The 576,716-nt window shown below is 37.3% G+C and overlaps 5 protein-coding genes and 3 pseudogenes across 11 annotated transcripts; 3 read left to right on the top strand and 5 right to left on the bottom strand.

The window, feature by feature from the left end:
• The first annotated feature begins 21,684 nt into the window (after positions 1-21,684).
• LOC102964317 (serine/threonine-protein kinase TNNI3K) lies at positions 21,685-310,682 on the top strand. Of its 2 annotated transcripts, XM_042997580.1 has the most exons (26): positions 21,685-21,712; positions 24,361-24,517; positions 25,108-25,216; positions 35,429-35,514; positions 36,639-36,736; positions 56,903-57,013; positions 111,685-111,783; positions 118,081-118,219; positions 124,631-124,775; positions 124,862-124,966; positions 128,297-128,391; positions 128,982-129,131; positions 142,289-142,375; positions 143,465-143,521; positions 144,489-144,581; positions 144,666-144,723; positions 144,850-145,044; positions 145,791-145,895; positions 210,843-210,895; positions 211,216-211,268; positions 215,090-215,222; positions 227,693-227,802; positions 254,483-254,542; positions 257,607-257,776; positions 306,862-306,941; positions 310,169-310,682. In XM_042997580.1, the coding sequence occupies exons 2-26, from the start codon at positions 24,478-24,480 to the stop codon at positions 310,243-310,245; spliced, it is 2,508 nt and encodes an 835-aa protein (XP_042853514.1). In that variant the 5' UTR covers positions 21,685-21,712; positions 24,361-24,477; the 3' UTR covers positions 310,246-310,682. The 2 variants fall into 2 exon arrangements, with proteins under 2 accessions (XP_042853514.1, XP_042853515.1); XM_042997581.1 differs by lacking the exons at positions 306,862-306,941; positions 310,169-310,682 and adding an exon at positions 259,426-259,572.
• Positions 76,918-77,017, bottom strand: LOC122241690 (annotated as a pseudogene).
• LRRC53 (leucine rich repeat containing 53) lies at positions 233,073-247,333 on the bottom strand. The gene is made up of 4 exons (XM_042996661.1): positions 247,246-247,333; positions 244,080-244,895; positions 238,312-238,827; positions 233,073-235,372 (listed from the first exon to the last, which is right to left on the bottom strand). Exons 1-4 carry the CDS (start codon positions 247,331-247,333, stop codon positions 233,073-233,075), a joined length of 3,720 nt encoding a protein of 1,239 aa, XP_042852595.1.
• A 20,786-nt stretch (positions 310,683-331,468) lies between the features above and the next one.
• On the bottom strand, positions 331,469-436,248 carry ERICH3 (glutamate rich 3). Its single transcript, XM_042993855.1, is given in 15 exon segments — positions 331,469-331,539; positions 331,542-333,857; positions 337,537-337,662; positions 348,033-348,482; positions 359,584-359,820; positions 364,967-365,265; positions 371,519-371,705; positions 379,358-379,538; positions 392,638-392,856; positions 397,142-397,300; positions 402,109-402,237; positions 404,142-404,213; positions 407,728-407,853; positions 410,297-410,390; positions 435,351-436,248. Coding segments are annotated over 15 exon segments (4,770 nt in total). The 5' UTR covers positions 435,455-436,248.
• On the top strand, positions 390,601-391,176 carry LOC102964895 (annotated as a pseudogene).
• Positions 436,249-456,881: 20,633 nt separating the features above from the next.
• Positions 456,882-492,884, bottom strand: CRYZ (crystallin zeta). 4 transcript variants are annotated; one of them, XM_007079244.3, is made up of 10 exons: positions 492,774-492,884; positions 487,057-487,173; positions 485,453-485,605; positions 481,492-481,655; positions 476,682-476,733; positions 472,310-472,459; positions 469,033-469,134; positions 468,837-468,932; positions 457,436-457,529; positions 456,882-457,104 (listed from the first exon to the last, which is right to left on the bottom strand). In XM_007079244.3, exons 2-10 carry the CDS (start codon positions 487,165-487,167, stop codon positions 456,911-456,913), a joined length of 1,116 nt encoding a protein of 371 aa, XP_007079306.2. In that variant the 5' UTR covers positions 487,168-487,173; positions 492,774-492,884; the 3' UTR covers positions 456,882-456,910. The 4 variants fall into 4 exon arrangements, with proteins under 4 accessions (XP_007079306.2, XP_042853522.1, XP_007079307.1 ...); XM_042997588.1 differs by lacking the exon at positions 456,882-457,104 and having other exon boundaries at positions 457,334-457,529; XM_007079245.3 differs by lacking the exons at positions 456,882-457,104; positions 457,436-457,529 and adding an exon at positions 467,295-468,398.
• Positions 492,885-492,954: 70 nt separating this feature from the next.
• Positions 492,955-510,315, top strand: TYW3 (tRNA-yW synthesizing protein 3 homolog). Of its 3 annotated transcripts, XM_007079243.3 has the most exons (7): positions 492,957-493,210; positions 495,728-495,808; positions 498,168-498,266; positions 498,496-498,567; positions 500,821-500,954; positions 506,713-506,803; positions 509,761-509,850. In XM_007079243.3, the coding sequence occupies exons 1-6, from the start codon at positions 493,037-493,039 to the stop codon at positions 506,789-506,791; spliced, it is 639 nt and encodes a 212-aa protein (XP_007079305.1). In that variant the 5' UTR covers positions 492,957-493,036; the 3' UTR covers positions 506,792-506,803; positions 509,761-509,850. The 3 variants fall into 3 exon arrangements, with proteins under 3 accessions (XP_007079304.1, XP_007079305.1, XP_007079303.1); XM_007079241.3 differs by lacking the exon at positions 506,713-506,803 and having other exon boundaries at positions 492,958-493,210; positions 509,761-510,315; XM_007079242.3 differs by lacking the exons at positions 498,496-498,567; positions 506,713-506,803 and having other exon boundaries at positions 492,955-493,210; positions 509,761-510,315.
• A 52,052-nt stretch (positions 510,316-562,367) lies between these two features.
• LOC122241798 lies at positions 562,368-562,479 on the bottom strand (annotated as a pseudogene).
• Between the last annotated feature and the right edge of the window lie 14,237 nt (positions 562,480-576,716).

Below are 576,716 nucleotides of genomic sequence, written 5' to 3' on the forward strand. Positions count from 1 at the left end.
CTTGGCACATCATTCAACTTACCAGTTCGGCTGTAGTCTAGTAGATCACAATTTGGGGTCAAGTTAAAGATGTAAATAGAAGATCTGAAAAACAGTATGGAGATTCCTCAAAAATGTAAAATTAGAACTACCCTACAATTCAGCAATCGCATACTAGTTATTTACCAAAGAAAATAAAAATGCTAACACAAAGGGATACATGCACCCCAATGTTTATAGCAGCATTATCTACAATAGCCAAACTATGGAAACAGCCCAAGTGTCCATCACCTGATGTGTGTGTGTGTGTGTGTGTGTGTGTGTGTGTGTAGTGGAATATTACTCAACCATAGAAAAGAATGAAATCTTGCCATTTGCAACAACATGGATAGAGCCAGAGAGTGTTATGCCAAGCGAAATAAGTCAGAGAAAGACAAAACACCATATGCTTTCATTCATGTGTGGAATTTAAGAAACAAAACAAACAGGCATAGGGGAAAAAGGAGGGAGAGGCAAACCAAGAAAAAGACTCTTAACTATAGAAAACAAGCTGATGGTTATCAGAGGGGAGGTAGGCAGAGGGAGGGACTAAGTACATGATGGGCCTTAAGGAGCGCACTTCTTGGGATGAGCACTGGTTGTTGTATGGAAGTTTCGAAACCCTAAATTGTACACCTGAAACTAATATTACACTGTATATTAACTAACTGGAATTTAAATAAAATAGGCAGAGGGTTTGAACAGACACTTCTTTTCTTGCCCTGAAGCTTCAGCCTCTGGGGCAGGCTTCAGGTTTGGCACACATCTAGTGGCCTACCAAACTATGCTCTCAAGGAACATAGACAATGGATCCCATCTTAGCACTCCCTGCCTGCCGTGCTTCAAGTCACCAGTATCTCCCACAAAAGAGCTTATACACTTGTGTGGACCCCTAGTTTTGCAACTCCTGCCCAAAGGACACCTCCAGATTGCCTGGGTCTGGTGACTCGTGGGGCTAATGCTTTCCAGTCCCACAAGAGTATACTATTAAAAGCTTCAGCCTGAGGGTCTGGCCCCTAGTCAGCCTGAATCTAAGCACTGAGATTCTCTCCTATGGGACACTGAGAGGTGTGGCACATCCTCAACTGCTAGGACTTATTAAAAATATAATAGTTTACATAGACAAGCACAAAGGGGTGAGAGAAAACCAAGAGCTGGGGCAGAGTTGAACAATATGCTTCACCTCCTACATTAGGACACTTTTTTAAGACTGAGGTGTTTGTTTTATCTCCTGCATATAAACCAACACAGAGTCAAGCAAAATGAAGAAACAGAAATGTGTTCCAAATAAAAGAATGATACTAAACCCCAGAGGGGAAAATGATGAAACAGAGATGAGTAATTTACCTGATGAAGAATTCAAAATAATGGTTAGAAAGATAGATAGATTGCTCACTGAACTGGAGGGTAAAATGGGTGAACACATTCAACAAAGAGATGAAAAGTATAAGAAAGTACCAAACAGAAGTCACAGAGCTGAGGAATAAAATATCTGAACTGAAAAATGCAATAAAGAGGTTCAACAGCAGACTAGATGAAGCAGAAAAAAAGGATCAGTTAACTGATAAACAGTGCAATGGAGCAACAATCAGAGCAATAACAGCAAAAAGAAGGGAAAAAATGAAGAAAAATTAAGGGACTAAAAGGACAACACCAAATGAACTAATATTCAATTTATAGGTCTCCCAGAAGGAGAGGAGAAGGGGAAAGGAGGCAGAAATCTTATCTGAAGAAATAATGGCTGAATATTTTCCTAACCTAGAGAAGGAAACAGACATCCAGATCCAGGAAGCCTAGAGTGTTCCAAATAAGATGAACCAAAAGAGACCCACACCAAGACATATTATAATTAAAATGTCAAAAGTTAAAGACAAGGAGAGAATTGAAAAGCAGCAAGAGAAAAATAATTTGCTACATACAAGGGAAACTCCATAAGACCTTAAGCAGATTTTTCAGCAGAAACTTTATAGGTCAGAAGGCAGTGGCACAATATAGTTGAAGTGCGAAAAGAAAAAATAAATCCAACCAAGAATACTCTGCCCAGAAGTTATCATTCAGAATTGAAGGAGAGCTAAAGAGGTTTCTAGGCAAGCAAAAACTAAAGGTGTTCATCACCAGTAAACTGGCCTTACAAGATATGGTAAAGGGACTTCATTAAGCTGGAAAATGTACTAATTAGTAACAACACATGTGAAAGAATAAATTTCGCTGGGAAGGTAAATATATAGTAAAAATAGTGAATTAATCACTTTTAAAGCTAGTTTGAAGCTTAAATGACAAAAAGTAGTAAAATAACTATGTGATACATCACATTAACAAAATGAAGGATAAAAATTACATAATCATCTTAGGAGATGCTGAAAAAGCTTTTGACAAAATTCAGCATCCCTCTATCATATTTTACGATAGTGATTTAGGTACTAAGGGAATATACCTCAGCATAATAAAGACCATTTGTTTTTGTTTGGTTGGTTTTTTTTTTTAATGTTTATTTATTTTTGAGAGACAGAGCATGAGCAGGGAAGGGGCAGCGAGAGTGGGAGACACAGAATCTGAAGCAGGCTCCAGGTTCTGAGCTGTCAGCACAGAGCCCAACGCGGGGCTCAAACTCACAAACTGCAAAATCATGACCTGAACCGAAGTTGGATGCTTAACCCACTGAGCCACCCAAACGCCCCTAAGACCATTTGTGAACAGAGCTAACATCCTACTCAGTAGTGAGCAACTGAAAGCTTTTCCTCTAAGATCAGGAATAGGACAAGGATGTCCACTCTTGTCATTTTTACTTAACATATATTGGAAGTCCTAGCCAGAGCAATTCAGGAAGAAAAAGAAATAAAATGTATATAAGTTAGAATGCAAGTAAAACTGTCACTATTTGTAGAGGACACAATACTATGTATAGAAAAATCCCAAAAACTATAGCAAAAAAAAAAAAAAAAAAGATTAGAACTAATAAATGAAATCAGTAAAATTACAGTATACAAAATTAATATATAAAAAATATGTTGTGTTTCTATACATTGATATCAAACTATCAGGGAAATTAAGAAAATAATCCCATTTACAACTGCATCAAAAAGAATAAAATACCTAGGAATGAGTTAATGAATTTAACCAAGGAGGTGAAAGACTTTTATATTGAATACTATAAGATATTGGTGAACAAAATTGAAGAAGTCATAATGGAAAGTTTTCCCATGATTATGGATTCTAAGAATTGACGTTGTTAAATGCCCATACTACCCAAAGCAATCTACATATTCAGTGCAATCCCTATCAAAACTCCAATGGCAGTTTTTACAGAAATATGACAATCTTAAAATGTGTATGGAACTGCAGAGAACCTCTAATTACTAAAGCATTCTGGAGAAAGAAGAAGAAAGTTGGAGGCATCATGCCTTCTGATTTCAAACTATATTACAAAGCTGTAGTAATCAAGGCATTATGGTATTGGCATAAGAGCAAACACATAGATCAATGGAACAGAATGTAGTCCAGAAATATACCCATGCATATATGGTAAATTAAGTTATGATAAAGGAGCCAAGAACATACAATGGGGAAAGAACAGTCTCTTCAATAAATAGCGTAGGGAAAACTGGACTACTGTCTCAAACCACACACTAAAATTAACTCAAAATGAATTTAAAAATTGAATGTAAGACCTAAAATCATAAAAATCCTAGAAGAAAGCATAGGCAAGTAAACTTCTCGAAATAGGTCTTGGTGATAATTTTTCAAATCTGACCCCTAAAGCAAAAGCAACAGAATAAAAAAAAAAAAAAAAAGTGAGACTGTATCAATATATAAAACCTCTGCATAACAAAGGAAACTGGCAACAAAATGAAAAGGTAACCTACTAAATAGGAGAGAATACTTGCAGATTATATATCTGATAAGGTGCTTACATCCAAAATATATAGTTTCCCTTCAGGTGTTTGAGGATTTTTTTAAGTAATCTCTGCACCCAGTGTGGGCCGTGAATTCACAATCCTGAGATCAAGAGTTGCAAGATGTACCAACTGAGCCAGCCAGGCACCCTATCCAAAATATATAAAGAACTCAGAAAATCTCAGAAAAACAATTCAATTTAAAGATGAGCAGAGGATCCAAATAGATATTTTCCCAAAGACATGCTTATGACCAACAGATTTTTGAAAAGATGCTCAACATCATTAATTATAAATAAAATGCAAATCAAAACCATAATACAGTATCCCTTCACTCCTGTTAGAATGTCTGTTATCAAAAAGACAAAAACAAGTGTTGACAAGGATGTAGAGAAAAAGGAATGAGGGACGCCTGGGTGGCTCAGTTGATTGAGCGTCTGACTTCAGCTCAGGGCATGATTTCATGCCTGCCGGGTTCAAGCCCCACGTCGGGCTCTGTACTGACAGCTCAGAGCCTGGAACCTGATTTGGATTCTGTGTCTCCCTGCTCCTCCCCTGGTCTCGCTCTCTTTCTCTCCCTCTCAAAAATAAATAAACATTAACTTAAAAAAAAAAAAAAGAAAAAGGAACGATTGTGCACTGTTGGTGGTAATGTGAATTGTTGCAACCACTATGGAAAACAGTATGAAGTTTCCTCAAAAAGTTAATAGACCTATAATATGATCCAGCAATTCTACCCCTGGGTATTTATCTAAAGAAAATGAAAACACTAACTCAAAAAGATATATGGACCCTCATGTTTATTGCAGCATTATTTATTATAACCAAGATATGGAAACAATCTATCCATCGAGGGGTGAATGGATAAAGAAGTTGTGATACACACACACACACACACACACACACACTCACACAAACATACACACCATGGGATATTACTCAACTGGAAAAAGAAAAAAAAAAAGAAATCTTGCCTTTTGTGCCAACATGGATAGAACTTGAGAGCATAATGCTAAGTGACATAGTGAGAGAAAGACAAAAACTGTGATCTCACCTATAGGTGGACAAAAACACCTCATAAATACAGAGAACAGGAACAAATTGGTGGTTGCCAGAGGTGGGGGTAGGTGTGGGCCAAATGGATGAAGGGAGTCAAAAAGTACAAACTTCCATTTATAAAATAATGTCATGGGAATGGAATGAAAAGCAGGGCAACTCTAATTAGCAGTACTGTATTGCATATTAGAAAGCTGATAGGAGAGTAGATCTTAAAAGTTCTGTCACACAAACAAAAATTTTGTAACTATGTATGGTAACAGATGTTAACTAGACTTATCATGGTGATATTTTGCAATATATACAAATATAAAATTATCATGTAGTGTACCTGAAACTAATGTAATGTATGTCAGTTATATACCTCAAAACAAACAAAAAAAATGCACTAAAAATTGTAGTAAAAGGTTAATAAAAGCTTCGAGTTCCCTACCACAGTGATATTTTCAAGAACAGGAGGTGAAGGGGAAAAATGCGTGTAAATTAGTCTTTATTATCATCCACCTGTAAAGCAGCTTGATTATTTATTTGTTTCTGAAGATGTTCATCCCAAAGGCATTATTGTCCATACAAGTAAATGATTGAAGCTAACAGACTTAATGTTTCCTTCTGGGCTGGTTGGACAAATAGTCTATCTTTTGAAGCCTCTGGCTGCAGGAATCTAGTAGACTTCCAAAGTATAAAATTCAACCATTCAAACAGAGCAATTCATCTCTGATTGCTGCAGACTGGTGTAATCCATCTGCTACTGTCATTTCTCAGCTCTCCGTGCCTAAATTATATTCCTTCAATTGTGCTTAAATGCATTGCTAAAACAATCTAAATTCTAATGTCTGTATTTTGGGCACTGTTATATGGTGTGTTACTGATCTGCTTGTTGAATCTCCAGCCTCCTTAAAGGCTCTTAAAAGCTTTGCTGCAACCAACATTTTGTGGTAATATGAATGATTTTTTAAATCTTTTTTTTTCACTAGTATCCACTCTTTTCTCTCTGCAGAACATTCAGATGGTTCAAGTTAGTTTTCATTTACCACTTCATTGTAGGAGAGTATCACATTGCCCAGAAAAGAATTAAAGCATTTACATCTTGCGGCAAAAATCTTTTAAAACACAACTCTGTAAATCAAGTAAGTATTCATTTCATTTGCAGGTTGAGAAATGCTGTACTACTCAATGAAGTTTTACATGATTGGTTTCTTTTCTATTATTTTTAGCCTTGGGGTTTGAGAAAGTAAATTATATCCCCCAATATCCTGTTCTTCAGAGAAGTTTCAAACACTTTTATTAAAATCTAGAACTGGACAACTTTTACTACACAAAGAAATACTTATGATATAACAAGTGGTCCAAGTGCAGATTTTTAAATATACAGGCAGGCACATTGACAAGGTCATAAATTATGTTATAAAATTCACTGCTTATATATCACTGGGATCAATTTTTAATGAAATTTAATAAGAAAGATCATCACTCATTATAACTGGTTAAAGTTAATAGAGTTTCTAATTAAATATTATTATCCAGTCAAATCAAAAGCTGTCTATGGAAGCTAGCCTATGAGAAGGAGGAGGAAAATATAGTTTTAGAGAAATTCCTTTTTACTTGTTACAACAGCTGATATTTAAATACAAAAGAAACATTTACCATGAGTTCAGTTTAAAGGGAACAATTTGCAAAATTATCCATGTTTCCTGTATCTGCAATCTAGTTCTCCCATACTTCTAGACTACAAACATGCTATAATTCCCCAAAACATAAAAATAAAAAAATAAGCAACAACAAAAACAAACTTCTTTTAGCCATATCATTTTATCAGGATACAGTCTATTTTATATGTTTCATTTACAAGAGTTTTCTTAAGTTTATTTATTTACTAAATGACGCATCCCTCATTTACAAGAGTTGTAAAGTTGTCTCTACTAGCCATGGTAATATATCAATACTGGGTTCCAGATTTGTATACATACCTGCCTGCTTCATCTCTCTTCCTCACTGAAAACAATCCAATAGACATCCCTGTTTAGAGGGTTCTTGTCTTCCTCTATCGGTCCTGATGGACTTTTCCATCAGGTAAAGATGGAATGCTGTTTCCATCAGGTAAAGATGACTAAATGTTCTGGTCATCTGTCAAATTACTTATGGCAAAAACCTAAAAGTCATCTATGACTCCTCACATACTTTTCTTCATCCTTTCCATCCAATTCTCCATAGGGTGCAATCTACACATTAAAAACAACATAACCAAAATCCAGTCACTCAACCCTTATGCAAACTGGCATCTATTGTTACCTAGGCTAGTACACTTTAACACCTTCTTATGTGCAATAATCAGAAACTATCATCTGATTTTTATAATTATACATTAAGGTGAAGCTGCAGAGAGACTGCAAAAGATTGGCATTAATGGGCACCTGGTCAGTTAAGCGTCTGGTTTTTTTTTAAGTTTATTTAAAATTTTTTTTTAATGTTTTATTTACTTTTAATAGAGAGACAGACAGACAGACATAGACAAAGAATCCCAAGCAGGCTCTGCGTTGTCAGCACAGAGCCCAACACAGGGCTCAAACTCACAAACCATGAGATCATGACCTAAGACAAAATCAAGAGTTGGTTGCTTAACTGAATGAGCCACCTAGGGGCCCTTAAGTGTCCAACTCTTGATTTCGGCTCATGTCATGATCTCACAGTTGTGAGACCCAGCCTTGTATAGGGCTCCATGCTGGGCATGGAGCCTGATTAAGGTTATCTCTCCCTCTCCCTGTGCTCCTCCCTGTGCTCAGACATGTATATGTTCCTCGCCATGCCCCCTCTCTCTCTCTCTCTTAAAAAAAAAAAAAAAAAGATATCAGCTAGAATGTTATTTCCCCTTTAGATATAGAGAACATTAACTCAACCTCTCTTCTAAGCCCTGTGGATGTCTAAATTTTTCCCAAATATATGTTAATTCCTGGGGAGTATATAGTTTCACAATTACTTTTGGCTTTAAGCTTCCACTTATGGTGATTTAGTTCTGTTTGGGCTTTCATGTGATATTCTCACAATTTGATGAGTTACCTGCCTGTTTTTCACTATGTGAGTCTTTGTGAGTCTCAGACTTTTCATCTTTCCCATACCTATCACTTCACCCTACTCCAGAAAAAAAAAAAAAAAGGCCTTCTCACACAAATTTCTCTGAATAATTGAAGCTATGGTAGTGAGAGGAAGATGGAAATATATTGGACCAATGAAAGCAGCAAATTGAATAATAACTATTTTTGTTCTTAGAAGTCTTTTGGCATCCTCATTACTGAAAATTTCTTTACTGCTCATTTTATTGAATCTAAAATTATTTCTGGCAACTATGCCTCCCTCATGTCCATCACTATGTGTATACACAAGTCGCTGTATTATTTCTGGGAACTTAAATCCTTCTCATTCTAATAGGTTGCTCAGTTATGCTGTCTCCAGACCATATTTCAAACCCTAGGCTGATGTTTACATATTCAGACACAACAAGAAACTTAACAGAACCTGAGGACCTTTCATAACCAAGATCCACTTTCATTAGAACTTTATAGATATAAATATACATTTCCCCTGTTGTACAGATGCTTTCTTTAACTTAGAAATTTGGGCATAAAGTAAACTAATACAACCCAAAAGTTTCCCTGTTATTAGTAACTGGCCATATATTATTACTACAATGCTTTTCTAAGTAATAGCCTCTGCTCTGTATTATTAGATGATGATTCCTGTTGTTTGGCGAGGAGGCTAATTGTAAAAAACACTATGAATAGATTCTATGAAGAGAGTTTTTGTCTATAGAACTAAGATAGCTTACTCTTATCAACTGGGCTTGAAGCATGCTCCATAAGGCTCTGTAATCTTGTCTCTGTCCTTGCTGCCATATGCTCCTGACTCCAGTGAAACTACAACTTTTGAAATTGGTTTTGGGAATATACCATATTATTCCTAAGGTTGCCTTCCCTCATCTGAACATCTATTTCGAGTTTTTTTAAAACGCTATCATTTAGCAAACCACATTGAAATGTGATGATTTCTCTGTAACTTGACTTTCTTATGAACAAGGATACTATTCCAGAAATTATCTCTTCTCTCTCTAGTTTCAACAGTTTTCCTTCTTTAATGGATCATTTTCATCAGTACACAAATATACTGCTATTTTTCTAATTAAAAATTTCTTTCTTGACTCTGCTTCCTTCAGCTATTCATTTCTTTGATCCCCATGCAATAAAAATTTTAGAATAAATTGTCTGCACTTCCATTCTCCAATGTCTTTTCTCCCAGTCTTCAACCCAGTTCAAACAGTCTTTACCCTCATACCCCCAATTCACTGAACTTATTCTTCTGAGGATTCCCAGTGCTCTCCATTTTGATAAATCCAGTATTCTTGTACTTCTCATATTCATTCTCCTTTAGCAACATGTGTCTCAATTGATTATTTCTTCTTTGAAATGCATTCTTCTTTAGCTTCAAGGAACCCCACACTACTTTTTTTTTCCTAGTCTATTTGTCACTTTCTTCAAATATCCTTAACTCACTCATTACCATCATTCTTACCGCCTATCACTGGAAAGTCACAAGTCTTTGTGTTTAGGTTTCTCTGTCCACATTATATCTCCTTTGGTATATCATCTATTCTCACATCATCTATGTGCCTACCAACTCTCAAATCTGTAATTCTAATTATCAAAGTATAATTCTCAAAAATGTTAAAAACACAGTTATATGTATTGTGAGCATACACCAGAATGTCATGTAATCTATTAATGATTAAATCAGCAGAATGATGAAGCTGATGTTATATTGTTCCAGATGTTACAAAGAAGAAAACATTGATACAGTGTTAGAAATAACTTTTTCCAATAATAGAGTGGGTTGCCTCCTAAGAAAATAAGATGCCTAATACCAGAAGTGTTTAAGCAAAGTGACTGGAAGTCCATCTATCAAGAGTTTTTCCAAGAAGCTTTTGTTTTAGGTAAGAGGTAGGATTAGATAATGATAGATGGTTAAGTTTCCTGGAAAGCAGGATCTGAGATGGAATTTACAGCATATTAGTTAAGGACTGCCCTTGGGACTAATAATTGTACAAGGAAGGGACAAAGCAGGATTGAGCAGAAGGGAGTAGTCAAGCTGTGATATAGGCCCAGTGACAATCTTGACAGACTTATATCAGGAGGATTGTTGGTGCTGGAATGACACTTTAGTGCTATCCTAAGTTGGCCCTGAGTAGCCACAGTTTATACTGCACATCAGTCATTATTGGATATTCCTTGGAAAGGAATATCTTGGGTAAGATAGCTCTCTGTGGCTGAGGCCATCTGTGAATGTTGCTGACTGCTGAAAGCTCTCTACTGACTCCATTCCGAGTAGCTGAGGTAATAAGCCCTTTATTGGAAAGAAATTTAGGTGCCACATCATAGTGTTCACTACAATAAACTATGAAGTCCAACCCAGCACCAAGAGTCTCTTTTTACATGCAACTATTTTAATAAAACATTTCATGTTCTGATTCAAGTTGAATTATGATGACTTCCAAATTTCCAAGCATGCAATATTGTACCTAGTTTAAGTGGACTCAATCCATGATGAAAGAAAGAAACTCTGCTTTAGTAAATGTGTCAATCATTTATTTATAGAAGCAAATTTTTTTATAATATATGTCACAAATCTACATGATAATCCCAAGTGCCAGATTTTACTTTTGACTAGCTGAGCAAGCTGAAATATTCATAAATTCACATGGAGCCAGATGGCTTCCCACTGAATATGCATTTGAATGATTCCTGTACATTATTTATTCCAAGAAGTACACAAAATACACCATCATCATAGTAGGAACTCCTAATGTTTGTTTCAGAAAGGAATCAAGAAATAACAGGTGTCCAGTGCTAACCATATTTTAGGTTGAGCTTTGAGTCCATGTGTATTTGAAAATTGCTAAGACAAAATAAGTATAATTACTTCCCAATAGTTTCTGAAATATCAGGAATCTGAAATAAGAGGTTTAAGCAATAAGTTAGCATTGGTAAAGAAGAGAGCTAAACTTTGTGAAGATCTTTTTCTAAACTAATTTGCTAGGTCTCTAAAACTTCAAATGTATAACACTTAATGAAATTGTTAATTATTTATTATTAAGTTGATCAGTATTTTTTTGAGGGTGCATATATTTTGTTTTTCTTTTCAGGTTGGAGTCCCAGATGTGAATTAGAAACAAAAACATAATTTAATCATTGTTTCTTAAAAATATTTTGGAAAAGATGAAATGGCAAGTTTCTGATTTTTTTCTTATTTTTGAATTCTTAGAGTTTCCTTTCACTGAAATCTTCTTTTCCCTTTTTAGAGCTCCCTGTACTCTAGAGATATACTTATCATTGCTATCTATCTCTCTCATTCTTGTTCTTTTTTCCTTGAAATATGGTAAGCAAGCACAGTTGTTTTATAAACTGTATTTGTAATTTTACTACCTGAAGTCAGTGTAGAATCTTCTTCTGATGGTAGTTTTTCAGCTCTTGTTGCCATACTTTCTTGTGTGTCTGATTAACTTTGATTGTTTTCTGGTCATTGTCCTTGGTAAAGTACCTGTAGAAGTACTCCATGGCCTAAAATGAATGGATATTCCTCCAGGGGTTTTACATTTGCTTCTGCCAGGAGATTGGAGAGGCATTACCAATTGAGAACAATTTTAGACTAGTTTAGCTTAAGTTCTGTAGTCTACTAGTCTTTGCATATCCAGAAGGAAAATCCATAGTGGTTATATTTATGGCCATAAATTCTCAGGGACCTTATTTTACTTTCTTTTTAATTGTTCCTGCTTATTACCAAAGGTAACTGTCATACAATTTCTTTGGTCTGGAGTAAAGTATGGCAGATTTACTTCTAGTTGATCCTTAATCTGAAGTTTTTTGGGAAGTTCCAGCTTAATATGTCCAAGATCCCCTCTAAGAATCCCCAGTCTGTGGGAGCCTTGGGCTACCCTCTGATTCTTTGCAAATTTTTGCAAATGCCTGAAGGCAAAAATTGATTCCACATTCCAGTTATATTTCTGAGTTCAAGCTTTTCCCTAACATGGCTGTGTTTTCTGTTTTATTATTTTTATTTCATAAATATTTTTAATATTTTATTTAACATTTAAATATCAATCCTCTACTATTATTTGTATGATGCATAAATTATAATTATTTCTTCTATTTCTTCTGACATATTATTAAATATTTTTGCCAGCAATGGTGTATATTTATCAGTTAGAGGTCAGGTTATAGTAGCAAAGGGGATGGTACCAGTTAATGGTATGTTTCAATAATGGATATTACCATCACAGAATGTAATGGACATGGAAATGCTAAATTTGGGAAGAGAAAAAAGGAAAACAAAAGTGGAATAATGTAAACATCTAGACCTTCATCCCTTTAGTCCACATTAAAGAACCCATATAATGATAGCCAACACCTAGCATAATGCCTCCTATAAAATAAACCACTTTAAATCTGTTACATCAGAAGTCAGAGTGTGCATAAGCAGACAAAAGGTTTGTTCAATTGTATGTGATTTGAAACAGAAAATAAGTGTACATAATTAACTCAAGGATAAGGTTATTGTGTAAAACAAATAATACAGGCCATTGTTGTGCTCTCTCTGACTTTAAATTATCACATATATATTGAATGTTAATTATATGTCAGGGCCTTTTCTAGACAGTAGGGATATTTTTCATTGCTTTCAGGGTTTTCCAGTCTAGCAAATGATAAAACAGGGGAAAAAAAGTAATTGTAATAACTTGTGAGTAGAGCTACAATGAACAAACTGCAGGGCATCATGAGGAGCAGTCAGCGTAAGGGACTAACAAACGGTACATGATCAGGAAAGATCTCTCAGGGGAAGTGAAATTTATACTAACACCTAAAGGAATAATAAGAACTGGAATGTTTATAAGGGTTTTTTTTGTTTGTTGTTAAGGAGCGTGAACAGTGGGAACAGCATTTGTAAAGATTGATAGGAAAGGGTACCTGGTACATTGGAGGCTTTAAAAGAAGCCCTGTCTGAAGTGTAGTGTGTGAAAGAAAGAGTTGCTTGAGGAAATGTCTAAAGTTTAGTTTAACTTATAGTCCTTTATAAAAATGTTCAGGTACTTTCTTAGAAATTAAATAAGGTCAATTATCTCTTTCAGAGAATACAGAAAGTGATATAGTAATGTGTGTGTGTGTGTGTGTGTGTGTGTGTGTGTGTGTGTGTGTGTGTAATTGTACCAGTATTTGGCCACCAAATGACAAAGTTGACTCTTTGACAGTAAGGAATAGGAAAATCAATCAATCAATCAATCAATCCATTGTCTTCCATGATCACTTCCTAGTAAAACACTGTAAATTAAGGGAAGGGGTGATCTATGTGATAATTTTGCCTAACCATAAGTAGTGCACACAGAACACTATAGAATTGAAATGAGAGAACTGGAAAAGAAGTTCAAAAGCATATTAACATAGTACAAATATTTCACAGAAGCTTATTTACTCTGAACTTGAAAAAATAGATTGATTTCAAAACTTTAGTGTTTAATCCTATATTTTATATCCTCTTTAAACACATATTTCTGGGAAATGTTTTTGTTTAGACATGAATAGCTACCTTTTGTCTTTACAAGACTTTATCATCATCTGTGCTGAACTAAAAATTCAGTATGCAGGTGGCTTTTTTATTGATATAGAAATGACACCACATACAGTATTATTATATCAATCTGATTTAAAGAGCAAAAAGAATGTGTTTATGTAGTTAGCTACACTGCATAAACCTTTTCTTTCACGGCTCTTGGTAGAAAAATAACATCGGTAACAACTAAAGTACTTACATAAATGCATGTTTTATAGCTCATAATCAGACATTAGCTAAAGCAATGAAATAATCTTCAAAGTTTTCCAGTGAATAAAAACAGAATATAATTTTCTAGTTAAGCATAAAGCTCAACATAGGGCAAAGTATAAAAATTGGACAATGTTTTAGTTTGGTTCCTAGCTCCACTGTTAACTCACTGTGGTCTGCATTAAGCCAAAAGTCAAGATATGTGAACACTAAGGGCCGCTGGTCCACATGAGTCTGGAATGGTTTCATAAAACTTTACTAGAAGGCCTTTTTCAAATTAAAATAAAGACAAACAAACAAAATCTTCAAAGTGGGTGAAAATATGCTGTCCATTTAATTACGATATCTAGGAAAATTTAATGGATTAAAAGAGCATTTGGAAAATATGTTCAAATACTCTCATTAGCTAGGACTAATATATTTCATAGTCCCTTCCTGCATATCCAAAAAGAGTTTTCTTTCTATGCTCTTTTTTTAATGAGAAGGAGGTAGGTTTCCTGCATTGAACATTACATTTCAAATCTAATTTCAGTAGACTCACATGCAAAACTTTTATGATCCTCTTTGTAAAATGATGCTTCTGATTAAACCACTCACTTTCCTCAATGTGTTTCTTGCCATAATATACCATGCATTTATATATAATTTACATATTCCTCTCACTGATAGAACACTGGCTTATGCTACTCCCTAAGTGCTTCCTTCCTCTGATAATTATGGTTTTCTTCGTTTTTCCAAGCAATATTTATTTGTCTTTTTTTTTCCTTTTGAAAGTCTTGTTTTCTTTCCTGCTCTTATTACCCACTGTTGCTCCCACTTTATGTAATTTTTTTGTCATTTGGTATTTATGACTTTGCCTAATTTAATCTCATCAGTTATTAGTCTCAAAAAAAAATCCAAGTTGAAGTTTAAATTACTTTGATCTCATCAGTTTTGTTTAATTTGTTTTACTGTGCAGAGCAATAATAGGGATTTTAATGAACACTGCCTTAATAATTTCTCTGAATCCTCTGAAGTTATATAATGATTTAAATTGTGTCCAAGCTCTCAATTTATCATATGCTCAAGATTAAATAGTCATTTCTGTTAAGGTTTTAAAAACTCCTCAAGCAGCAAAACTTACTTCAAGTCATGCTGTGCCCCCAAAAACTTCTGTAGCCAGCCCAATAACCCTTTCCTCTTCTTAACATATATAGTGTGTGGTTTTTGTGCCATCCATTTGACACCATCAAAAGTTACTTTGTAGAGTAAGTTATACTTTCAAATATAAAATTAGGTTTTAAACTCTTCACAGGCAGGAGCCCTGCTGTACACTTATGAAAAAGCTGTGTCCAAAATGTTTGGAGATTTGTTTTTTCCTAACTCAAGGGACTAACTCTGGCAGATTCTGATTTAGCTGATCATGAATGCATCCTGGTAATTGTAGTGTTTAAAGTCTCCCTGAAAGTCTGATTTGTAAACTATTGTGGGAACATCAAATACCTTGTATAAATGACGAATGCTAGTAATTCCAAGTAATTCAAAAACTTCTTAAGGTAGAGGTAAATACTTAAAAGGAAGATGAGAATAAAGAGATTAAAAATTGTTTGGATAATGTTTGCATGGAATTTCAAAATGCTGCATGTTTCTCTGCAGAATTGGCAATGGTTTCATCTAAATTCACTTTACCTCTTTTTCAGAACTTAGAAGTATTTCCCTTAATGAAAGGATTGATTCTATTCAATTCAATTGGCTCAATCCAATTCAGTTTGGTTCAGTCGAGTTCAATTCAATTCCATCCAAAACAATTACATTTATATCTCTCAGGCACTGTGCTAGGCTGTTGTGAATGCAAAAACGAATAAGCTACAATTCTTGTTTTTAAGTTGTTTTAGCCTAACAGGAGAGGCAAAGGCATTATTAAATATATCTTCTGTAATAGTGCTGTAATACAAATAGGTATTGCATTCATACGGGCTTAACTTAGATTACGACTTAAGAGTGTTATCAGTTTGTTTTATTTTCCTGCTGCTTTTGAATATATATATATACGTGTATATATATATATATATATATATATATATATATATATATACATACATATATATATATACATATATATGTGTGTGTATGTGTGTGTATGCTAGATATAATGTGTATACATATATAGTGTACCTATGTATCTAATATATGCACTTTTGTATATAAATACTGTTTACATGCACATACCCACGTATGTAATTGTAGATGCTTGTGAAATATAAATATGCTTGGCCATCAGATAGAAACAGATATAACAGCCACCTTTAATAACATTAAAGGATGCAGCCCTGATATGTCATCTTAAGACAATTTTCTAGATTAATGCATGTCCAGACTCAATAGAAGAAATGAGAATTATGGAGTAGTTCAAAGAGAGAAAGTGTGGTCTTTAGAGGATCTGTAAATAACTATTGTGATTAGTTTACAAATTAACTATTATGTGTAATCAGAACTAGATCTCAACTTGGGAGACTCTGGGCACCAGTTACGAAATGGTGTCACATTGAAAGCCAACTTAAACAATTAGACTCAGGACTTGGAATTTAAGTCCAGCATATTCTGTCATGACTTAATAATCCAAATTAGACACCCACATTAGAAGTGTCTGCATCATTTGTTTTAGCTCTCAGAAGGCGGTGATTCTAAATGGTTATGTTTGTACTATGGGAAAAGTGGGGAATCCTTGAGCAGGATGGAGATGCTTCTCACAATTTCTACCACTTTGTAATTCCAAACATGTGTCTTTAGTATTGATGACAAGGTTTTAAAACTGAGCTAAATTCTAATCTAATTCACGGTTTTTTTTCTATTAGTATGAATCTCAAGTGACCATAATTATGGGTTCAAGAGGCAAAGCAGGGTACTAGATACAATGAAAACAACAAGGAAAAGGTGGTCTAAATAGTTTATGGAATTATAAAGTCTCCTCAGAGGTACTGACACCTCAGCTGAGTTCTTAAGTAACAGTATGAGGTATAGACAAAAATAGTATAGGTAATCACTCTCCATATTACCAAACTAGGAAAGTATAATACACATTTATTTTAAATGCAGTGGTAACTTCTAAAAATGGCTTTACCTGAAACAAGTTATCTCGAAAATCCCAGTTATAGTCTACTCTTGATAATTCATTTTAAGAAGGGGAGTAAAATTTTGGAGAAAATATTATGTAACCTGTCCACAAATTCATATATATATATGTATACATATATATATATATATATACGTATACATATATATACATATATATACGTATATATATATATATATACGTATACATATATATATACACTTAGATTATTAAATTTGAATATTGAGTGGAAAGCATATGCTATTTGGATAGCAATAAAATAAGATACAAATCTATTAGGAAATATGTTTAATATATACAATTGGAAACTTGTATTTATTATCATAGTATGCCTGACATTAGAATGTACTCAAACATTATTTGCTATAACAAGTCCACTTGACTTGTTGGCTTCAGAGACAATAGCCCGTACAACAAGAAATCAGAAGGCTGTGTAGCCATATATACTGAGACTTTCTATTGATTCACCTAACCAAATATATTAATACATTCATGGAGTTGTAAGAATTGACTTTTTTGTACCCCCAACAGTTTCACGCTAACTTAACCATAACACTCCTTTTAATTTATATTCAGAGTATTCAAAATTATATGTATATGAAATTTCAGCTGAGAAGGGACACCACCTAGTTCCACAACAATAGTCTAAAATGGGTAGAATATGTTATACAGTTGAGTCAGTGTCAGTTCTATTGTTAGGATGCTGAGGTGGACTGCATGAACAGAAGGGAGATCTTAAACTTCTGAGTATGTGCCAAAGGCTGATGCGATTTCTGGCACTGAGATGATATAGAACTGCAGGAGGATGGCATGAAAGTGTATGGCATGATAATTATTATCTCCATTCTTCCACTAAGAAGATACAGGAAGAGATGTAACAAGAAATAATGATAACTATGCTTGAACAGACTACTTACTGAGATTGTTCTGTTAAAGGGATTAAGCAAATAACTGGTCATATGGATCACTCAGCAGGCTTTCTAACAACTATGTTATATAGATCCACTTTTTTGAACCTTTAAATAATTTGTTAAACCTACATCAAATTGTGTTTGCACTTTGAGGAATAGCCACAAGTGTTCCAAATAGAACTATTTTTGTTTCCCTCCCTCACTTTTTCTTTATTTGTTTGATTTTTTAGAAGAGATTGGGTGCATTCAGAGTGGTATGGCTGTAGACTATTTGATTTTTTGAAATGTTTGTCTCTTTACTTTTGAGGGGAGGGGCATAGAGAGAGAGAGGGAGACAGAGAATGCCAAACTCACAAACCAGAGATCATGACCTGAGCCAAAATCTAGAGTCGGATGCTTAACTGACTGAGTCACCCAGGTCCCTGACTACTTGTTTGATTTTTAAATGACATATCTCAGGCATGGAAATGTTATGCCCAAAGACAATAATTACTTATTAACATAACTATAATTATGACATAGTGTTATTTCCTTATCAGGCCAGCTAACTCAGGAAAGGAAAAGGAAAGATGAAAGGGAAACACAAGTGGCCTGTGTCATGATATTTAGATTATTCTGAAGGTTTTAATGCCTCAAAGATGCTTTATTCTGAGTGGAATCTAGGCTTTATTAGATGTAACTTCTCATTACCAATCATGTATATTTATCATAGGGCAAATGTTTTACTGCAATTGCCTGTTTACTTGTATATCCCTGGCCCCTATGAGCTCTTTGGAGTGCTTGGTATAGTACATGCTTATTGAATAAATAAATGAATCAATCCATCAATGAAGAACTGAACTGACAATTAAAAGAAACCCTATCAATTTGGAAAAGAAAGTTTTAGCCAATGACAGAGGTGTGACTCATCACAGTTTAATTTCGATTCTTTAATAAACTTTACTTCATGTTTACCCATCAATAAAGGAAAGTATAGAAAAGATCAAGATCTTTGCGTTTGCAGTTACAGTATATAGGAAACAAAAATAGCAATATATTTTTTTTCTTTCTTTAATATACTCTCACAGTTTGAGATACTGAGAACACCTGTTTAAATTACTGTGAAATTGATTTTTTTTACCTTTACTTTCATTATTATATATTTTCAAGTCCTATTTATTTTTGAGAATTAATCTGAATATTACCTCAGCAATGTTCAGATTCATGACAGTAATTTATAGCTCCATCCAAAATACATTTAGATATTCTAGTGGAAAAGAAAGGAAATTTGTTTGATAAGTAAGAGTCTTACAAATTATGCTTCTTTAAGAAGAAATATATTGTTTAAAAGGAAATTAACCAAATAATTTTTAATTGGATAGTTTATTCATCTTAGATAATACACAATTTTTCTTTTAGAAAATTTCATTTTAGTAGGAGGAATTTAATGTTTATTAAACATAAGGAAAAAGCCTAAATGCATACCAATTAGTAATTCTGGGTTATTATGTTTAAAGCAATGATTCTCTGAATTGCTTGTCAAATGGATGCAACACATCAAACCTCTAAACTTCCCTAAAACTTGGGAACATATTAATAAGAATTCATATACAGTGAAAGAACAATTTACATTTTAAGTGTAAATGAACTCAGACTCCTAAATTTGATAAGAATTGTTCCAAGTGCATCAGTTTGATTTCATAGGATACATGTTCTTTATGATTTCTCTGTAGGAATCATAAGGCCAGAAGTGTCAAGGTCAATTTTTGTATTTTTCAACTTGAAAGCATCCTTTTAAATATTTATGAAGAGACTTGTATGAAATATAAATAGCAGAGGCACAAATGTAGATTGGGATAAATAAATAATATGAACCCAAAATAAAGGAATTCAGAAAGAATGTAAGTAGGTTTATTGAAAGAGTATTGGAACATATCTGTGTATATGCTGAAGTGGTCTGATAAATCAGTTGAAAAGATGGAGACATTAGCATTAGATTCAGGCAATTCAACATAACATGAAGGTTGGTCAAAATAGGAATAGTTGAAGAACTATAGTATTTACTAAATCTACCCTGACATTTTGAATGGAAAAAAAAAATGTGAAAGAAAAATAAAATACTATTAGCTATGTACAGTAAAACCTTGGATCATGAGTAACTTGTTCTACAAGTGTTCCACAAGACAAACAAACATTTCTAAGAAATTTTAATTTGGTAAACAAGCAACATCTTGCAATACGAGTAGCACATGATGCCAAATGTCAAATGATCACAATGCAACCAATGGACTCTCTCTCTCGCTCTCTCTCTCTCTCTCTCTGAGGGATTGTGGGTGGTCATCTCCCATGCTTTAATGCTCGGTCTCAGGCTGAGGTGTTTGGCATAAAAAATCAGTGATTTTTCAGAACATTGGAAGGTGCCTACAATTGGCACTAGTGTATTTTTTTGTCACTTCAAAGCACCTATGGACAATCTTTTGCTTCTCCATACAAGAGTAAGTTTAGGAATGCTTTGCTTCTTTCTAGGTTGGGCTGCCTGCAGTACAGACCCTTCTGCTGCTGCCTTAATTGCCAGTTACATTAAATACTGCATATGACAAGAGTTTATTAATACGGGGCTGTAGTCAACATCCCTACAAGCATATACAATGGCCCCCATGCAGAAAAAGATTCCATTGAGCCAATGGACAGCAGTGATTCCATTAGTGATAGTGAAAGTCATCCTACACAATAACCCTCCTCCCTCTTGTCTCCCTCACACCAGCCAGGAAGGTTTTTGAAAACAAGTGTTTATTTTTCTTTATATTTTGTATTTTTTATTTTGTATTATTTTATAGTATTGTAATAATTTTTATATGAATATTTTTGGGTTATGGAACAAATAATCTGAGTTTACATTATTTCTTGTGGGGAAATATGCTTTGATATACAAGTGCTTTGGATTATAAGCATGTTTCCGAAAGGAATTATGCTCACAAACTAAGGTTTTACTGTATTCCTTAGAGAAGGCTTTTCTTTATAAGTTATAAATATTCCTTGAAAAACTCAAATAGCCTTGTGAGAGAATTATTATTTTTGGTCTTATTTTATATTTTTCTTTAATTTTTAAAAATTAATAGACTTTTCTGTTAAAACACATTTACATTTACAGAAAAATTGAGCAGAAAATACAGAGAGTTCTCATATACTCTTTCTTTCTTTCTTCACCCCCACCCCCCCCATAGTAGTTTGCCTTTTTATTGGCATCTTAAATTATCGTGGTACTTTTTTTTTTTACCATTGATGAACCAATATTAATATGTTATTATTAACTAAAGCCCATAGTTTACATTTGTATTTTACAGTTCTATTGGTTTTTTCAAATGCCAGGTATTCACTATTGCAGTATCATACAGAGTAATCTCACAACCCTAAAGAATCCTTGAGCTCCACCTATTCATTCCTCCCACTCTCCCTGCTCCCCCCACAATACTGAACTTTTTGCTGTCTCTTTAGTTTTGCCTTTTCCAAACTGTCATATAGTTGGAATTAAATAGTTTGTAGCCTTATCTAACTGGCTTCTTTCACTTAGCAATATTCATTTAAAATTCTTCCATGACTTTTCTTACCTTTGTAGCTTATTTTATTTATTACTGAATAAGTTTCCATTGCATGGATGTATATATAATTTGTTTGTTTATTCATTTACCTTTGAAAAGGCATCTTGGTTGCTTCCATTTTTGTGATTCATTTTACAATAGAGACTGTACATGCACATCCAAATCATCTATTGTCCTGGTGATTAGCATAGTATGGACCTCTTATAGAATCTGAACAATCTTCTTTTTCTCTTTACTCCAGTGTTTTCTCTTCTCTTACAGTGAATTCAGAAATGCAAAACCTTTCAGGTAAGTTCACTTTAAGCAACCTTAAAATGGTGCTACTCAAAGTAGCATCTACCTGAGTGATTAGAATCACTAGGTATTTATGTTGAAATTCAGATTCCTTGGGGCTAGTACTGATCTAGTGAATCAGAATTTCTGGGAATGGAACCCAGAAAGTTCCTCAGTGGCATCTATGCTCACTGAAGCTTGAGAAGTTTACCACTTTTGTACTTAGGTTGTGTTTTTGATAATATATGAGATAATATGCTTTCTGAACTTTTGGGAGTCTCAGAGCTGAGAAGAGCAGGATTCAGTCTAGAGCATGTGGCCAACTCAAGGTAGAAAGAAGTAATTTTTACAGAAATGTACTCAGTAGTGGGAAAAGTATTTCCTGCTTCCATGTGTGTCCCCTCCAACATTCTTTAGGAAAGAAAAATAGGATATATTATTCTGGGTCATTTACTTATTCCAGCCTTTTCTTCACCTTCATGAAGGCATTCAGGAGGGTTATTCCAGTGCCCTCAACCTGTGACCTAAATCACATTCATAAAAGTGGTTTGTAGATATTGTTCCTTTGAAAGTAGGAAATTGTTATAGTTCAATAACATTAATATTTTAGGTATCGAGATGATCATTTTTCCTGAATTTTTATGTTGCTATCTTACCCTTTTTTTTGGGGGGGGGGGTAGGATAAATAAAATTTATTGCCTCAGAGTATAGAAAAATTCAGTTGAGTTGCTGATTGGATTTTCAAACTGATAGCACGAATTGTAGATTTTGAAAGCCAAATCTTTTATTTTTAAGAGCCAGCCTTTCTGAAAGAATAAAAATATTGTTGAAAATCAAAAGGAAAAATCCTAAAAATTAATGCATCAAATTTATATCCTAAACAAGAAATTGGAAAAATAATGCAAAATGATATAAGAACTAGTTTTTCCTTCACCGGTACAGGCAGTAAACAGACACACACACACACACACACACACACACACACACACACACACACACACTGGTGTAAGGTTTGAGGGAGAAATAAGAAAGAAGATAAAGAAAAACAGATTTAGATGTCTTTTAGAAGGTCTGCAGCCCTGCTTCCCATCCCTGTCCCTCTGGATTCAAGGTATGGAAACCATGGATTGTTTAGCAAAATTTGAGAGAAGGGAGAGCTTGTACATTATTTCCCAAGGTGTAGCCTTGGAAGATTGCAAGTCTCTTAAAGAAGACTAACCAGTATGGTCTCTGGGACTATACTGAATGCTTGGTCTTCAATACCAAGCATTGAGGACATCAGTGCCTGGGTCAATGAGCCTTAATGTAGTATGTCTGGGGAAAGCAAAGATTTTCTGACCTGAGGGGATGAGTGTCTCACAAGGAAAATGCAGAATGTATGGACCAAGTAACCAGAGGCTCCTACACAATAGCAGACAACAAAAGCCATGGCAGATGAGAGATAAGGAGAGTTTTATCTAAGGGAGGACAGAGATGTCCATGAAGTCAGATATCTACTTCTTTAGCTATATATTATGATCAGTATGGAAGCCCTCCCCCTGGAGCTTAGATTACCTTTGCTGAGAAAAGGTGTGAGGAATCCTAAATTTGTCTAAGCATTGACTTCAAAAAGGGAAAATTCTTTGAATATTCAACTATGGTAAATGTGAAATTCATACCTGTCACATTAAAACTATATCCTCTGGAGATGAATTTCAAGATTGAAATCTATATCTTCTAGGTATAATTACATTACCCAAAAGAAATACATAGTTAAAAATCAGATAACTTTTCTTTCTGTGTTTTCCATTTATTCTACATCATACCCTGAGTTCATTTATATCAATAGATATATGCATACACAAAGCGAATATCCCCCATGAAATAAATGGAAGGTGAATAAAAGAGGAATTATGGGAGATTTAACATTAATATATAGCTTGAATTTCAGAAATATATAGACCCAGAATTGATTCCAGACTCTTCCACCTACTAGCAAATATGGATTTTCTCATCCATAATATGGGAATAATATATATTTTGCAGGATTCTATGAGGTATAAATGACAAATGTGTATAAAGTACTCAGACTAGTATCCATCCCACAGAAAACATTTAATCTAATTATTCATAATCTTGTTATTTTATGAATTGCTGCTGGTGGAACTCAGTGTCTTAGATTCTTCTCCATGATTCTTATGATTAACATAATCAGCACATGCTAAAAATTAATCATGGTCTATGTTGAGGATTTCTTCTTACAATTTTGTACTTTTAATATGGGCTAAATTTACATTTATTTCTATTAGTAGCGTGACATAAGATGTGGGTTTCCATATTTATATGGGGAGACAAATTCTATCACCAGTTACTCTTTTCCAATTGGCATTACTTTGACTCAGGGGTAAATGACTAGAAAGAAGCTCTAGATAGTTTTAATAGCTCTTTGTGAACCTCAGATGTAACTGAACCACTTTCTAAATTTACCTACTAAAGAAATGACCCATGAACATATTCATGGGTAGATAATCAATTGATAAGGTAAATAATCCCATTGAAACATTTACTATTTATTTTTGATACAGCTGTTTTAAACAGACTGATTAGTTCCCTTTATGAGTTCACCCTTGAAAGCACAAACTATTTTGTTCTTTGTCATTGTTGCATGACATTCCATTTGGCAGTCAGCTTATTTTTAGCCAGACTATCAAAGTATTTTTCAACTGGACTGTCACTGCACTTGAACTTGGAATCTTGTAACCTGAGGAACTGCACTGGAGACAAGAAGACACCTCTAACAAATGGGAAATTATAAATCTAGACCAACCCAAACTTGCACTGGTAATTATTCTTATACCCTAAATGTAACATGGTTCTGTAGTTATAGATAATTAACATTTCATTGGAGTATCTGTTATTTTTTACATGGAGGATATGATAATGTATTATATGAAACCGTTAAGAAGATACCTGAACTCAAATTATTTTTCTCTGAAAGATTTTTAGAGAAAACAGAAAATTTCTTACAAAAGTATATTAGTTGCTAGGTATAATGTTCTTAGGAATACTGCTGAATATAGGGATTTTAGAATTATATCTTAAATATCTATAATTTGAAACCTAAAAACTTTTGTCTGGAAACTAGAGATTGCTGTAATTAAAATGCAATAAAATAAAATGAAATAAGTCAAATATATTCTTCTATGTAAATATATTATCCAATATCAAATGGGTTCTTAATTACTACAATTCAATATGATTGCATTTTAAATATAAACATCTGCATTTTAAGCTCACAGTCAGCAATTTAAATTAAGTATTGTAGAATTTAGAATTAAAAACTGGAGTTTTAATTACTTGTATGTTATGATCTGTGTCTACATTTTGCAAAGCGCAGCTATGAATCAGTCTCATTTGTCTTTCTTTACTAGATGAATGGAAGAAGAAAGTCAGTGAATCTTATGTTATTATAATAGAAAGATTAGAAGATGACCTTCAAGTCGAAGAAAAAGAACTTGCAGAACTAAGGCACATATTTAGGTAAAGTTCTCAGAGTTATTATTTCTTCCTATAAGTACGTTTGTTACTTATCTTGTTTTTAGATACATCTATATTTAAAAACACAACCCGTATAATCTCAGTTGTCACTAATCATGGTAAGCCTAAAAATGTAAGGTTACCCCTTTCTTGGCCATTCATATAGCCCCTAACATGCAAATATCTTATCTCCTTAAAATATGACTTGCACGCTCCCATCACTAAAGTTTAAAAAGAGAGGAAAATAAGGGCTGACTTTTGAATACAAGCTATTGCTGATCTGAATATCTTCCTTGGAGTTAGATTCCTTGTAAACCATGCCAGCAATGAACAGCAGAACTTCTCTTCTATTCTCAAATGGTGGTAGAATATTGGCCATATTGTTCTTTGTGAGCTACTAGGGTAAGTCCAATTTTTAACAAACCTTCTGGTCTCTTGACATATAAGGGCTGTCCCCTAATGGAACTGAGTATCATTCTGCCCCCTGAACAATCATATAACAACATGTAATACTGGCTTCAAACTTTTAGTGAGTTTTGCTCATGATAACAAGAGAAAAATAATCTGGCATAGTGCCAAACCTTGGAAGACACAAAATGTTCAGAAAAGAGGGGCAGGACCCTTATATACACAAGCAACCTACTGGAGAAATTGAATCTGACATTGAGAAACTAGATGCATTTTTGAGGGTCAGTTTAAGTTAGCTGCTTGACTGAGGAAAAGTTCCACGTAAGCCAGTTAAACATGTTGACTTATACCTGTGTTATTAATCTAATGTACTCATGACAAAGGACCTCCTCTATTTTACTTGGAAAACAAGTGTAAACCAGTGACCAAATGACATATTCCAAAAGAATTTTCAGATATAGTAAATATATAAAGTTAACACAACTGGCAATTAAAGTTATCCACATATGATATAGTTGTCAGTGGGTTAATAAGGCTTTTTCAAGTGATCAGTTTACTGGAAAAGAGATACAAATGTAGAACTTAATCATAAGTCCTCTAGCTCTTAGTGACTCAGATAAATATGCTGAATGAAATGTGGTTAAACTGAAGAGACTTCCCTCAACTTTATGAACTCAAAATCTCATTTATTAATTTATTTTTTAATTTAAGAATTACTGTGCAAATATGTCAAGACTAATTTAACTAGACATATCCTTTTAAGGATTAAGCTTAACAATGGACTCGAGATGTAGGTTTTATTCTGTGTTTTCCATTTATTCTACATCATACCCTGAGTTCATCAGTACATCATACTCCATCAGCAACAGGCAGTTGTTTTTCCAGCTCCTGCTATAGCTGACTTTTCCTACATTTCCACTATATGCAATAAATGTGACCTCCTTTTTACTAATCAGTATTGGGGATGAGAGGCAGGAAACAGTGTCAGGGAGAATATAGTTCATTATTTATTGTGCCAAATACATTCAAGTTGTTATTCCAGACACATGAAATATAAGACATTATGTAATTCTCATCATGACTCTGTGTGATAAAAATTAATTCTGATGGATAATAAACTAAGGACTAGAGACATTGTATCTTATTAAGATCATATGGTCAGTAAGTGCTGTAACTCTGATTTGTAGCAAGGTCAGCTTGAGTCCATAGAGAGAGTTCTTCCTACTTACTATACCCTTCTTCTTGCTCCAGGAGTTCATAATCTGGTTTAGGGGAAAGACATATATAAAGAACTCACAGAAGACATTCTATGACAAGTGCTAAATGGGAAGAAAAATAAAATGGTTTCAAATACAAAAGTAAAAAAAAAAAAAGAAGATTTGGGAGCTCTTGATTTATCCATTTTAAAAAACATTCCAGGTAAATGGCATAGTTAAGTAAAGATATATAGGCAAGAATGGATGAGTACCATGGAAGGTCGAGAGGAGTCAAGAAAAGCTAATGTCTTGACCATTTTATCTAAGTTGAGTAAGAAGGTTAGGTCAGTCAGTATAAGGGTTTTACAGTGATATAGTTTTAAATGCAGTTTCTTCTTTTTACAAACTATGTATCCTTGGATATATTATTTGGTGTCTTTGTGCCTCATCTGCATCTGTAAAATGAGGTTAATAATAACAGCCTCATGGATATTTGCAAAATGATGTTAATTAAAAGCTGAGAGCCTAACACACAGTAGGCATGAAATAATTGGAGGTTTCTATTTTCATCATTGATTGGGTAAATAAGGACAGTTTGAAAGACTGAAGACTTTATTATCCAGTAGAAGTAACAGTTTATTAAAAGTTAGGAAGTAAGAAAGTTAGGATTAAATGTTTTTATGTAAACAGGATGTTTTTAAAAGTTAAAATGTAAAATGTTAGGACAATTCAAGATGATGCCAAAATCTGAACTATAACTTTTAAAGATTGTGATCAAGAGAGATTTGGCTAGGGTACTAGAAGGCTCATCAAAATGGATGTCAAATTCCCTAAGAATAATGGTAGGGTATTTTGTGGAGAGGCAGACTGGTGGTAGCCTGGTGCTAAAGCTGTTAAGGAGGTGACAGAAATGTTGCATTAGCCAGAAATGATAATAATGAAGCTGAGGAGAAGATTACTCACAGCCTAGAATCATGTTTCTCCAAGGGCTAAGAACCTCATACAGTAGAGTAACCAGCAGTGCTTGCTAAAATTTTAGATTCCATGATTCCACCCCATATCAAATGAATCAGAATCTCTGGGGCTGACTTCCAGAAACCTGAATTTTTAACAAGCTCCCCAGGTAATACTTTTGCATGCTAAAAATTATACTTCTGCTGAAGTTTAAAAACTACTTTAGAAAGATACTCAAGTTGCACTGAGAACTCTGCCTGAGGTGTTATTGGTGAAGGGATGAAGAACTGAGAAAAAAGAAAGCAGGCAACTAGTATGGTCTACAGAGATTCAAGGGAGCAAACAAACAAACATAAACAGAGTACTCTGTCTGATTCCATCAAGACTGATAGCATCATCGGGAAAGAAAGGCAGTCATGCCTAGGGCAAAGTTCTGAGGATTTTCTTTTCTCTAGAATAAAATGATGGATGACAAGGAAGGAAGAGAATGGAGTGCTGAGAATATAAATTGTCTTACTCATTGACTCACATGCCAAAATTTTATGGCATTTGGGAAGATTAAGCATAATATTGTATGAGATCACATTTGAGTATCTAGGACATTTTGGGTGTTTCTTTCTCATCTTTGTCCATGCCTTGTATGATGTAATTAGTATTTCTGTGGTGAACAACTGTGTTATGCCTTATGACACCAGGCTTTCTCTAAACATGTCGATAAGAGGAAATGGTATAAGATGCCCAAAAATAAGCACTTAACACCAGAATCACAAGTTGAGGATCACTGATATAAACACAGATTTGGGAGTTTTTTGGAGGTTTTTTGTTGTTTTTGTTTGCTAACAAGTTTCTTTATGGAATTCATGGTAGATACTAATTGCATTCATTCAAAGAGATTTTCCACACCACAGTACACCAAGGCTTCTGTTAGCTCACATACACAATCTCCTGGTATATCTTTCACCCACAATGTAATATAGAGCAATATGGTACTAAACTTTAAAAATATAAAGATAACCATTATATTCTTATGCCAATTCATAGCAGCTTTGGAATGAAAGCTTGATAGGGTAATGAAAGAGAATGGAAATGGAATAATCTCTCTTCTTCCACAATAAAATTGCATTCACTCATAGCTTTGGACATTTGTTGGGATAATAGATGGAAGATAGGAAGAAAAAGGGAAGGCAGAAGAAGGAAAGACAGAAGTGGCCCATTGATTACCATTATCTGATTATTTCCTCTTCTATGCCATCTCTAATCTTTATGTTTATCAATATAATGGCACTTATTACAAGGTGTTGTCTATCCATTTACAGGACTGTCTAACCACTAGTATATATGTTTACTAAAGGCAACTTCTTTGTCTTATTTGTCTTTATTTATATTTGTATTTATTTGTAATACCTATTTGCATGGCACTTGAAAGAAAAACAAACTAACAACTTAGTGTCTAGCACATGCTAGGCATGCTACCAGGTATTTTAATATACATTGGCTCATATAATCCTAAATATATATATGTAAAGTGCTTTGGCACAGTGGTCAGCACATGGCAAACACTCAAAAATGGTAGTTAAAAACTAATCATTATGTTTATGTTAACAACATCTGAGGTAGTCATTCATTGCACTTGCCATTTTATACCTAAGGAAAATAAGCTCATCAAATTAAACCGGTTTGAACTAGGATAAACAACGTGTATAATTGTACTGGGATTGTACCCACTTGTATTTAATTTCAAAATGTGTAATCTTCATGACCTTGGTTCTCAGCTTGGGAGGTGGAGTAAGTATGGATCAGAATTATCTTTTAAATATTTTTATTTTCCCTACACCACTCCACAATTTTGCTGTATCCTGTGTATTAGAACTATCCCTGGGTGTGGGAGTAGAAAACTATATTTTAGCCCCCGACTCCTACCCCCGGTGATACACGTATCCCACCCACAACCTTTGAAAATGTTTTACATAAGTAATGGCCCTCCCCATGTAACTTTTAAAAGCCTCCCAATTACATTACTTTGTTTCAATAAGTTTTAAAGTCATTAAAAATTTTAGAGCTGTGCTCTACTAATTTAATTGTCAAGGCTACTTTTTTATCTGCTTAATCTGCAGTATGAAATTTGACCTCAGTGAGGAGTTCCAGAGAAGTTATATTGTTCCAATGCCACGATATTTCAAAATAATCAAAATAACCCTATTTTTTTCTCATTTTAAATCTTATTTTGACATTGAGTAGACATACCTTGGTTAATAATGATAATATCTCATTTTGAAATTGATTGGGTTTCATAAATAAACAAAAATATCAAAAGAATGCTTTGTTCCATGAGCAAGCAGTTATAATACTTGCATGATAAAAATGTATTAGGGTAGGGGGAAGGGAGGAAAAAAATATGTATGCCATTCCTGCTCATTTTCTCCCTGAAAAGTTTCTCTGGACCCAGCTGCAGTCCACCATACCTATCCTCCAAATGAAACATCTTCCAAAAATCAACTTTTTGAAAACTATAACCAATTATGAAATTTAGCTATTGTAGAGTGAATAGCTCCAGGCACATGGCAGGCTGACTTAATCTAAAATGAGTGAAATTCTCCAATAAAGTAGAAAATAGACTACTGAGGGAGGACATGTCATCTTATAAAATTAAAATAGAGTGAAAGTATTATTTGACATGTTGGTGCACTGTGCTAGTTAGCAACAAAACAAAAACAAACCACAACAACATAAAGACAATTCACATTTCCCCAAGACTGCCTACCTCTGTACCTCTTTTCTTGCTTGTCTAGGTAAAACTAGTTATGAATAATAATTGTAAAGTAATATCTTGCTAAAACATTATGAAGCAGCTGATCTCAATCTCTCTCTTTCAGTCTCTTTCTCTCCCTCCAGCTTGTTACCTCACTAGCTTTATCTTTCCTCCTTTTATCCACCCTCTAGTCTTCCCTTCCATCCTATACTGCCCCCCCATCTTCCTTTTTTCTTTTCTAGTCTCCCTTCTCAAATGCAAAGCAAAGCAATAAAGTTGTTAAAATACCAATATAATAATCAATATCAGTGCATTATTAAAAATAATTATTATACCAGCTAATGTTTGTAAGTCTTACAAAAATCTAAGCCTCATAATAAATCATTATTGTCTCAATTTTATCATCCTTCGCTATTCTTGCTCTGCCACCATATTTCAATAATTATTTATTGTATGATGAATTAATAAATATACTTCATGTTATTAGTTTACTGATTGGACCTGGGTGATATTGGACAAATACATCCTGGATATTTTGGGGGGATGTATCTTGGGAACAGATCTTATTGATGATTTTTCTGTTTCTGTTGTTTGATGGAGACCGGATCAGAAGCAGCCACAAAGAACTACACTAGGAAGTTATAGCCAGTCCTTTGAAACCTAAATTACCAAATTGGGAAACTAGATGATCTATAACAAATCCATTTCTCCTTTCTACCTTCTTGGTCTTTTCCTAAATTTCAGCAAATGAATTAATTTAAAAAAATGTAATCTACCTATGAGAATATTTTGGACAGTAGTATGTTATTTAGGGCCAGCTATTCAAATGTTACATTTTAATTGGTTTCCAGTTGTGGTCATGTCAAATATTTTCTTGAAAGGATGAGGTCATGAGAAAGGAGTTTAATTGGATCACAAAACTGCATACTTTTCTGGATACAAGGTAAAGGCTAAGAAAAGAGTTCATTATGCTACAAGAAAGAAAGTAACCTTTGGGTACAGAACTACCATTTTTAATGATTAAGGACAGAATTTACTGTTAGAAATATATTCATAATAGTGAGTTCATTTTAATTAGGAACTTCATCCATACCCCAGCAAGCAGTATGAACTCATTAGGATATGTTAAGTTACAGTCTGGCATGGCAGGTGATGAAAAATATAAAGGAAAATTAAAAAATAAATTGAGCTTAGGGTATTAGAATACATAAGTGATGTTCAATTGACAGTGAATTTGACATACACAGTTCCTTTAGAAGAGGCAAAAGAAGAGAATATGAGGTATCTCTCCTAGGAATGATTGCATTAAAACCTTGAATATTTTAATTACATGTTTCAAAACAGAAACATTTGACTAAAAGTTAATGGGAAGTGAGAATTAGGATTCAAATATAGCCCCAAAGTAACTCTCATTAAAAAAATTACATTCCAGTTATTAAAGTTAAGATAAAAATTGTACTATTAAAATTGCACTTGACTGCCAAATATTGTGGGAGCCTATTCTCAGTTAATTCATTTTTGTTGGTATTAATAGAAGTTGCATGAGTTCAAGGAGGATATAATTGAAGAAAGAACAAAAACAACAGGAAACAGTTCAGTTTTGAGCAAGGAGATATTTAGGACTGTACATTGAGTCACTTATGAATGGTCAAGTCTACTTTAAAATTCAGTGAGCTGAGAATTGATTGTTGAACAGAAAGTAACTAATATAATTCATGCTTTCAATGTGACTTATGTAAACAATAGATATTCATTCAGGGTTATTCATATTTTAAATAAAGCAATAAACTGTGGCATCTTATATTTTGTTTATTCAGTGTTTACTTTCTTTGCAAAGCTGGTCTGGGCATTAGAGATCAGAATTAATGCAAAGATCAGTTGCAGGATTCTATGTAGCATGCATTTCCCCAGGACTGAGGCACCTAAAGGATCCAGAGATTAGTGAGTAGTTTATATCCAGTAGACTGTTGAGAACATAGTAAAGTGAGCATTAAGAACAGAGGTGGAGCGTACAGTTGGTGTTGTGCCAGACTGACTGAATGCATCATCAAAGTTAGATCATGCAATAAGAAAACAATTGAATCTATCTTCTTAATAAAACATTTCAGTGCAATCTTTTTTCCCCTTTGGATTTTTAATATCTCCCTTTTCCCTTCATTCTTCTTTTAATATCTCCAGTGTTGATAATAGCCTTCCCATTGACATGATGCCCTAGGACTTATGTTATAAAATTGTGATTCTAGTAGTTGCTCTGAATCACTGACAGGTGCTAGGTGTCACAACAGTGAGCTTGGTAGCCATTTTTAAAAGCATGTGAAGACAGGGTCTGACATTGTCTAGGATCCTAAATGAGAGTCACCATGAGCATAAAATTGTCAAAATCAGGAAATTTTACAGGTTGTCAAATGTGAGAGATTGAAGAAGGTCAAACTTGGTTTGAAAATTATGCTAAAATCTCCCAAGGCATAGACTATGCAGGGGAAGTTGTACATTCAGTGATCTTGATAATACTAGTAATAATAATAAAATAATGATTTATTGATAACATATGTGCTAGATACTATAGTAAGCCCTATCCTCATGTATTCTTCATAACAATACAATGTCTATGTATTATTTTAATCATTTTATAACTGAAGAAATTAAATTTGAAGAGGTTTAATAACTTGCCCAAATTGGAGGAAAAAAAAAAAGACTACTTAAAAAGCAGAAGCAGGATAGGATTTCAATCCTGGTGTAAATACAAGGACAAGTTTTTAAGGATTACCTACATTTCAGCTACACTGCTGAAATGATTTTCCACTTTTAAAGCATCAAAACATGGGAAATATTGCTGTATAATATTAGAGATACACATTGAAAAACTAATTTTCTCAGGAGTTTATTGCTACAGAGGACTCCCAAGCCTTTCTTCTTTCACCGTTTGCCATTAAGTTCATTATAGTTAGCTCAAAAGGTACTTCCTTCCCTGTTCTTCTTTTAGGATGAAGGTTATATATTTCTTTACATTTAACAGAAGGCCTCCCTGTCCTTCTCCACCCAATACTTTGTTTTCTGTCTTTTGATCTTATTGTGTGTTTTCATTGCTGGATAATGGAAGGACCAAGAAAGAAAAGCCAACACAGATCAGAACTTCTAAATCATTGTCAATCAACATCTTCAATTGCTAGTCACAGTTTTCTTTCCCTTTTTATTTACGGACACTGATTTCCTACAAACTTCAAGAGAAAAATCCCATCTACCTAGCTTTAAAAAGCAGAGTTCAGCTTTTCAGAAAACCTGTATTATTTGAAATCATAACCACAGAGAAGACCTCTGTGAATGCACTTGTAAGTCTGGGCTGCTGAGTGCACTTTGTTTAGTACTACCTATTAAGTTTTTTTTCTCCAAGACATCTATAATACAATCAGCTTTAAGAGTTTAGAAGCCTGACTCAGGCAAAGGCCACACATTTCCAAGAATTGTGTTATTTTGTGAAGTTATTGCACATACCATAAAATAGGTATACCATTTGCAATTAGTTTCATTTCAGATAGATATTTTAAAAAGTAGTATTTTCATCAGAAATATTTTGGGGGGGGCATAATTCATTGAACTGTGGGAAAGTACAGATAGAAATGGGTTAAACTCTTAGCCATTTCTCCTGAAATACTTGGCTCCTTCCTCTATTATATTATTAACATTTGTAAAATTGACCCTGAGTTTACTGCACTCCTACATATAATATTCCAAAGCAAGTTGAGGTAGATTTCTCAATATGAATAAGCATGTCTGTGGACTTGGCAGCTGGGAAGTTGAACATTCAAGGCAAGATGGTTATGAGGATGGGGAAGTTTTAGGATATTCTATGAAAACAAACCACTGGGATTGCCATTGCTAATTACGACATTTCACTGAGATCCTTTGGATGTCTCTAGATTTAAAGGCTTTCTCTTTTTAGCAGCACCCTGGAGAATAGCACCTTTTCTTTTCTATTTTAAAATTCCAGTAGCTTTTGAAGTGCTTAACTGGGTGCCTTGATGATAATGTCCTGAATTTATAGTACCTTTCAAGTGTAAGTACTTTACAAATGATATGGAAGGCTCACTCACCAAAGACTATGCTATCTCACTAAAGCTGCTGGAGATTTAAATAGGCAGGAAGTGGCTTGAAATTGACCTGGGAGGCCAAGGATATGTTCTCATTTCTACTGAAAAATGTCCTGGGAGTACCAACGATTTCAAAAGGTCAAGAATTTTAGCTTTACATTCCTTTTCCAAGGCTACCTTTGGCTCTCTAGGGCCCTCCTGGGGCAATGGTCTTTGTTCACACAAAGGCAAGGATTTTACTAATTGAATCACTAACACTACTCCTCTCAGGGGACTGTGTATCATAGTACCCGATCAGAGTTTAGACCTTCTTTATCTGTGAAACCTGACCCAGTCAGAGTACAAGGAAAACTTTGCTTCAGGCAGAATTTGTGAAACTTTGGGATTATATTCCTCTCTCCAATCTCTTACCAAAATGCTTCATTTTTTTTTTCTTTTTGGAGGGAATTTCTTGACTTTCTCCATAAATATGATGTGAAATTTTGCATGTGAATGATTTACTTTCAAATGTCTGTTTTCTATTTCTACATTAATTTTAATTCATAAAGTTGCCTTGAAACGTTCAAATTATACATAGAAAACAAAATGCAAAAGAGCCCTTAATTTAAACCTGGGCTCTCAAACTTCCATATTATTTTCTCTTGACTTAAGTTTTCTTCATATAGATGTATATTCAAAATTATTTTTCTAGGTACAATGAAATCCCACAAAAGATGTATTTTTTAATTTATAGTAATAGTAGTCCCTTTTATATTTTTTCCAGTAAAAAATAATAAACTAAAAGGTGAAATTTTTGATCATATGAAAAATTCTTTTTCAGCTCCGATGATGCCTTCAGTAAAGTCAACTTAAATTACCGCACAGAAAATGGGCTGTCTCTACTTCATTTATGCTGCATTTGTGGAGGTGAGCGCTTGAAACTCAATACTTTATAAACTCATTATATGTAAAGATGGTCAATGATTTGAGCTGCTTTATAGTCTACAGGAGGATTCTATTCATACTCAATTTTCTTTTTTGCTTTATCCCTACAACCCTGATAACCTTCAGGTGAAACAGTAACTACCAGGCAGATGTTCCAGTTGATTTAGCTCTGAATTTAAGTTTTATGGTGTTCGTACCCTGAACCAAGTCACTTAGTTTGCTTGGAAATCAAAAAAAGCATTTTTCAGCATTGGGTTTGCCAGTCAGAGATTAGGTTAATTTCAGAAGCACTTAAAGCATTCCCTAAAATATCATCATGCAATTACTTTACAATCTACAGTAAGATATGTGGAAGGTAAGATAAATGCCAAACATAAAATCTCAAAGTGAAGACTGATCAAAGTGAAGATCTAGAGTTAAATTTGGCTCATATTTTGTTCTGCTTTGTTCATTAATGTATTCCAAGCACCTAGCATGGAGACTGGCATTTGGTAGGTACCTAATAAATTTATTGAATTAATGAATGGTTAGTATTTATTTTGTTAATCCAAACTAGTATTCCTTGAACTTGGGTTTTTAAATAAAACACTAATGTAGAAATATCAACTCTAATCCTATTCCTTAACCATTCCTCCCAAAGAAATTAAGCATACTCAACAGATTTTCCTCCCAAATTTAAACATACTTTCCCCAACCTTCATCATTTCTTCCAGATATCTCTAATCTAAATAAGTTCTACTGCTAATGATGTTCTGAGGTATCCTGGGCAACTCGATTTTTATCTAAGCCTTTTCACTAATAATTTATTAAGATTTTTTTTCCTTTTTTTAATGCTTTAAAACCAACTAATGATGAAAGCACTATAGAAAAATATAACACAAATGCATTAAAATAAACAGCATTGATATAAAGTTTTATAAGTGTAATAAAATGTTCACTACTAAGGAAGGCTGTCAATTAATAGAAAACTTTACAAATTACCTGCAGAACAACAGTCTGACATTTTCATACATCTGTGTGAATTTATCATTAAGTCAAAAAGATATTTTAAAGTCACTTGGTCTATCCCCACAACAACATAAGTTTCTTTCACTCTTCTCATTCAGGCAACAAGTCACATATTAGAACCCTTATGTTAAAAGGGCTTCGTCCATCTCGACTGACAAGAAATGGATTTACAGCCTTGCACTTGGCAGTTTACAAGGTATAATATCTTTGTTCCCACAATACTGTATTAGAACCAAGGATGATAATGTATCTTCAGGCTGCTGCTGCTGTCTTTCTTCTTCTTCTTCTTCCTCCTCCTCCTCCCCTTCCTCCTTTTTCCCCTTCTTCCTATTCCTCTTCTCTTTCTCCTTCAACTCCTTCTTCTTTTTCTCCTTCTCCTTTCCTTCTTCTTCCATACTTTTTTTTTTTTTTTTTTTTGCAAATTGACAATCGTGGGAAACGTTCAGAGGAACCAGAGCGTTATTATATTACTGGATGAAGTTCTTTCTCTATATTTAACAGGTATCATCTATATATCAGACACATACTCTTTTCAATGCTTTCCATGTTAAATTAATTTAATTCTCATAGGAAACCTGTGTGTGAGTACTGTTATTGTCCCCAAGATTACATGGTCAGTGGGTTAGCCAGGATTTAAGACCTGGCAGTCTGGTCCCCTTGCCAGAGCTTCTGACCAGGAGACCAAGCTGCTTCCATGCAGAAGAGGATGTATTTGAGGATAAAAGCAGCACATTGAAGCTACATTTCTTTTCCTTCACATTATTAAAAATATCTCCAGATATTAAAAATGTCTCTAGATTTCCCTTTAGTTTCCTTCTTTTATATCTCCTACTTTTGTTTTAGTTTGTTTCCAGTCCCTGTTTCCAAGCTAATCTCAGTACCTCATCAGAAAGTAAATGTAAAAGTGGATTGGAAAAACTAGGATACTCCATATTGGGATAGATCCTTGAGATTGTCATAAATATAAATTTATAGAATATATAAAATATTAAAAAATAAATTAAAAATTTAAAAAGTTGGAGGCGCCTGGGTGGCTCAGTCAGTTGGGCGTCCGACTTCAGCTCAGGTCATGATCTTACAGTTCGTGCGTTCGAGCCCCATGTCGGGCTCTGTGCTGATAGCTCAGAGCCTGGAACCTGCTTCAGATTCTGTGTCCCTCTCTCTCTGCCCCCACCCCTGCTTGTGCTCTGTCTCTCTCTGTCTTTCAAAAATGAGTAAACATTAAAAAAAATAAATTAGAATATATAAAACATATTATTCTCTAATCGTAATGAGTTTCTACTTACTCTGCACTTATTATGAGTTAACTATCACACTAGGTTTTATATGCATTATTTCTTTATTAATATAACTTAGTGAGATGCATAATAGGGTTTATTTTATAGAAAAAGGAAATTGAAGGTTAAAATTAGATATCTAGTAAATGTCGGAGTAATGATTAGAATCAAGTGCAGTTGGCTCATACTTTCAGACTCTCATTGTTATATTGCATATTTTGTTCTTTCTCAATTTCATGTGAATCTGTGACAGGATTTTATTTCAATTTTGTATGTGCAGGTATGGGGGGTAGGCAGCTGTTTGCTCGTACCAGGATCACTTTGCACTACATTCTTTCCTTCAACCTTTGGAGTTCATCACTGAGGGAAGAGAGCCATATTTTGCCGTGATTCAGATTCACATATTCCTGTGATTCATAGTGCAAATGCTCTAATGCATACCCTTTTCTACCCCCAGTCAATGCCCAGTCAATTTTTTTTTTTTTCTGGGAGAAAGCATCAGTTATGTGTTGATAACTGCACATAACTGTGCAGGTATTAGGAGGTATTTAATACCAAGTTTCCTGTGAAACTTGTATTGAGGCTGAGTTCAGGAGGTAGGAAAACAGTGTCTGATGCTGGCTTTTCTGCTGACTAGCAGGAGGTGAAAGTAGAAGACCTCCAAGGAATAGGAAGGAATTGATGGAGAGTTAAGGCAGTATGCAAAACCATGAATCCTGAATCTGACTGGGAGATTCCTTTTTGCATTAGTTTGTTTTCCTAACACTTAGCATGACACAACCACAGAAATGCATTCTCAATGATTTAGTGCTACAATCTTTACAGAATCTATTTCTTCCACTTCTGTTTATCAAACTAAGTTTCCATTTTTAGGATTCCCTCTATTTCTTCTGTTTTCATATATTTTACAGAAGGATATATGGACTAGCTTTCTTGTAGCAAGTTTAAAGAAATTTATAATCTTAGGACACAGAGTAGGCAACGTTTTTAAAAAGGCCATAGTAGAGTACATGATTACTCATTCTTTAACAAGGGCAAAAACAAATTAAATTTACAATTTCCCTTAAAACACAGAAACCATTGCATTAAATCTAGTTCTAACTATCCACTCTGCCCTACCTAAGAAAAAGAAAATAGACTTACATAATCATAATACAATGATCAAAATCAGAAAATTTAACATTGATGCAATACTATTATTTAATTTATTGTCCAAAGTCAAATTTGGTTAATTATCCTATTAGGATCATTTATAAAAAGCTTTTTATTTTTTTTTCTTGTTTAGGATTGATTCCAGAATCATTCATTTTTACTTTTCTTGTCTCTGTAATCTCCTTTTATCTAAAAGAGATTTCCTTTCCTTTGTTTCCTTTTCTTTCCTTTCCTTTCTTGATCTAATATTTTGGCGCATACAGAATAGTTATGTATTTATATGTACTTATTTGGATGTTTATAAATATTGCAAATGAACTGAATTTTTTCTTAACACTCACAAAACGAATAATTTGATTTTCACATTTTTTATTGGTCACATCAGCAGCTTTTTCAAGTATACACCCTGGCATGCTGGGCCTGCCTCAGACTTGGGTAGTTTTTACCAGCAGGGCAACTCTGCTTTTATTGATTAAAATGGAGCAGATGTTTTATTTTTTAATTCCATGTGGATAGTTAGCACTCCTCTGACTTTTTTGGTTTATTTTTCCTTTGTTTCTGCTTAGTTTATTTTTTAATACGGATTAAATTTATTGATATATAATTTATGCACAATAATTTCACAATTTTAAGTGGACAATTTGATGAGTTTTAAAAATGTATAGAGTCATGTACTATCATCACAGTTGTGGACATAGGACTTTTCTATCATGTAAAAGAGTTCCTTCATACCTTTTTGTGGTTAATTCCCTGCCCTATCCCCTGGCCTCTGTAAATACTATGTTTTCTTTCACTATAGGTTTTCCCTTTCTAGAATTTTACATAAATGCAATCCATTTAGTATATTTTCTTTTATATATGGTTTCTATCACTTAGCAGAGTGCTATTGTTGTGTGTTTAGTAATTCACTTCTTCTAATTTGTAGTTGTATTCCATTCTATGGATATACCACCATTTGTTTAACAATTCATCTGCTACGGATATAAGGGTTATTTCCAGATTTTGACTGTTATAAAGCTGCTATTAACATTCATGTACAGATCTTCGTTTGAACATACATTTTTATTTCTCTTGGGCAATATGTAGGAATGGAATTGATGGGTCATATCATAATGATGCCAAGATCTTTACCAAATTAGCTATATCATCTTCTATTCCCATCAGCAATGTGTGAGATTCTAGTTGTTATGTTACACACTCTTGCCAACACTTATCAATATTTTTTATTTTAGTGATTCTATTGGATGTATATTAATATTTCAGGATTAATTTACATTTCCCTAATGACTAAGGAAGTTGAATAGATTTTTATGTGCTAGTTTGTCACCATTTTTTTTTGATGTAGTGTCTGTTCAAATCTTAATTCCATTTTTAAATTTGGTTTATTGTTTTCTTAAATTGTAAGAAGATATCTTTATATATTTTAGATATGGGTTTTTTGTTGGATATACATTTTGCAAAACTTTTCTCCAGTCCGTGGCTTGCATTTCATTTTCTTAGCAGTGGCATTTAAAGAGAAAAACTTTTATGCATTATTTTTTAACTGATTACTCTAGTGATTACACTATGGATCTTGAACAAACATGTGCATTGTCTGTTAATATTGGCCTATATCACTTTAAATGTAAGCACCTTCCATATTATAGTTCCACTTTATCTTCATTCTTTATAGTATTGTTTCCATGTACATTATTTCTATATATGAATTTATATATGAATATACTGTCAGAATTTTCATGATAAACACTTCATATATTTTAAAGAAAATGAGAGAAAATATCTAGTTTTCAGCAGATTGGTCATAATAATATTATGTATGATTATCTCTGTATAATGCTTTTTAGAGTTCACTGAGCTTCTTAAATCCATAAGTTTATGTTTTTATCAAATTCATGAATTTTGATTATTGTTTTTTCATATATGTATGTTAGAATGTTTGATAATCTCCCATAGGTTACTGAGTCTCTATTCATTTTCTTCTCTTTTTTTTCTCTGTTTTTAAAATTTGATTATTTCTATTTACCTGAATTCAAGTTCAAAGACTATCACTCTGCCATCTCCCATCTGATGTTAATCTAAGAATTATTCATTTCAGATACCATACTTTTCAGTTCTAGGATTTCCCTTGATTTTTAAATATAATCTCACTTTCTCTTTTATGATTACTCATCTGTTTCTTTTATTTTTCTTTATTTTCCTTTAAATTCTGGAAGCTATGATTAATGACTTAAGTTTTTTTAATGTTTATTTGTTTATTTATTTATTTATAAATTTTTTTTAATGTTTACTCATTTTTGAGAGAAAGAGAGAGACAGAGTATGAGAGGTGGAAGGGCAGAGAGAGAAGGAGTCACAGAATCTGAAGCAGGCTCCAGGCTCTGAGCTGTCAGCCCAGAGCCTGACGAGGGGCTCGAACTCACCGGCTGCAAGATCATGACCTGAGCTGAAGTTGGACGCTTAACCAACTAAGCCACCCAGGTGCCCCATGTTTATTTATTTTTGAGAGAGAGAGACAGAGCGTGGGCACTGGAAGGGCAGAGAGAGAGAGAGAGGGAGACACAGAATCAGAAGCAGGCTCCAGGCTCCAAACTGTCACCACAGAGCCCAATGTGGGGCTCAAACACACAAACTGTGAGATAATGACCTGAGCTGAAGCCGAACACTTAACCAACTGAGGCACCCAGGCACCACAACGACTGCTTTTTAAATGCCTTATCTGTTGTTTCTAACACCTGGATTACCTCAGTGTTTATATCTAGTGGACACTTTTCTCTTGGCTGAATATTACATTTTCCAGTTTCTTCACTATTTATTAGTTTTTTATTGTATGTTAGACATTATATATTATTTGTTTTAGTAAATCATCATGTTATCTTTAAAGGGTGTTGAGTTTTGGGGCGCCTGGGTGGCTCAGTTGGTTAAGCATCAACTTTGGCTCAGGTTATGATCTTGCAATTCCTGAGTTCAAGCCATGCATCAAGCTCTGGGCTGTCAGCAGAGAGGCTGCTTCAGATCCTCTGTCCCCAGGTCTCTCTGCCCTTCCCCTGCTCGTGCTCTCTCTCTCAAAAACAAAAAAAAAACATTAAAGGTTGTTGAATTTTTCTTTTGTTTTGTTTCTGGAAGGCAGTTACATTTTTGGTGGATTCATTTCACCTACTCAATCTTGATTTGATTTGTTGTTAGGATGGGTCTATTTGAGTTTCAAACTAAGCTTAATGGCATACTTCTTGCTCCAGGATGTGGTCCTCATTCCTGAATATGGTTCTTACCTTTTGATATCTTACCTGAATGCCCAAGTCACTCAGTAAAGTCTCCATTCTGCCTTCTGATACTCCAAAATCTTCTATTATTGAATGACCTCTTCCATCATTACCATTCACCTTTAAGCCATAAATCAGCTGATTTTATCTACTATAGAGTTTTTCTCCGTTCCTGTGTGGCCCAACTCAAAAACTTGCAGTGAATCTCAATGCAGGTATCTGCAGTTCTCTGTCTGTGAAGCTTCTTCTGCTGCTCGGTTACCCTGCTTGACAAATTACAGTCATTTTATAATCCCAGAAATTTCATCTCCATTGTCAATTCATTATGATTGCCCTTCCACTTTATCTTCTGTGACAGGGAAATAATCTCAGGCAGAAAGCCACAGCAATCATGGAATATTGTGGAGGTTTCCTTTGTATCTTTCCGTTTGTCCGAAGATCACAGTTCTTTGTTCATGTTCTTCATATTGTCATATGTTTTGTTACATTTTGTGGGTTTTTTTGACTTGCCAGTAGGGAAAATCTATGCAAGTTATCCAGTTATACCCCCATCTATTTTTAGATTACTTCCAAAATGATCTGCATAAGACACACATCTATAATGTCAATATTCTGTTTAAAACTTACCTTTGTCATCCATTACCTGGATAATAAAATTCAAGCTTTTAAATAAGAGATTCAAAATCCTTTAATTCATAATGTTTGCTGGAATCACTTTTCAGACTTTTTCCTGCAGGCTCTATTCACCCAACTCTAATGATTTTCAAATTTAATATGCATAAGAATTATATGGTAACTACATGTTTAAAATGGATATATCTTTTTCCATCTCACCTCAATCAAATTTGATATATGTAGAATATACTGTGAATCTAAAATTTTAACAAATGGCCTAGGCAATTTTGATGTAAGCAATGTGAAGCTACCTGATGAAGATCATTGTTCAAGTCTTGCAAATCAAATTGTGGTAAGACCAGCAGCACCTGCTTCAATGAGAGATTTTTAGAAATGCAGAATGTCACTTCCTATCCCACCCCTAACCATCCAGAATGTTTGTTTGTCTGTTTGTTTGTTCATTTTTAATTCTAGCTGACAGGTTTGCAGGCTAAAGTTTGAAAAGCAGTGTTCTAGATTACTTTATTCTTTAGGACAAGGGTTTTTCATACTCCAATGTTTTTATCCTTATTATTTCTTCTGCTTAAGTGTATGTTTATTTCTTTTCCTAATAGGAAATTATTACTTATTTAAAATCAAGATAAATTGAGCCTCTTTGAGCTTTCTTGAACTCCCAAGCAGATTTTATTGTACTGTCTTTTGGGTTTCAATTACAAATTTACATTGTTTTATATTACAGCACTTATAATTATTTGTTTGGATATTACACATATTGGTCTGTGAACTTTGAGCATTGAGATAGTCTTTTTCTTTAATTCCTCAGTGTGTAAGGACCTATAAAAGATCCTTTATAAATACCCATGAGATATTAATGATGAGTATCCAAACACGAGCACAAAAAATACTTGATTGATGTAATGTACTTTAATAAAGATGGTCAGCTTAGAAGCTAGACTATTTGTTTCCACATCTCAGTTCTGAGACTTGTTAGCTGTGTATCTTTAGACAAATTATTCTCTCCTTAGTCTTGAAATGGAGGAAATAGAATTACCTATTTCATTGGGTGGTTTATAGTTTCAGAAAGACAAACCATATGTAATATTCAGCAAAACACATAGCACACAGTAAGTACTCAATAAAAATTAACTTCGTTGAACTTCTGCTTCAAACAAACATTTTTTGAAAACCTAATGTTCTGCCGTTTTCTACAGAAAAACAAACAAAAAGGATCGTGTCTTTTAGATTATTAGATTCTAAAGAGATGAGAATATGTAATCCTAAAAACATCAAAGTAGTGAAATCTGCACTTATATCAATGAACTCCAAACTTTTTTATCATAATCCATATAAAATTAGCATTCTCAAATGCATATATTTGTTTTTAAATTAAAATTATGAACAAAAATCATAAATTTGTGGGTGTAAATCCATATTTCGAATATCCTTTTTGATAATATCAAAATATTTTGACAAATTTGTTTTCAAATATGATTAGATTGTCATTAATTTTGCCTGGAAATTTGGCCTACAAAAAGCTCAGATTTTTAGAAAGAAAAGTGCCAGCTCTGCCATTTTCCTTCCCTTCTTCTTATATTAATAACATACATATCATCTGTGATGGCTTCACAGGAGTCTTTTAAAGATAGCCTCCTAATTTTTTTAAGGATAGATTCAGATAAAATTAGATATTAAAATCTATAAATCTACTTAATTTAGCTCACATAGCTATAATGCATCATTATGTACTAATTGCTAAAAAAAAAGTGAGGAGCAACTCTCAGCTTATCTACATTTGGAATTATAAGTATTTATTTATTAACTTTGGGTATTGTATGTGACACATGGCTCACTGATGTATGAGCTGAGAGCTGAGACCACCAATATAAATTTTCATGTTCAATATTAGTAAAATTTAATTATCTTTATTTACAAATAAAGATACATAGAATTTCTATATTTTTTTACATATTAATTTCTTACTAGATACCTGTCATATATGCATCCCACTTTAAATGGAGCATACTTTGGGTAAATTCCTAGCGATGCTATTGCTGGGTCATAAGGTAGTTCTATTTTTAATTTTTTGAGGAAGCTTTACACTGTTTTCCAGAGTGGCTGCACCAATTTGCATTCCCACCAACAGTGCAAGAGGGTTCCCATTTCTCCACATCATTGCCAGCATCTATAGGCTTCTGATTTGTTCATTTTAGCCACTCTGACAGGCCTGAGGTGGTATCTCAGTATGGCTTTGATTTCTATTTCCCTGATGATGAGTGACCTAGACCATGGGGGAGGGAAAGGGGAAAAAAGTTACAAACAGAGAGGGAGGAAGGCAAACCATAAGAAACTCTTAAATACAGAGAACAAACTGAGGGTTGATGGGGGCTTGGGGAGAGGGGAAAGTGGGTGATGGCATTGAGGAGGGCACTTGTTGGGATGAGCACTGGGTATTGTATGGAAACCAATTTGACGATAAATTATATTAAAAAAAAGAATGTGAAAAAAAAACCTGTATAAAATTCTCCAGTGCACAATAAATGAATATAAATATTTAAAAAAGAAATAAATAAAAATAAATGGGGCATACTTCTTTAAATGGTATCTAGGTTGTAGTCCTAAAATGAAACATAAGACTCTGGGGGAAATTTTGAGATTTCTACAGTTTCAAAGATCTTAAATAAGAATTTTAATGAACAAAACCATATTATACCATCTAATTAACCTCACATATATCTTTCCTTCACATAGGCAAACCACTTAAAATTTCTCAAGTGAAAGAAAAATAGCATTTTGATTACTCAACTTTTTAAAAAGCATTTTATGTGATGAAAGCAGGTGTTGAATGGTCATTTATTCCATCCTACAGATTTCTAGCAAGATCTCTTTCCAATCATTGAGAAGAAGTCATTTAAATATTTATTACAAAGAGGAAGGGCATGGGAGGGGGGTATTTAATTCAACCTATGACAGTTTGGCTTACTAGACCTAGGTTCTTATTACCACAAAACAATGCCTGACAGAAAGCTCTGTGTTTTCTATTCATGGTGATCTATAGCCTGGAAACTGTTGAATCTTTTTTTTCCAATGTTTTTTTCTTCCATAACGTGTATTTGACTGTAAAATTGATATTTTTTTCAACTATCCTAAAATCCAGGTCACAAAGCATGTGTTTCATAGTTTCTGAATCCTTTACATAGATAAGATTTTATCCGCGTTAGTTCTATTCTTATTTTAGATTGGATTATTCCATGTTGTGGGGGCTGTCCTGTGCATTTGTAAGACGTTTAGCAGTTTTCCTGGCCTCTAGCCTCTAGCTGCTGGTAGCCACTGCACTCATCCCCAGTGTGACACCAAAAATGTCTGCAGACATTGCCCCTGGGGGACAAAATCACCCTCTGTTGAAAACCATTAATTTAGAGGACAAAATTAATTGATATTTAAAAAAAAAATTTTTTTATCGTCTATTCGTTTTTGGGAGACAGAGAGAGACAGAGCTCGAGCAGGGGAAGGACAGAGAGAGAGGGAGACACAGAATCCGAATCAAGCTTCAGGCTCTGAGCTGTCAGCACAGAGTCCATAGCGGGGCTTGAACTCACTGACCGAGATCATGACCTGAGCTGAAGTTGGATGCTTAACTGACTGAGACACGCAGGTGCCCTGATATTTCTTTAAATCCAAGTTACATTTTAATTGAATAGTTTCTTGATTAAAGAGAGCATTTTCTCCTGATGGGAATTGGCCAAGATAATAATAATAAATTTCTTTGGAAAAAAAAGAAACAAAATTCATACCCACAAAAAAAAGAATCTTATTTTTTGCATACTTAACTAAACTTTATAGTTAGTTGCAAGTTTTAAACACTGTTTAATAGTTGACTCTTACTTTAAGGAACCAGAAAACATTTATACCCACAAATGAGAGTAAACATTAATTTTTATATTTATATTTCTTCTTAATAATCCAATATATCTCATAATCTCTAAATGAACAAATTCTCAATAAAACATTGATAGGATATTAACTGAAGACACTAACACATGCTTCAATTCTTATATTAGCACTATTTCCTGGAGAACCTTCCCTGACCCCTTCCAAGTCTGGATTAGGTGCCCTTCCAATGTACTCTTGTAAGCACCCTGTACCTTATCATATTGTGAACAATTCTGTATTTCATTTCTTGGTTATTTCTCTACATCTTCCTCTAGTTTAGGAGTCACAATCTTACATGCTTGCAGGAATGATGCAGGTAACGTAAATGAATTAAGATGATAGTGATATGACAAAGTTAAATGGAACTAACACTCAATGTTTCTGAGACACAAGAAGTGGTGGAGACTTTGGAAAATTAGAGAATTTATGCTCCATGTAAAGGGAGTAGTAATTTATCTCCAGCTAATCATTGCCAACTAGGAATGTAAGCCCAGTATTGCCCCAAATTTCAGAGAATCAGAAATTATATGAAGCTTCCTGATATGCAATTTCCATTCTTTCAAATTTTTAGTTGTGTTATGCAGGCCAAACCATATATATCCCTCCCCTCTGCACCCCCCCACCACCTGACTTGTGGCCTGTTTGTAATCTCTGGTAAAATTATGAGCACCACCAAGGCAGAGACCGGATCTAAATTGCTTATCATTGTAATCTAAATACTTAGAAAAATTCCTGGTGTATATTCATCAATAAATACATGTTGCATAAATAAATTAGTAAGTTATAATTCTATGGTGACTAGGAAAAAGAAAAGCACTCCAAAGGAGGAAGAATTATGTTGACATTGGACAAAATATGGTTCTATTTTGGCCATTATAAGTGGAAATTAGGAAATTGTCATATATCTGTTTAAGGGATATATTAGTGAATTTGTGGGAATAGAAAGTGCAAAAATGGATTGGAAATAAATGGAGTTGGGAAAATGTAGGCAATGAATATTGATTGTTCTTTCAAAAGGCAAAAGACTGGGCAGTATCTTGAGGAATGCCAGAATCACAGAAAGATTTCTACAATAGAATGTTTTTGATCTTTTTAAAGTTTTGTTCCTTTGGATAAACATCAACACTCTCCTTTTCAAAAATAAATAAGCATTAAACAAATTTAAAAGAAAAAACAAAGGGAGGGTGCCTGGATGGCTCAGTCGGGTAAACATCCAACTTCAGCTCAGGTCATGATCTTACATTACAGTTGGTGAGTTTGAGCCCTGGTATGGGCTCTGTGCTGACAGTTCAGAGCCTGGAGCCTGCTTCAGATTCTGTGTCTCCCTCTCTCTCTGCCCCTCCCCTGCTCGTGCTCTGTCTCTTTCCCTTTCAAAAATAAATATACACTTAAATTTTTTTTAAAAATCGACATTCACTGCCTGTTTAGATTTTTTTTAATTTAAAATAATTAAAATATAAGTGAAAACAAATTAAAGAAATTATAATATTCAATTTGCTTTTTCAAACAGCATGTATTTGCATTCTCCCAAATTCCCAGAGACTTTGATTAGCTCCTCCCTATTAAATCATCACTATATTATTTAAAAAGAGAACAAGTGTATTCAAAAGCCAACTGGAGGAAGCCCATAGGAAGTCATTATAGAAAACAGATGTGGAAGGGTCAGCAGAAGTGATGAGAAAAAAATAGGTCAAAAGCAAATTTGGAGACATTACCTTTAGTACAGGTACTCAATCTAAGAGTGGGTTCCTTCTCTTTTTTTCTTTTTTTTTTCAAAATTTCAAGCAAAGTCAAGTGCTTCTGCCACACTGATACCTTTAATAAGTGATATCTTTTGTGAAGATAAATTCAGAATTATTTCAACAAGAGGCATGTAGGTGTGAACTTTCATGAACAGTTATTTTTATACTGATTAATGGATCCTTTCACTGAAGCTGTCTATGACGCATGAGGCAGCTCTAGTCCATTAAACTTTAATGCTTGGAACTAAATATATTTCATACTGAAGCTCTGCATAGTCCCTTGCCCTAAAGTAAACCTTAATATTCTTTGAAGTCTACAAAACTTCTTTATTAATTTTTTCCCTACTAACACAAACAGGCTATAATAATTACTGGGCTGGCTAAATTGTGTTGATACAAAAAAAATACTTAAATAAGCACATTATTAAAATATTTATTTCTATACCCCTGTTTTCACACCCAGAAACCCAGTCTTCTTTCCAAACCCAGTTCAGGTCTTCCTTGTAACTTGATGTGACATTTCAGGGACTATCTGAATATTTGCATTGGGTAGGGTGTTACAGAAAACAATTTAGCCTAACTTACATCTTACAGGTGAAGAAATTGAGATATTTCATGATTAAATATATTTAGAAATAGAGTGGACTATGATGTAAGGTGAATGTTCTCAAAGGTCAGTCTTTGAGGTGATATGTTTAATATTAATATATAAACTTGTAAACATCTTAACTTTATAGACATTCATGTATACATTATACAATTTGATCCTGTTACAATGCTATAAGATAGATACAGCAGATATTAGATTCCCTTTTTACAGGTGAAGAGCACTTGGTCAGGGCTTATACATGAAAGGCAAAAAATTGAGAGTAGATTAGTTGGGGGTGGAGGGTAACATGTCATATTGAGAAAAGCATACTATTTAAAATCAGAAGATTAAGTTCAAATCCCAGTTCAGCTTTGATTTAAATGTACATTAAATAAACATATTTTATGGTATGGTGTGCCAGTTGAGTTCTTGAAAACCAGGCTCTGAAAGGGATTTTGGAGTGGAAGAGATTTATTTGGAAGTGACACCTGTGAAAAGGAAAGGAAGGTAGTAAAATTAGTCTGGGTAAGATAGTAGAGTTAGACTTGTTGAAATCTTTGCCACCCCAATGGGAACCTCAGAGCAAAAATTGCCTATTAGAGGAGTATCACTAGAGTGGCTAGGTCCTTCTACCATCAGCTTTCTCAGTCCATGACTAGGGCCACCTTGGAAAGATAGTGATCTTCTTGGCTCTACTGCTACAGTGGATCCTGAAAGAGCTAGCTAAGGGAGGCTTTCAGCTAACCACACTACCAGTACACTCTTCTTGAAGGGAGATCTGAGTGGCATATTTCTGCATCTGCCATGCAAGGGGAAATATCCATGATTCTATAATAAATGAAAAAGGGAGATTACTTACCTCTATATGTAGTATGAGCTCAATTGTATACATATTAATAATAAAGATTATGTGTCAAGCATTATGCAAAAATGCATTACATTTTTTTATTGAGTCCTCACAACTCTATGAGATTGATATTATGATCTCCACTGAATAGAAAAACACTCCATAACCTACGAATTTAGGGGACAATGTCCCAAATGTAGGAAGTAGCTGTCAGTATGCAAACACAAGTTTACTTTGTTGTGATATTCTTTGCTCTATTTAGTTTCGTGAAGGTTTGTACCTAGGGAAAGAATGGAAGGAAATAAACACATAAATGATAATAGTGATTATATGGTAGTACTACAGGTTATAAATTGTTATTTATTCCTTTACTTTCTACATTTTCTATTATGACATGTTCTAGTTATCTGTTGAGGCATAACAAATTACCCCAACCTTAGTCCTCTAATACAACAATCATTTAATTATTCTCATGGGTTCTCAGTTCATAAATTCAGACAAAACACAGGAGGGATGGCTTGATTCTTCTCCACTGTATTTAGGGCCTCAGCTGAGAAGACATAAATGACTGGTGTGCTCCATCAACCAGGGAATTGGAAACCTTTGAAGGCCTCACATATCTGGTTGTGCCTGGACTAGAATGACTAAGTCTGGCTTTAGCTAGGTCATTTGATTGGAAAGACTTTATGTGATATGTAGCTTCTCTATCTATGTGGCCTGGGACCTAGTATAGCCTGACTGCTTCAAATTAGTAAGACTTCTTGCATGGTAACTAACAGCTTCAAGAGCAAGTTTTCCAGAAAATAAGGAGGAAGGAATGTGGCTTTTCATGACCTAGACTTGGAGGTCATAGTTTACTTCTACCACACTCTTTTGGTCACAACCCACCCAGATTCAAGGGGAAGGGCCACAAATTTCACATCTATACGGGAAGATCATAAATTAATGTGTGCCGTGTTTTAAAACTTGCAGAACACATATTTCCAAATCAGAAGAAAGTAAATTTTAGACATTAAAATTCCCAGTTTAGTTTTTATTCTGAAATAGGATTGGCAAAACAAAACAAAACAAATGTGTGTGTGTGTGTGTGTGTGTGTGTGTGTGTGTGTGTGTGTATTTAACTTATGTAATTTGGTGGTAGAGAATCTGAGCTCTCTAACACTAATGGTTACTTATTTTTGGCTTTATCCATAGTAACAATCACAAAGCTAACAACAGGCAAGATATTAGATGCTGTGTTAGAGTTTTATGCATAATACGAAGTTGGAGTTGCTACCATTACAAAAAGCTTTCACCCATTTACTTAAATCTTTGTAGATCTATTGTATCCTGAATCCTATTTTTTCAAGGATTTCCTGGACAGATTTTTTTGTCCAAGCCTTACTCTACCACATGTGGATTTTATTTTTCTTAAAAATAAATATTGTATACATTAATGCATTACAGAGGCTTATTTGCCCCACACTTCAGAAAGCTTCTGTGTTCCACTGAGTAATAATGATGTAAATTTGGCTAGACAGTGCATAGAGGAAAACCTGTCCATTCTCCAGAAGACTATTCCCTATCCAAGGCTTAAGGGTCATTCTTTTAAAAAATTTGCCATTAGATACTTGTTATGTATCATAGAGCAAGCAATTAATAAGATAAGCTTTATCATATTTAAAATTTACCTAATATTATTTTTATGAATTGTTTTTCTGGGAGCTGTGTACCATATTGCTGAATTTTAAAATTCTTCCATTACAACTTAAGACTTCTGTAGAGGAGGATAGAAATATTTGGGACTTGTCACTTAAATGCAACAAAATACAGCAAAAATCACCCTCTCTTCGATATTGGAACAAAGGAAAGATCGGCACCATGGATCATCAAACATGCAGCATGGAATTTGAAGTCAAACAGGCTCAAATTTGTACCTAGCTCCAACACTTACAAACTAAGTTTCTACAATTACTTCAAATTCTTTGAGTCTGATTTTTATCAGGTATAGTAGGGATAGTTCTATTTTTCTCATAGGTAACTTGTGAAACTTGAAAGAGATTATGTCAAAACATTTTACATGGTACTTAATCATAGTAAGCAAATTTTAAGTAGGAATGAATGTTTTGTTACATTCTCTTTAGCACAGCTTGGAAAGAGAAAACTTCTATTTTTATCGCATTTGGTAAAAAAAAAAATTTAGATCAATCAGAGATCAACTTAAGAAATCCAACCAAGATATGAAAGGATAATTTAGTACTTTGAACTGACTCAACATTTGACTGTTCTGGAGAAATCATGACAGGGCACCTGGGCTCAGTCATTAAGCATCTGACTTTGGCTCAAGTCATGATCTCACAGTTCGTGAGTTTGAGTCCCACATCGAGTGATCTCAAGCCCTGCTCCGGGTGAGCCCTATTTCTCTCTCTCTCTCTCTCTCGCTCCCCTCCCTCCCTCCCTCTCTTTCTCTCTCTGTCTGCCACTCACTCACTTTAACCCTCTCTCTCAGAAAAAAAAAAAAAAAATCATGACATACTTTCTCTTACATTCCACAAATTTCGGCTAAATAAGAAAAAATATATAAGAATAGTTGAGATTGGGGTGCCCGGGTGGCTCAGTCGGTTGAGCGTCTGACTTCAGCTCAGGTCATGATCTTACAGTTTGTGGGTTCGAGACCCGCGTGGGACTTGGTGCTGACAGCTCGGAGCCTGGAGCCTGCTTTGGATTCTGTCTCCCTCTCTCTCTGCCCCTCCCCCACTCATGCTCTGTCTCTGTCTCTCAAAAATAAATAAAAATGTTAAAAATTTTTTTAAAAAACTTTAAAATATTAGTTGAGATTACTAGAATCTGCCTGATAAATATTTTATATATTCCATTTTTTACATATAATTATTTTAATATAGTCTAGTACAGTGCTTGTCAAAAGGTAGATATTCATTAACACATATTTGTCAAGTTAAAGAGTATCCATCTTTCTACTGATTTGTACGAGTTCTTCATATATTAGATACACAAACCACTTGTAAATTTTACATATTACAGATGTTTCTCTAATTTTTAATTTATCTTATTGTATTTTTAATCGCTTTATTTGCCTAAATTTATCATATTTTTCCTCTACTTTAAAAAATGATTTTGTGCTTAAAAAGACCTCCACTTCCTGCATTGCCTACCCATCTGCAGAGAAAAACATTCTAATTTTCCATTTACCTCAGAGACTACTCCTGTCTTTAGCCTCACCATTTAAAATTAAAAGTTATTGATGAAGTTGGAATTAATTCCCATGATTTTTTTTGTTGTTATTCCTGGAGAAAGCAGAACTCATAGACATTTCCTGTTTCCAGTACTGCTTTAGAGTTTTCCTATGTTTTATTACTTTGATTATTTCAGTGGGTAACTAATGAATCAGAGGAAATGAAGTTGTGGGGAGGAGGCAAGGGGAAAGGAGAAACAGAAGTTAGATGATGGAGTCAAATCACTTGCTTATTTGGAAGCTTTCACTGAGGACCAAACTGAGCTCCAGTCTTCTATGTCCAATGGTGATAAGTTTATTGAGTTATTATTTTTCCAGGTACCTTTTAAGTACTTTAAATGTATTATCACATCAGTTGTGAATGCACAGTTTGTATGTGTATCACATCAGGAGATGCAGTTAATGTCCCCTTTATTGAAAACCAACGAACTTCATGTGAAGAGGTTATGTAACTTGCCCCAATTGACACAGTCATTGGCAGAGCTGGGATTCTAACTAGGGAGGTAATTCTAGTACCCACAGTCTTAACCTTATGTTTTAAGTGTCTCAAACTTAACATGTGACAAATTAAACATTTTATTTCTCCCCCAAACTACTTCTTCCTAATTCTTCCCTAGCTCATGTCATTCTATTAGCTATTGCACTTGGGAAAAATTCGAACACCAAATACCCTGGTCTGCAAGACTCTATGAGATCATGTGGCTTTGACCTCATCTTGAACATTATTTTCCTTTCTTGTTTTTTTTTTAAGCCTTCTCTTAAACACTGGCCTTCAAACACACTAAGTTTATTTCCATCTTAAGAAATTATATGTTTCACACTAGCTGCTCCCTGGCCTTTAGTGGCCATCCTTGAAATTGTGGCTTGGATTTCTCCTTTTTGGTATTTACTACATATCTCAAGTGCACATTTACCTCAATGAAGCTTTCCCTGATTACTCAGTTTAGAGTAGCCCCTTTATCATTTGCCTGTTTTCCCTCCTAGTCATTGGTACTGTATCATTCCATACATTACTTTTTACGTGTTATCTCTCTACTCTTACATACACACAGTAAAAATATAAGCTTCATGAAGGCAGAAATTTAACTGTCTTACTGCAGTGTCTCCACTGCTCATAACAGTGTTTCACATACTATATATGCTCAATAAATATTTGTTAAGTATATGAAAAGTGTATTGAAAAGGAGAATAATGTCATAAAAACTGTGTGTAAGAATATTTGGTAGCAATATGGAAAATGGGCTGCAGTGGGAAAAGGCTTCATCAAGGAGACTAGTTAGAAGGTTGTAAAATGGAGGGTGATGTTAGAAATGAGAAGAAATATAGGAAGTACTAGTAAGTTAAAACCAGAGGAATTCTGAAACTGATTGAGTGGAAGAGATTTAAAGTCATTTGGAGTAAGAAAATGTCATTAACATGAATAAGAAATACTAGAAGATGACAGATAACACTGGGAAAATTATGAATGGTATTTATAAGAGCAATTTTGAATTTTTAATTTGAGATGCTATTGATAGGCAGGGTGCATAGAATTTGGACTTAGAAGATCTGGACTAAAGATAAAGTTATCTGGTTGTGTAAGAATTACCAAAGGTGGCATTTGGAATGAGAAAGTAGCTTGGGCCTAAACTCACTTTTTGGAGGCAGACAGAAATAAAGAAGAGGCAAAGAGAAAGAAATCAGGAATATATGGTTTTAAGACAGCAAAAGAGGTAAGGATTTTAAGAAAAAAGAGATAATCTGACTATAGAGAGGAGATGGAGGATTGACATTGGGTTTGGTGAACAAAGTTACCTTCTGAAACTTGAGGAGGTGATTCAGGACCATGGTGAGTCCTTATGTCTGAGGTGGAAGAAACTAGCATAGTGATTTCTCTTGATAATATAAGGCAAGGACAAAGGGAGAACCGATGGTGTGAGAAAGAGCAGAATTCAATGTGTAAGGAGTATAGTGAACTCAGTTGGGATTATGTAAGATTTGTGTATACATGGCTAGGGATTACTAAAGAAATGAGATCGGAGCTGTCAACAGTGAGCAGCAATAACTTTATTCAGAAGCTTGGAAAATGAAGCAAGGATAGAGATAACTGTAAGAATAAGCTTCAGTGGAATAAATTTGTTTTGTTCTGTTTGTTTTGTTTAAAAGAATGGAGAAGAGGAACCTGGGTGGCTCAGTCAATTGAACGTCTGACTCTTGATTTCAGCTCAGGTCATGATCTCACAGTTCCTGAGATGGAGCCCTGTGTCGGGCTCTGTGCTGACAGCACCGAGCCTGCTTGGGATTCTGTCTCTCCCTCTCTCTCTGCTCCTCCCCTGCTCACTCATGTGGGATTCTACCCCTCTTTCTCTCTCAAAATAAATAAACATTAAAAATAATAAAGAATGAAAAAAAATAATAAAGAATGGAGAAAACTTAAGTCTCTATTCTGAACAAAGGGAGTCAATGGAACAGTAAAGAAACACAAAATCTTTAACTTACTTAGTAGAACAGATGTACAGAGTAGAGAATTTTGAAACTATAACATTAATTTTGCTATTTGGAATTCTTTACCAAAGTTTTTTCACTTTTTTATAATTTCTCCTAGACCTTCAGTTATGTATAACAGGATTAAGAAATCAAACTTTTTTTTTTTAATGGGAGGATTTTCTTAACCAACAGTATTTGAAATAATACTTTCATGCATAAATGCAGTGGCCTATCCCATGAAGACTTGACTTTCTTGCCACAGAGTATGTTTGAGATGTTGGTGGGTCAAATATTATACAGAAGTTGTGGTTTGAATTCTTGCTTTGAGTGAGAAATAATCTTCTCACTCAAAAGAAAGAAACATGAAGACCTTTCTTTGCATTCCCTTCCAGCTGTGGGGTTTTATGAATATATGACCCTCCATATCACTCTTTTGAATGTTCTGACTTATAAAATAAGGTATAAAATAATAACTTTTCATAGGGTAATTTTAGAAATTTTTTTTTTATTTTTATTGTTTTATTAACCATCTTTGAAGTCTTATCATATACCAGGTTTAAATAAGTTAATGCATCTGAAAGGTTAATTACATAATAAAAATTCAATGAATGCAAATTGCTATTAATATTGTGAAAAAGTTCCTTGTCTCTCCAAAGACAGAAATACAGTGCAAATAATAGTATGAGGAAAGTAAGGACCCCTTTGGCCATTGCATAAATTATTCTAACTTAAAGGCCTAAATACTACTTCAAACATTTTCACTGTTAAAATAAGTGAAGTTAAGAAAGACACTACTGATTGATTATATGTAGGCCCATGACACTATGTGTCATTAATTATGTATAGGTGCTATGACACATATGCAGAGAAGAAACAATTACTGATTACCATGAAATAATCCCCTGCAGTCAGTCCAATATCACAGTTGCTGGAGAAGCACATTTGTTGGAGTGACCTACAAGTAAGATTGAGTTGAGTTTTCAAGAACCTCACCATAGGTAGTGTCCTTTCTATCTTTCATGGTCCAATGATAGAGGATTGATTGTAACTGAATAGCCCTGTCATTTGGTCCTACATTTCAACCATCTCAGAGTTGCTCTCTGCTGTCTCGTGTGCTCTTATGCCAGAAATCACACTTAGGTTTTCTTTGAGCACCTGAACTGGCTGACAGTTAGGGATCAATATATCCTGTTGCACAGTGTCCAAACCTGCTATTAGTAGAAAAGTAACACTAAAGATGTGTTTCCTTACAGGACAGTGCAGAATTGATCACTTCCCTGCTTCACAGTGGAGCTGACATACAGCAGGTTGGGTATGGTGGCCTCACTGCCCTACATATTGCTACAATTGCTGGTCACCTGGAGGTAAGTCTCACCTTGATCACCTGTAACAAACCTGACTCTTTTAATTCTTGTTCTTAACTGTTTTTAAAGGCTGGCTTTTAGGAGCTGGTTTATTTTTTAGCTACTGAACACATCATTTATTTGGAGGGTCAAGTTAAGCTATATAAATGTTCTTTTGATAGTCAATTCAGTCTGTTTTGTAACAATGTAATCAAACACCAATTAATATAAAGATGGCTGGGTACACACAGGCTATATAGCAGTGATTAAGAGCATAGGTTTCAGGGACAAAAAAAAAAGAGCAGATATGTTGGAGTCAGGCAGTTCATTTTCCATCACTTGCTGTGTTTTCCTCAAGCAAGTTACTGTACGTGATGATATCTCTGTTTTCTTCATTTATAAAATAGAAATAGTAATAGGCCTATTGTAATTATTAGATTAGACAATCCATATAAAGCACTTTTCAGATTGCTTCAGTAAATACTCAGTAAAAGATCATTCATTCATTCACTTATGTATTAGTTGATTTATTAAGCATCAGTTGTGCTGTAGATACTGTTCTAGCTCCGAGGTGAGAGTAGCAGGAAAGACAGGCAAGATTCCATTTTCTTGGAATTTAGTTGTAGAAAATGAGACAGGCAATAAAAGAAAGAAAACATATAACATCACTAGTGAGTACTAGAAAAATAATAAAACAAAGTAAAATGAAAACAGAGTGGAGAAATGGGCACCATTTAAAATAAAGTATATGGTAAAACTGTATATAAAATATATATGATAGCATATGCAAAGACCCTGTGGCAGAAAAGACTCAGGTGTGTCTGAGTGATATGAGTGAGCCAAAGTTGTTTATGTGGTATGAGCTAGAGATAGAGTGATGGAGATTGAGATCAGGTGGATGCTTACAAACCAGATCACAAAGTATTTTAAAGCTCATGGGAAGGATTCTGAGTCATGTCTTAGATTTAATTGTTGAAATATTGATTTCATACATACAAAGCACTTTCATTTGTATTACTTATTTAATTCACTGACAAATTCTCATGAAACAATTTTTAGCAACAGTGCCATTTGATAGATATAAAGATATAAAACCACTACTCTTGTATAGTAATTGTCTTTACATATTGCAAATCCACTGAAAAAAAAGAGCCATGTCTGGAATCCTGGTCATTTTTCTCAAAATTTCACACTCTATTAGTTATGGTAACCATGGTACCTTTATTATTAAACAGTTATCTATTTCTCCCTTTTAGTCACATTGCAAGTTAAATTGTATTTTCCTTGCTAACACACTCACGCGCGCGCACACACACACACACACACACACACACATCAACTGTGAACAAATAGAGCTGCATATCATATAAAATACATAAAACTTATGAAGTTGGTGTAATCTACTTCCCTTAAGAGTGTCACTTTAAGGGGCTCTTATACTCGATAAATATTGACATATTTCATCGAGAGAAAAATCGTTTCCTTCGTGCTTACATTTCCACCCTTACTATATCTTATTTCCCCCCAAAATAAATCTTTTGGTGAGATTCACTGTAATTATAAGTGAATCTGTGTTATTTATGAGTAAGGAAATTTTATTAGAATCACCTAAATAACTTTTCCAAAAAAGAAACCGACTGAGGCCAGTAATAAAGTAAATGGAAGGTAAACTTTAAGGAGTCTGGGTTTCCACCAGACTCCTTAAACATCCCTGTTTTATGGGATAGACATTAAGTTCCAGTGAGATACATCCAGCCTCTTAATGCCGGGAAAATGGCAGAATATGTTTTGCAAAACAAAATCCTTTTTGTCTAGTGCTGAGCTGATTACATTTGTCAGGGATAGAATTACAACAGGGTCAAAAGCAAGGTGGTTAAGAGCCTGGTCTCTTCTTCTCCTACTGAAATATCTATTTTCTTACTTATGTAAATCATAGTGTAGAATGAAATATAATTCTACTAGCCTTAGGGAAAACTTTACCAGAATAATTCCAAATATGTCTCTAGTCTTGTCTTGCATTTCTTTATGGGTTCTCCAACTTCATTAGCTGTTGTATAACATTTTGTGATTTTTGTAGACAATTACTGATGGTACATAAAGCAGGTGTATATTCATTAACCTTTATTCTCTTTTTATCTAATAGATGAATTAAGTTACAGGTTGGATAATAAAACAAAATGGTATTTAAAAACCTATAAGTTTCATATTCAAAATACAAAATTTTTCTCTGAATTATGTTTTCAAAGCTATTAATTGCAATAAATACTTACTATTAATGTATTTTCTTCCCTACTCATATTCATTCATTTAATAAATATTTTTAGCCTCTACTTTTTCTATAGCATAGTGTTAGAATATGGGAATGATAGAAGAAAACATGTATGACATACTTTTTCCTTCTAAAGGTATTATAGTGTAGCTGGACACACGAAATGAATACACAGGAAGGGGCACCTGGGTGGCTCAGTAGGTTAAGCATCTGACTCTTGCTCTCTGCTCAGGTCATGATTTCACAGGTCATGGGTTCGTGAGCTTCGCATCAGGTTCTGCATTGGCAGCATGGAGCCTACTTGGGATTCTCTCTCTCTCCCTCTCTCTCTGCCCCTCCCCACTTGTGCTCATGCATGTGCTCCCTCTCTCTCTCTCTCTCTCAAGATAAACAAATAAACATTAAAAAATGAATCTACAGGAAGAATTATATAAACAATTCAAAAGTAAAATTGTAAGGAAGGAAGGAAGGGGAAAGAGTCAAAGATCAGAGTGAGTTTGATAATTAGAAACAATTAGAAATGTGATAATTGCATAGCAAAGAATGACAACACAAAATGAGAAGTGTTACGTGTTCACTGGGAATAGAAATCAATGTAGACTGAAAGATTTGGGGAAGGATTTATGAGAGGGGTTTTGAAGTTGGGCTGAACTTTAAGGAGTGGTAAGAACTTGACAGAAAAAAAAGAGGAATCATGTCCAGAAACTGTAAGAAGAATGAGCTGAACACACTTAGGAGAGAGTGAATGTAATGACAAACAGGTTGTGAAAAGTCCCTTTGGATGTTAGGAATGGACCAGACTAAGGAAACTGAGCATAAAAGTCCAAGGAGTTTCATTCAACTTAGTAAGCATATATTGTAGTTTATGAAGTACAACACACATGACTAGATGAATAAGGAGATAAATAAAACAAATAAATCCCTGCTCTTTAAAGACATTTACAGCCAGTAGGATTTTTTTCTAATAGGAAATAAGGAGCCATTGGAACTTTTTGAGCAAGAGAATGATTGGAGTTTTGATAAGTAATGTATTGAAGAGGATTTCTCTGAACAAAGAATTTACTATGGATTCCAGAGTGATGATATGATGATTAAACAGAGAGAGATAAAAGATTGGGTAAAGGAATCAATTTGGAGGAGAACTCAATTAGTCCCAACATGTTGATCTGATGACATCCAAAGTTTCAAGTGGAAATGTTCCTTAATCATTTAGAAATATACAACTAGCATTCAATGGAGAAGTTGGGGTTTAATGTAAGGTTTTGAAAATTATATGTGAAGAGATGATATTTTAAACCATAATAGCTGAAAGTTGTAAATTGGGTCTAATAGATAGCCAGGACTGAGCCTATCTATAGAGACTTGAGGACTTGCTGCCCCATTGAGGGACAAAATGCATTGGTCACAGTGGAATGAAGAAAACAAGGATATTGTACTATCACAGTAATTAGGACTATGGAGTCTTTCAGTAAAGGATCCTGGGTATCAAATGGTGTAGAAAGTGCAATGAGAACAATGGGATAAAATACATATAGCTCTACTTATTATACCAAAAATTTAGATGCTTATTTCACTCCTGTTTTTCACTCTTGGTTAGCAGAGATGGTAGCAGTGGATCAGTGGGAGTTCCCTTTCATTAGTAGCCACTTTCTTTCATTGCCCACCTGTCTCTGTGCAACAATAAGTGATGCTAAGTCTGACAGCCCTCTTTGTCTACACATATCAAATTCAGAACCTCCATTAGTGTCTCAAGTGTGTTTGTCCTCCCATAATTGTGAATTCTATTAAACAATTTTACAATAAAATTTACATTGACTAGGCAGCTGTCTCCTTCAATAATAGAAGAGAACATGTGCTGTGGATTCCTGGACATGCTGATTGCAATTTGAGAACTCAGATTTAGATTTACTGTGCTTTGAAAAACAGGCAAATACTAGTTATCCTGGGTCTCACTACTTCTCCCTGACCTATCCATCTATCAATACATGTACATATGCTGCTTTACGCAAGGCCTAAGATCCTTTCAGCAATTTACAAAAATGAACTAAACCCTCTTCTCCCCTTTAAATCCAAGGGGCACATGAGTCATATGTTCTCTCAACCATGAGAAATGAAAAATATTAGCTAACATTTGTTAGTGCTTTGGTATTCACATGCATTTGTCATTTGGCTCTCCTGTTAGATAGTTACCATTAGATTTAGTTTATTAATAAGAAAACTGAGGATTAGAGTAGTTCAGTGGCTTCCACAGAGCCATTCAGGCAATGAATAAATGAGATGAGTAGGACCCACACCTGATTATCTATTTCAAATCTGTAGTCTTGTGTATAGAAGGACAATTATTCCCTTTTGACTCTTGCCTGTGTTGCTAAAACAGACTTACACCCATAAGACACAAAAAATATATTCATAAAATAAAGCATAAACTGAATATCTTACTATTTAAGGCCCAGATGTTGCTACATATACAAATAAATCAATATTAAATTAATTCAAGAATAGCTTTATATGGCACTTAGAATATGGGCACCAGAACCCATGGAGGTATAATGCATATGTGTGAGAATACAACACACACATACACCACACATACACACACATATCCCCCAAGTGTAAAACACTTTATACTTAGTCAAATAATTCTTTTAAAAGCTGTTACACTGTGATACTTCATACAGTAGTTTCTAAAGTTATCAAGAGACAAATCAATTATCTGTAGCTGTAGACAGCTGTTTGAATAGCAAATAGAAAAGCATGTCTGGGATGACACAATATGTAATGTATAGGGGTTGGGGAGTGTTTTATTTGTCACAGAAAGTCACAGTTTCATATACACTTTGTGCAGGTGAGAGTATTATTTTTGTAGTTGAATTTATTGTATCCTACCTTATCCTTTCTTCAGATTGTAAACACTTCTCCAAACACTGCTTCAGAAAGCCTTCCTAGTTATTTTGGAATTTATTTCTGATTTCAAGGAAATGCAATTGATGTTGTTCCAGTTCATTCTTAACTAAATCATCTGAATGTTTCAGGAGAGAGTTTTGTTTACCAAGAAGCTTCTAACTCTCTCTAAGTTATTTCTTTTAAAATGGCTTTAGTTTTCTTCCCAAAGGCACAAACAAGTGAATGCTTGGAATTATAAAATGTGCTCTCTCTCTTTCTCTGCCTCTCTCTCTCTCTTAAAGAGATAATGTACTCAGGAGTAGTATAACTAAAAAGTATTAGACCTGTCTACAGTCTTATGAATAGGCAATCGTCCCTTATGAACTTCATTCGGAATTAGAAAAAACAGAACCCTATGTCATTTCACAGTGTGCAACACCATTACCTTGTCTCTGATGTCTCCCCAAATTTTGCAAGCAGAGAAACAAATATTACATGAAGATCATGAGCTACTACAATTCAGGTACAAAAAGCATAGATAGCAAGGGCCAAATATACCAGTTAATGCACATTATTATAAATGATTGTTTAAACATCACCTAGTGAATGCCATTAATGATTGATAGGTATTCTAATTACCATTCGTTGGCATTAACTTTAAAGTTGGTCTGAATAGTCATTTGCAGTTCTGTGATGCCAAAGTTTAATATACCTTCCTATCAAATGGCTAAGTCTGAAACTAAATATTTATTATACAAATAATCTTTAAAAACTGAGACCTGATTTAGGAACAGTACATCTCCTGTGGCCTTCAAAAGTGGTTTTCTCAGAAGTCAAAACCAGAAGTTCTATGTCCTAATTGCTGAATGTGCTACAGAGCATACTGTTTATTAAAGGCAAGGAGACAGTCTCCTACTGTCTAGGTTTTTGGTCTAGAGACTGAGACAAGATCATAGACCATGCATCATAGCCAGTAATCTTATGGTTTCAGAAGAGGTACCTTGTGTATGTATCAATTGTAATATTGATACAAGAGGGCATTAGCTTGAGTGTCATTTTTTTTGAGGGGGGGGCATTTGAGTCTTTGCCAAAGGTTCTATTAGCTATCATTAAACATTAAGTATTGCTTTTGGGGTAAGGTAAAAGAGCATAAGCAGGAAAAGCTTTATAGGCTAATAAAAATGTAAATGAACATTCATCAGCCTGCTACCATGGAAAATGATGAAAGAAACATTACCTGAGAAATTAGATTCATAGATAATTGCTAATCAAATCAACCTGAGTAAGAAATCCCTTTGTAACCATTCAGCATTTTGTGTGAATTTACCTCTCTATGCCAACCCTTCTGTGCACTGAATTTGATTCCAATACCCTAGGTCCTCCATACATTTTTAAAAAGATAGATATAGAGATAACATATATATATGTTATGCAGTATGTCATATGTTATGCAATGTGTCAGCTAGGCAGAAGTAATTTCTGTGCTAGGTATCTGTGACAGTTGATAAGAAACAGCTGTATATTTTGATGCATGTGCATTTAACCTTCTTTTTCAATGCCATAGTCCCTACCAGGAATTTGAATGCTGAGTTATGAATCAAAGCTTCTATAGCTTGCTTAAGTCACAGCCCCAGAGTTTCAGAGCTTCTAAGCTCCCTGTGTCCTAAGCAGGCAGGAAATTACTACTCTTCTCCCCCTCAATTAGGAATACATTGGAAGACCAATATTTTCTATCTGATCTTTAAATACAGTAGTAAAGTAGATGATGAGTACTACCTACTTTCTCTCAGGGATGATTCATTCTGGGATAGTATTTAGGGAGTAGATGACTTTAAGTATTTTATCTTTTCTGAACATTGTGTGAGTTATTCTCCCTATGGCTGCCTTTTGTGGATCTCAAAAGAACCTTTAGAAAGTTGCTGAGGTTGGACAAGTGAGAGTGAGAGGCTAGAGTCCCCATGAGTGACTCTCAACAGTTGCGCTCTGTCACAGCATCTCTCTTCTGAGGTGTCCCTCAAAGACACTCAGCACCTCTGCCTCTTATCCCTTATTCTTGCACAACTGAATATCAGACTAATATAGCTATTATAAAGCAGGGAACTGTTAAGGAAATCACACAAAGCTTTCTAGAGTTACTCTGAGATGTAATTCAAGTACAACCACTTGGAGCATCTTTAACCTTGATGCCCTTTTACTTTGTTCTGTGCCCTGAAGTAGGCTACTAGCTCCCTTAGTTCTGGGATGAGCTGTCTCATAATTACTGCAGATTTCCACACCTGAGAAAGATCCTACCAGGAGTTGAAGAATCATTTTCATAATACTTCCCTGAAAGGTATTCATCAAGCTATCCAGGAAACTTGGGGGGAAATTCCAAATTAAATAAGACAAAAGCAATGGATGCAAATCTTTTGTCTAGAACTATCAAAGACATTACTGGTAGTGATCAATATGTTGCCTCATTCTGTCATTCATACTGTCATTATCTTACTCTTTATTCACAGTGTCATTATCTTCCTGGACTTCCTGCAATAGTATTCTGACTTATAAGGCCTGTCTTCCAATCTTTTACAGTCCTATTTTATCCTAAATACTCCTGAAATTTTGCCAGGTTCTCTAACATGTGGCTTTGATTGAGTCATTCCTCTGACCAAGAGACATGCTTATCCCAAAACACACCCAGCAGGGATTAAGTGATAGTGATCTAATTCTCCTACCTTTTCAGCCATGGGTTTTCATACTTTTCATTTTGCAGCCCATGCTCTAAATTCAGTGAACTGCTATGCATTTATATTCCCTATGCTTTTTATTACACTATAGTCTCTTTATAGTTTGCCTCTCCCACCCATCCTCAAAGTTCAGCTAAAATGCCACTTTCATTAAACTGCTGGATTCCTTTAGCTTGAGGTGTTTCCATGTTTCTAACCATGGTACTTTTTCTATACCTTTCTCATAGTATTTAACACTGCCTGTTTTATAAACATGGTTATATTTACTATTTTATTATATAGTTTTCTTGAGCATAGGAACTGCATGTTAAAATCTCTATATAGCTCTCACAGATTCTAGTATGGTGCTTTTGCATATACTAGTTTTTTTTTTTTTAACTTAGAGCATTTCTTTTTTTTTTTATTTCTTTTTAAACTTTTTATTTATTTATTCATTTAAGCAATCTCTACAGCCAACGTGGGGCTAGAACTCATGACCCCAAGATCAAGAGTAGCACGCTCTTACAACTGAGCCAGCCAGGTGCCCTGAATATAGTAGGTTTTTAATAAATGTTTGTTGAATGACTAAATTAATGATTATGCAAGTGTTTTACAAATCACACAGAATGAGGAAAATGATTTCTCTTCTCCATAAATGCACAAGAGATTATAATGATATCTTTAATAAGGAAAGTAGCTTACAAAATCACAAGCAATTTTCATAAATAGCTTCATACAAATTACTCTTAAAAAATCTATAAAATGAAGTAAGGGGGAACCTGGATGGTTCAGTCAGTTGAGCATCCGGCTTCGGCTCAGGTCATGATCCCACAGTTTGTGGGTTCGAGCCCCGTGTCAGGCTCTGTGCTGACAGCTCAGAGCCCGGAGCCTGCTTCCGATTCTGTGTCTCCCTGTCTCTCTGCCCCTCCCCTGCTCTCACTCTGTCTCTGTCTCTCAAAAATAAATAAATGTTAAAAAAAAAATTTAAATGAAGTATATAGCCTATACAAACAAAAATAATGATCAAGTTTTGTTTTTAAAATTTTCTCTTTGCCCATTCAATATCTTTTTTTAAAGTTTTTATTTATTTATTTTACATATTAATGTTATATGTGTTAATATTATTTTCTTTATTATTTTAAGTTAAAATTTAAAAATAGTAAAATACACTTTCATTTAAGCTAGAACTCTCTTTTTCTTCTCTTAATATCTATTGGTGGAATTTTGTATGTTCTTATTTTTTTTCAAGTTTTTATTTCAATTCCAGTAAATTTTTATTTAAATTCCAGTTAGTTAACATACAGTGTTAGTTTCAGGTATACAACTTAGTGATTCAACGCTTCCATACAGCACCCAGGTCTCATGACAAGTGCACTCCTATTTAAAACATAATGGAGGAATTTGGACTTAATGTATTAAGTTTGATCTAACAAAAAAAGTAACAGAGTTTAAGTTTATTCTACTCCACAAAAAACAAGCCCAACATACCCATTAGGGAGCATGGTTAGTCTTTGAGATCTGCATGTCTCTCTCTGTGACTTGGCCGAAATTTCCTAATCTCCATTCTAATCAGTACTGTTGTCTCCAATCTCACATGTGAATTGTGCTTTCTGACATAAAATCAGTTACTGACTCACAGCAGCCTCAGCACTGATAGCTTGTGATCCATTTATGAACTGTCAAGATAAATAAAGATCTTCAGATTATTTATATCTGCTTTTTTTCCCCAGTAAACTTATACTTAGAGAATTACTATATATCTAATCCCTCTCCAACTTGATTTTATGTCTTTTAGCTTAATTGGTTGCCAAACTGAATATACAACTTTCACATTGATGATGCAAGAAGAGTGGAAATGTGTTGTTCCAATAAGGAACGTGAATTGGTTTAGATGTTGGCACTCCCATCAGCAAGTGTGATAACATAAATCCTTGAAATCCAGTCAATAAATTCTGGAACTGTAATATTTTATAGCAAAAGCCTTGGAAATTTTTTTAGCACTTCCTTCTTTTTGGCGAGTAACCAAGTCTAAACCCTCATTGGAACTTCTGGAATTGTTGAGATTGTGTCTAATATAGATAGCCAAATCTTTTAAATCAGAGTTTAAATAAAATTTGTAATTGAACAAAACCCAGTACCAGTATATGAATAATAAATTTATTTTTGTTGTACTGCTGTCAAAATTATGATGAAAACTCTCTGTGTTTTGGGCCTTAATATTTTGTGTGTGTTATGATCCAGCAAACTGACTTCTAGAAATTTATTTTATGGAAATCATAAGAGATTAGATCGTAAGGGTGCTCATGTAAAATAAATAAGAAAAACAATCTAAATGCCAAGAAACAAATATTGATTGAATCAAGATGATACATGGGTACAGGGGGATACTATGCAGTCATTAAACATGGCCTTGCACAAGTGTATACAGTTACAAGATGTAAGGTAGTGGTCCTGTTTTATTCTTTTGCACGTAGCTGTCCAGTTTTTCCAAAATCATTTATTGAAGAGATTGTCTTTTCCCCATTGTATATTCTTCCCTCCCTTGTCATAGATTAATTGACCATATATTTACAGTTTTTTCTGGGTTCTCTATCTTATTCCAGAGATCTATATGTCTGTTTTTGTGCCAGTAGCATACTGTTTTGATTACTCTAGCTTTGTGGTATGTTTTGAAATCAGAAAGCATGATATGTCCAGCCTTATTCTCTCTCAAGATTGTTTTGGTTGTTTGGGGTCTTTTGTGGTTCCATACAGATTTCAGAATATTTTGTTTTAGTTCTGAGAAAAATGTTGTTGGTATTTTCATAAAGATTTTATTAAATCCATAGATCACTTTGGGCAGTATGGATAATATCCTTATCCATGAACACAGAATATCTTTTTGTTTATTTGTGTCATCTTCAATTTCTTTCATTAGTGTCTTATAGTTTTCAAAATACAAGTCCTTTTACCTCCTTGGTTAAATTTATTCCTAGGTATTTTATTCTTTTTGATGTGATTGTAAATGGGATTATTTTCTTAATTTCTTTTTCTGATAGCTTGTTAGGATATAGGAAAGCAACTGATTTCTCTATGTTAATTTTGGGTCCTGTGACTTTACTAAATTTGTTTATTTGTTCTAACAGTTTTTGATGGAGTCTATACTGTTTCCTACATATAGTATCATGTCATCTGCAAATAGTGACTTTTATTTCTTCCTTTCCAGTTTGGATGCCTTTTATATCTTTATCTTGCCTAATTGCTCTGGGTAGGACTTGTAATACTATTTTGAAAGAAAGTGGCATTCTTACCTTGTTTCTGATTTTAGAAGAAAAGTTTTCAGCTTTTCATTATTGACTATGATGTTAGGTGTGGATTTGTCATATATGGCCTATTTTATGTTGAGGTATGTTCCCTCCATAGTGAGTTTCTTGAGAGTTTTTATCATACATAGATGTTGGGTTTTGTCAGATGATTTTTCAACATCTGTTGAAATGATCATATGATTTCGATCTTTCTTTTTGTTAGTGTGGTATATCACATTGATTGATTTGCAGATGTTAAGCAATTTTTGCATCCCAGAATAAATCCCACTTGATTATGGTATATGACCCTTTTAATGTATTGTTGAATTTGGTTTGCTATTTCATTGAGCATTTTTCTATGTTCATCAGGGATATGGGCCCATAATTTTGTGGTGTCTTTGTCTGGTTTGTTATCAGGGCAATGCTGGCCTCATAAAGCATTCCATCCTCTTTAATTGGAATACTTTAAGATGGATAGGTTCTAACTGCTCTTACCTATCTTATCTTCAAATGTATTTGAGTTACTTTTCCTACTTTTTAAAGAATTTCTTTTAAATTTCTTAAGATGGATACATGGCTTAGCTCATTAATTTTTAGCCTTTTTTCTTAATCACTTACAAGTCTATATATTTTAAACTTCTACTTTAGCTATATTGTCCAAGTTTTGATGTATCATATTTTGTTGATATTAATTTCAAACTACTTTCTTATTCCAGTGTGAATTCTTTTTTGACCCACAAGTTATTTAGAAGTAGGCTTCCAACTTTATAAATTTGGTATTTTTTATTTACCTTTTTCTTAATGATTTTTAAGTTAATTTACACTGTGGTCAGAGAACTATGTCATTGTTTCCCAGTATTTGAAATGTGTTGAGGGTGCCTGGGTGGCTCAGTCAGTTGTGTCCAACTCTTAATTTCTGCTCAGACTGTGATCTCTCAGTTGGTGGCATCAAGCCCTGAGTTAGGCTCCGTTCTGACAGTGCAGAGTCTGCTTGGGATTCTCTCTCTTTCTCTCTCTCTCTCCCACCCCTCTTGAGTGCATGCACTCACTGTCTCTCTCAAAATAAATAAATAAATAAACCTCAAAAAAGAAAAGAAATATGTTGAGTGTTGGTATATGGGCCAGTATATGATCAATTTTGTGAAAGTTCTATGTGTTCCTGAAATGCATATGCACTCTGCCATCGTTTGTTAATGTGTGTTGTAAGAGCCAATTAGGTCAAATGTTTATGTCCTTCATATCTTTTATGTATTTTGTGGGTTTCTTGTTTGTTTGTTTTGGCTTATGCTTTCAACTCTGTGTTAAAAATTCTCTACTGTAGGTCTGTTTCTTTGTTTTAATTCTGTACATTTTTCCTAATTTATTTTGATACTGTGTTACTAGATATGCACAAATTTAACATGATTATAGTTTCCTGGGAGAATCAATCCTTTCATTACAACAAATTAACCTTCTTTATCTCCAGCAATGCTTTAATTTACCCAAGAAGTCTAATTTTTCTCATATAAATACAGCAATATATACCTCTCTTGCTTAGAATTTATTGGGCATATCTTTTTCTATCCTTTTACTATAAACCTATATAAACTTCTTACTTTACAGGTGTCTCTTATACATAGCATATAATTGGATTTTATTTTATCCTACCCATAAATTCATTATTTTAATTAATCCATTTGCATTGTATAGAGTTAAATCTACCAACATATTTTGAACTTCCACTTGTTTCATCTTGCTTTTTTTAAAAAATTAAATGTCTGTATATGGATGGCCTATTTCTAGACACTTTATTCTATCCTATTGTTCTGTTTGTTTGCTGCATGTGAAAATCACTCAACTTTCATTGCTGAAGCTTTATAACAAATTTTGATATCCAGGGGTATAAATGTGATAATCTTTTTATAATTATTTTTAAAATTTTCTTTGCCATTTTTGGCCTTTTACATCCATTATAAATTTTATTTTTTTTTCTTAAAGCTTTTATTTATTTATTTTGAGAGAGAGAGAGAGAGAGAGAGAGAGAAAGAGAAGGAAAGAGAGAGAGAATCCCCAGCAGGCTCCACACTGTCCACACAGAACCCAATGCAGGGCTCAAACTCATGAACTGATAGATCATGACCTGTACTGAAGCCAAGTGTCAGACACTTAACCAACTGAGCCACCCAGGTGCCCTACATCCATTATAAATTTTAAAATCAGATTGTCCATTTGTGTGATATTACAGCTATGGGTCCTTTTTTTTGTAATTTATTTACTTTAATATTTATACTTCAATATTTACCTATATTCAAAATATACTTAACCCCTCTAATACCCCTCCAAAAGCCACATTCTATTACCACATCATGCTCAAATTCCAGGCTCTCCTCAAGTAAATCAGGTTCAAATGTGGATGAGAATTCTTAAGTTTGGTGTTTCTACTATGGTTTATCTCAACTGGAATTCCTGTGGAATAGCAACAGGTTGTTTGCCTCCCACACACCCAGCATACAGTGGTAAGTAGGCATAGATAATCACAATAGACATATCTATTCAGAGTAGAAGATGGACACACACAGCAGATAACCTCATATTGTTGTCATAGAGACTCAAACATCATAGTATGGTCAGATAGTACAAATAATAATGAATGATTGTAATGAGATGTGAGGGCTCTTGGTCATTTATACAGTTTTGAAGAACATTTTTAGGTAATAAATGGTAATGTATGTGTATGTTGCATTTAAATATAAATGCACAACTGCTGTTTGATTATTATAATTTTCATCATGCTATATATTCTAATTTCTTGATCATTCAGCTTTGGGAGTTAAATCATGTAAAGTTTTAGAGATAGCATGTATCTGGAATAGATTAGGTCCTAGGTATTCAGCGAAATCTTCCCCTACTGTACTTTTCTCTCCTTTTAAATCTTCAAATCATATTATAGTTTTGCACTTACAAGTTTGGGCAATGAAAACTGAGGCTCTTCTCCCTTCTACTACATAGAACATGCTTCCCTGTATCTTACAGGGGGACACATGAAGGAATAATATTAAGATCAGCAAAATAGTAGATATCTCTTGGTTAATAAAATTCTATAAAATATTTTAGATGTTTTAATTTTAATTCTGAAGGAATGAGAAAGTGTCCATCTTCGCTTATAAAAGAACATCAGTATCTCTTCTAAAAGTGCCATAAATAAGACAGAAACTGGCAGATTTATTGTTGATCTATGTTTAATTTAAATTTGTTTTTAGAATATAAGAAAAGTGGTGAAAGGAAACTGACAGCTTTGAATAGATATATGGTCTAAAACTCTGTACTACATCACTCATTTTAAATTAAGACTTGATATTATTCTTTCTGAAATATATCAGATGTGGAAAGACACAGAGTGTGGTCCTCTGAAAAACGGGAGAGAGGGGGAGAAAAGCAGAAATAAAGTACCTCTTAAATTATTGATTTTGTGAAATATATCAAATTACTTGTCATCATAAATGTGGCAGCCTATAACTTGAAGTGTGTTGACCAGTGATGACCTTAATGTGTTTGGATGCTTACTGGCTTTTGCACCTTTATGGCAGAGCATTAAAGTATATTTTATGTTTAGATAATTTATCAATGTATAGGTGTGTAATCCTATTTATCTTGCTATTTTATCAGCTTGCTAGTGTGAGGCCAATATTTTAATAAGCTATGTATCAAATAAGTAGACTTTAGCAATTTGAAAGACATTTTTGATACAGTAGATTTCTATACTAATAGTATGTCATTGGCCAAACTATTGGGAAGTAAATTATAGCACAGATTAAGCTCCCTCTCTATGAAAATAACTTTTATTGAGTATTTTCAATATGCCAGTTGTTTTCTAAGCACTTTACATTATCTCTTTATATTCTCATTATAACTCCACAAGATGGGTGATATTATCACCCTCATTTTATAAATGAGGAAACTAAGTCACCCTACTGGGTGTGGGAACATTCAGGGTGGGAAAAATAGTATAAGAAACATCATGGTATATGTGGGGAAATATAAGCAATTCTGTGTAAACCTAACACATTAACAAAGTCATATATTTCACAGTGTATTAAATAGCCAAATCATATCTCAGCTTTATATGTGTTTTCTTTTAACAAAACTCATATCTGACCTGCAGCCAATGTTTGTTACTGTTCCTGATTGAAACTCCTTGAGTGGAATTACAGAATTGTCATCTCAATATTAAAGGTATTAAAGGTGAAGATTAAAGTGCATAAATGATTTGTCAGGGGGCAGAGTGAAAGTCAGGAGAGTGCCTGGAGAAGAACATAGAGCACTGAAATCTTACCCCAAAGCTTTGGTTTTCTAGGTTTAGTTAAGACCAGCTCCAACTAAGATGTTGGAATAGAATTGAGAATGATTATTTATAAGTCCCATCCCAGTTTCTGGCAGACACCAGTCATGAGGCAACACATCTATTGATTAAAAGTGTAGGTATGCTCTGGAGACCAGAACATTTAGGTTTAACTGAGTAGGGGTGGGGCGAATACTTTATCTCTAACCCTAAATTTATTTCTCTCTAACATAATCATAACAGGATTTACTTTTTATGTTGTTGTGAGGAATAAATGTAACTAAAGAGCTTAGAACCATGATTGGTATTGACATATGCAGGTTCTGTTTCTTTTATTCTTTATAAATATGCTGACAATGTGTGATTGTGCATTTCTATGGAAATGTATACAGGAATTCTGTTAAAGATATGACTATAAAATGCACACATATTCCCTTTGTTTTGTTTGACATTTGGTAAGAACATTTAATGTGACATCTACCCTCTTAACAAATTTTGAAGCATACAGTACCGTATTGTTAACTCTAGGCAGTATGTTATACAGAATTTATGTTTCTAGAATTTATTCAACTAGCATAACTGAAACTTTATACCCATTAAACAGCAACTCCCGATTTCTCCAACCCAACAGCCTCCAGCAACCACTGTTGTACTCTCTACTTAAAAAATTTGACTATTCTATATACCTCATATAAAAGGACTCATGCAGTATTTGTCCTGTGATGCTTATCTCCTGTAGCGTGATGTCCTCTACATTTATGAATGTTGTTGCAAATGGCAGAATTTTTTAATGGCTAAATAATGTTCTGCTGTATATCCATTACCACATTGTCTTTATTTATTTTTCAATGGATTCTTAGTTCGTTTCCATATATTGGCTATTGTAAGTAATGCTGCAATAAACATGGGAGTGCTAATATCTGTTTGAGGTTCTGATTTCAATTATTTTGAAATATCCAGAAGTGGTACTGCTGGATCATTTGGTATTTCCATTTTTAATGTTTTGTTTTGAGGAATATCTATCGTGTTTTGCATGACTGCTGTGCCATTTGTATTCTGCCAACACTGTATAGGGTTCCTATTTTTTCACAACTTCACCAACACTTTTTTTTTTTTTTTTTTTTTAATAATAGCTATTCTAGGGATACCTGGGTAGCTCAGTTGGTTGATTTCTGCTCAGGTCATGAACTCACCATCATGAGGCTGAGCCCTGCATGGGGCTCTGTGCTGAGCATGGAGCCTGCTTAAGATTCTATCATGCCCTCTCCATCTGCCCCTCTCCACTCATGCTTGTGCGTGCTCTGTCTCTCTCTTTAAAAAACAATAAATAAATAAATAAATAAATAAATAAATAAATAAATAAATAAACAAACAAAGGCTATCCTAACAAATGTGAGGTGACATTTCATTGTGGTTTTTATTTGCATTTCCCTGATAGTTACTGATATTGAGCATATTTTCATATTCATGCTGGGTGTGTGTATGTTTCCTTTGGAAAAATGTCTGTCCAAGTCCTTTGCCCATTTTTTAATGGATTGTTTGGGTTTTCTTGTTACTGAGTTGTAGGAGATCCTTATATATTTTGGAACTTAGTCCCTTATCAGCTATATGGTTTACAAATATTTTCTCCTATTCTGTAGGTCGCCTTTTCATTTTTTGAATTGTTTCCTTTGCCATGCAAAAACTTTTTAGTTTGATGTCTCTTTGTCTCTTGTCTCTTTTTGTGAGATCATGACCTGAGCTGAAGCTGGACGCCCAGGTGCCCCAGTTTGTCACACTTTAAATATGAAGCCAAAGCTTTTCTTTTTTTTTTTTTTTTTTTTTTAATTTTTTTTTCAACGTTTTTTATTTATTTTTGGGACAGAGAGAGACAGAGCATGAACGGGGGAGGGGCAGAGAGAGAGGGAGACACAGAATCGGAAACAGGCTCCAGGCTCCGAGCCATCAGCCCAGAGCCTGACGCGGGGCTCGAACTCACGGACCGCGAGATCGTGACCTGGCTGAAGTCGGACGCTTAACCGACTGCGCCACGCAGGCGCCCCCCAAAGCTTTTCTTTACATGCAAGTCCCTAAGTTGGTATTCAGGAAACTCTTTTTTGCTTACATAATACTTGTTAATGAATTAGATACAATTTATTGCTTTAGTTTCTTTTGAATAAACAATTTAAAATATAGTAATTGGAATATGAAATACCACTAAGTTCTTTACTACTTTTTTCTACTTATATTTCATTAGTTTTTATTAATACCCCTATAAATTATATACATAAAATAAACAGGAAACTAATATTATCAGTTTGGGAATGAAATATGACTGGTTTTTGGAAAGCACGGGGTTTAAATCAGAGGAGAAGTTTTGAAAAGATACCGACAAGCTGCAAATGTTTGAGCAATATGTCACCAAGTCTCTGTTTTGCTGCATTAGAAACAGTTATTTTGGGACTGGCTAAGTGAGATCCCCAGGTAGGTCTTGCTATGCAGATTTTTTTCAGCTTTATTAAGGTATTATTGACAAATAAAAATTGTATATATTTAGGTTGTACAACATGATGTTTTGAATGTATGTATGCATTGTGTTATGATTACTACAGTCAAGCTAACGAACATATTCATCACCTCTCATAGTTACAATTTTCTTCATGGTAAAAACACTTGAGATCTACTCTCTTAGCAAATTTCAAGTGTATAATACATTATTATTAACTATAGTCATACTGTATATTGGGTGCCCAGAATTTATTCATCATCTAACCACAGGTTTTTAGCCCTGAACAACATCTTCCTATTTCCTCCAACCCTTCCTCCAATCCTGTAACCAGTACTCCACCCTCTGTTACATTGAGTTCGATTTTTTTTTTTTTTTTGAAGTCCACTTATAAGTGAGATCATGCAGTATTTGTCTTTCTGTGCCTGGTTTAAGTCACTTAGCATAGTGTCTTCTAGGTGCATTCATTTGTCACAAATGGCAGGATTTACTTTTTTAATTTATTTTAATGTTTATTTATTTTTGAGAAAGAGAGAGAGCACAAGCAGGGGAGGGACAGAGAGAGAGGGAGACACAGAATCAGAAGCAGGCTCCAGGCTCTGAGCTGTCAGCAACAGAGCTCAATGCGGGGCTCAAACTCACAGACAGTGAGATCATGATCTGAGCCAAAGTTGGATGCTTAACCTAGTGAGCCACCCAAGGAAAGCCCTTGGATTTCCACTTTTTAAAAAAAAGCCAGATAATATTTCATTACATATGTATGTCATATTTCATATATCTGTTGGTGAGCACTTAAGTTGTTCCATATCTTGACCACTGTGAATAATGCTGTAATGAACTCATAGTACAGCTACCAATCTGACATAGTGACTTTATTTTCTTTGGCTATATACTCATATGTGACATTTTTGGATCATATGATACTTTTTTAACTTTATGAGGGAACTCCATACTGTTTTCTGTAATTGCTGTTCCAGTTTACATTCCCACCAACAGCGTACAAGTGCTCCCTTTTCTCTACTTCCTCACCAACACTTATTTTTGACTTTTGGTAATAGTCATACTATTACTATGAGGTAATATCTCATTGTAGTATCTCACTGTAGTTTTGATGTGTGTTTCTCTTATGATTAGTGATGTTGAGCATCTTTTATGCACGTGTTGTCTATTTGTGTGTCTTCTTTATAAAAAATATCTTTCAGGTCCTTTGCCTATATTTAAATGGACTTATTTGAATTTTTTTGCTGTTTAGTTTTATGAGTTCTTTATGTAATTTGGATATTAATCTCTTGTGAGACATATGTTTTGAAGATACTATCTTCTATTCCATAAGCTGCCTTTTCATTTTGTTCATTGTTTCTTTGGTTATGCAAAAACCTTTAAGTTTCATACTGTCTGCTTCATTTATTTTTGCTTTTGTTATCTGTGCTTTTGGTGTCAAATCCCCCCTGCAAAAAAAAAAAAAAAAAAAAAAAAAAACTTATTGCCAAGAGCAATGTCAAGGAAGTTTTCCCCTGTTTTCCTCTAGGAATTTCATGTCTTCATTTAAGGCTTTCATCCATTTTCAGTTAAATTTTACGGGTAGTATGAAATATGCATCCTTTTTCTTTTTCTTTTCTTTTCTTTTTTTCTTTTTTGTATGTGGATATCTAGTTTTCCCAAAATAATTTGTTGAAGAAACTTTCCACATTGTGTATTCTTGGCAACTTTGTCAAAGATTAGTTGAATACATATGCATGGTTTTATTTCTGGGCTTTTTATTCTGTTCCAATGGTCTAAATATCTGTTTTTAAACTAGTACCATAGTGTTTTGATTTTTATCACTTTATAATATAATTTGAAAGCAACAAGTGTGATGCCTCCAACTTTGTTCTTCTTGCTCAAGATTGCTTTAGCTATCTAGGCTCTTTTTTCTTTTAATTCCACGAGAGTTAACATATAGTGTTATATTACTTTCAGGTGTACAATATAGTGATTCAATAAAAATCTGAAACACTTCACAAATATGCATGTCATTCTTGCACAAGAGCCACACTAGTCTCTGTATCATTCCAATTTTATTCTATGTGCTGCTGAAGTACTATCTGAGCGCTTTTGTGGTTTCCATATAAATTGTTTTTTTTTCTATTTCTGTGTAAAATGCTATTGGGATTTTGATAGGGATTACACTGAATTTGTGTGCTATTTTGGGTAGTATGGATATTTTAACAATTTTAATTCTTCCAATCCATGAACAGTGGATATCTTTGCATTTATTTGTATCTTAAGATTTTTGTACAAATAATTTTTGTATGTTGATTTTGTATTGAGCATCTCTATTGATTTATTTATTATTTTTAACAGATTTTGGTGGATCTAGATAAGATCATGTCATCTACAAACAGAGACAATTTTACTTCTTCCTTTCTGATTTGGATGCCTTTTATTTCTTTTTCTTGCTGAATTTCTTTGATGGGACTTCCACTATTATATTGAACAAAATTGGGCATCCTTGTCTTGTTCCTGATCATAAAAGAAAAACTTTCAGCCCTTCACCATTAAGTATGACGTTAGGTGTAAACTTGTCATATATGGCCTTTATTATGTTGAGGTACATTCCCTCTCTACCTAAATATTAAGAGATTTTACAAGGAAGGGATACCAAATTTTGTCAAATGCTTTTTCTACATATACTGATATGATCATATGATTTTTATCTTTTATTTTGTTAATGCAGTGTATCACATTCATGGATTTGTGTATGTTGGACCATTCTTGCATATGAGTGACAAATCCCACTTGATCATAGTATATGAGTATTTTAACATGCTATTGAATTAGGTCTGATCATATTTTTTTGAGGATTTTTTGTGTGAATATTCATCTGGGATATTAAGCATTAATTTTCTTTTCTTTTAATGTCCTTAACTAGTTTTTGGTATCAGGGTAATGCTAGCCTCATAAAATAGTTTTGGAGTCATCCCTCTTCTTTTTGAGAAGGACTGGTATTAATTCTTTGAATATTCAGAATTCACCTGTGAAACTATCTGGTCCTGGACTTCTGTTTATTGTGAGGCTTTAATTACTGATTCCATTTCCTTTCTCATTATTGTTCTGTTCTGATTTTCTATTTCTTCAATATTCAGTCTTGGTAGGTTGTATCTTCTTAGGAATTTATTTAATTTGTTGGTATATAATTGTTCATAATAACGTCTCATGATGCTTTGTTTTTCTATGGTATCAGTTGTAATGTTTCTTATTTTATTGTTGACTTTATTTGCATCTTCAAGCTTTTTTTCATAATTAACCTACCTAAGGATCTACCCATTTTGTTTATCTTTTTTTTTAAAACCACCCTTAGTTTCATTGATATTTTCTATTGTTTTTCTAGTCTCTATTTCATTTATTTCTCCTCTGATCTGTTGTATTTTCTTCCTTTTGCCAACTATGAGTTTTTTTTATTGTTCTTTTTCTAGTTTCTTGAAATATAAACTTAGGATTTTATTTGAGATCTTTCTTTTTTATTAATGTAGACATTTATCATATTAGCCTTCTTAGAACTGCTTTTGCTGCATCCTGTAAGTTTTGCTATGGTATATTTCCACTTTGTTGCTTTCAAGATACTTCCCTTTTGATTTCTTCTTTCACCCTTTTGTTTTGCAGGAATACGTTGTTTTATTTCCAAATTTTGTGATTCTCTTTTTAGTTTTACTCCAGTTATTACTTTCTATTTTCATACTATTTTGATCAGAATAGATGTGTGATATGATTTCTATACTGTGTCCTAACATCTGATTTACATTGTGACCTAACATATGATTTTTCTTACAGAATGTTCCATTGTGCTTGAGGAGAATATATTGTGTTGCTATTGGATGGCATGTTCTGTGCATGTCAGTTAGCTCCATTTGGTCTAAAACATATTTCAAGTACAATATTTCCTTATTGATTTTTGGTCTGGATGATCCATTCATTGTTGAAAGTGGAGTATTAAAGTCCTTTATTATTATTGAATTTCTGTCAATTTTTCCCTTAAGAGCTGTTAACATTTGCTTTATATATTTAGATGCTCTAATATTGGGTGCATATGTATTCATAATTATTTTATTCTCTTGATGAATTAATACTTTTATCATTATATAATGATCTCCTTTGTTTCTTGTTACAGGTTTGACATGAAGTCTATTTTGTCTGGTATAAGTATAGCTACCCCTGCTTGTCTTTGCTTTCCATTTGCACGGAATATCTTTTTCCATCTCTTCACTTTCAGCCTATGTGTGAGTCTATTAATAGGCAGCATATACTTGTGTCTTGCTTATTTTTTTTGATTAAGACTTAATTTTTTAAAGCAGTTTTAGATTTACAACAGAGTTAAGAGAAAAGTACAGAAATTTCCTATACACCCTCTGCCCCCACAGAGGGTGGCATATCCTCCCACATTATCAACATAATTCATCAGACTAGTACACTTTTTACAAAGAATGAACCTACATTGGCACATCATAAATCACCTAAAGTCTATAATTTACCTTAGGATTCACTTGTGGTGGTGTACATTCTTTGGGGGTGTACAAATGTTTAATGATGTATGTCCATCTTTACATCATATAGAGTATCTTCCCTGACCTAAAAATCCTGTGTTCTGCCTATTTGTCTCTTTCCCACTTCCCACCCTTGACAATCACCAGTCTTTTAATTTTCTTTGCAAAGGCAAAGGTATCATTTTGCCTTTTCCAGAATGTCATACATTTGGAACTGTACAGTTTGTATCTTTTCAAGACCTTCCTTCACTTTGTAATATGCATTTCAGGTTCCTCTTTGTCTTTTCATGGCGTGATAGATCAATTTCTAGCAGTGAATGATATTCCATTGTCTGGATGTAGTAGAGTATATTTATTATTTACCTGCTGGAGGACATCTTAGTCACTTCTAAGTTTGGCAATTATGAATAAATCTACTATAAACATCTGTGTGCCAGTTTTTGTGTGGGCATAAGTTTTTACTTCCTTAACGTAAATAGTAAGGAGTATGATTGCTGAATCATATAGTAAGAATGTGTTTAGTTTTGTAAGAAACTGCCCAACTATCCTCTAAAATGACTATGCCATTTTGTTTTTTTGTTTGTTTGTTTGTTTTTCAGGTGCCCCTATTTATTTATTTAGTTTTTTTTTTAATATATGAAATTTATTGTCAAATTGGTTTCCATACAACACCCAGTGCTCATCCCAAAAGGTGCCCTCCTCAATACCCATCACCCACCCTCCTCTCCCTCCCACCCCCCATCAACCCTCAGTTTGTTCTCAGTTTTTAACAGTCTCTTATGCTTTGGCTCTCTCCCACTCTAACCTCTTTTTTTTTTTTCCTTCCCCTCCCCCATGGGTTTCTATTAAGTTTCTCAGGATCCACATAAGAGTGAAACCATATGGTATCTGTCTTTCTCTGTATGGCTTATTTCACTTAGCATCACACTCTCCAGTTCCATCCACGTTGCTACAAAAGGCCATATTTCATTTTTTCTCATTGCCACGTAGTATTCCATTGTGTATATAAACCACAATTTCTTTATCCATTCATCAGTTCATGGACATTTAGGCTCTCTCCATAATTTGGCTATTGTTGAGAGTGCTGCTATAAACATTGGGGTACAAGTGCCCCTATGCATCAGTACTCCTGTATCCCTTGGATAAATTCCTAACAGTGCTATTGCTGGGTCATAGGGTAGGTCTATTTTTAATTTTCTGAGGAACCTCCACACTGCTTTCCAGAGCGGCTGCACCAATTTGCATTCCCACCAACAGTGCAAGAGGGTTCCCGTTTCTCCACATCCTCTCCAGCATCTATAGTCTCCTGATACGTTCATTTTGGCCACTCTGACTGGCATGAGGTGATATCTGAGTGTGGTTTTGATTTGTATTTCCCTGATAAGGAGCAATGTTGAACATCTTTTCATGTGCCTGTTGGCCATCCGGATGTCTTCTTTAGAGAAGTGTCTATTCGTGTTTTCTGCCCATTTCTTCACTGGGTTATTTGTTTTTCGGGTGTGGAGTTTGATGAGCTTTTTATAGATTTTGGATACTAGCCCTTTGTCCGATATGTCATTTGCAAATATCTTTTCCCATTCCGTTGGTTGCCTTTTAGTTTTGTTGGTTGTTTCCTATGCTGTGCAGAAGCTTTTTATCTTCATAAGGTCCCAGTAATTCACTTTTGCTTTTAATTCCCTTGCCTTTGGGGATGTGCCGAGTAAGAGATTGCTACGGCTGAGGTCAGAGAGGTCTTTTCCTACTTTCTCCTCTAAGGTTTTGATGGTTTCCTGTCTCACATTCAGGTCCTTTATCCATTTTGAGTTTATTTTTGTGAATGGTGTGAGAAAGTGGTCTAGTTTCAACCTTCTGCATGTTGCTGTCCAGTTCTCCCAGCACCATTTGTTAAAGAGACTGTCTTTTTTCCATTGGATGTTCTTTCCTGCTTTGTCAAAGATGAGTTGGCCATACGTTTGTGGGTCTAGTTCTGGGGTTTCTATTCTATTCCATTGGTCTATGTGTCTGTTTTTGTGCCAATACCATGCTGTCTTGGTGATGACAGCTTTGTAGTAGAGGCTAAAGTCTGGGATTGTGATGCCTCCTGCTTTGGTCTTCTTCAAAATGACTTTGGCTATTCGGGGCCTTTTGTGGTTCCATATGAATTTTAGGATTGCTTGTTCTAGTTTCGAGAAGAATGCTTGTGCAATTTTGATTGGGATTGCATTGAATGTGTAGATAGCTTTGGGTAGTATTGACATTTTGACAATATTTATTCTTCCAATCCATGAGCAGGGAATTTCTTTCCATTTCTTTATATCTTCTTCAATTAGCTGCATAAGCTTTCTATAGTTTTCAGCATACAGATCTTTTACATCTTTGGTTAGATTTATTCCTAGGTATTTTATGCTTCTTGGTGCAATTGTGAATGGGATAAGTTTCTTTATTTGTCTTTCTGTTGCTTCATTGTTAGTGTATAAGAATGCAACTGATTTCTGTACATTGATTTTGTATCCTGCAACTTTGCTGAATTCATGTATCAGTTCTAGCAGACTTTTGGTGGAATCTATCGGATTTTCCATGTGTAATATCATGTCATCTGCAAAAAGCCAAAGCTTGACTTCGTCTTTGCCAATTTTGATGCCTTTGATTTCCTTTTGTTGTCTGATTGCATATGCTAGAACTTCCAGCACTATGTTAAACAACAGCGGTGAGAGTGGGCATCCCTGTCGTGTTCCTGATCTCAGGGAAAAAGCTCTCAGTTTTTCCCCGTTGAGGATGATGTTAGCTGTGGGCTTTTCATAAATGGCTTTTATGATGTTTAAGTATGTTCCTTCTATCCCTACTTTCTCAAGGGTTTTTATTAAGAAAGGGTGCTGGATTTTGTCAAAGGCCTTTTCTGCATCGATTGACAGGATCATATCCTTCTTCTCTTTTTTTTTGTTAATGTGATGTATCACGTTGATTGATTAGCGAATGTTGAACCAGCCCTGCATCCCAGGAATGAATCCCACTTGATCATGGTGAAGAATTCTTTTTATATGCCGTTGAATTCGATTTGCTAGTATCTTATTGAGAATTTTTGCATCCATATTCATCAGGGATATTGGCCTGTAGTTCTCTTTTTTTACTGGGTCTCTGTCTGGTTTAGGAATCAAAGTAATACTGGCTTCATAGAATGAGTCTGGAAGTTTTCCTTCCCTTTCTATGTCTTGGAATCACTTGAGAAGGATAGGTATTATCTCTGCTTTAAACGTCTAGTAGAACTCCCCTGGGAAGCCATCTGGTCCTGGACTCTTATTTGTTGGGAGATTTTTGATAACCGATTCAATTTCTTCGCTGGTTATGGGTCTGTTCAAGCTTTCTATTTCCTCCTGATTGAGTTTTGGAAGAGTGTGGGTGTTTAGGAATTTGTCCATTTCTTCCAGGTTGTCCAATTTGTTGGCATATAATTTTTCATAGTATTCCCTGATAATTGTTTGTATCTCTGAGGGATTGGTTGTAATAATTCCATTTTCATTCATGATTTTATCTATTTGGGTCACCTCCCTTTTCTTTTTGAGAAGCCTGGCTAGAGGTTTGTCAATTTTGTTTATTTTTTCAAAAAACCAACTCTTGGTTTCATTGATCTGCTCTACAGTTTTTTAAGATTCTATATTGTTTATTTCTGCTCTGATCTTTATTATTTCTCTTCCTCTGCTGGGTTTAGGCTGCCTTTGCTGTTCTGCTTCTATTTCGTTTAGGTGTGCTGTTAGATTTTGTATTTGGGATTTTTCTTATTTCTTGAGATAGGCCTGAATTGCAATGTGTTTTCCTCTCAGGACTGCCTTCGCTGCATCCCAAAGCATTTGGATTGTTGTATTTTCATTTTCGTTTGTTTCCATATATTTTTTAATTTCTTCTCTAATTGCCTGGTTGACCCACTCATTCGTTAGTAGGGTGTTCTTTAACCTCATGCTTTTGGAGGTTTTCCAGACGTTTTCCCTGTGGTTGATTTCAAGCTTCATAGCATTGTGGTCTGAAAGTATGCATGGTATAATTTCAATTCTTGTAAACTTATGAAGGGCTGTTTTGTGACCCAGTATATGATCTATCTTGGAGAATGTTCCATGTGCACTCGAGAAGAAAGTATATTCTGTTGCTTTGGGATGCAGAGTTCTAAATATATCTGTCAAGTCCATCTGATCCAATGTATCATTCAGGGCCCTTGTTTCTTTATTGACCGTGTGTCTAGATGATCTATCCATTTCTGTAAGTGGGGTGTTAAAGTCCCCTGCAATTACCACATTCTTATCAATAAGGTTGCTTATGTTTGTGAGTAATTGTTTTATATATCTGGGGGCTCCAGTATTCGGCGCATAGACATTTATAATTGTTAGCTCTTCCTGATGGATAGACCCTGTAATTATTATATAATGCCCTTCTTCATCTCTTGTTACAGCCTTTAATTTAAAGTCTAGTTTGTCTGATATAAGTATGGCTACTCCAGCTTTCTTTTGGCTTCCATTAGCATGATAAATAGTTCTCCATCCCCTCACTCTCAATCTAAAGGTGTCCTCAGATCTAAAATGAGTCTCTTGTAGACAGCAAATAGATGGGTCTTGTTTTTTTATCCATTCTGATAGCCTATGTCTTTTGGTTGGCGCATTTAATCCATTTACATTCAGTGTTATTATTGAAAGATACGGGTTTAGAGTCATTGTGATGTCTGTATGTTTTATGCTTGTAGCGATGTCTCTGGTACTTTGTCTCACAGGATCCCCCTTAGGATCTCTTGTAGGGCTGGTTTAGTGGTGACGAATTCCTTCAGTTTTTGTTTGTTTGCGAAGACCTTTATCTCTCCTTCTATTCTAAATGACAGACTTGCTGGATAAAGGATTCTCGGCTGCATATTTTTTCTGTTTAGCACACTGTAGATATCGTGCCAAGCCTTTCTGGCCTGCCAAGTTTCAAAGGAGAGATCAGTCACGAGTCTTATAGGTCTCCCTTTATATGTGAGGGCATGTTTATCCCTTGCTGCTTTCAGAATTTTCTCTTTATCCTTGTATTTTGCCAGTTTCACTATGATATGTTGTGCAGAAGATCGATTCAAGTTACGTCTGAAGGGAGTTCTCTGTGCCTCTTGGATTTCAATGCCTTTTTCCTTCCCCAGTTCAGGGAAGTTCTCAGCTATAATTTCTTTAAGTACCCCTTCAGCACCTTTCCCTCTCTCTTCCTCCTCTGGGATACCAATTATGCGTATATTATTTCTTTTTAGTGTATCATTTAGTTCTCTAATTTTCCCCTCATACTCCTGGATTTTTTTATCTGTCTTTCTCTCAGCTTCCTCTTTTTCCATAACTTTATCTTCTAGTTCACCTATTCTCTCCTCTGCCTCTTCAATCCAAGCCGTCGTCGTTTCCATTTTGTTTTGCATTTCGTTTAAAGCGCTTTTCAGCTCCTCGTGACTGTTCCTTAGTCCCTTGATCTCTGTGGCAAGAGATTCTCTGCTGTCCTGTATACTGTTTCAAGCCCAGTGATTAATTTTATGACTATTATTCTAAATTCACTTTCTGTTATATTATTTAAATCCTTTTTGATCAGTTCATTAGCTGTTGTTATTTCCTGGAGATTCTTCTGAGGGGAATTCTTCTGTTTGGTCATTTTGGGTAGTCCCTGGAGTGGTGAGGACCTGCAGGGCACTTCCCCTGTGCTGTGGTGTATAACTGGATTTGGTAGGCGGGGCCGCAGTCCGACCTGATGTCTGCCCCCAGCCCACCGCTGGGGCCACAGTCAGACTGCTGTGTGCCTTCTCTTCCCCTCTCCTAGGGGCGGGATTCACTGTGGGGTGGCGTGGCCCATCTGGGCTACTTGCACACTGCCAGGCTTGTGGTGCTGGGGATCTGGCGTATTAGCTGGGGTGGGTAGGCAAGGTGCACGGGGGCAGGAGGGGCAGGCTTAGCTCGCTTCTCCTTAGGTGATCCACTTCAGGAGGGGCCCTGTGGCAGTGGGAGGAAGTCAGATCTGCTGCCGCCGGAGGTTTGGCTCCGCAGAAGAACAGAGTTGGGTGTTTGCGCGGAGCGAGCAAGTTCCCTGGCAGGAACTGGTTCTCTTTGGGATTTTGGCTGGGGGATGGGCGGGGGAGATGGCGCTGGCGAGCGCCTTTGTTCCCCTCCCAACTGAGCTCTGTCGTCCGGGGCTCAGCAGCTCTGCCTCCCTTTGTCCTCCAGCCTTCCCGCTTTCTGAGCAGAGCTGTTAACTTATGACCTCCCAGACGCTAAGTCGCGCTTGCTGTTGGAACACAGTCCGTCAGGCCCCTCCGCTTTTGCCAGCCAGACTCGGGGGCTCTGCTTGGCCGGCGAGCCGCCCCTCCGCCCCGGCTCCCTCCCGCCAGTCCGTGGAGCGTGCACCGCCTCGAAGCCCTTCCTACCCTCTTCCGTGGGCCTCTCGTCTGCGCTTGGCTCCAGAGACTCCGTTCTGCTAATCCTCTGGCGGTTTTCTGGGTTATTTAGGCAGGTGTAGGTGGAATCTAAGTGATCAGCAGGACGCGCAGTGAGCCCAGCGTCCTCCTACGCCGCCATCTTCCCTCTCTCTGACTATGCCATTTTGTATCCCCATCAACAATGTCTGAGAGATCCTGTTGTTCCACATTCTCACCAGAGTATGGTGGCGGATTTTGGCCATTCTAATAGATGTATATTGGTATCTCATTGTTGTTTTAATTTGCATTTCCTTGGTAACATATGATGTGAAGCATCTTATATATATATATCATATATATATAAATATATATATATAAGATATATATATAAGATATATATATATATAAGATATATATATATATAGATATATATCTTCTTTGGTGATGTGCTTACTAAGGTCTTTGGCCCATTTTTTAATCAATTTTTCATTTTCTTATTGTTGGGTTCTAAGAGTTCTCCTGTATTTTGAATAAAAGTCCTTTATCAGATTTGTCTTTTGCGGACATTCTCTCCCAGTCTGTAGATTGTCTTCTAATTTTCTTGATATTGCCTTTCATAGAACAGAAGTTTTTCATTTTAATGAAGTTCAGCCCACCAATTATCTCTTTCATAAATCATGTCTTCAGTGTTGTATATAAAAAGGAACCACTATATTCAAGTTCATCTAGGTTTGTTCCTAGGTTATCTTAGGTCATAGATCCATTTTGAATTAATTTTGTGAGGGCTGTAAGGTTTGTATCTAGATTCATTTTCATTTGCATGTGGATGTCCATTTGTTCCAGAACCATTTGTTGAAAAGACATCTTTGCTCCATAGTATTGCCTTTGCCCCTTCGTCAAATATCCGTTGACTTTATTCATGTCTGTATATTTTTGGTCTCCCTTTTCTGTTCTGTTGATCTACTTATGTACTCTTTTGTTAATACCACTATCTTGATTACTGTGGTTTTATAGAAATGATTGAAGTCTTTAGTAGCATCAATTTTCTAACTTTGTTCTTCTTCAATATTGTGTTGGCTATCACAGTAGCCTATCTATAAACTTCAAAATCAGTCTGTAAATATCCATAAAATAACTTTCTGGGATTTTGATGGGGATTGCATTGAATCTATAGAACAAGTAGGGAAAACCTGATATCTTAACATATTTAGTCTTCTTACTTGAACCTGAAATATCTATTTATTTAGTTTTTTTTTTATTTTGTCTATCAGTATTTTGTAGTTTTCCCCATATAGATCTTGTATATGTTTTGCTAGATTTACACTTAAGTATTTTATGTTAATGTAAATGATACTGTGTTTTTTCATTTCAAATTTTACTTGTTCATCTTTGGTATATAAGAAAGCAACTGACTTTTGTACCTTGTAACCTTGTACCTTGCAACCTGACATAATTGCTGATTAATTTTAGGAATTTTTTGTTGATTCTTTCAGAATTTCCACTTGGATAATCATGTCATCTGTAAACATAGCTTTATAGATATATAGCTTCCTTACCAATCTGTACACTTTTATTCCTTTTCTTACCTTATTGCATGAGCAAGGAGTTCCCATACAGTATTGACAGGCATAATGAGAGAGGACGTTGTTGCCTTGTAACTAATCTTAGTGGGAAAGCTTTGATTTTTCTCATCATTCATATGATGTTAGCTGTGGATATTTTGTGGATAGTCTTTATCAAGTTGAGAAAGTTTTCCTCTATTGCAATTTTCTAAGACTTTTTGTTTTGAATGAGTACTGGATTTTGTTAAATGCTTTTTTACATCTATTGATATGAAGTGGTTTTTCTTTTTTATTCTGTTGATGTGATGGATTACAGCAATTGGTTTTCAAATTTTGAGCCAGGTTTGCATATCTAAAATAAATACCACTTGGTTGTAGTGTATAGTTATTTTTATGTGTTTTTTATTTATTTTCCTATTTTTTGTTGAGGATTTTCATATCTGTCAGAGATATTAGTCTATAGTTTCCTTTTTTTGTAATGTGTTTGGTTTTAGTATTAGGGTAACACTGGATTCATAGAATGAGTTAGGATCTATTCCCTTTCCCTCTTTTGTTTGAAAGAATTTGTAGAGAATTGATATAATTCCTTCCTTAAATTTTGATAGAATTCACCAGTGAACCCATCTGAATCTGATGCTTTCTGAGCTCCCTGTACCTAGATATCAGTATCAGTATCAATACAATTGTTTTTGTGTTTCTTGTAGCCTTGCATTGATGAGTGCACATTTGACAGAGCAGTCACTTCTAGAATTTATGAACTGCTTTAAGTAGAGAAAGACCTTCATCCACAGGTGAGCACAAGGGTGCCAGTTGGGTGTAGTGTGGCAGTTCCATCTCTGAGGAGGGCTTAGGAAAGTATTCTTCTTGTACCTCTGTCAGCTAAGGTCAGCATTGATGAAGATTGTAGGGGTACTTAGCAGCCAAGTTTGTAGGTATCCACAGTGGCAGCAATGGCTATTGGGTTCTTTGGTGCAAAGGCTTTTGGGATTCTTTTGATCTTTGTTTTCTCCCATGGGAGAATTTGTGGCCAAGGGGCTCCCTCTTGGCATCACGTCTGGCCCATCAGTGCACTCATGGTTACAGTGGCACTAGTATCAGATGCTAGAGCTTAGAGTCCATGGAGTCGTGGTAGAGGTAGAGGTCCAGAGCTCAGGCACAAATGGAACTATATTGGCTCCAGGATCTAGGTTATGGGCATTCTCACTGTGGCAGTGGCTTTGCCATTCTAGGTGAGAGTTCTTGCAGAGTGACCATGGAGCTTGCGTCTAGAGAATAGGCATATTCCAAGCAGCCATGGCTCTGGGGTTTGAGGAGCAGACATGCTCACTGTGGCTCTGGCTCTGGAGTCTGAGGTACACATGCATATGACGCTGCCATAGGTCTGGAGTGCAGGCATGTGTAAAGCAGCTGTGGCTCTGGATTCCAGTGCATGTCCAGGGTTGATAGAAGGGGAAGCCTCAGTTCCAGGGTGGTAGAACATGTAGCAGTTCCTTCTGGGGCAGGAGTCACTAGATGTGCATAGCAATATCTCCTTCTCCAGGGGTCTTCAGTGACAGTGGCTGTTGTTTACCTTGGTGGCAAAAGCTGCTAGTGTCCTTTCTGGAACAGGCCACTGGAGTCCACATGAGTAAACATTATGAGCTTCTCCACTGTGAAAGCTGTGAGGGTCTGTGGCTGCCATATGCTTCAGAGGCTGTTGAGATACTCAGGGCAAAAGCTACTGGGGTCCTCTTCAGTGCAGAACACTGTAGACCGTAGTGGCATTCGCTGTATGGCTGATACTGATGGACTTTGACCTTCTTTGCTCCTAGCCATCTCCAGACATCTCAAGTATGCCAATGTCCCCAGCAATCCTACATGTGTGATTATTCCCCATTTTTAGTTCCATTGTGTTGCCACGGTTCTTAATTAGCCCCTGGGCCCTTCCAGGTCTATTTTCCTTCATGGATAGTTCATTGGGATTTTTTAGGGAGACGAATGGGGCAAGAGAACAAAGATTGGTACCTCCTATTCTACTTTCTTGCTGATACCACTCCCAGATGCTCCTTCACTAAGTTAATTCTGAGTAGCTTCTAAAGAGAGAGCTGACTACATGTAACATCATGGAAAATCAACTCTTTTCCTTTCTAGCCCACACATATATGCCATCCCTCCTACTTGAATTATGTGACATGACACCTCTTATTCATTTAGCTTCAGTGATGAGGCACCTCCTTCTAGCTGGGAAGATACAAGGTAGCCAAGTGCAAAAGCTCTACCACCTTACTGTGCTTTTTGTCCTTATCTACAAACAAAATAGGGCTAACTTTTAGACAACTCCTATCACTTAGTTGCTAAACATTGTATCTTTTCAGGATAGAGGTTTCAAGTTGTGGATTAGTTTATTGTTGGATAAATTTCCTCACTCACCCGGTCCCTGCCCACAATTAATTTCAAGGTGCAAGCTTCATTGTCTTTGAACTATGCTCTGTAGTAAATTTAGAGTTGTTTGATATTTGAAAACATAACTTTGAATCATTGTTCTTCTTTCACAAATGTGGAGCAATCTAGGAGTTAAACTGAATTATTCAAATAAGTTTTCAGTTCTCATAACCAGATAAATTAATTCAGAAGTTGTAGGCTTCTAGCTGTCAGGGGAAAAAAAAATCTATCACATACAGTGAAGGTTTTTTTTTCTCTTTTTAAATTATTACTTAATTAGTTTCCCTCATAGTAAAAAAAAAAAAAAGAAAAAAGAAAAAAGAAAGAAAGAAGGAAAGAAAGAAAGAAAGAAAGAAAGAAAATCAAAAAGTCATTAGTCCAATTATAAGTCCCCTTGGTTCCAGAGAACTAGGATTTGATATGTTACACCCCCTAGTTTTTCTATGAAAATAGCTAAAAATATATTAACACAGAATATAATACTTAAAACATGACAAAAGTGGATGCAAGCCTTTCTTTCCATAATAAACTCCCAGGGCACATTTTATGAAGGTATCAAGGGCAGTAAATTATTTTTAATATAATTAGGAAATTTCTGTTATCTGGACCAAATTTGAGGTTTCTTTATTCTTAAGATATTTTATCATGTAAATGGTAGTGAGTCTTGCCATGGGTCTAAACATGAAATTTTGGTCTCTTTGTTCAATGGTCTTCTCTGAATACTGAAATTTTGTGTATAGAAAATCCCCTGTTCCTTACCTAAAGGTCTTTGCTCAATGACAAATACAATATATTTTGTGTAGGTATGTGTTGTGAAAGAATTTACAAATTTCATGGCATTCTGGCCTAATCATGAGTAATTGAAAGAAAAATATGAATTTTTGCCTCTCTAACTTTATAAAATAAACAGCCTTTGATAACCTCTGTGATTTCCATTTCATATTATATGTATTAAGATTGTAGGAGTTTCCTGTTACCTTATTTTTTAAAAAGATGAACAGCTTTTCTGAGGACATATGATTATTATACTTCTTGTGTTAAGATTTACATACATTTATTCATTCATTTATTTTTTTTTTTAATTTATGAAACATATGGCCATGAAAAGAATGTCAGGAGGGAGATGTAAATACAGAGAACTTGTGGAACCTCTCTTCTATAGATTATTAAAAACAGGATAAATCACCATCAGTCTTGCTTGTTGTAAGTAGTTACCTGCCTAAGAGACCAGAAGCAGGAGGTCCTTCTAGCTTCTCAGTGATCCTCTATCCTAAGATATACATGTCCTACAATGTATGGCATTTACTGGTTTGGGGTTTGGGTTTAGGGAGACAACATTTATGTAAGATACAAGGCTATCACAGAATTTGTTCATGGAATCGCAGTAAAGATGAGTTAAGGACAAATAAAATGTAAAGAAAAAGAAATGGGGTGTCTTGTACTGAGGTTATTTATGACTGGTCTTCTTGCCTTTGCAGCTTTACTGAAAGATGGTGATGAGGTCTTATACATTTTCTGTCCAAATAAACATATGGATTTTAAATGATGTAATAAGGACAGGTTAGAATAAGAGATCAATCTCTAATTATTCTGGACTACTTTCTAATTGGCAAAGTGTCCTAGCTACCCCTCACCAAATGGTCTTTTTTGGCCATTTCTGTCTTCATCATTACCTTGATGGGAGAATTAGGAAAAGAAGAGACCATGATATCTGGCTATTTTACTAGTCACTGATTAAAGTTCCAAATAGGAGAAATGAGTAATCTTAACTAAGATGAGAGCCAGGGATTATGTGTGTATTTCCCAGCTTTACTACTGACTCCTCTATTATTGTCCCTGTTCTCCTTGCCTCAGTTACTTAGCCTCTGCCTTCCTAGTTCATCCCATTGGGCTACTTGAGCTTTCCTGAGAAGACTCAGTTCTGCTTGAAGAGTAACCAGTCTGAACCTAAACAGTATTCAAAACAGCCTTGGCCACATTTTACCTGATTTCTTCCTATGAAGTTGAGAATGTTTCACTCTTGTGGACACTAAAGACTGAGAGTTCTGTAGTCTTTATATAGTTGGAACTTTTTTACCTTTTTCCTGGATAGCTCCTATGAAGCCTTCTAAGCAAATCAATATAGGCACTATCTCTGGAGAAGTCACTCCCCCAATCCAGTGCCTCATCTTTGCCCCATAACACCAGGTTTATCTCTAGCATACTTCTCTCACTATATTGTCTGTCACACTAGACAATGAGTTCATTAAATCCAGGACCAGGCATCTCTGTTTGTCTCACAGGCTTGGCACCAAGTAGGCATTAGGCACTTCTAAATGAATAACTGGCTGACACAGTCTGAAATTGCCCTGGAGTCACAATTTCCTCACACCAATTTTCTGGTCTGGCCTTATGTTTAGGCTCCTCCTTTCCTAGCTCCATCTTGTCAGATTTCTTTCTAAGCCTGCAGTCCTAGTTTTTGTTTTGTTTTGTTTTATTTTGTTTTGTTTTGTTTTGTTTGAGAGAGAGATAATCAGGGAAGGGCAAAAGGGAGAGAGAAAATCTAAAGCAGACTTCATGCCCAGTGGAGCCTGACGTGGGGCTCCATCTCACAACCTTGAGATCATGACCTGAGCCAAAATCAAGAGTTGGATGCTTAACCAATTGAGGCACCCTGGCACCCTCAGTCCTGTCTTCTAAAGTCTCTCTGAGGTTAACTGCTTACCCAAAGGATAATAATCCACCTGCTAGACTATCTTAGTGCACTAAGAACTCCCAAGTCCTGAGCTTTCTCCCCAAATTCAGCCCCAATGAATTATTTGCCCATTGCAGCTAGACTTGCCTTGCCTTTAAACATGGCATCAGGCATGATTTAGATTCCTGGACATCTCACTGCCTTTTCTATCTGGTAGGAAGCTGCTCTCTCTATCCTGTTGATAGACTTGATGCTCTAACCTGAGAGCTGAGGAAATTAATATTTATGAATAATTTACTTTAGTCATATCTTTTGCTTATTACACCATTTAATTTAATCCTTGCATAACTTTATTGAAGAATCTGAGGCTCAAAGAGATGAGATGATCTGTACCAAATCGCACCACTATTAAGTATCTTACCCAAACTGGCTGACACCAAAACTGAGCTCCCGATCAATTTTCTGTAGAGCCAAAGACAGAGGACCTATGGAAAGCTTCCTCAGAGAATCTAACAGGAGAAAGTCCATTGCTTCTGTATATTCTATAGTATTTCTACTTCTACATTTGGCTTTATTCTTATTTTTAAGATTATTCCCAAGATTTCTCATCAATAAGACAATTTTTTTTTTTTTGGAAATTATACTTTCTATTATGTTCTTCATCTGTCTTTGGTGAAAGGCTAAAATGCTAAGGATATATTTCAAAAGAACTAGAAAAGAAAAAAATCTTGCTTGTCAAAACTTTTCATGATAAATGTTTTCTTTATCAATTCTGATTAGAACTTATTTTCTGTAGCACTGAAAATGTTTTTTAACTCAGTAACAAGAATATTTTTTAAAAAATATTTACAACAATGAAAGTGTCACTTTGTTTGTCATTTGTTTCTATCTTATCATTGCTGTATCATTTGCTTCAGCTGCTGTCTTAAAACCCAAGATTTTTGGTTCTACGTATTGCTTTCTTCTTTGGTCAGAATTTTTATGTTTTTGCTTTGCTTGAAGATTGTACTAGTCAATTTACTTGGATTAGCTATCTTTACTGATTACATAATTTGCAGCTCTCAACAACAACAAAAAAATATGGAGCCCCTTGTTTAAAAAAATAGGGATAACTTCAAGATAGCAAAGCAGAGCATTTAACTAAGAATGAGGCCATTTTAAGTATGGGATCTTGTGTGACTGCATAGGTTGTACATCATGGTGTTTGCCCTAGTTCTTATACAGTTTAATAAATATTACTGAAAATATTATTAGCAGGAAAATTATCAAAATCACAATTAAATGAAAGAGTGAGAGGGAAAAATTTATATATGCATATTCTGTGTTCTCTAATTCAGTTAGAATTAAGGGTGGGGAGGACAGTGTGTTTAATTAAATAATAATAATGAAACTCCACAGCCTCTTAAGCTATAGGTTATATTTTGCTAGAGCTTTGGAAAATTATTTGGGTTGTTCCTAGTTTATACTTGAGAAATAGGTTAAAGGAAATGAAAGCAATTTGAAATATATGTTTTAGGTCTCATCGCTTGTCCAACCATGAAAGAATTGCAAGGTGCCTTCTACTAAACCTGCACTAATAGTGACCAAAACATGAGCATATTGAAGGATATTTCTGGAAAGGAGGCAAACTCATTGGAACTTCTCTGTTATATGAATGCTGCATATACTCTATGATTTGCATACAAATTGTTCACGGAAAGAAATTAGGTTCTGTTTTGATTTAGTAATGGGAATTTGACACATAGTGAAAGAGAGCTCATAATAGCAATTTTGCAAATAAAGGTGTCTTTTGAGAAGAAAAAGTAATCAGAGATAGTGAAGACTCTATTATTAGCCTAGTTTAAATACTATTTCTAAACATGGTATTTAAAACATTATATACGTTTTAGTCCAGCAAAGAACCACTAGAGAATGAATAATGTATTTATTGTGTATTTAAAATTTATCAAGTATTCCCAAGCACAAAAAAATGTATTATTGTTGCACATTTCAGTCATCCAATTAATGCCTACATTTTTATATAACAGTGTTAGTAAACTGGACTGAAACTTGATTGGTAAATACTGTAGCTTTGGTTCTCTCAGTATATTTTTGACAAGTATGACCGAGTTTTAGTTTAGTTTTTCTTATTTTAAATTGGAGTTATAAGGAAACAAGATAACTTGCCCCATTATTATTGCTTTCCTAGAGGCAATTTTGCAACTATGATTATAAATAAACTTCTATTATCAAGTCTTATTTCCCAAAAGACAAGAAAAAAAATCCATCATTGGTTTTCCCTTGTGTGAGTTTCATAGTTTCTGGCAATATGTAAACCTTAAGAGTTCGTGTTCCTTGTTTAGGCTTTTTAAAGTTTATCTCGACTTTTAGAAGTTTTATTTTGTGATTCTACAAGTTTTTCTTCAAGAATATTTATAGTGTAGAAGATGTGAAAGTTGACCAGGGAAGAACAAATCAAGTTACTAAGTATTTACTGAGCATTTATAGTCTAGTTGTGATAGAAATTGAAAAAAGCATAAATCATAAATTTGAATATCACCTAGGAGCTTGCAATCTGTTAAAGAAATAAGAAATTGGAACATAATAATATACATTCTTCTTTCACTCAATTATTCAACAAATATTTATTGAGGAATTAATAGGTTATAAAATCTATGTTTGATACTGGTAATTTAATAATGAGTAGAATTATGTACAGTTCGTAGCCTCATGGAGTTTAAGATCTAGCAGGAAAAAAAAGGAAATCAAATAATCATATAATCACCCATAAAATTGCCACTTAATAAGAGCTATGAAGATCACCAAAGGTGCCATGCCTAAAAGAGGGTAATTTGGTCTCCCTTCTACTGTTTTCCCTTCAACCTATTCTCTGGCAAAGCAGACTGAGTGAGTCTTTTAAAATGTATATCAGATCCTGTCACTCTTCTGCTCTCCCCAAAAAGCCTCCCATATCAGTCAGAGCAAAAGTTCTCATTTCCTACCTAACTGTAATACTCTTTTCATATTCATTCTTCATCCACCTTAAGTTCCTTGAACATACCAGGAATGCTCTTGCCTTAGCACCTTTGCACTGTTCTTCTTTCTGTCTACATGGCTCTTAGTAACGGACTATTTTACCTTCTTATCTTCTTAAGATCCTGGTTCAAATGTAACTTTATCAATAAGATCTTCCCAGACCATCCTATTTTATAATTTCTTTCTTTAGTTTATTTTTGAGAGAGGGGCGCCTGGGTGGCTCTGTTGGTTAAGCGCCTGACTTTGGCTCGGGTCATGATCTCACAGTTGGTGAGTTTGAGCCCCGTATCAGGCTCTGTGCTGACAGCTCAGAGCCTGGAGCCTGTTTCAGATTCTGTGTCTCCCTCTCTCTCTCTCTGCTCCTCCCTGCTCACACTCTGTGTGCGTCTCCCTCTCTGTCTCAAAGATAAATAAACATTAAAATTTTTTAAAAAGGTTTATTTTTGAGACAGATAGACAGTGAGTGAGGGAGGGGCAGAGAGAGAGGGAGACACAGAATCCAAAGCAGGCTCCAGTCTCTGAGCTGTCAGCACAGAGCCCCACACGGGACTTGAACCCATGGACTATGAGATCATCCTATTTTAAACTGAAACCTCAAATCTCTGGTATCCTAATCTATTCCCTCCTTTATTTTTCTCTGGCACTGATCACTATATAGTAGCCTATTGTTTATTTACTTTGCTTTACTGTCTGTTTCCTATACTAAAATATCAGCTCAAAAAAGACAGATTTTGTTGTTCTTTTCTCTCTATTATCAGTTCCTAGCACAGGGCCTGCCTGGCACATAGTAGACATACAATATTTGTTGAATGAATATGTCAATTGTCATGGAAGTTAGGAGAGAATCTCTGAGGAACTGATAATTAGGTTTATAACTCAAGGACCTAAAGTAGATGTTAACCAAGTAAAGAGAGGAAGAAATAGTACCAGTGATAGTAATGAGAATTACCTTTAGTGCTATGTACTAAGTGGTTTATGTATATTAACTCTGAATCCTTAAAGTAACTGTCCAAAATACATAAAATCACTATCTCTAGTTCACAACTGAGAAATTGAGACAGGGAGAGCTTTCCAGCAGTGGAAATTCTATGTGTAAAAGCTTTCTGACTGTAGGAAATACAGCAAGGAGACAGTAAAAGAGTGTGTGTTTGGAACTAAGAGAGAGCCAGGGGATGTGATGGAAAAGGAATAACCTGGAGAAAAAAGTTAGGGGTCAGGTAACTAAGAGACTTATTTGTAGTGTGACAACATATGCCTGATGCCTCAGGAAAGTCCTGGGTCTATTCCTGTCTGGGTCTATTCCTGTCTGGGTCTATTCCCGTTGGCCTGGTGTAATTAAGCGAACTTCCCTTTACTCTCAAAATTTCCGTAGGTTGGATGATAAACTGAGTTAAGGAGTTCTGTCTCCTAAGAGTAAGGAGAAGTCATTAAGAAGTGGTAATGTTATCAGATTTCCATTCTGAGAAAATAACTTTGGTTGAGATGTTAAAAATAAACTAAATTAGAAGAATCTATGCAGGGGGTTGTATTAGGAGGCAATAATCTATAATGAGTGACTGAATGCAGGTGGTATTCGTAAAGGTTGGGACAAGAACAGATTTGCAAAATATTTAGAGAATAAAATCAAATTATTTTAGTGATGGATTACATATGAGGGGGTTTTAGGAGAAGATGGTACCAACAAAGACTTCTAGGTTTCTGGTGTCAACAACTAAATGACAGATTTCCAGTTCATTATGATGGGGAACAATGAATAATGGAAGACCATTGTACGTAGCTTTATGTAGAATGGGAGGTAAAAATGTTGAAGATAAATAAGTGTGAAATTTTAAAAAGTTCATTTCATGATAAATTATCAAATAATGTCTCCAGTCAGTGCGTAGTATTCTACCATTTGAATTTGCCACAATATTTATCTATCCACTGACTGATGGGCACTTAAGTTTTTTTCTAGTTTTTAGTGATTATAAGGAAAGCTGCAATGACATGTATGGACATATACTTTTATTCATCTTGCACACATATCTAAGAGTAGAATGGCTGGATCATTTGGTTAATTAATATAACTCTTCAAGAAATTAAAAAAAAACTGTTTCCAAAGTGTTTGACAAACTGTTACACTATTTTACATTCCTATCAGCAGTGTATGAGAGTTCTAATTTCTCCATATCCTCACCAACACTTAGAATATTCACTCTTTTAAAATTTTAACCATTCTAATACATATGCAGTGATGCCTTATTATGATTTTAATTTACATTTCCCTAATGCCCAATGAGTTAAGAATGTTTTCATGTGCTTATTTTACATTTATTTTGATATAGTTTTCTCATCTTTCTTATATTCAGGATTCATCGAGTTTCTTGCATCTATGAATTTGTGGTTTTCAACTTTGGAAGATTTTCTGCCGTTATTTCTTTAATACTTTTTTCTGTCTCCCCTCTAATTACATACACATTAGGCTGTTTGGTGTTGTCCATAACCTCGGTGATACTCTTTTCATTTTTCTTAAATTCTCTTTTCTCTCCATATTTCATTTTGTAGAGTTTCTACTGCTATATCTTCAAGTTTAGTAATCTTTTCCTCTGTAATATCTAATATGCTACTAATCCCCTCTAGTGCATTTTTATCTCCCATAATATAACTTGCATCTCTAGAAATATAATTTTGGTAGTTTTTGTATCTTTCATGATTGTACTTCCTTATCCTATGGAATAGTTTTAATAACTATTTTATTGTTCTTGTTTGAACATTCTTAACATGTGTATCAATTTGGGGGCAGTTTTGATCGATTATTGTTTCTTTTTATTATAAGTCACATTTTCCTGCCTCTTTGAATTCCTGTTAATTTCTGATTGGATTCTGGATATTACAAATTTTATGTTGTTAGGTGGTGGTGGTAGACATTCTTTAATTCCTATATATAGTCTTAAGACAACCTCTCCAGTTCTAGTGGGATACAGTTATCTTACTTGGAAATAATTTGGTCCATTTAGGTCTAGCTTTTACAATTGCTTGGTGGGACTAGAGTAGTGCTCAGTGTAAGGCTAATAGCCAACTTTTGAGGGAAGCCTCTTAGAGTATTTTACCTAGTGTCCTATGAATCATGAGGTTTTTCCAGTCTGGGTGGTAGGGGTAGGCATTATCCCTGGACTTGCGTGATCACTGAAAATTATTGCCACTAATCTCCTTTATTGGTTCTTTTCCCAGTCAGTAGTATTTCTTGACATGCACACACTGATCAATGCTCAGCTTAATCTTCTGGGTGGAAGGGTGCTCCCTCCAGATCTTTGTAGTTCTCTTGTTACTCTCTTGTCTCAGGTACTCTGTCTTATGAACTCTGTAGCCACCTTGGCTTCTCCACACTAGTCTCTGTTACTCCATATTGGATGAAAAGGAAGTCTCAAAGTCTCTTTTTTAAAATGCAGATTTGTAGTATCAGTAATTTTGGGGAGATTATCTGTAATGAATTCTTTTTATGATCCTCCATGTGATTCTAAAACTATCAGGCTATTTAATCACATGTCTTGATAATTAGTTCAATGAGCCCAGAGGTGTAAAAGGATTTCATGAGGCCAGTAAGCTTTGATCTAGATTTTAAGAAATAATAGACTTTGGTCAATATGTGTTCTGTGCTAGGTACTACTGGATGATCAAGAAAAGTTTGAGAGATGAACGAATTAAGTGATTGATCTTTTCTGTTTTGTGAACTCCTACTTCAAGTCCCATATTTACATTTCTCCTCTATAGCTTTCTCTATCTTCCTCAGACTGAGTTTATAACTTGTGCCCTTTGTCTCATGTTATGATACCCCATACATTATCTCCATGAAATCCATAGTTACCTTATACCATCATTACTTTTGTTTCTTCCACTGACTTATATACTGCTTTTGAGCAATTAATTTACCTTTGACCCCTAGAATGCAGCAGAATACTTAGAATACCTAGGTGCTTAAAACTATTTGTTGCTTTGAACTGTTTCTTTTCTTATAATACTCACAAATGGACAGTAATGAAGTCAGTTCTGACCTGGGTGTTTTTAGTAATGAACTGAGAGGCACAATAGTATATTAGTTAATTATTGCTATGTAAACTCTTACCCCAAAACTTTGTGGTCTAAAACAACAAATATTTATTATTGTGCAGTTACTGGAGTTCAGGAATTTCAGTTTTAGCTGGGTCCCCTGGCTTAGGGTCTTTCACAGGGTGTCAGGTGGGGCTGTGATTAGTTCAAAAACCAAAAAAGGAGAGAATCCACTTTCATGGTCACTCACATAGATGTTGACAGGCTTAGATCCCCTCTGGCTGTTATCCTGAGACATCAGTGCCTTGCCATGTGATCCTATGCATAGTAAAGCTCACAGTAAGACGTCTGGCTCCCATGAGAGAGAGTGATGGAGAGATCTAGAGTAAGCAAGTAAAATGAAATCACAGTCTTTTTGTAATGTAATCTTGGAATTGGTATTCCTTTGCCCTGTTCTTTTCATGATAAATGAGAAATTATGTCAAGCCCACACACAAAAGAACTACTTATCCTCATATATAGTCAATACCACTTATATTTTCTCAAAGACAATAGCAAATATATACAGACATGGATTCAAAGAGAGATTATGTGTCTGTTTGGAAGATACACTCTGTTAACCCAGGAAATTTGGCATAATGCTATACTCATGTTCTGTGGCCCAGTTTTCTCCTAGGAGCAGAAGGTCTAGCAAGTCAATGTGGTGGCAGTTTTATTCTCTAAAAACTAGCAGCTTTCTTTTATGGAATGATAATTTCCAGTATGCATTCTCTGGATACCTAGGGTTTTAGTAGTGCCTCAGATGTCATACAAGGAAAGAAGGAGAGTGCTAGGCCCATGCCCCTAACCCCCAGGTGCCACTCCACCCAATTCTGTCATAGTACCTATGCTCAGTTCTGAATTCATAAATAAAAGTTTGGAAACATATTGTTTGAAATGTCTGAAAAACTGGGATCCTAGAGCAATGGTTTCTGGCTGTAGCAATATAGTATAGTGTGGTGGTTAGGCCTGTGGGCTCTGGAACCAGCCTGCCTGAGCTGCTTTGTATTCAGATTCTGCCATTAGCTAGCCATGTTATGGGATTTAGAAAAGTCTGGGCTTGAGTCTCATCCACAGTTATTTCTTGGCCCTTTCTGTTTCTGAAGCCAAAACTACTTGGGCAGATTTGACACTGCGTTTCTTTTTATTTTCATTGTAGGCTTCTATTATTAGCCACTCTGTATTTATCTTAGTTTAACATGACCAATGGAATGGTTAATGTATTTACCATCGCTATGCCTACTGTTTTCTGTCCTGATAATAGGTCTTTGACTAGATGATGTGTGTTCTTCATTTTAATAAAGTCCTTCTCTAGAAAGAAAATTATCTATAATTGATTTCTATACCTGTCAATGTTTAGTGCTTCATAATCCATTAAAACATTTTTACAACTGTGGATTTATCAATTTCATTGTGTTGCTTTTTCTAAGTTATTACAGACCAACATTTTCAATTATATTGTAAAATGAAGAGCCATTAGGTTGCAATTAATTACCCACATCTGCTGTTCTAATATGAATTAAGGTAGTATCTTGCAGTTCATCTGATAGTGAGTTTCTGAATTAATGAAAAAGCTCACAAAGGGGAACACTAAATATTTCATATATTGTGCTCATAACAGGACTAATCCTTGAGCCTGAGACTTTACTGTTGATGATGCTGGAAATTAATCATTGATATCATTTTTAGGAGGATTGTTATTACTTAGTCTTGTATAAGAGCCAAAATCTTTATGTGTCCCTTCTTATGTTCTATTAGTTGACTACAACTCACCTTCAAAGTATAATTTAGAAGTTGATTTTTCAAGTGGAGGTAAATCATTTATATTCAAAATACTTTGGCAGAAGAGTGAAAAATGGAGGAACAGGTGACTTGGGCTGGAGAATAAAAGTCATGAGAAACCTGGTTGTCATATGGTACCTGCACTCCATAGTTAGGATGTCCAGGGTATGAACATGCAGGGAGGAACATTAGTGAGAGGAAACCTAAATGTTACTACAATTTTCAAGTCTCCACAATTGGACTATAATGAAAAATGTTGGGCCTTTGGCAAGCTACATAAGTAAATCTCACAAGAAAAAAAATTGCGGCTTTTGAAATGCATAAAACATGATATATTCATAACAGAGTAAATGTTGAAAGCCTGTTTTCTCAGCCAAGGATTTTAAAATAAGACCCTTACATAAGGAAATGCTGCAAAAAAAAAAAAAAAAGAAGATGAAGAAGAAGAAGAAGTGTATTTATAAAGAAGAAAATAGCATAGCAAGAGGATGATTAGCTGGAAGGCTTAGAAAATTTTGTCCCTCTTTTCTTAAAACTATCTCTTCCATGGACTTCCTTAATAAGCATTCCTTTGTTCTCTTTTTCTTTCTTAGATGACTTCTCCCTTTTCTGGCTCCCTTTATTATCACTTTTTAGCAGTAAATATCCCATAAATATCTCCTTTTACCTTACGGAAGTGATGTTATCTCCTGGTTTCAATTATTACTTTCATAAAATGATACCACTTGTATCTCCAGCCTTGACCTCACTGCTTCTCATTACTGTTTTTCATATATCAGCTTTTCTACTTATGCTCTCATCATTTCCTGAGAAGTGATACATTTATAGGATTGATGAATTCTTTTTTTTTATATGTATATAAGTTAATATATGCTTCAGCTCTATTTCTACAACTTAAGAATATGGAGCTTCCCTTTAATTTCTTTGATAATATTATCTTGTGGAATCATTTTCTAAGTAATTTTCAGACCAAATTTAATTTTAACCTTAGATAATAAGAGAAAGATCACATAAGAGAACCTCATTTCTGTGACAGCCTGAAGAAACTATTTTCCAATAAGTTTTTGTACTCAAATATTTAATTAGAGGTATGTCAGGTAAAAAAAAAGTCATTACAAAAATATTCAGCAAATATTATAAGAGAAAAACTCAGTGACTACATGATAGAGAGTTCTCACCTAACATTTGTAGTAGATGTCAAGAAATGAGTGTACATATTTAAAAATAGAAAACTTTACAGAAAATAGAGCATAAAGCCAAAAGAAATGCTTATTAAATCTAAAGAAAATGCTACTATCTGAAATGTTTTCTAAGTAATATAAGCCTTCAATACAAATGGATAAGCAATTATTGGTATCTTTAATTAACATAATTTTTGGTAGTTGTTTGAAAATTTGAGAATTATGTTCACATCTTGATTGAAAGATTGGCCCCAATCGAGACACCTTATGGTATTGGATAAGAACACAGTGAACTGTCAAGGGGATTTGGGAGAAATTGGCTATTACAAGTGATTAATCTGAGAGACAGAAACTGTAGGTAATGTTCTCACTTCATAAATTCATGAAGAAGATAAAGTTTTATCTTCACACTCATCTCCCCTAAGAGGCTTCTTCTTTTAAAGACATCATTTGTTAACAATTTCTCATCATCTCTCACCGTCCCCAGTCTCATCTGCTGAGTCATATGATGCCACCATCCTAATTATCTCTAAAGCCCACTCCCCATTTCCAAGCCACTACTGCTACCTCGGCTCATTTTATCCTTACCTCTCTCTTTTTACTATAGGACCTTGCTAACTGATTACCCTGCTTCCAATCTTGCTCCTTCTTCAGTCATTGCTATACTATTACTAGACAGGTCATTTTAAGATGCAAATCAGAATATATTTTACTCTTACTTAAAGTCTCTTGGTGAGTTCCTGTAAGGAAAAATTTTAGAAAAAATTCTAACTCCCTGCTGAAGTATATAATACTCTTTAAGATTCCTAACAAACAACTCCTACTTAGAATAAATTTTATTTCATTTGTTTTTTAGTTGACTGCAAATGATTACATAGCGAGAATCAATCTTACTCACATCCTGGCTGTTTGACCATGTTTGAAAATCCTTGAGGGTAATAACTACCAAGAGCTACACCTTTCTGCAGGACTGTATAAGGTAGCGAGGAATTGCTAACTGACCACAAATAATAACACACATAAGAAGAAAAACAGCAGGGGATAGTATGGTGCTTTGAACTTCCATAGACCTAAATTTAAACTTTGGTGTTTTTCCTTACAAGCTGTATAATTCTGAACTTCATTATTCTTATTTTTAAAGTGAGACTATTAATAAAATTCCATGAGATTGCTATAAGCATTAACTGAAACAGGTATTCTCATTTAGCTCATAGATATTCTCAAAGTACCCATTCAATAAATACTAGTTCCCTTTGTCTTCTAGTGCTTCATTCACTTTTACAAGAATCAAAGTGTAAGTGACAAAGAGATCAGTGCAGGGGGGCTCTATCCTCCCAGACAAAAAGTGGTTGGGAAATAGAGTGGAAATACATAACAGGAATAGTGGTTGCCAAAGGAGGTAGGTCTTATGTTAAAGGAAGTCTGGGAAAAACACATATAACTGGAGAGAGGTGTAGTAGTAGTAGTAGTAGATGGGATCAACCAGAGAATGTATACTGCAAGATGGCTGATAGCTACCACTTATTGAATACTTACTATTATGTACCAAGTATTGTGCTAAGTGCTTTGTGTATATTAACTTCAACAAGAGATCAAAAAGAAACACAATGAAACAGTTGTCAGTAAGGAAAAAGCAACACTTCAGAAACACTTAAGAGATGAACAGTCACCTCTATAGAGGAATAATAATAAGTTCGCAGAGGGGTAGGGAGCAGACTCAATGACTACAATGTCAATCAACCCAAGGGAGAATAGAATCTCAAGGAGCAGACAAATAGTAAAATAAATAATAAAATAAGGAAAAGACTAAAAGGTATCTGTTGGAATGGGCAATTAGGAGGCCTTTGATGTCATTTTACACAGAAATTTTACTAAAGTGGCGAGGTCTAAAGCCAAATTGTAGTGGGATGAGGAATGAATAGGAGGTGAGGAAATGTGGACAAAAAGTATGGACTAGTTTTAAAAGAAGATTGTCTGTAAAGTTTAGGAGAGAGGGCAATGGTTCAAGGGGACATAATTGAAAACTGGTTGTTGAATGTTAGAAATTTTTTTAAAAAAGGAAATAACTGGGAAATACCAATCTAAATCAACTTGCATGTTAATGTCTCTGGGATCATTTTGAATTCATGAAGCATAGACTTTAGAAAACATTTTCCTCTATTGTAAATAACACTGCTATAAACATAGGGGTGCATGTACCCCTTTGGATTAGTGTTTTTGTATTTGGGGGGTAAATATCCAGTAGTGCAATTACTGGATCATAAGATATTTCTATTTTTATGTTTTTGCGGAAGCTCCATACTGTTTCCCACAGTGGCTGCACCAGTTTGCATCCCTACCAACAGTGCAAGACGTGGATGGAGCTAGAGAGTATAATGCTAAGTGAAATAAATCAGTCAAAGAAAGACAAGTATCATATGATTTCTCTAATAAGAAACCAAACAAATGAGCAAAGGGGAAAAGAGATGGGGTTAGGTAACCCAAGAACCAGACTCTTAACTATAGAGAACAAATGGATGGTTACCAGATGGGAATGGGTGGGGGGATACTTTAAATAGGTGATGAGGATTAAAGAGCACACTTGTGTGATGAGCTCTGAGTAATGTATAGAATTGTTGAATCACTATATGGTGCATCCAAAACTAATATAATACTCTATGTTAACTAACTGGAATTAAAGTAAAAACTAAAAAGAAAAAAAACATTTTCCTCTAAAGTTTTGCCGATACAGATTTTCCAATAAATGGAAATGGGTATTATCCTAATATAGTCTCATGATTCTGCTTTCTGTAAGTCTCAATTATAAAGTGTAGATAAAGCCATACTGAAGTAAAAATTATGGCTTTAAATAAACTATAAATCCTATAAATAAACTATACATCAGTATAGACATAAATTTGAGGAACACTACAGGGGCCCCTGGGCAGCTCAGTTGGTTAAGTGTCTGACTTTGGCTCAGGTCACAATCTCACAGTTCATGAGTTCAAGTCCCGCGTTGGGCTCTGCCACAGCTCAGAGCCTGGAACCTGCGTCTCCCTCTCTCTGCCCCTCCCCTGCTCACACTCCGTCACTCTCAAAAATAAATAAATGTTAATTTTCTTTTTTTAATTTGAGGAAGACTACAAAAAGTCATGGAAAATGATACCACTTAAAGCAAAGAAAATTTTAATTTAAAAGTATAGATATTTACTGAACATCTACTTGGTATAAGACACTATATTGAACTTTGACAATTTCAACTGACATTGATTGCCATTTTATTCCATTCAGAATTTACCTTATTTTACTTCTTTCCCCTGGGACATTTATTTCCTCTTGATATGATCTTTTTTTCTCTTCATTGCTATCAATGGCTTTCATAAAATGAAGTATAGAGGGGGTGCTAAATGAGACCAAGTCAAATAAGTTAAAGTCACACTGTAGGAGAAGTATTCAGCAAGCAAGAACAATAAGGGCCTTACTCTTATGGACATTCTTTTAGCATCTCTGGAATTTTAATTTATTTTATTTTTTAATTTGAATTCAAGTTAGTTAACATACAGTGTAGTACTGGTTTCAATAGTAGAACCCAGTGATTCATCACTGCCATATAACACCCAGTGCTCATCCCAACAAGTACCCTCCTTAATGCCCATCACCCATTTAGCCCACCCCCCACCTACCTCCCCTCCAGCAACTCTCACTTTGTTCTCTGTATTTAAGTCTTTTATGGTTTGCCTCCCTCTATCTTTTTATCTTATTTTTCCTTCCCATCCCCTATGTTCATCTGTTGTGTTTCTTAAATTCCACACATGAATGAAATAATATGATATTTGTCTTTCTCTGACTGACTTATTTTGCTGAGCATGGTACACTCTAGTTCCATCCATGGAGTTGCAAATGGAAAGATTTCATTCTTTTTGATTGCCAGATAATATTCCATTATATATATATATATATATATATATATATATATATATATATATATACATACACACACACACACACACACACACACACACATATATATAATAAAACACAGATTTTTTATCCATTTGTCAGTTGATAGACTTCTGGCCTCTTTCCATAATTTGGCTATTGTTGATACCACTGCTATAAACATTGGGGTTCTGTGCTCCTTCAAAACAGCACACCTGTGTCCTTTGGTTAAATACCTACTATAGTGCAATTGCTAGGTCATAGGGTAGTTCTGTTTTTAATTTTTTGAGGAACCTCCATACTGTTCTCCAGAGTGGCTGCACCAACAATGCAAAAGTGTTCCCCTTTCTCTGCACCCTTATCAACATCTGTTGTTTCTTGGGTGGTTAATTTTAGCAACTCTGACAGGCATGAGGTACCTCATTGTGGTTTTGATTTGTATTTTCCTGATGATGAGTGATATTAAGCATCTTCATGTATCTACTAGCCATCTGGGTGTCTTCTTTGGAAAAGTGCCTATTCATGTCTTCTGCCCATTTGCTCACTGGATAATTTGTTTTTTGGTGTTGAGTTTGATAATTTCTTTATAGATTTTGGATACTAATCCTGTATTGTATGTGTCATTTCCAAATATCTTCTCCTATTCTATTGATTGCCTTTCAATTTTGTTGATTGTTTCCTTCACTTTTCAGAAACTGTTTATCTTGATGAGGTCCCAATAGTTCATTTTTGCTTTTGTTTCCCTTGCCTCTAGAGACATATCTAGTAAGAAGTTGATGTGGCCAAGGTCAAAGAGGTGCTGCCTGTTTTCTCCTGTAGGATTTTGATGGTTTCCTGTCTTACATTTAGACCTTGCATCCATTTTGAACTTATTTTGGCGTATGGTATAAGAAAGTGGTCCAGTTTCATTCTTCTGCATGTCTCTAGAATTTTAAATTGTAAGCACTGGCTATTTTAGTTACGATTAAATTGCAGTGACAAATTATTTTTCCTGAAGTCCAAACTTTTTACACTTCACTGAGGCACGTTTAGAACAGGAAAATAAAACTTTAAGATTTTGTATAATAGTGGTTTACCCCAGTGATAATTAATGGGAAGGTTAAGTTGTGAGGATAAGTATTAGAATCATTCAGAGAAAGAAATGATCAATATGGTAAAGTATTTGTAGGAACTTCTCTTGAAGAACATGAGCTTGATCAGGGGCGCCGGAGTGACTCAGTTGGTTAAGTGTCCAACTTTGGCTCGGGTCTCACGGTTTGTGGGTTCAAGCCCCGCATCAGTCTCTGTGCTGTCAGCTCAGCACCTGGAGTCTGCTAAGGATTCTGTCTCCCTCTCTTTCTGCCCCTCCCCTGCTCATGTTCTTTCTCTCTCTGTCTCAAAAATAAATAAAACATTTTTAAAATTAAAAAAAAAGAATATAAGCTTGATCTTGAGAGTGGTTATATGACAGGCAGAGAAAGAGAAGGGAGGCTTTCTAGGAAAAAGAGCAGAATGTACAAATACATGTTTAAATTACAGCCTGAAAATCGAAGAGGCTCCACTTTGATCTTTTGGTGAGTTAACTGGTAAATAAAAATATCTGTAAAGTATAATATATATAGTAATTCCTAGTATCAAAATAATCAGGAGCTCTTAAAATAATAAGGATCAACTTTCTATGCTCATAAAACAAGTACTTAATGGGAAGCACTTTTTGGTATTTATCCTTCAATCAGGAAAATGTACCTAGTTACCAGACCATATTTGAGTATCATTCCTTTAATCATAATAATAATACTGACATATATGTCAGGTATACAAATCTAAATATAATACAGTTCACTTCCTTAAAGTGTTTAAAGATTATTAAGATATTCTTTCTGTGATAACACTTTTTTCTACTTTACGATTTCACTAGTAGTTTTGATACTGCTTTCAAGGAAAAAAATCAAAACTGTATTTTATCAAAAAATCTTAAGCCAATAATTTTGTGCCCTGCAAAAAATGTTTTTAATTCTTTTTAACATTTATTTGAGAGAGAGAGAGACAGAGCATGAGTGCGGGAGGAGCAGAGAAAGAGAGAAACACAGAATCCAAAACAGGCTCCAGGCTTTGAGCTGACAGCACAGAGCCCAACATGGGGCTCAAACTCACTAACTGTGAGATCATGACCTGAGCCAAAGTCAGACGCCTAACCAACTGAGCCACCCAGGTGCCCCTGCCTTGCAAAAATCTTAATGAGATAATGTATACATATAAAACTCTAATCACAGTTCCTGGCATGGAGAAGGCATGGGGGTTTGCTAAATATTAATTTAAAATAAGTGATCAATTATTGAATTGAATTATTTAAAATTTCTATCATATAATTGAGTCCTAATTGTTAATATATAAATTCCCTTATAAATGATGATATACAATTTCTTGTATATCATTATATATCAAAATTAATGTATTTCATAATATATACTTTTTTTACCAGAAATACAGACCAATTGAACAATTATTTGGGTGTCTATCATATACTTAGCATAGTGGCAAATAAATAGATTTAGACTGTGACTTTATGGGGCTTCAGAAAGCAAGTGAAATTGCTTTACCAACTTTTTCAAGTTCGAGAGAAGGGAAGCATGGATAAAATGATCTGATACATATATGTTCCAGGCTAAATGCTAATACAAGTGTATTTGTCTTAGCCACATGACAGACATATTTGTACATCACAATACATTACATTCCCATAATATATGCCATATCCCATATGCCAAGAGATACTCTCCCCATATGACTCCAAAAGTCATAAAAATCAATAAGAGCATTCTACTCATATAAGTAACATATAACATTTTTCAGATAATTCCAGTGTACATTGCTCTCAATAGTTAAATATTTCCTTAAATTTTAAAACAAACTAAATAAAGCCTACAGTTCAATAATGACTCTGTGTGGTTGCATTAAGACTTACATTTTGACAGTTTCTCAGGAGGCCAGCACTCCATAATTAATGAAGTTTCAGCCAAAAGATTGACCTTCTGAATGACTGGATAAGTGCAAACTTAGGAGGAAAAAAGTTTGCTTTGGACCACTTATTGAAGCCTAAGAGCTGTTATCTTTTAAAATGAAAGTAAGTTCTGGAACCATGCCTAAGAAATTGGCTCTATATGTTAACATTGGAGAGTCCCTATTACAATAAAAATGCATGCTGTCTACTTTATTTTATGCTATATTTAAAATAAGAGAAATTGTAAAAAGCTTCATTTACTTGATCTTTTGTGACCTTCTGTAAAGGTTCCTAAGATTGAACTCTCAGGCATGTGAAGTCTAAGATATGACACGCTTTATGTAAATGGCTCTGGTATTCATTTCCAAGCTGAATCTACAGAGCTTCTACTGAGAGAAAGTTTCCTCTCATCTGGGTTTGAGTCAGTTCATTTACTTAAAGGTTAGCCTTAATGAGGTCAAGGTCACAGGAGGAGCCTGATGGAAAATGTTTAAAATCAATGAGAACCTAGATTTGAATTCCGGTTCTGCCCTTTACTAGCTGTAGGAACTTAACTGAGTTCATGAGGCTTAGTTTCTTCACCTTTAAAATGGAAGAGTAGCACCTATATTTCTGTGTTTTGTGTGAAACAGGACACTCCAATTACCATTTATGCACTTAGTGCAGGGTCTGACACATAATATATCCTCAATAAATATTAAATATTAACTGTGCTTTTGATTTGTTATTAGAAAAACAATTCATTGTATATATTATGTATTCTATGGATCATTAGTTAGCAATACCCAAATATCAGCAAAAGCATAATTCCGGGAATGTATAGAAGCCTATACACCTGTTTATATTTTTGAACCCAGCAGAAATTTCAAATGGCCCAACAAGAATTCCTTTTTTGTATGTCAATCACTTCTAATGTTATTCTAGTGATTGAATAAATTTTGAGAATAAACATGTAAAACAACAGTTTTAGCTCATACATGCTCAATAAATTGTGTATTGATGCATGAATAAATGGATGATTGAGTGAATGAACTATTTAAAACTATGGAGCACTCAGACACAGAGGTCAAGCAAGAGCCTAAAGATTCATTTCTGTGCTGACAATTGCTCCATGACTTTGAGAAATTTTCTACTTCCTCTCATTTTCAATTTCTTTCTCTTTCAAACATAGGGGTTTGATACGTAATGTCTGTCCATGGTGCCTCTCCAGTTCTGAAAGGCTATGATTCAAACAGGAAAGGAAACTTGACTAAGGACGCAATTTGTTTATTGGAACGGAAGAGTTGTTAGAACATAAGTCATTTGAGCTTTTAGATCTTATCTTCCTGTTTTCTCTCCTAAGTCTAACAGACTTTTGAAAATGTTCCCAAATGTATATTATTTTACCACATGACAAGTAGATAGTGCATTAGGAAAATCTACAATAAAAATGAACACATCTGAAGGAAATGATTCTAAACAATTTTCCAGAGAAGTGAGACATAGAGATAGGTCTTTGAGAGGAGAAGAAATCTGAAGGGATAGCAGATTTGTTGGCAATCTGTAATTTTCCATGAAGACAGTTGCCCAACAGCTCCTGGTAGTGTTTTTTACTTGCTCATTCATTCATTCACTCATTCACTCATTCATTCAATAAACTTTGGAATGATTACTATTTGCATGGAAACATGCCAGGGTAGGATTATAAAGATGAATGTGACGTATTTTGTCCTTAAAGGATTTATTCTTTAGTAGAGATGAAAAGACATGTATATAATTTTTTTATATTCTATGTGGCATGAAAGAAAGTTACATGAGATTTAAGAAGAAGGAAGACAAATTCAGAAAGTCAGTTGGCAATGAAGGGAGGAAAATCAAAGAAAACTGGGAGTAGAAGGTAATTAGCTTGGGTTTAAATATCTGTAGATTGGGCAGCAGATAATTCCTGGCTGAGGAAATGATGTGATCCAAGACTCAAAGGAGCAGGAAATGGAATGCAATCTTACTACATTATTGAGTTTAAGAAAGAGAATAATGGGGAATACATTTAAAGGATAATGCCAGATTGAGGAGACCTTTGGAAGCCACAGTAAGGGATTTGGTCTTCATTTTCTGTACAAAAGCAGCCATTGGAGATTTCAGAGAAGGGAGATGGAAGAAAACTCATCCTGGATGGTGATTCCTGAAGAAGAGTTGTACCTGGTGGTTGTAAAATGAATTTTGATAGGCAGATGCCCCAAATAAAGGTCTTACCTGAGCTCTCTTTCTTGTCCAGGTTGCTGATGTCCTGCTGCAACATGGAGCAAATGTCAATGTTCAAGATGCAGTTTTTTTCACTCCATTGCACATTGCAGCATACTATGGACATGAACAGGTATGTCTGATGGTAGGATTTCCAAAGGCTGGGGAACCATTCCAGGCTTTTGTGGAACTGCCCTAGCCTCAAAGAAGGAATATTTAAGCTATCCTTTGGATTATTTTTGCCATATTATCATCAGTTCCACCTTGAGGATCTGATAGATGCATAGAAACATTGCACCTGCCAAGCGATTCATTTTCATTAACTGTTTCAGTACCCAAGGGAGGCACTACAGTAAGTGTACACTCCCAGGAATCACCCAGCCTGTACTTGAAAAATTCCTAGCTTTGTGACCATGTGTAGATTATATCATCTCCCTGATCTTCAGTTTCTTCATCTGTAAAATGGAGAACATATTAATAGTGCCTACCCATAGGGTTGTGGATATGATGAGATATTAATTTCAAGTGTTTGGCAAATTCTCAATAACTGTCACTATGATGATACTAGTGCAATAACAATAAAACAAATCATAAAGACCTTCCTTTATGAAAAAATGTGTCTTTCAAAAACTGGGCTTCTTTTTTTTCTACTGTCCTGGAATGTGGTAGACTGAAAATATCCCCCAAAATATGTTCATGCTTTAATTTTCAGAACCTGTGAATGTTACCCTAAAAAGGATTTAGCAGATGTGATCAAGTTAAAGATCTCGAGTTGGGGAAATTAGGCTGGCATTATCTGGGTGGACCTGATATAATCACAAGGGTTCTTATAATAAGGAGCAGGAAACCTAAGTGTCAGTGAATGTAAGAGGTTAGAGTGATGCTAGAAGGGGTAACAAGCTAAGGAATGCAGGCAGCCTGTAGAAGCTGAAAATGCAAGGAAATGAAAGCCTCCAGAAGGAATACAACCTGCCAACACCTTGGTTTTAGACTTCTGAACACCAGAACTTTTAAGAGAATAATCTGTGCTGTTTTAATCCAATAAATTTGTGGTGATTTGCAGCAGTGGGAAATTAATACATGGAATAACCTAGAAAAATTTAAAAAACAGTCACTAGGGGCGCCTGGGTGGCTCAGTCAGTTAAGCATCCAACTTCAGCTCAGGTCATGATCTCGCGGTCTGTGAGTTCCAGCCCTGCATCAGGCATAGTGCTGACAGCTCAGACAGAGCCTGGTGACTGCTTTGGATTCTGTGTCTCCCTCTCTTTCTGCCCCTCCCCCACTCATACTGTCTCTCTCTCTCTCTTTCTCTCTCTCTCTCTCTCTCTCTCTCAAAAATAATAAACATTAAAAAAAATACTTATATATACAATGGAATACTACTTGGCAATGAGGAAGAATGAAATCCTGCCATTTGCAACAACGTGGATGGAACTGGAGGGTATTATGCTAAGTGAAATAAGTCAGTCAGAGAAAGACATATCATATGTTTTCACTCATATGTGGAACTTGAGAAACTTAACAAAAGATCATGGGGGAAGGGAAGGGGGAAAATAGTTACAAACAGAGAGGGAAGGAAGCAAACCATAAGAGACTCTTAAATACAGAGAACAAAGCGAGGATTGATGGGGGCCAGGGGTGAGGCGAAAACGGGTGATGGGCATTGAGGAGGGCACTTGTTAGGATGAGCACTGAGTGTTGTATGTAAGTGATGAATCACAGGAATCTACCCCTAAAACCAAGAGCATGCTGTATACACTGTATGTTAGCCAACTTGACAATAAATTATATTAAAAAATTAAAATTGAAAATAAAAATAAAAAATAAAAAGCAATCACTGAATGTGCTTTAAATATAATTTGCTTTAGATATATAATTATATAACAGGTAATTATTTTAAAATTTGATATTCTGTAATAAAATAATAATATATATAGAATGCTATAAAGTTTATAGTGTGCCTTCATTCAATGAATAGTTTCATTTGACCTTCACGGAAACCTAATGAACTTAATGAGTTACCATGTGAGTGAGCTCATACTATGGGACAGGAAGTTTATGTGGATTATTTTGTGTGTGTATGATTTTTCCACAATCCTAAAGTTAACTATTATTTTCCCCCTCTTGCCAATGATATGCAAGGGCTCACTCAGGTCAAGTAGCATGCCAGAGTCACACAGTTAATTAGAAGAGCTGGAATACATATTGAGGTCTGTCTGATCCCAAAGCCTATAGTTATTCTGTTGTACCTAAGAGCCTCTTCTTATTTGTTTTCTATCAGTGAGACAAATCAGAAAGTCGAGGAAATTTGCTTGAGGGGTAGGGCTAGTTATTCAAGGCCTAGTGCTCTAACTCCCAAGTGCATTGATTTTTTTTAAAATTGTTAACTTTATTGAGATATAAAGAAATTGTGGTTTATATACACAATGGAATACTACTTGGCAATGAGAAAGAATGAAATACGGCCTTTTGTAGCAACGTGGATGGAACTGGAGAGTGTTATGCTAAGTGAAATAAGTCATACAGAGAAAGACAGATATCATATGTTTTCATTCTTATGTGGATCCTGAGAAACTTAACAGAAGACCACGGGAAAGGGGAAGGAAAAAAAAAAACTTAGGGAGAGAGCCAAACCATAAGAAACTCTTAAAAACTGAGAATAAACTGAGGGTTGATGGGGGGTGGGAGAGTGGGGGTGGGTGGGTGATGGGCATTGAGGAGGGCACCTGTTGGGATGAGCACTGGGTGTTGTATGGAAACCAATTTGGCAATAAATTTTATATTAAAAAAAGAAAGATATAAATCATCAATTTAAATTGTGTAATTCAATGGCTTTAGTATATTCAAAGTTGCGCAACCATCATCACAATTAATTGAATGAAGCCATTACCCCCAGAAACAACACTTACTTCCACCTTCTTCCCAACTTCTTTCTTCCAGCCTGAGGAAAATACTAATATTCTTTCTGTTTCTATAGATTTACCTTCTGGAGACTCCCTATAAATGCAGTCATACAACACATGGTCTTTTGTGACTGACTTCTTTCACTTAGCACGTTTTTAAGATTCATCAACTTTAGGGGCACCTGTGTTGCTAGTCAGTTAAGCAGCCCACTTCAGCTCAGGTCATGATATCACGGTTTTTAAGTTTGAGCCTGGTGTTGGGCTCTGTGCTGACGGCTTGGAGCCTGGAGCCTGCTTCTGATTCTGTGTTTCCCTCCCTGCACTTCCCCCACTCACGCTATGTCTCTCAGAAAATGGATAAACATTAAAAAAAAAAAAAAGATTCATCAACTTTATAGCGTTATACCAGTACCTCCTTGCTTTTTAGTGTGGCATACTATTTTGTTGTATGGATATGCCAGGTTTTATTTATCCATTCATCAGTTGATGGATATTTGTATTTTTTCCATTTTTTGGCTATTTTGAATATGGTGCTTTGAACATTCTAATTTTTTTTTATTCACATATGATTAACATACAGTGTTATGTTAGTTTTGGGTGTATGATACGATGATTCAACAATTCTATACATTTCTGAGTTCTCAACAAGATAAGCATGTTCTTAATCTCCTTTATCTATTTCACCCATTTCCCCCCCGCCCCATGCCCACATCATGTACAAGTTTTGATATGGACATCTGTTTGCATTTCTCTTGGGTATATCTAGAGTGGAATTGATGCTCATGTGTTAACACTATGTTTAACATCTTACGGAATGGTCAAACTGTTTTCTAAAGAGGTAAATGCCTAATGAGTTAAAAATCAAATTGTCTCCAGAAAAGAAAGCCTATGTGACACACCTCCCAGGACAAAATAAGCCCATTGATTTTAACCTTAACATATTGAAAGACAAAATTTGTATGTGCTACTTTCAAACATCGCCAATTAGCTATCCTTAGGAAACTAAACTGACCCAAATAAAACAGAAATAACAAATGTAATTGGATAACCAAAACTTAACTCTTCTTTTCACATCCCATTTTCACTCTTCCTCACTTTATATCTCTACATCTCTAGTCTTACTCAATTATGGAGTAAAATTATACCTTTTTACCTTTGTAGAGGTCATGCCATTGCACTGCCTCAGGATCCCAAGTTAAAAATCAAACTTACTTGTGTCTCTGTGCTCTTCTAGTCATTGTGCCTTTATTTCTTTGCTAGCTGGCATATGCTTGGACACTCTCAGACCTGTGAAGCGTGACCTATAGCTAGGAAAGATTTCTCATTTCATTTGATGTGCTGCTCAAAGTGCACTGGAGTGTACTGGAGAGCTGGGCACTGAAAATGCTTTTGAAAGCACAGGGTCTAAAAGCCCAGATGATGAAAAAAATCCGTACTTTTCTGACTTTAGGCAGAAACAGGATATACACAATGCATATTATTTGTAGAGTCATCCTCTTTGGTGATTAACCTCCTCACCCACAGAAATATAAAGAGCTTCTATGCATGTTGGATGGAGAGCTAAATTTGTTTACTTTCCCTGAATATATAGTCACAGTCTTATAAAATTATGCTAAAATGTGGATGGCCTTTTTATGATAAGGGACTCACTTTCTGTGTGCAAAGACAGCACATAAGTAATTTATGGATGCTATTGTCATTTGCTAAAATATGCTGACAGGAGAATGGTACTTTCGATATATAAATGTGCCTAATGTTCCATGTTCCTTGCCATTTGTTTATTTACTTATTTTTAAGTGGAAGAGTAGATGTTTTGGACCAAGAGCAATATTTCCTAGGTATATAATAATAGTGCTTAATAGGCAATCGATTCCAAAGATAGTTTAAAGCTGTCCATTATAAAGTCACATAATCAGAATTTATGGAGTCTTTGTAAATGGAAGTATCTGCTTAGGAATGCACAGTTCTTGAGACTAACTTTTACTGCTCCAATTTTTCCTGAATCAAGTATTGGTCTGCCCATTAGCCAACAAATGGATAAAATACACATGTTACACATTTGTGCTACCACTTCTGCTAATATTTAATGAGTACCAGACACTTTCGTAAGTGCTTTACATGTAATAACTTATTTAATCCTCATAACAACTCTATGAAGTAGAACTATTGTGATTCCCATTTCAGCAATGAATAAACTGAAGTTTTGAAAGGTCATATAATTTATTAAAAGTGACATAGCTAATAAAAAGAAGCCTGACTTTAGAACCCTTATTCTTTACCTACTACACTCAATAGGATGTTTTTCTATATCCGATACTGCTAATTTTTTTTTTTTTTGCCTAGAATTTCTATCAAATATGTACCATATTCTTGACAGTTTTCTGTTCAAAACATGTCTGTTTGCTGCCACATAGAAAGTCAAAATAGTTTTAGAGTTTGAATTCACTTTTATGGTAACACTTAAGTTGTCAGGTCAGTTGAGGGCTTCTCCCATAACTGTTATTTTGATGGCACAAACTTACCTCTAATTTACCTCTTGAGATCATTATAATGACTTCTGCAATTCCCAGAAGAGACAATGTCAGACTTGGAGAAATTATTTGGAAATAATAAGTAGTAAGAAGATATATAAGTAATAAGTAATATTATTATTTAATATATTATTTATAACTTATTATAAATAAGTAGTATAATAAGTAGTATAATAATTACTTAAGATTAATAATAAGTAATAAGTAGATATTATAAATAATTTAAAGAAATCCTATGAGGGGCGCCTGGGTGGCTCAGTCGGTTAAGCGGCCGACTTCGGCTCAGGTCATGATCTCACGGTCCGTGAGTTCGAGCCCCACGTCGGGTTCTGTGCTGACAGCTCAGAGCCTGGAGCCTGTTTCAGATTCTGTGTCTCCCTCTCTCTGACCCTCCCCTGTTCATGCTCTGTCTCTCCCTGTCTCAAAAATAAATAAAATGTTAAAAAAAAAAAAAAAAAGAAATCCTATGAATTACCTGTAACAATCCCTGGAAGACTCCTAAGTTGAATAACATTCCATATCTCTCTCTTCCTTTGGGTGTGGATCTCAGCTAATTGAGGAAGATGCTGATAGTTCAGCTATGTCCCATTTATTCATAAATTCAGAAAAGAACCCAGAACTCCGGTAACAAGATGGCCATCAGTGACCTATGCATGGATTTGCTGTGAAAATGAAGAATCAAGTAAATACTGCTGGCTTTAGCCAGAAGACAGCTTTGGAAAAGGTGGTTCAGGGCAGATTATGAGTGACTTTAGAGAGGATTATTTATGTACACTGAAGATCCAACCTTGAAATTGCTCCAATTTTTGACTTCTTGTGAGGTGATACAATAATAAATTCCTTATTGTCTAGGCCAATTTAGTTAAGATTTGCTGTTATTTTCAGGTAAAAATAATCTAAGAGAAGTATTTAATGATATGTCTTCTTCCATGTTTTTGAAAGCTTTGCTTCATTGTTTGACTTTTGATACTAATTTCAATGAATGGATCCTTTTAGGTAACCCGCCTTCTTTTGAAATTTGGCGCTGATGTAAATGTAAGTGGTGAAGTTGGAGATAGGCCCCTCCACCTTGCATCTGCAAAAGGATTCTTTAATATTGCAAAACTCTTGATGGAAGAAGGCAGCAAAGCAGATGGTAAGATTATATGTTTAGAACACTTTTGCTATCTTCTACTTTATGTATAGTTTTTACTTGCATTTTCCTTATTTAGTAGTGAATAACCCTGAAGCTGATTAATTGCATATGCTAATTTGTTTCAAAAATCATAATTTATTATTTTAATATAATAATGAATCTATATGTTAATCCTTTTTATACATTTTAGTTCAATTCTTAATATATTAGATACTTCAAGAAAACTAAGGTTTTTTTCTAGACAAATCCTTATTTTGTTATTTTTCACTAATATGTTTCTTAATTGAGGTAAAACTTGCATATAGCAATTAAGTGAATATTGACTTAAGAGAATATTTGTCATCGATAAATTCATGCAAAACCACCCAGATCGAGATATAGAACATTTTAATATAGAAAATTAAACTCTGGGCGGGGGGGACACCTGGGTGGCTCAGTCAGTTAAGCCTCCAACTTCGGCTCAGGTCATGATTTCACTGTCCATGAGCTTGAGCTCTGCGTTGGGCTCTGTGCTGTCAGCCTGCATCAGATTCTGTGTCTCCCTCTTTCTCTGGCCCCTTCCCCCCACAACTCACACTGTCTCTCTCTCTCTCAAAAATAAATAAAGATTAAAAAAAAGAAAAGAAAAGACAATTGAACTCTGGAAAGTTCCCTTGTGCTTTCTTCTTAGTAAATAGCTTTAACAACAAAAGGTAATCAATATTGTGGCTTCTATTGCCATAGGTTAGTTTTTTCTGTTCTTGAAGCTCATGTAATTTGGGACTGCCTTCTTTTGACTGACAACATGATTTTAATTTTTATCCATGTTGTTGCATGAATCATAGTTTGTTCTTTTCTATTGCTAAAGATTATAGGAATATTCTACAATTTGTTTATCCACCATCCTTCTAATGGATGTTTGAATGTTTCTAGTGTTTGGCTTTTATGAATGTAGATGCCAGAAACATTCTCATTCAATTTTGTGTGTATGTGTGTGAACATATATATTTATGTCTTTTGGGTATGTATATGGGAGTGTGTGCATGTATGTAGCATTTCTGTATGCACATGTTTAACTTTTTAGGAAATTTCAAAGAGTTTTCCAAAGTGTTTGTACTATTTTTTACTCCCACAGCAATATATGAGAGTTCCAGTTGCTCCCCATTTCCTCCCCAATATTTGATATTACTATTATTTATGGTGGAAACAACATTACAGCATGATCAGGATGGGAGGAAAAAAAGTTTCAGCATACACAGAAAGATTTTAGGATGTGGTTAACAGAATAGAATTTCCCACAACTTTTAATTTTCTTAATAATAAAATGAATTTTAGAAAATTGATTAAAAGTAGAGTGTTGAAGAAAGTTCTTCCTTTCTCTTACTTTTTCTCTTCCTTACAAACTTTATTTTTTGACACAAATTCACTTAGAGTTACATCTTGTCATTAAATTCTCTCAGGCACATCCAACATTCTTCCATTGACCCCCAAGAGACCTAATTAAAAGCCCAGCTGTAAGAGCTGCTGGCCTTTGCAGCAGAAACGACGCACATTTACAAAAGGACGAGGTTGTCAGAGCTCTAGAACTGCCAGTTCCTTGGTCCAAAATTGAGATCAATATTCAGTTCATAAAGCTAATCAATGTTTTCACCTACATGTAAGGAAAACACAAAGGCTTCCAGAGACAAGTGTAGCAAGAGGCAAGGGTAGTTTCCAGTTTCCATGTTGGAAAGAGGGCTATTTTATTGTATAAAGTTTGAGAAATATAGTTGGTGTCATTTTCTATGAGCCAGTATGTAATAACGGAGGTATTTCTTCTATAGCATTATCATAAATAACCTGTGTTGTCAGGATACAAGGAATGCTGTTCCTTAGACCTTGTTTAAGCAGTCTCTTTGATTCTGTTGGTTTAGAATAGGCAGAGGTACACCTGTATGAACCACTGAACACATAATTGTGTTTTTGAAACTGCCTCGCTCTTCCAAAGGGTCAGGAACAGCTCACTTTTTTCCTTTTATTATCAATGCCAACGTCAGCTTTTTATTCCTCTGTGCAACTCCAAAGCTCGGTGGTGTCAAAATGAGTATCATTGATCAGCATGTCTCCAGGATCAAAGTTCCTTTCTTACAAAAGACATTGAAATGAATATTGCACCCGTATTCCCCCTACATACCAGCATCATATGATAGAATTTTCAACACTTTCTTTCTGATTCACACAAGCACTACATGCTTTCTACTCAATCATTTAAAATATCAAGAGACAGCATGACTCAGATTTTTATGTATTTTTATTTCTTTCTAATACACACTTGATATTTAAGTCCCTTTTGTACTTCAACCAATTGCAAAGAATAAGCCAGAAGATGTGTTGTGCTACTGCACACTGCACAGGATTTATTATCAGCTAGTTCATTTATTCCAAAGTGTAGCTAAGCCTCCAGATGATTTATTTTAAATCTGGCCCTTGCCTGTGGTAAATGGACATAAGAGGAAGAGTAAATTAATGACCCCAATAGGGGCACAATTTGAAATCTGGTATGTACAGTATGTTTCTATGGTAACAGAATGTCACAAATGAAAATAAATTCAGATTACAAAATTAGCCAACATGTAATTCTGAAAGCAACCTCTTCAGTTTAGCATGTTTGGGAGGCTGACCTATTCAGTCATATATATGTTTCAAGTCTCTAGTTTTCTTTGTACTCCTTAGGAAAATGAAAAAAAAAAAAAAGGAGAAATGTAATGCTTATTGAATGAGATTGAAAAGGTCAAAATGTTTCTGGACTCCATAAGAAGAAAGTAGTGATCGAGTCCTCACAACTTATCATTTGAATAAAGTTAAATATGGGGCGTGCCTGGGTGGCTCAGTCAGTTAAGCCTCTGACTTCTGCTCAGGTCAGGAGCTCGCTGTTCATGAGTTAGAGCCCCGTGTCAGGCTATGTGCTGACAGCTCAGAGCCTGGAGCCTGCTGCAGATTCTGTGTCTCCTTCTCTCTCTGCCCATCCCCTGCTTGCTCTCTCTCTCTCTCTCTCAAAAATAAATAAACATTAAAAAAAAAATTTAATGATGGGCGCCTGGTGGCTCAGTCAGTTTAGCCTCCAACTTCGGCTCAGGTCATGATCTCCTGGTTTGTGAGTTCAAGCCCCGCTCCAGGCTCTGGGCTGACAGCTCAGAGCCTGGAGCCTGCTTCGGATTCTGTGTCTCCCTCTCTCTCTGCCCCTCCCCTGGTCATGCTCTGTCACTTTCTGTCTCAACAATAAATAAAACATTAAATTTTTTTTTTAATTTAAGGAAAATTTTAAATTCAGTTTATTAATTTTTTGTCATCTATTAAATGCTATAGTTCCTTTCACATGGAACTGGATATTATATAAAATCACAAAAATTTCTAGGGCATGGCCGGTAAGAGGAAGTATTTTATTTCTAAAAGTATATCTTGTCAGAGCTATTACACAGATTTGTTATTTAAAATGTGTTTAAGATACATTTGGGAGTTGTTTTACAGAGCTAATGGGAAGTACTTACATTGCTGGGTTACTATGGAAATTTTTATTTTATCTTTAAGATCAATAAGGAGAGAGAAGCAAGAAGTAGCACTCATCCACCCACCCATTTACCTAATCTTTCTTTCAAAAGACTTTACTGAACACATGCTCTCTTCAGAAGTAGAGCACTAGGCGATAAATATTTTCCTAATAATTATTTACATCTACTTCTTTGGTTGAAATTCTTCTTTATTTAAATCTCCCAATAAAATGCTAAATTAGAGCAAATAGAATATCATTCATACATTCACTTACCCTTGGACAAGACATAATGATATATAGGGTTTTTTTGGTCACTGAAAATTGGCTCAAGACAAAACTAAGTAGATCACAATGACTGACGCAGAAATATAGATGTGTATATAAACTCTGTGTCTGATCTGGATATCTCCTGGCTTGTTCCTTCCTTTGGTTGGTATTTATCTCTTCTTTGATGAGAAGACCATCTAGGCCACTGCTGGTAATTCACCAAGTAGATAATGTACTTTGAAGTTTATTGATTCAACTAGAGAAGAATAATGTTGGGTGGGGCTAGGGATGGCCACAGGCAAACTATGAATTAGTGGAAAATTGTGCTGCACTCTGCTTTACAATGTCCCCTCTGGACCTCAGGAACTCTTATGTGACCTCCACTTGCCCTGGACTCCCTACTGTTGTAAAGCATTGACTCATGGTATTGACTTTCCCTGGCTTCCAACAGAATGTGAACAAAGGAGAAGTAGCATAAAAAGAAAGATAATCAAAATAACCGGGAACATTCTTCTGAAGCAAGGGTGTCCTTCTGAGCCACTCATTAATAAAAAAGATTCAAAGATTTATTTTTCAATAACGGCCATGGGAGGAGAAGTTCAGCGACTTTGTTAAAGATTTCCCTTTGGCTTAAGATCCTGCAGGACAATAAAATAAGAATCATTGTCTACAAATAAAGCAGCTACAAGGACTGTGTTCATTAAATGTTAAATGTTAGTTATAACAACAAGTAGTAATAAACTATTTGCACATTTTTTAAATTAACAATTACCTTCCCTTTCTTTTCTTTCCTATCCTTTCATTTTTTTTCTTTAATTCTTTTGATTCTATGGATACTTTTTATTATAGATACGTAAGAATGATAACATATGGGTTTTTTAAGGATTGTTATTTTCTATTTTGAATAAAATACCTTCTACAGATGAACAAAGTAATAAAATTCAATAAATGGCTATAGAGCAGATGATTCAGTTATTTTAGTTTTAAAAATTGTGCTACAGCAGATCCAGAATTTAGCAGGTTGGTTCAGTTATTATTACTTCAGGCCTGTAATTATTGAATGTTCAACTAGATTGCAGGTTATTTGAGGGTATAGATGCTATACATTTATAGCATATTGACCTTAACACTTAGCAAACATCTAGGAGGCAAATTAGTGAAAAATAAGAATACACATTTTTATTAAGTGACTAATATGTTACAGGAATCATGTTAGATATTTTCTCATCATGATCTCTTTTAATCTTTTTCGCATCCCTGTAACAATAGTGTTATCATATCCATTGTTTTTGATAACAAAAAATCAGTATCTTCAACACTTAGCACCCTGCTTGGCACACAGTGATAATTTTATACTTGTTGAGGAATGAGTATGTATCAATCAGGTGTTCTTATTTGCAAGCATTGGAAACTAACTCTTGCTAATTTAGGCGTAAAATGAATATATTAAAGGATACAAATTAGTGCAAAGTGTCTCCCCTGAGCAGGATGGAAACCCAGGTTTGGGATTCTTACAGTGAGGAACAGTATCCAAAATCACACCCCAAAAGTAGTGATTTAAAGACACATTGCCACCCCTGCTAGGCACACATGCCAACACTCTGTGCTCCTGGCACCAACCTTGCAAGGCACCGAATCTGTGACTGGAATCATTGCCTCTGGAAATCGGATGGAGCTACTCTACCATTACTACATTGCCAAGATAGATGAGGTCTGCTTTTGTGTGTGGTCAGCTGTGATGTCAGAGTCTTATATAATGTGTCAACTGGAGGAGCCTATGGAAAGTGTCAAAAGCAGGACACTGTTGAAAGTAAAAGGATCACCATTAAAAATCATGCCAGGATAAGAAGTCTAATCCAGGACATACGGTCACTATCTGCTGATCCTGTGCCCTAGCTGCAAAGGAGGCTTGGAAAGCATATGATAGAACATGGGCTTGGCTTCTAGTCAGTTCTCTCAGTGTAGGAAATTCCCTAAATGTCCAAAGTGGTTATGAGGTTGGCTGGGCCAAAGAGAAGGACAGATGCCCATTACTGAGTGAACACCTAAATATCAAATAACTGTGGTAATATAATTAACACGGGCTGCCTCACTCTAAAGCTTATTTTCTTTTCTTTATGCCATGCTTTGTATTCTGTCATATGATAATTCTCAGTTACTGGCACATCAGAATTTCCTGAACAGCGTTGTAAACATACACAGTGCTAGACCCCAACCTAACCTACTGAACCAAAATCTCTGGGAATGGTGCTTTAGCCAGGATCTGTAAGTTTTAACATCTTACAGAGGAGAAAAAAATCACTTTGGAAGGAGATACTTGTGGAAATAAGACCACAAAGATCTTTTGGATACTTATTAGTTTCCTGAACTATTCCATTTATGCAAGGTAGATTTGATTAGATGCATTCCATAGAATTTATGGAAGCTAGAAGAAAGCCTGTTTAATGTGGCAATGGGCAATGGAATAGAGTTATAACTTTTTAAATTGGTTGCACTTAATTTCCTTTATTATTATCATTAATTGGTAATTTCCAGGAGTCTCTCAGGCACTTAGAAAAGTCCCTGACACTACACCTAAGAAGGCTGAGAAACAGAGGATTCCAGATAACCTACTTTTCCTTTCTTGTTGATGACAGTGAATGCTCAGGACAATGAAGACCATGTCCCACTGCATTTCTGTTCTCGTTTTGGACACCACGACATAGTGAAGTACCTGCTCCAGAGCGATACTGAAGTTCAGCCGCACGTTGTTAATATCTATGGTGATACCCCTTTGCACCTGTGAGTAATATGTATAGTTCCATACACCCTCCAGCTCTACTACCTGTACTTTCTTACTACTATAAAAACATTTTCTTTAATTTTAGGGCATGCTACAATGGCAAATTTGAAGTCGCCAAGGAAATCATCCAAATATCGGGGATAGAAAGTCTGACTAAAGAAAACATCTTCAGTGAAACACCTTTTCACAGGTAAAATAATGTTTAAGTGCAATAGCCACTAAGGGTGGCTGATACACTTTGGCACCTGAAGTTGTGCACATAAAGCAAGAATGGAGAGTGGCAGATGTTGCAATCAGAGAGCAAGAGCAGAGGGTGGGCAGAGGACAAGGAGCCCAAGCTAGATGCACAGAAGAAAAGGTAGAGGCAGATGCTGCAGTCAGTACAACAGATGGGGCCAGAGCCAGATGCTGCATTCCTGGCAGCAGCCACAAAGACAGGGACTGATGTTGCCAAGGCAACAGGCATATCAACATCTGTAAGCATATTGCTTCTATTCCACTTCACTCAGCGGAAAGCTGCCAAAAGGGGCAATGCCCATAATCCTCCTCCGACAAGAATCTCATTACCAGAATTCATCAGCATCAAATGTGACACTTTTTTCCTTACCACTTAAACCTTATGTGCAAATGTATCTACCTATCTAAGACATCCATCTGTCAGCCTGTAAAAGCCTAGTCGCGGCGGCCACTGAGATACCTAAGAAGGCATTAACTCCTTTCTAGGAATGCATGAGAGTCCTCTACAATGTGCTCTAGAAAAGGAGGGAAAAGATTGCTAAAAATAAGATCCATAGCTCCCTAAAATATCCAAAAGTGAGGCAGATGTTTTATAAAAATTGATATGCTTGTTTTTAACAATGAGCTACTTTTGCTATAAAAATAATACAATACTTTGAATTTAATACACCTTGAATATAAAATCATTTACATACACATTACAGATTTCTTGGCTAGTTTGCAACATCTAAAAAATATATTTAAGACTACTATGTTATTTACATAGTGTTTGTATTGCACTGGTGACTAATAGAAATGAGGAGACTTTTTTTTTCATATGGAATTAATATTAAGCTTGTGCTTCCTGATAAGGCATCACCCTGTCCAATTTTGCTTGGATGTTCAGATTTATCTTATTATACAAAAAGTCCAGCCAAAAGGGAGGTGAGAAAAACTATTTATGGAGTGGTGAGTATATGTCAGATGATTTGCACCCATTATCTCATTTAATCCTCATAACCTTTTATGAAGTAGGTTTTATTATCCCTTTATGACAGACGAGAAAATTGAGGCTCAGAGAAGGTAAGTATCTGCCAGAGAATATTATGACTAGAAAATCATGTATTAAATACCTACCCGATTCCAAATTCTGTGCTTTTTATATGTCTTCATGTTCTAATACCAAAATATTATGTCTGTGTTCTGCATGTTCTGTAACAGAACAGATGCAAGAACTCTTTGGACCATGCTTTCAGTCAAAATTGGTCAAAGGGATAATTGGCAGAACTGATATGTACAGTTACTGGTGTCCTCTTTCCCCATTAGGTCATGCTTGTTAAGGCTGACACCTTAGGCTAGTTTTCAAATCATTTTGCTACTCTGTGCACATAAATTGGAACCAACTATAATCAAAGGATGATTGTCACCTCTAGAGTCTCTATGACAAGTTCAGTGAAGTGAGTTAAAAGTATGTATCGAATCGTTTTATTTTGTATAACCCTGTGGCTACTACGAATAACATATTAATATTTTTATTCTATTCACTTTAAGCACATATTTATAAAAGAAACTTTCCCTTTACATGAGGAGTTCACTCTGGTTCTGAAATTTTTCTATGAAAAAATCACAGTGCTTTGCACTCAGTAGAAAGCATTCAATACATTTCTGTTATTGTTTTCGTGTGTGTGTGTGTATATACATATATATATATATACACACACACACACAAACATACACATGTAATACATATGTATACACATGTATGTATATATTCGGAACTCATCAATTCCTGTAAATGGTCACTTTGAAAAGAAACAATGAGACAGTTCAGACAATGGAACATTAAAAGTATAGTGTTATGGGTCCTACTTATAATGTGAATAATTAATGGTGCTTAGATCTTTTGCACTGAGTGGCAGCTTTTTATCCATTCAATTATTCAAGAAAGACTTATTAAGGACCTGCGTTGTATTGGCACTGGTAAAAACATAAAGATGACACCGACCCTTCCCTCCTTAAAGGAACTCTTTTGTAAGATATCTAGGTAATCAGAGGTGTGTCCATTACCATAATGCAATGTGATAAGTGCCATAAGACTGAAATGACAAGGAAACAGTGGAGATAGCAATGAACTTTGCCTTTGGTTCATAAGAAGTCTTCATAGATGGACTAACAGTTCGGCTAGATGAATAATGTATTTCTTTGAAGAAAATAATGATATTTAATTAAAGAATAAGGATTTGGGCAAGGTCATCTCAGAAAGAGGAAATAGTAAGATCCAGAGAACTACCTCTTCTAGAACTGAGTCTGGAAGGAAAAAACACTCAATACTTCACTTCAAAATACAGGATCCTAGCCATGTGTGAGTTGTTCCCACACCAAGCAGTTCTCCAAATCTTCTGCCAACACCAAGTGTGTGTCCTATAATTCAATTTAATTCTGATACTATCTACCTGGAATTAGTGTCAGATCCCACAGGTTAAGGGCTCAGGCCCACAAAACTGCCCACCCCCCACTTCAGATGCCAATCACAAGTCCAAGTTTTCACCTAAATCTCTCTGGACCCTTCTAAGTTCCCCCATTCAGTTGTCCTGCAGAATGCCTAGGGCCTATAGGTAAAACTGAAAGAAACTTGCAATATTTTTCCTCCTTTTATGAAAAAGAGCATCATAAGAAATATTTAATAATAGTACACTAGAAGTTTTATTCAACTTCTTATCTCGAAGGCCCAGATTTGGGAATCTCAGGATTTTATTGCCACATGTGCTTGTTTTTTATCACTTCCTTCTCTCTCCTTTCCTCGTTCTCCCTTCTTTGTCTCTTTAACACTCTTGTATACACACTAGCATCTGGAATAGCCTGGTGAATCAGGACTGTATTCATGTTCTAGGGTTGCCATAATAAAATACAACACACTGGGTGGCTTGAACACCAGAAATTTATTTTCTCACAATTCTTGAGGTTGGAAGTACAAGATCAAGATGTCAGTGGATTTGGTTTCTTCTCAGACACCTCTCCTTGGCTTGTAGATGGTCATATTCTTCTTATGCCTTTTCATGATTGTCCCTCGGTCTGTGTCATCTGTGTACTAATCTTCCTTTCTTATCAGAACAGCAGTAATATTGGATTAGGGCCCACCCTAATGATTCCATTTTAACTTAAATACCTCTTTAAATTGTACCCTTTTAAATACAGTTACACTGTGAAGTTATAAGGGTTGTAAGTTATAACATATTAATTTGTGGGGCACACAATTCAACCCATAAAAGAAGTCTTTTGTTTTCTTTATGTTGTATTTTTGCAGTGCTTGTACCTATGGTAAGAGCATTGACCTGGTTAAATTTCTTCTTGACCAGAATGTTATAAGCATCAACCACCAAGGAAGAGATGGGCACACAGGTAAGACATTAGTGAAACATAACCAGTTTTTGATGTATATCAATACTTAAGAATAGTGGGATGCTCAAGAGGGAAGGGAAAAGAGGGAGTGGTCAACCCTAATGAGGAGGGATATTTTATCAATGACATCATTTGGAATTGATGGTGCATGGTGATAATAAAAAGCAGACTGACTTTTGGTAAGTTTCATTATTGTGCTAAATTATCTACAGTTGATGTATCTATTATGATCTGTACCAGGAGAGACTGACCCCTTAGCCTGGCTTGCTGCTCAAGAAAAACACTTGTTTGGGGTCTTTGTTCTTGTAAAAGGATGCTAACACTTGTTCTTGGTAATTTCAGTGGATGTAGAAATACTAGAAATTGTGCTAAACATAAGGAAATCTGTCTAGAAGATCAACTAGAATAGGATACTTCTTTTGCTTGAAGTATGTCATGTTTGTTCAATAAGTAGAATTAAATTTTCATCAAAGAAATCTATCTTTGATTTATATCTCTGGCAAAAATGGTATGATGTGGTAATAACTATCTTTTGAAAATTGGGGTTCGGTTTGCCTCTTTTCTCCTTTCATACTTTCATTCTATTATAGGATTGCACTCTGCTTGCTACCATGGTCACATTCGCCTGGTTCAGTTCTTACTGGATAATGGAGCTGATATGAATCTGGTAGCTTGTGATCCCAGCAGATCTAGTGGTGAAAAAGATGAACAGACCTGTTTGATGTGGGCTTATGAAAAAGGTATATATTTTCACCATTGCATCTCTGTAGTGATACATTGAACTGTGTGCATAGATTATGTCAATGCATCAACAAGTCTTTTGCTTGTATGACTTGTGCACTCTGATTTCCTCTGTAGATTATATTTGAGACTTTGGGAACTTGATCAAAGAGTCCAATAGACCATCAGTAAGGCAGCCAACTCCTGGGCTGCAGGTGAGCTGAAGGCACTCTTGGTACTGGCACTTTAAAAAGAGAATGAGCTATAAAATTCTTAGGTATTATAGAAATAAAATTGTGATATGTAACAATAGTTACTTTTTTAGAGTAGACCTAGAACTACACTGTATCTTTTATATATGGGAATTTTTATGTGAATTCAAATTTCTTTTGATGAAATAAATACAAAGGAAAGGAATATTTATTACATCTAACCTTGCTGACAATGACTGATCTAGAAAAAGTAAGGGAGCCAACGATTAGTGAATACATATAAACTTACTTCAGCTCAAAATGATGAAACTTTGGGCTCTGATGTGAGAACACCTGGGTTTACATCAAACCATGTTCTTTGATCTTGGACAAGTCACCTATTCTTGCTGACGTTCACTTTCTTCATCTGAAACAAAAAGGGGAATTATCACAACTTCTTCACAAGACTGTACAGATTAAATGAGACGATGTAGGCAAATTGATTACAACACTGGCTAGCACATAGTAAGTACTAAGAATTGGTATTTCAGTAATGGTAACAGTAGTAATAGCAGTAGTTCATAAATAAAGGTGACAAAAATTAATTCTTCATTTAAGGGGAGAGGAAATTAGAAATAATCAACAATGGAGCAACCTCTTTGTCATTGCTTAATGATGTATATGTACCTCATAAGCAAGGTTTGCTTATACACATACTCTCCTATGGAGTTTAAATTTCCAGGTGAATAAATAAATAAATAAATAAATAAATAAATAAATAAATTCAGGTGAAATGAAATGGTATACATCATCATTGAAATCAGAGGGTTACAACTAAATACCTAACATATATCAAACTTTGCTGCCCACCTTTGCTGTCTTATTAGGATGTTTAAAGCACATAAAGAAGTGTTCTTATCTTTTTAAATGCTAGTAGAAGTCCATACTAAAAAAGAGAAATTGCTAAACTTGAAGATTTCTCAGGCTACCAATTTGACCTAAAAGGTTTTCTGCCTGAAATAGGACATTAAATTCTATTAATTAAAAGAGAGATGGGGTTTCATTGATAGAAATGGGGAGTTGTTGTAAGCACATAGAAAGAAAAGTATGAATCTGAAGACTGCTAGTGAAAAAATGATTATCGGAGTTACTTTAATAGAGAAAAGTGAACAGACATAGTATAATAAGAAATGAGTTATATGTAGGCCTGTTATGTTTTATACTTTTTATTTGGGTATAGTGCAAATATACATGTGTGCATGTGTGCACACACACAAATTTTCACATTATAGCTCGATGAATTTTCACAAACTGAACTCACATCCAGTACCCGGTATCCAGATGAAGAAACTGTACATGGCCAGCACTCGAAATATCCACTTACATTCTTTTCCAGTCATTCCCCAGAGAGGGTACCACTGCCTTCTTGGGGCATAAATTAGCTTTGCCTTTTTCTGTACTTTATAAATGGAACATTATGGTATGTACATTTTTTGATCTGACTTCTTTTGACCAACAATTTGTGAGATTCACTCATATTATTGCAGGCAGTTGTATATTGTTAATTCTTGTTATAATGTTTTGTTATATCACTATTCATTCTATTGCTTAGGGTCACCTGGATAATTTTCAGTTGGAGACTATTAGGAATACTTTTGCTATTAGCATTCACATACATGACTTTTGATGAATTTCTGAATGCATTTCTGTTAGTTATAATGACCTTGTAATTTGTATAAAATAAATTCCTGGTAGTCTGTATTTGAGTATCTCTTTGAAAATCCTACATATTCTGAAGCCTTAGGAGGCCTTACTAAGTTCTAGTTACTCAACACATTGCATTTATTCAAGTGATTCTCAGACAGTGTCTCTCAAGAAACTTGAATTTCAGAAAAAAGGCTGTTTACAAAGCATTAGTCTTCCGGAAGACAGCTCAGATATAGCTGCTGTAGGTAACTCTTCACAGGGTTTGGCTTTGTTTGTTTTTAGTTGATTGAGAGTGATAGTTGAAAACTGGTTTTAGTTTTAGTTTTTGTGGAATTCCACATTTTAAGAAACAATGAATCATTGTGTAAGTTCCCAACATTTTGTATTGAATGACAACAACAAAAATCTTTTAGCATAGAGGATTTACCCACTGGTCTCTGCAACATATGCCATACTTGTCACCCTTATTTGTTCAACTAATGTGATAGGCATCGGTGTTCCATTTCATTATTACTATGAATTTTAACAAACTGAATGTTAGTGCTCAGGAGACAGATGGGTGTTTTGCATATGTTCTAGAGCAGAACAAGTCAAAACCAACAAAATGAAAATTGTTGCTATTTTCTCTTGGTAGAAAAATGTTGGGTTGTTTTTGTGTGTTCAGGAAAGATTGAAATGACCTTGTTAAAATATTGTCAACAGTGCACTGTCCCTGTTTCCTTTGGATAAAGAAATGCATTCCTTTCTCCCTTAGGTAGGGAGTCACCAAATTGACTGATGTAGCAGACTAAGGATTTTCCTGAGAAACTTGGAGATGGAGTTGAGAAAACACTAAGGCTTCACTTGAAGTTCCTTCTCCATAGGATAGAGATGTTATATAAATGGTCCCATCGTGGTTTACCCAATACCTTATTCTCTCCTGGGAGAGATAAACCCGAAGGGAGCTTTATAACCAGGGTCTCTCTTGAAAAGGAGTACTCTTTGGATGCATCCAATTTGAATAGCTCATCCTAGTCTACCCTCTTAGTAGAAAACTGGGAGTTTTTTGCAACAACACCGATCTTTTCTAAGAAAAATTTTTTACCTGACACCAACAAAATTTTTAGCTTACCCTCTGCTATTCTGACATAGCAAATTCATTTCAGGGATGCTTTGGAGTTTTGTAAGAGTTATCAACTCTCTTTTGGAAATTCAGAAAAGAGTTCACTTACTATGGGTCCCTGTGGAATCAGATATGAAGAACTGTTTCCATTTACATAGCCCTTTTACCCTAAAGATATCAAAATCAATCTTGGAAATAATTTTCCCTGTGAACTTGATTCTACACAGAAGCCTACTGGTTAAGTTGCAATATTTCTCTGCTAGACTGCTCAGAGCTCTAATTTTACAATATTTAGAGTGTTTCCCCTCCTCTAGCCTGCCACCCTCCCTTCTTTTCTACTATTCCATCTAACAGTAGCGATAGCTGTCTCACTCACTTGGATTTGTTCTGCCCTTTCCCTGGGGTACAAAGGACTTGTATGAATCAATTTAAATTGGCCAGAAGAAATAGCCAGCAGCCTGCTTATGTTCAAATCCTCTGCCCTAATCACCAGTATGGAAAACCCATTGAAAAGACCTACACATAATCTTACATCCATTGCATTAAAGATGAAACTGCCGAATTGAAAAGATCTCAGCCAATTAGAATTGAACACATAGCTCAATAGTGTGTCTGGCAGTTAGATTTGAAAAGGCTGCCTTTGACAAAGAAAAGCACTTCTTTATGTCAGGCTGTTTAGGGTCAGAAAATAACCCAAACTAGAAACAGAACTAAAAACTTCTTATTTGCTTCAGTACTGACACCAGTTAAAGTAATTTACAGAGGCTCCTATCCCAATATCTAATTACACAGAATACAATATTTGTATACATCAGAACCACTCTAATTCACAGTGACAGGGAGCTGCAGTTGGAGAATTAGTGAGTAAGTGAGCAAAAACAATAAAAATCAAGGCTCCTGTACCATGATATATACTTTGTTCATTCCTTTTGACAAGTGTAGTATGGTGTGAATTATTTATAGTAAACGTACTATCGTGTACCCTCTAAAAGTAATAAAGTCTTACAGTTGTGAGTTTCTACAGTTTTCAGCCAGTAAAAAAAAATAACTAAAAGAAAAGAGTGGGGAGGAGTTGAAGGAAGAGTAGATTCATTAAGTTTTTTTGATAAATCTTCATCAGTGGGTTATAAGTTCCCAAGTTTCTTCTATATTGAATTCTTATTTGGAGTTTAGTTACTTAGTTTAGTGTGCTAGAGTAAATTATGGGTGGGGTAGAAGAAGGAAGAAACAAAAGATTTAGATGGTATTTCAAACTCTGTGTTCATTTTATGCATACTGGTTACCTTTCTACATGTTTAGTTACTCTCTCTTTTAAAAATAAATAAATAGAATAATATCAACTCTCGCTAGAATGGTCAGAACTTTCATTTTTGTAGGGGGATAGCACACTGAAATATTTTTTGAAACATAATAACTATGTAAAAAGCTGCATATACTAAAATGGATAGTAGAAGAGAACTTACATTCATTACATGCCTATTACACAAGCATATACATGCATGCATAATTAAATTATCAAGATAACCCTTTAAATTGGGATTACCTTTCTATTATAGATTAAAAGTTTGAGACTTAGAGCTGTTAAGTCACAATTGCCCAAACCACACAGCTCTTAAGTGGATAGCTGGTACCAAACAGAGTTCTGTCTTATGGCAGATTTCAAGCTCTTACCACCTTGCTCTAGAATCAGATAGATCTAAGTCCAAATTCCATCCTTAGTATTTAATGACTTTGGGCAAGTCATTTAACCATCTCTAAGTCTTAATCTTCAAATTTAAAATGAGTAAATTAATAACCACTTTACAGAATTCTGAAGTTTTGGGATAACATCTAAGTGTCAGGAACATAGCAGATTCTCAATAAAAATAATGATATTTGTTATTATTATATGTATAACAAAGATTCAGTCAAACTTCATATAACCCCCAAATCTCATAGTCTTTCCTAATTTACAACATGTTTTAGTGTCCAGTAAGAAATATGACATATTGACATATTAGAATCATTGAAGGGTTTATATCCCTGCCAAACACCACTAGACAAACCTGGAATATATAAACACATGTGTTGTTTTGTTGTGTTTATATTTATTTATGAATCAAGCAATACCATTTATCTTAAAACCTCAGGACTAAAGCAAGATCAAGGAGGTTTTGAAAATCACTAATCAAAATATTTAAAAAGTAACTTAAAAGCATTATTCTAATTTGTATGGTTGCATGAAGATATATTTTAAAACAATACTCTAAAACTTTAGCACAAATTTGCAAGTCCCCTTACTATAGCTGGGTTTCCCCCTCAGTCATGGACAAGTGTCAGAGGATTTGTAGCCATGTTTTCAAACCAGCATACCAACTAACATGCTGGGTCTTTTTACCTGGATATCTGACAAGTGTGAAAAACTCAGCAAGTCCAAAATTGAACTTAATATCTTTTTTGTCCTCATCAGTCAGTTTTCCTACCATATCTCTTATTCATTCTGTCATTAATGGCACCACCATCCACTCAGTCACTAAAGTCAGAAATCTGGATTGATGCTTGATGACTTTTTCTCCCTCAATCTGCCTTTCTTCATATCCATTCAATCAAAAATTCTCATCATTTTATTTCATAGGTACATTTTAATCCATCCTTTCTTCTTTATTTTTACTGTCATTGTTTTAGTTCATAACCTTTTCATCTTTCTTCTGATCCATTTTAATAGCCTCATAACTCCTTTTTTCTTTCTTTCTTTCTTTCTTTCTTTCTTTCTTTCTTTCTTTCTTTCCTTTTTTCTTTCTTTCTTTCTTTCTTTCTGTCTTCAGCATCTTTGATTCCATTTTTTAGCTATAGTCTTAAAGAAGTATTCAAGGTGTAAACAGGGCCATAGCATTCCCCAGCTTAAAATCTTTCAGTAACCCATTATTACCTATAGTAAAAGTTCCAGTGTATTTTCATGGCAAATCCTGTGCCCATGCCCTGTGCCCTCCTATCTCTCAAACCTCATGTCCAGTCACTCCTCTCACATGTGTGACCCCACATGCCGCAATCATCGTTACATTCACTGCATCACTAACATTGACTCGGGGTTCACTCTGTGCCAGGCATATTCAAAATATTTCATATGCATTAACTCACCATGTGTACACAATTACTCTGTAAGACAGTATGTATTCACGTGATAGTAATACAAAATACTTGTTCTTCCCATATATACCATGTTGTTCCATGTTTCCAAGCCTTTTCTCATACAGTCCTATCTCTACACCCTCCCCATCCTCTCTACCCTACTCCACGCTATCAATTTTTCATTTCTACCTAACTTTCAAAAGTCAGTTTACAGATCCTCTCTTCCTGAAAGTCTTCCCTGCCATTCCAGGCTAGCATACATGTCCTTTCATTATGTTTTATTAAACCTTATGTGCATCTCTATTTCTATATTTCCACTTCATATTGAAACACTGTGTCCCTTACCAAACTATAAACCTTTATTTTATTGTCAGCTGGAAAACTTTTTTGTTGTTTTTCTGAGATTTTATTTAAATTCAAGCTAGTTAACATATAGCATATAGTTTAGTATTGGTTTCAGGAGTAGAATGTAGAGATTCATCACTTACATATAACACCCAGGGCTCATCACAACTCCTTAACACCCATTACCCATTTAGCCCATCTCCCAGCCCTCTCCCCTCCATCAACTCTCAATTTGTTCTCTATCATTAAAAGTCTCTTGTGGTTTTCTCTCTCTCTGTTTTTACCTTATTTTACTTTTCCTTCCCTTCACCTATCTTCATCTGTTTTGTTTCTTAAATTCTACATATGACAAATTATAAACTTTTTGAGAGCAAACATTTGAGATATTATTTTTTGTCTTCCAAAAAGCTAATTCAATGACTGATTCCTAGTAGGTGCTCAATACATGTTTTTTGAAGTGGATTAGAGAATAAGCAGATATTTCAGTCATAACGTTCTGTTCTATGTCTCACTAAATAGCATCTGGTTTGTCATAATATAGTTGATGTTTTCAAGAATACCACTTATCACTATCTGTTGTCTATGTAGATATTTCTTTAAATGTTGTGGGTTTCTTATTATCTGTGCTTAAATTTTAATAGGCAGATGATTTTAAAGTGTGCTCTAAGTAAATCTCCTATTCCTATGCATTGGAATTGTGAAAATTTTCCCTCTGTCTCTAACACTGTTCTCCTCCCCTTTTGCGTAATCAACTCATATCCATCTTTCAAGTTCAGCTTAAAAGACAGTTGCTCAAGGAACTCTTTCCTGAATCCTCTAGCCTACTGTGAAATAACACTGCTATGCACATTCACAGCATTTGCTACCTTTTCCTTCCTAGAACTTGGCCAAATAAAATTTGAGTCAGCATTTATATAATTAATTTTTCTCTTTTCTACTAGAAATTGTTTATTACAAGATTGAGGACATTTATATTTCAACATTACATCTCTCATACCCAGTTCCATTCATTTATTCAAAAAAATATATTACATACTTAATATGTGATAGACACTGTGCTAGGAACTGAGGTGAAACAGTGAGTTAGACAGTATTCCCTTGCTCTTAGGAAGTTTGTATTTCTAGCAGAAGAGACAGGTCATAAGCAAGAAAACAAATAGAAACTATCAGATAATAAGTCCTATGAATAAAATTAAAAGGAAACACAACAGTGAGTAAAAAGTTTAGGACACTATTTAAAACTGAGAAGTCATGGAGGGCTTCCCTGGGAAGATGTTACTTGAGCTGGTATTTAATGGATGCCCAATAAATATCTATAGAAGGAAAAGTAAGGGGGGAAAAAGCCAAATAAGAAGAAGAGAAAAGGAGGAAAGAAGAATGCTAAGTGACTTGGTTTATATAGTGTTCTTTTGGCAAAAGCATTCGTGATTGTGGATTGTTATCTCAAAGTGAAGAAGGACTGACAGCATTCTTGTTTGAGCCTGGTGATTAAGGGACAAGAATATGGGGAGAAAGGGATGTGTGTACCCTTTCTTATGAAAGCATCTTTCAGATTTAAGTGATGAGATGGTGTAGCAAATCTTGAATTTTTCTTGCCTCTAATTTAAATGACAGTGTTTAGACCAGAACTGGCAGGAGGAAAAACAAACATCAGGAGCCATTCTCTGGTCCCACTTTTCAATGCTTTTGGAAGATGAGTTTTTAACATGCAGGCAAGGGGAGATAACAAAATTGAGCAAAGTCTCATCTATACCATTACTGTGAAAGTTTTCTTCTTTGAGGCAGTCCAAAGAAAGGCTGAGACTGCTCCTTTGATCACCTGGGCATTTTGGACATGTGAAGTCAATAAGAATTCCTTAGCTTACGTAATCAAGACCCAATCCCTATGTTCTCCACCTCAGACCCAGGGGGCTTCAGAGTCACAACATCTGGGAGAAGATCTTAGTACCAGTGTCGTTTACTGTTAATCTTCAGACCTAGTACTTAAAATAATTTTTCATAGCAATAAACAGCATCTGTTATTCGTAAGACGAAGTGGTGGGGGTGGAGACACAACTTTATAGGGATATAATAAGATGGGTCCTTTTCCTTCTTGAATAATTAGGAACCCTCTGTTACATATATGACCATGACATACATAGTAAACTGTCTATGTAACAGCCCTTTGAATGGACGTGTAGCCTTACACAACAACCTAGATTTTAAGATACAGATATTCAGAAAGCTGAAAGCAAAGCAATTTGGGGTTGGGAGAAATAGCTCCCAAGTTTAAGGGAAGCAACAGGAGATGAATTAAAGGGAAAACATGGAATTTGAATGGTACAGACAGACTGGAAGAGTGGGGCGCAAGATATGAAAGACACTCCAAGCTGGCAAAAACCTTCATGGGCTCCAGTGAGTAATTCTCCGAATGTGCAAAGCATTATTATAACTGCATTAGGCTAATAGCATAGCAACCTCCTGTTTTGGGTAAAATACTTGGATGTAGATAGTAAATTCTTAGATATGGGAAAACATTTTATTTAATTGGTGGAAGTTTGATTATCTCTGGATGTGTTCCATTAGTGTGCCTTGGTTATCTGGGTATATCCATTATCAGGAGTTTGCCTTAACAAGTCCATTTAGTGAGTTCCATCAAGGCACTTTTCTACTTAACTCCTTGTGCCCAAGTATCAGGGAGCTGGGCCCTAGTGGTTTTCAGGTTTCTTTGCATACACTTTGGTAGTTTGTCAGAGCTGTGATAGCAGTGGAGAATTTCCCATACATGTGCGCCTCAGCCCATAGTTAGCAGGAGGTGGGAAATCAGGCGGAGATGCCTTCCAGAGCCAAGGGGCCTCTTGGCATTTCCCTGGCAGCCTCGTGCTTATCATCAGCCAGAACCCAGGCACTCATTAGGCTCTTGATGAAAAGCATCCCAAAGAAAATGCCAGCAAATTGTGCCACTGTGCTGGCAGGAAATTAAAACTGCTCAGAGCAAGTGGAGCCAAGAGAGCTGTTGAAATGAAAGGTAACATCAAGGGTGTGATCACGGACTTACACAGACGGTCAGGATTCAAGATGCGGCTTTCTGCTTCACTAGGGAAAGCAGGAGGCCCTCTCCCTCTCTGCTGTCAGCCACAGTCAGTCCAACAGAGAGGCTGAGACAGGCAGGGATGTGGGCTTTGTGAATTAAGCTTTGTTATGCTTGGGTAAATGCTTGGGGTTTAGGTTGTTTTATTTTTCCCAAAGGAAAAACGGAAATAAGGTAATTTGTTTTGTTTTGTTTTGTTTTGTTGTTTTTCTTGGTCCCAAACACGTAAAGACCAAATTAAGTAAAAGAACAACTTAAAGCAACACAGGTCCTATTAAAGTGGGGGCAGAAAGCATAGACAGGAGCAGACAAACCTCAGAACCTATGAATCTAGCAGCAGGACAGATGAAGGGGAATTTTAATTCCAGATAACTTTTTGTTGGTTGTGCTACTTCTATCTTGAGATTAAAATGACCATCAGCCCTGGGAAAGAAAGGGAGGTGCACAACAGGAAGCAGTACCAACACGCAAACAGAGCACACTGAAATTTTCATCATATTGGGAGTGGTGGCAGAGTAATGCCCCCCAAAACTGTCCAGGGCCTATTTCCTGAAGTTTATGAGTATGCCGCCTTACATGGGAAAGGGGAATTAAGGCTGCTAATTAGCTGACTTTTAGAGAAAGACTATCCTGGATTATCCCAGTGAGCTCTGTGTAATAGCAGGGGTCCTTAAATGCAGAAGAGGGAGGCAGAAGCAGAGGTCAGAGTGATGTGGAGTGAGAATGATTCAGCCAGCCATTGCTAGCTTTGAAAATCTAAAAGGGGGGCCACAGCAAGGAATGTCAGTGGTCTTTCAAGGCTGGAAAAAGCAACAAAATTGACCTTCCTCAAGAACCTCTAGAAAGGAATGAAGCTTGCCAACACCTTGCTTTAGCCCATTGAGAGCTATGTCGGACTTCTGACTACCAGAGCTAGAAAATAATACAGTTGTGTTGTTTAAGCCACGAAGTTTGCAGTAATTAACAATAGCAGCAATAGAAATGGAATATATTGATGTTTAGAAAATTTATCTGAAGTTCCATAAAGGAGTTTCCAAGTTCATTTACAATTCTTGGGGCTAAACAGTAAGGCAAAAAGCAGTGAAAAGATCTGAGAGGCGTATTTATATCTTAAAATTGTTAGGCCTATCACATGCATTATCTCAATCTTTACAACAGCCTTACGAGGGTGTATCATAGTTCTAACCTGTAAATAAGGATCTTTTTTAAAAGGTAAAACAAGTCATGTCCTTCTACTAATTAAAATCCTTCAGGGGCACATAGGTGGCTCAGTCAGTTAAGCATCAGACCCTTGATTTCGGCTCGGGTCATTATCTCACAGTCGTGAGATGGAGCCCCACATCAGACTCCTGGTGAGTGGAGCCTGCTTGGGATTCTCTCTCTCTCCCTCTCTCTCTCTGCTCCACCCCTGCTCACTCGCTTACATTCTCTCTCACTCAAAATAAATAAATAAACGTTAAAAAAAATCCTCAAGTGTTCCCCATTTCACCTACATTAAAATCCAAACTCTGTCGTAAAATCCAAAACTCCACATCAGTAGCATCAAAGTGTGGACTCCTAATCAGCATCACTTGGGACTTTGTCAGAAAAGCAACTCTCAGGTCCCACTGTAGACCTTTCAGTCAGAATCTCTGGGGGCAGGGCTCAGGAATCTGTGGTTTAACATGCTCTCCAAGTGATGCTTAAACACACTAAAAAGTTTGTGAAGCACTACCTGACGTGATGTGCACTCATCTGTTTCTCCAGCCAAGTCTGGAACCACTCTCATCCTTGCCTGTGATGCTCTGGCCACACTGGCCTTCTTTCATTTCTGAAGGTGTCACATTTGCTCCCATCTTGGAGCTTTACATTATCTGTTCCTTCTGCCTACTAGTCTCTTTAGAAATTTGCCTATTGGCTAATGCCATTCGGGTTCTGAGGTTTCCCTGATTGTGATCACGGGAGAATCCAAAGAAAAAGTGGGAATAGGACTGGCTCCTCATTATTTCGTTATAACCTATGTCTGTGATTTGAGAAAATTATAGATCTACCAGTCACAAATTGAAATCTACGGATAAGAAAATGAACACCAGTTGTTAACTCGGTAGATTTAAGTTTTGCTACAAATTTTATTAATCGTCATCACAATGTTGTTTTTCTTGAAGAAGCTGGTGTTGAGATATTACATTTGGAAAAGTTTTTTTTTTTAATGTTTATTTTGTTTATTTTTGAGAGAGAGAGAGAGAGAGAGAGAGAGAGAGCAGGGGAGGGACAGAAAGAGAGGGAAACAGAGAATTCAAAGCAGGCTGTGGGCTGCCAGCACAGAGTTACAACACCTGGTTTGAACTCACAAACAATGAGATCCTGACTTGAGCTGAAGTCGTTCGCTTAACCAACTGAGCCACCCAGGTGCCCCAGAAAAAGCTTTTAATGCTACTTAGTATCTTAATTACTCCATCTCATGATCTTGCATGCTCTATTAAAATCTTTTTCTCTTTTTGAAGGGGGATTTGGTAAGCAGACATAACTCTCAGCATATACTGTATACATTAGCTAGGTGTTTTCTGAATCAATGTTAACTATGAACCCTCTGTGATGCATAAGCACTTCTGCTTTCTCAATTCCTAAAGTGTACCATTTTTACAATGAGTTCTGTTGCATTTCACAAGTCTTTTGGCAGGGTCTTTAAGGCTGACTTTATTTTTCTCTTGTATAAATTAGCTTCAGTAGATTATTTTTATAGTTAAAACATAATACAATATCAAAAAGTTTAGTTCTATTTAAAATCATTGGTCTACTCAGAGGAGCATTTAGCATTTTTTATCTTACACAATAAGTACCTATTACAATTAATAACACCCCCCCCTGCCTAATTTTGGTGGTGTTATGTAGTAGAAATTTATTTCTCGGTTTTGTAAAAGTCTAGTGTGGGCATTTCTGGTCAGTAGATGGCTTTCTTCCATCTCCCATCTCCCAACCATCTGCATCCAGCCAGCAGATAGGAAGAGTAGAGAAGGTCTTTTTCTAAAAGCCCAGAGTTGGAAGCAGCATCACTTTTGCTCATGTTCCCTTGGTGAGAATTTCTCTCAAGGCCATAACTAGATGCAGGGATGACAGGGCACTGACCTCCCGGGGTGGACAGCCATTCCCAGTGACAAAATCACTACATGAATGGGGAGTACAAATATTGATAGCAAGCCAGCCAGCTGTCTCCTGTCACAAAAACCTATGTAAATTATCTTAGGGCCATGTTATATACTGCAGTTGCCAATGAAATGTAATGTTCAATCAAAGCAAACTCATCCCTCTTTCCTGGTTACCATATGTGCTTTTCACCCTTTTAATGGTGCCCTTAGCACCTCATATTTCCTCATTTAAAAATTCTCATCATTATTCAACTACACTAAGCTTCTTGGGGATAGGACCAGAGTCACTTTTCTTTGTATATCCCCCACCCAATATAGTGCTTAACATAGAGTCTCACATGTAGTAGAGTCTCAGTGAATTATTTTGACTGACTGAATGAATGAAAGTACTACATTCCTATTGCAGTATATTATCTCTTAAGATAGAGCCTGTGCTTCAAGCTGTCTCTAGTCACTTTTGAGTTATATGGTGAGCTGAATAAATCAAACAGAAGTTAAGACTCTTTGTCCTTTTTGTCTTTTCATGAAGGACATGATCCGATTGTCACACTCCTGAAGCATTATAAGAGACCACAGGATGAATTGCCCTGTAATGAATATTCTCAGCCTGGAGGAGGTATCACTTTCTTACTCAGTTTTTGTTGTTAGTACAATATTGTGCCCAAAGGTAAACCTTTTTTTTTTTTTTAATGAAATTTATTGTCAAATTGGTTTCCATACAACACCCGGTGCTCATCCCAACAGGTGCCCTCCTCAATACCCATCACGCACCCCCCTCCTCCAACCCCCCATCAACCCTCAGTTCATTCTCAGTTTTTAAGACTCTTATGGTTTCGCTCCCTCCCTCTCTAACCTCTTTTTTCTTTCCTTCCCCTTCCCCATGGTCTTCTGTTAAGTTTCTCAGGATCCACATAAGAGTGAAAACATATGGTATCTGTCTTTCTCTGTATGACTTATCTCATTTGTTTCTATTACTATTATATTCTGGGGTTAGAGAGGAGGGCATGTCAGATTAGCTTTATTTTAAGAAAACTTATGTCTGGGTGAGGCTGAAAATAAAGAAGCCTTCACTTGGGGCACCTGGGTGGTTCAGTTGGTTGAGCATCCAAGTCTTGATTTTTGGCTCAGGTTATGATTTCATGGTTTGTGAGATCAAGCCCAGCATCTGGCTCTATGCTGATGGTGTAGGGCCTGCTTGAGATTCTCCCTCTCTCTCTGCCCCTGCCGCACTCACGCTCTCTCCTTCTCTCAAAATAAATATACTTAAAACCAGAAGGAAGCCTTCATTTAAGCTGTTTTTCTAATTTACCAATCTGCAGTTCCTTCAGGTTTAACTAACATTCCCTGGACTGGGTTTCTATGAGGCTTATGCATGACTAGGAAGGCCTGGGTGAGCTGAGAGCAGTCATGTTCCATTTTAGTAATCTATTAAGGCAGGCCAGAGAATATCATACCCAGACACAAATTAAATCTGTTGGAGTCTGCTAGACCTTGTTTTTTTTGTTTTTAATCTTTTTGTGTTCTCTCTAAATAAACACTCACTGTGCAGTTTCAGTATACAGAGAAAGACCTGGGTTAAAGCTATATTCTCACTTGGTTTTCTTAGCAAATTTCTTTTGTCACCTGCTTCTTTTTATAATGTTTAATGTTTGTGTAGAAAAAAATGATGGCTACCTTCAACTCTATAATCTAATTTGATTTCTAGATGGCTCCTATGTGTCTCTTCCATCTCCCTTGGGGAAGATTAAAAGCATGACAAAAGGTATTTCAATATGGGACAATTGTTACACTTTATCACTCAGGATAACAATTGGCTTACATATAATAACTTTCTATTTTGTTTCACATATACATGATGACTATTTTGCATGCATAAATAGTATTACCAACAAGCCATTCTTCCCACAGTTAATCTTACCTCTGTACTATTTTTCATGTGGCATCTTGCTTCATGAAGGTATAACAGTGAGAATTTCTTAAGTATTAAAGAAAGATCAAGTTCTTAAAGACATTTGTACTTTCAATGAAATCTAAATTACCAATGTTAATATCTTTGAGGAGAATTGGGAATAGGTTTGCCATAGGAAAATAAATTTGAACAAAGAAGTTATTTTTCAAAAGACCCCAAATAAGTAATACCTTGGAAAATTCTTGTGTGGATGCTGCACATAGAAATAAATAGCATTGAATCAGGAAAATTTTTCAAATATATAATTCAACTATAAATTTATATGTAACTAGAATTTGAAGTTTTTTTAAAAAATTATCTTTGGTTTGGGATGTTTCCTCTGAATGATTCACATACTTATTTTTTGACATCTAACTGGCATCCCTTTGAGATTTAGCTGATGGATATTTGGCTAAGCCTACTGTGGTAGGCTTCTGGGGTTGACCAGATAAAACTCCTTATCATGATGTGATACGAACTGTACTCCGGGGTTGCCATGTCAGGCAGACAAGCCAGTTATTGATCAGATTAGGAATAAACCCTTAGCCCTGATAACAAAGGTCAGAGAACAGAGACAGAAAACTAACATGACTTTAATTCAGGGAATAGGGATCATTTGTGATAAGGTTTTAGTATCTCCAAAGAGTCAACTGTATTTGGAAAATTAGATGTTACTGGGGAATGACATTTTTCGTTAAGTAAAGCATGTATGTAAATCATGTGGACACATCCATGTGTGCTTTTTAATCTTAAAAAAAATAATAACAATTCCTATTTGCAGAGAAGGCAGATGTCCTCCTCCTAAGGGCTGGATTACCCTCACATTTCCATCTTCAACTCTCAGAAATTGAGTTCCATGAGATTATCGGCTCAGGTAACCTAAGAAAACACTAGTCTGCTGTTAGTTTCAAGAGCTCAAGATAATATGTGTTTATTCATTTCTCTTAAACAATTTTAGGTTCTTTTGGGAAAGTATATAAAGGACGGTGCAGAAATAAAATAGTGGCTATAAAACGGTAAGCGAGCAAATGAGAAAATTTAGTATCAGACTGGAGTTGTGAACTTTAAGAAGCATATGCATGGCAAGCCCCTTGTTTTGATCCATCTGTTGACTGAGGATTCCCCACTCCTGCCATTTGCAGTTACCGAGCCAACACCTACTGCTCCAAATCAGACGTGGATATGTTTTGCCGAGAGGTGTCCATTCTCTGCCGGCTCAATCATCCATGTGTAATTCAGTTTGTGGGTGCTTGCTTGAATGATCCCAGCCAGTTCGCCATTGTCACCCAGTACATATCAGGGGGTTCTCTATTCTCCCTCCTTCATGAACAGAAGAGGTATGGTTCTCTTGTTCTGACTTATCCTTTTAAGTGTCATTGGAATTATCCTTGCAACACCTCAGAGACTTTCTGCTTGGGTGAACCTTTACCTTCTGACATCTCTGAATGCTAGGAAAGGTAGCATTTTAAAGATGGCTAATAATTTATGCCCAAGAATTATGTTTTAATGAATAGAAATATTTCTGGACTTTCTTAACAGGAATTCAGTTGAAGATAACAAATCCAAGGAATTTAAATTAGCAACTGAAGCTTACACTAATTAAGTTAATATGACATACCAATAAAGCAGATATATGTAAGCTCAGAATAAAATAATTATCAGGGGTCCAAGCATTTATGCTTTGAAGTTAAAAAAGAATAGCCCTGCACAATCAATTCTAATTTACTTCCTAGATATATGCATACAATAATCAGAGTGTGGTTTCTCTCAGTTATTAAAATAGAATCAATTTTATATTATTATAAAAAATTAAGTATAATATTATAAATATTATAAACTCAAGTAAAATATTTTAAATATGTGGAGTTGATATCTAAACTGATTTATAATTAAGCATTTTCTGATGTGGAAACCTATTTTTCCAGATTTTTTTGAATTTTTAGCTTAACCTTCAATAAAGCAAAAAAGGCTGAAAGATACACAGAATAACAAATCACACACACACCATTGATTTCTTTTAGAAAGATGTGTTATTGGCTTTGACCATTTCATTCTCACTAAATCTTTTTTTTTTTAATTCTAGGATTCTTGATTTGCAGTCTAAATTAATTATTGCAGTAGATGTTGCCAAAGGTATGGAGTACCTTCACAACCTGACACAGCCAATTATACACCGTGACTTAAACAGGTATTCCCCCCACCTCAAATAATGAACATAGGATTGTGTAACTAACTGGGAGTTTAAGACAGATTTAAGTGTCTCTTCACTGCAGATACAGTGCAAATCAGCACTGTGAAGATACAGTGCAAATCAGTTTTCTTCTTTGTGGGTAAGGGGAAAGGCTACTTTAAGGCTAGGTGATAGAAAGTTTTGTCATTGTCTTTTACAGAAATAGAAAGCTATATAACTGCCTCTCAGGGATCTTTCAAATCTATGAGAAATGGCCACAAAGAGAATGATGTCTGTAAGATTCACCAGCTAGCTTGTTCTCAAGTCAATAAAGTCAGATCAAAAATTTAGGTCAAAGACTATTATAGCAGGTCTCATACAAAGTCAGGTATTATAAGAGGTCCTGATTTAAATTACCTACTTTTGTGCTACCATTCTGGTATTTTTCTAATAGTAAATTCAGCCAAAAACACAGCAGCTCATTTACCTAGTTTTCATGTGAAGTTATTTTCGTGTGGGTCAGAGACTTGAAACAAATACGGAATTATAGTATTCTAGGGGTAAAACCCCAAGGGATTTCAAAAAAACTCTAAAAAAATTTTTTTTTAATATTTACTTATTTCTGAGACAGAGAGAGACAGAGCATGAGTGGGGCGGGGCAGAGAGAGAGGGAGACACAGAATCAGAAGCAGGCTCCAGGCTCTGAGCTGTCAGCACAGAGCCCAACACGAGGCTCGAACTCACAAACCGTGAGATCAGGACCTGAGCCAAAGTCGGTCGCTCAACCGACTGAGCCACCCAGGCACCCCTCAAAAAAACTTTTTAAACAGTGAAAGCTTTCTAAGCAAAGTCTTACAAGAAGGCCAATATACAAAATGTAGCAGCTTTAGTTGAAGGCAGAATGCAGAGTACAGAAATCTGTTCACTTACCATTTTCTACTGCCCAGGAGGGAGATCCCCAGGCCACGTCTGTGGAGTCCCAAAAGAGCTGTGGAGAAGAGCTGGACAACCACTGATCTAGTTTATGAAATGAGTCAGATTATTCAAAGGCAATAATTTTCATTGAATGATTATCAATAACATTCATATAGATCCCATACATAATCTTTTGTATAAAGTCCACAATTCTGAGACTACTAAAAAGTAATCACTCCATTCAGCCTTTTGTTCAACAACTATTTGGGGATCTACTATGTTTGAAGCCTTTATACTTGGCCCATTAGAGCTTATGATGTGAAGCTGCCATATACTCCATTCTCAAGGGCTTTTCACAGTTTTAGTAAAGCAGAGAAACACTTACCTAAGTATGTTTTAGGTATAAAGTAACAAGTTCCATAAGAGAGACATTTTAAAATTCAATAAAATTGCAGAAAGAAGAATATTAACTACTTCTGAGGAATTTAGAAACATCTTCATGAAAGAAGGGACATTTGAACTTGGCTCCAAAGGATGGGTAGAATTTGGGAGAGTAGACTAGGCTTAGAGAAAACATTAAGAAAATAGAGATTAGAATGTTAAAGGCATATACAGGAACAATGAGTAGTTTATCTTTAGTGGATGAAGTGTCTATGAATGTATGTAATATGTGTAATGTAGGAAGCATATGATTGGGAAAGAAATTCAGGAAGATAAATTGGAACAATAGCACAGAAATCAGTGAATCCTAGACTTTAGGTAGTTTAGACTTTGTTCTGTAAGAAAGTAGGCAGTGCAAATGGTTGAGCTAGGAATCAGAAGTTTGGAACTGTGTTATGCAATAATTAATCTAGCATCATTGGAAAAGATCAACTTGATGGGAAAGTCAAGAAACTGATGAAGCAGTAGTTGCAGTAATCTAACTGAGAAGTAATGAAAAGCAGAATTTTACTAGTGGCAGTGGAAATGAAAGGGAGGACATATTAAGGATAGGGGAGATGAAATAAATTAGATATGAGAGTGAATCTTAGATATTAGAAGTAAATGTGTGTGAGATTTAATCCATTTAAAATGACTAGTTTTCATACAAAGGTCATTTCTTTGTTGTTATTAGGTTTTTGGGGTTTTTTTTTTACCTCTCTTTTAAAAACATTTATGTTAATAAATATTTTTTTCTTTGAGTTTCAGTAAAAATATTTAGGAAATAGATTTAAGTGATAAGTTAGCATAATATAAACTGATGATTTGTGAGTTTTAGGAGTGTTATCTTATCATCACAACCATTTTGGATGTGGTATTAAAACAAATGAGTGATCATCGAAAGTTTTGTCTAGCTGTAACTCTTCAATTATGGGACAATTGAATGTGTATTCTGTTGCCCTGTGAGTAAATGCAAGTTGTTACCACCAGGTTGTAAAGCAGGACCAAAAATATAAATGATGATTAAAAGTAGAAATAGAACATTTACTGTGTAACAGATATGTTTATATTTACAATTTTTCTGTTTCTAATAATTCAAATGCTTTAAATCATACCAAAAAGTCTTCAAATTTTATAAAACACTGTTTCATAGGTGCACCCAATATAATAGAGTCCCAAACTATTGCATTTATTATTTGTGAACTAGTTTTTACTAATCTTAATCTGCCAACAATAAAACATTCAGTTTTTCAGATTAATGCAGATATAACACTGTATATTGCTCAAAAGAGTATAAGTCTTTCTGCTTAGAGGGCTTACTACACTATGGTTGGGTACATAGAACACGTGCCCAGGAAACAATTTATTTCCCATGTAAGGTATAAAATTACTAGGAACCAAAATGATTAAGTGGCAATTTTACTGGAAATCAAAGGATTTCGAGTAAGTCAAAGATCAAAGTAGAGTGGAAAGCTTCCTGGAGGATGTAGGGCTAAAGCTGGACTTTGAAGAATAGGCGTGTATCTTCCCTCAGTGTTCTCACAGCATACTAACCCTTGCATGTCTACAATGCTTCTGAAGTCCCACTGAAAGAGGTAAAAGGAAAGATGCCCATCAGAGTGAGGAACTCGGACATGTTTGAGTTTTTGTATTGAAATGACCTGTTTACATTTTTCTTTTTCCCACTAATCTGGGTGTGTCAGGGCTTCAAGAGCAAGGATCCTTTTCTCTTTATCACAGAGATGTTCAATCAATGCGTTTTTAACTGAACCAAGTTCTAGGGGCGTTTTGGTGAATAGCGTTTCAGGAAGCAATGGCATAGTTGGTACAAGTATGGCTACTTTTAGGTAGTCTAATTTTCCCAATACTTTTTTATGGTGCAGAGTAAAGAGGCTGTTTGAGCTTATTGATCAGCTTACAGAGAGGGGACACTTCTGTCTTTGGTTTTGTGGTTGTTGATTTATATGAGTGAGAGGAAGGAACTCTGCCTTTCCTTTGGCAAGCTTCTCACCATACAGGTCTGGAAGTTAATTTTGATCTTTAAGTATGTACTAAGGAGAAGTTGTAGGAATGAGTAAGGAAGTGGTTCTTTCCAATGATGATGATTAGAATGATGATAATACCCACCATTTATTTACCACTCACAATGTGAAAGGAGGTCATGTATGCTCAGTTAATCTCACGACAATTCTATAACATACCTATTATTATCTCCACTTTACTGATAAGGAAACTAATTCCAAGGTGACATCCATAACATACAGTATTTTTAACATTATATTATGCTGTCCCAAGAACAACAACAAAACCAAGTCAGAACAGAGAGATAGACAGAGGTTGATGGTACTAAATAAGCATCATCAGCATTTACCAACTTTGCTTTTTGTGTTTCCTGTGACCCAAATAATTTCTCATATCATCTCCTTGTGTTTCTGTGTCCCTGCTTTATTTCTTCTTTTACAACCCATGTTCTTTTCGTGTGGAACAGAAAATCTATATAATATGTTTCCTTTGGTCTATAGTGTTTAAATATTTTTTAAAAATTTTTAATATTTATTCATTTTTGAGAGAAAAAGAGAGAAAGAGCCCGAGCAAGCGAGGGGCAGAGAGAGAGAGAGAGACAGACACAGAATCTGAAACAGGCTCCACACTATGAGCTGTCAGTACAGAGCCTGAAGTGGGGCTCGAACTCACAAACCGAGATCATGACCTGAGCCGAAGTCAGACGCTTAACCAACTGAGCCACCCAGGCACCCTTAAATATTTTTTAAATGTATATAGCTTTAGACAGGAATGCACTTAACAATTTGTTGTAGACCCCACTACCTACCAACTTACCAACTTATACTTGGCCCAATTTATACATTCATTTTGTAGCATTGTACACGGTTTACAGCTAACGGCTTTGAGGCTTTTTACTGAATACAAACAGCTCTCTGTGTTTCCTTGGAAAAGTACATTTTCCAAATTGTTTGACATTGAAACCAAAATATCATTGCAAACATATATGGATCAAATGAATGGTCTTTTCCCCTGTATAAGTATATATAACAACACTGTATGCAATGAAATAGTGATACTTCCATCATAGAGCAGCCATTGTACTCCCATGAGATATGTATATCAAAGCATTTTGTAAACTGTGAAGCACTATACAAATGACATTTGCTATTGCTATTAACCCTTCACTTGTTCCCTTATATGTAGAAGATGGAAAATACTCTACAATATTCTCATACATATCAATATTTCTTTTTATGTAACACAAGTAATTAGTTGGGGGTGTAGGTCTACATCTGAGAAAGACTACTATTGATTTTTGAGTGTCAGCTTATTTGGGTATCAATAAAGGAAAATAATGACAATTTAAAAACAGCCAACTTACTCATGACAAATGACAGATACTATAAACTGACAAAGCTGGTAAAGGCTAAAAGAAGGTTAATTTTGAAGATCACATTTAACTAAATTTGTGAAGGTTTCAAAAAGCATGAGAGAAAAAATTATTGGTAAAAAATGTTTAATAACTGTTTTTAAGCTGATGTGTGGATATGCCTTTCAATTGAATACACATATAAAAGCCTTGCACTGAAAAAAACTCAGTCAAGTACAAATAAACGAATTGTTAACAGTTTCTTCTAACTACTGAACTGTTGGGTACAGTGGTATTCCTTAGTTCTTATAGTCTACTCTCAGCTATGCCTTTCCCTGGTGACTTTCCCAATAAGTGGTTATGTAGAGTTTAATATTCACTGGCAAATAATTACCTTGCAAAGAATTCTGAAGTTCTAAATGCAAACCAATTGATTACAGTGCAATAATTATAGTAGATCATGAAAGAGAATCCACTGAAACTCATGAAATCCTTCATAACTCTACTTTGTAATTCTCTAGTATTAAACCGGTCACAGTGACATTTTAAATTTTGTCAAAATTTTCTCATCCATTTCCACTTTCAAAGTGGAATGAATTAATTAATATGAATACTTGAGTGCTTAATATGAACCAGAATCTGTGCTATGCCTAGGGATACAGCTGAGAATGATAGCCCTTAGCATTTTTTTTCCAGAAGAGCTTAGAAGCTAATGAAGTATTTTCCCAAATTTCCCTATCATAAGCATCATCTGGGACCCTCATAAAAAAAACAAGGGGTGCCTGGGTGGCCCAGTCGGTTAAGTGTCCGACTTCGGCTGGGGTCATGATCTTGCGATTCATGAGTTTGAGCCTTACATCCGACTCTGTGCTGACAGCTCAGAGCCTGGAGCCTGCTTTGGATTCTGGGTCTCCCTCTCTCTGCCCCTCCCCCACTTGTGCTCTGCCTCTCAAAATAAATTAAAACATTTAAAAAAAATTAAAAAACAAAAATTCAAAGACTCCTCCTTTAAAGGCACAGATTGAGAATGTCCTAAAATGGGCCTAAGAATCCATACTTTTAAACAAGATTACCAGCTAATTCTTATGATCAAACAAGAAGGGGAAATATTGTCCTAACAGTTTTCTCAACCCCAGCTGCACATTAGAAACTTTGGGAGAACTTTAAAAAAAAAAAAACAAAAACCTGATGCTTCTTTCATCAGAATTTCCAGAGGTGGGGCCCAGTTACCATATTTTGTAGAGCACCCCTGGTGATTCAACCTTTGAGAACAACCTTCAAGTCTCATGGCAATTACACTAACCATTTGCCATACAGTCTCACCCTTCTCTGCTGCCAGAGTGGAGTGGGAATATTGAGGAATTAATTCATAGTAGAAATCTAAATGTTTTGAGAATAATTGCCCAAAGTACAGTATAATCATTCATTCATTCATTCATTCATTCATTCATTCATTCATCTATTTAATAATGAATGCAAAAGACTGAGTCCAAAGGCCCATGATACCTACAACATAGAGTAGATCCCAAGACCCAGCAGTTTCCATAGGAGTTGTGCTATGTATACTTAAGGTACTCTGGAACATCTAATTTCTAATTTGTGGTTAATACTAAAAAGTTCCCAGGATTGTAGAATCTTCAAAGCCAGCCAAAACAGAAGTATAAGTTTCAATATTGGACAATTGCAGTACACACAGGTGATATGGGTATTCAAGACTATAAACTCTGGAAGAATACAGAACTATATATAATAAATCAATACACATATAGAAGGATAAAGACTCATATAAATTGTGTCTGTGTATTATGTATCAATACACATATAAGCATACACATTTGCATGTTTTTGTAAGGCTTCCAGCCTTTCTCAACTGGAATCCTGAAGGAATTAAGCCCTATGGAAATGATTTGAGGGACAATTTTCTTAATTCTCCCAAGGATGAGACATAGCTATACCATTCGAGATACATAGAAGAGAAATGTATTCATTACCTACAATGGATGCCTTAGAACTTAGGGCCTCAGGGTTAAAGAGGTGCCAGTAGTTCTGAAATGTTTTTGTCCAAAAATATAATGTGAGTTCAGATTTCCAGATTAATTTTTAAAGCAATCTCTGTGCATTTCATTACTGCTTTGAGTAATAAGGGAAAAAAGACACTAAACTATTCAGTTTTCTAAGATGAAATCTGAATTTGTTATTGTATTATCTGCTACAATAATAGACTAAAAAAAATGGATAATGGTCCCAAAACAATAGAAATGTGTATCTTGATTATGTGAATAAATAGGTTGTTGGTGTGGCACCTTTCCATGAAGTCACTCAAGACCCATTTTTTTTATTTGTTTTTTATTTTTCATTTTTTTTTATTTTTTTAATATGAAATTTATTGTCAAATTGGTTTCCATACAACACCCAGTGCTCATCCCAACAGGTGCCCTTCCCAATACCCATCACCCACCCACCCCTCTCTCCCACCCCCCATAAACCCTCAGTTTGTTCTCAGTTTTTAGGAGTCTCTTATGTTTTGGCTCCCTCCCTCTCTAACCATTTTTTTTCCCTTCCCCTCCCCCATGGTCTTCTGTTAAGTTTCTCAGGATCCACATAGGAGTGAAAATATATGGAATCTGTCCTTCTCTGTATGACTTACTTCACTTAGCATAACACTCTCCAGTTCCATCCACATTGCTACAAAAGGCCATATTTCATTCTTTCTCATTGCCACATAGTATTCCATTGTGTATATAAACCACAATTTCTTTATCCATTCGTCAGTTGATGGACATTTAGGTTCTTTCCATAATTTAGCTATTGTTGAGAGTGCTGCTATAAACATTGGGGTACAACTGCCCCTATGCATCAGTCCTCCTGTATCTCTTGGGTAAATTCCTAGCAGTGCTACTGCTGGGTCACAGGGTAGGTCTATTTTTAATTTTTTGAGGAACCTCCACACTGTTTTCCAGAGTAGCTGCACCAGTTTGCATTCCCACCAACAGTGCAAGAGGGTTCCCGTTTCTCCACATCCTCTCCAGCATCTATAGTCTCCTGTTTTGTTCATTTTAGCCACTCTGACTCGCGTGAGGTGATATCTGAGTGTGGTTTTGGTTTGTATTTCCCTGATGAGGAACGACGTTGATTATCTTTTGATGTGCCTGTTGGCCATCTGGATGTCTTCTTTAGAGAAGTGTTTATTCATGTTTTCTGCCCATTTATGCACTGGATTATTTGTTTTTCAGGTGTGGAGTTTGGTGAGCTCTTTATAGATTTTGGATACTAGCCCTTTGTCCGATATGTCATTTGCAAATATCTTTTCCCATTCTGTTGGTTGCCTTTTAGTTTTGTTGATTGTTTCCTTTGCTGTGCAGAAGCTTTTTATCTTCATGAGGTCCCAATAGTTCATTTTTGCTTTTAATTCCCTTGCCTTTGGGGATGTGTCAAGTAAGAAATTGCTGCGGCTGAGGTCAGAGAGGTTTTTCCCTGCTTTCTCCTCTAGGGTTTTGATGGTTTCCTGTCTCACATTCAGGTCCTTTATCCATTTTGAGTTTGTTTTTGTGAATGGTGTAAGAAAGTAAGACCCATTTTAAACATGTGGCTTCCAGAGTCTCCTTTGAGGTCATCTCCATTCATGTGAGCAAAAATGAAACAAGGGTATGTGAGACACGCATGAAATGTTTTACAGGCCAGGCATTGCAGTGTCATGCATCACTTTGAGTTACATCTCATTGGCTAGAGCTCAGTCACATGGCCATGTCTTACTTATGTGTCCAGAAGAAGAGGGAATGAATTTTCATGGGCAGCCCATAGTCCGTGCTACCTTCACCCTATTTGCACTAGTGATAATAATTTTTACTAGGGTTACTAGGTTTTAGGTAAAGATAATAATTGAGAAGCCTGGTCTAGATTTGCATGAATCAATTGCACTAATATAATGTTAATTGCATGCTAAATATTTTTTATGAATACAATTACACAATTTATAAACTAATACCACTAATCAGGAAATATACCAAAAGCTATTTAATAAAGCATATTACGTATGAGTTAATTTTGAAACAGTTCTTTTCACTTACTTTTGTTGGTTACATTGAAGATATGAGAATAGCTTTGGGAGTGTGGAGACATATGTCTCTGAATCAAAACATGGTTCGAGAGCAAAACATGTACTGTAATGAGATACAATAGTATAGAATAGACTATACAAATTGAAAACAGAAGTAAACTCCATGTGCTCTGTGTCAATTAAAACATGCACACACATTTTCCTTTAAGAGTGAAAATTAAAACACAGAAGGACTATCATCACTCTATCCAGAGAACCTTATTGTACCATATCCAGCAGAAAGCATTCCTTAACTATTTAATTCTACAAATTACTCTAATGGTGTTTATGAACTCCATTCAGGTGTTGATGTTCAGTCATAATTTCCATTTCTGACATGCTCAGTCTCCATTTAAAGTCAATCTGCCTGTCCTCAGCTACACAAACTTCCAGAGAGTTCCCTCGGACTCTCAAGTTCCTACCTATTATTTAAATAGAAATTTCACAATCCAACTTGTCCTCATCTCCTCTGAATGTAGATCCATCCCTGCCTCCTCACCTGATTGCCACGGTTCCCAGAGGCAGTGTCCCAAACATTCCTATCACATTTCATTTTGGTTCAGGTTCCTCATTCTGAATTAAAATAGCAGGCCCCTCCGTCTCTCCTGCTCCACTTCTAGAATGTCCTTTAGTCCTGAGTTGTCCTCCCTTTGTACTCCAATGGAAATAGCTAAAGTTCCCTCCCAGGGCCAGTTAAAATGTTCTTCCTTTCTCAGCTGCCTCCATTAGAACGTCTCATTTAATTTTGGCTACATCCACTAATTCTAAAAATAGTGCTCTTACTTAACACCCCATTAAGTAAATTCCCTTAGACACACACTCCCTTTAAATTAAAACGGTATATTTAAGTCAAAGGAAAACTCATCCATTCTGTTCACACTATCATATTGTTCACACAAACCTAGTCAAACCTGTCATCTCTCGCTGGCTTTCATCAGAATCTTGGCCTCAATGGTCCCAGTCAGATAAATCGCTGAATCTCACATTTACATTATAGAGATGGGTTCTAAGCCACCATATGCCATTTGAAACACTACACAAGATTGTGTGTGTACAAAACAAATGTATCTGTGTGTATAACAACACAGAAAGGGTTTGACTGAAAACAGGAATTCTGTGATGCCAGAATTCACTTTTGAATCACTCTGGAACCTGGCCTCAGGATTTCTTATTCCTGAGCATTTTGTGATGAAGTCATCCATTCTGTTGCCTCTTTCCATAATACAACACAGCTATTCCCTGAGAATTCCCAAAGTCAGGGAGACAGGAGTGCTTTTCCTGTAACAGTGTTACCTTCTCTCAGCCCAGGGCTGACCTTGGAAGAGTAGAGGTGATGCCCCCTCTTGATCCTCTAAAACCTTTCAAATGCTTCCCTATGACTGGTGGTGAACTTACTGGCCTGCAATTTTCTAGTGTTACTGGTTCCTTATATTGCCATTTTCCATTCTTCAGGGATACGGCCTGTATAAAGTCAGCTTTTGAAAATGTCAACAAAGGCTTTGCTCTGTTCAGCCTCGTTTCTTCTCTGCTCTCATTTCTTGGGAGGCACTGTGAGTGCCCTCTTGGCACCTTGTCGATTTCCTGAGCAGCTAACCTTTCAATAATGATATTAATGCTGCCTTGTGGTTATCTGTGCATTTCTCAGTTCATCATTTTCAACCCTTGCTTGCTGAGATTCATTTATGTTGTTGTGTTTTTAAGATCCTGGAATTTAATTGAGTGCAACCTGACTAGGGACCCAGAGCCAGAATTTCTAGCTAATAAAGCAGAAACAATCTTAATAGGTGGGTATTTCTTTTCCCATTGATTGAATTTCCAATAGCTATACATTGTATTTTGCCTTGAAAAAGAGATTCAGGTAATTGTAAATTTCCTTGTCTTGTTTAACAATTTTTATTTCAAAATTTTCCCTGTCACTCTTGGGAGGAAGCAACTTTTCAGATAATGTCAGTATTCCCATTTCTGGGAATCTATGTTGGTATGGTTTCCCACCCTACTGGAAGGCTATAGGATGAACCAATTGAGAGTACAGGCTATGGAGCCAGACGGTGCAGGTTCAAATACCACCTCTGTAACACCTCATCTGTGTCCTTGGACAATTTGTGTAAAAACCAGTTTTCTAATTTATGAGGTGGTAATAATAATGTATATTGTATTGAGTTTAAATGAGAAAATACATGAGCTATTATTATCATTATTTTTCTTCTTTATTTTTCTGAAAACATATTTTCACTACTTAATATTCTTGATGGTGAAGTTTATTTACTGAATTAAATGTTCTTAAAGGCCTGTCTCTCCCTTTGATTGTATCACTATAAACTTTGATTATAATATCTCAGATGGCTAATTTCTTCTTGCCATTAAGATCTAGGAGATAACTGGATGGGTTTGACTGTAGATCTCTTACTATATATGAAGAAGGACCAGGGAATTCTAATCCTGTATCACTGCATGGTTCAGATTTGCAACAGGGATTCTGACACTCCCCTTAGGCGGATGCAGGTCTGGAACAGAACAGCTAAAGGTTGGAGGGGGTTATTTAATTATCCAAGACCCTTCTTGGTAAATCTTCTTCCTATACCTCATTCACAAAATTTAAGCATACAATTTAAACACCAGCCATTCGATGACTCAACAATCATTTGTTGGTGAATATAATGGCAGAGAAGGGGAAGCTTCATCCAAGGCACATCCCAGAGATCATGCCAAGCAAAAAAGTCAAGTAGGAGAAGTTCTGGTTTGGTAGAGGATTTGTGGAGCATCTATGTAGTGTTAGGTAGCTTTTCTTCTCTATGCCCAGTGAGTTCACCTAATGACTCTATTCAGCAATTTTCCTGTTCATTACAAAGAGCTCTGTAAGAAAAGGACAGAATGTTTTCAAAATTAGCAGTGAAAATGTTGTTCTGCCCTTCCTTCAATAGAGAAAAGGAAGGATTCATCCCATCCTATCTTTCTTGATTCACAGGAGACAATCATTTTTCTCATTTCTATTCCTATTCTTATTGTGACACTGTTGTCATGTCACTTGACTTCTTTCTGCCTCAAGTTTCTCATTTGCAGATGATAATGATGTCTAATGTGTACCTGTCCACAGAGATATCCTTGCAATTAATAGGGGTGTCAGGACAATGTTACATGAAGAACTCTAGAGAAAGGTTCTACAAGAGAAACCCATATATCATTTTTATTAATCACATGAAACTGGGTTGCCAGAAAGTCTTAGAGTAAAACTCATTTTGTATCCAGCTACTGGATCTGTACTATTTGTAAGGTAATTGGATTATCTTCTTCCAACTGAAGTTGAAAACTGTTGTGGTTACTAACTGGTGTGGAGAACAACATACTCCTCTTCAGAAAGGCTTAGTATTACCTTGACCAGCATGGGAACAGAGCATACAACCTCACAGAATGATTAGAACTCTTTAATCCTGGAGGGATGGTCTTTGTATCAATTATATTTTAAGCCTTGTATGTGATGAACTGTATTCTCAGTCACTAAACCCTTATTTAATGGCTTTAACAACCTACAGAAAGTTAGTGAAAAGCAATGCCTGGTGCCATAGATGAAACAGTGTTGGAGCATTGATGATGTCTGGCTTCTTTTCTTTGGGGAGGGAAATCCCCTTCTAAATTCTTAAAATAGCAGTTGGCTTTCATTAAGTCTATTCAGAGTTAAGGGTCTGAGGATCTTGAGTGACCCTTTCTTTGGGAATGGGGCACATTTTAATAGGCTTTTTCCTGTCTGTGGTCCCTGAAAGACTTAGCTGCTGGCAGTCTCCTGAATTGCTGGGATTTGTAAAGGAAAGGATTGATTACATGCTTCTTCTAATTCTTTCTCTTTCTTTAATTTTTTTTTTTCCATTTAGTACAAAGAATGAGAAAGATACTCTGAGTATCCTTCTATTGAGATATGGTTGGCCTTAAGGACAGATATTTTAGCATTGAACTGTTATTAACCTCTTCTGGGTTTGACAAAGTTTCTTCTTTTTGGTTCTTAAATATGAGGCTAAAGAGCTGTTATTTGCCAAGCTTGTTCTCTAGCACTGTAAGCAGTAGACAGAAAACAAAGCTTGAGGGGTTTTTTTAATCTTTTTTTTTTTTTTTTTGTCTTTGTCAGTTGAATTGCATCTGTAGTCTCCATCTGAAAAGTTAATTTTTAAAATTTTTTTTAATGTTTATTTATTTTTGAGAGAGACAGAGATAGAATGTGAGTGGGTTAGGGATAGAGAGAGAGGGAGACGCAGAATCTGAAGCAGGCTCCAGGCTCCAAGCTATCAGCACAGACCCTGACGCGGGGCTCAAACTCATGAGCTGTGAGATCATGACCTGAGCTGAAGTCAGATGCTCAACTGACTAAGCCATCCAGGCGCCCCCTAAAAAACTAAATTTAAAAAAATAATAGGCTTTAACACATACTGTTTGCTCTGATGGAAGCATCCACCCCTGCCCTACCTCCTTCCCTACTTCCCCTCGTTGCTCCTTCTCTCTCTTCCTCCAGTATCACTTTTCTTCTAAGTAATTTCTATTCCCTCCTCCAGGAAGCCTACTCATATATTCCCACAGCTTACCCTACTCTTGCTTATCTCAGGATAGCACTCTATGGAAATTGGTCATGTATTTGCATGTATTCCCTACTACACATGAGGCTTAATTAGGACTGGGGCTGTGGATTTTGTACCATTTGATCCTAATAAAAGTTCACTTTCCCTCCCCAGAGAAAAGAAGCCAGACATCATCAATGCTCTAACACTGTTTCATCTATGGCACCAGGCATTGCTTTTCACTAACTTTCTGTAGGTTGTTAGAGCCATTAAATAAGGGTTTAGTGACTGAGAATACAGTTCATCACATACAAGGCTTAAAATATAATTGATACAAAGACCATCCCTCCAGGATTAAAGAGTTCTAATCATTCTGTGAGGTTGTATGCTCTGTTCCCATGCTGGTCAAGGATTAATTAATAGCATTTCAAGGAATATGAAAATATCATTAATGGCACAATTTCTTTGTGCCAGGCATTGCTCTCAGTGTTTCATAGGTATTAGTTTATTAAATACTCATAACTCTGTATCTTTTTTAAAGTTGATTTATTTATTTTTGAGAGAGAGAGAAAGAGAGAGTGCGCATGCAAGTGGGGGAAAGGCAGAGAGAGAAGGAGACAAAGGATCCAAACCCAGCTCTGTGCTGAGAGCAGACCAGAGCTGAAGTCTGATGCTTAACCGACTGAGTCACCCAGGCACTGCAGTGTAAAATGTCTTTTTTAAACAGATAAAGACTGGGGAGCCTGAATGGCCCAGTCAGTTAAGTGTCTGACTTCAGCTCAGGTGATGATCTTGTGGTTTGTGAGTTCGAGCCCCCCATTGGGCTCTGTGTTGACAGCTCAGAGCCTGGAGCCAGCTTCAGATTCTGTGTCTCCCTTTCTGTCTGTCCTTCTCCAGCTTGCACTCTGTCTCTCTCTTTCAAAAATAAACAAACACTTAAAAAATTAAATAAAAAAATGAACAGATAAAGAAAAAAAGGGCTTAAAGAGACAAAGAAATTGTGATACAGATGGTAAGTGACAGACTAAGGTCATTACTTATACTATATAGTCACCTGTATCTATAGTTATCCAAAACATAGGGATATATAGCCATTTAATCACAAACCAGGAGTAACTCTGATTGAATAGCAAAGCAATATTTGTTAGATTGCCTCACAAAGGAAGGCATAGATTATGAATTCATAGCTGAAATTAAAAGGTTGTTTTCACTTAATATTAAACAATTTAGTGGCATTTAATAATATGAAAGTTATTCTTTTACTCAGTTAAGACTGCTATTCCACAAGTCACTTACCTAGCTGTTTTGTGCTATAATTATTTGTATGCTGGTCACTAAAGCCTGTCCAAAAACACAGTGAAGACAGTGAGAAAAAAAGATATGATCAGTTGTTTGACTGCTGTGATTTTCTAATTTACTCAGGTGAAAAGTTAGCCAAACAAACTGATTTTGCAATGTAGACATAGCCCAAGACTATCTGATGATTCTTTAGAAAAAATATAATCCTCTGAAATTCTAGTGATTTCTAGTCACTACTGACTATGTAGATTCGAACCAATACCTGCTTTTTCTGAATTGATTGATTTTCCTTCTCACAGGCAACATTTTTATTTTCTAACCTGCAGCATTTCTGTGCCTGACTAGAATATTTTTGCATTTGATTAATGTTTTCATTTGACTTTCAATGAGGTCTCAAAACTGTTTGGCTTGTCACAGTCAAATTATTTAAATATCCTCTGAAAAGAGTATGTGGGAGCTAAAATCAGATTCAGGTGAACCTGAAAAACCAGTGGCGACATTTCTTGAACTTGTTATATTTTTATGTCTAAATTAATCATTTCACAATTTTGCTTTATGTTGATGCTCAGCTTCTTAAATACAGTGATTATTGTATGCCTTAATGGAAAAGTTTTAATTTTTAGCTGACCCAGAAGTTACTCTCTGGCAAGAATTTATATTCCTTTTTTAAAATATTTTTTGTGGTTTCAACAGCACAAATATATTATGTCTCCTATTTATATATTTTTTAAAATTTTTCTTTGGTTTCTTTAACACAAATACCTAAGTCATCCTTTTCACTTCTCAGTTACTGTTCACTCCCTAATTGATTGGAATTATCCCAACCATTTATTCAAATATGGTCAGCATTCTCTGTCTATATTCAACTTACGCCATGTCAAATAAAGCACACATAAAAGAATATATACCATAAGATCTAATTTTGTACAATTTTAAAAAATGGAGACTAATCTCTGGCATCAACAAGCAGATCATAGGGCACCTGGGTGGTTCAGTTGGTTAAGCGCCCAGTTCTTGATTCTAGTTCATTGTTTAGAGCCCCATGGCAGGCTCTGCATTGACAGCACAGAGCCTACTTGGGATTCTCTCTCTCCCTCACTCTCTCTCTCAAAATAAATAAATAAACATTTTAAGCAGATCAGTGGTTTCCTAGGGCTGGACTAGGAGGAATGAACTGAAAGGGTGGTTAAGAATCCTACTGGGGTGACACAAATGGTTTGTATCTTGATTGAGACGGTAGTTTCACAGGAGTATACATCTGTTAAAACTCATTGAATTGCTGTTTTTAAATGGACGAGTTCTTTCTTCCAATGTGGATACAAGGAATTTGTCTAATACAAATGGTAAATATAAAAAATGAAATCTTTAAAAAGAAATATATAAAGTAATACGAATTGGCGCCTTTCTAATCATGAATGAAAGGTATTGTTCTTTTGAAAACCTTAAAAAGGAGAAATAATCATCTGCCAAATAATCTCGCTTGAGGATATTGAAACCAATTCCAGCTAAAGGAGAAGAATCAACATAGCTGAACTGGAAGAAAAAAGGTTTACTCAGATGACATCACTGAATACAAATCTGTATTGTACTGAGGTTAAGTTGGCTGTCTGCAAACGTTAGTTTTTAGTCAGAGGACCGTAGACATTGACAGGGAAGAAGATGAGAAAGCGTCCTTGAGACTCTGCACCTACCCTCTATTCACTTTTGCTGGTTCAGTCTGGTGCAATGGTATTCAGTATGGGGATCTACTCCTCAGCCAAATGTGAAAGTGCATTCTTTGCATTGAATGGCAAAGAAAAGGCCCAGATTGTTTACATATCATCAAAAAACTGGTGGGTTGGAAACATTAGCTCTCAAAAATTGCAAACTGGCAAATACAACATGTGAAAAAGGAAAAGCTACCCTAATATCACTAAGTTGATTAAAAGTGATGTGCTGCTAGATAACACAGCATGGATTGTGGATCAGGAGGCTTCGGCTAGAATGGCTTTTTCCATCTTCCAAATGTCATTTACAAGAGGAGGTCTATGAATCTAATGAATGTTGATGCTGTAACTCAGAAAAGATACAATGAATTAATTAATTTACATTCAAGTTCAGAGAAGTGAGATAGCATAAACAACATAAGTCATGTGCAAGAAATATATAATTAGACTCCCTCTTCAAAATGAGACTTGTTGAGCATCTCTATATAAGTCTCAACAAATTAAATTAAAAAGTATATATCAAGTAACTGGTCTGTGGAAAATGTTCCCATTGCAGTCCGATTTGGGGTCAGTTTAGCCCAAATTCAAAAAATTGGATTGGACAATCCAAATTTAGTTGACAGAAGGAAATGAGCAAAGAGAATGTTCAACTTTCAACAGTAAACACAGTGAAGGTATTTGTGATAAATTGCATTTTTTTCTTGATGACTATAAGTGATTCAGAAAGATATAGTTCAGATGGTTTTCATTTGAGCAGTAGCTTATTTTCTAAATTTAACTGGATGCTAAGCATTTCTACTCATTGTCAGGATAAGGCAGCTTTAGACATTTCAGAGAGCTATTTGTTTATTGTGAATGTTAAAATTCATATAGAAAAGCTACACAGTATGTGTCATCTATATGTATTCTTTTAATTTAGCAAACACATTTAATAGTTTTTGCTACAAAAATAAACAAGCAATGAAGGAAGCTGGACTTTCTGGCTTTATAATCTTACCTCCTTTTTTCAAATGTCTCAGTAATTGGAGATTACAACTAGTTTATATATTTTTTTCTATTTTGCTACATATTTTTTCAGAAATTTTTTAAGGAAAACTATGTTTGTTTGTATGGTTGGTAAATAGAACCCACAGTAGTGAGAACTAAGGAGAGTATACTCTAGGTGAAAGAAACAAACAAACAAAAAGCTTAATTAAATTTAACATTTTGACATTTTAACATTTTTGACATTGTTAACTAAATTTAACAATTTAACATTTTATTTTGAGCATTTCATCAGTGGAGTACTATTAAAGTCCTAGATTGGTCAAGTGCTTGTATAACCAGCAAGTTTACAAAACTTTGTATTAAAAAAGTTTCCACTTTGGAGGTGAACCCCTACAACTAGGATTTGTTACAAAAAAAAAAAAGAAAAGAAAACCTTTGAGACTTCGGGAACTGAAGCTTTTCTCCCAAAAGTTAGGTTTGGCTTTCCTGCTCTAGTTTTCAGTATCATTTCTTATAAAAGAAGTTTCTATAGGTTTTGGCCAACATTGCAGACACTAAGAATTGCCATAGCAGTTTTCAGAGCCCTGGTTGTATCAGAGAGAATGCATCCTAGTTATGGCAGAAAAGACTGTGCACTTTCAAGTCAAATATTAAGACTTAATCCAAGCTATGCCACTCCCTAATGGTCTAATGGTTGACAACTTATTTCTAAACATTATTTTCTTCATTTATAAAATAGGGATAGTATCTACCTCATAGCAGTGTCTGGCACATAGTAGACATTCAATAAATATTAATTCTTTGTGCCTTCACTGAAAATGGTTCCAGAACCATTTGAATGTATGTTATCAAAGTCCCAACTCTCACATCTTTGCTACAAATAAGGGCCACAAAGAATATGTCTAAGGAAAAAATGCTTAGTAATTATTTCTCTATCTTCCCACTCTCCCACTCAACAAAAATTCTTCCTCCTGATGGTCATAATGTGCTGTTTAGCTCCACCAATCATCCTGATAAAGAGAGAGAAAGAAAAAAAAAGAGAGAGAAGAAGAGGAAGAGAAGGAAGAAGAGGAGGAAGAAGAAAACATGCAGAGGGAATGGCACTGCAGAGAAAGTGGTAGCCAAAAGCTCAATATTCAAAATATACCTTCTTATGGTTGAAATCATATGATATCTGTCTTTCTCTGACTTCCTTCACTTAGCATCATACATTCTAATTCCATCCACATTGTTGCAAATGGCAAGATTTCATTCTTTTTCATCACCGAGTAGTATTTCTTTGTGTATATATACCACACCTTCTTTATCCATTCATCAGTCATTGGACATTTGGGCTCTTTCTGTATTTTGGCTATTGTTGATAGTGCTGCTAAAACATTAGGGCACATGTGCCCCTTCAAATCACTGGAGACTCTTAAATATGGAGAACAAACTGAGGGTTGATGCAGGTGCATTAAATGGGTAACGGGCATTAAGGAGGGCACTTGTTGGGATGAGCACTGGATGTCATATGTAAGTTATGAATCACGGGGGTCTACTCCTGAAGCCAAGACTATACTGTATGGTAACTAACTTGAGAATAAAAAATATATACATGTATATATGTATACATGTATATATTTTTATTATATATACACATTATTTTTTATTATATATACATGTATATACATGTTATATATGCATGTATATACATAAGAAGTTAATTGAACTTAAAATTATGTGTGTGTGTGTGTGTGTGTGTGTGTGTGTGTGTGTGTACTAACAGTCAAACCCACTCAAATAATCTCCCTCTCCTCTCCTCTTCTGCAATGTAAGGCCTTGTCTTAACTCAGCCACCTGAGATCTTCTTAAGTAAAAAGGAAATATTGGATCACCAAAAAGAATTTATATATAGATAATTTGAAAAATGACACTATTCTACTTTTGTCATTTTTTTCAATCATAGCTTAGTTCTTCTGACTTATCTGGGAAAAAAAAGAACAAAGGAAATTGTTCTCATATTTGTACAGTTCCAGGGTATTTTATTATTTTATTTTGATTCTTTGGAAAATATACCATCAAATAATAGGTATAGAATCCCATTCTAAACCTCCACATTGCCCTGAGAAGCAACTCTCGGGGATGTCTCCCCACCTCCAGTCTTTCAAATGGGGCAACAGCTGGGAATCTAGGACAGTGAAAGAGCTACTGTTCTTGCTAGAAATTCTTGTTTACCATCCATGATATTTGCATGCTATCTGCAGCAGGCAACTAATGCAAACTTTAACCATCCTGAAAGCACCCATTCCTCTGTGAGAACATTGTTGGATGGAGACAGTGTGCTCTACTTTATTGTTAGCTAACAGGCAAGAGAATGGACTACAGACTCAGGACATCGTAAGATAAATTTTCAAAAAAAGAAGAAAAAAAAAACCTCTGGCAATGTTATAGTGACTTATTACAAGAGTATTTGCCATGGGTTAGGAAAAAGTTAAAATAGCTCAGGCTAGAAGTGATAAGGGTCTGCACTGAGACAGTAGCAATGGGAAAGTGAAGGAATGTAAGCATTATAGACCTGTGGTAGAGGTGAAATTGACTGAATCTGGTAACTGGTCCAAATCGAGAAGAAGGTGAAGGAAAAAAGATAAAAAGATACCAAAATTTCAGCCTGGGTGGCTGAGTAAATGGTGATACACACAGTAAGATGCAAAGATTGAAACTGATTTCAACCATATGTATTTTAAATGTAGTGAAATAATCATCTTTACTTTATGGGACATTGTGGGGAATACGGTATAGGACATTTGGAAATTGCCTGAATGTTACTTTCCTTTGGACACCTTTTCTAATCCACTTCTCTTAGATCAGGATAGGTACTTCCTTGATGTGTAATGACACTTGTTTCCTTCCTTACACTTACGTCCCTTTAATCAGAATTGGTTCTGCTCACCTTAGTCACCTTAGTACCACTACACTAAGCATAGATCCTAATAAATATTAAATGCTCAAAATCTATTTCTTGAATGACTAGTAGTGCCTTGGAATCTTTAGAAGTTGTAAAGTGCTAGTTGTATATTTCAAAGAGGTGATAACTATGCCTATGGGATTAATTGACTTTATGTAAAGAGTACGAATAGAAACAGCAGTGGAAGTAAGAGCTGATACAGGTTGAAAAACTTTTATTTTTTTAATGTTTATATATTTAAGATTTATACTGAGAGAAAGAGAGAGAGCATGTGCGCATGCACGTAGGGGAAGGGTAGAGAGAGAAGGAGAGAGAGAATCCCCAGCAGGCTCCACACTGTCAGCACAGCCCAATGTAAGGCTTGATTTTACAACCATGAAAGCATGACCTGAGCTCAAGTCAAGAGTCAGATGCTTAACTGACTGAGCCACCCAAGGACCCCTGGATGAGAAGCTTTTAGAGAAGGGAAAAAAGAATAGTCACAGAGATAAAGCAAAAAGGCAGAAATTTTAGAAATAAGATGTCAGAAATGCCAGGTATCTCAAAAAGTCCAGGATGTCTAGAGAGAGGATAATGATACTAGTGATCTTTGAAAGGTAGTGGATGGTGGAGAGCATTAGCAGAGCAGAATAATAGGATGCCCATTATTCAGAATTAAAAAGAACAGGCTTAAGAAGAATAGGAGGGCATTATAATGATCTCTATATATACTAGATTCATTAATTCAGTGTTTTCCTTAAGGGATATTTTTCAAAATTCTAGTCAACTGAGATGCCATGGAAAAAAGCTTTCTGAAAGAAGATTGGGTAAGGTTGAATATTACCTCCCACATTTAGAGATGAAGAAAATCCATTAGAGCTTCTGTAATGTTCAGTTTCAGCAAAGTATTTTACCAACTTCTTTGACAATTTACAACTTGCCTATTAACATTCCAGAGGAAATAATATTCCCTGGAATGCGTTTTAAGATATGCTGCTTTGATTGTGTCACTACAAACACGTTTATATTCTTAATTTTACAGGTAAAATGGTGGGTACTATTAGTGTTTGTCAGAATTCTTTCTGATTCAGCTGACTTTGTGAAAGTGATGTATTCTTTGAGTTCCACTGAAGTTCATCTTGTAGCAGTGATAACATTGTACATTGACGTTCCTTTATTCAACCAACACTTACTGTATGTCTACTATGTACCACATACTGTTCAGTGCTGAAGATGCAGGATTAAACAAGATGGCAAAAGTTCCTGTTCTCATGAAGTATACATATTAGAGGTGGATAAGGGGTGATGGGAGGCAGACAATAAGATAAATAAACAAGATAATTTCAGATAATTAAAAATGTGCTTTAAAATGTATAGATGTGATAGAAGGTGATTGGTGATGGAGGGACTAATTTTGACTGTTGGTCTTGGAAGGCCTCTGTGAGAAGCTTATATGTAGAGCTGAGATCTGAATACTACAAAGGAGCTAGCCTGATGAAGATATGGATGGGATATGATTCTGGAGAAAAAACAAGGCAGCAAATGAAAACTTTCTTAGTTAGAATGAAAAACAAAGATATGCACAGAAAGAGAGAGGGAGGGAGAGAGAGAGAGAGAGAGAGAGAGAGAGAGAGAGAGAGAGAGAGAAAGAGAGAGAAGGAGAGAGGGAGAAGACCAGGATGACTGAAGCATACTGGATAATGAAGGAATGATAGAAGATAAAATCTCAGTTTAACAAGAACCAGTTCACATATGGCACATGGGCCATTTGGAAGTTCAAATCTTATTTTGAATGTGATAGTAAGCCACTGAGATAGACGTTCAAGCAGGAGAAAAACTTTATCTGATTTACTTATTTATTCAACAAATATTTATAGAGCATATAATATATGCCAACACTTTGGCATTGGGGATACTATAGTTACCAAAACAGATCCTGCCTTTTTGAAGATTACATTTAGTAGATTAATGGTTTTAACATAGAATATTCTAAATGTATTGTAGAGAATGGATTAATATGGGGCAAGAGTGGAGGCAAAGAAAGCAGTTAAGAGTCTATGCTGGTGGGGCACCTGGGTGACTCAGTCAGTTGAGCGTCCAACTTCGGCTCGGGTCATGATCTCACAGTTCATAAGTTTCAGCCCCGCATCTGGCTTGCTGCTGTCAGCACAGAGCCTGCTTCAGGTCCTGTCTCCCTCTCTCTCTCTCTCTCTCTCTCTCTCTCTCTCTCTCTCTCTCTCTGCTTATTTCCCACTCACACTGTCTCTCTCAAAAATGAATAAATATATTTAAAAACAAAAAACAAAAAAACAAGAGTCTATAGCAGTGTTCCAGGTGAGAAACAAAAGTGAATTGGGCTAGAATGTTAACAGTGGAGATGGAGAGATGTCAGTAGATTTTATTTTGGTTTTGTTTTGTTTTGTTGCAGGTAGAGTCTTCTAGGTTGTGGATAGATACATATGGGAGATGAGGGAAAAAGAAAATAGACACAAGATGCCATTTTTTGAGATATTATTTGGGAAACAGAAATCAAGAGATCTTTTGTGGCCATTTTAAATTTGAGGAGCCTATTTAAGAAAAGACCTTAAGAAGTCAGTTGCAAATGAAAATCTAAAGCTCAGAAAGAGATCAGTACAACTATGAATTAGATGCAGTTTTTATTCCATTTTAGTGTTAAGGAAGTTGAGGCACAGAGACACCCAATTACTGGCCCTCACAGTGCTGGGATTTGAGCCTAGACTGGATCTAGGCCGGCTCCAGTGTTGAGACTTTACTACTTTACTGCTTCTCTAAAACCTTAGGGGTGATATGGAAGGCAGGGAAGTGGAGACCAAATTTTCAAGAAGTTTTGAAGTAGGAAACTGAGAAATTGGATTATAACTAGAGGGGTCTGTGGGTCAGGCAGTGTTTTTAAAGATGGGAACTACTAGAGCATGTGTGCATGCTGATGGAATAATCCGGTAAGAGGAAAAGTTGATGTTGCAAGATAGAAGCATCTAATTGTGTGAACAAAGTCCTTGCACTTGGCTCGGGGGCCTGGCAGCAGTAGGGACTCTGTATGAGTCTGCTGCATTACAATAAGTTACTTAAACCTGGCAAGTAACAGAACTGGGATTTAACCCCAATCTCTGAATCCTCTGCACTTCTCAGGCCACTAGACCGTGCTGTCTCATAGCCCTTAGTCTAGTCTACTTCTCATCTAAAAAGTCATTTCCCTCTGGTTCTGTCACTAGCCCCACTGTTTTAGATGCAGAAGTCCCTGATTCAATTTCTTGCTGGAATGGATTCTCCACAAATAAGGATAATCCTCCATTTCATGTTTACTCACTTGGTTGACTTCCTCTATTCCACACTCTCTCCACAACAGGCTTTGCAGTTTCTATTTTCTGAGACATTCAAAGAACTGTGAGTTGGTATTATAACCAAGTACTTCCTAAAATGCATAATTTTCCCCCTTTATCGTTTTTTAAACAAATGGATAAATTGCAAAGGAGCTACATTAATGAGATGTTTAATTTGAGGTTTTAATTTTGCAAATGTTGGGAAGTATAATTAAGATTCAGGCAGTACATAAGGGTCTTCAGGAATACAAAATAAACCATATTTTGCATCTAGAATTTTGGGAACATTTTCTGCTTAAATACAAACCTCAGATGGCTGTGTTCCTTTGTTCCACAAGCACCCTGGGCACTGTGAAGAAACCGAACATGGAGTCCTCGCAGAGGTGGCAAATAAATAATCAGCATGCCTGTTATTGTGACAATTAGCAGAAAACAATGTGCTGGGGAGGGTGTGAGGTGAAGGTGGAAGGGAGTGGGCACTGGTTTTTTATTTCTTTTATTCTCAGAATTGCAGGGCAAGTTTCATTTTCATTCTAGATGATATCACAGATAATTAAAACAGTGAGGGGAGAAAGAAATAATGAATTAGAGGGGGATACGGGTAGGATGCTAAAGGCTTCTGGGTAAAAAAGGTAAGCACCGAAAGGATTTGAAAGGTTAAGAAAAAAATGTATTTACAAGCATTTCTCTAGATTGGCATATCACATAATTATTTTAAGAAAACAACAACAACAACAACAACAAAAACACCTTACACAGACATGATACATCCATCAGGATGGAAGAAGAAGAGAAAGTGAGTTTAGATGGTAGAGAGCTACCGGTGTCCAAGTATCTGAAATAGCTCTTTCAAACCTAGAAATGTAAATTAATGTCCCAGGCAATTTCTATCTCAGGCTGGCCTAGACACACAAGTCAGTTTGAATGAAAAAACAAGATGAGTCAGGTAACAAATCCTCATAAAATGGCTATTTCTACTCCTGTTGCATAGTATCATATGAGGTAAAAACAGCAAAAATATATTGATTTATTGATTGATTTGTGAATTCATCTGTTAGGTTGAACCATATGAAATTGTCCTTTTTTGCTCAAAATTGTTGCATATCAACAGTATCATACGATTCAAGGTAATACTATCATTAAGCTAATGGAGAAAACTTCTCTTGTGATTAAAGTCAATCAATATATGTTTACTAAACATGGATTATAGATTCAGGACTGCACCAGATGTTGCAAATCAGTGATAACAAAGATTCTGAATATGACAATCATTTTAGCATTAAAAGTTTGGCAGACCTCAAGTCATGCTATTGCTATTGTTCCTTTAGATGCTTTTGTACCATCAAGTGAGAGAATGCATAACCCAAGTTGGTGTAAGGTCAATAACACTTATTTATGCACAATTTTTTCTGTATTTTATTTATTACAGTAGTGTTGCATATATCTGAAAAATATACGTGTGTGTATGTGTGTGTGTGTAGTATTTTTTTAATACTATTTAATTTCTAGACAAAGCTTAGTGTAAACTTGGATTGTTAGACTGTATTAGACAGGACTGTTCAAGTTGCAAATGGCAGAAAACCCACGTAAACTTGATTAAGCAAAACAGAAAATGATTTTCACTTCTGTAACTGAAAAGTCCAGCAGATGTGTTTTAAAACACAGCTAGACCTACAATTCCATATATCATCAAAACTTGTTCTTTCTCCACCACTAGGCTTTTTCTCTTATTAATTTCATTATTGTTAGCTTGATTTTTATTCTCCACCTGGTGACCATCGTTGCAGTGTAAGGAGGTCTTCTAGTTCTATGTTACCAACACATGTCCTAGAATTACATATCATAATTCCTGAGCTAATCACTAGAGATCAGAGAATGTGATGTTCTGATTGGCTAGATCATTCACAGACCACTCCTGGAACCTTAAATCTACATGAAACTCATGAACTAAAAGTGAGGAAGGGGGGACTCCCCATGGAAAATAAAGAAATATGAATATATGCTTAACAAGCAAAAATAACAGTTTTCCAACTGTGTAATCCCCATGAAATAACTATTGCCACACTAAGGACCATGGAACATGGGTTGGATATCACTGTTGTAAAAATTATACAATGAAAGTTGTGTAGCCTTGCCTTGTTCTTATGGCTTATTATTGACACATGCATTTATTCAGTAAGAATTAAAAGTCTACTGTGTATGATTTTTTTGTACTAGGGGATTCAAATTTAACTAAGACATAGTTTCCATCCTCTAGGAGCTCTGAACCTAGTAGGAAAACAAAATTGCTGAATAATAAAATAAGTAGGTACCATGAAAGTACAGAGTAAAATGTAACCAACCATGTACAAAGAATGTTAAAGAGATCACAGACACAGTGAATTTTGTCCGGAACAAAAAAAATAAAAATAAAAAATAAAAACAGCAATGACTAAGCCAGGTTGGTTCTTAATCAAGACACCTAAACAATTAATGCTGTGTGAGCTGATAGAAGAAGTCCATGAGGGTCAGGAGGGAAAACTTGGAGAACTCATATGTACCACAGACATAAACACCAACAGAATGAGGAAGGTCAGGACCAGTTTAAAGTATTATGGGAATTTAGAGAAAATTTTAGAGAAAAATCCTATACAACATTTTAGATCACTGTTTGATAATGCAACTTTTCTCAAGAGCAGTTTAGCAAGAGAGAGAGCCAATTACAAAAGGGAGGGGGAAAATGGTCCATCAATGCCTTGTGGTGAGAAAGAGAGGAGTGGGAAGAAATTCAGATTATTGCAGTGATGTCTTTGGAAGCAGAGAACTGAAACACTTGCATCTCTTGCCTTATAAGGAAAAACATATCAGAAAAGTTTTGTGTGATTTTTGTAATCTCAAGGAGACCTAACCTTAGTAGCTCCCAGAAAGAGGATGTCCAGAATATTAAAATGTTTTAAAGTCTTGAGTTCAAGATTCACTTTATTACTTTTCAAAATTAACAGTACGCCTTATACTAAAAGACAGTTTCTAAGTAGCTACTATGTACTGGCAAAGGGAATGAGTGAGCATAACCTCTATGTTTTTTTCCTTCTATATAGATAAGAGCTTTGATAAAGACATAGATGTATTTCTTTCTATAACTCATTCAAATCTATATGTATACATATATATGTCATATTTGGGTGATTTTCCAGGTCACAGCAATTTTGATACTTTGTACATTTCTTTGTGATGAGCTAAAGAAAAGCTCTTTTTAATGCATTCACAGTGGGAAGAAAGATTTTTTTAACTTTTTTTATTTATCAATTTTAGTACTTAACTACATAATTCAGTCCTTTGTTACTCACAAGTGGTATTGAATCTTTAATAACACTATCAATGAAAAGGCATGTACCTGTCTGCACTTCGAACAAAAAGGAAAATATATAAATAGCTTGCCATTGTTTGGTAAATTCTACCATTCGGGTATGGGGAAGCTAAATAATCCATAGTCCATGTGAACAGGTTAGAAAAGAGCATTTAATGAGCTACAGAGGGAAGTATGTTCAGAGTACTATACTCATTTTCATAAATGTTGCTGGAGAGGCAATTGCTCAAATATAATTCTCCCATTAGGAGGTTAAGAGAGATAATAGCAGCTTAACACAGAAGGAAATAACAAAAGAAATAAGATGTCAAATATGATCAGCTCTGTCTTTGCCATATAAATTCAAACAATAAAATTGCTATGTAATTATTTAAAAACTCTGCCTATTTTATTTTTCAATATTAAATTCTTCAAGCACGGGTCTGCCAGGACATCTGGGCTTTGGATCACCCATAGTATTTGCATCAGGAGGGGAGCTCATTATTTTGAGAAGAAAATGCAATTTCAGATCTATGCTTATTATTGCCATCCTAAATGATATTCATAGAAATGATACAGTGTTTAGATCTGTATGTATGGATCATTGAATGAAAAACTCAGGTTGGAATAATCTGAGTATTTTCATTCTTCATATTTTTTTTTAAATTTCTTTCTTTCTAATAGCTAACTTTTGTTCCATCATAGAGTTATCCAAGTGTAGATAAATGAAAATGGCACTTGGTCAAATGACGTGACTGCTTATCAACTCTTGACAGTAATTATGTGACTCTTGGAAGTGATGGAATGATGCAGTAATAAGGTGATATTTCAGTAGGCAACCCAAGATGTCTAAAGCCTGCCTTGATGGTGATTATACTGCTTTTCCTTTAGAAGTCCCTGAGGGAAATTAATGTGCAGAGAACTATGACAAAATTAGGAATAGTAAGGAATCATTCACTTAGAACTTGGCCCCCAAACCCACTGAAAAATTTTTCTGTTCTGGACCATATGTAAAGCTCGTTTTCCCCCCTTATTCTAGGGGTACAATAGAGTCTTGAACTATGGCAAGTCAGATGCAAAGTCAGACCTCTAATCAGTATCCCTTCCCCAATCCTAATGTAGAACACCATGGATTAGTCTTGCCTGTTTTTTTTTTTTTTTTAATTTTATATATGTAGATTCATAGGCAATGCCTTATATCTGGCTTCTTATGCTCAACATCCTTTTTGTGAATTCACCCATTTAAAACATTCTATAGTATTCCATTCAGCAAATATATTTATTTTTCCATTTTACTACTGATGTATATTTGGGCCATTTCTATAGTAAGAATATCCTCCTCTGAACATTCTTTTCATGTCTTTTGGGGGTCAAATACACGTATTTCTATTGCTTCTTTATTTAGAAATGGAATAGGAAGATTCCCAAAGGGGGAAATTGACTCCTCAATTTTGGGCTCATATCTCTGGGTTTTCTTCTCCTCCTGATCTTAGATCCTTAATTCTGCACTGCTTTTCAGCTGTTTTGTGCCTTCAAATAGATTTTATTTTTTTTAACATTTTGTATAGCTTCTCTCAATCTGCTATTACCAAAAGTGGAACTCTCAAAGCACATCCTCTTTTAAGTGATTTTAACTTGTCAATGTCAGGTTTCAGGTTCATTTCCACATAGCAAATAGGATTATATTTTGTTCTGAATTTTCTTAGTTCAGAAGTAACATTTATATTTCTCCTCTTCTGTATTACTGAAGATACCAGTATCCAAACTTTGGATACCACATTGGTAATTTAATTAAGCATTGCTGAACATCTAGTAGGATTAAATAAACATTTGATCAATAGATTCAAAACAACAGCAAGTTACTAGAAGGAAAAAAGCACATTGTACCGGCTATAGCTACCAAAACATCTACATGAAAAATGAAACTGAATCAGTGACTTTGTTTTTACAATGCCAAATATTTAGATTTGGGGAGATTCCCATAAAACCTATTGGGTTTTAATTCTTATATGAATCTTTGGCATCATGTACACAACCACATGGAAACTATGTTCCTTGTTAAGAATTTTGCTACATAGTTAATGAGGAATATAGTTGAAAGATTTGGCTGAAGTCCATGCTAATCACATTACCATGGATAATGAAGAGTAAGCTGAGTGTTCGTTTTTAAAGTTCTACTTCTTGTGCTTCATGTTGCCTACATCGTGTTCTTATTACCATCACGTGAGTAAGGGACTGAAACTTCACAGTCTTCGTATGTGTTATCTGCTTAAAAATTTGTGTCTGTTAAGAATCTGCTCTCCACACCAATATCTTACTATTTGAGCTGGATTGGATACTTCCTACCTAGGCTTAAACCTCCGTTCTGGCTCCAATTCAGAATATTTGGATAAGGATTATAATAAAATAATGCATCTCAGGGGAGCTGGTTAAGCGTCCGACTTCGGCTCAGGTCATGATCTCATGGTCTGTGGGTTTTAGCCCTGCATCAGGCTGTGCACTGACAGCTCAGAGCCTGGAGCTTCCTTTGGATTCTGTGTCTCCCTCTGTCTCTGCCCCTCACCCACTCACTCTCTGTATCTCTTTCAAAAATAAGTAAACATTTAAAACATAATAATAAAAAATTAAATTAAAAAATAATGTATCTCACTTAGGACCAAGTGGTAATACACATCAGAATCACCTGGAAAGACTTTATTAAATATGAATTCTTACTCTCATCTCTTTTATCACCTCTAAGGATGTATCAGAATCTATACCTCCCATTATCCACTAGTCTATTGAGACTTACCACCTTAGGAAATATTGTTTCAATACTACAGTCTTATTTGCTTTTGTTTCCTTATAACTATTGCTCTATCTCTCTATACCTGTTCAATTCCATCAGGATTGGTAGCTTAACTTTTCATATCCAGTGTCTCTTAACTTTGTGCCTTCTTCCCAGCAACTTGATCTCTTAGATATTTGGCACTGCTTGCTAAAATCCAAGTTCCCCATCTAATTCACTTGGCCTATGCCAGTGGTTCTCAGACTACAATCTGGAGGGCTTATTAAAGCATTGATTTCTGGACTCCATTCCCAGAGTTCCGATATAGTAAGTCTGGTTTAGGCTCAAAACTTTGAATTTCTAAGAAGTTTCTAGGTGAGGCTGATGCTGCTGGTTTGGGAATCATACACTGAGAACCACTGGCCTCTGCTGATCCCCCAGATTTTAGACTCATTCCACCTAAGTTCAATTCCCTTATGGTTCCTTTCCTATATGAACTTCCAATATTTTTAGTTCTAATTCTTATCTGTATTTATAGCCCACTCTTCTTCTACTAAATTCTTGGTTCTGACTCTGTTTTTTTAAAACGCTGAAGAACAACCAGAGTTCTGTTAACTTATTTGATTGAATGATTAATTGGTTCATTTATTCATTCCATCATTCATTACATATTTAATTCCTTGTATGTGATAGTCATTGTCTCTACAAAATGAGAAAAATTCATTCCATATTATTAAGGAGCTTATAGTTTAAGGAGAGACCACTGAGTAAGCTGATAATGCCAATATAATACACTAAGTTTTATGATAGTGTTAAGCACTGGGTTCTATAAAAACACACAAAGGTGAGAGATTTAATCCTGACTACACAAGGAGCACAGAAGGCTTCTGGAAAGAGAAGATGCCTAAGTTGAGCCTTGAATTACCAGCTGGGTCATCCAGTTAATGAATAAAGACAAGGCACTCAGAGAGATGGAGTATACACAAATAGCTTAAGAATCTCAGTGTGGTTGACCAAAAGTGAATAGACAGAAGTCTAAAAAGAATATGAGGCTGAAGAATTGAGCAAGGACCAAAATATGCACGATTATTTAGGCCAAGCAAATGAGTATGGAGCTATGGGGAGTCATTGAAGGATTTTAAGCTTGTAAATGATCTTATCCTCTCTATATTTTTATAATTGGAAAATGATGAATAACACTACTCATAGGGAAATAAGCCATGATCTAAGTTAACGATAATGAGAAAATAAACTGACATAGTGAGAACCAATATGCAGAGAACTAAAGACATTTTTACAAACTGTTTATGAAATAGCATTTCTACAACTTCATGGTATAGAAAAGTGCCTAAGATTATTTAGCTCTCTTATGGCAGAACCAACTGGCACACCAGGAGGAAAAATTGAAGAGGCTAGTTAGACAAAAGAGAGTTAAAGAAGAAATTTTCTAGGAATAGAAAGAGAGAAACATGATTTCTTATGATCAAATACTAGGTTCCCAAAAAGCATCTTTGAGTAATATTAGAAGAAGCCAACTGAGGTAGTGTTCCCTTATGATTTTCATAAAGTCAGCTGAGTACTAATCTGACATTTTTACATCTGAATATTGATCTTTTACTCATATGAACACCTTCATATTTCATTATATTCGTGTGTTAGTTTTTGCTAATTAGTTTCTGCTGTATAAATTACTACAAATTTAACAACTTAAAACAATATAAATTTATTACCTGATAGTTCTATAGATGAAAATTGGGTCAGCTTGGCTGATTTTTCTGGCAAAGAAACCCCCCCAAAATGAGGTATTGGTTAGCCAGGATCTTACTGAAAGGCTCTGAGAACCCACCTCCAAAGTCATTCAGGTTGTTAGCAGATCCAGTTTTGTAGGTGGAAGACTGAAGTTCCAAATTACTTGCTGGCTATCAGTTGGGAGCTTCTCTTAGCCCCTAGAGATGCCTCTCCAGCATTGCATGTCTGTCACTACGTCTCATAGCCAGCCAACAAGGCACACTCAATCTTTCTCATGCTTGGGATCTCTCTGGTTTCTTCTGCCACATCTCTTCTGCTTCCATACCAAGAAAGTTCTGTGCTTTTAAGGTCTCAGGTGATTCTGTAGCCTTAACTACATCTACAAAGCCCTTTTTGTCACATTTAATTAACATATTCACAGTAACAGGTGCATCTTGGGCTGCCATTCTGCCTACCACAATTCATATTAAGGTTTTCCATTTACTAAGATAAACAAAAATTATAGTCCAGTGTGAATGGACTATGCCATTTACCATTGCCATTACAGAATGTCTTAGTTTCTCCCCTAATTAGCACAGAAAACCTCCATAAACAGCCCACATCAGGCTACCTGCTGAAAGCTTTGCTCCTTGCTTCTTTCTTTCTCCTAGTCTTCCATCACTCCACTTGTCAAAATTAGGGTCTTTAGTATCAGTTAAAATACATTTCTGTCAAAGCTATCCACAATAAACCAGTTGTTTATTTGAGTTCTTAAGCTAATGAACACACAGGATTAGCATGTATGGTTGCAGGCATAATGGTTCAGTGAAAGCCAAAGTTAATGGGAGAATCAGCAATATTGCATGAAAAATAATTCAACTATTGATGATATGGTTAACATTCACTAGAAATCTACCAGCAGTTTCCAAATTTGCATTAACTTGAGGATGTCATTTCATAATATCCTTTATTGCAGTTGTGCTGCTTTGCCTTCTAGCAGAGACTTCTAATATATACGATACATGAAAATATAATTCTGATACCTAATGTGAAAAGGAAATATGGTGGCAGTAACAATAGGAAATTAAATTAGCATTTTTACTAAAATTTTATTCAGGGAATTTTTAGGTCTTATGATTAATAGTTGCATTTTTGCATTTGACACAAGTCATTAACTTTTTGTTTTTCTAAGAACAATGTATTTTTCTTTTTCTAAAAGTACATATTGGAGTAGAATTTAGGCTTGGGTCCTTATTTTTTCTCCTCACGACTTACACACATTCTACTTTTTGAAATACTTGAATTGTCATGCATTATTTTCTTTTAGTGTTATAGAAAAGATGGAAGCACAGCCGTATTGGTGGTTTGGAAGAATTCAGACAGGCAAATGATTATTAGAATATTTCTCCTATTTTTTTTGGCCTTTTCCTAGTTCTTTTTGTTTTAATTTCTGGAAAAGAAGGCTGAATTCATTCTCAGTAAGCCCAAAATATGTAGTATCAGAGACAGAAATATGTAAGATGTCAGGAGAATGAAAAGTTCTACATGCAAAATAAATAAATAAATAAATAAATAAATAAATAAATAAATCGAAATGAAATGAAATGAAATGAAATGAAATGAAATGAAATGAAATGAAATAACAACAATGTGTGCTAAGTATAGATAATATTACAATCCAAGTGGAGATGATGCCATCTGATACCAGACAGCTATCTAGTCTCTGACCTCCCTCCCCTTTCTATATTATGAATTGTGCAAGAGGTACAAAATAAAACCTACCTTTAGCTCCCAGCCAGTGAAGATGTTAGGGTTTTTGCTTCTCTAGATCTGCTATAAACTAATGTAAGGAGACAACACTTACGATGCCTAAATAAGACTAAACGTAGGCTTTAGTATTATAGTAGCCACCTTCTCCTTTTTCAGTCCCTGCAGGTATACATTCATGATTATTACCAAGTTTTTCTCTCTATCTCATCATGTCATCTGTCCTCATAGATCACACTCATGAATGTGAACTACTTTACTCTCTGTTTCAGTCACTGCTTGTACCACCGTTACCAAGCCCATGGCAAATGAAATAACCATTCTTCTCCAAGAAATCTCCCAAGTTCCTAGAAAACCCTCCTCTACCACTTGAAGAACAAGATGTTTTTCTCTCAAACTCACCACATATATAACAGCTAGATATGAGAACCTTATACCTCATCACAACCAGTCAACCTTGCTTCCTACCACAAAGTTTTACAGATATATGAGTGGGGTTTTCAATGCTAAGCTGATGACAGTTTTCATGTATAGCTAGCCTTTCTCATGAAGTACTGACTTTAGAAAGGATGTTAGTGATCACTGAGACTCATTACCTCTGCCACTTAGTACCTCATAGACTAGACCAAGTATCCGATCTTATTCACTCACACTTTCTTATTCCATAAAAACTGAAATTAATATTGCCATCTGCATAACGATCCAGAGAAGCAAAAAAAAAAATAAATGACAACATGTTTCTAAAATACCTTCCAGATGCATAGCAGATACATACCAAAAATTCGTTTCCATTCCTCAATTCTCCTTTTGTTGCTTTTGTCAGATTTGCATTCTTATTTTTTCAGTCATTCATTCTCTCCAGGCAATCTACATCTCTGTGACACATTTTCTCCCCCCACAAATCAAGTTCAGAAAGATCAACACCCTAATTTTGAATTCCCTATTAATCAAGTTAACTCAAGTTAGTCACAAGTCATAGGCTGAGCATGTTAAATCTTTCTTTATTTAGTGTGTCTTGATAAACAAATCAAAAGCCAGTGATTCAAATCCAAATGCAACATGGTGTTGTATTTTTGAAGTCCTTCAGACTAAGGCACACTTTGACACTAAACTTGACAGTTTCATATCCCAAGTCTGTATAAGATATTTTGTAGGGTTGTACTTTTTGTAGAAAGCTTATTTCAACCCATCACACATACCCCTTAATTAAAAAGTCTCTCTCTTCATTGTATATATGTAGAAGACTTCAAGAAAGATGACACTTACCTAATGCCTCCGTATAGCCAAAGGAACAAAGGATCTTCTTAGTACCAGAATTAGCTGCTACTTCATCAAATAAAATTACATTGGTATACACTTTGCAGTTTATAAATACTTTTCATCCATTACTCATCTGATCTTCTCAACAGCCTGTAAGACAGTCAGGAAAGACACACTTATCACCAATTTGCACAAAAGGAAGCTGAGGCTAAGAGAGGTTATGTTGCTTGCTCAAGATCATGTAATTAGTCCAGCACTCAGTGTTCAAAACCAAGTCTGACTAATGACAGAACCCAGGCTCCTCACCATTATGACCAAGAGACACCCAAAATCCCTTTACTCAAAAGTCAGTGCTCTTTGCTCTAATCCATGTTGCTACATTTTTTGGTCATTATTTTTAAATATGTGAAAGAGTTCTTTATTCCTTTGGTTTTACTTGAGGTTCCATCCATAACACTTTGAACTATGTATTCTCCAGGATGTAAACTATTTTGTTTCAGACTTCTAATTGCATTTGTGTATATCTTAAATTTGAATGCACATTTTTTGTAGAGATTTTGCAAATAATTTTTTATTATTATTATTTTTATTAGCACTTAGATAGGTTAGTGACTTTATTGTGAAAGCCAGTATATGAAACCGTACCAACATTCCAACTGATTCAGTGATTCCTAGATACTCTAAGAAACACAGGTTCTGTGGAAATACCTCAACCACTGAGGTTGCTAAAGATGCCTAGGCAAAAAGGTAGTTGAGTTGGAATAACTTATTTTTATTTATTTTTACTTGTTTGTTTGTTTGTTTGTTTTAAGTCTTTATTTAAATTCCAGTTAGTGAAAGAGGTGGTTGCCTGTGTTCTCCGGTAGGATTTTAATTGTTTCCTGTCTCACATTTAGGTCTCTCATCCATTTTGAGCTTATTTTTGTATACAGTGTAAGAAAGTGGTCCAGTTTCATCCTTCTGCATGTCGTTGTCCAGTTTTCCCAACACCATTTGTTGAAGAGACTGTATTTTTTCCATTGGATATTCTTTCTAGCTCTGTCAAGGATTAGCTGGCCATATAGCTGTGAGTCCATTTCTGGATTTTCTATTCTGTTCCATTGATCTATATATCTGTTTTTGTGCCAGTACCATACTGTCTTGATCACTACAGCTTTGTAATATAGCTTACAGTCTAGAATTGTGATACCTCCAGCTTTGCTTTGCTCTTTCAAGATTGTTTTGGCTACTTGGGGTCTTTTGTGGTTCTATACAAATTTTAGGATCGTTTGTTTTAGCGCTGTGAAAAGTGTTGGTGGTATTTTCATAGAGATTGCATTAAATATGTAGATTGCTTTGGGTAGTATAAACCTTTTAGCAATATTGGTTTTTCTAATCCAGGACCATGGGATATTTTTCCATTTCTTTCTGTCCTCCTCAATTTCTTTCATAAGTGTTCTATAGTTTTTAGCATACAGATCTTTTACCTATTTGGTTAGGTTTCTTCTTAGGTATCTAATTGTTTTGGGTGCAATTGTAAATGGGATCGATTCCTTGATTTCTCTTTCTGCTGCTTCATTATTGGTGTAGGAGTTATTCAAAGCTTTAATGAAAGAACAATTTTGTTTTAAAATAATTCTTGATTGATGAATATACTAATGGGATTCTACATGATTAATTAATTCTGATAACATGTATTAGAGGACCCAGGCTACTAATCACATCAATAAAGGCTTTTTCTATTTTTTTAGTTGTATATTTTCATTTATAGATACTTACTAAAAATATAAAATTAAAGTAACTACTAACTCCCAACTTCCTATTTTAAAAATGTAGAATTTAAGACTTCCCAGAGATTATATTAATCCCCCCCCAAATATACTGCTAGTTAATGGTAAAAGGGTATTATAATACTATTTAACTCTGACTCTTAATTTACTGTTCTTTTCACTACCCCAGATTCCCTCAATGTTTGAATCTCCAAAATTTCATGAGAAAATAAAAGTTGTATCTCTTAAGAAAAAGAAAAGTATATTTAGTTTCTAACAGAATGAAAAATTTGTATTTTTATCTGCATTTTACCATTTACCTCAAGTTATGCTACAGTTCTTTCATCAACCTGGTTTCAGACCTTGTCCTGTATTTCTCTTAAGAGCATACCAGTTATAAAATTAAGCCAGGAAAAACCAGAAATAAACTTGACATCTAAGGCAAAAATGGGGGAAAAAAAAGAAAGAAAGAAAGCCTGGCATTCCTTTTAAGATACAGTAGTATAATAGCCAAGATGATGAGATAACTGTCAGAAGCCAATAGAGATCTTAAATTGAGATTTATTCTTTGAAGGCCTGACTATACTCTTATGGTGCTCTCAAAATCAGTAGTGTCTTACGAGTTATCACAGCCTGAGACTTGCTTTGAATGATCTCACCAAGACTTTCAAACAGACTGATTTCTTTCAGTGCTCACTCATGTCCTGTGGCGATTAAGAGATTGTTGAAAAGAAAAGGTTTCTCTCCTTGACAAATGGTGGGTTATTGTGGAAGGAATTTTTTTGTCTTTATGTAGTTATACCTTAGAGCATACATTGCATGCTAAGTTTCAGGGCTAGAAAAGTACTAATGGTCTTCCACATTTCAATTTTATACCATAAAATTGAAGTTGCTAGCAAAATGCATAGCATCACTAACTCTATCAGCTTCTAGGCTTTTATGATATCTATATTCTGTAGGTTTTTATATTTGAAGATTTCTCAATGAAGGATAATAGTGTGACCGTTCTATTAAATAATAAGCGTGGCTGTAAGGCCCCTGAATAGGTAAGCTTCTATTTAAATGCTAATTATCATCATTACAAACCATTTGGGATGCGACTAAGTGTGGATACCCTGAGATAAAATCTTTTTATCTAAAAGAGAGAATAATAACCGTGGTTAAAACTTATTGGCTCTTGTAGGTATCAACCCGAGACAACCCTCAATTAGAAATTCTCTTCGTACCAATGCAGCAAAAAGGGGTATAATGTGTGGGTCAAATAGGTAACAAACTATGTAGTATGCATTGAGTAAGGATCTCCCTCACCCCATGTACACACATGCACACCTCTTGTCCAGAAATAATGGCTTTAAAGGACTGTGACTGCTGTCTGAAACTCTTTCAATGCATGTGTTCACTAAAACTTTCTAAATTGCCTATTTTGTATCTTGTAGTGAAGGGACAGAGAGATAAATAAAAAACAAGGTAGGTAAAAAAAAAAAAAAGATATTCAAAAGAAAGAAGAGAAGAGATACAGATAAAGTAGGGAGATACTAATATCCAACTGTTGGAGGAGTGAGCATGGAGGAAGAAGAATTAGAGAAGGTGTAATTTGAATTTGCCCTTGAAGAATGGACAGGATTTGGGCACACAGAAACGTGGAGAACAGGCATTCCAGGCTGAAGAAATCAAGTAAATTAGAAAATTATTCCCTATTAATGTCCAAATACCTTTTGAATGTATACCTATCAATTGATGGCAGGTGATTAAGATTAATTTACTAGATTCAACAATAAGATAAGTAGGTGAGTCAAGGAGGACTGATGCCTTTAACATCTTTCTTGAAGTTTCTGCCTGTGAGAATTTTGTAAATGTTCAAATTTTTCCTATCTCTAACAAATTAAAAAATAAAAGAAATAAGTTCATTGATTCCAATTTTCCTTCCAGGTATCTGGAAGGTTTCTCCCCCTCACAGGTAAACTTCTGGTAAAAGTTGGAGACACTAAGCTATCTCTATTTCTTCTTCAATTCCCTATGCTATACTCATCAGTTCAATTTCTACCTTGATTATCCCATTGCAATGGCTTTTTCAAGGTGATCTCATGACTTTAATTATTATCTGAAATTTTATCTTTGGCACAGACCTCTCTCTCCTGTATTCTAGACCTAAATAGCCAACTATTTGGCATGTCACCTGGATAACTAAAGGACTCTCCAACTCAAAATATCTAGCACCAAATTTGTGATCATAGTATTGTTCTCATCTGACATCTCTCTTCTCAGAAGTGGTGCCACCATATGTGCAGGTTCACATACCAGAAATTTTAGAGTCATCCTATGTAACACCTAATCTCTCACTCCTATAGCCAATCATACCAAAATTTTCTATTGTAACACATAGATAGCTTTCAAATTTACCCACTATCCTCATCCCATTGCTATTCTTTTAGTTCAAGCTACCAATACATCTCCTTTAATGTTGAATAGGCTGTGAACAGGCCTCCCCAAATTTTGTTTTCTCCACATCTAATCAGTTCTCTATTTTGCTTGTAGGGTGACTGTCCCAGAATATACAACCAATTATGTTACTCTTTGGTGTTATTGTATTAATCTCACCCCACCCAATGAATCATACCTCTTGGGTATCCATGAAGCTATGTAGTCTGCTCCTACCCCAATTTGGGATTCAGACAGGTGACTAAATTTGGCCAAAGGGAAATCAGCTAACATGATACAAGCAGAGGTTTGGAAACTACTTGTTCATTGAGACTTGTCCTCTGGAGCACTCCCATTACCATGTGAGGAAGCCCACAATAGGAGTATGGAGGAAAACATAGATGCATTTAGTGTATATTGAATTTAGTGTGTTATGTTGAACGCTTGGGTTATTTAAGATCCCTACTAAATAACATCTCACCTTGACTCAATTAACAGCAGGCCACAAATTTTGTACTGTTTCTTAATTACACTCAATCTCAATTCTCTGTTCCTCAAATATAGGCCATGAGTTTTGAGTGGGCCAAGTAAGAAAATGTCAGTAATTCAAAAAAAGACAACCATTATGGCTAGAAAAACAATTCAATGCAAGTATTATAACAGTGATGTCAGATTAACAATTAACAATTGATTGATTGATTGACTGATTGATTGGCTAATTCATTCATTCATTTATCTGTTTATTCTTTCATTCATATAGTAACCATATATTTAACCATTTATTAAGTAACACAGAGGAAAATCCTAGATCTTAATATAAAACAATCACTAGAAGATGTGATTTATTTAACTTTCTAGCCTTTTCCCAATATAGTAACACAATACATTTCACTATATAAAGTATATGTTGTACCTCTTCCTAAGCAATTCCAAGCTGTATTAAGAAAGTCGTAGTTTCTTAAATAGTGGTAATCAATTATAAAAGAGTGGTCACAGGAAAGCCACATATTCTTCCTAAATTTCATAAGTATTGTAAAGTCTGATGTATTAATTTTCAAGAAATTAACTGATCTCCTCTGATGAAATGTCTTTAATGCAAACTATATGTGTCATTACTTTTAATATAACTAAAAAGAAATTCAACTTTTGTGGAAGTTAATTGCAGGCTCTTTAAGTTCTATATGAAGAACATCGAGAGTTCTGTTTAATTTGAATGCAAGGAAGTGCCAAAGTTTTATGTGTATTGTAGGGTACCACATTACACGTGGTGTTTTAGTGTGTATCCAAATTATTTTACTTTTGAATGTTATTTCCTAAAAATTCCCAAGATGCCTTTCTTTCAAAGAGAATAAAAAAAGAAATATGAAGTTAGAACAATATATAGATCTTACTGAATTCAGTTGCAATCAGTTCTTTCAGCCACATGAATGGTAGGGGACTTACAGTTGGTATATTTATTTTGCATTTAGAATGCTGTAAGATACATATTGTGTATTGGATTTCATAACAATGAGCACATCCTTTTCAATGGCTATTTGCTGTGTGGTAGTAGAGTAGGAGCATTCTGCAAGTTTTAGCTTCATCAAAACCTACTGTAAAAATTTTGAATCAATGGATCATTGAGTGCATTGAGAGTAACCATTTTGTAATTGAGCTGTCATATTTATTATTATCATAGTTATAGCATCTGAATTGACCACATATTAAAAGTCCCTTGAAGTCTTTGCTTGAAAATGTTGTAACCATACTTTACAGTATATGCTGGTTATTTTACAACTTTGATTACATAGTACCACATGTCTTATGACTTTTTTCTAAAATTTATATTTTTGACATTATGATGTAAGAGTCTAATAGCAGCTCATTTTAAAAAATTAAATATGCATGAAAAAATTATAACAGTGATGGAAACATATGCCCACTTGGTCTAGCATATTAATCTTAACCTTTCTTCCAGTTGTACTTTAGATTGTTATTCTGCTTGTGACCTTATGTCAAGTAATGAGCAGATAATTTCTGAGTGATACTGAGTACATTTTGCATTGTTCAATGTCTATTACCATTCCACAATGCCCATTTTTAAATATCTGGATACAGAAATTAAATTCAGTTTTAAAATATCAATTGCTCATTATAGGGCAAATGCTATATTAGTGCAGAGGATCTAAGCTGAATAATACAGGTGTTTTGTTATTATGGAACTCTTAGCCTTATCAGGAAAATAAACAAGCAAATCAACAGCTACAAAAGGCATCTAACCAGTTAGGAAATTCTGTCAACTCTCTCCTGAATATATGTTTAGAATTGGACTATTCCTCACTATATGTACCACTACCATCCTGATCCTAATTACTATTGTCTCTCACCTGGACCATCACACTATATCTCTAATTCATCTTTTCCTTTCCATTCGTGCTCCCCTAACCCTTCATTCTATTTTCAACAGCAACAAATGTTATTTTTTTTTAAAGCCTATGACATTACTACTATTCTCAAAATGTTCCAGTGGTTCCTCAGATCATTTGCAATAAAAGTCAAAATACAATCACTTAAAAGGCTGATCCTGCTAACACTCTGACATGAACCCCTGTTACTCTCCTGGTTTATTCCCTTTCAGTCCCAATGGCCTCTTTATTGTTCTTTAATGCTCCAAGTATGCCCAATTTCAGCCCTTTGCACTTGCTGTTCCATCTGCCTGGAACATTCTTCTCCCACCTATCCACATGGCTGTCATCTTTGCCTTCCATTCTCAGATAGCACCTCCTCAGTGAGGCCTCTCCTGACCATCCTAGATCAGATAGCAACTCTTGCCCCTTCAGCTCTTCCTGCTTTCCTTACTATGCTGTATTTTCTGTACATCCCTTCTCACTCACTCACAAACTGTGTATTCAAATGGTTTGTCTTGTCCTACTGTATGCATATTTGTGAGTGTAGATTGCTTAATACAGTGTATTTTTTTTTATTTTTACTGTCCCTTCTTTCATTGTTTTTGCTTATTATATTTGTTTCGTAAATATTTCCTTAAGAAATATTTCTGTGAAAATCTTTGTCTTTTAATACTTAACTACAATGACATTTATTATCATACTTAGATTTTACTGCTTTCTGGTTTCTATGCTCTTTCTACTTTACTATTTTTTTTTTATTTCCTTGCTGTTTCCTTGTGTTTTTTGTATATAGATTAAACATTCTTTATTTTATTTTCTTCCCCAGTAATTTAAGCAGTACAGATTCTGTTCTTGGTTCTGGATTATGGTCATCTTTATATTTTATAAACCATATTGAACCTTTTTTTATCTGTTTATCATGAAGGAGACAAGATTCCTAGCTGTAACCAAGTTTTGACTACTGATGTGCAGCCATTTCCAGTTTTTCCTTCAAGAGAAACTGTGCTGGGGCACCTAGGTGGCTCAGTCCATTGAGCATCTGACTTCCGTTCGGGTCATGATCTCACCGTTCTGAGTTCGAGCCCCACATGGAGCTTGCTGCTGTCAGCTGCAGAGCCTGTGCTTCAGATCCTCTGTCCCTCTGCCCCTCCCCTACTTGTGCTTTCTCTCTCTCTCTCAAAAATAAACAAACATTAAAAAAAGAGAGAAACTGTGCTTTAGTTGGTTGCCATAAGGAGTTCCACGGACAGCAGGAGCACCAAAAATTCACCCCTGTAGAAAGGGGAGAACTTTTAGCATAGCCCAGGCTCAGCCTGGTCCCAGACCCTTCCTAGGACTCTCAGTTCCAGAATTTTTGGCAGAAGCAGCTGTACCTTAGAGTCACAGCTCCTCTTTTCACAGAAGCATTGTTTGGTTCTCAAATGTTCAAATATGGCACATAATTGAGGAGAGGGGATTTCTGCTTTGACAGGAAGCAAAGCATAGCACTGGAATTTAAAGACCAGAGGAATTCAGAGCAGTCAGTATTTCAGTATTTCGTGGACATACAGCGACCTCTGGTGATAATCACCTTGGAAGTCATGATGCGTACTATCAAGAGACCTTGGGATGGTGTCCTCTAAGGTCTGTGCTAATAATAGAGACTAATGAACAGAACTGAAATAGACTGGTGAACTGGCATAGAGCAATTGAAAAGTATTTTTTAGCATGTGTAATATAGTAGTTCTGAGCATCCTAGAAATTATTAAATTAGTTTTTTTTTTTCCAGGAGATAGAGGCCTTAAATTAGTAGATGCAGTTGTAGTAAGATAACTTACAGAGTTAAGTCCAAGAACCATATCAAAACTTTGGATTCCCCTGATTGAAAGCAAGAACTTTAATATGCTTTTATTTCCCATCTTTAATATTTTCTAATATGATCTGAAATTAGATACATAGATTTTTATTAATACATTTTTCTTATTCTTATTAAAGATCTTGTCTTTCAAGAATAATTTTTACTCTTGCAATTTAATTTTGCTATATCACCACTCTCATTTGATAGAAACCTATACATTTTGCTGGTACTAATGTTCTCTGGAGTTCTATGATGCTACAATTTCTTCATTTCTGTCTTTTTATTTTCCATTCATTTCTTCTAGAGAATATCTTTGTGTAAGACCTCATGATGTGTGTATAATTTGAGCCTTTGATTATCTTGATAATTTTCTCTCATTACTTTTAGATATTAATAAAACCTTGGCTTGGTTGTCTATAACTTTTTTTACTCTCCACTGAACTTCAGAAGCTTATCATCAACTGCCTACTGGTTATCTCCACTTGAATGTTTAAAAGATATCTCAGGTTATACCAGATAATGTAACTGTGTCAGTGTGAAATTTCAGAGGCATAATAATGGCATTGTAGTTATGCAGGAGAATAATTTAGTTCCTAGAAGATACATAATTCTAGTTCTTAGGAGATACATAAAAGATGGAGGGCCATCTTTCCTTTTATATCAGATACAATATTAGATGTTGTGGCAGTTATGAAAATGTGCCACCCCGATGTGTTGTGAGGAGCATAACTGACTGCTTCTTGATCCAACCCCACATACGTTTCCTGTAGGCTTCTCCAAGCCATGACTCTGCACAGTCAGGGTATTAATGCAAGCCCGTTCCTACAGGGAGTGGACTTCTTTAACAGGTAGTTTTTGCTCAAGGACTTCCCACTGTGCTGCCTTCTGAGATTCTTTATCCCCAATCCTCCCTCCTCTTCTCCTTCACAGGAATTTCAGTCTGACCCCACCCCCTTCTCTTGCTTCTTGCTCCCTCTACTTTTATTGCTCAAAGTTTTCCCCTCCGGCTGGCCCACAGGCAGTTGCTTTTGAAGCCCCCAAACGCATTCCTGCCTCAGAGCCCTGAAACTTTCAACTCCTCTCTGGGACACTGCATCAGATATCATTCTGGCTCACTCTGACTTTCTTCAAGCCACTGCTCAAAGATTGTCTTTTCAGAGAGGGCTTTTTGAGCCACTTTTGAAAACTAGAACCCCCATCTCCATATTCCCTTTCCACCTTACTCTGTTTTGTGTCTTTCCCTAACATTCATCATTATATGTTATTAGGTACTTGTTTGTTTGTTGAATATCTTCTCCTTGGATGTAAGTCTCATGAGAGAAATAAGTTTTTCTGCTTTGCTTACTGCTATATCCTCAGTGACTCTAACAGAGCTTAGCATATAGTACCCTTTCAATAAATAATTGTTCAGTAAATGAGTAGGAGTACAAAGGCTTAGTTAAAATCCTATTCCCCCAAAATGCTGTTTTTGTTACTCTATTGCCTTCTGTCATGCAAAGTTGCCAAGGAAAAACCTACAGTAAACATGATTTTTATCCCTTTTGTTTAACTTAGTTTCTTTCTTGGATGCTTGTAAGATATCTTTAATCATTAAAAATTTTTAGACTTTAACAAGATATGTTTAGATGCGGCTAAATTGTCCACATAATAGGTAGGCGATAATCATGAAGGGGAATTTGAGTGCCTTCTCCTCATTCCTCCTTGGTGTCTGGTGTTGCTCTGTTTCAAAACTCTGTGTATGAGTTAGCAGGGAATTATTTTTTTTTTATCTAGTCCATCTATATTAGTTCCCTATGGCTGCCATGACAAATTATCACAAACGTGGTGGCTTCACACAACAGAAATTGATTCCCTCACAGTTCTGGAGGCTAGAAGTCCAAAATTAAGGTGTCAGCAGTTTCATTCTCTCTAGAGGCTCTAGGGGAAATTCTATGCCTGGCTTCTTCTACTTCTGGTGGTTCTCAGCTACATCATTCCAATTTCTGCCTCTGTCTTCAGATCACCTTCTCCTCTGTATGTCTGTCTTCTCTGCTGTCTTTATTTATAAAGACACTTGTCATTGGATTTAGAGCCCACCCAGAACATCCAGGATGATCTCATCTTGATAATCTTAATCACATCTGGAAAGACCCTTATTTTCCAAATAAGGTAATATTCACAGGGTCTGGAGACTAGAAGGTAGACATATCTTTTTGAGCCACCATTCAAACCACTGTGTTAGCCATGCTGCAATTAAGGTTGTTTCCTTCAAATGATTAGCAAATCACTGATTTATGCTACTGTATACTGTGTGTGTATTATAGTGCTTGTGTAAATTTATGAATATATGTATTTGTGATGTGTGTCTGAACATATGTATGTGTGTTTTGGGTTTTTTTGTGTGTGATATTTTAAAAGGAAGCTCAAGAGTACCAAATAACCGGTGTCTACAATTTAGATATTCAGGATGTGTATTAAATGTTACAGTCAATTGTTTTTCAGGCAGAATTTCTCCCTAGTTTTCTACCATCAGCTAGAATATTTTGATGTAATAATTTTATATATTTTAATATGCTGTATAGGATATTATTGAAGTAGCATAACAAATATAAATAGATGACAAAAGCTAAGTATTATTTCATTTCTTCATTAATTACACATTTCTGGAATGACTGCTATATGCCAGGCACCATGCTAAGTATAAAGGTAATTAAGACATATATTGTACTGAAAGATTTTACAATATTTTAAAAGGGTATAACATAACATAAATGGCTATACATCAAAAGAGAAAATAATAATGTCCAAAGAGAGAATGAAATCAAGTGACATATGAATCAGGAAGAAAGACAAAAGACCAAAATTATAGATGTGTGCATTTAAAAAAATTAAGACTATTTTTAAGAACAATTTGAGGGTCACATCAAAACTGAGAGGAAGGTAGAGATTTCCCATATACCCTCTCTTTCCCAACACATGAATAGCCACCCCCCCAACACACACACACAATGTCAACATTCTCTATGAGAGGGGTACATTTGTAAAGTTGATGAACTTACACATCATATGATATGTTACACATCATATCACCCAGAGTCCATATTTTACATTATGGTTTATTCTTGGTGTTAAACATTCTATAGGTTTGAACAAATTCATAATGACACGTATCTATCATTAAAGTATCATACAGAGTAGTTTTACTGCCCTAAAAATCCTCTATGCTCTGTCTATTCCTCCTTCACTTCTCCCCACTAATCCTGGCAACCAGTGATCTTTTTACTGTCTCCATAGTTTCGCCTTTTCCAGAATGTCATATAGTTGGAATTATACAGTGTGCAGCCTTTTCAGAATGGCTTCTTTCACTTAGTAATATGCAGTTAGGTTTCTTTCATGTCTTTTTATGGCTTGATAGCTCATTTCCTTTTGGCACTGAAATTATTATGTTGTCTGGATGCACCAAATTTTATTTATCCATGCAACTACTGAAGAGTAGCTTGGTTGCTTCCAAGTTTAAGAAATTGTGACTGAAGCTTCTATAAACATCCACGTGTATACTTTTGTGTGCACATAATTTTCAACTCCTTTGTCTAAATACTTAGCACAATTGCTGGATCTTTTGGTAAGAGTTATGTTTCCCTTTGTAAGAAACTGCCAAACTGTTTTCCAAAGTGTCTCTGTCCCGTTTTGCATTCCCACCAGCAATGAAGGGGAGTTCCCGTTGCTCCACACTCTCACCATCATTTGGTGTTGAGATGCACATTTTGATCATTTACCACACATGTATGAAAAGATTGAATACATAGATTTGCGTGTGTAACTACCAGAGAGGTAGAAATCTGTGTAAGCCAGAAATTGCATGGAAGAAACCCCAATATATTTGGAGGAGTAAAACTGCAAATAAACATTTGCTAGATGTTTTCTATGTTTAAATTTACACATTTAAAAACTGCTGTTTGGAAAAAAAGCATTTTGGAATGCACACGATCCATTCTATGCATCCAATTGCTCAAACAAAAGGAGAAAAGAACAAGAAAGAATTCTAGCAAGACCGCCAGCGGCAGGTGCTGGGATTTGCTTCCATGAAGTGTCTTTCTTGACTTTCATTTTGCCTTTGAGGACAGTCACAGGGCTTGAGAAATACTTCAAAGAAGTTTTCTGGCCAGCTATGTTTTGCCAAGCTGTCGTAGCTTTCTCAAAGCTTTCAAAATTATCAAATACCAACATACATCTCCCACACTATTACTTTATCAGGAAAGGACACTGCAAATAGCATCGCAACTTTCAGAATTTTTTATCATGTCATAAAGCAGCTGCAGTCAAACTGCAATGCCTCCACTCAAGCTGTAACAAGGCAACGTCGGCATTAAGATGTAACGTTCCACAGATGCCAGTTTTAGCAATAGCTGTAATAAGTGTCAGAGGAAACATTATCACATAGTACCTCTTTCAAGTTGGGAATGTGACTTGCATCAATCCTGGAAAGTAATTTTTTGACTTCACATTTCATGCCACCCTAAAAGGGAAAAAATGGTTTGTTCTTACTCGTAATATCCAGACTTTTCATTTGTTTTACTCTTTTTCTTATCTTTTGCATATTATACCTCCATCCTGGTTGGACCATCAGTTACACATTAGCTTCTAGATGGGAGGCAAAGATTTTTTTAAAGAGTTCCTATGATGTTTAAATGTTTGTTCTGATATTTGACAACCCCCACAACACTGCCAGCATGAATAATATCTATTGAATATCCACTGTGTAAAAAAATTAAAACTTCACCAACTTCTAATCCCTGAAGATTCAAAGACATGAAAACAATGATTCATGCTTCTAAGGTGTTTATAGCTGAGTGGCAGATACAAAAGCACACATAAATAATGAAGAGTTACGTTTTTTAAATTTTTTTATGTTTATTTTTGAGAGAGAGAGAACATGCATGTAAGCAGGGGAGGGGCAAAGAAAGAAGGAGAAAGAGAGAATCCCAAACAGGCTGTGCACTGCCAGTGCAGAGCTCTACAGCGGGGTTCAATCTCACTAATCATGAGATCATGACCTGAGCTGAAATCAAGAGTTGGATGCTTAACCAACTGAATCACCCAGGCCCCTGAAGAATTACATTTAATAGTGTTTTGCAAATTGCTAAGGTCTTACAGACTTACTGTTTAATCCTTACAATAACCTGACAACACATTTATAAAGATAAGAGAATTTAAGGTAACATATTAAGAAATAAATAATTTGAGTATTTTTTTAAAAGACTATTGGCAGAACTGGACTAGAGTCAAAGTTTTGTTTCTCTAAACCCACTGTTCTTTCTACTACACTATATAACTGTAAGAGTTTAAACTGAGAAGACAGATGGTTATAAAATGAGGAAATTGGTAGAGACTTCAAAAGGAGAGGTGACTTAATCTAATTGCTAAGGATAAGAGGACTGACATAACCTGAAAAGCTGGCAGGAATAAAGACATAAGTCATGTCATAGCAGTAGGCATTTTCTGGATCTTGTCATGCCCACTGTGTAGATTACCACTATAAGTACTCTTACATGGAATGTCCTGATCCAAAAACTACCTGGCAACCTTCTGAAAGCTTTCCCAGAAATCTAAAAAACCAAGAGTAACATACAAGTCAGTGAAGAAACAAGAGCCGTGGATTGTTTTGCTTTTAATTTTTTCAGTGTAATGACTTCTTCTTAGAACGTACTCTTCCTAAGAAAGAGCTTTTAAATTGGGGGCTAACCTAACCACTTTGAGATATGTAATCATTTATAATCCTTGGAAACATAAAGGGTTAGCATGTCTTCTAGAAGACTTAATGCCTTAAGGTGATTTCTACCTAAGGATATTTGTTTTTGTGTCCAATATTTAAAATTGTTCACACATCCCCATTTATGTGTCATAAAGTGAAGATACATATATGTATTTATTATTATTTATTATTGTGAGGAATATCATTTGTTTGCATTGTCATCCTCCATCTTTCTTCTGAGAAACCAATTAATTCTCTGATTCTGGCATTTCATTTCTTTTACTTATTTCTTTTATTGAGAAAACACTATGTGTCAGGCTTATACCACATGAATTTTTTTCCACAAGTATTATTTCATTTAATCTTTATTTAGGGAACTCACAATCCTGAATAAGAGAAATTTGAAGTTCAACAAATTAATTACTTTCCCCAGAGTCACTCAGTAGCCTAAATGGCAGAAGTGATTCTTGAATGCAAGTATTCTGATTCCCAGTCCGTTTTCATTTCCACATTCTACTCACATTCTTTAACCAACTTTCATCATCTTCTAGAGACCAGACACCCAAATTGCTGTTTGCAATTGTTTCTTTGACTATACAGGGTGTGTGGGTAACATTTGTGACTGCTGTTTCCATCATTATGGAGTTAAATAGAAGACTACAGACAAATCAAAACCAAAATGAAAAAAAAAATCAAAAACATAAAAACAAACCCCACTAAATTCTTTAGGAACAAAATGTTCTGCCGTACTGGGTAAGCCCAGAATACAAAGTATCCACAACTTGCTGGATAGCTTATAGACTTCTTTCGAATACTAATCATTTGTCATTTCCATGCTGCGTACAAAGTCTGGGTAGCTGTTGGTAAGCTCGAATAAAATCACTGGGTGTCTTTTGGCTTTGCTTCAGCTGGTGGATTCCTGAGTAACCCAGTCACATAAAGCCAACATCATGAAATATGCATGTTGTTGAACTATTTAGTCACATGCCACAGTTTCTAACACATTCTCATTAGATTTAAATACCATCAAGGCAATTCATGCTTCAGCTTAGCCCCTCCTTCAGGTCCCATTGGATCCACCACATCCCCTACTCCCCCACCTTTCTGTTTCCTTCCTTTGGTCCTGTTTCTCTTCCCTCTCTGTGTTCAGCCTTTTCTCCGTAGTCATTATTGTTTCTTTGTTGCACGTACTTTCTTTGAACTTATAGATTTCATTATTTTCACACTCATCCTCTTTGCTTCCATTAAAAACAATATCAAACACAAATTAATATGACAGATGAGAAAATCAGTGCATACTTTCCAATTTAGCTTTCCTTAAACCACTCTGTGTGGTGCTTTCAAAGCATGTGTGGAGGACAGTAAATGAATTTTGAAGCCAACTAGTGGATTCTAATCATGATTCTGACACTTTTACCAAATGGGTGGCCTTAGGAAAATTATTTTAAGCTTCTCAGCCTCAATTCCTCAGGTGTAAGGTGAAATATTAATATCACCAAATAAAGCTATAGTAGGGTCTAAATGAGATGAGGAATTCAAAGTACCTAGCTGTGTTACCTTAGGGAAGTTACTTAACCTTGCTGCGATTCCATTTATATTTAAAGTGAGGTAATAATTATATCCACCTCGTGGGGTTATGTGACATTGTTAACCATAAATTGGTTAATATATATTGCTTAGAACCATGCCTAGCACATAGTAATACATAAGCATTACTTATTATTACCTAATACCTAGCACCATGCTTAGCTTGAAAGATCTCCTATCGGTAGTACTTTTCTACAAATGGGGTACTAACAAACCTGTTTTTAGATTACTGACTTGTCAAAATGGGATAAGGGCCCAATGCAAAGAAAGCATAAATGGACAGACGTAGAACATATTAGAAAAGCAAAATCAGTAGGACATAGTGACTGGTTTTATGAGGGGTTTAAAGGACAGGGAAGAATCAAGGATGGTTCCCTAGTTTTTATTTGGGTAATTTGATTCATGGTGATATCCTGCACTAGGAGAAGAGAAGCAAGCTTTACTCAGGAAGCAGAGCTCAGGATTAGATGGCTCAAGGTTAAAGAGTCCATGGCATTTAGCAACACAGATGTTCATGTTGGAGAAAAGATTTATTGGAAAGGAAGGAAAAAAGGTGAAACTAGTGGATTGAAGAGGAGGAGCTGGCCAGTAAAGAAGCAGAAATAAGTGTAAGAAAACCCTTCAAGAATATTGACTATAAAGGGGAAGAGAACTGTAGAATGTTGTCCAGAGGATTACTTTGAAAAAAGCAGGATGTTGTATCAGTAGCTATATTGATTATTCACAATGGTAATGTTTCTTGAGCAGCTATAATTTGCCAAGCCCTAGAGATCAAAGGATAGAAACTGGTTTAGGAATAGTTTTACTCTCTCTTTGGGAAATAGGAGATATGTAGGAAAAAAAAAAAAAAAACCTAGAGCATATCCTAAGTACCAAATGTATTGAACTGAAAACTGTGTTATTGGCATTCAGTCTCAGATTTATTGGAGTGGTCTAGAATACTTGGGTAATGTTTCAAAAAGAAGGCAAGATTTAAATTTGTTCTTGAAGCAGGGCTAGGATTTAGGTGGTCAGGAAAAGCATGGCAGGGAGGGGTAAATGAGATGAATAGAACTTCAGGCTCATGCATGGCAGTCAGTGATTAGAGGGATAGAGTGAGAAGTGTTTATTCAGCTCATTTCCTTATCTTTACTGGAAAGGTGGGTTTGTTCTAAAGCTTTTTCTGTGTCCTGCATAATATCCAGCAGTGTGGTAGATGCCAAATAAATATTAACCAAATATTTGTTGGGTAAATGCTGATTATATAGGAAACTGACAGATAAGAATTTGCCTGGAGTAAGACTAAAATGGGAAAATTAAGGTATTGAGTCTCAGAGAATTTATTCTGAGTCACAAATTTTGATCTTTATAGAAAATATGAAACATCAATTTGGCCTGAGTAACTACAGAATTCATTCTATGGAACTTAGAAAAAGTTACAGCTGAATATAATCTCCCCATAAAATTCCCCCATCATTCTCAGTTGTTCTTTTCCTTTATTCTGCCAGTATTAAAAAGATATTTTAATTAAATAAGATTTTATTGATCGCCAATAATTTCCCAGGTTCGTGGGTCTTCCTCCTGTAGAGCTTATAATCTTATTGGAGACAAGCACTGTGAAAGCCCAGATAAGAAGAAATCACTGGACAGGGTGTTGAAAAATTAGGATATTTGTTTATAGGATAATTGGAAGTGAATTCAAACTTGGAGAAGACAGCATGAACAAAAGGAAGGAGAGAAGGAGAAAGGAGCTGGGGGTACTCTGGGGACAGTCACACAGCATTGACAAAGGGTTAGAACTAAAATAGCCCTAAACCGTCATGGTTGATAACTTGTGTTTCTGTGACTAATACTTCTATCCCACGGGGATAGACTATCTAGTGTCTTGAAAAAAACCTACAGCCCTCTTCTCGGCAACTGAAGAGATGCTGAATGGTTCAGTGAGTTTTTAAAAAATAGACCCGTTAGTTTCTTTTGAATTTTCAAAGTGTCCTTGATGGAAGGCATGTGGGACTAAGCACATTTTTAACCTGGCCTTTTGCACAGATACGGGCATTTAGTCTCCCTGTGCTAAGACGAGATAGAGATACCACGGTAAAAGCCATAGCTTCAGATGAGTCCAGTAGGTAAACGGTTCCTTTCCTGAGTTACCTACAAATCCCTGCCTCCAAAGGGGCTGGAAACAAATTCCCCTGAAGCCATACTTTTTTAAACACTTATTCATAGCTCAGGTTAGAAGGAGACACCCCTTTAGAGGTCAGGCTCTGCAGGAGTACAGCCTCTGTTTGTCAGAGATAGAGCCACCTTGCCTGCTCTCGTAGAGTTGCTCAAGTCCAAGACTGCTTTACTTAATTCAGGAAACCTTATTTGTTGATAAAGCCCAGCTCTCCTCTCAGCTGTTATTTTTAAGCTCAGTCCTCCTCTGCCTAACACATGTACACCTACTTCAGGGTCTTTCTTTACACAGGAAACTTGGCACACAAAATATCAATGGTGTCTGCCATGCCAAACTCGAGATTTTCTTCTCTTACTTACATATTTGTGTTCTTATTCTCTTCTCTCTCTGTCCTTGTTTCTTTGTCCCCATTAGTGTCCATGATTTTATTTTATCGTGAAGAGATAGAGTTAGAACACACCTTTTGTGTTTTAGTGTTTATGCTCAGAAGGCACATTCCCAAAGAATCAGTATTGGACCTGGTTTCTTAAACGCGGGTGGGGAGAGTCCTAGCACACTTTTCAGTGCAAGTTGTGGGCACCCTTAGCATCTATATGTCTGCACTTAACAGAGGCTGGAGACATGCTTAGATTCTCAAGATCAGGGGAAAGGAAGTAGATGAGGCAGGAAAAAGAACAGTTACTAGGGGCTGAATAAGGTAACCTAGGCAAAACATAAAACAAACAAACAAAAAAAAAGCTCTTCAAATTATTCCTTTATAGAGTTCGAATTCTGCAGTTTGCATACCTGACAGTCCTCATCCTCCTAAGATTCTATCCTGTTAAAAGTAATAAGCAAAAGCTGTAGCCATCCCTAGAAGCAGAAATTATACTTGCTTGTTGATTCTAGGATACTAACTCGTAGAAACCTTACAATCAATAGCATTTGTGCATGTGGTTCGATTTATCCAGTCATTATCACTCTTCCACTTGCATTTCATGGTGTTGAGCAAATAGTAAGTGAAGAGTATGGAGTTTTTTTTCACATTATTCTCAATAAATGGGTTTAACCACAATACAAATCTTATAATCCACCTCTTCAATCCCACTGGCAATGGGACAAATCCAGTAGCTTTAGAGGTAAGCCTTCAAATATACTTCTACTGACAGACTGAAGTTTGTTTTAGGAAAAGTCAAGGTTCTGCAATCCTTTGAATTTATTGGAGTGTTCTGTTTCCATGGTTTCCAAGGGTTCACTGAAATTAGGCTTTCAGTGTTTAGAAGTTAATGATATGGGGCTTTGGTAAATTCCTCCTCTCTTACCTAAGTTATGTTCAAGATCTGTATTTTACTATTCCTGAATGAGTTTGGAGGTCTATTTTACTGTTAACATGGGTTTTCCCCAGCATGCCATCTCTAAAGAACCAATGGTGGATACAAGCTATCTTGTCAGTGTGTATGAAGCCTAACTAGGGTTATTTTCTGGCAGCATAAAAAATAAAATTAAAGTTCTTAGTTTTAGTGAAGAACTAGGTTCAAAGGGATTAATAGGAAAACTTAGGCTTGGGATTCCCTTGGCCTTTGTCAAGGAGGGGCACCTGATAAAATAAAACCCAAACAAAACAGAGTTCCAGAGGCCTCACTTTTCGGAGAGAAACAACAACAAGAAAATCTTCTGGTTACGGTAGGAGTTCTGGAGCACTTTATGTTGGGCCCAAAGGTACACAGATGACAAGAATAGAGGTGGAGGCCTTATTAAACTATGAATCAAAGTACATGATATCCAGTGGTACTGTACCATTGTTATCAGGTTTGTGTGTGCAGTCCAAATTGTGAGGGACCCTCAGGTGGTCGCCGAGGGCCCCACATAGCATGCATAATAAAGAGATAGCAACCAGGTCTCTGAAACCAAATGTGCTATCTCATTATCTGGGGCTCACACCCAGGATCCCCAGCAGTTATCCCTCATGATGACACTGAATTTTTGAACTTTTTTTGTTCCCTAAGGATGTAAGAAGCAGAGATAGAAAAATAAATCAGAGGAAGACAGATATCAAAAGAGAGAGCATGTGAGACTACATCTGTGACTGAAAGGAGCTGATCTAGATGACTTGGAAGTGTTTCTTTTTTAGAAAAGAGTGCAAAGCTCCAAAGCGAGTAGATGTGAGCTTTACTGCATTTCAAGGATCTAGAAAGCACCTTACATTATACTTGAAACAAATTGGAAGTAACTCAGGGTATGGGGATTACATACTCAGAGGTAAAGAGCCACATTTGGTTTGGTAGTGGCAATGGCTTAGGAAGGGTTTTCAAGGGGAACTTGATAAGTGAGAACAGTGTATAGTTGCCCATGCTGAAAGTCAAGAAGGTGGTACTCCCTCCCGGGATGTCTGTAGCAAGACGAGTCCTGGGCCATCAAGTAGTACCACCAGCAAAATGTGGCAGCAGGCAGATCCGGGACTCCTCAGCATCAGGTCTGAATGATTGCTTGTCAGGCAGATGTGTTTGTAAACTAATGACTTTCACAGTGTGATGAGATTGAAAATGAAGCCTAATTGCTTCCACTGATTTAACCCTTGGAATGCTTCCAGGCATGCCGATAGCCATGTGTCTTTAATCATGTAAGTTAATCACCTTCAGGCATTTATCAGAAAACAGTGGCTTATAGGAAATCTGGGGAGCATTGCTGTTGCATTATTAGGTTTACACTTCTGAGGCTGTCATCTCTTCAAATAAGGACACTGAGAGGTTGGCCATGGTGCCCTTAAACTAGTGTTTGTTAGTAGCAACTGACACAGGCAATTACATGGCTCTATAATTCAGAAAAAAACTGAATTAATATTTATGTGGGGTTTTTTTAAGTGACTTAAAAAGAGTGCTTAATGGTAGGAGAGTAGCAACTCACCTTGATCCTTCTAAGGCCATCATGAACTTCAGTCTGGCTCTGGAAGAAAGTCAGAATTGGAAAATGGTCTAATAATCAGGCCAGTCTGATTAATAGTGACAATTAGTATTGGACTATAGTGCATAACCAACTGATTATGAATCATTTGAGCACTTTAGGTAAATTTTCAATATAGGCAATTAAAATGAAAAGACTCATGATGCTTACATAATGACTTCATTAAATTAACTCAGTTCTGAGGTTGGAGTAAAAAAAAAAAGTCACAAAGAACCAGCAGAATTTAACTTCCATTCACTTTTGTTTTAAAAAAATGGAGAAAATACTTAAAAGATATAAATACACCCACCACATTGAAAACAGCTTATTCTTTTCTGAAAGTGAACTGTGTTCCTATGGAAGAAAGAACTGAAGGTCAGAGCTTGGATTGTATTCACATTGGATGAAGTAAATCTTGCCCTCTGTTATATTTTGTATTCTACTAAGTGCATGCATTGCTAAGGTTAAAAGAACTTTATTGTGGAGTCATCTGTAAGGGACAGACATTTCAAAGAGATAAATACTCAGTTCTGTTACATAAACAATTGACCCAAATCATTTGCTTCATGATAAAAGACAAAGCTGGAGCCAACTCCCAATTCTGCAGCATCAGTGCAGTCAGGGGAACAAAGATTCCTTTAGGTGAAATGCAGTCATTCAATCAAAGCAACAATAGTTTTATAGAATTAGACAATGGGAATGGAAGGAGAAGAGACTCTCTAGGGCTAAGAATGAGTTGAAGTATTCCACAGTGAAGTCAGTTTCTACTGTGGGTTTTGATTCAGAAAGTCATATTGCTTCCAAGACTCATCGCTTAATACCTAACAAGTACATGGCTGTATAGTTTACAAAGGGCATTGTTTGTAAGTTGTACAAACACTCTGTAAGCTAGGTCTTTCGTGTATTAAATAATAACCAGTACCTATTTAGCAGTTTAGAATTTACAAAACTCTATGTATTTCCTCTTAATGTTCTTCATTCTTCTCAAAATTTTTAAAGATAAGAAAATACTATATGTCCAAATTCGTAGGACTTGTAACAAAAAAACAAAAAAAAACAAAAAAACAGGCATTCTGACTTCAGGTCCCTTTCCCACATACTACCTTCTGTTCATCCTATTGCTTAAGACCTTCCCTTCTACTTCAGTGATCTTCTCCAGAATTAATTCTCATATCCACCATATTCTTTGCTAGGTCTCTGACAGTAAAAGCTGCTTTACATTCTAGCTTATGTGTGATAATATTTCTCCCTTTCAGTTGGCATGTCATCCCCAATCAGATTGTCATCTTTTTAAAAGCAGGTGCTGCGGTTTCTACCACAGAACAAAGCCTTCACAGCAGGATGGGTAAACCTATGCACGTATCCACATTGGTGAACACCATTCCAGCATACCATTTCTCCTGTATTACATGATCACCAAAGACAGCAATAAAGCCCTATGAGCTACTGACGCTGCAAGGTTGACTTGGCATGCTCAATAGCTAAGCTACTTGCTTCTGAGCCTGAGCTTCATTTGCCACAACAAAATTATTGTTTTGCAAACAACGTGGACTTTTGGAATCACATCATATTAATAAAAGAAAGGATAAGAACCACATGATCCCCACAATAGTGCACAAAAAGCATTTGACAAATTACATCCTTTCTTGATTTAAAAAAAAAAAAAAACCTCAAGGAAGTGGAAATAGAATGAACATACCTCAATCATAAAGGCCATAAACGGAAGACCCACCACTAATATCATCCTCAATGAGGAAAAATGGAGAGCTTTCTCCTTAAAGTCAGGAACATGACAGGGATGTCCACTCTCACCACTGCTGCTTGACATAGTGTTAGAAGTCTTAACCTCAGAAATCAGGTTTCAAAAAGAAATAAAAGGCATTCAAATTGGCAGATGACATGATACTCTAGGTGGAAAACACAAAATACTCCACCAAAAAATGCCTAGAACTGATAGATGAATTCAGCAAAGTCACAGGCTATAAAATCAATGTATCTGTGGCATTTCTATACACCAATAATGAACAGCAGAAAGAGAAATCAAGGAATTAATCGCACTTACAACTGCACCAAAAACCATAAAATACCTAGGAACAAACCTAACCAAAGAGATAAAAGATCTATACACTGAAAACTATAGTAAACTTATGAAAGAAATTGAAGAAGACACAAAGAAATGGGAAAAGATTCCATGCTCATGAATTGAAAAAACAAATATTGTTAAAATGTCAATGCTAGCCAAAGCAATCTACATATTCAATGTAATCCCTATCAAAATAACACCAGCATTCTTCACAGAGCTAGAACAAACAATTCTAAAATTTGTATGAACCCAGAAAAGACCCCGAATAGCCAAAGCAATCTTGAAAAAGAAAACCAAAGCTGGAGGTATCATAGTTCCAGACTTCAAGCCATAATAAAAGCTATAATCATCAAGACAGTATTGGCACAAAAACAGACACATAGATCAATGGAACAGAATAGAGAACCCAAAAATGAGCCCACAAATGTTTGGCCAGCTAATCTTTTTTTTTAAATTTTTTTAATGTTTATTTATTTTTGAGAGAGACAGAGACAGGATGCAAGTGGGTTGGGGCAGAGAGAGAGGGAGGCACAGAATCTGAAGCAGGCTCCAGGCTCTGAGCTGTCAGTAGAGAGCCTGATGTGAGGCTCAAACTCACAAGCTGTGAGATCATGACCAGAACTGAAGTCGGATGTTCAATCAACTGAGCCACCTAGGTGCCCCAACTAATCTTTGACAAAGCTGGAAAGAGTATCCAATGGAAAAAAGATGATCTCTTTAGCAAATGGTGTTGGGAAAACTGGACAGAGACATGCAGAAGAATGAACCTGGACCACTTTCTTACACCATATACAAAAATAAACTCAAAATGGAAGAAAGACCTAAATGTGAGACAGGAAACCATCAAAATCCTAGAGGGGAAAACAGACTACAATCTCTTTGACCTCAGCTGCAGCAACTTCTTAAAAGACTTGTCTCTGAGGCAAAGGAAACAAAAACAAACATGAACTATTGGGACCTCATCAAAATAAAAAGCTTCTGCACAGCAAAGGAAACAATCAGCAAAACTAAAAGGCAACCGACAGAATGGGAGAAGACATTTGCAAATGACATATCAGATAAAGGGTTAGTACCCAAAATCTATAAAGAACTTTCAAACTCAACACCCAAAAAACAAATAATCCAGTGAAGAAATAGGCAGATGACACAAATAGACACTTTTCCAAAGAAGACATCCAGATGACTAACAGACACATGAAAAGACGCTCAACTTCACTATCAGGGAAATACAAATCAAAACCACAATGAGATACCATCTCACACCTGTCAGAATAACAGAAACAGAATAACAACTCAGGAAACAATGGATGTGGTGAGGATGCAGAGAAAGGGAAACCCTTTTGCACTACTGGTAGAAATGCAAACTGGTACAGCCACTCTGGAAAACAGTATGGAGGTTCCTCAGAAAATTAAAAATAGAGCTATCCTATGACCCAGCAACTGTACTACTAGGTATTCGTCCAAAGGATACAAAAATGCTGATTTGAAGGGGGCACTTGCATTGCAATTTTATAGCAGCACTATGGACAATGGCCAATGTATGCGAAGGGCCCAAATGTTCATTGACTGATGAATGGATAAAGAAGATGTGGTATATATACATATATACGCAATGGAATATTACTCAGCAATCAAGAAGAATGGAATCTTGGCATTTGCAACAACTTGGATGGAACTAGAATGTATTATGCTAAGCAAAATAATTCAATCAGATGAAGATAAATATATGAGTTCACTCATATGTGGAATTTAAGAAACAGAACAGATGAATATAGGGGAAGGGAAGGAAAAATAAACAGAGACAGAGAGGCAAACCATAAGAGACTCTTAAATACAGAGAACAAACTAAGGGTTGTTGGAGGGGTGTTGGGTAGGGGAATGGGCTAAATGGATGATGGGCATTAAGGAGGGCACTTGTTGGGATGAGCACTCGGTGTTATATAAAAGTGATGAATGACTAAATTCTACTCCTGAAATCATTATTGCACTGTACGTTAACTAACTTGGATTTAAGTAAAATTTAAAAATTAAAAAAAAATCTCATTACTCCAATGAGATTTTCATTGATTACGTGTCACTCAGAGTGTTTTGGACTGAGTCTGTGGCTGGTTTTCAGAAGAGAGGGGCTGGCATTAATTGCTTGCAGAATTGAACAGTTCTGGTTCTGGTGACTACTTGTTTCTTTGGCCACACAGACCAATGAATCTTTTCAGTGTGTTTGAACTCTAATTGAATCCCAATGTTCACTGATGTAGTTAATTTTCATTGAAAATAGTTTCATTTGTGGGGAAAAATGTTAAAATCAGAAATGCCAAAAATTACTGTAAGAATTAAGGATTGTTGATCTTTACCTCTTGAACTTCCTTGTGTGGTTTTACCAAACCTACTGCCTTCTGGAGAGCATTCCTCAGCATCATGTGACCCTTAAAGATGTTTCCAGAGAGCTTACATGGCAAGTGTGCATGTATATGTATGTGTGTGCACTGCTTATGTGTACATATGTGTGTATTACAGCATCTGTTCATCATTGTCCTCCTTCCTTTCAGTGTAACCCATCTCTTCTCATCTCCTGCCCCTTCTTTTCTCATCTCCTTATGCCTCTCTCCCAGATGGTAGGACTTGGGCTAAAGTGCTAGTTCAATCAATTACTGACAGGTTTGCATATCTACCAAATTCACATCAGAAGGGTCTGACTCAAAGGGATGTTTCCACCCAATGTTATGTACATGAAGATGCTCCATAAAGCCTTATCTGTAACAGAAGACTGTCTCTCCCCAGAATTTTATACAAAAGCAAGTAGATAAAAATGAACCTCCCAGGTGGTGTCCGGGTGGAGAAAAAGCCTTAGAATTCCCATCACCTTGTTTTCTTTCACTTTTCTGATCCTCATGACATTCTCTGTGTACCTAGCTTAATTCCCAGGTCAGATTGCAAGTTTCCTGTTCACAGGGATTGTGTTTCATTCACCTACATATGACACATTAACCACACACTGGAAGGGAGGAAGGTTAGTATTTGTCTACTGGTTCTTTGTGGATCAAAGGTGTATTAGATTTATTTCCATGTAGCTTGTTGACTTCATTCTTTTTACCTTACAGTCATACATTGAACACAGGAATTTTTAGCACTAGCTGGAATTTTGATCACTTTCTTCACTCAAACTTTCTGGACTTTTGCCCTAGACATCAAGCTGGAAGAGTTCTGGCTCCTCAGGGCCTATCTGGATGATGTGGGAGTCAACTTCTCATAAAAAAAGTCACACTTTGGAGACTGAGGTTTGAGTGCTTCCTCCACCTCTTACTAGCTATGATACTGGCCATCTTAGGTGACCACTCTGATCCTCAGTTATCCATCTGTAGGGTAGATATGCTAATATCAACCACACAGTGGCTTCATGAGGGATGGAAAAATCTCAAAAACACCAGTGCTTGCCCACAGGAGGCTCTCATGCAATATTTACTCACTTTTTTCTTTACTGCCACCCTCTCTGTTACCTCTCCTCAATTTTTATTGTTCTTCTTCCTCTCAAAACTTGCCATTCATGACAAATCTCAGGTAAACTCTTCAAATTATCACTAATAATAATTGCATCACTTCTATTGTCCTAACTGGCTTCTTCTACAAACTCATCCTCTTCCCTAGATATCCTCAATCCCAATGCCAGTGACTCTCTGACACAGCACAAAGCCTACTTCAAAGCCTTGCTGCTGTCACTGATAAAATAGATTCTCTCAGCTTCACCGCCTGCCTGTCTCTCTCCATTTATTTCACTCCAGATAGGAAGTATGACTCAGCACCAACTAATAAAATGAATGGATGAATTTTAGGGGTAGTTTAAAAAGCTAGTTTCCATTATTACTGAGTGGTTAGAGAAGGAGTGGACAAATCCAGAAGACTATCTTGAAGTAAGCAGAAAATTCCCTTTTATTCCAGCACTTCCCAAAGTTCTGCAATATTATTTGCATAGATTCCCTTTTGGAATTTGGCCACATTTGCTGCTATGAACTCAAATTGTCCAGTGTCCTAAATTGTCTCTGCATCCTTTGTTTTGTTTAATTTGCTATTGCTTGTTAAGAACACAAGAGTTCAGGGGTGCCTGGGTGGCTCAGTCAGTTGGGCGTCCAACTTCTACTCAGGTCACAATCTCACAGTTTGTAAGTTCGAGCCCCGCATCAGGCTCTGTGCTGACAGCTCAGAACTTGGAGCCTGCTTCAGATTCTGTGTCTCCCTCTCTCTCTCTGCCCCTCCCTTGCTCGAACTCTGTCTCTCCCTCTCTCTCTGTCTCTCAAAAATAAATTAACACTAAAAAAATTTTTTTAAAAACAAAAAGAACACAAGAGTTCATGTTGCATGTTATTTTAATTTGATAAAAATAGTAGTTATTTGTCTGGTGAGTCCAGTCTTGCCAAGCACAACATTGACTTTAGTCAAGTTTCTCAGCCTCCCAAGTCAGCCACTATCCTTTTCATAAAAATTCATAGAATTTTTAGTAAGACAACCCTTTCTAATTGGATATTTTATTGCTTTGTACTTAAGAACTCTAAACTAGAAAACTCATAGTGTGATGAAGGATGATCCTTGGTTTTCTGTTCTTTTTTGTCCTCTCTATCTAAGCTATCCCAAGATCTAGGCACTTTATTTTAGATGTTTTGATGGATTTACCCTATCTTATTTGTTTTCCACTCTTTTTACTTTTGTCCTTAATACCCAAGGCCTAAAATTATTCTTGAAGGCTAATCTCTCTGCTTTCAGAGCATTGCACCCTATGCATAAAAATGTGCTATTTCCTTGTATCAAGCCTAGAATTCCCTTCCCAGCTTTCATATTTCCTTGTAATAATCCAATACTACTTCCACCTGATTTTCCTCCATTATTCTCCAGTATGCACTGTCTAATTTAGTAAGTATATTCTTATAATTCCTGATACCAACTACAGGCATCCCCAACTTTTGGCCTTTACTAAGATTATCCCCCAACTTGGATTTTTTTTCTCCCTTCATCTGCCTCATTTCCTCCTCACTACAACATAAGCTCACAAACGCTTTGCCTATATCCACTATATCCCAGTATATAGGAAAGTTCCTGGTATATAATCCACGTTTAGCCAATTTATATTTATAGACTTACTGACTGTCTCTCAAGGCCCACTTCAAAGATAATTTCCTTTTTTAACCTACACTATTTTTTCTGAATTTTTACATAACCCACATTCATCTTTACTTTTTATCAGCTGATTATAAGTTCTTTGAAGATGAAATCTATAACTTGCCTCACTTTGCACCTCTCAGAGTGTCTTGATAATGTGAGGAAAGTAAATATCATCCTTGAGGGGAAAGGTCCATAACACAACACAAAGATGATTCATAAAATCATTTTTCACCTACTGTTTGCCAGTCCCTGTTCTAAGATCTGGGATGGTGGCCTAAATGAACTGGATTCTGCGTCTTCACTGTTACTACTTACCTGTGTAATCTCTGTTGATACACTTAAGTTCTCTGAATTTGAGACTTCTGCAGGAACTAAGAGGGTTATACTAAGTTAGTTCTAATGTCTCTTCCAATTGTAGGATTCTGTGAATTCTAAATATTTATCAGTAGACAGATGAGCGGTATTCAAACAGTACTCATGACTGTCTATTTTCAGTTACTTTTAGTTAATTTATTTGCTAACAAATGTTTATTGAATACTCCTGTGCAATGTATGTGCTAAAAATGCTGGAGGTACAGCAAGGAGCATAATCCCTGCATGATTCCTGACATACCCTGCTTCTCATACTGTGATGCACTGGGTGGCCCAGTGACTAAATTCATTTAAATTTCTTTGATAAAAGAGTAAAATTTTGCTAAACTCTCCACCCCAACTCCAGCTAGGTGGTATAATCAGTCTTAATAGCATAAAATACTTACTTTGGAAGAAATTTAAGCAAACGAATAAATATTCCAAATAAATGTAACTTATCTGGTGGCTTCTCAAGATCCATGGTTTTAAGCTATTGCCTTGATGACTACTATTGTGGAAAAAGTGAATGTTTAATTGGTGGTTCAGGGAGCCTTTCCCTCTGTTTAACTTGAACAGCTCCATTTAAAAATCTATATTATATGTTGAGATTATGCTCCTAAAAATGTTTTTTAATAACTGTTCTAGATAACTGTTCTAGATAACTAATCAAAATTAAAATAAAATAACAGACAAGATGCTATACATATAGGTGTATTGTGTTTAGGGAATCCATGCTCAATATGTGTTTTAATGATATCTCTAAAATGTAACACCCCATATCCTTTGATAGACCAAGATATTGTGGTATTGAAACTCCCATAAATCCCTCAGAGAATCTGGTGGTACAACATTAGATGCATTTTCTTGTCATACTTGAACTTCCAGAGAGTTCCTGATGCTATCAAGTTCTTATGACTGTTGTCTCATCATATGTTGCAACTGATAAATTTGAAGTTAAAGAGAGCATCCTGGGGGTTTTGTTTTGACATCCTTGATTACTTCTACACTGGGTTTTTCCAAGCAAATTGGCTTTAAACATATTCTAGATTTTAAGTAGTTGAAAGAGAATTAAGTCTATATTACTGAAATAAAATTTATTAATGATACTAGGGAAATTCAAAAGTAACTTTCTTATAACGCCGCAGTCAGCCCCAGAAAGTATTTATGTAAAGAATTCAATATCTTATTTGGGTCTTATTCAGGACTAGAAAATAATAGTGTTTTCTATATTGATCACAAAGCAAAACAATTAAGGATAGAGCAAATACAATAAATATAGTATAACCTATAGACACTAAAAGAAATCCAGTGGATGATCTCCTAATACTGAAATGCCCCATTTACAAGGCAAAAGTGAAATAAGCATTCAGTAAGAAGCACTTCGTGACAATCTTGGATCATGATGTGTTTGTCCATCCATAAGATATCCCACAACTCATTTTACCAATATGTGGGAGGAAGAATGACCTTTTTGGGGGCTGTCTCAGCCTTGATTTACTTTTTGAAAAGGCAGGACATTCTTAATCTCGCTTGAATTCTGGGTTGGAAAGACTTTGGTGATCTTTATAACTTTTTCTCCCTACAACCTTAAAAAGGGGTTTAGCTAGTATCAGGCTTAAAAACACTCCTTCTTCCTGGGACTGTAGCTAGAACATGTTGGCCAAGACTTATTTCACAAAGGGGTATGTTCATGTCAGGCTCTGACCTGAACTGCCCTTACTTACGCTTAGGGTTCCAGCAAGCTGGTTCCCTTGCTCTGGCTCTCATATGCTCATAGATGCCTTTGACCCTGCCTGTTAACAAGTGTATTAGCAAATGAACCACAGAGAGCTGGGATACTGATCTTCAGCGAATGGGTCTTTTTGACAAGTTTAGAGGGCTTATCCAAAGTGAGACACCGCGTATACTTTCCAAGTTAGATATAAAATGATTTTGTAAATATTCCTTTTGAATTAGCAAAAATAAAAAAAAAAAAAAAGAGTCACTAACCTAAGATCTCTGCCAGTCTTTTGCAGCTTGTTCAGCCTCTGGGTAAACAAATGATGACTATCAACCTCTTCCTTAAGGCACCAGATTCAGAAATAATGAAGTTTACTCAAAGTCAGTGTTTTGTTTTTTGTTTCACTGTTTTTGTTTTGTTTTGTTTTTTACAGTCACAATATTCTTCTCTGTGAGGACGGGCATGCAGTGGTGGCAGATTTTGGAGGTGAGATTTCCATGAAAAATCCCCAAATGACATCAGTTTCTTTCTTCATTCTTAGTTGGTGTCTCATATTGTATGATGAAGCTGAAAAAGCAGTTCACACTGACAGCTATACTTTTCTAAATCATTCAAATTTCATTGACCCTGGATTTTAAAAGTATATCATTTATTTTCAGTTTTTTCTCTTTGATATACCCAGCTACAAGAAAGGAAGTAAGCCTTTAAATAAGAGGTTTCTAGGGGTTTCAAAATTTTAGTTGTGATTTTGACCTTGTTTTTAAAGATGTTTTCTTTAACATGAATTCATTTTTTCTTTCCATCAGAATCAAGATTTCTACAGTCTCTGGATGAAGACAACATGACAAAACAACCTGGGGTTTGCTGCTGCTTATGTTCCTTATAATTATGAAACAATTAAAATGTGTAAACTCAGCATGACAGGAAGTGAGATGAGAGCAGCTTTAACTGGAAGCATTGTCATTGTCCCAGGGGCAGGATAAAGTTTTATGTTTTTATTTTCAGGAAGCCCTCAAAAGAACTCTTTCAAGGCTGTACCAGAAAAATAGATTAGATATATGTCTGGAAAATGACATGGATAAAATAATACAGAATTTATTTCAGATGTAACTGAAAAAAGTACCAAGCAGGCATGGTTAATTGGCTTTCATTTTTAGATCTTCTTATTAAGTAGAGGAGAGAGTTAACATTTAATCCGTAACTAACTATAGAATTTGTAGTTAACCAGCATCTAGTAACAACTTTTTTCTGCTTCAGCATTATAAGGTAATATGGCATATAACCAAGTATTAATGTTTAACTAAAATATAAGTTTTAACATCTGGAGCAAACATAATTGTATTCAAAAATGTCTGCTATTAAAATCATTACCTGCTCTCTTCTTTACTCTCCTCCCCTCTCCCAAAAAGGTAACTTCTCTTCCTAGACCACGTGTGTTATTTAACTACCTAAGCTTAGGGTAATTTCCCATTCCTTCCTTTTTCTGCTTCCACAGACGCATTACTCAGTCATGTTTTCTGTTTGTTTGCATGCTTGTTTTAAGTTCATCCCAAACTCTCATTTTCCACTTCAGTTCATGTCTTCATCATCCCTTTTCTGGACTAGAAGTAGGATTCTAACTCCAGTACTGTCTTCCAGTTCCTTCTTTGCAACATCAGCCAAGTGTTAGGTTCTGACAATTCATGTCCTCCTGTAACCATCACAGATACCCAGTACCCACAGGCCAAAATCCAAATTCATTGTCTGGAAGCCTCCTGCCCTCCCAAATCTGGCCCAGGGCCCCTCTGTGACCTCTTCTCCCACAGTAAGTTCTCTCAAGTCCCCCACACCCTAATACACAAGCCTCCTGCTCATTCCCCAAAAAGACCATTCACATTCATATCCCTGTGTCTCTGCTAGTGTGGCTTTCTCTGCCTGGACAGTCCTGCACTCCACCTCACCTAGAAAGGGCTTGCAAGGCCTAGGAAATTTTATCCATTGTAAGTGCCTTCCCTTCCATAACATCCCACACACACACATACACACACACACCTGCTGCCTCCTCCCCGTGCATTTTTCTGTCTGTGCTTTTGTAGCATTTTGTACTGCTAATTCGTACCCTTACTCATTCAGTCAACAAACATTTATTGAGGGCCTACCATGTGTCAGACATTGTGCAAGGGACCAGGAATGCAAAATGTGAAGAAAATCTTGATGTCAAGAGCTCATTTTCTATGGGGAAAACACAGTAATAAGCAGATAGATTTAAAGCAGTATGGAAGTCCTGTGATAAATAAGGTGTGACAGAGCATCTTGGGATGAATGGGAGTAAATTAGGTGCAGGGAGAACAGAAAAGAGTGCCAGGTAGAATGAACAACAGCATGAGCAAAGACGTAGGGAAGGATGAGAAATATCAGACTTCCTGGGGGAACTTCAAAGAGCTTGTCATTGTTGGCATGGTCTGGGTGAGGAAGAGAAAGTGAAAGATGAGTTAGAGAGGAAGGCAGGAAATACATCATGGACCATGTTGTAAGTGAGATTAGGCATGTCTGGTTTCCCCAGTTAGATTTCATTCATTCATCCAACAAATATTTATGGACTACTTACTAAATGCCAGACATCCTTCTAGGAACTGGGAATATTGCAGTGAACAAATTAATTTTCTCATTCCCATGGATCTAATATTCTACTAGAAGGAGATAGACACTGAACAAATCAACAAAATATGTATCAGGTTGTAATAAGTGTTACAGAGTAAAAACAAAGCAAGTATGTGAATGGAGAATGGGGGTATCACTTAGATAGGGTAAGAGGGAAAGATAACATTTGATGAGAGGCCTGACCAGGAGTCATCCATGTAAGGGGAAGAGCAATGTAGGCAGAGGGAACAGTCAGTGCAAAGGCCCTGACACAGGAAAATTCTTTGTGTGTTCAAAGGCAGAATGACTAGAGTGGAGTGAGCAAGAGGAGAATGGCAAGATATGAGGTAAGAGAGGAAGAATGAGTCCTCTTTTGATAGGACACACAGTACCTGAGACATAGAGATAGCTAAATCAGTGATTCTCAACCCTGGCACCACATTGGAATCACTTCAGAAACTTTTTAAAAAGTATTTTGCCTGAACCCATCCCCCAGAAATTCTGATTTCATTGGCCTGGGGTTGATCTTGGGTACCTGTATCTTTTCAAATTTCCCCCAGGTGATTCTCAAATACATCCAGACTCTGGCTAAATAAACTTTTGTTGAATGAAATTGAATTGAATTTCACCAACAGCAAGTAATTTTTTTTTAATCCTAGCAGCACAGTCTTTAAGCACAGCACTACTCTAGATTTATTTTGAAGGCTATTTTGTTTCTTACTAGTTATGTGGCCTCATGTAAGTTGGCTAATTACTCTATTACTCCCCTGTGGGAAAATGGGCATACTGTATGCCTACTTCCACTTATGCAATGTTGTGACACAAGGCATAATCTGCTACATAAGTGGAGGCTATTTGGAAGGTGAAAGCCCATGTGGAAGAATTGCATATAAGCATCATAATCGGAATACATATATTCTTAGAATGCTATAATTATGCATGATTTCAAAATAAGGTAGACACTTGAAAAGAATTATCAGCAGCCAGCTCTACATAGAATTTCAGTAAGAGCAATAAAAGAATGCTGGTTTCTTCCAGTGGAAATACAAAGAAACAAGGTGTTTGGCAAAGTTCACTGATAAGGTTATGGAGCCATGGGATTTTAGAGATGGAAGGGCTTGCCTCTTCTGTTCTGCCCTTAAGGAATCTGAGGTCCAGGAGCATACAAGACTTGCCCAGGGCTGCTCAAATAGTGAATGGTAGAGCTGGAGCTGGAATTTTCTTCTCCTAACTCAAAACCTAGTGCTCTTTCCCCTAAACTACAAATCAACCAAATGTATGCCATTTGCATCTCAGAATGCAAACTTATATTTCAAACCAAAAAATACATAACTGCAAGTGAAAAGAATGTAAACAATGCCATCAAAACATGAATATAAAACTTCATACAGAGAAAACTATAACATTTTATAGGTTTTCTTCCTGGAATACTGCACAAACCATATTCAGAAATAACACAACTGGGCAAACACAGGAGATATGACAGACCTGATCCTGCCAGTGAGCTATCTGCTTCATAAGAATGTTCTGGGCACTCCTCTAAGGCTCTATCTCTCCTCAGTCATGAAAGCATTATTTATGGGTCTAATTTAGTGGCTTCCTAAACTACAACCTGAAGATCTAAAGGAGGAAAGGTGTGATTCACCCCCAGGGAGGCATAGAGCTCTTGGATGAATCGTGGTTGGCTATTCATAAGTTTATAAGGCTTCTAGGGGAAACATGCTCAGAAGTAAACAAAAAATGCTGCTGCTGTGATCATTTTACAAGATGCAGGGTTACTTGATGATTAATATTGTTGCAATATTTTTGGAATGATTATGAATTTCATGATCTTCCAATAATTAAAAAAAATGCCTTTGTAAAACTGAACAATAATAGTAAACATGTTATTAATGTATAAACACATCAGCTTATTGCATGGTACGGGGTAATCAGTGTTATTTTATCTTTATATCTTCTGAGAACAATGGGAGAACACTTACCAAATCCTCACAGAGAAGAGCACTGTTTCTACAATGGGATGACTTGGCAAATGACTTGTGGATGTTTCTGGACACACAGAACCTCCGCTGGATGGCCCCTGAGGTGTTCACGCAGTGCACACGCTATACCATCAAAGCTGACGTCTTCAGCTATGCTCTGTGTCTCTGGGAACTTCTCACTGGTGAAATCCCATTTGCTCATCTCAAGCCAGGTAAGACATCCTGAAAGGTTTCCAGAGTTCTATGCCTTGTCACGACTTCAAGAAATATTTTTTTCCCCAAAAATGATTACTCTTGGTGGGTCCACAAGATAAGAATTAAGTAAACAACTTAAAATTGTTTCAAGGTATGTGCCCAATCCAGAAAACTTACTGACCTAACTGTGTGACTTTAGGCACAGGCACACACAAGTGTAGGTATATTTTATTAAAGTGTAGGGCTTTGATTTATCTGTTGTTAACAAAACAAGCAAATGACTATGGTCACATGGCAGGTGGTTGCAAATAATGTGGACAATGTAATACTTATTTTTTGAGATAAGATTCTAGAAACTCCTTTTTAGTGTGTATACAGGGGTGAGCTGAAAGTAGCAACACATAAAAATAACCTACCAGGACCGTTTTCTGCTTGTCTCATGTTATATAAAAAAGAATTGCTTTTCATAATAATTTTGTATTACATAAATAGATGCGCTCCAAAAATGGGGCTTTGTGAGAGAGCCTATTTTTGGTGATAATATGCATTACACTCTATGTACATGTAGACAGTAGAGGCAGGAAATCTAATCACATGAAAAATATACACATATTTGAGCCTTAAGGTAAATTTTATTTGCATCTGTCTCTTCATTTTATTTGAGTTTCAGCTTTTATGTTTTGTCAATCTATTTACTTACTTGTATTCACTGTTAGACTGGGAACTCCTTAAGGGCTTTGCATCCCCAGAACCTAGTATGCTTAAAAAGTAGTTTTCAAATTAAATCACAATAAATTTTAAGTGAATTACTTTGCAAGCTCCTGGTGGCCACCCTATCACAATATATCAGACAAAGTCAAAAGGGATGTTAGGGAAAGACAAATCCCATAAATGTGGATACTCACAAATTAAAAGTCTTAACCAAGATCCCAATAATTGTTAGTACTCATTTGCAGAGCAAAGCTACATCTCACACTCTCTTTTCAAGATATTTCCCCATAATATCATATGGTCTTCAATTATCCTCTGCATAGTTTCTAACTAATTGTCCTAATATTTTTCTATATACTTTTCATAGAAAATTATGAGAGTTAGTCCTTATTATAGTGTGAATGTAAAGACTCTATTTTGAACTGAAACAACATTGCCATTTTAGGTTAATAATTCCACTAGTTTCAACAAACACATAACCATGATCATCACCATATAGAGTATTTCCATCACTGTAAAAAGTTCCTTAGTGCCTCTTTTGAGTTAACTCACTGTTCCCACATCCAGCTCCTAGCAATCACTTATCTGATTTAGGTCTTTATAGTTTTGCCTTTTCCAGAATGTCCTATAAATGGAATCATGTTGTTGACTTTCAGTCATTTATTCCTTTTTGTTCCTGAGTAATACTCCACTGTGTGGATGTATCTCAATTTAATAATGCATTCATACATGGATGATTATTTGAATTATTCTCACTTTGGGGCTGCTGTGCATAAGATACTAAAACCATCCAGGTATTTGTGTGGATGGTTTTACTACTCTTGAATAAATATATAAGAAATGATTACAGTACTAGATCTTATGATAAGAGGTTTTCTAAGGTATCTGTGCCATGATGGATTTCTACCAGCAATGTATTATAATTTCAGTTGCTACACATCCTTGCCAGGATATTTTTGTTGTCTGTTTAAAATAAGACATTGGCCATTTGAGTAGGTATATAATGGTGTATCACTGTAGTAGTATTTTCTATTTTTCTAATAGCTAATGATATGGAAAATCTCACATGTTTGTGTTCCTCTTTCTTTGGTGAAGTGTTTGTTCAGGTTGCCTTATTATTTACTTGTAAGAGTTCATAGATGCTAGGTAGAAGTCTTTCATCTGCTATGCGTTTTGAAAGTATTTTTCTTTAGTCTGTGGCTTGCCTTTTCATATTCTTAGCAATGTGTTGAAATAAGTTTTTAATTTCAATGAAGTCTACCTTATCAAACTTTTAAATCACATGTTTTTATATTCTTTCTAAAATATGGTTGCATCACTAAAGCCACAAAGATTTCCTCCCATGTTTTCTTATAGAACTCTTATAGGTTTAGGTTTTATGTTTATAAAATCTACTTATGTTCTTTTTTTTAATGGTTACAGGTATGAGCTTTTGTTATTCTTTTGTTAGTTTATTGTGTTTTTTTAGTTTATAGTTTTAGTTTATAGTTTAGTTTATGGTTTTTAATATGCATGTTTAAGTTTTTCAGCATGATTTTTTGAAAAAACTTTCCTTTCTCGATTAAACTAGTTTGGTACTATTGTCAAAAATCAATTGACCATATATGTGTATTTATTTCTGGGCTCTGTTTAACTGATATATGTCTACCCTTACACCAATACCATACTATATTCAGAGTTTATAGTTAAGTCTTGAACTCAGGTTATATAAATCTTCCAACTGTGCCCTTCTTTAATAAAATTGCTTTGGCTCTTTTAGGCTTTTGGTTTTCCATATAAATTTTAGAATCGGTTGTTTATTTCTACCAAAAAAAAAGCCCACTGGAATTTTGGGTAGATTACATTGAGTTTCTAGATCAATTTGGAAAGAATTTTCAACTTAAGAATATCAAATCTTCCAGTCAATCCACATGGTATAGCTCTCCCTTCAGTTAGGTCTTCTTTTATTTCTGTTATCAGCCTATTTGTAGTTTTTAGCCTACAAACCTGGAACATTTTTTTAGACTTATCTCTGATACTATTATAAATGTTATTTTTTTTTTAATTTCAATATCCAACGGTTCTTTGCTAGAAGAGAGACTTAATTAATTTTTTAAATAACAACTCCATACTCTGCAAATTTGCTAAATTTACTTATCAATTCAAGTAGCTTTTTTTCTACATTCTTTGGGATTTTCCACATAAATTTTTTGGTCATCTGTAAATAAAGAAAACTTTCTTTTTATTCAGTATGTCTGTTTACACCTTTTTCTTGCCTTCTTGCACAAGTGAATGTTGTGATGAACAACAATGAACAAAAAGTGGAAGTGATGAAATATATACCTCAAATCTATCTACTTAATTCCACCCACCACCATGCTAGTCAGAGCTGCCATCTTTTTCCACTATAACTACTTCAATAGCCATTTGACTTCTTTCCTTTATTCTACCCACTTCCTCTCCACTCCTTAGATATCCACTGAAATGGTATTTTAAAAACATAAAATTGATTATGTCACTATTCCTTAAAATCATTCTATGTCTTCCTGTGTTCTTAGGATTAAAGCTCAAAACTATTAATATGCCCTGTACAATTCTACATGATTCTATAGCTCTGACTGGCTCATATTATTTCACATCCTATGTTCCAGCCACTGTGCTGCTTCCTTCACTGTGTCCCATTTCTCCTGGCCTGTAAGCCCTTTCACAAACTCTGTTTCCTCAGTAAATGCAGTTAATGATGACTCCACGAAGATTACTGTGAGGATCACATGAAATGGTATTTGTGACTGAACTCTGTAAACTGAAAACTCTCTGCAACTGTAAGATTAAAGATGAGGGCAAAGTGTAACACAAGGTTGAGACTTCCTATGATTCTCTACCTGCATGGCACTCAGTCTCCAGAATGCTCATAGGAAACCTGCAGTCGCCTTTCACTCTTCTCTTTCCTTCTTTTCCTCATTATTCCTTTCCTTCCTTCCTTGCTTTTCTCACTCATTTCCTTATTTTTGACCCCACTTTCTGAACATCTTTTGAATCTTTCCACTTATCTCCTCTCCCCTGCTACTTCCTTATTTTGCATGTAGAATTCTGCACAGTATCTTAAATGGTGTTCTCGTCTCCAGTTTTTCTGACTCTCTTCACCAGTTGCCATACTATCTAGGTTTAGCTTTCTAAAAAACTCAAGTTAGGTCATCTGGCCTCCTTTAGTTAAAATCTCCAATGTTTTTTCTTTGCTTTTAAGATAAGAACAAAATTTCTTAAAATAATCTACAAAGCCTCACACTACATTCCTACTTTCCTCCCCAGATCTACCTTTGCCATCTGCAGTCTCTCATCTATGTTCCAGCCACAGAGCACCATTTCTCTTCCCAAATGTGACTTGTTTCCTATGACTTCCTGTCTTTGCACACATTAGTCTCTGTCGAGATCCTCTTGCCCACTTTTCATCATACTAACCCTAATTAACTTTTAGATCTTAGCTTAAATATCACTTCTTCCCAAACCGTCTTCCTTAATCCTCTAATGTTGACTTAAAGCAGTCTCCTCCATGCCCCAAGTCATCATTTTTTTACAGTATTTATCATATTTTACTCATATAGTTTAGGAATTTTCCCTACTCCATTATCCTTTGCTAATTATAAAGTGAATATTTCAAAGAGATAAAGACCCCTTCTGTCATAGACCCCCAGAAATATTTACCCTTTTTGGAGGGAGAATATTGTATAATAAAACCGTTAAAAGGCTTGCCTAAGAATAACTTGATTCCAATATCCTAGATATTAGAATTTATAGTACTTTATTGGAAAGAGAGTTTGTTTATGATAGATGTTGATTTTTTTAAAGTTGGACAGTGACCATGCATCAAGAAATGAGGCTGTTTATATCATTGCAGTGGTTAGGCAATCTAGCGTATGTTCAGCAATAAATTATGTGAAACATCAGATTCAATATAAGCTACATATTAGCCATTTACAAAGAGGAACAAATCCATGACTACAATGTATGACAGCATTATCAATTATGGTAGTAGCAATATTACACATGGTTCATCCTCCTGGATTTAGCCCTGGAAGCACTGGAAGAAATACAAAAGTAGAACACAAATATTAGCATTGACTCCTATGTAATGGATAGGTGATGGGTATTCATTGAGAAGAACTTGAAGTTAGAGTCTCTTTTGCATAGTACATGTTCAAATTAACCTTATAATCTCAGGTCTAGAAAGAACCAAAAATCCATCACATTCAGCATCCTAAGGGTCATCCAAGATCAAATGGCCAAAGGGCTGGGGGAAACAGGCAAACACTCAACACAGGACAGTGTGATGGACAGGAAATCACATGCTCTGACTCAAGGGAACAGCCGCTACCCAGCTCCAGCCAAACAATCCATGTAGTAATGCAAGGATTCCTTTACCATATCAGCCAATTTCTGTGTGTTTGTTTAGATACCTAAAGGTTTTTAAATGTTGGCAATTAATTCAATTTTTAAGAAAGCATTTTTCAGGCCAACACAATAGGGGCTAAAGAGAATTGGCATAAAGTGTAAGAGCATGAGCCTTGTAACTATGCAAGCTACTTAACTGAGCCATACTTCACCTTATTTTTAAAAGTGGGGATAATACTAGGACCTACCTCAAGAGGTTGGAAGGATGACTGGGAATAGGAAGCACTCAATAAATATTAGCTATTTTTATTATGTTTAGGCTATCATTGAGTGCTCCTCTGGCTGGGAACTATGGTAGAGTTAAGAGGAAAACAGAGAAGACTAGAGTGTTGCTCAGGGCTTCATAGCACAGAGCAGAGGTAAGTCCCAACTAGAGAGAAGCAGAGAGAGAGTGCTAAGGATGCTCCCTGGAGGAGTCTCCTTCTGAAATTGTGAAAAATGGGAAAATGGTATCAGAGAAGGACTCTGAGAACAGACGATACCTGACCTGCAAAAAGATGAAAGCTAATTAAATAGGTAAATTAGTGGGGAAGAAGAGAAGGAGTCCCAACAAAAAGCAGTATGGGCAAGGTGCAGAGGCATGAGAGATCCACAAATAATTCAATAGGGATGAATCAGAGAACACAAGGGAATCCATCACATCTAGAGCTAGATGGTGAAGGGCCTTGTGTGTCAACAATGAAAGTCACTGCAGGAGTTCAAGCAGGGCAATCATATAATGCTATTATTATTTTAGAATGCTCCCTCTTGCTACAAAGCAAAGGCTGGACTGAAGAGGTTTGAAACCAGAGGTAAAGAAACCAGGTAGTCTAGATAAGAATGTATAAAACCTTAACTAGGGTAGTGACTTTAGAAGAAAAAGGAGAGGCTGGTTGTGGGAAATTTGAATGGACTTGTGGATGGGTTCAGGTGGGAGAACAAGGGAGAGGGAGGAATCAGGGATAACTTCTAGGTTTCTGGCTCAGCCAGCAGGAGGATGATGGATCCAGGGAGAAAGCAGATTTGTGAAAGAAGTGACAAGATTAGGAAGAGAAGGAGCCAAGGTGTGAAGCCAAGCAGAGAGAAAAGAACCAGGCAAGATGAAAAAGGAGCTGGTATGACCTGGCAAACAAGAGCTGTCTTGGATACATTTCAGAGAAAGAAACCAACACCTGCTTCCCAGATTTTATATCTCTCCTGGGTCTGTCTCCTCTGATGTATCATGAAAAACTAAAGAAGAAATCTAGGATAAATCAATCCATCGATATGTATTCTATCCAATCCCATTCCCTTACAACTAGGTACCAAGTTTTATGGATCACTTTCAGATTATAGTTTGAGACCAAAGAAGAACGCCTCTTGTTTTCCTTTTGTTTTCCTGTGTGATGCCAGCTGGTTCACAAGGAGACTCAACTCTGTGTCCTGGGATTCCTTAATGCCAAGCTGTAACTAAGTCTCGGATGTGGCAGCAAATTAAGAACATCTGCCAATTTATTCTAGCCAGATTTGGGTGAGACTTCATATTGAGGTTTTAACTCAGAGTTGCAAACTGTAGCACAGGGGCCAAATATGGCTTTTTTTTTTTTTGTCTCACATATGGTTGTAAAAAATATGAATTTAAGTACGTTTAGAAACATAGTTATATCACAGGATCTCATATTTGTAGTCATTTGTGTTTGCTACCGCTGCTTAGATATTCCATATATGATTAGGATCCTAAAGCGTCCTAAATATTGTAACCTCAAAAAGCATAAGCACATCGATGATGTGGACTGTGCCTTGACAAGTGATAGGAAAATAGGAGTGAGCTAACGTTCTGAAATCCTGTGTTTGCTGTGTTAATCTTTATCAGTTTATCACTGATAGAGCCAGCCAATCACTACACAGATCACTAGAAAGATCAAATCGTTCCAATGGATGGTGATATTTCTATGAACATAGCTGATATTAACATTCCAATACTTCATTACACTGACAAAGATTGCAATGAGAATAGACACTGGTGCAAATTAATCTATTCTTCTGACAGTCTGTAATGAGAATGGGATGTGGTTTAAAAAATTAAGCCATTCTTACCGCAATCTCAAGATTGCAATCTCATGGTCTCTCTCAGATGCTATATGCTCTGGTGATACATCATTGAAAAGTGTCAGTTTAACAAAGAGTGTGTCTTAGCTCTTGCTGGGATAGCCGTACGCATTTGCTTTGTTTCACTACAGCCCTACCCATAAAAACAATGAAGTAGAATCAATTGTGTTTTTAGAACACACATACACACAATCAAAATTGAAAAAAAAAAAAACAAATAAAAAACATTCTAGCAGTTTTATCTTAGTCAAGGCTTACAAGTAAAATATTGTACTTTATTGCTCTCTGTTTTTATATGAGTGCCTAGATTTATTTTTATAAAACATAAGAGTGATAGTTTAATTTAGGAATTCAGAATCTAGTACCAACTTATCCATAAGCAATATAGCTAATTAAATTCATCATGAAGAGCTGCATAGTCATCCTCTCCACAGTAGCCATATTACATTATGAGCTGGAGCCAATGACAGATGAGAGGGTTTGTAGCCTTGTAATTTGCAGTAATTCAATGCAATATTTTACTTGGTATTCATACTCCCAAAAAACCTCAAAAGAATAGATGATTTCTGGTCTAAACAGAACAGAAAATATTCAACAATGTTTCTGATACCTAGTTCTCTAGATTCAGACTAAAAGGAAAAGGCAAAACCCTTAGATCTGTAGATGATAATTATGGCAACAGCAACAGCTAACACTTCTTGAAAACTAACAATGTGCCAGATGCTCTCTGTACGATGTCTCCTTTAATTCTAACAGTAACCTATGGTTTAGGTTCTATTAGGATAAGATATATGCTCAACATAACATGCTAGTAAGAGGGATAGTCAAGACTTAACTAGCATGGCTCCTTGTCCCCAAAGCCCATGCTTATTACCATTACACTGTGTCCTCACTGTTTCATCTTACATGAACAGAAATTAATACTCACACAGGCAAATTAGCTTAATTAGGATCTCTCAGGGAGTTAAAAGCAAAGCCAGACTGGAAATTAGGCCCCCAGATTTCCTTGTTAAGGGCATTTCTTAATAGTCATACTGTTTGGGTTTATTAAAGCCACCTCCCCAAATGTTCTGAACAAAATATAAGATTATTATCTAAATATGCCACCAAATATGAATAATTTACCCAATTGTGTCATAATTTAATATTAAATAAACATTACATTCATTCTACAGTGTTTCTTGGTGACCAGGCATTGTGCTCTGTCCTAAAGACATATAATAAAGAGCAAGATACTAATAGGCATTAATCCATCATCTTTATTCATTTATACAATACATGTTTACTGGGTCCTCTATGCCATGATCTGTATTATTTCCAATGAAATCATATTTTGAACTGTCTCATTTATTGATTCACTTAGTGTACATCAATTGGATGCCTACTAAATTCCTGTCACCGTGCTAAGCACATGAGATATGATGGTGAAAAGATACAGATCCTGACTTCAAGGAGCTTGTGATCTATCTGCAGAGGCAAACAAATAAATAGGCAATTAAGTATAATATGACATATATGCTATTGTAGTACCAGGTGCTATGGGAGTACATAGGAAGCGCACCCAGAGACACTTCATTAAGCCAAGACCTAAGTGACATTAGATGTAATGTAGGAAAAGAGGGTATGAAAGAACATTTCACAAAAAAAAAGGATCACAATTCTGAATTTATGTTTGAACCATAAAAAGCAAGAAAAATCCAGTAATTCATTTCTTTAATAATTATCCATTTATTTGCCAAATTTTATTGACACCCTAACACTTTATTTTTTCTTAGCTTATTATCACTCATATGGAATGTTCAATAGATTTTGTCACATGAATAAATGAAGGTTATCATGTGTTGTATTGAATGCCTTTTGACAATCTCTAGTCATATCCATTTTTTCTTGATAAATTATTAACGAACAATAAAGAACTTGAATCCACAAATAAACACCATGGTTATATAAACCCTTGAGGCTGACTCACAAAATCATGTTTAATTTGAATCTTATTCAGGAAAATAGGAGTGGGAAAAGGCTATGCTCTAGAATTGTGCAGTACAATATGGAAGCTTCTAGACACACATGGCTGTTTAAATTTAAATTTATTTTAATCGAAATGAAAATAAAAATTCGATTATTCAGTCACACATTTTAATGCTTAATAGCCACATTTTAAGTGCTTCATAGTCGTATGCTACCATATTGAACACTGCATAACATTTCCATCATTGTAAAAAGTTCTATTAGACAGTCCTACTCTAGAATCTCGATTATAAGCTTCACTAAATCATTGGTAATTATCACAGTGCTGAAGAAATGGTATGTACTCAATAGTTATTGATATTTTTATATTTAGCCTTATTCTCTCTTAATAGCAAAGTTTCCATTGTGAATGTAGAAACCAACATGTACATAAATCACTTAACATATTTTATGTAGCAATCGAGGTAAAAATTTGATAAATGGGCTGACAATCCCTGTCCTGAATCTGGAATACCAGAAAATTTCCCAGATGTTAGTGTAGCATGGCCACTCAGGCAAGACTGACAAAGCAATTTTAAAGGTGACAAATTTCAACTCCATGACGCCTCATGTTGCATTGTCCACTTTCTGCTGCTAATGAGTAGCATCACTGCCAAGGGTGTATAAAGCAAAAGAGAGAAGGAGATGCCAAGGCCTTGCAGAATCTACTTTGAATAATGAAGAATTAAATAGCGTTCATCTTAAACTGATTTTCCAGACACAGTGCCAAGAAGCAAAACAAGTAACTTTATAGACTTGGTATCAGAGTCTGAAAGGGTTTCAAAGGAGACATTTGGCACCTGCATCTGAGTTTAACTCACTTTATGAATAGTCCCTCCCCACACATTAGGATAGGTATAATTAGTTTAAATGCATTCACTACACTGGTTTATATGCTTATAGCTGCACCAGCTCAACAATATCCAAATGGTCATAAGGTGAAAAAGTAGAGTTAGAAGATCAATGATTATTAAGCATTAGTTAATGTGTTTGCTTACTTATTTACCTCATTCCAAAAAGGAATTTAAAATACTCAAGAGTAGCCAATGGAAGGAATCTAACATGCCTAGTTTTGTTTTTTTTTGTGTGACACAAAAGACATATTTTGTAAGTCATGTTAAGTTTGCTAAATATGTTTTGGCCAGTCTTTTGTTTCTGTGTTTTCTTAGTGTCACCAACTACGAAACTAGCTGATAATGGCCAGAAATGGTGGGCAAATGTGACAATGCAAATATTCTATAAATGGCCTTGAAAATAAAAGCAGAAATGGAATTCTTGACTCTGCCCTCAAACTGGAGCCATTGTACAATTAGAACGGCTGTTGCAAAGAAACATTAAAATGCCAGGCAGCAAAGGAAATGAACTTAAAATTTCAAATACAAATAACTAATAAATATTTGGGAAAATATTAAGCCTCACTAGTCATCAAAGAACACAATTTAAACAAGAAATGAGCTGATATAATTTACCTCTCATGTTAGCAACATCTCTCACAAAATGAGAAAACCTGATTCCGATGTAATGAAAGATTGCCGATGTAATGAAAACTCTCTCACACATTGGTGACTAAGGGAATAAATTAGTACAACTGTTTAGGAAAAAAGCTTATCAGTATGTGTCAAAAGTCTTATGCCATTTGACATTAATCGCACCCCTCAAAATATAAACAATGTGTGAAATTGGGAAATTCATATTGAAAAGATATACTTTTTGAAGTGTTTATGTCCCAATTTGAACAACCTAAACTTGAAGAATGATTAAGTAAATCATACTGAATATAGAACCATTAAAAATATGTTAACCTGGAGTTTTAATAACTTGGAGAAATGCTGATATTTAGGGGAAAAAAGCATTACATAATTGTATATTGAATTGGACATGAGCTCAATGATACAAACAATATATGAGAAATACTCAAAATATTTTAACAATTGTCCTCTATTATAATTGTGTTTCTAAAATTCTACAGAAAACAAATATAAAGGTCACATTTGTCAAAATTAGATAGTAATTCTGACTGATCCATAAAGCAAAATGTTGATTAAGTTACACTACATATAATTTTACTAGATGACTAGATCTTAAAACAGAATTGAATGGGAGCAAAGTTTAGTGGAGAGTAGTGGTTGTAGGTCATATCTCAAAAAAAGTTATTAAGATATAGACAAATGTTTATGACATCACAATCTAGAAGATAGGAAGCAGCATTGTCCTGGAACTTTAACCTCCTAATCGTACAGAGCAGTTTTTCTGAAGAATAAAAAGAGCTTCATGTGTTGTGTACAAAGTATTTTCAATGTGAAGTGGCTGAAGAGAGCATAGAATCTGGAACAAGAGGCTACACCAACTACTAATTATATTTAATTTTTTCACAAATTAAAAACGAATTACATACACACACAGAGTAATACCTACTTTGCATGAGTGTTAGGAGGTTTAAAAGAGCTTTGTATGTATCTTCCATGATGCCTAATACAAAACATGTTCAATAAAAGTAGCTGTGAACTTGCTTTCCAAGGGAGTATAGAAATCACTGGTTGCAGAATCGAAAAATAGGCAACAGCCAGGCATCAAGAGTGAAGTCCCAAGAATTACGACACCATAACGGGGAGTTTAAGATGAGCAATATTTAGAAATCCAAGCAGGCAGGTAACACTAGGGAATTCAGTCAATGAGTGGTATTAGCTAAAATGATGGATTAGCTAAAAGTTTAAAAACTAGTAACTACTTTATAAATATTAAATATTAAATTCCCAACATTCTTATAAGAACTAATTGTATTTAAACAAAAACTCATCTGTTTTGCCCAAGTGATACAAGTGCTTTCAGAACTGCAAAGTTCAGTGGCACCCCATGACTTGCTGTGTATAGTATAAGCCCTTTATTCTAGGACTTATGACATTGTACTGTCTAATCTGCCTTTCAGTCTTTACTTCCCATAATATCACATACATACACACCCTATACTTCAGACACACACACAAAACTACTTGATCTTTGTGTGTTCTTTTGTATGTGTCTTTGATCTTTTGTAAATTCCCTCTGCTCACAATTTGTTGAATGAACAACTGAATGAATGGAAAATTATAAAGATAATCTTATAGTATCAAATTATCCAACATTTTCTTTAAGCATTAAAAAAAACAGCATGGAGCTCTCTCTGATTCTCTGCTAATGTTGCACAGATTGATTTCTGATGACTTTTTGTTGTCTGTTCATGTTTCTTAAAATAAATACGTGAATTTCAAAATTGACATGATCATTTGGTTTGCAGCGGCTGCCGCAGCAGACATGGCTTACCACCATATCAGACCTCCCATTGGCTATTCCATTCCCAAGCCCATATCATCTCTGCTGATGCGAGGGTGGAATGCATGTCCTGAAGTGAGTAATTTTTATTTCCTCTTAGAAAATGTGTTATGGTCAAAATCTGTCACAAATAGTGTAACTCCAAAGTCTACTTTCAGTGTGTATTTTAAGACTGTCAAGGCAGGAAGACTGATTTGCCTTCTGCTCTTTAGTCTCTAATTGCCTCAAGAAGTCTGAGTATCTCATATTTCTTTGCTGCTGCTCTCTGATTTTGAAATGTTTCTCACAACTGATTAGCAAAAGAGAGACCGGGGTATGACAGATGACTCACAGTCTCATCTCAGCTGCAATTTTATTAACTATGCTTGAGCCACAGTTAGTCATTTTCTGAAGAAATAAGTTTGGCACAAGATGGATTTGTGTTGGCTTTTCACCATGAGGCAGGCCTTCAGGCAAAGGCCCCATGACAAGTGGTCTTTAGTAGCACTGGCTCAAGCAGGAGACAGGAGACCTAGCCCTAGTCCTTCTCTAACTCTCTGAGTGGTTGTGATAAAGTGGTTAAGAGCACAGATGGAGGGATCAATGTTATGGAAGGAATAAGTAAAGTAGAATATGTAAACAGTGAAAAAAAAATTAAATGTGATCATAGATCTAAGATCGTTGAGGGAAACACACATACAATCCCAGAATGAAATCGCAGACCACTTGTCTACAGGAAAGGATTCTTCTTATCTATGCCAGACATTTCAATGCCTACTTTGTTCTCAGAGAATGACAAAGGAGGAGATTCCACAACTTTCTCCTGATAACACAGTGTCTAAAATTTCCCGGCCCGCATATATTGTTGTCTATTGGTATCCTTGTGTTTGACGTCTGCCACATTGATTCTCCTGCTCTGAGTAGAGAGAACCAGTTCACATCCTTCATGCTGGAGGTTCTTATACATACAAGCCCAATGGCCCTTATTTGTCCAGTCCAAACCACTCTAGTTATTGTGCTTTTCTTATATGACCTTGTTTCTCATCCTTTGTCTCTCTTCAACAAGGGAGCAGATAAAGTGTAACTATTGTTTTCTCAGAAAGCACCTCACCAAAGGAGAAATAGAGTAAGCCCCTGTCCAGATATTGGAAGGAGAAAGCATAGTTCCCCACTTCTATTTTCTATAGGCAAAACCCACATGAAATCATTACCCTATCCCACAAGTGTACACAGAGACTCTTAAGGAGAAAAATAAAGATTATTATGGCATGTGATTTGAATTATCTCAAAAGAAAAAAAAAAAAAAAAAAAAGAACTCTTCTCCTAAGCATTCAATCTGGCAGATTATGTATTTATTTGTGTAGAACCTTCTTTCACTACTAGAAAGCAGGGACTAGCAGGGACTAGTTTGTTTGCTTGTTCTGTTTGCTGCTGTAACCCCAGCACCTAGAACCATACCTAGTAGATGGTCAAAAATATTTGTTGCGTAAATGAATATCACTATTGCTTGTCAATGACTCCAATCCACTCATCTGAATTTCAGTGTCCAAAAATTGTCTTGAAAATTACATCACTTAAAATGTTTGAGAAAAGGCTTTGTTTTTTTGTTTTGTTTTGTTTTGTTTTGTTTTGTTTTGTTTTCAATATGAACCTTAGGCATATTTTCTAGGAATAAGTATGTCAAAGAGATAATGCAGAATTTCTTTCTCTCTTTGGTGTGTGAGTTGTTCCAAAGTATAACATAAAAAAAAATCACAAGAGTCCCTTTGGCTTCTATTAACTGACTCTTCATGATTATGATTATAAATAAGAAACCTATAGAAGTTTTCATTTGGAGATAAAAGCAAGTTATTAGCAACTTCTAAAAGCATTTGGGCGGGGGGGGGGGCGTAGATGGATATCACAAGTAACAGGTTAGGAAATGAGAAAGAAAACCTGAATAAAGCCAAAGGAGGGTACATTTAAGGTTTAAAAAAAATACTAAGAGGCCAAAATCAAGTGCTTACTGGAAAAGTTTTATTGCTAAGCGGCAAAGCCTACCAGCCCAGGGCCTGGACTCCAGGAATGAAGTTCAGGGTGAAGGATGGGGAGAAAGCATAGTAGGAAGCAAAGTATCTGACTAGCTGGCTATCTCTGGGCTGGACAGTCAGGTTGGGCCCTGGCTTAACCATGGTACCCATCTCATTAAGAAGTTAACTGCCTCTGGATGTGACACACCTGAATCATCTTGGCATTATGCAATAAGGTCTTCATGTGAGTAGCCTGAGTAGTGAGGAAAAGGGAAACAATGAGCTGGTTTTCTTTCTTTCCCTCAACAATTATTTATTGAGTCTCTACTATATACTGCCCCAGGAACAAGTTCTGGGGATTCAGTGAAGATGCACTCTCCATGGAGCCTAAGGGCCAGTACCCAAATGGAGATTAATTGAATAAACACATTAATGATTTTATAGTTACAAGGCAGAGCAAGGAAAACAAGATTAGATGAGAATGCATACTACAGAAATTGGCAAGTGAGGGACAAGGAGTTAGTGTAGGTCAGGAAAGGCTTCCTGGAAGAAGTGTCGCTAGAGCTGAGATCACAAGCATAAATAGGAGTTTACTGAATGAAGGGGGTTGGTGAGAGAGAAAAACAGTCCAAGCAAAGAGACCACGTACAAACTAATTGAGAGAAAGGACACAAGGGAGAGACTTATTAGTTATGGAAACATGTAGCAACTGAGGGATTAAATCTCTATACCATCATTTGAAACAAGTTCACCTTTAGATCTGAGAACTAACACCATGCTGTCCTGGCCATTGCTTTCTAGATTATCTAGTTTACCACTGATTCTTTCCTTCTTGTTTGTCTTTGCCTCACTCCTTAAATTGAAAGCACATTATTATTTCCTATGTGTGGGAAATGGAAAATGCTGTTTGGAAAATAGTGAAAGGTGGAGGAAAAGTCCTGTTAGGTCAGATTTTGGAAAGCTTTGGAAACCAGAATAGGGAATTTGGATATGAAATTCCAGGCAATTATGTTTTTTGTCTCTAAAGCAGTGCAGAGATATGATAAAAGCAATTTTTTTTAGAAAATCCATCTGAATTTGGTATGAAAGTTTAACTTAAAAGAATTATATGTAGTCTAGTGAGACAGGCACTGAATTATCTTCTAGTGTGCATTGGGATAGCTGAGCATTGTTTCTTAACATGTAAGCTACCTATTACCTGCTCCAGTTTACCTGGGAATATTTGTTAAAATGAAGGTTCTGGGGCCCTATTCTAAATCTACTGAATCAAAATGTCTGGGATGGAGTCTAGGACTTGTCATTTTAGCAGGCACCTCAGGCGGTTTGTGCCCAGTAAAGGCAGAGAATTAGAGGGCTGAAACGGGAGCAAAAGACAGGGATGTCAGAGCTTCCAGCTGGGCTGCTAGCTGCATTAATCCAGTTGATTACAACACAAAGACTATAATGGTTACCATGGGGATTCAGGAACAAGGGTAAATTTGAGAACTACTTCAAAGGAAACAAAATATCCTAAGGAAGTGAAAGACTGGATTTAGGAAATGAAGAAGAGGAAAGAGCCCTGGAGAACTGTCAATGGCTGCCTTCTGAGAATCAGCTAGTGACCAGAGTACTGGTTCTTTAGGCCCTTAGGTGTCAGGGATATTGTTGACAATGAGAGAAGAACAAAGCCAACAGTTCTGCAGCAAGGTGAAGTTGCTTTAAAAAAAAAAGCATAGAAGAAGGAAAAAAAGAAAGATAGCTACCAAGAGATAAAAAAACAAAAACAAAAACAAAAACAAAAACAACTAACCTGGTCTACAAAACTTAGGGAACTGTCAATTAGGAAAAAGTTATTGCTCAAGAAGTTGGCATAGCTGCTCTTCTCACCTTAAAGGCGCTTAACCAAATGAAGTAGGATCAGGGTAGGCAGACAGATGGCATAGGAGCTAAGCTCAAGCAGAGAGGCTGAACAAAAATAGAGGGGAGAGGAGTTGGAGTTAAAAGCAAGGAAATTTTAAACCCAGAGAGAAAACAGAAGAGAAGGAATAAGGTTAGGGACTTTCAAAATAAGAAAGTTACATCATTTGCTGGCAATTCTGAATAGGAGAAAAAATAGGAGATAGGTGGGTCATCTAAGAGTATTTACATTATTCTAGTAGTCCTTTAAGCTTAACCATTTGCCAAATATAGACATAAAGATAGTGATATATAAATATATTAAGAAATATATAAATATATAAAATATATAAAGATATAAAAATATAAAAATATATTATATATAGATAGGAGCAGAGAAAGTACAACCTTTTTCCCCCCACTAGGAAATATAAAATAGGGTAATATTTTATACCATGAAGGTATGCTTTGAATGTTTTACTGGGATATCAAAAATAAAATGGTTTCAGTATACCTCTATTTTTCCAATAACTCTGGCTTTGAATGAGAGAGGCTTATTCTACTATTACTTTTAAATCTAATATTTATAAGGACATTTAATTTCTGTGCACAAGGAGTACTCACACCAAAAAATTGTGACATGCTAAACTCAAGAGATCAAACCTTGAAAGCTTATACACTAATGGGTTATTTAGTTTTCAAAATCTTAATAATAATTGGCAATAAGGCTTGTTAAAATTCCTTTTGTTCAGGATCCATTGTGTTGATCTTGAAGCCCCATTTGTTCTTCTAAAATGATTGAAGCTGAGATCCCCACCTAGTGGATTTAGAGGATTTTACAGGTTTTACAGAACAAGCCTACTACCCCTGGAAATCCTTAATTTTTTTTCTCTTACTGAAATAACAGGTTTTAAAAACTCTACTTAAGATCTAGGATAATTGTCAACAGAACAGTTGCAAATGGTTGAAATATACCAATATGCATATCAGCTAGACTACAGTTAACAAACAAAACTCAATTTTTATTTTCATACCATAATTAGGAAAACAGATCAGGCACAAATATGAATACATAATCATCTGTGTAGAAAGCAATATTGTAATACCACTAATTGAGATGTGTACAGTAATTTCCATAAAATAAACATCAAGTGTAAACTGTTCAAGTACTTTTTTCTTATTTAATCTTTCATTTGCTTAAGGCTTTTTTTTTTTTTTATGTTTGCTTTCTTTTCCAGGACTAGACAAAACTTTTCTTTCCCATTTTTCTGTTCCTTAGAGAAGCAAACTCAATGAATTGTGTCAAACATATCTTGTGGCTCCATCTTTGATTTTTGCATTATATTCAGTCGTACTTTTATTTCATTGATAACAATGAGGTACTGAGGATTTTTTCCTCCAAAATAATGCATTGGAAATGTATGCAAAGGCTAGGGGGTGTTTGTGTGTCCTTTTGAAGAAAGCTAAAGTAGAAAATGATTATTAGTTGAGTTCTGCCTCTAAAGGTGATGTATTAACATAATCAGCAGATGGTGGATACAGTGTAGGTTTTGAAGCAGAGTTTTCAGCTTCAGTTATTCTTCTAGGAATTAGAGGCACCTTAGTTTTTGTCTCAAAACTAACGTCTTTTAACTCTGATAAGGAGGAAAGCACCTCATGTGTCTCCACTCTTACTGTACCTTCTTCATGTGTATTGTTATCTTTATCTGGTTGAATAGTTTGAATGGCTCCCAAATCTTGCATATTAGTGTTAATTTCACTACAAGAAGGTCTATTTTCAGTTTCAGGGGAACACGTGATACTCAAATCCTTAGCCGTAATTGTAGCCTCAACAGAACTCGAATCATACAACATGTGTTTTTCACTTTTTCCATTTCCCCAAGTTTGCTGCATTTCTTTTCTGCTGCCTTTTAAGGTCATCTGTGAAGTCCTAACTAATGTACTAGAATTTGCCTCACTTTCATCGAGCATTTTCTTTTCTTCTTTTTCTAATATTTTTATCTGTAGTGCTTCAGTGCCATCATCTCTAGGTAATGCATTTGTGCTGTCAATTTCTTTTTTGCCACTATTGGTTAGATTCCAAACGGCTTGAGTACTGAGAGAAGTACTGATATCTTTGGGAGTCTCGGTTCTATTTTGGTAGGGAATAGAATTTGTCTTCATCATTGTTAGGTCACCCTTGGCTTGTGTCTCAGAGGGAATGAGAGAGGAATCATAAGTTTCTGTTTGAAAAAGTTTTTTTCCTACATCATTTCCCTCATCCGTAATACAACTTTCCACAATTTGATGTGATAGTTTCGGTTTTGTCATTAATGTTTTTTCTTCATTTCTAAGTTGTTTATGACTTGAGTGTTGCTCTACGTGTTTTAAAGTTTGATTTTGATCTAAAGTATGTTCCTTATAGGTGTCAGTCTTGTGGACACCTACAAGTTGTGTTTGATTCCCCAGGGACAAAGAAAGCTGATTTGGCTCAGTGGTCTTTGGTTTGTCCTGCTCCATGTGCTGGGTGGGCTCTGTTGCCTCTTGGTCAGTCGTCTCCCTGGTACTGCTGGGTGGTAAAACCTCACTTCCTGTACTTTTCCAGGTAGCTAGTAAGTACCCAGGAACATCCAATGCAAGCGGAGTTGCACCTTCCATTTGCTCAGTTGAGAACTGAGAGCTTGAATGCCTGTGTTCAGCTTTGATGGATGTGGGCTGAGGCAATGTTGACAGGCCGCTAGCAAGAATGAGGCCAGTAGGGTGACAGTTGACTTCTGTAGAGCTCTGGTTGACTAGAGGTAAGTCATTAGCACTGAGCAGAAGAGTCTTTTTAGTGTTTTTTTTGTAATGTGGGGTCTGCTTTGGAGCATGTTTGAGAGGCACACTCTTTGAAATGAGTCTAACATAGTTGTTACTCTCTTGCTGTTGGGAAAATTCTGCAGAGGACACAAGGTTTATACTGGCTTCTTTCTGAGAAGCTTTAGATAATTTATTCGGTGGTAACAATATGTGTTTCCATTTCCTTGGAAGTTCTGGCAAGGATTTTTCTGGATGGACTTTGACTTTTCTAAAAGGGTGTAAATTTAATTTTATCCTTGAAGTTTGTTTTTTAATTTTCCCTTTGAGGTCAGTTTGATTGGTTCTCTTCTTTTTCAGAATCTGTGGATCAGTAAGCCATTTTCCTCCCTTGTTTTCCTCGTGATGATTGACACATTTTTTAAGATCCAAGTTGGTCAGGTGGCTACTTTGACTTTTCTGCTGTTTCCAATGGGTTGATGTTTTAGATACTAAATCAGGATCACAGAAGCTAACCCTCTTTGGGGAATATGTTTTCTTGATTTTTGTTGACAACCTTGATAACTCTATGTTGTCCTCACTCATAAGGAATTTTTCTATTGCACTGTTAATTTGGAATTGCTCTTTCTTAGTCTTTGAATGTTCTTTACGATTTGGCTTCTTTTCTTTCACATAATCTTGAAATTGATCACAGGGTACATATTTACAGATAAGAGAATTTTTTGGCTGAAAATACCTAGGCCTGCTCTGTTTTAACAGTCCACAAGGATCATCATATTTTGATCTATGTTTTTGTAAGACCCTTTGTACACAATGTTCCTCAGGCTCACAAGGCTTGGATGATGAGCCTGTAATAAAATGTCTCTGCCTGTGAGGTTGTAAGCCATTGTCTTTTTTTTCTATTGGAGGCTGCCATGATTCATTTGTTAAATGCTTTTCAAGACTTTCTCTTGCCAAGGCTGAACCGGATGTTGCATATCTTCTACTAAATGTGTCACTGTTGATATCTGCTGAACAATAAATGCAGAAATTTAGCACTGAGCAGAGTTTTATTACCCCAACCAAACAGATGCTTAGAAACCTTATGAAAGGTGCAAAAATGATTCCTCTGATTATGGCAATTCTTGAATATTTCCTGATTTTTAACCAAACTCACAAAAGACTTTGGGTAGTTTAGTGTGTTTACAAGGCTACTCTTTATGGCCACATTTTAATCAGTTGCAATGCTGACCTAAAAGTTGCAGAATTAGAAATGAAAACATTCATAGTTGTATGTTTTTACATTAGTTGTTGGTTATGTCAGCTTTAAAAATGAATAATAGCTAAACTCTTTTCACATGGCCAGCATAATTTTTTTCTGCATTAATTTCCCAGTTGGAACTAAATATTAGGGAGAACATGATACTGTATTGAGTAATGTTCAGATTTCAAAGATAGAATAACCTCAACAACAACAACAAAATAGTTATGATACTATTGGCTACAAAGCAGAGACCATATCTGCCTTATTTCCCATCACATAATATGGTATTAATTAAGGGGTGTCTGGGAGGCTCAGTTGGGTAAGCATCTGACTCTTCATTTTGGCTCAGCTCATGATCTCATGATCCATGAGATTGAGCCTTGAGTCAGGCTCTGTGCTAACAGCAAGGAGCTTGGTTGGGATTCTGTCTCTCCCTCTCTCTCTGCCCCTCCCCCATGCACATGTGCACAGGTGTGCTCTTCCTCTCTCAAAAATAAACTTTTAAAAAATATATAGTATTAATTAAGTATTTGTTAAATGAATGAGTATTTTGGAATATGGCCTTATCTTTATTGCAGAAATCTCTGTGAGTTTTAAATTGTACATGTTAGCATAATATTAATGATACATGTTAAATAATATTAATGACAAAAGTAATAGAAATATTTACCATTAATTAAGCATCTGCTAAGAGCCAGGCATTGTGCTAAGTATTATACCTTCATTATCCCATTTAATATTCACAGAAGATGTGATCCACTGGACAAGTTCTATCATCCTATCACTTTTAAGGTGAAGAAATAAGCCTAAAGAGGTGAAACATTTCCCCTCATCACATGTCCATTAATGATATGGGCAGAACTTGACCCAAGTCTGTCTGACACCAAACCCTATCCTCTTAACCCAATGCATATTAGACTTAAAATTACATCTTATAAGCGTACTGTCTCTTGTCTTCTGAAATTGTTTTACCAAGAGGAAGAAAGAAGTATTTCTGTTCAGCAATAGAAAGGAAGAGGTGAACTAAGCTTCACATTAGCATCTAACTTGAAGATCTGCCTTCAATTTTCTGCATGACCTTGGAGAAGCTATTTACTCAATGGGTATCAAGAGACAAGACTTAGATGAGAATTATATGTGGGTGTAAAATTATTCTAGGGAAAGAATTTTAGCCTTTATCAGATTCTAAGAGAGTTCTATGACTCAAAGATAAATATTAGGAACTTTTGTACTACATAGTCTCTAAAGTCTCCCTTACTCCTGAAATACTATGGTTCTGTGTCCCCAAGTTTGAAGACATAATCAGAGTGACATCACCTCTTACTGACTTCTTTTGTGGTCTTGGTTGTTTTTTCCTCAAATACCTGTCTTCTCTATCTCCATCTGCCTGGTAGGTAGCAGAATTTCAAGTCTTTCTTAAAAGTAAATATATTGATTTGACAAACAAATGTGTTCTCTGTGTGAAACAAGGGACTGGGTTTTAAATGGTTAAGAGACAGCATTCCCTTCAGTATAAGAGTTTCCCATAGAAAAGTTAAGGCATTGGACAAAGCTAACCATCTGTCTAAGGTGTGACTCTGTTGAAAGGGTAAGTACTTACTTCTTTATAAAATAAAGCCAATCTGATCTGGTTTCTATGGCAGATGTTTTGTTGTTGGGGTTTTGTTTTTGTTTTTGTTTTTTTGCTTTTTTTCCCCCCTTAGCTATTCCTCTCTTGAATCAAATAATCAGTCCCCAGAAACTAGTAAGAACTGGAGTCTGGGGAATACAATGGAATAAATTCACATCCTGCCTTATGCCACATCTGAGACAGCATACGGGTTCATTCTTTTCCAATTGTCCCCAAATCTATCCTTAGGGCCATATCCTCATGGTGCGAATTTCTTGGTGCAGCACCTCTGCCATTCATATTTGAGAGAAAGCCCTGCTTGTTGTAAACCAATTCACATAAATGACAGGAACCTCTTTACAGAGAAACTGTCAAAGTTTTCACTGCTGATCCTGAAAGCATTACCTTACTATTCAGGAAGGAAAAGGAAGACATTTAATTCATTGCCTCCACCTAAATATTGACATTGCCCATGTACGGTGGGTAGATGTCATGGCCAGATTCACTTGGCTCCCAACATGGGACGATGAATTAAGTCCTGACTTTCCCTGGACTGGGAAGTTATCATCCCTGACAGCTCAGCAAGCAAAGTGTGTGTCTTGACATCATTCCTGAAATGAATCACTAGCATTAGAAGGCTCATTCTTCTAACATGTCATGCTCTGAGAAGGTTGCTTACTGCAGAATTGGCATTAGAGCTCGAAGGATGTTGGAATAGAAGCCAATACTCAGCCTCTCATAAATCTTAACAGTATATTGCTATTTAAAAGGCTTCTTTTCTTAAAAAAAAATAAACAAAACAAAAATAAAAACCAAAACACTGTTAGGCATTGGATCAGAAAATTCACTTTCAAAAGGCACAATATATACTTACTCTCTGCTCCTGGCCGGGGGCGGGGGGGGAGTCCTCATCTACACGTCACCCCCAATCCACACCCACACCACACCCAGGGGGGTCCAGCATGTTTAGAAGAAGGATAGACTGGTGCTACACAATGATTTTTATGGCATTCTGCTATTGAGAAAATTAAAGGAGATTACCTCTTTCAGAGAAATTTAAACAGAGTGGGATTTTCTAAAACAAGACAACTCACCTATTGTTCTTGTTACATGCTGTGGCAGACTTTGAGGTTGGACTTCCCCCAACTCATGATTCCTTAGCTTTTTAACTCTCTTTGGACAGTATCTTGTAAGTAAGCTGGCTTCATTAAAAGCTGCCACATTCCCAGGAGGCTGTGAACATCCTGACTGCAGCAATCTGCCACCAAAGCAGAAGAAAGTGCTGTCTGCCCCATGGTCTTTCCCTTTCAGGTTTCTAAATGATCCGTCAAGGGCTGTGGACTCAGAGGCCAGTGCTGCTTGATGGCTGTTTTCCTGTAAAAGCGGCATTTCCTTTCTGGACCCCACAATGGACATGACCTTTATCTCGTTTTCCTGAGTTAAGTGGCAGTTACAGTATCCCTTAGTGTGGTAATTTCTTGCCTCATGAGCACACAGGGATTCATCGAAGGTTCTGCAACAAAGGTTTTCTGATGTGTGTTCATTTGCTTTGCCTTGTTGGAGTTTCCAGTTAAATACAACTAAACCTAGGCAAGTGAGACCAACAGCTCCTGTGACAAATAGAGAGACCATTAAAAGATAACATCATAGGAAGAAACGTATAAATCACCAAATGTGAAATCCACAAATATCAAGGTTAATGGTTTAAAGGGCATCAGAATAGGTGGGCAGTCTATCACCATGTAGAGAAATATCAGTCCAGACAGAGGCTGTTTATTCAACATTGTTCTGTTTGTTAATTTGGATCTTTCTTTGTCTCTATTAAAAATTTTAAGAAAAAAGTGTCATCTGGGATATCTTTGGTAGAAAAAAAAGGGTTTTTTTCATGGACTGAGATTCATCCAAGATAAAATAATTCTTGCATTAAGGTTCTTTTTCTGCCTATAGGAAACCAAATTTTCTATTTCTTAATCCCATAGTGAATAAAAATAGACTATATTTAGTGCGTACCTGGAAATTCCCATAGAACATAACCTCCTCCTATTGCCATATTTTCATCAGCCCTAAAGATTCACCCACACCTCTGTAAAAGTCATTGGCTTCCTATTAGCATAAAGACCAAACTCTTGGCATCCAAGATTCCCTGCAGTCTGGCCATAACCTCCCTCCCTTGCCTACTTTTTCATTTTTCATTATTAAAACACTGTGTTTCAAACTCTTCATTAGTCTTAAAGTACTTCTGAGCCTTTGTGCACACCCTTAGTGATGCCTGCAATACTTTCTCCTATCTCTGCTTATTTGAAATTTATTTATCTTTTAAAAACTAAATCAATACCTCAAAATTTCTTGATACGTTTGCTGTTTTTTCCATCTTGTAAAGATCATTCCCTTCTATGAACTCCCACAATAAAATGACTGACATCTAATCTCAGACTGTCTGGTACTGTTCTTTCATGTTCTTTGTATGTGTAGCTTATTCTCTGAATAAGTTTATTCTCTAAATAATATAGTTTATTCTCTGAATAAAATTATAAAGGGCAGTGTTTCTCAAACTCCCATGCAGAGTCTAACCTGTTTAGACATCCCTGTTTCCCATCTTGACAAACATCATACTCAACCACCTAGATGTTCAAACCAAAGTCTCTGAGTTATACCCAACTCCCTCTCTGTCACAGTGATTTCCTTTTTTCCTCAGCGCTTATAACAGTATAAAATTATTGGGTTCACTTGCTTGCTTGTTCACTGTCTGTCTCTCCCCCACCCCCCCACCCCCCCACCCCCCGCCCTGCACCGCTAGAATTAAGCACTATGAGGAAATGGACCTTTTCAGTCTTGTTCACTCTGTATCTCCAGTACCCTTAACTCTAGCACAGGCACTCCAGAAATGTTTATTGAATATTCTTAAATAAACAGAAGGGATTCTGTTTATGAGTTCTAATAATGAAATGCACTGAGTGGTCTAATGTTACAAATGGTGATTGGGAAGACATGGCATCGCTATCAACTGAGCTAGGAGCTCTGTCTTCTAAGTCTAGCTCTGACCATAAATTGCCGTGTGACCTCAGGCAAGTCATTTCCCCTAGAGAACACAGTTTCCTGACACTGGAAATGAGAACAGTGAAAGAGATGATGTCAGCATTTTAGACTTTTCAATTGACTGCACCATGCCTGGTTCCCTCCACTGCAGGCAACTTTAATGAAAACATGATGTTATTTTTTGAACTTGAAAGAAAAGGGAAAGTGTCAGGCATGGTCGCTTCCTTGTTCTGTTAAGGATGAAGATTCCAAAGAGAACAGCAGCCGCTGATACAAACCTTCAACCTTTGGGTAGTTTACTAGATCTTGAAGTCTTATAAGCCCCATTTTAATTTAGTTGACAACAGTATATTCTTAGTGCTGTCACAGTTTGAAATAATTGAATATCTATTGAAGACTCAACATTTTTTTAAAAGTAGTAGCAAAATGTAGACCAGAATGTTTTTATTGCCAGATCCTAGAGCTAGGGTTATTCCAAACAACGGTTTCAGCTTTAAAATATTAAAAACATATGAAAATACGAAAATTTTGGAAACACTCCGTATCTCTTACATGGGGTAAGAAAACTCAGGATTCAAAGCTTTGTTCTGACACTTCCCTTGGGCAAGTTTTCTTTAAAAAGAAAGAGAAAGTAAGAAAGAAAGAAAGAAAGAAAGAAAGAAAGAAAGAAAGAAAGAAAGAAAGAAAGAAAGAAAGAAGAAAGAGGGCATTTATTTATTTATTTTGAGAAAGACAGAAAGAGCAAAAGGGGCAGAGAGAGAGGGATACAGACAGAATCCCAAGCAGGCTTCATGCTGTCAGCACAGAGCCCGATGCAGGGCTGGAACTCATGAGCCATGAGATCATGACCTGAGGGGAAACTAAGAGTCAGATGCTAAACCAATTGAGCCATCCAGGCACCCTCCCTTGGGCAAGTTTTCTAACCTCTCTGAGCCTTATTTTTCCACCTCTGTCAAACAGGGATGATTACTACCACTCAGAAATTAAGTGAGGTAATATATGTGACATATTTAATGCAGTGCTTTGATTAAAGTAAGGTTCAGTGAATTATCATCATGATTCATGGTTATGATTGTTGCTTCTATTGTTTAGGTTTGATATTGCCCTATTAGGTCCTAGAACACTTAATGTTTGGGGGAGGGGAGAAGGATTAAAAAGTCCAAAAAGTAAAATCATTAAGAGAATACTTTGTATGGCTGGTGCAGTTACTAAACCAAATAATAAAGGAAATAAAGACCTAAAATTTTTTAAACACATGCATCAGCCATTGAAATGAGAGTAGGCATAATCTGATTATAGGGTAAATTTCTCCTCTAATTGTGTCTAAATGGCAAGGAACCACTCACTCTCCTGCTGTTGATGCTAGAAGTATGTCTGTATCACATTACCACTCAGGTATGGTCACTTTCTATTAGTGCAGGGAGCAGAAAGCAGCAAATGAAGCTTGTAGGCAGGCTGAACATGCTATTAAGGAGATGGTTGAATTTTCATTGCTATGGGCATTGTTGCTATTTTTAAGAGGTTGTTCTAACAATCTTTCTGAGTTGGAAAAACAACAATAACAACAAAAAACAAATTTAGTAAGTTCTCATTGGAAATGTTAGAGCTTCATGAAATCTTTCTCTTTTCACCCACCAATTCAGAGTAGGAAGTGTTAAGATGTTAGCGTTTGATGCCAAATAATCACTTAATAGTTTTAAATTCACTGAATATGATTATATTCCCTGGAATTGTAATGATTTACTGTAGCCAAAGAAGGAAAGGGAAATCAGAGGTCAAATTATAGTTCTAAGTCTTTTACCCCACAATCTACAGGTATAGATTATTGACTACACTTTTACTTCAAAAGGAGTAGAGTCTTAATAGAATAAATTGTACAAAATCAGAGTTTTTTAAAAGACAAACACCTTCTCAAAACAGCATCTGTAACAATTACTCAGTGAAAGATGCATTATGATACTTTCACACTTCAAAACTTAACATGTGTGTATTCATAACTATAAGAATTTACCCATGCTTCCTATTATAAGCTTCCTATTATTTTAACAAACCTTTGAATCTTCCAGAATTTATATCCATCTCTACACTAACATAAGTTGTTAGTAAAATCTTTTCCGAAAATAGATATAAAAATACCTAGAAGATACTGAAAATCTCTATTGTAATATTTCCAAAATGATGCCCTTCAAAACACTAATGTAATGAAATCCTCTGTGAAAAAAGAGTTAATGGTTAAATGAATTTGAGAAGTGCTCCACATTGTATGAACTTTGGGGTTCATAATGCTTATTAGAAAATGAAAGGCAATGAGGAAAATACTGCAGTAAAGAAGCCCGTTTCACTTTGTTTAGTCCAGCATTACCCAAATCTATTTGAGCCCCACAACATTTTGCATCTGTGTATGTTCTTATCGAAATATGTATTAATTATTCCCTAGAACTAGTCTTTGAACTCTAGCATTCTCGGACATTTAGGGTAAAACTCCCTGCCCTATTACTTTTGTCTTTTATGGTAAATTATTTCTTAACACTTATAATTACTGACATGGTTACACAGTTTTTAAAACAATTTATCTTTCTGAGAGGATTAAATTCACTTCCAAGTGAGTTTGATTATTGCCGATGGTAGTTCATTGTTTAGACCTGACTCTGGTTTCCATCTATTCTGATTAAAAGTGTAACTCTCAGGAGGAGTTGAAAATATGATGTTCAGATTTCACTGGAGACCTACTATAGAATAATTATATATAGCACATATTCAAAACCTTCATTTCAGCCCTGGATGTCATTTGCCCAGCCTCTGGTCTTCTAGCTTTGAGGCACCACCTCCCACCCCACCCCACCCTACCCACCACTCCTCCCCATGGTTACCTACAAGTGCTAAGGATTTCACCACGAACTACAAGCATTGGGGGAAAATACACATTCCAGGTAGATGACTCAAGAAATCTCATGTGTATTTGGTCTTTGACTAATGACACTAAGTGCCACTTTATATCATTCATCCAGTGAGAGGTAACAATAGCTGATGCATAGTTAAAGAAATGCTTAAACTACCACGGCAAAATAATAGAGTTGAAAATTATCTTCTGCTTAGTCAATCTGGGGAGGTATGCGCCAAGTTTAGGAATGAGTTAGACAAACAGAAATCTTGTAAGAATTCAGAACCCCCAAATAGGAGGAAATCAAGGCAGAGAGAGGCTAAATAACATGCCCAAGGTCACATAGCAAGTAAGAGGGGAGCCAGGATTCAATCTTGGGCAATCTAATTGCAGAGCTCGTGTACTTAATCATTGTGCTGTACAACCATTATAGAGCAGGATTGCATGTGATTGTCCTAATAGCACGTCCTCGTGCACGTGGTTAAGCCCACCAATTCTTACTATCCCATGGGGAGGCATACACATGTATGTGAGTGCCTTGAGGAAAGAGACCACATCTCATCACTTTTTAATCCCCATTTCTAGCATTTTAATGAATGTACCAGTAGTTCATGGCAGATGGATGATGGATGAAATATAGATACTATTCCCACACTAGACAAGATAACTGAAGTCTAAATAGCAAGGTAATAGACTCAGGATTACAGGGGTAGTTATACCAAGACTAGAGCCCTTGAATTCTGGTCCAAGCCCCTTTCTTCTGTTAGCTTCTCTGCAACAGGAAATTCTAACAACCTGTGCCAAGTAAATCACTATCCTCCCACATTCAGTGACAACCTCTCCCTTCCAAAGCCCTGGAAAATTTCCCCAATTGCCTGGGATTGGCATCATTTAGTGTATTTTAAGAATATGGAGAAGAGTTGGACACATTTCTCCGTGGCATACCTGCAAAGCCAAGGACAGTCAGCAGGGCCACATCCTGCCCTGGGAGGAGGGAACTTCTGTCCTTTAGAACCAGAGTCAAGTTGGGAACCTTGGAATCACAGTTGGTCTCAGACAGCTTTAGCACACTCTTTGCAATGGCCACCGCTGTGTCAGACGGCTGACAATTTAGGTCCTTGGCATTCCTGAGCATGCGAGCAGAAGACTTAACGTAGTTTCTTAAAAACCGGGCAAGAGGGTAGAGATCACAAGAGCAGCTCCACTGGTTCTTATCTAAACTCAGAAGGATCAACTGCTTCAGTGGAGTGAAAACATCTGGCATGTGGGCCAACCTATTTCGAGAAAGGTCCACTTCCTGTAGTTGAGGCAAGGGCTGGAAGGCATCTTTCCCAATGTAGGAAATAAAATTGTTAGATAAATCCAGATGCCTGAGACTGTGGAGCTTTGTGCCTCCAAAAGAACTGTCTGTCAGATTAGTGATCTGATTCCCATCCAGTTGGAGCCGGGTCAGGCCCTTGGTGTTTCTGAACCAGGACCCTTGCAGGGTGCGGAGAGCGTTATTGCTAAGCACCAGAACCTGCAGACTGAGAAGCCTGCTGAAGGTGTGATCAGTAAGTGAAGAGCTGGATATGCGGTTGTGCTCCAGCAACAATGTCCGCAACTTTGAGAGGCCATGCAGGGCATCTTCCCGAACATCCTCGATGCCATTTCTGCTCAAGGAGAGCAAGGCAAGATTAAACAAGAGGGACAAGTTTGTGCTGTCTATAGTGGAGAGGTATCCATCAGTGATGATTAAAACCCTCGTGGTCACAGGGGCTGCTGTGGGGAAGAAAAGCACACACCAGAAACAAGGCACACACAAGTGAGAGGAGAGTACGGTGGAGAGCCGAGACAATCGATGCCCTCTGAGCAATCTTATCACCTGGGTAAGAACAATAAACAAAATGAAAATAATTCTCTGATTTCTCAGTTTAAAAGGAAGCTGTCTCTTTATCAGAATGATGGATTTTTATATTCTTTGTTTCTATGACATGTTTATTTGAGAAACATAAACCCATCTGTTCCTTTCCATGTTGAAGTTAATTCACTGTTTAGAATTATCACCACTGATTTTTTTTGAAGGTGGCTTTATAGGCTTCTCCTCTGTGAGGCTGTGCAGTGACCTGCTCCAGCCCTGTTGGCCCCAAGCAGATTCCCCCAAGAGCCAAGCCTGGGTCTGAGCTTCCTAACCCATTTCCCACCATCAGTGTATATTGATGCTGTGAAAGCAGTCACCTTTTCTTTCAAACTTAAAGGTATAGGTTGGATGGGAGGAGTGAAAAGGAGGGTTGGTTTCTGCTTTTTAGCTCCAGGTTAAAAGTTGGCAACTTGGTAAGGATCCATATTCTCTCCGGATGACCTGAGGATCTGTCAGTGGGGTTCTCATTATAGTCTGGGCCATCTTGGCCTCCTCCCTAATATCTGTTCCCTCCAATGAAGTATATCATGTGATGGCAGGTGGTACTCAGGGCTTCCGACTGTTAAATCCCTTCACCATAATCACCTCAGAGCCATCACTGCTCTGTCATTAGAAATCAAAGCATTTTAACTCAATAAAGATGTATTATAATCAGGAGTTATTGTAACACATCTTTATCATGCTAAAATTGTTTTGACTGCAAATGACAGTGTCATAAAGATGGAAGAGACCACTGTCCCTGGGAGGTCTACAGGTGATATTTGAACAATCAACCATGGGGGTAGCAAATCACAATTCCCTTATGGAATTCAGACTTGCATTGCTGAAACAAAGAGATAAAAAAATGTAAAAAAAAAAAAAAAACAAAGAATTTTCACAGTGCCTTCTCTTGGAAGAATTGTTCCCATCTCTACAGCACCAGCAAGCTTAAGTCATGGTGTTTTTTTTTTTTTCCCCTTTATAGTATTATCACTGATTATTTGAATTCTATTAATTCTGGCCAGTTTAGCATTTTGTTTCTCTCAATATTGTTTTTGATATGGGTTGAGGGAGTTTCATTTTTATGGATCCCCAGTTCTCTAGGGATTTATCGAGTCTGAGGGAGCAGGCTATTGATTCTGTCAATTACTTCTTGTCTAGGACTAGACAGACGCTCCACCCACAGGTCATCCATTTACTGCTCTGTGTTTATGAAATTTAACTTCACAAATGTGACGTACTGTAAATGAGAAGGAAGATAGAGAGGTGCAACAAGGTAGATGAGGAATATTTGTTTCTTACCGACATCAGCTATCTCCGATGGGGGGCTGGGGCGGGGGGAAGGAGTGAAGTCAGGAAATCTATTTGAGAGGGTAGGATTTTAGTGTTTAAGTGTTTTTGATACTAATTGGAAGCCGTGTACAACAAACTACCCTTGAAACTGTCTCTCTCCTGTCAAGGATGACGATAACTTCTATCTCTTAATTCTCATAGAGTCATAGGATTTTCAAAATGAAAAAAAAAAAATCAGCTTCATTCGCTCCATCTTAACTCGGACTTGTTTCTGAAATTTTTCCATTGGAAGAACTTATAGCTTGTTTATCTCATCTTGGGTATCGGAATGTAAATCACATTCTCCTCAAATTTGTTAATAAGGTGTCTTATTAAATTGTTGACTTAAGCAAGCAATATGTAATGAATACAGGCAGTGTATCTTGTTAGCATTTCTACAGCTCATTTACCACCAATAAAAAAAGACTAGACTTTCAAAATTAGATGCACTTTGATAATAATCTGTTTTGCTGGTACATCACTTAATCTTACTAATGTTGAGCAATTGTAGTTCAGGTTTCTGATTCATTGATATTTTTTTCCAGCCAGTGGTAGGGTTCACATATGCACAAAGTGTGGACAAAAATATAATTAAAGTGGCTTGCTTTTTTTTTCTTTTCTTAGAAAAAAGTATGTAGCTGTATGAAATGGTAGTATTCTTTTGTAATAGCAGAATATTTCAGTTGCCTCTGCAGGTCTTAACATAGCTTTGGTTGAGACCACCAGGAATAGGAAAAATAAAATAATAGTATCAGTCTTCAGTCACTGTGAAAAGCTTGCTCTTTAAAAATTTACCTCTTTCAGGCTGAGCCCAGAGAGCACTCAGTGTAATGAAAGCTATGGCAACGGATTTGCCAGATACATTTAACACTTTCTTTTAAGAGTTATTGGTTTTATTACCTACTATATAGGTGAGCTGGTGACAGAGGGTCACATCTTTGGCGCACACCACACATGACGCAGGGCAGGCCGCCACCACCTGCAGCATCATGGCGAAGAGTATGAGCCATCCACCTGAAAGGAGAGAGCAGGCACATCATGATGTTGGTATTTATTATCCGTGCTTTCAGTATAGTCAGCTCAGGAGCCATTTGGGTGATTTTTGCTATTTAATGAGCACCTTGGGTTCTCACAAGATGCCAGATAAATAGCTAGAATTCTTAATTTGTGTATAATTTAAACCAAACTTTTAAAGCATTTGGCCATAAATTTAGAGACCTCATATCCACGGCACACACATTAGTACAGATTACTTAAGAATTAAATTACTTTGTAATTCTTTTTTTTTGCTCATACATTATCTTATTTAATTCTTTTAGCTCTGCAACTCAATTTGAGGCCGAAAAACTGAAGTTCGGAATGGTTAATCAACTATCTAAAGTCGCATAGCCCTTCAGTATTTAACCTCACCATCTTTTAACTCTCTGTTAAGCGTTCTTTCTAGTGTGCAGAAGTTAATCTCAGGCATTGAATCTTACATAAGTACAAGCAAATTATTCTGTACAGATTTAGATGCCATACTTAGAAAGGGAGTCTGGAGGAGCATTAAGATCACAAGCTCTACCTAGCTTTGAATTCAGTTCTGCTCTTTACTGACGATAGTATCTTAGGTAAATTACTTCTTTTTTCTTTTATGCCTTTTCATGTTTGAAATAGAAATAATAACAAATGTTTACATTATAGAGTATATTGTAAAAATTCAATAGAATGCCCTATTTAATAAATGTCAAATTCTACCATTATTTTTATGCTCTTTCAGCCCTCCAATGAAATGTTAACATAATTTGGATATAATATTCCCCAAAGCCTATTTATTTATAATGTATTCTCTGACTGATTTGGGGAGGGGGAGAATATGAAACACATTTTATAATAAAAACTCTCTATATGATAACATAGTTTGTGAATTAAATAAAATGTAAATAAAACATAAAATCATTAATTCTGTCATTCGTTCAACAATGTATATTGAATGCCTTCTGTAGTCTGGACACTGCTAACATCAGTGGGAATAATGTAGTGACAACAGTAAATCCCTGCCCTCATGGGGCAGACATCCCATAAGAGATATAAACGACAAATAAAGAAATATGAAAATGGGTATTAAGTCATCTGGTAATAAGAGCTATGAAATAAATCAAGCGAAAAAGGGAGCAGATAGCACTGGCTTGGGGGTTCTAAATATGGTGAACAAGGGAAAACTCTGATAAAGTAGCGTTTGAACAAAGACCTGGAGGAGGTGAAGGCACTGGTCAGTTCTGGTAGAGAGAATAGAGAGAATACTGAAAGCAAAAATCCATGGGAGCCTGGTGTGCTTGGCCTGAGGAGGTCAGCGTGACCAAGTACACAGTAGGAAGGGAAGGTCAGGCAGTCTAAGGGCAGGCTATGTGTGCCTTACAGATGAATGTAAGGGTTTAGGTTTTTATCCAGATCAGATGAGTGTAATTGGAGTCTTTTATGAGTGATATTACTTGATCCGTAGTACATTTTTAAATGATTATTTTGGCTACTGTGTTGGTTACTCTAGCTTTGTAATATAGTTTGAAATCAGGCAGCATGAGGCCTCCAGCTTTGTCCTTTTTCAAGATTGTGTTGGCTATTTGGAGTGTTTTGTGGTTTCATACAAATTTTAGGATCGTTTGTTCCATTTTCATGGAAATACGCCTTTAGAATTTTGGTAAGGATTGCACTGAAATCATAGATTGCTTTAGGTAGTAAGGACATGTTAACAATATGAATTTGTCCAATCCATGAGCACAGAATATCTTTCCATTTATTTGTGTATTTTTCAATCTCTTTCATCAACATCTTATAGTTTTCAGTGTACAGATCTTTCACCTGCTTAGTCAAATTTATTCCTAAGGGTCTTATTCTTTTCAACGTAAGTAAAAATGGTTTTGTTTTCTTAATTTCGCTTTCTGACAGTCCATCACTAGTGTATAGAAATGTAACAGATTTTTGTACATTTGGTTTTGTATCTTGCAACTTCACTGGGTTTTCTTATTAGTTCTAACAGTTTTTTGGTGGAGTTTCAAGGGTTTTCTGTCACGCCATCTACATGTAATATCATGCCATCTACAAATAGTGACAGTTTTACTTCTTCCTTTCCAATTTGGATGCCTTTTATTTCTTTTTCTTGCCTAATTACTCTAGCTAGGACTCCCAATAAATACTAGGTTGAATAAAAGTGGCAAGAGTGGCATTCTTGTCTTATCCCTGATCTGAGAGGAAAAGCATTGAGTTTTTCACCATTGAGTATTATGTTAGCTGTAGGTTGGCTATCATGTTGGGAATACTTTTGATAGTCAAAGAACAAAAGCAGCAAAAGTAGTTACAAGGCAACTATACGACTACAAGAAAGAGATGATGATGGTTTAGATGAAAAATAGAGGTAGATTATGGATAATTTTTTATTATGATGCAATTTAATGTAACAAATTTGAGCTCAGACAAGCTATCCTGTGCAATGGAACATGTGAGGTAATCAGGAATAAATAAGGCATTGCTTATTCTCAAAGCACTTTCTAGTTAGTGACATAAACACATAAATATCTAGTTATAACACAAGGAAGAATGAAGTAAATCTAAACAAAGTTGCAAAATTAATGTTTGGAATCACTTGAACACTTAACAAAGGATGTATCTTGTGAGTTGGGCCTTGAAGAGGGCAGAGGATTTCTACAGGCAGAGAATAAGAGTTAGATAATTCTAGTCTGAGAAAATAGTAACAATGTCCTACATTAGGCAAAAGACCTAATGTCAGTTCATTTTTTTAAGCCTACCTGAGCTGCTTAGTCAACCCCATGCATATGTGGTCCAGAGGTCAGCCAGAGATTTAAACAGAGTTTATATGCAGATCCTGGGGCTCCCTTTCTCAGACTCTTTTCTTCCAGAATCTCCCCTCATTTTCTAGCAGGATTCTAGGATGGCCACCAAGATCCCTGCCCCCTGGTATACGTGCCAAGGATAATTCCCTCCCCTTAAATATGGGCAGAACTCATGAATATGATGAAATATTACTCCTATAATTATGTTTCTTCATATGGCAAAAGGAAAAGCATCCTAGGTAGGCCTGATCTAATCAGATGAGCCCTTTAAGAGCAGAGACTGTTTCTCCAGTTGTCACAGAGGAAGAAGAGAAACATGTCCTTGCTGGCCAGGAAGAAAACAAATGGCCATGTTGTGAACGACTTAATAGGGACCATGTGGCAAGAAACTGTGCATTCTCCAGAATCTGAGTCATCCCTGAATTACTATTGGCAAGAAAACAGCGACCTGAGTCATACAACCACAAGGAAATGAATTCTTAAAAAAAAAAAATAATAACATGTATTTATTGAGACAGAGAGAGAAAAGCATGAGCAGGGGAGGGGCATAGAGAGAGGGAGACACAGAATCCAAAGCAGGCTCCAGGCTCTGAGCTGTCAGCGCAGAGTCTGACACGGGGCTCGTACTTGTGAACCATGAGATCATGACCTGAACTGAAGTCAGACGCCCAACCAACTGAGCCACCCAGGAGCCCCTGAAATTATTTCTTCAATAACCAGTGATCTTAGAAGAGGCCTTGAGCCTCAGATGAGAATCACAGTGCTAGCTGACACCTTGATTTTAGTCTGGTGAGACCCTGAGCAAAGGACCCAGTTATTTTGCACTCAACTCCTAACCCATGGAAACTGTACGATAATAAATGGGTATCGTTTTAAACCACTAAATTTGTGATAACTTGTTATAAAACCATAGCTAAAAAACTTTGATTGCCCTGAATTTTATCTTCTGGTTTTTTAAGCAACCAAGCCTGCAGGCTTTCATAAGAATTTTAATTGTTCCCTAAGACGTAGATGAGGTCTGCCCTTAGGGTAGGTGTTGTAAAAAAATTTTTAAAGCGGAAGACTTACTACATGCCTTTCCTTTTTTCTAATTGACTCCCCTCCAGAATCTACCAGCTTTTGTTCCCTCTCTTCTGCCTTCAGGTAGCTGTCTTTTATATTTAGTCCAGAGTTTACAGCTGTCTGGGGGAAGGTCCATCTGCTATAAATGCTATCTGACCATTCAGTTTCTGGATACCCTTTGAAAGCAGAATGAATGTGATTTCCTGGTAGATTAGGAGCAAGAGTATGACAAAGAAAGAAATTAGAGATTAGTCTATGGTTTTTGGCCTCTGTAAGTGAAAGGATGGTGTTGCCATTTACTGAAGCAGGGAAGACTATAAATATAAGAAATTGCATATGTGAATTTAGCCTAGGGAGTGTACTGGGCTAGATATAGATATTTGGGAGTTGTTTTTTAAAACCATGAGACAGAATTAAACCCTCAACAAATTAACTCTAAAGATAGATGAGAAGAGACCCAAAGCCTGAGTCCTGGTGCAATCCAGAATTTAAAGATAAAGAAGAAAAGCAAAATTAACAGAGGAGACTAAGAAAGAGCAAGAGAGAGAAGAGAAAAATAGTGAGAAGTAGTGACCTTAAATCCTATTAAAGAATGTTTCAGGCATAAATGAATGATTATCTGTATTTAATGCAGTGCCAAATAGGCTGAGCTTTGAAACTTAACCTTTGAATTTAGCAATGTGGAGACAGGTCTTTGTATCCTAAACAAGAGCAGGGTTAGCAAAGTGTTACAGGAGAAAACATGATTTGGGTGGAGGTCACATGGAAGGAATAAAGTAAAAGACTGTGAATTTAGGCAATTCTTTTGAGCAATTTTGGCGAATAGAGAAAATGGAGTACTAGCTTGAGGAAGAAGTGGAGTCAAGAGTTTTATTTTGTTGCTTATTTGTTTTTAAGATGGAAGAATTAATAGTATGTTGGGATTAAATAAAAGAAACATTGGTGATGCAAGAAAAGTAGAAGAGAAAATTATTGTTAGAGCAATACCCTTGAAGATAGGCAGGGATAAGAATTGGCCTCAGAGAGAATCAGGCAAAATTCATCCATAAAAGTGAGACTGAAGACAAATTATGTGAATTTAGGCATTGGTGAGTGGTCAATGTAGTAGTAGGAATTAGACATTTGAGGAAAGAGGAGAAGGTACAAGACCAGTCTGGAGTGTGAAAGAGTGAGTGAACTAAAAATGTGTAATCTCCCAAGGGAGTACTGAGGGTGCACTTGAGGTTAGAGGGAAATGATTTTTTGTTGTTGTTGAGAAAGAAAAAGAGAGAGAGAGAGAGAGAGTGCACACATGTGTGGGCGAGGGGCAGAGAGAGAAGCGGGGGGGGGGGGGGGTGACGGGATTCCAAGCAGGCTCTGCAGTGACAGCAGAGAACCTGACGTGGGGCTTGAACTCACAAACCATGAGATTATGACCTGAGCTGAAGTTGGACACTTAACCAACTGAGCCACCCAGGCTCCCCTAGAGAGACATGATTTTGAAGTAAGTCCAGTCAGGATGGATTCAGTCAAGATTGGGATTTTTTCCAATACTGTATAAAAGGCATGATAAGGCAAGGGAGTTGAGGTAGTATGGAAGAGAGTGATTATGATTGCCAGTGAAATCTAAGCTAAGCACAGGAAGAAACAAGGTGAGTAAATGACAGTGAAAAGGTGGTAAGATGAACAAAAAATAGGGGAGATTAGATGAAAAGTAGGTAGGTAGATAGATATGGACATATGTATGTACATAGAAAATATTAGCAAAAACATGTTTTTTTAAGGCTGAGTGATAGATACATGAAGGTTTATTGAATTGTTCTCTCATACTTTAGGGTATATTTGAAAATGTTCACAATAAAAAGTTGGTTTCTTAAAGTGGTAAGATGGTTTGTGTAGTTAAAGATTGTTGGAGTCAGGGTTTCAGAAGAAGTAAGCTAGAAAGAAAGGAGATATAGAGCCAAGATAGTGATCTGACAGAAATTGACAGATTGGAGACACTGAAGGGTTGCAGACCTTGTTAGTAACAGGGTCAATCTAGGGAGCTATGTGACTACCTACCAGGAAGGTGGGGTGTAAGATCAAGGCAGAAGAGGAGACAAAGGAACCCAGAGGTCAGACTATTGTGATGATGAGCTACATGGATATTAAAAGCACTAAGTAGTGTTAGCATGACAGGAAGCCAAACACTAAAGCCTTCAAAGAATGGGGGAGAATGACTGGTGGGAGAGCTTGATGAACCGGTGGTTTTTAGAGGAGAAACCATTCGGAAGTTGCAGGAACAGTAAGGAATACCCAGAACTCTACTCACCCCATCACCTCCCCCACCAACCAGAAGGTACCAGGAATATGCAAGATAAAACAGCTTCCACTTGAGTGGGCTCTAGGGGAAATAGTGTCCTCAGGGGAGGGCTAGATATTAAGGGAGAAATTGTTCTACTAGGAATCTAAATTAGTCGGTTACTGCACCTGAATGTTAAATTGGGCTATCCACCTCCTGGCAGTAAAAGTTACATAAAGGAGAAATGATAGGTTATATAGTCCTTAGGATCTGACAAAAGGAGGCATATAATTTCTTCCAAAGAGAACAACACTTTCTAAAATTCCCAGAATTTTTTTCATAGATCCATAATCATTTTTGCATCCCTAGCAACTAGAACAAAGTTTGGAATATGATCAGAATACAGTAAATGCTTGTTTAAGCAGACTCATCTGACACAGAAGTTCATAACGAACAATGTCTTTAAGGGCAGGTTTTTTAATATAAAAAGCTTATCTTAACCCTAAAATAGGATATAGTCATGAGGTTTCTATTGATCTCAGCTTTGAATCTGAGGTGGCATTTTTCAAAAATGAAGCTAATTATAAAATTTGCTTTAGTCGTTCTTTTCCTACAGACACATTGTACAGTATATTATAAGGCACTGAGATAGTTAACAGTTTTTAGTATTCACTTTTATTCTTTCATTTTGAAGAGGAAAACCTGCCATTTAAAAGCATGCAAAGCTAATTAAAGCTTTTCCACTATTTCATTATCTGAATGTAGTTGCAAATTCTGACTTAAAACTCTTATCAGAAGGAGACTCAACATCCCTCCCTGAACAGCAAATGAACATTCAATTAACACTTCAATACAAGTGTATTTTAAATAAAAATATACTTTATTGTTAATCTCATTCTTTACAAATGCAAATACCCAATTTTAAAATCCAAAGAGAGTTGCCTCCCTTTTATTCTTTGGGGGAAAAAAGTCTTTTCTTTATTTACAGGGAAGACCCGAATTTTCTGAAGTTGTTACCAAGTTAGAAGAGTGTCTCTGCAACATTGAGGTAAGAACTTTAGCTTCTGAAATATGTCCATAAAAAAAGTCTTGAGTATCCAAGGGTGTTGGGGAATAAGTAAGATGGTGCTTCTAGAAAGATAGTAGGTATGGAGGTCTATAACTTCATTCATATTTTTAACCTGTTCATTAAGTTTCTAGGGTGGACTAACTGAATCTATAGGGATAAAAACAAATCCAGCATGAATCTAGGCCTTCCCAACAAATAATCAGTCAGGCAAATGGACACAGGTATGCCAAGCTTTAAAATTAATATGTAAAAACTTGAAAATACAGTAGTGACCCCTGGGGGGCTCAGTCCCTTAAGCATCTGACTCTTGATGCAGCTTACGTCCTGATCTCATGGTTTGTGAGATCAATAGAGCCTGCTTGGGATTCTCTCTCCCTCTCCCTGTCCTCCTCCCCTGCTTGCTTGCAAGTGCATGCAAATACGTTAGAAGTTAATTGTTTAAATCAACTTTTTTCTATACAAAAGCTCCTATATACAGTGAAACATAAATTAAATTTTAAGCCACTGTGTATTTATGCTCAATAAGAAAGGGAAAATTATCACTAAAATTAGTGCATAAATTAATTGGGATGCATTGCTTTTATACCACACATATGTTGCATAAAGTGATATATATTGGTAATCAGGCTAATGGAATTTTCTTCCCTTAATATCAAGGAGCTGTTTGCTTTAATTTTCTCTCTAATTGCCTTAATTTTCTATACACCTGGTCAGAAGATAGCATTTGAAAATAAGTAAGGACGCTAAAACATGAGCACTAATTCAAAAATAATAACATATTCCCAAGGCAAATGAATGCTGCAAGAGAGGGGGTGGATATCACACATATAGGCTCATATATACATATGCATATGAAGGGAAGGGCCAAAACAGGGGGAACAGCATCAACCCGAGATTGCACAGTGAAATTCCAAAGTGGAACCATCCCACTTTTTTTCCCTAAAAAAAAAAAATCTCAACTTAGTGTCATTAGAACCCAGTTTATCGGGAAAGGGTTCCAGGTCTTCACTTACAGCCTGGAGTGAATGGCTCTGTCTCATAACTCTTTACCAGAACTTCTAAAAAGGAAGTTTTGTATGTAGGAAGTAGCTTTAGTCTTTGGACATTAAACTTTCATTCCTTTCTCTTCAGTCCTGAAACATATATATTTGGTGGGGCTTGAGCAGCCCCTACCAGCAAGAGAATCTGCCAGAGGCCTTGAATGTTGAAAGACACTTTTAAGGCTTGAGTTCCAAGTGTCCTCTCACTTGGAACCTTTGAGTTTCCCAGGGCAAAACTGCTGGGGATATAGCCAATTAGATGAAAGAGATATCCAAGTCTGGGGAATATATCCAATTAGATGAAAGAGTGGATTCCAGAAACAAGAGACAATGGTAGGACTTCCTAAACTAGTTTGTCTTCTTATACTGACCAAGCCTCTTAGCACAATCTCCCCTCATAGAGAAGATGAATAACTATATGCAAGAGAACTTGCTGGACTGGGTTGTACTAAATAATGGACCCAAATCAGCTTTCAGGGGCTTGGTTTGTGGAATTCCATATCTCAGAAGATAAAATGATGGGACATGTCTAACAAGAATCAGTATAACATCACACACCAGGGTCAAAGAAACAACAGTAAGAATATCAAATGGTGGAGATATGGTTTAGGAGCATCATGAATGTCAAACTCTGTCAATGTCAAACTCTGTGGAAGTTAGAATGTGAAGTAGCTGTCTTGCTACAGAATAAGGATGGGATTATTCCTCTCTCTTCTGAGATAGCCAAACAAAATAGTACCCAGTTTTGTCCTTTTAAAAGGATAATTATAACTGGAACACAAATTTTAGGGGAGAGATATCAGAATGATGAATGGATTGAAATCATGTATGTAAGAACCAATTAGAGGAACCAGGGGTGTTTGTCCCAGAGAAGAGAAAATCAGGATGAGTCCAAGAGCTGTTTTTTAAAACATCTGAAAAATGATCACATGCAAAGGGATTGGCCTTGTTTTCTATGGGCCAACAGATAGAAATGAAGGGTAATTAAGGTTTTTGTTTTGTTTTGTTTTGTTTTGTTTTGTTTTAATGAGAAAGAACTTTCTTTCTAATTGTCAGATCTGTCCTAAGATAAATGAACAGATCTGGAGGCAGTGAGTTCCCCATCACTGGAAGCTCCCCATCAGCTTGTATAGCTAACTTGGAAAAGAGGCACGGAAAAGATTCAATCATTGAAGAGTTTGAAGGTTCATTTCAACACTGATATCACATGATTCTCAGAGCTTTACTTAGAAATGTCTTGGCTACTGTGAAGAGCCTAGAATTTACATATATTATATTTTTGAACCCAAACCTACTGTCTACATATCTTAGGAAATTATAATGTCAAAGCACTAATGTTCTCAGTTGGGTTAGGTAAAGTGCATAAACAGCAAGGTCATCAGAAATTCAAGAAAACTACTCTCCTATTTTTTCTCTACTCCTTCTCATTTTCTTCCCTCAATACTCTTCTATTTTCTAGCTACATTTAACTATTTGTAACTATTTTTAAAAATGCTCTCCCAAAGACTCTCTTTAGTCCTCATGCTTGCCAGACATTAAAGCATCCTTCATTTTATAAAATGGATGTATTCTTGGAAAAGTGTATAAATTCATTTTATGTAAAGGAAATAATTTCATATAAGGGGGATAATTTTAAGCTACAACTTAAAGGAACTCTGCCATGAATCTTATCACCATTGTGAAAAATGTAATCTTTTAGCCATTAAATAATCACCTTCTAAATATCTATTTTATGAATCTGATTTAAGCCTACCATGTTTTCTGAAAGATGAGTGTAAGTTTAAAGGGCCAGCTCTCAGCATAGAACTGGGTCAAAAAAGTAAATTAAGTGAGCCATGTGTTGCCATCAGAGGCCGATAGGAAAAGCCAGAAGCAAGCTGAGATGAATAGAAATTAAAAATGAGAGATCCTAGAATAGAAAGCTAAAATAAATCTATATTCTATTCTTTGCCCTAAGCCTGTTGGTTTTATTAAAGGATTGAAACTACCCCTTCTTCACTCAGCTGATGTCTCCTGCATCAAGTAACAGCAGTGGGTCTCTGTCACCTTCCTCTTCTTCTGACTGCCTGGTGAGCCGTGGAGGGCCTGGCCGGAGCCATGTGGCAGCTTTACGAAGTCGTTTTGAGTTGGAATATGCTCTAAATGCAAGGTCCTATGCTGCCTGGTCCCAAAGGTGAGTAGCAATCTAAGCAACAATCTCACAGTCCAGATGAATTCCAGAATCTCATCAAGATAGTTATCTGATGTGGTTAGTATCAATGGGGGATTTACCACCCCATGCCAAACTTTGAAGTAAGAGGATTTAGCCCATTTTTCTTATAATATTATATTAATATTATGGGACCAAAAAATAGGAATTTTATTATTTGTTAGTTTAGTAATTCTAAGTTTCAAGTAACAGCAGTTAACTCTAGCTTAAGTAAGAATTGTGTAGCTACAGCAACAAAGGGAATTTATTGAAAGTATTTTGTGGTTATCTTATGGAATCCAAGGAAGAATTCCTTGTGTGGCAACCAAAAAACAGCTTTAGGATCTGAGCACCAAAGGTTCAGCACACTGAGGATTACTCTATGACCCAGCAATTCCACTCCTAGGTATATACCCTAAAGAATTGAAAACAAGTACTCCAACAAATACTTGTACTCAAATGTTTAGAGCAGTCCTATTCACAATAGCCAAAAGGTGGAAACAACCCAAATATCCATTAACAGATGAGCAGATAAACAAAATGTGGTACGCACACAATAAGATGTTCTTCAGTCATGCTACAACATGGATGAACCTTGAAAACTTGCCTTCATTGGAAAGAGACTGAGCACAAAGACCACATGTTATATGATCCTATTTATATGAATATTCAGAATAAGTGTGTGAGTCAATTCAGGCTGCCATAACAAGATACCACAGACTGGATGGTTTAAATAAGAGAAATTTACTTTTTCACCAGGGGAGACTGAAAGTCTGAGATTAGGGTGCCAACATGGTCAGACTCCAGTGGGAATTACAGATGCTCATCTTCCTTGCTCACAGATGGCCTTCTTCTCACTGTGCTCTCACATGGCAAAGAGAGTTCTGCAATCTTCACCTTTTTATAAGGGCACCAGTCCTGTAGGATCAGGACATCACTCTTCTGACCTCATTTAAACTTAATCACCTCCTTAAAGGCCCCATCTCCAGTATCCTCACATAAGGGGTTAGTGCTTCAACATACAAATTAGGTGGGAGGGTGACACAACTCAATCCATAATAGGTAATATGTAAACCCATTATAAAAAAAAAGAAAATATCAGATTGGTGGTTGCCAGAGGCTGGGGTGGGGATGGGAAATTAGGAATAAAGGCTTAATGAGTATAGGGTTTTGTTTCGGGGTGATGAAAATATTTTGGAACTAGATAGAGGTCATTGTAAAACACTGTGAATGCACTAAATGTCACCAAATTGTTTACCTTAACATGGTTAATTGCATTTATATGAACTTTACCTTAGAGAGAGAGAGAGAGAGAAACTTAACTAAAGGAGCAAGTCAGAAAAAGAGGGGAAAAAAGTTCAACATTCTTCCATAGCAAGCTCTACCATTTACATGCCCCTGTTCCTCTCAATAGGAGATCTTTTTGTCTCAGCTTAATTGTAAAGCTTCAAGAAGAGATATATTAGTTATGTAGTGCCATAATAATTCTTTATAAAATGCATACCAAAATTCAACAATGTTTGATCATAAGCTTTTATTTCTTGCTCATGTGCCTGTGAACTGCTTATTGGTGGGCTTGACTCTGAGCACAGATTTTATCCAGGGCTATTCCACATGTCTTTCTCTGTCCTCAGACCAGCAGCTACCTGAGACATGTTCTTCTCATGGACAAAGGCTAGGAACTCAAGAAGACAGACCCAGCTTCCCATGCTCATTTAAAGCCTATGTTCAAGTTGCATCCTATGGCTTTCTATGGGCCAGCTCTAGGGGCAAGTCACATAGCTGAGTCCAACATCCAATAGGAAGAGAAAATATATATACACAGCCTCTAATAGAAAGAACTGAAAAGTCACATGACAAAAGGCATAGATACAGAAACCATAATGAATTAAGAATAAATGGAGTCTGCCATGAGAGAGAGAATGTGATTGGCCTTTTTTGGATCAAATGGCCACTGCTGGTATAAGCAAATGATTGGAGTGGCAGTGGGGTCATATTTCATTAATATAAGCATGGCTGCCAGGAACCCCTGTTCTGGATGGGAAACAGAAAAGGCATTTACTTGTAAGCTGAATGGATACCCTACTGCATATATACTGCAACCTATGGAAATCTGAAAAAAAAATGGCTTAAAATATCTGTTCTTCTGCATGAGCTCCTGAGCATTTACACATGAGCTGCTCTACATGTATACTCAGGCACACATATAAATGCCTACACACTCACTCACAGTCTCCATCATCAGAGTAAGAAATTTTACCCTGAAGATGGAGAAGGATTATCTGGAGTTATCAAGGATCTTATACAATACACAAATTGCTCATGTTGCTTTATTAGCTGTAGTTATTATATTCTAGGTCTAACAAAAGAGTGGCAGCTACAGCTATGAAGAGATGGGAATCTGAATCATGAAGCCTTTAATCTACAGAATGTCATAAAATTAAGTATCAGCAGGTTGATTGATAACCAGGCAAACTGGACACAATTCTTTATTAGATTCCAGTCTCTTATATAATTTCATAAAGGGCCCATAGGCCAAGATTAGATTAGGCTCAGTCACAGCATTGTCTTCTAGTTCCATTTGGTCTTCCTACTCTTTACTTGTGGTTTTAAAATGAATTCTCTGAATGGTCAGATTTTGATATTTCCAAAGCACAGTCACCTGAAGTATGTCTACTCTGAGGCAGAGGTTAAGTTGTGGAGTCATACAGACTGAGGTTCACTCTCAGCTTTGCTATTTACCAGCCCAATGACCTTAGGCACGTTTCTTAAGTCTTATACATAAAATAGAGATAATAACACCAGCTGTTAGGATTGTTATTGAGAGAGGCAGTATTGTCACAGGAGTGAGTGATTGATTAAAAGATGCCAGTAGACCCAAGCAAAAAATACAAGTTCCAGGAATGTAGGTAAGTCACACAATTTACAATACAGAGACAGCTACACAGCACGGGAGGCACAGGTGTGCTCCCAATCGGGTGAGTTGGGGGTGGAGGGAATACAACTTCTCTGGCCTTCAAGAACCCCGAGAAATATACCACTGCTAATAAAACTGCTCAAATGGGGTGGGAAAAACCCATCAGGTTTTTTGAGATGTTCCTTTGGATATTCTCATAAGATTTCTTCTACCTTTCTGGCCCTTCACAACTGTTGCAGAATTCTGCTAAGTCTTTGTCTCTCTACTTGGTTCAGGTTTCTCTTAACAATGTAGTACATCCTGAGTATTTGCTGTGAGGGTGCATTGAATGTCAGTGTGTTAGCTGTACTATCCCTCCAGCAAGTTCAGTCTCTGGACTGCTTGAAATCAACTACAGAAATAGGTGAAGCATTTAGCTAAGCTGTCAGATTCACTAAAATAGGAATCATGTCTGTTTTATTCATAACTCTACCCCTAGTATCCAGCAGTATGGTTGGCATAAAGTCGATACATAGTAAATATTTGTTTCATAGATAAAGATTTGGATACATTGGCTCAACAAATTATAATTGTTATTAATTTTAAACATAATCAATGAAAAAGCTTTAATTTCTCTGTGCTTTCCATTTATATACCTATCACTATTGAGTGCATGCTGCATGCTGGATGCTATTTTAGACACTGAGTTGTCATCTAAGTAAACCTTAGGAAGTAGGTATTCCAATTTTACAGATGAGGAAACTGAGGCTTAGAAAAGATAAGTCACTTTCCTGAGTTTATGGAGGCAGAGCTAGAATTCTCACCTAAGTCTCTTCTATGCTTACTGAATTTCTCTGGCACAGGAGTTGGCACTTTTCAGAAGCTTGATATATTTTGCCAATACTCATATTGTTGGACTTCTTCCAGTTTCTTCTGGAAGTCGGTCAGGGAAAGAATTCAGCTACTTCTCCTAAGCCTGCCTTTTCAGCTTTTATATATGAAAGACAGAGCAAGTGAGACCAGAGATCAATAGGTTCTTAAAGTCAAAGAGCCTAAGGATACAGGAACTGATGGAGTAAGCCCAGCAGGGCCACGAGTTTAACAGCCTGCAAGACAGTGGCTCTCCACTCTGGCTGCACGTTAGAATCACCCGGGGAACTTTTACAAGTACCGATGCCCAGGACTAATTAAACCAAAACACATGGGGGTGGCACCCAGACGTCAGAAGCTTGTAACATCTCCCAGATGATTCTAATATACCTCTGAGTATGAGAAGCACGCTAGAGGAGAATGCTACAGTGCTAACCTGTCAGTCACTCCGGGGGAAGGGGATACAACCAAGGGGATAAATAAGGAGAGGCAAGTGAGGGCAGAGGTGACCCAGCAGCTGTAACCAAAGGATATCGTTTTGAAGGTTGACTACCTGTGTGGCCTCTCCCAGAAATCCTTGCAGTGTGCTAGTGACTGCTGATCTAAGCGGCATCCTAACTCGTTAGAATCACACAGGTGGAATTTTTAGCCTGGCATCATGCTTTTAAGAGAATGGTGTAGTCCTAACTAATGTATGCTTCCAATTCTGGGTCTCACAGCCCTCAACAGTGCCTTTAAAATGGTGCATTTATTTTTCAGTTTTTGGTTATGAAGTTCATAGCCTGTACTTTTATGATGCAGGATTTGGTGATGGCTTTGGTTGCTGTTCCTTTGCATATTTGTTTTTACTGATTATTGTTGTTCTTCCTAAAATAAATGTCAAGGTGGGAAATAGTCAGATATTTTTTCCACAGGTTATAGGGATTTGCCAGTTCCTACTGAAACCACAAATTGCTGAAATCTGAGATTGAGGAAGGCGCTTCTGAAGTACTGCCTCTTTTAAAATATTTTGTGTCTCTAGATATATTTGGAAAACTAAGCATGTGGCACTTGCTCCTCCCACTGGGTATGAAATCTCTCCCATCTTGTACATGGATTACATCATGTAAATTTAGAAATGACAAAGTGATACACAACCTTTCAGATGCGAAAACCAATTAGTGTTTGTGTGGGGCTGGGCTCTGAGAATAGAACGCCACGACCTAGTTAGCTGTCCAGGAGAAGAAAACCAGAGATCCAGGGACTGCAACTGTAAAACAGATACATTTGGAATTAATTTTTCACATTACGAAAGGGTCCATCAAAAGGTTCCTTTAAATAGAAAGCTTGCCGAGTGCACTTGGAATGCAATTTGACTTATAAAAGTTGAATGTAAGTTATAAAATTTTAATTTACACATAGTTTTTCCGGAATGCAGCAATTGTGTAAGATGATAGCACCCTGAAACTGATGTTCCTGGGAGGAATGAAAAAAAAAAAAAAAAAAAAGGAGAGTGGTGAGAAGAGTGTGGCCATTTGCTGTTATGGAGCAGAACGTTTATCAAGTACAAGCAATAGTGTCTCCTTCTTATCAGCAAAGGTCAACACTCTCTTTTTCATCTACCACCTCTCCTACATGCATCTTTGTACTGAACCTTCCCTCAGGCTCTTTGAATGTGCTCTTCCGTTCTTCATCCCCATTTCATTCCCAATTTATTTCTCTCACCAGCTCACCACATCCGCAATCTCAACACTGTGCTCATGAGCACTTTCAGCTCCTCCTACCTTGCTTCTCTCGTCTTCATGAGTTTTCTTGTGATGTCATATTAACCCTCAGCTCCAACTCTCACACACACACAGACACACACACAGTTAACCCCCCAGTCCTTATGTCTCACATGACCATCCTGCTTCCTTTGTCTTTAACCTTCTCTCCCCTTCCGGCTTTCTTCTGGCCTTAATCCACTTAACACTCTACTGCCAGCATGACCTTTCCTTCTGTAGAACTCCTGTTACATCATTACTCTACCTTGAAACCACCAATAATTCTCCATTACCTCTAAAATTAAGTGAAATTATGTCATCCTGGAATCCAAAATGATCAATGGTACGTTTTCCAGTTATACCTCCTGCTGAGTATCATATGTTCCAATGGTTCTAGGCAGAGAGCGATACGGTTACTTCTCTTCTCAAATGCATGCTAGGAGTTTGGGATCTGTGTGAGGCACTTTTTGGTAGTCCCAGTGACTAAAGGAGGTGCAACCACTGTTTAGTTGGCTAAGGCCAGAGTATTGAACTTCCTACAATGTTTTGGACAATTCCACAAAATAAAGAATTATTCTGTACAGCGGTACCTGAGTGGCTCAGTTGGTTAAGTGTCTCACTCTTGGTTTCAGCTCAGGTGAGAATCTTGTGGTTTGTGGGATCAAGCCCTGCATCAGGCCCTACATTGACAGCATAGAGCCTGCTTGGGATTCTCTCTCTCTCCCTCTCTCTCTCTCTCTCTCTCTCTCAAAATAAATAAACTTAAAAAAAATTATCCTGTATAAAATAGCAATAACATCCCCAGTAATGCACACTGTTAGACAAACTAGGAGTTCTACTATGTCCCATACATACCCTGTGTTGAACCTATTGTTAACCTATCCCCATACCCTATATTTTTTAACCTTGACACCCCCCAATCTTGTCAAAGTATTAATAAGCCATCAGTAATATCTCAATCAGCTTAATCACTAGATCATAAGGGAGGCTTTTCTGGGGCTACCCCATTGCCACCCATGCCTTACTATGGGTCACAGAATTTTGTGCCACTTCATGCACTTACATGATTTTGTCTTACAATTATTTACTTTCTTATTCTCCATTAACCCATAAACACTTATAGGACAAAAATTGTCTTCTCTTTTGTTTTTATTCAGATGCCTATAATATCTCTTTTATAATTTAATTGTGGATGGTGAATACTAAATATGTTTATTTATAGTAAATTAGAGGAATCATTAGTTGGGCTATGAATGCCATGCTTTGTATTTCTGCATTTTAAGTGAGTAAAACTCTACCATTCAGAGTTTTTGGCCCCTACATTCCTATCAAGTTCAGATATGTTCTTATCCAAAAATAATGAACCGCCAAATCATTCAGACCTCTTTCTATACCACTCTGTCACCATTAGAGTATTAAATGTCTACCCACATTTTTTAATGAACAAAAGGATAGAATGGAGGTACCTGAACTCTGTGAGGAGAGAAGTGACTGATCCATTCATTCCCAGTGTGTTTGTAAAAGAGAGAGATTGCTATGAGTTAAGGTATTTAGGAGAGGTCTCACTGAAGATGGAGATGTTGTCCAGGTATAAAGAGAATAGGATGAACAAACATGAAATAATGATTATAAACTTTCTCTCCTTCTTTCCTAAAAAGAAGAAAAAAATAAGCATCCCTTCCCCAACTGATCTGTAATGGTACTTCTTTTATTCATCAAGGATCTACATTTAGATAGATCTCTTTTCAGCTTTTATATTCTGTCCTATTGGAATATTTGTTTATCCCTATGTCAACAATTCACAAGTTTAATTACAGTAACATTTTTAAAGTTTTGATATCTGGTAGGGCATGTCTCATCTTGGCTATTGTTGATTATTCTTGGATTTTTACTCTTCCATATAAATTTTATAATCAGCTTGAATTTTCCACACACAAAAAAATAAGATTTTGATTATATTTTTTCCAAGTTTATTTATTTTCTTTTAGTAATCTCTACACCCAACATGGAGCTCAAACTCACAACCCTGAGATCAAGAATCTCATGCTTTTCTGACTGGGCCAGCCAGGCACCCAAGATTATAGACATTTTAAAACTGTAGATCAATATTGGAAGATCTGACGTCTTTATGATATTGGGTCTCCCTTCCCATGAACTTGGTGTGTTTTTGCATTTATTTAAATGCTCTTTAAGATCTTGTAGTTAGATTTTATAATCTTCTCTGTAAGGTTCTTATATACTTTTTGTCATATTGATTGTTACATTCATTGATTGCTGAAATAATTTGAATTTGTTGCTAACATATTATTTTATTCTCTCTAGTTTTTCTTTTTTCTCACCCTATCCTGTTTTTGTTTGTTTGTTTTTCTTTGGATTCTTTGAATATGCACTCTGTTTTTCGATTCTTGGTGGGCACCCTAGAACTTTAACATACTTAACAAGTTCTATAAATTTAATATATGTTATTAAAATAAAAGATCTCCCAAACAAAAGGTTTTAGAGCATTTTAGTTGCAAATCATTCCCTCCTGAATTATCTTATATTTATGTCCATTGTTTTCATTTCATCACGATTTTTTAAAATTTAAAAAAATTTTTTTAACATTTATTTATTTATTGAGAGACAGAAGAGATGAGGGTGAGTGGGGGAGGGGCAGAGAGAGAGGGAGTCACAGATTCCAAAGCAGGCTCCAGGTTCTGAGCTGTTAGCATAGAGCCTGATGTGGGGCTCAAACTCATGAACAGCGAGATCATGACCTGAGCCCAAGTTGGATGCCTAACCGACTGAGCCACCTAGGTGCCCCCATCGTGATTCTTTTTTTATTCTACATCTTAGGTATTATTTTATTGTTTTATCCAACTATGGTTCATTTTGACTTACCCATATTTACTGTTTCATTATTAATTGTGCTTACATTTCACATCTTCCTTCTACATCATTTTCCTTTTCCTCAAATACATCTTTAAAAATTCCTTTAACATGACTCTGTTAGAAGTAATCATATGAAAACACCTTTATTTTCCCTCTTTCTTGAAAGATACTTTAGTAAATATGGGATTTGAAGTGTTTAATTACTCTTCCCCTATACCTTCAAGATGCATTCAACATGTTTCTGACTTTCCTTGCTGCTGTAAACTTTCATCTGTGGATCTAATTCTTTCTTTTATTTTCAATCTATCCTTTACAACTGCTGTTAGAACTTCGCTGTGTCTTTGGTATCCTACAGTTTAACTATGTTGTGTATAGTAATAGATTTAATTTATTTATCTTGCTTTGAATTTGTTGGGTGTCCAGAATCTGAGAACTGTCATCTTTTTATACATTCTGGATAATTTCTCACCACTGTCTCTGCTACTATTTTTGTACCCTATCTTCATTTTAACTTTCTGCAACTCTAGAAGTTTTTTAGATATTCTCTATTTTCCACATTCCCCAACCTCTTTACATATATTTCCCACCATTTACTTTTTCTTTGATGCCTTCTGGTAATTTCTTCAAATCTATCTTCCAGTTCACATAGTCTCTCGGTAACTGGATCTAACATGTTTTTCTATTCATCGCACTTTTATTTCAATTGATTTCTAATTTCTACTCCATATCTAGAAATTGTGTGTGTGTGTGTGTGTGACAATTTTGAAAGTCTCATGTTTCATCTACATACTTTTAATTGATTATTTTCTTTCTTCAAACACATTAACTTTATATTCTATATCAGAATGTCTGGTATTTCCCATCTCTAATCTCTACCATCTTTATAGTCTAATTATGTAGTTTGTTGTTTTTGCTAATTCTTGCTCCTGGTTTCATCACATATTTAGACCTTTGTGTTTCTACTGTGAGCTCATCCTCCTTGGAACTTTATCTCTGGCAATTTTTTTTGGCACTTATTTGGTGTAAACGACATCACAGATGCTTTGTATTTCTTCTTGCTAATCATATAGGTACACTAACCCCACAGAACCACTTTAAAACTTCAACTTATAGTTTTACATAAAACACATGTAGTACTATTTCTATTTTAAAACTTGGGTCTTTGTGGACTGTGGATGGGACTTCTCAAGGTAAATGTTTCATTTTTAATTTTTTTTTTTTTTTCATTTTACCCGGAGCCAAAGATGAATTAGGACACATATCCTCTGCTCTCTTTATGCAGGGTGGATTTTACTTTTTCTGGTTCACCCTGGGGTTGTCCTTTGAGGATTTTAGCTTTATACCAGTGTTTCTTATTTGATCTCCCACCTTGCTTGAGCCCAAGCTGTGTTTTCCCCCCATGTGGTTCAACAAAATTCAAGCTTTAGATCAACAGGAATCAGTATCTTCATAACCCTTACATTGACCTGGAAAATTTTGGCCAGTCATTTACTTTTTCATTGGTATCTACATTAACTGTAAATATCATGAGAGCATGAACTTCTCTTCTTTTTGATGCTGTCTCTCCAATACTTAGAACAGTGTCTGGCATATGGTAGGTGCTAAATGCCCCTTTGTAGAATGAATGAATGAATGATCATGATAGGTCTTCACAAACATTAACGCCATTTAATCCTCACAACAGTCTTATAAATAGGCCTCATGGTTTCCATTTTTTGGGTAAAACAACCTGAGACTCAAATGGTTTACGGAATTTGTATGAAACCAGATAGTGGGAAAATGGTAGTTAATTGCTGAACCTGGGCCTGCTGGTCAGGTTTCCATTACACCATGCTATCTCTGGATACTAAGCCTGACCAACATGTCTGAACCATCCATAAGAAGCAGAAGCTTGTATCCTCTCATTTGAGCTTTCAGAGTCAGCAGCAGCAAGCTACCTACCTCTAAAGTTCTGCCAGCTCTAATGGAACATAGAGCACTCTCAGTCTACAGCCAGTACAACGTGTGATGGAGGGAGATTGTCCCTTCTCACTCCCACTACCTCTGATACTAGCCACTTTACCTCGGCCTATGCCTGCTAATAACAGACCTTTATAATCAGCTGTCTGCACTGATATAGCCTAACATGAACACAGCAAAGTCCACATCTGCTGCCTCATCCATCAGCATGCCATGGCCTAACCCTGCCCTCTCTATTTTCTTTAATCATGTTTCTGAAAACGAGCCTGACTCCTTGGCCACATTTCAAAGGCACAAAAACCAATCAGAACATTAAAAAAGACAAACTCTTTCCTTCTAGACACCATGGGGCCAGTTTTGAGGATAACTCCACTTTACTGTGATTCCTTTATTGAATTACATACATTGCAAAACTAGACCTTTTTTTTTTTTTCATTTCTTCATTATATATTCTCTAGTACAGCAGTCAGTTGCATTCACTGTAATTTTTTTAAGGAATCTTTTAGCTGACATTTTGGGGCAACAAGTAGCCTATCTAACAATGAGGGTTTCAAGAGTTTCTTAACCTGGAAATGAAACACCACACTTTCTCACTCATAAACACAATCCTCTAGCCAATCCTAAATTGGAATAATTTTAAGATTTATAAATGTAAGGAATAATAGAAAGATATCATCTTTGATTTCAGAACTCTTATTAAAGATTGTTGGTTTAGCCACCTGGGTAGCTCAGTTGGTTAAGTGTCCAACTTCGGCCCGGGTCGTGATCTCGCGGTTGGTGAGTTCAAGCCCTGCATTGGGCTCTCCGCTGTCAGCGCAGAGCCTGCTGCAGATCCTCTGTCTCCCTCTCTCTCTGCCCTTCCCCCACCCCCTCTCTCCCTCTCTCAAAAATAAATAAACGTTAAAAAAATGCATGGCATCAAAGAATTTACAAAAGACCTCAGTGTGTATCAGGGCCTCACAGCAGTGTCTACCTCTCACTTCAGAAATGTCTTCTAAGTTTGTAGAAAGAGTTGTCTTGGCCAGTTCTATGGGCCTTGCTCACATTGTTTGTATAATGAGGACAGGAAGATGTTGCTTGCCTCATCTAGGGACAAGAAAACTTTTTTTCTCAGGATAGTTATCAGCCACAGGATGTGTAATTTTTGTGACATCCACTTGCTGAAGGTCAGTTATCAAGCTCATTAAGGGTCCACACTGAAAAAATATAAAAGCCAAAGAGAGCAGCTAGAATCTAAGCAAGTGCCATAATGCCTGTCAGTTGCCTTTTATCTCTTTCTTTTTAAGCTCAGATCTTTTCAAGGTGCTCATAAGTTTTTCTAATTAACAAAAGCAGAAAATTTCTTAATGCCACAGGGTATGGGGTCGAAAGAGAAAATATACGGCTATTCACGTTGATACGAGGGTGTGAAAGTACTCTGTATGCCTCCTCATTATGTCCCCAAATGTCATCTAACAAGGAGGGAAGATTAAAGAAAGCGGAAGAAAGTGGAGAGGGCTTCTACGGGAAGTTAAAACTATTTCCTCGAAGGGCCAAACAACAAGCACAGCTGTTTATATTTACAAACCTCTTTACCACAGCCCTAGGTGCCCTACTCAGAAAGCACTACAGTGAAATAAGCAAACGATTCCCATGTGTACACATACACAAAAAAAGTGGAAAGAAAACTATAAATTGATTGCTCATGCCCTCTGCATTTTATGCTGCTGCTCTCCTACAAATCAGCAGAACTGGAAATCGTCTGTGCTGCAGTGTGATAGAGCTCTGTGTAAGAACTTCCTTTCAGCTGATGTGAACCTAGAGCAATCAATCGTTATCAGTGGCTCTTGCCTAGTTGCCTTGCTCTCTAGCGCCACCTAGCAATCAGTTGACAAACCACACGTGGGGCCTCCAGCCTATCTGACTGCTGTACTGAGAGGCTTGGAGATTTCACACTGAACAAAGGCATTCAGCCTTAAAGTTAGGAGCCTGTGAAAAAATGTCACCCCTTTCCTCCCGTTCCTTGACTTTTAAAACCACCCTAGGGTGGAAACAACGCTTTTCTATGAAAAATGTAAAAGAACACCAAACCAAACACTGTTCAGAAGAGGAAGTGATGAAAAACGGGAAATTAATAAAAGTGAAAATATGAGAAGCGCCCTATGTGTGTAGAATTGGCACCTTTTTATGAGTCTTAAGGACCTGAATGTATGGCCAGGCATAAAAGATTTACATGAAAAGAGCAAGCGAGTGACATATCTAGGTTACAACACGCACTTGAGAGAGAATGAGACGCAGCTCTCGCCGTGGCTATTCTGATGCTGTATTTTCATGTTCTTTTCTGTCCTCCAGCACTGCCAGTTAGCAACCTAAAATGGGCTCCCTGGTAACCCAAAGGGCGAGCCTGAGTGCATTTCCTTCTTCGTGTTTTGTAATACTAATTAACTAATTCCCAGCCACTAGAAGGGAACCTGCAAAGATTCGCCAGAGGCAAACTGCTAAATAAATGGTGACAGATTTCTCAGTTTTCAATTAGATGAAATGACATATTGGGACAACGAATAGCCCGACTTTCTAATGATGAGTGTTTTATGAGTTTTTTTTTTTTTTTATGATTATTATTCCTGGAAATGAAGAGAAACCCTGGCCCTTTCTCCATTCATAACCAAAACGAGGGCCCAGACCCACTCTTGGGTACACCAAAGCATACATCCTGCCTTTGGCGGTGACATTTGTTTAAGACCGAAAGTAAGACTTGGTCCAAAAAATGCTGCTTTTGAGACTGCTTCTGCTCTACTGAAATGTCTGACAGGCCACAGCACAGGGACCAAAGAGAACAACCGGCCTAATTAAATCTGTACAGGCAGCACTGAACGCTGTTCACCAGCCGTGACTCCAGCGCTGGCCCCGCCCTGCCCCCTCCTGACTCCAGTGTTTGTGCTGCGAATCTCTTGCTAGCATGGCAACTGTTGCTATGTTTGCAGTAATAAGAAGTGGGTGATGCTGGTGTGTCTGTAATGATTAGGATACAAGAGCAATGATTTCTAAATAGATTTCTGAAGCAGCTCTTACAATGGCCGTGCACCGTGTAACAGGTTTAATTCCTCCCAGACGTTTTTTCTTCTTTTCACTTTCAGCATCTTCCATGTGGACTAATTCTAACCCTCCTATAATGCAAAACTAGCAACATCCTTCCTTTTCCTTGCTAGTATTTGAAACAAAGTTTATTGTTAAAGAAGACATTTCACAAGTTATTGTTTCTCATTATCTCCTTGGCAACTATGAGATTGAGTTTTTCTTGGTATGTAGGTAAGCAGCTAAAACAAACAAAAAAATTGTGGACCCAGACAAAAGAGAAGTCATGTATTCACCAGAGTAGAAAGAAAAATCTCTACCATTAATATTTGTGATGTTAGCTGAGCATTTTCTATTAATGAGCAGATGTTTTAAAGGCCTCAATTGCAAAGAAGTACAAAAAATTCATTAGTGGATATATGTTTACCTTCCTGAATCCTCTTCCAAAGAATCAGAAAAAAAAAAAAAAAAGGGGGAAGGAAGGGAGGAAGAAAGAAATCTTCATTTTTTGGCCCAACCAAGCACCTATTTGCCAGCCAGTGTTAACTGCCCCCGCCCCTACTTATCACTGGATGCCAGCACAGCCCACACCCTCGAGATAAGGCCTTGTTCCTTGATGGCAATATTAACATGGCCAAAAAAAGGGAGAAGAGAAGACACATTATGTGTTTTGATTACTTACTACCTGCCAGACACTATTGTGCCTTTTTTCTTCGTCAATCATATCACTGACTTATCACAACTCTTCTACAAGGTAGGCACTATCTGTCTGTATTCCACAAATGAGAAAACTGGAATACAGAAAGAATAAATAGTCTGCCAAGGCTTTGCACCTAGTAAACAGCAGGGCCAAGACTGAGCCTCGATCACTCTCACTGCAAAGCCCATGGTATCTCATCACTTCCTGAGCTGCCGTAATGTGAAACAGAGAGTTGCTCTCATACGGATCAGCTGTGTGGCATGGACAAGTCCCTTCCTTAGGAAAACCAAGGACCTGGGTTTCAGGATCCTCTTCTATCTTAATGCATGTGAACTGGACCCTTGCTACTCAAGGTGTGGCCCCCAGACCAGCAGCATAAACATCACCTAGAAGCTTGTCAGAAATTCAGACTCCCAAGCCCCACAGGGACCACCGAATCACAATCTGCATTTTAACATGACTTGTGAATGTACATTAAAATTTAACAAGCACAGGACTTACCTAACTCTGGGAACCTTTCTAGCTCTAGTATATTTGGAATGTTGTCCCCTCATCTCTATATTTCTAGATCCTACTCCTCTAAGCTTGCTTCACCTTTCCTTACAAACTTTCGTAATCCCATCTTTATGCTTGATGAAAAGATTTTTCTCTCTCGTAACAAAAGTTTCATTTACCTTAATTCTTACACTTTCTACTTAGTATCATGTCTATGTGTAGGTTCCTATGTGTAGGCAGAGCCATCCATGTGAAACAATTTTATACCTGTAATGCCAACTGGCATAGTACATTACACTAAAGAAAACATGTTGAAAGAAATGTTAAATAAATCATTATATGAATTTAGTTATAGAGATCATATAGTGCACTAATCATAAGATCCCTGTATTGTCCACTATGAATATTTCAAGGCAATCACACTCCAAGAGTTCTATAAATACGGATCCAAAGAAGCGTGCAAATTGTACACATAAGAGCAGTTTTCAAACTTCCTCACCCCACTCCTACCTTTTTAGCACACAAATACATTAAAGATTCAATTAAGACCAAGCTCAACTCCAAATTCTCTCTTCCAGGAAGTTTCCCTGGATGCCCTCAACTGGTTAGATACCCATCATGGATTGTTGCCATCTTATCTTGTGCATACTTCATAGAAGCACAGAAACTATATTATAATCATATAATTATGTCAGCTGCCCCCCTACACACAGACACACACATACATCATACATTCCTCAAGGTCAGGAATTGTGTCTTTATTTGTGCATTCTTAATATTTATCACAATGTTTGGCATATAGTAAGTGGTAGGTATATGTATATTGAATGAATGAATGAATCAATCAATCAATCAGTGCTAATGTTTTTACTCCAAAATATCATTTTTTTGCTCCACATTAGGGTTTGTTGACACCAAGAATGTGGAGAAGCACTGTCTGTGGTGAGATTTAAGAGGTACTTGTACCTGGGTGGCTCAGTCAATTAAGCATCCAACTTCAGCCCAGGTCATGATCTCAGGGGTCCTGGGTTCAAGGCCAATGCTAGGACTCTGCTCTCAGCACAGAGCCCACTTTAGATCCTCTGTCTCCCTTGCTCTGTGCCTCTCCCCCACTCGCTCACTTGCACTCTCTCTAAAAAATAAATATTTTTTTAAAAGACTATAAGAGGTACTTGTTTTAGTCACAGTGACATTCTCTACCAATATGGCACTTTAATTTAGTGTCACGTGAGCTAGTTGTCTAGGCATATAAGCCCTGAGACTTAGGAACTCAATGGTCTTTGGGATACCAAAGATTGAAAATTGAATCAGTGTTTGTTTCCTTTCTCAGTAAGTTAGTCATCCATTCATTCAATAAACATTTACAGAGCACCTACATTGTGCCAGGAGTTTATAGGGATTGGGGATGTCAGGAAGAGTACATAGTATAATCTTTCTTTCCTTTCAGTAGTCTAGTCTTAAAAATATACCCCAAATGTATGTATAATACAATATGATACATACAGTAATGGGCAGGTGACTCTTGGGTCATGTGAACACAGAAGGAGTTATTACCGAGAATAAGGAGAGAGAGGCCATTCACTGGCCTGTAGGTGTGAACATCAGGTCACCCATTTGTCCTTCTCTGGAAAGAACAGTGAATTTGGGGAAGAAGAAGAACACTCCCTAGTAATGAATCTGTGCTAGGGAGGAGAAACACTGAAAACATAGAATGGAAGAGGAGGAAAGTTGGTGGGGCACAGACTCACTAGTGGCGCATGGTAAATTTAAACAGGATTTATAGGAGAAAGTTATAAACAGAGAAATATCCAAGTGCACACAATCTCTTGAGCTCGTATCATCCCTCAGAATGGTCTACTCTCTAGAAGGATCCTATGCTTTTACTCTCTATATGTTTAAAAGGAAACTGGAGCAGGGAACATCTGGGTGACTATTTAATGATGAAATTCCCTGCCTGGGGTGAGAAATAGTTTTGTTAGAAAAGTAAAGTCACTAGTGCTGACCTCTACTATCTTGGACATAGGAAGCCAGCTCTTTTTCTTTTCTTTTCTTTTCTTTATTTTTCTTTTCTTTTCTCTTCTTAAGTTTGTTTATTTATTTGTGTGTGTGTGTGTGTGTGTGTGTTTGTGTGCGTGCGTGTGTGTGTGTGTGTGTGTGAGTGAGAGAGAGAGAGAGAGCTCAAGGGAGGGACAGAGAGAGAGAGAGAGAGAGAGAATTCCAAACAGCCTCTGCACTGTCTGTACAGAGCCTGGACCGGGGTTCATGGGACTCACAAGGCTTGATATCACGAACTGTGAGATCATGACCTGAGCCAAAATCAAGAGTGGGAGCTTAACTCACTGAGCCACCCAGGTGCCCCAGGGAGCCAGCCCTTTAGTATGCTTTTAAAAAGGGAAAGCGAAAAGCCTTCAGAGACTATCAGATCTCTCTCTTGTAAAGATGGTGTCAGGATAAGGAATAGGCAGTGGGAAGGGAGAGAGATCATGTTCTTCCTCACCTACTCAATACATCATTAGTTACCTAATATCTAATTAGTCAGATTTCAGCTAACACTAACGTATCAGGTAGGAAAGCTTTCAGCTGAAAGTAACAAACTCAATGATAGTTATTTAATAAAGCAGGAACTTGTTTTTCACACATAAGAAGTCTGGAAGAAGGTATTCATGGGCAATCGTTCTGCTGCTCCCTGGGCCATAGAATACCCAGGTTCATTTTCTCCCCTTCATCATGTTCAGCATATTGGTGTTTCTCATGTTTGTGGCTACACGGCCACAGAATGACCGCAACAGCTCCAGACATCATGTCTGCGCTTAAAGCAGATGTAGAGGATGAGATATCACCTCACACCTGTCAGAATGGCTAAAATCAACAACACAAGAAACAACAGGTGTTGGTGAGAATGTGGAGAAAAAGGAACTTTTGTGCACTGTTGATGGAATGCAGATTGGTGCAGCCACTGTAGAAAACAATATGGAAGTTCTCAGAAAGTTTCTAAACACAGAACTACCCTACAATCCAGCAATTGCACCACTGGGTGTTTACCCAAGGAATACAAAAACACTAATTCAGAGGCATACATGCACCCCTATGTTTATTGCAGCATTCTTTACAATAGTCAATATATGGAAGCAGCCCAAGTGTCCATCCATAGATTAATGGATAAAGAACATGAGAAGACATGGTATATATACAATGGGATACTACTCAGCCACAAAAAAAGAATGAAATTTTGCCATTTGCAATGACACAAATGGAACCAGAGAGTATAGTGCTAAGCGAAACAAGTCAGAGAAAGACAAATACCATATGATTGCACTCATATGTAGAATTTAAAAAACAAAACAAATGAGCAAAGGGGAAAAAAGAGATAAACCCAAAAACAGATGCTTACTTACAGAGAACAAACTGATGGTTACCAAAAGGGAGGCAGATAGGAGGATGGGTTAAATAGGTGATGGGGGAGTAAGAAGTGCACTTGCTGTGATGAGCAGCAGGTGATGTATGGATGTGTTGAATCACTATGCTGTACAGCTGAAACTAATATTACACTGTATGTTAACTAACTGGAATTAAAATTAAAACTTAAAAAATAAATAAATAAAGTAGGCATTGGGGGCTAGTGCGTACTGCATGTTTTTTTCTGTCCCATATCTTTTTAGCAGGAAATCAACAGCCTTCTGGGAATACTGACTGTGAGTTAGTGGTTAGAACCTGGCCCAGACAGGTGTCCTATGGAAGAATGGCTCAGGAGGAAGGGGATGATTTGCTGATAACAGAAGAAAGGGTTAGCACGCTACACTACAAAAGTACACGTATCTTAGAGCCAGAGATACCTGTGTTCAAACCCCAGTTCCAGACTAAGAACAGTGTGAACGTGGGCCTGAGTTTGCTAAAATAGGCATCATGATATTCCCTTGGCTAGTTTTTGCAAGGATTGGAGAAAAGACATATAAAACAGTTAATATTATCCCTGGGAAATTTGTGTTGTTTTGTTTTAAACTAGAGTTAATTGTCCACTATTTTATAGTTCTACCCAGAGACAGATAAATACCTTTCTGAAACCGAGAAAGTCTATGTCTGCCTGGAGTTCAGAATCCTAATTCAGGCACTCTGTTCTCCTTGTTATCACTTATTCTCTTTGAGAGAGTAGGACATTCCCTTTTCTCATTAAATAGCAGCTTTACCCATAAATTTCTCATAGCTTCTCCTCACCTATCTACACTACTTGTTTGTCAAATTCAATAATGTTGACCATCCCCTCATTAGGTTGCCATTTGGATTAAAGTCAGGGTTTCTGGATGTTTTCTATCCAGCAGCTATTTCCATGAAAATGACAGAAATCAAGAGAAATTGCTTTCAAAGATTTCAATTTTTCTTTTTTTGTAGGCCTAGAAGGGAAAACTGTAGTTAATTGTGAATGTTCCTGCTAAATGCTAGCGTACTGTGTGAAAATGGAAAAGATTTAAAATGCTCGAGAAACAACAAATCTAAATATACAGGTTTTACCCCCCAAAAACATTTTTCATTCTATTAAAAAGCAATCCTTTATTATTCAAGGAAAGATGAGACTTACACTCTTATCTTCAATAATAGTTTACCAAATCAGTCCAGAGAAGAAAAATGGAATCATAAAATAAATAAAATAGGGGTGCCTGGGTGGCTAAGTCGGTTAAGCCTCCAACTCTTGATTTCGACTCAGGTCGTGATCTCATGGTTCATGTGTTAGAGCCCCACATCAGGCTCTGCGCTGACAGTGTGGAGCCTGCTTGGGATTCTCTCTTTTCCTCTCTCTCTCTCTCTCTCTCTGTCCCTCCCCTACTCTCTTTCTCTCTCTGTCTCAAAAAACAAATAAATAATTGATGACACGACACCATGTTAACATGTTGGTTGTTGTTTTTGATGTATGATGTATGTTAAGGAAGAGAGTATTTGACTATGAAAGTTACCTATGAACTACTTTCTGATATTGAGTGATCTGAAGTTCCTATTTTTAAAACAAGTTTTCTGCTGCTTGTGTATTCTTTGGCTCTCTTTCTTTCTTTTTTAAAGTGTGGACAATTCTGAGTTTAAAGATTACTTTAGGAAAGTTGAACTACATTATTCACTTCCAGATTTTTACTTACTGAGTTCTTTACCACAAAAGACAATAAATTCCCATCATTTTTTTTAAATACCTAAATGGAAGGGGAAAAAAGAGATAATTGAAATATTATCAAGATTCTTCTATTTTTTTTTTCAATTACTGCCCATTGAATTAGGCCAGCACCTTGCGCTATAATTTGTCGTAAAGTACAAAGATCTATGTGTTACGTTTATTTAAATAAATTCCTCTGTATCTTAGGGGAACATATAGGAATGTGAACAGTATACAAAGTTTAATTGAATATGGCCAGAATTGGAAAGTTCATGGAAGTAATCAACTAGCTCACAAATATGCATTGAGCTCCTGCTAGGTACATAGAACTGTGTCTGGCCCCATCCAGAAAGCACCCTATATTTTGATAGCTAGTCTTATGTAAACATTCTTGGAAAACTGAATAAATTGTCTTTTGTTCTTTCCTCCCTCTTTTATCTTTTCCTTTTTTTTCCCTTTACTTAAAAGATTAACAATATTTTACATATAGATGAGAAAAACCCAATGTGCATCATGTTCCCTTATTTTTCTGGCCCCTTCATGTATTCTATTGCTACTGTTGATTCTATTGCTCTTTCTTTATGTTGTTCCATGGAGATTATTCATCTAACACTTACTAAGCATCTACCATGTGCCAGATCCTATAGTCAAGCAGTAGTCTTTGATGAAATTGCACTGGGGCATGAGTCTAAATTTCATGTGACTGAATGAGCATGACCTCTGCCCCTGGGTTTAGAATGGGTCATCAAAAAGACTCAGGTGGGTAGAGAAAATGTAGTGATGCAGATGAGACAAGAGTGACATAGAAAAGCAGAGGTCCACCTTGAACCCAAGAACATTCTCTGGAACTGTGCAAACCAGGCCGCACTGCAGAGGTGGTTCTTGTCACTCAGCTAATCTTGCATTGATGACACAGTGCACATGATTATGTTTATGAGGCTGTCTCTTTAAATGGTGAGGAAAGGGAAATAAAGGTGTAAGGATCCTGGTGGAAGGAAGGAAGGAAGGAAGGAAGGAAGGAAGGAAGGAAGGAAGGAAGGAAGGAAGAAGGAGGGAGGGAAGGAAGGTGAGAGGAAGGGAGAGAGGGAGAAGGGGAGGGAGGAAGGGAGGAAAGATGGAAGGAAGGTAGGGGAGAGGAAAAAGAAAGGGAGAAAGAAATTAACTTACCCAAAGGTTTCACAGCTTGTAGTTTGCTAATCTCTACATTGAAAGGTGGACGATGAAACTGAGACCTACTGAGTTAACTGCCCAGTGCCTCAGCCATATGCCTTATTCCTCTTTATATGCATCTCCACTCCCACACCGCTCCCATCTGCCTTCATCCTTAGTGCCTAGAATAGCATCTAGCACATGGTAGTTCCTCATCAAAAGTTCATTGATGACAGAACCAATACCTACCACTGACAGAGTGCTATTTATACTGTCCTGTCTTCCCTGTAGGGAGCTCATACTATGTTTTTCAAAATAGGACTCTACTGTGGCATGCCTCACTCCACATGGGGAACTTCTCTCTTAACAAGCATAGGACTGGGAAGACTGTGCAAGCACTCCAAGTTGGCCTTTTCTGTCTCTCCCCCAGGAAAATGGCTCACCATGGAAAAGCATAGATGACTTTTACCCTCTCGTGAGCATTACTCATGACAAGACACTTAAAAAAGAAACACTCGACTCTGTAAAGCTGATGCTAGTTTTGGATTGCTAACAGAGGCTTTGTCAAAGGATTTTGTTGTTAGATCATCTGAACGCACAGGTTGCTCAGAGTCAATGCTGTTTGGCTGGCCGGAGATCACAGAAGCACCTGAGATGAGGAATTAGTTGTGGACAAGGAACTGGCATGAGCCAGAGGGCCACACGTGCTTTTCTGATTCATTCACTCAGCTGACATTTACTGAGCACTTATAGTGGGATTTGGAAATGTACTTGACTGAAGCTCCATCCCTTCTCTCCATGAACACATTATTTTAATCTAGTGCACTAAGTGCACTTATCGGAGTGAGTCCATGGAAAGGTGGAGACACAGTGACACTGCTAGGAGTTGAGCTCCTGGTGGTGACTCTCTTGCCATGTTCCCTCAAGAGGAAAGGTTTGTTCAGTAGGCATATCCTTCTTCAGAATCCTCCACATCTGCTGAGAATTTTGGATTCTCACTACAAGAATAATTCCTTTCCCGTCCTTCCTTCTTTCTTTTTTCTTCTCCTCCCTTTTTCCCTAAACCAAACCTAAGCAAGTCTACATTATCCAGAAGCAGCTGGTGCCACAATGTGGGAGTGTTAAATGTTTAACATCTTGTCACTTGTGAAACTGATGGAGTCATCCTTTTTGTTTCAGAGTTTCGTGTTTAGGGGTTGAAAAGCTAGATTGATGAGCATTACCAGAGAGAAATATTTTTTGAGAAGTTAGTGAAGCTGATGACACGTTACTTTACAGTTTAGTGAAATTCAGCAAATCTAATTCTATTATCCTGTCAAAGTTTCACAAAAGGGAGACCTGAAAGCATATTTAAGATGAATCTTTAAAGATTTCAGAAGCCACAACCACATCTGCAAAAATCAGATGCATCTGGTGCTGACAGACCTTTGTTTTTTTATAGACTAAGAGGAGTAAATAATCTCCCAACAACTAATTAAGTTTAAATAAAGTTATCTTGGTGATTCAGTGCCTGCATTTTCTCCCTTAAAAAGACTGTCAAGCAGTAAACCATAACTACATTTTTTAATTCAAAGGCTTTAAGAGTTTACACAGCCACATTTACCCAGGCACACCAAAATGGAAGCTTCCTTTATGAATCAGAGAACAGAGCACTGAAATAGAGATTTTATAGAGCATTTAAAGCCAGATCATTTAGGCCCTTGTTTATTTTCACAATCAAGTATGAGATATGGTCTAATAAATGCATTCTTGCCAAAATGTCAGGGGTAATTGTTTTAAAGCATTTACCCGCAACTCTGTTTTATTTGAGGTTCACAAGCTGACAAGCTGAAAGGGCTTTATGATCCTTTCAGCAGTTGGTGTAACTATATGCAAACTTGTACTGAAGTGTTCATTATTAAGTCCAAGAGAAGCATTGATGTAAAGGTTCATCTTAATAGAAATTGCTTTTCTTTCTCTCTGCTATTTAATAATCATTCATTAAAGAAATATAATTAAAGAAGTTATATTGAGAATTTACTGTGCACTATACTTATATTATCTAACTTAATATTCCTAGCTATCTGCAAAGTAGATATTTTTATTTTGAAGATGGCAAAACTGGTCAAAACAGGAGTTGTGCCCTGAAATAGTCAGCAGGGAAGCTGGGGTTGACCCCAGTTGGACTAACCATAAAGTCCATATGTGCTCTTTCCAGAACAGCATAAGAAATTGTTGGGGGGAAGGGAGCAGGGGGAAGAAATTGTTTGCAATGCATTATGGCAGCAAGGTCAAGGCTGTGGTTTCAAATGTGAGGGGATGTCGTGGATTGAATTATGTCCCCCCAAAAAGACATGTTTAAGTCTTAACACCCAGTACCTCAAACTGTGGCCTTATTTGGAGCTAGAGTTGTTGCAGATGTAATAAGATGAGGTCATACTGGAGTAAGGTAGGCCCTTAATCCAATATGAGTTGTGTTCTTCTCAGAAGAGAGAGAGATAATGGAGGTGGAGGTGATGGCATCTACAAGCCAGGAACATTGAGAATTGCTAGCTGTCTCCAGAAGCTAGAGACAGGCATTGAACAGATTCTCCGTCAGAGCTTTCAGAAAGAACCAACCTTGATTTTGGACTTCTGGCTTCCAGAACTGTGAAAAAATAAATTTCTGTTGTTTTAAGATGCCCAGATTGTGGAACTTTGTTATAGCAGCCCTAGGAAATGAACACAGGGATGATATTTACTGAGCACAGAAAGAAAACAAGCCCGAGACCTGATGTTAGTTAGGCTGATGCCCTATGTGAGGAATAACAGTCACTTGTAATTTTCCCTTCATCATTTGTGGTTCTACGAAAACCCACACCATACCAAATGAGATTTGAAAGCCATTTTTTTTTGGTGTCTTCTTAGAAAGAAAAAATATATGACTAGCCAAAGTTATGATTAAATTCTAATATTTTGTAATACCCATATGTGTCACAAGGACACTGGGAGACAATGTGCTCTCTGAGGTCTCATTGGGGTCTCTTTGATGGTTGCTGTTGGCAACCAGTTCTACAAGAGGCACAAGTGAAGGCCTAATTAGGGCAGGAGTCAGGAAGAAATTGCAGGTAATTGAGGTCAAACACAACTGAGGTCTGGGCAGGTGACTGACATCCGATGTAGTCAAACTAAGGAGATCAAGGTTTTAGGCGGGCAGAGATAACAGGTGAGGGCTGGAGACAGATCACTGATGGAAATAATTAAAAGCTGGATCTGACAAGGACATTCAAGCTAGGTCAAACAATAAGTGTGATGGAATCTAAGGTAAGTCTGAGGTTTTCATCTCCAGAATCCTAGTCTTCCTCAATTGGTGCTTACCTTGAACTGAAGATCTTCAGTTGTTAAAAGGACTATACGTACCCATGCCAGCCTAATGCCCTGTAGAGCCAGGTTACCTCCCTTATTCTCTCAAAATGCTGACTCAGTTGAGAAGGAGAAATTTACCTTCTGTGGAGAATATAAATAGAGAATAGCACTATTGGCTTAAGAGGCTCACTAGAACAGGGCACCTGGGTGGCTCAGTTGGATATGCGTCCAACTCTTGGTTTGGGCTCAGGTCATGATCTCACAGTTGGTAGTTTGAGCCCAAATCTGGCTCTGTGCTGACAGCGTGGAGTCTTCTTGGGATTCTTTCTCTCCCTCTCTCTCTCTCTGTCCCTCTTCTGCTTGCTCTCTGTCTCTCTCTTTCTCAAAAATAAATAAATAAACTTAACAACAACAACAACAACAACAAATGAGCCTCACTGGAGAGGTGGGAGAGATCATCCACTTACTGATAAAATCATCCTCTGGGGATCTTCGAGCAGGAAATGTTGCTGAGAATGTGAATCTGAAATGTAAATCCTTCACATCTATAATTTTATTGATGATAACTTGGACATTTCAAGATTTTAAAAAATCTGGCTATTTCTTTTTGTTCTGAATTTTCCCATTAGCCAGAAAAAAAATTAGCTAATGTTGAAAACTAGTCAATGAATGCTGCTATCCACTCATTCATTCATTCATTTGTTCAAGCATTACTTACTAGAATAGGGAGAGGGTTCCAAGTTTCCAGATGTTTCACTAAATGCTGAAAATAAAGGCAAAAATAAGAAATGGTTCTTGACTAAAGATGACAAAGGTCTAGGCAGGAAGCAATTATCAAATCCATACAGTATGATGCAGGAAATGCCTATAATCAAGACAGAGAGTCCTTGTAGTGTGGGGCTTATGTGAGGGTACTGTGACAAAGAAATTCACTGGGGGTGGGACCTATCCATATAAGGTGGAGAGCACCTGGAGATGAGGCTGGAGGAGTAGACTGGGTCTGCTGCTAGGGACCTGGGCCATGGGACCTCAGCAGTAGGTGGCATGGTCACCCTTATTTTATATGAAGGTCATTTTCACAACTTTGCTGTGGCTTGGAGAAGGAAAGGGGCTGCCTGGTAGTAGAGTAAATCAGTTACAGTGTTGTTAGATACAGGCTTTAGTTAAAACCTCACTAGGTTCAAAAGAGAAATGATAAGCCATGGAGAGTGTTACAGATTACAAGTGATACCATGATATCTACTTCATATATGGAGAAGGCATTGCTATTCCTCATCACCAATTCAAACATTTTATTTCTCCAGCGGTAGTAATGGATGCGCCCTCATACATCCACTTGACCCGACCCTTATTATCACAGCTTAAGGCAGATAATTTCTGGGATTTTCCAGTGTCCAAACATTCTACATGGATGATATGTCCTTATTGATAATTCACACAAATGATCTCAGGAATTGCTAACCACCCAACAGACAATACTTTCTCTAGCATCCTCTCCCCAAATGTGACAGAAGTCTAAAAGAAATATTTATAGTGCCTTTTCCCATTAGCAGAATTGAAGAAACACTGACAACAATTAAAAATAAAGCAGATACACCATTGTCCCCAGTCCCCAGATCTGTTGATGAAGATTATGTATAGCTTTTCCCCCTTTTGGCAAACAGGATTCATTAATATTTATCAGAGGAATCATTTTCAACACCTGTGAGAACTTTCTGTGTGCAATGTATCTGTAGAGGTAATTCTTTTAAAGGAGGTTAATGACATTAATCCCATTTTACAGATGGGAATAAAAGCAACTGGTTTATCATATTTTCTCGGGTCAGATAGTAAATCAATGTCTCATTAACATTCATTAGAATTTTCACTGCATTCAATTTCAAACTAAGCTCCTTCCCTGAGGCACTTAATTATTATCAAGAATTTTCTGGCATTCGCTCCTCACTGATTCAAACAGTTGAACCCATATATGAGCAAGGCACTGTGCTAGTGATCTAAGACCTGCCTGGAATGGTGAGTGGGTCAACTGAGCCAGACTATGGAAAGTAGTTTAGGGTCAGTGCAGGGGTAGTCTTTAATAACAATAGTAATAGTGATATTTATGGAGGGCTCCATATGTGTAAGCCTTGTATTGAGCATTATATATCATCTGCTGCTTATAACTCATAGTAGCAATCTCAGTTAGACCCCCATTTTTAAAATGAGGAAACTGAAACCTAGAGAGAAACTTGTGTAAGGAACACAACGAGTAAACAGAAAGAAGATTTAAGGGGTGCCTGGGTGGCTCAATTGGTTGAGCATTCAACTCTTGATTTCAGCTCAGATCATCATGTCACAATTCCTATTGAGCCCCACATCAGGCTCTGTGCTGACAGCACAGAACCTACTTGGGATTCTCTCTGTCCCTCTTGCTCTGACTCTCTCTCTCTCTCTCAAAATAAATAAATAAACATTTAAAAAATAATAAAGGGGATTTGAGACTAAGCCATCTGAAGCCAGAGTTCATGGTCTTAATCACTAAGCCAATGGTTCTCAAATTTTCATATGCATCAGAATCACCTAAAAGTCTTTTTTTTTTTTTTTTTTTTTAAGCATAGATTTCTGGGTCTCCTCCCAGAGTTTTTGTTTCGGTAGGTGTGATGCAGAGTTAAAACTCTGCATTTCTTTTTTTTTTTTTTTCATCTTTTTATTTATTTATTTAAATTTTAGTTAGTTAACATACAGTGCAATATTAGTTTCAGGAGTAGAATATAGTGATTTATCACTTACATATTACACTCAGCGCTCATCACAAGTGCCTTCCTTAATACCCATCACCCATCTAGCCCATCTCCCTCCATCAACCCTCAGTTTGTTCTCTATCATTAGTCATCTTTTTTTTTTTTCTAATTTACATCCAAATTAGTTAGAATATAGTACAACAATGATTTCAGGAGTATATTTCTTAATGCCCTTACCCATTTAGCCCACTGCCCCTCCCACAACCCCTCCAGTAACCCTCTGTTTGTTCTCCATATTTAAGAGTCTCTCATGTTTTGTCCCCCTCCCTGTTTTTATATTATTTTTGTTTCCCTTCCCCTATGTTCATCTGTAAAACTCTGCATTTCTAACCAGTTCCCAGGGGATGCTGAGGCAGATACCACACTTTGAGAACCACTGCTCTAAGCGAGACTTAATGTAATCATATTTGACCGTGTTCAGCATCAAATAGTGGACAAATAGTGAGAAGCCACTCAAAGTTTTTGAGCAAGTGGTGACCTAGTCAGAGTTCTTCTTAGAAAATATGAATCTGGAAGCTATGTGTAGGTGATAGAAGACAGGTCAAGAGGTTCCCAGTGAGAGTAAGGAGAAACAGAGACAGTAAGAGATGTTGGGAAATATTGGCCTGGTGGAGTGGACACAGAGGATTTGAGGATTGCGAATAAAGGGGTCATCATAGGTGACCCTCTACTTTTTGGTCAGGGTAGCTAGAAGAATTGTTGGGCCCTTAATAGGAATTGAGAGGACAGAAGGGAATTCTGCCTTCTTAGGTACTTTATCTCCTGCTTCCACATAGCTTCCTGCTATTTTTTCCCTTTATTTTTTGTGTATATTTCCACAGCCTTTTTCTTATTCCTCTTTACCTACAGGACCCGGTGTATCCTAAGGGCAGCTATAGATTCTTTTTTTTTAACTGAAAGAAAATTGTTTTTAATGTTTATTATTGAGAGAGAGAGAGAGAGAGAGAGAGAGGAGGAAGGGCAGAGAGAGATGGAGACACAGAATCCGAAGCAGGCTCCAGGCTCTGAGCTGTCAGCACAGAGCCCAACGTGGGGCTTGAACCCACAAACCATGAGATCATGACCTGAGCCAAAGTCGGACACTTAACCAACTGAGCCACCCAGGCACCCCAGGGAAGCTATAGATTCTTGTTCTCTTCTGAGATGCGGTTCTTATCCCCAGAGGACTTTTGATTCTCTTGCTTCTACATCAACTCCTCCTTTTTAGCTCTGCTTGAAGGTCTTAGTGGATTCTACTAATCATGACTAAGTTTCTGGTTTCTGTTTTACCAGAAGCCCACCTGGGGAGCTTGCTGTCAGCTATGGAGGCCTCTTAACCCATCATAAATGGTGTTCAAAACAATATCTGTTTTTTAAGTTCAAAATTATTGTACTGATTTTTTTTGGTCTCACATTTTGCTTTTATGTAATTTCTTTTCCATAAGTAAAGGATGCATTTTTAAAACACCATTTACAAATATGCATCCTTGAGAAAGCATTTAGTCTTCAATTTCAAACAAATTACCCTACCTTAAAAGTACAATTTTTAAAAGTCCTTAGATTGATTTTTTTATAAACTAAAATAATAGGGAAGCTACTGTAATACAAAACTTCTGAGAATCTCTTTATTAAGTAAATAGTTTTACCCAACAATCCCACAGAATGTATCTTTAAAAGAAATTTCTGTTTTATACATGGAATTTTCCTAAAGTGAGGAAGGTATCCATAATGAGGATACATTATGGCTGAGATAAACCAAAGGTTAACATTTAGAATGTTCACCATTGTATTGTAAAATATTTGTTACCTACGCCTTGATTATGAATGACAGTTCTTTTTTTTTTTTTTCTTCAAAACATTGACTGAACTAGGTTCAGAATAGGTTGTTAGTATGAAAATGTAAATGCATGTCATTTAAATACATTCACAGAATTCATGTGACCTTGCCTCCTACTTTTCTTAAAAATTTGAGACCATCTGGGGTGCCTGGGTAGCTTAGCTGGTTAAGCATCCAACTCTTGATCTCAGCTCAGGTCATGATCTCACAGTTCTTGAGATCGAGCCCTGCATCAGGCTCTGCCCTGACAGTGAGGAGCCTGCTTGAGGTTCTCTCTCTCACCCTTTCTTTCTCTGCCACTGCTCAACTCATGCTCACTCTCTCTCTCTCAAAATAAATAAATAGACTTCAAAAAACAATTGCGACCATCTCCCATGATTGCCACCAACTTTCCCCCTCAATCCCTCTAAACCTCTTTAAAACTTCACAAATCCTCTTCTGTTTACCTTCAGATAGAGAAATAGTGCTTCTCCTTTTGATGCTGGCCCCTCCCTTTGCCCCAGATCTTTCCCCATCCATACACGGACTCTGATAAATTCCTCTGCCTCTGGCTCTTTCTTCCTCTGTCCCTACTTGTCTCCTTCAAACTTCTCTCTGCCTCCTGTCCTTTGACACCAAAATGTATGTCTTGCAACTTTAAAAAGGCAACAACCTTATTGTTCTGCCTCCGGTGTTGATATACTGATAACTAAAGAGAGGGAAGAAGGGAGGGAGCCCTGGAACATATTAAGAGGTAGGGAGTCTTGGTCCACTTGGGGGTGACAATGGAGTCCCCTCTGAATTGTAACATGTCTAAGCAACTGGGTTGGGGGGACTTGAAATCAGCCTAACAGAAAACAGGATTCTGACTCTACACTTAGACCTGGAAGTTCCACGTGGACTTGATTCATCTTGGGATACTTGCTTGAAGCTTTAATTCCCTCAGTTGTGAATAATGGTAATATGGGAGCAGAGGTAAAGGGAAGCTTGAGTAGTCCCTAGTGTTCCCTACAGCAGTGTTGAGGTCCCATCTACGAGAGCACAGATCCACTTTCTCTATGCTCTGGGTACCCCGGCTGGACAGTGTTCTTACAAGTATTTCTCCTTTGGGCAAGAGCTCAACAACCAGCTTTAATCCCAGAACATTTTTTGGAAGTGTCCTAAATGTCCTCTCTCTCTCACTATGGGGGTTTGCAGAGGGAGGGATTTTGATACATCTATATGGAGGCTGTGTATAGCAGTGACAAGGAGCACATTCTTATGGCCCTACTGGCTGTGTTCATATTCTGGCAATGCGCCTTTCCTATATGTTATGTTGGCCAAACTAATTAAACTCTTTCCATGTGTTTCCTTACCTATAAAACAAGGAAAATAATAGTACTTACTTCATGATTACTGTGAAGATTAAGTGAAACAATGTCCATAAACCTTAAAACAATGTCTGGCACATAGTTACTGCTCAATAAGTGTTAGCTATTATAGAAAATCTGTATTCCAACAGAATAAATTTCTATCTAATCATATACATACACACACGCACACACATATTTTATATTAAATGCTATTTTCATAAAGATTTTTTCATTTTTTTTCTTTCTTCCTTCTTTTGTTTAGCAAATAATTGGTAAGGACCCACTATCTTCCAGGGGTGGGGCATACAGTGGTCAGCAAAGTGGACTCATCCCTGCCCTCACAGAGTTGTTGAACAGGCCATTTAGCAAAGCATTATAAACTTTATGATAAGAGGGGCACAGGGTTTAACAGGCAAATGCATGATTGAATAAATTGTGAATGGATGTTTCTAGTTACTTCTACATAGATATTAAGGTTTCGATCCTGAAAGTTAAGTAGAAATTTCTTTCAAACCCATGCCATTTCTGCTATGACTCCTAACTACTCCAAAGCCCAGGGTGATTGTGGGTTTGCATCTGACCATTGTTAATCTCCTAAACAGGTAGCTGGGATCCAGGTAGAGCAGAGAAATCCAGATGAAGGAGATCTATCAATATCCTTCCAAAGATAGATCTTAGGAAGTAATTACTGTCTGCCTTAGTTCCCACCCTTCTCACTTTTCCAGCTCTCTCATGCTGAGATTCACTGGCTGGGGATTGTTCTTTTTAAAAATCTGGTTCAGGCTCTATTGGAAGCTTAACATAGCAGGTGAAGCATTCAGGCCGTGATGGATCAGAGCCAGACACAAATAGGAGGCTTGGACTCAAGGGCTTCAAAGAGAGACATTTAGGGCAGTTCTGTGCTTGGAGCTGCTGCTGCTTGCACTTGCGAGGAGCCAGAATCCAAAGGACACAGCTGCTGCAAATGTGCAGGAATAAAGGGACCGCGTTCCTCGTGTTCCTATGGGGACCTGGGCAGCTCGGCTTACCCACTCCCTTAACACGGTTTCCATTCAGCCTGGTGTCTTACATTAAAAGGTAGACCAAGGGGTACACTTCCAGAGTCGTGCTTGGGGGATAGTTGTAGTGGGCGTTGCATGACTAATTCCTCCAATGTAGTATGGAAGACTTAACTCCTCAGGATACTATATATTTAAAACACAGCACGAGAAAGAGAGACTCTGACTCTCCCCCACACATTCCAAAAATGTAGATCAGTTGTTTTCTTTCTTTTTTTTTTTTTTTTTAGTTTTTTTAAATATTTATTTATTTTTGAAAGACAGAGAGACACAGTGTGAGCAGGGGAGGGGCAGAGAGAGACGGAGACAGAGTCTGAAGCAGGCTCCAGGCTCTGAGCTGTCAGCACAGAGCCCAACGTGGGGCTCGAACCCACAGGGCTCGAACTTGGGAGCCGTGAGATCATGACCTGAGCCTACCTGACCTATACTACATTGGTCACTCAACTGACTGAGCCACCCAGTCATCCCTGGATCAGTTGTTTTCTAAGTCTCTAAAGTGTGTGTGTGGCAGGGGTGGGGGTGGGGGGGTGCACACACCTGTGAGAAATATCTAGGGAAGCAATCCCAGCATAACATTCATTTTCTGGTTGGAATATTGATTATGCATTCAAATCTAGTTTAAAAATTGGTGTTTTTTCAGGTTCAAAATCCATTGTCTTTTTACCTTAGCCCCTGACTTTAGTGGAAACTTTGCCTATTTGCCTGTAGAGGGAAATCAGCACGAGACTGAATTCATAAAACTCAGCTTCTTATGGTCCAAAACATCAATAGGTCCACGATCAGAAACCCAAATTTCTAACACCAAGCCCACTTCCACTGGAAATTGAAAAATCCAAATTACTAATGAGAGGAAAGAACCCCATGCATTCACTTCACTCCACAGATCACAAGACTTTCTGTGATATAGTGACACTGTAAAGCAGGATGTTCTGATTCTTCTCCTCCCTGTTAAGGCGAGCTGACTCACCTCAGGCAAAGCACCTAGCCTTTCTGCTCTTTAGTTTCTTCATGAAAATAATGATGCTAATAATAATAATAATACCCATCCCTCATGGTTGCTGGGAAGATTAAATGATATTTTAAATATATATGTGGAATAAATATTCTAACACTTATGATGTTAAAAAGTGCTCTTATAAACATTATCTTAATTGACACTTCTGTGAAACATACGGCTTTGTAAAGTCATGTATTATAGAATTGTGAGCGTGACATTCGCTATTCTCTAGGCCATCCATCTAAGAGAACAAGGCAGTTCTCCTAAGCCACAGTTCCAAAGGTATGGGTGCATATGGAGTTCTTGCTTTCACTAGAGAAGTGGTTTTGCTAAACTTTGGCAGGGGTGACAGCCCAACTGTGACCAGCCACAAACACAGTTGAGTAATTTTTTGCTACAGTGTCCACAAAGACTCCAGTGAATTCTTCTATGTGAAAAGTCTTTAAAGCACACGGTAACTATGTGGTAATTGACAGCAGATAGTATTTGGAGGCATTCAGGAGAGCCTGTGGGGTTATTTTAAGAGCCTGATCTCTGCCCCATGCAGCTAGTTATGGAAATCTGCAGAAGGCATGCTCTGTGGGCCTGCCTAGAATACAGGGGTGTGGCCCTTGTATGGGGAGGTGTAGGCCCTCTTCACCTGGTACTCTATGCACTCCAGGGCTGATGCCCAGCCCCATTGGCTGTGGCCAGACCCAAGGTAGGGCCAACTGGTAACTCACTGGAGGGCCTCTACAAACCCTTTCATGCTTAAAAACTGTACACAAAAATGCATTGTTAGCAAAAAGCCACATAAACCCCTCCAGAAAGAAACTCGTAAATGATTTTTCATTTTTCTCAGTTCTGAGGGCTGTGGATATTCTTTAATTTAATTCATTCATTCATTTAGCAAATATGTATCCAGGGCTTACACTTCTAGGTTCTGTAGTACAGCAGCAGATAAAAACAAAGTAACCCCTTCCCTCATGGAGCTTTTATTCTAGTGGGGGAGGAGAGTGACAGACTTTTATTTTATTTTATTTTATTTTATTTTATTTTATTATTTTATTGAAATGTTTTTATTTATTTTTGAGACAGAGAGAGACAGAGCATGAGCAGGGGAGGAACAGAGAGAGGGGGAGACACAGAATCTGAAGCAGGCTCCAGGCTCTGAGCTGTCAGCACAGAGCCCAAAGCAGGGCTCGAACTCACAGAGTGTGAGATCATGACCTGAGCTGAAGTCAGACGCTCAACCCACTGAGCCACCCAGGCGCCCCAACAGACTTTTTTTTTTTTTTAAAGAAAATTCTGTAGTATATTAAAACAAAGGTGAGGAATAGGGAGAGCAGAAAGAGATGTGGTTTGCAATTTTATTTTATTTTTTTAATGTTTATTTATTTTTGAGAGAGAGAGAGGAGGACAGAGAATCCAAAGCAGGCTCCAGGCTGACACCAGTGAGCATGATGTGGGGCTGGAACTCACAAACCGCAAGATCATGACCTGAGTCGAAGTCAGATGCTCAACCAGCTGAGCCACCCAGGCACCCCGTGGTTTGCCATTTTAAACAGAAAGATCAGGGAAGACCTCACCCATGAGGTAACATTTGAGCAAAGAGGTGAACAGAGTGAATTAGAAAACCAGAAGCCTCTAGAGAAGAGCATTCCAGATTGTGGGGACAGTAAGTGCAAAGTCCCTGAGGTGAGATCATGTCTGTGAATTCAGGGAATGGCCTGGAGACCAGAAAGAGCAAAATAATCATAGGGAAGAGTCATAGGAGACAGAATAGAGAAGTGACAAGGGGCCAGATCATGAAGGAGGCTCAGGCCATTGGGAGGACTTCGGCATATACTGAGATTCAGACACATGCCACCACAGGGATCCGAGCAGAGAAGTCACATGATCAGGCTGCTTTCTAAAGGATCACTCAGGGCACCTGGTGGCTCAGTCGGTTAAGCAGCTGCTTTTGGCTCAGGTCATGATCTCACGGTTTGGGAGTTTAAGCCCCACATTGGCCTGTGTGCTGATGGTGTGGAGCCTGCTTGGGATTCTCTCTCTCCCCTCTCTCTGCCCCTTCCCTGCTACCCTGCTTGGGTGCTCTCTCTTAAATAAACAAACTCAATTTTTTTTTTTAAATAAATAAGTAAAATAAAAGGATCACTCTACCTGATGTACTTTGTGGGACTGAGAGGAATGGCAATCAATTAATTTGTTCTTTTAAACCTACTTTCCTCTCATTCAATTATTTAATAAATATTTTATTTAGCACAGGCTGTGGGCTAGGTGCTGGGGAAGACAGATGTGAAAAAAAGCAGTGATGAACAATTTGACAAAGAACATACTAAAGAGGGCAGCTAACCAAGTGAGGAGGAAGCTGACACAAAAGTGAGGCACAGGAAGGTTATGTAACTTGGTCTAAAGCCACAGCTCTGCAGGGGAGGTGCCAGGACTAGAAACCTTATGCCCCTGAGCACGTGGCCAACCTGCACTGAGTGCCGGGGCTGAGAGACAAGGCTGGAGGAACCACCAGGAGTTCAGTTCCATCAAAGTCACTTTTAAAATACGTGTGGAGAGCATACTCTATGCCAGGCCCCAGATGCCGGGGCCACAGAGGTAAATAACCAAATGTGGCTCCTGTTCTGAAGGAGCGTGCAGTAGGGAGTGCACATATCAAGGCTTAATAAACACCAGTATAAAAATAACCATGGAGGTCTAGCTCACAAGCCGGCCACAGAACACTTCTTACAGAATCCATAGTCATGTTCCTGCCAAAACAGAAGGCAGGAGCAGTTGTGGGCTCAGCAGGAAATGTCAAACCCTGAGTTGCCCCAGGATTCAAAGAAGCTTCGCAGCACTTCACACAAGAGTGGGGTAAGAGCCCCCACGTTACTGGCAGTGGAAGAGCTTTTCAATAAGAACAAGGCACCCTAGCAACATAATAACCATTTTGTTATTCAGGGTCTGACAGCAAAGAATACACAGAGGAGGGGAGGAAAGCTTTGGTGTTGTATGATGAGGCAAAAGGTCCCCGAGGTTTAGTATACATTCACTTAAAACAAAAAAACATTGCTTGTAATTTTGTAACCTCCTTAGGGTGTTTCAAATGGTTTGTGAAGATCAATGTTCCACATGTTCAAAGAGTTTAGGGAGTTTTAAAATCTCTCCATTCAGACTGGCCTGTCATAAAGAACAAAGGAACATGGAATTTCTTGCAGGGATCTGAATTCACACAACAGAGCCTGGAGATGTTAAATCAACAAAGATGGCCTTTGAACTTTCCTCAATCCAAAAGGGGAAACGAATATGTACTGCTCTGTAGGTGCCTATCTAGATGCCACTTTTATCTTCCATCAATAAAATTGGTTTTGCAATTTTTACTTATATACCCACCAAGGGACCATTATTATAAAATAGTGGTTAAAAGCTTGGGCTCAGACGGGCCTGAGTTCAAATTCAAGCTCCACCACTTATAAGCTGTGTGACTTTAGGGAAGTTAGTTGAGCTCTCCAAGTCTCAAGCATCTTACCTATAGGATGAAAATAATGATGTCGCAGTGAGCGTTAAATGAGAATACACTTTGTACACATCTGACATATGGTAAACGCTGAATACGTATAATTTTTTTTTCTGTTTTGCCATTAGCTCATATATTTTAGTCTTAATTATTCCTCTTCTAAGACGAACTACTAAAATGAAAGATGCCTGGAGAGCCTACTTTCATTGGGATTGCATTGTTTGGCCCAAAGGTGGAAGACAGCTTCGAGAAGCACCACATAAAAGGTTTATCTCTTGCTCTAAAGGAGAGGTTGATAAACTATGGCCCATGGGCCAAATCTAGCTCTGCCTGTTTCTGTAAAGTTTTTGTGAACACAAGCACACTCTTTTGTTTACATATTGTCTATGTCTGCTCTTGTGCTATCATACCAAAGTTGAATCATTGCAACAGAGACCATATGGTCTGCAAATTCTAAAATGTTTACTATCTGGCCATTTACAGGAAACATTTTCTGAGCCTGGCTCTAGGAACTTAAAAACTCCAGTTTTCTCAAGTCACATAGCTCTAAAACTGCTTACATTGGAAACTCCTCTCCCCATGGAAAAATAATAAGTCTACCTTCAAGAAGTCAACACATTTACTCCAACTAGTCAGTGCTAGGTGCTATGTGAGGCCCCAGGGACACTAAGATTCCTAAGACAGGGTCCCTCCCGATAAAGAATCCACAGCCCGCTTGTTGATCAGGTGAATATGCAATATGAGGCGAGTTCTGCCAACAGTGAGAGCAAATGGCTGGGGCAGCACTGTGGACCCTGAGGTTCCTTCTTCCTTTCCATATGGCCATCACCTCTATCCCAGAAGGCATGTTTGAAGAGACATCTCCATCGTGTTCCATTTCACTTTCATATCTGGAAAGCCATACCACAAACCAGTGAAGGGATGAGGATACCACAACAAAGACTCCTTCTCAGATTTCCCTGGCAATGAATGACATAGAGGGTGGAATAGGCTGGACAGGAAACAGGAATAAGGAGCCCTCAGTGGAGGTTACTGTTCCAATACATGTAGCTGGGGGAGCACAGCTTGTTCCTGAGGCTGAGAAAATGGAAGGAGGCTGACCAATGAATCAGAGGTAAATAAACAAAGATTAAACTTGAATCAATGAAGTTGCTAGGGAGGAATCATCACTCATTCATTTAATACATATTTATTGGGTGCCTAGTTCATGACAATGAGTTTAAGGCACTGGGGAACAAGACACAGTAGTACACAAGATAAGTCCCTGCTGTCATGAAGCTTACGTTCTAGTTGAAAGAGGCAGGCCATCTTAATTTGTATTTCTTCCGAAACAGACCATGAGACAAGGATGTGAGTGAAAATTATTTTTCTGGGGTGTGATCTCAAGCACAGTGAAGGAAAGAGAAGGAAGAAAAAATAAAGGGATATGTATGTTAATGAGTAAGTCACTGCTGTGGGCAACGAAGGCTTAATTTTATGTTGTAAACTCTGAGGGTATAGACCATGTCTCAGAATTTCCCCAACAAGCAGCGAGGACGCTGGAGTCTTTATCCACCAACTCTTGTTCCTCACTGATGGTGACTCATTTGGGTGGGTGGGAAGGAGCATTAGCTACCCCACCCCCACCCCACCTTTAAGTACAGAGAAACACAGGAAACCATGAGCATGTATGCAAACTTCTAAAAGTGACTTCCCAAGTAGACCAAGGTATACAGGCAGAGTACTGTATCTGCCTATACAGGTGACAATGGATAAATACACAAAATGAGATTGTGGTAAATACTATGCAGGCAGTTAGAATAGGTTGGTAGGATAGAGTGACTGGAAAGGTAGTTTAGATGGGCTGGTTAGAATCATGAAATCAAGGAAGAAGCCTGGGAAACAACATTCAGCAGGGCTAAAGAGCAAAAGTGCAGAGTTCATAAGACAGGAAAAAGAGGAGAAATAGAAGGCCTCTGTTGTGGACACAGGATAGGAGGCAGGCAAGAGTGTCACAGGGTGAAGTCCCAGGTAGGTAGCTAGAGGTCAAACCATGAAGACTTCAGCAGCCAGGACAGGGCATTAGAAGGTTGATCAGCCACTGAGAGATTTTCAGCAGGAGTGTGACAGGATGTAATTAAGATTTTAAAAAGTCCATCCTTGTTACTCTTCTTTTCCTTTCTTCCCCCCTCTTCCTAAATGCCTTAGTCCCAAAGCCATTAGATAGGGCTGAGCAAGAGTGACTTCTCCATGGGGTGTGGAACAGGATGTTTGAATCCAAGTATGGTGTGGAGAATGTCCATGTGGATGGTGAGAGTGGTGGTGGGTGGCAGCTGGCTAGCATGAGGTGTCAGAGCTAGAGTGAGAGGAGGGAAGAGTTTTCATGAGGGTTTGGGGCTACCCAGCCAAGGTGCTAGAGCCCAGGTATGGTGAGGAAGGCATCTACATGGGAGAGCAACCTGGCATGGGAGGCCAGAGTGCAAGCCTGGGAAGGAGGGCATGCATGAGAGGGGTCAGTGAAGAAGTTACCCCACATAGAGTGTCAGAGCCCAAGCACAGTGGGAAGGACATTCATGAAGGTAGGTGGTGGCCACTGTGGTTCCATGCAGATTGAGAAGGGTATCAGTTACAGGAAGGTGCTTGATGTGGTGAAGTTGGAGCATGAGGGTGGTGAATAGGGTATAAGGGTAGACAGGCAGCCCTGTCCTAGTGACTGGAACCCACACAGGGTGAAGAAGGCGTCACACCGGGCACAGCTCAGTGGAGCCCAAGGTAGGTGAGGTGGCACCTGCTTAGGGCAGACAGGTGGGAATGTAGCCCAGAGTGGGGTGTCAGAACACAAGAGGGTAAGGAGAGCCACCTGGAGATGACAGTGGAGCCCAAGTGGGGTAAAGGAGGACATCTGTGTATGTGTTGATGGACGCAGGTGTGACAACAGTCAGGGATTTGTACTTTCCAGGGCATTGATCATATTAAGGATAATGGGAACCAGGTTTCTCATTGTCAGAGAAGAGTGTTAGAAACATGGAAAGGGAGAAAACTAGAATGGGCCTTGTGACGTTGGATTGTATTGGAATTATATGAGAGTGGAGGAAGAGGTCTGAATGTGTTTACACACGTATGTATGTACATACATGTTCTTCAGTTTTGCCTGCTCTGTGAGAGGGTCTGGGAGCAGCAACATTTCAACCAAGCATCTAGGTCTTGATTTCTAAATACTATTCTCCACTAAAAGTAAACAGGGTACTTTGGAGAAATGGCAGATTTCAAGGCTGGGACAAGGAGTGTACAAAATAAGCCCGGAATGTCTGGTGCCACAGAGTAGAGAGGTTTTCAAGGGTGGGTGTGTATCAAAGGGACAGCTTGACGGGGCTCTTGCTTGCCAACTATGGGATAATTTAAGCATCAAAATGAATAATGACAGTAACCTTACAACCCCTTGAATAAAATAATAACGAAATCCATACAGAAATAAATAAATGAAGATACTGAAATTTGGTTGAGATATGGGATATTTATATAGTCTCAAAGTAACACCCCACAAAATCCTTACTAATTACAGAAAGAAAAAGAGTAGTTTCGTAGTAGAGAGTCCTGTCAGACACCGCCTTAACCAAGTAACGAAAATAAAGAACACAATAATGGGACAAATCAAAATGTGATGGGATAGAGTGAGGAGAACACAGCAACACCTGTGTGATGCTTCCCACATCACATGTAATTTTAATTTAATCATTAGTAAACTTCAGATAAAACCAAGTTGAAGGATAGTCTGCAACATCACTGGCTTGTCATCTTCAAAATTGTCATGAAACTCAAGTAATGACAGAGAAACTGTTTCCAACTGAAGGAGATTAAAGAAACGTAACAACTAAACACAGTGTGTGATTCTCAGCAAGAATCACACACTTCTCGCTGTAAAGTATTGAGATAATGGGCAAAACTTGAACGGAGTCTGAGAGAAGATGAAATCAAATGATTATATTAGGCTATGTAGGAGAATGTCTTTATTTTAGGAATACAGTAAGGTATATGGGAAATGGTAGGCAATCAGATTGGCAACTTACTCTCAAATGGTTCAGGATTAAAAAGAAAATTATACCATGTTTGCAACCTTCCTTTGTTTTGAGATTGTTTCAAAACAAAAAGTTAAGAAAAAAATTCATACATTTACTTTGGCCACTTCATTTCCCAGGTCTTTGCACAGGCCCCAACCTATTTCTATCCCAGTAATTCCCTCCCTTTGAGAATCCACTTATCCTGCAGCTCCTGTGTGTAGGGAGGGTACCCTTTATAGTATACTGTGTCCCCAGGCATTGAAGTTCACCTGCACGTGTCTACATTTCTATTTACCCCAAAGGGTAGAGTACATGTCCATCACACTCATATCTGGGTTCCTAGCACTTAGCACTGAACCTGGCATTGTGCTTGACAATCAATCATGAAGAGAAGGAGAGAGACAAGGTTGTGGGTATAAATTTGGAATCATTTCTAGAGCTAACAGTGTTAAATGGGAAAAGCAGATGATTTGGGTCCTGCCTAGCCTACATTTGAATTACAGCTGTGTGATCCTGGACAAGCCTTAAACTTGTTTTCCACATGTGTAAAATGGGTTGTTAGGTGCAGCAAAGGTATGTAATAAGATTGGTGGGGCATCTAATAGACTGTGACACTTAGCAGGTATGCAACAAAATTTGGTTTCTGTGTTTTCTTTAAAAACAGGAATAAAAATTAACAAAGAAGTCTAGAACCCCAAGCTGTATCCTGATATCACTATAACCTTGATATATGAACTTGGGTAAATTATTTCACTTCACAAGGCTTCAATTTCATTCTTGGTAAAATGAGGTGGGAAAATGGAGGAGTGAGAAGTGAGCTTTATGACCATCATGCTCCTAAGATCTCCTAGTTCTAATATTTAAAATACTTCCCCTTTTTGAGGGGGAATGATAGTAAGTACAGAAGGTGAAGGATAAGAAGGATGTTTGCTGGGGTGCCTGGGTGACCCAGTCGGTTAAGTGTCCAGCTCTTAACTTCGGATCAGGTCATGTTCTCATGGTTTGTTAGTTGGAGCCCCCCATCAGGCTCTATGCTGGCAGTGTGGAGCCTGCTTGGGGATTCTCTTTCTCTCCATGTCTGCCCCTCCCCCACCTATGTGTGTGCACGTTCTCTCTCTCTCTCTCAAAATAAATAAATAAACTTAAAAAAAAAAAAAGATGTTTGGTATATTTAAAGGATGTTCCTCAGTTTTGAAAGCAGTCAAGGCATGCAAAGTTCACCTCCTACTGGATTGCACAATTCCTCATTTATACCTGCTTAAAGTATAGGTAAATTGAGAGGTGGTAGTATTGTTACGTTACTGTTAAGCACATTAAAAATTGATGAGCCATCAAGGAATTAGCGCACAGTTTCAATTCTTGCTGCATTTTTCCTTGTTCATAATTCTTTTCCTAATTGCTTTTTCCCTTAAAAATGGGGGAGCTGAGACCTTGGATATTTGCCTAATGGCTCAAACAGAGCCATGACCCATTGCCAAGTCTTTCAGGCCTTTTATAGCTGGGGACATTTGCCACTGAAAGAAAGCTGATGGGTTTGATTTTCCTGAAAGAGATATTTTGCACTGACCCCTGGCCCCATTAAATATTTTGGCCATTGCCCATTCACTGTAATGGGAGCAATAAATTTGTTTTAATTTAGGACATTATCAAGTAGGGAATATTGACAAAGACAAAATAATGTTCTGAAAACAGTGGGATGAAATCATGAATAAACAAATATGTTGAACTTAACTGATAAATTAAGAAATGCTTATTCATAAGAGTCTGACTGGACTATTTCAAAGTTAGGCCAAAGGTGATCCCATTTCTAATAGAAATGTCGCCTCTCTTTAGGCCAGAGAAAAGGTGGGCTACATAGAAAGACATTGTAAGGCATGGAGAGGCATTTATCCCTTGTGACAGATCTGTTTTAAATAGATCTATTTGTTTTCAGCTAAATGCCAAAAGGAGCAGCCAGATGACTCTAGTAGCCTTTTCTATGGCAAAGCGTTTACTTTCCTTGTGTAAACACCTTTATTAGGGATCTCAGCAGGCTGCTTCTCTATCTTTTCTTTGTATTAGTCCCTTAGATTAGTGTCAAAGAACTGAAATTCTGGTTAGCTGTTACCTGTATGTGTTTCATGTTGAGTGAAAGAAATGACTTTTCACTTGGATACATTCCTCTTGAGGAAGGGGATAAAGGTGCATATGGCACTGATCTCCTTGCTAATATTCTTTCACAAGTAACATCATTATGACAGATGGCAAAAAAAAAAAAAAAAAAAAAAAACCTAACACACCACAAAGCATATTTGCAAAGCTGTGCGGCCTTGGATGGTGTTGCCTGGGCAAAGTCCAAATGACTAACTCTTCTAGGTTACAGGTAGCCTGAGGGCACTTTTAGCTGCGTAAAAACTAATTGGACCAACTTGAATGGAAGAAAATTGTGCCTGAAGTCTTTAATCACACTAGTAACCTAATGGTTTTCTGTTCAATATAGCCGGAGCAGTGTTTAGGAAGATGAATCCATGCATGCAGCTTAGAAAACCTTGCACAGGATCAGAGAGTTGTGGAGAGTTATAAACATCTTATTTAGAAAGGTTGGGTAGGGGAAAATAAAATTTTCTTAAAGATCTAACAAAGCAAGTCATGAGAAAGCTGACTCTGGCTTCTTTATGATGATAAAGGATATTTTTCTATGAGGATCTTAGTGTTGGTCTTTATATGCAAAGAGTGCAAAACTGTAACTCATGACTAATTCAGTGAGCTCCTCAGATGGAAACAGAACAAGAGTTTGACAGGGACTGCTATTAAATGTAGTGTGCTTTAGAAGAAAGAGCATGGACTGGAAGTCTGAAGACGTTTTTGTTCAAGTTCTGTCTCTGCCTCTTGTTAGCTCTGTGAGTTTATTCAGGTTGTTCAAATTCCTGAGCCTGATATAGAATGGAGGTAAAATTAATGCTTTCCCAGATACCTCATGGAGGTTTTGTAAAAATACTCTAAGCTAATTGATATAAAAGTATGCTCAAGCTATAAAACCCTCTACAAATATAAGAGATTATTATATCATTATGGTAGAACTTAATGTTGGTAGGTCTCTTTGTTTTTATCTAGTTGTTTTAATTTCAGTCTTGCTTTCAATCCATGCAGACTATATTCATTTGCTCTAATTCACCCAATCAAAGACCCCAGCTCTGTGAAAACCATACTTGGACGAATATGATAAAAATGGTTTCTTTTGGACTCTATGCCCACCTGATGTCTTCTTTGGAATGTAATTCAGTCAGAAGCCATTATGACACTAGCAAATACTCTGAGGATTTATGAAATCCCACAGCCAAAACCATGATTCATTGCTCCAGTACCAAAAGCATTTGGCAGGCTTTTGTTTGGAAGCCACAATACTGGCTGATTTTGAGGCTCTAAATGGGGCCATTTGAACTCATTGTGGCACTGCCCGCTCCTGCCACTCTGAAGAGATGGCACCAGAGTTCCCTGGACTCTCTTTAGACAGTACTTTTCTTACTTCCTCATAGGCCCTGGTTAACAATATACCTTTCTGGATTAAGAGATGACATAGTGTGGGAGCACCTGGGTGGCTCAGTCAGTTGAGCATCTGACTTCGGCTCAAGTCACGATTTTGTGGTTTGTGGGTTTGAGCCCTGCATCCAGCTCTTTGCTGTCAGCCTGTCAGTGCAGAGTCCCCTTCGGATCCTCTGTCCCCCTTTCTCTCTGCCCATCCCCTGCCCGCACTCTCTCAAAAATATATAAACATTAAAAAAGAGAGAGATGAATTAGTGTTTTAGAGTTTTTCTCCACCCCTCAGGCATTGCAACATGAATATTCTACAAATTTATCTTCTTTTTAAAAAATTTTATGTCTCTATTTTGAAAGAGAGAGAGAGAGAGAGAGAGAGAGAGAGAGCAAGCAGGGGATGGGCAGAGAGAAGGAGAAATGGAATCCTAAGCAGGCTCTGAGCCGTCAGCACAGAGCTAGATGTGGGACTTGAACTCCCGAACCATGAGATCATGGACCTGAGCCAAGATCAAGGGTGGGATGCTTAACTGACTGGCGCCCCTACAAATTTATTTTCTATAAAAACTTTTGTGAAGGAGCTCAGGAGTTTTTAATACCAGACTTACGCAACCCGTCAGTCAAATCCTTAATGATGGGTTTATGTGAAAGTGATTTCTCCACACTTTTCCTTTGCTTCAACTTAGATGGCAATGCGGTTCTTCCTTTGAAATAGACCACAAAAAGAGATGGTTCCTTCAGGCAAATAGCACGGTTCAGTTACTATTTCAAATGAAAAGTATATAGACAAAAAGCTACAAACACCACCTTGAGTAGTAGCAGTAATGTGTAGCCAGGTATGCTGTGGCAGGTATAGGGAAATGAGGCACTCAGCCATGGACAAATGTCAGACACTTCAGATAAGGAAGATAAAAATCTTCTGCCTGAGTGGGAAATGTAATCTCAAGCTGCCTTTCCAACACATCAAAGCCAGTTTCACGAAATCTACATGGTTCATGAATACCTTCCAAAGAATCTTAGAATGTAAAAAACAGAGGGACCTGGAATGGCACATCACTTGGATCCCTCTACAGCACCCACGGCCACGATGTACTCTAGCCATACCTTCAAAATTTCCAGGAATAGGACAGTACCCCCTTTTAGAACAACTCAATCTATTTTGGGACAATTCTAACTTCAGGAAATGTGGTGTTTTCTTTTAACTATTCCCAGTGTCTAAGGCTCAGCTTAACCCTTTGGAGAATGTCACCTACCTGAAGTCTTGATCAGTCCTGGATATCCACCCAGTGACAGTTCAATCCAACCACTTGTCATTTGGCACAGATCTCCCCTTCTTACTTACAAGCAATCAGGAGAAACAGTGTCCAGCATCTGAGGAAAGTAGATGTGCATATTTCCCCCTTGAAATTTATCCTCACCAAAAAGAAATAAAGCATATCTAACATGATGGATTTTTTCTTTCTGAATAAATTACTCATTCCCCAGTGCACCTTTGTAAGAAACGATGGCCAATGACTATGTTTATCTGTACATGTACATCACAGAACTAATTTGAACTATTTAGCCTAAAATAACTGAAATTAATTTTAGCACTAAAAGTGAGATGTATCAGTATAATGTGGTAGTGTGCAAAAACTAACATAAAGATTCTATTCTCTTTATTTTTTTAATGTTTATTTACTTTTGAGAGAGAGAGAGAGAGAGAGAGAGAGAGAGCATCAACATGGGAGGAGCAAAGAGAGGGAGACACAGAATCCAAAGCAGGCTCCAGGCTCTGAGCTGTCAGCGCAGAGCCTGATGTGGGCCTTGAACTCACAAACTGTGAGATCATGACCTGAGCCCAAGTCGGACACTCAGCCGACTGAGTGAGTCACCCAGGCACCCCTCTGCTATTCTCTTCAAAAGAGAAAATTTCATTACACTGTCATTAAACATATACATGAAATCACTCATATAATATTCTATATCATTGATATATATGCCTCTGTATGATATATAGGTCCTTTTAACATAAAGAAGGCCACCTAGTTGACCAGCAGTATTGAAACACTGCAAAATCGAGTGCTTTTCTTACCTGCCATTGGTTCACATTTACTTTCATTCAATTCATGGGACAGCTGCATCACTGGAAATGCCTATTTTCACTGGCCACAACTTCAGCCAACAGAGGTCCCGGTATGTCTCTTAAACTCTGGGCTTCTGTGAAACTCCTGCTGAATTCTGGATGTGCATGAGTTGAGGACAACTACTTCCATGGATCAGGGTTTGGTTTCTTCTGCTTTGTTTGACCTGGGCACAGTTAGCTTCCATCTGTCTGTCATCCTAGAACAGTGTCCAGAACCAGCCAATGTGGTATCTCCTGGGCAGGAAGGTTAAGTCCCCTGGCATGAATTGCATTTAGCAACTGAATAAATAAGACAGCTTGGAGATGGGCTTTTATTCATAGGAAACCAGATAGCCTTTTTGATGATAAAATATTTATTCCCTGTTATCTTGTTGTTGCCAAGACCACTATGTATAGCACATTTCTTAAAAGGAGCTGGAGTGCTTAAGAGGTTCTAGTAGGTAGGTAAATTTTAGGGTATTAGTAGGGTAAATTTTATCTTGAAAAATATCTTGAATGACAGTCTGTTGCCCAGAACCGAGTGTGGTTTGCCATTTAATGTTGATTGAGATGATCCCATGTCCCACTTTATGGCAATACTTTTTCTTTTTTAATCATTGCTCCCCTCTAAGAAACAGCTTCACATTATCCCTTAAGAAAGTGAGGCCAAACCTGCAGTCATTTTAAGGCAGCTAAGTGGATGAAGCAGTGTGAATTTATATTAGAGTTTAGAAAAATCTCACTTCTCCAGGTGAACATTTTGTAATAATTTTATTTTAACTATTTACAAAGTACCAGCTAAGCCCTGTGGGAGATCCAAAGATATCAGATGGGATGTCTGACCTCCGGGAATAGGCTGTTTAGTGGGCTTCACTAGCATACAAATACAGGCCATTGCCACACACAGAGGCAGACTCTGATAAGCACTGTGCTAGAAGTACAAAGTACTAGAGGGTATGAAATTCTAAGTGGGGTTTCCAAGAAGACTTTGAGGAAACGTTTCCTTTGAGTTGGACCTTGACACATAATAAAAGTAGGTAACATTTATTGAGCGCTTACTACATACTAGCACTTCCCAAAATCTTTTAAACTTCTTAATCCTTTAATTCTCATGATTAACCTTATAAGTCAAGTGTTGTTATAATTCCCATTTTATAGTTGCATAATCTAAAGCAAAGAGTAGTTAAATAACGTATGCCCAAGGTCATTGCTAGTAAGTAATAGAGTCAGGATTCAAATTCAGGGAGTGTAGCACCAGGATGTTCCTTCTTAATGCTTCCCCTTAGAGACAAATAAGATGTCACTGGGGCTCCTGGGTGTCCCAGTTGATTAAGCATTGGACTTCCGCTCAGGTCATGATCTCAGGGTTCATGCACTCAAGCCTCGCGTTGGGCTCTGTGTTGAGAGCTCAGAGCCTGGAGCCTGCTTCGGATTCTGCGTTTCCTTTTCTTTCTGTCCCACCCTTGCTTGTGCTCTGTCTCTCTCTGTCTCTCAAAAATAAATAAATGTTAAAAAAAATGTAATGTAAAAAAAAAAAGATGTTACTAAGCAGACTCAAGTAGTGGGAGCGGCTGAACCACAACCGTGGAGGAAGGAAAATTCAGGATGTTTTAGAAAGTACAAAGTCTATTAGCGTGGCTTGAACTTGGGGTGAAAAGATACTGAGGAATTGTAGAACATGAGATACACACAGAACGCAAGTAGGTTTGGAAGCAGAGGGTTTGGAACGTGGGCCTGAGGAACCGCAGTGGGGAACAGGGAAAAGTCCTGGCAGGATTTTTGTTACCAGAAGACCTTGTACAGGGGAGGATTGAGTGACCTAAGAGAAGGACATTATTTAAGGACCTATCAATTAATTAAATTGTTCAAAACTTTTTTTTTTTTTTGGAGTTTCTCCTACGTGCCAGGCACTGTAAGTGTTGAGTATATAGCAGGGAATAAGGGAGATAAGACAGACAAGGCTCCCAACTTCATCGTGTGATAGAATATATAAGTAAATGGATAAATGGACAAGATAATTTTATATAGCTTCATGTCAAAGAAACACATTGACATGAGATAGAAAGTGATGATAAGCCAAGGAAATGCCACTTTGGAACGGTGGTCAGGGAAGGCCTCTCTGAGGAGGTGATGTTGCAACTGAGGCCTGAATGACAGAGGATCCAGGCATGGGTGAAGGCAGGGCAGTGGTTCATTAAAGCAGAATTTGGGTTCATTAGGAAGATCATTCCATGCAGAGTTAGCAAGTGCAAGAGCTCTGGATTAGGAAAGAGCTTGGATGGTGTAAGGGACAGAAAGAACATCATGAAGTGCTTACCAAAAGATGGGGAGAAGGGTACGAGTTGAGGTTGAGGTAGGCAGGGCCAGGGCCTTGTAGGTGAGGGGAGAGCATTGGAGTGCATTTTACTCTAAATGAACTGGGAAGACACTAGAATGATTTAAGTAGGAGAATGTCTTAATCTGTTTTATACTGTGAAAAGAACATTCTGGATAATATATGGAAAAGGGGTTATCAGGAGACAGGAGTGAAAGCAGGAACATCAATTAAGAGGCAAACTGCGGAGATCCAAACAAGAAAATTATATGGCCCGGATCTTGAAGGAGAAGGCAGATGAGTGGATTAGGGTTCCATGATGGAGGCAGAGCTAAAAAACATTTGCATTAGGTGAGAGTTGTGAAAAAAAGAAAAATTTTGGCATAAGTAACTGAATGGTGTGGTGCCGGGAACCGAGATGCGAGCTCTGGCTTGGGACGGGGGAATTGAGAGTTCTGTGAGCACAGTGAGGGGAGCACTGGGGGGAACTAGGGAAGCCTCCTGGAGGACGCTAAAGTTTGGGTGAGACATGGACACAAGAGAAACCACAGATATATGATTAACTGACAGATGTGATTCGACATGAGGGTGAGGGTTTTGATGACTTCAGGTTTTGAGTCTGAAGAGGTAAAAAGAAAACAAGCCCATTAACCAGTGTGGTAAAAGGGTAGCAGAAGTCTGAGGGAGAGAAGGATTAAAGAAGAAATTCCTGTTTGAGTACCGGATAAGCACCCAGGCTTTGGAATCTAAAAGACCTGGGTTTGAACCATAGATGAGCCAGTTACCAAACCTGGGTAACAAGTTACTTAACTGCTCCGCCTCAGTCTCCTAATCTGTAAAATGAGAGAAACGTTTGGTAATAAGGATTAAATGAGATGATAGATTTATTCGTTTAATGCATTGGAATCATGCAGTAAATCTATTATCACTATCTCATATAATTCCGACTATAATAACAGCAATATAATAATATCTCTTGGCACGTGTTTTACTGATAGTGATTATTACTAAGATAATACTCTGGCTATTAGTTCCTTTTAAGAAATACTTGCAATTATATTAACTCAGGATTTAGATTCAACACTCCTTTTTGTTACATTTAATCATCCAAACAAACTGGAAATCATTTATGTACTTTTCCCATCTTACAGGTTAATAAACTGAGGCTCAGAAAGGGTGGCGTGCCCAAGTTTACAAAGCCGGGAATCGTAGCCTACCTGGAAGAGCCAGCACTCACACCGAGATATGACTTACTCCAAATAATTCTGAACTCTCTCCCAACTAGTCACTTGTAGCATAAAAACATCTTTGTATTACTTTGCCAGTTTTCTGGGATCTATCCTGAGTGAATAAGATGTGTTTTATAAAAATGTCGTTAGCAAACCACCACCGTAATTTTCACAGTGCGAAATCATGTGTTGCATGGAATTTTCCAGTGCTGGACAGTGTTCTTCTCAAGGCCTGTCTTTGGAGGAGATGAAGAGGGGTCTTCAATTATCACCCATTGACAAATATGGTAAGTACATAGATTGTTCAGAATGATTAAGGAAACTTCCCCTAGGAAGGTGATATTTATTCATAATAAGGAAGAATAGATTCTATTTTATAATAGGATGCTTTAAAAACAGTATGTTATAAAAGTACAAACTTTGATCTTATGTAACTCTGCATTTACCTTTGAGTTTACTAATGTGTGTGCATAAGTGTGTAAGGATATGTGCAAGTATATCAGAGTGTGTATATACATGGAAGAAGAGATAAGTCTCCTGCATCTTGTGATATTCCAAACACCCCGTTGCCACCTTCCTGAGTTCACTGCCTGTAAGCCTCACATCACAGGTATGTAGGGAGGAGAAAAACAAGAGATGAGTTTCTACAATTACGTCATATGCTGGGGGAGCTCCTCCCCTTTGGCAAGTACCTAAGGGTAAATTGTAAACCCAGCCATCCCCTCAAAAACCTAGAGAGGCGATGGAGGTATCACTGATGGTATCTTTTTGCACAGGTCTACTTTACAAGGAATTAATCAAGCTCTTTGAAATAATTAACACAGTTCTATGCAGGCCCTTGGAAGCCAGAGGCTGGGTAATCACCCTTATCACCAGCTGCCATATTAATGTGCTAGGCCTGTAATGTCCTTTTTCCAACCTCTAAGCCCGAGAGTCTCTATATTTAATTGGAATTTTAGCACAATGGGCTCATTTATTCATGGGAACTTTCCTTGACAATATGGAGGACCGAAAAAAAATGTATGTCAGTTAAAGAGATCAGATTTATTACAAGAACTGGGTTTGGGGAAGAATAAATTGGATGATGTGTTCCCGGTTCTCTGATTTAGTGAATGGTAATAGACCCTGGAAACCCTCAGCTTTGGGATCCTCACCAGTGCACCTCGTTTGCCAAGTATTATTACCTAAGGCATTAGAAAGCCTTTAAGAAACGAAGGAAAAAAAAAAATGTTCTGGATAGATGCAGACAAACTACTTGGGAACATTAAAGAAAGGAAACTTTGTGCTCCGACTCCCAGGACGTGTCTAGAATGCAGCCGAGTGCTTTTTATCATCAGCTTTACAACATAATTGGCCAGTCCAGTAACCGGGGAAAATGTGCTCTAAGTGTCACATCATCACATTTTTTATAGATATACTATCGTTTTTTCAAACCTTTACAGATGTGACCACACAACCACAAAATATAGGGCACGTTTTGAAATGTGTGCTTTGACCAGAAGTCTTTCCTTTCATGGTGGATGAAACATTTCAAGATGAAGCATTTCGTTAACCTAACGATCTGTTTCTTAAAGGAATAAGACTTTGGGCAGAATTCTTCAAGATGGAGAAGGCAAAAGTAATGCAATAAGGCAAAAGTTGGGTTTCCCTATGCATGTTTGTGCCAGAGTTGAAGAAAACATTAGGGTGTTTGAAGGGAGTGAGAGCCCCAACAGGCAAAGAAGATATATTTAAGATCTCCTTCTAGGAACATCACGTAGTACAAGAAAGAATGCTTTAATTGCCCTCCATTTCCATTTTATAAACCAAGTGTGGTAAAATAGCTACATTATGAACCGTTTCTTCCTCTCCACCCTCAAAGACAGGGCTAGAAAATGAAGATAAAATTACATGCATTGCAATTTTCTCTGTATGTGAGACCTTTCTCCCTACAGCAACAAAATGTGCAGACACGGCTCAGTCTTTTCCTAAAGCCTGTGGTCAAATTTCAGTTGGGTTCCTCTTAAGCCAAGTGGCCACACAAGGGCCTGTCGTTCAACTTTGGCAGGATGCATCAATAAAAAATGTCAGCACCCAGGCCCTGCTGGTTTTGCTACCCGTCCCAGAAGGAGAGTGTCCCCCCTTCTCGCCGCCACACACACACACACACACACACACACACACACACACACACACGAGGGATGTGCACTCACAATCAGATTTCCACTGGAGCATCACAGGCCAGTAAAATCGCATGTGGTACACTAGAAGGTTATTGATAGCAATAAAAGGATTGCAAGCTTATGAAAGCATCTATCCAAGCCTGGAATGAAGGTGCAGTTTCAGTCTGAACAAAAGGAACTATTTTGCTTTAGGATGTAGATTTTATGTAGGTCCACCCGAAATTAGGATTCAGTGGTGTGTATCCTGCCTCCCCTCATCTCAGCTTCCCCTGACCACAGCCTTCCTGCCAGCTGACCGGGGTCAACCCTGCTGGAGGTGAGCGAGACAGGCCAGTCAGCAGCAGCCCCAGCACCTCCTCTCTGGAGAGTTTATGTGCTGCCTGAGAGACGTTGACAGAGACCCTTCTTATGAAAATAAATAAGCCTATCCAACTGCATATTGCTAGATGCCTTGATGAAAATGTAGATGGCTGAGTTGGTTCTGAAAACTCAGCTATCACAGGGAGCAAAAGCAGCAATAGCTGTTGACAAATGTGCCCATTTTCCCAGAAGCAATGAACGGCTTCCTCACTTGCACTGGAAAAGTTAACTGCTTCCCTGCACGTGTCCTGTGTTCTCTAGGACAGCGGCCGGATCCTGAGCCACTAGCTGCATTCTGTGGACACAGGGCTACTGCTTCAACGAGCAGCAAATACCACCGGTATTTAGACCTAAGCATTGAAGTACACTTAAAAACCGGGTGCTCAGGGAGGAAAAACAAAACAAAACCCAACCAGAGCTGACCTGCTGTAGAGAGTGGCTCTTTCCTTTTTCTCTCTGCTAGTTCCACCTTCTTTTTAAAATTGCCATTTGCTCAACACTCACTGTGTCACACACTGTACGGATTGTCTTACCAACGTTACCAACCTTACAAATAAGTGACATTAGTGTTCCTATTTACAGATGAAGACACTGGGGCTTAGAAAGGTTAAGTGGACAAAAATCACAGAACCGGTAAGTTGTGGGGCCAAGGTTTAAACCCACACTGGCCTGACTTGAAAGCCCATGATTTTAGCCATCGTGATACACCCCCTTCTGGAACAGTCCCCTTCTTTACTCCAAACTTGGCCTGCGTGGGTCTGAGTCACACATCCATCATTTGTGTTCCTCTGGTCTCAGCTCTATGTTTGCATTTTAAATTTTGCCTGTGTTTTACGACTGCTTGCCAGCAGCCTTCGCCCAGACTCTCTGTTCACGTGAGCCGAGAGGAGCCGCTTGGCAGCTGTGGTGCACTGGGTGAGGCCGGTTAAGAAAAATTGGGAAGATGGACTGAAAGGCCGATAAGTAACAGCTGAACTTCTATTCTGATGCAGGCTACGTGTCCGATCCCATGAGCCCGATGCATTTCCATTCTGGCCGGAATAGTGGCAGCTTTGAGGACAGCGGCTGACAGCGTTCCGCATATACCTAAGGAGAGATTTCCCCCAAACTGACAGCAACAATTCCTACCGTGGCAGGCTTGCTTCCAATTATAATATTTTACCCTCTAAGGTCTCCTTAAATTGGCTTGTTTATACTGGTCCTCTTTAATTCCCTACCACAAGTTGGGCTTTGGATTTATGGCTAAGGAATGAAATGCAAAGGAACCAAGACAGAATGTATGTAAAAAATTTGTTTGAATTTTGTAACTGAAAGAGCAAATTTATATCATTACTTGGAGATGGGGCCTAAGACTATGGTGGGCACTTCACAATGATTATGTTTTCCTAGACTGAATTATGTGGACTTGCATTTGAGAGCCACGGGTTTGATTTTGTAGAATATTGTTCTTTTTCTTCTCTCATTAAGTTACCTCTAGTGTTCAGCTCTGTGATTAAAGGTTCTTTGTTGGCATCCAAAATGGATTCAGAAGTGTACTGACTTCTGAGTAAGTGTTCTTTAAGACATATTGGTACAAAGAAGTAATGACCTTCAGATCAAGACGCTTGCAAAATACTGCATGTACTTACTTAGCCTCCTTTCTACCTCATACCGAGTGCTCTGTGGTGTCTGGGCATCCTGTTACTGTCAGCATCAAGGTGTCATAAATGCTACTGGTACAGTTATGACAACTGATCTGCAAACGCAAACCTGCTGTTCATACCCGAGTCTGGCACAGTGCACTGGGAGGATGTCTGAGGTACCCCTGGCCTTCCTTCAAAAAGTGAGAAAGCTGGGGGCACCTGGCTGGCTCAGTCAGTAGATCATGGGCCTCTTGATCTCAGGATTGTGAGTTTAAGTCCCACATCAGGGGTAGAGTTGACTCAAAAGAGAGAGAGAGAGAGAGAGAGAGAGAGAGAGAGAGAGAGGGAAATCTGCTATCCATGTTCATTCCACTCAGGAAGAAGGGAGTCCTTCCACCAAACAAAATAGTTTTTCTACTGAAAGGCAGACTTGGGAAAAAAAAAAAAAGAGGCAGGAAACTATGAAAATTCAGTGTGATAATTACTGCTTTTAATCTTGCTAATGAAAAAAAAGAGTTAGTAAAGGAAGATTGGGTAGTCGCTAAATCAAGGTTTCTAGATCCCAGCACTATTTACAGGTCGGAGGGAATCATCTTTGTGGGGGCTGTCCTGTGCACAGTGGGGTGTTTAACAGCTTCCTGGCCTTTACTCCCAGATGCCAGTAACAGCTCCCCTAAAAAGCCTCCAGACATTTCTAAATGTGCCCTGGGGGACAAAGTTGCCCCAGGATGACAGGATAAATCCTGAGAGGACAACTAGGGTCTTGAGGAGAAATGAAAGGAATCTAGAGCCGAGCTTTGACTACATTTAGACAAATCTGCTTTCTTCTCCTGAGCAATGTGGGCTCATAGACAAATGGAACTGGATGGGAAAAGTGCTGATTGTTCCTCCCATGTCTGTGGTGAGCTCCTTCATCCTCCCCTCTCCCCCTACAGATTAGAAATTACGTTTCTTGAGGGCAATTTCTATCAGAACAACGACCCCATCTCTAAAACCTCTCCGAGCCTTTTCTATGACCTGTGGTTACAAAGTTGTAAGTCCTCTGAACAGCTTGGGGCTAGCCTGTTACAGTCCAGTAGAAGTTAAAAGCACGGAACTTCCATTTACATTCATTCCTTTTTAGCCCCCAGCCTCTTCGTCTCCCCACCCAGTCATTCTGGAGTCATAGATGCTCTTTCCCACCGTGCAATTTGCCAAGGGGCTCTCTAATACACAGGAACAAGGAGCTTGAAGTGGTCATACAAGCATAAAGCTTTCTAGTAAGGAGCTGGCTGAAGAGCCCCTGTCTCTACATCTCTCTCTCTCTAGGCCTCTCCTCTGGCTGCTTTAGGAAATGAGCTGGCACCTAGCCTGGGGTGGCCTTGATCCTTTTATGAGTTGAGTTGAAAGGAATACCTTAGAAAGTTAAAAAAAATAATAATATAAGTAATTAAGTAACTTAATACCCAGTTTTAACTAAAGATTCACAGTAGGGGTGATGTTGATTATATGTATAATCAGGACAGTGCTGGGGTAAACCTGCAGTCCTTCCAGTTTCCCATGGAATGCGGCCATGTCCTGAGGAAGGACAAAATTTATGTCTGAAATTTATGTCTGAAATACCTCTTTTAGAGGGGGATTTTCTAGAACAAATTTGTGACACTCCCTTTCTTTGTTTCCTTTAATTAGCCACCTCCTCTCTCCACAATGTATCTCCCTACGTTAGTGCTTCCCTCTGGCTCTTGTCAAGTATCTGCAAATAATGAGACTAATACGTCTTGATTCCTGAGAAGGGGAACCTTTTCACAGATGCCAACCTGTAGCTCGCAAGCCCTTTTCATTACTGCACCTTTAATGGGGCCCAGCTATCATCTCAGAGCTAGTCTTGAGATCATGAGGCTGTGTGTGTGTGTGTGTGTGTGTGTGTGTGCGTGTGTTTTTTCCTCCTTGCTGAAAAATGTCTCACTAATTGCTTTCTTTTTCTGCTGGTAAAAATGAACTTCTGTGATCATGTTTTTGCATGCTTAGCACATTACATTTTTTTCTATGTGCATGCAGCACTGAGCTCACTTCGAAGATGTTCAATTAGCTATAATTGTAAGCCAAATTACAGCAGCACCAGGAGAGAGTTATTCCAACAGAGTGATTATTTGGGTTAAATTATTTCCAAAGCTGACATTTCCCTGGGAAAGAGGAAAAAATGGGTGCTAGTGGTACAGGAAAAGGCTAGTGCTAGATAATACATCTGAAATGAAGGACCTGATTTCTTTCTCTCTCTCTTGCTCTGTCTTAATTTCCTTTCCTTTTTTTTCCTTCCTTCCTTCCTTCCTTCCTTCCTTCCTTCCTTCCTTCTCTCCCTGAAGTCACTCAGACCTTCTACGGTACTTGTATAGCCTTGGGCAAGTCACTTAACCTATCTGAGCTCCAGTTTATTATTATTTGTAAGATGGTAATAAATAACATTTCTCTTGTAGAATTGCTATAAGAATTGCATATAATATAAAATGCATTGTATAGTTCCTGGAACACCATAGCAGATATTGTTGTAAATATTGTTTATTGTTATTCTTAAGTCACCATGCAGCCAAAGAGCTGTACTACAAGAGGAGAGCATGAGAAGGGTGGAGATTTTTTTTTTCTCATGTGGCAATAACCATCAGTGTCCCTAAAACCCCCTAGCAAATAGCAAACTTCTGAGCTTATCCTTCTGAGGCAGTGTGAGCCAAGATCCAGCAACCTTAGGATGGTCTTATTTTGTAATGTCTTATTTACACCTGAAATCAAATTAGAAATCAAATCCTTTAAGTCAAATACAAGAACCAAAAAAGCATTCTCCAACAAGGAGGATGCTAAGTAAAAATAGCAAGAAAACACATTTATTGAGCACTTACTATGTGGCAGGAACTGTTTTTGGTGATTATAAGTGCTATTATTTCACTCATTTCTCCAAATAACTCTGGAAAGGGAGAAATATTTTTTTTCTTTATTGCTTAAGTGGATAATGAATCTAAGCTAGTATAGACTGGAACCAGGTGTCAAAACTAGGTTTGCCTTGCACTAGTATCCGTGATTTGTTCACTACCCAGTACTGCCTCCTTTGTGTGGAGGGAACAGAATAAAAATAGCAAATGTTCACAAGCCAGAACTGTGGTAAAAGCAAAGAAATCTGCACTTTTGCAGTCCTGGGGAAAATTTGGGAATTACCCAGGAGAAGTTTCAGGGACCAGAAAAAACAAACCTTTCCTGATTGCTGTGGCTCATTATTGCAAAGTAAAACCAAAAATATAATCATCATCATTTTCTCTGTGTTAATTATGGAAAAGAAGGGGCTGGAATAATCTCAAGGCTCAAAAAATACACATTGTTATTTTCTAGGCAGAATGAACCAGAAATGATTGACAGAAGCAAGACTCTCACCGTGATAAGCAGGAACAAAAAAGTTATGAGGGCAAAGCACAGCAATTAGGGAAGCCAAGGAGTTTCACGTTTTCCACTCCTCATTAGCACACTGGGTAGGGAAAGCAGGGAGAGATAGTGTAGCCATTACCAGTAAGATTTGAATACCTTATTCCTTCCTAGTTTTGTGTTGCTTGAAGTTACTCAAGCATGCAGACTGAAGAGCTCCCCCTGATCCGTTCCCTTCCATATTTCAAGAGCCACGAGGGCAAAGATGAGCCATTTGACATTTGCAGTCCCTTCCCCGGTATCAGCTGAAGGCTCAGCTGCTGAAGTAACAGACTGTGGTCCAAGACTGTCAGCTCAATTAGCACCGTATGCAAAACATGATGGAGAAGCAAAGTTCCTCTCCCTCCTTGGACATCCTACCTTTTATGAGGCTAACTGGAAATAAAAAGAGCAGGGGTTGCCCATTTCTCCTCAGGCCAGAGATCCAAGGCAGCACAGCGGCCGACCCAGTGGCAAGGCACTAATTAAATTAGGCTTCTTGAATTGAAACACTGCCACGGGTGCCAAGCCCTGCTGATGAGGACACATCTCCAAAGCACTCTCAGTCAGGCTTTCTGTGTAATTAGTGAGATAAAAAGAATATTATCTCAAGTATCTGTCTTTTAAGCAATGGGCTCATATGCAGAAGAAAGGTATCTTCGCCATCTTTCAAAAAGGGTTTGAAGCTCACTGATTTCACTAACCTCCATCTCTTCTTTTATCTCAACTAATCAGTAAAGGGTACGACTCCAGCCAGACCATGAAATGCAATAAAAATCATTTGAATGTTGGTTTGCCCTTCAGTTTTCTACTCATATAATAATTGGTGGTCTGCTCAACGCCACTTCAAAAATGAATCCTCAGTGAAGAATACCAGATTCTTCTTTCAGGGTTTTTTTTTTTTTTCTTTCCCGAAACTCAAATTAGTCTAAGGGGAAAAAAAATCAATGTCAAGATTGAGGATAATTTGAAGTAACCAGAATAAAAATGAATGGAACATTCGATGACGTATGTTTATCCTATACCAAGTGCAAAACTGCAGGAAACAGAATAGCATAAAGCAGTTCTTAAATGTCAGCCTGTGTCAGCATTACTAGAGGACTTATTCAGATACAGATTTCTGGGTCTCAGCCCCAGGGTTTTAAAATCAGAAGCTTTGGAGTGGGGCCCAAGCCTTTGTATTTCCAATAAGTTCCCAGGAGATGCTGGTGCTGCTGGTCCTGGGACCACATTTTGAAAAGCACTGACATAGGGGTACCTGGGTGGCTCAGTTGGTTGAGCATCTGACTCTTGATTTCGGCTCAGGTCATGACCCCCAAGTCGTGGGATCAAGCCCTGAGTTGGACTACACACTGAACATGGAATCCACTTGGACTCTCTATCTCTCTCTCCCTCTGCCCCTGTCCCCTGTTCTCAAACTCTCTTAAAAAAAAAAAAATAGAGAAAGAAAGAAAGAAAGAAAGAAGAAAGAAAAGAAAGAAAGAAAGAAAGAGAAAAAGAAAAGCACTGACAGAGTGGTTAAGGGTATAAGTGTTAGAGTCAGACTTGGTGAAGTTCTATTTTTTCCCCTCATTGTGTGACCTCTTGTGGGCAAGTTACTTAGTCACTTTCATCCTCAGATTTCCCATCTGTACCTCACAGAGAAGGTTAAGTAAAACAATGCATGAAAAGCACGTATCCCGGTGTGAGGCACATGATAAATGTTCCATAACAATTGGCCATGCTTTAATATAACATGACTGAGAGGGGAATCAATCAAGCACTAAGGGCTAATCATTTATTTCCTGGGAAACTAATGAAAGGATTGTGGCTGAGAAAATTTAAGTGTTTGTAAGACAACACCTAAGTTAAGGTCCAACAATTTAGGCCGTATAACAAAAAGAATGAGAATAACACAAAAGGCACAACATGGATAAAATTATAACCAGACTTGCAATGCAGTTAAATTAAACATAAACAGTTAATTATTAATGTCTCCAAGATTCAAGCATTAGACACCTCTTAAGGGTCATTTCAGATCTTCTTGGCCTCACCTATGCCATTTGCCATTAAGTCACCCACCATCACCATAACCAACTTCTTGTGGGCAACCTGACCATGCCTTGCCTCAGGTCAGGCTAGGTCTCTACTGCCCTGCACCTCCCAGATCACTGCTATTAAGCTCCCTCCCTTATTGCTTGAGGAGACATGTCTCAGGTTCTGTAGACCTTTGCAACAGAACCTGGCTGTTAACACCTGTGCACCTGTGGAGTAATCCTTTGACCAATGAGACACCAGAGCCAGGAAATCAGTTCTTCTCTCTTTACCACAACCCCTTGTCCTGAGGTAGTCATAGTGCTTCAGAAAACAATTTGGTGAGACCGGCAATCAGTCGCCCTTGATACCAAATGACATCCAGCTCAACACCACACTGTAGGGTTGGCTCTCCCTCCTCTCCTCCATATTCCTATTTTCCTGGTTCCTGCTACCAGGGATTGCATTACTGAAGAAGTAAACAGTTTATGAGCTTTTGCTGGGGGTCTGCCTTCTTCTAAGACCAAACTAGGATAGCAGGCATGCAAGTGATTTGAATTTTGACCACTAGCTCCTCCATAGTAAGGAGTGGTTTGTGGAATGAAGGAATAAGTGGTCAAAGAATAATTCAATTAGAGTAAGAATGAATTAACAAATGAATGAAGGGTTCAGGAGGCAGCTAGGCTAAGACCTAATTTTAGCCTTGTTTCTTTCAGCACTTTTTGAGTATCCTGTTTATCTTGTTACAAGATAAAGTGAGGCATATTCAAAATGTTAAGTTTGAGTGAAAATCTATTTGAATAGGGCAGAACCAAACCAGAAGTGGTTAGGACTGCTTCACCCACAGGAAATGGGACCAAGACTTTTATAGAAAAGACAAGGAAGCAAAGCAAGGAAATTATTTGATTGACTACAGCTTAAGCAGTTGCCTTATTTGGGAAAGCTTAGCTGGCTGCTTGTGATTGGTTGTTCTTAGGTTTTAATTTCTTAACCTTGAGACATTGAGAGGCCTAGGTTTGGGTTCGCTTACAGAACGTACTGAGGTGTTAGAACCACCTCACTCTCGTGGCCTCCTTTTTTAATGAATCTAACACCATTTTCACTCTGTTTCAGCTGTTAGGTGTGATGTACTCAGCACGACTGTGTTTGGTCATGTCCTCTGTAAGTCCCCCTATCACCAGCAAAAGTGGTAACAGTTCTGGATGTTTGTTACCCTTGCTCTAAATTTCTATAAGCTGATTTTTACCTCTTTCCTTTTGATTCTTGGGATTTCTCCCATTCCACCAGTCTCACTCATTTTTCTACTTTATTAGGACATTCCTATTTAGCCTTCTCATCATCACTGGTATTTATTCTCCTCCCTAGTTGTGTGTTCAGTGTCTCTCTGCAAGCTGGAAATGACTTTTTGCATGCCTTTTGGGAAGTCCTGTCATTTGCATGAAAATAACTGGCTTCCTGACAGTGCCAGGAGGGTACTAACCCCCCCACCCCCCCACCCCCTCCCCCTCCCCATCCCCCACCCACCCTCCCCACCCCACCCTCGATCCAACAAACTCTGTGTGTGTGGTGCTCATTCTTTCAGCGGAAGCATCCCTCACCTCCATGGAGGTCTAATTAATGAAATGTCTTTTTATTACTTTTGCTTTTAACTCTTCAATGCTCATTAAATATGGGCTTTGTGTACTTTTTCGTACCAGTCTCAAGAGAATAAGGGAGCACACCCTCAAGTTTTGTTATAATAGAGCCCACCTACTACCTTATAGCTCCTCCTTAGTTTCGGTAATTGCCTGCTCATCCTTCAAGCCATGGTTCTTCACAAAGAGAATAAGGAAGCTGAATTAATTAATTAATCAAGCAATAATTATTAACAAAAGACTGCTGGATTGGAAAGGCACCAAGTTAGAGAGGAGGATGAAAAGCAATGGAGTATTGACACAAGATTGTTAGTCTGCTGCTCTGCAGAACCCCAAAGTTCTACAAGTATTTTTGGCATCCACATATTCACCAAAAACCTTCCATCTTCTAGAATACAAAGTCCATGCATTTGGGGGGGGGGGGAAATTCAACTGGTCAAATCTATGCAAAGCAAGCACATTTTTAAAAAAATTCTAGTAATTAAAATAATTGGCTAGCTTAGAAAAGAATGTCCCAGTTAATTGGTCTCCACTGAAGAAACATTAGGCTTTAGGGAAAATGCATGTGTAATAGAAGTAATAAGTTATTAATACAAATGGAAATTCTGCAAAACGTAAAATAGTGAGTGGTGGAGAATGTTCAAGTTGCTTGCTAAAGCTAAATTAGTTTGTTCCTTTCTCCCACCCTATCCATTAAGCTTTTAATTGCTTTAAAATATTAATACAGCTCAAGAATCACAAAGAGACACCTCCTTATGTGCAATTTTCCTGTCAAATGTCTTAATACTGTATCGAAAGTGATTATTCATAATATAAGCATATATTGCAATTAATCAGAACCACAGTAAATACCCCTGTTTACAAATGTTTATGTGTTTACAAATGTTATCAGTGTTCTTAGCCTGGTTAAAAACAGATCCTCCTATGCCCCACATTTTAAACAATGTGCGTTGAAAGTCATGTTTCCTCCTATTTTCATAGACTCTATGGAGTTCATTTTTCCCGTGGTGCTAATTTATGGTGTTTATTTGTAAACATCGCATGAATAGCTATCAACATAACATTTGAAGGGAGCCATTAGTTGGATCTCCAAGGAGAAGATGACTGGTTGTCTACACTCTCATCCAGGGGCTTGTCACCTTGCCGGGTCACTCAGGGATCTCACAGCAGGCAAATGATGTTTGTTATCACTAGTTAGGGCTCTGGCCCACTATGCCTTTGGAGAACTAGGACAAATCCCAAGGGTGCCACAAAGAGTCCCTTCTTCCAGCTCTTTGGAGGCCTGGTAAGAGCCAGGTACAACGTTCTCCCTCACACCCCCTTGCTAGCTTCAGCCTTACTCTAGTCTCCCCACTGCTATTTTTTTTTCTTGTTACTTTTAATTTTAAATAATGATCATTTCACAGGAACTTGCAAAAATAGAGAGTGCAGAGAGGTCCTGTGTATTCTTCACTTAGGTTCCTCCAGTGGGACATCTTATAGAACTATAGAACAATATCAAAACCCAGAAATTGACATTGGCCTATTCCCCTGTTCCTCGCTTCTAAATTGAAAGAGGACCTAAGCCCTTATTCTACCATCTGTAGTGGACAAGTTACAGGAGAGTGAAAGCAATTGAAAAATGAGGTGAGTACTCAGAGGATAGACTACGTCAATTCTTTGCTTCTCTAAAGTTTCATACAACCTAGTTATTTCCATGACCCATACATGAACTCTCCCTTGGAGTTGAAATATGGGAAGAAATACCACCAACAAGAGAACTACAATTTTAAATGCCACTAAAAAGAGCACTACAATGTTAAATGCCAATAGTAAGAGCATTGCAATTTTAAAATCTCTTCACAACCATTTTAAGACAATTGTGTTAAACCATCATTTGAGAAGCTTTAGTTGCTGGAAAGTTTAGTCTCTATTGCTGGTATCTTCACAGTCAATCCAAACCTTATTTGGGGGAACTTGTACCTATGAATATTTGAAAAAAAAATATTCTCTTACTTTACAATTAGATGATGTAATTATTTTGAAGATTATGTCAAAAAGTCTGCCTTTTGTAATATAGAGACTCACTACCTCAAGAAATTTCTGACTACAAAACAAATAGATTCTGCCTAAAACTTAAATTTTTATTTTACTGCTGAACTTGCAGGGAATAGGGAAACTCTTTTTTTAAAAAGTGAACCAAAACCATCAGTGATCTGGGTAAGCACAAGGGAGGAGCCAGGGTTCCCTGAGAGTGATGGAATATTAGAATTGAAATTGGAGATTAAGCCTTGAGCCCACATGAGGGGAAGATTTATTAAAGACTGACACATTAAACTGGACCCCAAGAGAATTATTCACAAATTCAGATTAACTCAATACTCACAAACAAATGAGAAACAAACCACTATGAATGAAAGTCAGCAGAAATAACAAACTATAGATCCAGGCTTCCAAGGATGCTAGATATTAGAAGAATCCATTTCAGAATAGGAAATAACTAAATTTTAAAAAATGAAATGACATGAAGTAGGAAAAATTTAGCAAGCAGCATGCGATCACCAAAAATGAACAGGTAGACTTGGATTAAAGAGTAAATACAACTTGAAGAAATGAAAAAATTGTTGAAAGCACAAGCTTAGAAGATTAGACACAGATAAATCAAAGAGGATTGGAAGATAGCCCTGAAGAAATTTCACAGAATGCAACATTTAGGAACAGAAAGGTAGAAAAATTTCAGGACCTTTTTACTCATTTGTAAAATAAAAATTAGAATTATTGCCCAATTTTCTTCTGTTTACTATGCGATTTTACTTCATGAGAACAATGCAAGGTTTATGTGATAATGACCTGTAGGCACAAACCACTATTATACACCAAGGTATAATCCAGAATCTCTCTGTCCCTTTCCATCTCTTTTCCTCAGGCTACCCTTTCTGATTTACTTTTCTCTTTATCGGTTTTCCTCAAACCATTGTTGTTTATTTTACCCTGATGTTCCGTGGACCTAACTTTTGGAAGGCAAGGTGGATATATACTGTGATTTTGCCTTTCCCCAATACTTGAGGATCAACTGAAGCACTTGTTTTGTTAGGTGTGAACTGGACAAGTCTGAAGCTGTTTCTCATCCTGGTTAGAAGTACTCAGTATAGTGGAAATCCCTTGACTTGGGTCGCTCAGAGTGCCTAACCATTTTACACTGATTCTTAGGAGACACATGGGCTAGAAATTGCCATGTGTACAGACTCTCTTGGTTGAGAAATGGCGTTTAAGATGTGATGGCTGGCCGTAAGCTAAATCACCCACAAATCCACCAGGATTCAGCTTCACAGATCTTACAGTTTGCAAATGATTTGAAAACAACAGCATCTCACTACTGATGGAGAAGTGTTTATTCTCCTCTAGAAGGGACCTCCTTGGTAATGGGAAGAACATTTATAAGCATCATGGAGCCTAACAGAGTATAACTCAAATACTGCCTCTCCAGTGACAGAGCAATGATCCCAGCCTGATTCTTTTTTAAGTTTTTATTTTAATTCCAGTTAGTTAACATACAGGGTTGTATTAGTCTCAGGTGTATAATACAGTGATTCAACACTTCTATCCATCACCCGGTGCTCATCACGACCAGACCAGTGTTGTAACTGTGGCAGTACAGTGCTTTCGAAGCCTTCATCTCCACATGGAGGGCAGGATAGAATGTTGTGGCTAAGAGAGTACACTCTAAAGCAGTGATTCTCTACCGTAGCTGCATGGGGAGCTTTAAAAAAGACTGGTGCTGGTCCTACTCCCCAGAGATTCTAATGGTCTGGAGTGCAGCCTGGCATCAGAGCTTTTTAAAGCTTCCCAGTAGATCCTAATGTGCAGCTCAGGCTAAGAGCCATTGAGAACAGGGGTTCTCACACTTAAGTGTGCATCCATATCACCTGGCAGGCTTTTTAAAACACAGTTTGAACTCTAGATTCTCAAAGTCTGGTCCTTGGCCCAGCAACATCAGCATCATATAGGGACTTGTTACAAATGCAAACTCTCAGGTACCCTGCAGCCCTAATGAATGACCAACTCTAGCAAATTCTAATTGAATCAGCCCTCCAGGACAGTCTCATGCCAGGTAAATGTTGAGAACTTTTACAGATGGAGCCATTTTCTTTTGGGTTAAGTCCCAGTGGAGACACTTCCTAGCTCTGTGATTTGAGCATGTTACTTCACGTTTTTGTGTCTCAGTCTCATCTATAGAATGGGGCTAATAGTACCTTCCTCATGGCATTGTGAGGCTTAATGAGTAAAGGAGTAAAAGAATAAAATGAGCAAAGTAGTAAAAGCAAAATGTGTTAAGCTATATTATACCTGTTAAGTTAGAATTCTGAAATCACATTACAGTCTACCTTTTCAAATCAGGAGTTATTCAGACTTGAAGTCTGTGGTGTAAAACCTTGACTACATGGATTAATCACCTGTGGAGATTTTTTTAAATCCTGAAGACTGACTCTCACCGTCAGAGATTTAAAAAATTTCCTCAGGAGAATTCTTACGTGCAGCCAAAATTGAGAACCAGAGATTTAGATTTGAGTTGTTAAGCCAATCTGTACATGCTTAAATAGGTTTGTAGTTTGTTGAATTCTGCAGAATTCTGTGCTAAGTAGACAGCCACTAACATTATGATTATTTCAGTGGGGAGAGTTTGTTCATTCTCAGAGATTTTCTTTTCTTTAAATTAATCCATGACAGGCGCGCGTGTGTGTGTGTGTGTGTCTGTACGTGCGCATGCACACACGCACCTGTGTGCGTGTGTGCATAAAATAGCTAGCATGTGGGATTTCTGCTGTCTCTAGCTATAAACCTTTGCATTGTCAGTGGGGATTACAAACAGGCAATGATAACCTTGGAGACATCCATAATCCACACAACCAAAATGTTTCACCTACACTGCGTTTGAAAACTTGCATTTCAGTGTTTGCAAAGCAATGACTAGGTTAGCAGTCCTAAAAAACAAAGTAAAAACAAGCCAAGTTTTAGAGAATGGATTTGATTAGAAATCAAGATTTTGCATCTCCAAAAAGAAAATCTGGCCGACGAGCAGCAGCATTGTGAAGTGAAATAGGCTCTGGACTAAAGATAGGCGTTCTAATCCCACTTTGTCCTTAACCAACACGTAGCCCAGTCCTCAGAACTTTTGGGCCACTGCTTTCTCAACCTGGTATCTGAAAAGGAAATGGTGGAATCTCTGATCTCTAGTGTCCCTGTTACCTCTAAAATTGTATGAAAATATCATTTTCAGTCAACAAATTTAGATGCTTCCTGCATCTTATCAATTTCAATTGAATTTGGGCTTAAATGTTCAGAACAACCTATAAAACATTATCTCAATCTGCATTTTATATCATTTAGCCATTCACTTACCAGATATTTATTGAATGTGTGCCATGTGCCAGACAGTGTTCTTGGCACAGGGAATTGAACGTGGGCCAGAACAGAGCATGCTTCTTCTCTCATGGAGCTGACACTCTATTGCAGAACAAGTCAGCCCATGTTACATGAAGTGTGATTGTCAGAACTCTCGGGTTCCTTTTTCCTTCTTCGCAGCACCTCATGTTTGCACCCTAACAGATGTACCAGAGAAGATGGCGAAGGAGAGGAAGGATGGAGCAAAAACATGGCTAAGATTTAACAACAGTCTTAAAGAGAAAGAAAGATTCTAATAAATCATCCGTTCCACCGAGGGATTAAAGGGCAATTTGTTCCTCATACCAGTCATTTCCAAACCTTTATGATTCGGGAGTATTTCTGACAACTAAAATTTCTGTGGCATATTGGGAAGTGAGGATTAGTCTACGTAGTTTTAGAACTACTTACTTGATTGCTTTCTAGCGCAGGTTAGAAAAATAGTGTTCAGGCCAAATCTAGCATTCTACCTTTCTTTTGTCAGTAAAGTTTTATTGGAACACAATCTCACTCACATAAGCATTGTCCATGGTTGCTTTTGCCCTAACATGGTAGGATTGAGAAGCTGTGACTATACATCCCACAAAACCTAAAACGTGTAACATCTGTTCCTTTATAGAAAGACTTTGCTGACCCCTGCTCTCCAACCCTGAGTCACTGTTTGAGTACAACTGTTGACTGCCTTGACTGTGTACTTGGACACACCCCAGAGGCACATTTCCTTCCCTAGAAACAGCTAGACATTGTGCTAGGATTCTTCTTCCCTGTAGCACCCCCAAGCTGCATGACCCACTCATTTATTTTTCTGACAATCACTTCAATAGTACGTAGCCAAAATAAACTTCATGCATTACTCGACCTTTTAGCAACTCACTTGAGAAAGCTGCCATGCCTTGCAGCTAGAGGAACAGCAGCCATGTGCTAGTCACCTGGTCCATTATACCAGTGCTCTTCAAATATGTTTGCTTACATAACCACTGAGAGAACTTTGGAAAGCTGTCAGGACCCCCTCGCACATTTTTTTCATTGACATCTACAAATTTTCCTATAAGTTTAAATAGTACTTACAGATGTCGTTTCTAGCATGTTATAAAATGGGATGTTTTAGGTAAAACTGTTATATCTCTTTCTTAAATGGGTCCAAAGAAATCAAAATGCTATCGCAGTTTCCTATGCATTTTATCCATGTATTGGATGTTGGGGGGGGTGCCAAGATACCCCATTCTCAGTCAATACATTCATTCCCTTGCTGGGGTGGGGTCTGCTGCTGGCTCATATCTGAGTCTCTCCACAGGAAGTGATTTTGACTGAAGGGAGCTACCACTCAAAGGTTATGCTCCCTCCTGAGGAAACAGCCAACATCAGTGACTGGCCTATAGTGGGGACTCAGAGACCCGGCTCCTTCTGCCTTTTTTTGCCATCAGAGCTCCAGAGCTCCCCACAGGATGGACTGCGGCCTTAGCGGCAATAGAAGTTTCTGGGGTGATGACATCACAGCCCATCTTCTCCTTCCACCCATTTCTGCTTCCCTCACTCTCCCATACTGTTATTCCCAAGAGCATGCCCCGGTAAACATTCTGCATGCAAGCTTTTGTTCTGGAGCATTTCCTGGGGAAACTGAACTAAGATATCCATTTTCAAAAGTATATGGCTAAGCTCTTCTTTAGCATTAGGAAATCTCACATTCTTTTTTTTCTTTTTTAAAAAATATTTATTTTTGAGAGACAGAGCATGAGCAGGGGAGGGGCAGAGAGAGAGAGGAGGGCACAGAATCCAAAGCAGGCTCCAGGCTCCGAGCTGTCAGCACAGATCCTGATGCGGGGCTCGAACCTACAAACAGGGAGATCATGACCTGAGCAAAAATCAGATGCTTAATTGACTGACCCACATAGGTGCCCGTCACATTATTTTTTTCTTAATTTCCATTCCACTTGGCCCACAGATTTTTATCCTACTGTGGTGTATTTTTATGTTTGAAAGTCTTTTTTTTAAATTATTTATTTTTTTTTAATGTTTATTTATTTTTGACAGAGAGAGACAGAGCATGAACAGATGAGGGGCAGAGAGAGAGGGAGACACAGAATCCGAAGCAGGCCCCAGGCTCTGAGCTGTCAGCACAGAGCCCAACGCAGGGCTCGAACTCACAGACTGCGAGATCATGACCTGAGCTGAAGTCGGACACTCAACCGACTGAGCCACCCAGGCACCCCATGAAAGTCTTTTTTGATTGTCCTGTCATACTTCTCTGTAACTAAATTATTGTATAATATTTAATTCAAATATTTCTTTTTTTATTTGAATTCCAGTATAATTAGCATACCATGTTATATTAGTTCCAGGTGCAAAATATAGTGATTCAACAATTCCATAAATTAATCAGTGTTCATCATGATAAGTGTGCTCTTAATCCCCTTCATCTATTTCACCCATCCCCTCACCCACCTCCCTTCAGTTTGTTATTCATAGTTCAGAATCTGCTTTTTTGTCTCTGTAAAAATTTTCTTTTTTTAAAAAAAATGTCTACTTATTTTTGAGAGAGAAGGAGAGAGAGAGAGCATGAGCCAGGGAGGGACAGAGAGAGAGGGAAAGAATCCCAAGTAGGCACTGCTCTGTTAACGCAGAGCCCCATGCCACGAACTTTGAGATCATGACCTGAGCTGAAATCAAGTCAGATTCTCAGCCACCTCGGCACTGCTAGAAAACTTTTCTTATGAATATAAGTTTCTATGTGTTAAATTTCTTCTGGGCTGAGCTATCATTGCAATAATGAGTAATATGCATTTGATCGAAACAACATACATGTATGATAAGGTTTTATAAACGTTACACATAAAAAGTAAAAGTAGAAATGCATCTCTCAAGATGGTGACTTCTAGAAGCATCTGGGTGGCTCAGTTGGTTAAGTATCTGAATTTGTTTCAGGTCATGATCTCGTGGTTCTTGAGTTCGAACCCTGCATCAGGCTCTGTGCTGCCAGCTCAAAGTCTGCTTCGGATTCTGTGTCTCCCTCTCTCACTGCCTCTCTCTCTCTCTCTCTGACTGTCTCTCAAAAATAAATAAACATTAAAAAAAAAGATGGTGACTTCTATTTTTAATTAGTTTGTGTATCTGTGAATGGATACTTTTACACTAAATGAGAGTGTTGACCATCAGTTCTATTGCATTTTCTGTTTTATTCGTATAGGTGAACAAATGTCGGATTTGTGCACATTGCACAAGAGATGGGAGTGGAAGCGGTTTGGTGTATTGTGCTGCAATATCTTCTCCGACCTCCTTCTGAGTGATTTGCCAAAAACCACAGACTGATCAAATACCAAAACTTATTTTAATGGCTTATCAGCTGATAACTCAATTAAGTCCTCAGTTGGTTTTCTTGAAAACAAAGAATTGAAAACCACTTGACTTTCAGAAGGATTCGTTAACCAGTCACTGAGGTCATTCCCATTCTCAATACCTACAACCATATTTCAAATTGTTCAGAGACCACACAGCAAGTTGGTAAATGAACGGAGACTTATGACGACACCTATGGTGAAGAGAGAACAGGAACCTGGCAAAGGGAGACCTTGAGTGCAGGCTAGTTTTTAAGTCCATTTTATGACAAAAGTGCATGTGGAGGCTGAACACTTGGAAAGTAGCCTTGCCTGTGAATCCCTTGAAACGCTTCATTTCCCTTCAGGGGACCCCCACGCCAGCTTGAAGATCTCTGTGTCACATTAGTAACAAGCTCCTGAACAAGTAAGAGATTTCTCCTATAATTATTTTCTTTAGCGTAACCTTTAGTTATAAGTAGATATTTAATAAAGACCAGGAAACATTTCACAAAGGAGGCAGAGAGCTGTTTCTTAAATAGATTTTGGCTCCAGAATCTCTGTCCCAGGAATCTTCCATGTACTCTCGTTTCCCTAATAAAACATGGGGGTATTGCATCATTGCAAAGTATTGTAAGGGTTGCACAGATTATTAAATAGTCTGAGACTTCTGGAAGGAATTTCAAAAAGAATGTGTATTTCTCAAATAATCCAGCATTTTATCTTACAGAATTTATATTTCCCTTTATAGATTTCCTGTCACAGGGCACAGTATTAAAAGAAAGGAAAACACCTAACAAAGTAAAAAGAAGGGTGAGTTTGAGAGTCACTTGAAAAAAATTCTAGTTGTATTTATTCCCTGTTCCCTTGTACCTCTTGTTCCTGGCTGTGGTGACAGGGAGATTCTTTTAAAGGACACAATCAGGTGGTATAGAAGACTGGAAGGAAATATTGTCCAAGGTCAGAAGTGGCCTCTCCTGGGCTGTCCTTGATGCTGTTGGAATATTTCACTTATTAGATGAATCTTTAAGGCTTTCTTTTCTTTTCTCAAACAATCATTTTCCAGGGGCAATAATTGTGGCAAAATTATTGGTCTTAGAAATTTTAAGGAACTCAACTATACTTCAAACTTATAACAAAGAATTTATAAAGCCATTGAAAAGGCTTAATTAAAAAAATAAGTAGCCTATTCTGCCTACCTTTACTTTGGTTGTCTACCTTTCTCTCTTCAATTATTTAAATAATTTACCATATTCTTTGATTGGCTGTAAATATAATTCCCTTCTTGCTGATACAGTATATATTAATGAGATTTGTTCTTTCCTCTTCTAAGCCACCTGAATACATCATTTAAAAGAAGTTTCCTGTCACTGTAGCCAGCTGTAAGAGATAAAAGAGAACAGGGGATAAATACAGTTGGAATTCTTTCAAAGTCACTCTCAAACTCACCCTTCCTTATTTTCTCTGTAAGTTTTTTCTCCCTCCTTCTACAAGTAAACGAAAACATGTATAAGTGTGCATATAGTATCTTAGTATCTATTAAAACATCTCTTCCTAGAAGATAGTGTGTGAGATGAAAAACATCAGTGTTTGGGGTCAGAAGACCTGAGACCGACCATGATTTTAGACAAGAACATGATTTTGAGCTTTTATTTACTTATTTATGAAATGGTGATAATTTTCCTAATATTATCTCATGTATATGAAAGACATGTTTGAATATAGACAGTCAATATAAACAGCTCAATAAACTAATTTTCTCTGCTTTATGGAGTCTAAACTTTGTAATGAAAGGACAAAGAAGATGTTCAAAGTCTAATCTTGATAAAGAATCATTCACATGTCTCATCTGTAAACATATAGTTTGTTTATGCTTTTAATGATGAAACTAGGGGAAAAATCAGTTCAGTTTCACATACAGTTTTATCAACATAGTATTTGCAGAGAAAGAATTAATTCATTTAATCAAACTATCACAACACTGAATTTCACACTTAAACCCACATGCAGATTGTAGAATTATGTTGCAGAATGTTTTGACGGAATGTGTTAAATATAAAAATAATTCAATGCAATTTCCATTTAGCACATTGTACAAAACTCATTCTTCAATGGAATTAACAAGTTTACAATCTTTCCCATAAGGTGCTATGTATTCACAGTGCTCTATGGCATTCAGGTTGAGATCAGGAAAAAATACTGTAGAGCTCCACAGTAATGCAGCTCAGTAATAAATGGAATTGGATATAATGTAGATGAAACCCACTCATAAAACTTAAGACAGACGATGGAGATCTATGGTATGCTATGGCTGATGTTCAAGCCTCAATGGGGGATGGGGCTGAAAGACCTCATAAACACATCATTGCAGCCAGAATAAAATTGAGCTTAATATGAATCCATCACTTTTATAGTGAGTGCCCTTTCCTAGAGAAAGGAAGAGAAATAGAGAGACAGAAAAAGAAAGAGAGAGACAGAGAAAGTTCACAATGCTTCTGCAATCCATTTTCCAACTGAGACTAATCCTCGGTACAATCCATAGTCCACAACAGCAGTTTCCAGACTTTAGAGTACATCAGAATTACCTGGAGGGCTTGTTAAAACACCACTGCGAAGCCCCAGCCACAGAGTTTCCAATTTAATAGGTGTGAGATGAGGGCGGGAATTAGTATTTGGAACAGTACCAGGTGATGCTGATATCCTGATCAAGGGACCACATTTTGAGAACCACGGTCCATTATAGCTTTGATCACTCAACAGCTCCTTTATTAAAATGAAACATACCTAAAAAGATAATATGCCTGGCCCCTAGGGACACAGAGTGTAGGGCAGCCAGCATAGATTATACGATGATTAAGAGCAGCTCTTCTCAATTTTAGCTCCACAGTAGAATCAACTGAATTTCAAAAACAAACAAAAAAACCCAAAAAACAAAACAGCTGACATCGACACCCATCTAAAACTAATTAAATCCAAATCTCTGGGGGAGGGGGCCAGGGGTTGAATCATTCATGAAAGTACTCCACGCAAGTCTAATGTGTACTCCAGCTGGAGAATCACCGCTTTAGGAAATTTTGTTTCACCTCCTCATGTGAGAAAAGATGGCCAAACATATGTGCCCTTTAGGGTACTGCTATATGAACAAAGATGTCTTCAAGGAAATCGAAATCTCCAGTAGGCACGCTGATGCACAACTATTTCTAGTAATATCAAGGGGTAATTTAGAAAGTGATTCTGACTGTTGATTTACAATGCCCTGCAAGGTTAGTTCACAGGTTTGAAATAACAGAACGTGGGAAGGTGAGCAGCACATTAATTTAATCCGTTTCTTTTCCATCAAATGACATCAACCAAAGAATCTAGAGTTTAGAATGTTGGTGTATGTGCTCATGTGCACTGTTTACCTGCTATAATTATTGCTACTCATTTCAGTCAGCTAAATTATTTATTACTTTGATTTAAATTTGAATGGACCTATAAATAAGGCCCCCAGGGACAAAATGCCACAAGCATTTATGTCTACCTCAGAAAGCAGAAGTACAGAAACCCACACACACAAAAACAAAGGGCATTTTGAAATAAGATTGCCACTTTACCCTTCTGGTATAAATAGGATGAATGACTATTCCTAAATGTAAGTGAATATACATGCCATAGAATCCCTTCCTGGGAGGATTTACAGGGTTAGAGCAATCCTAGTACTGAGTGTTCAAGGAAGGACCTTTAGAGCTCATTCTCACAAATCAAGTCATTAACACCCCAAGCCACGGACTTGAAATAAAACTCTGATGTTTGAAACTGGGACTAACATTCGATTAGAAATAAAAAGGAATTTAAACAGATGTGAGGACTGAGCCTTTCAGGTGCTCTTTGGTAAAAGTCAAACACTTGAGAACCATCAGTTTGGTTTGAACAGAGACACGTTAGCCATGTTGAATACGTAACAGCCTCACCGCCCTCCATTAGGAACCAGTGCCCCTAGAGAAGGTCCTACAGATCTACTCAGCTATTCTCAAGGTGTTCACCATGCTACTGACCAGCACTGCCAGATTGGGAACCAGCTCAGACAAGCACAATGATTTTTTTTTTTAAGATAAAATCTAAAGTTCTAGTGAGACGATTGGGTGCTTCTTTCCCCACTCTTTCAGTCTTCTGGAAGACATCTTTGAAATATCCTGAAAAATAACAAAAAGGATAGAACTATGAGTAAAATCACTCAGGGTAGTAGAAACAGGCACTTAAGGACATGAGGCATCAAAGAATTAGCAGGAATGCAGGAAATGCTAAAAAAATATGTTTGGCCTTTAGTTACAATCTTCAATATTTTACATATGTTTTCATAATTTGTATATATTTTTAATATTGTCATATATTTTATAATTTATGCAATATCTATATTAAACTTCACGAAAGCTGCAGAAATGAAGGCAGAGAGCCCATTGCAAGGCAAATAATCACAGCCATCCTTTTAACCACTAAAAGGTAAATGAATTCGGGAATAGAGAGTGATTCTTTTTGTCTGTGGTACATCCCTGTGGCCCATTCTCTTGATTTCATCTCTGGAGCCCCGAAAAGGAGCCACGGATTTCACCACTGCAGAGAGCTGTGCCCGCAGAGCAGAGTGTGACTCAGGGGCAAAAGGAGTAGAAATGGGTCGGGGGTGCATGTTGGCTCCACCTGGGCCTTACCCAGCCTCCGTCCTCCTGGGCTTAGGGTTAAGCAGCACAGAAGTGAAGCCGCTGTGTGCAGCTGCATGCAAGGACTGATGAGGCTTTGAGCCCACAGGGAGAGCAGAGGACCTCAGGTGGGGAATCTGTTTAGTCCTGCGAACAGAGCAGGCTTAAACTCACCTTCTGCCACAAAGTCTCTTAGGCCTTCATGTTGCTCAGGGAGACATCTGCGTTCTCACTTTCTCTTTCTCTCTCTGCACTGTAAACGCTTGCTTCTCTTGGGTTTCAGGGCAATCAGGCTTTGCAGGGAGTGTTTCCACCCCCTGTAGACTCTCTCTCCCAGGCTCTGACTCCCTCCCTGGGGACATTCTCAGGCTGAATTCCTTAGCTGCACCCAACTCCTTCTCCCTGGCACAGCCCTCCAGGCCTGCCTCGGCTCCCACCGACTCCGCTCCCTGCGTGGAATCAAGTCCCCCGCCCTCTGGATCCTGCCCTAGCTGTGGGGCCTTCCCTCCGGGATCCGAAGGGTCTCGTGGAGCCCCCACCCAGGTCCCTGTCACCATCTCCACGGCCGCCACCTCCCCCGTGCCCAGCGCTGTTTCCTCTACCACTTCCACCTTCTCTGCAGCTGCCATTTTCCCCGGTAAGTCATCCACTTCGTGCCAAGGCCCCTTGCCAGCATCATCTGACAAGGAGGAGGCTTTATTTGCCTCTGTTTTCCCCTCAGCCGTCTTCACATCTGCCAACACCTCCCTCTTCTCCTCGGTGGCCGTTCCTGCCGCTTCCCTTGGGTGGAGATCTTCATCAGCCACCGCCACTCCCCCTTGCAAACTCCCAGCCCCGTCTGTGTCCCCATTGGCCAACACTCCTGTCCCCAGGGGGCACTCTTCATTAGCCTCCTCTTCTGCGTCCCCACCCATAGCTCCTTCACTCAGCTTTTCTGCCTTCATGCAGTCTTCCTCAGAAACACCTTGGGTCATCACTGTGACCCCGGCTCCTTGCTGCCCCTGCACGGGCCCTTCCTTATCCCCGCCTTCCAATCCTGCCAGGCTATCTTGATCTTTGGCTGCACACTCCTGGGCCTCACCTGTAGCTGTGGTCATCACCTGGGGCACCTGCCCCTTTCCCGCTAGCTCAGTTTCAGGAGCTCCTAACACCCCCTCCCCTTCAGGGCCTGGCCCCTGGTTCTGCCCTGAGGGAGCCCCGTCCTCCTGGGGGAGCAGCTCTGCTCTGTCTTTGGGCTCTGGGTCCTGGGCTTCCCTCAGTCTTTCCCCTCCTTCCTCTCTCCTCAGAGCTGTTGTGTCTTCCAGTGACTTTTCGTCTGCGGGTGCCGCTTCAAACATGGTCACCTCTGTCTCTCTCAGTGAATCTCCTCCTTGCGGCCCTGTGTCTCCAAGTGATTCAGATGCCCCCATGGGTGCCTCACCCTCAGCATCACACTCCATTTCAACTGGGGGGACTTGTGTCTCTTCCTCAGGTGTCACTTCCTTCGCGGTTCCCTGCTCTTCCCCTTTAAAGTTTTGCTCTTCTTCTAAAATGTCTTCACCCTGATGTGCATTTGCCCTCCTCACCTCTCCGCTCTCAGATTCAGTTTCCTCCAGAGGTTCCTCTGGCCTCTCAATTTTCCTCTTCTCTCTCGCTACACCTAATTCCTTGGGTAACATTTCTTTCCTGTCATCTTCTTTATTAGATTCTGGCTCAGTCTCAACCTCCTCCCTTTCAGCATCTTCCTGACAAAGCTCTTCCAGGCTGTCCTCCAAAACTCCCATCCGGGGAGCCTCAGCCTTCTCAGAAGTTGAGGAGCTCAAGGGTGTCTGCCTTCCCATAACTACCTTCCTTTCTTTGGCTGGTTCTTCTCCCCCAAGCACTGCCTCTTCTGAACCATCCTCTCTCTCAGATGCAGCATCTTCCATGGCTCCCAGGTCCTCTACCTCTGCAGATGCTTCCTCTTCACTGTTCATCACATCAGGCTTTTCAGGCCCTGCCTCACTCACGGCCTCCCCTCTCTCAGCCTCTCTCATTTCCACTGTCACTGCCTCCCTCGGGGCTGCTGCCTCCTGCACACACTCTAAGTTCACAGCCGCTGCCTGGCTTGCAAACACTGTCTTCTCCGAGCCCTGCTCCTCTTTGGCAGCCACTTTCTCTGTCTCTAGCACTGTAGGCAGCAAGGCCCCCCCTTCAGGAGCCTCATCCTGACCTTCATGCAGACCTCCAGAGGCTCTGGCTGCTTCTTTCCCCCTGGGGCTTACCTCCTCTTTACCCAGCCTCTTATCCCCTTCTGCTTCTGCCTCAGCCCCACGAGTTACGCCCTGAGGGATCCCTCTTTCCTCTGTAAACTCTTCTACTAAGACTGGCTGCTCTGCTGTTGGCTTCCACTCCCCCAAGGGAACCTCATTAACCCCAGCTGTTCCCCACCATGCTGCATCCCCTTTCCCTTCTATTGTGTCCACATCCCTGTGCTGGGCAAGTTCAGCTTCCTCCACTGCCTCTTTCTTCTCCAGTGTGTCCACTTCCGAAACAACTTGATTGGATTCCTTGTTTGAGTTGAGTGGTACCCTTTCCTCCAACACAAAATTCCTATTCAGTGCTGCAAAATAAAGTTAGAAAGCAAGGTTGCTTTAATCAAAGTGCACAGGGAAGAGAGATTGTGTATAATCATACATGAGATATCTATATATAATATCAAGGAGCCACTGATATATATAAAACATTTCCTCGATTCTAGGATGCCATCGACTACATCATGCACCATGGTTAAATAATGGCTCTTCATGATGAAAAGAAGTGCTATCAATTTAATGGACACATTGATGTTAAAGGAAAATTGAATATCAGAAATGTTAAAAACAAACAAAACCCCCATATCTTACAGTAATCTCTCTCTCTCATGCACACACATACCCCTGCACACACACACACCTCCTACTTTCATTTGAAATATTAGGACTTGCAGAAAAATACACAATAAGAAAAATAGTAATTCACTTCTTAGAAATCATTGTTCCCTATAGCATCATAATATGCCTGTCCTCGGCCTGTGTTTCTTGTACTCATGTGGGCATTCGGCAACACAATCACAAAAATACAGTGTGAGCTGATTATTATCCCACACATTACTCCCACATTTTAAAGCTACTATATCTAGATTTAGTCATCAAATAACTTTATAGCTCAAGGTAAGACTTTTTACTAAAGACACCAATTTGTATTATAGGTCAGGATACCTCCCATCTAAGTTCAGAAACTGATTTGCCTTTGGCAAAACAGGATCACAGAACAAGACAGGACTTTGTAGTCTGGGACAAATTTCAACATAAATAACCTTCTTGAAGTTATTTCATAAGTTCTCATCCATAATTCCCTGGCAAATCTGGGTGTACTAGCCATCATACTTCAATAAATGTAAGTTCAGTATGTTTCTTAAAAGCTTCAAATACATTTCTTACTATTTAACAAATACATGCATTTCTGTTGAAATGACCCACGCAAAATAAATAAAGGTATGCCGTGCCAAATACCCAAAGCATTTAAATTTTCCATCTGTAGAATAATACTTAGGGAGATAAGAATTTCTAAAATGGTCATCTTAATAATTTCGCCATCAATCTAGTCTTTTTCATTTATAGAGGCTCCTGGACTAGATACTATAGGTTATCACACCAGTGTGTCAACCTCCAAATTATATAAACTTATAAAGTGGGCAAATGTGTCTTCCTCATATTTTTTATTGCTTGGCTTTTTGGTTAGCCATCTAATCCCCACCCCCCACCCCACTGCCAACAATCTTCCAGAAACCTAAAGCCCTGATCTTCTTCCCTATTCTGATATCCCATTCAGGACTGTCTTATCATTCCATTTCCTAACACAAAACACATCTGTCCTTTGTGGCATTTCCTTGGTCTCTTGCAGCTATTACAATAAGCCATTTTGAAGTAAGGCAGTGATAGCTGATATTACATTCCCCTTAAAAATATATTTGGAAGGTAACTTTTGATGTCTTCTTTCAAAGAAGTAACAGAAATTTCAGGCCTGTCAGTAGGGTGGGTGCTGACTTTTATAGGTGGTCCTCAGCATGTCACAGCAGTTATTTACTAAATTGTACCTAAAAGCTGCCAGAGGGAAATGTAGAGCCAAATGTTCATTCAGAGAACACGTAGCCAATTCACCTGAATTTTATTTCATTATTCATATTTCATTTCATCGGTCCATTGTATCTCATTTTAGATTATTACTGGATTTAAAACAAATTAAAACAAAGTGTGTCAAGTCTCTTTAATAGTATATTTGTTGCTATTCAAATTCTTGCATGAAATTATATTAATAAGTCAGTTATGAAAAACATTTAAATAAAATTCTCTGTTTTGCTAAGCTAGCCTTTAAATTTATGGATTAATTAAAGAACATTAAGGAAAATGGGGGAATAAAACTGCCTAGCCACCATATAATAATATACTGTGCCTAAATTCTGGGAGAGAAAGGGCTAATGGCATCCAGCTGAGCTATTATATGAACACGAACACCACGGGGTAGTCAGACATGACATTCCTGAGGTAAGAGAGAGAAAGTAATTGAAAGCCTTCTAAGAAGTATCAGTATGAAAACATGACATGTTTTTGGATAGTAACATCATGGACTTTTGGGGGAAAAGGAATATAAGAGACCAAGCAATATTCATAAACAGAGGCAATCTGATTTAGTGGAATGAGTGTGGACTTCAGGGTCAGATAGATCTGGATGAGAACATCAGCTCTGCCACTTCTATGTGTGGGAACTTAGGAAACAATACCTCTCTAAGCCTTCATTCTTCTATCCATAAAATGGGAATAGAAATGCTTGACTCACAGAATCCTTGTGATAGTAAACCATAAAATGCTTAGCATAGTTTCTGGCACACAGGAAGCCCTGCCGAGTCTTCCACACTCCTCTTCCACTGCTTACAATAAACCAAATTTTCTTGCTTGAATCAGAGTTGATCAAGAACAACTGCCAGGCCCGCCTTGCAGAATGTCTGTGAGCACATTGGAACACCTCTGGTGGAATGCCCACCACAAAGGATTTGAATTCTCTAAGCCCTCGGGCTCCTTCTCCTATAACTTGTCTGCTGCATATTCAAGCATCACTGGCCGTCTCCACATTACTCAGGGGGGAACTGGAGCTCAGGGAACCGGCATATGTGCAAATATCCTTGCTACCATTTATTGTGAGTAATAATGTCCTTTTTCTCTGACCCAGGAGACTTGTGTCTTCTGCTAGCACCATGAAACCATGGCTGGCAAACTTGTTTGCTTGAAAATGGGGTAAAATCTCAAATAACCTCACAGTGCTTAATGACTGTCATTAAAAATTAGAAGTCGGGGTGGGGGGGGAGGGAGGGTGCCTGGGTGGCTCAGTCGGTTGAGCATCCGACTTGGGCTCAGGTCATCTCACGGCTCATGAGTTCGAGCCCCACATCAGGCTCTGTGCTGACAGCTCAGAGCCTGGAGCCTGCTTTGGATTCTGTGTCTCCCTCTCTCTCTAGCCCTCCCCCACTCATTCTCTCTCTCTCTCTCTCTCTCTCTCTCTCTCTCTCTCTCTCAAAAATAAATATTCAAAATTAGAAGTGGGGGTAAAGTGACCATAGGATGAATGAAATGAATAACCCCTCCCCCTATATATACATACATAAATTCAAATCAGGGTGGTTTTAAAAAGCCTGCTACTAAATATGGGGAAACCTGATTTCAAGGACATGGGATGTTTGCCCCAATGCATAGGAGTCATGGTGTGTTGAGTCACTCTAATTGGAAATCTTGCAGCTGGAATACTCACCACCAAGAGCCAAGTCATATGCTGATGGCAACAAATTCTTCCCCAATTTTAAAAAATAAGGAGTTCAAATAAACCATTATGAAATGTGCCTTGGCTCTCCGGGTCTCCAGTGGGTCAGTTAGGCAAATCTTCCTCTCTAGTCAACTGACTGGGAGGCCGACTACGAAATAAGACTGATCTGAAAATCCCTACCAATATTTTGTTTTATAACCTAAAGTCTTTTTTCCCTCCAAGCTAGGCACTAATGCATTCAAAAAAGAATAATAACCTTCATATCTGATGTCAGCTTTAAAGCTCCCCTAAGGCCTCTCAACCACCTCCTGCCATCAAATTCATTAGTTGAAAAGAAAATAAAGGTGGAAGAAGGAGGAAGCAAGGGTCGGAAGATGAAAGATGGAAACGAGGCTGTCTTGCAGAGGATTTCTAAAGGTCTTTCCTAGGTAATGATGTGCCCTTACCTGCACCTGTGTCAATCTCTGGCTTCCTCCAGTGCTTCTCCTCCTCGTCTGTGCTGCTAACACCAGGCTCAGTGTCAGAGTGACAGTGGCAGCCAGGTTCCACAGCTTCTGCTACAATCTGCCCAACTGATTGGAGATCACATGAGATATCAAAAGGCATAAAAACAGGTCATGGGAACATTGCTGAGCTATTTCATATCATTTCAACAAGTGGGGTTAATTTTAAAGCATTCACATTAAAATGTGATCTTGTTTTTAAAATCTATTAAGATTAAATAGCTTCCAAGCCGTAATTTCAAAAGCACAATGGAAGATTATGAAGTACAGAAATCCATGCAAAGAAGTACTTCAAACAAAAAAGACAATAGCCAGAAGCAGTGACAGATTTGGCAAATGCACATGCAATGAAAAGATTTAAAAAGAGGTTTAGTTGCCTTTTCCTTTCTAGAAATACGTGTTATGGCTTTTATAACACCAATCATCACTGCTCTTTGAAATTGCTGAAACTACCAGAGCTGACTATACTATGAACATTTCATCCATTAGATTTTAGTGATTTGACCCCAATACTTGCTCCATGTGGACAGAGCAAAAAAGGCTATTGCATGATTCCTATATATTTGACAATAAAAGCTGTTGTAGAAATTCCTGTTATCTGCAGCTGATTACTAGTCATGGAACTTCAGAAACACAACAACCTAAGTTCAAGTCCCATATTCCATACTAACTGTGTTACCTTCGGTAAGTTCTTTGACTTAAGCCTAAGCCTCAGTTTACCCATCTGTCAAAAAAGATACCTACTCAGTGATTATTGGAAAGATTTAAAAAGTAATATATGTAGAGCATGCTTATCTTTCACTTATTAGCAGGTGCCTAAGCATTTAATAAATAATAGCTCTGATGTTGATGAGCATGTCTATTATAAGTATAACCACCCAATCTGGTAGGATTCTAGGCAACACTGTAATATCAGTTGTCTTTAGCTTCTGACATGTTCCTGTCTACATCCCTTGCCTATCATCTGATGATCCATGTTCCTAAATCCCTGACATCTACCATTATGCCACCTTCTGGTTAATTAAAGCTCACTGGAATAACACATTCTAAATAACACATTCTAAATAAACACATTCTAAATAAACACATTCTAAATAACACATCTAAAACATTAGACCTAGATCTGCCCTCCCAGATAAGAACCTATCTCCAAAATACCCTTTCCTTCTTCTCTCCCCTCCTCCCCTCCTCCCTCCCTCTATATCTATATTTCTCTTTCTCTTTCTCCCCCTCCCTCCCTTCCTCTCTCCTTTCCTTCCCTCTTTTCTTTCTTACTTTTTCTCTTTCTTTCCTCTTATGTATTGTGATTCAATTGACCCAAAGACTGTACTTCAAGAACAGAATTAGAATGGGTCTCTTGCTCACCTTAAGGTGAATTGCTAAGGGGTAGTTACTTACTGATCCATCTGTGTTTGGAAGCAAATAATGAAATGTCTGTGTCATGTGGCTTTTGGGGGGGAAAATGGAATGACTTAACTTTATTAATCTTAAGAGAACAAGCATGAAAGTGAAAATAGGTGCATCAAATAGTTCAAATATGTATTCTGTTTAAAAATTTTTTGAACATCAATTTTCCTCATTCATCCAGTATGCCAAATAAAAAAGTTTTTTACAACAATATAGTTTAGAGATGACATCAACTCATGACAATTAGATTATAGTTGGGTTTGTTGTCAAGTCAATCTTTATTTTAGGAACATAGTACATATAAGCTAAATATCATCTTGCCCACTATAATAATGTTAACAGTATATAACTAATGAGTTTAAATAAGCAGTGTTTTATGTCCTTGTGTATAAATTTGCTTGGCTGATTTCTTAAATAGAAATCCCAAAGATGGTGGGACAGGAGGATGGGAGCAAGTCTGATTTCATAGCAATTACTTGAAGCTTTGTTTCATCAGAGCCAATGAGACATCTGGGTTTTTTTCTAAGTAACCTGTAGACTATAAAGGAATATGGTTTATTATATAAATATGGAGTCATTAGGTTGTACACCTAAAATAATATAATGCACATCAATTATACCTCAATAAAAATTTTTAAAGAAATATGGTTTACAATAATAATAATAAAAAACAATGATTAAAATACACAATTAACAACTATTGAACCAAAGACTATTCTAAGAAGCCAAAAGGTATTAGCATAATGTGGAAATGACAACTCACTCAGAATGGACAGTGAAGCATGTAGTCACTCTGTCTCAGGACTGTCATCAGCACCTGGCCACGTCTGCTGGCTTGCCCCTGGAGGGTTAGGCTTTGGAAGTAGATGAGAAGGCTTTTGGAAGTAGATGTATAGTTAGGTGATGCCTGCTTCAGATTTAGCAAGAATGGGACCCTGGCCTGAGCATCAAGGACTTATTAGGTATGAGACCAGAAAAGGCTTCACTTGGTCATTTTTTCCTCAGATGTTCTGAAACTGAAACTTAAAAGCAAGAACTTGGCCAGGGTCTAACCTTGAGGGTTTCTACACAGAGGAAAGGACTGTGCACGCTGATCCCTGGCACCAGCAATGTGACACATCACTTTGTGTCCTTAACTACTTAGCTCTTCACCCCCCGAGGCTCCTCTCCTTCCCTCTCTCTAAAGATGACCATTAAAAGCAAAGGTAACTGTCAGTTCTCATAGCCTTCATAGCAAAATAGAAGAGGCTCACACAGAGAATTTCTTAGAAAAGCACCTTTTCCACTCAAATGATGTAGAATATTTTAAGATGTTTTTTAAATACCAAAATATTATTATCTGATAATGTGAGCTTTTTCATTATGAAAACATTTTAAAATAATATATACAATACTTTCCTTAACTAGGGAAATATTCTTACCTAAAACCTTAAAAGACTATAAAGTACCAAAAAGAAAAAAAAAAGGGGGGCACCTGTGTGGCTCAGTCAGTTAAGCATCTGACTTCCAGTCAGGTCATGATCTCGCAGTTTGTGAGTTCGAGCCTTGCATTGCACTCTGTGCTGACAGCTCAGAGCCTGGAACCTGCTTCAGATTCTGCATCTCCCTCTCTCTCTGCCCCTCCCCTGCTCAAGCTCTGTCTCTCCCTCTCAAGAATGAATAAACATTAAAAAAAATTTGTTTAGGTGGATTAAAAAGAGTGGGTTCTGTGTCTTTGTCTCTCTCTGCCCCTCCCCCACTCATGTTCTCTCTCTCTCTCTCTCTCTCTCCCTCTCTCTCTCTTTCGAAAATAAATAAACATTAAAAAAAATCCTAGTTTCACCATTCAGAACTACTACTTAACATATGGGTGAATCTATGTATTTTTTTAGCCTCCTGTTAGTATAGATAGCATTTTTACCCCATTTTATTCATTTACCAATGTATTGTGACTATTTCCACATATCATCAAATAAAAAAAGATTCTTCAGTAACTGCATAGAATGTTCTAATAAGTTTTTACTAAAATTTGGCTAACCAGGGGTGCCTGGGTGGCTACACTGTTTAAGCGGCGACTTCAGCTCAGGTCATGATCTAGTGGTTCACGAGTTTGAGCCCCGTGGGCTCGAGCATCCGGCTCTGTGCTGGCAGCTCAGAGCCTGGAGCCTGCTGCAGATTCTGTCTCCCTCTCTCTGCCCCTCCCCAGCTCATTCTGTCTCTCTCTCTCTCTCTTTCAAAAATAAATAAAACATTAAAAAAATTTGGTTAACCAACTGCCTGCTGTTAAATTTTGAGTTATTTCTATTTGTCCGTGTGTGTGTGCGTGTGTGTGCATGTGATTAGAAAGCTATTTTAAGGGGCGCCTGGGTGGCTCAGTCGGTTGAGCGGCTGCCTTAGGCTCAGGTCACGATCTCGCGGTCTGTGAGTTCGAGCCCCGGGTCAGGCTCTGGGCTGATGGCTCAGAGCCTGGAGCCTGCTTCCGATTCTGTGTCTCCCTCTCTCTCTGCCCCTCCCCTGCTTGCTCTCTGTCTCTGTCTCTCTCTCAAAAATAATAAACATTAAAAAAAATTAAAAAAAAAGAAAGCTATTTTAAATACCACTTATAATCATTTTTGTATTTTTTTCTGACTATTCCCTTAAGGCAAATTCTTGGAATTGGAATTACTGGCTCAAAGAGCGTATTTTTAGAAGCTTTGATACATGTTTTTTATATGTTCTTCAAAAAATGAGGTATCAAAACTAACAACTTCACCTGTAATGATGAAAGGCCATATGTCCCCATGCTTTGCCAACAATGCCACAATCTCCTCCAATTATTTCTATATTTGATAATTTTGTAATTGAAAAGTGGTGACAAGAATAGAGTTTTCACTATTAGTAGGCAAGCTTTCTAAATACATTCCTTCTTCTCTGCTTGCTTTGAAACAAAATAAACTGATCCCATCTGAAAAAATGCTAATAATCCTGAACATTTCAGTAGCAGGAGAAAGTTTTGCTAAGAACTTCTCATCTTAATTTTAAGAAGGTATGAAGTCCATAAAGGCAAAGTGAAGACATATCCAAGTTTATCCCAAGTTCCGGGTCACCTTGAATACCATCCGTGTGTTTCAATCGTTCTTTGCGTGGCCAATTACGTTCCCAGCTAGTCACCATGACAAACTTCATGACTAACACCATCTACCTACACCGTAAAGATGCTCCTGTGTTACCTCCGGCATTGAAACATGGCCCACACAAACCCAGGATTAATTACAAACTCAAGACCACAGCTGTTCGGAGATAACAGCTGCAGAGAGCTAAAGTCTGTCTTCCACACAGTAGCTAGAATAATCTTTCTAAAACTTCCAGATCATGGCATCTGTATGCTAAGACTTTTCCAGTGGTTTCCTATCTCAGAATAAAATCCTCCCTTTGGCATACAAGTATCCTCCCCCCCCACCCACCTTACCCCCATCATCTTCCCCCACTTTCTGTCTCTCCCATTCTGATCCTGTCACACCAGCCTCCTTTCCGGACCCTCACTCAGCAACTATGCTCCCCATATTTAGAGTTTCAATTTGTTATTCCCTCTGCTTCCTGTGCTTTTTCTTCAGATGACCACCCCTTTCTCAAACCATTACTCTGCCCTCTTCCCCTGATTTATTTTTCTTCTACACTTAGTCCAGGATACCTCATTACTTGTTAATTTTTTACTTCTCAGGTATATCTCTCACTACAACATAAACTCTGATACGGGCAGGGACTTGATGATGTTCACACCAAGAACAGTGTGGCATAAAGCAGATAACCAAAACATATTTATTGGCAGACAAAATCTATTGGAACAAATAACTGTGTGCTTTCACAATTCATCCAGAAATGGTATTTGGACTGCAAATCATAACACATGATTGTCTTGTTCTCTCATCAGGACCATCTAACTTGCCTGCATGATGATCAAACTGAATATTACTTTAGCCATAACATTATTTAGGTTTATATTTCCTAGCCAAGCACTATGACATCTTCCCATTTACATATAAATATATATTTTACTTTATATTACAGTACTCTATTCTTAATATTTTATTTATATTCGTGATGTATAAATTATATTAACCTCACAAATTAATCTACCTTAATTGTTTCGCCATTACAACATAAAACAAAGATCGTGCCATAATGCATTAATACAGCTTAAACTGAAAATAACAGAGAAAAATAGCACAAAAATAACACTGTGCCCTATCATATTGAATTACTTCCCAAGGACACTATCTCATTGTAGCTAGCAATTATAATCTTTCACTTTACCCACTTCACTGCATATACACATCTTTTATATCAATTCATCTGATTTGTTGGTGACAAAGCTCAGTTAATAATGTGAGATATAACATAGAAGGAAAATATCACTTTACGTTATCAGTCTGAAAGGTATGTAGGCACTGAATATAGCACTTTACTACTTTATCCACTGCTTTGATTTTAGGTAAAAACAATTCAGATTAAGTTGTGTTACTTTGGACACTACAAAACATCATTAACTGAATGTAATTTTTATAGCCCACAGACCTATTCTTAACATAATCACAGCTTTTATTCTAAATCTGGTTGAAAATGATTAATTTGGCACCATACAAATATGAGAGATAATCTTCTACACATTACCTCAGCCCCCATTTTGACCTAAGGTTCTAATCAGAGATCTAAGTAAAATAGTACACATTTCAATCTTTACCACGCCTTCTAATCTAATTTACATAAGCTGTGTTTTGCAGCATAGTCACCTGTGTGACCTTCACTTCAAGCATTAACTTCGGTTCCATCCCTCTCTCCCTGAGCCATCTAACTGAAGGCTCAATTAAGAAAAAGGAACTAGCCATAACCTCTTTGCTTGGCATCAAGCAAATCAGGACCCAGCTTATTTTATCTGAAATTTTCTTAGAATGTTTATTCATATAAGGGTCTTTGAAACTATTTATGACTTCTCTTAATCTGTTATTTTAAGTATTTACAAATTCATTGTATCATTTCCTTGAATATACTTAAAACATCAGCACCCAAGAGTTATAATCTATGCATCTTTGAATTTTGATAGTATTAATCCTTCTACATCATTCTGAACATTTTACATGTTTTTTTTGTTTGGCTGTTTTTTTGGGTTTTGTTTTTTTTTTTTTTTTTTTAGTCTACCAATGTTTTATTTTCTACCCTACTTTATTATCTTTGTCTCTGGGCCTCCATAACCCAGAAATTTTGTTCTTTTGTGGAAGATGGGTCATAGAACAAATCTACCCATTCTTGCACAGAAGGCAACATATTTTTAAGAAAATTTGCAAAGTTATAAAATAAGCACTACGATGGAATACTATGTATAGTAGATAAGAGTAAAATACAGTTATGTGCAATAATATGAAAAGATGTCGAAGACACAGTACTAAGTGAAAAAAAGCAAGTTGTAAAACAAAATGTATCATTTCCATCTGTATGTAAAAATAATATATGTATATATGTAATACATACATTCATTTATATATGTGTATAGAGAGAATTTTTTCTGGAATCAGACCTAAAAAAATATTCTCCACAGTTATGACTCTGTTGCATGGGAAAGAATAGAGGGAGAAAAGGAAAACTAGCTTTCATTTCATTTTATTTTCATTTTCTCTGTCCCATATTGTTTAAACTTTTCAACCAGGCTTTTGTAAAAAACACATTTTATCAAAAGCCTTAAAATGTAATCCAGAAATTACACTTTTTGGAACTTATCCTAAGAAAATAACTATAGGCTTTAAATTACCCTAGGTAATAAGATACTAAAGTCCTATTAACAATAGTGAAAATAAGAAAAATATAAATATCAATAATCGGGTAATGATTAAATTATATGAAAACCACAAAACGGGATAACACGCAGACACGAAACATATTTGTAAAGATTACATAATGACATAAAAATGCTTATGGTATAACATTAATAATAAAAAGCAAGATAAAACATTTTATAAAAAATATGACAACGTAAGTTTGTAAACCCAAAGTTTAGAAACTGACCAAATGTTGAAAGTAATTCCTGTGTGTGTGCTAAATCTATGGGTCATTTTTTAAAATCTGCTCTTCTCCATTTTCTATTATTTCATAAGCTATTAATAAAAAATAAACACTAACAGAGAGTCTTAGTACATGTGTTAAAGCCTAAGAAAGATTAAAAATGTCACAAACCTTGCCATCTAGTGTTGAACCTGCCTTAATAAAAAGATAACAGGGGCACCTGGGTGGCTCAGTCAGTTAAGCGGCCGACTTCAGCTCAGGTCATGATCTCGCGGTCCATGAGTTCGAGCCCCGTGTCCGGCTCTGTGCTGACAGCTCAGAGCCTGGAGCCTGTTTCAGATTCTGTGTCTCCCTCTCTCTGACCCTCCCCTGTTCATGCTCTGTCTCAAAAATAAATAAAACGTTTAAAAAAAAGTTTATAAAAAAAAATAAATAAAAATAAAAAGATAACAAAATGCTTTAGAATTATAGATGTTATCAAATCAAGAGTACAGACTTCTCATAATATTTAAGAAAAATATTTAAGATAAATCTACACACTCTTCATTTCACACATCTGGAAAAAAATAAACCACCTCACTTTCTTCCAAGTGGCATAATCCTAGACTAATGTTTCTGCTATTCCATCCATCATCTAAATACAGCCTGCATTATATGCATCTTACTTTTCAAAAAGATGTCTATCTACACAAGTCCAGGCAAACAATCTATTTGTCTGAAATGGAGGTAAAAGAAGTCATAGCATCAATGTTACTAATGAACTTTAACATCTCTACCTTTTTTGAGCAGCAGCTTGTCAAATCGTATAAATTTCCTAGATTATACATTGTATGCTCCAGAAATGAGCAATGAAATCCAAGATTGAAGACTTGAATTATTTTATAAAAGGGTTTCAAATTATTTTAACAAGAATCTCAACTCTTATATGAAAAAATCCTTTTGAAAATCTCAGGGGTCTGTGTTATAATCCCAGGGCAGAAGATGGCAACCTTTTTCTATTTAGGGCCAGTTAGTGAATTCTTAGGGCTTTATGGGCTATATGGTCTCTGCCGCAATGATTTAACTCTGCCCTTGCAATGCAAAAGCAGCGTTAATAACAAACAAATGAGCATGGCTCTGTCACAGTAAAACTTTATTTTCTGACCCTGAAGTTTGAATTGAATTGAATTTTTATGTCACTACATATTAATATCCTTTTGATTTTTTCCAACCATTTAAAAATTTTAGGGGCACCTGGCTGGCTCAATCAGAGGAGCATGCGACTCTTGATCTTGGGGTCATGAGTTTGAGCCCCAACGTTGAGTGTAGAGATTACTTAAACAAATAAATAAATAAATTTTTAAAATTAAAAAAAAAATTCTTAGCTCACTGACAATACAGGAAAAAAATAAAAGTGGTAGGCCAGATTTGGCCTGTGGGTGGAAGCTTGTCAAGTTGTTCATTCCAAAATTATTCAAATTTGCTACATAACACCATCTGAAATGTTTTTATTGTCCTCCATTCCATCTTAATAATCATACCTAACCTTTAAAGCCTTCCTCAAAAGAATCCTTCACAAAAACGTTCAAGGTGTGCTTAACCAAATGGGACTTTCCCCTTCTTTTGAAATGCCATAGCATTTGTACCTTCTCTGGTTTTACGAATGACTACTTACTGACCTTTGTCTAATTATTGGCGTGCCAAGATTTCCCCTTAGCATTTGATGGCAGGTACCCTCTGTTTCACATTACACATTTCTTATTGACCATGGTGTCCTGCACATAGTAGAAAGTTAATGATAATGATTGAATTGAAAGATAACTATTCAACATCTTCAATTCCTATATGTAGGCCACAGTGGTTTCATTACAGCTTTTAAGGTCCTATAAATGTTAGAAACATTAAAAGTATTCATAAGTTTTAAGCAGATGAATTTTAGTAATACTAAAATATGAGCACAGATTTTATCTTGGAATTAAGAAGAATGCCCACTATGTTGGCAAAGGAGACAGACGAGAGGGAGCAGGGAACAGAGAGAATTACAGGCCACAGGATCTGTGTGAAAGCCAAATATCTGGCAGGTCCAGCTGTCCACAGGACACAACTTGGTCCCTTACCTGTCCTACTAAAGTTGAGAAAGACATCAAACTTTCCACATGTCTAACGTCCTGGGACCTGATTACTGTGGGACACTCTCCACTCTTCCCATGTCAGATGGAACTATGCTGCATACTCATTCAGGAACCCCTGGGTCAGGAAGTTACTTAGTTTCAGAGAAGAACTCAAAGTAAAGTTAGGGGTTTTCTATGAAATTTTCATATTTTTATCTAAATTTAAATTCCTATTGCGCAGATACAATAGACAATCTTTAAAATCTGGAACTACTGTGCTTGAATTCAAATCCTAGGAATGCTTCTTATTAGTTGTATAATCCTTGACAAGTTATTTAACCTCTCTGAGACATAATTTTGTCACCTATGAAAAAAGAGATGATGATAATAGAACCTAACTATGGGGATATTGGGCTATTATGGGGAGTAGATGAGTTAATATATGTAAGTGTTTAGAACTGGCACATAGGAAGTACCTACCAATGTTAGCTCTGTGTGTGTGTGTGTGTGTGTGTGTGTGTGTGTATACGTATATGTGTGTGTGTATATATATATATAAATGCATATATAGCTAAGAACAAATAGTATTCCTAGTATTAAATAACCTCTAAAAAGCCACACATACCCTTGCCTTCAGACACATATTGTGTTTTATTTGATTCTTGAAAGAGAATTACCATAAGAAGGAATTTACAGAAAATAGGAAACGAGCTATATAAGGTTTATCAAGTAATTTTTAAAACGCAGTAGAAGAAAAACAGCAAGCTGAGTGTACATGTATGATTATGTGATGAAGAGAGAAATAAGAAAATAATTGAATGACTCTGGCATTATCACAATAGTATTTCCCAAGCTTTGGCAGAATGCAATGACCAAAATCAGCTTCCATGCATGGGAACAATGGCAGGTCAACTCAATGGCCATACTTACCACCTTTCTCCACCCTATAGGGACCTGCTTTTTTGTCCTTCACCTTAGCAGTGCTTCCTTCCCAAAGCTTACTTTTATCCTTTTCTTTTTCTTCCTTGGAAACATGTTCCCTGGACTTCTCAGATATGCCCTCTGCAATCACTTGGGTTCCTTTCTCCATTTCTTCTTCAAGAACATTCTTCAAGCATTCCTCTATTGGCAAAGGCTTGGTCTCTGCATCTGCTGTCATTATTTCTTGGTCTTCAATTTCAACTTCTTGGGAATCCTCAATTGGAAGGCAGGATTTTCCTGCCTCATCATTTTCACTCGACTCCTGAAAAGATGAACTTCTGGAACTTTTGTTTGGACTGTTCTCAGTGTGGGCTTCCCTATCCCCCAGTGTGGATTCATCTTCACTGCAACTAGAGCATGGGTGACTTCTGGATGAGGACGATGAAGCAGTTTTTATATCTAAAAAACAAAAATGATGATATCATTGTTTTTCCATTAAGCAATTGGTTTAATTGTGGGAATTTTGTTAGCAAAAATAAAACTAAAATTTTTTAATATAGGTTAATAGACTTGATACCCTTTTCACATAGGTTGTGCATAATTATCAAGATAAAAATCTATGTAATCTGTGAGTCTCCAAAAGTTTTCAATAGGAAACCACATCTAACTGAAACCCAACTGTATTTATTTATTGATTGATTGATTGATTGATTGAAAGCCATTTTATTGGAAAACATTTGTAAGTATCTATTTCATTGTAGAAGTAACCGATTAATCTTTTATTTATTTAGTAAGAGCACTTATTTCATTATCATCCTTGGTAGCCACAGTATTCTCTGTGCGTAAAATTTAAATTTGTATCTACTGTAACATCCACCATATCCAGCTAGCAAGGTGTACTAGAAAGATCTATGTGTTTGCAAACTACCAAGACACTTTAAAAATATTTTGAGGTGATGCTTCTGTGTGTGTGTGTGTGTAGGAGGAGATGTTGTCTGATCTCAGGTTCCCCCAAAAGCAGACCCTGAAGTCAGGATTCATGAGCAAGTGATGTATTAAGGATATGTTCCAGGAGAAACTCTTACAGGAATATTAGAATTTTTCCTCCCTTAAGGAAGGAGTTTGGCTTTCATATTCTGCTCCAGTCAGACATGGCTACCGGCCACCCCAGGGGAAGATAAACTCCTTGGCACTTTCAGGTGCTTTGCACCTGTGGGTGAAGCAGCTCCATGGCCCAGGGCTGTCCTCTAAAGAAGTATCCTCTGAAGAAGGTAGAGAGTGCAGGAGCTGGGAGACGTGCACATGGAAGCAGTAAAAGGGATTCTAGGAGACTTAGGCAGTAATGCTGATGTAATGCAACAGATACACAGTCTAGAAACTAACTGAAGCCCAAAATGTGCTTACTACCCAAAAGCATTTTCAAAAATCTCCAAGAAAGCAACATACACACTGAATCTCTGTAAGGAAGATGCACATCCTGAAAGTCATGGCATATGCTGTGGGCCAGAGAAAGACAAACTTGCTTTTGAGTTTTTAATCAACAGATCTGTGTTAACAATTGTTTTTTACAGAATATATTTTCAAATGAAATATCCTACACTTAAAAGCTTCCTAGGTTTCTTGTTTTCTCTGTGTTCTCCTTACTCTTTTCTCTGTTTCTTTTATTTCTGCTTGGCAGCTACACAGATGGCTCTAGCAGCTGATGCAGACTTTAAGGGAAGAAATACCTGTCTTTACTCTTATCCTTCTCCTTCACACCCTCCAGCCCAAATGGCTCTCTGTGACAGGGCTTAGAATTTTAAGTATAGTCACAGAGACTTATCAGAGTTTCCACAAAGATTTGAGAGATGCTACACAGCGGTAAAAAAACAAACTCTAAAAAGCCTTTAAGCAACAGAACCCCTTAAGCACAATTCCATTTGTTCTTATCTCCCAACTACCTTGACAGGCACCAGATGACCACTGTTTTCCAAGGAAACGCATACTTGAACCACTCTTTCTTTATCTCCATTTTATAAAATCTGGATATACCGTCTCTCAGTAGGGAGCACAGCAGATCAAGGACAACTGTTCTCTATCTTATTTGTCCCAATTCAGACACTCTAGGGAGTATGATCTCCCTCTCTCTAAAGCATCTCATTTTTTTTAAAAGGAAAAGAACTCTTACTTGCTACTTGTTCAATCGGTAGCTTTCATTAACTGCACAATGAGCTAGAAGGCCATATTATACTCGTTCTGCACTTCCGAAAATATTCGTGTCTACCATCTTAGTGTTGATATAATGGCTCTGACTTTTGGCTCTGAGAGTTGTTCACATAATAAAAAAAAAAAAATGAGCATTCCTCGACTTTTCTTTAGTAGCTACCTTTCTTTGGCTTCTATTAATTGTGTTACTTTAATTCAAAAGGCTGGAACACACTCTGGCTCATTTTGAGCCAGTCCCATAGAGAAGAGAGATCAGGAGAATGAATGACCTTCAAGAGGCAAGGGTACCTGACCTCCCATATAAACTCATTCCAGTTTTCCAATTTCTCTCTAACCTTGCCATACAAGTTAGTTTCTCTCTCATTCCTTTATCTCATTTTCATGCAGACACTGGGGCAAGACTTTGCCTAAAAAAAAAAAAAAAAAAAAAAGCTCAAAATGAAATGTTTTAGGGCCATGGACTGGGATTTTCAACACTAATTTTATTTATTGTCTTAGAAATGAAGCAAATTTTTATATAGAAATTTTTGCCTAAAAGAACTTTGAGGTAACATATGTAATTTTTTTTGTCATTAGTAGGGAAAAAATTAGCTGGAAGTCATGTTAGTAAGCAACTCTGCCTCCCACCCAATACTATTTGTCTCTCTGGTGCTCCCTCCAGGTACTGATGCTGAAAGAATCTGCTCTTGGTGTTGCAGTAAAGAAATGATCTGCACTCGTTGCCCAAATCTTTGGCCAAAGCCAGCATGTGTGGTACTATGATTCCATATCATAAGCAGGACCTCTCACTTTCCACTCTGCCCATTCAGTCAGTCTCCACATCCTTCACTGTCTTCTCTTTTCATGTCATTGACAACCATTCCTTCTTCTGCATCACTACTACTTCACACAACATGAGACTGAGAGAAAATAACATGTCCTCCTGTAAGATAAACCTTGGTGTTTCAATCATGACTCAGCTACTTACTAGCTTTCACTTTGGCTGTTTCACTTACCCTCTCTAGGCTTCTGTTTTCTTGCCTATAAAATGGGGCGAATTCTACTTATTTTTCTCTGTAAGTCATTGTAGAAATCACATGACACAAAATTAACATAATCAAATTGAATAATGATTTCTTTATGACTTTTAGTCTTTCCCCCTCTATGAAATCATCCATGTTAAGTATAGCTTAATACATTTCTGTCTTGTGATTTCACCCTGTGTTATATGAAGCATAGTAACTGCAGCTACCAATTGCTTAGGAAAAAAAAAAACAAACAATAAAACCTGATCATGGTTATGCACCTACTGTGTACCAAAAAATGAGGTAAATACTTAAAAAACATCTCACTTAATCCCACGGAATAGCTATGTTCTTTTCTAGATCTAGAAAGTAAGGCCCAGAGAAGTTAAATAATACCCAATGTCCATTAGCTATAAAGTAGCAGGTTTTGCAAAACATTTTTTTTAATGACCCACTGTAGTAAAGCCAAGACCACTCTTCTTGCCAAAAGGCCTTCAAACAGAGAGCATCCACTGTCATGGACCTACTATTGCTTCTCTTAACTAACTCTCTACTGTCAGCACCCTAGAACAACAAATAAAAAATAGTTCTTTCCAAAACATCTGAACTCATGGAATTCAATCTGTCCTCCTTTTATATCTCTAGTGGTCATTCTCCATTTTGGCCACTGTATATATATGTGTATATATACACACACATATATATATATATATATATATATATATATATATATATACACATATATATACAGTAATCTCCACTGTTTATACTGCCTGCCTAGCCAAGTCAATACACACCTGAACAAGGGTGCCGACACTCACACATCCACAGTCAACACCAGTCTCACAAATTCATGAGGAGCTATGCTATCCCCTCTCATAACTGAGCCGCTGAGTTGTTTACCTTTCTACCCACTTACATAGATTCATTCATTAAATGCATATGGAGCACCCCTTATGTGTCAAGCAATGCGTTAAGGTTTAAGGACCCAGAATAAAAAATGGCAGGCCAGGTCCCTGCTTCCACAGAGACTACACACTCTAGCCAGACACTGCTTCCTTTTGTGAGAACACAATGGATCAACCACACATGTTCACTCAGATGTTTATTCATTCTCCTTACAACGACCATGGCTAGCTCTCTCAGAAGCTGCTGTTATACTCTCACCATGATCTCACTATGTTGTTTGCTTTGAACCAATCTTAAGTCCCAACCTTAGCTTTCAATCATTTCCTCACCCTCTAGCATAGAATGTTTTTTTTAATTTTTAATGTTTATTTACTTTTGAAAGAAAGACAGGAAGACAGAGTGTGACCGGGGAGAGGGACAGAGGGAGAGGGAGACACAGAATCCGAAGCAGGCTCCAGGCTCTGAGCTGTCAGCACAGAGCCTGACGGGAGGCTCAAACCCACAAACTGCGAGATCATGACCTGAGCCGAAGTCGGATGCTTAACTGACTGAGCCACCCAGGTGCCCCGAACATGGTTCTATTATAGTTTAAATTCACCATTTTCTCCATTAGTGTCCTGATTTTAACTACTTTGTTTTGGGTTTACTAGCTTGAAACCCTATGGACACTTTAAAAAGTGCATAAACTCAAATATGTAAATTCAGTTAATAATGTAGATCACCCCAGGAACATACCATGCATCCCAACCCAATGAACCCAATACTCTTTCGAACTCTAATACAAATTGCTTCTCTCTCCCATTCTTTAGTCTGAGGGTTCACAGAAAAATCTGCATAGGCACTGTTCCTACTGTCTTCAAATTGACCACGACACATGAGTTTATACATCCTGCTCATACTAATAGTTCTATCTTGATTATACCCATGAGTTCATAAAACTGTTTATATTTTATATTAGATACTATGATTTAGTCAATAGTTTCATATACAATAATGCCTAATTAGGCAAGTGCTTTGTACTCATAAATATTATCGAATGAACGTATGCTTAAGAAAATAAAACTAGGGGCGCCTGGGTGGCGCAGTCGGTTAAGCGTCCGACTTCAGCCAGGTCACGATCTCGCGGTCTGTGAGTTCGAGCCCCGCGTCAGGCTCTGGGCTGATGGCTCGGAGCCTGGAGCCTGTTTCCGATTCTGTGTCTCCCTCTCTCTGCCCCTCCCCCGTTCATGCTCTGTCTCTCTCTGTCCCAAAAATAAATTAAAAAAAATAAATAAATAAATAAAAAAAAAATAAAACTAGAAGTCATTAAATTCTAGCTATGAACACTAACTAGTTATTTGTCTTAAGGGAGACCACATGTCTTCACACTGATAAGTCATTACTCAATTCATCAATGAGACAAATATATGCATTACTTTGTAAGAATAAATATCTATAGGTAAATACAACTCTGTTAGGGGGAGAAGAAAAAATTTTAAAAAACTTAAAAGTTTCTCCATATGTACCTTTAATTGCACTTTTTAAAACACTACAATGAATACTTAAAATACTAGGAATATAATCAAATCCTGTGTCACACTGTCCTGCCTAAGTCCTTTTATATTTATCATTAATCTACTCCATCAGCCATATATTCCACAAGACTTTACTGGGTGTCTTCATAATGCCTTTGTTGTGTACAAGGCAGATTCAAAACTGTAGAGAAATACCTCATACGAAAGTATTTTATGTGGACTAAAAGATGAGTCTGCATTTAAATATTCACCTGAAAGCCATGCCTTCTTGCTTCAACAATCAAAAAGTGAATATGGATTGAGGAATTCTTGCCATTCAGAAAAATTAAAGTTTGACTAATCATGTAAAAAACCAACCAACCAACCAACCAGCCAACAAAAAACCCACACATATAGTCTGACCAGAAGGCCACCTACAATCTTCCCCTAATCTTCTCTGCTCCAAGGAGCAGTCAAGTTACACTGAAGTCCACAGAATGTGGTTTCACATCACTTATAATTCAACACGGAGGGAGGAGGCTTCCCTCATGCTCCTCTTCAATAGTCAGGCCAAGAAATGAAGAGTGAGATTGTTGAAGTCAGTAAGTCCAGTAAATAGAATATCTTTTGTGACTCGGGAATTTTATAAGTCTATAAGGACTATTTCTTCAACAGACTGGAAAATAGCACAAGTGAAATATTATATTTCTTACTAGAAAAAGCATTTGTTTTAATTATTATATTCTATCTTTTGCAATTCTGGGAAGAGTTTCTCTCTCTGTCTCTCTTACTCTACTCTTTTTTTTTTAATTTTTTTTTAACATTTATTTTATTTTTGAGACAGAGAGAGACAGAGCATGAATGGGGGAGGGTCAGAGAGAGGGAGACACAGAATCTGAAACAGACTCCAGGCTCTGGGCTGTCAGCACAGAGCCCGACGCGGGGCTTGAACCCACGGACCGTGAGATCATGACTTGAGCCGAAGTCGGCCGCTTAACTGACTGAGCCACCCAGGCGCCCCTCTCTTACTCTACTCTTAAGGAGCTATTTATTCTTTACCTCTTACTCATAAGCATTATCAACCAAACTGTCCATAAAAGCACAAAAGTGTATTGTCAGTGACATGACACTTTTCCCCTCAACCTTATAACATTCATCTATGACAATATATTTTCAACTAGTGAATTAGCGCCTAGGGTTGCCAACACAAATGCAGAGAAAAGAAAGGTGTCATTCTTTGTAAACGATGGAAAGTCTCACCCGTCATTCCTAAACCAGGGTGCTCTCCTAGCGGCTCTCGGTCCCTAGCGCTCATCACTCATGGGCTGCTCAGCAGAGAGCATTCATCAAGGCAGGCCCACGCAATTGTTAGCTGGCAGTTTAAATGGGACCGACTTGTCACTAGAGTGACAGCCTGGGCAATTGTTTGCCCTCTGGGAACAGGTGCAGGCAGGTTCAAATGAAACACATCCAAATACTAACAGCAAGATTCTTAATCATGTCAATAAAAAGGATGAACTGGTGTCTCAGATTCAGTGGTCACAATATGCCTCTTACACTTCTGAAGATGAAATGCTGTCTGGCTTTTTAATAGAGTGTTCCAAGGAATCTATTGTGTCATTATCAATTTTAAAGCATGCTACTTTGTTTGCTGGGTGAAACCTCTAATTTTGATACTCCACATGCTAAAAGGAATGTTTCTGAATAACACAAGGCCAGGTTATCAAAATCAAGGGAAGGGAAATAAAAGAGCCTGGAGGTAGAAGAAAGAAACAGTAATAAATGATGAGATTTTATTTCAGAATAATGGCAAAGTTTTATTGTAAATACCAAAAATGCAAAAGAGCTCTGAAAAAGGATAGCTTAATAATATCATTATTGAAACAACAAAATAAAATAGTTGGTGGGGGCGCCATGTGGGCTTAGTTGGTTAAACATCTGACTCTTGATTTCAACTCAGGTCATGATCTCACAGTCCTGAGTTCAAGCCCCACGTTGGGCTTTGCATTGGGTATGGACCCTACTTAAGATTCTCCCTCTCCCTCTCCCTCTGCTCCTCCCCTGCTCTCTCTCTCTCTCTCTCTTTCTCTTTCTCTTAAAAAAAATAGTTGGCAAATTTAATTTTTGCCTTTTAAATTTCCCAACCTTTGCGTGCTAGATTTTGTATGTTGTGGTAGCTTTTATTACATATCTCTTTAAAGTATTATATATTCTACACCTAAATTGCAGCTAACTCTATACAATCTTTTTCAATAAAATTCTAATAATAACATACAGTGTAAATGTAACTAGATATCATGGCATCTTAGTATTCTTGGTGTTAAAACAATCAAGTATTCCTGATGTTAAAACAATTAAGTAATTAGGGTGCCTGGGTGGCTCAGTCGGCTGAGCATCCGACTCTTGATCTTGCCTCAGGTCATTATTTCATGGTTCATGGGTTTGAGCCCCACATCAGGCTCTGTGCTGATGGTGTGAAGCTGCTTGAGCTTAGCTCTTCGCCCTCTCTCTCTGCCTTTCCCTCTCTTGTGCATGATCTCTCTCTCGCTCTCTCTCTTTCTCAAGATAAATAAACTTAAAAAAAAAACCAGTCAAGTAATTGCTTAATATTTATGAAATATCTTTTAAGAAATCACCTTTGTGAGGAATAACAAAGACAGCATACAGTCCTAGCTTTCATAGTGTAAATAACTTTGTCAGTAACTTGTGTAATGAACTTGAAAGGTAAAATTTAACATATGAAACAATAAAAGAATAAAGAATTACTGAATGATAGAGTTTCATGAAATAAAGAGATCAATGAAGGCTGCCAAAGGAGGAGAGTGTGGGTGGAAGAGAAGGGGGCTAAGCTGGAATTGAATGAAAGACCTGGAGGTGGACAGGGAGGCCCATCCAGGGAAGAGAAAGGTAAATTTGAGTAAAAGCAGAAAATGTCTGTTTTTATCTCCTCTGTTTAAAAACAAAACAAAAAACAGAAGCTAGAGAATAAGATGAACTCAAGATAAGTACCTCTAAAATGTATTGTCTTAAGGAAGCACAATCCTTTTATTAGGGGGATTTTCTTTACTTTTAGATAAATAGATATTTTCTCATTTGGAAAAATCATAGTTCTGTTGTTTCTCCAAAATGCAGGCTCTAAACTTAAGTAATGTTTATGTCTTGGCTCTGTTACTTTCTGGCTATGTGAGTTACTTAATCCCGCCATTTCCAAGTTTATTTGAAAAAATGGAGATGAAAAGAAAAAGTACCTTCCTTTTAAGATTGTTTGAAGTAAATCAGATAATTCATATAAAATATTTGGTATAGTGCTTAGCACTGAGTTTTAATAAACAATAAATACCTTTGGAATACCTTTCCAAACATAGGGTTCCAATTATTTATATGCAAGCAGTATTCAATGATAAAGCTTACCAATCTCTGCCTGTTATTCAATAATTACAGGCCTAAATGACTAAAGCTTTTCCTCCAGGAATATCCAGGTACTGCCTACACCCCTCTCTGTTTGAACATAAAAATTAATCTGTCATAGAAAAAATCCATTTGATCCCAAGAAAAAAAGATGATTAAGCAGCACAAAAATAATCCCAGATGCCCAACTACTGAAAGAATGTATTGAATCTTCATGAAATCAGCCCTTGATAATTCTCCACCATACTGAAGAAGTGAAAAATTGAGTCCTTTGTGTTTTGAACCAGTTATATTTACATGCAAACACATTTTCAAGTATTTTCCAGGTTCAAGTCATTTGTACAGCTTCTTTAAAATTTGACTCAGGTGACATCACTTTTTCATAGAATTCTTTAACTTTCCCTATATCAGATAGTAATGTAAACTTAAATTCGATGCTCACATTCAAATTGAGGGGGAAAAAAGCTTACATATTAAGCATGCCTGGAAACATAAAATATAAGTATTAAGAGAAATTATAGAAAAGGGCTAGTTTAAGACTTCACAAAAAATATTTCAATGCCAGACCATTAATCTTGAGTAGTTCTTTCAACTATAATGAAAGTGACAGCAAATCTTGTTTTCAAGTTTACTAATAGTGAACATCATTCTAAATTTTCATATCATGCTTCACTCTTTGCTTTGACTGTCAGGAAACTCAGGGTTAAATTTTTAGTTCAAGCTTATTGATGGTCTCATCTATGGTTCCTAGTAAAATTATCTTCCCTTTTACTCTAAATTATTTCTGCATGTTATTGCCTTGTATATGTGTGCATGAAATTTTAGAATAGGTTTGCTTAAATTCTTTCTTGAAGAGAGTGAAACTATAAATATTTGCTCTTGTGATTACTTGATTACTGAATTTACTTTTATTTTATATTATCCTAATATATTTGCTGAATTCAAAATTTTGAGATTTAAAAAAAAATATTTACTTTTTGGAGAGTGTGAACGGGAGAGTGGCAGAGAGAAGGGGACAGAGAATCCAAAGTGGGCTCTGCACTGACAGGAAGACAGTAGCAGTTAGCCTGATGTGGGGCTCGAACTCACGAACTGGGAGACAATGACCTGGGCTAAAGTCGTACACTCGACCACCTGAGCCACCCAGGTGCCCCCAAAGTTTGAGATTTTATACAGAAAAAATGCTGAGAGCTGGAAAGAATGGTGAAAATAGACAGCAATTCAAAAAGTCATCATGGGGGCACCTAAGTGGCTCAGTTGGTTGAGTGTATGACTTTGGCTCAGGTCACAATCTCACAGTTCCATGGGATTGAGCCCCTTATCGGGCTCTGCACTGACAGTGCAGAGCCTGCTTGGGATTCTCTCTCTCCTCTCTCTGCCCTTCCCCTGCTTGTATGTGCTCTCTCACTCTCTCTCAAAAATAAATAAATAAACTTTAAAAACAAATAAAAAAGTCATCATGATATAAACTTATTTTCTAGCCCAACACAAACTACAAAGACATACACATACTTAAATATGACAGTGTTATGGTTATAACTATTAATGTTCTGGATGTACCAGGAAAGATCTCTGATTAACTAAGAATCACATAGCCTCGGCCAAACCCTTATGGGACAAAGCAGGAAATCGGCTCCTTCTTTGACCAAACATTACTTCGGTAAATTGACATATTAAAAAAAGTCTTCAAATGTTTGAGATAAGCCTCAGATGATGGTTTCTTTGTCTACCTGAAAACCTCTCTGTATTTTTCCCATGAACACTCAGAATCATTTTAGGCTTAAGGACTATGAGGAGGTCTCCTTTGCCATGAGAGATGATCCTTACATGAAACTAAGATGTCAGCACCCTGTGTTCAGGTAAGTTAAGACAAAAAAGTGAACCTAAGGCAGGAGTTTTCAACTTTCCCTTTAACTGAAAAGGAGCTACTTTTCATTTTTCTAAGGCCACAAAATGGTGTGTGTATATGTGTAAGAGGGAATTCTTTGGGATTAAAAAAAATAAGAAAAAGAAAAAGGAAAAAAAAAGGAGGGGCACCTGGGTGATTTAGTTGGTTAAGCATGACTCTTGATCTCTGCTCAGGTCATGATCTCAGTTTGTGAGTCCAAGCCCTGCTTGGGCTCTTTGCTGACAGTACAGAATCTGCTTGGAATTCTTTCTCTCTCTCTCTCTCTCTCTCTCTCTCTCTCTCTCTCTCTCCCCCCCCTCTCCTACTCATTGTCTCTCTCTCTCTCTCTCTCTCAAAATAAATAAACATTAAAAAAAAGGAGTAACTTTCTAAGTAAACAGAAGACATGTCACAACAAGCTTTACCTGACCCCTATTAAAAAATCCCAGCAAACTAAGGAAAGAGAAGGGGTTAAGGACCCACCCCGTAAGTTGGGTATCTATGGAAGACTGATTGATCAGCATCCTCTGGTTAGGGAACCAGGCTCTAAAAGTTCCCTTAAAAGAGGGTCATCTCATCAAATATAAAGAAAAGAAAAGTAGTCAGCACCTTTGCCGAACAGCACACATCACATGGTAAGTGGAACAACTTGCCTTGTTTCTCCTCCTCCAGCTCACTGTCAGAGCATCCGTCACCTTCATCTTTCACATTGTCATCAGCATCTGCCGCCTTCTGCCACGAGGTTTCACTCTCCTTTGCAGGGTCTAAATGATCTTTTTCATCATCTGAGGGTGACTTTGACATCCCATTCATTTGATCATCAGCCTGTCCTTCTTCATTAGCTTTCTCATCTTGTTTCTCCTCATCTGCTTCAAAATCTTCTTCATATTCTGAGAAAAAAACATCTCCACTATGAGAATGAAAACAGAATCCCTGATACTTAAGCCATTTTACCTTAATGAGAACCTTGACTCCATGACTTTCTCTTCTCTGGGCCTTTCTTCACATCTTTTTCACACAATTAGTGAACATGGAAAACTAATAGCAAATGATCAAAGACTGCAATCAGTCACATATACAAGAGCACAAAAGAAATAAGGCTCCAAATGACAAGCCTGCAACCTAATGAAAGTTCATTTACAAATGTACATCATCATCTACAATAACCAAAATGGACAAGAGAAGAACTTGATAGAAAACAATAAATTAGAAATAAATTAAAAATGAAGAGAACAGGGTTATAATAATGAAAGTTAATTTGGAGACTCAGTGAGGTCATATTTCATATGAAGAATGTTCAAAATATTTGGATATCAAGTTAATGAATAGCGAAGTGGAAAAATTCAATTAATCAAGTCCAAAGGCCCTGAGAAGTAACACCATGAATAGCACATTCTCTGAGAACCAAATGGACATCAAGAAAAGGCATTATGAGGGATTCTATACCTAGACCAGAACCCAAATCATATGCATTATTCATCCTTACAGTCAATGAAATAATTACATTTCAAGGATAAAAAAATTCTTATAAAATAGAACATTCCTGTCACAGCCACTAATTTGCTTCATTCCCTACAGAGGTGCAACAAATCTGTAGCAGAAAAAGGAAATTGTCACATCAGATAAACTCCAGCTGTCCCTTGTGGTTATAATTTTTCACCTTTCATATTTAATTGTTCCCCTTTTTCCTCCACCAACAACTAAAAATCTTGAAGTGACAACATGCCAAGGATGGAGAGCAAAAGGATTTCATGCAGAACCAATTAAGCACATAAACAATTATCTTTAAAATAAAAATTACAGGGAAAATAAAGCTTTCCTCATTTTGTGTGTTTTAGTTATTAGATATTCTGGCTTCCTTTCCAGTGGTGGGGGCCTCTTAGGTAATTACTTGAGAGCTACCCTGCTGCAATGAAAGAAACTTAATTTAGAAATGCATGCCCTGTGCATATGAAGAAAGCGCTGTTAATGCAGAGATTGTATGAGGGAGATGTAAGGGGAAAAGTGAAATCAGAAACTGTAACGAAGAAAGGCAAACAAAGAGAATTCATCACAAGAATGTTTTCATGAGAGAGATTTAATATGGGGAACATGAAATGCAAATTATTATCAGCAAAACAAAATTATAAATGAACAAGAAGATGAAAAATTTGGTTTATATTGCATGAAACAAATAGGAAATACTAATAAAAACAAATATTTGGATCCAAATATTTCAGACCAAATAATAGAATAGTTCCTCACTTGGCCTAGTTAGCTATCAATCAATAAGCCTTTATTGAGAATCTTTAATGTGCAAGCAGATAAAATAGCAAAATAAGAGACACTACAATAACGCAATCCCTGCCATCAAGGAATCTCCAATTTGTGTTGAGGAAATAAGACTCAGGTACAGAAGAGATAACTGTACTCGTAGTAGTTTTTATACATGGTTCTCAGTAGTGTTAGTTTCAACACTACTGGGCTTGATTGCCTATGGATTTTTATATAGGACTCATGATTAATTATATGAAATAATGTCAAATGAGTGGAATGGAATTTAAAAAAAAAAGGGCAGAAAGTCATCTGGAGATCTTGGAAACTTCGTACAAAAAAGAATTCAAGTTAGCTACAGAACTTGCATGTGCATGCATACACCCCCCCCCCCCCACACACACACACGGAAACACAGGAATCTGTCACTTTACAGATATTTCTTCCTGGTCACAGGATAAGCAGGGGGCCCAACAGAGCATGAGTGAATTGCTATAATTCCATCAATAGTATTACATAGTGGTGACATATGAGGGTTTTAGAAGCAGGCTGTCAGGTGCCGAAGTCCAAGTTAAAACAGTCGCTAGCTGTGTGGTCACAGCTACTGACTGTGAACCTAACCCATGCTTCAATGAAATTAACTTTCATTATTATAACCCTGTTCTCTTCATTTTTAATTTATTTCTAATTTATTGTTTTCTATCAAGTTCTTCTCTTGTCTATTTTGGTTATTGTAGATGATGATGTACATTTGTAAATGAACTTTCATTAGGTTGCAGGCTAATGAGGCTGACCCAGCCAATGAACTTAAATATTTGCTTAATATCTTTAAGCTTCAGTTTCTTCATCTGTGATGGTAGCTCCTGCCTCACAAAGCTATGGTCAGTATTAAAGCAATGATCCCTGGAACATGCTTAGTACAGTGTCATGGACAATATGTGTCTAGTGATTACTAGGGATTAGTAGTAATGGTGATTGTGATTGGAAGTGGAAAGAGTCGGTTGTAGACCAGGAGAAACACACTTTAATGGAGGCACCTGACTAAAATTGCAGAAGTACTAGGGCCCACAATTAGGACACAATTGCTGTTATATTACTGAAGCAGAGAATAAAATTAAAGGAACATATAGTGAACCATAAAAATAGTCCCTACATCCTATTTTACAGGACCTTCTGTGTTTCTTTCAAAGTATGGGCTTCAAGACTGTCCTGGCTTAGCCCTACCCACTACTGCCTTCACATCTAAATAAATATCATCCCTCCATTAACCACAAGTGCTCAATTAGCATAGCAGCTCAAAGCCATATACTTTGTGTTAGCTACTCATGTTCTCAATATGAATGAACTGGTGGCATGCTTTCTGGATTCCTTTTCATATTTCTTCTGTTTCTCCCATTTCATCTTCCTTCTTTCAGAGAATTTAATTAGCTTGTTGTTTACCATCCTCACTAATGAGGAAGTGAGTCGACATAAGGTTGACATCAATCCAGCTGCAACTCTCTCGCGCTGACCTCCACTCAAGCTTCCTGCTGCTCTTAACCATCAGTGGATGCTCTGCAGAGAGCAGAAGGCTTGCTGCTACTATTTTTTCTTCTTCTTTTTTTAAAGAACAAGTCCATTAACTAGCCAACACAGAAGAAGACCTTAGGAAAAGCTATAGGCATAAAGTACACTACTCATAACACTGGCCATGTTGGTTTAAGGGAAAAAAATGAAGAAAATGAAAAGCCTCTCCTGAACATAGCTTTAATAAAACTACATGTCTTGAAAGTTAAAACACATAAAAACACAACCCATTTGTTAATCTCTCCACTATCGCTGTTGCCGTAGATCATTTTAAATTCTCAGTCTAAGATAATAAAGACTAGAAGGGATCACAGAGATAAACTGAGTCAAAGTGTTATAAGTGAAATCCATTTTAAGATGATCATGTTATTTCAGTAGTGAACAAAGTGCAGTGTTATAATAGCTCTGTAATTATTCTCCGGGATTTCTGAACCCTTGAGCAAGATGAGATGAGAAGGAAGTACCTGGAATCTGCCCCTTGCCTGATGCCAGCTCTTCCACAAGTCACCCCAGCCCACAGCTCTGCTCCCCTAATCCTGCTCTGTCTCCTTGCTGTAGGAGGGACACCCAGGCAGCTCTCTCTTTCTGACTCTTTGACATATCACCCACAACCAGGCAACATCTAAAATAGCTTTTACAGAATAGGAGGTTGTACAGTGTGGGAAGTCTGGGTTTTTGAATTAGATAGGCCTGGCTACTGGAGTATGGCAGAGTATGTGGCCCAAAAATAGCCACTTTGGTATAAGATTATTTTGAGCTTAAAGCAACTGAGTAATAGTAGATGTACGAAGAGCTCTCTGCCCTCTCCCTAAAAGCACAGCATACATTTTTGAAGGTGTCTCCCCTCCTCTCTCTACCAAGATGGACACAAGTTAATCATAGGAGACAACTTTAGACCCTTATCAGCCCAGACAAAACACCAAAGGAATCAGCATAATAAACCTCACTGAAACTAGCCCGTATATCATTAGTTTTGCTACATATTTGCCTTCCCACAATTTGCTGCCCCAGAAGCTTAGTCCTTTCCTTTTTTCCTGTCACTTCTCTAAAAATGATTGTTCTTTTGTAAGATGCCACATAAGCCCAAGTTCTAACCACCCCTTTGAGTTACTCAGCTGAGTGCTCCTGCGTGTATGTGTGATGCACATACTAATAAATTTCTTTGTTTTTCCCATTTTAACCTCTTTTGTCAGTCTAATTAATTTATAACGACCCAGCCAATGAACCTAAATGGGCCCAGGAAAAAGTTTCCTCTCCTACACTATGAATCTTAGTTCTGCTGCTTTCTGTCTGTATTCCTTAGCCTCAGTTTCCTGTCCTGTAAAATGGAGGGAATAATAATATCTATCACAATGAGTGGTGAGGATAAAATGAAATAGTGTGTGAAAAGCTCCTGACCTGGTGCTCAGTGCCTGGCACTTCGATTATTGTTATTATCACTACTATACATATGAGTGAGTGTGTGTGTGTGTGTGTGTGTGTGTGTGTGTAAAGAAAGAGAAAGGAAGGAAGGAAGGGAGGACAGAAGAAAGGAAGGAAAGGAAGAAGGAAGGGAGGAGGAAGAAGAAGAGTGCAGGAGAGGAGAGAAGAAAAGGGGAGAATAACAAGGCAGACAGATAGGCTCTAGGACCCCAAGCCTATGTCAACTGTTTTTAGTTATGGAATACTCTTATTGCTACATAAGCATCGATTTCACCAAAGCAAGTACATGGAAATACTTAAAAAAAAAAAAAAAGGTAAAATTCTATTTGGTCAACCTGGTCTCTCTCTGTAGAAGTGAACAGACCTTCTGGTTCACACAGACATAAACTCCCCTTCCTCTCCTGCCCCTATGAGCATCTTCACCTCTCCAGAGTTAGCTGCCTATGGACTATAACTGAGTAACATTTAATAAATATTGTTGCAAATTTTGATAATGGGTTTTTATTTTTATTTATTTATTTATTTATTTTGAAAGTGCGATTGTGTGGGGGAGGGGTAGAGAGAGAGGGAAAGAGAGCGAGAATTCCAAACAGGCTCTGCACTGTTAGCTCAGAGCCCGACATGGGGCTTGAATGCACAACCACAAGATCATAACCCCGGGATCATGAACTGAGCCCATATCAAGAGTCAAACACTTAACCAACTGAGCCACCCAGGAGCCCCTGATAATGGCATTTTAAAGACGTAAGCAAAACAACAATAGCAACAACAAAAGAATTCCATGTTATCCATTACCGTATTTAAATATATTTTCCTGGTCATCTTCATAAACATCTTGTCCTGGATTTCCTTTACGTTCCATTTCTTCCACAGCTGTTCTCACTTCTCCATTCCTTGTTTCTTCTTGAGCTGAAAAAATGACTGAAGGGGAAGTTTTGCTCCCCGCCATCTCATACCTTCTTGGTATCATGTACCCTCTATCCTTCCTCAGTTTCCCCTCACCTTTCTTTAGTTCTTCTCTTTTCTCAATATTCTTTTCTTTCCTAGGTTTTGGTGAAGTTGGATTTTTGTCAAGGCCCATTGCAATAATGCACCTGTGAAAAATATAAACACAAGGTGATGCTTAACCTGTATTTATACCACAGTGGAACCTCAGAGCTTTTTAAATCACTTATTTCTTACTCCAGTAAAAAATGTTATAAGAAATCTTCTTATTATAGTACACATAGTTAATTAGAATAAACTCTTTTCTCCTTATTAATACTAAAATCTTGTAAGTGAACACAGTATTAACAATTTTACCCACAATAATAAGCAAGAAAACAACTTAACAACTAAGAACGGTAGTTTCAAACTAAAACTTGTGACTTCAAGCATATTTTTGGCTTTATAATGGAGTCCAGTAAGCATATCATTCAAGTCCTTAAATGAGAATTATGTGCGAAAAGAACATTCAGGTTTATAAACATATGGAAGCTGAGATAAAAATAATCGGAAGAAGAAAGATGTCAGTCTTTGATAATTTGTTATTCCAACAACACAGCAACAAAAGACCTACATACAAGGTTGACTCTCAATAAATATGATTGATTTTTTAAGAAACATATACAGTCAAATGTTGTTGTGCCCTTTAAGTAAACACCTCGGGAGCCTGCATGCTTATTTTAATAGAACTGTCATCATTGTTTTTAGAATGGCCTTTTGAAGCCTGTACAACAATCTTTTTTTGACTTTTCCCTGCAATAAGCTTTTTTTCTTTGGAGATGGCAATAATTTGTAGAGGTCATAAAGTCATTCCAAGTCGAATCTGGTGAAATAAACATATGATCTGAATGTACTGAGACATTAAAAAATATTTTAAAAATCAGTTATAACAAAAGTAACATGAATAAAACCTTCTATAGCTTTTTTCCTATCTCTGAAGTTAATATTGAAATAAGAATTCCAGTCATGACAATAATACAGACATTAATAAAAATATGATTGTGATAATAATAAGATTCTTGAGCATTTCTTCTGTGCCAACCTCTTTGCTGGGCACCATATACACATTTTCTTGCAGGATTCATTACCCTGCCCAGAACAATAAATTAAGAACCAACATCACAACTTTACAAATGAGGAAACTGAGGCTGACAGTTGCCCAAGCTCACCCAGCAGGTTAGTGATGGAGGCAGATTCTGGCTCAGGACTGCTAGACTCCATCACCTCCCAATGAGGTACACAGATATTGTTAGATTACAGCCCGCTCAGATGAACAGCCACATGGACAGATGATACACTGCTGGGCTGCCCACTGGGGAAAGTGCTCACACTCTTCCCCAGAAACTAGCACAAACTGGAGAAGTTTTCACCAAGGCTTAGAGACAATCTGTGACCTGAAAAAGGTGCCTGGCAGTTGTCAGTCTCCACCATCCTTCTCCTCTAGCACCACTTGCGTCCCTTTCTCTACAGGTTACATGACTTAGCGGGAAACTGAGTCAATATAGTGCATAGGTGAAAACAGATCCGAATGCAGTCAAGACGTGTCAGTCCAGAAGGAACAGAAATAATAAGTAAAATTTGAATCAAGGTGAATCAGATCCAATGGAGAGTTCTTGAACTAAAGATTTCACTGAATTTCAGCCATTCCCACTCTAGAAATAGCAAAGGAATCAATTATCCCAGCTTACGAGAACTTAGTTATATCACTTATCTTTTCAATATCTTCCCACAAAATAAAGCTAAAAGGATTTGCACTCAAAGTAACTATCAGGCTGCAAAAAATGAGATAATAAGAATACACTTACCTCCCCCATATTAAGCATGATAAATTCTTGACTGTAATGATGATGTACTTAGCACACCACTTTCCTTGGAATAAAGGTGTCATGAATCTTCACAGAATATGATTACTAGCACTGCCTTCTGTTCAAGCTGTTCTTCCCTTATCAATGGCAACACCAAATCCATCGATTTGGGGCTTCTGATATGCTGTTACTTTTAGTTTATGTTGTGGCTGTGTGGAGGCTTTGATGCCTCCCTACTGCACGCACAGACTTTTTATTGCCCATCTGCTTGAGGGAATTGGACGAACAAAGTGAGCAACATCTGTGCTCTCCTCGTCACTGACTACCTATTTGACTTCTGAGTATAATTTGAGGTGTTGATTTTGATTACTAAAGCTCAGAGCTGTCTGCGTTCCACTTGGCTAGGCAATTCTTCCTCCTGGTGTTCCACTCTAGCGACTGGAAATAACTACCTTGTCTTTTCAGTTTCCATGACTGAGGGATGGGTGCACCGGTGGAATCTCCACACCTGTTGGTGACCGCTGCTGAGCCTTTCTTGTTTTCTGAGGACCTCAAACAGGTAATTCCTAGTCATGGTCAGAAACAGAACTCCCTCTTGTTGTATCAAACACTTCCCTCCTCATAACAAAAGTTCCAGAGTCTGTATTTTTTTTAAATGTTTATTTATTTCCAAAGGAGAGAGAGACAGAGTGTGAGTGGAGGAGGGGCAGAGAGAGAGAGAGAGAGAGAGAGAGAGAGAGACAGAATCTGAAGCAGGCTCCAGGCTCTGAGCTGTCACCACAGAGCCCAACGCAGGGCTCGAACTCACAAACTGTGAGATCATGACCTGAGCCGAAGTCGGATGCTCAACCGACTGAGCCACCCAGGAGCCCCTGGAATCTGTATTTTTAAAATGAGTTAAAATTAATTTAATTTTTAACAAATTAGAGGAATTAATGTACACCCCTTAAAATGGCTGAAAGTGGGGCACCTGGGTGGCTCAGTTGGTTAAGCACCTGGCTGTTGATTTTGTTTCAGGTCATGATCTCACAGTTTGTGAGTTCAAGCCCTGCCTCAGGCTCTGTGCTGACAAGCATGGAGCCTGCTTGAGATTTTCTCTCTCCCTCTCTCTGCCCCTCCCTGCTTGCACTCTATTGCAAAAATAAATAAACATTTAAATAAAATAAAATAAAATAAAATAAAACAACTAAAAGTGTTACTGTAGATATGATCCTGCCAAAAGGTTATATAATATTACAAGTGAGTTTATATATATATAATATATAATATATAATAAGTAATATAATATGTAATATAAAAGTAATAATATATATTATAAGTGATTATATTATATTATATTATATTCATTATATTATAAGAGGGGTGGTTCTCCACTGGAGAACATTCACTGGAGCTGTGCAGTGTAGGTGCTTCCGGAATAATCTGAGTAGTCTCATGTGGGGCAGACCCAAACAGGCAAAGCTCTAGCATATATCACCCATATATCCCTGCCCCATTTAAAACATTCTGCCTTGACTTCTATTTGGTCTGCAGCAGGGAAGCATGAAATGACACCACACTTTTCTACTTTGGCCATGCACACATTTCATTTGGAGAAATGATGATGAAGCCAACAAAACACTGAAAACCAGTGTCCTTAAAAACTATGCATTTTAGTTAAGGATAACAGGTCTTATTCTTTAATACCACAACCATTTTTTTATTATTATTTGAAAAGGTCAAAGAAAGAAGCTACAGTGAATCAAATGAAATCATATAAAAATTGTACAGAGACTATTAAGTGTTTAAGTGTTAAATAGGAAAGTAGAGGTCATCAATCAGATTTCGGTACTGATTATTAAACCTGCATAGAAGGTGTTTACAACCAAACATTTATAGCTTGGATTTATATAGTAACTCTCAAAGAATGCAATGTGTTTGTGCTTGGAGGATTGTATGTAAGCTCATTAGCTTTTCTAGGAGTTAAACAGAAATTTGTTACGTGACTTGCCCAACAAATATGGAGAAAGCGTGTTTGTGCTGGAACAGGAAAGCAGCCTCAGGTGGGTCCCAAGTATCCTACTATATTGCTGTAGACCATTCACTCTGCCACTTGCTGCATGACTCCTCCACACCTTTTCTCTCACCGAAAACCTCCAATCCCTCTCCCTTAAGCCTTAACCTAAGCTGATAAATTATTATTTGGCTGAAAAAAATAGAAACAATCAGCAGAGAACTTCCAGTTGGTCCCAACACATGCATCAACTTACCTCTCCCTCTACCCTATATGCCATCTCTCCTACAGTTACTCTAGAAGAATGATTCTCCTCCTCTAAGGCTAACGTCTTAATTTGAGCCCTAGATCCCACCTCCTCTCGTCCACTCAAGCCCTTGCTCCAGCAATTTCTCCCTCCATGTCATGCTTGATCAAATTCTTTTTTTGATTTTTGATATCTCTCTCTAGTGTATCAATTCTATCTATCACATATAACATATTACGATATCTCCCACCTTAAAAACTAAGAAGCCCCCTTTGGCCCTTACATCTTCCTTCCTGGCTGTCACCCAATTGACATCTTTTATAGCAAAATTCTTTAAAAAGAGTAATCTGTATTCTCTGGCTTTACCTCTACTCCAATTATTTGTTAAACCCACTCCAATCAAGTTTGCATTACTCTTACTTCACTACAATAATTTGTGTCAAGGTCACCAATGACCACCACATTACCAAATCATACTCAATCCTCAGACTTCATTTTACTTCACATATACACACATTTGACCTAGTTGATTATGCTGTTCTCTGTTCATTTCCAGGACACCATGTTCTCGGCATTCTCTTTGTAATCCCTTGCCTTCCTTCTTAGGCCTTTTTCCAGTTCCTCTTTATCTCCTTCATCTTTAAACTGGAGTGACCTGGACACCAGACATCTCCATCTGCATTCAATTCTTAAACAGTCCCATCCCACCTTATGAGTTTAAATGCCATCTACATGCAAACCATTCTCAAATTTATATCTCCAGCCTGGACCTCTCACCGGACCCCAGATTCACATATTCAAACACTTAATTAACATCTCTGCTTGCATACTCATAGATGTCTTACATTTAATGTGCCCCAAATCAATATCCCTTCATTTCACTCCCAAACCTGCTTCTTTCACAGTCTTCTCCATCTTAGTACATGTTAACTAGACATTTTTGCAGTTGTTCAGAACAAAAGCTTTTCAATCACCTTTAACTCTGCTTTTTATCTCATGCCTTGCATCCAATCCATCGATAAATCCTGTGGACTCTACTTTCAAAATATATCTAGAACCCAATCACTTCTAACTCTACCATTCTCTCTCCTCTGGATTAAATTAGTTTCCACTCTTCCCTTGCCCCCACCCCCTTGTTTATTTTTCCCATAGGAGCTACAGTCAAATCAAGCCAGGTCATTGCTCAAAACCTACCTTAGAAGCTCTGCATCTCGCTTAGAAAAAGTCAAAATCCTTGCAATCACTTTAGGATGTTCCATGTCTTGGCCCTACTGTCCCTCTAATCTCGCCTTCTATTATTGTCCTATCCCTTACTTTTGCTCTGGCTACGCTAGCTTAAGCACACCAAGCATGCTCCTGTCTCATGCTCTTTGTATATTCTTTTCGTCTACTTCCAAAACTTTTTAGAGGGACTATTTAGGGAAAAACTATTTAGAAAACTATTTTTCTGATTTCTGCTCAAAAGACATCAAAGAGGCCTTTCCTGATCATCCTAGATAAAATAGTACCACCTTCTGCCCCTTGTTCCCCTTAACTCCATATATCTCACTTCCCTGCTTTGTGTTCATCACTCTTAATGCCATCTGGCACCTATTAATTGGTTTACTTGCTATTTGCTTTCCCCCATTAGAATGGGCTCTATGAGAGCAGGAACTTTGGTTGGTTCACTCCTATTTTCTAGCTTGGCATACATTAATTCTCCATGAGTACATTCAGAAAAAAATTAAAGAAAGCCTGCACGTAAGTGTCCTAATTTCTAACAGAATGTCCAATATGAAAGTTGGTAAACAACAGTCAAAATTGACCTTTTATCATGCCTGAGATAAAAACCAGTCATTTCATTACGTCTGAGATTAAAACCAGGAGCATGAGAATGATAACCGGGCCACACCATAATGAAGCACACCTCTGGTATGACCTGTAATACCCAACCATACAAGACGCATGCAGGACACATGCTCGGGAATTCCCCAAACCAGTTCCTAAGAAGACTGAGAATAAAATACCCTTTCTCCTTCACTTCAGAAACAGAATTTAAAGCAGTATGAGAAAGGGAGAGAGAGACAGACAGACAGACAGACTTTGAAACACCACCAGCTTTTACCCCCATCATATAATGCATCTGGAAATCTAATTCATATCTTATAATTTCAAATACAACACACCGGTTATAGTAAGCAACCTTTAACTTAGACATTTTAGGCTCATCTAGACTGATATCTTTGTTAACAGACTGTGCTGAGAAATGCATCAGTAGAAGCATGAAAAGAAAAATGTAGCAAGACTTGCCCTCTACCAGAGGACATTTGTTTCCATACTTGTAGCAAGGAGATGATCTCTCCACGCACACAAACCCAAAGTAGCCTCGTTTGCCTCCAAGTCTGGAACCTTTCCGATGCTTATATTCACAGCAGGAGCTCAACCTGTTCACTTGCATCCCATTCAGGAAAAAGGTGAGACTGAAGGGGAAACCATGGTGCCTTTTGGAAATAAACTGAAAGGTCTCTGGAATTAAAAAAGTAAATACATCAGTGAAAGCAACTGACTTTGGACTAATATGCTCAAAATCACAATTTTCTATTAGATAAGTACAATAGTACGCTCTAGATCACCTTTTTAACTTGAGGACAATTTTTAATCATAAGAACACCTTCTATTACTTTTATTTACAATAAATACTCCAAGGCATTATAAAAGTCTGATTTGTAATAAAATAATAACATTATATGAGCTCTTACTATGGCCGGGCATTCTGCCTGATGATCTTAGGTGTGTTATTTCTCAACAACCACATGAAATGAGAATGTTATTATCAGTAGTTATATGCAGAAATTAAAGTTTAGGAGGACTCAGTAATTTATCCAAGATCATACAGTAAGTAGGACAGTTAGTATTTGAGTCCAAATATCTCTCTTGAGTCCATCTTGCTATGTTAGCTACTGTTAAAGTATATGACAAAAGGTTACTGTGAGCTCAGTAATGCTTTTAAATAAATTTGTATTTTTAGCTGTGACTTGAAACAGCCTAATACGTATGGATGAGGGGGAGTTATTCCATCTCTAATTCATTCTCAATTCTGCCTGGATTGGTTTCTCCCACTTGCTCCCCCACCCACCCAAAAGTCCCACCAAGAAATTAAGAACCACTGCTTGTAATTAGTAATTTTTAATCATTCCAAGTCTTTATAATGCTCTTTGAAAAGGTTTCACCTTAGAGAGCCCAAATTCTAGGTCCAAGAAAGCCCTATTCTACAGAATGACTCAGAAATCTTCTTCTCATGACACTTCTAATGTTACTTCCTACAAAAGAAGGCTCCCTGGACTCTTCCACTTGCACTAATAATGGGGTTGATCATTTAATCTCTCCGCATGTACACCTTTCTTGTTATTGCAGTATTTCAATGTATAGTAAAAATTTGGCTGTACCACTGCTTCTCAAACTAGTGTGCATCAGAATACCCTGAAAGGCTTATTATAATATAACGCAGATTGCTGGGCTTCCTGCCAGCGTTTCTGATTCAGTAGGGCCCAAGAATTTGCATTTCTATCAGGTTGCCAGGTGATGCTTGCGATTCTGGTCCAAGGACCATACCTTGAGAGCCCTGAAGTGGATGTCTGTGACCTGCATGCTTGTGAAATCCATGAGAGCTGGAACTCATCTTCCTCACCTTTGTTTCCCCAGATCCCAGGACAATGGCATAGGAGGCCCCCGATAAATAATTAATTCATTATCACTTTAACCTGTTTCTTTCACTGTCATCTAGAAATACTATGTTTGGACCACGTTCTGCCCCTAAAAAAAAGTCTAAATCAGATGCAACTTGTATAAAGAACAGAATTATTGAAAAAGTAATTCCATTATTTACACCTTAGTATTTGTGATGCAAAATTAAACACACTAGGGAGGAGAAAATTGAAAAGTTATTGTCTAGGGAAACTAAAATACAACAGATTTAAAAATCTACTTGTCTTTTGGTGCCTGAGTGGCTCAGTAGGTTAAGCATCTGACTCTTGAGTTTGGCTCAGGTCACGATCTCCTGGTTTCCTGGGCCCCAGCATTGGGCTCTGTGCTGACAGTGCAGAGCCTGCGTGGGATTTGGGATCCTCTCTCCCTCTCTCTCTGCCCCTCCCCCGCTGCTCCTCTCTCTCTTTCTCTCTCTCGAAATAAATAAACCGTTTTTTAAAAAAGTTCATAAAAATCCACTCTTCTAAATGACATATGGGCTCCTACGTATTGACTAGAAAGCTAGTTTGGCTGCTTTCTTTACCGAAATTTGAATGGGACATTCATGTAACAATGATCTATTCTGCTGCAGCATCACACACTGTAACTACCTAAGTTCCCAGCCTGGGAAGAGGGTATAGGCAATGAAATGCTGAGAACGGGCACAGGAGATGAACTGCTAGACATGACTGCCTTTCCATTTTGTACTCATTTGGCTAGAGAGCACATCCACCTATTATTCCATTTCTTTCATTTTTTTTTTCCAAACTTACTGAACAAGAATTGACACCATCTGCTTTTCTTTCCTTGTTATCTATTTTTTAATTTTATATTTTAGTTTTTTTAGTGTTTATTTTTGAAAGAGAGAGAGAGAGAGAGAGAGAGAGACAGACAGACAGAATGCAAGTGGGGGAGGGGCAGAGAAGGAGACACAGAATCTGAAACAGGCTCCAGGCTCTGAGCTGTCAGCACAGAGTCCAATGTGGGGCTCGAACCCACGAACCGTGAGATCATGACTTGAGCCAAAGTCGTACACTTAATTGACTAAGCCACCAAGGTGCCCCTAATTTTACATTTTAAAATGTATTGATGCTTGGCAACCCTGACTTAATGGTTTCTGTGTGAAATGATGGAATGCATATAAAACAGAAGTCAGAAGATTTGGGTCCATGTCCTAGTTCTTCCCTTACAAGTTGAGTGTCCATTGGTAAGTCATTTAATTTTGCTGCATTTCAGAATTCTCATCTATAAAATGAGGATGGCAGGGGGTGGGGGTGAAGGAGTGGGGTGGAGGGAGTGACCCAGTCTGCAGAGTAGTCTTAATTAAGGATTATATAATGTCTAATGTTAGAAGGCATTCCAGACTATTTGTAAAACGTGGTTATTCATTGTGGACTGGCAGTGGTTCGCACTGTTTTAGGCACTAAAGAGAAACTAAAATACCAAAAAAATATCAAATACGGTCTTCTCCCTCAAGAAGTTATAATTTAGCAGGAGAGATGAAAATAATAGACCAGCTTTCTGGAGTGAGGTCACCAAATCCTCTCCCCTTAAAATTTTGTCTCTAAAAATGGGCGAAAGACTTAAAACAAACTGAGCAGCAGTTATTCATCAAAAATGACTGAATTTTATGTAAGAACAGAGGGAGTCTGAGGCATTCTTGCCTGGGGCTGTTCCCCCCCCACCCAGCCACCATTTCATCACCTCGTTCTAATATGGTAGGGCAGGCCAGAAATAACCAGCAGCTTCACTGTCAGTGGGGGCTGGCTTCATTGGGAGCAGAAAACAAAAACTCCTTGGCCAGTAGCATTACCAGTAATAAGTAGCAATCTTGGAGGCAAGCTAACGTGGAAGGTCAGGGATTCTGCTAGCTGAGACTGTATTTTTAATTAGGGCAAGCAGCAGGCCAGTGGACTAGTCAGAAATTTAACAGGGAGATGCGGGCCATAAGGCAATTATAGACACATTCAATAAGCTCTCAACACATCCCCAGCTAACGGGAAGTGGCATGGATTGGAGTAGACCCAACCTATTCACACATCCCTGACCTGCTCAGAGCTTCCATCTGTGAACAAAGAAAACACAAGAAAGCCTGGTGGAAAATAAAAGTTAAAGCAGACTTGGAAACTGCCTGAACTTTGTACTCCTGAACCCGTTACAGCGGGTTGAATATTGCCCTCTAAAAATCCATGACTGGGGTGTGTGCAACTCAGTCGGTTGAACGTCCAACTCTTGGTTTCAGCTCAGGTCATGATCTCAGGATTCGTAGGAATGAGCCCCATGTCATGGCTTGGGATTCTTTCTCCTTTCCCTCTGCCCCTCCCCTGCTCATGCTCTCTCTCTCCCTCTCTCTCTCTCTCAAAATAAATAAGTAAACATTTTTAAAAAATAAAAATAAAAATCCATGACCATCCAGAACCTCAGAATGTAACCTTATTTGGGTATGGTTTCTTATTTCTTTGGATAAGTAGTGAAGGGTAAAGATGCAACTATGTTGGATTTGTTCTATCAAACAAATCCAATGACGGACGTCCTTAGAAGAAGAGGACCCAACACTGACAGAGACACGGAGAAGAATGACATGTGAGGACAGATACAGAAATGGAATTGCCAGGAGATGGAAGACTCAAGGGAAGATTCTCCCCTAGAGCTGCTAGATAGAGTATGGCCCTGCTAATACCTGATTTTAGACTTCTGCCCTCCAGAACTGTGAGAGAGTTAAATTTCTGCTGTCTTAAGCCACTAGTTTTGAGGATTTGTTACATTAGCCCCAGGAAACTAATTCACCTACAAAGAGATCCACCAGCAGAAGTTGGAGGCTGTAGTGGTTCAAAGTGTTTGAACACAACTTCTGACAAATCACTAGATGATCAATACACTATGAAAACACAGGGATAACCCTAAGAGACCAGCTGAAAAATAAAAATAGATAAAATCTGAGCAGAGACATCACACTGGCTGTCTACCAAGGAAAGGGGGCATGGATTTCACAGATTTGTTTCAGAGAAGTTACTAAAGAACAACAAAAACAGCAAGAACAATAACCTTCAAGTGGGAAAAGTCAGAATCTAGAATCCACAGCTGCTATATGATCAAAACTATTCTGTTTTCAACAACAACAAAAATCAAAGAACATGTATGTAAAAAACAGAAAAGTGTGACCCTCACTCAGGAAAAAAAAGGCCATCAAATCCACCTCTAGGAATCTACTCAAGAGACATGACCAGATGTCTGCACAAAAACTTGTATTTGTAGGGGCACCTGGGTGGCTCCGTCGGTTAAGTGGCTGAAGGGCGTGAGTTTGTTTGGGATTCTCTCTCCCTCTCTCTCTCTGCCCCTCCCCTGCGTGCACGCTCTCTCTCTCAAAATAAATAAATAAACAAACATAAAATAGACTTAAACAAGCAAAAACCGAATTAGAAATAGTACGAATGTCCATGTAGTGGAATGCATTCAGTGGTACAAGAGAACAATTATTGATAAATGGTATGAATTAGACGACTCTCAGAAACATTATGCTAAGTGAAAAAGCAAGACACAGATACTGCCTATTGTGTGACTTCATTTATATGAAATGTTCAGAAAAGGCATATTTGTAGAGATCGGAAGCAGATCAGTGGCTGCCTGAGGCTGGCTACAAAGAGTGAGGATTCTTTGCCAATGGGCACAAAGGAACTTTCTGAAGTGATAGAGATATTCTGAAACTGGTTTGTGATCATAGCTGCACGACCCTATAAAAATGTTTAAAACTCAATGAATTGTACACTCAATAGATGAATTTTATGGAATATAAGTTACACCTCAGTAAAAACTAAAAACTCAGTATATATAACAAGTAAAAGAAAAATAAAAACACAGTTACTCTAAGTCACAGTGTAATGAAATGTTCGGTTTTCGGTGGAGACTAAGAGCCAGAGCCATGGAGGGAGGGATAAAACGGTAGAAGTCAGCTGAGAAAGCCTCACAGCCTCAATCTGATTCTTAAAAGATGGGTACGATTTGAATTTAAAATCCTATTTTGAATTTAAAATCCTTTGTCCTATTTCAGACAAAGGAAATAGCACCAGAAGAGACAAGCTAACAGCATGGGGGTGGGGACACGGCAGCGCCACCGGTTTGTGAGGGAGTAATGAGGAATGCACAAATCAGTACAGCAGGTTATGAAAATATGGGAAAATGGGGCAGAAAAGGAAGGGATTATAAGGGGCCCAGAAAAAAAAAAGTTATTTTGCTCTTTGATTCCACATGAACCCAGGAGGCCAAGGTTTTCCTTGTTTGAAAGGATGAACATGGTAAATAAAAATGCCTGTGAAGAACCAGACTCTTTACAAGCAGCAGAAAGAGTCCGTGACTTCATAGGTGTACCTAACAATCAATATGAGGCTTGATATCTACACTCAAACTGTAAGACATCAATGAATTACTGTGGGAATAAAAGATGCACTTGCCACACTTCTAAATAATTAATTTTATTGTTATTTCTCATCCCAAAGCAAGACAAATTAACGAATGCCACATTTTTAATTAGTTTACTGCTCCAAGCAGAACGTTAAACGCCTTTTTTTTTTTTAAACAGAACTCTTCTAAAAACCTATTCACATTTCACTGAATCATGCACAGCTTTGATTTGTAAAAACGGGCAGATTCTTTTCAGTCCAGCTAAATTGCTAAGATTGCTGAACCGCAAGTCAACTCTGAGCCAACCAACTTTTCAATTTTGAACAATTACTTTCCTGGCAATCAAAGGGCAAGCTGAGACAAAATTATTGTGTGGACAGGATTCAATTATTTAAGCTCCCATTCCATCCTATTATTCAAGTCCATCAAGTGACACAACAAAAGTCAGTCCCAGGATCGATATGTATGCAAAACAACACTTAGCCAAGTCACACTCTCCCTTACTGGTTTTGCACCGTTCCTACAGAGTATGTATCATCTCTCAGAGAAGTATTCAGCTCCCCACTTCTTGTTTTTGTTTCATTTGTATGTACCATGTTTTCCAGTGGGCAGAAAGGCATGTAGGCATCGTCTGAAATAAAGCGTGATCCAAGACCCAGGAAAAGTTTCATTGCATTTGTTCCAATTGTAGACTATAGTTAATTTCAGCTGTTCTTCTAAATTAACAGTTGAAAGTCACACTTTCAAAAAATAAGTCTATCTATGCCACTATCATTAGGGGTTTCATGCCACTCATATTATGAAAACGTAGGAAACCCTTTGCACTGATCGCTAACTGAGCAAGGATCCTGCACCAATTCAGAGGCCCAGTATCTGCTCTTGACCATGCCCCAAACTGTACATGGGACCATACGAAGCCACTATATCTCTGGTCTCCTCATTTTCCTCACCTACAAAGTGGAAGGAATGGACTTTCAAATGCTATGACAGAATGACAAAGTAAATTACATTCCAGCAAAGTAGAGAAAATGACGAAAAATCATTTCTAGAATATACTGAGGATTATTTTTTATAAGTTTTACAAATTTTTATAAAGTAAAAGTTAAAACTAACATTCAAGTGTTTACTCTTTTTTTTTATGTTGGAAAGTTTTATATATGTAATCTTTAAATCTGTTTAGTTTCTTTTTAAGTACCTGAAATTTTTAAAATTAATAGTCATTATTTTTGAGTGATGAGGGAAATCAGAGAAGCCAAAAGTAATAATTCCATGCTTGCCCCCAATTCCTAAGACTCCCTAAACCTATATCAAGATTGCCCAAGTGTAAATATTTCTTTCAGTTAGTAAAAATACAATAACTTTCTAAACAGAGTTTCTTAAACAAGGAAATAACAAATATAATCCTATATTATATCCTCGTCCTTTTAACTGCTACTCCAAAGAACTAAATATTGATGAAAACCATTTCAGTACAATATGAGAAACCCTGTATTGAATATAAAAATTATCTTATGGTAAGAGACATGGATTTATGATCAAATGAAAGCAGAAATGTACTAAAATCCATCTAGCCAAATTCTGCACCAAGTTATTTAGGTGTGATTCACCCTGAAGTTTATTGGATTTGTGATTTTATCTCAACATTTTTCTAAAGAACAAATTGCCAATCTGGTATTTTTCCCTTAGAATAATGTGTGATATAATTCATTATGGCAAGCCAAATAGTTAACTTGTAATTTGGGGGACAGTTTATTCGTGCAACATTTTAATGATCATATATCTCTATCCCAAAATTAATCTGTTAGTGGGTTAAATCACTCCAAATTCTTTCTTCCACAATCTTCAAGAGTAATTGCTGCTTCGGTTTCAATCACGGAGCAGTAAATCTAGATTTATTTTTAGGCAGCTGGTTTATAAGTCCCTGGATATGCATAATTTCATAGAGTGATTGAAGTCATTTTGATATTATATCAACGATAGCTTATCTATAGCATCAACCTCAAGCAACTTAAAAAAAATTCACATTTCATGTGTACCTTTTTCAAGTAGTTTGCCTTTGTAAACACAAAGGTTTTCCCCACCACAGTGTTGTTGATAAACTTTTATTTCATCCCGGAAGTCTGGGTGATCATGAGATAGGTGCACGTTTTTCCCCAAATAGATCATTGTAATAGCTGCATTACTATGCAGTGGTGTTCTGTGAACCTTTCTTGAATCCTAGAGTAAACAAAAGAAGGGGACTTATTAATTAATTACCTTCTAATCAGAGGGTAATTGTACTGTAATACGAGGAGTAGAGAAGGCTCGTTTTATGTACCTAGCAACAAAACCTTTATAAAATGTCAACCTTCGCAGTGCACAAAAAGTCAAGCCCATTACAAAACAAATCGCTCTAATAATTACATGCATTTTGGGTTTATATTTTTCATGTAAATGCCAGGGGTCTGGACAACGTTTGTCACTTTTTATTTTAGTTGTGTATGTGTTTTACATACAATGAAAATACCAGAGATGCCAAGATGAAACTGCGCTTGGTTCTTTTAGCTGATTCTTGAATCAAAATTCAAATCAAAATAATTAAATACCGGTGGCATAGTTTTGTTCTAACTTGAATTGATTTTGTGATTTAGCAACTGTCTTTGCAATTGAGTGCTTCATCTTTATACTTGAGCACTGACAATATATCCTTCCGTGATCTTCTATGTGAGAGGGGGCCGGCACATGTCCGATTCCTTCTATGGTTGCTCTGGGGATTAGAGACATGTGCTATATGCCTAGGACTCTCCGGTTTTACAGGAGACATTCAGTTCAATGAAAAACCAACATTATTAGTATTATTTTGAATATCAAACAGTACACCCAATCAAAAAAGGCTGTTCTATGGTGTTCACAAATTTAGAACATAAACAATAAATTGATATGCCAGAGATGGAAAGAAATGTCCTTTTTCTTGCCTCCTGGTTTGTATTCGATTTTCACAATAATGAATGAGCAAAGAGTTTAATCTCTAAGAGGAATATGAGGAAAGAGAAGCAGAAAAAGGAAGAGGAGGAGACAGAGAAATAGTCATGTAAGAATACTGTCAGATCAAGAATTATACAGAGGCCAGGCAATAATTTTAATCTACTTCACTTTTCTAAAAATCAGTTTTCAGCTAAATGGAAAATGTGAAGAGACCAACTTTCACTGAACTCAAAGCAATTATTTAAGTTTGATTTCACTGAATTACGAATGCCTTGGAAACATGCATTTTTTTAAAAATAACAAAGCTACAACAAAAATTTCTGAAGGAACTCCTAAAATATTTCCATCTCCAAATCCATCCTCTTCCACTTCAGAGGATTCTTTTTTCCTCATTCAATTCCATTTCTCTGAAGCAAAAACCAGAGGAAGTACATCTGATTAAATGAAATTCTGCAAATGACAGTCTGAAAAGTATAAATGGGGAAGGAATCCCAAGATTTAAAATTTAAGCAAATGGTCTTGCCTATGGCAGACAGAGCTCCCAAATAGAGAGGTAATCACCAGAAATATTTCAGGAACATCAGTAGCCATGAAGGTAAATCAGCAACCTGGATAATTCTTTGCAGATTAGAAACATCTCTCTGAGTCACAGTGGAAAGCAAAGGGGTGATGGCAGGCCTGACTCCAAGTTGCAAAAGCATGCCACGTTTGCTCTGGCCCGGGTAGCTGTGGAGCTGTGACATGCACTTGTGCGGCCCAGTGCACAATCACCCGCCTACAGCAAATCCAGTTCCAAGCTTCCACTAGAACATTTAATGATATGACGATTAAATAAGAGCATCTCCTTTTTGTCAAGCAATACTTTCTAACGTGGCACAGATTCAGAAGTAGCCCTGTGAGCTTCTGGGAGATAAGCTCTATATAAATGCAAGGTAATAGTGAGATTATGGTGGAGGAAAGGCCTGCCTCATATGTACAAAATGAGAAAGTGGAAGTTGAAATGTTTAAAAATAAAATAAAGGAAATGACAGCTCTTCACCTTTTTCATTTATTCTTACTCATTTTTTTTTTTCCTGCCAAAATGTGTTCCTGATAACATCTCTTTTCTCCTGGGTCTAGTTACTTCATTCTTTTAAAAAATATTCCCCAATTATTGCCACCAAGTAACCTTTTTTGGATTTTAACAGGAGGCCCGAGTGACAGCTCGTGATTAAATACGTGCAGTAGGAAATGAATAATTGTTTCCTTCAGTTGACTCAATTGCCTCTATACTTACCATCTTCCAAGGTTATAAGGACCCAGGCTGATGAAACTTTAACAAGGTTTCACGGCCCTTTCTGCTGTCCTCAAGCAAGTATCAAAACCTTCCATGAACATTCAGTTCCATTTCAGGAACCAGAGCAGGGCCTCATGCCCTTGCACAACTAAGGGTTATCTTTCTTACTTCCTGTACCACTTGCTTATGACTTTCCTTCTCATTTCTTTCCAGATACCTCAGGCAAGTATAATCTGAGCTGACAAAGAAACAGCATGCTCGTTGAGTGGTTAACTAGTCAGCCATCACATATGTATAATATTTAGCATTCAATTAATATACTCAATTTTCAGGGGCACCTGGGTGGCTCAGTCGGTTAAGCATGTGACTCTTGATTTCAGCTCAGGTCATGATCTCATGGTTCCGGACATACAGCCCCACATCGGGCTCTGTGCTGACAGTGTGGAGCCTGCTTGGGATTCTGTCCCCCTCTCTCTCTGCCCTTCCCTGTCCCTCTCTCTCTCAAAAATGAATAAATTTAGTATATATATATATATACTAAATGTTCACTGGGCCCTCTTTTATCTCTGCTTAGGCCTGAGTGAGAGGTGGACGTAAGAGACTCTAAGGGGATCAAAGGGCCTGTTCTTGCTGATAGCATTGGGCAGTCACTCCTCTTCATCCACTTAGCCAAGCCCTGATGAACTCCAAGCACCATAGAGTCTTTTTCCAGGCCACTGGGATAAATCTGTAGTTAGTAGAGCGGCCACAGAATTTATCATCCAAACTGGGAGACACAGTGAAAGAGGTATCACTAATAATTATACTAAAAAAAAACAAACACAAATTTGAACTGTTCCAAGAAAACAGATGTTACTCTATTCGCTGGTCTCCCTATTTCTAGCCTGATGTCTCTCAAAACCTCCTTCCTCTGTGGTATCACAGTGATCTATTGTCACTAAATAGATTACGTGACTCTTTTGCTTGAAGTCCTCCAAAGATTCTCAATATCCATGGGATAAGGTCCAACATTTCTCAAATAACAAAAAAATGTCTTATATTCTTAACTTCTACTATCTCTCAACTATTTGCAATTTCTTTTGATACCTTTAAAGGCCCAGCAGCTGCACCAATTGTAGTGGTCCGAACACTACCAAATACTTTTAATCTCCAGACCTATATAAGTCTGTAAGTCACATGGCAGTGAAACCATTCCCCTGTATCCCTCTCACTGTCAGTAGATAAGGACAGTATCTTACTGAACTTTATGCCCCCAGCGTCTTGCCAGGGCTGACACCTAGCAAGGGCCTAATAAACATTGATCTGACTGGACACAGCCATGGAACAGTTAGGGATTCCACATTCTTTCCTTTGCTGAGACAAAAGCTACAGTGCCAGTATGATGACACTGCCCTAAGTCAGAAGCTCTGCATTTATAGGAACTCGATAGGTACCACATCATGAAAACAGATTCACAGGGGCCTGTTAGACAACACCTTTGGTAACTAAGCCGTGACAAAGATGGATTCAAAGCGTGGATAAGGAGTAGCAGGCAGTCCCCACGTTGACTCTGATTCAGGTCTTAGGGAGAGAAAATTCCCAAGTGAGCCAGAGTTAAGAGTGTGCCATTGTTCGATGTTCGTATCCTAAGGATTCAAGAAGCAGCTGGTTGTAAGGGAAACCTCTTCTCACAGTATTCATTTGGTTCCTCTCCTTCTCTTTCCTTTCATGCTGGTGTTTCCTTGTTCTCTCCTCCTCCCTCCTTTGCTTTCGTTATGCTTCCTCTTTTCCCTCTCCTCTTGCCCATTTTTCTTCCCACTATATCGCATGTCTGGGGCTTATTCCTGACATGCCCCCCAATGCCTCAACCCTTCTGGAGGTATCAGAGCTCCAGATTTTGAGGAGGTGGGGTTGACACATGAGCCTTCCCTTCCTCATCTCTTTCAACAGAACACATTCAGTAAGTCTGCTCAGAGGTAGAAAAGATCTGGCTGCGTTTTGCTTTTGGTGAGAAAGTCTGGAAAGCTTACAAGGTCTGCCAGTTGGACTGGCTTTTGCACCTTTTTAAAAGTCTTTTTTAGTAATGCAGTTACCAAACTGCGATGTTAATTTTAAGCGAAAACGTTCTTTAAAGGAAAGTGCCTGAAATAAATCAAGCCTATATGAAATTTGTTGAATTATCCTATATTAAAATCATGCTGATGCTTTCCTTTTTCATTCTCAAATCTGAGTCCACTGGTGAGGAAAACCAAGAATAAAAAATACCAAGATAATATGTTGACTAGAATGGAAATTAAAAAAAAAAGTAAGTCAAACAAAGGAAATATGCAATCTCTCTCACAAAGCTAACATTTGTTAGACTTTATTTGTTGTTGAAGAAAAGGGATCTATGTCTGAAAGGCATAATTTATTTCTATAATATTTCCATAAGCTAAATAGTACAATTCAGAGTTTAATTTTTTGTATGCATAATAAGGTAATACCTCTTTATGAACACAATACTAATAAACACTTGATTAAGTGTAAGTGAAATCAAATGCCTGCCCTCAACAAGCTTCATAATCTGGGAGTAGAAGTGACAATTAACAAAAGTACATGAATATTAATACTAAGCAGAATATATAAGGGACATAAGAAAGAGATTTTAGATTTTAATTTTAGAGAGAGACAGAGAAAGAGAGAGTGCACGAGTGAGGGAGAGGGGCACAGAGAGAGAGAATGAGAATCCCAAGCAGGGTTCATGCTCAGTGTAGAGCCCAACTCGGGGCTCAACCCAATGACCCTGGGATCATGACCCGAGCTGAAATCAAGAGGGAGATGCTCAACTGACTGAGCCAGCCAGGTGCCTCACAAAATCCTTTTGAAGAGAGGAAGAGATGGGATCCTATTAGGATGTATAGCAATCACTACAGAACATAAGGCCTCTCACAGGGGCTGGGAGAGGTGAGAAAGAAGATACAACCTCCTTCTTATATCTCAGGCACTCACAGGCAATTCATAGAAAAAGAACATCTCTGCATTGAAGAAGCACCTGACCAATTGTGATTAATATCTTCAAGGATTTGAAAGAAAAAAGACTTGTAGATAAATTCCATATAATATGGATTTGAGGATTACAAATGTAGGCTCTTAACTGTAAGTATAGTGAGTGTATACACTTAGTCTGCCACTAACTAGTTATGTGATGATGGCCAGATTATTTAACCTTTCTTGCCTCAGTTTCCTCATCTTTAATATGGATAAATTATCTCATCTCTTTCTTGAGTTTATTGTGTGTATTAAATGAGAAAGTGTATGTAAAACACGGAGCAAAACTCCTGGAACAAAACTCCTCCTTCTGTCTTCAAATGGAAGATAGAATCATTGCTGCCATCATTGAATATAAACATAAACATTTTATTTTATTAAAAGCTAACAAAGGTAATTAAATAAGAAAAAAGTTATATAGATGATTTAAAAGGGAGTAAGCATCGGGCAGAAAGTAATAACAGAAAAAAGCACAGATCAGAGGTGGGGAAGTGGTGGGCCAACCAGCTGAGGGTCCAGGGAGTAGCTCAGTTTAGCTTGGATGGGAGCGGAAAGCTGGAAAGGAGTCAAAATATGAGAGTCCTTGAATGCCAGTGTATAAGCATATGTTTTTATTCTGATGTTTTGACATCTGGAGCCTTACTGACTGGGGAAACTACCCCTCCCAAGACATTCCTAGAGAGGGTAAATGACTTCCCTGGGAGCATGCTTTTCATGTACAAACTAACCAACCCAGAGCTCACATCCACCCTCCCCCCACCTCTGTGACCTGGCTCTTAAAGTCTGGGCCAATATTCCCCTGCCCTTAGAACCCCCTTCTCTAAGACCAGAAAACTCAGGACAGCTTCCACACTCTGGAGCCTGTCGAAATTCTTCATACTGTTCAATCCTAAGCCTGCTCACCCCATCTTTCCTGTTCCTTCTCTCAGAAACCACAACAAAGGCTCTTGCCCATGTTTCCCTCCCACTTCCCAATCTCCTGACCAACCCTGGTGCGGCCTTGTATAGTCCTGCATGACTTATGTGATGGTTAGTTTTATCTGTCAGCTTACCTGGGCCACAATGCCCAGATATGTGGTCAAACCTTATTCTGGATAGAACCCTGACTATCGTACATGGCATGCCCCTTCCTTTTGGGAACTGTTAAGTGCAAAGTGTCCTTTCAATGACAAACATCTCCTGATCTATAAGTCTCAACATACCTGAATAATCATAAAACCTACATTTTAAAGCAATGAAGCAGAAAACATACCTGCTTTCATTAGGAAAGAAGCTGGTGAAGGTTTTAATCAGGGGAGGAGTATGTTGGGAGCTATTCTATCAAGTTTTATTTAATTGCATCATGTAGATTCTCTCAGTACTGAGATGGACCCAGCTTGCTCTTGCTTCGCCTTCCTGCCTTTTACCCTCTGCTCCCTGAGTCCATCTGCTCGCTTCCTACTCTTCTTTCAAAGCCCATTTCAAATGTCATCTTCTCTCCGAAATGCTCTTCAATATCCTCAAAGCGAGTATTTCCTTCATTGTGCTTTATTTATACCACTATGACTATACTCACCACAATGTGTCATGGTTAATGGTAGATATTTCTGTCTCCCTTGCTATACTGCAATCCTTCTGAGAATAAAGATTTGGCTTCACTCATCTTGGTAACCTCAGCACCTAGCACAGTGCTTGTCACAATCAATAAGAGCTAACTTGAGCTATTTGTTGACTTAAAGGCATAATGGAAGTAAGTAGATGACTGCAACAGCCCTGTGAAGAGTTAGGTAGCCAGTCCCTGACCCGGGGATGTGGCACTGAGAAGGGAAAGGGATTATCAGACACATGAGCCACCGTCCAGGTGCTAGAGATGTACAGCCTGGGACAGCAGCCACTTACCACATTTGGCTGTTGGGCATTTGAAAGGCAGCTCATTTGAATGAGATGCACCATAAATATAAAATGCTTACTGAATTTCAAAGACATGGTATGAAAAACATTGTACAGTGCTCATTAAAACTCATACTGATTACATGTTCAAATGATAATATGTTGAATACACTTGATTAAGTACAATATGTTAATAAAATTAATTTCACATGTTTCTTTTTACCCTTTTTGGTATAGTTATGAGACATTGAAATTGCATATGTGGCTTGCATTATATTTCTATTGGATATTTCTGATCTGGAGGACTTAGCAATTAACTGATGTGTGATCAGACAGAAGAAGGAATCCTAGATTTTGAGCCCAAATTACTGGAAAAAAGGTCATGCTTTATGAGATACGTTAACTGAATGGATGGAGAAGCTGGCTAAACCATGTCAAATTTAAGGGGAAGCAGAATCTACCAGTCAGGCACCAGTAATTGCACAGGACTCATGGGGACTGTAGGAGGTAGGGAGGGGACCTTGACCAGATACAGAGAAAGCCCAGACTAGTTCATGCCTGGAGAAGCTCTTTGTCCTTTATTTCATAAAACATATAAAAAAATAAAAACAAACCTTGTTTGTTTGTTTTTTTCGATTAGTAACTATAATGATTAAGTAGCTTCTTATTTAAAAGCTTATGTTTTCACATTTATATACACCATTTATGGAACCATTCACATTTTAATAGAGGTGACCAGCAGTATTGTGTGAGAACATAAAAATCTGCAGATGTGTGAGGTAAACCTCAGGGCAAAATCTAACTAGTCTGTAAAAGCAGTATAACTAGTCTCACAGATTCTGTAAAAGCAGTGTAACTAGTCTCAGATTCTGTAAAAACAGTGTAACTAGTCTCACAGATTCTGTAAAAACAGTGTAACTAGTCTCACAGATTCAGTAAAAACAGTATAACTAGTCTCACAGAGTCTGTAAAAGCAGTGTAACTAGTCTCACAGATTCTGTAAAAGCAGTATAACTAGTCTCACAGATTCTGTAAAAACAGTGTAACTAGTCTCACAGATTCTGTAAAAGCAGTATAAAAGCTCTGCTGGTCCTAGAACAAAAGGAAACAAAGCAACAGGGAACAGTAGCAACTTGCCAGGCTGTAAGATCTACCACACCTTGTCATTTAGCTCCATGGATCATCCCCTAGAGACACAGATCACAGAAGGCAGAGACTGTGCTCTACAGAAGAACAGGCCTTATTTCTTTGCTTTTTCTGACATGGTTTTTTTTTTTTTCCTTTTAAGATGATTTGGAGGATGCTTTGGGGGTGGTAGGCATAAAATGAGTAAATTTAATGTACAAACTACTCATGAGAGCCACCTCTCCTTAAATAAATCTTTTCTAGATTTCTATAAAGTAAATCAAATTACTGAAGGAAAAGTGCAAGACTTTCCCCACTGTGACAATTTTATTCTATACCTGAGGACCCAGGAGCTAGTGACAAATCCAAGAAACATCTAGGAAGTTCCTGAAGTCATGTGACAAGATGACTACATCTGGAATACAAAAACAAGAGTCAAGGTCTAAGCCTGCAGTGATGGCTAATAAGTATGAAGAAGAGTCACAAAGGAGGCAAGATGAGAGGTAAAAGGAGATGGCAAAGAAAGATGAAGGTAGAGTGTCATGGAAGGCAAAGGAGGAAAGTTTCAAGGAAGAGGCAATAGGCAATAATAGCATAAAATGCTACTATCAAAGAAAAATCATGGTAAGTAGAAAATACAAATGAAGATGGCAGAAGTAAGTCTAAGTATACTACTAAATCAAATAAATGTGATTGACCTAAACTCACTTATTAAAGGAACAGATATTTTCAGATTGAAATAAACACAAAGCATCCACATGCTACATAAATACATTTAAAACCTAAAGTTTAAATTCAAAGATATTAAAAGGCTGAAAGTAAAATGAATATATACACACACACACACACATATATATAATATTAAATACTATATATTAAATACTAATTTAAAGAAAATAAGTACTGAGACAACAGAGATCTTAAGGCTAAAAGTAATGTGATAAAGAGGAACATTTTTTAATCATAAAGAATCACTTCACCAGTAAAATAGAATAATCCTAAATCCGAGAGCATATGACCAGGGATTCTCAACATTACAAAGCAGAATTTGACATAATTATAAGGAGAAACTGACAGGTCTACAATTACAGAGAATGAATTATCTCTAGAAGTTAGGAACTGAGAGAGCAGATAAACAAGAATGCTAAGCATGTGAAAACAGGAAAGACATAATTAACATTTCTTATCTACTGGACGTTTACAGAACTCTATTCCCAATATTAAGAGATTCACTTTACAAAAACTGAATATATATTAGTCCACAAGGAAGTCTCCACAAATACCAAAGAATCAAAATCATAGAGTAAGACATGTTTTATTGATTTTTTAAAAAGTTTATTTATTTATTTTGAGAGAGAAAGGGGGCATGAGCAGGGGAGGGGCAGAGAGAGAGGGAGAGAGAGAATCCCAAGCAGGCTCCATGCTATTAGCATGGAGCCTGACCCTGGGATCCATCACGCAACCATGATATTAAGACCTAAGCCAAGATCAAGTGCCAGATACTTAACTGAGCCACCCAGGCACCCCAGAGAACAAGATGATTTTTAAAAGTAACATTGAGTGGCGGGACCTGGATGGTTCAGCCATTTAAGCTTCTGACTCTTGATGGTTGTGAGATTGAACCCCACATTGGGCTCTGCACTGGGCGTGGAGTCTGCTTAAGATTCTCTCTCCCCCTTTCTCTCTCTGCCCCTCCCCTGTGTGCTCTCTCTCTCTCTCTCTCTCAAAAAAAAAAAAAAAAAGTAACATTCAGTGAACCAAAAGTGAGTTCTTAGAATTAAAATAAGGCACCAAAAGAAAAAACTCAGTAGAATGTGTGGAAGATAAAATTGTGGAAATCTCTTGTCAAGTAGAACAAAAAAAAGAATGAGAAAATAGAAGAGAAAAGCTAAGAATATTAGAGTTTCAGTCTAGTAGCTCCAGCATTCCCCAAACAGAGATTCCAAATAGAGAGAATAGAAGTTTGGAAACAAAACAAAAGACCAAGTCAGGCTAAAACCCTGTAACTCAAAAGACAGACATGCTAAGGTCTATGGAAGCCAGGACGCCCTCTGACACCATGGTGTTGCCAACCCCAGTGCAGAATGCCCAGCAGAGGCTGGCTTACATGCTTATCTGCACTTCACTTGTCATGGCCACAGGGTGGAAAAGTCCCTGCTCTCCCCTCCGTGCCCAGTACAGAAGCCCAGCCCATCCAGTGGCTGACCCACACTAGGACTTGCCTAGATGCCCTGACCCTGGTGAGCCCCATCTCCCTGGGAAACTCTCATGACCTGGCTTCTCTGACTTATCCAGAAGAGGCTCTTAAAACTATCAAGGAACCAAACTTGGACTCTGACCCAAAGACTCCATTCAGCTTCTTTCTCCTTTCTCCTATAAACATTGTTCTTTCATTACAATGGTAGATTTGAGCTTATTTCTGAAGTTTCATGCATCTAAATCAGAGAACTCTGAAGAGAAACAGGACTCAGTTAAGAAAGAAGTCAGTATGATGGTTACTCTGGGAAGCAGTAGGGGATGTGATGGGGCAGGAAACGGGGGCTCATAATATGACAGCAGTGTTCTACTTGGTTAAGAAATAATGATGTGTACATGGGTGCTTGCTTGATTACTGTTATTTAACTTGCACATATAGATTTAATATGTTCTTATGGTTTATGAGATATTTAAACCCTTTTTTAAAAAAATTAAAATATGAATGGGTCGAGCTTATTCCTGTAATATATTTTAACATCAGAAGATCAAATGCTGCCAGCATGGGAATATCATGAGAAACTCACTGTTCTCATTAAATAGAGGCCACAGACTTCAAGAGCACATGTTTGCTGGCTTAGTGCAGGGGGACCAATGCCAGCATGTACAGTTCAGAGGTAAGTTAGTAGACATGGTGGGTTTTATTATTGGCCCAAATATTCACCGCCCCACTCCGTGGGAGGAAGATACTTCTTCTTCCACCGCTGTCAGGCTTTGGTAATGGAATTCAAACAGAAGTTTCCCTGCTGAGTGGAATCTTAAAAACTTTCCATGGTTCTGTCGTCCATGAAGGCAACATACCCCAGACATACCCCCGACAGGGACTGTTTCTCCAGTCTGGGTCTCAGAATTGCAGCTGATCAACAACAGACGATTATGCGAACAAGAAATAAACTCCGTTCTTCCCTTCTGCAGCCAGCCACCGCTGAAGAGCCAGCAGCCAAAATGAAGCCTCAACTCCTTGTGACTTCCGACCCAAGCAAGAACCATAAAAGGCATCCCAAAGCACCTTCCCACATTCGCAGAAAGATTAGGTCTTCCCCTCTTTCCCAAGAGCTGAGACAGAAGTACAACGTTTGATCCATGCCCCTCCAAAAGGATGCTGAAGTATAGGTTGTGCAAGGACACTACAAAGGTCAGCAGACTGGCAAAGGAGTCCAGGTTTACAGGAAGAAATGGGACATGTGCATTGAGCAGGCACAGCGAAAGAAGGTGGGCCTTCACCCTGGAAAGGTGGTTATCACTAGACTAAAACTGGACAAAGACCACAAAGAGATCCTTGAATGTAAAGGCAAGTCTCGCCAAGTAGGAAAGGAAAAGGGCAAATATAAGGAAGAAACCATTGAGAAGATACAGGAATAAAGTAATCTGATATACTACTTTAAATAAAAACTGTTAGGGGTGCCTGGGTGGCTCAGTCGGTTAAGCGTCCGACTTCGGCTCAGGTCATGATCTCACGGTTCGTGGGTTCGAGCCCTGCATCTGTCCCTGTGTTGACAGCCTGGAGCCTGCTTCGAATTCTGTGTCTCCCTCTCTCTCAGTTCCTCCCCTGCTCATGCTCTGTCTCTCTCTCTCTCCTTCAAAATAAATGAAAACATTTAAAAATTAATTAATTAAAAACTGTTAAAATGAAAAAAGAGAGAGAGAGAGAGAGAAATCAACCTTTGTTGTTGTAAGCTGAGCTGCCTGGGGTTGTTTGTTAGACTAAACCGACAGCCAACTACTCTTCAGGGGACTTTGTTGGAGGAGAGAAGACGAATCTCAGGCTACGCACATGAAGAGAAGATCCAGTTCCTCTGTGGAAGCCTGGGTACGCTGAGAGACAGAGATGTGTGTTACAGGGAGGATGAAAATCCAAATTAGAGAGGAGAATGACAGGCAGTGGAAAAAGGTAAAATTGAGGACCCATGGGACAGTGGACCTCTGACATAAGGAATACAAAGTTCTTCAGAAGCCATAACAAAGGAAGAATAATGGTGAAAATGGAAAAGAGAAAATTTGGGCAAGTGCAAGGAAGACAGCTCCAATATTTTGAGGTTATTGATGCACAGAGCTGTGGGATTCAGATATGGAATGAGGTCAAAAAAGAATGCTGGAATGAGGCTGGTTTAGAAGAGTCAGTACGCAATCTGCGTGCAAGTCGGAACTTCACTCCCTGATTCTCAATCAGTGAAAGGTAGACCTACCTATCTGCTAATAATCACAGAAGTTACACATAATTTTCATTAGTTGTGTATTTACATGATAAAAATTAAGAGATCTTTTGCCTTTGTCCTATAAAGTGTCCCCGTACAGTCTAACTGGTCTTAGGGCTATTTTTTTAATCAGTATTTTGAGAAAATGAGTACAACAAGCTCTACTATTTTCAAAGAACACTGAAAGAAAAGATTATACAATATTTTCCCAAAAATCACTAAAAGGAAGCTCTAATAGGTACTTGATGTGGGATTTTATGTTTTTTGGTATACTTAAGTCTCTAAATTTTCACAAATTACATGTTAAAATACTTCTGATAACACGTGATTGAATGGGCAAATTGAAGGAAATAAATAATTTGGAAATGGGCATAGTACAAACTAAATTTGACCTCAAGATTTACTGGATTTTTTAATTAATTGTGCTAAATTACTGAACTGAACTACTCAAGTATTTGATTTCAGATTCATTCAAGCTTACAATTACATTTATAAAATTATTATATTTATTTTTGTAAGGCACTTGCACTTGATTTCCCTAGATTCATTTTTACTATACATCCAGAAATTTAAAAGCATAATGTAATCTGTGCTAAATTAATAAAAGAAAACTTGATTCCATATTCACCCTGGTAAAGAGAGGCTCTAAGCCATTGGGAGCAGTGGTTGGACGAAATCTTCTCCTTCTCCATGATTCAAGTCTATTTTCCCTTGTGATTTTTCCTTTGTGGGGAGGAGGTGAAGGAGGAATAGGCATCATGTAATTGTTAATGTTTGGAAGTTGATAGCGATTCACTTCCTGTGAATTGTCCATGGAGTTCTTGAACTTCATCACTGCTTTCTTGCCCTGCAATCACATTTCATGACATAACAACCAGTAAAACAGAAGTAGTGACCAACATAGCCCCAAATTTTAAGACTATGGTTTACATTGCATGTAAACACAACTGACATCAATAGGCAAACTCAAAACACTTCATGTTTTTATCGAAAAGTGGCTTTTTGTAATATCCACAGCAAGTTAAATTTTCAAAAATTTTTAACCTTAAGTCTATTTTTAAGCCAAATACACACTTATGGCATTTTCAAAGTACTTTGGGATTTTTCTTCAACAACCCATTAAATCTATGAGGACCCAGCACAATTAAACAATTTAAAGTCAGGAAGTTTGGAGTATTGTACTTTGAAGCAGGGTTAGATAGTCCACTTAACAGTGGAGTGTTATTATTACTTTTTTCACACTGATTTTCACCCATCCTGGTGTTATTACATTCCTTGATAATATAATATCTAGGAACTAAATGCAGACTCTGACCCAAAGACTAGAAATTTTTCTCCTAGAAATTCAACTTGTAGGAATAAATCCTACTAAGATACTGCACAATACATTGATATAAATGTGTATAAGGGTACACACACACACATGCACACCAAATTTAGTTGAACCATCAAGTCCAACAATAGAATATTTAATTACAATTTTTTGTGGTTTTTGTAATAGATTCTCACCAGGCTTCAAAAAGAACAGTATGAATCTATTCATCCTGACATAAAAAGGTCCATGCAATGTGATCACACATTTCTTTTAAATAATTTGTATGTGGATTTTGATAAAAATCAAGGATGACAGGAAGACTTTGAACTAAGGGTTGCCTTTGGGGATTTGGATTATTGGAGCATATCATTTTCCACCTTATATTATTTCCACCTTGTATTATTTGCAAAAAATGTATCAATCAAAAATTAAAGAGCACCAAAGGTATAATCAATAATTATATCACATTTTTCAAGTATATTTGAGTATTTGAATTTTCATAAATTGGTCATTTTTGTGTATCTGAGGTAGTTTCCCACACTTTAAGGCATGTTTAATCACTTTTATCCATTTTATACCCATTTATTTGGTATGGTGTTTTCAGTCAATTTATTCTTTGAGATGCTTTAATATAATGAAAAGTTATTGTTAATAAAGGGGAGTCATTCTCCAAACATTTCTCATTGCTAAATAAGTAAAGGAGGATAAATAAAGGCACATATGGTTCATATTTTGATTGAAAGCAACATTTATGTGAACATAAAGGGATTTAAATAGGCACCAAGGAATTCAGAATTGTTAAATAGTTGATATGTAGGTGCCATTTATGTTCTCATTTTTCTTTTTTCACATTTTCTGATTTTTCTGTGATGGGGTGCATTGATATTGTAATACAAATATAAATTAAGTGAAAATAATAAGAACAATAAAATAAGAACAATGAATCCAAACTTTGAGGCTTTGGGTTTGTTTTTTTCTAAGTAGTTATCAGTCAATAGTATGCCTTATTTGGAAATGGATTAGTGAATTTTTTAAAAAATTAATATGCCATTCCTTACCTTGCTTTTTTAGCCCAAAGTGTCTTGGACATCTTTCCATGCTGGTACAGATAAGTTTACCTTATTATTTTGTTTAACATACTTTAATAAACTATAATATTTTTATACAACATCCTATTACATTGTTAGGTGTCTTCAATTGTTCACTATTGCAAATATTATAATATTAAATATTCTTGAATCTATTTCTTTCCACATATGTGTATATTCCTAAATTCCTATATATAAAAATGCTTGAGCATGTTCATTTAAAATATTGATATTCCCACATTGTCTTCACAAATAGTTGTACCAATTTCTACCTATCAGTAGTGTATGAGAAACTCTCATTCTAAGGATAATCATTTTCAATCAAGTTACTATTTTTACTCAGTTGCCTCTTAACCACCCTGTTTTGACCAAATTGCTTTTGCCTGAATCAAAGATCCTCATTCCTGATGCTTAGAAACTTGCTTATGCCTATTTTCCCTTCAAAAGATTCTCCTCATATGCATAACTTTGGGAATGCTGGCACCTTTGTAAATAGTTTCTTCATTAAACTCTTTAAGAAAGCAATAAGAATTTAGTGGGTACTCATTACATACTCAGCAATCATACAGACTACTATTCTTGAGAAATTTCTAGTCTGATTTTATATTAAATCATCTTCATCATCAAGGCAATGGAAAAAATTACTTGTATTTCTGGCCAGTAGAGTTTGCCTATGTATATTACAGTAAAAACTCCAATAAGTTAGAGACTTTTGTCTGCCTTGATAATTGACATATCATCAATGCCTAGAGCAGTATCTAGTCCATAGTAAGTACCTGATATTTACTAAATGAAAAGTGTAAGTTTACCTAATTTAAATTAACATGGAATTGATCTCAACCTTGTCAGCCTAAGTAAGCTACCACTAAGTGGCTATCTCTTGCTCATACCCCAAAATTTGAAAACAGGAAAATATAAGGCCCTATGCAGATTTAATAAATCTACCCAGTGTCTCAGAGCAGAGCTGGAAAATCACCTGAAAGAAAAAAAAAATCCCTCCCTAGCCAGCAGAACTTGAATATTACTTGACTGATAGTATTTATATATCTAACAGGAAAATGTGTCTACCAAAGTATAGGAGCTTAGGAAAAAATATAATCACGTTGGCAAATGTGGAAAGTATAAAGTATATCCCAGCACTATCTAGGGGAGAGAAAATCCCACCTATTGGACTTTAAATATTTCCAGTCCTAATGGCAAAATTATCCCAGGAAGATACACAGGATTTTAGCCAAAGACCTTTGAGTTTTCTGGTACCTTTGGCAAGCCCATTCCTAAGATGAGATAGGTACATCAAGCCATTTTAATCTGATTCCATCCCCCTACATACCATCATTCTGATTCCATGCTCACTAGGCAACCTTCTCATTGTGATCTGACTTCCCATGTGGGTCTATCTACAGAGGGATAATGACCTGCTTCTACAGCTTTGATTATTTGATGTCTGGTGAATTAATGGCACTTGATTATGATTTGGCTCCCTATTTTGGTTTACTAAAGGAGAAAAATGAACTTGTTCTGTATTATTTTAGTTAACCTGAGACAATCTCTCAGGATCTGACCGTTCCTGGACACTAGCTGAAACAGGAAACCTCTAGGCTTTCTAGCTGATCCTAGAAGGTCAGCTTAATTGACTTATGAATTCACAAGCTTCTGCCTAGCCCTAAGCACCATTCCCTATACAAAGTGCTACCACTCTTGGTTTAGTTTCTCCTGCTTTCTAGGAAACAACTATTAAATTAACTAAAGGTTTGGGAAAAGTGCTTCATAAGCTGAAAAGCATATTAAATGGATAAAATATTAGTTATTTGTTAGAGTTATATTTATACTTTTATCATGAAACACAATCATTTGTCTGAATTAATTTCTTAGTATCAAGGTTATCTGTCAATTCTAGATGAAAAAATCTTAATTTCAAAAAAAGAAAAAAATATCTTAATTTCCTATGTCTTATATTTCCTAATAAGAAATGGAACTAAATTCACCTATTTGAATTCAGTGACAACTGAACTCGTGACACAGATTCTTTCTTAAGCTCGCAAATGTTTCTTCTTCATGTTGGAAATACAAAGGATACCCTCCCTAATTACTGAATGTTCTAATGATTCCTCCCTGCTTAACTAACTCATATTTTATGTTTACCACATCTCCCTCCTCAGCTCTATTAAAATAAGTTCAAATTACCAGAGATATAACCTTGAAAATGAAGCAAGTCAAGCTCCTATGTGTGATTAATTCACCATTTTTTAAAGATGGACATTCTTTTTCTTCTGTATCCAACTTTCTCCAGAGTCAAACTTGAAGCAATTTCATACACTGATGGTAAAGTAAGTCAGCATGCAAATGTAAGCCTATTCTTGGAAAGTTTCATTTTCTAGGTTTCATGCATTTAAAATTTAGAATCAGTCAACACTGGGTCTATTCTGATAGAAGTCATACCTGGCTATAAAAAGTTTCTCTTTGTTTTTTACACATCCATTCGAATTAATGAAAGGTGACCTTATATTATTACAAATCTATTCCTTACTCTTTTTGCTTAATAGCACAGAAATCATAGGCCTTCCAGTTAGAGTAAGATGTAATTAAACAGAAGTACATAGTAAATGCTTAATAAGTGCACAATATAAATTTCACTGAGTAGATTAATTGAATCTTTGTATCTTAAAACCTTGGTAATCTAATATTCTAATGAAGGATAAAAAGATATTTCTTGAAAAAGTAACATTTACCCCAATGGGAAATGGAGCTTCATTTTCCAGCAATGAGGTTTTCAATCTGGACCCCGAAGTTATCTTTGGAACGGTTCCTACTGCAGGATTACTGGGAAGAGGCTTTAATCGAATTGGAGGCTGCATATTTCCTGGGGCAGTGTATGGTCGAGGGGCTGTCTAGACAATTAGGGAAAAAAATTCCATTTAAATTAGTATCTTGACATGTTTCCAGAACCAATTAATAACCCAACAAATTGCCTAGAGTAATTAATGGTGCCTTTTTACTGAACAGATTAAACTTTAATTATGTCCTTCCATTATACATAGCCTTATGACCCAAAGTATTTGTTAAAACATATGGTGTGGAAGTCCTCTACATAACTAAATGCCACAATTATAGAGTATTCTAGACAAAGGAGATGTTCTCTGTTAGGTTCCTGTATTTTATTCATTTTGTAAACTTGCTGACAATACCTAATTTATTCGGTGCATGAAAATGGCTTTGCTCAATTAAATGTTACCTTGAATAATGTTCCTATTTTAGAGATCTAAAGAGATATGATTGGAATGGACTCATTTCCATTTAAATGTTTTCAACATAAACTACTGTTGAGTCCTTTACATCTTAAGAATGGTGCTGAAGTAAAAGCAAACAATATGATTCAAAAAGAGAAAAGGCAGATGCCTACTATAATACATTACCATTTATTCAACTTCTCCCTTGAAATATCAGAAAAGTAAAAATGAAAAACGGTAACCAGCAAATGGAAAACACTGTGTAAAAATGGAGAGGTTTTCTAGGCTGGATCTTTTCCATTTGCCCCTCTTCTGCCTTCTCTGCCCTGCTCTGCCCTCTGGGAGTCATTTCTTTACTGACTGCACCAACTAATCTCAGGATTCCAGTTGGATTTGGCCGATGATAGGCACTGGCAGGGGATCAGAAGACAAGAGGCAAGAGGTTGGGGTCTTAATTCTCCTGGACCCTTCCCACCAAAGGTTGTGTGTGATGGGTCAGCTGAGTCCACAGCTCCTGTCAGGCAGTCCTCTCCTAGCTGACAAGTCCTGCCTGCTGGTGCTGATACCCAATCATTCCATCTCCCTCTCTGGTCTAGGTGCGTGGTTTCCCATCGTGTTGAACCCAGCACGTTTAACATCCCCAGTTGGTTTTCCTTAACCCTGGCGGCATCTTTGTAAATAGTTTCTTCATTAAACTCTTCCTAATTACCCTATTTGTGTGAGCCATCTGTTTCCTGCTGAGACCCTGACTGATGCATTTTCTAATCAAGAATGTACTATAAAGAATATAAAAAGTGCGGGTATGGAGCATCAGAAATGCTTTTTGTGCCACTGACAGAACACTTTAAGTTTAGTATAAAGATCAGCAACCTTTCAAGAAGGAAAAACAAGGTTTTTGGCTCCATTGTTCTATTACAACAAAAAGTAGGAACTTGTTAAGAATAATACATGTATATTTGGGCAAGAGAATTAGAAGGATGGTGTATAAATGCACTGACTCAAGAACAGTGAACAACAAATATTCAACTCTGGAAAAGTGTTGTGTAAATACATAAAAAATGATGAGACAGCTCCTACCACCACAATTTGGTCTGAGTGCCATCTTTACAAGTATGTCATATGTCACTAAATGTCTGATTTTGTTAAGTCAACATTCACTAGATTCCAACTATAGGCACTATGAGGAAAATAAAAAGTAATTTTTAACATCTAATGCAACACAAGACAATTAGTGCCAAATAAACCACACAAATACTGCCAAAGAGACAATAGCAACAATAACAGAATATCTAAGAACTAACAGGACTTAGAACTAAATGTTGTTTGGAATAAACCAATGAGACTAGGACAAATTCAAGTTTTCACAGAAGCATTTTATCCAAATGGATGATCAAGGGAAGAAAATGGATGAGCAGAGAAGAAGAATGATAACTTTGAACATCGAAGTAAGGAAAGCTACTTGTTGAGACAGACATGGGAAGGGTATCAAAAATAATATTGTTCAGTATCTGTTTTTCTTTCTTCACTAGTAATAGAATTTTTATCAGGGAACGTGGCTCTCATAAATAAAAACTATATTTCCCAGCATCTCTTGCAACTCTGTACAGCTGTATGCCTAAGATTTGGCCAACTAGATGTGAGCAGAAGTGATACATGAAACCACTATATCGAAGAGATGTGCTGTCACTTTCCCTTTACCCCCTTCCCTCAGATTGAAATATTCACATGATGATATGCCGTCCTGGCTTATGTATATGAAGACAACACACTAAGTTTGGCAGATCAATGACACAATAGGAGTCTGAGCTTTTGATGAGCTCACACAGTAGCACTGGGCACAACAGCTGAAACTCACATAAGTGTGTTACAGTAGGGAAGGCACCGTTATATTTAAGTCATTGCTATCTTGGGTCTCTGCACACAAACCTCTTTCATGACCTATATGGAATCCTTAGTGGATTGACTAAGGCAACATTTGATTTAAAGAAATAGAACACAAGATTCTATGAGCCAAAAGGCAAAATGTCTTAAAACCCACAAAGATATATCAAACTAGAGGTTTCTGAACAAGGAAATCAGATCATCCAAAAGAATTCTTTAACACTCTGTAAAACAAATATGCTTAAGACTCTCTCTTGTCAAATAATTCAACTGAACACAAACACATTGAAAATCTAATATAGGAATTCAAGAAAGCAGGTTACTATAAACTAGAACATGATCTATTCGCTTCTGTGCTCTAAATTTTATTTCCCCCATTTGCATACAGATATCATTCAGTTAGATGAATATGGCAGTCAAATGTTTAACTGATTACATTTATCTCTAAAAACAAATCTGCATCATTCAACTAACAGCTGTGAGCTACAAACTGTTGTAGTTCACATCAGAAGCCACCTTAAATTTTGCTATATTTGAAACTGTTTGTAATATATTTTCTTGGAATAAATACGGCACTGTAGCTTAACATTTTCAAAACTGTACCAGAATGTGAATTGAAACTGACTACCTGGTGGTTACTCAGCTTAGCTGAGCATTTTTAATTCTTAGTAGAAGATCTCCAGGGGTGAATTTCCCAAGCTTGTACAGAATTAGTTGAATGGTTTTCCACAGTTTTAATGGGAATGGTGTAGCTAAAAGCCTATATGCTACTCTGAAAGTTTAGGTTCAATTAGTGACCAAGTGCAATAACTATTCACTGGATGGTTTCTTTCTTTATTCAAGAAAGTTAAAAGAAAAATCAATGGCAATATCCCAAAAGGATTATTTTCTCCATCTCAATGGCACACGGAGGTCAGGAGTCAAATTTAAAGGATATGTATCCAAGTTGGGAGAATTAAAAGGAAGATTTGAATTTCTGTAAAATGGGAACTACAATTCAGAGATCACAATAGGTATCCCCTATGGTGCTTTTGCACCATAGGGGGTGACCAAGTGAAGAATGGTGGCTTACCAGATAGAAAGGCTTCTGAAGTGCTGGTGTCAGTGTTTCCTGTAATTTTTAAATTACTTTCTCACTCCTGCCACATTAAGATCTCCTGGATGTATCATAAACTACTTATTGAGGGTGTTCAGCTGGAAAATTGAAAAGAAAGCCTTTCAAGGGTTTTTCCTCTCTGAAACAGGTGGGAAGATGGAAAACAGCCCTTGATTGTTTCTTTTGTTTCAACCAGGTTAAGCTTTTGAGAGCCTAGTGAATTTGCCATCCAAAACCAAAAAGAATTATTTGTGTATGTATACATTTAAATGAAGCTTGGAAATATGGTATCAACAAAGGGAAAACGGTTGCTTTTCATAACTTGAGCTGTTCATCGGGAAATGTCAAAACATATTTACCTTTGAAAAATGTCAAAGCTTAACACTATATGCGATGAACCTACTTCAACAATCTGGGAAAGCTTTGCAGTTTCTCTACAAATATTGTGCAATCCAAAAAAATGTTCATGCTAACAAGAAAATATATTAGGCCACATAAAATAAGAATAAAGATGTGATCAAGCAATTCATTTACAACTTAAACCATCAACCTCCAGCAAATATTTTGCAAATCTTTTCCTGTATCTATATTGTTTCAAGCTACCTTACCTTCTTTCAAACAAATATCATCTCTATATTATAAGTGAATCAAACTGGAATGAAATGTCGGCATGAAATTTCTTTAAACAGAATCTCTGTATATTTAAGTATTTTTGTTAGGGTATGTGTACATGCTTTTGATAAAAGAAACACAAATATAAGTATATAGCCCACCATGCTATACAGTATGACTGAGTTTGTGTGCATAAATAAGTTTTACAGATAAGGTGAGAGTGGAGGGAGCAGCAAGACAAAACCCAGAGGTCAGAAAACACAGAACATATGTGGAACGACTCATGGTTCCACAATCTTGCTGTATTGTAGGGTGCTAAAGGGTAATCATGAGGGGAAATATTGAGTTGGCTAAATTGAGGTCATAGGGCTTAGAGTTTTAAATGTCAGGTGGAAGGATCCAGGTTTTTCTAAACATGTCACAGAGCCAGTAAAGTCATTTCAGTATGTAAGTAACATAAATAATCTTCACTTCAAGAAAACTAATCTATGGGGCACCTTGCTGGCTCAGTCAGTTAAGTGTCCGACTTTGGCTCAGGTCATGATCGCACGGTTCATGAGTTTGAGCCCTGCATCTGGCTCTGTGCTGGCAGTGCTGAGCCTGCTTGGGATTTTCTCTCCCTCTCTCTCTCTCTCTCTCTCTCTCTCTCTCTTTCTCACTCTCTGCCCCTCCTCCACTTGTACTCTCTCAAAATAATTTGAAAGGGGTGATATTGATTGTAACTGGGACATTCAGTAAAGACAGTTGAACAGATACAAAACCACATTGTCATTTAGTAGGATTCACAGAATTATACAGACAAATAGAATTCTTTCTGAGAGTCATTGGAAATTATAAATTAGTTGGGATGGCACATGACAGAGTGTTTAATAAGACTCACCAGTGTTATTGGACTGGAATGTCCTTCATCAACCAGAACACTATGGCCACGGTTAGTCTTTGGGCCAACTGGGGGGTGAGGAGATAGGATTGGCATGTTATTTTCTATAAACCATCTTGTGGATTCTCCCTAGGATAAGAAAGTGATTTGATAAGTTGATGCATCATTAGTAATCTAGGTTAGGTTATTGCCTGATAGGTAAGAGATACTTTATTATTAAAGAAGTCCTTTCTCATTACTTTCGAAAGTGTTCCTTCTGGGGTGCCCGGAACGGAAGTGTTCCTTCTGGGGTGGCTCAGACGGTTAAGCATCCCACTTTGGCTCAGGTCATGATCTCGTGGTTCATGAGTTTGAGCCCCACATCAGCTCTGTGCTGACAGCTCAGAGTCTGGAGCCTGTTTCAGATTCTGTCTCTCTCTCTCTCTCTGCCCTCCCTTGCTCATGCTCTGTCTCTCTCTCTCTGTCTCTCTCTCACACAAGAATAAATAAAATATTTTAAAAAATTTAATTCAAAATAAATAAACATTAAAAAAAGTGTTCCTTCTGAAGTCTATCATGACAGTCAGAAAAAGTTTCACAGCTGTACTGGGGCTTTGGGTGTGTTAGTAAGAGGCAGGAATTTCAGTCTCCTATGTTGGAAGAAACAGCTGTACTCAAAGAAATAGCAACGGATACAGTGCATCCTGAGTTTTAGCAACAATAATATTTATTTATCTGCTTTAAGCAGATCATTACAAGAAGCACAATGCTCTTCACAGCTCTGATTAGTAAAGACTACCAGCAAGTATTACTTTTCTATCTTAAAAAATAATTAAATCATGCCCCAAGCAAGAGGGTTGCATATTACATACAAAGAGCCTAAATCATAGGTCTTTCACCAAGTACAGCTATAAAGTGAAAACCGTTATAAATAAAAATCATATAGGGAGGAAGTGGAGTGTCCATCAGGAATTTCTGCCACTGTTGTAATACACCCGTGTGCTTAGTCAGTGTGTCTGGCAACCTGGGTGAGGGTGAACCACACACTGCTTCAAGCAGTGTTCGTCACTATTTCCAGTGACCATTCTTCTCCATGAGCATTTAATCAGTAAATCAGAGAATCTAAAACTCAGTCCTTGATGCAGGACAATATTGGCAAAGTTGATCTCTACATACCAACTTTTCTGATCTTGAAAATCTCCCCTATCTGCTGTTATTTAACAACACTTTCCTAACAAGATTTTCTTTTGACCATGATAAAATAGATTTGAGTCTATCAGGTAAGAGGGAAATATGACTGTCTTCTATGGCAAGTTGTTCTACAGAAGCTTTACAAATAGTTCTCAGTCTGTGAAATGTGTCTTAGGTCCCACATTTGTAATACGACACGGAAAATAAAGAATAACATGTGAGTTTGAGTGGCTCAAGAATAAAACTGCTAACCTAAACTGAAGCCTTTCAAACATGCTTAATTGAATCTCTTATCCTCCCAATTCAAATTTATGTTTTATAAGTTCACTTCAAAGAAGAGATGTCAAATACAAAAATGGAAAAACAAGGAATTTTTAAATGCCTTGTACAGAATGTCTAAATCTTATGCTTTTGTTTGCCAAATAGATCTTTCCTGCCATCTATTTCCAAGGGTCATGCTTGCATGAAAATGTGCCATTGTATAATTTTTAGAATGCCATTTCCCACCACTTTGGGAACATCACCATCTATTTTCAGCTTTTTAAGACAAAAAACAAAAATCCTTTGGCGTCTATCACATATCAATCAAGAAAAGATAAAAGCAAAATTTCAAACTTGAAAAGAAAGTTTTCATGTTTCCTTTGAAAGGTTTGTACCTTGTAAAATTTATTTTGCACAAGGAGCTCCTATTTTGCCAAGATCTTCTGAAATAATGGTGGCCAAGACATAGTCTTGGTGAAACTATCACCTGACTTCAGCTGAGTTACCCAAAGGTAAAGTGCCTTGAAAAACTTCAATAACAGCACCACTGACTTTTAAAATCATAAAATAATTTAGTAAAAGAGAATTGTGTAGCTCCTTACCTTAAATCTCTGAATTCGCTCCTTCCTAGCCAAGCTCTCCAGTTTTTTCTTTATTTCAAGCTGATGATAACGCTAAGTACACAGGAAAGAATGGAGGAAAGGATCCTATCAATTATAGCAAAGAGTTTTTTAGAGGAGAATAATCCCCCCAGCTAGCTGTATTCCAATTCCCCACCTTGTCATTGAGATGGAGAAGAATCACCTGCATACGTGTGCAAGTGGGAATATAAATTGATACAACTCTTTGGAAAACCAATCCCTAACATAAAGTGGTGAAAAGGGTCCCAATCCTTTAACCAATACATTCCACTTCAAAACCTAGGAGAAAATCAGAATTAAAAGACAACATATCTGTGTGGTACACAAAGATGCTATCTGAAAGGATTTTTCTCTTCCAAGCAAAAATTCAGAAGCAATATAAACCGTATAGAGAAGGGTTAACTTTTGGCCACATCTGTATAATGAAATAGAATATAATCGTTAGAATAAGATTCATAAAGAGTTTGTTTAAAAAGAAAGATTGAAAATGCACGTAATGCAGGAGCAAAGTAAAATACAGAATTGCACAGAACTATGATTTAATTGATCACACTTATACTGTGCGGCTGTCCCTGTGCCAGGAAGTCACATCCTGGGCAACATCTCTTCTGGAACAATGCTAATTGCTAGGCAGTCTCACTCCACAAGTGCAGAAGCTGAGGCAGAGGACCATGAATTTGTCCCAGGTCACATATCTAGTCAGTGGTGGAAATGTAATTTGAAGTTCAATCTATTGGACACTAATTTCCTGTTTGTTTGGGTTTTACTTATTTACTTATTTTTCATAAAATGTGTCCCTGTCACAACATAGCATATTTTTATCAATGTATATGTATAAATAGAGACTAAAAGGGAATGTGAGTATGTGAGTTTTCATAGAGAAAAAGGGAATCTGAGACAAAGATTTTATGTGGTTATTTTCCTTTTTATGCTTTCTTGCATTTTCCTAACTTTCTGTAATATATTAATTATATAATTTAGAAATAAACCCCATATGAAAATAATCTGCTCACAATTTTGTTGGAAATCATTCAGACACATTTGAGAGCGTTTTAAAGAGTGTTTTTTTCCTGTTTCTGATCTCTTCGTGCTTCCTTTTGGACCCTGCAGGCTCCATCCTTCCCTACCCAAGTATTATCAACCTCTTCAGATACTTCCCTTTCTTCTCTCCCTCTTCCTTGCTCTCTCACCCACTGATCACCATTTTGTGAGATTCGCTACCAATCATTTTCCATCTTTTATTTATTTCCAAGTCTCTGCAGCCCTCTCTCCTACTGCCCCTCCTCTTCACCAAGGCCACCAATGTCTTTGCCTCTGGGTCAGACCAAGGTCCTTTTCCCCCCAGTACTTTCCTGTTTAAGCATTGCACATTAAGCTTGTGAGAGCCTGCTGGCTTCCAGGACACCTTTCCACAGGGCCCAGGTTTCCACCACGCGAGGGCTCTCTCCTACTCCCTGTGGTAGGTAGTTCCTGGGCCCCAGCAGTGCACTGCCACCCGCCAGGTTAGCGCCCCCAGAATTGCTCTGGCTCCTTCTTCCCCACTCCATCCTCATTCAGTGTCAGTCTCTCTCCCCCTTCACATCTCTAGGGACAGCTGCCTTTCCCCAGCGTGTCATGACTGCTGTGAGTCCTTACCCTTGGGCAACAGCTTCCTAACTGACCTCCCATTTCCACATCTTTCTAATGATGCTCTGCTCACTCATTTTACGCCGTTGCTGAAAAACGTCTCATCGCCTCATCACCTATGCTCCAAACCTAGTTAGGAATTGAAGGCCTTCCAGAAACCAGGCCCCAGCTTACAGAAGAGTGCCTCTTCCTGCTGCTCCTTCAACCAACCTGCCTTGCAATCTGGCCTCAGTGAGCTTTCCTGCCCATCCACAATGGCCTTTCCCCTCTAACGTCGCGCCAGCTGTCCTCACTCTCTCGAATGTTTTTCTCATGCTTTCATGTGCAGCTTCACTCAGCCTTCAAGGTCCAGTTCAAATAGCAGGACCTCCGTTCTGCTTCCTCTGACTTTCATAGAGATAAGTCATCATTCTCTACTTCCTGGAACTCGGTCTGTTTTTCCTCTCTTCTAACACTTGATCACTTTCTACAGTAGGTTTTTGTTTTTGTTTTTTTTTTTTTGCTTTTTTGTTTTTATATATCACAGCTATATCACATAGCTTCAAACTGGTACGTGGTAAGCCTACAATTAATGATTAATGTTTGTGGTATGAACAAATACATGAATATTAATGTAACAACATTAGTAAATAGCATCAGCATAAAATAAATGTGAGATAAATGTAACAATTTAGAGACAGCTATTCTATTTGTTAATTATATTAATATATTACATATCATAGTTATATATATTACATCATATGAAATTATATTATATATTCTATATTAACACTTATCTAAGACATTTATTCCAAATTTTAAGAATATACAAAGACTCTTAAATGATAGCATATTCTAGTTATGATGTGTAAGTTACATGAAAGTTTGGAAAACCAAAACTTCAAGGATTAAAGCTAATACAAAATTTAGTGCCTATTGGGTAAATTTGAAACTAAGTATAGATTAATCTACTGTACTATTTTTTTTTAACATTAGTCGCAGAATTCCAACTAATACTTTTATAAGCAAGTGAATTTGAATGATTCCATATAACTCATGCACATGTCATAAAGCACAAAATGAATTCCTAAATTAACAGATCATATACATCTTATCTGAATGCAACACTTGTTCGGTATAATGGTAGCATAATAATAAATATTTTCAGTGCCACTACACTTAGTATTGGTTTACTGGTGATTCTACAGTTGTTCATAAATGTTTACTGCACTCACAGGTCAATGATTTTACCAGCCAAGTTTTCTGATTTACTGCTGTATGGTCAAGCCAAGAAGTGACATGCTTTTTCACAGAGATTAAAATGGTGTTGATGCTTGAAACTATAAGTTCCATGGAGCAAGGCTAAAATAATTTATCAAGTTAGCTATATATCCTACTAAAAATGCCATGTCAGGTTTGAAAAAAAAAGTTGTTGATGCTCGGTTTATGAATCTATGCTGACCAATGTGGCCTAAAGTGGGAGGGACAGCAGATGTTTCAATGCCTCTTCCCTGAAATTTAGCATACGGCCCAGCTTCAGAGCCTTAAAAGAATAACAAATCTGAAATAATTCATGGCAGTGGAATTACTGATATTTAAACAGATGTCACTTTTTTTTTTTTTAGCAAATGGAAATTGGGGTACAGATGGTGAGGGCTGGTATGTTTAAGAGTAGCCATTATGGATTAAAAATCTACATTTGTTAAATTAAATATCACAAAATATATAATGATGTCCATATTTTTCTGTAACTGAAATCGAGAAAAGCTTACTTCAGTCTCTTGGCTCCTTGCTACCCAGAGATTATAGAGTATTTCTCAGGGCACCTCGTTCCAATACTTTTTAATGAAATACAGGAGGAATTCCTCTGCTTCTAGTACAGAAGTAGTATTAATTATCATATTAGAAACTATCTACTATAAAGAAAATATGAATACTTTACCTCCATATCAAGAACCTTATGGAAAATAGCCTGAGCTAGGCACTCCCGGATATATTTTTGGTGATCCCTCTTCATGATATTTAGTTTGTATTCTTTTTCGGAAAGTATTCTCCCACTTCTTGTGATCTGTCATGAATAAATAAAACATACATGGAAATACAAAGCAAAAAATGTATTGTTTGTTACCAAAAATGGAGAGATGGCGTGACAAAGAGACAGAGAGAGGGGCAGCATCTTCTAAGCCTAAAAGGGCATACTACTATGGCTGGTAAACTCACTCTTCATGAATATTTCATAAGGGAAAAAAATCGGTCTCATATACCAGCATTGGCAAAACACACACAGGTGGTGCACTTGACGTTTAAAACAAGGTTTTCATTAGAGTCACAATTTCTCCTTGATGGAACCCAGGTGTTCTTTTCACGTCTGTCTTTTGAACACATTTGGGAAGAAGAGGTGGAGCACTACCTTGAAACAATGAATAGGAGCAGTGATCACAGGACTGATGATCTCACAGGAAATAACGTTGAAGGGCAAAACATGTAAGCTATAGAGGTTCTCATCAGTTTGTTTTAAAAACAATTGGTTTCATTACTTTATTTTCACAGTTTTTTCTCCTTCCACTCTCCAACCCAGAATGTAATTTAATGTGTCATGATTCAGATTTCTTTCAGATTATGCAGTGCTGCACATATAAAAGACTCCAGATTGCTTTCAATTGGCATCATTGAAAATGCCAGGAGTGGTAGTTTCTGGTTTTTATTTACTTATTTTTCTTTGCTTTTGCTTTTAATCCTTCCTGAGAGCATATTTGTGGTATTTTTCTGTATCTTCTATCCTGGATTGTTCATCTTCTTCCTTTCCACTTAATTATGCCCTGCTCTTTCAGGTCTAACCCAAGCCCACATATTTCTTAATTTTGAAAACTGTAGTTTTTTAACACTGTTGTGGCAACATATTGGAGCACTGCGACCAAGGAGATTGGTGTTACAAGTGATTGCTTACTGATGATCTTTTTTTATATCTTTGTTTTCCCTGATGAAAAAAAAAGGGTGTGTGGTTCTAGAAAGTGTTCCCAATCACAAATAACTCAGTTACGGTCTTTGAGATGTGTTCTCCGCCCGGGATATCGTGCCATATGTTTCCAGATGAGAATAAATGTTGAGAACATTCTGCACTGTGGCTCCCTCCTCAGTTAACAGGTGTCATTGTTCTTCCCCCCCCCCCACCCCCCCTGGGGGAAATCTGATCTCCCCAAGTAGACTGGAAGCTCCTATAGGGCAAAAGTTCTTAAACTGGAGCTCACATTAGAATTACCTGGAAAAGTGTTGAAAATAGATTGGTGGGCCTCACCCTACAGCTGTTGACTCAACAACAGGTCTGGAGTGCGGCTCCAAAATTTGCATTTTCTAACAAGTTCCCAGATGATGCTGAACACAAACAAGTTCTAGAGAAATCTTCCTTATTTGAGTTGTCATGCTACATAACCAATGTTCAATAAATACTTGCTAATGATGTTAATAAGTAAATACAAAGTCCTTTCCATTTATACATAAAGCTTACCAATTGTTATCCAAAGAAGGAATGTTAATAGTAACCACAATAATTGCAACAAGCATTTATTACACCTCTCTTATTGCCGCAACGATCCTGAGGGCTGGGTATCATTATCTTCATTTCACAATTGAGGAAGCTGGAGCTGAGTAAGTTAAGTATGTGATTTGCTCAAGATTCTATGACTTGTAAATGGCTGAGCCAGGTTTCAGCCAGGTCTGTCTGATAACAAAGCCCCAGGAGACAAAAAGCAAGCTCTCAGGAGATCTACCCTGCCAGAGTTCCAAGCACAAAAACAACAATTAGAAACACAATGCATATTCTTTCAACACCATGGCAACAATACTTAAGGAAATCTTTGTGTTTTAAGAAGGTAAACAGCTAAAATCATTACTCACACTTTGTATAACCACGCCTATTTCTTTCAGTGGAAAACTGTAGTATTTTTTTAAAGATTTTCACATTAAATACATTTAGAGGAATAGAAATTTTGTGGAAATGATAGTTTTAGAGCTATGAAAAGACACTAATGTTATCAATAAACCCAGGAAATGAAACAGGTTTTTAAAATTCAAGGGGAAATTTTGAACTGTTCGTGTCTTCCACACCTTATTCTGTGATTATTAAAAATAATATTTTTTTTTTCTGAAGACAGTAAAGTCTTCTCTGTGCTTAATCCCTAACAGTTCCTGGCTCATACAATGTGTTCAATGAATACGTGTTGAATAAATAAATGAATTAACAAATAAATAAAATATGCTATTGGAAGCTCATAGGGTTTTTCCTCAATAATTTATAAGTAGCTTTAGCAGTCATTGCGACCTCTCTTCCTATCTTTTGAAACACAGCTTCAAAAAGATAATCTGAGCTCTGGAAAAGAAGTAATTTTTCTAAAAAAAAAAGGGGGATGAGGAGGTAGGTGTCACTGATTAGCTCAAAAAGAAAACCAGAAAAGGGAGGAAATTACTGGATTTAATGAAACAAGAGGGCAGGTAGAAAGTAAACCAAATCTTACCAGCCCTGATCTTAAGAGATGCCGTCTTATCCTTGTGTTGTTAAAATATCCAGTCAGGTGTTTATCAGTAAGACTATTATATGCTGCAAGTAATCTGGAAGATAAAAATGAAACCATTAAGGTTTTATGAAGTGTTGCTTGATAACCAAGGCAATTCTTGACTTTCTCATCCCCAAACTGTGCATAATCATTCACTTGTCCAGACAGACAATCATTCATGTGTTTAATAAACAGGTTTTGAGCAATTACGGTTTTCCAGGTTTTATGATAAGAACTGGGACAGTCCTGACATTGTTTATTTTGCACACAAGTATGGAAATCAGGCATGAACAATTAAATTGGGTGTGAAAAATCCAACAACAGAAATATGCATAACTCACGGGGACACAGAGAGTTATGGACACCACCAACTCCAGTTGTCAGGAAAGCCCTCACAGAGGAAGCCTGATGGAAAACTTGGGAATTCCTTCAGAGTACTCTTCAGCCTCCTGCTTCACCCTAAATTCTAGCAACAAACTTACGTGCACCTCCTCAACATATTCATTCATGACTTCAGCATACCACGCATGGTCCCTCTACTGCCAAGGCCTTTCCCCGACCCTTTAGCTAGTGGATAAAGACCCATGATTAACAATCATCTCTTTCCAGAAAACATTCCCTGACACAAACTGGATGGACCTGCCACTCCACTCCCCCCACCCCCTGCGAAACCTTGAGTTATATTACACATGATTGGAAGGCCAGAATCGTGTGTTATTCTTGGTATCCCTATAGATATTATTTATTGTGTTCCCAAATAATGATGTGTCAATAGATGAAAACACAATTTTGCTTGAGACTTATTTTTACTGGTGTAAACTTCTAAATTTAAGGTCAGCAGCTTAGAACTCTTAACTTCCAGATAGATAGATAGATAGATAGATAGACAGATATCTCCAGACAATGTCATTAATTCCACATCCAGAACTCCCCACCCTTCCCCCAAAATTCACAAATTACTTTTGATTTCTAGGATCTTTTATTTTAAGAGTTAAAAGAAAACAAATTGATTGATGTTATACTTGGGTAGATGGTCAATCCGAGCCTATAAATCAAAGTTTGAAGCTATTTTTTCTAAGTTTTAACTTATCCTCTACTGATTACTATCACCTTACAAAAGCACATACACATACATGTACATGTAGGTATATATGTTCATCCATATACGTCCATATACATAAAGGTGAATATATGTACATATATATATATATATGTATACATACAGAGCGAGATGAAGACAGACAGAGGCAGAGAGAGAGAGAGAGAGAGAGAGAGAACACAAGTCTAAACATAACCCTAAAATAAGGCTGTCTTAAAAAAAATGTATACCCTATTACCTGCAACACAGATTACAGTGTATACATACTATGAGCAGTTGATCCTTAACTTACTTGGAGGCTAGAGCAGGGACTTATAGAATCAAGTAAATGTCATTAGTGACAATTTTATTTAGCTGCCTTAATTACATGGAGATGGTATTGGTGACCTTTTCCTTTCTCTTTTCTCCTTAATGCCCATCTTAGGAAAGTTATATACTGTCAAATGGTAAGAAAAGTTTAATTTTGTCCACAAAAGACACCGAAAGCCGTTACAAAACCCAGAAGGCAAGATGCCACACGAGGGTTGCCGCCGTGTGAACAACTGCGGAAACCATTATTTCACTGGGTTTATGTAAAAAGACAACCTGAGGGCTTCAGTAATGCACATACGAAACCAGCCCCAGATAATGCTTTGAAACTATCTTTTAAATGAACTGTCTTGGAGTCCTATAGTTCATCAAAGGTTTCCTGTCTCCAAAAGGTCAACACTGTATCCCTTACCCTTTCTGAATCTCAGAATATCTTTTCAGCAACTCATTTCAGAAAGGTGAGCAGGTGTCTCTCGGTCCTAACAATCATGATTCCACAGCTCACAGATTCTTAAGATAAATCATTAGACAGATATCATATATAGTCTTTTGTCTGTTTTTCAGGCTCAAGTTTTTAAAAAAAGTCAATAGTTTTAGGATAGCTATGAGCGCTAAAACCCTGATTAAATGAAATAGGGTCAAAAAGTTAGGATAACATAAACTTTAACTTCCCTACTGACTGAAAATAACCCCCTTCTTTCAATTCAGAATTTGTTGCAATATTTAGGTCCTAAGGATAAAGCTTAGCCAGCTTTGGCACCACTTCATCTTAATTCTTCTCTCTCAGGCTCCTACGAAACGAGTTTGTGTCCACGACACCCCTCCAGTCTTACTAAAATGCCCAGTTGAGTTGAAACCTTTGAACACATCAGCTTTCTCACCTTTAGGAAAGACTGAAAATCCCTGGTTGGGATACCATTTGTAGAGCTACTCTTTCCATGACTATCATTTACAACTGGACTTGGCAGAAAAGCTGAAAAATAACTAGCTGGGTCGATCCAGGGTCAGTCATTTCTTTTTCAGCAGTACCTAATTTATTTTTTGTACTGAAACTTTAGGTTAACAAACTGATAACAAGACATTGTACTAGAGTAAACTGTATATGGATTTAGTAAAACAGCTGTTATGGACTCAATGTTTCCCCCCAAAATTTATATGTTAAAGTGCTAACCCCCAATGTGATGGTATTAAGAGGTGGGGGCTTTGGGAGGTGATATGGTCAGAGGGTAGAGCCCTCATGAATGAGATTAGTGCTCTTATAAAAGAGACACCAGAGAGCTCCCTTGTCTCTTTCCCCATGTGAGAATACAGCAAGAGAATGGCCATGTATGAACCAGGAAGCAGCTCTCAGAAGACACTGAATTTGCTGACACCTTGATCTTGGACTTTCCAGCTTCCAGAACTGTGAGAAATAAGTTTCTATTGTTTAAGGTGCCAGTCTATGGTACTCTGTTAGAGCAGCCTGATGGTACTAAGATAGCAGTCAATGCAAACATTTCTCTTGTATACATATAAATGTACCCTGTCCTGACCATGAAGCCTCCTCCACAGGGAGATGGTAGTAATCCTGTGTCTCAGCCACAATCATGGTCTGTTTGATTCCTCCTGCTCTGCTTCTCTTCATTTGTGCTTGGTATGGGTTTGTAGCCTCCCTTTGCATTTACTCAACTATAAGAACTTTACTGACCCAGCCACAAATTTATATTGGTAGAGTTTTTCTAATGTTTCTGCCTTTGTCCTCACCATTCACTGCCACTGTTTCCCCAACACACACACACACCGTGTTCTTTTCTTTCTTATACTCAGCAGAGCCCTGGGCCAGATGAGGTCACCTCACCTGAACTTGGTGATTGTGTTGGTAATTGTGTTGCACTGGGAGCACTCCACTCCCTTTGTAAGTCACTCTCTGCATCTCAGGTCAAAGCTGGACTTTTGGTCACACTACCCAGTCCTGAGATCCTCCCCTGCTGCCATCCATAGGATCAACAACAGCACTGGTCACAGCAATTACCAGGCCACTGGGACTGTATCATTTAAAGTCCATGCTGTTCATACCAAGTCCCACAGCTAAATGCCCAGATCAGCCTAACTCATCGGCTTCTTTATCAGATGCACAAGACTGCTTACTCACCTCCTGGTCTCTGGGTGGAGAACAACCGGCCACCTGGCTCAATGCACCAGGGAAAACAGTACCCCAGGAAACAAAGCAACCCTGTCCCTTTCCTCCACTTCAATACACACCCCACATTCCTGTGGTGCATCGGGATTAGAGGAGCAGGCCGCTGAGACACTGGGAGTGCTGTCTCTCCAGCTGCAGCGCTTCAACACTAAACCCTCAAACCCATGCAATGTTGAACATATAAATAAGGCTCTGAAATAATAAAGTTGGGGTTTCTTATCAATCCCTCCATCTGCCCCCAAAGAGAGAATCTATCCCATAAAACCCCCAAATGAACAGACAGACACTATAATATTATTAATCACAGACATTTATTGAGCACTGACTATTTTCAGGGTATTCCATAAGGTACTAGGGATACAGAGACAGCACAGACCCTGCACCCACTGAGCTCCCAATCTAGTGGGGAAGTGTGTGTGCACATACAGAGTGTGTGCATATGTGTGTGTGCATGCACATGTGGGCATCCTTCATTTCTGCCTGTGTCATAAACTGATTCATTCACAAATAGATCGTGAGTGTTTACATGTCTCCATGTCAGATTCTGTGCCCTAAGCTGGGCAAGGAATGTAATATTCCCATCCCATGCTGCAGATTGCAAGCATCCCCACATACATAGTCTCATGTGATTTCTTTTAGGCCCCTATTATAGATCTTCCATTTTCCTAAAGTATAAAAGCTCTAAAAAAGATTATCATTTAATGAGTCAGTCCTGGGAAAACCTAAGGTAACACTTTTTCACAGTGATAGAATTTCTTCAGGCCTCAGCACTCTTGAACCTCAACCTCCTCTCCCAGCACTGCCTGTTCCCACACTGCTTACCCTTGGTGAGAGGAACAGATGTCGTGGTTAAGACTCCAGTTCCAGTTCAATCCTGGCTTCACCATCACTGGCTCCATAACTGAGAGCCAGTGACCTAACTATGCCTGGATTGTTCCACCTTCCACAAAACACTAAAACATGAACACAACTCAGCCAAGTTCCTTGACACTTTCTAACAAGGATCACCTTCCCTCCAGTTTCCAATAACATGTTCCTCATTTCCATCTGAGACCTCAGAATGGCCTTTACTCTCTGTTTCTACCAACATTTCTACCAACATTCTGTACATGATTATTTATGTATTCTCTGAGAAGTAAACTTTCTCTTCAGCTCTCTTTTCTTTCTGAGCCCTGACCAGAATCACAAGAAAATCCCTTCACAAGAAGATATTGGCAAACCAAATATCTGATAAGGGGTTAATATCCAAAATATATAAGGAGCTCATACAACTCAGTAGCAAATCACCATCATCATCATCACCATCCAAATAAAAATGAGCAGAAGACCTGAATAGACATTTTCCCCCAAAAAAGCATACACACGGCCAACAGGTATATGAAGGGATGTTCAACTAATCATCAGGGAGGTGGAAATCAAAACCACAATAAGATACCACCTCACATCTGTTAAGATGGCTATTATCAAAAAGGTAGGACATGAGTGTTGGTGAGGATGAGGAGAAAAGCGAACACTTGTGCACTGGTGGTGGGAGTATAAATTGGTGCAGCCACTGTAGAAAACAGTATGGAGGTTTCTCAAAAAATTAAAAATAGAATTCCTTATGATTCAGCAATCCCACTTCTGGGAATACATCCAAAAGAAATGAAATCATGATCTTGAAGAGGTATCTGCACCCCATGTTCACTGCAGCATTATTCATAATAGCCAAGGCATGGAAATACTCTAAGTGCCCATCAATGGAAAAATGGATAAAGAAAATGTGATATATTTGCATTGTAAATGTGATGCCATTTGAAATAACATGGATGCATCTTTAGGGCATTATACTAAGTTAAATATGTCAGAGAAATATAAACACTGTATGATCTCATTTGTATGTGGATTTTTCCCTCAATTTTAAAAATTTAATAGGCTGGAGAGCCTGGGTGGCTTAGTCGGTTAAGTATCCAACTTTGGCTCAGGTCATGACCTTGTGGTTTGTGAGTTCCAGCCCCATGTCAGGCACTGTGCTGACAGCTCAGAGCCTGGAGTCTGCTTCGGATTTTGTGTCTCCCTCTCTCTCTGCCCCTGCCCCACTTGCACTCTGTCTCTTTTTCTCCCTCAAAAATAAATAAACATTAAAAAAAATTAGGAAAAAAAGATCTAATAGACACAGAGAGTAGAATGATGGTTGTCAGGGATTGAGGGTGGGAGAAATGAAGAAATGTTGGTGAAACGGTACAAATTTCCAGTTAGAAGATGAGTAAACTCTGGGGATCTAACGTACAATACAGCATGGTGACTATAGTTAACGGTATCATATTATATAGTTGGAAGTTGCTAAGAAAGGAGATCTTAAATGTTTTCACCACACCAAAAAAAAAAAAAAAAGTAATTATGTGAGGTGACCGATGTGCTAACTAACCTTACTAAGGTAATCATTTTTCAATATATACATTTGTCAAATCATCATGTTGCACACCTTAAACTTACACAATGCTATAGGCCAATTATAGCTCAAGAAAGCTGGGAAAAAAAAGTTTTTGCACCTTAAAACTTTTCCAGTCTCTACCCATTACCAGTTCCAAACCTGCTTCCACATTTTTAGGTATGTGTTATAGCAGCATTCCACTCCTTGGTACCAATTCCTGTCTTAGTCTGTTCAAGCACTGTCACAAAATGGACTAGGTGGCTTAAACAACAGACACTTAGTTTTCACAATACTGGGAGCTGGAAGTCTGAGATCAGCGTGCCAGCATGGTCAGATTTCTTGGTGAGAGCCCTCTTCCTGGTTGACAAACAGCCATCTTCTCTTTGTACTCTGCACAGTGCAGACAGAAAGGCAAGCTCTCTCTCATCTCTTCTTATAAGGGCACGAATTCCATCATGAGGGCTCCATCCTCATGACCTATCTCTCAAAAGCACCAGCTCCAAATATCATCACACTGGGGTTGTGGTTTCAACATATGAATTTGAGCCTTAGGTTAAGTCACTTGTTGAAGATCATATAACCTAAAACCTGTTCCTGACAATATTTGTCAGATCACAGTGAAACGCCACTCACAAGGGCTTGCTCAGGTAGGGACCAGGATGCTAAGTATGATGACAGAAAAATAAGAATCATGAAATATTCACAGAAAAATGTAATTCCATAAATTCCCCAGTATAGAAATAGAAAAATTTTAATGAAAATTCTTATAGACAAAAATTAACAAATACATAACTTTCCTTTATAAATGGCCATATCCTTAGCATAAAAGAGATGTACCAAAATCTTTAAATTATCTTATTCTTTAATATATATTTCTGTAATTTGCTTTACGATGCAAATTTCTCTAGCAAACTTGTTCAGAGAGAATATAAAGAATAATTTTGACACAACCAGTTTTATTTAGCTCAAATTGTGACCTCGCCCATCTGAATTAATGAAGCTTACACTAATTTATTATTGCTGTTGTACCAAAGTACATTAGTAGCTTAAATAACACAAATTTATTATCGTATACTTCTAGAGGTCAGAAGTTCAAAATGGGTCTCACTAGACTAAATTCAAGGTGTCATCACATTTGCATTCCTTCTGGAGACTCTAAGGGAGGATCTTTTCCACATTCCAGAGGCTCCCCACATTTCCTGGCTCCTGGCCCTCTTCCATTGCCAAAGCCAGAAATGGCCGGTCAAGTCTGCACCATCACTGAGTGGAGCTCTATCTCACAAACTGGGAGATATGACCTGAGCCAAAATCAAGACTTGGACGCTCAAACAACTGAACCACCCAGGCGCCCAAGGTTCTGGCTTTTCTGCCTCCCTCTTGCCTATGCAGATACACTTGTGATTACTTACATAGGTCTACCCACATTAATCTAGAATGATCTTTTTATTTTAGGGTCAGCTGATTGGCAACCTTAATTCCATGTGGAAACTTTACTCCCCCTTGCCACATAAATTAATATGTGCACACGTTCTGATGACTAAGACGTTGACTTTTTTGAGGGGCCATTATTCTGCCTATCATGTGCCTTTTCCTATATTCCAGATGCCAGGGAGCAGAAACACTGGCTGTTGAATGTTATGGCAATTAGGCTACAACACATATTTTCCAATGACCATGTTCAATCATGTCAGTGATCTTCACTTTCAAAAAGGACACTTCCCAGATGCAAGAAGGCAGTTCTTGGAAACACACCAGGAGGAACAAAATAAACGGGATCCTAAACTTTGATGTGCCAAATGTGAACACTAAGGCAAAAGAACAAGAGGTATACTGTGGGACAAATATATTCAAACAGTATCTTTTTCTTAAAAAAAATTTTTTTTTAACAGTTATGTCTTTTTGAGAGACAGAGACAGAGCATGAGCGGGGGAGGGGCAGAGAGAGGAGACACAATCTGAAGCAGGCTCCAGGCTCTGAGCAAGCTGTCAGCACAGAGCACGATTTGGGGCTCCAATCCACAAAGAGTGAGATCATGACCTGAGCATGACCTGGCTCAACAAACTGAGCCACCCAGGTGCCCCCATATATTTTTCTTGTAAGGATAACAATATAGAGATAACTTCTTTAGGTGAATCTAATATGTGAAATGACAGATTAGCCCATAGGATATAATTGTAGTCACGTCAAACACTAATTAACCAGCATTTAACATATCTCATTAAATTCAAATAATTATTATATGAAACATTAAGAAAGAAGAAAATGTTGCCAATTACACTGCAGCATGCCACTGACGTAAGCACAAATGATTTTAGTAATGTTAAAATGTGAAAAAATAATCTTAGCATTGATGACGTAGGTTACTATACATGCTTGATTACTGCACATATATAGATATATCTGAGGAAGAGGAAAAGAAGACATATATAAGAATATGGCAGGGTTGCCACCATTAGAAGCCTCAAACTGAGGTTAGAGGATTTTACACATAAAATAATCAAAAAGCATACAAAAGTATATTTTAAAAGTAGTAACTGTGGAGTATTGGAGCTGACTCATACTGGATCTAATGAGATAATTGTTAAAATTTTCATGAGTTTTGCAAGCCATTTTTAGCTTGAAATTGGCCATTGTGGGAATAGTTACACCACAGAAATTAACAGACACTATATAAATCAAGGCTCTTTTTCTTTCTGAAAAGCCAGTTTACCAGCACACCACTAACTAAATTTCAAAAGTAAGTGGCAAGATATATCATGGGAGCTATTAAATAAAACGATTCATTATATGAGTCAACATATAGAAGTATGCCTTACATAGTATTATCCAGAAATTCATCTTCTATATGCAATATTTGACCAAAGGGGCTTATATACCTGTTCAGCCATTTCCTATCCCCAACAAAAAGAGCATGAGGACTCTGGAAAACACATTGACATTTGTCAGTGGCATTTCAATCAAGAAATTTTATGCAAGATATCTCTTTACATTGCCACAAATGGAAAGGTTCAACTCACCTACCAGTCTGGAAAAACTGATTACATCATTTTATGCTCAACAAAATCAAATGAGACTTAGGTGAATGAGCACGGTTTTATTACTAAAGATGATCAAGATGTGCTTTGCATCTACAAATCTGCAATTTGTAGAGTCTGATAGTGTTCAAAGAGGGCCTACCTTCACTTGATCTTAGCCAAAAGGCCGAGAAGTGATGGGGAGGGCCTACCTTAAGTCTCCACTGGCAAGATAGGGTTCTAAGCAATGACAACCAGATAAAATGTTTCTGCAACTCACTTATCAAGTCTTTGTATTGGGAAAGCAAGTTAAACAAATCATAGAATATTGTGGTTTGATTGGCATTATGTTACAATTCACAAGCAATGGAGCTCCATCTCCTGACCCAAATAGATTTCTCACTGTCCATTAAGAAGACTTGTAAGAATCCCCAGAATTTCAGCTCTGTGAGGAAACTCATCATACTCAAGCCAACAAACCAAGACTCAGATTTTGAATCTCAGTAAGATTCTTAGCAAAGAAGTAAATAAAATCTAGATGGGAACAACTTCCCCAAATAAAATCTCTGAAAACAGCACCAATAACCAGAAAACTAAAGAAAAATTAAACTACGTAGCTTCCAATCACTGAACACTGCATGTCTGTCATTTAAGAGTGAAAAAATTTAAGAAATACGTGACCAGACACTTAAACTCTTAACAGATGCAATGATTTTCCTGTAGTTATTTAAGGCAAATAAATCTATATCAAATACTTCAGCCCAAAGTAAATTTGATGAGATAAAAAAAAGGATGAGATTTGGGACTAGAAGGCTTGAGGTCAAATTCTAATTCTGCCCTTTATGGGATGCATGACCCTGGAGAATTCAATCTTCTCCCTTTTGCAATTATCACCATGAAGTCAAACGCTGTGACTGCTTCCTGAAGTGGATGATCTAAGTTTACTGGTCTGGAAACGTATTTACCTGGAGCCACAGGATTATTTATAGAAATGACCACATGAGGTCTAGTCAACTCTCTCATTTTATATTCAGGATACTGAGGTTATATTTATAAAAGTAGGCATAACTCATCAGTAAACTCAGATCAAAGGACTCAAAAAGAAGATGCCTGAATGTCACAGAAATTCTCATAGAATTCTACCTGTCCCTTTCCTAGGGTCCTTGTCTCCCTACCTTACACCAGAATTTCTTTCATCATGTTTGAGCACTCCTTTTATTTATTTTTTATATTTAAATCTATTTATATTAATTTTGAGAGAGAGAGAGGATGAGCAGGATAGAGGCAGAGAGAGAGGAAAGACAGAATCTCAAGCAGGTTCTGCACTGTCAAGGCATAGCCTGAGACTGGGCTCGAACTCATGAACTGCGAGATCATGACCTGAGCCAAAATCAAGAATTGGACACTTAACTGACTGAGACACCCCTGATCACTCCTTTTAGATTCATGTAAGATTCCTCCCTGTATTCCTCTTGCAGATTATACTGTGATGCCATGTCTACAGTAAACACTCTGCCAATTTTTGTGGAATAAATGAATAAATAGTTAATGGAAACAAAATCAATTGGCCAAATTCCTTGACATAGATCCTTTCAAAAAATCCATGTGTAAGGATCATAACCCCTCTTTTGCTTCAGGATAATAACTGAAAAGAGTTTATACCAAAAGAGGTTCAAAAGCTTGCTTTGCCTAGATTGGCTTTTTTAAAATTCAGAATGCACAGTGTGGATGATCATGCCAACAATATGTTTTGTTGTTTTGTTTTTGTCAAATAAGTGCTTTTGCAGTGTAATACAAAATTGCATTGAAAGAAAAGTTCCTAGGGAGGTAGGACAAAAAAACAAAACAAAACAGAACAAAAATCTTTTGAGGAAACTTGAAGAAAGACCAATACAGAAGAGTAATTGACAGAAGGGTCAATTATTTTCCAACACTTTATAAGAAAAGTCTTTGCCAACTAAAATTAGACCATGAGTCTCTGCTGCCTGCCACTTTGTAGAGGGTGATTGAACTACTATTATACTAATGATTTTATATTACATTCTTCATTCCTTTTATTTGTATCCAAACCTGCCAGATCTCTGCAATTATGCTAAATATTGATTTACAATTTCTCTCAGCTTATTCCAACGATGCAGACAGATGAGAACCACAACATTATTTTATTTATAGCCTTAATATGATGGTTTGAAGTGACTAGTAAAACCAAAACTACTCCAGCTGTGCTGACCACTGGTGGGATAGTTTTGCAATGTTCACAGATGAGGCAGTAAGAAAACAGCATGTGGGAAGTCAGTAGGCCTGGGCCTCCCTGAGGTCGACAGTTCCCAAAAGATGAAGTTTGAGCCTCTAAGCTCTTCTCTGGAGACTTAAGAATTTTGCTTCGTTGAACAGGAAAAAAAATTGTGGCCACTTAAAAAATATGCATTAATAAAAAAAATAGTATGCAAACCAAGGGAGATAATGAAGTTGTTTGGAGAAAAGATGATGGGGGGGTGAGGAGTTCTAGAAATCAGTAACTTTCATCACTAGTATTTATTGATCATTTAATTTTTTTGTAGTGCACACAGTAAACACTCTATATAACATGAGTTATATATTTTAATTCTCAAAGCAATCCTGCAAATTACTATTATCTGCCTTTTTCACAAAGAGTAAACTAAGGTATAGAGTGCTTAGATAAGTAGCTTACATCTAGTTAAAGACAAATCCACAGTTCAAATAAGGGGCTGTTCTGCTTTAACCACTACACTGAACTATGTTCTACAAGGTATGATCAATAGTCCTGAAGAGCTCAGCCTGAAGAAGAAAAAGCATATGGGGGCCAGATAAGTGAACAGTTGATCTGTGAAAGATGCTAAGAAGGCAGGATCATCTAAAACCACGAGTGAAAGTACAGCGAGGGCTGTCTGGCTCAATAAAAGGAAAATTGTTTAAAAGTCAAAGGAATGACCTATAAGATATCACACCCAACAAGCCTGGGACTGGACAGTTTTGTAACAGCAGTGAGGGTTTTAAGCAGGGAAATAGCATGACTAGATTATTCTAAGTCTCCTTTTAATACTAAAGTCTTTCTGCTGTGTCTTGAGGACGCATAGTATGGTAGTTGAGAGTTTCACTTCTCAAGTCCAATTCCCTGAGGTTGAACCTTAACCATTTAACTATCTCAACTATTCAGTAGATTAGCAATGAGGGGCAAGGTAATTAACTTCCCTGTGCCTTATACCTTCCTCTGAAAATGGAAATAATAGTAGTGCTACTTTAGAAAGTCATTTGGTGCATTGAGTGAATTAATACTAAAAAATTATCAAATTACCAACCACATACTAAATGCTCAATGGATTTTGGAAGTTATCAATGAGTTGATGTACTTTAAGAATTAATTGCTAAAGACTTAAGGATGTGTTAACTAATCTTATTGTAGTAATCATTTCATAATATATACATATATAAAATCATCATTTTGTACACTTTAAGTTTGCATAGTGTTATTTGTCAATTACATCTCAGTAAAGCTGGAAAAATAAAAATGAGAAAAAAACAAAAAAGACTTAAGCAACATATGTTGTGGGTTTTTTTTTAAGATTTTCTTTTTTAAATGTATTTATTTTGAGCAGGGGTGGGGGGCAGAGACAGAGGGGGGAGAGAATGCCCTCTCTCATGTGGCTTGATCCTATGAACTGTGAGATCATGATGGACACTTAACAGACTGAGCCACCTGGGTGCCCCTTAAGCAACATATATTTTGTACAAATATCAAAATAAATACATAATAGCTGCCACTCACTGAGTCTCTAATATGTGTCAATATCCCCGCAAGGAAGGTAATTATAAGCCCCAATTTTTGAAAGAGGAAAGTGAAGCACAGGGAAATTAACTTTTCTAAGTCCATGTAAGGCACGGCTGAGATTCAAATCTATGTCTCTCTGACCCCCAAAATATTCCTCTTTCTACTATAGCATACTTAATCTCATATTTTTAAATGAAACACTGATTTTCCTTTTGGAATGTCATCCCTTTTCATTTAAGAGAACACAAACAATAAGATGATTTTCAGACAGTTCTAGTCTTTTAGACACTTTAATCATTTGTTTGTGCCTCCTTTGAAATGCTCTAACCTTCTGTTCACACTCTCCCAACAGTTTCTAAGTTTCCTTGGGCCTTATCTCCCAGCGTCCTTCTTGAGCCACCCTGCTCCTTGAAATAGGACTTTGGGATCTGGTTCATGCCCCATGCTCTTGCATTTGGCCCTGATACTTCAGGCTTTCCTTTTTTTTTCTTCTGTGGGCTAATTTCTTCACCAAGGACTGGAACCTCAATAACCCACTTCATAGACTACAGCCTGAGGTCAGCCTCACTCACTCCCTAAGCCCACTTTCTATTCTGGAAGGTTCTAGCCTGGGCCAAAGCTCTAAGTCTCAAGTTTGACAGAGAAGAAAGAAGAATTTGTAGGAAAGAAGAACTTAACAGTGCTAACCTCATATAAATCCCTATGAATTATGATAAAATAGTCATTTGCTAGTAGTTTGAGAGAGAGATTCCAGGTGACTGATTTCAAGGGGAAGAAATATTCAAACTCACTTTCATAAAGGTTGACAAGATGAACAGAAATAAATCTGAAATTAATTTAACCTAGAATTAAAGGCAACGATCTTTCACTTAAAACAAAACAAAACAAAAACAAAAACAACTAGTGTGCACATTTAGTGTTGTATCTGAGGTTCCAAAATGGGCAAAAGACATTACGTGGAACCTAATGGTAAAACCAAATTTGAGGTATCAACTTCTCAGGCCAGGCCAGCTTTCACTTGGTTTTATAGCATCCTTGCTTGCTCCTAAGAAGATGTCAGCTAATAAACAAGTAATGTTGTCTCCTCTCACTTATTCAAAGTCATAATAGGCTACTATCACCCAGGCAATCATAACTACAATTATAATACAGTTTTCTGTTAACTGAAACCAGAACATTTCTATGAAATCTTTCATAAACCAAAATGGCAGAAAGCAATGAGGTGATTACCATTGATTTATATGAAAACATTTTTTAAGTATTCCCAGACCCAAGAAATAATCTCTTTTAAACTTTTCTGATACATTTGGACACATCTTGCTAATGATTGAGCAAAATAAATCAATATAAAGCACAGATACTAACAGACACAGATCAAAGTTATAGTGGCTAATGCTGATATGCAACGTGTAGTTCCCAGGGAAAGAGCTTGGCGGGGCCACTCTTGCTGCTTGGACTGCATGCTACCTGGCTAAAGACTCACTGCAAAACACATGCTGGATGCTGTTCTTGCTTTTCACCTTGTTTTATAAAAGCAAAAATCTTCTCCAGATTTCTTCTGTTAGCAAAAACAGGTACTAATAACATAGGTCTTTAGTAAACGCAAAATGGCTTAATGCAAATGCACAAAAAAACAGGGAATATCTGTATTATGTTTTTAGAGAGTACTTTTTACTCTCTTTAAATGTTTCTGGATATTTTATGTATCTCTACATATTTTTAATGCACCTTCTTTCAAAACTCTTCCTGAAAATTAATCTCTCCAGAATGCCTTGTCCAATTACTCCAACTCTACATCTAGCTCAGGACTTAGGAGTGGAAATTCTCCTACAGAAATCTGGCTTATTCTTGTAGATTAGTACCTACCTTACTGCTATGAGGCACTACGTTAGCATATTTAACACTTGCTATGTGGCAGGCCTTGTGTTAAATGTTTTAAAATATTTCATTTAATGCTCACAACAATCTACAAAACGGACATATTTTCCACATGGATGAAAAAAAAAACAAAATCAGAGAGATTATACAGAATTCATGTAGGGCCACATGTGGCATATCTGAACTCAAACTATCCAAGTCTAGAGCTAGACAGCTAACTACTAAAACACTGTGCTACCGGACACGGTTGACTAGTACCAGAAGCAGTTCCCAAACCCTTCTCCCTTGACTGTCTCCCACTAAAGTTACAAAGATCAATACACTCTTTCCCGCTCTCTCTTGCAGGTAGCCATACCCACTGATGCAGTTCTGGTCAACAAGATATTAAAGGAAAGTGCTGGAATGTTCTGGCAATATTTTCCCCCTTGACTTAAAAAAAAAAAAAAAAAAACCTTCTTTCACCCATCTTTTTCCATTCTGTTTTGGATGCTTTTATACAAATATAATGACTGGATCTAGGGTAATCATCTTGCTACCGTAAGGAAAAGACCAAGAAAATTGTACAGGTAAGAACCCAAGTCCTGATATTACAAAAAAAATAGTCACCTACCTCCAGACTACTTGTGAAATAAATAATGAATGTTGTTATGGTTTAAGGCACTTTTTGTTTGGTTTTCTATTACTTGCAGTTGAACATACTCCTAACTGAGAAAACTACCCCACTGCCCCTGGACAGCAAAACTCAATGAGGTTCAGTGACTTTTGAAGTCTTAAAAAAAAACCCTCACTATTTAGGTTTTCTTCAAGAACTCAAATGAATTTCTGGAACAGAGTAAGTGCTTCCTATGATAGCTTAGTAACTAGCACATACTCGGCACTCAGTACATATTAACTGAATGAATGAGCAAATGTATTCTTGAAATAATCATAAATGATCACTAACTTAGGAAATGTATGTCAGCAATTATTGAGCTAAGTTCAGGGCACAGTCCTGAAGTACACAGAGGACCGAAGTATGTAGAGGGGTGAGGCCTCCACCCTCAAAACATTTGTAGGTATAAGGGAAATACGAAGACGAATGCAATGCAATGAGGAATTCCCCTCCTGGGATTTGTTGGTGTAATTTTAAAAACAGTACAGTCTTAGAAACAGCTTTTCAAACAATACATCATTGTCAAGATAGCTTTAAAAGTAGGTTAATACATAGGAAAATGGAGAAAAAAGAAAATGACAAAAAACCTGATTCTAAATGGTAGGATTTCAAGCAAATTTTATTTTTCTTTGTATTTTTCTTCTCAAAGTAGAAATTTTTAAAAATACAGATAAGAATAAGGAGGAAAATTAAAAACTACTTGTAACCCTAATATCCAGAAATTTGAGATCCCTTCTAAGTATATTATTCTAATTTACAGCAGATCATTTTTATTTGAATCTAAACAACAGAAACAATATTATTATAAATGTCTTGGAGCAATCTATGAAAAGAGACAACTTCTTAACATGAGAGCCACATAATATTAACAAATATAAAATATTACAATCCATGGTATATCAAGAATGTCAGATTAACTGCTACTATAAAACACTATGATTCAATTCAATTTAAAATCCTTAGTTTTTAATGCTGTTTCATAACTACTATGTGCAATTTATACTCTCTGTTTAGTTTCCTGCTGGTTTTCTCTTGTTTCAATATTTTGCCCTAAGAATTTTCATTAATTTATAAATGCTCATTACTATTATAAGAAAATAATAACAGTCACAGAAAAATGGATCACCAGCTTAAAAATGTTCAATTTTCTGTCCCAACTAGTGTAAGATGCTGAGAGGTAGGGAGTAATTTGATTACTAATCAGACTAAAAACAAAGTTTCAATACTTACCAGTAGAGACCATTGACTTATTATCTTAATTACTTCTCCTCACTAGTGTTTTAACCATATTTTATGTTTGCTTTGAGTTTTATCTCCCTGTTCAACTTTTGGCTTCCAATTTCCACTCTTCATGACCCTTATATTGTTAAATCATTTATTTTCAATGACTGCTTTTCTCATAAAGACCATCTTTAGTTTTCGTAGGGCTAAGAAAGAAAGAGCATCAGCAATGACAAAAGGTTGTATTAGTGTGGTAGGGCTGCCATACAAAGTAGTACAGACTGGGGGTCTTAAACAACAGAAATTTGTCTCATAATTCTGGAGACTAGAAGTCCATGATCAAGGTGTCAACAGGGTTGGTGTCTTCTGAAAGCCATGAGGGAAAGGTCTATTCCAGGCCTCTGTCTTTAGTGTACAGATGGCCATCTTTTCCCTGTATCTTCACATGGTCTTCTTTCTGTGTGTGTGATTGTGTCATAACCTTGTTCTTCTTATAAGGACACCAATCATATTAGATTAACTGACCCAACTGACCTCATTTAACCATAATTACCTCTTAAAGACCATATCTCAAACTATAGTCACATCTGAGGCACTGGGAGTTAGCACTTCAACATATGAATTTGGGTGGGGTACAATTCAGCCCATAACATAAGCACAGCCCAAAAGATGACCAACTGAAGTATGTAACATTGACTTAGATAGAAACAAGGAATGTATATCCCAAGTACAAAGAAACCTACACTTTGATTCTGAATTATCTGTGCTGGCAAACAGAAAAGGGTCATTGATGATCCATCTGAAAGGGGAACAGATACCTTCTGGATCCCACCACATCCATGTGGGTAGTTTGGATGGATGTGGAGAAGATAATGAAGCTCTCCAAAGAGAACCCCCAGAGCACTGGGCAGAAGAAGAAATTATACCTCACAATGGCTTTCCCATAAGCCAAAAAAGAGTTAACCATATAAAAGAGACCAGGAGACAAGAAGAGTGGGGGTCAAAGGGGACTCTCAAGAGAATGAAAAGTTATTAAGGAATCCTGACCCATACATCTGCACTTTGAAATGTTCTTCACTTTTAAAGTATATGTCTTGTGGTTCACTATAAAAGCAATGCTTTGACAACAATTCTCAAAAAACTTTTAGTCCTAATATTGACAGAATCTCAGTAAAGCGTGATTTTTCAAGCTGCATCTACTGAACTTATAACATCTTTTTCTCTTTCCCCTGGAAAGACATTAATCCAGAAAGGCAAGCTCTCAGGTGACTTACTTTAATCCAAATATATTTTCTGATATAACAATCTGCAGCAATGATGTTGTCAATGAAGGATGTGTTTCTAATTGGAAGTCTTGGAAGGAGAGAGTTATTTAGAGCTTCTAGCTAAGAAAAAAAAACAAAAACAAAAACAAAAACAAAAACAAATGGCTTCTGATCAGTTAGAAACCAGAGGTATAATGGAATCCTATTTAACATTTGGGTTTACTTTTTTTAGTCAGCACACAATGCAAATATATTATACGGTCTCAAATATCATTAAAAATCACGAGCTTAATCCATAAAGTACAATACTCATGGTTTTGTGTATACCACACTATCCAGTAATTCTTTGTATGCCTTAGTTTCAGAGCCATGGAGTTAGGCCAAAGCAAGGAACTAAAGAGAAATAAAATGCAGTGTCTATACCCTCAAATAATTTGCCTTTGTGGGCACTACCTAAGATTTATTCAATGAAGTCAGGACCAGTAGCTGAATATTCAAACAAAACATTAAGTTAATGAGGTAACTATATATAAATGTATTTACCTTAAATGTTTATTTTAACTCAAGGCATAAATGTATGTCAGCTTACTATATTTACTTTGTTTGTAGTGCCAAGGGTTTACTTTGACTGTGACTCAACTTATTATCATCTTTCCTTATCCTTTTTAAAAATATAAATCATATTTGTAACACATCATTTGGGATTTCAAGTTTAGGGAAAGGTGATAGAGATACTTGCAAACCAATATGAATGTTGAATCCTAGATATTTTTTCTTTTTTACAAATTTTACCCCCCATCTAATTTAACAGTTTATTTTAAACTGATGGACATATATGGAATTATTCCAAAGCCTACACTACTTTCAACTATTTGTGTGGGGAACTAAGTTATTGGTGGGAAAGATCCAGTAATTCAATCTGCATACTACTTCTCTTGATCTGTACCAAAATTATTAATTAAAGCTTAAACAATTATTTCAGTACTATCTTCCAGAATCTGGAGTTTTCATTGAACATGGTATTGGGAAACTTAAAGTCTTGAAAATACATCAATACCCCAGGCCCAGATTATTTCAGGCTGATTTTAGTTTTGAAAATTGGGTCACAGAAGTTTTGTTTTCTCCTCTTCCTGAAAAACTTTTTGTAGTTATTAGCAATCAAAGTAAGTTGGGGAAGTCTCCACTTTTCCCAGTTAGAAATACGTTTCTTCAGCAGAGACTGGGAGAAAGGAAACAGGATGCCACAGTGACTGCCCCTGACGGTACACTGTTCTCTACACCAGAAGTGTAGATACTGGGATACTCACATCCCTTAGAGACCTAAAGACTTTCCTAAGGGAATCTAGGCAAGGACCGTTTTAAGGGAATTAATTTCTAGATGCTCTAGCTTCCTCTGCTCTCCTAAAACTGATCTGACTGAAAATGCAACTCCAAGTCATATTGATCTCCCAGCCTCTTCCCTTTTATAATCATCTTTCCATTTTTACAAAAGGAAGGCACACCTCTCACCATTTGGTGTCTTATTAGGGTGCACTGAACTTGGGAGAACATCTGAAAAATAAATGGACCATTTGAAGTATTGTATAGATGTTAATACAATTCGCTTTCATGATCAGGCAACAAATATGATTGCAAGTAATTCCAATCCTTTGCTTTCAGCACAGTTGAAGAATCACATCTGAAAGATCATGGAAAACATTTTTTGGTGATAGATCATTATGTGATTTGGGCATATAACCCTGAAGGAATTCAAAGAATTGAGTGATGTTGAATAAACAAATATCTTTCCAACCCCATCTACGTATGTGAACAGATTTGTTAAGCAAAGAGCTGAGAGAAGACATCCCACGCATAACAAAAAGGGCAGACTCTAGAACAAAGGATCAGAGAGGAAGTGAAGACAAATGATCATATTCAATTCACCTCGTTTAACCAGAAACAATTTATTCCTGAAGTTAAATTGTTAATATGTAATAGGAGAGTGAGTAGAAACTACCCCATTTGAATTCAAATAATTAATGATCTCAAGTCTGAAATTTTGTGTCACAGAGATAATTTTGGTGGTGGGAGTGAGTGGGGAGCAACAGACTAGAATGTTACCTCAGCCGTCGAAAGTACGACACTTTACTAAGAAGGCAGAGACACCACAATAAATCTAGTTAACATTCATTAGCATACATAGTTACAAATTTTGTGTGTGCGCATGATAAGAACTTTTAAGATCTACTCTTTTAGCAACTTTCAAGTTAAAAAAACAGTATTATTAGCTATAATCACCATGATGTACATTATATTGCCGTGATTTATTTATTTATCAGTTGGAAGTTTGTACCTTTTGACCACCTTCACTCACTTCACCACCACCTTCCCGCCACTCCCTGTCTCTGGCAATCACCAATCTGTTCTGGTCTCTGTATCTATTAGTTCATTCGTTGCTGCTGCTGCTGCTGTTATTGTTTTAGATCCCACATGTAAGTGACATCCCACAGTATTTGTGGTGATCATTTTGCAATATGTACAAATATCAAATTATTATATTGCACACCTGAACTAATATAATGCTATTTGTTAATTATATCTCAGTCTTTAGAAATACCATGTTGGATCAAACAACCAAAAAGGCAGGGACAAAGTACAACAGGCACTCCAATTGTAAATGAATGGTGGGTTATACTTTCTTGCCATTTTTGGATATATACATATACATATCCACTCTCTAAAAATTGACAATTTTACTCACAGCAGTTTTTATTCTGCCTTTCATGAAGAAGGACTAAGTTATCCGGGAGTACTAGGGATGTGTTCATTCTTTCTATACCACTCTTAGGTACACAGACAGTCCCCAACTTACAATGGTTTGGCTTACGATTTTTTGACTTTACAAAAGCAATATGCATCCAAAAGAAACCATTTTGCATTCTGAATTCAGATCCTTCCCCAGGCTAGCAATACGTGGTAGGATACCCTCTGGTGATGCTGGGCAGCCCCAGCTCCCAGTCAGCCATACGGTCACAAGGCTTAACAACTGATATACTTACAACCCACACAACCATTCTGCTTTTCACTTTCAGTATAGCATTCAGTATAGATTCAGTATAGCATTCAGTATAGATTACATGAGCTATGGAGAACTTTATCATACGACAGGCCTTGGGTAAGATGATTTTGCCCAACTGTGGGCTAATATAAGTGTTCTGAGCACATTTAAGGTAGGCGAGGCTAAGCTATGATGTCCAGGTTAGGTCCATTAAGTGCATTTTTTTATTTACATTACAGTGGGTTTATTGGATCATAACCCCACCATGAGTTGAGGTAGATCTATACTCTGTCACTACAGAAACACTTGTTTACATTTAAAAAGATACATTAATAAGTCTAAACAAAAAAAAAAGTGTGTCTAAACCTTGGAACAATTTTTCCAAACATACCTCTTTTGCATTTTTATCTTGTCATAAACCATAATGTTCCCCATTCTTCCAATTCCTCAAAGCAAATTTACAGACGAGTGTGACTATCACTACTTAGAGCCAAGCTTATCTTTCACACAGGGAGTCAACTTCACATGGATTCAGTGACGATCCTTTGAAGGAGTTAGAAGAGCCGTATCATTTTATCCTCATGCATGACCGAGGGGTATAAAATCCCCATTCCACCTCCGGGACTAGTGCCCAACCCACAAATACACACACACACACACACACACACACACACACACACATAGTAACCCAGGGTGAGATTTAGCAAACCAGAGGGACTATCGGTTGAAATTTTCCACACTGAAACAATTCCATTAGAGATGGCAGTGCCGGAAGCAGTATTTTATAGTTGACTTCCCCCAAATTACAATGCAGCTCAAATTCAAAGTCTCTATTATAATCTTTGGCAGAAGTTTTTAAGACCATTTTTATTTACTCCAAACTCTATCTGAACTAAGTCAGCACAGACCTTTAGCAATTTTTTCATCAAGAGTTTCATGCTGTAATTAAGTGAGCAGTGGAACTCAAAAGGAAGCACCAAGAGAAAGCATCAGGGCGTCTCTTATTGATTGGTGGAATTTTAGGGATTTAAAATTTCTGTTTTATTGTACAACTGCACTTCATTACCATTTATCCTTAAAATGTAATAAGCACAAACTGCTTCAGCAATGATGGAAAAGCTTTCTCAGCTTTAATGAAACCTTTTATTTGCTACTGAAACTTTTATTATTTCCAAATGGTGTCACAGGCAAGAAAAATGATCACTACTTATATTGAGGAAAAACTTGAGTAATTTGAATAATTTTGTTCTTGGATGAATTCTAAGGCATTTAGATTTGTTACACTTATGTTTATTGCTTTCATTTACTTTTGATGAACTAAAAACAAAAAATATACACATACACACACTATTACAAAAGAATTTTCTAATTGTATATCAAAATACTACATAGTTATGTACAGCAATCACTTGTCAGATGTTGGTCTGATGTATCTAGGGCTCCAACGCATCTCAGCTATTGGCTATGAGAGGCAATGGAGTGTAATTGTTCAGTGCACGTGCTCTGAGGCTGGACTGCCTGGCTTTGCATTCCAGCCCTGACATCTCCCCACCCCACCTCTGAGACCTTCAAAACTTTTCAGTCCTCCCCAGCACCTGGATGGCTTAGTCGGTTGAGCACCTGACTTCAGCTCAGGTCATGATCTCATGCTTTCTGAGCTCAAGCCCAGCATCAGGCTCTGTGCAGACAGCTCAGAGCCTGGAGTCTGCCTCTGATCTCTCTGACCCTCCTCTGCTCACCCTCTCTCTGACTCTCTCTCTAAGCTAAGTAAACATTAAAAAATTAAAGAAAAAAAACAAAAATGAAAAGCTTTTCGGTCCTCAGTTTCCTTCCCTGTGAAAATGAGGGTGAGGTATTTCATGTAAAACATTTTAAAAAATGTTTTTAAAAATTTTTTAAAAATTTAAAAAGCCTGGCACATTGTAAACACTTAACATGTGTTCAGCTCTAATACCATTTTCATATGTGAATATGTCTACCTTTAGACTGGATGCAGTGTCAGAATATGCCATTCATTCAACATTTATTCAGCTTTACTTTATGCAGAACATTGTCCTAGGTAAAGGGGGCACAAAGATTACTGAGACATTCCGCCTGCTCTCCGGGGGCTTACAATTTTAGTGCAAAATCATTGTCGCCATCTTAATATCTTTCTTGAAGAGTATCATGAAGCATACTCTTTCCCTAGATCATAAATTTTCCTTTTGTCCATGGGCTTGGAACTAATGGAGCTTCAGAAAAATTTCACTTCAGTTTCTGAAATCTTAATCATGCACAATTTAATAACCAGCTACAGGTTTTTCCACATTTTAAAATGGATGATTAAATGGTCTAATAAGATTCTAACTTAGCCTAAAACTTGAAAAACATAGGAAGACAACCATGACTGACACATTCATTTTCCTGAATGTGGACATACTGCAAACAGCAGCTGCAGAAAAATAGTGCCATTTACATCCCACATGACCCACGGCTAACTAAAATTGCACAGGAGTTCAGCATCAAAGCGTTAAAGTACCTAAACCAAATTCAATTTGAGATAAAATGAGAAGCTTGTTTAGTCATAGCTACATCACTTTCCAAAAAAAAAAAAAAAAAAAGTTTTTAAATTGACTTCCAACATGGCACCTTGTATACCTTGAGTTTTTCAAACGTTTTGTTTATGTCATCACACTCAGAGAATTCATTAAAAAATAAAATCTTTAAGTTCAGCTATGAATCCGAAACACAACTAATGTGGTATTTCAGACGTCACAAACTCCAAATGATCTTAAATATGTTGTCCTTTGCTAATTTGCTGCTCTTGAAAATGTGCAATAAATTCAATTAAAAAGGAAAGCATTTTCAAATTAGTTGCAAGATCAACTAGGATATTATCTGCTTACTAGATGTATCATAATAAAAAACCATCTAATACGCATTACATTGTTTAATTCGGGAGGAAATTGGATATTCTCCTTTCCAACAAAAGGACTTTTTTTTAACAACAGCCAATAATGACTGTGTTAACTTTCTAGAATAGATTGAATAATTGCCAGATATATCTTCAGAGGAGTCACCCTGCCCAAAGCAACAGGAGATCCTGTGTAAACACACAAGGACACAATTCCTTCCTTCTCTCCTTCCTCTCCAGTATCATACCACCTTCCCTGTCAAAACACTTTTTAAGGATCCCTACGATCCTGAAATAAGGGGCATCCCTCACAATAAAACCTCCCTCGACATTAAATCAACTCACACCTCGTTTCTATGCAAGACGCCACAGTGAAAATTTATCTCAGTTCCAAATCTCCAAACGAACGCATATTTTGGTGACCTCTTCTTTTACATTCAAACACACATGTCCCACACTACAGGATCCTTTTGATCCCAGCTAACGTCCCTGCTTAATGTATGCGTTTTTCACATCCATTTTTTAATCCTTCCAGAGTGAAAATTTCAAACAGACAACGTCAGTGAAAGAAGCGAGGAAAGGGAGGGAGGCGATACGAAGCCTGGGATTTCTGCCATCCTCAACGCAACCCAGAATTCGTATTATTTGTTTCTTCTTCCCCAGCCTTCCCTCTCGCTTCCCCTCTCGCCCCTGTCTCCTCAGCAGGAGGGAGGAGGAGGAGGGGCCGCTGGCTGAAGCCGCCACCTGCCGCGGGGTGGAAAAGCTCCAGTTGTCACTTACCCAGCGGGTTGAGAATGGCTCATTTTTGCAGGATCCCTTTTGGACCCCGCGGCAGGTGCGGAGGTAGGGTGCGCGGCCCCCGGTGCGCGCTGGCGCAGCAACACTCGCGCTCGCGGGGTGGCTCCGCACTGCGGTCGCCGGTGCGCGGGGCACCTGAGCTGGGCCGCCACCGCCCCCGAACTACCCCGTAGCCTCCGGGGGCCCCCACCCGCTGGCGGTATCCACAGCCTTGCGGTTGCTAAGGGAGGAGGGAAGGCAAACGCAGAGGTTCTGGAGAGGCCCGAGCACTGCTGGAACGGAGCCTGGGGAAGCTGGAAATGAAGCTCGGTCTTCCAGCCCCGGTTTGCGGGCCCTAATGTGGGAGGAGACCCAGGCCCCTGCTCTGTTGCTCTGGGCGCGCTTTCCCCAAGCATCTGTAATTTGAAAATACAACACACACACACACACACACACACACACACACACACACACACACACACACACACCTGTTTAGGTGCCTGTGCTTCCTGCTAGGCCCTGGGGAAGGAAGGGCTGGGTGTTGGCTGAAGCTAAGGTAATAAAAGTCCAGAGCTGCTCCACTGTGATGCATTCCAGTTGTAAAACACCCTAGCTTCTAAGTTCAAGGGAAGGAGAGGTCCTTTCAATCTGTTTAACGTTTTGATTTTCACTCTGATATCCAACGCATGGTAGTTGGTTCATTTCCTCTTTGGAAAATCTCCATCTTTGCTCCTACTGAGGTCCCAGCTCCCAGCAGGCAGTGCTGTTGGTTCTGAAGTTGAGAAGGTGGGAACGACCTAGCTTCTCAGTGAAGCATGCGAGAATCGTACTTGTGTTTGAATCCAGCACATAGAAGGCAGAGCTTAGATGAAGAAGCCTGGATTTATACGAGAGGGACTTGATGTGGAGGAAGCTTAAGGCACTGGACTTAGATGATCTATCCCTAGTCCTGTGTTGCTTTGTCAAATTCTTTGTTGCCTGACTTGCTCTCTGGCCTCAGGTTCCTCCTGTGTAAGTGACAGGTTGAACACATCTGTGGTGACTGAGCTCTCCAAGGATCTCTGTTCTAGCTCAGCCACACTTATAGGAAGGATGGGTGTCAGCTCACTAAATGGCATTTTGCTTTCCCACACATCATAAAGGCCCACGGACAATGTCAGAGTCCACTCTCCTTTGCATATTCAAGGTCCTTCATCACCCAGCTTTCACATCCTTTATCAGCCTCACTGTGACCACTTTGTCCACCTCTGCTACCCTGAACTCTAGCAAAACCAAATCTTGCCCTATCCCATGAATGGAAACATGCTTCTTCCCTTGACTGCTTGACAAACTTCTAATCTTTCTTTTCTTTCTTTCTTTTCTTTTCTTTTTCTTTCTTTCTTTCTTTCTTTCTTTCTTTCTTTCTTTCTTTCTTTCTTTCTTTCTCTTTTTCGAGGGACGGAAAGAGCAGGGGAGAGGGGCAGAGGAAGAGAGAGTGAGAATCTTAAGTAGGCTCCGTGCTCAGTCCAACGTGGGGCCTGATCCCATGACCCTGGGATCAAAACCAAGAGTTGGACACTCAACTGACTGAGCCACCTAGATGTCCCTCTATTCATCTTTCAATACTTAGTTTGCACACTGCCTTCTTTGATGTCCCAGGTGTGGTGATGACTCCCATTTCTGGGGCCCCACTCTGCCTGGACATACTTCTGTGTTACACTCACCTTCTGTACCACTGTAGTTACTGGTATATGACTGCCTTTTCTATGTTCTATGCCTCTGTTTCATGTGGTGCATTGATTTTGTTTCTCTGTATTCTCAGAAGCAAACAACAGTTCGACAAATGTTTGGTGTATAAATTAAGGAAAAAAAATTTAAATCTCTTCAAAGTGGTAGTATTTTTATTGACTGTTTACTCAATGCTCTCCTCAGCCTTTTATCAAGCACTTACTAACTGTTCATTATCTCACTTAATCCTCCTCTCCACTCGGTGAGGTAGGTTTTCTCCCCCATTTCATAGCTATCCAAACTAAGACACAGAGGAGCTAATTATTTTGCTTGAAGTCTACAATAGCTCCTAAGTGGAAAAACCAGGATTCAAATCCAAGTCTGTCTGATTCCAAAGCCCACAAGTGTTTTTTAACAATGACAACATTCCTTCCCCCGTAATTCCTGTGAGTTGCCGCAGGAGTCAAATTTCCTACACTATCAGAGTTTTCTGACCTGAAAGATCAGAGCCATCCCAGCAGGGGGAAAATAGAGTTCTAGTACAGTAGCTTAGATCCTGAGACTGAGGACTCAAGGCTGCTTTGGGGACCAGAAGGCTAGAGCTAGAGAGAAGCAGAGGTTGTCAAAGAAAAAAAGATGTGAGATGTGAGAGTGGCATCTTATGCTTAAACAAGGAAGATCTATAGATACCTAATCACTGTGCAGCTGTAAGTGGGACTTGAGCCAGTTCTGTCCCATATGTGTCTACTCCCACAGACTGTGGTTCCCGTTTGATGGTGTCCTTATGCTCCCTGTGACTAGGTTTCGCCTGGATAAAAATTGGCAAGGAGGGAGGAGGTACTCAAGAGAATTATTATAATTTGCCCAAGTCCTGCCAACCCCTAAGGATGGTGTAAATAATATAATCTTATGTAGGTACTAGTTGTTACATATTAATTCATTTGTGCAAATAGAAAATGGTATTCTCTCACTGGTGGAATGAGAAAGAAAATTCAAATACACTATTTAGATACTCAGGATTCTGTAGAAAAGGATCCCCGGCACTCAGCAGACAGCAAGGTACCCTTGGCAGCATGTATTAATTCATAAATGGGGTTTGAGTTCTCCACCCCTGTGAGCTGCACAATTTCACATCCCTGATGAAAACTGCAAGGAAGCTACTAATTTTCACTTCAGAAAATGCTCACTGTGAAAATGTATTGGGAATTTAGCCAGAAAGAATTTTTATGTTAATTTCTAGTACGGAGAGAGGGAAAGGGAGAAAAGGAAAAAAAAAAAAAAAAAAAAACTAAATTAAACTGTTTCAGAGACCAAATAGTCACTGGAGTCATTTTCATTTTCTCACAGGAAAACAAGTCCCCAGATGTCCCCAGTAGTATCATAAATTTATAAAAAGATTTTTGTTTTGTAGAAAGATCTGTGGAGTTGGGGCTTGGGGGCCAGAGACTGATATCAGTAGGAGTGACGAAAAGACAAGTGGATCTCCACTTTGGTTAAACAAGAGCTAGACATAGAAATCACAGATTTGAACTACCAGTGACCATCTCCTAGGTCAGGAGTGGGCAATCTATGGCTCAAAGGCCAAATCCAGCCCCCAGCCTCTTTTTGTGCAGTCCACAAGCTAAAAATAGTTGCTACATTTGTAAATGGTTGGAAAAAGACAAGAATAATATTATTATATGATAACATGAGGGTTACACAAAGTTCGTATTTCCTTAAATAAAGCCACATCCATTTATGAATCATCTATGACCACTTTGGTGCTATAAAGGCAGAACCGAGTAGTTACAACAGTGCATGGCCCACAAAATCTAAAATATTTACTATCTGGCTCATTACAAAAAAGTTTGCTGACCCCTGGCCTACAGTGTTTCTGCAATCAGAAAGGTAATTTCCCTTTATGGACTTTGAGAACAGATACCACATCTTTCACTGTTTTATCCTTAGCACCTGTCACAGTGCCGCTCACAGAGTAAGTGCTCAATAAACAAATGAAAGAATGAATATATTGTTGGGAAGAATACACCTTCCCACCGGTTTATCTTTCTCCCACAAAATAAAGGTGAAGTCATCAAGACTTCCTTATAATATAATAAATATATATCATATCATATCATATCATATCATATCATATCATATCATATCATATCATATTGTATCATGCATGATGATTTGATGTCACCCCAGGATGACTTTCTTTTATCAACACCATATAAAGCCCCAGTAAATAATGTAAGCGTTTCATTAGGGCACAATTGTACAGCATGCTATATCCTTCAACATTAGCTTAGGTCACTCAAAGCTATAGCACTGAGAAGCTGGAGAATGAAGATCACATGTACAAGGATTTAACTTGAAACCCGAATTGTTTTCCAGCCTTCCCTAATAAGCTTCCTTAATTAGCTTAATTCCAGTAAGCCATTTAGTGAAGCATGGTGTTATAGATATAGAAAAGGCTGAGAGGGCATGTACAACAGGTAGAGTGACAAACTTAAAGGGACATTCTTTTTTTTTAAATTTTTTTTTTAACATTTATTTATTTTTGAGACAGAGAGAGACAGAGTGTGAACAGGGGAGGGGCAGAGAGAGAGGGAGACACAGAATCCGAAACAGGCTCCAGGCTCCGAGCTGTCAGCACAGAGCCTGACGCGGGGCTCGAACTCACAGACCGTGAGATCATGACCTGAACCGAAGTCGGATGCTTAACCGACTGAGCTACCCAGGCGCCCCTTAAAGGGACATTCTTAATTCAGAATTCAGAGTAACCCAGATAGGCAGATAGATCCTTCTATCCCTATTTGTGGGTTGGATTGAATCTGCAGACAGATCAGTTGAATTAGGGCAATGAACTTTTTTGGTGGCCATGGGAAATCTATGGTATTTACTACACCTGAGATCTCAAAGATGACCAGGACTCCCTTCTGCCCTCAAGCTTGAAGTCTTAACTGGCTCTGCAGACATGCAGACAAAGAATGACAGACTGCTAAGTGCTATGATGAAGTATGCATAAGGTGCAATAGAGGTGCCCTCTGACTAATGCTCCTACCCTATCCTATGCTCATCCCCCACCACTTCCAGCCACATACCCACTCTTTGTGATGCTGAATATCACTTCTCAGTAATCACATTATTCCCTCTAGCTTTGACCACCCTAATTCTTCCTCACCATCCTCTCCCAGGTATTCTGCACCAGGAGAGAGGGAAGACATTGGCCATGAGGGAGGGGAGAGAGAAGGAAAAGAGAGAAACATAAAGACTGTTGGGGGGGGGGGACACAACCACTACAAAATCTGCAAGAAGAATAAAGGGTATTCATTATTTTTATTGTTTTCAAGTAATCATATTACTGATAAATACATTTCCCCACCTCTACCTCAAAAAGCTTGTCTAGGAAAGTCAGAGAAAAACTCAGAGGAAGCAGTGCTTCAGATAAGCCCTAAAAGATGTGTAGGAGTTGGCCAGTAGATGGGGCCTGGGGAGAAGAGGCATGTCTTCCCCAAGCTAACACCTCCTCATTTAAGCTTCTTAAGCCAACACAGGACTCAGCCAGTGTCTGTAGACCCTGTTATTCTAGCCCAAACGTTAATGGAACAGAGAAAAGGGAAAAGGAAAAAAAGGGGAAAAGGTAGGAAGGCAATGGCTTAATCAAGGAAATGGGATCTGAATAGGGCTCAGGTATGAAGCCGCAGCTGCAGGGTCACCTCCTCCTCTAATGTGTACTGTCTGGAGGGATCATGCCACACATTCATACACTGTGTTGGTTGCATGCATGTCTTACTCTCGTCCAGCCTCAAACTAAGTTCTGGTTCTCTCCTTCAATGCCAATCAAACCCCCATGAATTTAGAAAGTGTTTAATACGTATTTCTTGAATAAATAATAGAAGAAGTATAATCCATATTTTCCTGGACACTCCAGTTGGAGTAAAGGACGTCAAGAAGGTTATGTAATAAGAGTCATAAGTAATTATTTCCCTGGCTCTGGACCCACCCACGCATGAACGAAGTTGTCAGATGTCAAGGAGCTCGCCATATCCATGATTGTTCACCATCAGCCGAAAATGCATTTGAAACCACAGGCATTACATCTGGGGAGAGGAACTGAGCAGAACCATCACAATGGCCTGGTGCAATGGAGGCCAGGTTTGCTTACTTGATCCAGTGCTTCCCAAGCAGCTGTAGATGGCAGACACCACTGTTTGCCAAGAGAAGAGACCATGCTTGGAGTACACAGAACTCAGAGAGTTCTGAGGCTCCACTGGGCCTAAGGTCAGAGAATATCCATTGACTTTACTATTTATCAGGCTCTATCCTCAGGGCTTCACTCATTGAATCTCACATACTTTAATCCCTGTTTTACAGATGAGAAAGCAGAGACTCGGGTAAATTAAGTACCAGCTGGCAAGCGTCCCAGTTGAGATTTAAATCCCATTCTCCATGATTCCAGAACCCACACTCTCTCTCTTTTTCTTTTTCTTTTTTTTTAAACCAGCAGTGCCATCTACACCTGGGAGCTGGTTAGAAACGTACAGTCTCAGGCCCCACCCAGACCTATTGAGTCAGCACCTGTATTTTTTTTTTACTTCTAAATTTTTTAGTTATTTTATTTTATTTTTTTATTTTGAGAGAGAGAGAGAGAGAGAGAGTGTGTGTGTGTGTGTGTGTGTGTGTGTGTGTGAGAGCAGGGGAGGGGCAGAGAGAGAGGGAGAGAGAGAATCCCAGGTAGGCTCCGTGCTATTAGCACAGAGCCCGACACAGGACTCGATCCCACGAACCTTGAGCCAAAACCAAGAGTCAGATGCTTAACTGACTGAGTCCCCCAGGTGCCCCCAGAACCCATACTCTTAAACACTTCGCTTGATTCCCTCCCACACCTCAGAGGTAAGGAAGCATGACCACACAATGGGGAGGGTAATAAGTGTAAGGTCACTGATCCCAAAGGAAAATTGTTCTCAGTTGTAGCAACTATTCTCCTCCTACCAACTTCTCTAGGAACAGCAGCTCGATAATGTGACTGGTGAAAAGAAACTGAAGAGCAGGAATTTCATTTATTACTGCACATCTGTTTTCTGACACAGTAAAGCGAACATTCCACATTTTCTAGCCCTTAAGAGTATCCATCTCTAAAAAACTTTACAGCTCCATTTGGTTTAAATGACAATGGACTTGGCTTTTCCCTAGAAGCAGAACGGCACTGGTCTTCAAGTATACCGGCATCACAGACTGCTGACTGAATTATTCTGTTCTCCTCCTCTCTACAGCTAGAGGGAAAGGGGGAACTGTAACCCCTTGGATTTGATCATATAAACAAAACTGCACTTCTTAAACTCAGGTTAGAAGTACATCCATGGCTTTGAGCAGAAGACTGGGATTGTTCACATGGGAGGTAGGTGATAGTCAAACTCATAAAACAAACCATCAGGACTACAGCAACTATTTTAAAATAAAAGCATAGCTTTATTACTTACAAATTCATGTTGCAACTCAAAACTAGATTGAGAAAGTGCTACCTGATAGGTCCTCAGGAAATAGATATTGACTAGATAAAGATTTTTTTTTGGTAATTAATATTTTAGCTTCATGTAAATAAGCACCCCTAAAGGAGTTTGAGGGTGCTTTCACTAACAATTGCTCAAGCCAACACTTTCTCCCTAAGAGCACAAAAGTTTAAAAACAAGTTTCATCATTGTCAGAGTGATCACAAATTCTAAACTAATGGGACTTTCCTACTGTGACAAAAGAAATGGAAGTATGGATCAAGCCTCAGAGAACATGCAAGCAGGAAAACCATTCTGGAGTGGGAGTTACAGATAAAGATTATCCACCGGTCAACTGCAGGAAAACCCAATGCAGATTAAAATAGCAAAACCATGAGCTCCTGAACTGTATAAATGCAACTGGAAAGAAAAACCTGGCAATTCCTTGACATATGTATAGGTTTGTAAGACAGGCCCCACAGGTGAACCAAGATCAGAATTGTGGGATTTCTCCCTTCCTTGAAGTTTCGTTTTTAAATAAGTTTTTCTCTCATTTAATAAAGGCCACTTCAGATTCCACATTTTGGTTGAGGAGAGCATGCTCATGACTACAGGGTTGATTGTCTGCACCTGTGCAGGGCTGTCACCACAGGGAGCTTTTATCCCTGAGCTAAATGGGCAGTCAGGCAGGGATGCAGGAGAATGCTCTGATGAGCCCAAGTTCCACAACATAGGAAACAGAAGCATACAATGTCATGGCCTTGTCCCTCCAATGTGTTCTATAGTCACACGTAGCAACTGAGCTATTTCCTCAGCTGTAAACAAATTGTGGGGGGAGGGGAAGCAAACTTGTTAGCACTGGGGTCTGCTGTGATGTAGAGAAGCATTTAGCAAGCAGGAACAGGAAGTCAAGAGGAGGAAAATGCAGCTTTACTGACCTAGAAGGCAAATAAATGACAAAAAGAGGCAAAGTCTTATGTGGAAAGTATTTACTCCGTTCCAATTATCCATAATCACAAAAGGTAGAACACTCATAAATGCCCTTCGTTTTGCTTGGCATCATGCCTTTACACTTAGACTTGAGTAGTCACACCTAAGTGATCTTGTAAATTGTGAGAATTGTCTTTAGATGTACAGTGGAGCCATGTTATAAAGAACTGGTTTAAGAAGAGGTAAGAGGTTCTGGCTACCCTATTTTGTCCCTATTTAAGTCAAGGGCTTGGGTTTGAATTGGAATTCTGTCACTGTGGAAGGTGTTCCTATTCACCAATGTCTGGTTCTTGTCCACTTCAGGATACAGGAGAGGCTTCCATGTCTCCATTATCTTGAAGGTAGGCATGGCCATAGGACTTGTTCTGGTTAAAGACACGTGAGTGAAAAATGATATGTTGCTTCCTAGTAGAATATTTTAAGAGCTCGTGCAGGATTCTCTGTCTTTCTTTCCCTGGGCCAAGCAACCAGCAACATTCTAGATGGTGGCACTTTCCTCAGCATGTCCTCCCAGGTGAGGGCAGCATGGAACAGAGCCCCCCCAAGGCCCCCACAAACCCAAGATCGGCCAGAACACAGATGAGGAACAAACCTTTGCCATTTAAAGCCACTGATATCAGGGGGTTGTTCATCACAGCAAAGCTAGCCTGTGGTGATCAATAAGCCATATAATAGTTATGTGACTTTGGGAAAGTCACTATCTTCAGTTTTTTCATCAGAAAATGAGGAAGGCCTGTAAGCCTTGAGGAATATAGTATTGAGGAATACAGTACGCATTTGGAAAATGGTAGCTTGTTCATCCTCATAATAATAACTAAGCTTTAATAACTACCCACACTGTGCCAGTCATTATCTTCTCTACACATACATCATCTCTCATCCTCAAGCCAATCTTATAAAGTTATAATATGGGTTTGCAAGTTATTCTCAGGATTTCCACAGGTCTAGAAGAAATAATATGTTTAGAAAGGGCAAGCTGACCAAAGCTAAATCAAGATAAGTTTTCATTTTTTTCTTTTTTATCAGAATTTACAATGATCATCTCATTGTGTTACGTTTGTACATTGGTACAATGTACAATGTTCTTTGGTCCATTTATGATGATTTTTTTTTAAAAGTATACAAGGGGGGCACCTGGGTAGCTTAGTCGGTTAAGCTTCCGACTTCGGCTCAGGTCATGATCTCGCAGGTTGTGAGTTTGAGCCCCACATTGGGCTCTGTGCTGACAGCTTAGAGTCTGGAGCCTGTTTTGGATTCTGTGTCTCCCTCTCTCTGCCCCTCCCCCGCTCATGCTCATGCTCTGTCTCTCTCAAAAATAAGTAAACATTAAAAAAAATTAAAAATAAAAGTACATAAGGAACTCTTGGTTATATAAAGGTTGTTAAATACTACTATATCCCAAATCTCAATTTTTGGCCAGTACAAGCCTAAATTAACCTTCTTCTCTCTCTTTGCAGCTTAGCTCCTAATAATCCAGGTTATCCCCTATAGTTCTGAGATGTACTGGGAAGCACCACAGCAGAAACACAGATGGCTCTTTAGTTAACGTGATAAAAGGAAGAGCTGATGAATGAAATAAAAGTGACAGAGCAGACTTGTCACTTTGGGGGACATGGACAGGACACCTAGAATTTTGGGGAGGATACCTCTCATAGGAATTGGCAAGAAATTTTAGTAGAAAATATGGGTCAAAATTAAGGGGAAACCATCACAATGGCATTCTGTGGGCATTCCTTCCTCTACTTCCCTCTGCTAGAAATCAGCTAATCATTTTCAGACCAAATTAAAGGCACTTAGTTGTCCTCAGAGCAACCTTGACAGTGGTCAAGGTATTTCAAATAGATCTTTTGTTCAGATTTCTAGAGGATAGTTACAGGCCTTGTCATCAAAGAAAATAAGAAACTATTATAGTTGCGGGAGTAATGACAATTTTAAAAATTACCGAATACATGCCGTGTGCCAGGCTCTGTGCTAAAATACTTCACATGTTATGTCTTATCTTATACTCAAATACCATTATTTTCCCCTTTTTAGGTAGAAAATTTCTGAAAAGCAAAGGATTGAAGTAATTTGCCTGGAGTCACCTGCTTGTTGTAAGTGGTGACATTTCCTTAGCAATGGCTCTCAGTCCCTGTGTTATACTGTCCCCTGCAGGGTATCTGGGGATGACACAAACCGAGGGTGTCATCAAGAAGGCAGAGGGGAACCATTTATCAAGTACGCCCAAAGTGCTAACCATACACTCGCACCAGCTCATCAAATTCTCAGAATTCTGAGGGTGGGGGAGGTGAGGTACCATTATTCTCATGCCACAGATGAGATAACTGAGGTTCAAGGAGATTAATGGGTCAACCAACAAAGAAGACAATGAGATACAAACCAAGGAATTCTAAATCCACATTGAATGATCTGTCTCTGTAGGAAGCTGGTTCTGATTTAACTGCAAAAAATTATGTGCTCATAGAAAATATCAAGATATCTAACTGAGAAGATATCTAACAGTCGGTATGAGAAATACCTGGAAGGTTGCTTGGAAACTCCACATAAGGCAATTTTGAGATCAATATAATCTTAAAACTAAAGATCCATACGATACTGGTTTACATTCTCAGATATGCAAGTTCTTCTGTGTTTTGCCTTGATATGATCACATCTGGAACAGTGAGCTTCCATGAGGCATAGCTCAAGATGTGTATCATTCACTGCATTTTTCAAATTCAGAGGCAAGGCCAAAGCTCTCTGAGTTGTGCTCTGAAATCCTTTCTCATTTGGCTCAAGGTAAGGGGAAAGCATTCCCTCTCATCCATGGTAGGTAGGTGTAGGAACAGGGAGAAATCAACACGCTTATAGCTCTCTCCAATGAAATCCTCATCACCAGCTTGTTCCTTCTTACAATGAATTTTCTTCCTTATACCCTGGTAGTAAGTGAAGGACTAATACATATACTACACGTGTGTCCAGCTCTTCTCTCTGGAAGCATCTGGGAATTTCATGCAGGGTCACACAGGGTCATGCAGAACTCCAGGGTATACTGCTGGTACACATGTATACTCCAGGGTATACTCCATGGTACACAGACCATGATGTGAATGGTGCCCCCTGCATTTATGCAACTTGGCGGCCTTACTGACATCTATTGTTTTATTCTCTGCTTATTATGGAGCCTCTCCTGAAGCTTAGATAGAAAAAGCCTGTTTCACTTACTCCTGGGTATTACAGTCACCATTTCAAAATAAAAGCGTGATACTTAAAAATGCAATTATCAGAAAACAACAGATGTTGGTGAGGATGCAGAGAAAGGGGAACTCTCTTACACTGTTGGTGGGAATGCAAGCTGGTGTAGATACTCTGGAAAACAGTATGGACGTTCCTCAAAAAGTTAAAAATAGAGCTACCCTATGACCCAACAATTGCACTACTAGATATTTATCCAAAAGATACAGGAATGCTGATTCAAAGGGGCACAGGCACCCCACTGTTTACAGCAGCACTATCGACAATAGCCCAAGTACAGAAAGAGCCCAAATGTCCATTGACTGATGAATGAATGAAGAAGATGAGGCATATGTTATGGCTTTGTTACTCAGCCTTAACAAAGAGTGAAATCTTGCCATTTGCACAACAACACGGATGGAACTAGAGTGTACTATGCTAAGCAAAATAAGTCAGTCAGAGAAAGATAAATACCATATGATTTCACTCATATGTGAAATTTAAGAAACAAAACAGATGAACATAAGGGAAGGGAAACAAAAATAAGATAAAAACAGAGAGGGCGATACTCTTAACTACAGGAACAAATTGAGGGTTGCTGTTGGGGATGGGTTAAATGGGTAATGGGTATTAAGGAGGGCACTTATTGGCATGAGCACTGGGGATTATATGTAAGCGATAAATCACTAAATTCTACTCCTGAAACTAATATTACACTATATATTAACTAACTAGAACATAAATAAAAACTTGAAACATTAAAAAAAATAAACTTAAATATCTGCAGAAGGTAAAACAAATAAAAAATTAAAATGCAATGATAAAATATGTTTATTAAAATGGGGAATACCTTGGAAATCATTTTATAGAAGAAACCATTGAAATAACTTGTGATGTCTAAATTAAACATGATAGGACTATGGAAAGTATCAATGCCATCAAATATTTGAAAGGGTTTGATGGAGAAGAGAGAAGAGACTTGAGAAGTTTCATGGGAGACAATTAGAAATCGTAAGATGATTTTTGGCTCAGTAAAAGAAAGAATTTTCTAGAGCCAAGCACCAATTAGAAACTGTATTGCAACAACCCTAAGTAAGAGCACACCTCTGTTATACAGAAATGTATCCAAAAACAGAATGGGAAGTGTTTGATAATAAATAGTTCCTTATCCTGAGAAATGATCAAGGGGAATCAAATGTCCTAGAGGAGATTTTCACATAGAGTTATACTGAACTAAATGGATTAAAAGGCTTCTTCTAGGAAACTCTATCTCTGTGATGGTATAGAGACTGTGACAGTTCGCTGTGAACCTCCACCAGCCCAGAAAGAAGGAAACTCCTTCACCTTCCCCCTGAAGGAGGCTGAGGCCTTATATAAGGTACCTGATCCAACTTGATATGTGACCATTTCAAATCTCCTATCAGGTCTTATGTAGTTAAGCAAATAGCCAGAGAGTAGATGGTATAGTAACAGACCTGTTTTATTTTTTATTACTTCATGATCCAAGAATCACAATTTTAAGAGGGAGAGGGGTGCCTGGGTGGCTCAGTCAGTTAAGTGTATGACTTTGGCTCAGGTCATGATCTCAAGGTTTGTGGGTTCAAGCCCCGCATCCAGCTCCGTGCTGACAGCGTGGAGCCTGCTTTGGATTCTGTGTCTCCCTCTCTCTCTGCCCCTCCCCAACTCACGCTCTGTCTTTCTCTATCTCTCAAAAATAAATAAACATTAAAATAATTTATAAAAGGGTGTGAGAATAGAAATAAAGAACATAACACTGCTCTGTGTATTAACGAGTTCTGCCAACTCCACTGTGAGAGAGATGTTCAATCTTGAATGTTTTTCTTCCACCTTATGGTTTTAAACCAGGAGTCAAAAACTCAAAAGGGAGGAAGAAAAATGTAAGATGCCAGGGAGTGACAAGCCTGTACAGATGAGGCTGCATGGCCAGTCTTAAATTAAAGGCCGGTTTTATAAGGCAACTGCCCTTGGGCTCAGCTGCTCGTTGCCTTCTAGAATGCTTTCTAAAATTGCCACATCTTATTTTTCCAGAAAAGCTAAAAAAGCTTTTTTTTGGTGAATTTTTCTAATTTTGAGAACATTATCAGGCTGCACAAAAATTACTTGTTGTGAGAAATCTGTTCACTGGCTTCCAGTTTATGGCTGCAGGAAGGCTGATCCTTCCCAGAAAAGTGATGGGAAGCCCATGCATGCACTTACATCTCCATGCGAATTAGCACGTAGCTACCGGGCAACTGAAGATAAAGTACAGACAACACTGTTGGTGGGAAGATCTAAGGGAGGCTGGATGAAAGTTTCTGCCCCCCATGAGATTGCTCAGCAGGGTTTGAAGGGTAAGAGGATGCCCTGCCCTGTGCTGCTCGAGCTCCTGTGTAACAGACCTGGGAAGGCCACTGGATCCTCAGGCAACTCCAGCCCCTGTAGAACTCCCTGTAGAAGGGAGGAGATTTTTCCCCAAAGGGTAAACAAAAATTCTCAGGGCAAAGAGAAAATTATTTTTAAAAAAAGTTTATTTATTTTGAGAGACAGAGAGAGCCATGAGCAAGGGAGAGGCAGAGAGAGAGAGGGAGACACAGAGAATCCCAAGCAGGGATCCCAAGAGCCTGATGCGGGGCTTGAACCCAGGAACCGTGAGATCATGACCTGAGCTGAAACAGAGAGTCAGACGCTTAAGCAACCAAAGCCATCCAGGCACCTTAAGAGAAAAATCATTTTTATTTTTTTTTATTTTTAAATATATTTTCTCTAGTTCTTTTTTTTTTTTAATTTTTTTAAACGTTTATTTATTTTTGAGACAGAGAGAGACAGAGCATGAACGGGGGAGGGTCAGAGAGAGGAAGACACAGAATCCGAAACAGGCTCCAGGCTCTGAGCTGTCAGCACAGAGCCCGACGCGGGGCTCGAACTCACAGACCTTGAGATCATGACCTGAGCCGAAGTCGGCCGCTTAACCGACTGAGCCACCCAGGCGCCCCGAGAAAAATCATTTTTAAAGAGAGAGGCATTCTTATGAAGGAGCAGAGATCTAAGAAGTTCAGCAAAGACAGACATGGGGAGGCCACCAGAAGACCTCATGAATGCTTTCGTTCCTCGGATTTTGTTCCCCTCACACTGGAGGGAAAGTCTTCTTTGCTGTGTAATTTCCTCTCTCCCTGATTAAGGTATAATCCTTCAGTACACGGTGCATCTGACAGCAGTCCTGTGTTTATTTTTTTTTTTCATGTTTATTTATTTTTGAAGAAGACAGAGACAGTGTGAGCAGGAGTGGGGCAGAGAGAGACGGAGACACGGAATCTGAAATGGGCTCCAGGATCTGAGCTGTCAGCACAGAGCCTGATGCGGGGCTCGAACCCAAGGACGTGAGCTGAAGTCGGATGCTTAATTGACTGAGCCACCCAGGCAACTCAGCCCTGTTTTTAGATGGAAGCTCCAACAGCTTGTTCATGTAAATTTGAGTTTTGGTAGAAGTTTGGTTAAACTGCAGAGCGCTAGAAGCACCAAAAAAGTGACAGCACAGAATGATGGTTTCCCTGTGTGGGGGAATGTGTTTAAAAGGAATAAATGGACAAAGAACGGAGTTTGAGATAGGTTGTAAAGGTGATGGATGTAATATATAGATATTATAGCAATGTATTTTATAATCATGTGTGTTTCCTAAAATTATAGGCAAGTCACAGACAGGCAGTCTTTCTAATTTTCTAGATTGAGAAGAAATGTGATGAGCGGCATCAGGGTTTGTGCACTGTGTTTTACTTAGCTAATGCCTGACACACTCTGCTATTCAGGGAAATCCATCAACGTGGAGAACAGCCGCATGATGAAACGGCTGGCCAAATCAGGCCAGATGGCATCCGGTCTGAACCACCCCTGCACACAAATGGGTGTCAAACAAGGTCATCGAGAGGCCCTAAGCCATCCAGCTTTTCCTGTACGGGGCTGGTCAGTGATGCAACAAGCATTGTGAACACCTGGGTGAGAAAGTGCTGCCGCTCCTCCCCGGAGCTCTTCGGTCTCATCAGATGGCTGGCCTCCACTAATGTCTGTGGGGCAGGCCACCCTGAGTGACTGAGTGCTAATGAGTATGAGCTGGAAGGTCACATACCTGAGGACGTATATCCAGTCGTCAATCATTTCTCAAGTTTGGCACCACCATACAGGATGACAATTAGCCTGAATAAAGCTAAGGTGATGTTTTTAGTTGCCCCAGGCAAATTAGGCGAGCAACCAAAACCTACCATCAATGGCGTGGAGTTAAAAGCCATATCCAATTCCCATTGCCTATGTAGTCCGCTGTCTAGTGACAGGTCCTCTGCTTCTCTGTGGTTCTCCGAGCAGCCACCAGTGGTGCAGCTCATTATTGGAACAAGAAGTAACAACCTGTATTAATAAATCCAGCTTATTTGGGGGGAGCTTGACAGACAGGATTTTTGGTGCTAAAGCATCTGATTACAGATAAAGACCAAAGTGCAAGACTGCCCTGCTGCCCAGTCTCCACTATGGATGTGAAGTTTAAGTTCATTACCATTACCTCCTGGAACAACATTAATTCCACTCTGCAGAAAACATCAAATGGCAACACTGGTAAACTAATCAAGGAATAGATCTACTAACTATCAGCTGACATAATATTTGCCCTGCCTTTTTACTAACTGGCAATAGTTTCAGCTCAACAGTCTTGGAAATAATGAAATTCTGCAGAAGTACGCAAAAAAATCTATAGAAATTATGATCCATTGCATAGATTGCTAATATTCTAACAGTGTGTGATACCAATCCAAACTTCTACAATGTTTTTAGGATGAAAATTTAATTTCCTGCATTATTTGGTTTCTTTTGGCAGTAAATACCTCAAATATAATCTCTATAAAAGCTAAGGATAAATAGAAGGATTGCATTGAGGACACACACTGCTGCACGGTTTGCTTTCTACACCTTAACCCGAGTAAGATCTTGGAATTTCCTTACTTTCACTATATTATTTTTGGCTACTTCTTCACCCAGCCCACATGATGTTCATTAGAATAATAACCCCCTTGATCCCAGTGCATCCAAAATTATGAATGTGCAAGAAAACATATTTTGCTTGTCCAAATCCAATCATTCCTGGAATGGAAATCACAAACTACTAAACAAGTTATAATTCTGTTCATGTATTGATAACAATAACCTTAGAAATATGGATTGCTAATATTGTCAGCTATAGGAACTAATCTTAATTTATTTCGTAAACATTGATTGAGAGCACATCCAGGGCTAGGTTATTCCTGCTGTCTCAAAGTGTCATCTTCCCAGGTCATGATCTCACGGTTCACGGGTTCGAGCCCTGTGTCGGGCTCTGTGTTGACAGCTCGGAGCCTGGAGCCTGCTTCAGATTCTGGGTCTCCTTCTCTCTCTGTGCCCCTCCCCAGCTCACTCTCTGTCTCTCAAAAATGAATAAATGTTAAAACAAAAACCAAAAAACAACAACAACAACTGGTTTCACCCTGTAATAGAAGGAACCTTTTCAGGGAAAAACAGTCTCATCTATTCACCCCATGAGGTCTAAAAGGTCTATGTATTCTTGATCTGATGGCAGATTCCTTTACGTCTTTTTCCTTCAAAAAAAGCTTCCATGAGGAATTTGTTAGCAAACACATCCAGAGGTTCCCCAGAAGCACTAATTCTAACTGACCACTACCCCAAGGCACCTGGAAGCTGAAAACTACAAGTTGGGATAAAGCTCACCGCTGGTGAAGATCCTTCAAAGTTTAGGGACGGCTAGAAATATCCATACTTTCTATATGTAAGGGATATTTATTGGAACATGGTGATAGGGCCAAGAAAGAAAGGGGATATGGGAAAGAGGAGGGCGGGGGCTGCAGTTCATTGATTGGGAGAGAATCTCACCCAACTGGAAGAAATTGAAGGTGTTTTTATGTGAAGTGCCCAGCACTTACCTGCTGCAGGAAATGCTCAAAAAAAAAAAAAAAAATGTTGCCTTCACTTTTCTCCTGTAAGACTACTTTATGTTAATGTAGCATTTTAAAGAGCATGATTTATGTTTACATGCATTATCTTACTTGACACTTGTGACACTGGAGGTAACACTTTATTTTTTGTTTGGAAACACGGATGATGCAAGGTCAGATCTATTGGCCCTAGGGCACACAGCTAGTACATTTTAGAGTCCATAACCCGGATCTTCTAATTCCAAGAACTATCTCTTTATTGCTCTGAGCTGCAAGTACTCAGTGATTGTACCTGGCCGCTTTTTTTTTTTTTTATTTAAAAAAAATTCTTCCTCACTTATGTCTTCATATCTTCAAGGATCATGTTATCATTTATTTCCTCACATTTCCTTTTCTTTCTTTTTTTTTTTTAAATTTTTAAATGTTTATTTATGAGAGAGAGAGAGAGAGAGAGAGACAGAGCAGGAGTAGGGGAGGGCAAAGAGAGAGAGGGAGACACAGAATGCAAAGCAGGCTCCAGGCTCCAAGCTGTCAGCACAGAGCAGGACACGGGGCTCGAACTCATGGACCATGAGATCATGACCTGAGCTGAAGTCAAAGGCTTAACCGACTGAGCCTCCCAGGTGCCATCACATTTCCTTTTGTTTGCTTCTCAGTTTCCTCTGGTTCTGTTTGTAAAAGTGTTACAAGTATGATGTTCACGGATCCATGATTAAGAGTTCTTTACACAGGATCTTGAGCTCTTCAAAGTTAAAGAAACTCTACAAACAAGGCACATTTCATTCCAGCCCTTGTTTTTCCTTTCAGCACTTTTGCTCAAATACCAAACACAATTTGCGTTTTGCTTGAGATGGAAAGAAACACTTGTGTAGCTATAGCTATTACTGGGCCATTACCATTCCGAGGTGTTGATTTTGTGCTTCACATTTTTCCTGTGTTCTTCACTTGATGCCCTATCTTGAATTTTTATTTCACTCTAATCATTTTTTAAATTTGAAGTCTTCCTTTTTACTTTGGCAATTTCAGTTGGAACGCTAGGTTTGGGGGAAAAATGTTCGCAGAAAAACTGAAGGTTAAATCAGTTTTATTCTGTAAACACTGCCTAAATTATCATCTCCTTCCCATAACAACCCAATTAATATGTTAGAGCAAAGCTGGAAAGCCAAAAACTGTGCTGAAAACGTAGAGTTAGTGTGACACCTTCTGGTGAGGAACAAACTGCATTTGTCAACAGCAGCAAAAACTAATTCTGACAAGGGTCCTCCCGGATAGCTTTTATTCCAGCAAACCCATCTTTTGTGAACACCCAGCATATCTCAGGCTCTCCTGCAAGTTACCAGAGATACTGACACATTCAACAGTCTAACCACCTCTTGGGGAAGAAATATCTCTTATCTACACTCCTACCTACAGAGATGACAATCAAGTATGTTGGCAGTCTAGTTAGGTTGGGTGTTTCATAAGATGCTACAGGGGCCCACAGGACCAGCCAGTCCTTATGGATCAAGGACAGCCTCACAGAGGTGGTGCTGCTTAAGTCTTGAAGGATGAGCCATTTTTGTGAAGCAACGAGGTAGGAGGTGGGTATATAGTGAGGAAAGTGCCACACACTGGAAACTAAGGGGACAGCACGTGGGCAAGGCTGAGAGGCTGAGAATGCGGGTTTACTGACCAGAACTTATTTCAGGTGCCTGGAGAAGACAGAGCATGGAGAGAGATGGGGCTAAAGCACAGAGAGAGCCTCAACTCAGAAGAGCTTTGGAAGCTTAGTTTAAGAAGTGTGGGTTTCACGATCAAGGCTTCAGGGACCCACTGGAAGATGTAACCGTGACAGTGATTCGGTCAGATTTTTCCACTACTAAAATCAGCCTGGCTCCAGGGTGGAGGGAAGGGAGGAGGACTCAAGTCCTTGTAAAATAGGAAGCTGTTCAAAGCGATGAGAACCTGAACTGCGCAGGGAACGGGTGCAGTAGAAAGTGTTTTAGGAAAGAGTGGCAGCCGGTATTAGAACACGTTTAAACGTGGGCTCTGAGAAAAAAGAAGGATTATATCTCATGCCCCAAGTAAAAGGAACATTTCTTTTCCTTAAACAAAGAGAGGAAAGCCCCTCCTATGAATGTAGACGTCTTACTTCTCTTTGTATGTGGTCTTAGGAAAGAGTTAAAAATATTTCTCATCACATGAGAGCATAATTGCTCCACAATCCAAGCATGCAATTTTACAAACTAAATTTGGAGACTTTCAAAAAAATATTGATCGCACCTGAAAACATTTAATGAATGCAATTTGGAAACAAGGGCCCAGAGACACCAATTTGTATCAACAGTGCTTAAATACTCCCATAAAAAAACAACACACCCAGGGCCTTGGGAAATTTGGATCACTATAATGTGTTTTCAGAGGAAGGTTTGAAATTTTTAGATGAACAGCTATAATTATAAATTGAAATTAAATACAATGCGAGAGAGGCTATGATTTCCCTTGCCGTCAAAATAAATCTAAGGAATATATCGTGTCCACTGAGTATCAGACAAGGGCGTGCACTTATTCCCTGTATAAACCACGTCCTGCTTTACATACCAGAGTGCTTTTACTTCTGTATCCAAATGCTAATGGATACATTTATCCATCTAACTCACATTTAAAATCTAAATATTTCCACTGATGTGCAAGGCTCCCTGTTACCTCACTGATGTCATCTTCTGTTACTCTCCCACTCCCTCATTCCACCCGGGTCAGGGCACCTTCATCATCCTGAAACACTACAGAGATGCTCCTTCCTCAGGGTTTTTGCACTCACTATTCCTTCTGTCTGGAAAGCTCTGTTCAGATATCTACTTGCATGACTCAGTCTCTCATTTCCTTTAGGTCCTCTGTTCAAATATCACCTTCATAGGAAGGTTTCCCTGACCACACTACATAAAATAGCACCTGCTCTCAACATTCTCTTGCCCCTTACTCTGCTTTATTTCTCTGTATAGCTCTTATCACCACTCCACGTTCTACGTAATTAATCTATTTGTGTATCATTGCCTCTCTCCACTAAAATTCAAATGTTATAAAACCACAGACTGTCACCGACGTTTAATCAGGGCATAGAACAATGTCTGGTTCAGAGTAGGTGCTTAACAAATATTTGTCAAATGGATGATGTTTGTTTGAAATATTTATTAAGTTTTTAGTTAGATGGGCAAGCTAGAGGTTTTCAATCAATTTACCAACCACTTACTCTGTGGCAGGTACTATTCTCTAGCTTTTATGAGACAAAAGACCACCCATGGATCCCTGGATAAACAGAGCAGTGGGGGTCGGACAAGTCAGTTGATAATTGTAGTCAATTATACTTCAATAAAGCTGGAAAAAGAAACAGATAGCTGTAATCCACCTGTTCATTCAACATGTACTTATTGAGTACTTAATAGAAGAGAGCGGAGTTTCTTCACAGGCTTTTTATGTGCCAAGCATTGTGCAAAGGCATAGAAAGATGTATCTATTATATTTTTTAGAACAGCCGGTAACCATTATCCCCGATTTACAACCATGAAGTTTGAGGCTTACCAAGGCCCAAGGTTGCCACACTAGTGAAAGATTAAGACTAGACCAGGTCTGGGGGCCTAAGTGGCTCAGTCGGGTTAAGCATCCGATTCTTGGTTTGGCTCAGGTCATGATCTCAAGGTTTATGTGCAAGCCCTGTATGGCGCTCTACACTGACAGTGCAGAGCCTGCTTGGGATTCTCTTTCTCCCACTCTCTCTCTCTGCCACTCCCCTGCTTGCTCTCTATCTCTCTCTCTCTCTCAAAATAAATAAATAAACATGAAAAAAAAAAAGCCTAGGCTAGGTGTAACTAAACCAGCCCTGCGAGAAATATTAAAGGGGACTCTCTGAGTGGGAAAGAAAGACAAAGCGACAAAAACTCGAAAAGAACAGGGAAAATCTCAAGACTAGACCAGGTCTAGGTCTAACTCTGTATTATAGTTATTCTGCTAAAGAAACTCAGAGAAGAACCATCTAACCTATGAGTGAGCTCAGAACAGCCTTCCAAGCAGAAGTAACACCTAAGGTAAACCTTCAAAGTAATGGGCCAGAATTGGGCAGGGTGGAGGGGAGAGCACGCTGAGCTGGATGGACAGCCTGTGTGGAGTATCACAACATTGTACTTTCCATAAAGAAACTTCTGGACCTTTGTTTTCATTAATACAGAAGGTTAAATTTTGGCTCTCTGAATTACTGAAATATAAAAAATACAAACACACACATACACACCCCATTATAAACAATAGCAAAATCAATTTAATATGTGATATAACTCAATCATGCAATGCAAATAATCAGCAGGAAAGAATAATATAAACACAAGACTGAGGAAGATCCAGTATTCCAGATTTTAACAAAAGAGATATGATTGCCTATAAACAACATTTTCCATTTATAGCATATAATTAAATAACTTATGTGGCAATTAAATTACATGCCAATTAAATAGAATTGCAAGCCTTAATAAAACAAGTTAAAAACAAATGGAAGTTATTACTGAAGCACATCAATTGCTTTTTTCCTACTAAGTTGAATTGACATCTAAAAATTAATACTTACCTGTGTTATATACTTTCTATATTTAGAATAGAAGTTTAAAAATTCGACAGTTACAGGTTTTTCAAGCTAAAATTAAGTAAGGTTATGACGTCTGGATGCTTGTTTCATTCAAGTAAAATAATAAAGGAAAATGAATGTTTTAATTCATCGGTTTTACTTTTATTTTCTTCAAAATTCCATTTTTTTCCTCTTAACCATCCAGAGTGAGATTTTCTTTGAAGCAAGATGGCAGGTACCCAGAGCTGAGCTTTGACAGTATACAAAGCCAAATTTTTCATACTTGATCCAAGTGTTAAATCTGCAATTCACAGTTAATGTACCAACATGTTTACATACCTCTGTGGTATGTAAACCATAATACAGCTTAAACTTCAAATTAAATATATATATGTATATATATGTGTGTTATATGTGTGTGTGCATATATATATATGTAAATTGCAATACAGTTTCAACTTCAAATTAAATATATATGTAATATACATCGTGTGTGTGTGTGTGTGTGTGTGTGTGTGTGTGTGTAATACTTGAGATATAGCATTATTTGTAATAATACTTGATAAGCAAGTATTGTTTCTGGGAGATGTGCCTCCCCCTTGTTTGTGGTTGTGCAGGGTTATGTTGCATACCTGAGGCTTCATATGCTTCAGAGAGTTTAGATAAACACTGACCAGGATTACTGGGAGCAAAAGATCCATCTGTCCACTTGAACCTCCTTTGTACCTGTCCAGAGAAAAAATATAGAGTACACTAAACCTAACTAAGGTTTTTATGGTCTGGTTGTTAGAGTACCACATTGCCCTCATCCTGTCTTTTCTTCCTACTTTGCAATGTACTTGAGAAAACTGAAAAATCGTAATGGATCAATTTACAATATTTTATTTTCTAAAATTCTCTTTTGCGAATTTTGCAGAGCTCCCTTCTCCTCTGATAGGAGAGCTAGGCAGTTACCTGAATCTAGTTCAAAAAGGTTATATAAAAAGGGGCCCCTGGGTGGCTCAGTTGATTAAGCGACTGACTTCAGCTCAGGTCATGATCTCACACTCTGTGAGTTCAAGCCCTGTGTTGGGCTCTGTGCTGACAGCTCAGAGCCTGGGGCCTACTTCGGATTCTGTGTCTCCCTCTCTCTCCGCCCCTCCCCAGCTCGTGCTCTCTGTCTCTCAGAAATAAATAAACGTTAAAAATTTTTAAAAAAAGGTTATGTAAAAAGAAATTGTAATAAAAGGCATACTCTGCTTTCCAAATCCTTGTTTTCTCTTAATCTATGTAAGGCATACCCAAAATAGACAGGTAAAGAAAGAAAAAAGTTGTTTTTATGGAAGAAACAAAACAAAAAGCCTTAAAAACATATATTCATAATAAATATAAGTGGAGCTATAAATACAACTTGATATAGCAAAGCTTGCAGGTAGGAAAAACCTAACTGGCCATTATAATCCTTCACTCCCCAAACACTTGAATGCCTGCCCTCTACAGCGCTATTAGGTTTTATTCCTCACCTCAAGAAACTTAAGTTCTAGTGCAAAAAAGTTAAATCAAAAGATAAAAACATTCACTCCTCCTGATTAGCAACTGCTTATCCTACTGAGCTTCAGCTATTCCATGCTCTTCCCTAGCTTGTGGTTTACAGCAATTTGCTTTCGTTAAGTTTCAGTGATATCTGATTAGTAGCTGCTCCCACATTCTATCTACCGTCCAGAGGGAAAAATGCCTTGCTCATCTTCCAAACACTGCACACAGGGATATAGTGAGATCATCTTGTGATTAATCAAATGCTTAATTCCTGAATATATATGGAGAAAGGGCAATGACGGGACATAAATGGCATGAACAGGAGTACAGGCGGGAAAGTTCTGGGTTTGAAGGGCAAGTGAGAGGGGGCAGCTCAGCGGCACATGTTTCATTTGATTGGCTAGAGCCTCAGTGGGCAGATGACATGGTGAAAGGAAGACTGGAAACTGGAGGTTGACTACAGGTTTGATGCAGGGCTAGGTTTCATTGAGTGATTCTGTAGATGGATGGTGTCCGTACTAGTTGAGGGTATTCCAGTCACCACCTAGGCCTGGTGGAATGCGAGGGCTGGTTATGGCTAACCCACTGAAGAGCAATGAGGGATCAAATGAGTGGAAGGACTGAATGCAGTCAAAGAACAGGTATATTTAAAAATGTTTTAAAGGACTTTAAACTACCTCTGCTTTGGAAACTGATTTCTTCACTGTCTAGTCACTTTAGAAAGGCGTGTTAAATTAAATCTTCCCAGTCCTCGCCACCCCAGGGGCTGGAAGTGAGGCCACAATAATAGTAATAACACAAATCCTATTATTTCAAGTGAGTCCAGTGTCTGGCCTAGGGCATCCAGCTCCCTGAAAAATCTTCCCCAAGTATTTCTAGGGGATCCAGAGCTGTCTAGATCATGGCTCTTTCCCTGGTCCTATGGCTGCTGCTTTTCTTCTGTGTACCCCTGTCCTCCAGTCAGCCTCTGACATGCCTCTAGGAAAAACAGGCACAGTGCTAGGATCCCACTGGCTGCAAATTCCCCATTCCTTGGTCAAACCATAGTGTTTGGAATTTACATCTGAAAAATGCATTATGAACATAATTTCATGCAGAAGTTAAGGCACATTCCACAAATCAGTGCATAATAAATATTTATTAACTTATTCAATAAATGTTTGCTTACCAGTGAGGTACAGAGACAGATTTAGGAAATAAAAGACAGAGTCCCTTCACTCAAGAAATATATGCCATTCTCGTCAGGAAAGCAGACACATCAATAGTAAACTGCAATGGTGTAAGGTGTGCTTTTTTGTTACCATGTTTATATGAGGCATCTGTGTGTGTGTGTGTGTGTGTGTGTGTGTGTGTGTACTCACCTTCTTCCAAAAAGAAATGACTACCCTAGGCAGGGTGGCAAGTGTTCAGGTTTATTTCAGGAACAGAGTGGAAGGGTGCTTAACTCCGATTAGGGGTGGTCAAGGAAGATTGTCTGCAGAATGCTATCGTATTTAGTAGGGCTTCAGATTCCATGTGCTGCCTTCACATCTTTGAGACTCACAGGGCCCTGAAGGCTTAGCTGTGAGTTCCCCTACTCTTGCCAGAAATGTCCCTGACCTGGTGGGAAAGGCTCCCCACCCTTGTTCCTCTGTCAGCTGGGCTGGTTGTGACCCGTCCTGTCCTCAGCAAAATGAGCTGGACCTCTCTGCCAGCCTGTAAAACTCTTCAAACCCATCACATTCCCCAGTGGGAGCCAGGGGGTACCCTACCCTCTTGTTACTACAAAGCCGACCTCCCAAAGTGCCTTTTGATTCATTTGGCTCCCAAGTACAACTACCCATGTGGCCCTCTCTGGCATTCAGTGCCCTTTTCCCTGGGCTGTGGGTGTATATGACAAGTAACTCTTGCCAACCTCACCTGGCCAGTGTTGGGTGTTGCGTGTTTGGCCTTCTCACACTATTTCGGGTGGAGGCATCCCTCCTTCACCAGCGAGGTGGAAAGGAGGTGCTCAGAACAGTCATGTTGGCGGAGTTTTGAAGGATGAGTAAGATTTACTTAGGTGGAGACATGGAAGAAAGCATGTCAGAAGAGAGATACAAAAGAGTATGATGCATTTAAGGAAGGACAAGCAGATTGGTAGGATGGAGAGATAGTGAGGGTAGAGGCTAAAGAGGGAGTGCCATTTGTGAGAAGGTAAAGAGGTTTTTTGTTTGTTTTTTTTGTTTTGTTTTGTTTTGTTTTTCCTGAAACAACATTAAAAGATTTTAATGAGACATTTCACAAAGATCACTCTAGTACTGTGTGGCCAATGGATTCAAAGTAGGGCCAGAATAAAGGCCAAGCAGCCAGTGAGAATGCCATGATAGAAAGTCAAGCAGGAAGCAACGAGAGCTAAGACCAGGTTCTGTAGGTACAAAGTATGGAAGCCATTCAGGTTCCTGGCCCATAGGATGCAGTACTGAGGACAAAGGAGGGGGAAGAATTGGAAACGACTGCTAGACTTGGGTAGCCAGGTACAAGCTGTCTTCATTCACTGAGTTAGGACATGCAAGAAGAGGAACAGGTTTGAGATTGGGAAGAATCCAATTCTGGACATATTGATTTTGAGATATCTGTGGAACATCCAAGCACTGTCCAGTGGATGGTTCATCCTATGGATCTTAGAAGAGGCTAGAGATAAAGGTTTGAGTGCACAAAGGTGATACTGATGCCTGGGCTCTGATGCAAGTCAAGAGGAATGTACAGAGAAAAAAAGTCTCAAAGTAAAGCATGCCAACATTTAAAAGGTGAATGGAAGAAGAGATGTTTACAAAGGAAACTGAAAAGAAACCAAGGGTATCAGGAGAATGTTGTTCTGGAAGTCAGGATAGGAAAGAACCTGGGGTGTTTATATACTTAGGGAGATGATGAAGCAACAGGATTCAGGAATATTCGACAGAGCAAGGTTCATGAAGAGGTCAGAGCAAAAGGATTCAGAGAAAAGATGGAGAAATTAATGCTTAATAAACAGAATGGTCATCACTTCCAATGAAAGAGATGAAGACAAAGGATACAAATAAACTTGTAAGTATAAATAGCTTAATGTTTTCTTCATTGTGAAATAAAAATTCCAGATAAATTGCCTACCACTGGGTGGAACAAAACTGAAAAACAGTGCTCCTCATTTAGTTAGCCAGCAGGCTGACGATAAAGAGGCAAAGAATTCTAGCAACTTAAGAGTTTTCATTTATGTGGAAATGTAGTTTGATAGACATAAAAAGGAACATAATCTGAGAAGCACTTAGAAGCTATAGTGATAGGTCTATAAACAAGACTATGTGAAGCCAGCTAATAAACTCAAACCTACTTTAGGATAAAAGAAACTGCAAGACATGTAAAAACCCAAATTGTATGGATACACTGTGAAACAGAATTACAGTGTTAATTCCTAAGCAAAATAATATTTCACCAAATAATACATGGGTACAATTTTGTTACAATGCATTTGTCACACCTACTAAAAATGCTTTGATTACAACTGATGCTTACAATTGGATTTCAAATGTGATGTTGCAATCAAAATAAACATCCAAGACAAATTGATAAGCCTAAGTTATTCTTGTTTTTTTTTATTAACCCTAATTTAAATCTGAGAGTTCATTACTAAAAATGTACATACAAAGCTTTCCCAAGATCAGATAGTTCTCATCTGAAGAATATTTTATCTTTTCAAAACAAAATGGACTATTTTCTGAGGACAACTTATTATCTCAAAAACAAGAATAAAATAAGTAAATCATTACAATCCACTTAGTGCAAATTTAACACAAATGCACTGCAATAATTTTTTAACAAGCATGTCATAAGAATAAATCATAAATTACCAACACAGATAAAAACGAATTCTGAATGTGCAGGCATACAATTACAGATGGTTCATGGTAAGATACATACTTGTACTCTGAAACTTAGTCATTTGTTTTGGTGTTTTTATATTAAACTCTTTAGAACCTAATATTTATTATATAAGGAAGAATTTCTCTTAAATAAAATTTAGCTGTTGGTTTGTCAGAAATAACTTTCGTTCAAAAATATTTGAAAATGTTGAAAAAATAAAAGTGTTGGGGGAAAATCTTTATAACTCCACCACTAAATCAGAACCTTCTGATAAGTATCTAACAGACATCTCTTGAAATGCATAATTAACTGCAGTGAAATAGAACTGGAATTATACATATTTTGTATTTGCTCTTTAAACTTAATATTCCTAATACTGTGTCCTGAACATCTATCTTTCCATGCTAATAGTTAAAGATCTACCTGATCATTATAATAGCTACATTGTATTGTGCTATACAAATATATTAGCTTTTTAATGACTTAACTGATGAAAATCTGGGTTGTCTCCAATATTTTGTTATAATTAGCTATGCTGCAGTGAAAACAACCTTGACATATGCCTCTATAGACATGTCTATCTCGTTAGGATAAATTCCTGCAGTGGAATTAGTGGGTCAAAGAGGATCCACATTTTAAACTTAAGGACATTACCTACCTGCTGTCCAGAACAAAAGCAATTTCATACTTCCATCCATAGTCCATGAGTGCCCATTTCTTGAGTTACTAATGAGGGTGAACAACTCTTTCTCTAGGTTTGCTGCCATATGCATCTATTGTTGAATGGGTTATCCACTCATTTTCATTCTCTTCGAGGGTGTTCATCATTTAATATAGAATTTTTTTAAGATGATTCATCTTTATGTGTTATTATGGATTTTTTTCTACTTTTCCTATTTTGTTCTTTGATAGTTTGGGCTTCTGAGTAATGGTGTAAGGGGATGTTCACTTCTCAAGATTATAAAAAAAATACTCTACCATCTGTTTGTTGTATATAATTTTATTTATTATATTCAAGTTTTTGAACCATCTCAAAGCCTATTGTCAACCACAAAAGTGAGAAACATTTCTAGACTCTCTTTTGTTCCACTGATCTTGGACTAATATTTTAGTAACTCTAACTTGGGAAAAAAATTTTCATATCTGCTGGCACTCGTTCCAACTTTTTAAGTATTTTTTTAATGTGTCTGGCTATCTGCCTACTTTTTTTCCCCACAAAAAAAGCTTTGGAAACATTTTTTCAAGGTTCTAAAAAGTCCTATTGAGATTTTGGTATGAATTACGTTGAATTTCCAGAGTACAAGAGGAAAATCTGTACATGAATCTGATCAAGAAATCTTTAAGTATTCCATTATGTCCTCCAGGAGTTCTGTAGTTCTCTTTTTAAGGGTCCTGTATGTTTCTTGTAAATTTGGTCACTTATATTTCACTGCTTTTTAAATTTAAGTAGTATTTCTATTGCTAATAGATCTTTCTCCAATATATTTTCTGATTGATCAGGTTTATATTAATTTTTGTAGATTTATTTATTATTTTTTTAATTTTTTAACATTTATTTATTTTTGAGACAGAGAGAGAGAGAGTATGAATGGGGGAGGGTCAGAGAGAGAGGGAGACACAGAATCTGAAACAGGCTCCAGGCTCTGAGCTGTCAGCACAGAGCCTGACACAGGGCTTGAACTCACAGACTGCAAGATCATGACCTGAGCCGAAGTCAGACACTTAACCGACTGAGCCACCCAGGCACCCCAATTTCTGTATATTTATTATGCAATTAGCTACCTTTTTGAACTCATAAGTTTGAACTCTTTCCATTTATTCTCTTATATTCTCCAGGGTTTGGATAATATAACTGTAAATAATGATTCTTCTGTATGCTCCCTTCTAATATCTGTATGTGTGACTTCTAAAAATTTTAAAGGATAGGGGCGCCTGGGTGGCTCAGTCGGTTAAGCAGCCGACTTCGGCTCAGGTCATGCTCTCGCGGTCCGTGAGTTCGAGCCCCGCGTCGGGCTCTGTGCTGACAGCTCAGAGCCTGGAGCCTGTTTCAGATTCTGTGTCTCCCTCTCTCTGACCTTCCCCTGTTCATGGTCTCTGTCTCAAAAATAAATAAACGTTAAAAAAAAATTTTTTTAAATAAAAAAAATTTTTAAAGGATATATTTTATTACTAGTAGTTTTTAAGGGCACCTGGGTGGCTCAGTCAGTTGAGCGTCTGACTTCGGCTCAGGTCATGATCTCGTGGTTCGTGAGTTCAAGCCCCGTGTCAGGCTCTGTGCTGACAGCTCAGAGCCTCGAGCCTGCGTTGGATTCTGTGTCCCCCTCTCTCTCTGCCCCACCCCTGCTTGTGCTCTGTCTCTGTCTTTCAGAAATGAATAAACACTTAAAAAAAAACGAGTAGTTTTTATTAATTTGGCATAGATCTAATAAAAACTATCATTAAATAAACTTAGCTCTTTTGGTTAGTTTAGGAAAATATTACTTTGATCTTTCTGTTTTCTTTGGGGTGGCACACTATAATTCAAAACTCGTATTTTTCTTTCTTTTGTTTGCTATATCTTTTTTTTTCTCATCTCTTTCTCCACATTTTTAGAGTGATCAAATTTACCCATATGACCATTGAAGTTCAGTAGCGTCAGTTATGCTGATTTATTCCTTGTATGGGAATTTGCTTTGGGGGTTTGCTTTTATTTTATTTTTTCATATTTCAGGATGCTTCCCTTTCATTCCTCCTCTATTTCAACTTACTCCTTCTTTATGCCTAATAAAAATGAAAGACTATTTGTTTAAACACTTCTTTATGCAAGACAGAGCACTAAGTACTTCACAGACTTGAACTTGTTAACTTTCTACAAACGCTAAGGTAGATATTACTCCTGTGTTATGTGTGAGGAAACTGAAACTGAATGACTAGTTAATTTGCCCAGGACTCTACAGCTGGTCAGTAGGAAAGCCAGGATTTAAAGCCAGGTCATCTGCCTCCACAACCCATGCTTTTAACAACACTACCAGACAGTTAGTTTCACATGCCCTTGCGTCTGTTCATAGGGGAGTTCAGTTCCTTTCAGATCTATACCTGGAATGAGGTGGCCTCAAAAATACCTTGAGTCAATTCCACTGCCTGCTGCACTAATGCAGGAGCATCTTCTGCTCCAATTCTTAGATAATTTGCCATTGCTCAAGTCAGACAAATGTTCTCTGTCCAAGGGTTATACACCTTCCAGCATTTGTTACAATCTAGGGATTCTCCACCCTCCACCCATTAGCAAGATTTTCTCTGTGGTGACTGTACACTCAGGGGCGCAAAGTCCCCCTCACTCCTGAGTCTGCAGGTGTACCCCAAACTGAAATCTGTAGTTTCTATAATGCAGGTGAAAGAAAGGGGCAGGGGACTACTGAGGGGGTGGGCATAGATCTCAATTCTAGCTAGCTCAGATGATGTCTGGGCAGCAGGGACTTGATTTTCTAGGTAGTGTAGCTCCTGTGCCCTGAGTTTGAGGCAGTGACTGAGTTGGAGCTTTTTACTAACTTCTCTCCAGCTAATTTGGGTCAATGAATCAAATGACGGACACTGGAGTTACTATAAATTCCCAGTGGATTCTGGCACAGGGTTTCTTCTTTAGTTTCTCTAGTACTGTTATAATCTTTGTGCGAATTTTTGCATGAAGCTGGGAAAGGATAACCAGGGATTACCAATCTCTGGCATGTTTAACATGTTTAACAAGCATCTGTATCACACAGCAGGTTTGTGATTTGATTTAGGTTCACTTTTCTTTTTTTTTGAGAGAAAGGGAGAGTGTGGGTGCGTGAGTGGGGGAGGGGCAGAGAGAATCTTAAGCAGGCGTGGGCTCAATCTTATGACCTTGAGACCATGACCTGACCCGAAATCAAGAGCCAGAAGCTTAACCAACTGAGCCATCCAGGTGCCCCTAGACTCACTCTTAAAGAGTATACATAGACTGTCTTCATCAACACCTAACAGTCTGACTCACTCACCAAAGTGAATCTAGATCACTTTTTATGATATAACATTTCTGGGCTCTCTTCTTGGATATAGGAAGTTCCCCAAATATGAGCTATTCCTAAAGCCCTATAGTGAAACTGTCCTATGACAATTTTCAAATGACGTATTTTTAAAAAATCACCATGCTAAAAAATGGTAGTGTTGGAAAAAGAATTAAGGATTGATCTGAGGTGTTTTCCCATCTATGAGACATGGTTGAGGAGGCAGAGAGAGCCAGGTCAAAGCAACCTGATAGGTTTTGCTATTCTTTAGTGTTATCTTGCACAGAAAAAAAGCTCTTTACACCATGAATTGTGGAAGCCCCTTGGCACATAGAATTTCTTGCCTGAGTAAAGCTGAGCTAAGGACATTATAAAATGCTACCTCTTGGGGCACCTGGGTAGCTCAGTCAGTTAAACATCTGACTTTGGCTCAAGTCATTATCTCATGGTCTATGGGTTCAAGCCCCGTGTCAAGCTCTGTGCTGACAGCTCGGAGCCTGGAGCCTGCTTCGGATTCTGTGTCTCCCTTTTTTTCTCTCTGCTCTTACCCTGCTCACACTCTGTCTCTCAAAAACTAAGCATTAAAAAATTAAGAAAAAAATTGAAATGCTACTCCTCCACCCCCCCTTTTAGAAGCACCCAAGTTTTGTACTTCTATGGCCAAAGCTACTCTGGATAGAGGCAGGTAACAAATGCATCAAAAATATTAAATGTGTAACTAGAAATCTCATGCTACATTAAGTGCCCTTCATCTGTGTTCTTATGTCACTCCCTTGTGATGATTGGTTTTACGTATCAATGTAATGTCACCATGTTTTATTTATGTGCTTACAAAAAGTCACCACATGACTCTAGGTAGATTACCCTCATAACGCAGATGGGCTGCATGCAATCGGTCAAAAGTCTTAAGAACAAAAACTGAGGTTTCCCAGAGAAAGAATTCAGCAATATAGAAACTCTGTTGGCCTACTCTATAGATTTAGACTTATCAGTCCCCATAGCTGCATGAGAAAATTCCTTAAATCTCTTTATACATACGCATGTGTGTTTGTACATATATAGGAGGCTGTGCTCATATAAAGAAAAACAGGACAAAAATAACAATCAAACCTCATTTCCTTGCACATAACATTGATGGCATTTATTTAGTATAGATAAAGACTTCCAACACAGAACACTGTTAGGAATTAATCATTAGGAACTATGTAAGAGATGTGATGTAAGGCAAGTATTATATAAAGATGAAATAGATAAACAGTTTTTATTTTTCTACAATATTATTTCTATTCTTTCCACTGCAAGTTACCATGCTATGAAAACAAAAGCCACCCACTCTTAATATGTCAAATTTGTTTAGTAATTTAAAGAAAAATATATGACTCCCATCACACAGATAATTCTAAATTTACTTTGAAAATCAAATCATCAAGAAGTATCTATCTGGAGAGACTACGGACCTACTATCACATTATAACAAAGATAAGGCTGCTATCTTCACAGAATATATGGATAATTAGTAACCAACCATTAACACAGTGAATGTTCTAATATTTGGGGAAATATTGGAAAACTATTTTTTAAAAAACAAATTTCTGTGGACATTGTTTATCTTGCCAATGAGATTAGTTTGGAAAAGGGGTCTTGTTTAGTTTAGAAAATCTTCAGAGTCCAATAGAGTTCTGGGCTGAACATATACTGAAGATCCTTTACAAGCACAAATAGGCTTGGAAATCACGCAGTCTTACTTTGAATTAGCTTGCTTTAGTCCAAGGTATGGAATTAATGATCAAGTACTAGGAATTTCTGTAATGTACCCAATGCCAAATGGTTACTAACATTCTACTTCCTACTATGATGACTCCTTGATTAGAGCTCGGTGGGAGGCATAAAGCATATTGTGAACTATAAAATAAATTGTACTCCAATTTATTCCAGATCTCTAAAGCTAAATCTTGTTTTTCGATATAAGAAACTCACTATTTTAGCAGAAGTAGTATAAATAAAACTGGGGCAGGAAACTTCTAATTGCACAAGAAATACATGAAAGACTTAATCATTCTAAGAGAAGAATCATTTTCCCAGTAGCCCCACTGCTATGGATGATATTTTCATGAGCCTGGGCCACCTTCTCCAATGAATACTGAGAACCTATTACAGGTTTCAGCCAACCAATTTCCATTCCAGCTTGAAGGGCCGCTGCATATTGCCTAAATTCCTCCTAAGTGAAAGAAAAAGGTATGTCTGTAGAAGAACATACGACCTAAGTTTCAGAAGCACTAGAAATTTTCAGATTCTAAGAGTTAGAACATAAACGGTTTCTGACAAATATGTGGCTTTTGTCGACTTGTCCAGAACTACAGAAAAAGTAGTTCTATATAGAATAACCATAAGCCCAATTTGTCTGAGACAGTGTCAGTTCACAAAATACCTACTGTCCTAAAGTAATTACTAATAGTATGTCTTTTCTCTCTCAAAAGTGTCTTGACTTGGAAAATAAATCACATTGTCACCCTGGTTATCTTATAGTGACTAATACTTAACATACTCATGTAGTCAGATAACTAAGTTTAACATCTGCTTAAACTTTCAGTCTGTCTGACTAGGCAAATTGTCTCAGTGTTTAAGTTACCAAGATCAGAATCACTTCTTTTCCTACCTTAGTTGATGAGTAGAGAGCAACCCCAATTATACTAGATTCCTTTGTCATGGTGTCCCGTGGGTTTATTTCAATAGGACCTCTGCTGCCAACAACCTATTATGAAGAATAACACGTCTATAGTTAAAGATTACTGTAAAATAGTATTAAATTATGGTAAAACTTCAAAGTGGTAAAAAGAAACCAAAATACTTACTATTACTCGTCCTCCACGTGACAGAAGATTCAAATCATTATTAAGATTTACATTAGCTAACATTTCAATGATCACATCAATTCCTTTTTCACCAACAGATTTCTGTGTAATAAAAAAGAACCCAGAGTGAGATAAGAAAACAAGTAAAAAAAAAAAACCCTGTAAAATAGTTATCATAGTCCTATATATTGCAGAAATGTGTTTCAAAAGACATAAATACTACATTTTTAAGACTATAACACAAATTGTTAATGATCTAATTATATACTGAGGATGTAATTCCAAGGTACTAGTCACAACATCTAAAGTGATAAAGATTTATACTAAATAAATTTCACGTGCTTCGACTCGACTATAAAATACTTTTTATTTTATAAATAGTTGAAAATTTTCTGTCTTCAAAATGTATTTTCACAAAGAAAAAAAAAAAAAAACAAAGCGTAAATCCCAAAAAGGTTTTCACTTTAAAAAAAAAAAAACAAAAAACAAAAGAAAAGCACTGGCTGTCTGGCATTGCAGATTTTTTCTGTGTGTGCATTCAGTTTTGTCCCAAGTGGTTTACAATCAGCTTGGCTACTACTTCTTTTCTTTTGGGTTTTTTCAGAGATCTTGGCCATCCCAAACTGTCTCTTAAGTAAGTTATACATACACACCTTGTATTCATTTTATTCTAACAAAAAAAAATGAATACCTGTGTCAGATATTGTTAAGTACTGGGAATTCAAAGATGGACACAGAGAACTCAAAACACAGCTAGGGAGAAAGATGGAAAATACCGCTGACACAGCTGTGATGGAATGGGCCAAGTGCTGCGTGAGCAGAAATAAACCACAGGTTATGGAGAAAAACAGAGTTACAACCCTGATCACCTGTAATGATCACAGAAAGTTCCACAGAGGTGAGGACCTGGGCCCTGAGGAATGAACAGGAGTCCTGTAAGTAAAAAGGGAGGAAGAAGAGCCAGCGGAACACACATGAGGCATAGTCCCTCCAGACAGAAGAAACAGAAAAGCAAAGAGCTATGGACTGAGAGTCCAGGTCAGGATCAGAAAGTAGCCAAGCAGAGCTGAGGCATGTGTTTGGGAATGTGGGGGGGAGGGGTGGGGGGGGTTGGGGGGTGGGGAGGAGGGAAAGGGAGAGAGGTAGAGACTATAAGTTGCTATGGACTGGGAACACACATTGAATGCCACGTTACAGGATCCAGACTTTTGGGGGGCAGGTATCAATTAAGTTTTGTGTCAGACACTGTTTTAGGATACTGAGCTGCAGCAGGTAACAAGAGAGACAAAAATTCCTATCCATATATATATATATATATATTTTAGGAGAACAAATAACTCTGGAGACAGTGAAGATAGAAGGCGATAGTAAGTCAGTTATAAACAAAAGACAAAGCTGAAGAAGATGAAGGCCAAACTAAGTCACAATGGAGAACAGAACAAAGAAGATATATTTGAAAGGCATGTCAGAGATGAAACTGATAGAGGGAGGTGATCGGCCTGATGGGTAGGAAGGAGAACGATGATTAAAAGATAGAAATATAAAATAAAACTTGTGACTCTGTCTGGGGGGAGCAGATGAGTGGAGACATCCAGGAGGCCAATGACACAAAGGCAGGGAACTCCCGCCAGAGACAGTGCTGGATACCAGCAGGATGCAGGCACTAACTGACCAGGGGAGATGAGACTGGTCAGGAGGAAGGTCTAGCACCAGGGAGGATGGAAGACCAAGGGGAAAGTCTAAGGAGCAACAACATTTAAGTAATATGAGGAGGAAGGGGGCTGGAAATGAAGTCAGGCAAGTAAGACGAGAACCAGCTTTCAGGAGACGTGGTCAGGGGTAGCTGCTGCCAAAAAAACCCCCCCCAAAAAATCAAGCAGGATGAGGCCTAAGCCAAAAGCAGCAGATGGGTAATTAGGAGCCCACCGGTGACCTCTGACAAGAGGCATAAGTAGCTGGGGTGGAAGCAACATGCGGGGGAAGGTGACGGGAGCTAAGGAGGTAAAAGATGTCCTCACTACTTTCTCAAGTGTGGTGGTAGAGGGTGTGGAGGGTTTGATAAAGGGTTAAGGGAATGGTCTGGAGAATGAGAGAGACTTAAGTAGAAGGAGCCAGTAGAAGACATAGAAGCCGTAAGACCTCAAGGTCTTAAGGTCAGATTTCTGCAAAACAAAAACATATTCTTAAAATAACTGAGCATTTTTCATCTTTATAAATATTCTTGGATAATAGTATCAGGCATGAATATTCAATTAATTTTAGGTTTTCTAGATATATAACAAAAGAGTGCCTTTACACAGCTTTTTTTTTTTTTTTTTTTTTTTGGCAAGATGATGTAGTGGTAATACACAAACCCTCACTCATATTTTCCTCAATTTGTAATGACCTAGGTTACATAGTAATCAGTACCTGGAAAATTCTAATTCTTTCTCAACATGAGCAAGTAGTCTGAGGATTAGGTTGAATTCTGCTCTAGCAATGAAATACATGCAACGAGTAACTAAAGCCTACCTCACCACTCTGGTTGTGGTAGTGATTATTTTTCCATGGCATACAATTGACAAGTAAACTTTGTCCCCTAGCTTAGACAGATCCAATTTGTAATCTGTAACTACCTCACCTTCTCTGGAAAATTTAAACCAATAGAAATTATATTAAGAAATTAAGAAAACCTCATGGTTGCCAGAGGTGGGGGTGGGAACTGGGTGAAATGGGTGAATGTGATCAAAAGGTACAAACTTCCAGTCATTAAAAAAAAATAAGTCATGGGGATATAACGTACAGCATGACAACTATAGTTAATAATACTGTATCACAGATTTGAAAGTTGCTAAGAGCATATCTTAAAAGTTCTTATCAGAAGAAAAAAAATTTGTAACTATGTATGGTGATGGATGTTAATGAGACTCAGTGTGGTAATCATTTCACAATATATGATATATACAAATATAAAAAAAAAAAATTTAAAAGAACACCTCTCAGCTCTAAATACAAAGCTATGACTTTACTCAAAATGTGACTGCATTAAAGAGTACCAATTTTTATAACTAAGACTCTGGAAAGGCTATATTTTATTTGATAAACATAAACAAGTCAAATGAGAGTGAGGTCTGAAAATTAGACATCTCTGCTTTTTTAATTAAAACTTTAAAACACACATAGGCATAAAAAAAGAAAACAAACAGCTTTAAGAGAGTGGTTGCTTAAAAAAGGTTACAAAAAAGTAAGTCTGTCAAGAAACAAAATTTACTTTCATAAAACTGTGGACTAATTTTACCTTAATTTTATCAATATAATTATGTTCTCTGTGGTTAAACACTTCATGGGCTCCATTTTGCAAAACGATGCTTTGTCCTTCCCCGGTACCAGCTGTGCCCAGAACCTTTAAACCATAAGCTCTAGCAATCTGGCATACTGCCAGTCCAACCTGAAAAACAAAATATAAACGCATACTTTCAGATTCTTTGCATCCCTGCAAATATTTCTTAAATATATATAATAAACTGAAGGTTCCTCTAGGTCCTACCCTATCCTTAAGGAATTTCGAGTCTAAATGAAGAAATAAGAACAACAGCTAACTTTTATTGAGCATTTATAATGTGCCAGGTACCACAAAAAATACTTTCTATGCATTGCTTTATTTTATCCTCACAGTAAGTCTAAGTAGACATGATGTATGTAAGTAGACATGAAGTAGATATGACTAGTGTCCATGTTCTGTAGATGAGAAAACTGAAACTTATATAATGTAAGTGACTTGCCCAGGTCACAGAGATGGGAACAGAACCAAGTCACAGAGCTGGACCAAATCAGTCTGTAGAGCTTGAGCCTTTAACCACTGTATCAAAACGTGTACTTAGCATCTGCTTTGCACAGAAGGTACAGAGTTTAAAGCTATTCAAAACATGCTCACTGGCTTCATACTTTCACTGTACATTTAAAGTATTACACAACAAATGTTACACCATTTAAGTGGAAGAGACAGGCGTATGAGCAAATTAACTTATTCATCCATATGATGACCATTAAATGTTTACTATGTGCTAAACATGGTACTTTGTGTAAGAAACATGTTCTAAGAAAGAGGAAAAATAATAAACACAAACAAATAAATGAATAAATTAAATTCAGAAAATAAAAACATGCTGTGAAAAAAACCCCAGCCTATTGTGTTACAAGGAGATAGAGAGAAGGGTTAGTTAGATCATCACCAAAGGCCACTCTGAAGAGATGAGACCTGAGTGAAGTGAGGCACGAGCCATGTGCAGATCTGGAAAGTCTGGTGGAGAATGCTGTAGGCAGAATGGCTGTAGCTCACCTTGTGATGTGGGAATGAGCCTGGGGCATTAAGGACAGAAAGAAGGTCCATGCGGCTTAAAGGCAGGGCACATAGGAGACAGAGCAAGATGTGGCCAGAGGGGTACACAGGGCCTTGCAGGTAAAGGCTCTGGATTATATTTAAGAGATAACTCAGAGCTATCAGACAGGTGCACCTGGGTGGCTCAGTCGGTTAAATGACCGACCAACACTTGATTTTTTCGGTTCTGGTCATGATCTAACAGTTTGTTGAGTTCGAGCCCCACATTGGGCTTCGTACTGACAGCACTGAGCCTGCTGGGGTTCTCTCTCCCTCCCTTTCTCTCTGCCCCTCCCATGTGCTCTCTCTCTTTCTCTCTCAAAATAAATAAATAAATAAATAAACAAGTAAATAAAAAGAACATTTTATATGGGAGACAGAAAGAGGGGAGTGGCGATAGGAGTAAGATGGACCTTCCTCATGGACTGCATCCGAGAAGTGAGGCACAGAGAAAAGTCAAGGCTGTCTCCTGGGTCTCTGGCCGGGTTAACTGGGTAGATTAACAGGGCTGAGGAAGAGTACAGAGAATCAAGTTTGTAAGAGTATCAAGACTCACTCTGAGCAAGCTGAGCTGTATTTGCTCACCTAAGTGAAAATGTGTAGTAATCAGCTGAATAAGCATATGGAGCTGGAAATATAAATTTGAGATTCATCAGTTTAGAGATGGTATTTAGAGCCACAGATTGCACGAAGTAACTAGATCATTACATAAATGTGCTTAGGATAAAGGAGAAATAAACGTATATTAGGAATATGGATAAAAGTAATTATTTAAATTACAGCGCTAGGAAATCTATGTTTGGTTACATGATCTATGAATGGCACAAATAAGTGTCACGTACATTTAGAGCAGGGCTTCTCAAACTTAGCACTATTGACATTCAGGGCTGGACAGTTCTATGATGTGGGTGCGATCCTGTATGTTGAAGGATGTGTAGAGTAGCATGTACCCATTAGAGGCCAGAAGCCCTCCATCCAGTGACAACCGAAATGTCCCCAGACACTGTGCCAGCCAAATGTTCGAGGGGGAGAAGAGATGATGCCAAACCACCCATCGCTGATAACCAACGATTAAGAGGAAGGTAAAATCATGGACTAGGCATGACAGTAAAGAGTTTAAATGAAAAATGATGATAGAAACTGATTAAAATTGTAACAGAATCACAGACTCCCCAGGCCTGAAGTAGACTTTAAAGATTGTATGGCATATGGGAGTGATGAGCCTGAACTCTGTTGGGTTTTGGCAGGGATTTGTTTGATTTAACCAAAACAAACAAACAAAAAAACTCACTGTCTGATGAGAGAGACATTCAATTCCATGAAATACATTATACCACGGAGTTAGCACTATTGATTTGCTACTTTAAATTAAAAAAAAAAACAAAAACAAAACAGGCCTGTAATAAAACTACACCTATACTAAAAACTTACTGTAAATATATCTCTTCATATTCTACTTTAAAGAAGCACCTAATTGCCTAATTGCTGTTCTGAAGGTACTGTTTACTTTATTCTTGTCAACAATTATATCAACAATACCCCTTTGATAGATGATATACCGTTAATGTGTCAACTATTTTTCTTCTATTTACTTTGCTGACACTAAAATAGGGCACTCCCCACCAACATATCTGGATAACAACTGTGTTCATAAATTCCACACCATTTTAAATACACACCATAATCCCAAAGGAATTTTCATTAAATTAGAACAGAAAGTACAAACAGAAGCAAGACAAAACCCAGTACTATTTCCCTGTGGTAGGGCAGGGAGGATCAGAAGCGCTTCACACACCAGGCCACCAGCCTATCCCTGCCAGCCAAGGATTTAACAAACTCAGCCAGCTCAGAGAACAGTATGGATTTTGCCTTAAAAAAAAAAAAAAAAAATCATGGTGAAGCGACTGAGCTTTTTACAAGAGGGTGAAGGGAATAAAAAGATTTTCTTTAAACTCTTCTCTCCCCTTCCTACTGAAACCTCTCTCTTTTATACAGAGCACAAGGTTAGCTCTCTCAAAGCCAAAGCAATTTAAATAAATGCATGTTTGACAGATCCTTTAGTTATTTTGGGTGAAATTTAATTTAACCCAAAAATAGCCTCTTCAGTGAAGGTATGCAATGGGAAGTTTTGACAAGGTATATCTGTCATATTTTCTCAAGCCCCCAAAAGACATTCTTGGTCTTTTCAGGAAATAGTCTGATCTGTGACATCCTTCAGAATTGATCTATTTGAGGTAGACAGGAAGCTAAGTGTGGTACCTCGGGCTTCATCTCTCTAAAGTAACAGAAACACAATGGGCTGAATTCTCTGTTTGTACCACCTGGCCACCTTTAGCCATAAATTCACATTTTCAGGATGCCACTCATTATGCTGGGTACAATGTGCCATTTTTAATAGGTTACTTGTGTCGATTTACTCTGCAGAATACATAATGCTCTGAAAGGGTTAACCAGCTTCCTCAAGGTTAGCCATGGAGCCCCAGGACCTGTATTTTAAAAATGTGAAATCTCATCTCCAAAATTTCTAAAGCCTCTACATGCAGGATAGAGGTCATGTGGATTTCTTGTTAAATTCCAACCTCAGAGCTCTAACTTTTCCTCTAAGCTCCTCAGAGGCAGACTGACAGCCGGTTTCTTGAAGAAGCTTCTGACAGCCCAGTGTTGGGTTATTTCACTGAAGGGCTTATTTTAAAGTTCTCCGTCCTCTCCCCACCTCCCCACATTAGCATTTTAAGCCATGGGTTGTGGAGTTAAGGACACAGCTGTACACTGTGCCTTCCATGAGTGTCATCAAAGCGCAGCGGGCGAGCAGTAGAAGGAAGATAGAAGGGCCTCAGAATTCACAGTGCAGCTTTGCAGTGCTGTCTGGGGCAATGCAGGTAAAGCTTTAACGAACCTTAGTTTCCTTATCTAAGGGAATAAGGAATTAATATTAACTTTAAAAAACTGTTTCAAATTCTAAATAAATATTATTATAACATAGGCTACTTGAAGGCAAAAACAAAGCCAGTTTATCTTGGTCCACACCCAACACAGGTGGAAAACCTAATACACACATTTTTAATGGGGTGGTCTGCTGAATCTATTAACCAAGAAATGCTAAACTAATGACAAGGAATCACCTTCAGAAGATAGAACTTAAAAAAGCTTTACTACAAAAAGGAATATTTATTGACTATAAATATTGACTATGTTTATAAATTTGGCTTTTAAAAATGACTTAAAAGAAATATAATGTGAAACCCATTAACAAAATCTCATTTAAAAATAAACTTAAAAAACAAATACTTACTCCTCCACTAGCCCCGTGAACCAGAACACTTTCTCCAGCTTTCACACGGGCACTGCAAAAGAAGGCATGATCATCACCTCACTTTGAAGCTAATTAACCCAGGAGTTTGTCATTCTTAAGAAAACTCTACCCTCAGTTCAGCTAACACTTCCCCAAATAGGAAGCTCATTCTACTTTACAGCCCCAAATTTTCTCCAGGTTTCAGAGGATCAAACAATGGCTCTTCAGAGCCACAAACAAAAGACAACCTTAAATTTATTTATGCATTCAACAAACGTTTACTGGGAATCTGTTATGTGCCAGGCACTGTGCTGCATGCCTGACTCTCGAATTCATTCCCCCAGAAAGTGTCTCAAAACAGGCTTTTTATAGCCTAATTGTTATTCTGTGGCCCGGGATAATGTCCAAGTAAACACAGAAGTCAGATTATTTAAGGAAACATTTTCCTTCTCTGTGCCTTTGAACATCAGGTTGTATAACCTCTAAGCCTGCATTTCAGAGAGCAACGCTGAATTGGCATGGTAGGAGAGTAAGAAGTACGATAAATCCTGTCACAAAGGTTTCTATGTCACCCCCAAAATGTCTAGATCCTCTGGTGAAATGACACATTCTTTTTAATTCTGGTTCATACTACTACTTTTCTATTATACCAAAAATCAGGCACAGGCAGCGAGACAGACAGGAGATGCTTTATTATTCCAGATGGACAAGTGCTAATGTCACAATCCAGCAGCTGTTCCATGATCCAGATCTGACTCTCAGGAGATCTCTTCCTTCCTAGAACAATAGGGGTGGCCGCACCATACAGACATTGTGGTCAGACATCTGGGAGTAAGAACAAAATAACCCTGGGTCCTGCTCAAGGCTCTATGCTAACAGCCGACAAATGGCAATTGTGAGCAGTAAATGAAGCTTTTCCCAATACTCTTGCTTAGAGATAAGGAGACTGAGGGCAGTGAGTTAAATGGAGAGTCTGAAATGATAAACTTAAGATAACTATCACCAAAACACTTTGATACTTTAAAAAGTAAAACATAAATAAATGTAAGAGAAAGAATAACTAACGTTATACTGTGGGATATGAAATACTTTTCCCAGTAACGTTTTTAAAAAACTTACAAACAAGCCCTCAAACACTAAAAGCACATTCTCCCTAAACCACTGGGCTTGGGGTGGGGTGGTGAAAAAGCAGGCTAACGCTCTTCTGGATGCCCACTGCTCTGATCCTTCTACCCTTGCACAGAGTCACTGTGATGGCTAATTTTATGTGTCAACTTGGCCTGAGCCATGGGGCCAGATATTCGGTCAAACATTATTCTGGATGTCTCTGTGAAGGGCCTCTTCCAATCAGCTGAAGGCTTTAATAGAACAAAGACTGGCTTCTGGAGCAAGAAGGGATTCTGCCCATAGATTGACTTTGAATTTGAACTGCAACTCTTTGCTGGGTCTCCAGCTTGCCAGTTTACCCTCTCAGACTTTAAACTCACCAAGCCTCCACAGAGCAATCTCCCTGCCTCAATCTCTCTCTAATATATATATATATACATATGTGTATGTATATACATATGTAAGTACGCACAAATTCTGTTTTTCTGCTCCTCTGGAGGACCCTGACAAATACAGTCATCTCCCCCTGGGGGTCACGGCAGGGGCTGGAGCCTTGGCCTGGCCTTCCATGATGCTGTCCCTTATTCCCTCCCAGTCACTGAAGACTAGTACATGGCACACAGACTTTCTCTCCCACCCAAAACCAACCCTAATCTAAAAAGTTTCAACATTCCCTGGGAAGAAAACCTTGAATCACAATCCCTGAATTTTCCTCCTCTTTGGCCACTCTCTCCCAAGGCTGAACCTGGTAACTGCCCTCAACCATTCCACTTGAGAAATAGCAGACCCTAATAACCAATGCTATGACAGCAACCTCCTCTCCTAATTCTGTAAGCCCATATTCTCTCAAAAATTTTCTTTCCACTTCCCAGAGACTGGCATCTCTCAATTATTCAGTTTCTGCCCACTTGTGCTCCTGGCCTCGCTTCCTTTGCTGGACAGCTGGACCCTGAGGTAGGTTACCCCAACTCCTCCCTCTCTTCCTCTCCAGTGCTCTCATTTCCTTTGCACTGTTCCATTTTGCCACTAGTACTCCAGGCCTAGATGAATGTTAAAATCTAACTTCTTTGATAATCTATCCAAATGGCTTAGTACTATTAAAAAAAAAAAAAAAAACAACTCACATGACCATGCATTTTGGTGCCACTTCAGTTCTGATTCTCAAAAGATCACTTTGCATATTTAATTATGAAAAGTGAGGCAATCACATATGAGTTCCTTCAACACTCCACCTCCCTACCCACAAACTTTTCCGTAATTATGCCATTTTCACATCTTATAGGTTTAGCAGATGAGCTGTCCTTCAGATAGCTGAAGCCAATCTCCCTACATATGTCCTAAGTCCTTTCCATCTTGCCTTCTGCAGGATCTGGTTCCATCTGCCACTCCACCCTCTCTTCCAAACCTTCCATCGCCCCCTCTCTGCTAGATCTTTTCTCAGCTATAAACATGTTCAACTCTCGCCCAACCTTTAGAAAATCCTGTTGTCCCCACACTGTCCTCGAGTATTCTTCTGCTCCCTCCTCCCTCCCTACCTCCATTCAAGGAACCAGTTTCCGCTTCCTTCTCTAGCCCACTCACTCAAGCTTCTGTCCCACCACTACTGAAAATGACCTGATTCAAGTCACCAATCACCTCCTCACTGCGAAGCCTGTTCTTTTTATTCCCCAAACACCTCGCTGCTACATTTGATGGCTAGCTTCCCTCCTTAGTAACAACATCAACTACTGTCCCTAACACTGCCAACACTGATGGGAGTACTTGCTCTGCGCCAGACTCTGTGCTGATCTTTACCAGTGTTACCTCATTTAGTTCTCACCACACCCCTAGGAGGTAGGTGCTATTACTATCCACGTATTTCAAATCAGTAAACTACAGCTCAGGCAAGGAAGTAACTGGACCACGGTCATAGGGCTGGTCGTAGGACAAAACAGTATTGGCCTTGGCATACACTCCCTTTGGTCTCTTAGGACTCTGTCCCTACCTCTGACTATACTCCTACATGCTGATATTCTCAAAGGTTCTATTCTCACTCCCCTGCACTTCACTCCCTGAAGGCTTTCAGTCACTTTCATCTCATCAGCTCCCACACACAGGCTGACAGTCCCTCGGTTACATGTTTAGCCTTCAGGCTTTCATCTAACAGGTTGCTGGTCTTCTCCATTATGATGCCTATCTTGGTTTCAACTCCAAAACTGGACTCAGCTTCCATCTGACACTTTTTCCTCCTTTTCTTTAAACATTATCCAAGCTAAAGAGCTGGAAGTATCCGTAAGCTCCTCTTCTCTCTCATTGTCCACATGCAAACACTCAACCAAATAAACCTGATTTTACCCTCCAATAGTTATCCTTTCCTCTCCACCTTTTCTACTCTGGCCCGTAAGTATTATGACTAAGAGATATTCACATAATACCCCCCTATCTCTTTCTCCATTCCTGTCACCAAATCCTGTCACCTTTCACATAGCTGACAGGTGATCTTAATAAAATACTCATATGACAGTATCTCTCCTGAATGAAACATTTCACGATCCCCAATCCCTTATAGAACCAATATGCGAGCTCTATCATCTTGTTTTTCATAATATGAAATCTATTCCATGTGATAGCTAACATTTATTGAGAAATGACTATATTCTAGCCTAATTCTATGCCACTCTTTGCCTTGATATCTTCTATTCAACAAAAGCAAATTGCTATAGCTCTCCTTAAATATCAAGATTTTCCCCCCGATGCTAGGCTATTCCTATGGTCTAGAATTCCCTCCCTGCTCCGAACTATCCTTCCCCAGGATAACCCCTTCTGATTTTTTTCAAATACATAGGGAATTTGATGAAAATACAGATTCTCAGAGGGATGCCTGGCTGGCTCAGTCAGTGGAGCATGTGACTCTTGATCTCGGGGTTGTGAGTTCAAGCCCCACACTGAGTGTAGAAATTACTTAAAAATAAAATCTGTGTGTGTGTGTGTGTGTGTGTGTGTGTGTGTGTGTGTGTGTTAAGGACAGCTAGGTAGCTCAGTCGGTTCAGCATCCGACTCTTGATTTCGGCTCAGGTCATGATCTCGTGGTTCGGGAGTTCGAGGCCCACATTGGGCTCCATGCTGACAGTGCAGAGCCTGCTTGGAATTCTCTCTCTCTCCCTTGCCCTCTGCCCCTCCTCTGCTCACACACACACACTCTCTCTCTCTCAAAATAAATAAATAAACATTTGCAAAAATTAAAAAATATACAGGGAGATTCTTAGATCCCAACCATGGAAGCTGACCAGTGGGTCTAGGGTACTATACTTTTAAATTGCAGCAATTAGTTTCTAGGGCTAGATAACAAAGATTTTTGAACCAGGACTTTAAAATAATCCAAGCCTTACGTCTTGGCAGGAAGCCCTATCTCATCACCACTGTTACATCCCTTGTGATCCCACAAATCCCTATGCACATCTACACCACTGTACTTCCTCCATATTATACATCAATAATATTACTCTTATGTCTATCTCTCTTACTAGACTGTCAGATGCATCTTAAAGATAAAGACAGTGTTCTGCTCTTCTTTATATCCCCAGTGATTAGAATAATCTCCCAAATTAGCATAGTTTCCACTCCATAAATACTTAATGGTAACCAAATATGAGAGACGGATACATGGACGCATGGCAGGAAGGAAGGCAATACTGGCAGTATAAGCGACAGCGTATGTTATTACCTGTGGAGCAGAGCTCGATAAGCAGTAAAATATGGGATACCGATGGCAGCTCCTTGTTTAAAGTCCAGTTTTTCTGGCAGTGGGTAAACAGTGTGATCTGCTGCAAGAGCATACTCGGCATAGCCCCCAGAGATGGTGCTGGTAGTGAAAACTCTGTCACCTTTCTGGGGAAAGCAAGAGATTAATAAATGCACCAGGGGTTAAAAATTATGTCAAAATGGGTATAATCCTTCATAATGTAACCATTATAACAACAAATAAGTATTTATGTATTGCTTTCTACATCTTAGGGTCTTGTAAAAATAGCTTCAAAATGCTGAACATTAAAAAAAAATTTTTTTTTTTTTTAGAGAGAGAAAAAGCACGAGCTGGGGAGAGGGGTAGAGGGAGGCAGGGAGGGAGAGAATCCCAAGCGGGCTCCGTGCTCAGCACAGAGCCCAATGTGGGGCTTGAACCCACAATCCTGGGATCTTGACCTGAGCCAAATCAAGAGTCGGATGCTCAACCTACTGAGCCACCCAGGTACCCCTGAACATTTTTAAAGGTTTTATTCGCAGAAACAAAGAAGAAGAAAAATTAAAGGAAATAGAAAAAATAAAAGGAAAGAGAACCTCCAGAATGGTATAACATGAAGACAACTAATCTTCATTGAGATCTTACTGTGCAAGACACTGTATTAGGTGCTTAATGAGTACTGTCTAATTTGATCTTCTCAAGAGCCTATGAGGTAAGTACTTTTCTTATCACCACTTTAGATTAATTCCACTATACAAATGAGGAAATGGAGGGACAAAGAAGTTCAATAATTTGCTCAGATTAAGCAGTTAGTAAATGGCAGTTAATAAAACCATTTTTTTCCCTCTGGTATACTAGGGAGAAAATAAAACATAAGGTTCCCTCCACACACTAAATACCTGTTCTAAATCCTTTCTACATGTTCCCCCTCATTTTTCATGCATACACCAAGCGCAAGAAACTATCTGTGGATCCTGATAGTAAAATGAGCCGAAACAGGCTTCTTCCCTTGTTACAGCACCAGAAACACAGTAGACTTTCAGTAAACTCTGCTGGGTCCTTGCTATTGAACAGTGGATGCATAGTTGAGGGTCAGGTATGGCACTATGCAAGCATTCAAGCCTGTCCAACATGACCTGCATGCTAGGGAAATTAGGCTATCACTGTAAACACCTGCCCTAACTCTTCTTTCTTGAAAAAAAAAATGTAAATATTCCTTGGAAGAAGCACAACTTTAAGGCAATAACTCTCAGTATACTTAAATTTGTACTATAAGAGATCTGAAAAAGTAACAGCACTATGCAATGCGATAGAAACAAAAAAGCCTCACAAGGCATCCAGGAGTCAAAGACAAGCCTCACTACTTAACAGTGTCACTTGCAAATGGTCAAATATGACTGTACTAAGATCAGTACCATTTTTTTACAGCTTAAAAAGAGGTTGTATTCCTTCTAATATAATTCAAATATTTTCTAGGAGTTCACTATGAAAGCAGTACTTTTTGAGTTCTGTGATGGATATTAATAACAAAACACCCTCCTCCACTAAAAGTATCTTAAACTCTAGGATGACAGAAAAGAAAAGGGTAAGAGTAACTACAATGCAAGACAAAGATGATGCGCCATCAAAGACGGGTAGCAGGAAAAGAAGGAAATTATTTCTAAGTAGAAGGAGTAAAAAACAGCTTCATTGGGAAGCTAATATTTAAGGTAAGTCTTGAAGAATAGGACAAGATTTTAAAAACTAAAGCTGAGAAGAGTCATTATGAGTGAGGGAAACAAAGTAAGTAAAGGAACAGTGGCAGGAGGAAGTGTTGAGAAATCGCTGGCATTTGTGCCCAATGAGTAAGTAGTCTAACATACAGAATGTAATAGTTTCAGGGATAAAATGAAAGGGAATTAAAGCTGGAGGGTAAAATCTCTTCCACCTATGCTTATAAGTTTCAGTTTAATTCTGCCAAGCGGCAGAACCAATATGAAAAAAGATAGAGAAGAGCGAGCATGGGGTATGCAGGGAAGAGCAGCTTTACTAAAAAATAAACTACCAGGTGAGAAGGAATAGAGATAAGAATGGAAGGATAGTAGAAAGGAGCATGAAATATCTTCTCTAACAACATAAGCAGTCTCAGCAATACTCTGAAATCTGCAAGGAACTAATGTTAAGAATTAACTGTAAAACAATCAATTACATTTTAGAAAACACCCTTTATATAGCAAGAATTGACTGGAGGAGGAGGGAGGGCAGGTGTTAAATACCCATTACAGATATCCAGGTAAGGGACTAGGTAGAATAACCTGAACTATAGGCAGTGGGAATGGAAAGAGAGAAAACAGTTCTAGTAAGGGAGAGCTGAGTGGGGGGAGTGAAGAGATATGCCTCAAAGCACAGAAGTCACCAAGACAGTCATACAAGAGAGGAGCAGATCTAACGTGACAAAAGATAAGCTCAGTTTTAGACATACTGAGTAAGAGGTTACCAAGGGTTGACTATGTGGGTCTCATACTCTCCAACACAACTTCCTGTGATGATGTAAATGTTCTATATCAGCACTGTCCAGTAGGGTAGCCACTAGAAACAGGGGGCTATTCAGCATTTGAAATGTTGCTATTGTGACTGAGGAATTGACTTTTTTATTTTAATTTTTAATAAGAATTTTAAATAGCCACATGTGGCTACCTTATTAGACAGCACAGGTCCACAGCTTCATAGACAATTCTAAGCTACAGATATCATATGTGATAATGGACACCATGGGGGTGCATGAGATCTTTGTGAAGAAGGTACAGGATACAAAAAGCAGAGGTCTAAGTAAGGGGCCAAGAGCACTGGGCAGCACTAAGATTTGAGGATTATCCAGAGAAAAACAAGCTTGAAAAACAATGTCCAGGAGGAAGTGGGGAAGAGGACAGGAGAAAATGATGTCATAGAAGCTGAAGAAAAAAAAAAAAATTAAGAAAAAGTAAGTGGCTGAGAGTGTCAAATGTCACTGAGAAGTCAAGAGAGATAATGACATAAAAGGCCCCATTAACTCCAGCAATAGAGAGGCCATTAGTGACATTAGCAGGAATCGTTTCAGTGGAGTGATGGGGGCAGAAGCCAGACTGCCATAGGCCGAGGAGTACAAAGCTGTAGGAATCTGACGGTCTTCCTGTGCAGAGGCCACGTTAATCTTCTCTGTCTCAGTCCAATTTTGGTAAATGTGCTGCCAAAGTTGAGCAGGTCAGGGAATTATGAGAAAAGGCGCTGGGACATGAATATACTATCTGTGTTTTATATTTCTTTTGGCATATAAATAACGAAAGCCCTGATCATAACATTTTCATTGACTCAGTCACCTTGATCTGAGTCAGAGCTCTAAAAATGTATAGTTGACCTTGCATTTTTTTTCATCTTTTACTCATTATTCAAAAGAATTAGCCTTCCCTTTATCCTATGAAACTGAATTTATAAAAGGAATGAAACATCATCTAGGCTTGTTTTTATCGAGAGTTAGGAAATAGTATAATTTCCTTGCTTATTTTCTTTCTTACATGTTTCTGCTACATCAAAAGGATCAGCTGAATTCTATGAGGGGAAGTGAAGATACAGAATTACCCAGCACTTGTCCCCAAAAATGCAAACAAGGAAGACACCTAGACAAGAGGTAATCTCTTTTTTGAATAGAGGAGTCCCCCAAGTGGCAGAAATTGTGTAATGGGGACTTTTATTTATTTTTTAAGTTTTTATTTAAATTCCAGTATAGTTACCATACAGTGCAATATTAGTTTCAGGTGCACAATATAGTGACTCAACACTTCTGTACGTCACCTGGTGCTCATCACAACAAGTAAACTCCTAATCTGTAATGGGCCTTTTAAAGATTTATATACAGACACATTTGAAAGCTATGTCAGAATATTTTAAGAAAAATATTTCGCCAAAATAGAAATAATTTAAAATGTAATACCTTGAAAGTAGATGCATTATCTCCAACAGCTTCTATTACCCCAGCTACATCTGAACCAGGTGTATAGGGTAAGAGTGGTTTTATCTTGTGAGTACCAGAACGAATATATGTCTCCACTGGGTTTACACCACATGCATGGACCTTGATTAGAACCTGCAATGCCAATGTATTTTAGTTAAAACAAAACACTAGGCATTCATTCAGCATTATGCTAGGACTATACAGATTATGGGAGCTATAAAAATGGAGGGGGAAACCTCGCCTTCAACAAGTTCACATTACAGTTTTGCAAACCAACATATAAATAAAAAGATAAGACAGAATGGTTTATGTGCGCAAAACATTTTGGGAAAATAGTAGTGGAAATATTTAAGAAGTCATGTGGCACAAACCTCTATGTGCCCATCAAACCTATCTCCTCCTCCTCCTGGGTATGTGGGAAGAATATTATTTCTCGGCGCCTTTAGTTATGAGCAGCCAAATGATTGAGTTTGGGCACAAAATGATAACTACTCTCAGGGCTGGCCCATAAAGACCTTCTGGGCAATCCTCACTGTGCCTTCACCCCTTCATTAGAAGGGACCTCAGAAGACAGGCATTGAGGGTGACAGAGCCACAATGGAGGAAGGAATGATGGAGGAAGCCTGGGTCCCTAAATCATTCTTCAAGAGTCACCCGCAAACGTTTCAGAATTCTGCAATGCAGTGAATGAGAAACAATTTTCTATTGTTGAACCATTGAGATTTTGAGGTTACATCTACCACAGAAGCTAATTTTACCTTAATTAATATCTAACGATTACTTCTGGTGCAAGAGTAAGAGAAGGCCTTCCAAGGAAAGCGGTATTTGAGCTAGGCCTTAAAAGAAGAGTAGACATTCTTTCAGAATGGGAGAAAAAGGACAATTCAGGTAAAAGGAATAGTATGTGCAAAGACAGAAGGAATGAAAGGGCCTCCTGGGGAGACCAGACAATCCTCTGGGGAGACCAGACAATGTTGCTTGTTATAGCACAGTCTACTGAGAAGGAGCAATAAGAAATGAAACTCTAAAGCTAGGATGTAGCCAAACTGTAAAAACTCATAAGGTTCAAGTTTCGTTAAGGAAATGAGACTTAAGAGTTACGGAAGGTGCAGTAATAAAAATACATAATTTTTAATGAGAAAGTATATCGTTAAAGTCACAGGAAATGAATAAACTCTTCATTTAAATTCCCTTAAATCATATATGGAAAAGCATGTATGCAGAAGAAAATTATTTTCCTACTGTGCACAAAAAAGAAATCATGGAAGTTTGTAATAGAATAACTTGTTCAACAATACTTATGATTTTATCCAGAAAAAATCAATTACTGCCCTGCATAGATGATTCCCAACTTTAACAATTTTCTTGTAACAGGATATTTTTCCTTTTCATAGATCTACTTCACTAACTGTTATAATTACGTTCTCTTTGTCAGACCTCATATATATCATCAGTATAAACTCTGTCCTAATTCAATGTCTTTTACAAATTATTGTGAGTCTGCTTCTTTTGGACATTAACCTGATGTGCTGGAGACTCACACTCAGTGTAATTATTGCCTGTTTTTATGTCATTATATCTACCTGGTGGTCTTTTGGAGTTGGTACTGCCACATCTGACTGGAGTTTCAGCACTTCTGGTCCACCAAATTCAAAAACTCTAATTGCTCTCATCAATTTCAGTCCAGTTGCCATGGTGACCTAGATACCAAGAAAAAAAAATTATGTATTGTCATATGCATCTAAGCTACCATTATGTTTTTTTTCCCCTGGAGGGGGTAGATCAAACAATTTTTCAAACAACAATTTAAATCTTGAGCTTACACAGATCTCATTTCATGTTTAAGAACCTTTCATCTTACAAATCCTTCAGCTACAAAGCAAAATACTTCATACTACTTCCTGTAGGGATTCAGTGCCTTCAACAGGGGAATCAAACATGCAAATAAAAACATCTGGCTAGACATAGAATGATATAATATCTTAGGGCTCTTTTTGTGTAAGCTTGTGCTGCAACATCTTAGAAATTTTAGGAGCTGATGCTAAGTTTTATTAACATTAGAAAAATAGACCTTCCATTAGATTACGAAATATTTCAAACATACAGAAAAATATGAAGAGTATTTATAATAAACACATTTACCTCCCACTCTGCTTTACCAAATCTTAATATTTTAAAAGCCCAGAACATTATAGACATAACTGAAGCCTCTGAACCCATCCCCAAACCCATTTATAGCCCACCCTTTTAAGAGGTGATTATTACCATAAACTCGGTGCCCCCCATTGCTAAGTATGATGTCATACCACTACTACACATATATTCATTAGTGAAAAATATGTGCTATTGTGTTGCATGTTCTCAAACTTTATTTAGATTGGATCACACTGTACTTAATTCTGCAACTTGCTTTTTCCACTCAACATTAAGTTTTTGAGATTTATCAATGGTGAAACACTTGGCTTTGTGAAGTTCATTTACTCTCACAAAGGAGGAAAACATTAAAAACTAAAAATACTTCTTTGTATGTAATCTTTTATAAATTATAAGGGTCATTTGCAGTTAACCTTTCTGTCCTACCACTGTTGTTATTTTTGTCTACCACTGTTATTATGAAATGAAAACTCAGAGCTAAAATAAACTCTAAAAAAAGGTAAAGGACACTTGAATATAAATAGGTAATGGGGCATCTGGGTGGCTCAATCAGTTAAGTGTCTGACTTTGGCTCAGGTCATGATCTCACAGTTTGTGAGTTCAAGCCCTGCGTCGGGCTCTGTGCTGACAGCTCACAGCCTGGAGACTGCTTCGAATTCTGTGTCTCCTTCTCTCTCTCAGCTCAGAGCTCATGCTCTGTCTTTCTCTGTTTCTCAAAAATAAATAAATGTTAAAAAAAATTAAAAATAAATAAAAATAGGCAATTATGGAAATTTTCCATACCTACAGAGATGTAATGAAAGGCTTTTGACTGTATCTCCATAACTTTGCTTGTGTGTTATCACAATTTCTTGAAATTAACCACATCAAATATTTAGTTAGATTCTGCCACCACCTAGAACATTGTTGCTAACTTTTGGAATAATTATATTCATCAACCATGAATAGCTGAAAGATCAAAAACAGTTGCAGAGGAGCACCTGGGTGGCTCAGTCCGTTGAGCGTCCGACTTAGGCTCAGGTTATGATCTCGCGGTTTGTTGAGTTCAAGCCCCGAATCAGGCTCTGTGCAGACAGCTCAGAGCCTAGAGTCTGCTTTGGATTCTGTGTCTCCCTCTCTCTGCCCCTTAACTGCTCACACTCTCAAAAATAAATAAACATTAAAAAAATTAAAAACAAACAAAAAAACAGTTGCAGAAACTAGGACTTGAAAGAATTCAGACTTTTACCATATTGAAGCTCAACACAGGGCTACTTAGAGTACATGCTAATGATAAAATGTCACTGCATGTACAGGAGGTAATCAAGAGCATTCGGATAGTGTTATTAATGGAAAGTTCTTGATCTAATTAATCAAAAGTTGTATCATTTTAAAACCCTTGAAGTGATGCAATATAGTACCTAGCACAGAGGAGTAAGTAAATATTCCATTGCTAGAAGGCTATTTAGCAATGACACATCCTGAAGGGAAGACCTCAAACACAAGGAGGCGGAAGCAGACAAACAACACAAGCCTAAGGTCACTGTAGAGCAGTGAGGCAGTCCTGAGGGTGACACCTGTGTGGAGTGAGGACTAGGAAAAGGCAGTTCACTCCGTAACTACCAGCAGTCTCACGACTATATTTCTATTTGGGTCTTCACTCAGGCTGGGTATTTGTTAGACAAGAAAGTGAAAATGTAAAGACCAGGAAACAGAAACAACAGCAACAAACAAAGGTTGCTCTGATCAGAGTTTTCCATTCTGGAAATAAGAACACAACTTTTTTTTTTTTCCTTTTTGCCTTCAGCATAGTGTTATAGAAAGAGTATGGGCTTTGGAATCTGACAGCTTTCAGTATGAATTCCATCTCTTATCATTTACTAGCCATATGGCCTTGGGCAAGGCAGTCAACTTTTTTGAGCTTCTTCATCTGAAAACTGGCTAACCACTCAGGGTCACTGTGCTAGGGACACAGCAAGCATCAGGTACTGAATCTGGCAAAAATGTTTACTCTTACATATAATAGATATCATTATTCCTTTCCTATCTATTTTCTCCTTTCCAATTTCTTACTGATTAAAATACTCTTGATTCTATAATTCCATAATCACTTTTGATTATAAATATTTGTGAGACTCAGATTATAAAAACAAGACCTTGGCCTCAAAGAATTCAGTCTAGAGAATCCTTGACACATTAATATCAAATGTTGTTATTCATTCAACACATATTTTGTGAACATTAACTGTAAGCGAGGCACTGTGCTAACCTCAGAGAACAAAAAGGGCAAAGAGAAAATGTCCCAGCCCCCCTCCTAGCTCCTGCTCACTCTGCTCTCATTCCTTCCCACAGCTACATACACTATGTAAGATCTGTAGCTCCTTTTCCACTTTCTACCTAATTCCTACCTATTTCCTTCTTTCAAACACTCGCATCTACCTTTTCACCAACAGAAAATTATTATTATCATTATTATCCTCAAAGAACTGCAGCAGTAATAAAAGCAAAATTACCCTGAAATAGGATCTCTCAAAATTATCTAGCACATACATTTCCCCTGCTACATTTGACATCTACCAAGTTGGTTGAAAAGAACAAAGGAAGGAGGATACTCATCCTTAATAATGGATTTAGAAGACCCTGTTGCCTTGTCCAGTACTGCCATCTTATCCTATCCAGTTTGTAAGGAGACAGGGCATAACCTTGACAGCGCTGTCTTCTACTTTGCTTCTGTCCATCTTATTTCCCACTGAGCCTTTGCCACTATGATTGATTAGGCTCCAATCTGCACAAATTGCCTCTGAAAACCCCCTCAACTACCCACAGGGTCATCATCTGCTTCATAATACATAAGGTGATAAGTCAAAAGGAATAATAAAAAGAATAAAATAATACAACACACTAGTAACAATTACAATTCTTAAACCCCTGTAATACCTTAGTTCTTCTACAAAGCATGCCTTGCATGTTCATTGGGATAATTATATTCACCATAGGTTAAAAAAAAAAAAAGCAACCATTTAATTGTATGCAGAAATGGAAATAAAATCACCATCCATTTTATGGATGAGAAAACATTCCAAGAGGTTAAGAGGTCACACAAAAGCAGAGTGAGAACCCAAGTCCTCTATCTTAAGTGTTGTAAAGTGATTTTTCTTCCCTTTACTGTATAATCATTTTCATCTCATCCTTTGAAATGTCGGCATAGAGGAGCCTTAATTTCTTAAAAATATACTTTATAATGATGATAGCTGAGACAGGCTGAGCTAGAAATATGAAATTCAACTAACCTGAAGGTAGGATTACATATTTTATGATTAAGGCATCTGCTCAGAGTTTGAAATTTTCTTTTTTTATTTTTTTTTAATTTTTTTTTTTTTTTAAATTTTTTTTTTTTTAACTTTTATTTTTTATTTTTGAGACAGAGAGAGACAGCATGAACGGGGGAGGGCCAGAGAGAGAGGGAGACACAGAATCTGAAACAGGCTCCAGGCTCTGAGCTGTCAGCACAGAGCCCGATGCGGGGCTTGAACTCACGAACCGCGAGATCATGACCTGAGCCGAAGTCGGACGCTTAACCGACTGAGCCACCCAGGCGCCCCAGAGTTTGAAATTTTCCAAATGCCTAGAAGTTCGGGAGATCTACTGTTGATACACAGAACATGACTCAATTAGGAAAACTAATAATTTTCTTATCTGTAAAATGGGGCCAGTATCCCCTAGCAGAGGATCCCTGTGAAGATTAAACTGCAAGAGCACACAGGTGAGTGCTTCAGAGCACGCCCAGCATGCAATAAGCTCTACTATTCAGGTTAAATCATTTGCATGTCAGCAGACCTGCCACCCTGCTAGTGTATTTAAATATAAAATTTAAACCAGAGGATCCTGGTTTAATTTTTGGTTGTACTTTTTACCTATAAAAAGTTGCCAAGTATACTTCGCAAATCAGAATTTAAAATTCTTCCTCAAATCTTTTCTATGCTCTGTTTGAATTGTTTGGTTTCAATAAAAACTAAAGGGATAGGGTAAATGTTAGAAATATATGTTAACATGGAATGAGGAGATCAAGTCACAAAGTCAGAGCAAAGGCACAGTATGAGAGAAGAGCATTAAGTGAAATTAAGAATTGCTGGCAAGACATAAAAAATAAGAACTTGGCAAGAGAATCATTACTAAATGTGCTGTTGATCAAGAAAGACTTATGTAAGCCTTTTTTTTTTTTAATTAGCCTTAAGCCAGAAATACTAAAAAAAAAATAGAAGTACCCTAAGAAAAGTCTCTCTAAGGCTATAGGTTACTCCTCTGGCCTGGATCTCAGTGCCCACTTCTGATAAGAGGGGGGCGGCAGGGTGTGGAGAAGGAGTTGAATGGATAATTCCAAACCCCTCCACGTTCTGGGAAGAAAAGATTGGATGGAACTGGGCAGGCAGCTCTCTGGGTTCAGGAAGAGTTCAGTGGGATTTGTTGCTGCTGACCAGACACGGTGCGTGCGGCTGGCTTCAGTGAGAATTGCACAACCTTTCCCGCTGGCAGTCCAAACTTTAGCCTTTAAACAGTTCAAATATTAACACATTCCCTGGTCACTGAGGTTAAGTCTCGTCTCGGAACTAAGTGAACATCAAACGATGTGTTTACGCAGTGTTCTTTAAGTTTTTTGCCTTTGAAAATGATTTCAGGTGGGGGCCACGGGGCAGGGGAAGCCAAAACACTACGCATTTCTCTCCAAAAGTAAGACAGCAGCTCTGATGGCAGAGCCGACATAGGGCTGGGCTGGAGCTCCGCAGACGCAGGGACAAGCCGTTGCCCGCCGGGCTGAGCACAGGGGCCACGCAGCCGACGCGCGCGGCCGCGGGAATGCCCACGTCCAGGCCCGGCGGCGGGGGCAGAGCCAACGGCGCCCTGCTGTGTGCAGCGCAAACGCGGATCTCACTGGAGACCAGGGCCGGGAGGTCGCGGGCATCAAGTTAAAGTACCCGCGCGATTTACGCCTGAGGAACAAGCAGCCCGTAGAGGAAAACGTCCTCGGCCACGAGCTCCTTTTGCAAATTCTTCAGGAGGACAGAACGCGGGGTAGGAGCACCACCTCAATCAACTCGGCCCCTTTTTGGACAAGCGGCGGGGAGATCCGCTGCCTGGACAACTAACGGGACTTTTTAAAACCACTTACCCGGTTCTAGAGAGGGGAAGCAAATTCTGCGAGGGCTCACTCAGATTCCACAAAAAAGGGGACGGACCTGGGCGTCTTCTACATTTGATGGCTCCTCCTGGTCCGCCCGCCTCTCCCCGCCCCCAGACGAGGGCGCAACCAGCTCCCGAGCTCGGAACGAAGAGGAAGTTTGGGCCTTTCCGGCCACCACCCGCTACAATATGGCTTCCCCCAGGGAAAGGCGAGACCTAACGTCAAAGTGTAGACTCTAAATCCTTCCTCACATGGATCGTAACGCAGAGTTCAAGAGATGGAAGGCACAGGGTCTGAGCAAAGCAGACCTCAGCCGAAAGGGCAGTGTGGATGAGGATGTGGTAGAACTTGTGCAGCTCCTGAATGGGCGAGAACAGTACTTCACCACGAGTTCCTGCGCTGGGCGCATCATCCTCCTAGATGGGGTGAGGCCGTTTTTTGTCCTTTCAGTGCCCACTCTGTGGTGTGCAACACCAGAGTCCTGTGCCCACCTAAACAACACCCCAGTCCGAACACCCCAGTCCAGCCTGTGTTTGTCCTTCTGATGGGTAGTCTCGGCTTCTTTATGAAACTTACAGGTTGAATTAAACCAGTGCTTCTAACACGTTAATGTGCCTATTAATCATTGGGAGCTTTTTTATAATACAGATTCTGATTCAGCAATTCTTGGGTTGGGCTGATATTATGCATTTCTAACAAGGCCCCAAGGGATGCGGAAACTGGTGGCCTGGGAATGATCTTGAGTTGCAAAGGTTAGAGAATTTGATTCTGAATATTAGGGGGAATTTAAAGACTTTTCCAGCTGGGCGAGGCTCCTTTTCTCTTCAATCGTCCTATCAAATCATTGTTAACTACTTTATAGAACGTCTCCAGGGTTAAGGAGTTTACTGCCTCCTGGTGGTCAAATCCCTTATTACAGCTCTGGGAATTTTTACATTAAGCCGAATACAATAGAATATTTGGTATGGTGTAGTCTGAGATAGTGGTCAAGCCCACAGGCTTTGGAGTGATAACTGCTTAGATTTTAAACCAGTCATGGGACTTATTGGCTATGTGACTTTAGGTAGATTACCTAAACTCAGCCCCTCCCTGTTCCATGAACTGAGAATAATAGAGTATTTGCTTCATAGGGATTCTGTGTAAAAGAAATAGGATAATTTGAAATGTTTAGTTAGCATCATGTCTGTCCCATGTTAAGTTCACCGTAAAAGTTAGCTCCATGTTAATTTTAGCGTTAGGACTAAATTCAGAGCATGAAAGACAGCACATTCATAAGCTCATTCTTTAGATCCCTCATTCACTGATAATTTGCTGATCTCCCAGGTTAGAAGGGCCTGTATATTTTTATATCGCCTCCATTGCCTCCTGAACAGTGGCACTCCAGCTGGGCTTACTCTCTTCCACCATTTCTACTACACTGTTTTACCTAAATTTCTGCAGTGTTTTTCTAACAGGTCACTGATCTACTACCTTAGGCCCCAAACTACGTTACGTACTGTTAACAGATTTACTTTCCTAAAGATGACTGTGTATGTCACTCATCTATGCTAAAATCTTTTATTACACATTTTTCACCATCAGAAAATCCGAACCCCTACCCTAGTATACCTTTCAACCCTTCTGCTGCTCCCTTATTTTCTGCTACTTCTCTTCATGTTTATCTGTTTACTAAAACTGAACTGTCATTTCTCAGATTTACTGGCCTTTGCCTTTTTCATGTTTGTTTTTCCTGAAATGTTTTCCCCCATCTCTGTGTGTTTGAGATGTGACTCCAAAAACTCCTCTCTCCCATCTGAACACAAGCATACACACCCACTTGTAAGTAACAACTGCTTCTCCTGAACTGCCTTAGGACTTTTTCAGAACCTCTTTTCATTCTATGTAGATTATTTGTTTTCACTTAGCCTTATTTCAGGAAGGAATTGCATTGAATTACAGAAAAGCAGTAGAGGAAGAAAAATAAAAAGTAGGAAAATGGAGGTGAAGGGAGTATAGATAAGATGAAGCTAGAAATGGCATTAGTTACCAAACATGCCCCCATATTCTATAAATTTTCTAGAGGTGGGCCACACATTTGACTCTTAAGATTTACAGCAGCCAGCATAAGATCAGATAAATGTCACTCAATGAAAGCAAACCAGTTATTCAGGACAAGCAGAGCTTTTCCGCTTTTCAAAGCCAGATAGTCAAGTCTCCTGTGTACCCATTGTAAAAATAGTTACTTTGTAGAAGTACAGTGATTTACAAGTACTTGTGATTTACTGCATTCTCTTTCCAAGAGGGTAGGATCTGTTTATACCCAAAGAATCTAATGAACTTTAAAAATAAACATTTCCCAGTTAATAAACAAACAAACAAATCTGATGTTTAGGTATTTGCCTTATTTAAACTTTGACCTTGCAGTCCTAGCTCTGCCCTTTGGGACTACATATAAAGTCTAATCCACATGTTACAAATATATGCCTCTAGAGGCTAGAGACATAAGGGTATGAACAGCTGAGGTGTCAGTAAAAAGTAGTAAGCCCTGTGTGGGATTGGTATAGTGCTTTCTTAACAAAAGGAGTTCAAGTTGTTTTTTTGTTTATTTGTTTTTTTAATATTGTACAAGTCAAATAAAACAGCTAGACTAGAGTACAACTCAGGGCCGCTAGTGCACAACCTCTTAGAATAATCCCTTTTCTCCTGACAAAATCATGACCATATTTCAGAAAATATTAAGTTTTTATGATAAACAATTTATTTTCTTTCTATCTCAGCTAATTTGGTTTCATTTTTGTTTTGGGTTAACTTTACCCAAAGCCTATTGAATTGTTCTCAGTAATACTTAAAATTACCACTTGGGATTATTCACCTAAGAAAGCTTAGAATTATGCTATGCATTGTATTTGTTATTTTTATAAATATGATAGAATTAAATTATATTTATTATTTTTTTATTTTAGAATATAAATGGTTTTGAGGTTCAAAAGCAAAACTGTTGCTGGCTACTGGTCACACACAAACCTTGTGTAAAAGATGATGTGGTAAGTTTTTATATATAAATTTATATATAAACTTTTAAAATTTATTTATTTATTTACAGAGAGAACACACAAGCAGGGGAGAAGGGCAGAGGGAGAGAGAGAGAATCGCAGGCAGGCTCCACACTTAGCGTTGAGTCTGACCTGGGGCTTGAGCCCACGGCCCTGGGATCATGACCTGAGCCGAAATCAAGGGTCTGATGCTAAACCAACTGAGCTATCCAGGCGCCCCTAGAAATAAACTTTTAATTCATAGTGACATCAAATAAAGAACATAGAACACTAGAGGTAGATTTATGTACACAGTCATAATGACTGAAGATGAGAGAGCCTGAAGAGAATTCATTACAGTGGCTTTTTGATTTGTAGAGATAAAAGTATGTATGCATGTGTGTGTGTGTGTGTGTGTATGTATATATATATATATATATGTGTATATATATATACACACACATATACATATATATACACATATACATACATATGCATTACTTGTATATACATTTATATACATATACACATATGTATGCATTACTCATATACATGTATATAATTATGTATGCATTCCTCTTGGACATAGAGAGTTTATGGATATTGGACACATAGATCAAAAATACAGGAATATTGGGGCGCCTGGGTGGCTGGGTCGGTTAAGCGTCCGACTTTGGCTCAGGTCATGATCTCGCGGTCCGTGAGTTCGAGCCCCGTGTCGGGCTCTGTGCTGACAGCTCAGAGCCTGGAGCCTGTTTCAGATTCTGTGTCTCCCTCTCTCTGACCCTCCCCCGTTCATGCTCTGTCTCTCTCTGTCTCAAAAATAAATAAACATTAAAAAAAAAAAAATTTAATAAAAAAAAAAAATACAGGAATATCAGTTCTACCATTTGATGACTTTGTAACATGGAACAAATTATAGGAGAAAAGAGCTGAGTGAAAGGGATTAGCACTATCTGTATATTACCAGCATACTGATATAAATAAATTATACATTACTGGAGTGCCTGGATGGCTCTGTTGATTGAGCATCTGACTTCAGCTCAGGTCATGATCGCGCAGTTCATGCATTTGAGCCCCATGTCATGCTCTGTGCTGACAGCTCAGAGCCTAGAACCTGCTTCAGATTCTGTGTCTCCCTCTCTATCTATGCTCCCCTGCTCATGTTCTGTCTCTGTCTCAACAATAAACACATTAAAAAAATAAATTATACATTACTTATCTGGTTTGCTTCTAGAAAATCTTCCCATCTGTGCTGAGTTATTTAGTTTCCTAAATTAAAATGTTTAGATGAAGTTCATATAAGTTTCTATTAGGTACTTTACCCTATGTGTTTATATCCTCACATGTTGTCTTCAGGGTGCTCACTCAGTCTCCATCTCCTTCTTTGGGTCCTGGTTCTTTCTGCATATCTACCCTTATTCTTTTCTGCTGCAGATAAGCTTTTGCAGGAAAGTTAGCTGCCGGCACGCCGTGCAGAAAAAGATTCTTGCTAATATCCAGGTGTCATTCCCAGAGGAGTCTGACTCCCCTTGCTTGGGCATGTTCACCCCTTAGATCAGTTATTTTTGCCAGTAGAATGAAATGCTATCCTTGATCAGTCCTGGGCACTCGGCATCTCTGATATTATGATAGCAGCAGTCATAGTGTTAGGATCATGATTGACAGTCCCACTGGAATCAAATGGGATGAAGAAGAGAAGATACTTCCCAGGGATACTAGACGGACAGAAATAATAACTGCCTTGTATAAATTCTAGTTCAGACATACATGTGTCTCAAATCTCAGTCTCACAACAAAGCATTTAAAGAGCACATTCATAACTTATTCCTTAATGAAAATCTGTTATGGAATTAAATAGAATACTAGTTTACTGTCCAAGTAATGGTTGGAAAGAATGACACAAAATGTTTATGGGAGAATTAGAAATCAGGTCTTTTATTTTTTATTAAAAATTTTTTTTTTAATGTTTATTTGTTTAGAGAGAGACAGAACACAAGTTGGGGAGGGGCAGAGAGAGAGGGAGAAACACAGAATCCAAAGCAGTCTCTGGGCTCTGAGCTGTCAGCACAGAGCCCAACACAGGGCTCGAACCCACAAACTGCAAGATCATGACCTGAGCCAAAGTCGGATGCTTAACCAACTGACCCACCCAAGTGCCCCAGAAATCAGGTCTTTTAAAATAATAAGCAGATTAATCAGTTTTTGGAGATGGAGGACCAAAAAAGCAGAGTAAAAAGTTTTTGCAGAAAAAGGTTGCTGGATGAGTCTGAATGTTTCTGGGAAAAACTGAAGTTGCATATGATAAAGGGTCACCAAAGAACAGAATCATATTTTTGTGTCCTATTGCTAACATTTTTCATTTATTTAGATTGTAGCTCTGAAGAAAGCAAATGGTGATGCCATTTTGAAATTTGAACCACTTATTCTTCATGTGCAGTGTCGACAGTTACAGGATGCACAGATTCTGGTAAATTTTTATGATTATACTTGAATTTATAGGTATGTGGGTAGATTTAATTTTAAAATTTAAATCTACCAAAAAAAAAACCAATGCAATGTTAGTTTAATTAACTAGTTTTTAAATTTAATTATAGATTTGGGGTTATATATGTTTCTTCAGTTTATGTAGAGCTAAATAATCAGAGTTTATCTGATTAGCCAGATTATCGGAATTTAAACAGTTTCTTTTCTTACAGCATTCAGTGGCAATAGATTCTGGTTTCAGGAACTCTGGCATAACTGTGGGAAAGAGAGGAAAGACTATGTTGGTAAGATAACTTTTGGCAAAAAGCAATTCTTTGGGCACAGAGTGACTCAGATTATAGAATAACCTCATTAGATTCTAGCCTTTAGTCTCTCCTTACTCAAATCTTCTTGCCATGCCCTTGCCCAGAAAGCTTCAGTACCTTACTCTTTGCTACAGAGCAGAGTCCAGAGTTCTTAGATTTGCATCTGAGATCCTATACTATCTTCCTCTATTTATTTTCAACCAGATTCTCTGTGCCCTCCTCACCATAGTCAAAGCTGAATTTAATAAGTACTATGATATAGTGGAAAGACTCATAGGCAGAGGGCCTATAAAGAGGGTCTACATGGGTATTGGTGGCACCACAGCTGTTCTGTATTAGCTTGGGCAAGCTCCTTAATCCCTTAGGATCTGAATTTTCTTAGCCATATTATGAGTCCAGCAGACTACTGCCCTGGGACCAAGTCCAGTCCACAGGAGGTCAGATCCCACTACTCCCACTTGATAAGTTATTGTCTAAAGTTGCTTTTGTGTTACAGTGGTAAAACTGAGTAGTAATGACAGATATTTTATGGCCACAAAGTCAGAAATATATACTATCTATCCTTTTATAGAAAAAGTTTACCAACCCTGGACTAGATGATCTTTAAAGACCTTTCTATGCCCCCAGCCTCTGAGTCCTTTTCCTGGCCAAGCCAACTCCTAGCGATTTTGCCCTGTTTCCTGTAGCATTTACTATTTGTAATGGCATGCATTCTTTGCTTTTGAACCATTTCAGGTTTTCCTCCATTCTAGCTCCCTAGACTTTCCTATTTTTCTATTTTAACAAATTGCCCATTCTCCAAATAGAGATGGCGTACAAAAGAAGACATCTATAAAAAAAGCATGACTAAATAGAAAGTCAGAGTCCACAGTACTGGTTTGTGTCCCACCCTGTCTCCTTCCCCTACACTGCATCTGGTAGCCCAAGCAAGAACAGAGTTGTTCTTTCACTTTCCTTTCCTTTGTCTTCCATATTCAATTAATTACAAGTCCTATCACATCCACGTCTAGTTTCTTACACCCGACCCCACCTGTTCAAGCCCCTTGTTACTGCCCCTACATAAGTCCTCATGGTCCCACACCTCAGTCTCCTGACTGGTCTTCCTGCTATCCATCTTCTCCGTCAGTCACCCTGAGCCATTACTATCAGAATCCCCCTTTTTAAAAAGTCAGGGTCTCCATATATTTCCCCTGGTATTCAAGGCTTTCCCTAAGGCTTTACCTAAGGCTTTACCTAAGGCTTTACCAAGGCTTTACCTTAGGCTTTACCTAAGGCTTTATGCTCCTCTTCTGCTAGCATACTTCTGTTCCAGCCAGATAGAAAACTATCTGTTGTTTCCCAAATGTATCATGCTCTTTCATGTCTCCATGACTATAGATAAGTCGTTCTCTTGCTGGAATACCCCTTGCCTCCATTTTTATGTGTGGTGAAATTGCATTTATCCTTCAAAATCCCAACTCAAATGCTACCTTTCCCATGAAGCCGAGGCCTCAGACTCAATTAGTTGCTCCTCTTCTATATTTCCCTAGCATCGTGTGTATGGGTATATGTACACGCATGGGCATATTGCACACATACGTGCATGTGTCTCTCCTGTCATAGCACATGAAACATCGTAGATGCTCTTTTGTAAAAGTCTATTGAGAGAATTTTTATTTCTCATCATAGTTTTTGCTGCTGTTCTTAACCTATTTCCATTGTTTGGATTTACTTGGCACATGCTGACTATTTCATCAACAGGTTTGCCAAGATGGGCAACCCTCAAGCCTGGAAAAAGCAGCCACTTTGTGAGATAGGACGGGCTTGGTTTTTTCTTATAACCACACTCTGCTCAAGCAGCACTAAGAGGCTCTTCCGCATCCAGTCCATTTTGATTTTCCCTTGAAGCTGCTGTTGAGATTTCATTAATTTCTTTTCTTTAAATAGGGCATTAAGTCTTACTAAGCTTTAGTGAGACTGAAACTGTTAAAGTGATTGGATTCTTGGATATTATCTGCTTTTCTGAAAAACAATGTGTAGAATGACTTTCTTCAGAAATAACTTTGTGTTGGGAAAATCTATTTAATCTCCTTTCATTCAATTGTGTTTAGCTAAAGTATATTAAAGCATAAACTTAAATCCTGTAATGGAACCCAACTATCTTTAAACACTGCCCTGACTGGGACTTTTCTTTAGTTATCTTCAGTGTCTCTAGTACATAAATCATTGTATCTAAATTGTTTGTCCTCGTAGGCTATCCGGAGCACACATGGCTTAGAAGTTCCATTAAGCCATAAAGGAAAACTGATGGTGACTGAGGAATATATCGACTTCCTGTTAAAGATAGCAAATCAAAAAATGGAGGAAAACAAGAAGAGAATTGAAAGGTATATTAATTGGATAGTTCCATGTTACTCTTATATATCTAGGTCATCTTTGAAAACATTGATACATACCATCTTCAGTTTATACTCCCAACTACTTTTCTATTTGTAGCCTTATCACAGATAATAAAAAAAAAAATGATCAAAGTAATAGATGAGAGTAGCCCAGACTGTAATGGATACTAAATAGAGCATAAAGGGGAGGCTCCATGGAGGGCAGTGGGACATGACTGCCAGCAACATGCATAAAGGTGAGAAGCATAATCACTCAGGTAAGAGAGCCCAACAGCGACAGGGACCATAACTGATCAACTTGAAGGCAGCCAGGGAAGAGGGACACACTGCCCCCTGGATGTGTTCTACTGGAGATTACCTACAATCTCTTTTTGAGGAAAGCAATCTGGTTAATTTTAGTCTGATAAATATTTTACATATTTGGCTGGTTCTTAGGGATTAAATCTAGAATTGCCATAATTGTTCCAGTGGGAAGGATTATGGCTATCAATTCACATCTTTAGACTTTTCTTCTTCTTAAACTTTACCTCCTGGTAAGTAAAACTCTTACATTACTTTCTTCTCAACTTTTTCCTAAAAACCGAGTTTTTGACATAAAACAGTGACTATGATGCTGCTTTTCTTACATGAAGGTAATGCCACTGAACTACCATCAGCAAGATGTATACTTCTGAGTTATTCAAGGAGTGATGGTCAACTTCTTGTCGTTTGGAATTTCCTTTTTCTCTTCTCCTTGGTTACCTCACAACCAGTCAATCCTTGCCCAAGTAATTCTTAAGTCATTCTTCTCTCCCTATCTGTACTGTCACTTTCCTTATTCAAGACCATTGCAATAGCCCTGTTAGCTGGTCTCATAGTAGCATGCTTCTAATGTGTCTCTCTGCTAAGCCATTCTCTGTTATCACCCTCAGAATCCTGACTGCAGGGGCACTTGTGTGGCTTAGTCAGTTAAGTGTCTGACTTCTGCTCAAGTCATGATGTCATGGTTCCTGCATTACAGCCCCACATCAGTCTCTGCACTGACACCTCAGAGCCTGCTGGGGATTCTCTCTCTTCCCCTCTCCCCTTATTCTCCCTCTCCCTCTCCCTCTCTCTCTTTCTCTCAAAATAAATAAATTTTTTAAAAAGTTAAAAAAATCCTGACTAAAATGCAAAGGAATATTATTGTTCAACTTGCGTGCGTAACATTCTTTAATACCTACAGTTTCCTTCTCACTCCCTTTGGAGAAGCTAAGGCTACAGGTGCCAATGGTAGCAGTGTAAGACGGTGGAAAGAGAGAGAATTTGGACCCAGAGGCAGAGCTGAGTTTGATTCCAGGTTCTACCACAATTTACTCAACTCGCTTGGCTTAATTTTTCTTGTGTCTAACTTGGGAGAAATACTTGTCTTAAAAAACAGTTTTAGTATACATTAAATAGCATATGTAAAATGACCAGCCCTATCCATGTCATGTCATGGATTCTCAGGATAGAGTAGTGCTTTTCTTTCTTCACGGACACATATAGAAAATAAACCTACAATCACATCACTACCACCATCCAGGCTTTCTCAACCAGAGCTCCTCATTTGAACCATAGAATTCACAAAATTATTCAAGTGACTGTTTCTCATTTCTCTCAACAATGGTATACATCTTCCATCCTAGATACGTTGGAGAGAACTTAAGTCATTATGTACAGTGCATGTCTTAGGGCATTAGAGCTTAATTTTCTGGTGTAACCCTGGTTGAAAAAAGCAGAGGGGTTACCTGGCTTTGAGCAAACATTCTAAATGAAGTGATAATTTCAAGTAAGTACTGAAGAGCACCCAGCCACTTGAGCAGACTACAGAGTTTGAACTACATGCAGGTACTTATTGGTACCATTCCAAAAGTTTACTACTTTTCTTAGATCATATTCCAGTGAGACTCTTTGCTAAAACATAGGAAGTAACAAATCAGTTTCTCTGTTTCCTTACTTGAATTTCAACAAGATTATAAATATAGCCCAAGAGCAACTAACTATACACCTGGCGAAGTTAATTGAGCCACGTTCACCAACTATAAAATCAAATTATACTTTAAATCCATTGACTCGAAAATATGTTTTGAGATTATAGTGTGCATGCTGCTATCAAGAGAGCCATGCTCATCATATGAAATCAGTGAAAAATTACAGAAGGGTAAAAAGTGTCTCAAGATACTGATTAGAAGATTACATGTGAATTCAGAAAGGGGGAACAAATTAGAGAGTTCCTGTGGGAACAGCTGTACATCCAACCAAAGGCAGAGAAAAGTCACCCTTCTGATGTTGAAAAGTGAAAAAATAATAAACACTGGAGGTGATAAGTCATGCAATCAGAGAGAGTACTAAAATTGGTTTGTCGTAGGACCAAAGTTTCACAATTCAAATGACTATAGTAGAATTTTTATAAGTCAAATCCTAATGAGTAACATTTCAGCAATAAGAAATGATCTAGAAATGCGAAAATTAAAGTTAACAGGTAAAATGTTCTTAATATAAAAAGGTCTTGTTTGTGTAAAACAGTTCCCCAGCCCACTTCTTAGTGGAAAGAGTAAGATACATTCATACATAATGGTTTCTAGGCAAAAAATACCAAGTTTGGAGATCTATTTACTACTAATTACAAGAGGAAGGCTATCTTTGGATCTATTAATAAGAGATCAAGACAGACTTGGGTCAGATGAAACCACATTTGGCTATGAGTACAATGAAGTTAGTCGTGTTCTTCTCTTCACCAACTGTGTAGTAAGAAAATGCTAAATATAGAGTAAAAGGGCTGAGTACATTGGCATATAATACTGTTGATAAAGCAAATTGGAGAGAAAAAGTAAATGAATCGATATCCGATGGTTGGTTGTTTTTTTTTTTTTTTAACTTTTCTTTTTTATGGTAAAATATATGTACATAAAATTGACCATTTAAACTGTACATTTTGATGGCATTAAGTACATTCACATTGTTACTCAGCCACTACTATCAACACTATCCATCTTCAGAACCTTTTCATCATCCTAAATGGAAACTCTGTACCCATTAAACAATAAATCCCCATTCCCTAGAATCCCAGCCCCTAGTAACCACTATTCTATTTTCTATTACTATGAATTTGACTCTTCTAGGTACCTCACATAAGTGGAATCATACAATATCTGTCTTTTTATGTCTGGCTTATTTCACTTAGTATACTGTCTTCAGAGTGTATCCATGTTGTAGCAGGTATCACAATTTCATTTCTTTTTAAGGCTAAGTAATATTCCAATATATTTATATACCACATTTTATATATCCATTCATTCATCAGTGGATGTTTGGGATTTTTCTGCCTTTAAGCTATTGCGAATAATGCTGCTATCAACATATTTGTACAAATATCCAAGTCCCGACTTTCAGTTCTTTTGGGTATAGACCCAGAAGTAGAATTGTGGGATCATATGGTAGTTCCAGGTTTAATTTTTTGAAGAATTGCTATGCCGTTTTCCACAGGAGCTGCACTGTCTTATATTCCCACCAGCAATGCACAAGGGTTCCTTTCCTTGCCAACACTTGTTGTCTGTGTGTATGTGTGTGTGTGTGTGTGTGTGTGTGTGTGTGTGTGTGTGTGTGTGTTTAATAATGTCCATCCTGATAGGTGTGAGGTGATGTCTGTGTGGTTTTGATTTGCATTACCCTGATGTTAGTGACATTGAGCATGTCTTCATATACCTATTGGGAAGAAATTCTCTTATATCACTTTGCTCCTTTCCTTCCTGTTTGTGGTGCTCCTTCTCAGCTTCCTTCTGGATTTCCCTTATTAATCTACCTGGTGGTTAAGTATTACTGTTCTCTAACACACTGCCCTTGGCCCATTGCTTCAGCTACTTCTCCATATAAATGGTAGGTCTTCCAAATTTCTCCCAAGTCCCGAGCCTATATATACAATAAGCTTTTGAACATATCTAACTAGAATACTCACTCTATCAGCCTTTCTTTATTATCTTTCTTATCCTAGTCTCAACCCCATAGCCATTGCCTTCGTTCACATTTGTTTACCAGCATTATTTACCATTTACCAGTTATTATTTACCAATATTATTTACCAGTATTTATTTACTATCATTTATCAGTATTATTACCACTCAGGGCAAAACAGAAATGTGAACTGTGTTGAATTACAATTATTTACTTGTACGTATGTCCTTTTTTTCCACTACAATGTGGTCACATGGGAAATAGGACTGACTTCTCCCTGTCACCAACCCACCCCCCACCACGCACACACACGCGTGCACACTTTAAATACTCTTATCCTAAAACCTTACATAGTGTCCAGCTCATAGTGGAAAACCATACACGTGTATTGAATTAATAACAGACAATAAAAGAACTTAAAAGTTAACACATTAAGTGTTCCCCAAAGGCAAAAACCGTTTCTCATTTTCTGAATATCTGGCATGAGAATAGTGGTTAATAAATATTTGCTAAATTCATTAACTGACTTTTTACATCAACAGTGCTACTTACAAGGCTTCAGAGCCTTAGATGATTATTCTGGAAGATGTGTAGGATGGCTTACAGATAGGGCGAGCAGGTGTAGGCTCTTGCTACAGAGTCCCGGTGAGAAGTTAATAGGACCCTAAATAGCAAGATGAATGGGAGCGATAGTGCAGAGTGTAAACTGAACATGGAGACAGACTAGAAATGGGGGTAGAGAGAAGGAAGAGGCAAGGATAACAGAGGTCTTAGACTCCCCACTGTTGCTAGTCTTATTTTTAAAATGGAATTAAAGCAAGTAAATAACTCGCACGTTTCCCTAGGTACTTCAGTCAAAAGAAGTAAATAATATAAAGTGAACACACACACTTTATTTTTGCATAGTTCCCCCTGGATATTCCCTCCCTTCCTTTTTTTCCTTTCCCATACCTAGTCCACTTCTGTCCATTCTTACTATTCAGCCCTGGCATTGGGTTTTTTTTCCAAGGAGAGTTCCATGATCTCACTCAAAGCAGAGTACTGCCAGTGTGCCCCAACTTTGTCCTGTCTTTTTTCATGGCATGCTGAATGTGTCTTACCAGTTCTGCAGAGCCCCTTAAACCCTGAGCTCCCTGAGGGCACAACTGGGTCTCTTACTTCTCTTCCCAACACCTGGCACAGGCAATGTTCACATGCCTGTTTTTTGAATAAAAATGCTTGAGTTTAATCCAGTTAAAATCTAAATACATTTTTATGAAAATAGCCACCTTTGTTATTTGTGAATAATGGAAGCCTAAAAGGTATGAAATTGTGTCCAGCTTTCATTAATTTTATGTTCCTATTTAAGAAATCAGAGAAATATCAGCTCTTTATTGCAAGTGGTCCTCTAACTGACCTGAAAAACAAGAATTCATTTTCCCAGGGCTGGTCTGAAAAATTCTGTCATGAAGAGAACTAAGTACAAGTTGCCCTGTGGCATGATAGTCTTGACTGCAGAAGTAGAGAAACTGAAGACAATTTGATTTTCTTAGGGGGTAGGGAAGACTGTTGCCTGTGCATACATTTCCTTTTATCTCCTGAGCTCTTTTTGTTGCCTGTGAGAGCTGAGAAAATTGCACTTTGAGAATTGGGCTGTAGAATGCTGTGTAAAGGGGCATCATACGAGGGCAGAGCATGTAATTGCAAAACAAATTTCTGAGTTATCGAGAGAGATAGTTTCCCAAAGAACTTTTTAAAAATTGTCTTAAAAAAGGAAAAGGAAAAAGTATTTGAAATATTTATTCTTGGCTTTCAGCACAAAGGGCCTTTGTTCCATTTCACCAGTTGTTTTTTGGTACCCCACGGATGTGGCTTTGAATTCTGAGGTTCTTTAATGGAAGATTAAAGTAAGGCACCTGTTCCTCTTTAATTACTTTTTTTTTTATGTAATTGCCAAGGTATTTTACACAAGCTATTAATTCTCTGTGATCATAAAAGAGCAATTTAATCTTATCTTTAATTTTCTAGGAATGAAGTATAATCCACAGAAAAAAAAAACAACACTTGGTTACCTGAGTCTAAAGTTCAGAGTTGGGTGGGAAATGGTAGAAAATGAACTTGCACATCATGGATAATCTCTTATGATCAAATAAGGGTGATTCACACCATTTTGTGGTATCAATTTTTGGATTTATGTTTTATATAAAATGAATCATTCTACAGGGTCATTTTATTAAGCTATTCTAAATAGACAGTGTGGAAGATGAGAAGAAAACAAATCATTGAAGTCACCCAGGATGATGGTAAGACCTGGAGAGAAAGATCATGCCAAGTATAGAAGTTTTCATGAATGTAAGGGACTGAACAAAATACCGGTAGATTGGCATGAGGGGCAAATGAAGGAGTTTCGTCTGGTGAAGTGTTGGTGAGCCAGCTGAATTCTGACCTCACCTCAACTCTGTGTTAGGTGGGATATGGAAAGAATAAGCGTCTCCACTTGAGAGGAATGCAGAGCAGATGGTGTCTTTGTGGGGGGACCAGATTTCAGTTAAGTAAGGATATAAGGGGTACATTAAATTAAAAGACCGTTACCATGGAACAGCACAGGGTCTAAAAAATTATACATCAGTTACTATTTTTCAAAGCCTTTTGCTGTACCTCCTACTATACTGTTTTTCCTTGTACTATACCTCCGTCTTTGAGATTGATTTATTAATTGAAGAAATATCTATTGAGTACCTATTACTTGCCAATCATGGTGTTGGGTATCAAGGTATACAATGGTAAGTACATAGTACTTGAAATACGGACAGGATATGTAGCATTCATGTTAGGTATGTATTAGAATTGTGTGGAATGTTTGGAAACAGGTGAATATATCTTGGGTTTTTTTAGGGCAGTTTAGAGCCTTTGCAAGTATAACTTAACCTGTTCGTTGAATTTAAGATAGAAGAAAATTGGTCCAAATAGCCATCTATCGTATAGGTCTCAAAATTCCCTGTCACAGTTTGCCGTTATAATAGAATGTAAAGCGTGATGAGATCCCCACAATGGCAAGGGAATTCTGAGCTTCCAGATTACTCTAATTTGGGACCTACTATAACACATCCATATTCACCTTTTTGTTCAGCATTTATTATTTGTTCACTTATTTGGCATATTTTTCCCAAGTGTGTCAGCATCACACTACAGTTTAAGAATATTAACAGAAAACAAGATAGATGGGGTCATTGGTCTCATAGAGTTTATATTCTGTAAAAATAGTCATATTGAGAATTTACTTTGTGCCAGGCACTGTGCTAGGTACTTACATATATAACCTGTAACCTCCTGACAACTTAGCTTGGTACAGGATAATACCCACTTTTATAAACGAGGAAATCGAAACTCAGTAAAGTTGGAATTAGCCTGGCTTAGCTTTCCCAGTGGAACACATCTGAAGCACATGCAACACACCATGCCACCTCTCTGCCTTTCCACATATGCGGAAGGCTACTGTGTGAGGCAGAGCATTGTATTAGGTGCTAACACGGAAGAAGAAAAGACATGAAGAAAAATTTTCAGGGAGCTAACAGTTTGTTGTACCACAAAATTAACACTAACATGGAAGTAGGAAAATGAGGAAAGGAAAAGAATAATTTATATTTAAAAAATTAAGATAGCTGATAAGCAGATGAAAAACAATTTCACTTGCAAACAAACAAAAAATAATGGGACATTGTTGTCACCTATCAAAGTATGTTTTTTGATGGTAATATTCAATATTTGAGTGAAGTGGTCTGTCAAGTATTGCTATTAGAAGCATATTTTTTGGGGGAGGTGCCTGGTGGCTCTGTTGGTTAAGTGTCCAATGTCAGCTCAGGTCATAATCTTGCAGTCCCGTGAGTTCAAGCCTCGTGTCGGGCTCTGTGCTGGCAGCTCGGAGCCTGGAGCCTGCTTCATATTCTGTGTCTCCCTCTCTCTCTCTGCCCCTCCCCAGCTCGCACTCTGTCTCTCTCTCTCAAAAATAAACATTAGAAAACATTTAAAAAGAAAAAAGAAGCATATTTTTTTGAACACCCATTCTGGAAAACAAGTAGTATTTATCAAGAGCTTTACCATGTTTGTACCCTTTAACCAGGTAATTACATTTCTAGGGGTCTGCCTTAAATAAACAGCTAGAAACTCAGGTCACGTTATTTTTGAAAATGTTTGTCACACTGTTGTTTGTATTAGGGAAAGTTTGAAAATTAATTAAGGCCAATCTAGATGACATAATGTTATACTATCATTAAAAAGTGTTATTCTGTAGTTTATTTGATGATATAGAAAAATTTTTCAATAAATATATAACAGAAAATGTAAAATTTTATATATAAAAATTCTGTAAAATATAGTAGATATATGGGTGCATGCATAAGTACCTTAATTCAGAATATATTAATAAACTGGAAAGAATTAAAATATTGACAAGTTATTTCTAGGTAGTTATATAGAGGTAGTCCGTATTTGTAACCTCATGTATTTGCCAAATTTTTGAAAATGAGATTTTATTACATTTGTGATTTTTTATAAAGGAAAATAGTATCTGTTCTGTTTTTACCTTCTTTGTTTGACTCCTACACGTGGAATAGAATTTGAGGTAGAATACCAATTGTCAAGAGGTGATTCCAACCAATTTTTAGGAGTGTTCTTAAAAAACTGAAAACACATTTCCTAATTAAATGATCATACCAAAAAGCAAGAAGCGTATTATTTCCCTAACTCATTTTATATTTTAAGGTTAATACAAAACATAAAATTTATATAACTTATAAGTTCTAGATGTATTTCATTCATGCTATTTCAGAACATAGATATAACAATAGTATTTATTTCTTTATAGGTTTTACAACTGCCTACAACATGCTTTGGAAAAAAAAACTATTACTAACTCACATCCCAAAGAGAAAATCAAAGACAAAAATAATTCATCATATACTCATAAGAAAAAAAGAAACCCAGAAGCATGTGGCAAATGTATTGAAGAAAATGATAAAGAACTTGAAAATGATGATGATCCAGGAATCAGTGTTACTATCTTCCCTGAAGATTACTAAGATTGGGTCTTGGTAGTGTAATGTTTCTAATAGATATTCCAAAGCTGCTCTTTATAGAGTATTTTAGTTTCTTGAGCATATGAGCCACTCAGAAAAGCAAGATTTATTCTTTCTCTATATTTTAGAGAAATCCCTAACTTTTAAAAATAGCTGTGTATAATATTTGCTTATTAAATACCATCTGTTTTAGTCACATAGAGATTTCCTTGCAAAAATAAAATTGACTGGGGCACCTGGTTGGCTCAGGCAGAGGAGCATAGGATTCTCCATTGTGGGGTCATGGGTCTGAGCCCCACGTTGGGCATAGAGATTACTTAAAAATAAAATCTTTTAAAAAACAAAGCAAAATTGACTTTTTAAATGACTCTTTTTTTTTTAAGTTTCAATTTCTACTTCTGCAAAACACAACTATAATACTCTTTCAGTTGAAGAACCTTAACATTAGGAATACTTGAGTAAAAGTCATCTCCACATTTTACTTCTTTTTAACTTTGAAATCTCCAGCTTTTAAAGGGGGATAAGTCTGCTTCTTGTTGCCATGGAGTCCAGTAACAAGTTCTTCCCTTTCTTTTGACCTTGTGGAGAAAAGAACTGATAGGCTTTTTGTTCAGGACAAAATACCTGAACCCTGTTTCTCATTATTTCTCACAACCCAGAGCTTGCCACTGACACACGGTCTCTGTGACACAGGTGGGACCTAGTTTTCCACTAAACCTGGTCAGAAATGATAACTTAAGACATAGGAATCTTTGTAGAATCTTTATATACTATTTTGGAGAATTTCAAGGAATCGGAAACCTTGGGTTTGAGTTCTGACTGCTGCAAGGAGGTCCTTGAGCAAATCACTGAATTCCCAAGGCCTTCTCTTTCCTCTTCTGCATAATAGCAGTTCTGACACCTGCTGTATTTACACCACAGGAGTGCTGACAGCATCATGTTAAATAAAAATGAGAAAGTTATTAATAGACTTCTGCATATATGTTACCATTTACTTTCCATTTATTTTCATTATAAAATGAAGATCCTTCATACCGTATTTTCAGAAAGTATCAAATTGTAAATTTTATATTTAAAGAGAAATTACTAGTTAGTCATAGGACTAAGGATAAAATTAACCAGAATATCAAGAAAAAAATTATACAACGTAGTAAACATTGTGATTTTGCCATTTCTTAGTATTTTTATAATTTGTCTAAGTTTTCATGTAAATATGTTTAGATTTGCATCTCCGATGCTTACCTTCTGAGATCTGATTTTGTACTTGTATTTTTAAAATAGGTAGACTTCATAAACATCTATTATCCTCTAAGTAAATGCATCATGGATAATGGCCAAGGAGCTTTAAAGTTATTGAGAGATTTTTCTTTGACCTTCATAATAAGATACCGATATTTACTTTCCTAATTTCTTTTAGCATCCTTACAACATTTAGGAAGTCTTCCAACACAATCTTCTCTTTCATTGTTCCAGAAAGAAGCTCCTTGGAGTCCTCAATCTCCTTGCCATCCTGCAGCATTTGGTGCTGTTAATTATTCTTTAAAAAAAATTTTTTTCTATATTTATTTTTGAGGGAATGAGACAAAGCACTAGCAGGGGAGGTGCAGAGAGATGAAGGAGACAAAGAATCTGAAACAGGCTCCAGGCTCTGAGCAAGAGTTCAGCACAGAGCCCAATGCGGGGCTCGAACCCACGAGCCATGAGATCATCACCTGAGCCAAAGCTGGACACTCAACCGACTGAGCCACCCAGGTGCCCCAATGCTGCTGTTAATCATTCTTGCATCCATGGGCATCCCGAACACTCTTCTCATTTTCCTGTTTAGGGCAAATCCTTCTCAGTTCTTTTTTTCTAAAACCCTTCAACAGTTTTCAATATTCACTGCACCTTAGAATCATCTTCAGAACTTTGGAAAACTACAGAAAGGATCTGAGACTCTCCAGGGAGGGACAGTAAGCATGTGTACTTTTTTTTAAGCTACCAAATTGTTCTCTAATTGTAAACCAAAGGGCAATAATGTGTAGGCATTCCTTATTTCTGCCTTTGCCTTTCTTGCGTTTCTCTCTTCACCCCAGCCATCTCATACATTCCAGCAGCTCTGACCTCAGACAATGACTCCTAACTCCTGCCCTGATCTGTCTGCTAAGCCCCAGCTAACTGCCGGGCTTCTCCCGTATAGCTGTTACTTTCTAAGTTTTCTCTCCTTACAAGGTTTCCTGATTCTTTGGCTAGAGAGAACAGGCTTTTACTGGGATTTTATTTATTTATTTTTTTCTGAGCCCATTGGCATTTCTGGGCTCTGGCTTTTCCAGTTCCCAGTCTGGGATATGTGGGGTAAGAAGAAAACCCAGAGCACTTACCACTGTGTTGTTCTTTAGGTCCCGAGATCCCTAGCTGGTCCACCTTCCCCTCTTCACCTTTCAGTCTTCTTATGTTTGTTTTCTACACATGTCCAGAGTTTTTAGTTGCACTTAACAGGAAGAAAATATATCTACTCCATCTTCCAGAATCAAAGTCTAATATATTTTTTTTTAATTATTGGTAATGTCACATTGTTGGGGGATTGTTGACACCTTTGGAATCTAATAGCCACAGTTCCCTTTATTTAGTGCTGTGCCCCATCTCCCAGCTTGTATGCTTTGCTGCTCTGGCTTTAGGCTTCTGGAGCCTATCCACTCTAAAATAAAGAAAAAGGCTGGAGTCTGTTTCCAATCCACCTCCCACCCTGCTGCCACATATACACCCACTGTCTCATAGCCAATAATGACAAGTGCAGAGCTTCCAAAGGTAACTCTGTTGCCCAGAAATGGGATAAACTTGGACATGCATAAGCTCCCAGCAGCATCGGGCTGAGGCTGGGACTTCACCTGAATCCTATCATGTTTTTTCCATTTCCTTACCCGTTTCTCCTGGGAGAGCCTGCTTAATAAATCACTTGTACTAGCATGGTGTCTTCTGCGAGAACCTAACCTAAAACAGGTACTGTGATTACTTTGGATCTATTTTTTAAAGGGATAGCATACATTTATTATAAAAAGTTGATGTTTTACTATGTTAGAAATTATATCATTGGTAGTGATTAAAATTTACCACATAAACATAATGCAAAAAACTTATGATGTTAAGTGTGTAATTTTAAACATATTTTGGGGAAGTATCTGACCAACAGTTTTTGAGAATCACTTTTTTTTTTTTTTAAAGTAGGCTTCATTCCAGCACAGAGACCAATGCGAGGCTTGAACTCACGACCTTGAGATCAAGACCTGGACGCCTAACCAACTGAGCCACCCAGGTACTCAGTGTAATACATACTATTGTAAGAATTTAGAGGCAGGAATAATTGATTCTATGTGTGGGAGTACTAGAAATACAATTCAAGAGGGTATCATTTCATTTATGTCTTAGAGGTCAAGAAACAAGTTCACTTAACTGAAAAAAAGTCCAAGAAAAACTCTTGCCAGACAGAAAGAATGCATAATGTAATTAAGGCACTGAAGAGCATGATATATTCAGTGATGGTGAATATTCCAGAAAAGCTGAAATGCAATATATGGTATGAAGTCAATTTGGTTAAAGCCCAGTTGCGAAGGGCTTTGCAACCCACCAGGGACATAGACCAGTGTTGCCTAAACATAACTATGCATCAGAAACTCCCAGGCTAGCAGTGTCTGGGGGAGTGCTTTTCAGAACACGGACTCCCAGACTTCACTTGTCCTTCAAGCCAGAATCATCAGTCTGGAGTCTAAGAATCCATTTTTTATAGAGATTTTGTTTTTATGTTTATTTATTTACTTTTGAGAGAGACAGTGTGAGTGGGAGAGGGGCAGAGAGGGAGAGACACAGAACTCAAAGCAGGCTCCAGGCTCTGAGCTGTCAGCACGGAGTCCAATGCAGGGCTCAAGCTCACAAACTGTGACATCATGACCTGAGCCGAAATCAGATGCTTAACTGATTGAGCCACCCAGGTACCCCTAGGAATCCATTTTTTAAACTCATGCAAGGGATGATGATAAAATCAGCCCACCACTTTTAGAATTCACTGATAACAGACTTTATCCTGAAGGCACTGGAGAGAAATTAAAGACTTTTTAATGAAAGAAAGTAGCATGATCAGATGTTGCCATGTACCTATGCCACAGATTTTGTGTATACACATTATAGGAAGGTAAGCAGAGGTTCTGATAGATTAATTAATGAAGTCACTGTCCTTATCCTTGTGTCTAAAGCAGCTGCTAGGAGGAATGACAATATGTATAGCTGTGTCATTTGAACTCTGTTCAACTCCAGGCACTCCTTAAAGGTATACAGTGCACATTCTTCCATACTAACATATACAGCAGTCTTGCCAAAAAGAAATTGGGGCAGGAAAGAAATCTTATAGTCTCAGAATGTCTGCAACATTTCTTCTAATTTAATGAATAAAATGTGGAAATGCCTGGCAGCAGGTGGATGAAAAGAGAAGAGAAACAATTTAAAAATAAGCCCTCAATACATATAGAAGTGGGGGGAGGGGGGAAGGGGGAGGAACCGGAGGGAAGGGTGTCCTGTGATGGAATAACTATGAGTTCTGTTGTGTAAAAATATCTCTAAAGATCTCGTAATCCATTGGCTTTCATAATCCCTCAACACATTTAAACTGAGCCCATAGGGATTTATGGATCCAAAAATTTTATAAAGTGAGTATATGCATAAGAATCAGGAAGAGAGGGGCTGCCTCCTAATCCCTTTATCTAAGGTAACAGAATTATCCTGTTCCTCTTAGATTAGCAGAGAAGAGAATACAGATGCTGGCCATAAGCCCAAAAAGACATTGAACCCCACTTGCTTCTCAGCATAGTACATTATTTTATATTCAATTCACATGCCTGATCAAGAATATTAATAACTATAGCAAGGCAATTAGTAATAATTTAATATGCAAGATAACCTACTGAGAATTACCTTGTGGTTTCTTTTCATTGTTGTTGTTCCAACTAAAATGAAGGGGATCTTTTCCCTTCTCCCAGGATGGAGGCAGTCATTTATTCCTAAAGCCTGGATTCCTCATTTCTCCACATCATCTACAAACTAAATGCTTTTTTGCTCTAACACAGAAAAAAAAAAATCTGTTAGCTTTATTGAGAAATAGGAAAGAAAATTTAAAAACGTGCTTTTGTTTTTGAAATTCTGGGGCAGAGGTCATAAACTAGTGGTGGAGGTATATACAAACACCCGTTTTGGCTTACACAGATTATTTTTTTCCTAATTGAGCCTATATTTTAAAATATGATGAACTGTTTGTTTTTTTTTTTTTTTTTAAGTACATCTCTAGTTTTTCTTTAAAAATTGGAAGATCTGACTAAACTGGGCCAGAGACAACACTTAGTCAAATACTGGTATCCACAAGGCTTTTCCACTTACCACCGCTGCAGCGCCACCTGCAGGCTCTCTGACTCACCGGCTGCAATCTTTCCCAATTCAGGGCTTGTCGGGGGGCATCAGCATTGGCAACTCCTGGTTAGGACTTCAGGGAGAATTAAACTATATAATGATGTTAGTTATGATATTACACAATAAATAAGAGCTCAGAGTAGGACTGGCTACACAATTTGCAGAGGACAGTGCAAAACGAAATGCCACAGGGGCGCCCCTGTTGAAAAATGTTCAAGAATTACAAGATGGCAACAACGCGATACTTGTAAGTATGGGGCCCTGTGCAGCTGCACAGGTTATACACCCATGAAGCTGGCCCTGGATTGGAGGCGTGGTGCTTCTAGAGTTGAAGAGCGTAATGTGTGTCAGGATGTTTGGCCCTCCTCCCCCCTTTCGGAACGGGGCAGAGTGCTACAGACTCTGCGATGTTCCTGGTCAATGTGCCTGCTTTCACATAACACCCCTGAGGGGGCAGCACCATGGGCAGCTACTTAGGAGCCTACAGGGACTGAATACTCATCACTGACGTTTTGAAAGGTAAGGCAAAGGTCTCGTGGCTAAACTTAGACCAAGTAAAATGAAACCGTTTTGAGCCACCTGATTGCAAAGGCAAAGGCGGTGATAAGCACCTTGTTTTGAAAACAAAGGTCTTCCCCATTTAAAAAAAAATTTTTTTTTTTAATGTTTATTTATTTTTGAGACAGAGAGAGACAAAGCATGAACAGGGGAGGGGCAGAGAGAGAGGGAGACACAGAATCGGAAGCAGGCTCCAGGCTCTGACCCATCAGCCCAGAGCCTGACGCGGGGCTCGAACTCACGGACCGCGAGATCGTGACCTGAGCCGAAGTCGGACACTCAGCCGACTGAGCCACCCAGGCGCCCCTCTTCCCCATTTTGACAGGAGTTGTGGAAGCTCATGGGTGAAGTGTTAAAGAACCTTGAAAAATGACTGCCTTCCTCCTTCGGTGGGTTGACCTTGAACTTCTTTAATTTTGTTGGGGGAGGGGAGTAAAACTTAACTGCCATATGAAATGTATAATAAGGAATATCTTTTGGTTAGAATTTTTGGTCTTTAAAAATGGGATTGGACCTTCATTCAAAGTGGGCTTTGACGCTCAAGTCTCTCTTTTCCCTACTCTACTATGCTGCTCTCAACATGCATATGTCTCTTAATGCAAAAGAATTGTAATACCCATAAATGCTTATGTTCTTAAACTCAATAGTTTAATGTACTGGATTTTTATGCATTCAGTTCTTGCTAAGAATTTCTCAGCACTCTTTCTTTCTGTCTTTAAAATGGTTCTGTTTAAACTCTAATTTTAACTCACGGCACATGTATTTATTTAAATTATTATTTTTAATGAATTTAATAAATTTTATTTCTTTGGAGAAGTTTTAGGTTTACAGAAAAATCAAGAAGAAAGTACAGAGAGTTCTTATACACTTCCCTCATCCTATGCCCCCCGCCCCACCCACTTCAGTTTCCCCTGTTTTTAACCTCTTACATTAGTGTTGTGCTTTTGTCATAACTGATGTGCCAATATCAATGCAGTAATATTAACTAAAGTCCATAGTTTACTCCTCTTCTCATCTCTATTCTCTTTTGAAACTATTAGCCATCTACTGGGCCTAATTTATCTATCTATTCTCCTTATCTTTCATCCCCCCTTCCCCTCCATCTCTTTATCTTTATGCAGTTTATTCTTTCTCATGTACTCAGGTTATCTTTCAGCAAACTCATTCTTGTTTCTACTGTGTCTAATCTGTCTAGCTGGCCTACTGAGTTTTAAATTTCAAAGACTATATTTTATTTCTAGAAGTTCTGTCTGGTTCATTTTTTTTTCTCTAAATATAATTTATTGTCAAGTTGGCTAAGATACAGTGTATACAGTGTGCTCTTGGCTTCAGGAGTTGATTCCTATGATTCATCGCATACATACAATACTCAGTGCTCATCCCAACAAGTGCCCTCCTCAATGTCCATCACCCATTTTACCCTCCCCCACCCCTCCCATCAACCCCCAATTTGTTTTCTGTATTTAAGAGTCTCTTATGGTTTGCCTCCCTCTCTGTTTGAAACTATGTTTTCCCCCATCCCTCCCTCCATGGTCTTCTGTTAAGTTTCTCAAATTCCACACATGAGTGAAAACGTATGATACCTGTCTTTCTCTGACTGACTTATTTCATTTAGCATAATACCCATGTTGTTGCAAATGGCAAGATTTCATTCCTTCTCATTGCCAAGTAGTATTCCATTGTGTATATCAACCACATCTTCTTTATCCATTCATCAGTCAGTGGACATTTGGACTCTTTCTATAATTTGGCTTTTGTGGATATATAAACATTGGGGTACATGTGCCCCTATGAATCAGCACTCCTGTATGCTTTGGATAAATTCCTACTGGTGCTATTGCTGGGTTGTAGGGTAATTATATTTTTAATTTTTTTCAGGAACCTCTACACTGTTTTCCAGAGAAGCTGTACCAGTTTGCATTGCCACCAACAGTGCAAGAGGGTTCCCATTTCTCGCCAACATCTGTTGTTTCCTGAGCTGTTAATTTTAGCCACTCTGACCGGTGTGAGATGGTATCTGAATGTGGTTTTGATTTGTATTTCCCTGATGATGAGCAATGTTGAACATCTTTTCATGTGTCTGTTGGCCATCTGGATATCTTCTTTGGAAAAATGTCTATCATGTCTTCTGCCATTTCTTCACTGAATTATTTGTTTTTTAGGTGTTTAGTTTGGTAAGCTCTTTATAGATTTTGGATACTAACCCTTTATGGTTTGGTTCATTTTCAAGTCAGTGACAGGTTATACAAAGTTTCCAGAAATTTATTTCCCTTTCCATATACCCTTTTCCAGATATTTCTGTCAAACTTACTAACACAAACTTTTCACATGCCTATATATCATAGAGGTGACCTACTTTCTTTAGCTATACCAATAATAATTTAAAAACTCCTTCTTCGAAATATAAATCTTGAAGAGGAAAATGAAATCTTTCTCAATGACCAAATTGTTTACTTGCCATTCATACATGTATACAACAATTGCACAATAGTTATTTAACAAATATTTATGGAGTGCCTAACTATGTGTCAGTCACATAGAAACAAGACAAAGCCCCTACCTCCACAAGGCTTTCCATCTTGTAGCATTATTAAATGCTGTATTGTGTACACCATCACATAGTTGCCTAGACCTTCTGTGCTCTTTACTACTCATCAATCAAATCCCATTCAAATGTTGCCTCTTCTCAGAAGCTTTCCAGATAGCCCATTTCAGAATTAACTACCTCCATTTGTTTTCCCATAGCACCCTCCCATTATTATATTTCCATAGCACTTTGTATCTCTATAATCATACAAATCAAGGAGTAGCTTGATATTTGTTAATTGCACACATATACATCCACCAACACCATCCTATTAAACTTTGACGACTTGAAGGAGAAAGGTATATTTCTATCATTTTTGTATCTCTGATTCCTTGCACATTGTTGGTTTCTAACAAGCACTCTCTAAACTATTTCAGTTTATAGACACATTATATGTGTGAGAGTTCAGAGCATTATCTAATTTATTACTTTATAGACAAATCACAAATTCCTGGTCAAATCCTACTATTCATTTCTTGGAAGAATCTTTATATGATTGATAAAATCAAGGGATAGGGTGAAAAACTAAGCTTCGAAGACACTGTGCATAATATCATGCTTTATGTCTGATGAGGTATCCACATTTCCAGATTCAGCATTCCAAGATACACCTTGTGACCAAAGGTTATAGATCCTGTTCTTATAGAAAGCCTTTTGAAATCTTTTTATTGTGAAGTAATTTCCCCCATATTGACTACTCCTTTTCCCTCTGTCTTTTTATGTATATCGGTATATACATATATGCCCATAAATATAAGTATTTTTTCTGAACCATGTGAGAGGAAGTTGAAGATACCATGCTTCATTATCCTTAAATACTTCGATGCATATTTCCTAAGAATGAAGACAGTCTCATATAATCTCAATAAAAATATAAAAACCTAATTATATAATCCACCAATCCTATCAAATTTCATCAATTGTCTCAATGATATGCTTTTTAATCATTTGTTTTTCTGATCCAAGACCCAATTTAGGAACTTAACTTAAATTGCATTGACTCTTGGGGCGCGTGGGTGGCTTGGCCGGTTAAGCGTCTGACTTCGGCTCAGGTTGTGAGTCGGTCAGTGAGTTTGAGCCCCACGTCCGGCTCTGTGCTGACAGCTCAGAGCCTGGAGCCTGTTTCGGATTCTGTGTCTCCCTCTCTCTCTGCCCCTCCCCTGTTCATGCTCTGTCTCTCTCTGTCTCAAAAATAAATAAACGTTAAAAAAATTTTTTTTTAAATTGCATTGACTTTCTATCTCTCTTTAGTCTCTTTTAATCATTAGTAATTAGTTAGCAAGTCTTTGTCCTCATAGCACTGACATGCTTAAGAAATATATGGAGAACGTTTTTAAAAATAGCTATCAGTGTATATTTTCTCATATTTATTCATAGTTAGATTCAGGTTATGCATTTTTGGCAAGAAAACTACACAATGATGAGTTCTTGTCAATATATAATTTTAGGAGACATGTGACTTCAGTTTATCTTATCAGTGGTCCTAATATTAATTCTTAATATGATATCTGCTAGGTTTCTCCATTCTTAAGATAATATTTTTTTCCTTTTATTTTTAATAAGAAATTTTTAGGATGCTATACTTTATGAGTATGCAAATAATCTGTCCTTCATCAAACTTCTATCCATACATTGTAGCATAATTCTTGTTTGAATCAGTTATTACCATGATAATTACAAAAGAGTAATTTACTATTCCTTTATTCCTTCTACATTTACTAGTTGGCATTCTACTTCAAGAGAAAGTTTCCCCTTCGCCGTGTGTGTGTGTGTGTGTGTGTGTGAGAGAGAGAGAGAGAGATCGCTATGGATTCAAATATTTTATTCAATGGCTTATAATCTGTTGCTATCATTCTTAATTGTCCCAGATGTAGACAGTGTGAGTCACTTCAGGTTGGCTCGTGTGCCCCTTTGATATGTTCCCATCAGGTTTTAACCATTTCCTTATTATTTTACACAAGAAGATGTTCCAAGTTCATCATGTACTGCCCCCAGCCACAGAATCAGCTGAAGAGCCCAGTTCCTTGGCATTTAGAAATTATTTTCTGAACATTAGGTGTGTTCATGACAGCAAGTTTAAAAAACACACACACACATAATTATGAAATGATTCATCAGTGTATAATAATCAGTTAGTAAGTGATCATTATTCAAAGCCTGGATCTTAGAGTTTACAGCATCCATGAGATGTGTTGACAGAAATGACATCTCAAACTGTCTCCTAAGTTTATTTCCCTGTAATGTAGCAGCAGGAATGTTCACATTAATACACAGAAATGCTATCTCATTATATTCATTTAATGAGTTCCTTTGTTCCTCAGTTTTTCACCATTTCATATCTGCCCTTATCTATTTTCCAGGACATGGTAAGTCTTAAATAAACTTCTCTTAACTCCTTGGGGAAAAAAGCACCATGCAGAAACCAAAAAATTCTGGCTAATTTCGTTTTACTTAACAATTGCCAATAAGTTACTCAAACCTCTTGTGAATCTTGTGGCTAATGTGTACTGATGCTTTGAAATGAGGCAAAAGCAAATTAGTAAGTCACACGAACCAGCCAGTGTTCCCACAGTAACAGGCATATTGTCAAATTGAAGTTTAATTCATTAGTTCTATAAATGGGAGGGTAGAGAAAGAAAAAGAAACACATTCTCTAGAGTTTTCACAAGCAGCCAGCAGGTGGCAGAATACTACAAACAGTGGACTTGGCTGAGCGGTTTGAGCATCATTTAAAACTGAAATGGTGAGTGTGGGTTTTTGGTTTGTTTTCTTTTCTTTATAAAACCAATTCCAGAATATTTTGATGTTTTTATTTTTAAGAAAAAAATAACAACAAAAAAACTCTGCCACTTATTCCTCTAAAAATGAAATCAAGTAATGTCAAATGATACTTGGTATTTTAATAACAAAAGCCATATACTCAGAAATAGTCACCTTTGTTATTCCAGTAAGCCATTAAAATTGTATCATGTCTATGGTGTACAATAAAAGAAATACTGGGAACAAGTTTTACTTCAAAATTTTAGTCTGCTTGAATCTAAAATTTACATATAGTTAGAATTGTAAGATCATCTTCTTAACTTCAAATATTTTTCACACACACGTAAGTAAAACGTATGTGCAAGAATTAATAACCAATGTAATTTTGTACAAATTCATAAGATGAATCTATATATCTATAGATGACTCTATATAGGCCTGAAAAGAAAATTGCTGTGTCTCTCTGTATATTTGTATTAAATCTATAGGAATCCTAGAGAAAGAGTGAATAATTACATTTATTTGGATTATAGATTTCCAGGTCAAATTTTTTGTTTAGTATTTTTATGTTATTATTCCTCATGCAATCCTGTTTATTCTTTACCTTAAATAGAAGCTCAACACTTAGATGACAATTAGTTACAAAATTTAAATATACAATAACCAACTCTCTAAATAATCCATTGCTGTTGGTCTAAAAGAATTGTCCTAAAATGGACGCTCATTGATTCCTGGTGACTTATTCTAGACAACACATTCTAGATTTTGTACACCGTTTATAGGTTTTTTTGATCCCTTGATTTAAGGGGCTTTTGTGACACTGAATTTTCTTTGCGATTGTATAGAGGAAATGTAAATGAAAGCACACTTTCAATGTAGAGTACAGGGCAGAGGGTTTCAAAACACAGCACAACTGGGTATTTAGGACTCTGTGGTTTGGCGGTAAAAAGTAGAAATTAGAGAATCTAAAAGTAAAGCCTGGTAAGCAATAGTGTTCTTAATTCAAAGATAAAGATAATCAAATGCTGAGGAATCTTCAGTGATTTGTGTGTGCTTCCTACTGCTATTGTGTGTTGGATGTCGTTTTGGGAACATCTGGCTTAACCTTGTAATCTCTAGTTCACACTGTGTATTTGAAAAAACAAAGGAGCGTTTTTCTTAAATATTGCATTTGCATTTTCACTTACAAACTTCTGGAGGTACTTGGCATGCGTTCCTTTGTGAACTTACGTTTTTACTTTCTTGCCTGGATCTCTTTTTTGGATGCTCTACTTAACTATTTCCCCAGACTTCTCTATACTGCACTCTAAGCAAATCAATCCTTTAAGTGGGAAAATACTATTTGAGGGGACATTCTTTCACTCAAGGAATGAAGACTAGTTCTTTAAAAGGGTTACCTTTCATCAGTCATTTCTATAGTCATTTCTTTTTTCTGTCTTTCCTTATTTTTTAAAATCAAAAAGCTACATATGTTGCCTTAACTCTTGGTTGGTCTCTCGGTGACTGCTGCCCTGTTGACGTTAGCAGCCTAAATATAGAAATGTGCATATAGCTCGCATCAGCTCCAGTATCATGCCTTGTTTCTATGGAAAATACATGATTCAACTTAATTACATAATCTGTCGTTCTCTAAGACAGGGCTTCCAACAGGGCCAAACAATTCTAAAGCAGGTTCGTCTCTTTTTTAAAGAGGGCTAATCAGAAGGGATTTGTGATACTGAAATCACTAAGAGGTAATTATAAATGATTTTGTGCAATTCAGAAATGAAAAATTCCTCCCCAAAGCCCCAAATCTTTGGGTCTATTTTGTTGTAAAATAATGGAAGTTTGTGCTTCACTTACCTATCATGCTAATGTTGTGCCTGGATTTCTTTAATGCCAAAAATGAAAATATGTTCCTATAAAGAAAGATGAATGGATTCCAAGTGACAATAAGAAATGACATGTAATATACTTCTTGAAGCAGAAATTTTCACGATGATGAAAGACAAGGGAATTTATTCCGTGAAAATAATATTAATGATGGGTTTCAACACTGATATTTTTCATTGTTTCTTTACAATCATAGAAGAAAAACATTTTCCAGAAAACTTTCCATAGTCTGTTGACATGCACATCAATTTTTGCTGTTAAAGTAGAAACTAGTAATTACATTTTTAAAAATGACACTCTGGTAATTATATATTTTAAATATGAATCCTGATGTTTAATTAGGTCATATGACTGTAATATCAGCTTGCATTAGCAGCAGATTATCAAATCCTAGCAATTCATCCCATAGAGAAATACAAGAAGAAAAGGCTGCTATAATTGTGAGATTTAAATAGAATAAGCCATAATGCAGTACAATATTCTTTAAATATTTTAATGTTTACTCATGTTATTGAGTAATGAAATTTATCATCATGGCGTATTCTTTGTAGATAATTACTGTGGTAGCAGTAAGCACATAGGAAGGAGCTTGGTGTTTTTTTCCAGGAAAGCTTTCAAATTAGGCTTAGAGCAGAATTCAAAATGTATATTTGAAAATGGTTTTGTGTATTTTCAATATGCATATGTATATGGTATCAGTTTTTTTTTTTCTGAAACTAGTTACATTGTGCTTGGATATTCAGTTAAGCAATTTTTATTTTTTAACCTATATCACAAATCTGCATTTTATTAGCTCTTACTTTCACTTTTTTTCTAATTTTCATTGATAAATAATGCAGTGCAAATAAAACCCATTTTTATCATATGTATCTATCATTTGCAGTCAATTGTTTCTAAAACACTTAACTATATGCCTATATTTTCTATTTTAATGTTTCAGTTTGAATTTATTACAATGCATTCAGGGTTTTTGTTAATTTGTGTTCTAATTCCTCCTTGCTTCTCTAAATAGCACTGACTGGTATTTAGTTTCATTTTTTTGCCACAAACACAAAAATCATAATAGAGTTAATAGAGAATCTTAATACAACACTCTTTTGGTTGTATTTTTCTCATTAAAGAGATACCTTTACAGTGTATATGTTGCTCTTCTATGATGCCTTGTGGAACTTCATTCCATAATATTACATTCTCCCTCCAAAATTTGCTCTTTAAGATATAACTGAATTGTTAAGTAGCTACTACAAAATTTATTTGTATAGGTTTAATGAAACAAGTGTTTTTAAGTACTTCTACATTTTAGAGTCTCTTTATAATGTGTCTAATGATTTATACAGCTAAAACAACTTGAGTACTTTTCCATTTCGCCCATAAAAGCTAGGATTTCCCATATATAGGTGCCTTTACTACTCAAGAAGCCTGCTTGAAATTGTTCCACACATTGTCCTGGATGATGCTACCAGAATTTTTATTTAAAACGTCTTCCTTTTTTTTTCTCCTTGCAGGCATATCTGCTATAATTCATAGCTATAAACATATATTTTGTAATGAGAGCAAAAGTCTCTCTGAATGACAAAAATCTAAAACTGCTTGTGTGGATCTGAGGATTAGATATTCTTTTATTTTATGGGCAAGAGAAAAGAGATTGCTTTTATCGCACACTTTGTCTTTTTGTGTTGACTAAAGCAGCTAATTGTATTAAAGGCAGTGACCAAATGTGTGCACTAACATCACTGTATTTATAAACAATATTTGGTGCTTTTGATTCACCCTAAAGAATCTATTTCCTAACACTAGAGGTCATTTTAGCTTGTGTGAATATTCTAAAATACTTCGTTTTAATAAAACAGAAGGTTCGGAATATGACACTTCTTAGAAGAGTGCTATCCTTGAAAAACATTTTCCTGGGCTCAGATCCCTAAATTTTTCTCCTAGTTGGACTGTGAGTAGATTCTGTTACTTTATCTAATTTGGAAACTATTAAATGAAAGAATGCTTTGAGTTTCTTATCTAAAGTTCATTTTTGTTAATTCTAAAATATCCCGGCTACTTCACAGGCCTGGTACTTTATCTCGTGTTTTTGCCTACGGTAATTACTTTAAATTTTATCGACTTTTGGATTTGCTATTCCGTTTCTTTAAGCTTTTACATTCCGATCCTCCTCAGCCACAGTGAAAGTCTTACTTATTTTTCGCTAATTTTCAAACATCTGTGAAGTACAGCAAATACATCCATTAGAACAGAGCTTTTCCTTCCCATAACAAAACGAATACCTTCCATTACAATATCTGATTTCCTACTCTTTAAAGATTTAAAATTTTAAGCTCCTTCCTAAAAATACTTTGTTTTTCGTCTCTGAGACTTAATAATGTCAAGTCTTTATTTATTTTTTAAAAAAATCACTTTCAGGTCATAGTGGTGGACATGAGAGGAAATTTCTTTTTCAGAGTAGCATTATATATTTTAGAATATGCTATAGATTATGTAATATGAATTATGATCCTGTTTATATTGAATGGAGTAGGTAATTACAAGCTATAAATCATTTCTGGGTATCTGAAAAATTTAGCCTTCTTACTCTAGTTACACACATAAATAAAGATAGTTATATTTGTTTTTCTAAATCCAATTTTTAGATCTGCTTAAAATCTGTTGTGCTTCAGAAAGCATGGTGTATTCTGTTTAACATTTTCAATTTAAATCAGAGTATTTCTTTTGATTCAACACTAGAGGTATTTTCTATACCTAGTATTTGCTAGACATATGAAAAATACCAAAAGAAAGTGATTCTTTTCTGCTAAAAATGAATAAGTAATAAAAAAACACATTAATTGGGCTTACATTGATTCAAATGATAGGGAGTCCCACGTTTGCTAACTTAGAATCAGAATTGCCACCCGATTTTCCAGACATGCCAGTTGCCTGTGTACAGCTACAGCTGCAGTGGCCTGAATTCTGTCCGCAGAATTCTTCTGTCAGTTGCCTACCTGAAAAGAGAAATGCAAGAACAATACTGTGTTTGAGTTCTGCTACTCATTGTCTATTGTAGTTGTTGTGGGCAACTGGTCTTCATTTGGAAAATAAAAGAGAATGAAATATATTTTCAACAGGTGACATTTGAATCTTCTCATCCCTAAGGATGAAAGGGTTCTAAACTACAGAGAAGTTTCATTACAAGGATAACAGAAAGTGGTATCACATGCAGAAACAGTGCTATTGCTCACAAAAGCATCATATTTTCTCACAAAAATCACTGCTGTCTGTACAAGATGGTACTAACGTGTCACATTCCTAAAAAAAAAAAAATACATAATTTAAAGGCATTTGGAAGAAAGGATATAATGCAAAAGGTGCAATGGTGGGAGTAAAGATATCCAGGTTTTAATTTAATCTGACATTTACTATCTGTGTGCCCTTTAGGAAGCTACTACCTTTACCCAGCCTTTGTTTCCTCATTTGTATAATAATTAAGAGGCTGAATAGGGTGGTCTCCAGTATCTTTTCTGCCTCTGTTATTCAATATACCTCTGTCCCATACTCTTATCAAGTAATTTTCTTTCATAGAAAGCAGCATGGTCCTAACCTCTTTCATACAATATTATATACACGTGTGTGTGTGTGTGTGTGTGTGTGTGTGTGTCTGTGTGTGTGAATGTTTTGCTCAGTAGAAAACAATTAATTTCCAAACCAGTACCTATGTTTATATATATATATATATATATATATATATATGAAATATATATATTTCATTCTAATGTAGAAGTTCAAAAATAAGAGTGTAGAAGATGATTATATATTACTATATTTCTAGTAATAGAAACCTTATCTGACCCAAGTCCATCAATACTGCAATAATGAAGGAAAAAGCCAGTGGAGTATTTAACAGTATAAATTTTTTTTGTATGAAGTCAAATTCTCCAAAAGGTCAAAATCCCTTCTAAAACAGTGATACTCGAGGACATTCACTCAAACTTATTTGGGAATATTGTAGGTAAATGTGTAAGAAAGAACTGACACCCCTTCTTCCTCCAGTTTTCTTCGGAGACCCATAACTTTGACCGTATTGAAATATGTAACATGGCATAAAATATCACCATTTAAAAGATACAGATTTCCAATATATTTTAGTTGCTATTCTAGCATGGAAGCAATGGGATTTGATGTCATAAAAATGGTAGCCCACAAGAGAAACATGTTACAAAAGCAACTCCTTTCTACCCCCCTCCCCTCCCCCTGAAATAATAACAATTTGCTAAATTGTTGGGAAGTTGTTATAATTCCTTTTCCAAATTATTACTCGCCCTTTAGATTAGAAATGAGGCCAGGGTTAGCAATCAGCTATAAATGGTAGGATTTTTCAAGTAAGAAGCACTTGTCTGATTGTGAAGTGGAGGCCATTACTGCCTTGATTGGGCCTTTTTTTTTTTTTTTTTTCAGTTCCCTTGATTTGTGGTTGAGAGCGCATATTCACTCCTGTACTGTGAGCAATCAGAGCCTCTCCTCTCTCATTTTTGCTCAGCGATTTAGGGTCCACTACTTTGGCACAGCTGCCACCTTTTAGCTTCCATCATGCAGAACATATCCTTGAAAAAAAGAGGGGGAGAGTGGAGGATGGGAGCAGGTAACTAACAAACATTTGGCTTCTTAATGTGTGCCTATTTTACATTTTCAGACAAAAATTTTCACTCAAAATGACAATTGTGTTGGAACTTGGACCTCTACACTTCATAAATAAGTTTGGACAGAGACTTGAAGCTTGTGAGACCATGTTTTCCGTTTCTTTATTTTTCTCACCAGGAAAAAAAAAACAGGTGTAGGGGTACAAGCAGACACTAAGGCATTGAAGGCACACTTAACTTTATTTAGCACTAGCATAGTGTCTGTTCTCTGGGAAATGATATCAAAATAAGAGCTTTTTTCTTTACTTTTGTTTTGGAGGGAATTTCATAAGTTTTTCCAACATATTTAAGGTCTAGAGAAAGATGCTATTAAAAGCTCTTGAAATTGGAGTCCTCCTGTTTGTCAGGTTTAAAATTACTTAATATATCCTCCAATTTAAGACAATCTATTCTTGTTGTCAACAGTCAGGAAATATTTTTGTCAGGAGTTAAGTTCATTGCATCTTACTCCTTGAAACTCATTAAAGAATCCCCGGAAGAAACTGAAGCTTCAGAGTTGGAATTAGCTGATCATCTTGGGCACCTTCCTGGATCCTGTCAGTCATCATCAAATAGCAATGCCCACGTAAGAGCATGTGTCCTATCACCCCAGTTCTGCTCCTGTTTCCGCAAACCAAGCACCCATATAACTTCCATAAAATAAATACCAAACCTGCATTTTTCTAAATTCATTGTCCAAGTCTGGGTCCTTACTAACCTTGTACAATACAGAGAAGCTCACCAAAATTAAGAATACCATCTGGTAAATGGTAGTTTCCCTCAGGATCTGGGTTAGAACTTACAATTTTTTTCTCATAAACTTTATTGATATATAATTTACCAACCACCATAAAAGTCACTCATTTTGATGTACAATTCAATGAATTTTAGTGAATCAATAGAATCCAATTTTAGAATGTTGTCATCATCCTTAAAGGAAATATTATGCCTATTAACAATCACCCTCATTTTTACTCCCAGCCCTATGCAACCAATAATCTACTTTTTTGTCTTTAAATGTTTACCTTTTGGGAACATTTCATATAGATAGAATAATATATGCCCGTTTACATCAGGATCTTTTACTGAGATGTTTTTGAGATTTAGAGGTTCATCCATGTTGTAGCATGTTGTCTCTTCTTTGATGAATAGTATTCTATTGTACAGATATTCTACATTTTGTCTATCCATTCATCTGATGAGAGATACTTGAATTGTTTTGACTTTTTGGATGTTGTTATTGATGCTGCTACAAACATTCGTGTACAAGTTTGTGTATGGATACAAGTTACCAATTTTTTGTGAGGAGTAGAATTACTGAGTCATATGGTAAATCTATGATTAACTTAAGAAACTAACCAGCGTTCCTGAGTGGTTCAGGCAGTTAAGCATCTGACTCTTGATTTCAGCTCAGGTCATAATGTCACAGTTTGTGAGCTCGAGCTCTGTGGGGGCTCTGTGGCACTCTGTGGGGCTCTGTGTTGACAATGCAGAGCCTGCCTCTGATTCTCTCTCTCTTTACCTCCCCCGCTTATGCCCAAACATGTGTGCATGCTCTTTCTCTCTCAAAATAAATAAAATTAAAAAAAAAAAGTTAAAAAAAGAGAAACTGCCAAACTGTTTTGCAAAATGGCTGTATCATTTTACATTCCCACCAGCAATGTATGAGTTCTAATTTCACCACATTCTTGCCAACACTTGCTACTGTCAGTCTTTTTATTATAGCCATTCTAGTGGGCAGAAGATTGGTTTCATTGTGGTTTTGATTTGTATTCTCAACGACCAATGATGATGACACTCTTTTCATGTGCTTATTACCTACTTGCATATCTTTTTGGAGAAGTGTCTATTCAAATCCTTTGCTCATTTTTAAATTAGGTTGTTTTCTCTTTATTGACCTATAAGACTTGTTCATGAATTCTAAATACAAATCCCTTATTGCTAATATGATTTGCCAACATTTTCTTCCAGTGGGTTGACTTTTCATTTTCTTGATAGTGTCTTTGAAGCACAAAAGTTTTCAATTGTGAGCAAATCGCCTTTGAACTCCTAATGGAGCACACCATTATATCAATTCCGAATATAATTGCTTAAAGAATCAGAGAAAAAGAGAAGTAAAAGGTTAAAAACAAAATCAGTAATTATACTTGAGTCATTGTAAGGAGACACATTTTTGCTAATCCATTTACTTTAAAATAATCCGAAACTTTTCACTTCAAAAGAACAAGTTTTTTGTGTTTTGTTCTTTTAAACTCTTCATTGTTAACTTTATGTGGGTCATTTGAATCTTTTCTTACCTAGGATCACAGAAATTAAAAATTCAGCCCTGCCCAAGTCACAAATAGTTTTGAACAATGCACGTATATAAATGAACCTGACGCCACAAATTCTACTCTTTGTGCTTCTACCTCTGAGTAAATGGAGGAAGAAAAATCAGGATGCAAGAAGTTTATTGTCAGGCAGGAGACTCTGAACTCAGCCCTCCCAGGCCCACTTGCATTACCTCATTTGTGAGATGTTTTCTTCTCAGGTACACCCACATTAGTGATTAGTGGCAGTAGCAAATTTACAACCACTGCTAAATGCCAAGTTTTCCGAACAAATTTGGTAGAGATGTGAATAAAACTGTTAGCAAATCCATCTGTTTAGAAGTTCCTTGTGGGAGAGGTGGAGAAAAAAAGGAAATAAACTTGCCTGTGAGGCAAACCCAGAACCTGTTTCTAGGTGTGGAAGGGGTGCATACACCTTTCTTTTAGTAATCAACGTGGCAAGCATTGTAATACTTTGCACTGCCTACAATTTAAAAATACCCAGCAGCGAATGCTTTCAAAAATTAAATAATCAACTGTTAATGGGTTTACTTTGCAAGTCCAGATTTTTATCTGGCACTTGTTGTGTATCATACATAAGATATACCTCAAATGCAGTCTGGTTGCCCTAGGTGCCTTTCATTTCTTTCCCACCTTTGTACCAGTATGAATGTATCCACCAATACCCAAAAATCACACTCACTTGCACAAATATTGAGGAGTATTCTTATTTGACTGTATAGTGAACTTTAGTGTTTTTTGAAACCAAAACTCTGGATACATATAATTAAGAATTCAGTAACTACCATTGTTACATTTTATCTTATAGATGCAAGTGTTGTTGCAAATACAGAGTTAAAAATCACAAGTGTTGCAGGGTTTAAATATTCCCATCAGATTCTGTTGCACATAAATTGAGGCAACTCATTATCTGTATTATTTTTATACTTAACTTAGTACTGTATGTTACGTGTATTACCTTTTAAAAAGTGGCTTTTCATTGGAGCTCTGTTAAGAATATTACTGAGTCTTAAGGATACCAGCAATCCATTTTTACATTAACCATTTATCCATTATTAATCCATTTTTGACAGGGTTGCATACTTGTTCAAATCAATACACTGAAACCTGAACTAAAGGCTGGTGAAGTTAAAACTGTTGATTGTTATCAACCAATAGAGTTGAAATGCAGTGCTAATAAGTAATTAATTAAGATAGAAAGGTCTATTAAGTATAGTTGAGTTTCACCAGAAATAAAAACAGGTGAGCTGAGAATAATACATTGTCTAGATAAACGTCAGGTAACTAAAATAGCTCCTAGTAGCTGTTATAAAATGAAAATAGAAAAGGCATAGCTTCACACAATAAGCTGTGCTCTGGGAAAAAAGAATGCCAAACAAAAGGAGAGAAAGAGTGTTGATTTCTCCCAATAACAAATGGAAAGGTTAGTGGAACACCTGTGGTTTAGATCAATAGGACTTATACTAAAACAAGGTGCATATTCTTTGAACTCTTAAATGAATGTGTTATATCAACTGAGCAACTTTATACACAGAAGGAAATAAACCGCTTTCCATGTCATGAAAGTTCTGGAAGAAAGGAAATTGATTTGTTGTAAGTTATCAAAACCCGAATTCAAGCAGGCCTCATCAACCTATTTTATAGCTGGAATAATATTAACAGTAACCATCCAGGCATCATTGCTTTTGCTTTTGCTTTTTGCCTCCATGTGTTCTGCAAGCCCCCAGAGCCCTGCAAAGTCCTCAGTACATGTTCTTGGGAGTCCCCAAAATATACTATATTTTCATGAATAAACTGAGTGAGTCATCTTGAGATACTTGCTGTTCTACTGTTCCCATGGGGTGTTAACACATTTACTGACCTTCATTGCCACTTCTATTAGGTACCATACTGTATACCAAACATCACTATTCCTCTCCCTCCTCCTCCTCTTCCTCCTTTCTAACTTACAGCCCTCTCTGCATGGGGATTGTCTGGGCATAGATCTAAGTGCTGAGCACCATTCACACATTACTCAGATTGGCTCCTCTATCCCAGTTTTGGCTTTCTTTTATAGTTTCTGTGTCTGTGCTTACATTTCTCATTTCTTCATGCATGTTTTTTACCTTTTTCCATTAGATCCTTCAGTATTTGTATTACTGTTATTTAAAAGTCCTGGTCTGACAATTCTAACAACTGGCTCATCTCTGAGTCTGCTTCTACTGACTGCTTCCTCTCTTAAGCACATTTTCTTGCTTCTGTATCTTGTAAAATTCTATTTTATTCCAGATATATTTTACTAAAAGAATAATGGAGAATAAAGTAAAGAATATTTGCCTCCAGAAAACAATACACACCTCTTCTCCTGCCAAAATGCTTGAGTGGGGATGGGGTGCTGAGTGATTCTGACTTGTGGTCAAGGTGGATCTGGTCTTTCTTGCAACATTAGTTTGATCCAATTCACAACGGGCTTTAAATGTTTTGAGGATGGGATCGAGATTTTTCCATCAGTAGGAGATAGGCTCTGAGCACTGATGAGACTCCTGAGATCTCTTTATACCTTATAGCAATGCCTTCAGCTTTCTGAACTATGGGAGCTCTATCTCCGCCTATAGCAAGGATGTCAGATTTTGGAGTTGCTTAGAAGTTCTCTTTGCTTTCTAGTCCTGCTTCAGGATTTATAAACCTGAAGTCTGTCTAGTCCCTGATGCCCTGCTGCCAACTTCAAAGGGTAGCTGCTAATACTCTGTGAAGGTCCAGAACGCCTTGGGAAGCTTTCTCTTAGCTCTCCTGCCTCACTCCAACTGAAATTGCAGTGTGCCTTGAATGGGTTTCTTCAGTGTTCCTGCCTTATCCCTGTTCTCCGCTGGCTGCCTGCCTTGCACTTGGTCAGCGCTCCTGCTCTGCCCTCAGGCTTTGGTAAACTACCCCAAGCACTGTGTGAAGGCCTCAGAAGAGTAGGTGGGTGGGTGCCCATCTGTCTGCAGCTGTGATATGTGGAATTCTAAGCTGTGATACCTACCCATTGGTAGCCATTATAAGTTCCTTGAAAGTTTGATTGTTTTCTCCTTATCCTTATCTCTGGTAAATTCTTCTTCCCCTGTTTTCCAAAAGGCATGAAAACAGCCATGTGTCTTTTCTCCTCTATGAAGGCATGTCATTTTCTGGAATATGGTTAATTTAGGTTTCTTTGTGTTCTCAGCTCTATAGTGGTTTCTAAATCTTATCCAGCTTGTCTTTGGTAATTAGGTAGACAGCAATGGTTTCTTACAACCTTGTATATCCAAACCAGAGACCTTCCCACCTTGTTCTCAGAGAAAAAATAATGCTCCTTTACTCTCGTATTTCATGGGCTTATATAATATTCAATTAAGTTAGGTGATTAGTATTAACTGTATTGTTCCCATGATCAGTTTGGGGACAAAACTGAATCTGAGTAAACATAATACTTAACTGGTAGAAAAACAAATACTGCAAGAGCAGTATTAGCTTGAGTGTTTATGAGATGGGCTTCAACAAATAGGTTTTACATTGGGTTATGGAGAACTCTCCAACAGCCGAAACAAAACAAAATAAAAAACACCCACCAGATTTTTCTATATTACCTGTAACAAATTTGACCCTACATAATATTGACTTAAAAGTACTGCTTTAAATAAATTAAAATTCTGTATGAGGCATGCTAACTATGTATACTACTCAAACTAGGAAACAAAGTATAAAATCTTTACTGATTCAACTCAAATGTTAGTTTATTCAACAAACATGTTTATATTTTCCATAATGCTCATTTGTTCTATTTGGGCTCTCTACTGTTAGGAAATTAATTACTCATATGTTGGATTGTTCTTCTCTGTCCTGCATACCTATTAATCAGCCCCTCCTAATTGCTTTAATTTCTCTTTATCAGTATTTTTTATGATTCTAAATAATTCTTTTTTTTAATTTTTTTTTAACATTTATTTATTTTTGAGACAGAGAGAGACACAGCATGAACAGGGGAGGGTCAGAGAGAGAGGGAGACACAGAATCCGAAAGAGGCTCCAGGCTCTGAGCGATCAGCACAGAGCCCGATGCGGGGCTTGAACTCACGGACCATGAGATCATGACCTGAGCTGAAGTCGGACGCTTAACCGACTGAGCCACCCAGGCGCCCCTGATTCTAAATAATTCTATTATGTTAGCAATTTAATTTTCAGCAATTATTATTCTGTTCCTTGTTCTTTATAATTTATCCATTGATTTCACAATAATGTTTTAATTATCACTTTGTTTCTTTAGGTACCGAGTGTCTCTCTTTTTGCCCTGATTTACACACTCAATCCCATGACACACACACATTCATGCATATACAAATACACACACATACACACACATATTCTGATGCTTGTTGAATTTATATCTCTATCCCAGATTGCTCAGAACTCCACACCCACATATCCAGCTGCTTACTTGACAATCCTACTTAAATGTCTAGTAGGTGTCTCAGACACAACATGACCAAAACTAAGTTTCTTATCTCTCCCACCCACCTACCTAAACCTACTCTCCTGTAATCCTGCCTAACTCAGTTAGTGGAAATTCTTTATTTTCAGTTCTTCACACCAAAAGAACTTGAGACCATCCTTGCCTCTATTGTTTCTCTCTTACTCACATCCAATCTTGTAGGCTCTACCTTCAAATTATATCCAAAATTTAATCATCTTTCAGGCTACTACTGCTACCTTCCACCATCTTGATCCTGATCTATCACCTGTTTCTCTCCTGTTATATTTGACCATTAGCTCTTTTCTGAGATCTGATTAAATGCTTTCCACAGGGTTTACAAAACTACCTGGACGGAAGGACTTGCCATTCATGTGTGGGAGTCACCCTCAGGCTTCGGCTCATTTCAGTTTAGTTACCAAACTGGTGTTCAAACAAACAGGGTACAAGGGTGCTTGTTTGGGAGCCAAGACTTTTCACAATGTGGTTCTTATTCACAGTTGCTAGATTTTGAGGTTTACTGGTCATTTTATTATTTGGTTGTTGGGTTTTTTTTCTTTGTTTTGTTTTTGTTTTTGTTTTTCTCCCTTAAGGGACACATTTCTCTGGTACACTTTTGATCTGCCATCTTAAACTTGGAAACTATCTCTGCTTCACACTTCACATGTATTATCCTTTGAAACTTCACAGCAACCTTGTGAAATAAATAGTATTATTCTCTTTTAAGGACAAAAAATTAGGCTCAAAGAAGATCCAGGATTCAAAGTCAGGTCTTCTGATCCTAAACAAGAGGGTTTTTTGCTTTTGCCATTTATTTCTCCATACTACATGCATGTCAAACCTCCTTTAAAAGACCAGCTGTCTTCAATGTAGTAAGATACCTGATACACAAGCTATAGATCCCAGTAATCCTTTGTTGGTCAGGAAGAGGAGACTAAGTTCCTCAGTATGGGGGTGGGCCCAAGAAAGATGACTCTTTTGAACATGTTAAAAGTTTGGTTCAGACAGAGGGTAAGATGGGAAGGGGAATGATGATATCCCAGTGTAAAATCTTGTCATTTCTAGAGAAAAAAAAAAGAAATTGTCAGAAATATGGTAAAATACAAAATTTGATATTGTATGAAATCAAGAATGTAAATTGAGAGCCATCACTTCAAGTTAAAAATGGTGAATTGAATACACAAATTTGCATTCAATTCTTCCCTGAAACCTATTGAGTTCTTTGTTTGTTGTTAAATAGACAAATTACAAAGACAAAGAGAATGGGAAAGGAGGCAGCAGCAGCAGCAACTTCAGAAGCTAGAAAACAAGTGGCTGAGAGCTAACTGACCTTGAAGATGTGAGAAAACAGCACCTTAAGCTCTCAGTGGGAAAACCTGATAGACAGCAGGATTTACACCCAGGAACCCTGAAGAGTCTTCAGGAACTGGTAGCATTTCTACCTCTGGAAGTGGAAATGAAGGTGAGGCTAAAAATTGGGGGAGGTAATCGAATTCAATTAATTTGTCAGATTCCTTCTTGCACCCCACTCAGCTGAAGGACTACAGGTTTGTTCTCCAAACAGGGATACCAGGTACATTTTAGGGAGCCAGTGTACATTTACCCACTTAATCTTGAGGTCTCTAGTCTCCTGCCATCTCTCAGCTCCCAAATGTGTACAGCTAAACATATGCCCTCCACAAACATGACTGAAAGAGTCTTTTCTGGAACTGACCAGTGCAAGAAAATAGACCCCAAAATGCTAACAATGAAGGGTATGTGAAAGCACCCAATGACATCACCTTACAGAAAGAATCCAGTAGGCAAACCACACCCACAATCACAGAGCTTCCACTCAGCTTTTTATTCCACATTCTTAAATATAAGCCAATAGTTAACAATCACTAGGCCTTTGAGGCAAGCACCTAATATGGAAGATCAAGACCCCCCAAAAAACAGGTAAAAGAAACTTAGAAAAACCAAAGCTATGCAGAAAGGAGAAATATTTTTTTTTAATTTTTTTTAACGTTTATTTATTTTTGAGACAGAGAGAGACAAAGCATGAACAGGGGAGGGTCAGAGAGAGGGAGACACAGAATCTGAAACAGGCTCCAGGCTCTGAGCTGTCAGCACAGAGCCCGACGTGGGGCTTGAATTCACGGACCGTGAGATCATGACCTGAGCCGAAGTAGGCCGCTCAACCGACTGAGCCACCCAGGCGCCCCAAGAAAGGAGAAATATTGAAAAATATAACAATTGTTAAAACTCTTTGAGATAAAAGGAAATAATACATCCATAATATATGCACAGAATTCTATAAAAAGAAGGAATAGTCAAAGAAAAAAAAGGTCCTTGGATATTAAAAATTCGATGGAGGATTGAAAAAAATTCTGCAATCACATTTTAATTAAAAGGTTTTTTAATTTAAATTTAAAATTTAATTAGAAATTAATTTTTTGAAAGTCATATGCTTAATATCCAAGGCCCCTTTTTATTCTTTGAATGTCTTTTTCCCTTTTTAAGGAGTTCTGTACTTATAGTGTTTGTAAAATGTCATGAATATTTTTTATTTATCATTCCACTTCCATTTTCTTTTGCTATCTATAGTGGACCTTAAGTTGACTACCACCATCCAGTGCTTCACACCCTATATAATCCCTCCCTTTGAATGTGAGTGGGATGTTGGCCTGCTACTAACAAGTAGAATATAGTAAAGGTGATGGGATGTTACTCCCATGATTAGAGTAGATCATATGGCAAAGTATTATGATGATACTGATGGGTTGACACTTCCATAAGTAAGTAAGGGATATGGTAAATGTAATAAGATGGCACTCCTATGTTAAGCTAATAACTCAATGTTATAATATAATACACACACACACACACACACACACACACACACACATCTTCATCTTGCTGGCATGCACTAGAGAGACTCTCCTGCTGACTTTGAAGAAATAAACTTCCATGTTGTGAATTGCCTATGGAAAGGCTGACATGACAAGAAATTGCAGGTAGCCTTTCAGACCACAGTGTAGCCACCAGCCTACAGCCAGCAAAAAGCCAGATTCCTCAGTCATAGAGTTGTAAAGAAATTTGGCCAACATACCTGAAAAACTTAGAAGTGAATTCTTCCCCAGTCAAGCCTCCATGCCAATAGCTTTTATTATAGCCTGCTGAGATCCTGAGGCAGAGAATCTAGCTGAGAATCAGGCATGACACCTGTTTCACAGAAGCTGCAAGATCATAGATAGGTGTTGTTTTAAGCCACTAAGTTCTGGTAACTTATTCCACAGCAATAGAAAACCATGGAAGTGTTATAGAACTGCCTCAGTGGTTAAGATGCTGGTCTCTGGGAACAACTGCCTGGGTTCAAAATTAAGTTCTACCACTTACTTACTTGAACAAGTTATGCAACTTCCTTGTTCCTCTGTTTCATCATGTATAAAAAGGGAATAATAATGGTACTTATCTCAGTGAATAATTTTAAACATTAAATGAATTAATACAGGGGAACCTGGTGGCTCAGTCAATTAAATGTCCGACTTCGGCTCAGGTCATGATCTCACGGTTCATGAGTTCAAGCCCCGCTTCGGGTTCCGTGCTGACAGCTCAGAGCCTGGAGCCTGCTTCCGATTATTTGTCTCCCTCTCTCTCTGCCCCTCCCCCATTTGTGCTCTGTCTCTCTCTCAAAAATAAATAAAATGTAAAAAAAATTTTTTTTAATGAATTAACACGTGTAAAGCACTAGAAACATGTCTGACACATAATAAGAACTATTTGTTTGCTATAATTATGATAATTGTAGTGATAAACTAATAAATATAAATAAATTATATAAACTAAAATAAAATAATGAAAGTAAATAACCATAATTAGATAGTTGTGATAAGTAATACAAAATAAAAGTAATACATTACTAATATTATATCAATTATGATAGACTAGGTTATTCTCCAAAAACAAAAAACTCAAAATCTCAGGGGCTATAAGTACACATATTTATTTAGTGCTTACATTAAATGTCCACTGCTGACAGCAGCAGCCTGTTTGTTGTATTCTCATAGATGCAGGCTAATGGAGCAGCTACCATTTTAAATGTTGCCAGGCACTGTACCAGGGTGAAGAAAGTTCCGGAAAGTCTCACTTTCATCATTAAGTGCTCCAGCCGGGAAGTGACACACCCCTTTTCTGCTTACAATTCACTGGCTCCATCCAACTATAAGGGAAGCCAAAAACATGCAATCCTATCATGCACTCAAAACTGGAAAGAACCAAAATGTTTGGCAAAAAGACTACCATGTTTGTTACTGTCAGTGTTTGACTTTTTATTCTATGAACAGATTTTGATAAAAATAAAAACTAAATTTAAGAAAGAAAATAATGTGCCATCTAGACTCAAAAAGCGTTAATCTTAATTCTTGTTATCCAAAGTTGTTTCAGAAATTGGACTCCAAAGCCTCATTTGGATATAAGTTATTGGAAAACACATCACTGATTTTTCAACATACTTCAAATACACAAGATACCTTTGTTTCTTAGTACTACAGACATTTTATTAAATAAATGTGTTCTTTCAAAAAATGTAAACTACTACAATTCTGCTTGTTCTGCTGTACTGTAAAAACCTAGATTTTTATTTCTTCAAGACAGAGACTACAAACAAAAACAAGGGCCATCATGTGGAAGGTTTCATTGTACCTGATTGAGTCCCCCCGCCAAACTGTACAGTCACACTCTATTTCTGGAGCATGATGATTGCTTGTCCTCCTGCTCCAAGAAACGAGGCCTATAAATAAGGCATATATTGGTTTGAGAGAGAGCCTCAGAGTCCAGGAGCAGACCAAAGTAAGCAGGATTCATTGTAGTTTTGTTGTCGTCACAATGTTATCTTTTGAGAAAAAGCTATGTCCCTACTTTACTCTGTATACTTAAGAAATTCCAACACTAAATCACTTTTAAAATATATATAAATAGATGAATATGTATAAACAGATGATAATCAGGTGGTAAATGCATTTCTAAGCTTGACTCTAAATAAAATAAATATATTTGGCAATGTAAAAACACTGAAAGACAAATCACAATTGAGAAAGTTTTTCTTTCCTGAGAATAATGAAAACAGAAACAATGCCAATATACACGGAAAAGAATATACCTACATGATAAATGAGAGAAAGAAGGTTAATATCATTCCACATAAAGATAATGTATAAATATATTCAATAGAAAAGGGTACTATTGCAGGAAATAAGCAAAGGTAAATTTCCAAAAGAAGAAATACAAATGACAGATATAATGTATAATCTACTCAAAACTGAAGTGAAAATTAAGATGATATTTTATTTGAACTCTTTGCTAAAAAATAAATGGTTTATAATAATCATTATCTGTGAACTTGTGGAAAAATGGTCACTAATGTTAGATAATAGCAAAGTAACTTGGTTCAACTTTTCTGAAAAATAATTTTCAATATGCTTTCAAAACCCGAAATTTATGCATATTTTTCAGCTCAGAAATTTCATTTCCATATAGAAATGAACAGAAGTGAGCTGAAAACAACCAAAATGGCTCTGCACAGGAAGGCTAAGTTTGTCCAGGGTACGGTACAGAGTTAGTCCAGTGGTTGGCCTTTGGCCAGTCTTCAATTCTTCAGTTTTTCTTTTAGTCAGGATGAGTGAAAGGTCAGAAGTGGAGAAGTTTGACAGACTGAAACTAAAGACAACTAAAACTAAAGAAAAAAAATTCTCTTCCTTCAAAGGAAACTATCCAGCAGGAGAAAGTGGGTTCAAACACTTGTAAAATGGGAATCTCCTCCCAAGAGCAAATTTCAACATTGCCTAAGTATTTTGGTTTTGGACTTGTGTTTTTGTAAACCTATGTGTTTGTAGAGATTTTAGGCACCTTCTCATCCATACTGCCTGGCTAAGAGGTCAGGAGTAGCCGATGTTCCCTTATGTTCATTTTTAAACTTTCCATTGGTGCATAAACTCCACCTGGCAAATGCTGTCAATAATCTCACCATGGATGACCTTTGTGTGAAAAGTCCTATCACCCACTACAGGATAAGCCCCTTTTTTAAAAGTAATCTCTACACTCAACGTGGGGCTCAAACTCAAGATCAAAAGTCACATGCTCTACCCACTGAGCCAGCCAGGCACCTACAATTGGGGGCCTCCATTGTTCTATAATATTCATGAAGTGGCATGTGTTTGCACCTGCTCACAGTTTATTTTCATTTCTAATGTAGCAGTAAAACAATACATGTAACTTAATAAAGAAAACCTAAATGTTCTAAAACAAGAGATTGGTTAAATAAACTGTCATAATCCAAATGATGAAACACTAGCAGACATTTTATGTTATTTAGTAATAAAAACATTAAATGAAATGAGAAAATCATCATGCTTATTGTTAAGTGAAAAAAGAAAACTATAAAATATTAAGAATGGTATGATCATATTCACTAAAATAATAAATTATATATATATGTATGTGCATATATATATATGTATGTGTATATATGTATATATATCAACAAAACCTGGGAAGCTATAAACCAAGGTTACCAATGGTTATATCTCTAGATGAGAAACTCACAAGTGACTTTTTACTCTTCTTTTAACTTAAAAAAATTGCACTAATTTTGAAACAGTCTCAAATTTACAGAAAAGAAAAAGGGATAGGTGCTGTGCAAAAAATTTTCATTTCCTGAACCATTTGAGAGTCACTTGACAACATGTTGCCCTTATATCCAGGAATACTTTAGGGTATATTTCCTACAAATGAGAACATTTTTATACAAAGCTACAATAAAACTATAAAAATCATAGAAATAACATCGATACTACTATCTAATGTTCAACCTCATTCAATTTCCACTAAAAGTCTCCAAAATGCATATTTTAGCAAAATAAATCTGGTTCAGAATCACATGTTGTATTTAGTTCTCATGTCCCTTTAGTCTCCTTTGTTCAGCAATAGTTCTTTAGTCTTTCTTTGACTTTCATGATCTTGACACTTTTTAAGTTTATAAGCCAGTGATTTTGTAAAGTGTCTCTCTATTAGTGTTTGTCTGGTATGCCCTCATGATTACAGTCTGGCTAAGCATCTGTGGCAGGAATATCTAAAAGTGATCACGTGTTCTCATCGCATCATATCAGGTAGCTCATGATTTTGATTTGCCAGCATTACAATGATGTTCATTCTAATCATTTCATTAAGTTGTGTCTCCCAGGTTTATCCAATGTAAAGCCATTCTTCTCTCATTTGTAATTAAGAAGCATTTTTATAGGGAGATATTTTGGGGCTATGTAAATATCCTGTTCTTCATCAAACTCCAAATTTTAAATTTATATCACTAAAGATTCATGTAGATTCAATAAATCTATGAGTGTTACATAATTCATACCTAGAAATGAATTCTAAGAGGGTGAGGTGATGGAAAACTTTGTAAAGATCAAGCAAAAGAGTTTGGATTTTATAATCGCTAGTGGATATTTACTAATTTAAAAATGGAATATGAGGAAGACATGAGTGATTCAGGGAATGCAAAAATGAACTTAAAGCTAAGAGCTAAGAGGTGTTTGCTAGGGCTTATGTATGGTAATAGAAATAATTAGGTCCAATATAGATGAAGGAGGAAGAGTCAGTGGGTATGTACAAACACTATACCAAGGAAGATATATGATGGGAAGAAGAAAGGAGAGGGAGAAGAGGAAAGGAAAGACAGCAAGATGGGGGGGGGGGGATATTTTGTTAGATTCGTTTGCATAACAAATCGCCAAAAATATTCTGTCAACAGGCTGTAGCCACTCACACTGAAATTTTAAAAATACTTGAGCTTTAATTGAACATCACACTTTTTATATCAAGGAAATGAAGCAAGAAAGATTTGCCTAAGTCGACATTAATTTACTACATTAATTTAAAAGTCTCAAAAGCTAAATAAAGGTTTGGACAAGAAATGTGTTTAATATGGTATCAATGTCATAATGAACAAGTTCATTTCCGTCTCCTGCTATAGTACTTCCTAGGGACCTAAGACTATTAACCAGTCTTAAGAACATCTGGAAACTTTCCCCATTGGTTTTCCAACTTTATATGTTTGTGAATTTTGAAGCTCTTTGGTATCACTGGTCCATGATTCTAGCTTGTTGGTGAGAAATTGCTCAAGATAAAACATTTGCCATATACCTTTTCAGAACTATTCTGAAAACTGTCACAAAATTCTCAAGGAGCCTAAAATTGGGTTATGAATTTTTGGCTTATTAAAATAAATCTGTTGTAACCAACAAAACTAAAAGGCAACCAACGGAATGGGAAAGGATATTTGCAAATGACACATCGGACAAAGGGCTAGTATCCAAAATCTATAAAGAGCTCACCAAACTCCACACCCGAAAAACAAATAACCCAGTGAAGAAATGGGCAGAAAACATGAATAGACACTTCTCTAAAGAAGACATCCGGATGGCCAACAGGCACATGAAAAAATGTTCAACGTCACTCCTTATCAGGGAAATACAAATCAAAACCACACTCAGATATCACCTCACGCCAGTCAGAATAATGACCAAATGAATGGCCAAAATGGCCAAAATGAATAAATCAGGAGACTATAGATGCTGGAGAGGATGTGGAGAACCGGGAACCCTCTTGCACTGTTGGTGGGAATGCAAATTGGTGCAGCCGCTCTGGAAAGCAGTGTGGAGGTTTCTCAGAAAATTAAAAATAGACCTACCCTATGACCCAGCAATAGCACTGCTAGGAATTTACCCAAGGGACACAGGAGTACTGATGCATAGGGGCACTTGTACCCCAATGTTTATAGCAGCACTCTCAACAATAGCCAAATTATGGAAACAGCCTAAGTGTCCATCAACTGATGAATGGATAAAGAAATTGTGGTTTATATACACAATGGAATACTACGTGGCAATGAGAAAGAATGAAATATGGCCTTTTGTAGCAACGTGGATGGAACTGGAGAGTGTGATGCTAAGTGAAATAAACCATACAGAGAAAGACAGATACCATATGGTTTCACTCTTATGTGGATCCTGAGAAACTTAACAGAAATCCATGGGGGAGGGGAAGGAAAAAAAAAAAAAAAGAGGTTAGAGTGGGAGAGAGCCAAAGCATAAGAGACTCTTAAAAACTGAGAACAAACTGAGGGTTGATGGGGGGTGGGAGGGAAGGGAGGGTGGGTGATGGGTATTGAGGAGGGCACCTTTTGGGATGAGCACTGGGTGTTGTATGGAAACCAATTTGACAATAAATTTCATATATTGGAAAAAAAAAATAAAAGAAAAGCAAACTTCTGTGGTGGAAAGCCAAAAAAATAAATAAATAAATAAATAAATCTGTTGTAACAATGACATGATTTGGTTGTTAATGTCAGCAAAAACATAAGTTGTAGATCCCAGGCAAAAATAATTATCATAATGTGAGAGATAACAGTTTGAAAAAAATAAATTGTGTGTTCTTTCTTGTCTATGGCTATCACCTATCCTACCTGGAGAAATGTACCATGGAATGGCTGTACCATGAAATCTATACCATGGAATGAATTGTCAAAATAAAACCATAACATGGCAGAAGATCCTTTTTATACTTTTTTTTTTAACGTTTATTTATTTTTGAGGCAGAGAGAGACAGAGCATGAATGGGGGAGGGTCAGAGATAGAGGGAGATGCAGAATCTGAAACAGGCTCCAGGCTCTGAGCTGTCAGCACAGAGCCTGACGTGGGGCTCGAACTCACAAATTGCAAGATCCTGACCTGAGCTGAAATTGGACACTTAACCAACTGAGCCACACAGGTGCCCCATATACTTAAAAACAATTAGTCCAGGTGTGAGGGAGAAAATATAGGAAGTAGAAACAAAAGTGTTTTGTTTTGTTTCCTGCTTCTTTCTAGTCTTGGCTCCACTTCTTTTTTAGGACAGGGCATATTTTCTTATTCCTGCTCTATTACAAGCATTGAGCACAGTGCCCAGAAATTGTAGCTGCTAAATAAATGAATGAGTAAATGTGAGACCTCATAAGTCATTTACCCTATCTGGATCTATTCTCAAAATTCTAAGTAGTATTCTCATTTTAATTTGCTGGCCCTGTAAATGAGTTTTGGAGTGTTCTCTCCTTTTTAATTTTTAATTTTAAAGAGTTTGAGAAGGATTGGTGTTAATTCTTTTTTAAATGTTTGGTAAAATTCACCAGTGAAGCCATCTGGTTCTGGGGTTTTCTTTGTGAAGAGATTTTTGAATACTGACTTAAAATTCTTACTAGTGATTGGTCTATTCAGATTTTCTATTTCTTTCCTATTCAATATTGATAAGTTGTACGTTACTAAGAATTTTTCTCTTTCTTCTAAGTTATCCAGTTTGTTAGCATATACCTGTTCACAGCAGTTGTAATGTCTCTTTTTTTCATTTACAATTTTGTTAATTTGTGCCCTTTCTCTTTTTTTCTTGGTTAGTCTAGCTAAAAGTTTGTCAGTTTGGTTTATCTTTCAAGCAACTCTTAGTTTGGTTAATCTTACTGTTGTTCTGTTTTTTATTTCATTTACATCTGTTCTAATCTTTACTATTTCTTTTTCTTTGCTAACTTTGGGCTCAGTTTGTTCTTCTCTTCCTACTTCCTTAAGGCATAGAATTAGGTTGTTTATTTGGAATCTTTTTTGCTTCTTAGGTGGGTGTTTATGGCTATGAACTCCCCCTTAGAACTGCTGTTGCTGCATCCCACAAGTTTTAGAATATTGTGTTTCCATTTTCATTTATCTCAAGAAACTTTTTTATTTTCCCTTTAATTTGGTTTTTGTTCCATTAGTTGTTCAGAAGAGTGTTGTTTAATTTTCATGTGTTTGTGAATTTTCCAGATTTCCTCTTGTTATTGATTTCTTGTTTAATGCCATTGTGTTCAGAGAAGATACTTGATATGATTTCAATCTTCTTGAATTTGCTAGGACTTGTTTTGTGATCTAACATGTTCTATCTTAAAAAATGTTCCATTTGCACTTGAGAACAATGTATGCTGTTGTTGGATAGAACCCTTTGTATATTTCTGTTAAATCCATCTGGTCTACAACATTGTTCAAATCCACTGTTTCCTTACTGAATTGCTGTCTGGATGATCTACCCATTGTTGAGATGGGGTATTAAAGTCCTCAACTATTATTGTATTACTATGTATTTCTCTTTTTAGTTCCGTTAGTTTTTGTTCTTTATATTTAGGTGCTTAAATGCTGGGTGCAAAATTATTTACAATTGTTATGTCTTCTTGATATATTGACCTCTTTATCATTAAATAATATCTTTTTTTGTCTCTTTTTACTGTTTTTAGTTTGAAGTCTATTTTTCCTGATGTTAGTATAGCTACTTCTGCTTCTTTTTGGTTACCGTTTGCTTTTTACATCCCTTCACTCACAGTCTATGCGTGTTTTTAAGGCTAAAGTAAGTGTCTTATAGGCAGCATATTGTTGGATCTTGTTTTTTACCCATTCAGCCATTATACGTCTTTTAATAGGAGAATTTAATGTTTATGTTTAAAGTATTGACAGGGAAAGATTTACTATTACCGTTTTGTTAACTGTTTTCTGGTTGTTCTGTCAATCTATTGTTCCTTGTTTCTTATTCTGCTGTCTTTTTTATGTTTTGATGTCTTTTGGTATCAGTATGCTTTGACTTCTTTATTGTGTTCTCTTGTGTAATTATGCAAGATTGTCCCTTGTGATTGCCATTGAGGCTTACATAAAATATCTTAAACTTATAATGCCATATTATAAACAGGTAATAACTTCAATAAAATGCATCAACTTTCCACTTTTACCTCTCCTCTCCCTCACATTTTAGGTATTGCTATTACAATTTACATGTTTTTTATATTGTGTAACTAATAACAGATTATTGTAGTTATGGTTATTTTTACCGTCTTTGTTTTTAACTTTCAAACTAGAGCTATATTATGTAAATTATGTACCACATTACCATATTGCAGAATCTAATATATACTTATGATTATCAGTGAGATTTACACTTTTCATATTTTTATCATGTTAGTGTTCCTTAACTTCTTTAACAAAAAAACTGTCATTAGCATTTCTTGTAAGGCAGATCTGGTGGCAATGAACTCACTCAACTTTTGTTTTTTGGTGGGAAAGTCTTTACCTCTCCTTTGTTTTTGAAGGACAGCTTAATGGAGTATAGAATTCTTGGTTGACAATTATTTTCTTCTGAAATTCTAAATATGTCATCCCATTCTCTCCTGGCCTGGAAAGTTTCTGTTGAGAAATCTGCAGTTGCCTTATGGAGGTTTCCTTGTACAAAACCTTTGTTTTCTCTTACTGCTCTTAAAATTCTTTGTTGTATTTTGACAGTTTAATTACAATGTATCTTGCTGTAGCCTTACTTGGGTTCAACCTATTTGGGATCCTCTGGGACTCATGGATCTGGATGTTCATTTTTTCCCTAGGTTCAGGAAGTTTTCAGCCATTGTTGTTTAAAATGTGCTTTCTGTCCCTTTCTGTTTCTCTTCTGCTTCTTCATAATGTGACTACTATTTCTTTTCATTGTGTCTCATAATTGCCATAGGCTTTCTCTACTCTTTATAATTTTTTTTTCTTCTTTTTGGTCCCTTGACTGGGTAATTCCCAATGTCTTATCCTCCAGGTCACTGATTATTTCTTCTGTATGGTCAAGCCTACTTTTGAAACCATTTATTGAATTCTTCATTTATTATATTTTTCAACTCTCAGAGTTTTTTTGATGTTTGATATTTCCTTGTCAAGCTTCTAATTTTGTTCACACATTATTTTCCTAATTTTTTTTAGTTGTCTATTTGTGTTCTCTTGTAGTTCACTAAACTTATTTAAAATGGTTATTCTGAATTCTTTGTCAGACAGCTAATAGATCTCTGTTTCTTTAGGGTCAGTTATTGGAGCTTTATTATTTCCCTTTGGTGGTGTCCTATTTTCCAGATATTTCATGATCCTTGATTCCTTACATTAGTATATTCATATTTGAGTAACTTGGCTCCTCTTTTAGACTTTACAGATTAGTTTTGGTAGAGTCAGATCTTCAGTCAGTTCAGTTTGGGTTTCTGGAGGTTATCTGCTGGTAATATCTTTGGGCAAGTGGAGCCTGATATCTATTTTTGGGTGATCGATTCCACTGGGAATTGATTGACCTGGAAGATTCTCCTGCAATCCTCATGGTTGGAGATCAGAGTAAGGGTTTTCATAAACTGACCCACAATGCTGCGGATGGTGCTGGTGTCCACTCTGGGTTCTTTTTTCCCACTGAAGAAACTAGAGGCTCAGGGAGACCTCTCCATGTAGTGCTACACTGGCCTGAGGGAGGGGCAATGTGGTCAACATTAGCTGCTTCTCTTACCCTTCTAATGTAATCTGTCTTAATCTCTGTGAAGCAGGTGGTGGAGGCTCTTCAGCCTCATCCCTGTGTTCTAGAATTCTCTCAGTGTTGTCTTGCTTTTGAATAGTTGTCAGCTGTTCTTCTCATGAGGGGGAGCAAAATCAGGAATGACCTATGTTGCCATCTCCCTCTCATTTTAATTTGATATGAAGAGATAATATGTGATCTATCAATATTAAGTCAAGAGTAATGTTGACTTAATGTGATGAGTAGAAAATGGTATTGTGATATCCCCCAGACTTCTCTGCACATTTTTTCTTTTAGTCAGAAAAAATCTGGACCCTTTGCTATCTGAAGGAAACAGAATCAAAATGTTGCATAAAATTCTGGAAGTAAATCTTTTTCTTTAATGTAAAGAAAGAGTGATGTTTAGGTCCCAAGATAATCCCAGCCCAATATTATTCTAGGAAAAAAGATGAAGGACAGAAAAGGAGAAGGGTTGAAACATTCAGTTTTATGTGACAGAAGAAGCCATTAAAATTTTTCAGAAAAGGTAGGGGCAAGAATGCTAATGGACTGGCTCAGGCACTTGCTTTGATGCTTAAATATAACAAGGAAGAGAGCCCAAATTACCCAATTCCCTGCCCTATGCTACAGCTCCTTGTTGCTTATTATACATACTTCCTCTTTAATAAAGTTCTAATTCGAGTGTCTATGTCAGATGGGGATGATTTGGAAACATTTTAGGGACCCAAGGCTTATCAAAGTACTTAAATGGACATGGAATGATTAAAAGGAATGTGTGTGTTCAAATACAAATGAAGAATGATTTGAAGGTTGGGCACAAGGGATAGCAGATGGTAACTATTAATTATTAGCCGATTACCAAGGTTTCAGTCCAGTAAGAAACAAGGTATTCTATGTCTGACTCATCATCATCTAACCCTAGTAATGCTTTGATTTCTTGTAAGAACAGTAAAGAAAGACATTTTCTCCCTCTGTTGATACCAAGAGATCTCTCTGATGTTCAAAAGAGTAGAATTGTGTGACCATTGATGGAATAATATCACATTAAATTCCTGAACATATGTATCATAGGCTCAATAGACAAAAAAAGTCAGAGGCATTATTACTAATGCATAGTTCTTGAGAAATTATTTGGTATTTCTTGTTCTTAGTTAATGCAGTTCTATAAGACTGAGCTAGGCACATGGGAATTTAAGACCCCACCCCCCAGCCTTGAATGCATTTAGGTAGCACATAATAAGCATGTAGTCAGTTTGTGCCCTAGTCAAGAGGTTTTAATAAATCCCTACAAGCATTTCAGATCTGAAGCCGGCAAGGGTGTGTGTGGGGTAAGGCTAGACATGAGCTGAGTCCAACTTTATGAATGAAGTGCCTACATGTCATTAATGTTTCAATAGGTCCCCTAACAGGGGTAATTGGGCCTCTAGGGAGCTTCTCAAAGCCTCCCAGTTAAACCTGCCAATGGCAAGGATGCTCAGGCCTTGAAGGTAAGCGGAACCATTCCTGTTTTACCCTGAACTCAAGGGTCAAACAGGCCTAAGGGAAATAGTTTGGAACTGTCATTTAACATTATCACCAACATGTACTGTATTTCCAAGCAGCCTGCAAAGGGAGCCAGCGGCATGTGTGCATGCCCCAAGCTGCAGGGTGGTAGCATGTCACATGTCTGGTAACAGAACAGGATAACCATCCCAGTACAAACTTGACATATATAAATTGATTACATAAGTGGGCAGTGGTGGTCCTTTCAAGTACACTCCTTTTGTTTGAGCTTTACAGTAAAATTACCAGCAGCAGTTTACAATTAAGGGGAATAATAATAACTGAATATGCTTTCATCTGCACATACAATTACAATGAACTGCATGCCTTAATAGGATTGTGAAAAATCTGCGTTTGACCCATACAAAAAAGTAAACATTCTTGTTCTGGATACTATATCATTATCACAACAAAGAGAAACTCCTGAAATCTGATGATTTAAACATCTGGAGAATGTTAATCACTTCAAAATGACGGATGTTTTTTATTTCAGCTTTTGACAGACACACTCCTTTCATAGATAGATGATTATTTACATAAATTACATCATCAATGTGAAAAAAAAATCAGAATAACTTCAAAGGACAAAATGCTTAATTAAAAAGAGACTTGTATTTCTATTTTTCTCCCTTTCTCTGTGTTTTTCCTTTAAGGAGGAATAAAATACTCACTTACTTGGCAAAGCCACCAGATCCTTTGTAGGTAAATAAGAGAGAAAATATCTCTTTGAATTGCTTCATGTAGAAGGCAATCACCTTTAAGAATAAGTTACTCTGTTTTTAGTGCCCTGAAACCCATTAATTGCTTTGAGTCCACTTCTAACTTCTAAAGTTTCCCCTCTAGTAAAAATTACAATTTGGAGTTTACTCCATTACTCCAGTGGATAAAACTGAACAGATTCAAGCTCAAGTTGAGTCTGAGACTCACCTTCATTTCCCATTCAGACTCCTCAATTAGCCTTAGTTAGATGGAGGGAAATAAAGTGCTTTCAAAGCAACTCAGCTCTGAACCATTTTATTGCTGATTGGGGAGGGTGGGGGGTGGGGAGATAAAATTCAAGAGCAGCCCAGAAAGAAAGGTTTGAAAACTCTGCTCTTGAGGGGCTGTGGTCCCTCAGGGCTGGCCTCTGACTGGCGGCGTGCTGCCTGATCCTGGTGGGTAGAGCTGGTGCAATTTGGCTGATCCACTACAATTTCCTCCTACACTCGGAGCTGATCTGCAGGCTGACCTTAGACAATTTGTCTTCTTTCAGGGAGAAATGTCACCCGAAAGGAAGCTATTAAGTCAAGAAGGTAATTCTCTCAGAACAGTCCACTGTATAAACAGAACTTGACCTCAGGTAATTTATTGCTGGTCCCTAACAAAGAGACTTAAGATATAGGTCTGATATAGCTGAGATGTGAATCTGTCAATAAAAAGGGCAAGCCAGAACCTCATAAGATTTCTTTCAAGTGGCCCTATTTAGAGTATAAACCACATTAGTATATTCTTCAAATAAGAAGAGTGGCATTTGGTCATTTAGAATGAAGTTTGTTTCATTAACAAATCAGAAGTTTGTGTTTACATGGTGAAGCCATAATTATCTTATTCTTTAACATATTCTCATTAATTTTTGTTAGGCTAACATTTAAACATGATATAAGATTACATTTTCTTAAAACCAGTGAGTTGGATTCAGTGCTCAAGACCCAGGTATGTCCCAGATTGCCAAGAGGTTGATTTCCTGTTTTCATAGGGAGTGGAAAACGAAAAGCTGATTTCTTACTTGAGTGGAATGAAGTATGGTACTTGGGGTCTGAGAGAACAATGGCTGATGGCATTTCATGGTTTGGGAACTGAGAAGGTGGGGCTCCTGAGATGTCTCTTGACATTATATCATGGACCATCTTTAATGGAGAGTAGAGAGGCTTTTGAAAAAAAAGGAGGAAAGAAAGGAAGAGGAGAAGAAACCAGGGAAGGGTGGGGGGGGGGGGTGGACAAAAATGCCAGAAGAACTGGTTAAGTCACTTTGAAACTCCTTACTTTGTGGTTACTGAGGTGAAATTTTCCATTTCCAATGCCCAAATGAGATTTTCTGCCTTTCTTATTAAAAAGTAAATACCAGCGCCTTAATTAATAGTTTTATGCTTTCCCCTCTAAGGTCCAGATTTTCCACTCTGACACTGAGTTTCATCAGAGAAAACCTTCCCGACCTCCAGCTTACCATTCACAGCCCTCTTTCCCAAGTACCTCTCTCCCTCTTCAGTCTCATCCAATTCACTAGCCAGCTCTACCAGGGTCTGCTGCCTGGAGACCACCCACAGCCTACAGGAAGACTTGTCAACTACAGCTGATACAGAGTCCATCAGGTTAGATTCTAGTGCTGTGAAAAATTTTCTGAAATTTTTCCACAAAGCACTGCTCAGTGTTGACATTTTAGGTCTAAGAGTAGCAACTCACACTTTGCTTCTTGAATGGCACTAACTTTCAAAATGATGGGTACGGAACCCCGAAACTCTCTGGGATCTCCACTTGTCCAGTCTATAAAATGGGGCTAACACTGCTACTGAATTCCCTGGACAAATTGCAACGCTTTTCTTGAATGCATGAAGTGCTTTGAGATCCTCACAGGAAAATTCTAAAGGAGGAATTGGAAAGTATAATGATGTTTTTTTAAATTGAAAGTGACAACCAGCATTTAGCGGGGGAATCAGAAGATAGAATTGAGAGCAGGAAGCCTTATATTCATTACAACAGATGGTTTAGTTTTTACTGAATGATGAGGAAGAAGCTGAGTGAATGAACAGCAGTATGTCCTTAAAAGATTCAGCAGCCATCCAATTACACAGGAACAATCTAAAGACTTGGACTGGTCTGTATTATGCAAAATGAAGCATCCCTACTGGGTTTGACTTCAGCTGGTTCAAGTCATAAGCATAGTGTTCCATTATTAAATAACACTGGTACAATTACTACTGACATGGCTTTAAAAAGTAGGATTTCATTCAAATTCCTAGCACAAAAATAAGTCACATAGCAAGTCTGTAATAAATGTCTGTTGAAAAAAAAAATAGTGAATGATTTTCAGTTCAAGGGATTGTTTTCTTTCACTGCTTAGTCTTCCCTTAGCTCTTGCCCACCTCTGCTTTTTTTTTCCTTTATAAAACATAATCACACATTTCATACGAAATACAAAACATCCAGGGAAGTCCAGAACACAATATAACAGACCTGTTTTCCACCACCAAGATTTAGCAGATATTAACATTTTTCAATATGTTTGATCTCTCTCTCTTGTGTAGACATACAAGATTATATAGATATATCTTCACCCCTCATCTTCACCCCTCCTCAGAGGTAAAAACTTACCTGAAATTGTTTTGCATCATTTTTGTGCCTATATTTGTAGTTTTACTACATAAGTATGTGTTTTGGAACAGTTTGCACTATCTTTTCATTTAATTACTTTCATACATGTCATTCTGCTGTATTAACTTTTTTTTCAACTTTTAATTTTTCAACTTTTAATTAACATGTTTTAAAGATTTATTCATATTGCTAAATGTAGATTTAGTTCATTCATTTAACAGCAATATAACATTCTTTCATGTGTACCTAACCCATTCCACTCCCAGGGACCAGTCTGAATCCTCAGTAACTGTTGGCCGGCCCTGTTTAATAGGATGGTAGGTTGTTTTTTTCTAATTGAGTGTTTTTATTAACATCATATGTATAAGAATTCACAGAAAAATGTGACTCCTGATGGCAGGATTTTGTTTGTTTATTTTTTACTATTACAAACAATGCTGAAATAAACATTTTTGTACATATGGCCTTGAGGAGAAATCCAGGAGGCAAACTGATAGCTCCTGTAGAATGATCATCTTTGTCCTTATCTGGTATTGCCAAATTGCTCTCTAAAATGGCTATGGGAGCACTTGGGTGGCTCAGTTGGTTAAGTGTCTGACTCTTGATTTCAGCTCAGGTCATGATCTCATAGTTCCTGAGTTTGAGCCCCATTTTGGGTTCTAAGCTGATAGCCTGGAACCTGTTTGGGATTCTTCTCTCTGTCCCTTGCTCTCTCACTGCCCCTTCCCCCTTCTCAAAAATAAAAGAACTTAAAAAAATGGCTATAACAGTTTACACTGCCATCAGCAATAAATAAAAATCGCTGTTTCCTTACATCATCACTAACCCTTGGTGTCATCCCTAATTAATTTTTGATAATTTAATAGTTGGGGAATTATATCCCATTGAGGTTTTATTTTTAATTTCCCTGATTACTAATTATATTGAGAATAGTTTTTATTAACTCTTTACAGTCCTTCTGTGAATTGTCTATTTATATCCTTCATTCATTTCCTTTTTGGCCTGCAGGTCTTTTTTTTCTTACTGGTTTTTAAGATACAGTTTGCAAAATATGTCCCTGTCAGTCTTTTGTTTTATTTGTGATGTCTTTTTCATGAAAATTGCTTTCATGTTTAAAGTGCTCAAATTTACAGATCTTTTCTTTTATGGTTTTTGCTTTTAGTATTCTGTTAAAGAAAAGTTTTTAAATGCCATATAAAGGTATTCTCTAATATTTTCATTTTAAAAGATTTAGCTTCTCTTTTCATATTATTTTAAATACTTATTTTTGCATAAATATAATAGGAGGATCTGTTTTTAGCTTGCCCCTGTGCCAAGTATTAAATAATTTATATTTCACCCTATGATTTTCAAGTGTTCTTTTTAATAGAAGGCTTAAATCTTGCATAAAGAGCTAAAAGCAGGTGGTGGGGCGGGGGGAATGTTAAGTCAGCGGGGGCAAAGCAACATGGAGACCCTGAGCTTGTCTCATCCGTGAAATGTAGCTAGATCAGCACAAAAACATTTTGCACACCTAGGAAATTGATTTGAGGATTAATACAACAATCTGCATAACTTGAGCCACAGAACTCAGCAGGTACACAGTGTGGAGAGGTGAACTGGGGGAGAGAAAAGCTGCAGAGAGTAGGGAGCTGTTTTCGTGGAGAGAGGACAGAGAAACAGAGAGGGGGAGAGTGCGGCACATCTGGATCATGCAAGAAAAGCATTCCCCTTAAAGTTGCTGGAGAGAAAGAGAAAGAGTGAAAACACTGGCAGGGGATAGAACAAGGAATCTGTTCCCCCAAACCATTGATGGTAAGAAAGGGGAGGGTTTCAATACCACAGGATTCTATAAACAGTGGAGGGCAGAGTCTGAAGTCCTGGAGCTCAGTGCCTGGTATTGCTCTGGTGAGGAAGTAGGACGAATCCCCAGGAGCAGGGAGCAGAGTCTGAGGGGTCTGTGTGCCACATGGAGAGAAGAAGTTCCCCTGCTTGGAGTGCATTTGGTAGAAGCCATACAGTCTTCCCACAGGCAAAGGTCCTGGCAGACCCCAGAGAGCAGCCATGTTTGCTGATATTGGGACAAAGATGCCAGGATGTGGTGAAACCTGGCTCTGGCTCTGGCTCTGTGTTATGATTTGCCATAATCTCTGAACCTCTGCCACTGCACAATCACATGAATGTTTTCTGGGCAATCCAGCACCCAGCCATTGCTCAGTGAGACTCTCCCCCAGAGAGCAGTGCAGGTCCAAGCTGCAAGGGTCTCTGAAGCATGGGGTTTTGAAAAACAACCCCATATGAGATAAAACTCTGGAGGCAGCTGCTGTCTGGCAAGCTTGGACATGGACAGAGTAAAGGTGGAGAGTGGACAGTGGACAGAGGCCTGAGACAAAGGAAGGGTGTTTGATTGCAGGTCAGTGAGAGCATGAAGTTCCTGTGCTAGAGACTAGGGATCTGGGTGAAGCCATTTCCACCTCTATGTGTGCCCACACTGATCCACCGCAGTAAGCTAAGCAGTGCCACCTAGTGGAGAACAGAGCCGTTACACCAAGCCCCACCCAACTACACCCTCCAAGCACATCCCCTAAAAGACCAACACAAGTCACTCCATCTGCTTAGTGTATGACCTATACAGGGTTTCAGAGTCTGAGTTTTAGGGGAAAGTGGATGTAACTTGATTTGGATTTTATTCTGTTTGCTGGTTCATTTATTTGTTCATTTTCTTTACTTCTATTTTTGCTTAAATTGTTTTATCTTCTTTATTGGATACAGAAAGAGAAAATTTTATTTTTCTTTTATTCTTTGACTTAATTTTTTGTTTTTAAAATTTTCATTCTATTTCATTCTATTTCATTTTATTCTATTTTATTATATAATTTTTTAAATTTTTAAATTTTTTTCTTACTTTTTTTCTTTTCTTTGCCTTTTCCCCCCTCTATTCTATCAAGCTTCTTTCAACAAGCAGAGCAAAACATCCCTAGGATCTAGCTTCTCTTATTTGAATTTTTGTTCAGTTTTTAATTTATTATTTTATTTTATTTTTCCTCCAAAGTGACAAAATGAGGGGATTCACCCCAAAATGAAGAATGTAAAGCAATGACAACTAGGGGCTTAATTAGCACAGATATAAGCAAGATGTCTGAACTAGAATTTAGAACCATGATAATAAGAATACTACCTGACGTTGAAAAAAGCATAGAATTCCTTGCTGCAGAGATAAAAGAAGTAAAATCTAGTCAGAATGAAATTAAAAATGCTGCAACTGAGATGCAGTCTTGAATGGATGCCATGACAGCAAGGATGGACAAAGCAGAGCAGAGAATCAGTGATATAGAAGACAAAATTATAGAGAATAATGAAGCAGAAAAAAAGAGGGAAGCAAAGGGAAAATATCATACAAGACTTAGAGAACTCAGTAACTTCTTAAAATATTCATCTGAATACCAGATGAAGAGAGAGACTAAAGGGTAAGAAGGTTTATGTGAGCAAATTATAGCAGAAAACCTTCCTAATCTGGGGAAATACACAGACATCAAAATCCAAGAAGCACAGAGAACACCAATTAGATTCAATAAGAACTAACCATCACCAAGGCATATCATAGTCAAATTCACAAAATACACAGACAAGGAAAGAATTATGAAAACAGCAATGGAAAAAAAAAAGTCCTTAACCTATAAGGGAAGACAGGTCAGGTTTGCAGCAGACCTATCCACAGAAACTTGGCAGCCCAGAAAAGAGTGGCAGGATACATTCAATGTGTTGAATCAGAAATATGCAACCAGGAATTCTTTATCCAGCAAGGCTGTCATTCAAAATAGAAGGAGAGATAAAGAGTTTCCAGACAAAAACTAAGAAGTTCATGACCACTAAACCAGCCCTGCAAGAAATTTTAAGGGGGACTCTGAATGGAGAAAAGACAAAACAAAACAAAAAAGACCAAAAGCAACAAAGACTAGAAAGGATCAGAACATCACCAGAAACACAAACTCAACAGGCAACAAAATGGCACTAAATTCATACCTTTCAGTGCTCACTCTAAATGTCAATGGATTAAACACTCCAATCAAAAGACACAGAGTATCAGAATGGATAGAAAACAAGACCCATCTATATGCTGCTTACAAGAGACTCATTTAAAAAATTATTTTAATGTATATTTATTTTTGAGAGAGAGAGAGAGAGAGCATGAATTGGGGAGGGGCAGAGAGAGAGAGGGAGACACAGAATCTGAAGCAAGCAAACTCCAGATTTAGCTGTCAGCACAGAGCCGGAAGCAGGGCTTGGACCAATGAACTGTGTGATCCCGACCTGAGCTGAAGTCGGATGCTTAACTGATTGAGCCACCCAGGGGTCCCACAAGAGACTCATTTTAGACCTAAAGACACCTGGATTTTGAAAATAAGGGGATGGAGAACAATCTGTCATGCTAATGGTCATCAAAAGAAAGCTGGAGTAGCCATACTTTGAATGACACACTGAACCGGATGGACTTAACAGGTATATTCAGAACATTTCATCCTAAAGCAGCAGAATACACATTCTTCTCAAGTGCACATGGAACATTCTCCAGAATAGAATACATACTGATTCACAAATCAGCCCTCAACAAGACAAAAAGATCAAGATCATACCTTGCATATTTTCAGGCCACAACGCTATGAAACTCAAAATCAACCACAAGAAAAAATTTGGAAAGACCACAAATACTTGGAGATTAAAGAACATCCTACTGAAGAATGAACGGGTTAACCAAGAAATTAAAGAGGAAGTTAAAAAGTACATGGAAACCATGAAAATGAAAACACAACAGCCCAAAACCTTTGGAATGCAGCAAAGGTAGTCATAAGAGGGAAGTATATAGCAAGCCAGGCCTTTCCAAAGAAGGGAGAAAGGCCTCAAGCATGCAACCTAAGCTAACACCTAAAATGGCTGGAAAAAGAACAGCAAATAAAGCCCCAAACCAGCAGAAGATGGGAAATAATAAAAATTAGAGCAGAAATAAATGATATCAAAATAAAAACAGTATAACAAATCAATTAAACCTGGAATTGTTTCTTTGAAAGAATTAACAATTTATAAACCCCTAGCCAGACTGATCAAAAAGAAAAAGGAATGGACCTAAATAAATAAAATCATGAGTAAAAGAGGCGAGAATATAACCAACACCACAGAAATACAAATAATAATAAGATAACATTATGAGCAATTATATGCCAAAAAACTGGGCAGTCTGGAAGAAACAGACAAATTCTAGAAACATATAAAGTATCAAAACTGAAACAGGAAAAAAAAGAAAATTTGAACAGACATATAACCAGTAAAGAAATTGAATCAGTAATCAAAAATCTTCCAACAAACAAGAGTCCGGGGATGGCTTTCCTGGGGAAATCTACCAAACATTTAAAAGTATTAACACCTATTCTTTTGAAGCTGTTCCAAAAAATAGAAATGGAACGAAAACTTACAAACTCATTTTATGAGGCCAGCATTACCTTGATTCCAAAAGCAGACAGAGACCCCATGAAAATGGAGAACTACCAACCAATTTCCCTGAAGAACATGGATGCAAAAATTCTCAACAAGATACTAGCAAACTGGAACCAACAATACATTAAAAGAATTATTTACCATGATTAAATGGGATTTATTGCTGTAATTCAGGGCTGGTTCAATATCTGCAAATCCATCAATGTGATACATCACATTAATAAAAGAAAGAATAAGAACCACATGATCCTCTCAATAGATGCAGAAAAAGCATTGACACAATCAGCATTCTTTATTGATAAAAACCCTCAAGAAAGTAGGGATAGAAGGATCATACCTCAAAATCATAAAGGCTATATATGAAAGACCCACTGCTAATATCATCCTCAATGGAGAAAAACTGAGAATTTTCCCATCAGGAATGGATGAGGATGTCCTTTCTCACCACTGTTATTTAACATAGTTTGGGAAGTCCTAGCCTTAGCAATCAGACAACACAAAGAAATAAACAGCATCCAAATCAGCAAGAAGGAAGTCAAACTTTCACACTTCACAGATGACATAATACTCTATATGGAAAATCCAAGATTCCAGCAAAAAACTGCTAGAACTGATCCATGAATTTGGCAATGTCACAGGATGTAAAATCAATATACAGAAATGGGTTGCATTTCTATACACAAATATTGAAGCAGCAGAAAGAGAAACCAAGGAATTGATTCCATAACTGCACCAAAAACCATAAAATATCTGGGAATAAACCTAACCAAAGAGATGAATAATCTATACACTTAAAACTATAGAAAGCTATGAAAGAAATCGAAGAAGACACAAAAAAATGGAAAAGTATTCCACGCTCATGGATTGGAAGAACGAATATTGTTAAAATGTCAATGCTACCCCAAACAGTCTACATATTCAATGCAATCGCTATCAAAATAATACCAGCATTCTTCACAGAGCTAGAACAAACAATCCTAAAATTTGTATGGAACCAGAAAAAACCACAAATAGCCAAAGCAATCATAAAAAAGAAAACCAAAGCTGGAGGCATCACAATCCTAGACTTCAAGCTATACTACAAAGCTGTAATCATCAAGACAGTATGGTACTGGCACAAGAACAGACACTCAGATCAATGGAACATAATAGAGAACCTGGAAATGGACACCCGAACATATGACCAACTAATCCTTGACAAAGCAGGAAAGAATATGCAAGGGAAAAAAGACAGTCTTTTCAGCAAATGATGCTGGGAAAATTGGACAGCGACATGCAGAAAAATGAACTTGGACCACTTTCTTACACCAAACACAAAAATAAACTCAAAGTGGGTGAATGACAGGAGGCCATCAAAATCCTAAAGGAGAAAACAGGCAACAACCTCTTTGACCTCAGCTGCAGCAACTTCTTACTCACATGTCTCTGGAGGCAACGGAAACAAAAACAAAAGTGAACTATTGGGACCTCATCAAGAGAAAAAGCTTCCACATAGTCAAGGAAACAATTAGTGAAATTAAAAAGCAACCAATGGTATGAGAGAAGATATTTGCAAATGACATATCAGATAAAAAGTATCCAAAATTTATAAAGAATTTACTAAATTCAACAAGCAAAGAAACAAATAATCTGGTGAAGAAATGTGCAAAAGACATGAATAGACACTTGTCTGAAAGAGGCATTCAAATGGTTAACAGACACATGAAAAATGTTCACCATTACCCATCATCAGGGAAATACAAACCAAAGCCACAATGAGATTATCACCTCACACTTGTCAGAATGGCTAAAATTAACAACTCAAGCAACAACAGATGTTGGCAAGGACCTGGAGAAAAAGGAACACTTTTGCGCTGCTGGTGGGAATGCGACTGGTGCTGCCACTCTGGAAAACAGTATGGACATTCCTCAAAAAATTAAAAATAGAATGTCCCTATGACCCAGCAATTGCACTACTAGGGTATTTATCCAAAGGATACAGGAGTGCTGATTCGAAGAGGCACATGCACTCCTGTATTTATAGTAGCACAATGGACAATAGCCAAATTTTGGAAAGAGCCCAAATGTCCATCAACTGATGAATGAATAAAGAAGATGTGGTATATATACACAATGGAATATTAGTGATCAAAAAGAATGAAATTTTCCATTTGCAACAATGTGGATGATACTAGAGTATATCATGCTAATTGAAATAAGTCAGAGAAAGACAAATATCACATTATTTCACTCATATTTAAGATACAAAACAGATGAACATAAGGGAAAGGAAGCAAAAATAATATAAAAACAGAGCAGGGGAAAAACCTTAAAAGAATATTAAATGCAGAGAACAAACACGATTTTTGGGTTGGGTGTTGGATGTGGGGATGGGTTAAATGGGTGAGGGGCATTAAGGAGGATACTTGTTGGGATGAGCACTGAATATTATATGTAAGTGATGAATCACTGAATTTTATTCCTGAAGTCAGTATTACACTATGTATTAACTAACTTGGATTTAAATTTAAAAAAATAATAATGAAATAAAAAATAATAAAAAAATAAAAAGCACACATGAGGGGTGCTTGGGTGGTTGAGTCAGTTAAGCATACTACTCTTGATCTGCACTCAGGTCATGGTCTCGTGGTTCGTGAGTTTGAGTGCAGAACCTGCTTGTGATTCTCTCTCTCTCTCTCTCTCTCCTTCTCTCTCTGTCCCTCCCCTGCTCATGCTCTGTCTCTCTCAAAATAAATAACTAAACTTAAAAAAAAAGCCTACTTCTAAATACACATGATTTTTTTTGTAGGTCTCTAACCTTGTAGACTTATACCAGTACCACAGTGTTTGGTATAATATAACTTAAAATTTGACAAGTGGTATGGCAGTCAGAAAAACTCCTCCCCAAAGATATTCACATCCGGATCCCTGGAACCTATGAATATGTTACTTTGCATGACAAAGGAACTTGGCAGATATGATTAAATTAAAGCTTTGATATGTAGAGATTATTCTGGATTATCTAGATGGGCTCAATCTAATGCCTAGATTTTAAAAGGGGAGAAGCTTTCCCAGCTGTGATTAGCATGAAAGAAAGATGTGATAGAGGAGATTGGGAAGATACATGCAATATTCTTGGCTTTCAAGATGGAGGAATAAGGCCATCAGCCAGGAATGCCAGCAGTCTCCAGAAGCCGGAAAAGACAAGGAAATTATACCTCTAAAGCCCATAGATATGAATACCACCCTGCTGACACTTTGATTTTAGCCTAGTGAGACCTGTATTTGTGCTAATCTACAGAAATGTAAGAAAATAAACACACACATAATATGCAATATATAATATAATATTTTATATCTACCTATATTTATATGTGTATCTATACCTATAGATATCCTATCAGTACTTTTTCTTTGAGGAACCTTAACACACATATTTTCTTAATTATTTCAATAATCTTTTCTAACATTTCTTCATATAAAGCTTTCTCTTACATCTTTTATTAGATTTAGTCTTGATTGCCATAGAGGTTTATTGATATTATAAACAGTACCTTTTTTATTTCATTTTACAGTTTGATGCTTGAATATAGTTTTAACATAAATGAATTTTGAATATTAGTCTCATTTTCAGCAATATACCTGAGCTCTACCATGGTTTCGAATAATTGGTCAGTTCTCTTGGATGTTCTATATAGAATATCACATCAGTAAAAATTAACCATTTTGTTTCTACTTTCTAATCCCTTTGGGCTCCTTCTCAGTGTTGTAAAATGTGTATTTGTGAAAGTAGGCTAAATGATATAATAAATGTAACATTTCAGTGGACACATAGAGAAAGAGAGAGAGGGTGCCTAGAGGGTTGTATGGAAGGTTTCCTTGTACCTCAGGTCTTGAGGTAGTGAACATCACTTATTCCCATGTTTCTTTACCCAGAATTCAGTCACATGAGTCTACCTAACTGCAAAGGAGACTGAGAGATATGAGCCGTGGGCCCAGGAAGAAAGATAAATAGCAGTTGTTAGTGGTAGCTTGATGTTCTTTGGGTATCTATTTGGATAGAGGAGGTATCAGATATTAAACTGATAAAAACAGATACTACACTTGATCTTAGCCAAAAGGCCAAGAAGTGATGGGTATCTATTTGGAATGAGAATTGCTGGGCCAAAGCATATCATTGTTTTTATACTTTCATATTATTTTTATGCTTTATTTTTGTATACAACATAGGGATATTGATATAATTTCAAGTTGGCCTCAAATACTTTGTAACAATACACAATTAGGACTCATTTAAAAAAATGATCTAGCTCTGTCCAAGACTGCTATTTTCTATGAAGTTCTAGAAATAGCCTAGTATTTCTTCTATGTAGAAACAAACTTTTAAGGGAGAACATTGCTCAGGGGCTGTTAAGGAGGCCATCTCTGGGAGGAAAAAAAAAACACCCTGTACTAGCTTCTCCATTCCATTGGAAGCATCTGTTTTTTTTTGTTTTTTTTTTTTTTGTTTTTTTTATGTTTACTTATTTTTGAGAGAGAGAGAAAAAGACAGAGCATGAGCAGGGGACAGGCAGAGAGAGAGGGAGACACAGAATCTGAAGCAGGCTCCAGGCTCTGAGCTGTCAGCACAGAGCCCGATGCAAGGCCCAAAACCATGAACCGCGAGATCATGACCCGAGCCAAAGTTGGACACTTAACTGACTGAGCCACGCAGGCACCCTGGAACCACCTTTATATTTATTAAATCAAATGATAATAAAAGTCATGAAAGAACACACTGAAGCTTTTGGAGAGGAGAGGAATGTCTTTTTGGTCACAGAGATGATGGAGGTAAGAGAGTTCACATGACTGTGAAGTGTGCAGAGGCCACAGGCCTTCTCTAGCTCTTGCTGGAAGAAATTCCTCTTTCCCCTCCAACAGATGCCTCTTCGAATCTCATCCAACTCCATTGAAAACGATCACATCAATACAGAGCTTTATTTATATGAAATTTTAGTACCTGGAAGAACAGTTCTCCCTCATTGTTTTCACTTTTGCTTTTCAAGCCCTCACTTAGAAATTGCCACGAAAGCCTCCATACCATTGGTCAAGTAGGCACTAAGTTCTCTGTGATGGGCACCAACACTATTAGACTGTAGGTCTAACAAAGGAGTGCTGGGCTTGTAACAATGAAGAGTTTCATTTCAACTTGTTTTATAGAAGAATATAAGTCAGGCATGATGATATATTTAGATATCCAGTGTTCAGGTTAGAGAAAGTTGATTACCTAGGTAACACGTGATTAACAACAGGAAAAGTAGTGACCTGATGATCTGTATGTGACTAAAGTTTAGGTTACCAAACATGATACAGCCCCTATCTCAGATTTTTCCAGTATCTCCTGTTGTTTGAGCTTGGTGGCTACTCAGATTAGGAAATCTACAAAAGCACTAGATTGGGGTGATTTTGCCGTCCTATGGCAAAAAGTGCTGCAGAGAGACATCTTACCTCTAAGAAACACTATGGTTTAGCCAACACATTGCTAGCTGAAATTCCTAGCTGTGAGAAAGGTTAGCAAATTTGCTAGCCAGAATTGCAAAGAAGGTGGAAAGAACGTGATAATTTATTCTGAAGGCTAATTTAAAAAGCAGGCTCCCCTTAAAATCTACTTAGACCCTTCTCACATTTTTCGATTTCTCCCTGTGTAACTGTATACCTCTTTTCCCTTCCTGCTTCCAATTCTGTTTCTGTCTTATATTCTTGTATCTCTCTCAATTTCCCCAATATTTACCTTTTGTCTTCTTTTTTCTTCTTCTCCCACTCTTTCTTCAACTTCTTTATCATATTTTCTCTTCTCTCACCTCCCACCTTTTTGTCACCTCCTCATAAGTCACAGGAGTAAATATATTTCTATTATTGGCCATTAATGTTAAAGACAGATTTTATTTATTTCTTGGTCTTAATACAACATTCAAATTAATTGAATGTTCCATATACAACTTCATGTTATGTGACCTCATCTGAATACTCGGTTTAGAATAGGACTGAGGACTCCACATTTTTACCAAATACCCACAGGTGATTCTGCTGTGGGTGTTCTGTAAGATTACATTTTGTAAAATCCTGCTTTCGCTCATTTTTCACAGTTACCAGTACTACCTCCCGTGCTGCAATTTGAAAACCTCCTCTTTTCTTAAATTCCAATGTCCACTATTTACAGATGACCTTGCATATTACTTTATAGAAAAAAGGTAATAATGTGAGTTTTTTCAGTTTTCATCTTTTGACAACCACTAAGGATGTCTCTTTTTTTCCCCTGAATTCATCCTTGCAACCCTTCTTTTATCAAAGCTGAAAGTGTGCTCTGAAATTCCATCATTCAGAAGACAAGTCCATCTCCCCCAGCCCCCGTTATTCCTTCTCTTTACCTTTCTCTCTCCCTCCCTCTGTTCCTCTTTTTCTCTCTCCCCTCCTCCTCCCACCCCTCTCTGCCCTACTAATTCCTTAATGTTTTTGTTGTCACTGCTACTATTATTGATATGAAGATATATCTCTTTTACAAACTGATAAGCTTCTTGAGGACAGGGTTCACATAATCATCTTTATATACCTACAAAGCACCTAGTTCTATCCTTCAATAAATATTTGTTGAATAAACTATTAGTTATTCTTTTCCCTAATACAAAATAAAACTGAATTGGTCATTTTGTCTTCATGCATATTCCTCAACTGAGTATTTTTCTAAATCATGGAAGTGACAAACCTCAGCCTTGGATTAAGGAATAGCTGTTCAGGGGCACCTGGGTGGCTCAGTCGGTTAAGTGTCCAACTTCAGCTCAGATCATGATCTCACAGTTCATGGGTTCAAGGCCTGCATCCAGCTCTGAGCTGACAGCTCGGAGCTTGGAGTCTGCTTCAGATTCTGTGTCTCCCTCTCTCTCTGCCCCTCCTGTCTCTCAAAAATAAAATTATAATCTTTAAACTGATTTGATTCTTCCATTTTACTGTATAATAGTTCTCTGTTTCTATATAAAAATAACACACTAAAATTACTTAACCTTTGAGGAAAATTCATATTAAAGGAAAATGTATCATTATTTATCCTTGGGCATTGTCCCTTGATTCAATCAGCACTTACATCTGGAGGCACTCATATCCCCATTTGAGAGGATTAAATCTAATTTAATGATTAAAACTATCATTTGGGGTGCCTGGGTGGTGCAGTCGGTTGAGCATCTGACTCTTGATTTTGGCTCAGATCACGATCTTAGGGTTGTGGGATTGAGCCCTAGGTTGGGCTCTGCAGTGAGCATAGAGCCTGCTTGAGACTCTCTCTCTCTCTCTCTCTCTCTCTCTCTCCCTCTGCCCTGTCTCCTGCTCTCTCTCTCTCCCTCTCTAAAATAAATAAAATGAAAACAAAACAAAACAAGCAAAACTATCATTTGCCTGGACCTCTAAAAATTGTAAAATATTTTCCACATAAATTATGTCACTGGGCCTCTTGGCATCTTTTTTTCCAGGCTTTGCCTACTTTACCTAATCTTTCAATACTGGAATCCCTCCAGGCTCAGTCCTATGCCCCTTTCCTTTATAACTTTATATTCTCTCCCTAGATAATATTTTTTTAAGCCATGGTTTCAAGTACTTTGTACATTTCAGTGATACTCAAATCTATATTCTTAGAATCATGTATACAACTGGTTGCTCGACATCACATCTTGGGTGTCTCACAAGCATTTTAAAATTTAAATATCCAGCATGGAATTCATGATCTTCCTCCAAATCTTGGCCTGCTCCATTCAAAAGCACCACCATCCATCTAGCCATACAAACCAGACACTGGTATCATCTATGACATCTCAGCATCCCTCACATCAACATCCAATATATTAACAATATTTACCCATTTCTGAAAATGCCTCCAGTTTGTCTATTTATCACAAGTTCACCACCACCATCCCAGTTCAAGCTACAATTTTTTCTACTAAAATAGACATTTGTATTTCTATGAGATATAGGCATCTTGTAATAAATATGTCCAAACCATTCTTTTCCAATCTTCTTCATGGGAAATGGAACCACCATAAATCTAGTTTCTCAAGTGAAAGTTAAGAGATAATTCTAAATTCACCTTCGTCCATGCTCTAAACCCAGTTCTCATTGTGTTCTGATGACTATATATTCAAAATATATGTCTGTTTCATCTCTTCTCTTTATTTCCTCTGTTAACATTCTATTCTAAGCCACCAACATCTATCAACTGGATTCCTACAGGAACCTCCTAACACATCTTCCTACCTCTACTATAGCCTCCTTGTATTCTACTCTCAATGAAATTCTTTTTAATATTGTGAATAAGATAATGGTGTACCCATTACAAAACTGTTCACATTCAGGAAAAATCCTGCAAGCCTTTCTATATCTGATCAGCTTATGTCTCCAACATCTTCTCCTACCAGTCCCTCTGTCTTTCACTAGATACATTGGCCTTGTTCTGTCCTTGAAACTCTACAAGTGTGTTCCCACTTCAGGGCCTTTACACTAATGTTCCCTCTGTTTAGAATTTATTTACACCAATTCTTGGCTTGGGAAGTTCCTCCTTAACTTAATTCATATCTCTGTTCAAATGCCATCTTCTCACAGGGGCCTCCTCTAACTACCCTTCCACCTCCTCCCAGTCACTTCTCATATCCTTACCTGCTTTATTTTTTTTCAGGGACTTCTAAATTATATATTATTATTTACTTACATGTTTATTACTTATATTTGTTGTCCACATCCCCCATGAAGGTAGAGATGTCATACATCTTGTTCATAATTATATCCCCATTATCAGAGTACTTGCAAATAACTGGTGCTAAATAAATAAATATTTCTTGAATGAATGAATGAATGAATGAACAACCTTATGAGTTATATAAGACTGATATTAATGCATACCTATTTGACAAATAAGTAAATGAAAGCACCAATGTTCATCTCAGCTTTTATACAACATTACCTTCTTCCAAAGAAAATAATAACAGCTTACATTATTGAGCTCTTACTAAATGCTAAGCACCCTTCTAAGCACTAAGAATGTACTGTGCTATTAATCCTCCCAACACTCCTATGAGATAGGTGCTATTATTATCCTCATTTATTGATGAGGGATCTGTGCAACTGAGTAATTAAGAAACTTACCCAAGCTTATAAAATGAGTGAAGAGTGAACCAGAATGTGAACCCAAACATTCTGATTCAAGAATCTATGCCCTTAAAGACTACATTAAATCTATTAAATTAATTAATAAAGGTAAATCACTAACACAGTGTCTGGCACATAAGTGTTATGTTAACTAGGTATTAGTATTATTATGTTGCTTTGTTGGTGAAACTCTTTTTTAAATATTTGCCCATGTTTATTGGTTCTACCAAGAGCTTTAAATCAATACTTATTTTTTCCCTTGAAGATACTGAGTCAATCCAGCACCATTTATTGAAAAGGCTTTCCTTTTCTTCATTGAATTACTTTGGCTCCTTTGTGGAAAATCAGTTGACTATATATGCATTGACCTATTTCTAGACTTCTATCTATTCCATTGATCTATGTCTTTCTTTTTGATAATACCAAACTGTCCTTATAAATGTAGCCTCTTATAATATGTTTGTGCTATTCAATATAGTATCCACTGACCTAGCTATTTAAATTTAAATTAATTAAAATAGAATGAAATTAGAATTTCAGTTATTTAAGTGAAGGAGCCACATTTAAAATGCTTAACAGCCACATGTAACTAGAGACTACTACATAGTACAACACATAAACACATAATTACAGCACATGTCAACTATCATAGAAAATTGTATTAAACAGTGCTGTAGAAAGTCTTGAAATTGGATAGAACTTTTTTCTTTTAAAAATTGCTTTTGTTGATAATTTTATATATCTATAACAATTGTAAGTATCTATGCACCAAATATGAAAGCACCTAATACATAAAACACTATTAACAAACATAAAGGAAGAAATTGACAGTAATACAATAATATTACAGGATTTAACACTCTACTTACATCAATGGATAGATCATCCAGAGAGAAAATCAACAAGGAAACGATGGCTGACACATGTGAATGATACATTAGACCGAGTGGACCTAACAGTAACACATATGTTCAGAATATTCCATCCAAAAACATCAGATTACACATTCTTTTCAGAATAGACTTCATGTTAGGCCACAAAATAAGTCTCAATAAATTCAAAAAGTTTGAATTCATATCATGCATCTTTCTAATCATAACAGTATAAAACTAGAAATCAATCATAAGAAAAAATCTGGAAATAACACAAATATGTGGAAGCTAAATAATGTGCTGCTAAACTATGAATGGGTTAACCAAGAAATGAAAGAGGAAATTAAAAAATATGTGGAGACAATGAAAATGAAAACACAGTGGTCCAAAATCTTTGAACAGGAAAAGCTGTTCTAAGAGGGAAGTTTATACCAATACAAGTTTATACAGAGGGAAGTTTCTACCTCAAGAAAAAAAAAAAATCTCGAACAACCTAACCTTAAACACAAAGAGGCTAGAAAAAGAACATCAAACAAAGCCAAAAATCAGTAGAAGGAAGAAAAATAATAAAGATTAGAGCAGAAATAAACTAAATAGAAACTAAAATAATAATAGAACAGATCAATGAAACCAGGAGCTGGTTCTTTAAAAAGATCAACAAAATTGAAAAACCTTTAGCCAGATTCATCAAGAAAAAAAGAGAGAGGATTCAAATAAATAAAATAAGGAATGAAGAAGGAGAAATAAAAACTAACATCACAGAAATAAGAGGGATTATAAGAGAATATTATTAAATATCATATCCAACAGTCTTAAAGAAATGGATAAATTTATAGAAACATATAACCTTCTAAAACCAAAGCAAAAGAAATAGAAATTTTGAACAGACCAATTATTAGCAAAAGAATTGAATCCATAATCAAAAAGTGGACTTCAAACAAAAAATTCACAGGTGAGTTCTACCAAACATTTAAAGAACATTAATATCTATTCTTCTCAAACTACTCCAAAAATGGAAGAGAAAGAAAAGTTTCTAAATTCATTCTAGAAGGCCAGCATTACCCTGGTACCAAAAACAGATAAAGAAAGATACTACAAAAAAAGAAAACTACAGGCCAATATCTTGAATGAACACAGATGCAAAAATCCTCAACAAAATATTAGCAAACAAAATCCAACAGTACATTAAAATATCATTCATGATGACCAAGTGGAACTTATTCCAGGGACAAAGAAGTGCTCAATATTTGCAAATCAATAAACATCACATTAACAAGGGAAAAGATAAAAACCATATGATTATCTCAAAAAAGTGATTTGGTTATTTTATTCTAGGTTCTTTGTACTTTCAAATAAATTTTAGAATCAGTCAATTGGTACGTCAAAGCTACTAAAATTTTGTTTGGGGTTGTGTTGAGCCTACTGATCGATTTGGGAGATCTACAATGTTATTGAGTCTTCCAGTTCAGAAACATCTTTCTCCATTTATATAGGTCTTCTTTAATTTCTCCCAGCAGTGTTCTGTTTTAGTATATTGAACTCGAACATCTTTTGTCAGATTTATTACTAGGTATATTGTTTTTGTCATGATTGTAAATAAAAGTTTTAATATTTTATTTCTAATTGCTGTTCGTATGTAAGAATTCATTTTTTAAATTTATGTCTGTATTTATTTATTTATTTATTTAGTTAGTTAGTTATTTATTTATTGTATGTAAATGGGATGATGGATGTTAACTAAACTTATTGTGGTAGTCATTTCATAATATATATAAGTCAAGTCAACATGCTGTACACTTTACACTTAAACAGTGCTATGTGTCAATTACATCTCGATAAAGCTGGGAAAAAAGAAAACATCTTTTGTTTCAAAGTATAATTGGCATACAATGTTACATTAGTTTCATGTGCACAATACAGTGATTTAACAACTAAATATGTTATGCTATGCTATGCTCAAGTGTAGCCACCATCTGTCACCATACAATGCTATCCCAATACCATTGACTATATATGCTATATATGCTATGTTGTACCTTTCATCTCATGACTTATTATATATATATATGTATATATATGTATACATATACATTTATATGTATAATTATATGTATATGTATACATATATATAATTATATATAAAATATATAATAATATATATTATATATAAAATATAAAATATATAATATGTAAATGTACATAAAATATATAAATATATATAATTATATATATGCTTATTTTATATGCTTTTTTATAGTCTTTGCCTTGCCTTATTGCAAAGCTTGTGCCTCCAGTACAATGTGGAGTAGAAGTATGGAAAGTGGGCATCCTTGTTTGTTCTCAATTTCAGGGGGGAAATGCCCTTTAAGGAACTTTAAGGAAGTTCCTTACTTCCCTATTTTGCTAAGGGCTTTTACCATGAATGAGTGTTGATGCTTTGTCTGAAAATCTGGAAATAATCATGTGGGGTTTTTCTCCTCTATTCTGTTAAAGTGATTAATTACACGGCTTGATTTTTACACAAAAAATCAACCTTAAATTCCTTCTTGGATAACCCTACTTGATCACCATGTATTGTCTTTTTAATATGTTGCTCAATTTGTTTTTGCTAATATTTTGTTAAAATTTTTTGCATCTATATTATTGAGAAATATTGGTTCATAACTTCCAGCTTTTTGTAATATCTTTGTCAAGTTTTGGTATTATGCTCTATTGAGAAATATTGGTCCACAACTTCCAGCTTTTTGTAATATCTTTGTCAAGTTTTGGTATTATGCTCTATTGAGAAATATTGGTCCACAACTTCCAGCTTTTTGTAATGTCTTTGTCAAATTTTGGTATTATGCTGGTTTCATGAATGAGTTGGATAGTGATCCTCCATCCTCTGTTTTCTGAAAATGTTTTGTAAGATAAGCCTGGACTTACTACTCCCTTATATGTTTGATAGACTTCACCAGTGAAACCATCTTAGGTCAGAATTTTCTTTTGAAGAAGGGTTTTGATAACGAAGTCAATTAATTAAATACATAAAAGTGCATTCAAATTTCTCCATTTTTTTCCTTGTGTCAATATTATTAAGTTGATTTTTCAGGAAAATATTTTATACATTTTCAAGTTTGTTGCAATGAAGTTATTTATAGTATTCACTTATACTTTTAATGTCTTCAGGATCTATGGTAATAATTTTTTTCATTCCTGATATTGGTAAACTTTTTTCTCTTTTCTCTTTGTCATTCTAGGTAGAAAGTTGTCAATATCATTGGTCTTTACAAAGAATCACTTTCTGTCTCTATTAATGTTTTCTATGTTCTATTTTCATTTTGTTGACTAATTTTCTTTATTGCTTCCTTCACTCTACTCTTTGGGTTTACTTTCTTGATTTTTATCCGGTTTCTTATAGGGAAATTTAGGTCATTGAGTTTAAACCTTCTTTTTAAATATAAGAATTTAAAGTGATGTTTTCCTCCAAATACTGCTTTAGCTGCACTCAACAAAGTTTTAATATGTCATATTTTTTTGTTGTCATTCAGTGCAAAATATACTGTAATTTCTCTTATGACTTTCTCCTTGACTCATGAATTATTTAGAAATATGTGGTTTATTTTCAACATATTTGGTGTTTTCCTAGATACTTTTATTATTTATAAATACTTTATTTATTGTCAGAGAATACTGTCTACATAATTTTTATCCTCTTAAAATTTACTGAGACTTCTTTATAGTCCAACATATAGTTTACCTTGAATTTATCATACGTACCTGAAAAGAAGTGTATTCTGCAGTTGTTGGATGTAATATTATTTAATTGTCAATGAGTTCATTTTTGATTGTGTTGTTCACATCTTCTGTGTCTCTACTGATATTTCATTTTTTGTGGTTTTACATTTCCCTAATGGCTAAAGATGTTCATCCTTTTCATGTTGCCTATTGGTTATTTATCATTTTTTAAAAGTATGATATGAGGTAAATATCGAGTTCTATTATTTTCCCATATACATATTAAACTTCACCATGATGACTTGTCAAAAAGTAATTTTCTTTCTAAATTGAATTATACTGGGAATATGTACAACATCAATTGATTTTATGTGGGGGTTCTGTTCTGGATTATCCATTCTTTTATTTTAATCTATATTTTTATCCTTAGGTCAATACCACACTGTTTTGATTGCTGTAGCTTTACAGTAGATCTTGAAATCAGATAAAATACGTGTACCTAACTATATTCTCATTCAGTATTATTTTACATATTCTAGATTTCATGCATTTCCATATATATTTAAAAAGAAGTTTGTCAACTTCTGTCAAAGATACTTGCTAGGATTTTGACTGAGATTGAATTGAATCCATAGGTGAATCTGGGGAGAAGTGACGATAATATTGAGTTCTCTAATTCATAAGTAAGGCACATCTTTAAACTGGTTTGGGTCTTCTTCAATTTCATTAGTGTTTGCTAGTTTCAGTTTATAGGATTTGTAGTATCTATTTTTTTTAAAGATGTGTTTTTTTTAATGTCTATTTTTATTTTTGAGACAGAGACAGAGCATGAACGGGGGAGGGCTAGAGAGAGAGGGAGACACAGAATCCAAAGCAGGCTCCAAGCCCGAGCTATCATCACAGAGCCCAACGTGGGGCTTGAACTCACGGACCATGAGATCATGACCTGAGCTGAAGTTGGACACTGAGCCACCCAGGTGCCCCTAGGATTTGTACCATTTTATTGTACTATTTGTACTATTTTACGATAGTAAATGGCACTTTTTCATGTTTAAATTTTAATTTTCAGGAGTATTTTTGTGCTTGTGTATGGCAATACAATTCGCTTCTGTATATTGACTTTGTATTCTGTGACCTTGCTAAACTGATTCATAAGTTCTAGTACCTTTTCTTTAGGTTTCTTAGTATTTTGTGTACCCAATCGTGGTGTCTACAATATGACAGCTTTATTTCTTTCTTTCCAATCTGCATGCCTTTCTCAGCATACTGGCTAGCTGAATAGAACCCTGGAGGAAAACATTCAGGCTTTCACTCTTTTTTTAAGTTTATTTATTTATTTTGAGAAAAAGAATGTGAGCGGAGAGGGCAGAGAGAGAGCGGGAGAGAGAGAGAATCCCAACGCGGGCTTAATCCCATGAATTGTGAGATCATGACCTGAGCTGAAATCAAGAGTCAGATGCTTAACCAACTGAGCCACCCAGGCAAGCCCATTACCTGTAGGTTTTCTATAAATACACTTTGTCCCTCTCTCTCTGCCGCGTCCCTGCTTGCTCTCTGTCTCTCTCTGTCTCTGTCTCTGTCTCAAATAATAAACATTAAAAAAAAAAAAGAGGAGATGGCGGAAAAATAAACCCAACTTCAAAGCTTCCTGTCAGTATTGAGTCTTCCAGTCAGCTTCATATAGTTTGCTTGAAAAGAGCTGAAGTCTTAGTTTTCATAGCTTTAGAGTTGGCAGAGTGATTAGATGGCAAATTTCATGTAGAAAATTTACATCTAATTTCTGCCTGGTGTCCTGCCTTTAACAACACATGGGGCCATATTACATTATAACACAAATGTCATGTAAATAGTCGGGCCAACAGCTCTGGGAAACAAATACTGTATTATAAAACAGTACACCCTATGGGCTTGAATTGTCATTCATTAACACGGTTTCCAGTGAGAGTGATATTTCCATCTGATGCAGAGCTGAAAGCAGATCCTACATGAAATCCCCTTCCCTTTCCGCACCTGGTTTCCCCTCCCCCTTCCCTGCCAGCCCCTCCACAGAGAAGGGCTGCTCAGGCCTGGTTCCTGTCACTAGCCAGGCTACAGCCTCAAATCCCAAGTCTGTGTTCTGGTTTCCCTCTGGGTCTTACTAGAGGTTTATCGACAAAACACAGGCTCCTCAAGATATGTCTGAAAAGCCCACTGCGTTCAACAGGAAGATATTATCATCTTTTAGTGGTGAACACCATTCTGTGTGTTGTCATTGTGTAGAAAATGTTCTACAAGTGTGTGTATGGAGGGAGGTGGACTTGGGGAGGTGGGATGTTTTCACTCTACTAGTGAAACACCCACATCTCTGCCAAAAACCTAAGATCCGGTCCCCTTTGGGGAACACTCTCTCTAGGTTTTACTTTGGAAACCATCTGCTCTCTCTGTGAGTATTGGCTCTCCAGGGAAATTCAGGCCTCTCAAAGTTTTGGCCTCATGTCTGGGGGAATTCCATACCCAAGCCAGCCAACACTTGGCTTGTCCTTCTTGGAGAGAAGATTTTGTGGATCCAGGATTTACATGTGCTTATCCTTGGGGCCAAAAATTATCCAGAGATGTAACTGAGCTTTCTAATTATGCAGATAAATACCAAATATTCTCTGTCTCTCTCTCTTTGTCTCTCTCTCATGCTCTCTCTTTTTAGTCAAAGAAATTCATTATCATGGAGTATAAATAGTCCTGGAATTTGTTTCAATTTTGTTAACTACCACATAACCTGGGACAAGTTGTAGATGAAACCTAGATATTTAATGGGCTGAATTCAGTAGGATATGAGCAACAACAATAACAACAACAACAACAACAAATGAAATAAAATGACATTCTTTTTCACTGATGTCTCTTCAGACTTAATGGGCTGCATCTTCTTCACTACAACAATAAAATCTTGGCAGAATCTTTCCAGTATAGTCAGATAATGGAAGTCACTTTTATGCATAATCAGAGTCTCATTATAGGACTAAAAGTGGCATAATCACTGCTCCTTATTCTTATCACTACCACCATACTTTATCCTACTTTCCTACCCCAGCTTGCTATTGCTTTAGGCCCGAAAGTCCAGAATGGTGGAAGGGAACTCTCGGCTTTCCTCTTTAACTTATTTTTCTTCTCCTTTCACTATTTTTACACCTTCTTTGGGTCCTTCAGGGTTGGAGGTGAGGATTAAGAAGAACTGGTAAGCAGCAGGAAAGATCTTACTTCAGTTGCATGGGAGTAATCTGTGATGGAACCCTTTGAGTGCAGAAGTGTTCCAAAGCTGATTCTTCTTCTAATAGGATGTTCCTGTGTGTTCCTCAGTGATATCCTCATTGGATCTCTCCAACTGCAACTTCCTTGATGTTTACTTGTTGTTTGCTTACTGCTTAAAATTCTTCCTTCATCCTCCGAGAATGTGGTAGTCAGCTCTGTCATTGGGGCCACACCACAATCCATGCAGTTTCTTTTGGGTGGGGTATGGAATTCAACGTAGCTCCATATTGCCTCTGTTCCATGTGGTCCATATTTGACCCACAAGAAAAACTCATCCATTCTTGTCCTGTCATACTGTTGGTGAAAGGGCTTTTTATTCCCAACGTAGTCCTCTTCCACTCTGCTCTACTGTATTGGGCCAATCTATCTCCAGTTTCTTTTGCCATCCTTATGCTTCCAGACTGCAGGATAATAGGTCAGCCTCTCCAAGTAATTACCTTGAAGCCCTCTTTCTTATTTAGATCAAAACGGGGGAGGAAGAAACCTTTTTATCCCTAAAGAATGGAAATGCACAACATATCAACAGCTATCTCCAGAGTAATCCTCTTTCTCAGCCATTTCAACTTCAACTCTTTATATCTTCAAGGTGGATATTGGCTAAAGATCTGAAAATCAGGTCCATATATCTCCAAATCCAATATCCTGAATAAGTAGGTAATATATATCACATCATTATAGATTAATAGAACTCTGTAGCTCTCAAAAAGGAAATTACAATTGATGGGGGTCAAAGCCTTATGATTAGATTAATGTTAGGCATTTTTGGCAGTAATATTGTATCCTCTCAATGCATCATACCAGGAGGAAAATGATGTCTATTTTCCCTACTACTGTAGAGGTTAGCTTTGAGTACTAAGTAATGTGGGCCAGGTTTCTTCACTATAAAGTTACTATTTCTCCTTTGCAATTAATAAATTTTGTGTGGGGAGATATTTTGAAACTATGTTAAGTATCCAATTTCTTGCCAAACTTTCACTCATTAATTTCAGGATCTAGTGATAATTCTTACCTAAAACAATTATTACTATATTAGTTGCCAAATAATTGTAAATTCATATGTTTTTAATAAATTAGGATATAAAGTAAAGAAGTGACAACATGAAGGAAAAAAAAGAGAAATATATTAGGAAGATTTTAAAAAGAACCAAAGAGAATGACCACAAATGAAAGACAGCATCTTTGAAATTAGCAAGTCAATGGATGAATTAAATACATATTAAACACAGCTTAAAAGAGAATTAACATGGACCTATAAATTTATTCAGAATCCATCCCATTGAATTAAAGAGAAAAATTTTAAAGCAAAATAAGCAGACTTGGAGGGTAGAATGA

This window comes from Panthera tigris, chromosome C1 (assembly GCF_018350195.1).
Source record: "Panthera tigris isolate Pti1 chromosome C1, P.tigris_Pti1_mat1.1, whole genome shotgun sequence".
In the NCBI taxonomy this organism is placed as follows: Eukaryota; Metazoa; Chordata; class Mammalia; order Carnivora; family Felidae; genus Panthera; species Panthera tigris.

Excerpts from the sequence above, each read along its gene's own strand:
- TYW3 (XM_007079241.3), top strand. The coding sequence starts at position 493,037 with ATGGATCGTAACGCAGAGTTCAAGAGATGGAAGGCACAGGGTCTGAGC. Across the intron at positions 493,211-495,727 it reads GCATCATCCTCCTAGATGGG|AATATAAATGGTTTTGAGGT; the intron begins GTGAGGCCGTTT and ends TTTTTATTTTAG. Across the intron at positions 498,267-498,495 it reads TACAGGATGCACAGATTCTG|CATTCAGTGGCAATAGATTC; the intron begins GTAAATTTTTAT and ends CTTTTCTTACAG.
- LOC102964317 (XM_042997580.1), top strand. The coding sequence starts at position 24,478 with ATGGGAAATTATAAATCTAGACCAACCCAAACTTGCACTG. Across the intron at positions 145,896-210,842 it reads ATACACCGTGACTTAAACAG|TCACAATATTCTTCTCTGTG; the intron begins GTATTCCCCCCA and ends TGTTTTTTACAG. Across the intron at positions 306,942-310,168 it reads ATCACCCATTGACAAATATG|GCTACGTGTCCGATCCCATG; the intron begins GTAAGTACATAG and ends ATTCTGATGCAG.
- CRYZ (XM_007079244.3), bottom strand. The coding sequence starts at position 487,167 with ATGGCAACTGGACTGAAATTGATGAGAGCAATTAGAGTTTTTGAATTT. Across the intron at positions 485,606-487,056 it reads CAACTCCAAAAGACCACCAG|GTTCTAATCAAGGTCCATGC; the intron begins GTAGATATAATG and ends TTGGCATTGCAG. Across the intron at positions 472,460-476,681 it reads TTCACGGGGCTAGTGGAGGA|GTTGGACTGGCAGTATGCCA; the intron begins GTAAGTATTTGT and ends TTTGTTTTTCAG.
- LRRC53 (XM_042996661.1), bottom strand. The coding sequence starts at position 247,333 with ATGCTGCAGGTGGTGGCGGCCTGCCCTGCGTCATGTGTGGTGTGCGCC. Across the intron at positions 238,828-244,079 it reads GACTGTCCTTGGCTTTGCAG|GAGCTGTTGGTCTCACTTGC; the intron begins GTATGCCACGGA and ends TATTTGTCACAG. Across the intron at positions 235,373-238,311 it reads GCATGTAACAAGAACAATAG|ATATCAACAGTGACACATTT; the intron begins GTGAGTTGTCTT and ends ATTGTTCAGCAG.